At 34.6% G+C, this 576,716-nt stretch overlaps 1 protein-coding gene across 1 annotated transcript; it reads right to left on the minus strand.

The window, feature by feature from the left end:
• Window positions 1-67,661: 67,661 nt before the first annotated feature.
• Window positions 67,662-440,626, minus strand: LOC145679835 (short neuropeptide F-like). Its single transcript, XM_081750354.1, has 4 exons — window positions 440,503-440,626; window positions 256,716-256,826; window positions 78,261-78,400; window positions 67,662-68,300 (listed from the first exon to the last, which is right to left on the minus strand). Exons 2-4 carry the CDS (start codon window positions 256,816-256,818, stop codon window positions 68,256-68,258), a joined length of 288 nt encoding a protein of 95 aa, XP_081606480.1. The 5' UTR covers window positions 256,819-256,826; window positions 440,503-440,626; the 3' UTR covers window positions 67,662-68,255.
• Window positions 440,627-576,716: the final 136,090 nt, after the last annotated feature.

The raw sequence follows: 576,716 nt of genomic DNA on the forward strand, positions 1-576,716 counted from the left end.
CTATTATCTTATGCTGAACAAAAGTAAAAGAAACCGGAGATGTAAAGACATGCCATGGTGTCATGAGTTTAAGGCATACATTTAAATGTATAACTGTGTTTAGATGTATTAAAATATTAAAAAAAAGAACTTAATTTCGTAAGTATGAGATGCGCACGTAAAAAAAATGAAATCTAACTTTTACGTCCCACGGTTATGCCGATTATCCTAAAGGAGACGGTGATGATGAGAGATGAGTGAAATGGTGGAATGAACAAAGTGGGAGGAAACGGGAGAACCCCGAGAGAACCCACAAGCACGGTGTTTGTCCACCACAAAGTCCACATGGCGAGAGCTGGAATTCAACGAGAGACCCCAAGCACCGGAGGTGAACGCTTTACCACTGAACATAATTACGCTACATATAAAATTAAATTCGCTGACTTCCAAAAGTTAGCAAAACATGCTGCACAAAATTTATGGGATAAAATGAAAGAAGAAATAGATTGAACAGACAACAAAGACAGAACTAAAATATAGTGAAATTGGAAAAACTCATTAATATTCGAGGATAATAAAGAGAAAAATTCTGAAGGAAACATTCAGAACTGAACCATGCTCTCTACATGTTTATATTAGATGTGTTGTGTGGTGGCGGCAGATACAGACACAAAGATCAGGGGAAACAAGGAAAAATTAACTCAAAAGGAAAAATAAACCATATATTAAGGAACCATGTCAGAAAAGATTCCCTCGCTTTCAGCGAGAGGCTGAGAAAAGATTAAAAAAAAATCTATGAAGTGAAATGAAGAAAAGGCAGTGTGTCAACTCATGATCCGCTACTATAAAAAAAATTCCGAGAAGCCTTAAGCCAATATGATTACTCATAATGCACAAAGAATAGGGGATTTTTTTTAATATATAAGAGGAAGGAGTGCAGAATGTGGAAATACAAGGTTGATTTAGTTATATTGAGCCGAAGACAATGTGCATCTGTACCACGCATGTGCAACCCATCGCCGTGAGATTGCCACAAGGCCAGCAACAGTATCTCTTATTAGTCACACAGTAGAGCAGTATAGTTGAGTGTAGTCGGATGCTGCCGAAATTGAACAGATTCTGGGAGGGGTTCATTATCATTATGATTCTTTCCAACGCTAAGTGTGTGGCCTTGCGCATCGTAGAAACATGTACAATGCGTAGTTTTTGTGTCGTTCGTGCCACTGCGAATTATATTACACGGAAATATGCGTCACTTTGTCTTTCAACATGTATTGCGCAGTTATTATTGCGAGCACAACCAAGTGTCACAAGTAGTGTTTCACTCCTTGTCCGCTACCTGTTACTCGCCATTACAAATATCATGCTCTGCGATATCACGGAGAAACTTTGATGCGCGATATTACTTTGCTGCGCAATTTCACCCACTTTCCTCTACTATGTAAGTTATGTTAGTTCATTCTGATATTTCTTAAAATTTGAATTGCTTTGTATAGAAATTTATTATAATACTAATGTATTGATGTAGAAGTTCAAACACTAAATTAAACTGTGTGATTTGTAATAACTAATCAACCTTACAATCGCAGTATTCCGTCACGTTCACACATTACAGACAAGAGAAGTAAATATTGATTCTCGTAAAGGAGCACGTCAGGACCGTGTGGCCTAATCGATAAGGCGTCGGACTTCGGATCCGAAAATTGCAGGTTCGAGTCCTATCACGGTCGCAGTTACCATTTTAATTACTTTTTCCAGTAGTTTTTATTAAAACATTGAATTCAATTGATTTGATTTAAATGCATTTTAGTTTTTACCCCCAAGTCTTGGGCTCAGTCATTAAGAATACCTAAATATTTCGCCTAGACGTTTATGCAACCTGTAAATGTTTTGCATGTTTGCATAACATTTAGGAGTTATTGTGACAAACATGTGGAAATGTTTTGACATGAAGCATAGAAAATTTCAATGTAAAGTTTATATGAGATAGGAGCTACTAATTAAATTGAAACACTATTAAATACTCTGGTTTTATTCGAGGCAAGTTCCCTCACTGGTGATCGAATTAGGGATAACGCTGATAGAAAGTATTAATGTTAGCTCCGTCAGAAAATAAAAACTTACAGTTTTCAAATTAAAATTGTGACTAGACAGATTATTTCGAAAATTATATTATTTCCGAATTGAACTATAACTCAAAGTGTTTTGCTTACTACAAATAACATGAAAGATACTGATCCTACTCTGAAAATTACATTTTTCGAATTATTTTCCCCATGATCAACACATTCCTCCTTGTCGTCGAACGTACGCGATTTTCCTAAAGATAAAAAAAAAACATTGTTTATTAGATAAAGAAATATTGTTATTAGATATTCTTTACGGCGCAAGCTTGTTTCCCGAAAGTTCCTAACCGACAACAGGAATGAATTGCGGCTCAGAACACTGTGATTCCGATGAATGTTCAAATACTGACTAAGAATAACTAACTTATTGATTTTCTGGTAACTAACTGCTTTCCTTCGATTCTCTACTGGACAGTTGAAAATCAAGCTACTATCAGTCACAATGATGTCGTCTGGAAGCTTCATGTGCGGAAGTTGGTAACCTTATAGGGAAAGATGCATACTTGCAACATACGACGGTTTTACACAAAATACCCCTGGCCTTTAGGACCATTTACAACATCATATTTCAATACAGACTATTTTTTTAAGTTAAGAAGCAATATATAAAAGGTGTTAATAAACTAGAAAAATTGGAATAGATGGTACTCAGATCAATATAAGATAATGAAAAATGAAATCTTTGAGTTTAACGTCCCACGGTTATGCCGGTTAGGCTAAAGGAGACGGTGATGATGAGTAATGAATGAAATGGTGGAATAAATAATGTGGGAGGAAACGGGAGAACCCCGAGAAAACCCACGCACACGGTGTTTGTCCACCACAAAGTTCACTTGGCGGGGGCTGGGACCGAACCCGGGACCCCAAGCACCAGAGGTGAACGCTCTACCACTGAGCCACCGCGGCCCCCAGATCAACATAAGAAAAGTAGTTCATATGAGCATATAAGAAAAGTGTCTACTTATAATTTTGAAGCTAAGACAGTCTGAAAGTGTGAACAAATACATTGTAACACGCGCTCTTTTGAACATAAGGAACTATCCGTGTGTGTGTGTAGGGGGTTCTCGGTGTTCTCCCGTTTCATCCCACTTTCTTTATTACACAATTTTATCAATTCTCATTATTATCCACTCTTTTAGTCTACATGCCAGAACTGTGGGACGTAACACTGAAATATTTCAGAAGAACCGTGAGCTGGTAGTCCACAACAGTTTCGACTTCTTGTTGACACATTCCGCATTCACTGTTGCCAAGGCCGACTTTTTGCCTACTTTGAAATCATCATTAAGAGTGAGCATACTTGGAAATTCCTTATGTGTTGTGAGGAATTTCTTGTAGCTCATTTTACATTGCTGAATCATGTATTTTTGGATGGTACATAATATTTGACTTCACTTGCACTAGGCAGACCTGTAACTCACAGTTCCTCCTGTTAGAAATAATGCGTGTTGTAATGTACGCATTTTTTCATTCTTTTGGACGGCCATCTCCAAATCTATGATCTTTTCTCCACATATTCATATGAACTGTTTTATTTCTGATTTTGATGTGTGGAATTTATCACTCTCAGTGTTTCGATCTAGTTCATTGACATACTGTATCAAGAAGTTAACAGTTATATTATATGTCAGTAAATTTTCCCTTCTTTACCTGACTACTCATTTTACTCTTTGCTTTCCCGGAAGTTGACAGGAAAACGAACACAGAAATATCGAGGACACTTAAAAGCACTCATTCTCTGAATAACATTTAAACTCACAATGGTAAAGCTAAAGGGGCAAGGAGGACATCTGTCTTCGGGCACAGCATCTAGAGACCCCAAACTAACGTTACATAATTACGAATGAATTTCAGAATAAAATGCTTTTCCTTTTTCAAATGCACTTTCTAACGTATCTACAGTTACATTTATTTATGTTCTATTGTAAGTCTTCTTCTCTGCTATTTTCTCTGAGTTTTCACTCAAATCCCTATAAAATTGGACGTCATTGTTTCTTATATATTTTTATAATGTCTGTAACTCTTTTTCAAAATTTCATTTCTATTGTTTGGTAATAGTAAGGCTACCAATAAACCCATAAATGAAACAAACTTTTATTTAATACTCGTAGTAACCAGCATTTAGCATCTAAGTTAGAGAAAATACTTGTGTATGACATTCATACAGCAAAATAATATGAAATAATGTTTAATTCAACTTCTGATGCTGTTCACCAAGAAAAATGTTGGTGATGATTAAATATGTTGATATAACCTTTCAGAAAAAAAAAACTGTAGTTGCAAAGGGGAATTATTAAAGTTATAAAAAGATGCGGCAAGTATTGAAGACTAATATTGAAACAACTGGAGATGGATAAATTACCTTTCGAAGACGGTTGATCACACTCTTACAACAAAGCATTTGTAATGTCTGGCTAGAAATCAGGAGTGCAACTAGACTTGCTGCGCTTAAGTTACCACACACTCAATTTAGTGGAGGTTCATGCTGTTAGTCATGAACTAGCAGGTATATTTCTCAGTATGCAACCTATGTTTATTTTTCGCGGTCAGCTCTTTGATGGAATAAAATGATAACTGCTCTTGGTGTATCAGTGAGGTCAGAGTGAGAAACTCGGTGGACTACCAAAGTAGAGACTGTGAAACCAATAAACGATCACTTGATAGAACTATTAGAAAATATTGCAGTTGATCAGGATGAAAATTCAGATCAGGAAGTCATGCAATTAGGTTGTCACATCAGCTTTTCATAAATGTTTAGTTTTTTTTTCGGTTTTCTGCAGTATTGTACCTGCCAAGATTGTCCAGGTTCACAAGAGTCTTTAGGACAACGCTATGACTTCTACAATGCTGCTCAAAATATTCCGCTTTTGCAAAGGTATCTCCTAGAAAACAGTTATGCATATGCAATAATTCTGTTCATTGCAGACGAAAAGTATGAAGGACAAAATACACACAGAAATGGGTGGCATAATTATCAGCTAGAAGAAATTGGACTTCTTTTCAGATATAAAGAAACTGGCGTGCACAATAATGAAAATCATTTGAAACAGAGAAAACCTTTGATGTTATGATACAGACTTGGATATCTTGGAGATCTTCGGTGATATGATGGACTGCTTAATGTCACTCAAGACAATGGTTGACGTTAAGCTTTCTACACTAAAGGACATACTTCGCCTTACTGTGCAGTATGGGGATGATATATTTCCATACCTGTGAATCGGTTTTCAGATCTTACTGACTGTTGCAACATCCACTGACAATTGTGAAAGAGCTCTGAATAAGTTAAAATTTATTCTGTTCTATCTGAAATTATCCGTGAGACAGGAAAGATTGTCAGCCTTGGTTTTGCTGAGTAGGTTACTGCAAGATTAACTTTTGAGAAACTAACCGATAAAATTACATCAACAAAGGCAAAGATAATTTATCTTTAAATTTATGTAATTATATCAAGTATTATATCAAACTATTTATTTCTATGCTAACGTTTTCTAGTTATTAGTAGTCTAGTTTATGCTAACATTTTCTAGTAGTTTCTAGTCTCGTTTATGCTAAAGTTTTCTAGTGCAAAGTAATGTTTTAAGTTACACTTGACTAATATTTTAGAAAAATAATTTTGCATTATTGTTTACGAGGGTCATTTCAGAAGTCTTGCACAACAGAGCATACGGGACCGTCCGTTTGAGTAGTGAGATCAAGTTCAATTTTATGTTAGTTGTGAGTTACAGTTTGGACTTGACGGGTTCTCGTGGCTGTGTTGTGAGAAATTCAGTGTTAAAATGGAAGGTGAATTTGTCTCAGGTCGGATTACACATAATGACCAGCGTTCCTAATATCAAAATCGAAACTCTACGTGGAAATAATCCAGCTGAAATTTATAACGCTTTGCAAGATATTTGTGGAAATAGTGTAGTTGATCATAACACTGTATCCGGTGCTCCGCTCGTATCGGTGAAGGTCGTGTAAGCACTGTGGACAACCCAAGAAGTGGAAGACTCAATTACAACTGGCTACACCTTTGAGATTATTGTGAATGACATTTTGAGGGAGGATCGACGAAAAAAGATGTGAAAAAATTGCGTATGAGGCCAGAATGTCTGTCACTTCAGTTTACAGAATTATTACTGAAAAGTTAAAGATGAGGAAAATCGCTGCCAGATGGGTTCCGTATGGGAAACACCGCATACTGTCCTGCAAGGCAAGGAAATACTCGACAAGTATGGATGAGAAAGACTTCCCCACCCACCACAAAGTCCTGATTTGAGCTCACCAGACTTTGATTTGTTTCCCAAATTGAAGGAAGTACTCCGTGGAAAACGTTTTGTTACAATTGACGAAGCTTTCCGTGAGGTGACCCAAGTGATCATACAGTTCAACAATGAAGGTGCCCTATCGGCAATACAGAATATAGCAAAACGTTGGGAAACTGTCATGAGCAAGAATGGAGACTATATTGAAGGCCTGTCAACGTATTTTGTACAATAAATCATTTAGTTCCATAATATCTTTCAGTGTGCTGAACTTTTGAGATGACCCTAGTATATGCATTTTCTTTCTTAATTTTGTCCTTCTCTGTTATTTAATTATATCTCCGAAGTACCATGCTGCATTTTAGTTTTTTTTCATACTCTTCAAATTCCAAAACTACAACAAGAAATGTGGGTTTTGATGCTCTAACAGTCAAAAATTTTCCGCGAATACATGGAGTCCCTTATGGCTGACACCCTGTCACAAAGGAGGCAGGAGGGGCGTGAAATCTGATAGTGCCCCCAGAGCGGAAAACCCTAGCTGCGCCTCTGAGGATTGCGCCTCTGAGGATTGCGCCTCGTAATCGGCAACTGAATGTCCCAAACCACACTATTATTAAGAAGCATGTTTTACCAATACTCATTTACATTTACCCTGTTTGTCCTCCCGTTCAACCCCCTCCCAAAAAATGTGTGTGCTTCTGATCGAGAGAGAGCCTCAAGAGCTATTGTATGGATCACCAATCAATTTTGACCAGGATATAAAGAATCAAAAGATATGAATCAAGTTCTTTATGGAGTTGATATTTTAACCAACAGTGGTAGAAAGCAGCCATTTAGTTTTAAAGTTGATCATTATAGATTACAAACAGCAATAGATAGCGAGTAACGGTTTCTTGCAGCCGATTAAGCGACCCACGATAGATTTAATTTCCACCCGTCACTCTCTACTAAAACTAAATGAGATAGAAATCCATTTCGACTTCTGTTTCCAATATTGATCTACGTAGAGCGGAAAAATAAGAGATAATGAGAAGAGGCTTATGGATTGATTTAGCGTTAAAGAGTAGGGAGGCACTATCTTCTCTCTTAACCCTCTATTCAGACCGGAAATAAAAGAAATCAACCATTTAAGGTTTAAACGTCGATCGCAATATAGTAAAAATGGTCATAGATAACAAGAAACGATTTCCTGCAATCAATGAAATATTCCAAATATTTTCCATCTGAACTCATAATCTCCATAACTGAAAGTATTAGAAATCTACTACCCCTTCTGGTTTCAATATTAATTAAGAAAACATCACGCAATACGAACCAAACTACGTCACGTGGTGTACACATGACACTCATTTTTAACTAAACTATTTAATGTGTTTCAGTTTCGTGTTTGTGTTTTCTTTGTTTAACACTTACCGGTAGATTTATTTATTTATTTATTTTACCTTAATCAATTCGACGTGCCCTATGCTGGATTTGAAATAATGATAAAATTAATAATTTCAATCCAGAAAAGACACATTTCTCACTAGGATCTGTGATAGAATTCTCATGTCTGATGGAGAATCACACCTTTACGCAAACAGTGATATGAGAAAAACACTCATTACGTGTCATTTATAGAAGCACTTACTTTAATTTCAACAGATATCTCAAAAGAAGGTACATTTATCTTTATATCTGTTGTTGCAAAAGACATGCTCATGAGTGAAGTTTCTTGAAGGGCCTATCCATCTGTCCAGGGTTATCATTAACAATATTCATCCGTCACCACTTCCCGACGTGTTGCTCTGAAATTTAGCCTTTCCTATACAGATTTACAATCTGCCTATCAATCTTAACAGGTGTAATGTTTTTGGTCCACAGGAACCGCACCACTGGCCTCACTTCTATTCTTGATCAATTTGGCAGACGAGTCATCATTTTTAATGTCGGCATATATTATGAGAATCCGAATCTTAAAACATGCACCAAGACAGATATATTATTAATCTACGAAAACGTTTTATACTTTTAAACATTTTCTTTGATCATCCATCGTAAATTGTGTTAGCTATAAATTTAATTGTAATTTTAAGACTTTAGCCATTTTAACTATGTTCTATTAGAAATTTAGATACTTTCTGACGACTGCTGTTGAAAAAAAAACCGTTACAGACTTCAGTGTGAAAGTGTTGATGTTTGGGTTTGTGGTAGTGATGTGGTTTTGTGTTCAATTATTATATATACCATTAAGATGTTCTTTAAAAAATCTGGACATATGTAAATGGTAAATGTCGTTTAAGAAATGTATTGTTGTAACTTTAAAAAATAACCAAAGACCGTTTAAATTTTAGAAAATAAATAAATATATCATTTTAACAATGTAAACATAAATGTTTCTATGCGGAAGCATCTTTTTTGTTTATATTTCGGTTTTTAAAATTAAAACCATTTTAAACAGTGAATATGGGAAGACAGAATGACCTATCAATAACACCAACAAATATCACAATATGGCCATGAAAGCAAGGCACATGATGGCGACGTCAAAAACCAAGAACGCTTGACTAAAAAGCTCACATCACATAACGATTCTTCTGAAATTGAACCAGAGGATGGGACTGTGAGGGGCACGCCATTTGTGGAAATCTGATGGAAATAGAGAAAGGGTTGGAGACATCACTTACTACTCTTTCTGAAGAATGGCCAGTTCAGGGTCTTCAGGAGATCCAGAGAGAATTAGCGAGAGTTGGGTACACCAATGCCTTCTCTCTTGATCCAGCAATCTCCTTAGCGTTTTCAGGACATACAAAATTAATTTGCGACAGTTTGACAGAATACTTCCTTCTCTCTTGATTCAGCAACACTTCAGCGCCTTCAGTAGATGCACAAGGAATTAGCGATAATTGGGAACACGCCTTCTTACTTTATTGATCTAATGCCCACTTCAGAGCCTCCAGCCGATCAGGAAGGAATTTAAAATGTTATATCTTCCTGTTCAAAGGAACATATCCAAAGAGTATCACATCTTGAGATACACTCTATCCTGGTGACAAATAAATTATACTTTCTGAAGAAATCGAGAACTGATATATTTCGAGCACTAATGTTTGAAATATTACGCAAATATGGGAAAATATATTCTAATATATTGTTGTTAAGACCATCCTTTACGGTTGTAATAGCAAAGATGAATCTGCTTCTACCGTCAAATATTGTTCTTTAGCAGTTCTTCAACCAATTGAAACACTAAAGAAGATCTCATTTCGTTGAATTTTAAGACCTGTCTGTTTCTACTATGAAAGGACGATGCCAATCACAGATAGGAGTCTGTCATTTCTTCTTAATCATGTTTTAGTTGATTTCCATTTCCATACTAATTCAGTTTCAGATGTGTTTCAGAAAGCCAAAGCATTAGATCAAATTATAAGTATAGTCGATCTTGAAGTAGTTTTAAACTCCTTCCAACTACCTATATTGAATGGATAAACTGCTTAGTTTACAAGTGCTGCGACATCAACAACGACTCATTGGTGTCATATGAAAGGTTTACAGTATTTTTGCTAATTATGAAAAAAGCTTTAACACACCCATATCATGGTTATTCTTTTACATTGTCGTTGTGAAGAAACCACTTCTCAGCTTCTATTTCCAACAATGACACATGTTACAAAGTTGGTAGAAAACGGTTAGAACTGTTATCTGAAAGGCGCCACAGTAAGAGGAGAACTGAAACTCCAGGTCTTGTATGCATATTTCACATTGCAGGCTGAGATGTTAAAAGAATCTGAGATGAAAAAAGCAAGCCACTAACTGTCAATTAACTTCTCAAGCTATTCTCTTTGTAATAGGTCAGCATCGATGATAAATATGCGGATAAATACGGAAACCGATACCGACATTCGGACTTTAGGCACTGCAGCTAAAAAACGCACGCCAACTGCCCGCACGATATCTATAGCAACGTATTCTGTCACTGACTTTTGAAGTCCATCTCATCTAACAAAAGAAGATCCGTTAATACTTCTGTTATTCATTCCATGTAATGATAAGGATTCCCCGACAACACAACATTTACGAAGAGTTAAACAACACTGAAGCCTAATTGTGCAGCTGTACTTCAGTTTATTATTCCTGCTGATTCCAATGATATTATAACACTAGATGATGCAATACAGCTGAGGTAGTCATAGTCAATGGTGAGATCCAAAATGCCAAGGAATGAAGGGAAGGGACTGCTTATAGTGATCATTATCATCTCTCCGATACCCTGAACACACTTCAAGAAAACATCATGTAACCTTTCCCCTGAAACTGAACCAGAAGATGCATTTTATGTGGCAGATTATTTATAAAAATCGGAATGAAGTAGCTATAATTGGGGCACCACTGAATCCTCTCTTAACTTAAGGGTCACTTCAGCGCCTTCACCAAATCCAGAAAGAATTTTTAAAATATTGCACAGTTCTGTGGAAGTGAAGATGACGCCAGAGATGTCGTCTAAGCTCCATTCACAATTATTCTAGAATAGAAGGATTTATGACAACTGAAGAAATCAATTATGGAATCTCAACATCAATGTCAGAGTTATCTACTAGATCCAGCACCAACTTAATGAAACACCAAGTGAAGTTAGTTCACTATCATCTAATACATTTTTGTTCACTTTAATTACAGCAGCTAAAATGCTAAACTGATCGTCTAATTCTATAACAAGACACGGTTCTTTAGCATTTGTCTTTAGTAAACAACCAAAGAAAGTCTTATTTCGTTCAGTTTCTTTAACCTGACATGAGAAGATTTGTAAAATAACGAGAGAAGATGCATAAAATAACGTTTTGATTTATGCAGTCTTTAGGATAAACCATCTTCTTTGAAAAGAATAGGGACTTGAAGACGATGTCAACTGCAAGCAGAAATTTGTCATCTCTTCACAATCGTACCTCTTCGACTCATACTTCCACACTAGTTCATCTGCTAATGTTATGTATCGAAAAGCCATAGTATTAAGCTAAATTTTAACTGCAACCAATCTTAAAATAAACTTCATGAAGATAGAGCTACTAGTATTGAATTGGTGAACTACCTACTTTGCAAATACTTCAACATCAACAACGAAATGAATTGTGCTCTTTTGTTAGTTGTAAGGAAAGTTTTGAAGCATAACGTGTTACTCTTTCGCACTGTCATTGTCCTTGGACAATTATTCTACGATACGATTCTCAACATTCTCCAGTCGATCTTTTTCTTGTGCAGAAACAGCTCTCAGTGTGCATCTCCAAGGAAAATAGTAAGAGATTATGCCTGGAAGACATCAGGACAAGAGAAGAACTAAAATTCCAATCCTTGGTGAAGAACACCTCACACTCGAGGTGTTGCAAAAAACCATGAAGACAAAAGCAAGTCATCAACTTACAGTTTCTTCCTGCAGTCAATGATGGTTACTTAAGAATCTGTAACAAAAAAGTATTCTCGTAATTTCGACATTTAGATGCAAGACACCGCAACTGCATTTCACATAGCTGTATGATAAATATAGTAATGTATCCTGACATTGATATTAACTCCATCTTGTCTGAGAAACGATCTATTTATTTTCTGTTATTCATCCCAAGTAACGATATGGAGGCTACAACATCGCATTTAAGAATTGACCAAATTACACAATAATTGAAGCCTATTTGTTAAATATTTAGCTGATACTTATGGCGTCACAACACTAACACAGTACAGCTGAGGAATACATAGTCGAGTGAAATACAAGAATCTCATGGAATAAAGAAAATAGCCCTGTTATCGTTTTCTTTTTTCCAACCCCTGAAAAGGAACAAAGAGTAAGATGCTATTTTGGTAAGCGTAATGGCTTCTCCGGAAAATTAAGCAAAGAGCTCCTAGCACCTGATGAAGTTAAAGAACAATTAATGTCTGAATTGAAAGCATGTGTTTTTCGCGTAGTAGGTAGTCAGTTGCCTCCTTCCCGACCTACAAATTATACAATTAAAGGACTAAGAGAAAATGAGATTTTTCATAGGATTCTGGGTGTATTTGTTTTAGAAAAAGAAGAAAGAAATTATAACCAAAGAAGTTGAATTTGAAAATTGTGTTCTGATACTCGGGAAGGAAGTTTGACTCAAAGATGTCTACAAGGTGAAACCATTAAATTTGGCCATTCGATGGTGTTATTAGTCTCTTATATGTTCTCCCCTCAACTTATGCTTGGTTCCGAAATTGGCTTAGGATTCATGGGGACAACATATGTAAAATTTTCATTGCTGCTTATGAATTAAATTTGCACATAATCATCAAGTTAATTACGTTACCATGTAAATAATGTAAAAATGTAAAGAATGTATATAATGTAAATAATATAAAATGTATGAAATGTAAATAATGCAAACATGTATGGAATGTAAATAATGTATCATATATAATGTAAATAATGTACATAATTTTTATAATATATACAAGATACATACAGTAATTACAAAAATGTTAAATTTAGTTAATGATGTGTCATATTGTGTATATATATAAATAAATATTGTACACTTCGCATCAGGAAAATTGCGACAGCTAACACCGTGCAGATAGGCCACCCAATATATATCTTATTATCCCATAATCGAGTCAGGTAAATAGACTCTCTCTCTCTCTTTCTCTCTGTCTTCCTTTCGTCTCCCATACTAAAATCAGCAAACAACATGAGAGCAATTCTAATTTCAAAATATACATGTATTACTATCGATAAAACGAAAGAATAAAAGGGAGACGAAACAAGATTCATAAGTTGATGTAGAGAGAAACTTAAACATACACAATGAAAAATTGAAACCATGATGTCTGTTAGACAGAGGTTCATAAGTGAGACTGAGAGTGAAAAGATGAGAGAAGAAAGGGAAAGGATCGATCTTACGTATACAAAAAGTCGACAGCAACACTACACATGTTATTGTCGAATAAGCTTTATGGAGCGTTACATAAAATATTTACTTACGTCTTGGTGCCATTTTGTTCAGTTTGCATTAGTAGTTTGGAATGGAAAGTAGGACCTTTGCTGGTTTTATTAGAATGTATTTCGGATCAGTACGTCCAATGAAAATTAAATAATTGTCAACCTAACCACGCGGAAACTAAGCATGTGTGTTAAACTTTTGACATTATCCTAGATGTCGCGCGGAGATCTATAGATCCTGGAAATAGAGTATTTAATTTGACCACCAAGTTTGCTATTTATTTTGAAAGTAACTTAATGAATTTTTCAAGCACCGTCTATATATTTGAATAACTTTGAAAATATATAACAAAAACGGAAGTTAGTTCTATATTACTGTTGGATTTCTGGAAACCCGGAATTTTATAATGTTACATTTTTTCCTTACTACGTTTAAATTCCATATTTTTATCTGTTCTCCCGTTTCTTCTCCTCTTTCCTTTTCTCTCTCTGTCTCTCTTCTGAACCTCTGTTTAACAGATATCCATTGGCTTCAATTTTTCATTGTATATATGTTTAAGGTTTTTCCTACACCAACTTGTGAATCTTGTTTCTTCTCGGTTTTATGCTTTCAATTTATCGATACTAATACTTGTATATTTTGAAATTAGAATTGTTGGTGATTTTAGTGTGGGAGAGAGAAAAGTAGGAGAGAGAGTGGTTTATTTACCCGACATGATCATCGGAGAAGAAGATGTATATAGGTGGTGTACTTGCATGGCGTTAGCTGTCGCAATTTTTTTCATACGGAGTGTACAAAGGTGGAAAAAGAGATTTTAAAGATCTAAAAATATGACAGAGGTAAAAGGTGACACGAATCCGACTAACACTTTCAAAGTTGAATATTGCACAGACGCTATAGCTTAGAGTGTGTTGTGACTGGGGATGGAATGGAGAGCTTTCAATTTCATAGGAACACCGCAACAGTTACAGTGGACCTTCAGCGTAAAGTCAAGTAAGAATAAAATGTCTGAACAATCTCTGCACTTCGTTTCGTAATAAGTACGATCATAGAAAACACACTGTTCAACGCTCCAGCGGTGTCGATGCTAACTGTTATGGTATTCCTATAAAATTGCATCCTATTATCTTCCAATCTCCCACCCGTAACCCACTTCAAACCATCGCGCCTGCACAATATTCAAATTTGAAATGTGTCAGCCGGCTCCGCGCCACTCTCACAGTACAGTTAAGGTGTGGTGTACGAACTGAGGAAACACGATGATCTGTGCTCCCTATGTCCCACTGCGACTAACCATATAACGTGGAATTCTTTCCTCTTTCAGCCCCCCCTCAAATCAATAAAAGTTATTACGCCTGCGAAATATTCAAATTTGAAATGTGTGAGTCGGCTCGGCGCCACACCGTATAAATAAAAACATCCAGTGATTTTAATCAATTAATTGACAGTTTTGAGTGTTTAAAACATATTCATAGAAGGAAGAAAGAATTTAACTTACAAGCTTGCAGTTCTTTCATATTCAAACAAAATGGCAATGTGAATTATCTAGAGTGTAAATGTATTTTCCCCGGGGTATTCAGTGTTTTACTATTGCATATAACGGTAGTATAAGCATAGTGTCCGAATAAAATAGTCAGTGTCGGTAATGACTTAGCATGTGCTGGGAGTGACATTTATATACAACAAACACGTGAAAAGAAAAAAGTCTAGAAATTCTAAGCATTCACAGGAGGAGGACCAAAAACTCGTTTCGGTTGGTCCCCTTCAGAACGCCTAAGATGTATGCAACCAAATTCACTGCTCAGTTAATTGGGTTGCGTACGATCAAAGGCGTTCAATCCGATTCAAGTAAGTTTGTGCTGGACAACATCGTGTCCGTGGCTTTCTCTGGGTACTTCCGTTTCCTCCATGTTCATTTAACCTACTTTTCCATCATTATTCATTTGTGTTAACTCTTTTAAATTTTAACACATATTTTTAGGCGATATTGTAACGTCTTCATTGTTTGATTAAAAGCACTAATAAAGCTTTTTACTTCGTTTTTTTTCAAGCCTGGAAGCATTGTAGAACACGTTACGTATGGTTTCACACTTTTTTGCGTGAAGACGTAGGGGATGATGACGTCATAACTTATAAAATATTTTTGTTATGCCTATTTTTATTAATTTTTGGTGCGATTACTTTTACACCTAGAAGATTGAACTTCTGCACTCACATTTAGTGGACCCTTAGTATTTTTCAGATCTCTGCATTAACACAGGTTTTCAAGAGGTGAAAAAAAGGGAAAAGGATATCTTTTTTTTAAACAGAAAACCTTTTCCCGCGATTTTCCCATCTCAGATACAAGGCGGAGACATGTGAATAGTACCTTTTGAAAGGCTGTTCTATTCTGAAGAGAATGAGGTACAAACCATAATAGTAGGATAAACAGGGATGATGTAGCTGCTTGACTGAAAGTCTATAATTTACCTAAAAGGACAAAATTTAAAAGGGTAATCATTTATCATCCATAGCTTAAAGGACATAATCGTGAGTCGTTTCATTTCATTTCATTTTATGAACAATGGTCATTTTATGGTTCAAAATCTTCAGCTCTCAAATCGTTGAGAAAAGAACCCACGTTTATATGAACCTTTTTGTTTAGAATAACCCACACTACCATTTCGTAATCTATTGTCCTTTCTCCCTGAAACGCTTTGCATAACGTAAGCAAACAATTAAAAATAACTGAAATTTTACATCTATCAGGCGGGTACCCCCAAGTTTAAGGAACTCGAAGAACAACCTACAATGGATGGAACACCTCGTTATTCAGTTGATCATATACTTGATATCCTTGATAAATTAAAAAGTCAACAGGCACATTTACTACATCTAAGAATAAGCAAATCTAAATTAAATGCATATACAATTGAAAAGCGAGAAGAGTAAGCGAAGGATATGAGAGGAGAATAGTAGAATCCTCTGGTGTTAAGAATAAAAATAAAAGGAAAACGATGGCGAATAATCAAAGCAAAACATAAATATCAATTTAAAAGACGATGAAGAAACCTACTTAGGAGATGAACAAAGAAAATATTTGGAGGAAGATCTTACTCTGATGTATGAATCAACCCTCGAATTTCTGGATGTAACATTCAAAAAGAGTAAAGCTAACTCTTCCATTGCAAAAGTCACAAAAAGATCTAGTAGAATGTTAGGGTGGGTGGTTTTGCTACTTTTTTTTCGGAACGAAACGTAATATCTGGCAAAAGTGGTCCACCCATATGGACATTACAGGTATAGTTTTTTTTTTTTCAATTCGGATAATATCTTCTGTGAGAACTATTATCTCAACATTTCAAAATTGCTCTAAAAATTACGAAGGTGGGCTGATAAGTTCTCGGCCCGACCCAGAAGGACTTGAGCTTCAGCCATGAAAGTATGAGGGTATTCAACATAGTCCCCTCGAAGGTCAACACACTTGGCACTTCGATGCTGCAACTTCTCCTCTTCATCACTGGGAAATTTCTGTCCTTTCAGTGCTATTTTGAGTTTTGAAAACAGATAATAATCAGAAGGGGCAAGATCTGGCGAGTAAGGTGGGAGGTCAATGCACTGAAACCCTGGGTCCCACAGAAAACCCATTGTTCTGCCAGCCTTGTGGATAGTAGCATTGTCCTGCAAGAACAAGACACCTCGTGTCAACTTTCCCCAGCGCTTTTCTTTAATAGCGTCCTTTACCTTAGCCAGCAACTGCAGTAATACTCTGCAGTTATGGTTTTGCTCCTTTGGAAAGTAGTCTGGAAGAAAAACCATCGTCCTTATCCCAGAATATTGAGGCAAGCACCTTCCCTGCGGACTTTTGTGCTTTGAATTTTTTGCGCCTTGGAGATCCTGAGTGGCGCCACTCGCATGACTGCTGTTTGGTTTCCAGATCAAAGTAATGCAACCACGTTTCATCCTGGGTAACAAACCGATTCAAAAAATCGTCCTTGGAGTTCGCAAAATGCCGTGAAATCACCTGCGATGATCTCATATGCTCGCGTTTCTGATCCGCGTTCAAACATTTCGGAATCCATTTCGCAGAAAGTTTGCGCATGTCCAACTGATCATGGATTATTGACCCAACACGTTATTTGGATATGTGCACTTTGTCAGCTATGTCCTGAAGCGAAATCCGTCTGTTGCTCAAAATCAGGTCATGAATCTGGTCCACTTTCTCCGGCGTTGACACTGACACTAGCCTGCCACACCTGTCACTATCTTCTGTTGAAAATTCACCACGCTTGAAGTTCGTTCACCATTTCTTCACAGTGGAGTATGAAGGGCACTGTCCATCCAATGTGTCTAGCATGCAACCATGGATTTCCTTGGGGGACTTCTGTTGCAGGAAGAAGAACTTCATTACACCTTGGAACTCCTCTTTGGTGAATTTTACATCTGGCTCCGCCATTGTTCAATCAATTAACTGTAAAATAAAAACCGTTCATGGTAGAATCGTGAAATTTGGTACTTAAACATATAAAGAATCAACATTTCACATGACATCAATTACATTAGGATAGTACATTCAGAAGGGGGGTCGGGCCGAGAACTTATCAGCCGACCCTCATACAAACAAATACCAAAATTGTTCATTATTTTTCGTTATGTTAAAGTAAACATATTTTTGTCAGATGCTATGAAAACTGACATTCAAGTCTCAAAATGCCAGTTATAGTCTATGCCTGCGGTGGGATAGAGGTGCCTCCACTGGGGCCGGAAAAGAGGACATATTCAGTACAATTAAGCGTTTCTACAGCTATTTTCCTCCTTGCCTTTTCCTTCGACTGGTGTTCATAGCGGTTCGACTGGTGGTTCACAGAAAACACTGTATTTCTTTTTAAAAAAATGTCAATATGATTTATTATATCACAAAAACGACTTATAACTCTAACATTTATTGTAAATACTATAAAAAAAAGTTCTTTCAAAAATACTTAAAACAGAAACAAGAAAAAAGTAAAAAAAAATGACATTTGAGTTCTTGTTACAGTGGACTGCATCGCTTTGTGAATTGGTCGCATCAGATCAGTTCATTTGGCAGTAACAAAACAAATGATGAAAAGGGCTGAACGTTCGTGTAAAAGGCATAGTCATGAGAGTTTCCTTTCTCAATCATCTGTTTCAACTGACAGCGAAAACTTCAGTGACAATGAAGCAGACCTTGAAGACAAAGCAAAGGATAGCTCTTCTGAGGAAGAGACCAAACCCAAAGACAGACATCTAAAACGAAGCAAGATTTAACTGAAACTGTTATGATTACTCAGAGAAACAACATAAGCGAGAGGTATGCGGCACATATAACATCAATTGCGCTTCAGGCAGCTTTAAAGGCTGGAATTATAATTTCTCAACAATCTAGTGACATAACATCTGCTTTAATTGTGGATAGGAGCAAAATAAGTTGCTTGGAATTTAAAAGAAAGTTCTAGAAATGATGATCCCATTAAAAGCCTATAATATGGTGGTCGAAGAGATGACACTAAAACACACATGCATATTTAGAGAAGAGCACTTATCGCTTGTGGCAGAACCTAACTCTCAATACGTTGGTCACATGATACCATCCTCTGGCTCTGCACATGACGGGACCACGGTTATTTTCGAGTACATTATGAACCAACTCAAAGGTGGCTTTGATGAAGTTGAAGTTCTTGGGTGTGATGGAACAAACACTAACACTGGTTGGAAGGAATGTATTCTTAAAAAATTAGAGGAACTAACAGGAAAACCTATGCGATGGGTTATTTGTCTCTTGCATTTTAATGAACTACCATTCCGAGCTCTCTTCAAGCATATTTATGGCACTTATTTAAGCTCCTATTCTTATACAGGTCCCATAGGTTCAAAACTATATGACACTGAAAAGCTTCCAGTAGTGCCATTCAAAAAAATAAAATGTAACTTACCTCACCATGGTCGAGAAAAGCTCAGAAAACTCAGTAAAGACCTGAGATACTTGCTCCAGATATCTGAAGCCATTGACTCCGAAGCAGGCCCGGAAGAGCTTGCTTCTATAATCCCTAGCAAACTAAACAAAGGTCGCTGGTTGACTACTGTAAACAGAATTTGAAGATTATATATTGCAACAAAAGACTAACCAAGAAATTAATAGAAATTGTGACATTCATAATTACAGTCTATGTGGTTATGTAATACTGTGTCAAAACACAACTTTCCATTGCTGATGGTCCTCGTCACGTCTTTGAGACCATTCATAGATCTAGATCCCAAGGGATTACTACGCTGTAATCCGTTCATCCATTCAGACGAATGCATTCTTCGCACTCCCAGAGAATGCTCTTCTCGTCATGATGACTGATGGTCGACTTATTGTCCAACAAGATGCATTACATAAAATTCTTAGTGCTCGAGAACACGAAGCAGGGAATCTTCACAACTTCATTAGATATAACATCATTCCCAGACTGAATTTTGTGGCGAAAGGTTACACTGAAACGATCTTTTGGGAAAGCACTGAGGTTTCAGTAACTGTACCAACAGTAGTAAGGAAGGTATCAAACAAACAGCTCATGGGAAAACTTTCACTTCTTGACAACACTGTGCAGAATGGTCCTCCACCGTCTATCTGTGCCATACGGTGGAAGTAGAACGGATATTAAAATTAGTCACTCAAATAGCCTCCCGAATATGTGACAGTGATGCTAGAAACCAGATGAGGAGGTCAGCTTTACTTTCTAAGCAAGCTGTATCTAAATTTCAATCGAAGTCCCAATTTATGACAATTTTTCCTGACAGTGAATCGGATCGAATTAGTTCATGCGGCCTTACATATAGTTGGTTGGTTAGGTAAGGTTGAAGGAAGAGTCTTAGGTACATGGTGAGGCGAGCGAGGACCTGCTTAACCGCTTAACTGTACTGAATTTTCCCCTTTTCTGACCCCAGAGGAGGCACCCCTATCCCCCAAGGGCATATAACTGACATTTTTATACTTGAATGTCAGTTTTCATAGCAAATGACGTGTATTTGTTTACTTGTACTGTTTACTTTACTTTATGTTTACTTTACTTTATGTTTACTTTAACATAACTACAATTAATGAACAACTTTGGTATTTTTTTTTTGTAATTTTTAGTTAAATTTTGAAATTTTGAGACAATAGTTCTCACTGAAGATATTATCCAATTTAAAAAAAAACCTATACCTGTAATATCCATGTTGGTTGGCCACTTTTACCAGGTATTACATTTCGTTCCCAGAAAAAAGTGGTAAAACGCTGCACCCTAGTAAAATGTCTCATCCAGTAATCGAAAACTGGAGTTATTACTGGTATGTTAAATCTGATTTATATCATTAAGTTTCTCTTAAACTTCTAGCCCTTTTTCATATATTACATAATCCCCTTCTCGTATGAACATTTTGAGGGAGACTCAAAATGACGGACAGTAAGATGGTGACCGATCCACTGACACGACCATAAAGGTTCCCTCGGCCAAACATGTTCCTACAATTACCAGTTCTGGTTATCTAAACTCATTTTCATTTTATAAGGAGTGGTAAGAGACTTTTGACTCACCCTGTATTATCTGTATTTGTTATAATAAAATAAGTATATGATACAAATTATCACATACATTATTTTTAAATATTTGTTCCGAAAGAAGATAGTTAACTTATGATCGAGTATTACCCCTAAATCATAGGTTTCTGTCATCCTTTCCAAAGCATTACAATCCACCTTATACTAAGCAGAGGAAATCTACATTTTTTTCTTATTAAACAGGTGCCGTAAGGATTGTCTAATATTCCTGTACTTGCACTGAAATGTTTGTGCATGTTAAATGTATCAAGATTAACAGCTAAGTTTACAAAAGATTGAGCCGTACGATTTGAATCTATCAATGCAATCCGAAATAATATTTCTGCAAAGTTTCAGCACATATTAACATTTCTACTTATGTTCTGGCTTCATGTAGTCGTGGTATGAATGAAGCAATAGAGGTAATGGCTTACCATTGTATCCTGAAGACACCGCCCTCTTCCTGCCCGCCCTCTTTTCCCCCCTGTCCATCAAATATTAAAAAATGAATATCACACATCTCATAGTTTTAAATGAAAAGTATAAATCCCAAATTTTGCCTGTAACACTAAGGGATTCAAGAATTATGAAATTTTATTATAGTAATTCCAATCCACGTCCCTTTTTCTTCCTATCTTTTTTCTTTATTTATTTCTAGATCAAATGTAAAATAAAAGAATCACGTATCTAATTATTTATATAGGAGCTGCATGTCTCTGAAATTAAAAATAAATCGATCTTGGAGATCTTACTATAATTATTTTAATCGCCGCTTCTTTTTCCTTACGTATAGTTTCTAGCTTAATCGATTTGTAATGGACGTTGATCAGTTACTTAGTTACTCAGGATTTCCTTTATATATACAGGGTGTTTCAAAACAACACGAGGAGGTGATTCTTGACACCAAGAAAGGGCAAAAAGTATAGAATAACCTGGGTGCACAAATGCTTCCTTTCGGCATAGACTGCCGAAAATATGAAAAAAATGAATTTTAAAAGTCAACAGCTCCAAAACTATGGGACGTACCGTAGTAGGTTCAAGACTTCACTTAGGAACTTACATGTGCCCTATACAAAAATCTAATTTTCAGAATCCTAATGTACTCACGAAACAATTTTCATATAGTTAGTTTGGATAGGGCATATAATTTTAAGTACTCACCAGTTACCTCTATAAAAACTGTTGTTGAAGTACCGTTGGAAATATCTTTAAGCTTCCAGTTAATTTCAGAGAAAACACAAAAATAATTATTTAAATAGCATATCAATGAACTAACGTCAGAATTTCTCAATAGCAATGACGTACTCATAGGTTCCTTCATGCAGGTGTTTGTATACTATATTGCTATCATAAATGTTTATTTTTATATAATATCTTGTTCGAGAAAAATGTTAAAAATATGAACCTCCCAGCTTAACAGTCTTTACTAAGATGATAGTAAATCGTTCTCTTTATTTTTATCTAAATTGTTTATTTCCTTTTCACTTTTACATTGAAAACTGGATTTCGTTCACATGCAAAAAGCTTGTACATATTTTCGTATGATTTTCAAGTTGAGAAAATGGCAGGAATTCTTCGTTTTCTGAGAATTGTATTTTGAAAAGAAAAAAAAAAAGGTTCCGTCCTTTTTCTGATTTTTAATTTAATATTTCCTCCTTTGTTTTGTTTGTAATAGGAATGCAGAGAATTCATTTCGTTCTCAGATTCAAAAGTACGAATAGTTCCGTAATGGTGATGGTTTTGAAACAAAAGGTGTTCATGGAATGTTTTGTGAGACTGTAATCAACAAAGAATTGTCAACTATTGAATACTTTCTCGGAATCACTGAATGAGACAAGTAAACTACAAGGCTTATACGAGGACATTCCAAAAATCCTCTTTTACTTCTTTAATTTTTTTCTTTTATTAAATTTATTTATAGGTGAGAATTTAGAGACTACTTTTCTTGGGAGGAAAGCACAAAGTAATAGTGATTCAAACTGTAGCCAAGTAAACAACGAACTGAACAATAACTTCCTTTACAGGAAATATATTTTAAGAAACTTAGGAAGAATTGCACAAAACGTAGGCATGCATGCTGGTTTTGCCTTCCATCATCTTTTTCATTTATAATATGTTATTTGATCTATTTACCAAAGCAATATCTCCACTAAGGTCCAAATTTAGAATTACTGAAGGAGAAACAGTATGATAATCAAATTTTGTTGACTCCTTCCTGCTGGTCCAATGGCTAGCGTATCCACCTTTGGTGCATGATGTATGGATTCTACTCCCAGTGTGAAGTATTCAACGTATTACGGTTGTTTAGACCTCATTTTGAACTCCAGTTACAAGTCTCATATAACCTAGGTGCTTTAAAGAGGTACTAAATTTCAAGAAAAATAACAAAAATTTATCGTTGAACATGGGGACGCGATAGTCCAGTAGTAAAGGGCTCACAACCTGTGCATGGGGTCCTTTGTTCGATCTCAGCTTGCGCCAAGTGAGCTTTGTAGTGAACAAACACAGTGTGCGTGGGTTTCCTAGGGTTTCTCCCGTTTCGTCCCACTTTTTCATTCCACCATTTTGTTCATTTCCCATCATCACCGTCTCCTTTAGCCTAGCCTGCATAATCGTGTGACGTAAAACTTAAAAAATTAATTTCTCATCGTTGAACATAATTATGCGTTACATATTATATAGTATCTAAAAAACAATATTAAAAAATATACAGAAATAATCTTTGAGATATTAAACTTTATTGTGCCCTTTTTACAGCTCTAAATTTTATACATTGCGCAGTTTTCCAATATTATGTGGATGGTGTCATAAAGTGTCTGTTCTGTAGAACGCTTCCCTCCTATATTTTGGGTTTTGTATCCATTTGACTGAATACAAAAGTGAGGATTGAGTAGTAAAGGAAAATTGAAACTAAATGGAGTGAATGACAAAAAAAGAAAAGAAAAAAGAAAAAGAAACGAAAAGAAAAGAAAAGTAAAGAAATTGGTAATGGCGCAAATGAAAAACCCTATGAAAAAGCAGGAAGCTGATAAAAATCGCAATTTGGAACTGAACTCAGAGACAGAATATGAAGTGTGTTCAAAACAGAATGTACTTTATTTATAGCGGACCAACAGGTGCAGATAGCTTGCTTCTTCTACCGTGCGCACCTAACAGCATATCTTGATAGTAGGGTAGGCCCGACAAACTAATAATACAAATAGCATTTAATGTATCATAAAATGTTTAAAATTACAGTCAAAATTTTACTTTTCCTCAAAGAAAACAAAAAAAGAAAAAGAAACTACCAAATCTATTTAAGAGAAATTTCTTAGCTGTATTTCTAACACTGTTTAGAGTTGAATTTATCTGCATATAGGTCTATACATAGTATTTTTTTGTTCTTGTTGTTTAATTTAACAAGAAAGAATGAATATATCAGTAGACGGAAAGTAATCTTCTATTATTATTATTATTATTATTATTATTATTATTATTATTATTATTATTATTATTATTATTATTATTATTATTCAACAAATATTTACATGAGGAAAACATGCAATATGTATTAATGGAATATTCCCGTTTAGCTCCCCTACAAATATTTTGAAGTGCAGTTCATACTTTCTTCTGACTGGGTTTTTCAGGGGGAATGAGGACATTTCGTTCTTACTTGCTGTTTTCATTTTCTGCATATTTGAATATGGAGGGAGAGAAAAAGAAAGTACATTCTTACAATTAGCTGTCAAATTTTTTGGATAGACGTTTGCTACTTGCATCTCTCACTTTAAAGCAAGTAATAACGCATTTAATTAATGCATCACGTGATAATGACTTCACTACAAATGTTAATGATAAGAAAGAACTTCATTTGAATCAAAATTATATTCTATGGATTGACATAAGGGAGTGGAAGTACTCGCCGAAATTTTATCGCAACTTTTTATTATTTTATATCCTATATATTACAAAATTTTCACATTTCCAGGAATAAACTTAGCAAAGCCCCGACTGAAACAAGAGAAGCCCCGAAACAAAATCGTAAATATCCCACTGATTTTATGAAATGGAAAACAACTAAAATAACACACAAATATAATTATTTTATCCTTACGGTAGCGTTTGGTAAATTTATACATATGTTTAATGTATTATACAAGGTATTATGGACTAGGCCCCATGTAAGAAAAAAAAAGTTCCTGAGAGTGTATATCTAAATTAAACAAGTTATCACTAATAGAAATACAGTACACAGAAAACAGTAGGCCCGACTTGCTACTCTTTGTTAAGGAAATGATTTTATAACATACTAGCATTGAAAGATGTCTTCAACGCTAAAACTAAACTCCCAGAGGCGAGCCTTCGTACCTTCCCAACAATGCGTGCAATTCCCAGCGTTAATAGCTTCGCTTCGTGAGCAGCAAAGCCCGTAAACCTGTCTAGTGAGCTGGTGAGGCTCAGACGGAATGGACTGCGAGTGTTTCCAATCTACTATTTTGTTACGAAAATAACAACGAAATGTTGTCTTTATTTTACAAGAAACCAAAGACAAAGAAAATATACTGTAGAAAACAGGGTAGGCCCGGCCTCAGTGCCTCATAGTACGCTTCGCTACTGCTTCTTTATACTTTTTGAATGGGTCAATCCATCTGACGTGATCCAGATAAAATAAGTTGGTTGCTCGACCATTTTTGAAAATGATGAAACTTAGGCAGTTGTTTGCTCCATGTTTTAAGACTTTAAAACTGTGTTTACATGTTTATCTGAAGCGGTTTGCCAGTGGCGGCTATGTTTGTTTTGTAGCGCGCACCTACTTTCACGATTGTAAGGGTTAACAAAAACTTCATTATGTAAATAGTACTTGGTCTAGAAGGATAAAACAAAAATCATTTGATTGGTAATGGATCGAAGTAAAAACTAGGCCTATAGGTGTGTACCCATATTTCTCCTTTCTATGAGAAATTTACAAGTAAAAGTAAACATCAATATTGGTGCAATTTCACATTTTGTAATGTTTTGTAAGTATGAAGGAGCGGTATACACAGTTTGATTTAGTTTGTGACATGAAGAGATAGGTCAGTAGTTTTACCAGAAAAAAAAATATTGATTGTAATATACTCACCCTTATGTTTTTATGATTGTGTTAAAATCTCGGCTTTGTCGAAAAACCCGAATTTTGCGTTCAAATAACTCTGATGGGACTAGTGATAAAAATCTCAAGTTAGCACAGGATGTGGTGCTGTTGTATATGTTTGTGGCAAATATAAGACATTCTTGTGTATTTTAATACTACAAAAGTTATAGTCTCTCAAAAATGAAATATTTCCGTTGCAGTGATATCGTTTTGGCATACCGAAGAAGAGCTATGTAGGGATTTATTTGTCTTCAGAGCACGTTGATATGCTGTATACTTGCCCTGTATGTTGTGTATTGTTTCAATATTGGAACAATAATTATGCTTTTGTGTATTTTCCTTTTCTGAGTACATAAATATACGGAGATTAAATAATACTAATTACCACTGTTTCATTCAGAAACAATGTTCGGGGGGGGAGTACATTTAGTATTCTGGGAGGGCACTGATACTATTCTATTTATTATTATATTGCGGACGTATTAATTTGGTCTGCTCCGGGAAGGGCAGTGCCCTCCAAAAACAGGTCTAAAAAAATACTGCTAATAACCTATTACTATTTGAGAGAGAGTAGGGTCTACCTTACCCAAAGCTTTTAGCACAACTGAGATTGCAATAAAAAGAAAATATTTTTGAAAAAAAAAAGACACGTATTATTGTTGTAAAAACAAAACAACTGCGTGTTAGCAAGATATCCATTCCATTATGTTTGATTCTAACAAAGTAATCTGATACAAGTGATAGAGTATGTAACACAGAATGGTCGTCGTAGTCTGTTGACTCTGAAGTAACGTAACATCTTACAGTGCCTTGTGAGATAGGAACATATTTGTGGTACCTTATAGTACCTACAAATCTAGTACAGCGGTCAAATGTTTTTATAGAGTTTCGGAGATCTAGTTACTTCATCTGATTTTACTAGAAAATATTTTATTTTTTGTAACTTTTCATTACAAAAAGAGAACATGTCATCTACGTTGAGTATCTGATTATTTATTTCATTTCCAAACTTGCTATTGCGACTTCTCGTTTTGTAGTTCCACTCACACCATCACACATGTTTCTCCCATAGGATGATCCAAAAAAGTACCACTCAGCGTCAAGATCGAAGTCGTGTTTGTTACAGCATAGATTAGCAAAGTTGTTTTTGTTTTTATATTGACTTGAAGCTCCATCAGTAAAATAAATGAGTTTTTCAATGTTCGGATGTACTTCTTTAATATGCGCTGTGAAAATTTTAGAAGCAATAGTGATCACTTAAAACGCAAACAGTCTTGTGCTCCAATTTATTATTTTTCTTAAAATAGACCATGAAAGGGTGAACTGTGGCTTGGATATTGATCCAGTGAAATCTCTTATCTCACTCTGAACTATGAATGAATAATTTTCTGCAAAATCTGCTACTAAACATTCTTCTGCAGTAAGTTCTGCTTTTTTCTTCTTGCGAAACTGAGCTTGGGACTTTGACACAAGATTATGCGGTTTCAGGTTTTCCAGTTTCTTCGCTGACGATTAAAAAAAAAACTCTACTTTGCTCTTGGGAACTGTGTTCATCTCTGCCCTATCAGCTGTTATCCGCTTTATGTAGTCACTCATATAAGTAATGGAATTATAACAGTCAGAGGTCCAGGTACTTATATGGGTAACTGCACATTATTGCATCGGGTAACTCATCAGTTTCGTTGTAAATATTAAACACGTCCAACAATGGTTGTTTACCTGCACGTGCTTATTACCTGTTTACACAGTGCCTACAACATAAAGATTCAGATTTTAAAAATATAGATTCATATGCCACTATTAAAACCTTCATAAATTTCTGCCATTTGCTACATAAGTGAATAGATAACTCACTACTATCAGACTAATCGGTTACATACAACATAGCTAGAGTGTGGATGTTGCATCAACACTTGCGGCTATAAACGCCCCTAAGTCTGTCATAACGTAGTCTAGAAGTGAAAATGTTCAAGTATAATTTATTGTAACTGTACTTTGATACTTGTAAAGCTATCAACGTGCTCTGAAGATAAGTAAACCCCTACATAGCACTTCTTTAGTGCGGCAAAACGGTAGCCCTTCAACGGAGTCTATTTCATTTTTGAGAGGCTATAACTTTTGTAGCAGTAAAATACACAAGAATGGCTTTTATTTACCATAAACATATACAACAGCACTACGTCCTGTGCTAATTTGAGATTTTTATCACTAGCTCCATCAGTTATTTGAACCCAAAATTCGTGTTTTTCGACAAAACCGGAATTTTAACACAATCATAAAAATACAAGAGTAAGTATATCACAATCAATCAATATATATATATATATATATATATATATATATATATATATATATATATATATATATATATATATATATATATATATATATTTCGGTAAAAGTACTGACCTATCTCTTCATACCTCAAACTAATTGAAACTGTGTATACCGCTCCTTTCTACTTACAAAATATTACAAAATGTAAAATTGCACCGATATTGATGTTTACTTTTACTTGTAAATTTCTCATAGAAAGGAGAAATATGAGTACATGCCTATAGGCCTAGTTTTTACTTCGATCCATTACCAATCAAATGATTTTTGTTTTATAATTCTAGACCAATTACTGTTTTCTCAATGAAGTTTTTGTTAACCCTTACAATCGTGAAAGTAGGCGCGCGCCACGAAACAAACATAGCCGCCACTGGCAAACCATTTCAGGTAAACATATTTTAAACATAGTTTTAAAGTCTTAAAATATGAAGCAAACAATTGCGTAAGTTTCATAATTATCAAAATGGTTGAGCAACCACTCCTGGATCACTTCAAATTGTTTGACCCGAATGTGAAAATAAATTGTAGATGTGCAGTAAACAATTATTAAACAGCAATGAAGTTTTATTACCGCTAAATAACTATTTGAGAATTGGCAAATAGCAACTCTCATCCATTTTGTAAATTTCATTACGTTCACTAGAGTGTGGAAACATTGTAGTTCAGAGAAGTGTTTATAAGGTTTTTTTTTTTGAAAAGGTGAGGGCAGTGACTCCGATTTTGAGTTCGAAACCGAAGAATGCCAGACAAATTTATTATATATTATTGCTACTATTAATAATATTATACTTGTATAACGAATGTATGATAATTTTTTGTAATGTACCATAATCTTAAAGACGAAAATCGATAATTTTGTTCTCTAATGTTGATAGCTCTGGTTCCGATCTATGCGTTAGTTGTCGAACAATTACCGATTCAGAGACGTCTAACATAAGCTGTTCTTCGGGTTAATGGAAAAGCAACAAGAAAGGAGTTCGAGAAAGAGCACGTCTGTAAGAAGTTTTTGCGTGAAAATGAGGAAAACTTTTAGGGAAACATTCTAAATCCTTAAGCAAGCCTACAAGGATAATTGCAGGAAGTAAACGCATTAAGGATGACAGAAGTTTCGTTGCCGAAGATCAAACGACTGGATAACCTTCCACGTTAATACACGGCTAATATGGTGAGATCGAGAGCGCTGAAATTCGTGAAAATCGTTGAGGTTGAACTGTCCATGAGGTTGCTGAAGACGTTCGCTTGAAGATAGAATCTTGTCATCAAATCCTGATGGAAAAATTTGCAAGTTATCTAAAAAAAATCACACGTTCATAGTACTCTACACATCCTATTTCCTGCACTTGGCCCCAACACAGATTTTTCTATTTCCCAAACTTGAAACTACTTTGAATGGATCTCATTTGCAGTCCATAGAGAATATTTAGCAAATTGTGACAAGAGTTCTGCAAACCATCGAAAAGTAATTTACAGGAGGAGTAAACGATAGCAACGATGTATTAACAGTAGACAGAAGTATTTTAAGAGAAGTAGTAATTAAAAGTTTGAATAATAAGCTATAAAGCAAGAACAGAAAGCGTTCGGTCTTCTTAAAACAACGTCGTATTTATACATACATATCCAATATTTACTTCTCATTAAAGCTTTTAGTCTATGCCTTTACTGAAACTTCATGTTCTTAGTTGGAAAATCAGTGCTTGAAATGAACGAGGATATGTTCCTTTTATTTTCTGTTCTTAATTTTATAAAAATCAATATCAAAAGGACAACATTCATATAGCATGCTCTCAGTTGAACCTATATAAATTTCATCAAACTTGGCGTAGCTAAGAGGCAGATCTTGATCTGCTTAATATATATATGAAATATTTTTCTGTGCAGACCTATGGTTCCCAAGCTATAAGCTATAAAGTTACGGTGTGAACTTTAGTAAAATTCTCATTTAAAAAAAATGAAATAAAACTAATTGCTACTTGGAACGAAAGCACCTGGACCAAACCTCTTAGTTTGAACCATAAGAAATTAAATCGTAAAATGGTTGATTATTTATATTATAAATACAATACAAAGTGTATTTCCGACAAAGAATTTCTAAAAATCAATGAATGTAGAGTTTTTTTCCGCAATAAAGAAACTTAGTACACAACAAAAACTGATTGATATTAATACAATTAAATTTTAACATAGGCTATATACGTAGCATGGTTACCAGTTCAACATTTTATTTCAACATCGAAAGTCTTGTGTTGTGGTCAACAGAGTCTCGATGGACTGTTTTACACAGAGCCGTGTTAAGATAAGATAAGATAAGATAAGAGTTATAACTTATAAGATAAGAGTTATAACTTACGAATGTGAAAATTACACCAAAGTAGTTTTAAAGAGCTGCATGGATGAACAAAGAAACGTGAAAATAGCAACAGCGCCAACATATTAGTACAAAGTTCTGCTACCTATTTTCGATATTTTTTTTACACTTGTTCTTAATGTATTACAACCCATAAAGATTTAAAAATGACATTAAGCCAGAAACATTTGGCTCTTCGTTTCATTACTTTCCTGTCATTTTCCGATGCTCTTCTTTCTTTAAGGATGCGTAGTTGCCGAAACACAACATTGAAGCCCACAATGTTTCTTTTAGTCGCCAACTATATTTTGTTCCTCGTAACCGCTTATAAATAACTATGCCACATCTCTCATGATAATCATTTCCATTTAATAAAAGTTAATAATGGTTTTATAAACGTAGTTGTTTGGCAAATGTAGGAGAACGAAATCAATTATGTGTTAGCAAAAACACTTCGTAATACAATTCACCCCTGCAGCTTGCCCCGATGCTTTAGTGACTTGCCCGTTTACGTTCGGTGCACCTATCATCGTGCATTCGATTCCCGGTATAAAAACAAAAAAATAATTTGTCAATCATTCACTGTCATTAATCATGCGTTTTTTTTAGCCTGAAGGGAGCATAATTATGGGGCGTTAAAATAAAAATGATTTCATTTAAAATTCATGATGACAGGTAGTTTATACAACCATTATCATTTTAACAATATATTACAAAATGCGATGAAGTGAAAATAGCACCAAGCGTGTGTCAAACTTTAACACAAGTTGGGTAACACGGATTTATTGTGCTGAGTTATTATATTCATTTCTTTACTGTGAAGTCAATAATCAATAATCTTTCTCTTTCTCTCTCTCTCTCTCTCTCTCTATACATACATACATACATACATACATATATATAAAGCTTTGCAAAAGCAATAGTTTAGTCGATTTTCTAAAGGTTGAATGAAAAGGATTCACCAGGTATAACATTTGCCAAGTAGGGAAGAAAACAGAAGTCAGGAGGAGGGAAGAACATTTTTTTCCTGCGGTCCTCTTTAAAATGCTTTCCTCCGTTCTATGCATCAGTATTGTGAATTGTAAAGAATATTTCACATCTAACTTTGAAGGGTTTCAGTGTGATTGGTTATTTTTTTGGGTTATTTTGCTAGGTTTGGTGCACCCCCACAGAGAATCCTGGATCCAGCCCATATATATATATATATATATACATATATATATATATATATATATATATATATATATATATATATATATATAATTTCATCAAACATGAAGTATTCCATTGACTTTCAACATTGAAACTACTACATAATTCTTTAAAAATAAGGAGAAATCTTAAATCGAAAATAGGATTAAAGATATTATCCTTCCACCTATAAAAGTAGAATCAAAGATAAATGAACTACCTCTCAGTTGGTCACGATTTTATCCGTGAAACAAAATGAACAATTCAAGTTAGTAACAAGAACAAGTGAAATCAATAAGAACTCCCTCAATGTTCTTCTCGTCAAAGCATAGATGAATGCAAACGTAAACAAAACGTAAATCGGAGTCAAAGCGATAGCAAAGTCAGAACTCACAGATCCTAAAAGAAGAAAAGCGTCACAAAGTTTAACGATGAACACTGAATATTATCAATGACAACTGGAACTTCTCTTTCCGGAAGGACGTCACGACGCATGTCACGCATTTTGTTGTTCCACGAAATTTTATACAATGCACATCAAAAATTGAAAATAAATGTGGCTTATCTTTAGTTTAAAATTCATCAGTAACCAGTTTTCGCAATCTAAGAAACCTTACTATTATTGTTGTAGTTTTTTTCAAGTATGTGACGACATCGAAAATAAGGAATTACGTATCTCCAAATTGGAATTACATATCTCCAAATTGGAATATCTCCAAATTGGAGATACAGTATAAATATTCAGAATTTGAATACAGAGACTAGCTTTGTCTCTAGTGTATAAGCAAAATCTTATATAAGCTGCTAATTTAAACACAACTATCAGTTTAAAAATACTTTCATGCACTAACCAAGAGTTAAAATCGGATATGATAATTCATTGATTATTTTATTTCTAGGTAAGAAAGTTACATCGTTGCATTAACAGTTTGTGAGAAACGACTAACTTATCCACGAATATTCAGAAGTTGCAAAAACCGTTTACAACATTACGTCATGTTATCTCGTATGTTGGATTAGGCAAAGAAAAAAAATTAAAAAAAGATAACGCATATAAGAACTGAAAACTGAAAACATGTTGTAACACTTGTTTCTAGATATGAAAAGAAATCAAGTGAAGAACTTCACATCTCGACAAGGCGAATATGTCCTAATACTGTTGGATAAACACGAATTAGCCTTGAAAAAAGCAGATGTCGTACTAAATACTGTAAAAGAAGCTGTATTTTGGATATTTCAAAATGTGTTGGGGCGAACAGTTTAGTTCTATGTATAACATATTATATATGGGGACCAAATATTGATGGCAATATATCTTTAAAAATCTGTTCTAATAGACCACGTTTCTTTATCGGCCTTTCAAGCCACATTTTAAAGCAAAGGTGGGTTTGAGCTGAAACAGCTCATTTATTTTACATAATGTTTGGCTACAAACTACATGAAACTTCATCCGAATACTATTTTCTCTTAAATCAAAATTTTGGTCCTTGTACTTAAGGGTAGGGTAAGATAGGGAAGAGTAGAGAAGATTAGGATGGCGTACGGTAATGTAAAGTAGTGTAGGTTAAGTTACGTTACGTTACCCTAATATTTAGCCTCATTTTCAAATATAGAATAGCGTGGAATAGGTTAGTTTACAATATTTCACCTTACATTCAATGCTCTACCAGGGTAGAGGAGGTAAGGGCAGTTGGTAAGACTGCAGTTGTACTTAGCACAATTGCACAATTAAGAGCAGTATTTTCATAGGCCTAATTGAACGCTGACTTGTAGACCTAGTGTTATTGTCATGGCAGATTGGGTATAGATATAATATAAAAATTAGGCTTACACTTGGTTTTTCGCACAGTGCTCTTAACAAATATTTTTAAAACGGAGTCAACTACTTTTTTCGAGAAGTTTGATATTGAGTCAGGGCAAATAGAATTTTACTTAGAAAGGTTTGAACATATTTGTAAGGCTATAAAAGTTGAAGGTGAATAACTTGACTTGGTCTAAGTTTCTAGATACCAAGAAATTAGAATATTTGAAGAAGTTAATGTTAAGTCACTATGGGATCAAAACAAACCATTTCTGAATCGTAACATTTCATATGATAAAGCAAACTGAATCTCAAACGATATTCCAGTTCGATCTTACTTTGGAGGAACAAGCAGCAGTATCCGATTTCTAAAAAGTACCTGGATAGTCCTTGTTGTGACCATTTGGTCGTCGCTACATCAATGAAACTTTTAGACTATAATTATTGGCTTGAAGCAAATTAATTTTCAAGAGGTAATTAACATTACACTGCCAGGAAAAAAAATAATACAATCAATTGTCGATGTTTCGTACCAAACAAATCAAAAGGATGGAGTATTAGTACAATTAAATCCAAACATCATCGTAAGTCGCCATATGAGAGAATCAAAAAAAAAAAAAAAAAAAAAAAAACAATGGCACCAACCAAATCATTTTAACTTTCGTGCAGCTGTAAAGCGAGAAAACCGAAGAAAAATAAATATTGGTACAAGCGTTATGGCAACAAACAATCAACTTGTGGGTAGCTTGTTAAAGATGTTTCGGCCTGAATCGCTTTTCCAGCAAATCCGGAACGCATGGAATTTATGAAAACACAGATATGTCTAATTCGATAAACACGGAGTCGATCAAGAATTCAGGGCCTGAAGTTACGGCTATGTCTGGAAATATGGTTACTTATGAATAAGTAAAAGTTGTGGCAACAAATATACAATGAAGAATTGAGATATGATCTTGAAGCTTTGCTGGCGTCTACAATTAATCCAATGTTCTCGGAATTGCAGCCAGAGTGAGCTTTCGTTACCATACAGCGGCAACATCTTCAGAGCTATGTGTTGGAGTGTGCTGATCGTACAATTTATATTGTAGTCTTTAGGAATTGCTGTGTTTCTATTGGTTGTTTTTGTTGGACAATGGCGTGCTCTGATTTTGCTGGTTGAAACTGCTCTCTGATTGGCTGATGGTTCTTTTCGTACTGAGAAGCTGGATCCAGATGTCAGGTAGATGATAACCTTCGTCTGTGTTGATGGATGGCTTGTATGTACGGATGAATAGAGATTCATGTATTTTCCTGTCCCAGAACTGTTTGCTTTTCTTTAGTACTTCAATTTGGTCCCACATGGCCGTATGATTGTATTGTAAACAGTGTTCGGCTATTGCAGATTAAAGTACTAAAGAAAAGCAAACAGTTCCGGGATAGGAAAATACATGAATCTCTATTCATCCGTACATACAAACCATCCATCAACACACAAAGGTTATCATCTACCTGACATCTGGATCCAGCTTCTCAGTACGAAAAGAACCATCAGCCAATCAGAGAGCAGTTTCAACCAGCAAAATCAGAGCACGCCATTGGTCAACAAAAACAACCAATAGAAACACAGCAATTCCTAAAGACTACAATATAAATTGTATGACCAGCACACTCCAACACATAGCTCTCAAGATGTTGCCGCTATATGGTAACGAAAGCTCAGCACAGCAACACTCACTCTGGCAGCAATCCCGAGAACATTGGATTAAAAATTGAGATGTAAGATTCTATTGAATGAAAGATACAATTGATAATGTTGGAAGACCAGGAGAATAAAAAATCATACGATATAAAGATGGTTACAAAAGAATAGTAGAATCGTCGTCAGAAGAGCAAAAAGAAATAAAATTTAAAACAAAATAAGAAGAAATAGAAAAAAAAGCTAATTGGCAAAGAAAGAAAGTTTGGTGAGAGGAAGAGGCAAGATTCTGCGTGTGGGCTGAGTTTAGAGGTGAAGTCACAACTACTTCTAAAGTTACCTAGAAATACTACGAAAATGGTGGAGGACCAAACAAATTCATTTGTTAACACGCATGGGTAATTATGAAATGAGTAATTTAAGAACATGGCAAATTGATTTACAAGTTGGAATTGAAGGGATTTAGAGAGAAGAATGCGGAAGTTAGGAAACAAACGTCACTTTCAGGAAACAAAAAGCAAACCTGTAAATAAACCAGGTAGGGTATTGTGGTGAAAATTCGGCAAAAAATTCGGGCCAAGTGGTTTTTATTATACTCTGTGATATGTTATGTTGGATACTGTTTAACGCTAGGTACGGTTTATAAATGAAATTTTAGTGTGTCGAAGAAAACACTTACGTTCGATTATTAAGTATCGTATTGGGAACCGGTGCATAAGTTCTAGTGAAATGTTTATTTTGAATACAGCTGGTAAGATTGCAGTTGAACTATAACCGCACAATGAAGAGCAGTAGACCATATTACCATAGACCTATTTGAACGCTAAGTTGTACAGTTAGTGTTATTGAAACGACAAGTTTGGTGTAGGTACAATATAACAATTAGGGCGGGCATTTCTTCTCATAATTTTATGAGATATTACATATCTTACCTAGAGAACAAAAGCAAATTTATAAAAGATCCTACACGCTAAAAAATCATTAATTCAACACAATGGCTCTGTGTTAGCCGAGTAAGCTTGGCACTTACTTGATGCGGTACTATATAAACTCCGTAGGAGTTTAGAGTAAATTATTAAACAACAAATTTTAATCAATCAAAACAATTATTTTATTCGATTTAGGGCGTGTTTTAATATTTACACTATTACGGGCGAAAATTCAAAAAGAATTTCTGTTATTGGACATGCGCAAATTGTAATATAACGTACGGTCACAGCACTAAAATTTCTCTTCCCAATTTCTTAAACTAAATCATGTTATGCTGCTGTCATTACTGATACATTTATTAGTGATTTATAAACAAAATTATAAGATGCTTTCGGAAAACTTCGTCTGAAGAAAACTCATTCCTAAAAATAAACTACTTCTTGTGAATTTTTTCATGAAAAATGACTTATGCCATATTAATTAATGAAATATTAGTTGATGAGATATAAGCATAATTACAAGTGTCGTACTTGAAAAATCTATCTATTATATAAAAGAGAACGCACAAATCCTTTGTTAGCTCATCACGCTAATACGGCTGAACCAATTTCTTTCATTTTTGGGGGGTTATTAGGATTTGGACCCTAGATGGTTTTTATCATATCACTTTAATTTTTAATTACCAGTGTCTTGAGATAATTGACCATTCAAGTGTCCATAACGTACAAATCCTTTGTTAGTTCATCATAGGTATAAAAATAAACGTATTTATATGCAACCCGCATGACCGTGTCACTCGGCGGGTTAACATAAATGACAGGCGCTATAATGTTAACATTTACTGCAATTTGAAAGCGAAAAAGTAAAAATTATCTAAGTAACAAAGTTTATTGCGTTCCGGGGTGACCGCAGCGAAGCGGGGTGAACGCTGCTAGTATTTAATAATAATAATAATAATAATAATAATAATAATAATAATAATAATAATAATAATAATAATAATTATTATTATTATTATTATTATTATTATTATTATAATAAAATACTCTCCCTCAAGAATAAACTACTCATAGGGATATTTTCATGAGAAATAGTTTACGCAACAATATAGTCATTACTGAAATAAATATGTATGACCAAATTCACCTGAGTTGTTTTTGAAAAAAAGTGTTTCAAAAGTAACTCAAGCTCAAGAGTAAACTACCCCTTATGGACCGTTCCGGACCAATGAGTTACACCATGTTGTTAAATTATTATTGAAACATTTATTTATGGGATATGAACAAAATCGCCTTTGTCGTTTTTGAAAAAACATCCATAATAAAATCACCCCCACCCAAGAATAAACTACCTTTTGTGAATCTTTCAGAACAAGTAAGTTTTGCCAAGTTGTCAGGTTAAGAATGAAACTTATCCAAGAAATATGAACAAAATTGCCTATTGTTTTTGAGATAGTCATTCAAATAGTCATACAAGAAACTCGATGAGGAAGCTTCATCAATGTTTAATAAGTCGTTAAAATATGCATCTAAGAGGTCATAAAGACGAGTTTTAAATTAGACTTCTATTTTCTTCTTTCTCAATTTTTTATTTTCTGTTGTTTTAATTTTAATTTGGTTCAGCATCATTCGTGCAGACGTCATTTGCAGCCATGCAGAAAATTTCTATTCAAGTGCGTCAGTTGCGACTTTTAATGTTAACTGTAAAAAAATATCTAGGATAGATACGCCATTTGCAATCACGTGGAACTATTAGGTACAATTCGATTCCATTTACTTTTAACTTTGAAGAAGCAGTAACCTTACCATTTGCCGTGGAGAAATGTCACAAAATTTCATTTCCCCATTCAATGACCAATCCTGACATTCGACAAATCTTGAGAGATGAGTACACAAAAATGACACGTCTCGCCACTGACCTTCATTCAAAAGAGAATTGGTTGACTATTATATCTATCTATCCTATTTCTATAATTACTCTTTATGAGTAATGTTCGAAATGAAGCTTTTGAAAAGAAGTAGGCTTTTGTTTAGAACACTCCAATTTAACGAATAATAGAATATACTGTCAATGAAAGGTGTTATCAAAAGTTCTTTTAAAATGAATATAGAGCAAGTGTCGTACTATAATTGTTTTCCTGAACTTGTTAAGTGATTAGCGTTGAAATCTCTCTGTCACTTACTGTATTGTTAACTCCATAATTTGGTCTTCGTCTAACAGTTATCTCACAGTCCTTTTATATACCAGATTTTAGATTAGTTTGAGAACTTCTATTGTTAGGTTTATAATTAAACGACTTCATAGCTATCGTTAAAAGTAGGAACAAGTAAATAAAAAAAGTTGTTGATGAAAATTTCTCTTACCATGTTACGTACGAGAGGCAATTGTTTTAGTTATTTGGCATTTAGCACCACTTTTTAGCATTGCATTTCAATGAGACATGGATTTGCAGTTTAATGCAAGATTTGAACAGTGGCAACACAAGGGGACAAAACGGGCGGGAGCCCATTGGTATCGTCCGTCTCCCGGCTGCCCCCAGACAAGTTATATAGTGGTTCAGGTCAAGTAATATACATTTATTATTTTCGGTATACCAGTATATATATATATATATATATATATATATATATATATATATATATATATATATATATATATATATATATATATATATATATATATATATAAAGCTGCTCCCATATGACTGGGCTTCTCACCTTCCCTCTCAAGAAATTAAAACTGGCGTTGTCACTGGATCTGAACATATCCACCAAACATACACAGAAAAAAAGAGATGCACAGCATATGAAAATTAATGTAGTTACTTCTTCGGAAGAAACAAAAAAGATACTTTTTATTTGTAGACCTACATTTGTAGGTGGACGCTACGGTTCAATATTTATCCGCCTTTCCTTTTTTAAACTTCAAGAAAATCAAAATGTACTCAAAATTAACACTAGTTCAATACATCCATTTTTATCACATTATCACGAATCAAAAGTCGAATTAACTCTGAAAGTTATCGATTAAAGCTAAATAATGCGAGGCCTCAAGGCAAAAACGAGGTAAGTAATTTTTTTTTTTAATTTTAACAAGATTACAACTGTGGCGGATCTAGAAGGTAAAAATTGGAGGCAATCAGAACCCAAATTTTGATACGTATATTATGAGTTTTCTATAAAGTTTCAAAAATATATAAATAACACCTTAAATTATTTTTGTCACTAAAATAACTGGGGGTCTAGGCCCCCGCCCCCGGCCTAGATCCACCAGTGGACTACAGCTTCAACTAGATAAACGATTGCATGATTATTTACAGGTATCACTTTCCTTTTCTTAAATTTTCATAGATATTACTTCTTCTTCTTCTTCTTCTTCTTCTTATTATTATTATTATTATTATTATTATTATTATTATTATTACTGAAGAAAGTAACTACATTCTCAGATTAATAAGGTACTTGCGACAAATAAGGGCCACCTAAGAAAAATTGCTTCATTACGTAAATACTTGTAACGTAATAGATATAAATTGATATGCATTTTATTTGTCAATGTTTTATCTATCTTATGGTATATTTACTTTAACTTAAACTTACAGAATGAAAAAAGTATTGAAAGAAAAACATACAAAATGACATTATTACCCGCACAGTAGGTAAATAACGCCCACTATTTGAAAAGTAAAATTTTACGACCTGGGAGACCACTGGAACACCTACTATTTTTACTGCACTTTAAATACTAATATTTAAAGGACATTTAGTAACAATATGGATATGAAATAATAAGAATATAGGTAATCTTCCATGGGTTAAGCAGTCGTTAGTTAAGTCGTGGCAACTAACTGAATTTTAAAGAATAAGCTTGCACATATAATAAACAAGTCACCATTGAAAACGGATTTCACACTGACTTTCAACAATGTTTACACTTGATAACACTTGTAGCAAATGAATTCCTCATCATCGGTGTCGACCAAGACAATGCATTCATCATATACCCATACACCGCACCACTTACAGCCTTGCACGCCACCGAACCATTCTTTGGAGCAAAATGAACGATACCACGATACCTCGAACAATCAGAACAGCACGAAAATATGCTTAGAATATACACAAAAACAGTGGTGTGAGCCATTCGCATGCATTATAATTAGAGATTTACATTATGAAAGACGCCAATGTAGAACTCGAACTTGCGAGCCCCCATAGTCAACAAATAGGCCCGAACAGGATAGACCGCCCTACTACAAAGGCTGGCATTGGCCAAGAAAGAATAACAAACTAACACGCTTTCAAGTTGCCAGTTTTAAGTATTTAACAACGTATACATGTTTTGTAGGGTAATGAGGGGCATTAAATTTTTTGTGGGCTTTATTTATCGACCATGTACTCGTCATTTTATAAACCATTATTTACAAACATGTTTCGAACTAAACCGAAGTATCTCCTATCCCAAATACTAAACACTATGGTCATCACAAATATACAAGATATTTCGTGTTAGCTTTATTCTACACACAAAAGATCTTGCCGTCGTAAATTATATCAATACAAGGAAACTGACTTCTCTATGATTCAATACTGCCAGCGTTCCGTCTAACCAGAGACAGAAAGACGTGCTCTCGCAAGCTGGTATTGTGTGATTAATAGCTTCTTGCGACATTGCCAGATTTCTCCTACAGTGCTACTAGCAGGAAATTTTGCACTGGGTCTTATTTCCATCCGGGCCTTATTTGCAACAAGTACCTTATATGGCATTGCTTCCTCAAAATCTACAAACTGATCTCAACACTTTATTCTTTTCCTGGATTTTCCCCGAATCTCTTGAAATGAATAGGAATAATGCTACTTAATTTAACTGAGCGCATGGCATTACGTTTCATCTGAGGCTTGTGAACAAACACCATTTCTGCTGAAGAGGAACCATTATTAATAAATTCAAGGCCTTTGTACCTTTGCATGAACTGTTAAGTAATTACAATTGAGTCACGAAATCAGAAGAAATAATGATACGCTGTTTGTCTGTTGTCGAAATAAACTTGCAGGGTTAAGTTTTTTCTATTGATGGCCTCAGCGATGTTGTTTTCACTTGCCATCTTCAGACAATTTTCAAAGGACATGACATCAGCTGAGTGGCTGATGGGTCGTTAAAGGAAGAGGATACAAATAACCTATGAAACGCATTGAATTCAGTGACGTTAATTCATATATTTAGCCAAGTGATTCTCAACTTCTCTTCGCTTTGCACGTCCCATATGGGGTGGCAACTGCGTACTTTGACTTGCTTGTATGCTTTCTTATGCAAGACAGAAAACAATTAAATGAACTTCAAATATTCGATTGTGTTTCAAAGACTGGGAGCAAATATGTAATGATTGAGTGTGACAGTTTAATAACTAAGTGAAATCTTGAACATCCCACGATTATGCCCTGTAATGGAAGATTTGGAAGGAAACGGGAGAACGAGGAAGGTCATGTATTGTCAGTGCGGTCAGGCACACAAAGAACAATACAACCACCCTATTAATAGAAATTTCACTTGAACATGCATCGAACATAACACAAAAGAGTCAGCAGCGACTGTCCCCAGAGACTAAACACAATCTCGGTTATCTCCATAGTAGATACATCAAATACTGGCCATAGAAGATACATCCAAGAGGACTACCACACAACTTAAAACCTATCTAAACATTAATACTGCAGCAGATGGTATGATTCATACATGCACATCGTTACCAAAAGAACTCAAGTAAGAAACCGGGACAAAGTCAAGCAGAAGGAACAGTCAAAAATCCAAGGGAGATGAGGATTCGAATCAGGAAGGCCCATTTGCATGCTTAAAAAGTAACAGGCGACTCTCCCTCTTACGGTTAACATACATTACAGTGACTTTACATACTTGTGTAAACTCACGTAGTTAGTTTATGCCGTAATGCAGCCCATACATTGTTTGTGAATTTACGACTGCAAGCCAAAGATACCAATCATCTTCCTGTCGTTTTTGGTTTAGTATGAACTGATCGAAAGCCATGCTTTTAACTGCATGTTTTATAAACGTTGTTTTGTTTAAAAAAATAATAAAAAGATACAAAAGAAAATTTGGACAAGGAGATGTATATTGCTTTTCATGTTCCTTTTTGGGTTTACCACAACCCTGTTTCTGTGCAGGATAAGAATTCTAGTCATCTCTTGATAATGAAACTGAACTAAAATCTCTTCGCATATATTAGACACTTGATATAATCGGATCATGTTCTTAAAATTTATGGGTCAAACTGTATTTGTTCCCTAGGAATTTGACAGGTACTTTATATGTATATAATAATCATAATATGTATATGTATTATAATAATCATTATAATTTTTCCTTTGAAATGTAAATAAAATATAATTTTAAGTTCCTTTGGTTCTATCTCAGTGTTATTGGTTCTATTCATTTATTCATTGAAGCACTGCTGTAGAGATGAGACTTCTGTGATCCAAACCACTACTTATTGTGTTATCCAAGAGAAAAACTGACCAGAATATTGGATTCATAATCACATACAAGGAAAGAAAATGCATTAGCAATGTGGCCATGAATGAACACAGAACTGCCTTACCGTACCATATGATATATGTTTTCCTCCAAAATAATAACGTATATCATATACAAACTGTCTATTTTGATTTGCCGATGACGTAAAATTAATGTTGTCCAGAAAACAAGACGAGACAAGAAATAAGGTTTTCTAGTCTCGTCTCGTAAATTTTATAAGGTTTCATCTCGTCTAGATTCTCTAAGGTTTCTTTCTCATCTTGATTCCCGAGAAGCTTTACTTGTCTCGTCTTGATTTGTAAATATATGCACTTATCTTTTGGAAGTAATCTTGGTAGAGGTTTGCAATTAGTGAAAGCAAATTCAAATGCTATATTAAACTACTTAATATTTGAAAAATCAGCATAGTTACAAAAACGAAATAGATGTCCCCTAGGTTCCTTAATGCTTTAGTTGAAACTAACATAGAAGTTATTGACAGAATAAAACTATTAGTAAGAAATTTTAAAAGAGAAAATTTTTCGGTGTATACAGGTATATGTAATTCAATCATACTGAGTAAGCATCTTATCTGTTACATATATAAACAAAATAACCAAAATAATAAAGGGTCATATAAAAAGTCTCCGAGGTTTTGGTACATTTTTGAATAAAAAAATCTTCTTTGAAAATCAATTTTAATTAAGTACATATTAACCATTATTAGCTATGACCTTTTGCCAATTTTCTGGTAGCTTCATAATTCCATCGGTGTAGAATTTCTGTAGTTTATCGTCGAAAAACATTGCGAAGTGATTTTCCGCGGTGCTTCGGTCGGCCAATTTTTTTACCATCAAGAGAGTTTTGCAGAGACCGAAACAAGTTGTAGTCAGACGGTCCAAGTTTCGGGGTATACGGTGGATGCATCAAAACTTCCCAACTAAGTTCCGTCAATTTGGTCCGAGTCATCAAAGATTATCCGAGAATTGACCAACTGAAAGGGTGTTGTGTTCCATCATGACAATGCCCGGCCACACAAATCTTTGATTTATCAGACCTTCTTTATGACAAGGCAATTAAGATTAACAAGTAAAGGTCACGTTTGAGTGAATCGAATTGCTGCCCGAGACATGTGTGATAGAGTAGTACTAAGTGTGCTCAACATATCAGGGAAGCTTTAGGTGCTAAGCTCAAAGGGTTTAAGGGATACAGCCACTAGAAGATAAAATGAGGTACACGTTATAGTTGTAATATATAGTCCAAAACATAAGGGAGAAGTGTCATACCTATTATTTCCTCTAAACTACACTGGTGTCCAAAAAGATAGCATAATCCTAGTCCACAGCCAAAAAGATAGCAGAATCCTATTCCACATGGACCAAACATACCTGACTGATCCTAAGCAACCAAAACGTGGACACCTGCGTGAAAAAAGTGTGCAAGGGAAGAAGAAAACACGCAACACACAGTCCCAACACCCTTATTTGACAAAACTCACCATAGTTGAAAATGACCCAATGTGTGTGGCGAGAAAACAAATGAGTTTGTGGTGGATCAAGAGCATTAGTAAGGTGTGTGGTCACCCTGTGCTGCTACAGAGCCTGCACAACGTCGTTCCATGCTTCAGATCACTTCGTTGAAGAGGTCTATCGGATCCTTGGTCATTCTGCCCGAGGGGCAGTACACAGGTCCGGAATCGTTCGTAGTGGGGGCTGTCGGGCTGCAATCCAACTTCCCAATGCATCCCAGACATATTACATTGGATTCATGTCTGGGACCGTGCAGGCTACGGCATGCGTCGAATATCTTTCTCCTCCAAGTAATCATCAACCACACCTGCCCGATGGCAACGTGCGTTGTCGTCCATGAATATGAATGATGGTCCAACTGTACCCCGAAACAGTCTCACATACGATTCCAGCACCTCATCACGGCACCTCTGGCCAGTCAAAGTCTCGCCCTGAAAGACGTGTAGGTCAGTACGGCCATTCAGCATGATGCCCGCCCAAACCATCACTCCCCTACCACCAAATTGGTCCCTTTCAATGATGTTCTGCTGGTTGTAGCGCGTCCTCTGTTCTCTCCACATCAGTATCCGTCGAGAATCTGACTGCAAGCTGAATCGCGACTCATCCGGGAACAGAACATGACCCAATTGTTCCATGGTCCAGTGCCAATGTTCTTGGCTAAAACTCAAGCGGGCTCTGCGCTGCACACGAGAAAGAGGGACACACACGACGGGGCGTCTTGCGTAAAGACCAACCTCATGTAGTCACCGGTATATCGTTTGTCTTGAAACACGTGCTCCTGTAGCAGCTGCAAGTTCTGATAACAGTTGCTGTGCTGACAGCGACCGATTCCGACGTGCTCTTACCAACAGATACCGGTCCTGTCGATAGGACGACCCGGAATTGGTGCGCTTGCGATGTTGCCGGTGATTTGAAACCTGTGCCACAGCCGTGAGATCACACTTTGTGGTACATTCAGTCAGCCATCCGATTATCCTGCCCCGCAAGACAGGGTCTAATGTGGGTCCTCGTGACATGTTGAAGCCTTCACGATGCACTAACACTATTGCCAACACGTCTGCTTTGCACACGACTCAGCAATCGACTGTGGTGTGGTGTGCTTTTATCAGCTCTTCTTCGGGTATTTCTATCCCCTCCCTCCAGCAGTCCTTGTATGACCTTCAGTACGCTTTCTTCTGTGTGGCAAGGTCAGTTCTGATCGCACTGTTCTATGACGGCTGTATGCAGCTGTTCCCATTATGTGTACCCACGTTTTCCCATTTTTCGTAGTTATGGTATCTTTTTGGACACCAGTGTAGTTTATGTTCGTGTTTCCAGCATATTTAAGTGATGAAAGACAAGAGAAAGTTGTTTGTTTTATAAATCCGAAGTTTTTGTTTGCTATTGAATAGAAAAGTCACCAATACTACAATCAATATGCAGTTTAGAAAATAGTACATGCCTCGCACAAATACTCAGCTCATAGTGAGTACACCTGACAAACGCAACCAAGTCGCACTTGAAACATTTGTCGTTCACAATTCCGTCAAAGCAGTAATCGTAAGTAACGAATCAACTTTCAGGCCCCTCATTCAAGTATCCAGCCTTATATAAAGCGAATCGAACTATGTTGAGAAAACGAAGAGTTTGAACTGGTAAACTTTGTAAGACAGAAGTAATATGAACCTGTCACAATGCTAAATATTCACGTCACTTCCTGCTATTGCTGTATCAGTGGTGAAGCGAACAAAGGCTTTGTATGGACGGAAGAAGGAAACATTCAGACGCTGAATCATGCCATTACATCCATCAGGTATGGGCCGTTTGATCAATGCAAAGCCTTCTGGCACACACTGTGACGAAAGACTATCGTCTTTGTTTGCAGACTATGAATCAACAGGAGGATTTTCTTCCTATCACCTGGAATGCTTTCCCTCATGACGTTTGCATAGAAAGTCTTAAGATTCTGCTTTTTCATGTTCACTGTTTTACCAGCAATTGAGATTAAGATTATATTAGCCGAATCGGCTGGTTTTACTGCAGGAACCTACCATTTGGTTCAACCACCGGAACATACATGGGACGCAGAATTTCTCCGTCCATGGACACAACCGGCATTATCATATATGGATGAGATGTTGCACTCAAACATCCCACTGTTGTTCTGATCTTCACTAATCCTTTCTCGTTCAACATCCGGTACGAATGCAATTAATTCTCGAAGTGACTTTGATCCGCATTGAAGACATCGGCAGCTAGAATGTCATCAGTGATCATAAGATCACGTAAGGATAAATATAACATGTATTTCCATGTGACATTCTAGTGGCTGTATCTCCTAAATCTTTGTGCTTTGCACCTAAAACTTCCCTGATATATTGACTGCACTTAGTACTACTCATTAGATATGTCTCTGGCAGCAACTTGATTCATCCAAACGTGACCTTTACTTGTAAGTGAAGACAAAATACTGATTTTTTGAGAGCTTCTTCGTGGCTAAGCGGTTAGCGTACGCACTTTTGGTGTGGAAGGACCGGGTTCGATTGGCAGCGGCTCATGTGGTTCAGATTCCACATTAATCAGTAGGTCCACGTCTCATATAGCCTCGCTGCTGAACGGGACATTAAACTGAAAGTCAACTGATTTTTTGGTTCTGTTCAGCTACACATTTTTTCAAATTTTGCTAATGTCTGCATCGAATACAATTTTGCAAGGATACTTAAAATAACAACCGCATCTTGTCAAGGAAAACAGCTGAATTGACACTGGTTTATGACACTTACTCTTATGAACTCAGTTTCTTTCAGTTTTACCAATGAGACACCGAGATGGTAACTTACTCAAGGTTAAGATTTTTATTTTTTATATGCTTTAACTTGCCTAATGGAAATTTATCTATAACAGCGGCGTCCTTTAAGGGAGAAATTCCCTTTCCTTAGCTTGAGGGCTTTATATTTTCTTAATCAATAGTATAGAAATATTCTAATGAAAAACTTGAAACTATTATAACCATTTAATTAAATTCAAACGTCTAAGAAGGAAACAATAAACACAAGATTTGTTGGAGAAGAGTAAATGAACTTGGAATTTAATAAGATGTTTGATGTTAGAGGCAAGGATATCATTCTGTGTCGTGTTTTCAAATAATAGGTACTTTTATGCGAGTATTGTGCTCGCAAGCAACTTCATTTACATTTAAAACGGGGTAACGTATTTATTAGTTATTCCAATTTTCCCCAATTTAATTTAAACTTACTAAACAACATTCCTTTGTTTGTTTTCACTAGGTAAACTAGTAAAAAATAGTGTCATTTTATATCAGTATCTATAATTTATACCAAGCTTAAAACATTACAAATGTAATTAAGTCATCTTGAAAAATTAAAATTGTGAAGTTAATATGTAACTTCTTCAAGAAAAAACTGAAGATCCGTTAACTTGGGGTTCTTCAAAAACCCGATCCCAACAGAACTTATACTAAAATATTGTGGAATTTTGTGCACCACATCTCGAGTTTTATGCACCTTAAAAACAGAAAAACTTTTCTAATTTAAATTTTTAACTGTATGCCATCCAACCACAGTTCACCCAACCACAAAATAAGAAAAATAGGAAGGATAGTCTCTAAGGCGTTTTTATAGAATTTTATGCATCACCCGCAAGTTTTATTCACATTAGATGACAGAGATATAACCTCTTAAAAATAGTACGTATGCCAGACACTGGAGTTCGCATATCACCGTTAACGGAAACAGTTACAATTGTTAGCATTTATTTTGTGCAATTATGTGTACTGCCACTAGCGTTTTGTGTACCTCAGATAACAGAGATACATAACCACCTGAAAATAGTGCGTATATCAACTCCCCAAATGCGTACAATATCGTCCAAGGCAATAGTACTTCAGTCAAAAGTACGTCAGTCAATAGTACTTATTCTATACAGTTTTGAGCACCATTTATTGAGTTTTGTGCACCTGAGATAACGGAAATATAATTCCTTGAAAATAGTGCGTATGGCAATTACAAAAGTTCGTACAACACTAACCAAGGCAATTGTTATGTCAAATATTAGTATACATTTTATACAGTTTTATATTCCATCTGCAGAGTTTTGTTCAGCTCAGATGACAAAGATATAGCTACTTGAAAATAGTGCGTATGCCAATTGACCAAGTTCGTAAAGTTTCAACCAAAGCAATTGTTCTGTCAAATATTAGTACTCGTTTTGTACAGTTTTATGCACCATTTCCGAAGTTTTGTGCAATTCAGGTAACGGAGATGAAGCCACTTGAAAATAGTGAGTATGCCAAACACTAGGTTTGGCATAACACCATTTACTACAAAAGTTACACCAATCGTTAGCATTCATTTTTTGCTTTTTGCTCACCCTCCCGAGTTTTGTGCACCTCCAGGGCTGGATTAATCCATCTGGAGGCCCGAAAGTAGAAAAAAAATGTGATCTCTGCCACACCTGTATCCACGGGAGGGCACGGAGGCCGCCCCCTAAATTTTTACTGACCCCCTAAAATTTTCACGGTGAGCTTGCAAATGAACTATGATATGGTTGAATCGATCCCCGCTAATTTCTACTGGGCCCCTTACATTTTTGGGCTGGCTATGGGCCGGGTTCCTGATGACTTCGCCTGATATATTTCTGAGAATACAGTAGGAAAGTTAAGAGAATATGTTTCATATTTTTGGTCATATTTTCTTTTACGATGATGATTATATCTTTAAGGTATTTTAGATAGCCAATTGACATTTTGATCAGAGTGGTGGCTCCTGTCCACCTGGAAGGCCCGGGGCTACAGCCGCCCTAAGTCCTCCCCTTAATCCGGCTCTGTGCACCTCAGATAACATATATTGTCCCCTGACAATAGTGTGTATGTCAGACACTGGAGTTTGCATAACAAAGTTTACAGCAATAGTTACATCAATTATAGTTACATCAATAGTTAGTTCAATTTTGTGCACCACTTTCCGAGCTTGTTCACCTTAAATAATCGAGATAAAACCATTTGAAAATAGTTCATATCTCAATCCTCTTAATGCATACAACGCTGAACAAGGAAATTGTTATGTCACGTATTAGTATGATTTTGTGGAATTTTGTGCACTGGAGATAAAAACCCTTGAAAATAGTGCGTATACCAATCGCCCGAGTGTGCGTATAAAGCCAACCAAGGCCATTTTTACAATATTAAGTAAACTGTGATTAATAAAGCTTCAAATCCTTATTTTAGAGTCACGCATTAGAAAGAAATGAAATGAAATCTTTGAGTTTTACGACCCACGATTATGCCGGTTAGGCTAAAGGAGACGGTGATTATGAGAAATGAATGAAATGGTGGAATGAAGAAAGTGGGAGAACCCCGAGAAAACCCACGGACACGGGGTTTGTCCACCACAAAGTTCACTTGGCGGGGACTGGGATCAAACCCGGGACCCCAAGCACCAAAGGTGAACGCTCTACCACTGAGCCACCGTGGCCCCACGCATTAGAAAGGAACAACAATAATGACAATTTTTTCTTGCAAGTTTAAAGTCAAAGATAAATAAAAACTGAACAAATGCCTACGATCACATTCTCATTTTTAAGTGGACAATAATAATAATAATAATAATAATAATAATAATAATAATAATAATAATAAATGTTTGAAATATGTTTATCGGAAATAAACAGAACTATAGCCACTAGCGCTCCAAAGGAAAAAAGAAATGAAAATTGGTATTCACAAGCACAGGGCACATGCAAATAGAATATAACATGCAACAGTACAAAATACAACCGATCGTACGAAACATAGATGAAACAAATATAACATTAGTTAGGAAAGAGGGGATAAAAAAGATGCAGTATCTGTTACAACCAACAAATAATAAAAATAACAATAAAAATTAAGAGAATAAAGAACGTGCATATAGAATAAATACGTCATACACAATACAAAAATATATCTCATTATTTACAATGTAGTTGAAACAGTTTACAAACTATTAAAAAGAGAGAGAGTAAAATCAGTTTTATAAAAGACAAATATATAGTTTCTGTTATAGATTGAAAATATTTTTTTCCATCCTAAACATATCAAATCAAATACATTCATTAACAACACAGAAACTAAAAAAATCCTTGAAGAAAGGGAAAAGATGAAAGGAAAAAAAAAGAGAAAGGAAGGTTAAAATTCAAAACTTACGTTCCTTACAAATATGAAAATTGGAAATACACTAAATTAAATAACTGACATTGAAGGTTCTGTAATAATTTAATAAGTTTTGAACGAACTTTAACAAATTTAGTTTGGAAAATATCTGTAACAACATTAGAATAAAATTTATTTGCAGTGTCAATGATTTTGTAAATATATTTTAGACTAGAAGCTTTTCAGACAAAAGGAACAAAATTTCAAGGACTATAAGCAATTTATTTGGAAACAAAACCATCAATAAAGAAATCTCCATGAAGAATATTATGAAAAAAATTAAGATAAAAAATAATATGTCTCCCATCAGCTAAAGGCAACAGATACAGTTCTTTGGATATACTAGACAAACTTATTTCTTTGAAAATCTTTGAACTTCCATCGGAACCAGGAAAGGAATTATTCTGATTAGATTCAATAGTATTTACAAAATATCTGGCTTCATTGTTCCAAAATCACCGTACCATATTCGAAATGAGAACGCATATTACACATTTAGAGAATTTTGTAATAATTATTAATACTTGAAAAATTACGGCCAAACTATTTTAAAATTGCTAATTTTTTTTCTGGTCTTAGATGTGGTTACCTGTAAATATTTTTTCAAATAACAATTTGTTATCTAATATTATTCCAAGATCTTCAACGTAAGTTACAAATTTAATTCCCTGATTACCTATTATATATTTATAAGAAAAAAGACCAGTTTTCTAAAAAAAAAAAAAATGAGTTTTGGCAATATTCAAAGTTAAAAAAATTATTCTATGACCATTTAGCTAATATATCAATGTTTTCTTGCAGCATTACTTGATCTTTAACAGTATTAATTTCATTAAAGATTTTAATGTCATCAGCATACATCAAATATTTACTGGTTAACTTATAAGGTAAATGATTTATATAAAGTTAAAATAGGAAGGGACCCTGGGGTACTCCAGATGTTATGTTATAAATAGAAGAAGTTTATCCATTATACCTAACTCTAAATTTCTTGTTACTTAAATATGAATTTAGCCATTTTATTATATGATTTGACAATTTGTACTTGCACAGCTTACTTATTAATAAATAATAAGGTAATTTATCAAATGCTTTCGCAATATCAAAGTATTTAACATTAGTCTGACCACCAGATCGAATAACAGAAAATATGCCTTGCATGAAACTTGGCAAGTTTGTAATAACTGATTTACCATTTATAAATCCATATTGATTACAGCCCATCTTCGACTGATCACAGATAATTCTATACAAGTAGTTGTACATAATTTAAAAAAAAACTTTAGGAATAACTTTCATTATAGAAATATAGGCCTATATTTCTATAGAGGCCTATAGAAATCGTATCAAAAAACCATTTAGAGATTCTAACACATATTGGATTATTATTATTATTATTATTATTATTATTATTATTTGGATACAATGCTACCTTACCGTACTAGTTTTATTTTCATTAAAAGCAATAGCTACTAAAGTCTATAAAATTTAGAGAGGAAACCACAAACCCAAATAAGTTTAAAAGAAAAGATATTTAACTAAAATGAGCTTAAAAATTAAATAACAATTAAATAATAAATCGGGAACAATATACTCGTACTAAGACTAGAGAAAAATGTATGTACGAAACGAGTAATTATTCCATAAAATATATTCAAAAAATTATGCAATAATAGCTTCCTTAAAACGTTTGAAGTAATAAGTAAAGACATGAGCATTATACACATTCTGCGTAATTGTAGACGCACTGTTTTCAGTGCTATATCTCTCTTAAGACAAAATGTACTGAGGACTGGTTTAACTATCATTGTGTTTGTGCTCCGTGTTCCACGTCCTTGACTAATTAGTATACACATTATTTTAAGTTCGCTATATCCATCGTTTGCTATATCAATTCGTGATTTGCCATAGCCAAAGAAGCATTCAACAAGAAAAGATACTCTTAACTAGCAGCCTTAATATTGGACTAAGGATGAAATTGGACAAGAGCTATATACGGAGCATTGGAATTTAAGATTCAGAGACTTGGATATTACGGAAGTCGGACATTACGGACATTACGGAGAAGATATATTTAGAAAGCTTCGAGTGGTGTTGGAGGAAGTTGAAGAAAGTAAAATGGACAGAAACAGTAACAAACGAAGACGTTTTAAAACGAATAGGAGAGAAGAGGACGCTTCTAGCCACCATCCTTCGTAAAAAGGCCAATTGCATTGGACACATCTTGCGAAGAAATTGTCTTCTCCATACTGTCATAGAAGGAAAGATGGAAGGAAAGCGAGGAGTAGAGAGAAGAAGAACACAACTGATCGCTGACTTGAAAATTAGAAATAATAATAATAATAATAATAATAATAATAATAATAATAATAATAATAATAATAATAATAATAATAATAATATCCATCTTAAAAGAGGACTACGAAACTCCTAAATTGCTGCGCATTCCTCGAGTTTGAGATTGAGATTGGTATTTGTTTTTCTGACTTTCGCTTGTACGAACTCAAGCCTGACATACAACTGAAACATTTTAATTAATATATATATATATATAGTTTCTCAAGGTGCACAAAATTCGAGAGGTGGTGCAAAAATAGGTTTTTGATAAACTCCAAGTTAACCAGTGTTGCCATAATGTTGACACAGAAAGTCGCTAAACGAGAGGTGAAATGACTCCAATTTTGGGTGAAAAGTCGCTAAAGAAAGTTATTCGTGTAGTCCGTTGTCTATAAGCATTGTTTTAAAGTTGTTGATGTAAAATAAACAATATGTTCTACTCACATCTTTATCAACAGGGCGCAACCAATCCTTGAATTCAGGGATCATTTCACATTGTTTCGAGTACTTTGGTTCATATTTTGGAGTCATAATAGTTTCTAAATAATTAACACTACAGTATCTACGTTATGCATTTTTTAAAAGAAAAGTCCAGAATAATTAAAAGATCCCAAAGGACAAGTATAACAAACAACCACTTCGCTTTTATTCATGCATCTATAGCTAATCTCGTTGCTTTCGGTAATGCTGTATTACTTGTGTCTCTCAACGAAAGCTCTGCGAACTGAAAGGACATCAAGTTTGTAATTGTTCTCCGTTAGAGGGCAAGGATAACAGATAACAATGCAGGATTGTAGGAGAATGGTACTCTGTATTCCCAAACTCTCCATTACTTGCGCTGAGTAAAACAAACAAAAAGAAAGAAAATAACATAAAAACTGTTTTGAACTAATAATGCTTCTCTACAAATGAACAGGTTGTTTGCAGCAAAAAGTCGCTAAATTTGTAAGTAAGTAGCTAAATCGTCATTTAAAAATCACCCAAAAAGTCGCCAATCGGAAATATTATTTTTTGTCGCTATCGTTTAGGTCGAATCCTCCAGATTTTAGCGACTTTCCCCCCAAATTGAAAACACTGAAGTTAACGGACCTAAAAACTGCGTCATGACTCTGGCAACAATGAACATTATGGATATTGTTCTCATTTGTTGCCAAACTGTTAGATGAACGTCGGAGCTTCCTAAACTTGGATTGGATTTTAAAAAAAAACTATTCTCTAACTAAGATTTTACAAAAATGAAGAGGATTCAGAATAACATCAGGACATTTCTAGCGAATCAAGAAGTCAGATAATATTGCAGGAATCTATGAAATCACAATCATCTACTTCTGCAGCAGGTCGGAGCACACTCAAATGTTATTCCTCTTGTTTTCTTAATCATTGCTCTATTTACACGTATAATGGACATTCTTAATTTTTACCCTCATTATAAGAAGAGAAAGGACTGCGGTTGCTCAGCCGTAGAGCGTTCACTCTACTGCGTGGGATTCCTGGTTCGATCTGAGCTCGCGCTAAGTGGGTTTTGTGGTAGGCAAATGCCGTGTGCGAGATTGTTCTGGGTTTTTCTACTTCCTTCCACTTCCTTTATTCCCCTACATCATAATCATGAGACGTGAAACTGAAAGGTTTCGAGCAATGATGACACTAGAGGGGGAACAAGGGGGATAGGCGTCCCCGGTGACATCATCTGCCCAACCAAATATTTTAATGTGGATATAGTAGTATAAAACTATTACTTTCAATCTGCCTCTCAAAAATCTCTTACCTTCCACTGCCCCTCCCCCCCAAAAAATTGAACCTAGCGTCGTCACTGGTTTCAATAAAAAAAAGCTCATATAATGAATACATATGATTTTTTATGAGTCACGGATGAAACGGGATCGTAATATTGAGATGTACTGCTAATATACTAAATAAAGGATCGAATCCAATTCAATTGAATCTGGTGATCAACGTTAAACCTTAAAACAATTGATTTCTACTACTTAAGGTTGACACAAACCCTAATCTTTGGACGCTGACACAATTGAAAAAAAAAAAAAAAGGATATCTATTACCTTTCTGATTTATGGAAATCAGTATTGAAACCGCAAGTACTAGCAAATTTCAACCACTTCTGCCTTTGGTTGAGTATTCCGGGTGCTGATAGTATCTTCCCTTGGTACGCTGAATTGATTGCACACACACACAAAAAAAGATTGTCGTCATCTATTACCGTTTTTTCTATGGAGATCAACGTCGAAACCCGAAATTGTTGATTTCCACCACTTCCGGTTTTAATAGAAAGTTAAGAAAGGATAGAACCTATTCTTGAGCCGCTTAATCGAATACAAAAAAAAAAAAAAAAGTTTCTCGATGTTTCTTACTGTTTTCACTCTGGTACCTATCAATAGACAGACAGACAGTCGTATAGACATAGCCGTAGTATAAGACTTTCGACTCTTCTGTATAGCATCGTTGTGAAGTCTGAAAAATCAAATAATTTAGCTCGTACTCAATGCTAAAACGTCTTCAAGCAGTCGTCGGAGCTAAAAGATGTCAGGCAAAGTACTGATAGATTCTTTTGTTTTCATTTCGAAGCAATTGTACGTTCATTTTTCATTGTGTCCAAATACTTTTGTTGTTGTGCTGTCAACAGTTGTTATTTTTCGTTTGATATTAAAGTAAATAAATTTTCACATTTGTTAATATGTATACATGTAAATAAAAGACCGTATTTACCCCTTGTTTCCAACATATAATTCAATTTGTTAATCTTTTTTATGTACGCTGCAAAGTAGCGGCTCTTTTGTTTTTGTGTGAGATGCCCAAATACTTTTTTTTTTTTTTTTTTTAATCCACAGTAGCTGTTTTGTATCGACATATTTACTGTGGAATCTGATTTCTTGTCGAAAAGTCTCTTGCGAATTCTGATTAGTATGTGATTAAAATTCTAATTTGTTTTCTGGGGATTAGAAACTAATAATGTTTAGAATGAGCATATAAGTAACTGTTTTGTAAACAAAATCAGGCAAGGTCGTATATTGTCCAGAAAACTCCTTAAACTAGATTGGAATGATGTTTCCTGGTAAAACTTCCAGCAAACGTCAGAAAGACAATTGAATACCTGAATAAAATAACATTACAAGTCCGTCGCAGTAGTTTTTTTTTTTTTTTTTTTTTTTAACAATAACAGTTTAATATTGTATGTAATGTTTGCGTTCAGATGTTTTTTGTGATTTGTCTCATTAAGTGTGTTTCTTGTTGTCCTCCATAAAGCTCCAACTTTGTGATGCAAGTACCGTATATCCGTGTGGAATATATACTTATATATATTTGAAATCTTTTTAGGTTGTTAAGTACCGTTACATACTCAAAAACTGTAAATTGTTACATTTAAGTACAGTAGAGCGTCGATTGTCCGAAGTAATTGGGGGACATGGGTGTTCGGAAAACTGGTTTGTTCGGATAATCAAACTGTACATGTTTATTTGCCAAAAGAAGTACTGTACAGTAAGTTTATTCATAAAAAGAAGTGTGCTGATTGTTGAAACACAGCGACTGGCGGCTTGACCGGTCAGCAGCGCCTTATGAAGGCCCCATTAGAAGCAATGTTCCACCAGCGGTGGCTCAGTGCGGCGACTACTGTGGGACAGTGACGACGCCAGAGGGGGGGGCAAGGGGGGCGAGCGCCCCCCTAGTAGCTACTTCTGCCCCCCTGACTGCCACCTAGACTGCCCCCCCAGACTCTTACAATCTTTAAACATTCTACATGTAGTATTTTATATCAGTATCATAACCAATTTCATTGTCAAATTGTAGTCTAATCTCCATGCATTTACTATGTGGCAGATAAGTCCTCAAGCTTTCTTCTTTGAGCGTCTGGATATGCACGCATATTTCTATTTTCTAATTTAGCGCCTTTTGAGGTAGATTTTAGTTATATTTATTTCTTATGATTTTTAATTATTGTGCCTAGCGAACAATACTAGATTTGGTCGATTTGTTTTCTTCTCATTGGATCAACTTCGATTGGAAACAAAAGAAAGGTAAAACCAGTTACGTAACTTGTTTGTATTTATCCAGGTTTTAAGTTTTCAGTTTCATATTTTGTTTTATTTAAAGGTTCTATACTTCTTTTTTCTGAAACATTATTCTCGGCTTTCAATATTCAGGAGGTTACTTTGCAACTACCAGTGCTTAATTTTTTGAAGGGGATAAAAAGAGTTGTGTTTTCTCTTCCTGCAAGTGATAATAAATTTATGGAATTAAATTGATTCCCAATAAAACGTATTGTCAGAGTGCTGATCTTTAGTTAGTAATTGGCTTATACTATTAGTAGTGCTCCCTAACGTATTTTGTTTCAAAATACTGACGTGACGTCTATCATATTGACTAGGAACTGCTGAAAAATTCGTAGCCCAACCCAGAAGGAATGCACGTGGAATGGTGAAGTTTTACTTCTTCTACACTACCCCGAGAGTCAATATACTACCTTGTACAGTGCACCAGTTTTTTCAGAAAAGAAAAAATCTGAAGATTTCCTCGCACCACTGTTCGTAGCACTACCCCTGTCAGATCGAAAATGGTGTTCTTTCAAATGTTATTAAATTTGGGAAATAAGTACACGTAATAGTTAGATGGAGCTAAATCTGCGGAATAAGAATGATGATCTAGACATTGAAATCCTAGATTATGCAATGTCAGTTGTGTTCGCAGGGGCTTTATGGACAGGTGTATTCTCCTGAAGGAACAGAATTCCTTTCTTTTCATTTTCCGCGGCGTTGAACTTCGAATTTTTCTTTCAGTTTTGTAAGTAATGTAGAGATTCTGGATTAAATATCTAACCGTAGCGGAGATAGTCTATGAATACGACTCCATACTTATCCCAGAAGAATGTTGCAAACAGTTTCTCAACCTACTTTTGTGTCTTGAACTTCTTCGGGCGAGGGAGAAATGAGTGCTACTACTCCATTGACTGTTGTTTCGTTTCAGGATCATGGTAGTAGAAACATATTTCGTCCATGGTTACTATTCGTGAGCGAAATTGATCAGCATTACGGTCAAATTGGAAGATACTTCTCTTAATGCCATCACTCTTTTATTCTCCTGACAGATTTTTTGGGAACTCATTATGCCGAGAACTTGCGCATACCCAAGCCATTCTGAATTATGCTATCGACGCGTTCCAAAGAAATGCCCACAATCTCTGACACAAGTTTTGCTGAGAAGGTAAAAACTGAGAAAGCGGGGTGCAGCCAGACCTCAGACTATAATAAGTATATCGTGAGTTTACTATACACTTTAAAAACTATATAAATAATAGCTTAAGTTATCTTTGTCAGTCAAAAACTGGGGTGGCCTAGACCCTCCGGCCCCGGGCTATATCCATCACTGGCTGAAATGCTGCAATTTTCAAGAATAATGTCACAAATTGCATCCATGATTTCGGGAAGAGTCATTGCTTTTAATCATCCTGGATGTAAAGCATAATTGTTGAGAAATCACCATGTTTATACTAAGCCACTTACTTCTTCACCACTGCATATAACGGAGGAGAGTCCCGTGGTGTTTCACAGATTTCCTAATTAATTTACTTCGGTGACTTTCCTTGTGGAACAAAAATGTTATAACAGTTAGGATCTGGATGTTCGTGAAATTCGCTGTTTGGGCACACATAATCACTTCAGAGGCCCAAGAAACAACAAGAATTTCATTAATAATATGAGAATTTGTATTTGTATATACGGAGATATGTTTTTCTAAACTACGGTTTCATTTTTCTACCTAGTATCTACACTCCTTCTGGATTGGACCACGACATTTTCAGCAGCTCCTCCTAAATTCTCTTTCTTTCTCTCTCTCTCTCTCTCTTATATATATATATATATATATATATATATATATATATATATATATATATATATATAAAGAGAAAGAGAGAGAGAGAGAGAAAGAGATACGTAGCATTGTAGTACTAGACGCTTGTGTTACTTGTTGCATACGCGAAAGTAATTCAATTTATGTTTAGGCTTCAAAAGTTTCATTGAAAATTGTTTCATGTGCAGAGGTTACTTATTTGTTAGTTACAAATTTTACTTGAAATAAGTTTAATTTATAATCATACAGGTTTAATATGAAAACAGCAACGAAATACACAATGTAATGTAAAATAAGTCAAACGTAATAAATATGTCATTTTTGGTATGGCAAATAGCCGCCCCCCTCAAAATGTATCTGCCCCTCCTTTGCAGCCCTAAGAACTTAAAGCTGGCGTCGTCACTGCTGTGGGAAACTTGGTTTGGGAGTGAGGGGGGTGATGGACGGTAGGGTGGGAGGGTAACAGGTGCGAGCGAGTACACAGTTCGGTTAAGCTGTCGTTCGGTTGACCGACGTTCGGATAATCGACGCTCTACTGTATACTAATGAAAAAACAAGAAACTCAATTTATATCAGAGAGACTATCCCCGAAAGAAAATCCTGAAATGAAACCTCCATATGTGCTGTATTATTGTTGCTGTTGTTATTTGCGTATTGTCGTCGTTTTACCTATTTTTCTGGTTGTTGTGATTATGTATAATAATGTACCGAAATCAAACAGGTGAAAAAGGTATTGACGCACCGACTTCAAAGGCGGTCAGAAGAGCCCAATAATGTTATTAAATTTCTGTCTGGCAAATAAACTTTAGTTTCGCCTTGTTTGCGACTGGGGTCGAATAAAGCATTATAGTCAAATAAATTTTTTCCTCGGTCATTAAAGTTTTCCATTGCATCAATGTGATTCGCTTGAATGCAAAAATGTCCTAAATCCCTCAACTGATTTGAATAACATCAAAAGTCTGTTGACTTGGGATGTTATTCTATTCAGTTGAAATTATTTTGTATTAAAAATAAGATTTTGAATTGAATTTAGGCTGTAATATTGTGCAAGCGAATAGTCCTTGAAACAGTCGACGAATAAAGAGCACAAAGAGCAAAATGGTGGATTTGGCATGTTTTTCAATTCAGACGTCAACTATTCTTTTCAGGAAACGTATTCTTTTCTAAGGACAAAGTATCAACAGAGGAAAAGGGCCGTGGAAGGAGCAAAAGACCACCTGCTTCTTGAAAATCATCTGAGCTGCTTTTACATACGTTATACACCGTGAAAGTTAAACAGGCTAACTTTTTCTGCCTTTAAAGAAAGTTACGGATAGGCAAGGGCGCCCATGTTGTGGTTTCCAAGCGGGGCAAGTATAAGCGACGTTTCAAAAATAGTTTCATATTTTGCTGTAACTAATGTAAAAATTCTATTGGATTTTCGATATTCTGAAGTATAATTTCCTCTAGGGGGGCAAGCGCCGCACTTTGCCCCTCCTGATGAGCGTCCTTGCGGATAGGCCCTATTCGTCACGAAGAATCTCGTTCCCTACCAGCTGCTAACAAGACTAACATAAAAATTATGATTATGCATGTAAAATCATAGTGGTGTATGGATGACTTAATAAAACACTTCCCCAGCAGAAACACTAACAGATTTTACAAATTAACAGATTTACGTTAGATAGTTACAGATTTTTATCAGGAGTTTGCCCACTTCTTCCAGTGTGATTTTTCTCAAGCAAATTATTGAGTATGCAAGATGGTCGAAAGCCACAAAGCGGGATAAACTTCTCGCATGTTTCTATTTTCTTGTTTATTTTTCTTTCCTTCTGTTTACATTGCCACAGACACGTGGTAAATGTGGCCGCAGGAAGAGAAATCGCGACATACACTCACTGATAAGCGCTTTAGTTTAGTTATTGCATAAGAGGACCACGTAGATATTATTGCTGCATCACTTCTCTAGCGCAAACTTTTCCGAGTATCCATGTTTACTTTTACGTTTCTGTTTCATATTTTTGCATTGTTTTACCAGGCTACCAACCACTATTACCTAACGTGTCATAATATAATCTTATTCGAGTTTATCTATCATTTATCCAAGACAGTTATTTCATAAATTCCGTTCCTTCATGTATCATAACAGCTGTCACTTTCAGTTCATAATCACCAGCTGTTACAAATTATTATAAATTTTAAGATATCTAGAGTAATTACTTTATATTACATATTGACTTATATATTACTCTTTGTCACACCATCGTTATGCAGAATGGATACAAAGTCTACATTCAAATAAGGAAACTAATTTATTCACAGAATGCTTTACCTTAATATCTTTACGTCTTTGAGAATTACCATTCTCATCACGTTTCTTCAAACGTGGCTAATGTTTCATTAAATTCTCTTTAATATGTGAGGTCCCAAAAGAGCCGTTGTAGTAGGTTTCCTTTTCGTGAATTTATCCTGATCTCAGGGTTTCAAAACACACCTTATCTTTCCACGTATAGCTTACCTTTCTTTATATACACCTTACTTTTCCCATATACCTTAGCTTCCCTACGCATCTTCGCTTTCCATATAAACTTAACTTTCTCAGTCACTTTGGTTTTTCGGATTTACTTCGATTCTTCCTATGTACTGTAATTTTCCCATTCATCCTAGCTTTTCCCATACATCTTACCCTTCTTCATACACCGTACCTTTCTAGTCAACCTAGATTTCTGAAACACTTTCCCTACACACCTTGGCTTTCCCCATATAGATTACCTTTTCTCACAATCTTAGTTTGTAAAAATCACTTTTATTTTTCTATACATCTTAGCCTTCTTCACACACTTTAGCTTTCTCATATGTCAGAGACCACGTGGCTGAGATCAGGTATCCATTTTGTAGCTCATTCAGTTCCTTTCCTTAATCTTCCTTCTAGAAAACGTGTCATTCAGCCAGTTGTGTACGATAACGAAGTGCAGTGACAATGCCAGCCTGATTAGGTATGAATACTAGAAATTGTTGAACCGAACTTTGGGGTGGAAGACACCTTAAAATATATTGATTTTGCTATTCTTCTAATTTGGATATTCTCTTAAGATGACCTTAAATGATAAATATACCACGGCATATGGGTAAAATCAGAACAAGTTAGGAACTAGATTCAAAATTTTATCTTTCCTATTTTCTTTATGAATGAACTTTCAGTTTTTACAGCGAGATATGTTAACTTCATTTCTTAGTTTATTTTCTCTTTTCTTGGCAATCTGTATAAAACATAGGTTACATTCTCTCCGTATTCTTTTCCATCTTCTTTTTGGTTTATTACATTCTATTTCTTTGCATGATGAGTAATCTGAGCTAAATTTTGACAATAAAGCTGAACTAATATCTGTACTCATATGTTGGTCACTTGATGTTTCAAAAAGTTATGGGTCAATGTGTGTTTGTTTCCTAATAATTGTCAAGAGGGTAGAGACCTTCAGGGGCCGAATTTTTCGGCCCGAGCCCAATCCAGCCCGAGTGTACCTAGGCCCGGCCCAGCCCGGGCCCGAAAAGTTTTGGAGATTTTCGGCCCGAGCCCGGCCCGGCCCAATAAGTTTTTTGTTAATTCTTGGCCCAAGCCCGGCCCGGTCTCGATAAATTTTAAAAGTTTCATTTTGTAACATCTTTTACGGGCACTTTTTCAACGTTTGCCTTTATTCTAATTATCGTTTAACGAAAGTCAATAATTATTAAAGAATTGCAATTAATCGGCCCCAGCCCGGCCCGACCTGAAGAGAAATCAGTGTAGGCCGGCCCAAGTCCGGCCCGGCCCAAAGAAATAACAGAGTCGGCCCGTGGGCCGGGCCGGGCTTCGGGCCTCGGGCCTAGCCCGGCCCGTGCAGGTCTCTACAAGAGGGTATTTGATAAACATTTCATCAGAAACTATATAATTAAAGCGAGCCTAACGAAACTTCTACGATTCAACTTGAAGAGTTCCATGACACTCTTGTGAAATTTACCCGATTTGAATGAAGCATGGTATATGACTTTCTTCAACTTACAGAGATGATTCTATTGCTTGAGGTTGTAATTCATCAACAATAATAGGTTAAACTGTAGTAAAAATCCACCTCCTGTTGAAAGTATTGAAGATGGTACACACAAGGGAATTTTCCAATATAACCGCGTAAAAATAATATAAAACATACTGTGCAGCTTTTTTATGCCACTCTGATCATCCCAGAGAACAGGGGTAAAGAATGAAAAGGAGAATATATTGCTTCAACTAAAACAAAATCGACTCACAATTTTTGTTATGGGAGATGGAAGAAGTTCACTTTTCATTATTTCTCATGCAGACCTATATCTTGGTTCGGATTTGGAATAATTCAACGGTCAAAGAAATTTCTAAAAATAATTAACCCTTTCGGTCCTGATTTTCTGTTTATTCATTGATTTATATTTTTATTTTGCACTATTATGCTTTTAGACTTAACAAATTAAATGAATTGCAATTTTGTTTGCAAGTGTTATATTTACATAATTTATGAGAATACACATTTTTAAAGATCTGTACAATATAGCTATATTTCATTTTTGTCAAGAAGCTATACGCAGTACTTATAGGCGCTATTGCGATGAACAAAGCTCAGCCACGAAAGTGTTTGTTTTTAGCAAATATATATATATATATATATATATATATATATATATATATATATATATATATATATATATATATATATATATATATATATATATAGGGTGTTTCAAAACAACACCTACAACGTTTGGAAGGTGATTCCTCACACCAAGGTAAGACGAAAAGTATAGACCAACCTGGGTGCACAAATGCTTCCTTTCGGAGTTATAGGCTGCCCAAAATATGAAAAAGTGAACTTTAAAGGTCCATAGTTTCAATACTATGGGACCTATCATAGTCGGGTCAAGACTTCACTTAGTAACTAATATGTACACTTATCCAAAAATATATGTTTCAGAATTCTAAGGTACTCACGAAACAATTGTTAAAGAGGGAGTTTGGCTACGGGCATATAATTTGAAGTATTTTCCAACTACCCCTACAAAATTGTTGCGGTAGTACCATAGGATTCTGAAACTTCCATATTTGGATAGAGCACATAGTAGTTCTTAAGTACATTCTTGACTCGACTACAGTAGGTTCCGTAGTTATTAAGCTATGAACCTTTAAAGTTAATTTTTTCATGTTTTCGGCTGCATGTAACTTCGAAAGGAAGCATTTGTACACCCAGATTGGTCTATACTTTTTGTCTTATCTTGTGTTAGGAATCACCTTCCCAATGTTGTCAGTATTGTTTTGAAACACCTTATACATAAATATATATATATATATATATATATATATATATATATATATATATATATATATATGTACACCAGGGAGGACCCTTGTTGGTCAAAAAGTTTGGATCACTTTCATTCTGATTTTTCAAGTCCTGGCTCATTGACGAATGATTTGATCCTGTGTCAGCAGGCGAGCAACAAACTTAGCGGCAACATGTCTCATTTGCAAAACTTTACACTGGCACGAGCTCCAATTCACTCCTGCCGGTTTTGAAATATCATCGATCATGAAAAGACGATCCTCGCTGATTTTGGGGCAGATTTGTTCGATGTTTTCGTCGTTTCGAAATGATGAAGTGCACCCAGAACGAGCATGATCTTCAACACTCACCTCACCACACTTAAAGCGCCCAAACCACTCAAAAAATTGCGTGCGGTTCATAGTATCCTTCTTGAAAGCCTGTTGAAGCATTTGGTAAGTTCTTGTTTCCGATTTTCCAAGTAGGAAGCAAACACACTCCTTGTTCCTTTGAATCTGCCATAACGATTTCGCAGGCGGCAAACGAGAACAGTTGAGAAAAACAATAATACGATCAAACCTTAACCTCCTACGAAGACACCCCTTGGCCAACTGATCTGGGAAAGTCTACCACCTAGCAGGAGAACTCCCTACTACGCCTAGGAACGGCAGCGCTCTTTCAATCTGGTTTCTTTTGCCTCCTCAATATATATACAGGGTAATTCAAAATAAGTATTACAAGAAAAATCTCGCAAACTATACATCAAATATGAAAAGTGTTAAGAGTCAATGTACAATACAGAGGGGCCTAAAAATGACTTGAACACGAGATTTCTCTCCCTCCATTTTTGGGGTAGGGGGTGTACGTGAAATTTTCAAATGAGAACATAGGTCGAGTGATACCTCGTTCGAAAGAGGTTGGAAAATTGAACAATTTTTGCAGAAAACAATTTTTGATATGGGGCACCGTTTTCAAGATGGTTTGCAAAAATGGTCCTATATCAGATAAAATTTCCAGTACTTATAAATTAGAAACGGTTGAGTAGAAGACGGTGAAACAAAGAATGAAAAAGGAAAAAGCCATAGGAAACGTGGAATGGTATTGTTGCGGTGTTACCAGGGTCCCCATCATGGGGTCCCGGGACCAACTTGAAAATTTTAAACGGGAATATAGGTCGAGTGATACCTTGTTTGATAGATCGTGGAAAGCCAAACAGCTTAGTTTAAAATTTGTTTTGATTTTGGTCAAGCATGTTTCAAAATAGCCGCCGAAAGTGATTCCACATTCAGATACAAAGCGCAGTGTTCAAATTGAGTGTTACACGCCAATATTTTGTCAAACGAGAACAGTTGAGAAAAACAATAATACGATAAAACCTTAACCTTCTACGAAGACACCCCTTGGCCAACTGATCTGGGAAAGTCTACCACCTAGCAGGAGAACTCCCTACTACGCCTAGGAACGGCAGCGCTCTCTTAATCTGGTTTCTTTTGCCCCCTCAATATATATACAGGGTAATTCAAAATAAGTATTACAGCCAATATCTCGCGAACTATACATCAAATATGAAAAGTGTTAAGAGTCAATGTACAATACAGACGGCCTAAAATATGGGTTAGACACGAGGTTCCCCGCCCCCATCTTGGAGGGAGGGGTGTATGTGGAATTTCCAAATGGCAATATAGGGTGAGTGATACCTTCTTTGATAGATCGTGAAATACCAAACAACTTAGTACAAAATTAGGACCTCGTGTTTGACCCATTTTTTAGACCCCTCTGTATGTATATATAGTATATATATTTGCTAAAAATTAACACTCTACGTGGCTGAGCTTCGTCTATCCCGATTGCGCCTAAAAGTACTGCGTGTAGCTTCTTAACAAAACTGAAAGCACTAAAGAAATAGCCGAAAATGATTTAGACCTTAATACTTATAAACTTCTATCTTTTTGTTGGTAATCCCTGTAATTAATCTATTTTTGTCAATACCAAGGTCATTTGAAAGTTTAAGATAGTTTTCTTTTTGTTTCTAAACTAGATTATCATTGTTGGTTCATCGGTTGATTTGAGGAAGGTTATGTTGATATATATACTTATGGTATTTTCATTAAGATAATTTTCTGTCTGTCGAGTATTTAGTTATTTGAGCTTCTTATTTCATGAAAATTACCGGTTTCCACAGTCTGAATTCAATATTTTAATCTCTATTTTTAATAATATTAAATGTGCATTTATTTATATGTTTGATATACATTTTTCTATATACAGTTATATTCAAGAGACATATCATCTATCTTTCATTAAAAAGTCGTAGTTTCATAATTCTTTGTAGTGCAATGCACTTTGTCTTAAAGATCTCAGAAACTTAAAAATAGTTTATTTCTGTTGACGGATAGAAGCAAAGAGCTTTTTAAAAGAAAATCGTGGTCAGTTTTTTGTACAGTATTCTACATCGTTGGTTCTCGACATTTTTTTGGATCACGGTATAGTCTTCTTTATTGAGTATATCTGCGGGTCACGAATGTCGTATTGGCAACATTACGTCAGATTAACATTACTTACTACACTACAATTGATACTGGTTGTCCTTTCTGACAACTCGCTGCGCACAAGTGGTGCTCAACTCTGTGTTGCCAGTTTTGTGTTCGGTATTGAAACACGAAATTATTCCCTGCAAGCAAATCTTATTTTATAAAATTAAATGACACAAAAGAGAACTAAAAGGCATGCTTTCAATAACCAGCAGGTCCACTACTGAAGTTGACATTCGACTAAAACATGTGTATTTGTTTCTATTCAAATTGGCAACGTGCGGAAAGGGTGAAATGTTTACCATTGCAGAGCGAGATAAATGAGCCACTATAATTGGCTGAACTTGCCGTTGCCATAGAAACAGGTCTTCTTGCGTGATTGTTACGACCACGTGCAGGAAGGAAAAAACAAAGGAAAGCAACTGTCAGAAAGGACAAGTTGTGTCAAATGAAGTGATATGTTCATTGTTGAACAGTTCTGGAAAATAAATATTTTTAAGTCTTTGGAATACTTTGTTTGGTTCCTTTTCTCATGCTTATATTGAATTATATTAAGAAATAAAACACAGTTCTGACCAGAGCAGAATGAAATATATTAAAAACTATACTTACAATGTGTCTGATGAAGAGGACGTTAGGTCCTTGAAACTGTAACACATTGTAAGTATAGTTTTTAATATATTTCATTCTGCTCTGGTCAGAACTGTGTTTTATTTGTTACTCTACTTATCCAGAGCCATGGAGTTTGTTCATTATGAATTATATTATTTTTATTTATTTTCTACCTTCATTGTCACATCGTTTCGAAAGGTACGTGACATACACAGATAATCTCGCGGCACACTGGTTAAAAATTATTGTTGTACATAATATGTTGTTGCAAGTAAATATTCAGATAAGAAATGAAAAAAACGAAGTTAATAGTAGATTTAAGTAAGGCAATTAACATTGTGATCTTTTTGCGAGATTGTCTAGCATTTCATATGATTGAAAGGAGAAAAGAAAAAACAAAATGTAATGGCTACAACACACTCTTTATTACTTTCTCAAATAGAAACACAATTACATAAAATAATATCTTTGTTAATTTCATTGTTTGTATTTGGAGGGAAACATGGGATTGTATACAATTGGTAAGACGTATAGAGAAAAAACATTTCAAATTTGTTAATGAATACTTACATGATATACCTCACAATATTACTAGATGAGCAATGATAACTTAAATATTAGAGATATATGAAGTAATTTTGAGAATATTTTTGTTCACTTCAGGAATTAATAATGAAAATTTTGAGTTGTTATCATGGTTTGAACAAATAAAAATGGAAGCTCGTATACAATTGTAAAGATCAGTTATTACAATACATCAAAGAACTAATATTCAACGTAAATAATGTAGTTTTGAATATTAAAAAAAATTACCAATACAAATTATAATGAAATAAGACTTATAAATACTATTATTAAAATTAATGTATTAAGAAAGCAAAAAGGCAAATAATCTTCAGTTGTTTTTCAATCTGCAGATATGTACTTTTCTATCAAATTGTGTGAGATTTGTTTTGAATATGAATCTAAATTTTTAACCAGATAGGAGCATGCAACGAATGTGATGAAAACAAAGTTTTGTTTCGAAAAAAAAAAACAGTTTAGAAGATTTAGAAGATTAGTTGCCCATTGTGCTGGCAGATGGAAGGAAAAGATTTGTCTTTTTTTGTTAATTTACAACCACTCATTTAATTGTCCGCTGCCTCCGCTGCATGTTCGGAGAACTGATTGCCCTGCAAAGAAATAGAAAATTAAAAATAAAATGTTGGTTCTAACATTAATGTTTACAACGGCAGTAAAATCAGAAAACGGGACAGCAATTAACGAAGTTAAAAGTTTTTTAATACACGGTTAAACACTATTTACTGTATATTATGTGCATTCAGGAACGGCCTTAAATGGTGCAGTGCCCGTCCAACAGGAATCAATATTAGAGCCCCACATTCAATGCTAATTTGCTGGTATATATACGTAAGTGGAAATGTCATATTATGACTAAGTACTTTACAAGGGTAATGTTGTAGTTATAGACGGATTATTTTCGGAATAGTTATGACTTTTGGTGCGAAGCTAGTCAAAGAGCCGGAAAATGGAAGGGAAAATTCTGTCACATGATGAGTTGCGCACAATGAAAGCGCTGTGGTCAGTATAAAATGTCCATGTAAGTTAATAGATCAAACACTTGTAAGCTACATTTTATTTTTGTCCTAAAATTGCATACATTCTGGCCTACAAGTATAGGTATATTATTTTCAGAACAGCTGTGAGCATTCTGAACGTATGCACGTGAACCTCTGAATCCAATCGCACAGCATGATGTTTCTACAATAGCGCGAAAACAAGTGCCTAACAGCTTACGTTTCCTACTCGGATCAGCAGTGTTGCAAGTTCATCAAGAAATTAGCAAATGCTACCAAGCTGTCAGGAAATAGCATGCATAACGAAATCAGACTAAATAAATGGCCAAAGAAACTTACCAAAAAGGAAAAAAAGGCTCATTTCGAAACAACAGTATTCTTTCGATTTCTACATACCCCCGCTTACGTAGATCCAACTTCGCTCTTCTCAGACACATACTGATCACAGCGCTTTCACTGTGCTCAACTCATCATGTGACAGAGTTTGCCCTCCCATTTTCCCGCTCTCTGACTAGTTTCGCGCCAAAAGTTATAGCTGTTCCGAAAATAATCTGTCTATAACTACAGTATTTGAATATTACCCTTGAAAAGTACATAGTCACAATATCACAATTCCACTTTTTAGTGACTGTGACATTATTTATAGAAAAAAACTATTTTGGAAAAAGAATGAAAATTTTAGTACATTGTTGGGAACAAAATATATTTTTTTAAATTTCTAAAATCAGTTAGCATTCATAAACTATAAGTGAATAATTATTACTAATTTTTATTAAACTTATTTGTGATGATTTTTTACTATGCAAAGTTGTTTTAGAACTTTTGTCTAAGATCAAATTCTTATTAATTTTAGATTCAGTGAACAAAATTTTCTAATTGTTCAAACGCTCTGCTGAATTGACGATTTTAACCGAGTTCTGATAAGTTTCAAATTAGAAATCTTCTTTGTGTAGAAGCTGTAGTCACTGGGATTGTCAAGGGAAGCGTATATTGCAATGCATTTTTGTGTATATTTGATACCCATGAGTGGACTACACTCTAGTGCGGGGCTCGATTCGAAGCAATCGGCACAGTCGACTTAATTCCGGCGTTGTGTGCATTCTTCTGCATCTTTTTGCTTGGAAAATATTTTTCTATCTATCTATATAAAGAACATTATTCTGTGTAGTCGTCACTAAAGGTATTTACCCCCACATGTTTTTTGTACTTCCAACTTCATAACAAATTGATTCAGTGAGTACAATTTTATTTGATGCAGAAACCTTCTAAATTTTTTTTGTTACTGGTCGAATCGAATTGACTCATTCATTTGAAAGTTAATAACGGTGCTGACGACCGTATTATGATAAAAAAAAGAAAGAAAACTATCTCAAGAGTTAATTACAGGTTAGCGGTGTTGAGTAGTAACTAACTCTATGATCTATGGAACCCGGAGGTTCAATGACTTCTATAATTAACAGACTGGATCCAGTTTCTACTTTGTATTCCTATTTCTGCTAGATTCATCTTAATATCGTTCTCCCATCTGCGCCTAGGTCTTCCTAATGGCCGTTTTCCTTTTGGACTTCCAGTTAAAACTTTGAAAGCCTTTTTACTTTCTTTCATATGACCTGCCAACCTAAGCCTCCTAGACTTAGTGACCCTAACAATGTCTGGTAAACCGTATAAGTTATGCTGTTCTGACGCCATTCTTATTTTTTCCTATTGATTTATATCTGATTTTTAAAAAAAATATTATCTGTGAAATGAAATTGTAGCTTAATAATGTTATTCCCTCTTCAAATCTAGTTAAATATCGCTTGCTGGTTTCAAAATCAATTGTATATATATATATATATATATATATATATATATATATATATATATATAATATTGTCTAAATTAAAATTGATTATTGAATATTAAAATTATTTAAAGAAAAGAAAACAAATTTTAATGTCTACCGCATGAGAGACATTTAAATAGCTTTGAAGAAGTCGGAAAAAATCAAAAAGACAAGTATTATTTTTCCCAAATAAACAAATGGGCTACATAAATAAAGTTATTGAAGATATTCACTGTTAGCGAATGAACTACGAGTAGTTAACTGTTGTCTGTATCCTACTTATAAACCATCTACACCTGTCATCTGCATTTATAATAGCAGAACATAAGTAATGGTAATTCCTGACAGTTAACAGCCAAAACATATACCTACCCTGTCACTATCTGCACTGTTGCCTGCTTAGTCCTAAGAGATACAATGCCAACGTCCAGGCATCGAGGCGTCCAATTTGCATATTTAAAACTATTGTGACTATTTAATTGCAACTTATACCTACATTATTGCAATTTAGTTATTTTAAAATAGGGTTAGATTACTTGTAACGTACAGCAGACTATAACTTGTCTTAACAATGTTCATTTTGCTTTGTTCCAAGAGAGTAGAATTAAATTTCATAGTTGAGGAAGGAAACATCGAAGAGTAAATTAGTAAATAGTTTGTACAGAATCGTTAACCAACTTATTTTAATACTCTTTACTAAGGTAAACTGAGTATTTGATGTTTATGAAGTTACGCAAAGCAACACAGGAAGATAAAATAAGTTCACATGTTGATTATTATAAAGAATACAATTAAAAATCGTAAATAAAGATGCTGTAGCGTTGTTTTTACTTAAAATAAACTGTTCTTTGTAATGTGTTATTCTTATTATTCTGCATTATGTTTAAATCATTATCGTGTTATTTATTTTCATGCATTATTCTACGTACTTAGGAGAACAGGTGCTTCCACAATATCCATGAACATTCGCCCTTGGACAAACACATAAGAATTTCATACTAATACTTCTTTTCTTTTTTTTTAAAAAAAAAAACACGATTGCAATTATTGTTTAGACTACATGTATTTAACATACTGATTAAATTTTAAAATGGAAATAGCAATAATATATAAATGAAGAATATCTATGACAGTTTATAATTTCACATTTACATAGTACACTATTGTTTGGACCTCCTTCCTTCCACAGAATCTAAAGAGCACTTATTGCTGTTATTGAACATTATCTACTTCTTTCTTAACCTTTTCGCTTCTAGTGGTTCACACATATCCCATAAAAGTACATCTTTGTAACCTAGGGCTGGTGCGCATGCTTTCTCCGTTTGTGGGCCTTGAGTTCAATGCGCTTGTCTAAGAAAGAAACCCGAGTATTGCTTCAGGAAGTGCAGGAAGTTCAAGAACTACATAAATGCCTTGCCGCCGCATTAGACAACATTACCAGCATTAAAGGGCGTTCAAAATGGGCTGCATCGTAGGGTTCTACGAGGCCGGCTGGACGTTTTTTCTGACTACCAGAGATGTGGGGCACTCTAATGTCATTATCACTCGATGTTGGGACTTGTGCATACATGAAGGTCCCAGTGCATGACATAAATGTTCCGCTAGACCACGACAGACCACAGAATGGGAGAATATCGCATTGTGCGTGAAGTACTATGTATCCCTGTGACATCTGCGCTTGGGATCCGAACACAAGAAGTGAAATCTCTACTACGTCATGTATCATCAAGTACCGTGTCTTGAAGACTGGCATCAGCTGGATTACGGGTGCACTATCCATTGCATAGGTTGTTGTTAACACGAATATATAAACGACAGCGTGTGGAGTGGTGTCGCACTCGGGAACCATAGAAGTATGATGAATGAAAATGGATCGTGTTAAATTATGAAGTCTCAATTCTGCATGACTATGACTATCATTTGCGTGTGTGGCTAGGCAAAGGGGAGAAGTGACATCCAGCCAATGCTGTGTAACGACACAACGGCGTTACTCCTAGGATCATGGTCTGGTGAGCCATCGCGTATGACCATCGAACACTTCTCGTAGTAATTCGCGGATCTTGACGGCACAGAGATACATGGGTGAGATTGTGCGTTCGCATGTGTTGCCCACTACGACAGCACGCTGGAACAATCTTTCAACAAGACAAAGCTCGGCCACATACGACATCTGTGTCTATAGACTGTCTACATCATGTTAAGATTGTTCCTTGGCCAGCAAGATCACACACAGTTTTCTTGTGATGCAAACATATTTCTTCGGTATTTACTGTAAAGTGTTTTAATGTTTGTTAGGTGTCGGTCTCATCTCTCTGAGGCTACTCGGACAAAATTTAGTCCCCGTATAAGCGCCCAACTTTATCATTACCAAGCGTATCATGAAGAGTCTCTGAATACGAGCCTACTCTGTATAAAACTTTCACACTTACGAAAAGCACAACAACAGTATATAACTGAGTAGATCGAAAAGATTGATGCTACTAAAGCTTATTATCGTAGATAAAATGTGCACTTCAAACAATGGCGGATCTGCCTGGGACATTCAAGGCCGCCAGTTTTTTGAGTGGCAAAAATAATTGAAGCTATTATTTATATATACTTTTGAAAGTTTATAGTAAGCGTTACATTTCATTGCTTATTTATTGGAAAACTTTTGAAACATTAGATATAGTTTCAGTTGCAGTTTTTGTTATGCAATGTGTAAAACAATACTTAAGGTCCACAATGTCAACGTCCAAATTATCCATAATATCCATCGGGAGAGAGTTACGTTGGAAACTTTTGCAGGACCTATGAAAAAATGTCAACTTATATATACCTATCATAGTTCTGGGTTTTGGCTACCCTTCCCCCAGTTTTTACCTTTTAGATCCACCAATGACTTCACAGTAAAAACAAAGAAAAGCTATTTAAAAATACACAAACGTAAGTAGGTGAGTGAGTGTATACTGGAGGACGCTTTCATAGTTTAACGGCATGCTGAATAACGTCATATTTGATCATAGTGGAAAGTTTCTTCTATTTTGAGAAGGTATTAAATGTCACATCTATATACTGTTTTCATGTTCGGAACACCCACGAATTTTAATTATGCTTTATAAATTGTATAGTTATTAGTCATTTCTGAAAAATTTGTTTGTATCAAATTAGACGATAACTTTATCTTTAGAAATTGTGTTTGTTTATATTAAGACACTAAGAAGACAAAAGGAAACTTTAAGAAATCATTTTGCCTTTGTTAAGAAAGTTTCTTATAATAATTGTACCTTGCATTATCATTATTTTTAGACGAAGTCAAAACAATAATTAGCTTCCGTTGATGGATTCTAATTGGGCAAAATAAAAATATTTTCCAATATGGATTTGATTCCGTGAAGTTATTGTTCAATATATTTCGTTTGACGTCTTTTTAGTAATTGCGTATTCGAAAGAAAAAAAAATAGTCAAAAGAATTAAATCCGCATTTAATTGAGAAACAGAGCTTTATAATATATATTTTTTCAAGGTTGCGCATATTTCTTATGTTAAAAGAAAAGAAGATGTACAGGTAAACAGTTGTAATTGGATATTGTTAGTAAAACAATGAAACCTAACTTCTCAGAAATGACAATGTTCCATGTAATGTTTACACTCATAATAATAAATACGCCTACAATTTTTCAAAAGCTAATGTTTCTGGACTTGTTAAAATGTTGAATATTTGTTGAAATTTCAGACAAACTCTTCTATACTCGTAATTCCAGAACTTGTCGCAGGTAAAGGTAAGCTGCCAACAAGGCAGAAAGCACTGTTGCCACACTTGGTACAATTGTACCAAATTCAGCCCTTTTTGTCATTCATCGGCCCGTTGGTACCACGCTGGCATTTTCAGCCCCTTTTGTGGAAAAGTTGGTACAATTCTATCCAATTCAGCACCATTTATTAATAATGTGTTGTGATATCTTTTAGGGAAGGTTCTAGGACCCTCGACCGGTTTTACAATTTTTACGAATGTCAGTTTACTTACCTTATATTATTGTTACAGTTTATTATCCTCCGTCGGTCGTGAAATAAGCGAGAATAAGGTGCAATAATTTATATTTTTATATTTTATTATAACGTACTGTTTACACACAAGCACGGAGATGACTGATTTGTTCCTCGTCGTGTACATATTTTGTCATATATAGCCATAATACCGTTTTGGTTTATTGCTCACTTTGAAATAGAAGCGCGTTTGGTTTCCTTACAATATATACCGAAGATGGTAACTTTTTTATTTAATTTTGCGGCCTTTGTTATACTTCCTGCGTGCGAGAAAAGTTTCACCTATTTCCATGGTTGTTCAGAGTCCTCCTATTTGGATGTTTTAAAATGAGCACTTTCTTGATTTGGACTCTTGGAAGAAGGGGTGTGTTCTTGAAGTTTACCTCTTTTAGTTTCGTGTTATAGAGCCATGTATTACACTGGTATAAAATAATGAATTCAACCCCTTTTGTTTCAATTTGGTACTATTTTTCAGCCCACTCCAGAGCTAGGACTGTGGCAACACTGGCAGAAAGTATAAGATTTCATTTCTGCTATAAGAAGGTAGAGATATGAACTGGAATATTGTATGCAACTTTCAAGGTTAGCGTTTATATTACAAACTGTGCGTGCATCACTATTAAGGGAATGTGTGCCATTCTTAGGACCGTAGTCTCTGTTAGGAGAAGGGGACAATATGGCTCAGTGGTAGAGCTCTTACCTTTGGTTCGTGTGGTCCCTGGCTAGATACCCTGCCAAGTAAGTTTGTGGTCGACTACATCGCGTCCGTGAGTTTCCTCGGGGTAATCTCGTGTTTCCCCACTTTCTCTTTCCACCAATTCTTCCATTGTCATTAACTTGTGAGGGGCACAGTGGCACAGTGGTAGAGCGCTTAGCTCTTTGCGTGGGGACTGGTTCTATCCCCGGCCAAGTAGCTGGTAGTGAGTAACATTGTGTCCTTGGGTTTCCTCGGCGTATTCCCGTTTCCTTCCACTTTCTCATTCCACTAATTATTTCATCGCCATGTACTTGTGGGGCACGATAGCTGAGTAGTAAAACGCTTTTCTCTTTTACGTGGGCCCCTGGTTCGATCCCCGGCCACGTACATTTCTGGTGGACAACAACGTGTGCGTAGGTTTCATCAGGATACTCTCATTTTCTTCCACTTTCTCATTCCACCATTCCCTACATCATCATTCACTTGCCTTAATCATCGTCTCCTCTACCCTAAAGGGCATAATCGTGTAATATTAAACAGAAAAGTTTCATTCTCATCTCTTTTTTTTCATTAGGAGAAGACAACAATAAGAGATACAACCTACTACTTAGCAATGATTTCTAATTTTACTTACACAGTACATAAATAAATACTCTGTCCTAGAAGAATAAAATTCTTCAGTTATTATTGACGTCAAACGACATACTTTTAGGCTCATAAAAATTCGGTTTTCATGATTTTTCTCGAAAATCATGAACGAGACGTTACCTTCAAACATGTCATCCATCAATTGATATTTGTTTTATCTTTGCACAATATTATACTTTACACAAGAATTATAGTTTTAGAATCAGACAATTTCGGGTTATATCTCATTTTAAGCTATTCTTGGATTGAATAAATAAAAAGAAAAGTCCAAGCTGCCCAAGGTACTATGCAATTTTACTTTAAATGTCCCATTGCCATTAGCTAAAAACTCTTCTTTGAAATTAAACATCATTTGACTGAACATCATGTATAATCGGAATTGGTGTATACCAAACACCTCAGATCAGGCGTATAGAACCTTCAGCCTTAAAGCTGCATGCAGTTTTCATAGCCATAAAATGTGACCTTTCGGGTTTCTTGTAAAAAAGAAAAGTGATAAATTATATAAGGATAGTTCTGATAAAGAAATGAACGATGTATTTTCTTACTGATCTCTTTGGTATGTTGTACAGTTATACGTCCTCTTTTAAATTATCAACGTAACTACAATAACAAACAAGAATTAGATTTGTTCAAACACTACAATGCCATACACTGATGATAATTTTATATACGTATATTTCTTGAGAAATGGCAGTTGTTAACGTGGCTTTTAAAAGAAAAACGGTTCCCCATCCCTCGCTTAGAAGAATGTCATTAAATCCAAGAAACACTGATAATCATATCCTGGAAGTAGACCTGCTTAGAGAAATCTTTTAGAAGTGAGGAGACGCACCTGCTGAGTGCTAAAGCGCTTATCTCTAATGCGGCGGGTCCCTAGTTCGACTCTAGGCCGTGAGAGTTTGTGCTGGACATTATCATCCTAATCGTGGACTTTCTCAGGGTTTTTCCATTCTTTTTATAACTACTAATATTGCCCACGAGCCGAAACTGAAAATAAGATCTCCTCGTCTTGTAAATATTTAGAACTCTCGTCTCGTCTCAAAAATTATTTCTCGGCTCGTCCTGATTTTCAGGTTGCTTTACTTGTCTCGTCTTAAACTTTTTCTCGTCTAGTTGCGTAAATTTATGCCCTGGTTTTGCCTTTATTTCATCTATGATTTATTATTGAAATATATTTCCTAATGATTTACATATCTTTAAACGCTGGAAATTGCTATTGATTATGTTTTTTTTTACAATTTCTTTATCAGTTTATACTATGAACTATGTAACACTAAAACAAGTGTCTCACACCTAATGCTTCTTCTTACCCACTCTCCCTCTCTTTGTGTATATATATATATATATATATATATATATATATCTTTGTCTGTGCGCGCGCATATGTGGATTACTGAGAATGCGAGTAGGAAATTGTGACGTGACAGAGCATCAAATTGGAAATGATTATTTTACACATTCAGTTTTTTCTTAGATGCAATTTGGTTTCCAAAGCTCCCATTTCTTCATTATACTCTACTATTCTTCAGTAATCATAACTCTTAGGCCTTTTCTCTCCTAGATAGTCCTTATTTCTTCTACAACATGCAGAACATGCACGTATTATATATCAAACCAGAATGATCCTCCTCCATAATATCAAGACAAAGAAATCGAATGGCTTTAATTTCGAAATGTTCATTCACCTTCATTTAGTGAAAGTATGGAGCTTGAAATTGTATATACATTAAATTGTCCTGATTTTCTTGTTGAGCTTAACGTTTCATGATTATGCCTTGATGCTAAGGGAGACAGTGACAATGCATTGGATGATAACGGCGAAATGATGAAGGTAGAAGGAAACGGGAAAACCTAGAGAAAACCTACATACACAGTGTTTACTCCTCACAAAAACCCACTTTTTACGCGGGTTGGGATTAAACTAGGAACCCCAAACATCAAAGGTGAGCACTTTATTACAACCACCAGTTTCTTCTAAATAAAAAATATGATACTTTAAGATGCAATAAACATTTCAAAATACATTTGTAAAATAATATATCAGCTTCGGTTGTGGTTGAAAATAGAGTAGTATGGTCATTAATTCCTCATCTACTCACAGAATCCCCTGGTCGTTATGTGGTATCGGTGCGAGAGATCCATATTCAATTCCTGGTGGAGCTCATGTGGTTAGGGTCCCATTTTAAGACGTAGATCTGTTTCATATAGTCGTGTTGCTGAAAGGAACGCTAAAGAAATCATATCTAACCAATCATTTACTTACATGCTTTCTTGGAGTTGTTTGACTAAAACTTACTCATTCAATGTGTTACCCATTTCGCATAAAAATTATCGCGAGAGGAGACTGTTTTCTCACCTGCATCATTGGGTCCGCTCGCCTTCCGAATCGTAGACGGTAGGAGGGAGACCTGTTGGAGGATTTCCTGACGACCTCATGACCCAGCCTGTCTTCCAGAGCTTCCTTCTGCAGCAGCAATTCATACAGATCTCTTACATCTGAAACAACAATAAAATTACTGCATAAATCACTTGTTTATAAACAGTGTATAATTAGAAAGTTCATTGAAATATTGAGTTTATTAAGAATGATTAAGTCGGAATCCTACATAATATGACTCGCTAGTACATGAGCAAAAATGTTATCCTGCGCTTTTTCGTATCGCTACTCTGGCAAGAAATGTTTCCTAATTCCAAAATAGTGTTTTTGTTTCATGTTGGTATCTGACGGACATTGTTAGGATCATAAAGTCTATCCGCCTTATGCAGAGTCGTTTCGAAGAATGATTAGCGTTATACTAAACTACTGACTACTGCAGAAGACTTATGTTAGTTGAACTCTTTAGTATGGCACTAATCGCACCTCAAAACGACTCTGCATAAGGCCCTATGAGTCCCTAATAGGAAGATCATATAGAAACAATTATAATGGAAGAAAGTAGGAACGCTTTGAGTTTTAACCGGAAATTCAATCGGAAAATGACCATTAGGAAGTCCTAGACATAGATGGGAGGACAATATTAAGATGGATCTTGCAGGAATAGGAATACAAAGCACAAACTGGATTCAGTTGGATAAGGATAGAAGGCAGTGGAGAGATTTTGTAACTCCGGCATTTCATTGGACTTCCTGGTTTCATAGTCCATAGAGTAGTTAGTTGGTACTTGAACATTGTACATACATATGACGGTTCATACTGTTTTCTAATAATGTATTTCTCGAATGACAAAACGAAACTTAAAATACAATACATTTTGAGGTAGGTATTTTTCGAATACTAAATTACAGCATGCATGTTGTAAAGCAACTCTTAAAAGAATATTGCTCCAACTGAGAGAATTCTTTTTCATGCTCTTCTAATTAATCCTAATTAATTTTTCACTCAATCGTATACGACAGAGATACGAATACAGAATCTACAAGAACAGTTAGAAACGCTCATGTTTTTCAGTGCGACTTGAATTTTTGATGAATAGCATCTCATAATTCGAAGCTCGAGACCTGTTTTAACGGAGGAAATTACATCGAAAATTTTAATATTTTTCTTTAAAGTGGCCCCAACCAAATTTCTCCACGCGTTTTTACTATATGAATGTTAAACACTTTTCTACTTAATCCAATACAACAGGGACACGATAATAAAACTTCTTCCAGGCTTTATAGTTAGCTTACATGGCTTCGGCGTAGCAGACTCAAGTGCAATTCTTGGTGGGGTCTCATTAAAATCTAGTCCACGTCTAATATAGCCTCAGTGCTGAACGGGACTCTAAACTCCAATTCAACTAACCTACCAACGAACACACAAATTTCGAAAATAGTTAAAAATATGCCCATGCTCTTCAGAGAGACCCGAGGTATCGCATCACACGATCGTCAGCCTAACGCCTCAAACCGCTCAACTCCGCAGGTACTAGCTGACCACTGGCTCACTTGATTAAGTCGAGTACTAGTAAACGGAACTTATATTAGCTTTTTGCTATCTACGGATCAAGGCTCCTGCAATATGCTTTCTGTTAGACATACTTTTATTCACCTTTATCAGTGATTCCATATATGTACTCTAATAACTTGACGTAGTGCTATTTAACAATATAAAAACTTCATACCAACTTGACTCTAATAACTTGACAATGCTGCATAGCTTACGACATTGGTGCTAACTTCTGAATAGTCTGTATAGTTTGAACAATGATATTAAAACTTCCTATAGAGTTTTTGGGGACATTTAAAGATATATATTTGAATTTATGAGAAGAACCTGAGACGAATATTCGGACCCAAGAGGAACGGGAATGGGGAATGGCGGAAACTTCATAACGAGGAACTACATAATTTATATGGTTTACCCAACATTGTTAGGGTCGTCAAGTCTAGGAGGCTTAGGTGGGCGGGTCATGTAGCTAGAATGGAAGAAAGTAGAAACGCTTTCAAAGTCTTGACTGGAAGACCAATCGGAAAACGACCATTAGGAAGACCTAGACGCAGATGGGAGGACAATATTAAGATGGATCTCGCAGAGATTGGAATACAAAGTAGAAACTGGATGCAGTTAGCTAATGATAGAAGTCAGTGGAGAGCTTTTGTGAACGCGGCATTGAACCTCCGGGTTCCATAGGCCATAGAGTTAGTTAGTTAGTTAGTTATTTGAATTTATGATTATATTTCACCATTGTCTGGATTCACATTCCGCAACTTTTTCTTGCCATATAGCTTTATTTTTTTCTTTCCGTTAGTACCCACAACTTTGGAAAATGTTATATCTTCAGAGGGGTTATGTACAGGCAAATCTGAACTCAAATTTCTCAAAGCTATTTTACATTTCGGAAAAATACGTTGTGAGTTGATAATTTACAGAAATAATTAAGACATATTTTCAACAATTCGTGCCCCATGTATTGTAATTATAAAGATTGCTAAGCGAAATTTAGCGCTAAGGATATGTTTCCCCCCTTTGTTCTAGGTTACCCAAGGAAAATAAAACTATATGCAAGGTACAATAGAGGAGCCTACATGATACTGTAAACATACTCCGATGACACGTTGTAATCGAATGCCATTTATTTCAAAGCTCTTCAGATTCACTAAGTTCTATTTTTGAGTGGCTAGTGAAGTCATTTTCAACTGGATGGTCTGTGACGTCACAGTTTGCTACTCGCCTTCTCAATGAGAGGGAAAGGAACTGGCAGGTAACCTAATGTTAATAAAACACGGTGGTGACACACAGCAAACAACAACAGCACAAGCGTTTGATGGTTTCGCAGGGACATTACTCCTGGATCATGACTGCGTGTACATTGCCAACACTTACTCTACGCCATATGAAGCTTCTGAGCTGGCATTCCGTTTTAAAATTCTACTGTGAGCTACAAAACATAAAACTGCCATTTTTAAAAAAATCTTACATTTGTTTATTGCCTATACACTTACATTTCTGGTAAATATGGAATGAAACTATCCAAGTTAGGAAATGTCTAATGTACACGAAAAACATACGTGTACAACCCCACGCGTGTACAATCAACTGTGAGATGAGGCTGACAGTGGTAGTTACGCGGGACAAACAAGCAGTTGTTGTCGTCAGCGCCCCCTGCCGTTAGTGTCAGCTCAGTGGGGGAATCAAGGTTAGCCAACGCGATCTACCGAAAATTTCCCCGCGAGCTACTACTAGCTCGCGAACGACGGTTTGGCGATCACCCCTCTACGCCATCTCCTCCTTTCATCCTTATGGATTCAGATTGTAGAACAACCCTCGTACGGCATACATCGACCAGTTGAGGATGACTGGGCTAGTAAAACGTTAAATAATAAAACAATACAGGTTCGTTTGACGTCATAGAAAGTAAGCCTTTTACATACATTTATGTTTTATGTGGTATGTATGTTTGTGCGTCTTTCCTTCCGAGAAGTTCTAATTCGAAGCAAGTCTGCAAGGACAGAAGGTAACTTCCGTAGAAGTAAGACACAAACTATGTGCGAGAAGTGTTGCTAATCGTCGAATATTATTTATTAGAATAGACAGAGATCCTTTTATAATGTCATTCCATGTATTTTTTTGCGTAAGGCCATAATATCGAAATATCTCTTAAATGACAGAATATTGTATATCTTCACAATTGAAAATCATGCTACATTATAGCTTTCTATCCGAACGAAAAGTTACTGTTCGTTTGACACAAATTTCTGTACACGTGGCTTCATAAGCCAGTCCATAAACTCTACGTTGCATAAATGTAAGCGTTATAAATAATACAACGTGGTATACGACGCATTTGTAAACTCATAATTCGTATAATCCGGAATTTGCTTACGAATAACTATGCTGAATATTTAAATTTGCATAATCACACTAAAGCTTAAAAAGGGCGATGGAAATGTTTTATTCATGTGTATCGGTGGGTGAACATTTGATGTTTTAGTACATGAATTTCGTTTTTTCTTTTTGTTTTTGAGCTAAAGAGAAACAGCTGATATAGTGAAAATACATATGTTTCGTATTCGCATACATTCATTATAGACACGTCCAAACCGTGTATCTTTAGAATTAAGTAGAGGTTTAGCTACTTTCTCACATTCAATACTGTTCTCAATTTTAAAGTTCATAAAAATGAGACTCTGATGAGCTTAGGTTCTGTATTCTACGTCCTTGTGGAAATTCGAGGTTAGAAATGACATAGCTCCAAACTACAATCGGTACTGTAATCTAATGCGGTTGGCATGTATGCGGACCATCGTGTAAGATCAATATGTGAATTTACTTTTCGAATATGTGAATTCAGTTTTACATTTAAAATTTGACTTTAATTTATTACTAATTTAATGTTATTCCAATTATATTCATTGCAATTTATCGTTCATGGCAGGCTGCTTATCGCAAATTGAGGAGAAATTTATATGCAGCACAATTCCTTGATACTTCAGAAGGTTAAGTCCCGTATATGTGTTCAATTTTCAGGTCCCACCTATGTGTTCAATTTCCATCGCTACCATAAGTGTGTGGTGTATGCATCATGGTTCCCATAAAGAACAAATTCTAGATAATGCACATCGTGGCACTTTTCCACCCTAATTTTTGTGTGTCGAAAATACGCAAAGAATACAGGTAGAAGAAAGTCATTTGCGTTGGTCTGTATTTTGGCAAAAGTCGTTTAACCCATAACTGCCCGAATTAATTTATTCCTGATTTTATAATATTTTCAGTTACGTTTGTTCCATATGATCGTAGTAAATGTGAAAATAACGAAATTTTTGTTGTTATTGTTGTAATGTGTTCACTGTGAGCCGTGTCACAAAATTCCACACACAAAATCTCCCAGGCATAAAAGGTTATCCCTATTTGCGTGTCCATATATGGACAGCTTGGGAAGTTATGGGTTAAGAATGAATTCTGAAAAATATAGAGAAAAGTTAGTGATTTCCATGGAATGGGGTAAGTGTACAGCAAAAACGACTTAGTTAAGTCTGAATGTTCATTAATGTTATATTAGGCTATTTTATTAGGGGTCAAGAACTACCATGAATTCGGACTGGCACCAGCGAGCGTTCTGAAATCTAAAGCATGTTTTTGTATGTGAGTCGTCTAGTCCCAAAACGGCTCCTGTCCATTTACAGAAAATACCAGAAAACCTAGAAAAAATGTAGAATCGATGCGTTTTGTAAAACTGGAAATATTTGAGGATGTTCAAGTTTTTCACATGAACACACTGAAGTATTCCCAGTTCTACAAAACATACAGATCCGACATTTCTTTAAAGTTTTCTGAGATATTCTGTAAATGAACAAGAGCCATTTTGAAACTTTGCAACTTATATATAGTTTTGTTTCTTTTAAAACATTCCTTCTTAGTCGTCAAATGATTAACATTCCTGTTCGTATGTGCGTAGTTCCGGGATCGATCACAGGTGGTAGTGCCTCCCTGCAGTACAAACTTGAGGTCAAACCTTTAAGTAATAAATCTCGTCTAATGAAGCATCAGTGGTGAAAAGGGATATAAAGTCAATCGATCAATCAAATATTTTCTATTCTCGTTTCCTTCCGAGCAAAGGAAGTCACTTCTTCATTAGAAAGCAAAGTCTCTTTATTACCTATTCATTAAAAGAAAGGTTTATAGAAAGAGGATCAGAAAAGAAAGAAAAATGCTTCAGTATTTTTCTTAGTTGCTAAGAAAACAGACTTTTTTTAAAAAAAAGAAAAAAACAGTGTATTATATGCCTCCACGTGACTACTAGTGGTACAGAACTTAAAGGGTTTAGCAAAAATAGAACAAGGAAAATATTATTTGCTTTCTCTAGCTACAAGGTAAAAAACTGGGAAAGAATAGTCTTCAGGAACTAAATTCGTAATCAAAAGTTTTTGAAGTACCGTAAATTTCATAACCTGGAAGGCAGAACAGTTTTTTTTTTATGCTCTTCTCGTCAATTCTGCGTTGCCTTTCGATAAGGAAAGCAATACAGCATCGTAGACTAAAGCCCGCGAAAACACCTCGTTTATCCCTCTTTATCTTAATTTACTTCTAGTGCAAAAGCAGATGGACCTTTGTGATATACTGTCTCAGAAACTCCGACTAACCAATTGTTGATATCAGAGATGACTATTTTTTCTTACCTTCTAATTCTGATCTAACCCTTGCCCTCCGGTGCCGTCAACCACCACCATAGCAGCACAGTCAGTAGGGCCAACGTTGGGAAAAGATATATATATATATATATATATATATATATATATTAGGTTGGAAAAACTGCAAATGACAGTGTGGAATCAAAACCTTTGGATAAACGTTGGTAAATAGTCGGTTGGTCAACTTACGCTTGCCGACAATTAGCTGACGTAAATTCAATTAAGTATACTGCTAGGCAGGTACGTAGCCAGAATTTCGCAATAAGGGGGATCCGTGATGAAATACTGTGGTTATCACACCAGAGGCACGATCTTCTAAACTGTTTTAATGGCAACATGCATTCGTTCGTTTGACCAGAATTTCGTAATGGGGAGTTGGGCGTGACATGAAATACTGTTGTTACACAATACGGGATCGATCAATCTAAACTATTTTACTGACAACATACCCATATTGGTCTTTTAGGACAATAAAATGAGGATATGTTAGTAAATATTTTAATAAAAAAACTCTGAAGAAATCTTGAGTAAAAGAATATAAAAGAGTACTGAAAAAGATATAGGCTTCCAAGGTCATTCAAACTCGGTTCTACTTGTCTTTTTTCTTCTTTTTCTTATCTTCGTTTAGTGCCATCAAGGGTAGCAACAAGATCTCTTTTGGGAGTAAAAACATCCTGTAAAATGGATTAGTGTTGCCGCGAAATTCAAAATGGCTCATATTATTAGCGATTCTGAGCATTTCTTAAGTTGGAGAGTCTATCTTATCGAACCTGTTTATCGATCGTCACTTGTAGTCCATAGGATTAGCATGGAGATAGATGAAATTCGGAATGCTTCGTTACAATAATATCATTTTCAACTTGACCCCACCCCCACCCCCCGGTTTCCTCCACACAAAGCTCCTCAAAAGAAAGAGTAACCTAACACTTGCTGTAGCTTTATATTTTTGAAGCTGATTAATTGTTTTCTTGTTTCCTTTTGTTTCATCCCTCCTCAATATTTTTCATTTCTGGATCCGAAGGGTGGTCCGGACCCCCCTGCACCCACCCCTTGGCTACGTGCCTGTGCTAGGTCAACTCTACTGCAATCTGATCTCTTTCCTATACCTTCAGTTTTGCAGTGGCCCTCGTTCTTCACTCGCCCTCCCTCTTCAACTCTCAGCTGGTTCTTATTTTCTCTTCATCTTCACAATCCAACTTCAAGCTGACTCTCACCTTCCACTTATTCTCACCGTCCAACTTAACAGTGACGATTTTGCTATTCCTTTACTCACAATTGGGAGTTGATCCTAAGTAAATTCAGCACCTATGGTCTACATGTTTTGTATAGGGACGTAAGAAGGGAAAGGAAAGGAAAATTTCTTTCATCTCCTTTCGGATCCATAGTTAGGTTCATAGATTTTAATTATTTAAATATTCCAAAAGATGCTATTTATCAGCGGCGTAGCATACGGGAACGCCGGCGTGCCCGTCACCCCTGTTAATAAGAAAACTATGTATTTCATTATATATATAAATTGTTTATTTGTAATTATCACAATTATTTGCACTGTAGTCTTCTGGATGTGATCTCTCGCCTTGCTTTCACAAGCGGAACCTACTCATGCGCGTCACTCAGATCCGCATTTTCTGTATTTCCTCTTGCCATATGCCATGTTCCTTGGGCTCACAGGCCTATTACAAACATTGGGGTTTTCATCTGCTTTCTGTCGAATGCGCATGTCCAACTTCTTGTTTTCTTATTCCTCCTCATCCCTTGCAACCCTACATTTGTTTTAGATAATACTAGCAGCGTTCACCCCGCTTCGCTGCGGTCACCCCGGAACGCAATAAACTTTGTTACTTAGATAATTTTTACTTTTTCGCTTTCAAGTGATATGATAAAAACCATAGAAGATTGCAGTAAATGTTAACATTATATCGCCTGTCATTTATGTTAACCCGCCCCGCTTCGCTGCGGTCACCCCGTAACGCAATAAACTTTGTTACTTAGATAATTTTTACTTTTTCGCTTTCAAGTGATATGATAAAAACCATAGTAGATTGCACTAATGTTAACATTATATCGCCTGTCATTTATGTTAACCCGCCGAGTGACACGGTCATGCGGGTTGCATATAAATACGTTTATTTTTACCTATGATGAACTAACAAAGGATTTGTACGTTATGGACACTTGAATGGTCAATTATCTCAAGACACTGGTAATTAAAAATTAAAGTGATATGATAAAAACCATCTAGGGTCCAAATCCTAATAACCCCCCAAAAATGAAAGAAATTGGTTCAGCCGTATTAGCGTGATGAGGGAACAAAGGATTTGTACGTTCTCTTTTATATATATAGATAAGCTAGCGTATTCGCAAGTATTACCAGTTCTATCTATTTTGAACTAAGCTATAATTTCTGTACAGAACGTACGAGCGCTAACATCAAGGAAATAGAACAAAACAGAAATTGTTAATTCAACGCTTTTTTGAAACATGCCGCTTATGTAAATGATAGGATAAAAATAATTAGTCTATACTTTAATCGCAATTAAATACATCATAATTGTAAGCGTAAATAAAGGCAAACTATTAATCTTCATTATAAATACATAGTATTTCCCACTGGCGTAGCTAGAAACTCTTTGAAGGGGCTCACACACACAAGTATAAATATAAAGCATTCTATAGAATCACGGTCACCGATCTGGTAGGCTAAGAGAGGCTCTCGCAAAAATTGCTTGTCCACTTCAGTATCTGGATATTTGACAACGAAGTAGACACACAGAAACAGGCCCCCAGAGTTGTTTTAAGTGCTTTCTATTTGCATCTTCAAATGACATACTCAAGCCCATATTCACGAACGGGTGTCTGAGATCCGGACTCAAGATGACACATTTCTAGGGGCGAAATTTTTTTTATTATTTTTTTTTAAAAGAACGAGATTGAAGTAAGGTATGCGGAGAAAGAAGCTACCCACGAGAGAGAAATAAAGGGAACTGAACTGAAAACAATGTTCATACAACAACAGGGGTCCGAGTTCTCTCGTCACAACGCTAGTGGCACAAGAAGGTGAAGAGATAATTGCTTATTGGCTTCTAACGTTGGTTCTGTATGCCCCTCCTGACCAGAAATTAGTGGGGCTCTTTCCCCCCAAACCAATTATTATGAGTAGTTATTGATACAAAGAGATCTAGATTGTGACGATTTGGCCCCGTAACACATTTAGGCCCCGCTCTTAAGCTTCAGTTATTGGTTGCACATTTGAACATCTGAACATCTGAATATATTTTATATTCAATATCATAGCCAGAGAAACAACCGGGGAGGAGGAAAAATATCTGAAAAACAACAATCCTTATTAGAAGAACCAGAAAATGATTAAAAATCAAATTTTATTAAGTGTTAAGAGTTCTGGAATTTATAACCTTATATTTCTCATCGGAATAGCTATGTATTGCTGGTTGCAGTAGTATTGTATCGCACAAGTGGCTAACTTTGGCATCCCCATTTCGGAATACCACGCTACGCTACTGCTATTTATTAACTTTCTAACAGAACTAATACAGTCTGTGATTGGTAAATAGATAATATTCAGCTCCTTTCTTAGCCGATAAAAAATATGTATTTATTAGAACAAAATGTAACTAATTAGAAGAAAAAGGTCTAACAAGGGACATCACCCAATTGTCCGGCTCCGATTTCAATGAAATTTTTCTAGCATATATGTTTTATTTGTGATGACAGAAATTTTTGCCATGGTGCGTTTTCTATTTTTTATAATTTTTAAGAGTTGTGATGTGGTAATTAGAGATTACTGCAGAAGTCCCTTATTAACCTTTGTAAACGGAGCGTTAATGAAAGAACAACCATGTAGATACATATAAGGCCTAGGAGGAAGTTGTACGGTAGGTATGACCTTGACGGCAGCCATCTTGAAATCCGCCATTTTGAATTAAGGTCAAGTTTTTTTTAAATGGGAATAGGATAATATGATAGATAATTTCGGGCTAGAATTTAATCAGAAAGACAATGGTGAAGCTAGTTTTGAGACACACTCATTTGGGAAAAAGTTACAGGCATTTAATTGTTCACTTACTACGTTGAGGAAGTCCCTTACCTCCGCTTCTAACCCGCGTATTAATGAAAATAAGTGGAGAAAAGCTTCGGTAATACATATTATGCCTAGAAGAAAGTGATACGGTAAGGATATCCTTGTCGGCAGCCATCTTGAAATCCGCCATTTTGAATTAAAGTGAAGTTTGAAAAATGAAAACCATAGCATATGACATCTCATTTTAATAGCAAATTTTCCCAAAAAGCCAGTGGTATGCTTATTTTTGTTTTTTAATTAACCAGTGTGAATTTAGGACTGCCTCTAATGAGCATCAAACGTCGATTATTCGATCTTTGAAAGTGGCAACACTCCTACATTTCACCGCATGTTTTAAGATTCCAACTGGCACTCTGCAATTGTTGCCATGGCTCATGTTTTCTAAATTTATTACATTTTTTAAGAGTTGCGATTTGTCAGTTCGTGAATAGTGTTGAGATAAGCATCCAGCAATCTTTCTGAATTTTGAAGACTTGCAATGTAATTATTTATTTTAAACGAGAATACATGAAGAACCTATGGATCTATTTGACGTAAAGGAATACAAATAAAATTTTAACAAATTGGTGTTATACGAACACAAAATTATCAGGAAATCTAGCCTACATGTAGCGCAAGCGACAAACAATAAAATATTTTTAAGAAATACAACATTAAAGAAACAGCAGTAATGCTAGAAAATATCATAGAGGCATTATATGACTGTTCCCACAACATTGTTTGTACCATGAACATAATATTAAAACAGGTAACTTGTTTATAAAGAGGTGTAACTTAATTGAGTGCCCGATCAATACTGATTATAAATTTTACAATCATGAATCATCGAGAACAATCGCTAGAAAACGAATTACTTTTTGTTTGACTAGCTAAAAAATTGCCATAAAAAATAAATAAATAAATGTACAATAAAGAAATAAATATAAAACAAAACAAAAGACCCTTGATTTACACAAAATCAAATTTCGTTTTCCTTTTTGAAGTGAATTTTCATTTGATTTTTCGTCTCATCTACTACACAAGCTACGTCTTCGGTATTACCTAAATGCAAAGTTGGAGTTGTTTCGTTGTGCGATGATTCATGTCAGTAATCGAGTTTTTGAACGGCAGGTATAGGAAATAATTAATTACATGGCAAGTCTTCAAAATTCAGAAAGATTGCTGGATGCTTATCCCAACACTATTCATGAACTGACAAATCTCAACTCTTAAAAAAAATGTAATAAATTTAGAAAACATGAGTCATGGCAACAACTGCAAAGTGCCAGTTGGAATCTTAAAACATGCTGTGAAAATTAGGAGTGTTGCCAATTTGAAAGATCGAATAATCGACGTTTGATGCTCTTTAGAAGCAGTACTAAAGTCATACTGGTTAATTATAAAACAAAAATAAGCATACCACTGGCTTTTTGGGAAAATTTGCTATTAAAATGAGGTGTTATATGCTATGGTTTTCATTTTTCAAACTTAACTTTAATTCAAAATGGCGGATTTCAAGATGGCTGCCGACAAGGATATCCTTACCGTATCACTTTCTTCTAGGCATAATATGTATTACCGAAGCTTTTCTCTACTTATTATCATTAATACGCGGGTTAGAAGCGGAGGTAAGGGACTTCCGCAACGTAATAAGTGAACAATTAAATGCCTGTAACTTTTTCCCAAATGAGTGTGTCTCAAAACTAGCTTCACCATTGTCTTTCTGATTAAATTCTAGCTCGAAATTATGTATCATATTATCCTATTCCCATTTAAAAAAACTTGACCTTAATTCAAAATGGCGGATTTCAAGATGGTTGCCGTCAAGGTCATACCTACCGTACAACTTCCCCCTAGGCCTTATATGTATCTACATGGTTGTTCTTTCATTAACGCTCCGTTTACAAAGGTTAATAAGGGACTTCTGCAGTAATCTCTAATAACCACATCATAACTCTTAAAAATTGTAAAAAATAGAAAACATGCACCATGGCAAAAATTTCTGTCATCGCAAATAATACATATATGTCCTCTATCAGCTAGAAAAAATTTCATTGAAATCGGAGCCGGACAATTGGGTGATGTCCCTTGTAAGCTTTGATAAAATCTGAGATAGTTATTAATTACCTCAGATTTGATCCAAATTTCCACAATTTTCCCTATAACACTATTCTCTGTGATCAACAAGTTGCTCACGGAAATAGAATATCGACACAGGCACATTTTCCTGCTTTTGTAACCTTCCATAACATAATCTACTAAGCGGTGAACATTTGAATAAGGATAAACAGACATTTATCTTCATTACAAATAAAGAAGAACAAGGAAAACAATCCTCTTTGCCCTCAAGCGTGGACACCTAACGAGAATATTGCAGTTTCTTTATAAATATTTCCAATATGTTGAGTATATATTTTTAAAAAAAAGTTCAATCAATGCAATCAAAGAAGAAACAACACATAAAAGAATTTTAGAAATGTCAATATTTGAGCTATTTTTTCAAATGTGTTTGATTTTCTCGGATATTTTCTTCTATAAACAATCACGTAATATTTACAAATGTTTAATGCACACGTTTGAGCTTTGTTGATTTCTAAGTAATGTACGTATATCTACTTGGAAATTGAACACTAAATTAATATTGCATTTGAATTAACTGAAAAACGAGTTTAGCAAATAACATGATCTTCTTATAAATACATTGTGTAATCCGCCGTACATCATAAAAATTGAACCATTTAAAGACTAAAAATATCACTGAGATTTGTTTCAAGTGCTGACATTTGTATTTCTACTGTAATTCACAATTATCATCTTCATTCAAAGAAAAGCACCTTTCTCAACATTACGATGTTTTATTCATGTTAAAATCAAAGGAAGGTAAGTTGGCTTAGTGCTAGAACTTTTACCTATGGTGTGTGGGGTCTCTAGTTCGATCCACGGACAAATAGGTTTTTCGTGAACACCATCGTCTCTGCGAGTTTTCTCGGTTTCCAGTTTCCTCCCACATCCTCATTCCACCGCTTCTTTCATCATAATTGACTTGCTTTTATCATCCGTCTCCCTTAGCCTATAGAGATCCCCTTCGTGGCTAAGCGATTAGCGTACGCGTCCTTGGCGTGGGAGACCCTAGTTCGATTACCGGCGGAAGCTCATATGGTTCGAATTCCACGTTAAATAAATAGGTCCCGTCTCATATATCTTCGCTGCTGAAAGGGACGTTAACCTCAAAATCAATCAAACCTTAGCCTAAAGAGCATAATCGTGGGACGTTAAACTCAAAGATTTTAATTCATTTTTCATACTAAAATCATAAAAGTAAATGAAACAGTAGAAAAGGGTATTATAAAACACCCTTTTCATTATTATTGTTCAATTTTTGCAAACTTTTTCGTCTTGCTAATTAAATTTTCATGCAACGTGAGCTCCTAGCCTACTACAAAATCCAGTCCTGAGATTACAAAATAATGTGATGGATGGTGGAGTGATAAAGTGGGAAAAAGGAGTGAAGAGTTACCAGAATTTTCAGAGGGGGAAAACAAAGATTTTATAATTTTAGATGGTAGAGGCAGAATTTACATACTGTATATTATATATGATAGACAGAATTTACATGCGGTAAAATAAACATATGCAGTATATTGGTTTACATAGTAACGTGGAACAATTTTTGTTAGGAACTATGCTAGTAAAACAAAAGGTATATTACATTTGCCAGTAGAAGCTCCAGTGGTTCAGGTCCCATGTTATGGTGTAGGTTTTCGTCTTATATATTTTCTCTCTCACACACGGGAAGGTCCCACAAGTTGTCGCTAAAATCTGATTGCCACATAGCACATCGATAGACGATCATGAGAAATGAAAACGATCAAAATTTAAGGTGCTATGGACCAGAAGGATAGAAGCTACTGGACATCCACATTTGAATATCCATAAAATTATATCTCCTATGACACGTGAGTTGGTTACCAAAACTTTATCGTAATGATAGTAATAATAATACAGTTCTTTAATTCTTATACCATTCGAGATACAAGAATACCACGAGACGAAGAAGAGGTGGTACTGACGAAGAAATTCAAGTACTTGGAATCAATACTGCAGGAAAATGCAGAAACAGAAGAAGGAATAAAGAGCAGAATTAGCAGCGGTAGGACAAAATGGAGAGAAGTGGAAGGGGTATTCTGTGACCGAAGGTTGCCAATGCGCTTGAAAGAAAAAAATACACTTTGCAAGACAGTAGTGAGACCTGCCTTATTATACAGAGCGGATTGTTAGTGACTGTGTGAAGCAGTAGCGGATCCACCGGGGGGGGGGGGGAGGACGATCGGGGCAATCGCTTTCCCCCAGAAGAGGAAACTTGTTTATTTTATATATAAATAAAACCCATCCTAGAGTTTGGAGCTCTTAAAAGTAGCTCTAAGTAGCAGTATTACAACCCACTGCCCCCCAAAAGTCCGTTCTGGATCCGCTCCTGGTATGGAGTGACGCGGAAGCACAAAATTAAGAATGAAGTGATTCGAAGAACTGTAAAGATGAGACTACTAATAAAAATATTGCAAGAAAGAAGCCTGAGATGGCTTGGGAATGTAAGAAGACAACCTTTGGAATACGTAACTCACCCAGTGAGTTCTATAGAACTAAATGGGAAACGACCACGAAGCTAGGCAAAGAATAAGTTGGGAGATTATGTTAAAAAATGATATGGAGAAGTATGGTGTCACAGAGGATATGACATAAGATAGAAACAGGTGGACGACACTAACCCGACATAATTAGGGGGAAAGGCTTAGAGGAAGTTCATGGTCCACTCTCTACAACTAGATTTCGCTGCATTTTATTACAACGGTTCCTAGAACGATTTTAAAGGAGTTTGGTTTACCGAAAACTCCTATATAAAGTATATTTACTCTATCTGCAGCCTTGAAATAAAATATCTGAAAAACCACTGATGAATCATCGTCAAATTTGGCCAGATTGTAGACGGTTAAAAGTTATTACACGAATTCTTTGATGCAGATAATTTATCCATCCAAAGTGGTAGAAATCAACAAGTTCCGGTTTTAACGTATATCACTATAGAGTAGAAAAAGTAATAGATAACGAGAAGTGGTTTCTGCATTCGATTAAGCACCCAGCACTACACTATAACTTCCAGTTTTAATATTGATCAGTTTTAATGTTGAGTTAGAAGTTGTTTGTTTGGAATCGATATACTGTTCTAAGAATAGGTACCATCTTTTTAAATTAAATCATCTATTCAAACCGGAAATGGTAGGAATCAATCATTTGCAGTTTAAACGCTGATCACTATAGAGTAAAAATTGTAATAGTGAGAAGAGGTTTTCTGCAATTGCTTACGCGTCTCAAGAATACATATCATCTTCTTCCTGAGCTCTCTCCTAAAACTGTAAGTAGTAGAAATCCCACGCTATTTTTAAATCTTAAATATAATAAAAATAGGTTGTCATGACAACACAAAAGGTTTCGAGTGAGAAATTCAGGGTGAGGGAAAATGCATTACTGGAGTCGAAAGTACAAATTTAAATTGCACGTTTAGAGGAGTCGTGAGGTAACGTGCAATTTAAATTTGTACTTCCGACTCCAGTAATCTCTCAATACATTTTGTGTGTGTGTGGGGGGGGGAGGGGGAGTGACGGCCAGGGAGAAATGCGAAGAATTGTTTTCAACCAGACAGCGACAAGAGAATTTCCAATGCCGAGTCTTTAAAAAAAATATCAAACTTCAATTTTCATGTTGTATGCACTATGAGAAGCCAAACTCTTTCACGTGATGTACACTGATAATGAAATAAACAAAATTCTAAAATATGAAATATAGTAAGTTCATAAACAAGTTGTTTGGAATCAGTATTTCTTCGTGAGCAAAATAGTAGAAATAGAGTAAACTATAAGCGCCCAGCCCCAAAATCAGATGTTTTACTCCTCGAACAGCAGCGTACACTTGTCTATTGAATAACACGTAAAGTGTGTATAACATCTATACACAAAGCCCCCAGTAATAGACTAAATGCGCATAAAATATACACACATGGTGCTTAAATATTAATAGTATCCAACAAGGAACAAACGGATACACGCATTCCAACGGATAACGTCAAGAGTTGTACACCTATTCACTTAGTCTATAATTTTTGAGAAGATATCTTACCGATCTCCATTGTTTTCTTTTAATTTAAAATTCGAAAATCTTAAAGTGAAACTTGATATTCTAAGCGGATGATAGGTAAATCTTCTACCTTGTAAAACTTTTTGAAGAATAAAAAGAAAATATGGAAACATACACAATGTGGGTAGATAGTGAATTCCTGATGAGTTTAAAATGTCACGCATAACATTGTAAATAGTACAGAAAAAAGGAAGGATTAAAAATATGAAGGTAATAGACTCTAACTAACCTTCTTTTCTTCTCATATTTATTATTCTATACTCTTGGTCTTTATAGGTATATTGCATGCAGACTTCTTGAGGGAAGGTTAAACTGTTTAGTTTTAACGGTAATTCTAAACATCGACTTGATTTAAAAGCAAAGTGAGTTCGCCTCTGTGTAACTACGGTATCCTTCCAAAGTATACGGTTTCAATACTAAAACCAGAAGTAGTAGACATTTAGGCACAACGGGAATATCCAATGTACCTATTCTTCGCAAAAAGGGATATTACGGTTCCAGGAAGTTTTATTAGAAAATACAAAGGACACTAGGGAAGTTTTCCAATATGACCTTATTTCTCCCAGTTTTTCAAAGTACTTTGCACCACACATTATACATTTTACCATTCTTCGAAACCAGTCGTCGAAGAAACTCTGCCATCTTTCGGCAAAGATCTGAGCACACTCATAGTCCCAAACACTTAGTAGGCGTTATCGCTTGTAAAACGCCTTCCTTTCAGTTGGTCTTTACATGAAGGAACAGTGCGAAGTCACAGGGAGCGAGACCTGGACTGTACGGAGGGTGCTCTAACAGTTTTAGTCCAGTGCTGGAAAATACTCTGAGCAAACTTTTGAACGGTGCGGAGGAGCGTTAGCGTGGTGAAGAAACCATGTGTCCATCCTTGATTTTGAGCGCAACTGTTTGAGAGCTGTAAGAACTTTAGGCAGACATTTCTCGATATATCACTTCTCTGTGACTGCCTTCTGTGTTTCTAAGACAACTCGCTCGACAACTCCTCCCACACTAAAAGATACCGCCTCCATTGTCTTCTTCACTGGTGTGGACTTTCAAACAGCCACGGGGGTCTTCTCATCTTCGAACACCCCACCCTTTTTTTGAGCCTTGGTCGGGACGTCATACTAATAGAGCCAATTTTCATCACCTGTCACAATACTGTTTACAGAGGAAGATTCTAATTTTTAATTTTTTTCAACATTTCACGATACCATCAAACACGGTGTGCCATTCGTTTGTCGGTCAAGTCATGTGGTACCAAAAGGATACAAAGGTTTCTAACTCGAAGGTGATCAAGGAGAATAGCACGAACTGTTGGTGCATTAATGCCCAAGCATACCTCTATTTGATGGTATGTAACCTGTCTATCTGTCTTAAGTATTTTCCTTACTGCAGCAATGTTTTGTTCAGTTACAGATGAAGATGGCCGACCTGACTTTGGAGCGTCCTCAAAGATGAAATTTCCTTTTTGAAACTCTCGGTACTACTTAAATATCGTTGTACGATGAAGACAATCCTCTCCAAGCACATGAGTCATTTCCTCTAAACACTAATGAACACTTAGACTAGCGCAAAATAGCCCGGTATTCAGTTTTTGAGCACGGGAACATCGTCACCTCTTTTCACTAACCCAGCTGAAAACCAACTGACACTGAGGCAATGACTAGACCTTCTACAGTGCAGATTTGGACATGTCTAAACACGCCTGTGACGATCCGTTCTGTTCTATTGCAAAACTTTCCTGTATGTTTCCTACACTTAATGTTCTTTAAGGGCTCCTTTATTTCCATGTACATTTCAGTGTTCCTCAAATTAAATTAGCAATCATGAACCACCAGTATTTTACGACAATGATATCTATCAGGATACACAGATATCTACAGTATATTTGGAGACAGCAGTGCCTCAGTGATAGAGCGTTCACTGGTGCATAGGGTCCATGGTTCGATCTCAACTCGCGCCAAGTTAGTTTTGTGGTAGACAAATATCGTGTGTGTGGGTTTTCTCGAGGTTTTCCAGTTGCCTACGACTTTCTTCATTCCACCATTTCACTTTTTTTCATCATCACCGTCTCCTTTAGCCTAGCTGGCATTGAGTGGTTAATCTACCGACCTCTTCCGGTTGCCTAAACAACAATTATTAAAGATGTTGTATATAAAAACTCAGTTTGATTCCGTGGGATTCATGAGCTATAATACGGTCTTATACAATCAAGGGTAAAACATATTTTCCAATGGTTGAAGTAAAATCAAAATTTATTTAGTAATTTTCGATATTACCTCGTACAAACATACAAAGACATGAACTTTACAATTTTTGACACATATGTGAGATATAATAGCTACAAAAATTGAAGCTAATCGTGAATTTAATGCCCGAATAAGCAAAAAGTTAAGGGAAAAAGCAAAAAGTTAAGGGAAAAAGCAAAAAGTTAATTAAAAGTATGTCTTTTATTTAGAGTTAATGAGAGATCGTCAAGTCTAGGAGGCTTAGGTGGGCAGGTCATGTAGCTAGAATGGAAGAAAGTAGAAACGCTTTCAGTCTTGACTGGAAGACCAATCGGAAAACGACTATTAGGAAGACCTAGGCGCAGATGTGAGGACAATATTAAGATGGATCTCGCAGAGATTGGAATACAAAGTAGAAACTGGATCCAATTGACTAAGGATAGAAATCAGTGGAGAGCTTATGTGAACGCGGCATTGAACCTCCAGGTTCCATGGGCCATAGAGTTAGTTAGTGAGTTAGTTACTGAGAGAAAATTTGTGAAAACATAAGGATGCTAATATACTATTTCGTATGAAGTATTTTTTTTTAAAACGGAAATTGTAACTGGTGTATGTTGGACTAGTTAAGAGAAGCCATAACTTGAGAGCCTGTTTTCAGTACGTCATGGCTTGAAAGGTTCATCCAGTATCACAGGATAATAGATTAAACTACATTATTAATCGCCTAATCAAATTGAGTCAATTTCAATTTTAGTTGGTATATCTATAGTCTATTTCTAGATAGAAATTCTATGAACACTGTAGTGGATAAAATAGAATATCAATTAGTAGCTATTTTACTGTAAAATTGTGCATTATTTCGTGACTCAGGCCCATTTTTCACAATAACATTCAATTTAAAATTGTATTTGTTAAACTATGAAGAAATTCTAGTAGAACCACCCGTTCTACTTATACCAAATAATAATTTGTGTGTAAAAATCACTTGTCCATTTGCGACATTTTAATTTCGGAAGTCATTTGCGACTTTTTAATTATGACTTAATGTCTCTTTCCAGCATCATTTTATATGAGAGTGACTTAAAACGCAGTACAAAACAGTACACGGGCTTTAATTCGAGCTAAGCACCTCTCCCACTGAAATCTGTAACAAAGACGGTAATTATAATGGGAAGAAAATAAATATTTGAATCGCTTTGTGTTAAAAGGGCGTATGTACAATAAACAAAATTTTCGGGAAATGACAAAAATAAACTGTTTTCTCACGAGTCGGTTTGGTTGATGAAAAAAGAAAAGTATGTGTAAATATACATGGTTACTGATTGTTTATTAGATATATAAGATACAATTGTGAATTGTTGTTTAATCCACAAAATACATTAAACATTGAAAACATACGTCCTTTTAACAGAAAACATGCTGACATAAAATGTGAAACCAGGGTTTTTCTGAAATATAGCTAAAATTTTAGACACTGTTACGTTTGTAGTATATCGATGATAAAAGACAGCGATGCTAATTATAGTAGTTGGTAATAATAATAATAATAATTTGAAAGCTAACAGTCTGTCTTCCAAAAATTACTTTTAAAAAATATTTAATGTCTGTTAGGATAAGGTTCTGAATTAATACTTTTCGTCATTACCTCACTCTAACTTGTAAAGTACTTTGATTTCTATGTTTACCGATATCAGGAAATGCTGAGGTTAATGCTGGAATATACTTTGACCAACTACATCTAAATAATAATCCTGCAAACCTAATATTGTGCCAGTATAAATGTGAAATTTTCCCATGGTAACTGTGGCGACAAAGCAGAGACTGATCTTCAGCTGGTATGACGCCAAAGCAGGCAATTATAAATTTAACAGGGTTTTAATTTTGTTGTGGGACGAGACATAATTGAGAATGCAAGAAAGTAGCATTGCATAACGAAATGTTATTTTAATGGTAGGATTTCTATTTTAGAGGCAATCGAGTTTTCCTTAAGTTTTATTCCCCAAATTTCTGAGCGTGTGTCCAGATTCCAGTACAACTGATAGACCGACCACGTTAATATATTATAATAATATAATTATTACACTCAGTACTATGCTTTTCAAAATAACGCAGTACTAGTACAAACCAGCAGAATACGTTATTTTAAGAAGAATAAATAATACAGTATTCTGGAGTTGCCAACACTATAACATAATGTATTTTTTATGAGTCACACTCCTTAATGTCACTGATTGGACGGCAGAATGGAATAATTGAGCGATATAATTTTTTGTGTTCATCCGGTACTTGATCCATGCATTTTTCCGTTCGTGCATCTCGTTCATGATTTCATTCATCTTTAAAGGGACAGCTCCTGTTCCGTTCAGTTTAGTTTTAGAAAGTAACACAGTTTTCGTAGTGTTGAATGACATGATGAAATTGTATTTCATTAGTCCATTAACACTTGGAAAACTTGTTCATACTCATGGATTGTTCGCAGAATAGATAAAGTGGTGAAGACTAATGATCCCAAAGGTTATTTTATTTTATCTTTCCTCTGTTTATTCCTCGTTTCCAGAGAAAAGTGGAACTCCACTTTCTTTTAACACAAATCATTGCATCTAACATTAAAATACTCAGTTTTTTAAAAAGTGAAAATCGTAAAAAATGTTATATACACACTTTTAACAGAAATCGATTCATTTCTTCATTCATTTAGAAAAAAACTATGATTTTGCTATTTCAAAATACTTAAAAAGAAAGAAATGAAATATTCTATTGGTTAAGAAAACTTTGCATAATGGTTTTGTTACGAATCAGATTATAATAATTGGGTATTTAGAGTTTAGCGTCTCTTTCAGCAGCGAGTCTACATGAGACGTGAGCTCAGAACTCAACGTGGCATCCAAAACAGATGAGCTACTACCGAGAATTGAACCTGATCTCCCGCGCTCGAGAGGGTAATAATGGAACAGTAAATATGTAATAACAGCTATGACAATTTACATTTACAATTCGTATAATATTGTTTCTCAAATCGACATTGAAAGGAAGAAGTCGTCAAAAAGTTATTTAGAGAAATATTCTCAATCTCCTGGTTGTGTTAGGAACACGCAATGAAAAACAAGAAAAAGTTTACCTACTCCGAGGTTTTACACATGAAGACATGATTAACAAACTATTCACCCAAACCGCTTACCTATTTCTTACGTACTCTAAAATTTGCTTTTGAATTTGTGTAAAGTTTACGGCAAGAAATTGGAAGTTACATTTTTTGCATGGTATAAACGTATTTTTTTTTCATAAATCACATTTTCTTTTACGTCAGAATAACAGAAGTAAAACAAGTCGACATTTGTGAAATGAAGATGGTTGTAATGACCTTTAATAATAATAATAATAATAATAATAATAATAATAATAATAATAATAATAATAATAATAATAATAATAATAGATTGTAATAACAGTTACCTAAACAATAAAATTTGATCATGAAAATTCATTAACTACACTAATGCTTGTCTTTTCATATGGTCCTAAGTATCTCGTATGTTCTTAGGTGAAAGTTTTTAACTATTAATAGCAACAATTTTAGTTCGTATGAAGTACTGATGAACATAGTGAATAGTTAGTGTATTGGATATCTTCCTAGGAGGCCCGGGTTCTAATTGTAAAGGAATGGTTCCCAATTGTAAAATAGTTTTTGGATGATCCAAAAACAGATTTAGATACGTGGATCCAAAGATGTAACACATTCCAAAATTGTAGATCCCAATGATCATAAATAATGAAGTTATTCATAATACAGATAGAGAATAGTGAACCCACGATTGGTAAAATTTTAAGATAAATTCAAATAACTTCAAGTTTAGTTTTGAAAACTATAAGAAATTTTAGTAGCATTACACATACCATTGAGGCTATCGAAAATACATTATCATCAATGGTGCTTCAATGACACTACGTCATGTTATTGAGTATATAAAATGAATGCATAATGGTGAATAAAAAATATATGTCTAATACATAACAATCACAAACTTTAAGAGTTATTCACGGGAATTTATTCCTACAGTTTTAGTGCGTAGGTTGCAATATACAAAAGAAAAAAGAATGGTTTCTGATAAAAGTTATTCTAAAGAAAGCTATACTAATTTAAAGTTCAAAAATATGTACATTGACTCAATAATCTTATCAGAATATAACAATTTCAATAATTTCGTAAACAATATTCCGAGCAGAAAATTTTCTAAACAAATACGACACGTTTCTCATATCAAAACATTTCAAGCATTCAAGGTTCCAACACTGTAATACTTACAGCATTGAGGATAACGCTTTTTAATAGCCTCTAAGGTATGGATAATGTCACTAATTTTTTTTATAGATTGTTAAAATTCATTTAAAGTTATTTGAATTTATCTCAAAATCTTACCATTGTGTGGGTTCACTACTTTTAAATTTTTATTGTGCCATATAATATTAGAATACTGTTATGCCTTTGGAGGGGATCTATAAATATGTTTCAGATCATCCAAAACTAATTTTACAATTGGTAAGCAAAATATTCTTCTGTGGAGAAAGAAATAGATGTTAGAATGACTGATAATTGGAATAGGTCAATGAATGAGAATAAAGCCTTACAAAGTTATTATCTTCAATACTTCCAGATTATTTCAACCATTTTATGACTCATGTATGGTCAGTATATTTTCTTTGTTCTCAGAGGCAGTATATAGTAAAATAATACATTATACACATGTCATTATGTCATTGGTATATAGTGAGTATTGGATAACACAATCCAAAAATAGATTCCTATTAAAATGAGGAAATATTTCGTGCATCATTTTCGCAGTAAAAGCCTGTTTCAGTGCTACCCAGGCCTACTTTGCTTGTCAACCAGGCAGTCTTCGGTTGCTAGAATTGTTACGTGCAAATTGGGTTGCATCTGTCCAGGTGTTTGACACAAGCAAGGATAGATACTAACGGAATTGTCACATTTAAGTATCCATATACATATGCAGGTGAGTGTCTTACTTATAATCCAGAAATTGAGTGAGTTCTTATATTTATTCATACTTTATACAGGGAATAGACAGCCAGAAGATATCGTAGTAAAATAATGGTGGTCTATGATTGATAATAACATTAAAATGATATACGAAATTGAAGGAGGTCTGAAACTAACTTCAAGTGTCGGAAAAAGAATTACCAAAGAAATTCCCTTTAAATCTAAATATCCCCTTTTTCTTGCGAAAATAGGCAGAACGGGAATTCCCGTTGTGCCTAATACCTCAGATCAAAAATGCGTTACAATGTAATAAAACGGCTCATTAGACAGAATGTAAAGAAACTTTTTGAAACGCTGAATCCACTACAGAAGAACTATTAATTTCTCTTCCATTTTTATTCCTAATACCTGTAGACTGACGTGTGGAGGACATAGCAGTTCTCATGACCTTTCCAAGCAAACCAACATTACAAAAAGTTAATATTTCAGTAAATAATTCTTTTCTTTCTTCAAATTATTTCAGTATAATGTCCAATTTTAGTATATCCTCATATTGTATTAAATTTCACAAGCTTCTAATCATATTAACGTCCTAATGTCCTGTTTAATATTTTTTGTGAAAACATTTATCTCCATTGACAGAAATCCATTAAAAAGCTTTTAATGGATTTTTCACCCAAAAGCGTTGATATTTGCAACTTAATATGTATGCATATGTCACCTCAAATATGATATAATTATGTTTGTTTTACACGGAAGCAACTGTATCTTACAAATTAGATTTTATCGAATTAATTAATCATAAAATTAAACTTAGCATTATTTTTAAATCGACAAAGAGTGCAGTTTAAATATTTTCGTTTCACGTTACGTGTCCATTATGTGGAAAGTAAACATTACATAAACACAAAATTATCTTCATATCGCTGACATTGTTTATAGATGTCCAAATCGATTTTTTGTCTCTATCTGACATGCAGAAACATACATCGAAGTGAATGACCCCCAAAAGACTGCTTGGGAAATAATAAGTTCATTTGCATACAAATTTAATTTGTTATAGAATACTTTTTCACGTCCAGGAAAAAAAAAAAAGAAAGTGACGAAGCTATTTCTGACAATGGCCATTAACTTCCAACAATTACACAATTATTCCTAACAATGGTACACGTATTTCTAACAGTGACGCAAATATTACTAAGAATGACACATGTATTTATAATAGTGACACATATATTTCTAACAGTGGCACTATTACTTCTACTGTGTGTTTCAGATGTAAAGCATCACGGGCAATAGCCAATGGTGTGCGATATTCCGCGCGGTGTTGCCGGATCATGGAATCCCCTTTCCCTTCTCGCTCTTCCTCCAGTTGAGATTATGACACATACATTGGCAACATTATTCGCAATGTAAATATACTATTCCAGCAAACTCAAGAATTTTGACTGTGCATCCTAGAAGTATATATAGCAATTAAATTACTTACCTATTAACTTTTCCAGTGGATATGCTAAACACTCGTCTTCAACACTACTTTCACTATCGTCTATGTCAGTTAATATTTCGTCATTGTCTGAATCTGAGTCTTGTAAATTTATTATCATGGGCTAAAAAATGTAAACATAAAAAATAATCTTCGAGCCTGATTTCGTAGCACAAAGAAAGCTCCGCACTTGTACTCGGTTTGTTTAAAGACATTGTCAACTATAATTTTGGAGAAGAAACGAACTACCACGAAAGAAAGTAACCCAGACACTGATGAATTCTGTTTATGCTAGAAGAGAAGTTACGTTCCAACACAACTAGCACCTTTGTTTCCTTCTCAGTTTTCATAACAAATAACATTCTTGGGCTTGGTCTAGGTCACACAAAACAATCCGTCTGATTCCTAAGCAAGTCCATATGATCGAGTTTGTTTTGGGTTACGATAATTTACGACATCATTCAGACGCCTGGTGCTTTTGAATCCCTGCTGGAGGAGGAAAGAGGGAATAAGTGGTTGCATATATGTAAGGTAGTGAAACCTGAAAGAAAAAAAAACATCCTGCGTTTTTTCTTACGAATAAGGAAGAGTTTATCCCGAAGTAAATTTAAAAACAATATTACGAACTTCCCATACTTTGTTCTTACGATGTTAGGCATATTATATATATATAAATGAATCAGATTCCAAAGGCGTGTAACCACGGGGAAAAGGGGGCCCTGTCTTTCCAAACTATTTCCAACTCCAAAATGAGGTTCGTGGTATGTGTTTAATAAACTTATTTAATAGTTAATGCAAATGAGGGACGTTTATAATAAAATATGAAAATTTAAAAAAAATCAAACATAATCAATACGGTTTCTGTACCTAATTAAAACAACTAAAATTAACCATATGCTTTATATTCTCATTTCCCTAACTGGAAGCACACCGTATGAACTCTATTAGATTATTGCATAATAATATCTGAGTTGATATTTTTTCGAGTTTTTTTTTCCTTTACTATTTTAACCCATATAAATACAAAGTCAGACAAACCGACTGCTAAACAGCATTTGTTTTCTTATGAATAGCTTCTTGATTCATCTACAATCCGGTTTTCAACTCAGTACTGTCAAGATCCGTCTTTTGATAAGGTAACATCGTGAAAATATAACATGTGTATAGTATGTATGGTGAGTTAAAATGCTTTCATATTCCGAAAGAGATCATTTGTTCTCTTTTAAATGTGTGAAAAGCTTTCCTCTCCCTGAAAGTAATGTTCCCCTAGAACAACCTGCTGGTTACACCCATGATTATTCTGTAATAAAAGTTGAGTTCTATTTCCAAATTGAAGAAAACTCTACTGGAAATTAGACGCGGGACTCATCGCTCGTTTTACTAATTGTTTTATATGGAAACCTTTAAAAGCGTGTATCATAACAACCAGTTGACATTAAAAGATGTAGTTTTCACTTATGTGTTCGTAATTCTTTTCTCTACTTCGTAAAGTGAGCAGTTGATGTGCTAATACAATATTTCTAATAAGTGCCTATGCTATTGTCAAGATTCGCAGTAGCGTGAGAAGTCAGCGTGCAGGACTGCTTGTCGCGAATTGTCAACACCGCTCAAAGCCAATTGGACGCCGCGTGAAGCCAACTCAAGGCCATGCTGCTTATCATTTAAAAACTGCAATAATAGTTGCGCAAATGTTCGTAACAACGACATTGGTATTTCTAATAGTTACACACATATTTGTAACGACACACGTATTTATAACAGTGACGCACATATTCCTAACAATGGCACACGTACTTCTAACAGTGACACATATATTTCTAACAATGACAGGCGTACTTCTAACAGTGATGCACATATTCTTAACAATGGCACACGTACTTCTAACAGCGATGCACATATTCTTAACAATTTCACACATAGACCTGACAGTGACGCATATATTTCTAACAATGGCACTCATACTCCTAATAGTGACACTTATATTCCTAACAAGGACACTCCTACTTTCAACAGTGACACACATATTCGTAACAAAGGCACACGTACTTCTCACAGTGACGTACATATTCCTAACAATGTCATACATACTGGTAAGAGTGACGCTCATATTCTTTAACAATTGGACACATACTCAAACAGTAATTTATATATTCCTAACATACATACTACTAAGAGTGACACATATATTCCTAACAATGGCACAAATATTTCTAACGGTGACGCACATATTTCTAACTATGACACACATATTTATAACAGTGATGCACATACTATTTGTAGCAAGATATGCATTATAATATATGAATAAGGAAGAGTGTGTCAAAAGATTTACTTTTGCAAAGGATTGAAATAGTTCTCTTCCGTATCGTATGTGTGTCCAGAACATCCGTTTATTTAACAGACCGCTGTGTATATTGATAGAGAGATCCATCAACTGGAAATAATGACAGCATGCCGCCTGGTGATAAGTATCATCTCAGTCTATTGCTAAGCAAACGAAGCGACTAACACGCGCTAGTTACTTTCATAAAGCAATTGCATGTAGAATCTTTTTTGTGCGTTCGAATACAGAAAATCTGTATCAGTAACTGGGTGATAGCGTTTATTTCAAACACGAGATAAAAATAGGTTCAAAGTTGAAAAGAACAAACGTCACAGATACAAACTCCCACGTGTAGTGTTGTAGTGTATGAGAAACATACAATATTATACATGATTCTGAATCTTTTACTTGAAAACAGAAAGAGAAAGGAATACGTTGAATATAGATATGTAAGGTAATATACAGAATTCAATATAACCGTACAATATTATAAAGCAACTAGAGAATCCAGGATATTGAATTGAAACTATCGCTGGTCAATATTAGCGAACGGAGATATTAAAGATACCTTTTTTCTCTCTCTCTTTAGACAGATTTTTTTCTTTTAGATGTAATATACAGTAAAAGTAACGTCCCAAAGACACGCTCAGTACTACAAGGAAACGTGTTTACACTTCCTTTTCCATTGGGTAACAGATAATGTTTGATATACTGTTCTGCACATACGATCCTCCTTTATAGATAACAAAAATACTATGTTTCTTTATAGATAAAAATACTATGATATTTTCATAGTTTATGTTGCAATATCTCTAGGCTACACACCATTTTTATAGATCTATTCACTGATGTATAGTCAGAAATATTTATTGAGAAGTCGATGATTTTTATTTTAACGGACACAAAAAGTCAATGACGTACGCAAGGGGAGTTCCCTAGATTACAATCCTTCCCTTTTGAAAAAGATATTATGTATAAAAAAAAACATTAATCATTTTAAGATAGGTATAGAAAAATCTTGAAATTTTACGTATTTGAGAACTTGAATCCCTTTGATCAAATTCTGCGTGAACTTCTGCAGAAAGTTTTCTAGCTAATGGTTTCAGGGTACTACGGAATTTTGTCATTTTTTGCAATATCTCTTTCCATATTGATGGAAAAAAATTCTAAATAAATAAATAAAATGCAATATATATTCAAATACAAAATCTACAACTAATTTTATATCTACTATTCACTATATGTTTGGATTTTAATTACTATAAAGATATTTCGTGATATTATTTTTGTAATATTTCTCTCAGAGAATCCAAGATGGACCTGAATGTATAAATATTGTAACAACCTCAATATGAATAAAATTAAAATTATTAATTAAAGTTTACAAATTTATGATACTCTCGATGCCTAATTAAACGCCTAATCGATCAAATTCGTGATAAGATAATAAACTATCCGAATGATTATCAATTTGTAAAACTCCTGAAGCAAAATTAAATTCATGATAATCATGCCACTTTTATTAGCAAAGGAAGTTAGATGCTAGTAAAACTCCTAACGCAAAGCAACGAAGGGCCGATGCCTATTATCTGGTTGCAGTTAAGGAATATGTGGTCAATACACAGCGAATCATAGCATTATTGTTTGTTTTTAACCACTTACCACTACTTAAGTAAAGAAAGATCAAAATAAAGCAATAATATATCCAAATCAGGCACGCACTCGGAAATATTTATTGGAAGGTGTCCCAAATTCCTTTTTTGTTGTTGTTGGGGAGAGTCCAATACTACTCCGTCCGTACAAAACACTACGTCCATGTGATATTGAACCAGTGTTCTTCTGCACCCGAAATGATGATAAGTAATTGTGAAAGCACTGGCATTTATATTATAACAGAAATTGATCAAGTAGACTCAGGTGATATTGTTCATGTTTCAAAATAAATATTTCATTATTAACCTGACAATATGGCATAACTCATTTGTCATGAAAAATTCAAAATGGTAGTTTATTTTGGGGAATGAACTTTTCTCAATTTCTTTCCCCCAAAAAGACTCAGGAGATTTTGTTTATATTTCATAAATAAATATTTCATTAATAAGCTTACAATATTAGCCTAGTCATTTTTTATGAACAGTTCCACAAGATATGGTTTACAGTTGGAGTGAGTTTTATTTCTGGATGATTTTCTCTAAAACGACTCAAGCATTATATATATATATATATATATATATATATATATATATATATATATATATATATATATATATATATATATATATATATATACAGGGGAGGATTAAGGATATGATCAAGGGAGGGGTTAAACCATATTTTGCCGTTTTTTCCAGTGTAAAGTAGGATTGAAGCCCATTTTATCCAGTGTATATCTGAGCGTCAAGGGGGAGCTACGGCCCCTATAGCCCCCTTGGATCCGCCACTGTATATATATATATTCATTAATATTCCTATCATGTTGCACAACTACTTGTCACAGAAGTATGCACAAGCATAGTGTATTTTATTTATTTATTTGCTTTGTTACAATTTCCTTAAATGTAACTCACGCTACTTTTTCTGATATTTCATAAACGAATATTTCATTCATAATCATAATATATCTTATATATGATAGTAATTTCTCATTGAAAAGTTCACAAACAATACTTTACTTTTTATATTGAGTTTCTTGTTCGAACGAAGTTTTCCGAAAATGTAATTTTGTTGTTATTTCATAAATACATGCATGTTTCAATAGTAACTGCAGCATAACAGGAGCTAATTTAAGAAATTGGAGATAAGAAGTTTAGTGCGATGGTCCGTATTTTTTATTAAATTATAATTTATATCTGTAATGTTTCATTATCTATTACCTTTCACTTAAACATACCATGTTGTTGGGTCGTATATTACTATCATTTTCATAATTTTAATTCTATAGATGACTCTATATTAGAGTCACATTAAAATATTTTCTGATATTTTTATATGTAAATTTGTGAATAAAGTTGTCCTAGTTCAATATTGTTATGGAGACAAATCCTACAAACCAAACAAATATACACAGTGAACTTTGATATGCATCTTCGTCTGCGTTATTAAGCTCAGATGGCATTGAAGTTCAAACAGTTGTTTGTAGTCCGAAACAAATAAAACAAAATTCATTTTCTTAAAAACCCGCCCGGACTATTTTTAAGCACCGAAATAGAGGATATTGTCGTATAAAAGAGAGAGCGTCTGGTAACCCTACGCAGACGACAGCAATGCACTAGAGCAGCGTGACCTTGACTCACACACTTCCTTGTTGCCGAGTTTATCAGCCCATAATGAACATACGAGAAGTGATCGGAAAATAAGGTTACAAAGCCTGCAAACCAAAACAGCCAACATATGGTACATATATTGGGTTATGTTTGACATAGTTTTCACTTGTCGCATCGTGGGATGAGTTTGAAAATTCCCTCCTAGTAAAAATCCCGTCCTTGCGTGTTCAATCACGTTCTCACGAAGTGATTCACATTCTCGTCTGAAACGAAGCGAGGCCTCCTAGGTGCTACTTCAAGTGCGGGAACAGGTGAAAGTCGCTTGAAACGGGGTCCGGGCTGTAGGGACGGTGGTCGATGATGTCCCACTTGTGTTTAAATCTGTTGATGCTGTGCTGGGTCGGCCACTGCGCTTTTTATCGGTGACGTTTTCTCTACCAGCCGCAAACTTTCGACAACATTCTGCGACATGGTGACGAGACATTACAGTCTCTCCGTAAATCTCTACAAGCTGCCGGTGAATTTCAGCCGCGGTTATGTTTTGCCCAAAAAAATCGAATAACTGAGCAGACTTCCTCGCGACAGCAGTTTTTCAAACGAGCTGCCATTTGTGTTTACATACAACTATTGTGCTGCCAAAATGTCTTGAGCCGTGGCAAAAATGCGAACTAAAGCTCACAGCCTCACACACCCACGCGTTGAGCCAATAATGATTCAGCTGTTGGTAAGCGAGAGAAAGCGAGTGGAATTCTTTCAGCCGATAGCAGTGCTTGCTACGGAAGACTAGGGATCAAGTCAATGTGGCATGTCTTTAGCACCGTAAGTGGCGGACGGCTCAAACTGTGCACAGTTGCCAACTCTATGCATTAAAATACCGCACACTCATCATTCCTCTATAACGCACGAAATTCCAGAAATATCGGCTTTGTAACCTTACTTTCTGGTCCTCCCTCGTGTATAACAACTAATATCAAACGAATTTCTTTTTTCCTTTCAAACACAGTATTTCCCGTAATAATCATCTTCAATAAAATTCCATGCATTTTTGGAGCGAACTTTTCCCGGAAGAATCTCTATACTGTATTTACTTGTAGCTACTATCAACTTCTTATTTCGTGAAAGGCAGACAATGAAAGTAAAAATCTTGACGCAATGGCAAATAACCTAGGAGAAAGGTGATGCTTAGCAACCGCCAAATATTTCCCTTGAGGCAAGCAACAATCACTTGGTAATATTTTCGTTCGCACAGTATGAAAGCGAAAAAAAAAAAAAAAAAAAGGAATCGAGAATCGATTGTCACTTGTCTTGAAGGGAGAACTCTCGTTACGGTGAGGCTGTCAACTTGTCACTGGAACTCTCCAGATGGTCATTACAGAAAAAAAGAAAAAAAGTTATTCACTGCATTTTACGAGTCTCTTGAAAGTACTTTTCACACCACCAACAATGTGTAAAATGACACCATTAAATATACAAATTCTATAGCTGAAATATGGCGCATACATTTATATAGTAATGTTTTGAAGGTGTTCTTTTAACATGTTAATGTACTTGAAGAAAACAATAATTATGCTCTACAGCTATCGTCAAGCCTTGTTTTTATTCTTGTTCAATGCATGTATACGGTACCTGTTTCGATCCATGGCGGGCACGGTGGCTAAGTGGGAAAGCGCTTACCACTGGTGCATGATGTCTCTGGTTCGATCCCGACCAAGTAATTTTGTGGTAGACAACATCGTATCCGTGGGTTTTCTCGGCGTACTCCCGTGTCCTCCCACATTCTCATTCAATCAATTCTTTTATTATCATTCACTTGCCTTAATCATTGTCTCCCTTGGCTTAAAAGGACGCTAAATTAAATATTTCATGTTTACGTGTTTCGATTCCCGATGGAAAGTCGATTTTTTGGTATTAGGTCAAGATGATTAGAAACTACTTAAATCAAGGAGTAGCTCATTCTAGATTAAAAATAATGACTTTGTGTCCAACATTATAATTTAACTTCACCAAGTTAATTATGTGCCGTCATCTATTACGCCAGAGATTTTCAGCTACTAAAATCTCAGGGCCTTATGCAGAGTCGTTTTGACGTATGATTAACGTCATACGAAACGCCTGACTACTGCAGGAAATATATGTTAGTCAAACTCTTTAACATAGCACTAATCACGCGTCAGAACTACTCTACATAGACCCTTCAATGTTTAAAAATTAATCGCAAAAGAACAAAATATATGCATCGAAACATGACGCAAAAAATAACGTTACCAAATAAAGTTTTTATGATCTATACATCAGAAAAAAAAATGGGACATTTTTGCCATCTCAACTGAATTACAAGCAGATAAATCAATAATATGCTGTACGAAAGATTGCCCACGAAAAACAATTTTGATCATGAGATATGAGACGGAAAACAGAGCTCTTCCAATAGAAACAGATACACTTCCCGATCCGAGACAGAGCTCTTCCAGTAGTAACAGGTACACTTACCGAGCTGAAACAGAGCTCTTCCAATACACTTTAGAAACAGCTCTTCTAATAGAAACAGATATACTTTCCGAGCCGAGACAGAGTTCTTCCCACAGAAACAGATACACTTTCAGAGCAAATACAGATCTCTTCCAATAGAAATAGAGTTCTTCCAACAGAAACAGATACACTTTCCGAGCAAATACAGATCTCTTCCAATAGAAATAGAGCTCTTCCAGTAGAAACAGATACACTTTCCGAGCAAATACAGATCCCTTCCAATGGAAATAGAGCTCTTCCAGTAGAAACAGATGAACTTTCTGAGCTTGAGACATCACTTTCACGGTACATTATAGAAAAGAGACACCCTCAACATTATCTCGTAGGCAATCATAACTACAGGATGGATTCTCGTGGGCAATCTTAACTACAGAGTGGATTACAATAAAGTTTATCATTATATACATTAATAACTCTCTAGAGAAAACACGTACACTAACGATATATGACTCATTGAATCGAGCAACTCAAAAGTTTTCTTTTGCTTATGGCAATACATACGTAACATCCAGCGGCGCAAATCTGTCTTCAACATTGGGGGGGACGGGACGGGTAAGATCGTTCCCATATATTTTTTTAACGCGATGCTCAAAACAATTATGAAGTTGAAAATCAAGGTTGGGGAAGATCAGGGGAGCAGAGTTGTCTTCAGCATTGGGAGGCGGGCAGATTTGAGGCTTATTCTGGAGGGACATGAATTTCATCTCACTTTCCTTTGTGGCAATCGGAGACAAATCATTACATTTCTCCCCAAAAAACGCATTTCAAATCAGATTATTAAGGGGGACAGTCCCCCAGTTTCAAGATTGGAGGGGACATGTTCCCCTCATCTCCCCGAGATTTGCGCCAGTGTTGCTAAGATGGAAGTATTTATGGATGTACACGATTTAGGTGCATGTAAGAGTGAGATAAATACATGCTACAGCTAAACTTCCAAATTGTGGGTTTAGACCATTAGCCAATTTAGGAAATCCGTCTACTGAAACATATGACGAGGCGATGACCACATGCCGATACGCTTTCGCAGAATTATTTCTAAAGGTCACCACGTCGTTGGGAAGAAGGACCGCCATCCAGATGGTGGTACACCTTTCTAGAACCTCCATTGCGGCTGAAAAGTAATTTTATTATTACAACAGGTCGGCAGAAAGGTGGGCCGCTAAGTATATGGTGGCATGTAGTAATGTGGCCCCTATATGGTGGTTCAGAGGGTGGTACCATTATAACTTTGACCAGCAACTCGACGGCGGGCGTCGCTACTGGGTCCATTATAACAGTTAGGAGCCGGATGCTGAGACGACAACTAATTCCTTAAGGGGAAAGCTCCCGACTTCAATATTGGTTTCTAGATAGTACTAATTGTAAGAAATAGCGGGAAACTTTTTCATATGCATCAGGCTTTCATTTCTGATGCAACCATAACTTCTAAATCTACTTCTTAAGGTTTCAGCATTGAATTCAAATAGTTTAGAGATTTACCATAAGTAAACAACGTGAAACGAAAATCATTTGAATACCACTGAAAATCATTTTGTATTATTTAAAATTGTTATACAGCAATAACCTTTATTTAAATTGAAAATTTGTGTTAGAAAATTTTCATGTCTCGAAATTTTAAAGTTTTTTTTTTTTTTTTTTTAAGAAAAGGGATTTATAAATTAACAATGACAAATTTTAAAAACACCAACAATCAAATTGTTGCTAAGAGTTAAGTTTTTCTTATTCGTGTGGTAAAACTCAGTGCGTGTATTCAGGTAGGTAAATATTTTTTTCCAATTTCTCCACTGTTTTCTATTTCCCCACATTTTTTTTCTAGTGGCGTTGAGGTTAAAAACGTTACTAGGAATGAAGGAACAGCATATATACAAGAACTAGCATGAATGTTAGTTAAATCAATATGCTAGTTTGTAACTTGGCTGTTAAGATTACTTAGGGGCAACGGAGGAAAGGGGAACAGCGCCCTGGAATAAATCCCTCTATGAAAAGGAAGCCTCAACGGTTGTTTACCTTAATGGTATCTTCCTCAGGTTCCTTTCCCCTTTGTAATTTGCAGGCCATGGGCGCTGAGGGCCTATATACGATTAATTGGCATCTTCTGAGGCCCGGCAAATTCCCGAAAGATGCCTGGATGTTTATTTAAATGTAACAGTTATCTTCATATTTCTCAAACATTAGTATTTTGAAACATGTAGATACTATTTAAGACCACTGAATGATTTACTACTACTACTACTACTACAACTTATTATTATTATTATTATTATTATTATTATTATTATTATTATTATTATTATTATTATTATTATTATTATTATTATTATTATTATTATTATTATTAATTATATTTAAAAAATCCAAAGTTGGAGCAAAACAGCTATTTTTTAAAGCAATTTATTTTTTCAACATCTTCTGTTCTTCATAGATTCATGCAATCCATAAGGTACTCTGAGAAGGAGTTCTGTTTTGTTTGAAACTTTGTTTCCTTTTGTCACAGCCAACAGCGCAAATTTGTCTTCAACATTTGGGGGGGGGGGACGACTGAGATCGTTCCCATAATTTTTTTTAAAAGCGATGTTCGAAATATTTATGAAGTTGAAAAACAATGCTGTAGAGGATCATGGGAGCAGAGTTGTCTTCCACATTGGAAGGCTGGCAGATTTGAGGCTTATTCTTGGCGGGACATGAATTTCATCTCATTTTCCTTTCTGACAATCGGACACAAGTCATCACATTTCTCTCCACATATTTCAAGTCGGATTATTTGGGGGGACAGCCCCCCAGTTCCAAGATTGGAGGGGACATGCCCTTCTCATCCCTCCAGGATTTGCGCCAGTGATAACGTCACACAAGACGACGACCCCGTTCTTTGTTGAGCCAGTGTGTTTTCATTGTGAACGAGTAGACAAAAACTAAATCACCCATAATAGAACAGAGAAAGTTTAGACAATATTTTAACTACAGAGTGTTTCCTTGGGTCCACGAAGAATTGTAAGAACACTTGAAAACATCGAACAAGAACGCTTCCCGCAGGATGGGAGTGTATTTAGACACACGAGGTGTCCATTTTGAGCATGCTTTTCGTAATTACATACACACATCAAAAGAAAACCAAGGAATTAGGAATTAGATTTGTCGGCTGTCGACATCTAAGGATTTTTAGTCCGTCACTTATATGAGGGATGACGTCCTTCAGCGAGCACACTATCCAATGAAAGGGAAGGAAAGAAGCGGCCTGAGATCAATATGTTACGTACCATCCCGACATTTGCCTGGTGGAAATGAGGAAAACCCAGGAAAAATCTCACTTAAGATGGCTAGCCTGAAAAAACTGTTACACTTTTTTCGACCGAGTGTCCCCACCGGGAATCGAAGCCGGGACCGCTCGCACCGAAGGCGATAAAAGAAAAAGAAAGATAAGAAAAATAAAACATTTAAAAAGAAAATTGAGTTGCTGAATTCAATGAGTCATATATCGTTATTGTACGTATTTCATGTTTGAAATTATTAACGTTTACAATGGTAAACATTGTGGTCCACGCTCACTCTGGAGAGTGCTAAAGTAAAGAGGACTCAGTTCAAGGAAGCACTTCCTTGATATTAAAATTATGCATTAATTCGAAGAATCAGTACATCACTTCCCAGGATACAAAGTATATTAGATAAATTTATGTATTTACAGAATATCATCGTGCAATATATTATGAATTTGAAAATGAAGTCTTCGAGTTTTACGTCCCACGTTTATGTCGGCTAGGCTAAAGGAGACGGTGATGATTAGAAATGAATGGAATGCTGAAATGAAGAAAGTGGGAGGAAACGGGAGAAACCCACGCTGACGGTTTCACCACAAAGTTCTCTTGGCGCAAACTAGAATTGAATCTTAGACTCCATACCACTGAGCCACTCCGACCTTGTATTAATGTAATTCTTCTAACTGTCTTTAAGAAAAGTAGCTTTAATAATGAACTGCACTTCCTTGTGGAAAACCAAAATTTTGCAGTAAACTGTAATTCTGTGATGAGACGAATTAGGAATATGGCGATACTTCTTGTCTAATGTAAACATCTATTAATTTGTTTGGCCCTACGTCAACGGAGTCACCACCCTCGCGCGTAACGGCTTGGGAAACCTAATCAGAAGGTCTTCAGATTCAAATTTTGATGAAACACATAATATGAGGTTATTGGACGTTAGAATATATGGAGGATACATATTCATAAAATATTCTTATATTCTAATTCAAATTTCAGATATATATACTTTAAATCCAAGACAAGCATAAAACAAATAAAATGCGATACATAGGCTTATGGAACTGTTATGGTTCATTGTAAAATACTTTACATTAAATGATAACAGAATCCCATATACTTCAATGTTTCCATGACTTTTTGATATATACACATTCCAGCTCATCCATAATGTTTATTATTATTATTATTATTATTATTATTATTATTATTATTATTATTATTATTATTATTATTATTTGTAAAACTAATATTCTTTTCCGCCATATTATAAATAATATTTCTCTTTTCGTCTTAAATATTCATCATCATAATTATTCATTGTATTATTTATATTATTACTTATATTCATATAAACCTTTTATTCATTATGTATTACATTTTTCGTTTATATTTATTACACTTTGTACCTCTTTTCGGCTTGTGTATAGCCCGCTCCCCCCAGTTCTTTGTCACCGGAACTGGAAGAGTCACTACTACTACTACTACTACTAATACTAATACTAGTACTACTACTACTATTACTACTATACTACTACTGCTACTACTACTACTACTACTGCTACTACTACTGTACTTATATCGAGAACAGAACCCAACCAACCCCTGCGGGGCTTCTAACCCGTTCCTACTACTACTACTATTGCTACTAACTACCACTACTACTACTACTATTGCTACTAACTACCACTACTACTACTACTACTACTACTACTTATACTACTACTACTAAGAGCTTCCTTACCACAATATTTACATCTTAAATCTTTATAACATGCGATTCCGATTCATTATGAACTAGTATGAATCGTTAGAATCACTATGATTCGTTAAAAATCACTGGGGGGAGCGGGCTATACCCAATCCCTCTTTTCTTATGAATAGCATAATAAACAACTTTTAGGCGGATTAATATATTCCATTAAAATTAATAGTAATAACAACTTCTGGATTAAAACACGTATATCAGCTTGATTTTATTTTTAGGTTGTAAATCATCTATTATCATACAGGAGACATTGTAAGCATTAAGTTGATATGAGTATTTAGTGTAAAATTTGCAGTAATAATATCCAAATAATGAAACTTAAATACATGAAATTCAGAAATTTATTTAATTTTGCATAATTTTGAAGTCAATCAATCCATTTATTGGCAGTGGCAGCACATTTATAGAGAAAAGGGAGAGGGAAGTCTCTCCCGACCTAAATGTGAAATTAATACTGCATTTTAATTATCCACTTCATCACAAATAATATTTCGTTATTTCGAGCTTACCTTCTAATTAACTTTCCTTTTTTTGAATGCTATTCCAATAAATTCTTCAATTTATATAACTCTTCAAACAAATTTTCAAATCTATTATCCTTACATCAGTGACAAACTTTTATTAATATATCTTGTTGATCTAAAATTTATAAAATATAATATTTAGATTGGAATATACGTGTATAAAGAACAAATAGCGAACGTTATAGAAGTTAGACCAAATATAACAATAATAAATAAGCTTTGCACATTTCCAACATTATATTTGTATTTTAGTGGTTCGGATTCTATATTTTACTATAGGTTTTCGTCACATGTAGCCTCGGTGCTAAAAAGAACAATAGACTTTAACAAAGAAACAAACATACATATTGAAAAGGTAACTTAAAATTCAAATATAATTTTGATAACATAAGCCTCGCAACAGCATCCTCAAACCTTCGCCGAGATTACAGACAAAAGATCTCCTCCAGTTCCTTACCAGAGGGTAGCGTTCCCAAAACTGATGCAAGTTCCCTCTTTGTACTGCCATGCTGATGCGTTGCAGTAGAAAAGAGGTTGCTCTAGCATCTCCTGACGATAAAGAAATGCGGTGACCAACTTCTTTTATAAAGTTAAGGCCTTCGGGACCCCATGAACCACCCGATTCAATAGCTATAGCGACAAAATTATATTTGTCGAGTAAATTGCTATACTTCCTGCGTTTTTCTGTTTCTCGGCGAGCAGCCACGTTGCCAGCTTGTGCTGAGGAAGAATGTAAATTTGAAGGTGCGAAGGTGTCGGAACAAGTAAAATCCCATAGAAGTGCTTTTCCTTTCTTCCACGGTATTAGGGTCATACCATCTGGCCTCTTGCCGTCTGCACGACTGCATCCCAACGGTTCACATATAGAAGGAACGCCTGCTGAAATTAGTGCCCTCATGATAATGTCGTTGACGCTGGAGTGGCGTGAATATCTGCCCGCACTATTGGCACAGGAGAGTCCATGAAGGCCCTTCTTGTCTACGACACTTCTACAGGCAGGACATCTGTGTTGCTCGCAAACATCTGCTCCCAAACGCAGTGCACTAGCAATTCGAAAACTGTCATTGGGAAGATGTAATCCTAAAGAAGGTGACGGGATAGCATGAAGCCAAGCGCCTGCTTCTGGAGATGATGTAGCTAGAAGTCTGGCCTTATCTTCTGGGTTATCGGATGACTGAAGTAGAGCTGAAAAGTGATGACTTATAAGAGGATCGTCCCAAGAGGATTGTAGTCCTCTCTTATCAAGGTCAGGTGGATCTGATCCCACTATAGATGACCACTTAGCAATGCTATCGTTGACATCCGAATCCGATACTAGGCTAAGATCTTGTTGGAGAATGGTCTCAATTAATGACTTAGCGCCATAGAATGAAGACAGGAAGGATGAAATAGCCAGATCCATGGCGCGACGAATGCCGAGACCTCCGTGGTTAACAGGAAGGGACGCCTGCAACCAAGAGTTTTTGTTGAGTGAACAATTCAGGATAGATTCTAGACCGGTTTTCAAGGTGTTGTCATAGCATTCCAGTAGATCAGCATCCCGCCAAGAAGGAGCACAGCGAAAAAGATCTTGTTGATCTTGTTGTTTATTATTTTCGATTAGAAAACATTTTTTAAGAATTGTATCTTCTGGTACCGACCGATGTCCACATTGCCACATACAAAATTTAGTATTTCTGCAATGCGGCGCTTATGTACTGTACAATAGCGGGGCATTACAATTAAAAAAGAAAAACAGCGGAAATGTAGACGACAGTTTGCTCGCCTAAGGGCCAATCCTACCATCTTCTTATATCTGTCTGATATAAATATCCTCCTGACATTTTTCCGATAAGTGTTCTACAATGTCCTGATAACAATCAGGTGGCTGACAAACCCTATCAGCTGGTTGGTACTTTGACAGGAAGTTCAATTGCCTGTTAACAGCTATCAGCTACTTGTTAGTTGTCGTGTAGTGAATCATGGACGAAATCTAAGAATTGTTGATGGTATCCGAGGACAATGAGGAGATTGTTCAATATATAGCGAGGCCTAGAAGACCATTTTAACTCGAATATATGCCAATTTATAACAATAAGTAGTACCCGTTGGCTACAAGTGCCCGCACATAAGCGCCATGTAATTTGTGTAGTTAGAAGATGAAGAAATATATTCTATATAAAATATAGAGTTTAATTATTGAAATTGAATGATATATAAAAACATATCTAAATTATTAATCTAATTTACATATTTTTAGAGGTGGAATATCAAATAAATGAATTAATTAAAACCTCAGATTATGTTATTACGTGTAATATTATAAAATGTAGTTTATTACGTAAGTTTGTGTTTGCCTTTACGATAGTGTACCCCTAGACAATAACGTGCATGACAAAAAATACCGGTACTCATTTCTGTTTCCCATGTTTTCAATAGGATAATTTAAACAAGCATACTGAAAACGCACTTGACGTTTCAATTGTTTTCAGTATGAGCAACAGAAAACCAACCAATCAAATGGTCCGTTAAAACCTTGCTTCGGGTTAACTATCTGACAGAGTATATATCAGGCACAGTATATTGTAGAACGAACCACGGGTTAAAGTAACCGACAACTTCCTGATATCTAATTCTGACTGATAGTAATCAGAAAGAATACCAGCATATTGTAGGACTGGCCCTAAAGTAGATATATCATATGATTCACCCTCTCCCTGAGCATAAAATCTCTGACATTTTATAAAAATACTGAGGTTTTTCTATTCACTTGAGCTGAATAGTAACTTATATATTTTCCTTGTTTACCTGGATTCAAGAGTAAAATATACCGGTAAATATATACGGTATTAGAAGATTTATTTCAAACATTTTTCTCTGTTAATCAAGAACAGAATAGACTATATACGTAATGCAAGAAACTATTTGAGGCCAGACAAAAATATATAAGTAAACATACATTATCAAAACTGTATTAGTTAATTTATCTACAAAGAAAGCATTGAAACTCCGCGTAACAAAAGTATCTATTTCAGCGGAAATGAAAGAAACAAATTGCAGAAATGTCCAACAACAGATGAAGTTGAGGGAGAAGGTTGAGAAATGTACATTTACGCTACTCTCTGACATTAATTCTACGGTGGCATTACAAACCGGACATACGGAAAATAAGAGCATACAATACATTTGTTTTGTCTTTCAGACGAAGTCCAGCAGAGAAAGTGAAGTGGAAGTTTATTGTTGAAATAAAACAGGAAAAGTGACACATACTATAAATATTTTGGTTCTTGCGCTTCGCTTACATATGCGTGTTATTTCACTTCTGCATGGACAAAATCTATTTGAATTGTAAGGATTTGAATAGTGTTCTCGTTAAAGTAAATTGTTCGAGAAGTAAGAACACAGGATTAAATTGAGATAAACGGAATTTATTTGAGAAAGAGAAGTAACAGAAAATCTATGTGTACAATTCAAATTGATGTGACTTGAAACATAAACTGCTCACTGAAATCACTTGAATGTATATTGATCACTCCCGCAGTGCTATTTACTCGTAAACAATTCAATTTATTCCTGTACCTAGTGCAAAAGAGCAAAATTCTGTATGCAGTGTCTTTTTCATTTTCTGTAAACTAGTATCTACTTCTGTTGTTCTAGAAATTCTCACATCTTACTAGTGTTTTAACAAGGGAAGTGTGGAGAATTGTTGGTCTTAATTCGGAGAATCGTCTGCTCTACGCCGCGCTGAGGATGATGTGCATGTTTTGCTACTAACCGCAGCAAACCATTCTTACTACATTTATCTCTTTTAAAACGAAATTTTCGCCTACGAAAGTCTCACACCTGCAACTCTTAAGGATGCTTTTAGACAATAAGAAAGATGAAGAGAAGCTACGCACTTATATGTCTTTTTTAATTTTAATTTAATTTGTTTCTGAATTACGTGCATAGAAATGTCTTAAAATTGCTAATAGCTTGCAGACATATTCTTGAAAGTAAAAGTTTTTGGATTAAGTATAGCCCGCTCCCCCCAGTGATTGTAAACGAATCACAGTGATTCTACCGATTCATATTAGTTCATAATGAATCGGAATCGCATGTTATAAAGATTTAAGATGTAAATCTTGTGGTAAGGAAGCTTTAGTATAAGTATTGGTAGTAGCGGTAGTAGTAGTAGAAGTAGTAGTAATAGTAGCGGTGGTAGTAGTAGTAGCAGCAGCAGCAGTGGTTTGTAGTAGTAATAGTAGTAGTAGTATGAACGGGTTAGAAGCCCCGCAGGGGTTGGCTGGGTTCTGTTCCTGATATAACTAGTAGTAGTAGTACCAGTAGTAGTAGTAGTAGCGGTAGTAGTAGTAGCGGTAGTAGTAGTAGTAGTAGTAGTAGTAGTAGTAGTAGCAGCAGCACTAGTAGTAACTCTTCCAGTTCCAGTGACAAAGAACTGGGGGGAGCGGGCTATAGACAAGCCAAGTTTTTCCTTGCACTTTACTTAAGAATATTTAATGCTGGAGTAACAAACTGAAAGAAAATAGTTTAGCAAGATTTATTTTTAAAAAAATGAAGTGAAATCTGTCAGTTTAACGTCCCATGTTTATACCCTTTAGACTAATGGAGATGGATGACTAAGGTAAATGAATGATGATGGAAACATTAGTGGAATAAGAATGTGGGAGGAAACGGAAGTATCCTGAGGAAACCCATGAGCACGATGTTGTCCATCACAGACTTACTTGACGAGGGATTGAACCAAGGATTCCATGTGGCAGAGGTACACTATGCCATCGTGACCACTGATTTATTTGAAGAATTTATTAAGTGTGTTGAAGTATAACCGTCTTTAAACATTTAGATACAGCACAAAGTTGCAAAAGTGATCATCTCTAAAATATTATTTTCCAGAAGAGTCTAACTTTTACTTAGAGATCTAACCAGACTGGATACCCAGAGGTGTAAATAACGTCTGTTTATTGAAGTTAAAACATCTTATAACAAAACAATGGATAGCACTCATGGAAAATGATACAGGATTTCTTTAAAGATTTGTTCATTCTTGAATTACTTTTTTTTGAGTTGTCTTACAGTCTACTTAGGATTTGAAGTTTATTATTTTTGTCTTAATTCGGGGTAAATATATTGTAATTTTTTTGTTTTGTAATTAGTTGCTTATGACATGCATACTACGTAATTTATTTTCATCTCCGAACTGATGAGAAAGCTTGGTTCATGCCCATAGATGAAAATAGACCAGCCAGAAATAGGTTGATGTAAAATAGGATTTAAAATAGTATAGTCGTTAACGCTGGACGTCTTTGGTGCTAGCTGTCCTGGGTTGGGATCCCGGTGGGGTCACTGGGTCAAAAAAGTGTAAAAGTTTTTTTCAGGCTAGCCATCCTCAGTGAAGTTTTCCTGTGTTTTCCTAATTCTAGCCAGACAAATGTCGTGATTGTACCTAACATATAGGCCCCAGGCTGCTTCGTTTCCTTTTCCGGATAATGTGATCGCCAAGGGATGTCATCCCCCCTATGTAACGGGTTAACATGGTCATAGATTCCGAAAACAAAGAAATCTAATTTCTAAATCCTAAATGATAAAATAGATTTATTTTATTCTGTGTAAGAGCATTATTTTAAAATCAGGTTGTGAAAAAGAGTAGGCTACAGGAAACGGATGGTTAATGAAAAAATTACTGTAATAAGAACGTAAGGGAAAAGAAGATAACTCCCAGGAAACATACGAACAAAGTATCATTCAATAGAAACTCACATAGTCAGGGGTTGAGCCAGGAAGTACTCAGACTAGAATGAACGCTCTACCATTGAGCCACAATGACCCATTCCGCTGCAAAATACTAATGTTTGTGTTCTTAGGAAAATTAAATAACGCATAAAATAAAAACTGGTTTTTATAGTTTGGAATACTATTGTTATTAAATAATAATAATAATAATAATAATAATAATAATAATAATAATAATAATAATAATAATAATAATAATAATAATAATAATAATAATAATAATAATAATGTAATCTTAGATATTGTTCTGCTAATGGCATATAGCGATGTTCATCTTCTAGGCTTTTTATTCTTGCACGAAAGATGCAGAAGTTGTTATACTGGGAAACCAAATAAACCTCTTTATTTTGATACAGAAGAGAAAATGCCTGACTCTGATATAAATTTTCACATTGGATTCGAAAATATAACTTAGCTTTTTTATATTACCCACAGTTTCTTTTTGTGACATCCGAAAAAAAAACTAAATAGATGCTTTGCAAAAAAAAAAAAAAAAAACATAAACAAGAACTTTAGGTGTCATCAAAAATGGATTAAAAGATTGCAATTTTGGCCAAGAATTTTATGAATGATCCAAAAATGCATCGAAAGATTGCGATCTTGGCCAGTAATTAGTTTTTGAATCGGGGGCCACAAAATTTTTGAACGAACCCTAAATTGGTATTTTCTACGGAATAAGCACATCATACAGAGTTAAGTGATAGTTTGTGTTTGGCTATACTGTATGTAGTTATCCAGATATAAGGCGTACAAGAAATTTTTTGATTGAAATATATTTTATCTTTTGATTTAAAAAAAAACTATTAAACTTTACCTACGTATCTTGAAGAACAGTTGAAGTAGCCTTAATACTTCTGTTATGTATTCTATATGAACTTATTATGGAAAACTCTCACAAAAGAAAATTTTTAACTTCCAGTGCTCTTGCTATTTCCACAATATGCGAAGTGTGATCAGAAAGTACAGTGAATGCAGTTGGACAGCACCACCTATCGATGTTTTACACATTTCAACAACCCGGTAGCCTGAATCTTTGGGGCAGTCAGTGTTGAGTTTGAACAAGTTGTGACATGTCAGTTGGGTTCCAGAGGCAAAACAGTGAGGACATGTGAGAAGTGTACATTGTGCATCATGGGTTTCGAACAAACGGGGCGCGGTGGCTCAGTGGCAGAGCGTTCACCTTCGGTGCTTGGGGTTCCTGGTTCGATCCCAGCTCGCGCCGTGTGGACTTTGTGGTGGACAAACACCGTGATCGTAGGTTTTCTCGGGGTTCTCCCGTTTCCTCCCACTTTCTTTATTCCACCATTTCATTCGTTTCTCATAATCACCGACTCCTTGAGCTTAACCGCCATAAGCGTGGGACTTAAAACTTACAGATTTAATTTCATTTCAACAACCTGTCAACAACACGTTTTATGTTGAGTTGCAACAAAAAGTGCCAGAGAAGCTAACAGAATACTAAAATCATTGTATGGCGATGAAACGGTGACATTGAAGACTGTTTATAAGTGATATGACCGATTCCAAAACAGCAATGAACCGGTTGAAGACGAATAATGATCGGAACGTCCTTCGACTTCAAAAACAAATGAAAACGTGTAAAACGTGGAACAAATGATTCATTCAAACAGATTAATGACTATTCGAGAGCTTTCCGAAGAACTAAATATCTCGTACGGGTCCGTGCAAAGCTTTCTATCGCTGATTTGTAAATGAGAAGAGTGAGTGCGAAATTCATTTCCCGGCTTTTAACTGACAACAGAATTTTTGGCCGAAAAGAATATTCTTGTTCTGTACACATACGCCATGCTCTCCTCATACAGCACCATCCAACTTCTGACTTTACCCAAAAATCAAAATCGTGCTAAAACAAAGATGTTTTGACCATTGTCGACATTGAAAGGGTGACTATAGAAAATAATGGAGAAATAAGACTTCTAGAAGTGCTTCCAATAGTAAAGCCAACATTGAAATAAGTGTACCGCGAGACAAGGAAAGTACTTTAAAGAGATTAATTCATATCTGATATAAGCTTATTACTTTGATCGTAATAAAATGATTCACCTTACTTTTAAATAAGACCTCGTACACACAGAATGTACACGGAAATATCTTTACTTCCTGCTCAAGAAATATCTGAAGTTTAATTTCAAATGCTATTATTCCTTTCAAGAGCTTAATATTATTTTCTTCCACTTCCACGAAAGACGTACTCTCATTTCTATAAAACGATGAGACTGAAAACTGTGTAACATTGATACAAAGTAGAATATATATATATATATATATATATATATATATATATATATATATATATATATACAGTGTAACTGTTATTTGTTGTCTTTTTGACAATTGATGGGTCTAAAGAAGAAAGGTGATTAACGAACGTGAGGCAGCTTCTGAATCTTGAAGAGGAAAACGATCTTACTTTTGAAGGTATTACATCAACCTGTGAACCTCTTCTGTTACCTCAGAATGACTTAAACAACTCTGCTCGGAGACTGAAATTGATATAAAAATTGACAGATATTTACTTGCTACTAGCTCTAAAGACTTAATTCTGTTTCCGTATAAACACTTAAAAGTGTGTTTCCTTTGTAAGGACCACGAAGAGTTTCAAGAATTCTATTCCAAAGGAGATTATTTAGTATAACACAGAGTTGGACCTCGATTACTCGAATTTCTTGATATCTCGAATTTTACAATTCCTTTGAACTCTCCATAACATTCAATACTAACATATACTCTAAGTCGAATATTTAAGAATTACAACCACGATAAGTCGAATTTTAAGGGTTTCATAATCATATTTTTAAAACTTGTTAACTCAAACTTTCGTATCTGTGAACCTCTACGAGTTGAAGTTTACCTCTATAAGTCGATTTTTTTTATGTAACCTCAATAGCTCGAAACTATAGCTCTATGCTTTTTACGTAATTGTATTACTAGTCATCTTATTTAATTTAAGGAACTTTCATAACTTCGAGTTATAAAGATGAATGAATAAAACTTCGAGTTACAGAGGTTATATAGCAAGGGCGTCATTTCAGACTTCGCTTGAGGGGAACAAGAGCACCACCGGCATAAGACTTTCACGTTTTGTACTAGTATATTAGTAGAAATCGATTAAAGTATATGCATTCCTCAAACTCTTTGGGGGAACAATTGCCCCTTCCTACCCCCCTAAATGACGTCCTTCTTATATAGTAACTTTTCATGAGGAACTCGGAACTTCGGCATCTTGAATTTCTGTGGTGGCCACTTTGGTAACTCGAAAATTGATTACTCGAAAAAGTCGATATATCGAATTTTTATCTATTCCCTTTAGCTTTCGAGTTATCGATATCCCGCTGTTGTAATATTTTTGGTGTAATGTGTGCTATCATTCATCAACATGAAACTATAAAATTAATGAACTCCTGAAAAGACAGTAGAGAGGATCACGCGAAATTATGTATGGGATATGAATATAAGCCGTTAACTGTTAAAATGTTAACGGATTTATTCCATTAACGATCTCTGTCGAAATAATCTCTCTAACTTCCTATTGCAAGAACATAGTATAAAACTTCGCTTACATCTATGGGATATGGAATATACAAGAGTCACCACAAAAGTCATGGCAAATGTTTTTCTTTCTTTTTTTTTAATGGAAACGAAGCAATGAATTCTGAAACATGCATATATCAATCAGAAAACTAGCACAAGAAAATTTGTACAACGAATTCTTCGTTTCATCAGTATTTTAACTCGAATTACAACATTACAAATCATTACAAGTACAATGAAAATTGTGCGTAAAGCTCATAAACACAGCTTTTCAACAAGCTTGTGTAAGTATGTATCTTTAATTCAACACTTTCCGGACGACAAACGGCCTAAGTCTGTCATGGAGCTAATGTCAATCCTTTCTTTTCAGTTTTACGTCCCATGATTATGATGTGTAGCATAAAAGTGATTATGAGAACAAATGAATCGGTGGAATGAAGAAAGTGTAAGAAAAAGGGAAACGTTTTGAGAAAACCTCAAGCACACGACATTCGTCCAGCACAAATGCCACTTGGCGCAAGCGTGGATTGAACTAGGGATCCTAACGAACCAGAGGTGAAAGCATTAGTACTGAGCCAAGGAACTAATATCCAGTAAGACGATGACGTGTAGCTCACCCTTGGTTTACATTTTTATTGTGAATGAATTACGGGCTACATTCACAGTGTATCCCCCTGTGCATATTTATTGGCACCATTTTGTTCAAATTTGAGCCGCTAGATGGCACGAATACATTCTTTTGTTACAGGAGAAGTTCAGTTGAACCAACGATGTTATAAATAGAGGATCTGTCCATATGTATTTTCATCTTATTAAACCGATGAAGCCAAAAAACAACCAAGCATCGGCACGTCTGATTGGCTACTCTCGTTTCTGCCATCGTCTGATTGGCTACTTTCGTTTCCGCCTTGATTGTTGGCTCAAAACATTCAAATCGTATTGGGTGGAGTGGGCAGAGTAGGGGTGGCGAAACTGTGACGTATGGCTTCAAGATTTTGTTGTAAGGGCAGATCCTCTATTTTATAAGATCCTTGAGTTGAACACGTGAGGTACTCATGTTTATGCTGTTCAGAACAGTGTTACCAACTGTAGAGACATGGCGCTAAACGTAGGGTCAGTAAGACACTTTCTGAGCGTAGGAACGGACTTCCTAAATTTCTACGAAAAGTAAGGATTTTATTTTAAAACTTTCCACTGATTATAACATAATGCATTACTCCATCCTGACAAATTATAATTGTACCTGAGAAACTAACCCTAGATTCTAATTTCCAAAAAGAAGGAAGAATAATGCTACTACATTTGAGTTGAATGTAATGAATTTCCTCTAAGTTGAGTGAGTTTGAGTTCTTAAACAAAGAGACAAAATAGAGCCAGATCTTCTTAATTGACTTCTAATTATAAATTCTTGTCTGAAGGAGGAAGAAAGAGTCTGTAGAAATTTTCACATATCGGTTCAGCATACATTTCTCCACAACCAAAGGGGTGCCGGTGGCTCAGTGGTAGAGCGCTTACCTCTGGTGCGTGAGGTCCCTGATTCGATTCCCGGTCAAGTAAGTTTGTGATGGACAACATCGAGCTCGTGGGATTTTCTCGGGTTGTTATTCCCGTTTCCTCCCACTTTATCACGGCACCAATTTGTCCATCATCGTTTACTTGCCTTAATCATCGTCTCCGTTAGTCTAAAGGGCATAATAGTGGGAAGTTAAAGATTTTCTCCACAAACAAATTATGGACGTTCCCTTGTTTTCCCAGAGATTCGAACCGAGTGTATTGAACAAGACCTCTATGTGAAATACAAGCTTCCCTTATAATTTCAGAAAACCATAATGGACAGGCAGCATCCTCGTGCATAAAGGATTTTTGGTGGGTAAATGCACATACTACATAAGTTTTAAATTATCATTGCAGCTTTTGAAAATTCAAGATTGCTAATAAAATCCCTAATGACCAAAACATTATATATATATTGAGATTATATATCTGTGTTACAGTTACGCCTACGTAACATAGCCTTCCTCAGACACATTATATATGTAACATAGACACACAGACACACACATCTATCTATCTATCTATCTATCTATCTATCTATCTATCTATCTATAGCTGCTCGAGGTCTATTTCGGTCCCAATAATAGATATTGCTTTTCTTTTCAGATATTCGACATTTAGCTGTAATTTTGAGTCTATCATAAGATTCTACTTATGATTAAAAGTAAAAATTAATAAAACAATATAATACTTTTCATATACGCTCTTTGTTAAAACATTTTGCTTCATGAAATATTTACAAAGTTTACGTATTTTCTGTAAAATGGCTCTTATTTCAAAGGGAGTGAGATTTGATTCCACCATTTTACATTAAAATAGTCATAAAAAGGTTTATCTACTATATTATCGATTCACAAATAAAGAATTTTGCGTTTTTTGAACAATAAAGTCTCTTTGAATCAGTAAAACCCACCAAAGCTTCTTTCTGTGAAGTCAAAAAATCGAAGAACAAAAAAAGTTTTTGTTTTGGGTCAATTCCGGTTCAGAATAATAATATATTGCAAGATGTATTATCATAGAGAATTTCGTTAATTTATTATTTAAAAATGTTATATCTATACCATATCTATCGTTTTGGAAGGTTTATTACGGTCCTCATTTCCAGATAATTTTCGAAAAATATTTAATAATTGATAGGTTTTTGATCGAATTTAAGTAAAATTTTATCAATTTACGCTAACCGTTCATAGAAATGTTATTACAAAGTAACATAGTAAATAAACGAAAAATAAAGAATTAATACGCAATTATTTTTTTTTTGGTCATGAGGTCTAGTGTGAACTTTTTCTAGTTATTTCATAGTATTACAACTCATTAAATTTCATACTTAAGAACTTAACCAAAGCAAATCGTACCACTACCATATGAAGGTTGTCTCCGCTTAAACATTTCTTAAATATTGTAGTTGGAACATTGAAGTTTGTCATGGCTACCAACATTATGGATAACATTTTGACATAAAGAGACAATAGACAAACCACACGCTTCTTGTTGTAATCTTTTCGTCGGATGAGCAGAGGAGAGGGGAGGCCGTACGGAGAAGAGGGCGAGTATTAGTTTCTTTACGAACTGGCCAAACTGCCGCGTACCATTCATATCTCGGTTGAATGGTTGATTGACAGTTCAATACACAATGACAGAGAAAGTGGTTTAGTGCTGTGATGATGTGCGTGTATTAGTAAACAAAAGAACTGAGACTAGAGTTTAAAACATCACCTCGTGGGCGGTACAACGAGGAGTTAACCTTATAAACATATATTTTCTGCTACATTCTTTTTGTCGTAACTTCCTTAGTACCCAACCGAATTTCTTCAAATTTTCACCAAAGAAAGCTTACACTTTTTTCTTTTTATTTGTTAGTACAAGTAAAGTCAGGAACAGACATTAACATTATTTTTTAACCGAAAATATAATTTCACGTTTGGCACTTCGAGCAATTAAAATAAAAAAGAAAGGTAGAAAGAAATCTCTCGGGGAAAGTGTATCTGGTAAGAATTTTAGGAGTCGTTACAGCAGTTAGGTCTATATTAGCGTTTGTATATCCATGACACTCAAATTATATAAATATATTAAGCAAAATCCTTTTAAGATATTTAATAATCTCGTGAAAATCATATTGCTGTTATACCTACAGAGCAATCGTTTCCTACTTGTCTATATACAATAGGAACAAGCTTTTACGATCAGAGCCAGGAGAGAGAGAATGAGAGCAAGTTTTTTTTAAAAAAAGTGAAATGAAATCTTTCAGTTTAATGTCCCACGATTATACCCTTTAGGCTAAGGTAGACAATGACTAAGGCAAGTGAATGATGATTTAATGAGATGAGATTTCGAAGGAAACGGGGGTATCCCGAGAAAACCCACAGACATGATGTTCATCAAAATCTTACTTGGCCGGGGATCGAACCAAGGGCCCCTCGCACCATAAGGAAGCGCTCTATTACTGGGCCACCATGTCCCCCTTAGAATAGGTTGAGAAGAGAAACGGAGGGAATGATGTGAATGAAATTGAGTAGAAAAAAAGCTGGCAGTATTCGATTAATCACCAATACACGAACAGTGCATCTGCAAAACTATCGACTTCGTCTTGTTTGACTGTATTTTATCAACAGTATGTTTGCTGCTTTCTTGCTTTCTACGTGTGATTTGCTGGGAACACGAGCAACAAACTGTGACGTCGCAGAGCATCCAGTTGAAAGTGATTGCTATAGAAGGATAAATTCTATCACAATCCGAAACTGTCTGTATGAAAAATTCTTAATTTATATTTGCATTGACACGAAATGCTCCACTCGGGACCATAGGCGTCAATACGTGGATGTTCCAGGACTCAGCGCCCATTTAAGATTCTTAATGGGTACTTAGCACAAATTGGATTTCTGCGTTGAAATTAATATCGAATGTTTTTTTTTATTCCAATAAAATAATTAGGTAATATAAAATGAGCTTCAGCAGTGAGTATAATTCATCTAATTACACGTTACAATTTTAAAAGTTAAGACAATGACCAATGCTGCTTACACATTTAATATGGGAAAATAAAATTTTAATGTTCAGTCCAAATTCAATAAAAAAAAAAAAATAGGCAATGGTGGTATGAAAAAAAAATTGACGACTTTGCAGTTTGAAACTAATTTCACAGTTCATTTGATTTCAGAGGCCAGTGTCCCTCCGTTGATAGTCTTTCATGCATCTCAAAGGGGAACCTTAGATTGATAACCACTTATCTATTGAATCTGTTGAAAAAATTAAAATGAAAAACGTTGTAACTTTTCTTCAAAAACCGCAGATGAGCACCCACTGAAAACAATATTGAGCGAGTTTCGTTTCATAATGCGAAAGTACGGTAGACTTCCAAACTCTAGGAATTCAGTACTCAAACTTGAAGTAGTACATCTCTAACTACCGGTCCTAATAGATTAATTAATACGAACACAGATAGAATATATTCCTTGGACACTGAATCCATATCAAAAAGTCATTACTCGTTGTGCTTGGGGAATAGTTGAAACTGGAAATCGTTAATTTGAACCACTTTCGGATTGAGCAGCCGGTTATTGGAGAAGATAGAACATACTCTTAGGGAGCTGAATCTGTTGCAGAACTTTGCATCTAGATATATATCTCTTATCGTTTTTCCTCTACGGAAATCAGTATTGGAACGGGAAGTAGTAGTAAATTCCGGCTTTGGTAGAGTGTTGTGGGCTATGAAGATATGTTCTCTTGACGCCCTGAATCGTTTGTAGAAAACAGTTTGCCGCTACATAATCCTAGTACCATTTTTATTCTATGGCGATCAATGTTGAAACTAGAAGTGGTTAATTTGAATCACTTCCGGTTTGAATACATGGTTAATGATGGAGATAGGACCTATTCTTGGGATGATGAATCAATTGCAACAAAGAGCATCTTCATATCTCTTACAGTTTTTGTCCTATGAAAATCTGTACTCAAACCAGAAATAATAGTAAATTTGAACCACTTCCGGTTTTGGTAGTGTTGCGGGTTGCGAATATATGCTTTAGTGAGACACTGAATCTATTGCAGAGCACCATATACCGTTATCTATTACCACTTTTGTTGTATGACTAAATTTTAAAACCGGAAATGATGATTTGAACCACTTCCGATTTGAGTAGAGTTTTAATGAAGAAGGTGAGACCTATCCTTTGTACAATAAATCGATTCAGAAAACCGCATCTCGATATCTTCTAACATTTTTTTCTCTATGGAAATCAGTATTGAAATCGAAGCAATAGTAACTTGGAACAACTTCTGGTTTGGGATAGTTATTGTATGTTGCCCGTTTTCGTTCTAAATAATCGTTGAAACATGGAATGATTAATTTGAACCAGTTCAATAGATAGTTAATGGAGGAGATAGTAGCTATTCTTGAGACACTGATTCGATTTCGACAAAGCGCAGCTCGATATCTCTTACTGTTCTTGACCTGATTCCTGTTGACAGACGGTCAGACGGAGAAAGTCGTTCTATAAGTCTTCCGACACTTACGTTTAGCATAGTTTGGAAGTATAATAAAAATCGACGCTTATACTCAAGAAACAAATGTGATGACGAAAATCTTCATGTTAAATAAAAAAGTGTCAGTATCTCGAAATGTGTGGAAATGGATTTTGAAATTACATAGTAGAAACACTTTTAACTTCCGAGGTTGGATTAAAGTTTAGCGTCTCATTTTAGCAACAAACGTGGATCCATAGCTTATTGTGGTATCCATACCACATGAGCTCTCACCATAAATCGAACCAGGACGTTCCGTGCCAAAAGCGTGTACGCTACCCATATGGCTAAAAAGGAAGAGCTCATGTGGAAGTAGTGTATTATTATTATTATTATTATTATTATTATTATTATTATTATTATTATTATTATTATTATTATTATTATTATTATTACCAGAATGTTATATTTGAACTAGAAAAAGTATAGAACGATATAGAGATTAACATTTGAGCCTTCTACATTTTTTTTTATCCTAGATCAATCCAGGCGTGGCTGTTGCTACATTGTACTGACCACGAGAAGCGATTTGGGATAGTCTTGAGTCGAAGTGGTGTCCTTAAAATGTTTTTCGTCTCGAAAAATATACCTTTGTCTATTGGAAGACCTTTTTCTCGCCTTATATGTCATCAAGAACATCGTGTATCTCTCGTCTCATGGACAACACTACTCCTATATGTTAAATGATTGTGCAACCACTTATTTTTAACCATAAACATGCTTTTAACGTGTTTGTGTAAATGATAAATATATGCTTTCGAGCGCAAATTTGTTTCAAATATTAATATAAATAAAACTGAACAAGAAAGTACAGTTTACGTTTTTGGAAGATGAGTGCAGCAATTGTATGCTGTAATATTGAGTATACGGCAGAGAGTTTCAATTTCTTAACATGAATAAGCCCATTTATTTTTGTGGCTCTTCTACCTTCTCCCATTGTTTTCAAGTTGTTGGAGTCCACTTCACAATCCCAAGCAGTATACTTCCATAATACTGTAGTTACAAACAGTGAGGCGCATGCTTGCTCTTTATTTACATATTTCTATTTTTTCTAGGGGGAAGGGGTCAGTAAAACAAAGAAGTTTGAGGGTATTAGTTACTTGTCTAAATACAAAAAAGGATATTGTATACTTCTAGACCTACATTACAATACATATCTGGGAAATGAGCCGTGGGACAGGTGTAACAACGAGGGGCGTGGTGCACTCGCTCTTAACCCCTTTGGTATTGTTAATGCTTACGAATATATCCATTTAAAAGTGTTTGACTCAAATATTTTTATCTCCGGCGAGTGACGGAAGAGTGAGAAGAAAGGGGAGAGTTACAAGCTGACAGAAACGTTTTACAAAAATACACAAGTATGAGCATGATGGTGGTGTATACAATAGTATTCGAGTTTTTTGCACGAGGACAAGGAGGATGCTGTTTAATATATGCGGAATTTGTTTCAATCGATACCATAAATTTATATCTTATTTCATTACTAGTATGCCAAGAGATTGTTCGACTGGTTTCCAGTCCTTAAATACGATGAAGCACACGTAACAATACATTTTATGCCTTGCAGTATATGATATATCTCATTCAACTTGTGTATAATAAGGTCGAAGTAAAGCTTTTGTTTAGAAGCAACTTATGTTGAACAGTAATTCTTCAATATAATGCGTTCAGTGCACGAGGAAATCAAGTCTATTTCTAGTCATTTTGGACATATTTCGTATATGAGATATCTACTTGAAGCTCCTTTCAGAGCTTAAAGGAATCTTTTCCAAATGTTATATATAGCTATAATAATAATAATAATAATAATAATAATAATAATAATAATAATAATAATAATAATAATAATAATAATAATAATAATAATAATAATAATAATATTGACTTTTCCATGTACTTACATATAGGGCTGTAGGCGGTACACGCTATACACTTTCTGTTTAATCTTAGTCGTTAAAATATACCTTCTGCATCAAGGCGTATATAGCAGAACTTTTGTTTAGTTTAAACTTATTTATTTATTTACTCATTTAATTGAGTTGATTCCAATAAAAATGTCTCTTCACCTTCTTTTCTATCCTATTCTTAGTTGCTGTTGAAATATACGGATCAGGCAAGAATATCAGCACGAAATCTTCGCTTAACTTTGATATTCATATTTCCACTCTACAATTTCCTTAATTCTTTTTAGCACATTCGATTTTCTCTGTAAGATAAGTCTACCATGTGTTCAAAGCGCGAAATCGTTTCATGTTTCTGAAACTTAAATTTACCAACTGTATGATAGGAAATAAAGAAAGCATGTCAATTATTGGCAATTTAATTCAACATGAAACTTCAGTCACAATAACAAGACTTAAAATACAGTAGGCTGGACGCACCGGTATGTCGTTCAAGCAAATTAGTGTCTTGTCGGATCTTCGGCCCTATGCAACACCTATCTCTTAGAAACATCTGGACGCTTCTTTAGTTTATTATTATTATTATTATTATTATTATTATTATTATTATTATTATTATTATTATTATTATTATTATTATTATTATTATTATTATATGTTTATATTTCAAACCGTTATTAATTTTCGACATTTACTCAGAAAACATACCGCTTAATCTACTGGGAAGAGCTTGTTTACACTTTTCATTCAACTCTGAGTAGGTTGGTTCATTTGCAGTTTAGCGTCCCGTCCAGCACCGAGGATATGTGGGACGTGGATATACAACGTGGGATCCCAAAAGGGTGTCTTCAACTTCCTATCTCCGACCGACTGTCTTATCAGTCCTTTCTTCGATCGAATTTCTTTACACTCAAATGGCACATCAACATAACTTATCTCTCTTTTCAAACCTGCCAGCTCGAAGTACAATTTCCAACCGAACAGAATATACTATGAAAAATTTACATGCCTCACTCTTTAACACTACACTCTTTAACAACGAAAGAAACATACAAACACATAGGATGTTAGTTCATTTTGCATCCCATATTGGGTTATTAGTATACAACTTCGACGTTTTTGGGAATTTTAGCTTAGTACTGAACTTTTAACAAAAGAAAAAAAGCAATATTTGGTTTGGTGGTACATTTTAAAAGGAAAATACTATTTTAAAGGTAAAACCACATACTTTGAATGTCACTGCAAAACTGAATAGTAAGTTGGGAAGATAAATATGCACATAAGTGTTGTTCGAAATTCATATGCAGTTATTTTTAAAAAAAAGCTAAAAAATATGTAAACATGTTGAAAATTCGTTGCAGTAACTTCATAATCACCACCTTAAAGTCAATCAAGAATAAGGGATTGAATTAATCCCCCTTCCGTTAGGGTCTATTGTTTAGAAAGAACTCCCGAGAAAGCTTCCGTAAATAATATTTGATTTTTACACAATACAGTATTTATGTACTTATTTTTTGATTGATCTCTAAATCAGTGAAAAGGAGATGAACTTATCGGTGTCTTCTTGTTATGCCTAAATCCTGTTCTGCCTATAACCCTCCAGCACTTTGTAAGGCATTTTTGATCTAATCTTTAGGTATAACAGGAGTTCCTGTTCTGCCTAACTAACGCAATAAGGGATATTTAGGTTTACGGGAAATTTAATACTAATTATTTTCCCTACAATTCCAGTTGCTTTCAGGACCTATTGATTTTCTTATATCATTTCAGCTTCTCTGAAAGTAAATTAGCAATCATAGGCTACCATTATTTTACTACGAATATATCTACGTGATATCTTTTGTCCGCTAGGAGATCTTATCCTTCTGGTTGCGAGGATCGAAATATGTTACATCGAAACGCCCTACACTGAAACAGCCGTGTCCCACTCCATATTATTGAGTATGATTGACATGATTACGTGATGGATGACATACTTTCTTCAGAGTCTATTCCAGTATTAGAAATCTATTCAATGTTTATCTTGATAATCAGCCTTAGTGTATGGTTGAGTGTGATTTGCGCCCATGAAAAAAAAATGTTCAAGGGCTTCAGATGCGGCTATTGATAGTTGCGTCCAAAAGTTCTTTAGATAGACACGTTATTTGCGGCCGTGTGGAACTGTTAGGCTCGATTCGATTCCATTCGATTAATCCTGAATTACACAAGTTGAATGTACTTTATTGTAATAAGGATGGTATTTTTGTGGAAGATTATTTTTCAAGGAGTATTAAAATATCGAACTTGAAGAAATGCGTTTGTTTCGAAGAAAACCACTCGCTAAACTATTAGTTGTAACATTAGCTTCCAAGTAAAAGCAATCCTAAGGAGTCGTACACTATGATGCAATACTTATAATGGACTATACATATTTCCCTTACGTTACTAACACCAAGGACAGTAAATTATGTTTGAAATTCAGAGTAAATGGTGTACATGTCATAGTGCAAAGCCATTAGAGTTCTACGTAATTTATAGATCAGTTCTAATATAAAATGTGGAGGAATATCTGGCCTATTACATGCAAGAATTCGTTGACATTCAGTTTACTCGCCGGAGTAGCTCTAAACAGCAACAAATACTTGTTTCTGATTGGCCGAAACTAGATATCAACTCATCCTTGAAAGTAATTGGCCAATCATTTTTCCATATTGAAACCTAAATTGTTTATTTCAAATAAGAGGCATTGTAGGCCTTAGTTTCAGTTGTACTAGCTGCCAAACGCTACAAAAATTGAATTATTTATATTATATGATTTAATCGGAGCTATTTTATAAATAATAGGCCATTACTTTTTAAATGGCTTTCCATAATAAAGTACATGCAAATTTAGTTGCATAGCAAATAGAATTTGCCTTTTTGTTGATAGTCATATATAAGAAAAAGGTTTGTTATGCTATAGTTTTCTACTTAATGGTCATAAAATGAATAAAATGAGAGACATAAGCCATGAGAAAAATCTTACTGAATATGAGTTGGTATACGACAATATAGTAGAATTTGAAATAAAGCAAAGTCTAGATTTATTATCTTACACTCATAGCACACTATAGGTACTGCACCATACTATACGACTCATTAAGATTGTTTTTACTGCAAAATTTATGTTCAATAAACAGTATTGAGGGTGTTCTTCCACGGGAGGCTTATGTTAAAGATAGAGCTTATGGGAAGTAAAGTTTCTGAACATGACTCCATGACTTGTTTTTTTGTAATGAATTACAGTATGTATATTCCCATTTCAGAAAATTTAATTTAAATTGTTCTGGAATGGCATTTGAAACTCCTTTAGGAGATCGAGCTGAATGTTAACTAGTTTACCATAATTGACCTAAAATTAGTATGGGTTCTTTCCGATCTTATTTCTCCTTAAAAAGAAAAGGTATTTGTTAATTTATATTTCTCTTGACTACTTCTAAATATTGACATAAAGAAGCAACTTACTTAGTGCAGGCTGAATTCTACATAAATTAGTTTTTAAAAATAAGTAAATTAAAATTTATAACAATATTATAAAAGACAACTAAGTGACTTCAGATCTATGCACACAGATCCTCCAAACCAGAGATACATATCTACAAGAGGGTTATGACGCAGTTGAGTCAGAAATGAAGTGAAATCTTTCTGTTTAACGTAACACAATTATGTCCTTTAGGCTAAGGGAGACTACGATTAAGGCAAGCGAATGACGATGAAAGAACTGGTAGAATGAAATTGTGGAAGGAAACGGGAGTACCTGCAGAAATACTACGGACACGATATTGTCCCCAGTGAATCTCGCTCACGAGAGGTAAGCGTTCTACCACTGAGCCACCGTGCCCCCCCCCCCTGTGAGTCATTGGAATTTTATGCTAGAGGGAGGAGGAGAAAAATCATTGATAAAAACTTTAAAAAAACAATATTAACCAACTTCATCAAAACACTAAAAAGAGATAATAATAATAATAATAATAATAATAATAATAATAATAATAATAATAATAATAATAATAATAATAATAATAATAATAATAAAGCACTTAACAGCAGAAAACAGTTATTTATCTTTATGTATTAAAAAATTAAGTCTGTGCTGTCCCCCAAAAAAAGTAATACCTAATGAAAAATTTCCTATAATATAAATGCAAGAAGGATTAGAAAAAGAGATTAAACAAAGAAGACAAAAAGAAAAGAGAAACTTACGAAAGAAATTTTCAAGGAAAAAAGAAAACTCTCACATATATTAATTCATTACATCAACTACTTCTGAGCTGGTTAGACCGAAAATACTATATCTAAGGAAAAATGCCCCTGTTACATAAATTATTCATAGTAGCTTGTTTCGGTCCGAAATCGGACTTCGAACTGACACGTTTGAGAAGAGAGAGAGTTATCTTGAAGTGCCATCTGAAGTTCGAAAATTCGGTTGGTACTTACACTAATTTTCGGAAAGCATAAGTTCGCACCGGGAATCGAAACTGGGTCTCCTATGCCAAACTCGCATACTCAACTCTCAAAAGTGACCTATTGTTGTGGTAGGTATTCTTTGGATACAATATAATAAACTATGGTTTCCTTTTAATTTCCTTTAATTTTCTTTACCAGCAGCACAGAGTAGCCATCGTATTAAGGTATAACTGTTGGAATTAATATGCATATACTCGTCCCGGTTTCAGATTAAAAAGGCAGAAGTAGAATAAAAATAGAAGACTGTCCCGACAAAATCGGGACATTTGGTAGCCCTGAGGTTGGATTCTAGTATAAACTGCGTTATGTCAACGTCTTATGTGGCTCCAGTAGCGAAAACAGACGTTAGACCTGAGTATTGAAAAGTTCGGCAACTATGAGCAATCTCAAACCAAGAGATGCGACCGTATTATCAACCGGGCAGTAGGATTAACCAAGGATTATATCACATTACAAGTGCAAAACTCTAACGAAGTAAGCGAAAGATTATCTATTATTATTATTATTATTATTATTATTATTATTATTATTATTATTATTATTATTATTATTATTATTATTATTATTCACTTATAATCAGTTTGTGAACTGACGGAGGGATCTTAGGGACTTACCCCTTCACAAAAAATTTCATCCCCCTGGAGAACTAAATTTTAATCCTTGACAGGAATAACCTCTCCCTTTTCTAGATTTTTCTTGAATGATCATAAATATAGACACAGGGAACAACTTTTATTTTGTCTAGCCAAACTGAAAAAAAAAAAAACACTTTTATTTTAGCAGTTTGTGAAACATGTCACTTCTCAACATTCTTGTAATCATTAGAATCATGCATTTTTGTTTCTTGAAATATTTATCTCCTTATGAAGAAAATGCATTATTTTTACCATGAGCAAGCTAGAATGCCTCGAAGAAGGTGGAAAGAAAAAAAATAAATTGGAATATTTAAGTTTTACGTCCAACGATTATGATGAGTAACGAATGAAATGGTGGAATACCACAAAACTCACTTGACGCTAGCTGGAATCGAACCAAGGACCGCTTGCACCACAGGTGAACGCTCTATCACTGAGCCACCACATTCAGCAATTGTTTAAATATGAAAAATAATAATAATAATATGTAGACCCTATAGCTATTGTTTGTGTGTGTGATGGCTAGGTTTCCTTTCTGGAGAGAATTATTACCTCATACACTGCTTATAATGGCTGACAACATGAAAATAAATTATCAAAAAAGGAAAAATGTTTAAATTAAGGAATGTAGGAAACGTTCTTACAGTCAACTATAAGAAAAGATTCGTAATTTTTAACCATAATAGACTTACGGATAATTAAAAAGGAATAGTAACATTCGCAACGAAGTGGCTTATATAATGTCCTCTAGCCAAGTGGTTAGCGTGCGTGCGCATGGTTCTGGATTCGATTCTTGATTATATCCTCAGATTGTTCAACCCTAGCATCGTGAAACAATTGAATATGTCTATACAGGGTGTTTCAAAACAACACTAACAACGTTTGGGAGATGATTTCTGACCCCAAGATAAGCCAAAAAATAGACCAACCTGGGTGCACAAATGCTTCCTTTCGGAGTTATAGGCAGTCGAAAACATGAAAAATTGAACTTTAAAGGTTCAAAGCTCCAATACTATGGGACCTACCGTAGTCTAGTAAAGACTTCACTTAGGAACTAATATGTACCCTATCCAAATATCCATACTTCAGAATCCTGCGGAAGTTCCGCAACAAGTTTTATAGATGTAGTTGGTGAGTACTTCAACTCATACGCCCGTAACCAAACTCCCTCTGCAAAAATTGCTACGTGAGTACCTATGATTCTGAAACACGTATTTTTGGTTAGTGTACATATTAGTTCCTAAGTGAAGTCTGGACCCGACTACGGTAGGTCAAATAGTTTTGGAGCTATGAACCTTTAAAGTTCAATTTTTCATGTTTTCGGCAGCTTATAACTCCGACAAGAAGCATTTGTGCACCCAGTTTTGTCTATACTTTATGTCTTATCTTGGTGTCAGGAGTCATCTCTGGGGATGCGCACGAGACGAGTCGAGACAGAAATTTCCTGACAAAATTCGAGTCGAGACACAGCTCTTCCAATAGAGAAGAATACGTTTTTCGAGTCGAGACACTACTTTTACAGCACATTCTCGAGACGAGACATCCTCAAATCTTGTCTCGTGCGCATCCCTAGTCATCTCCCAAACGTTGTTGGTGTTGTTTTGAAACACCTTGTATATTGCTTCCACATATCTATGCCAATATGGATGTATATTTCATTTTCAACTCTTCATTGCTTTAGTAAATCATAGGTCGCGAAATTTCAATGCTTTAATTGCTCCAATATTGTCATTCAAAACTACATTATTATTCACATTTCATTTTTGTTCAATTTTTCTTGTTTTACTTATTATTTACAGTCTTTCTTCAGAACCTGTTGCGTATACTAAAAATATTAATTGGGTGTATAGCAGAATACCTGCACAACGAAGCCTTAGGTACTGATTAACAGCATACGTGGTATCGCTTTTCTTAATCTAACCCTTTGGCTACGTGCTTATTCCCTCTTTGTGATTTTTTTTTTTTAAGAAGATTGTCGTCCTGGCATTCGCCCGAAAAGAAAAGGTTTTTCTCATTGATACAAAATCAACTATGAGTGAATGAAAATAGATATACTATCTAGCATGACATATCAGTCATTACTACACTACTGTTCCATATATAATGTACTGTAAATACAAGTCCCTAGTTAGGCACTCCACAATTGTTTCAATAAAGAAGGATGAACAATAATATACAAAAATATCAATTTTACCTCCTCGCTTGCCTAGTGGTTATCGCACTCGACTTTGATGAGCTTGGTTGTGGGTTCGATTTCCTGTGCCTGAACGTTGAAAGCATTACGGTGATTTGAATTTGACGGTGGAGCCACATTAAACTTTAGGTTCACATCATACGGTATCTGCACTGAAGAGGGACGCTTCTTTTTTCAATACTAAACTAAACTTTCTCTTAGTCTTTACTAAGACTTTAGGCAGTAAAGTTGCGCTCTCATTTCGTAACCTGGCAGAAGATAGTTTCATTTCATCCCCTGAATCTGTTTGAACACCTAGAGTATTTCATGCATTATCTTACCACTATCCGTCGCAGGATATTAAATTCATTTTTAACCATGGTCACGCGTCACTGAGCACGTATTTATAATTAAATTGTAAATAGTTTTCTGTGGCTATATTTGATTTACTGTGGGCTTATAAGTCTATATGCATTGTGTTGTGTGCTTATCACGATACGCTTTGATAAGTATTTTTTTTTTTAAAAAAAAAAGAAAATTGATTTATACTATGTGCATAAATGATTCATATAAATCTACATCTATGAATTACCAGCTAATAGAAGGATGCAATTTACAATTAAATAATTTAGGCGATAGCTATTGGGACTGAATTCTAGGTTTCTACCTCGATGGTAATTCGTAACAGAGACTACAACAAACTTTTGAACATTGCAACAAACCCAATTATTTAAATAAAAATAGGCTTTATCGTATAAAAATAAATAAATACGTATATACTTCTCCACACTATATGTTATACACTTAATATTAAACTAAATTAAAATGCAATGTTATTCTATATCCTTTGCTTCTTTTTTGTCATTTTCATATAATAATTGACACTTCATCTTTGAAAGAAAGAAAAAAAACTTTATACTATTTTATTATGTGAATAAAGATAGAGTTTAACTCAAAATATTGCTAGAAGCTAGATGAAAATGTAAAGCTGAGTTAATTAATTCAGATTTAATATCCCCCTTAATTCTGAAGATGTATGCAACACGAAAGCATAACTTAATAGGATGCTAGCTATATATTATGTGTTTCGGATGAGAATGGAGTTAAGAAGAATCACTATCTTTTTCTTTTTAGTTTAACGTACCACGTTTATGCGCCGAAGGCAAAGGAGACGGTGATCATAAAATCAATAATGATGGAAGTAGGAGGAAACAGGATACCTCGAGAAAACCCACTCGCATGGTATTTGTTCACTACAAGGCCCACTTGGCTGAGTTTGAGCTCGGATCAAAGCAGAGATCGCTCTACCAGTGAACCACCAGGGTCCTGAAAACCATTTCTGTTGGGGATTTACCTGAGTATAAGAAGAACCATAGTCTGATCACATTCTCATATATGAGCTCCCTCGTGGCTACATGGTAATTTAACGCAATGAAAAATTCCCCATGCATTTCTTATGGGAGTTTCGTAATTTATAATTGGCTATATCTACATTAATAGTGAAGCACTAACGAACTATTAGTATTTTTTTTTCTGGAAGTACTAACGATGAGCTAACGAATGGCACTAATCTTTTCGTTAGTGCTCAAAGTGGGGGTCAAGTTCACGCTAGGCCCAAAGGGTTTTTTACTTGTAGTTCGTACACTAATGAAGCACTAACGTTAGTGTTGGTGCACTAAGAAGCACTAGCGATGCATTCACGATTGCACTAATAGAAATCATTTGTGCTTTTGAATTTGGCGGTAATTTGACGGAGTGAAAAATTCCCCATGCATTTCTTATGGAAGTTTCATTACTTACAATTAGCTATATCTACTCTAATAGTGAAGCACTAACGAAACTATTAGTATTTTCTAGAAGCACTAACGATACACTAACGAACGACACTATTTCTTTTCTTATTGCTTGAAGTGGGAGAGGCAGCGTGTACCATTGTTTTGGCTCTAGAGCCTACACTAATGAAGCACTAACGTCAGAGGTTAGTGCACTAGGAAGCACTAACGATGCACTAATGAATGGCACTAGGTATTTCGTTAGTGCTTGAAGTGGGGGGCATCGTGAACTTGGCCTCCCAAAAGTTTTTACTTATAGCTCCTAGACTAATGAAGCACTAACGTTAGGGATTGGTGCACTAAGAAGCACTAACGATGCACTAACGATTGTCATTAATTTTATCGTTAGTGCGTCAAGTGTGGAGGGGAGGCAAGTTCACGCACCTAAATAACACACTAATTAGAATTTAATTGTGGTTAACTAAGAAGAAATCTTGTCTTCTGTGATAACTCATAAGATTCATATTTCACGTCAATATGTAGAACTCCGTATTATATAGTTTCCTACGGGATGTTAGGCTAGACCCTGGATGCAACTTCCCATTGCATAACGATTGATAGCAAGATGGATACCAAAAGTTTATATTATAGCGCTGTGTTGTGTAAATACTGTTTTAATCTGAATAATTGAATTTGACAATTGTGATTTTACACAATCTGAAAAATGGAAACTATGAGAAAACCGTTTGTTAGATTTCTCTGATAAATTTATTTCTCCTTTCGTACGTTTATTGAGCATAGTGTTCAACAGTCTTGCAAATACAGATGGTGATCAGAAAAATGGAAACACCTGTAGTTGGCAACACGTCAGATGTATGGGTTGGCAGTGGTGTCGTGGCGCCCGCAGCGCCGGACCGCTGGTGGTGGTGTGTTAGGTCGGTCTCCATACTACGTCAGGCGCAGTGGAACAGCAGTGTTCAGTGGCTGCAGCAGACGGAGGTGTAAAATGGGAGACCTCACAGATTTTCAAAGAGGGCAAGTTGTTGATGCGCGGTTATGTGGAGTGAGTGTGACGGCAGTGGCTACTGTGTTAGGTGTGTCGCGTGGGACAGTGTCGAAGGTGATGACGGCCTACACAACACACAGGAAAACCACATCGAGGAAGCGGAACAGTGGGCGAAAGAAAATTATGAGTGACAGGTCACGCCGGGTATTAAAGCGCATTGTCACGCAGAACCGTCGTGCCACTGCGGAGCAAGTGACGGAGGAACTCAATCAGCACCTCCCCCACCCTGTTTCGACAATCACAGTCCGCCGCGAATTACATGACATGAACTTACGGGATAATGTTGCACGGGCCAAACCGCTCATCAGGGACCATAACGCTTTCGCACGCCGCAAATGGTGCCACGACCACGCAACTTGGACAGTTGAGGACTGGAAACGTGTGATATGGTCGGATGAGTCATCCTCACTCTATTCCCAACCACGGGCCGTGTTTATGTGTGGATTACGCCCAAAGAAGCTTATGATCTGCAGTGTCTCCGCCCAACTGTGAAACATGGCGGCGGCTTGGTGATGCTGTGGGCCGCCATATCATGGTTTTCATTGGGTCCTATGGTCACACTTAGCGGACGAATCACTGCCAACGGTTATGTCGCAATTTTAGGAGACCACTTGCAACCTATGATCCGGATGTTGTTCCCGGACAATGACGCTATCTTCCAGGATGATAATGCACCCATTCACACAGCTGGCGTTGTAGTAGCGTGGTTTGAGGAACATCAGGATGAAGTTCAACACCTCCCCTGGCCCACCCAATCCCCAGATCTCAACATAATTGAACATCTGTGGTCCGTCTTGGAAACACGACTCCGGCGACGATTTCCACCTCCATCCTCTCTCACAGAACTGGCCGATGCCCTGCACGAGGAATGGTGTAAAATTCGATTTGCTACCATTCACGACCTCTATGCCTCCATTCCACGTCGCATCAAGGCTGTTCTGAAGGCGAAAGGTGGCCCGACACCGTATTAATCTGGTAAGTTGCAATTTCGTTCAGGTGTTTCCATTTTTCTGATCACCATCTGTATGTGTATAATTCTGAAGTTTCGGATGGGGATTCGGATGCACTGGCTCCCGTTTTTAGTGCTCGCCTCTGTTACGGAAGCACAAAATAGTGTCTTTCTTCAAAATTTTAAAATATTAATACCCCCTTTTTTTTTAAAAAAAAAAAAGTTTCCAAAGGTAAAGTATCAATCGAAAAATCTAATGGAACTGGGCAAAATAGTATGTCTAAAGTAAAAAGCTCATACTTAGTTTTTTTTTTTTTTGTAAAAGAAACTTCGTAAACTTAAAAATTGATATAGGAGAAACATGATACTTATTGAGATGAATGTGATACGGAAATATACATTTATTAAACTCTTCATAACGACCTTAGCAAGATGGCAGTATATAGTATGATTAATGAGATTTATATCCCAAAATTATTATTAACATGAACTTTAACATATATTTCTTTGTAATATTGTGTATTTCATATAAAATATATGAATCAATAGACTATATCGACCTAAATAAAATCACATGTCAATGATAAGTTCTCATTCGTAGTTTTCAAGGTAAACGAAAAGAGGATATACGACTCTAGAAATTGTGTCGTTTATTTCCAATAACAACTGATTTTTATTTTCTGACAGAAATTGTTATTGAATTACTTATTACATGAGTAGTAAAATGAACTCTTAACCCCTTCAGTGCGTAATTAGCTACTATAACTTGTCATTGTCGTATTTATGGTTATCATAATAATAATAATAATAATAATAATAATAATAATAATAATATGGTTAGGTTACACAAAATTTGGGAATGCCTCAACAGATCAAGCCCAATTTTTCTGTCTGGTCTCTTGGGGTTCCTAGGTGAGCGCAAACTCGCTAAATATTGTCGGGAATAACATTACTCATACTGTGTCCAAGTATATTCGCCATGCACAATACAAAATAGCCAAAGCAAAATGAAAGCATAATACGCCATCCGCACAGCAGGTGCGTTTTGAAAACACGAGTTAACTCGCCACCCACACTGAAGGGGTTAATTAAGAAATTATAGATCTATTTATTAATGTTTGTCTTTTACAAACAGTAACACAGACACTCCTTTACGCATATATTACTTGCAACTCAACCTTACAATTCAACTGTGTCACATGTTCTTATTTTTTTATTATAATTGTTCATTCTTCAGTATCCAGTTCCTGACAAGAATATTGTCTTTCCATAGTTTCTGATATTCTTCCGCGTTTGTTGATTTAAACCAATCTGAGCCAATGGCAGCCATTTTTTAAATTTATTTCTGAGAAGGCCAAAGAACTGTCTTCTAATGCCAACAGATAGCTGAATAACATCCTCAGTCAATAGGCGCGGTTGATCCGAGTTTGATTCCTGATGGTAATTCATGTAGTTCGGATCTCACGTTAAGCGGTAGGTCCACGTCTCATATAGCCTTGCTGCTGAAAGGGTAGCTTAACTCAAATGAAATCAATAATTTACAAGGTTGTTCGAATAATCAGTATATTGAAAAGATTTGCTACCCAAATAGGGGCATTCGCAGCGAGTGGTTCCTGGAGTTCTGATTCCTCCGAAATCCCCACTTTTCGAAAATTTAGTCTAAATTTAGGAGTGACTTGATAACTTTTAATGTAATTTATAGTCATATTGAATTTGGACCCTTTCTGAAATAAGTTTATGCGTACATCCCTGTATTCAATGGTTTAAAATAAGTTCCCATTTATTTACTATATATAAAATTATAATATTCAAATATGTACTGTGCATTTCGTAATCCTACATGTTACTACAAACTGTGTATATATAACTGTGGATTTGGAAACCCTAGAAAGCGTACTGTAAAGATAATTTCGGGATTTAGTAGACCATGATCAAGCGTAACCACTTTACGATGAATCATACAGTAAATATGTTAAACGTAAGGTAGGAGATGCAACGATTAGAAGTCGAAATTTGACGGGAAACGAAATGTAAAGATTCATTGTAAATGAGTTTGAAGACGACACTGATATTACATTCGGTTGGAAATCATACAGCTGATATATAATTCGTTCAAAATTGATGATCGTGCTAAAAATCCAGATGTCTAGCAATCCTATAAAGAAGGGGATACACGTTTGTAAGCTAATTTTCAATTTTCTTCGACGTTAATTCTCTGTCATTATCAACATAAAGTAGAAATTGCTTATACGCAATAAATGAAAAGTCTATGTCCACTTGCGCCACACATACGTAGAACTCTCTCTCTCTCTCTCTCTCTTGTATCTCTGAATTATCTCGTAAGACAGGTAACTAAGGAGATATGATCATCATAAGTTTTATTTGGAGATCTATCTCTTATTTAATTTCTTTAGAAGACTGTTTACTTTGTAACGATGCTACATACAAAGGGAGATTTTTCTTTTAAGAAAGAAAATAGAAACTATAGAAGAGTATTTCTCGAGTTAAATAAAAAGCAATTAATCTAGCATTTCATACATATGAAGCTTGAAACAAACTGCATAAGTTCTAACTATTTTCACAGCTACCTACACCAAAATAAAATTTTAAAAAAGAACTTAATTTAGTCTCACGTAATATGTAGTCTTAATTCTCTGATTGAAAAGGATCTATCAGTCACTGAAAACTGAATATGTAGAACTTGCCTATAAGTTCTTCTATAAATAAAGCCATTTACTAATGAAAGCATATTTTGAAGCCACTTTTATAATATGCATGTAATCTATATTGAAGTTTACGTCAATACAACACTTACTTACTTGATCCATAGCAAATAATAATAATAATAATAAAAACATTTGCTACTAATAATAGAATTGCGTCTTAAATTTTTTACAATCCGAATCCATGGAAAACTTTTTTATTTAATGTTTAGTGTAAGATATTTTGCAGATTGCATAAGTATTAAAATAAAATTATATTGTATTTTCAAATACTAAGTAAACAGTATTTCGGAAATCCATAATTCTACGAGGTCACTTCAATTATGACGCTCTTGCTCCTAATTTTATTTATTTATTTCGTATGAGGCTCTTGAACCTCTTAACCCATTTTTCTTCGTTTACTCAAAGGCAAGTTTTCACCAGATTTAATGAAAAACGATAGGACTATTTTCTAGATCAAATTTAAAAGGTAACGCCAATTAATAATTGCTTGCTTTAGAGTATAGTACTGGGGATCCCAAGCTACGTATGTATCACATCTTTCTCCGAGTAATCGTGTTTAAAAAAAAAAGAAAAGAAAATAACTTCTTATATATGGTAAACTCCATTATGTAAAATTTGAATATTTCTTACATTTTTAGGAATACTTGAAAAGACTCCATGTGAGAATCGAACTGCATTTATCACGGATATATCTAACCAACTTTTTTCTTTTTTCTTTTTTTTTTTTAGTATTATCCAGTTCTGTGTTATTTGTTCCTTTCTTATAATTTTATATTTATAGAAATCAGAAACCAGTAGTATTTTCTTTTTAAAATGAACCATTAAATCAAATACGTCATTTGTTTTCCTTTGCATACGTCTGCGTCGCATGGAGAAAGTAAGATGCGAAGGGCGACACTGTATTCCACATAACGGAATTTTCTCACATACAGTTATTAAAAATTGTACTATCTTTCACATTCAATATCTTACCTTGCAGGCCTGTGTATAGTACATAAAAACAAGTAGCACTGTCACGTGTACACAACGTGAAGGAATTTGCATTTTATAGCGTGATTTTTTCAATTAATATTGAAACTCGAAGTGGTAGTAGATATGTACCACTTTCGGCTGAAACAGAGAAATTAAGAGTGGAAATGAAATATATTATTAGGACGCTTAATTAAGGAAACTACTGGGAACTGCTTCTCGCCCTCTTTTACGTTTTTACTCCATAGCGATCAGCGTTAAAACCGGACGTGGTTGACTTCTGCCACTTCTTGTTAGAAAAGAGGGTTAAGACAGAAAACAGTACCTATTCTTAGAACACTAAATCTATTTCAGAAACCACTTCTCGCTATATCTTATCCGTTGCTCAATGTTTATCAATATTGAAACGGACATTGTCATATATGTATTTATATCACTTTTGGTTTTAGTAGAGACTTAAGGAGGGAGATAAAATGCATTCTTGAGACACTTTATCGGTTGCAGGGAACTGTTTCTAGCCATCTATTCCCTTTTTTAGCCCTATAGTGATCAATGTTAAAATCGAAACTGACTAATCTCTATCATTTTCGGTTTAACCATCACCTCAACGAACTTGATTGCTAATTTTCGAACCTCTACATCCCGACCAAAGTTCCTGGTGATCCATCAAGTAGCAAATGAGTTTTTATTTTTTATTCTTATTTTTATTCATTCTTTTCGTCTTCCGTACGGATGAACGCACAAACGAACAGGGTATACGTATGAAGGAATGTTGGAAAACCAAATTTCTTAATAGAACAGTCTGTTCTAATTTTATAGACTCTTTTCATTAGAAAATATTGTGTTCACCAACTGCTCGGTAGTATGTATTCAACTTTGGATAATTCATTTGTTTCTTTTCTTGTTTTGTCTTCATTTGAATGAGAATACAGCCTATTAAAAAATAACATAGAGTATCTACGATATTGGAAAGTAAATACTATGAAGAACGTCTTTACTGAAGAGACAGTGTAACCGTCTCCAAAAGTTGAAGGGAAAATAAATGAAGAATCATCCAAAAAGTAGTTTTCATATGACGATTCATCAATTACGCAGAAGCAACAATGAAAAATAATAAATGTATGCGCTTTAAATAACATGGTAACTGGCGAGTAGATGTATAATACTAATATCTGTATAATTATAATATCTAGCATTCTCAATCTCAATATTGCAAAAGAAAGCCATAATAGCTATGTACTAAGGAAATAAAGGGTTAGTTTGTGGAATCAAATATACTGCTATTTGAGTTGAGTTGAGTTGACTTTGAGTTAAACGTTCCTTTCAGCAGCGAAGCTATATGAGACGGGACCTACTGATTAACGTGGAATCCGAACCACATGGGCTACTGCAGGGAATCGAACTCGGGTCTTCCACGCCAAGGGCGCGTACGCTAACCGCTTAACCACGAAGGAGCTCTACTGCTGTTTGAGTCACTAATAATAATTCATTCTTGTATGTAGGGCCGCGGTGGCTCAGTGAAAGAGCGTTCACCTCTGGTGCTTGGGATCCTGGGTTCGATCCCAGCCCCCGCCAAGTAGAATTTGTGGTGGACAAACACCGTGTGCGTGGGTTTCCTCGGGGTTGTCCCGTTTCCTCCCACTTTCTTCATTCCACCATTTCATTCATTACTCATTATCACCGTCTCCTTTAGCCTAACCGGCATAACCGTGGGACGTAAAACTCAAAGATTTCATTTCATTCTTGTATGTATGTGCACAATGTACATAGACGTAATATACGTAGTAATTTATATCTAATAAATAGTAAAGATCTCCATAATTATAATACGAGAAAAAAGAAACTGAAATAAACAATCTTACTCCACTCACTAACATAAATTAAAAACAAGTTTTAATTAACATAAATTAAGAGCAAGAAGTATACCCTCGGCGTTGATGAGTAAGTGATAATCTTTTCAGAGACAAACTCTAAGATGCGAGGGCACCATGATCATTTTTGATGTACATGAAGGTTTGCAGATGTTAGGCTTTACATTTGTCGCATTGCGGCCGCAGTGGCTTATTGGTAGAGCGCTCACCTTTGGTGCTTCTAGTCCGTGGTTTGATCCTAGCTCTTCCAAGTGGGCTTTGTGGTATACAGACACCTCATGCGTGGTTCTTTAGGGTTTTCGTGTTTTTATTCACTTTTGTCATTCTATTATTTATTTATTTATTTATACATATTCCCCACATCACCGGTATCTAACGCCTTAAACCGATCACATGTGGGGATAACGTCCCTCGGCGAGCACATTATCCGAAGAAATAAGGAAGGTAGGAAGGAAGCGGCCTGGGACTCGGAAGTTAGGTACTATCCCGGTTTGATGTGAATGAGGAAATACTTCACTCAGGACTCATCTGAAAAAGCTCTTACACATTTTCGATCGAGTGCACCCGCAAGGCATCGAACTCGGGACCTCTGGCGACAAAGCTGAGAGCATTAGCAACTACGCTACGCGGGACAACTCCACCATTATTATCTATCTCATCATCACCGTCTCCCTTAGATTTGGTGCATAAAATTGTGACATTGAAAAAGAAAAATTGTATCCACATTTGCTCTAAAAACTTTATATCTTCTAATGAGGAAAATATATTCTAAAATTTGCTAACAACAGTATATTAATACGCTAGAGTAATTTCTATTTTCCATAAAACATTGAAAAGTCAGGAACAAAATGTCTATCCCGCTTTTGCTATATTCGCTCCTACTTACATTAGGTAAATAAATTGAAGCCTGCATTTGGGTTTTTGGGTAGAATTTTCACGAAAGGCGAAATGTAGAATCTTAATAACTGTTGATAATCAACCTCACTGTTAACAATTTGTACATTAATAGTAATAATATATGATAGATTCAGAAAAAATCTTATTTGTTATTATTTCGCTATATTTATCGGAATAGTTTATTTCATAAAATAACAATAGTAATAAACTTCAGTTAACATTTCTGCGATCATCTCTAAAAAAAAATCGGACGATAATATTAATTATATTGGGATAGATATAAATTGTTTAGGTGAGTTTCGTTTCCCCCTTTCCTGACCTTGTTAGAAAAATATTGTCTACAAAAAAATTAAATTTAATTGCAAATCATCATTAACGCAGAATATCATTTGACAAATTCACAAGTTGAAAAAAAAAAAAGAAAGAAAATAAATCCACGAAATGAAGAAAGAATCGAAGTCTTCCTTCCAGATAAAAAGTAGAGGCACAAAAAGAGGTACCGCTGATGAGTAAAGCTCTGAAAACTATTAGAATTGGATGCGTGTAAACGGGTACACGTATTTCATCAGAAGCAACCTATCGGTCATAAGAAAATCGATGGTCTTGTAGGTACCGCCAAAGTGCATCATAAGCTCAAACCTAAGAAGGAGGAGGAGAGAACGCGGTAGCTCAGTGGTAAAATGCTCACATCTGGTCCGAGAGGCCCTTCGATCCCAAATCGTATGAATTTCTGGTGGGCAACATCGTTTTCCCATAGCTTTCCCCGTTTCCTTCCAGCTTTCATAAAAATTCACTTTCAAATTATCGAATTTTAAACTGGAAATTTCATTTTATTCTATTTTTAAATATCTGTATTGTATCTATCTGTATAAAATTGATTGCTTTTAAAGTGTTGATTATTTTTATTACTATTGTGTACATAAAAATCTGAAAACTATGTAAAGCTAAACAAATTGAATTAGTGTAGAGACTGTAATTTTTGTAGTTACAGTACACTTATGTAAAATTAAGCCCAACTTACTTATTAGTGAGAAGCTAAAATAGAATAATTATAATTAAGTTGAAGGGTAAGGGGAAAAAACAAGGAATGTCCATGTATGTGCTTTTTCGGGTGCTTTGCCCTATCTAATGGTGACTCTTGGTTCTATTTGACTGTATATGCCATGCATGCGTAGATGTAGAAATGTCCATATAAAATGGGCAAAAGATTTAACTAACCCTATTCTTTTTACGCGGTTTGCAATATTAAAACGCCGTTTTCTCGAAAATGCAGTTTTGTGACATTCCTTCTTTTTCCCCCCTTACCCTTCATTGTAATATTTTGTTGCCATGTTGAACCTGTATCCGCAAGATCTAGGATTCAAAACGCTTATAGCAGGGTAACCTGTCTCTCTGTTAGGCCCATCATGCACCCCTGAATTCTCGCGTCATACTACAAGAAAGAAAAAAAACAACTAGCAATGACTTTCAATACCGATGAGATAGGAGGGAAACGAAGAGAATTTAGGGCTGTATCAAGAACCTAAGTGGGTGGTGAACGTATCTACTCCAAATTATATTGAATACTGTAATAAGTCTCACGAGTACATGTTCTACAAGCAAGAAAATATTACATCTCCTCTTCTTTCTAGGTAAGGCATAGATTGAAATATTTGAAGGGTCAGGGGGAAGAACGCTTTCAGTCCATTTAATGAAATTTTTCAGGAGAGGAAAAAAAGCAAGTTATTCATTAAATAACCATTGTAATTACATTATTAGAAAAATAGTTGTAAGTTTATATCAAGGTAAATATTGTATGTATATATGTAAAGAAAAACTTATTTTTACAGCAAATTAGAAAATTGGTGTTGGAGATATCGATTTTTTTTGGACTGAAAGCGTTCTTCCCCCTGGCCCTTCATTTGACTTTTGTTTAATTTATGCATTTTTTAAATGTAAATTTCATCTATTCGTTTTTCTCAATCATCTATGTTTCAGTACTACCTCCTAACCTTTCATTGCGTCTAATCAAATTTCGACTGCTTATCGGTATTCAGCCTCCGGATTCCATAAACAATAGAGTTAGTTTTTTTTTTTTTTTTTTTTTTTATCGTTGCGTCTCGTACCCTACGCACAATATATAGATGATTCATTTTGAAGTGGTTAAGCTTGCTCATGCTCCAGTGACTACAGAATTTCTCATCATAGTACCCTTTCTTAGAGTTGCCAATTATTCAAATTAACACAATCATATTTTTAAAAAAAATACTTCGTAATAACATGTAAGTTTACGAAATGTATAGTGGTGCATATTTGAATATTATAATTTTATACATAGTAAATAAAGGTAAATCTAGGTTATTGAGTAATAAATCTTTAAAGATATGTTGAATATGCCTAACTTATTTACATAGTCTTATAAACTGTTGAAACCAAACTTCCGAAAACAAAGTGCTCCTACATGGTAACGTCTTTTCGGCTTTATTAAGAAAGTCACATAAGGATCCTTTTTCTTCCTGTTACTGTGTTTCTATAAAAATAAGAACCAACTAGAAAATAAGCCCTGGCATAACTTGTCAGATTGCTAGTAATATATGCCCTTCTCCAAGAATACGGCACACAACAACGATAATATCGGTGGAAGCGCCGATAATGTCGGCGGTGAAATCGACTTCAATGTACTCAAATCGTAGGGTGCACACGCCACCGACATTATCGACCGATCCTCTAACACGTAGATGCTGTCGGCCAAGCCCCCGATTTTGTCGGGGGCAATGTTTTCTTATGATTGGATGCACATGCGGCCGATAATGTCGACCGGCCAGTGGGTTAGATGAAGAGAGTGAGTGACAAGGCGCTGTGTATTCTTGTTTCGTTCTTATCTTTGGAATTTTGTTGTTTCCATTTTTTTCTATTACAATTGTATAATAATATTATTATTATCTTGTCCTATAAACAACTTCGGAACAGCTTTTTATATTTTACAGTCTCTATTTTGGAGTAGCTAATTCCTTTTATTAAATAAGTATAAAATGTGGGAAGTCTGAAGAGTACTGGTTTCCCTCTAAATAGCTATTACCAAATAGAATATAGGAAATTTAGATAACCAATTTCTTGATTATTTTCCACTCTTTTTTTCTCTCTCTCTTTCTCTCTCTCACACACACTCTTTGATGGTATATTTTTAAATCTATTAATGCATTTAAATTTTAATACATTTTGGAAATTAATTTAAGCGTAATTTTCAAAGTTTGATACACTGTGAACCAGGCACGTAGCCAAGGGGGTTCCGAAGGGTCCGAACCCCCCCTTCGAGACCGGAAATGAAAAAAAAATAAGGAAGGATGAAACAAAATGAAATGAGAAAAAGAAGGATCAGCGTTAAAAAAAACTACAGGAAGCTTTTGGTTACTCTTTCTTATTAGGAGATTTGTATTACTTGCAATACTTGGTGGCGAGGTAAGCGAGATATCCTGGAAGAGTCAGGGAATTTGAAATTTCAAGAAAAGTTACGGAATTCTCAGATTCTGCTACTAGTCAGGGAGATTTTAAGCTTCCAAAAGCATAGTGCCGTTGTGTAACAGTGTGGCCATTTTTTTATCATAATTTTTCGTCATCGCATCCTTGCAGTATCAAACATGTTATTTCAAGAACAATTTTCTACTGCTCCTTTAATAACCTGTCATTTGGAACCAAGAGTAGTTGACGGAATAATACAAACAAAAAATTATGTGGAAAGAAATCTCTGTTAGAATTTAATTCAACAGAGAAAGGAATGCAGATATTGTAAAATAGTTTATAAGACATTGTTGAGTATGTACTTTTTATAATAGTTGAGGTCATAATGAAAGGAAAATTGTTATATTTGAATAAACAGAGGAAGGACGTATATATTGTAAAATCTTTTTCAATACGTTTTTTATTATTATTTTACTCGAGATTTCTTCATAGTTTGTTATTAAAATACTTACCAACATATCATCATTTTATTGTCCTAACAAACCAATACATGTTGATAATAAAGTAGTTTAGATTGATCGATCTCCTGGGCCTTCAGAATTTCATATCCTCCCCTCCCCTGTTACGAAATCCTGGCTAAAAGAACCAATATATGTTCCAGAAAATAGTTTAGAATGATCAAGCCCCCGGTGTGATGACCACTGTATTTCATGTCGCGGACCAGGCCCGTATCCACGGGGGGCTAGGGGGGCCGGGCCCCCCTAAACTTTGGCTGGCCCCAATAAAAGTTTCACGGTAGGCCTGCAAATGAACTATAATATAGTGATGAAGTATAATATGATTGGGTCGGGCCCCCCCTAACTTCGACCGGGCCACCCCTAAATTTTTGGACTGGCTATGGGCCTGTCGTGGACGCCCCCCTCCCTCTTCACGAAATCCTGGCTACGTGCCTGTGTGAACATAAGCATATGGAAAAAAATCCTGATTATTATTACTTCCTTTTATTTTCATCAGAATTGTGTGCAAGATCACTTTTCCCGGTCCCACTCAATAAGCAATGATTGAATAGAATATTATTATTATTTTGTCAAAATAGGATTATTATTATTTTGTAACGAAACCAGCACAATCAAACACTCTTTGCAAAGCTTCAAGGACAAGTGACTCATTTGGCATTTTCTTGATTGCGATCTCAACAACAGGGATGTGACTTCATGCCTCACTTGTTGCAAATGTTTTTTCTCACTCCCAAAACTATCCCAAATTCCCCATTTTTAAAAAGAATTTGTGGAAGGGCAATTGAAAACAAAGATCAAAACTATGTATCCACTTCTCTTTGTACCGGGATCAACTCCCTCATAGAGTTCTGCAATTTAGCTACAGTGACTGGTAGAGATGGCAAGAATTTTTCCATTCCATATTTTAACCCACATTGAACTTGTGTAATGTAGACCTTGCATATGGGATAAGATAACAGACTCTTTCAAGGACAGAATTGGAAAACAAAAACCATGACGAGAAGTTTATGCAAGCCTTGCCCAGGATTTTGAGTTCATGGACAAAAAGAAACGAGGAACGACAGGTATGTATGCAACAGCGCAAATCTGTCTTCAACATTGGGGAGGGGGACGGGTAAGATCAGTCGAGAAACAATGCTGTGGAGGATCAGGGGAGCAGAGTTGTCTTCAACATTGGGAGGCGGGCACTTTCGAGGCTTATTCTGAGTGGACATTAATTTCATCTCACTTTCCTTTCTGGCGACCGGACACAAATAATCAAATTTCTCCCCCAAAAAACACATTTCAAATCGGATTATGGGGGGAAACCTCCCCAGTTCCAAGATTGGAGGGGACACGTTTCCTTCATCCCCCCGGGATTTGCGCCAGTGTATGTATGGAGCAATGTAAAACAAAATCACTAATTCGAATCTTATAATTTAATCTACTATGACATTAGTGTTAATTGCATGGAAAACAAAATAATATACATACATACAATATGTAACAGTGTTTCAACAAAAATTAAAAACTAATATAGTTTGCAATGTACCGCAGCATCAATTCTCATCGAAACAAAAATAGTATGTTTACGACTTATATTTAAAACGGCACTGTTAAATCTAAACATGTTTAGGCATAGGCCTATTTTTCTAAGTTTTGTACCGTTCTCCACACCTCTTCAAAACAGTTTTTGTAATCCTTGTTTTAAAAAATAATTTTCCCGATTATTATTACTTTTATTTGTTTTCATATATGGAGAAGATTTATAGAAACAGTGCAGAATATATTGTGTGTGTCGCTTACTTCACTCATCACCGGCAACGATATTATCGGGGATTCCACCGATATTTTCGGCGACGTGTGCAAAGTACGCCGACACCGATACCGATATTATCGGGGCTTCCTCCTATTTTGTCGGTATCGTGTGCAAACACGCTAAGCCATACTCTGGCCCAGTAGTTGCAGACCTCAAAATGGTTGATTTACTCATAATACATGTAGAAAGATGCTATATTTATATTTGTATAAATAGATAAAAAACCGAATTTATCTTTTGGATATATAAAAGCCTCGATATTTGTATAAATAGATAAAAACCGGAATGCGTCCTTTGGTTACCTAAAAATAGGTTCGATCTTATTTTAGAGGAAACGCGATACTGCTATTATCGATTTGGTTTGATTTGATTTGTGTTTAGCGTCTCTTTCAGTATCGAGGCTACATAAAACGTGAACTTATTGTGGGATCCAAACCACATGAACTTCCACCGGGGATCAAAAAGAACGAAATCTTTGAGTTTTACGTCCCACGGTTATGCCGGTTAGGCAAAAGGGGACGGTGATTGTGAGAAATGAATGAAATGGTGGAATGAAGAAAGTGGGAGGAAACGGGAGAACCCCGAGAAAAACCATGCACACGGTGTTTGTCCACCACAAAGTTCACTTAGCGGGAGCAGAATTTGAACCCGTGACCCCATGCACCAGAGGTGAACGCTCTACCACTGAGCCATCGCAGCCCCCCACCGGAGATCGAACTCGAATCTCCCACGCCTATTGATTGATTGGAGATGCCATTAATTTATTTTCTCTGTTTGGGAGACAACTGTTTCGTCTTGTCTGGAATTTAAAAGATGCACATCCTTGATTCAGATTGGCTAAAATCAACACATTAGAAAGAATATCAGAAACTAGTATCCCAGTATCGTTTTCGGGAACTGGATTATAATCTAAAGAATGAGCAAGTATTATAGAAAATAAAAGCATATGGCACACGGTAGTTGAATTGTAAGGTTAAGTTATAAGTAGTAATCCTATGTGTGTAAAGGAGCGTGTGTGTCACTTCGAAAAGGACAAAGATCTACAATTTGCTAGTTAACAGTGCATTAAACTACTCATACATTACGTAAGCCAATAACTATCTCTTTCAGTAAAATTAAACACTGTCTGTTATTATTGGTTAAAGAACCGCATAGTTTTCATTCCTACAAAAGCATTTTTCTCGATTTTTTCGATATTACGCATAAGAATTTACCTTCAAATATGTGGTTTTGTTCAGCTCAATGCATTATATTGATTCATACATATAACTAGTTAGGTATATGTCATTTTTGTACAATGGTATACTAAAACATACTTTTAAATATTAATAATCATTTTGGTATATATTTTGGAAAGAGAGAAAGAGAGAGAGAGTAGAAGGGGGTATTGGGCGAAAAACTTTTTAAAAATTTATATAAATATTTTGCATTTCAGTATATTTCTATGGAATTTAATAACACACAAATTTTGGGTAGGTAGATGTTGATTAGAAAAAAAAAAAAGCTTAGGTGAATTTTGAGAGGGTGTAATAGTGACAAAAAACCAAAACCTGATTTGATTGAGAAATGACGTATTTGAAACCCAGTTTCAGGTGTGTATGTGTTTTGGTTTGAGTTACAATAAATTGCTCATCTATTAATGTTTTGAGCCAGAATTTTTCGTGCTGCTGAAAAACATCATAAGGATGGTGCCGTGAAGAGCAGCAATCTTGAATCCACACTGTGAGGCAGTTAAAATTTTGTTAAAATTTGTTCCTTCCAAATACCTCCACGGGGTAATTGGGCGCATGGTGCGGGGGTAAATGGGTGGAATGCCATAAGTGAACATTTTTTTTTTTTGCTTAGAATTCATTTAAATGCTGTGCTATCATTGTCTTTTATGGTGTACACTTTTGTGTCATAGTGCATTGTGTTTATTTGTTTATTAAGCTATTTTGTTCAACTTAAGTCCTCAGTGGCCGTTGCGTATGCCAATAGTGTTGATGCTGTAAATAGGATCTGTTTATTTATCCAGAGTTCCAACACTTGTTCTATTGCAATAGTTTATAGTTATATAGTGTTAATCTTATCACCTTCTCCTATATTTGTTTGAATATCAGGGCCTGATCTCTTGGCTTTATATATATATATATATATATATATATATATATATATATATATATATATATATATATATATATATATATATATATATATATTACATTTTCGGCTATTCGTATGTGATACACTTTGGATTAAATTCACAGGACAATCTGCTATGCTATAAACAATAACTGGAAGGCTTGAAAAGGCATTCAAATATCATTGAGATTTAGAAATAAGTTACTTCTTATTTTGCGTAAACAAAGGTGTATTTTTTTCTAAGCCACATAAAACTATTAGTTTTTAAGTGGAATACAATTTATTTACACCAAAGAAAAGCTTTAGTTTTCTTTATTTACACCCAATCACTCCCATGGTATATATTTAGTGCTTACGGACCACCGTACTGAACTTTTTCGCTCTGATTTCTTAAACAAAAATATATTATACTACAGGTATTATTGAAACGTTTGTGAAATATACATTTCTTTCTTTCCTTTTCTTTCTTTCTTTTTTTTATCAAAACTTTGTTCGAAGAAAACAGACTGAAAACAGACTACCGTATGTAGACTTTGTAATTACAAATGATTAGCAATAGTAGAGTTATTTATGGAATTTGTTAATGTAATGTCAGTAAAATCGCATGTGTCATATTTGACGATATAGTAAATATTAACAATAAATAGAAACCATGTTAAACATTTTCCTAACGAATGATAAGTACAACATTGTAGAGTTATAAATGACATATAAACAAAATCTTAGTCGTTTTACGATCACCATACTTTCTTTTCTCCTATCGACACTTGTAAGTAAAAATGGAGAAAAATCGAAGAAAAGGATAAGATCGCTCTCATATAGTTATGCGATAGTAAACTGTCTGCATCCAGTTAGGTACAGGAGGGCAACAAAATCCATGAATAATCAGTATCAAAGACGTAGGCAGAGAGTTGGTTTGGCCCAAATCCACTCCCATTTAGTACAGTGATACTGAAATAGATTCTGCTTTCATGTAGTGTGTTTCATTTGTGACTCTTTTATTTAGAATTGTTAAGACTCTTTTATGCAGATAATTTGTCATGAGAAACAAGTTCTACATGAGATGTTTAAAGAAAAACTTACTTCTCATAAGCTATATTTTAAACCCTACATAAGATTTCAGTGTTATATATAACAGTCTTAATTTTTTAAAACAATGTTTCGTTACAATAGCCATCAAAATTTACCATCTGCAGATACGAGTAGATACCACTTAAAAAGAAGGTGGATGTTTATTTTTCTTTAAATTAATATTATTATTTAGATCTAGTTTAACCTCATTGTTAGTGAATTAAGAGGTGGCGAACTGTGATCTAGAAAGACACATATAATGGCGCCTGGGAACCGATGCACTGTCGCTCCTCATCCAGTTGAATGTGAGCCATGTAGCTAGTCATAATCTTTCATGGCTGTAGCGTCAGGAAGATTAATTTATTATTTACCAAAGTTCATCAGTATTTCAATACTGTGTAACTACAGAAAACTGGAAACAATTTAACTTCTTTCTTATCTGTCTCACCTGAAGTTCGCCTCACCTCTATATGATGAAATACAATACTAAAATTCGTGTCACAAAAGCCCATGAAGCACTCTGGATGACCATATGTCCCACATTTCAACCAATAACGTCACATAATGTTTGTTGTATGTGTACATGTACGTCTGTGTATGTGTAAGCGTTTTTTTTCGTTACGCAATAATTAGTACTTTCTTTCGTGTAGTATATTTATGGCTATGCCACTGATCAGTGTTGTACTAATTATTGAATTTAGGAAATTCATAATTGTTATGAGTTGACGTTGTTTAGATTTTTTTCTTCAGATCAATATTATTAAATACGGTAGTATAAGTAATTCACTCATAAACACAAAGGAATACTTATAGGTAGAAACAAAATTTGGACAGGTGACTCCGCCACGAAAACAAATCATAAGAAGGCATTTTTAAAATTATGTATATAAGGGGTTCAAATCTTTTTCAAAGAATGAAGTATCTGACATTAGGAAAACAAAACCTGGCATTTGAGCTCTCCATTAAAATTAACTGAAGTTGAATTTCCGTGCTTTCAGAAAATTCCGCTCTGAAATAGCGAAAGTAGGGTAAATTCTATCTTACGAACTTCGACTCTTTATTGTGAAACTGCTAAATGTGAGATAGAGGAGAGGGATTCGATATTTAAAAATAGGAGAATACATGTTTTGAGTGTTCAGGTTACATTGGGGAAAGGGAATAATTTCTATAATATTCAAATTTCAAATGTTTTACTAATAAAACTTTATGTGAGTATTTGTTAAAGTTAGAGGTAAGAAGTCTGGTACATAAGCTTTTAATTGAAATTAATCAAAAACGTATTTCAGCCTTTCCAAAACTTCGGCAGTTTCTATAAGTGGGGCAGTGTCTATAACATTCAAATTTCCACTTTTATGTTCGTTTAAACCTTATTCTTCCCATGTGAAGAATGGGCACTTCTATTTGTTCTATTATAAGCATTCATTTGCTTTAATAAACATGTTGAAGTAAAGACCTAACAGTCGAACTTCATTTGGGGAACAGGAAGTAATGTGGGAAGTCGAGCCCCAATTTGTCTCCGTAGGTGTATCCCTGCCCTCAACTAAAGGTTTATGGGTAACCGAAAAATGTCAAATTTTAAGTCTGGTTCGTAAATAGATGTAGATAAATACCCACATGAGGTCTAGACGGGACGTTATAGGCCCGCTTAGACCTCTTTTCCAAGGCATTCAAATACCATAAGGTCTATAGGTGACTGGAGGTATTTTTTTACATTTATTTTTTTTAAATAGCATAATTGGACTCAGCATCATGAAATTAAAAAAAAATGAAATGAAATCTTTGAGTTTTACGTCCCACGGTTATGCCGGTTAGGCTAAAGGAGACGGTGATGATGAGTAATGAATTAAATGGTGGAATGAAGAAAGTGGGAGGAAACGGGAGAACCCCGAGAAAACCAACGCACACGGGGTTAGTCCACCACAAAGTTCACTGGGATCGAATCCGGGACCCCAAGCACCAGAGGTGAACGCTCTACCACTGAGCCACCGCGGCCCCCATCATGAAATTAGTTTAAAAAAAAACATAATTAGAAAGTTTTCCAAACCTGGGTATTTTACACTATTGACATGATCGTTATTTCTTTAATGCCCACTTTCTGGGGTGAACCATATTTGTCAATTTTTAATTGAACGCTTTCGGTCCACATGATAAATGGATTGTTTTCCTACGTGTTTGAGAATGTACCTGCAGATATTACATTACCCTACTCGTAATACCAAGAGTTCTACATATTTTTTGACTTCCTGGACCTGAAAGCGTTAGTTTGATACCAGATTGCGCAATTACGTATATGGTTACAGTATATGTACGTAAACTTCCTTAAAAAACTAACGTTTATTTACACTTTTCTTTTCACTATCTTGTATTGCTTATAATTACTCGCATAACATCAGGAGGTAAAAGTTTCTCTCTCGCTTCATGTACACACACACACACACACACACACACACATATATATATATATATATATATATATATATATATATATATATATATATATATATATATATGGGGAAAAAGTTCATATGGATCTATTGCGAAAAGTGCATTGTTTTAGATCTAGGGCTGTCCAAAATCTGGAAAAGCTAAATTCCAACAGGCCCTATTTCGAATTCCAAAAACTGTGGATAGTGATCCTTATCAGCGTATAGGAAGTCACGCACACAGAATTCAAAAATACATATTACATCAATTTTCAATGGGTTTGCAGGGTACTCTGTACAGGGTATAATTCTTAAATATGTTCTCAATAGAGTTTTCAGATATACTCTGATTTCAAGGAGGGTACAAAGTAGGCAGGAGATAAGCCTTGACAAGAATCGACATCCAGTACTTCGAAGGGAAGTCAAAAGTGTTAGGAACCGACAGCTCCATGTTTTTTAGTGTTCGTAATAACGTGCAATGCGGTGCATTTCGTCACGGTATATTTCACGTTTTCTTCACTTATAAATATGAAAGAAAACATCACAGCATGCTTTTTCTCGAGTACGAGAGTCCGTGTTGTTGACGATTCTTAACACTTCCGTATCGCGCCAAAGGATTTCGTGTTCACTGCTGTAAAGGCTGATGATTTGCCTACTTTGGACCAATCATAAATCAGATCATATTTGGTTGATATCATGTCTGGGAATTTCATCCTTTAGAGAATACTCTACACACCCATTGAACATTAATGAATTATGCATTTTGGATTGCGTATGCATGACTTCCTTTATGCTGATGAAGACCACCACTCCACGATTTCTCGAATTCGAAATAGGGCCTCTTCAAATTTGGCTTTTTCGCTTTTTGGACAGCTCTATCTCTGAAACTATGCGCTTTTCCCAGAGGTCCATAGGAACTTTTTGTCTTTTATTTTTTTTTTTATCTGAGGAATCACCTCTTACAGTTTGTCGGTGTAGTTCATTAATACCCTGTATTCACATTGGGTGGTCCTTACTTTTTAACTTCCGAGGTTCTTTGGATCTCACCTCCTAAAATGGTTTCATATTATGTTATACCAAAGTAACCCATGAGGAAAATAAGCTCAATTGAATAATATTAAATGGTGCCCAAAATGACCGCAAGTTTTCAATGATTTACAATATACAATGCGAGGCAAAAATACCTTGTAAGTTTCTAACGGTTAGAAGAAGTGATATCATATCTTGAATAAGGATAATTAAGGTAGAATCGCATTTATTACTGTATAGCACCATGATGGTTGCCATCTCGAAGTCCTCCATCTTAGGTTCAAGTGCAAAATTTTTAATTGAAAAGTGCCATATGATATGTTTTGGGGTGCGTTTAACCAGAAGACACTCTGATGTTATTTCCTTCTTATCTATAAACATTTAATACGTATTACTTTCATAATATGTGGTTGTTAACTTACATTAGTCTTTCCAAATTTATAAGGTAGGCTACTTTTGCCTCATATTGTGTGTTGTTAATACATTCGAAACTTGAGGTCGGTTTTAGAACCATTTAATATTATTTAACTGAACTAATTTTTCTCATAAGTTGTTTTGGTCTGATATGGAACCATCCGCGGTGAGATTTAAAAAAAAAGAAAAAAAACAGAAGTCGAAAAATAAAGAGTACCCTAATACTTACAACCAGGGTGCGAATTACTGGAGAACGAGAGAGATATTCACCCTCAATCCCATTTGAATGATCTCCAAAGAAACTAACTGAAACATCCCTTGAGGGAATATTTGCTTTCTTCCCGCCTCAAACCGTGTTTAGTGGTTTCAAGTTCGAAAATATTCCACTGGATTTGTTTTTTTTGTTTTTTTTTCATATAATTTTAATCTGATAGTTGTATTTCAGAACGGAATATGTAAACTTTTGACTTCTAATTTTAACTCAAAACTAACTACAATTTATTATATTTTCTATTTTTTTTTAATCGTTGCCCACTTGAAGTATTGTATAGTCCCTATAGTTGTCACTTGTAACTGTGTTCTTAAATCCCTCAGTTTGTCATCCTAAGTGAATTTGTATGACGATGTTATATTAACTCTTTTAACGAAGTCGTTGATGGATTGGCAGATGTCTGACATTGTACATATCTTGTTAGACACATTCAATACTTTACTCGAACGTTCGGAAAGATTACTTGTAGGTATCTCACAAAATACGTCGTTAATTTAGTTGTTGTCAAAATTATTAATTTAAAAGTTTTATTTCCACGACTGTTACCACAGTGGGAGAGGTTAAGAAAACGATGTATCCTTTTGAATTATTGCATCTTTAGAAGTATGTGTCATGTTGATCGTTATTTTACTTACCCGCAATGTCGACAAACGAATTCAAGCATTGTATATAACCACGAACGAGCTCCCTTGTGGTATATAGTTAGCATACGAGTCTTTGCGACGGAAAAGCCCCGGCGGGAGCTCTTGAGGTTCAGAGTCTACGTTGAACGGTAGATCTCCGTCTTAAACAGGATCGCTGTTGAATAGGGTGCTCAACTTCAATCGCTGAGCAAAAGTAGTGATGTTTCCTAAGTATAATTATGATATACGTCTTAAATGCCGCAGGATCTTTGAAGTTCTTTTCCTTCTTTCTGGCTTGAACGTCCCAGACGAGTCTAAAGGAGACAGTGGTGACTTTGGTCGAGTCTAAAGGGCCTTGTCACTGACTTTGGTTGAATATACAAAATTTTAGGTTTGTGCTGAAACACTCAATTATGTATGTGTTAACACCTTTTAACTTGTATCTTCATGCAACTAGGGTTACTCACGAGACGGGACGATACAGAGTATTCGTGACGTGATACGAGACGAGACAGCACTCCTCCAAATGGAAATATTACATTTTCCGAAACAAGACATCCTTTCCACAACACCTTCTAGAGACGAGACAGCTTTAACTCTTATCATGCAGTCAACTCTAAAATAAAAACAAGTTACAGGGAAGGGTAAAAGGAAGATACATTATTTTTTTTTAAAAAGAGACAAATGCACGACTGTACAAGAATAGATAATATATTCTCCAAGTGTTGATTTCATCTGTCTTTTTCTACATTTCATTTTGTTCTTGAAGCCTATGCTACATGAAAATACAAAAAAGTTTTTGCAGTTTGTATTAAATGTGTTTCTGACTTGTAACTTTTTTCTAACATCGATGTTTTGGAAGAACTGGATCGAATGCTGGTTTCAACCAATAATTGAAACGTTTATTTTGTTTACTTCGTAGAAAATGAAGTCGATGGAAAATTACGAATTGCCGTATCGTTTCATTAATGCGTTAAAACTATTAAATGAGGGGAATTCATGTTCAAAGTACAGTATCGTACGATATTATATCAAACATGTTTTATTTCTTAAAGCCGCTTTGGAAAATACTACGTTCAATCATATATTCTTTTTAATGGATATAAAGATCATAATGTAGTATAGAGCAATTTGATATCTGACATTGTTCCGGAGATGTGATAAACAATGGAGATAAGCTTGCAAAAATGCTAAAAATTATGTAATTCCGAAAATTTTCTGTAGTTCCTTTTCATCAATTCGTGTTAATAATAATAATAATAATAATAATAATAATAATAATAATAATAATAATAATAATAATAATAATAATAATAATAATCATAATAATCATAATAATAATAATAATAATAATAATAATAATAATAATAATAGTCGAAGCCTTATAGCCAAGTACACTTTATCACTAAGATTGTTATGATGTAATTGCTTATAATATAAGAGCTTCAATAGCTACAACATAAACTGTTAACAAAATTGCCTGGACATGGATCCGAATAGCTTGGTCTTAAGTTTAAAATAAGAAACTGTGGTAAATAAACGTTATCGATGACGCCAGATAAATTGAAATTTTTTTTAAATAACATAAAGATCATACCAAAGTAAAAAAATTATCTAAAATTGAAATAGTTAGAAACTATAAAAATCTTTAAAAACTGTGAGTTTTTAAGCTCGTGTACTAATCTGGCGACCATCATCTTCTTCCTCAATTTGTTATAAATACAATTTTCAAAAACAATCGATATAATGTCATGGAAGCAAAGGAAACCAACAGTGTTTTAAAAGGTTCCAACAGATATTTCATTTTATGCACTACAACAATCTTTAACGTTTTTTCATATGTAAGTACGGATTGATTTATCAAATTGTTGTAAATGGCATTATAATCTTTGTGTCTATTAAAAACTATTATGCGGTTTGTTGTTATAGTTAGTACCTTTTTCAAAATAAAGAATTTGATGTATCATTGTTTCCATTTCTTCGAAATAAGTCGTATTGTCATCGTAGTATTCGACACTAAGGTACTTCCAATATGCATTTTTCCTTGCAATTCACTTGCCATATTATTGTAGTAGAGACCTTTGAAATTTGAATGTTTTTGATACTGCAACGCCTTCGGTTTACATCATTAAACAATAAAGGCAGTAAGTTTTCGTTTAACATGCAAATTTGAAATATAGAAAAACATTGCTTAGTGTTATTTGAAAAATCTTGTTATTGGGATGGCAAAACTGTTAATTTTGTTGCACTAAATAATACATCAAAAAATATCTCCCTGTTAATATTTCCATGGTACGAAATTTCAGCGATTTTTGTTTGTTTAAAATGCAAAATAATTTAATATGTTGCATTTTACACAATATCTTTATTTTGATTCTTGAAGTTGTTTTAAAGTATGTTGGCAGGCCTGAAGTCACATTTAGACCTCAAAGGACCTACTTAGACCTCGCGAGGACCGGGTTAGACCTCACGAGGGCCGAAATAGACCAGTGAAGTTCGGCATAGACCTCATAGGTATTTGAGTGCTTGGAAAAACCGGTCTTAGCAGGACTTTTTTGGCATGAATAAACCTCATGCATCTATTTATCTATCTATCTATCTATCTATCTATCTATCTATCTATCTATCTATCTATCTATCTATCTATCTATCTATCTATCTATCTATCTATCTCTCTATCTATCTATCTATCTATCTATCTATCTATCTATATATATATATATATATATATATATATATAGTGGCGGATCCAGGATATGATCAAGGAAGGGGCTAAACCATATTTTGCCATTTTATCCAGTGTAAACTTGAGCGTCAAGGGGGGGTATAGCCCCTTAGTCCCCCTTGGATCCGCCCTTGTACATATATATATATATATACACGTTTATGTAACTAAGTTGGGTATAATGACATTTGTAATACGTAATTATATATATATTCAATACGAACATTTAAGGCAAAACTTCATGTAGGGACTTCTCGGTAGAAAGTAGGAACATTTTAACTTAGTTCTAGGAACTTATCTAAATATTATTGGCAGCACTGGTTGAGAATGGAATCGAACAATGTAGATGCTGATCAGATTTTGGAACTTCTTCACTGCAATTCCAGTACTGACAATTTTCCAATAAAGTGAAAGATATAGGATTTCATTTTTAAATATTTCTGTATGATTTATTGTAAATATCTATACAGTAAGTTCTAATACAATATCACGTTTTCTCACGCCCCCAATAAGCATTAATGATAAAGAATTCCAATGTTAGTACGTTGTAAATAAAACAAATTATATATATCTTTTGAAAGAGCAAGCGTTGTAGTTTTTAAAAGTTTCTTTAAAATCAAATTTAAAATGAACAAAAACAAATGAATTTCTTTAAAAAAAACACGAAAAATCATCCATCTGCTGTGAGAAAAATTACATTTTAAGTTCCGTCAGCAAGGAGTTAAGTGAGATTTGGACTACATGAGTTTCCGTATGGAATCAAACCTGCGTTTCTCCTACTACACACAAGTACACATAATCATTTAACCTCAATTGGGTTCTATTGCTTTTGAAGATAAAATATATGTAATAAATATAATTTTCCTCCTGCTTGTTTCTCTGCAATAAAACATTAGTAACAAAAGATCAGATAAAATTTCACTCTTACTTCAGCTCAGAATGTGAACGTAAACTGACATTTTAATATTCTCATTAATTTTTTTAAAAAAACTACAGTACTGACATTTACTTCCATCTTGTGTTTATAATATTTATTGTTTATTTTAGTTTGATAAATAGCATATTATTGTATGTTTAGAGTATGCACTGTCAGAATATATAGATTGGATGCTTACTGACAGGTATATCATGAAACTCCGAAGGCATATTTACTCACTCGCTATTTGTTTTGAGCATTTTTTTATCAGTAAAAAGGCATTTACTGTTGAGTTTAGAAGGCAAGCAAGCGTAGGCAAATAATTCGCCGCTAGTAATAGTCGAGTGGTATCGGACGTTCGGATTCGTATCATAAATGTGCAATCAATTGTGAATTCAAGTCCTATTGAAGAATGTGGACATTTTTAACTGTCCCGAAGTTTCGTGTACCTATCGCGTTGGATTCAGAAGAATATTGAAAGATTCATTAGAAGACCATGGGAACAAGATTTCTGATTGAGGATGATTTTTTTTTAAATTGGGTAGAATTCTTGCTTCATAATTGGGAGGTCCTGGGTTCGAATACCATAGCCAGCCATCCTGACTGAGTTTCTTTGTAGGATTTTTCCCTCTAAAATTATATCGTCAAATAAAGGTCCTAGCCGATTTCTTTTAATATATTTTTCAATTGCAATTATTATTATTGCTAATTTTTAAATCTTACGTAAACGTAGACAATCCGTTTTGTATAAAGAATATAAAACCAAAAGTTTTCGCGTAAATTCTAGAGTCCCTCAGGGGTCTAATTTTGAGCCTTTTTAAAAAAAAATTATTAATGATTTGCCCTGATATATTCAAAAATGTTATAACATACTCTTTGCAGATGATTTGAAAATATTCGTAGATGTGAAAGGTATAGATGACTGTCTACTCTTGCAACAAGATGTGACTAATATACTCAAATGGTGTACTTCAATAGACTTACAGTAAATATTAATGAGTGTAAAACCATGACATACAGTAGACGTTAGAAAACGTGACTTTACTTACACGATCAATGGAATAAGTTTAGAAAAAATAGATGCAATTAAAGATTTAGGTGTGATATTTGACAAAAAAAAATCTTTTCGCATCATGTGGCAAATATTACTAAGGATGCATAGGGTATATAGAAATCTTGGGTTTCTTATCAGAACAACCAAAGAATTTACAAATGTTAACTCTGAAAACGCTTTACGTTTCTTACGTAAGATCCAAACTTGAATATGCCTCATTATTTGGAACCTTCCGTGAAAATACGTAGTCAAAAAATTGAGCAAACACAAAACAAATTCACACGTTTTCTCACATACAAAAGGACATGATTTTATTCAAATTTTGAACCATATGATAATTTACTTGGAAATTTTACACTTCAGACACTTGAACAAAGAGGACGTTGAACGACCTCATTTTCTTACACATACTTTTGCACACAGACATAATTGCAAAGATAATGATCTAGGTTCCAACCCTCAAAACACGCAAGGGAAATAGTGGCCTGTTGTACTGGAGGAAGTCACGTACAAATGCACTGCATATGTCACCTACATGGCGAAATTGTGCTGCGATAAAATCTGCGGATTTCTGAGATAAAATCAGTAAGGATGTGGATATATTTAATAATTCTGAAAAGTTTTTCAAAAGAGCAATACTGCGTAATTTGTAAAAAAAAAAAAAAAAAAAAAAAAAATCAAGAAAACTGTATTAATTCAAGTCTTAGTGTCATTGTAATTTAAGATTATGCATTATATGTAGACACTGTAATTGGGCAATAATGCCTGTTGTGTCAATAAATAAATACATTATTATTATTATTAACTTCGTGTTAAATTGACATTGGCACGTATCTTGAAATATTCTGATGTTATAATTGAATTAAGCTTGTTAAGAATGAAATTAGAGGACGCATTTTCCTTTCTTAGTTCTAAGAAAATATTGTATGCTTACAACAAATGCGCTGAGAACATGACCATAGTCTTAAGTCGAAAATCACGACAAATTTCCATGTCCAATGCAAAAACTTAATTAACTGGGAAGCGTGTGTTTGCTGGTTTGGAAATTCAATATGACCATTACCTAAGCCCGTCCGTTTGACGTCCTTTGGAGGTAATTCGACAACTGGGTGTTTGTTTTGTGGATATCAAACAAACCATCCGTATCTCTGCGACTGTCTCACATGATTCTCAAAGCACCATCATCTCCTTCCTGGCAGAGGGAGAAGACCTAGTTAAACAGAAAGTTCTGTTTCCTCAAAACGTCTTTAAGGCAGGCTTCGCTTCCTGTCAACTCATCAATGAGATCAGAAATCTACTATATATGGATCCATCTACTTAATGCATACTTAATACTTTTTCAACTTTAATTACGATACAGATAAATTACACGTATATACACCTAAGTAAATATCTACTCTCTGATTACGTGATATACTTTTTTGGCTTAAGTTTCATGAACTGTCTAAAGTTATATTGATATAGAGAAATGCATCATGTATTTATTACGCAAATGTCTGTTTAAAATTCTTTTTTCTGTTTACTTTAACGATCCAAGATTATGCTCCGAGGGTGAGGAAGAAGGTGATAATGACAATAAAGAAAATGATGGAGAAAAAGAGAGTAAACCGGAGGATCTCTAGAAAGTCTAGATTGGACAGAGAAGCAACATAAATTTATTTAACTGTATCTAACGGTATTTCTCCTTAGATCGTCAAATTTTAGAATTTACAAAAGGTATTATGTTGTTTACTTTGTTTAGCTTCATCTTTGTGACATATGTCACTAACAATATGCCCACTCTTCGCACGGGAATAAAAAAAAATGGATGGATGAAAAATATGAGCGGTTCGGGGGAACACAATAATATGTCAAAATTTCCAATTTTCGAGTAAACTGAGGAAGAAGGTTCAACATTCCCACGCAATTCAATGCAATGACTTATAGATGCAAACCCGTTCCACCTCTTAACACAGTTTCTCCGAAAATGACTCATACCTTTATGTTCACCCGAGATGTTTATATTTGAAAGAATATACAACGTGTAACTGCTTTCAAACAACTGTGACTGCAAGTTTAATTTCGCTGAAACTAGGTTCACAAGTGCTAAATTGTTCCAATTAGTTTCCATTACGTCTAGATCGAGTCAAGTCGTTTTCTTATATCCGAGAATAATAGATTCACTTAAATCCATAGAACTCGTTAGGCTACTACAAAGAAAACCGTAGAATTTACGAATGAGGTATTAGAAGTACCTCAAACATCTGGACTCACACGTTCAACTGTTAATGGAAATACATAGGTTTGGAGTCAAACCCAGTATTAATCCCGACTCCACTTTAAGAGTAGGTTTCGGTCTTTATAGCTCTGGTAAGCTGTAAGGCAAAAACTCATAATCCCGAACTTGATCTTCATTGCCACACTTCTAGTTTTTGTGTCAATATATTTTTCCCAATATTGATTTCTGAGATACCTATGTAAATAGTTCCTACAGAATATCTTTTTTTTATGAACCTACTAGGTAGTTTATCAATTTTTTTGGTCAATCAGGTTATCACCAGAAGATGCATCGTCGTACCCAATATACTGTATTATTTTGTTTGTAACTCTAAAACTTAATTCATTTTTTAGTTTTCTTGATGTAGAAAGGAAGTACAGTAGACTGCCGTGTATCCGCTTTGCGACTATCCGGCCTAGTTTTCATTTATGGCAATAAAATGAGGAATGCAAAGCATTGCATTGGCAACATTGCCAAGGCAGTGGAAGTGAACGTCTGCTACGATCCTCCTACGTGTCGTGTGCAAAATACAAGTTGTGACAGGAAAAGAACAGCATTATGCTCCTTGTTCATTGTTTCGTCAGTGTATAACGGACCTCAATACAATACGCTTGCCGCTGTTGCTGATTATAACTACAATACGTACAGTACTGTATTCATAAATTGTTCTTGGAGTATGCTTAATGTTTATAAAGAAATGAGTTCATAGAACTCCGGCATTTTGTTATTCCGCCGCATTAGGCCGGATACTCGTCTGCTGTAATCCTCTATATAACCCCCAAAAAATAAAAAAAGAAAGAAAGAAGAAAAAGAAAAAATTGATCAATGGGAAAGTACTTTCACTGACCACTGAGCAAAATGTACTTTCATCTTCTTGTGACACAGAATCTGTCAATAAATTTTTATTAAAAAGTAGAGAATTCTTGTAAATAAATCATAATGAAAGTTTAAAAAAATATCAGGTGACATATTATTAGTCTTTTTTTAAAAAAATCTTTACTTTACGCCACTGACGATGCTAGTACTTAACTGTGCTATATTACATTTGGTATTAATGTTTAGTCATGGTAGCTTTTATTTTACTTTCTCCCTAGATTGATGTTTATCAGAAAACAAATATGTATATAACCTGTTTGAAATTCGTGTTATGATGTGTTTATTAGGCTATCGTCAAAGCTCGGATGATTAACCGTTATTCCTGGCAGCAGGGATTGATGTGTTAAAGGGTTCAACCGTTAGCAAACACAGCTCATAAACATGCTCACATACACTCATGTTAGACAAGTACCACCTGAACAACAAAATTCCAAGTCATTAATTACTAAGTTTACCCTTTAAATATAGGAAGCACTGGTTATTTCTTTTGAAGCACATATATACACACATACACACACACACACACACACACACACACACACATATATATATATATATATATATATATATATATATATATAAAGCCGAATAATAGTGAAAACAATGTATTGTGAGATTTTTTGAAAGAATGTGATGTATAAATATTGACCAAGTTTAATTAGAACCCATTGTGTTTGAAATTAATGTCTTTCATGTTCTAACCATAATGGACGCTGTAACTTTTCGCTCTTGTTTTATGATTATGTACCACAAACATCTTTGGTTACTCTTATAACAAAATAGGTTTAAGCAAAGGATTATTACTTATTAAAATATTATTACAGATTGTATACTGTAACTGACGTACCAGAGGTTTATTCTTATGACTAGTGAATGTAAAATGAAGTTTTATATTTTAAAAAGTGAGTTTTGTTATCTTTAGGATTTCTGTGATTTGAGATAAGAATTAAATTTCAAAGAATTAAAAGAAAAATAAAATATGATTCTTACGTAAATATTAATGGAAATGTACACATATAACTGAAAATACCAAAGCGATTTTTTTAAAACAATTTTATACAAATATAAGTAAAAGTGAATGTGATTATGTTTGGTGACCAAGTTCTTGAACTGTAAACTTATAACTGAAACAAATAAAGCGAGTTTTTTTCTATACAAATAAAAGTGAATGTAATCATGTTTGGTGACCAACTCCTTGGAACTGTGGAATTATAACTGAAACCAGCAAAGCAACAAGTTTTTATTTATACAAATAGAAATGAATCAAACCATTTCAAGTTTGAAGTCCTACTGCTTGAAACTGTAGACTTATAACTGAAACCAGCAAAGCAAGTTTCTGGTATTTATACAAATAAAAATGAAAATCATGTTTGATGACCAACTTCTTGGAACTGTAGATTTATAACTGAATCGATAAATTTTCTGTGAAGTAACCACTTTCAGGTTATTCGCATTTTTGACGAGCGATAATGTCAGAATCTTAAGAGTATACAGAGTATACACAGTTTCGAAAAATCACGGGCACCAGATTGGCATGGCACTTGGAAAATACAAGCGTTCTTTGAAGTTACTATTCCTAAGTTTTATTTGCCAATAGTTTTAATTCTTATGTTTTTGGATGGATTAAAAACAAATTATAATTTTCCAATTTATCTTGAGCCTCAAATATCTTAATTACGTTGAATAACGAGTATAGCCTACTATGTCGCTTTACTCTACAGTATGTGTGTCTCTGTTCTTGCTTTAGATTTAGCAAAATTTTCTTTATTCCAGATTAACCATGAAAAGTGGGTTATCAAATACTCGATCACAGAATTGAAGCAATCTGGATCGACGAATTGTTTTAGAATGCTGGTGGGAATAACAAGGACTTGTGTTCAAGTATTGAATAAGAATCGTGTAAAGCTTGAAATGAAATATCAGACCCGGATAACGTTTCTGTTTTTAACAGTATTTTTTTCTGACAGTAACTAGAACTTGAAGTCAAAAAAAATGAAATGAAATCTTTAAGTTTTACGTCCCACGCTTATGCCAGCTCGGCTAAAGAAGACCTAATGATGAGAGATGAATGAAATGATGGAATGAAAAAGTGGGAGAAAACGGGAGAACCCTGAGATAACCCATGCACACGATATTTGTTCACCACAAAGGTCACTCGGCGCGAGCTGGTATCGAACCAAGCACCCCCTGCACCAAAGGTGAGCGGGCTACCCCTTTATTTTTTTAAAAAATTCCTGACTTATTTTTCTATTCCACTATTTTCCAGCACTATTTGACTCAACAGGGACACGAACACAGAAACATCGAGGACAGTTAAAATTCCACCCTTGCTACTACAGAAGGACGCGAATCCCCCAATGGGCTTCACTTTACGATCATCAGCCTAACGCCTCAAACCGCTCAACTACACACCCATCGACTATCACTGAGCCACCTCAGTCCCAACTTAAGCCAAGTATGTATTAAAAAAGATTTGTAATATTGATCCTCAAAGATTTTTTAAAAAATTCTTTTTTCTAGGAAAAAATGCCAATACGTGCATGAACTGTCATTTAAACTACAATTATGATAGACAGCTTGACCTATCTTGGCATGTAGAGGAGGGTGACAGACACAATCCCATTAAATACCCATACATTTCGAAAAAATGAGCCACCAAATTTATAGAGAGCGATTAAGATAAAAACAAAAAGAATTCACTGGCAACGAATTAGCCTTACTTGATCATCTTCCTGCTACATGCTTAATGGAGAAAAATTGTAATGTACAATAATAGTAAGTAAGTAATGTATAGCGTGTGTGCTTAAACAGAACATGATTGAGAAAAATCACACAAACCTGCATATTTGTTAAAATATTGAGAATGGGTTAGGTTAAGGACAGGAGCGGAGTTTGGAGGTGGCAAATGGGGCAACCGCCCCAGGCCCGTGCTTAGGGGAGGCGCGTCCTGAGCATGTTTTGCCCAAGAAATAGATACAAAAGCACTTTTATATCTAATCGAACTTGGCGATTTTTACCAATACTCTGGTCCCGCGGGGTCTTTATTGATACTAGACCCCGCGCACATCTAACGCCGCCTCTGGTTAAGGAGAATGCGCAGGCGAGACAATCGCTAGTAAATTGCAGATTTGCTTCACATGTACCTAGGTATTTTTTATGATGTGGTAGTATTAATAATAATGTAGTAAAATTAAAGATATTGATTTCATGAACTTGGCTAAATTTGAATTTTTAATCAAAGGTTAATACAGGTTTTTATTATTATTATGATTTATTTAATGTTAAAAAGACTATGTTACACATCTCTAACAAACTTCCACTAATTATACTCTGCGAATAATAAAACGAATGTGATAAAAATTATTTATATTTCATTCGGACAAAATTTCAACATACATCACTTAGTATTGGCTGATTGAATATATTGGGTTCGTTAAAGAGCAGGATGCTTCTAAATTCTTCATTCGAATTTCAAAGTGTTATAGCTCGAAACCAGCTCGTCGTATTTAAATGAAATGCCTATACTGCTTAAAAGAGGGAATGTTCAAGCAAGTTTCGTTTGGTTAGTGGTAGGTGTCACTACTGTGATGAACACTAGTGACACCTTCTGCCAATTACCAGTCAACTTCCATCAATGTTCAAACTTTGGGAAGAGTTCAGCTATGAAATACTGCGTATCTTGAGGCCAGAGGAGGTCTCATTGAACATTTGTGGACTGAAGACTTAATGTAAGTACAATTTGTTTGTATTTTGTAACCAATTTGTGCTGTTTATTAAAGCCAATACATTACTTAGAAATCAGATGATATCTGTGTGATTGCATGAACGTAATATGTGCATGAACTTGTTCTGAAGACATTTAATTCAAATTTTGATTAGCTGTTTATAAGTTATAAAACTTTTAATCGTGTTAAAACTTTAGAGATACCCTGTACATTGGCAATATTCGGAAAACATACTTTCATCTGTTGATATTGGATTAGCTCTATTTTCAATGAAAATTAGAGGGGTGATTTACCGAACAACTGCAATGTAAAACAGAAATAACCAAATAAACAAGTTACTTTTGGCAAGATACAAGTATTCATACAGGATGCCACAGAAGATACTATCCAACGAACTATTATATGGGTCACGTAAATGTTGTCGGTTACATCATTTACTCAAGACAGCCAGAATCTACACAACACCATCTCGTCAAACACCAAGATAATACTTTGATAAAAGATATACATGATGATGTCCACCACCAAACGGAACTTCAAGTTGATATTTGACCACTGGTAGGAAAATGCGTTAGAAGAAGACTTTATTACTAACACAAGGCTTTTAAAAGTATACAGATAGCGTCTTCTTTTTTGAAACCGTGGACGTGAAACATCGTTCCTGGGTACTTTGCCCAAAATGTTTCATGTAGAATTTTTGAGATTTAGGTTGATTGAAAAAATCCAGGGAAAATGACGTATATTTATTATTTGTTGAATTGCTCCTCTCCTGCAGAAAAAAAAAAGTTGCTCCTGATTAGCATACTTAGATTTTTTTCCTATCTTTTTATTGAAAAATTCGAATATGTCCATTTTACCGATTCTAGGGCAAGTTTGAGTGCTTCTTGCCCTGAGTTTGAGTGTTGAAGTTGCCGTATATTCATGGAGACCAGTTGGTTAGTTGGATCGGAGTTTATTGTCTCTTTCAGCTCATTATACATGGACCTACAGATTAACCTAAATCCGAACCACATGAGCTCCTATTGAGAATGGAATTCGGGTCTCTAGAGCCAAATGGGCGTACGCTAACCAAGCCACAAGGAGCTCTCACGGAGAATGCTATCAACTCTTCAATCTTATTTATTTTGGAAAAAATCCTTGTGTTAGTATGTCTTAGCGAAATATGTTCTTTCAGCTTATTAAAATCGAATGAAGACATCTTTCTTGATGAACGTGAGAATGATCAGATAGATGTTGAATATTTTGGACGTAGCTTTGGATATTTCCTGTTTAACTAAAATGTAAATTCCAGGGTCTAAGTGAACTCTAGGGTTACATCATTCTCCGGGAATACATATGAAGTTTTCGATCAAAAACCAAGGAAAGGAATCTAATTAGAAGATTAAAAAAAAACTAGTTATACCTAGTTGGTAGAGAGAGGAGCCTTTGATTTAAGCAATCAGGAAACTGAAGAACCATACGAATCTTCCATTGCAAAACTAGTTCTCTACAACACATCTCTGCCCGAAAAAGAACGCTATCTACTTAGGTGTTCAACTCAACAGCAGAGGCAACTTATACAGCCACATACTGCAACTGAAGAAGAAGACACTGCGTCTAATTATCATCCGCAAATGAATAGATTAGAACCTACATGATGTAAAATCAAGAATAGACAAGACAGTGATCAGATCAAATTTCACATACGGCGCTTCATTCTTCATAGCAGAGGACATGGACTTCCTAGAGAAAACAGAACGACTCTGACTACGCCTCATCAACATAAGAAAAATAGAAGCAAAGGACGAGAAATACAAAAAGAACAAGCTGACCTCACTAAGCAAACGCATTACCAATATCACAAGAAATTCGCCAACAAGTTAATAAACACACTCTTTTATGAAGAACATTACAACATAGAAAATAAACAAGCACCAAATATAGGTATTATTTAAAGTCTGACTACCCTAAACACAATTTTTTAAAAACACAAACACAAAAGTTTTTTTTTTTAGTAAGTGAAATGCAAGATTTGCAACAAAATAGGTACCTCATGGACACGGACACCAAAAGCAAATCAAAGAAGCAATACAGATAAATCTCAAGGCCAAATCTTCCTACTCCCTAGTGCCACTCATGACGATCCTTAACAATTACAACAACACACTGGACAAAGTAGCCTTTAGGCTAGGTGTTCCACTGACTTGAGTAGATCTTATTTAATTTAGTTCAACGAGAGTGTTAAACAGTTTATAGCACCGAGCAAGTATGTCATCTCATCCACGGAGAAGGGGAGAGGGAGGCACCGGGTCCAGACCTTCTCCAAAACTTCATAATTCAACATAAATTTGTACACTTTCTCAATAAAACTATACTGGTTTAACAGAAAAATGACTAATGTAGCATAAAAATTTAATCTTACAATTCTTTCTCTTATAAAAACAATCTAGTTCTATCGTTTAAAAATATAAGTAGAAGTATTTTACAATTACTTTTGGTCTTTTCGGGCTCAAAATAATACCCGTTCATTACTACATAGACGTAATGGCTTGTAGTATTGGATCTTCCTCAAAGCATGGACCCCCCCCCCAACAAAAAAGTCTGAGTACGCATCTCCTACTGTCTTCTTGCTAGTGTACGAAGAAAAAGTTTGATGAAGGTATATGCATCTTCAATATCAATTTCAACTTAAAAACTGACATAATTTCTGTACAGCATTAATTTTTGAGATTATAGAAAATATTTGACTTTCTCTATTTTCTCGAGAAGTACGCGTGAGGATTTAAAGTCACGGATATCATTTAGGTTAGGTCCATGAGATCTGTTAATTGGTATATGTCTCATCTTTTAACAGCTTATCCCGTTATGCTAATAACATTTCTTTTTTCATCATCTTTCTTTTTCGGAAGACAGAAATTACTAATTTGGTATTTACAGTAAAGAAAATATTCTACAATAAATGCAGATAACTTGAAGAGAACATTACATGTTACCTCGCAACGCATGTTGAACTAATTTTGTGTACTCTCGTGGAAATGATCACAGTGCATAGAGAAAATATAACTGACAGGTAGTGGTATTACGACCGACGGAGCATTTGGTAGAAAGCATACTCTAGAAAATTGAGAACCTCTTCACCAGGAACAAAGAATATGAAGGAGAAGAGGAACGAGGCTTCTTTTACAACAACGATATAAAAAAAGAAATATATAAAGAGCCATTTCGTTGCTGGAATGAGCGGTGTAGACTTTGCTCTTGAGGTTCGAGATCTTCAGATGTTTCTTAGCAACACATACAGGAAAGCATTTCTCGCCTAGAGATAGGCATAGTTCTTTGACCTGTTTTTAGTGGGAGGAATAATACATGGGTAGTTTTCATCCGTTTGTAAAGTAATTAACGACTAAAATCTTTGTTCGGGGTTCGTGGGTTCTGAGGAGAGTACTTAGTGCAAGAAAAGACACATATGGATGAATGGAGGAAGCTACACATAGCTGTAAGTCACTGCATATCACATAGCTATAAAGTGACATCTTCACTCGTCCTGAGCTGGGTAGGCGCTCCCCTTTAAACCGGCCGTATATTGACCAAAGGACAGGCAGCCGACCTTAGGATTAGAGCTGTGAGCAATGAAACAAAGCCTCGCACCGTACATTTACTCGAGCACGTGGTACAGAATAACAAAGGCCTCTCGAACGTTGAGACTGACAAGGCAGGGTACCAGGTATAACACAATATTATGATAAGAGTGCACAGATATAGAGGACATTGAAAAAGAAGCGACAAGCATTTTTATATGCCCAACTAGCGCATTCAAAGGGTCAAATAGGGACATAAACATGGGGTCAAAATGAGATTATACGGAATATAGCGAGAACGAGAAGAGATATCGGTAAAGGTTAAGTGTACGAGATACTACTCATAGTCGACGCAAGGCAATGAGTTAGAAAGCAGAACATCCGGAAATGGACCAATCACGGGTACAACGTTGTCACAATGTGGGACGGAAATGAGCGAAGAGGGTGAGAAGGAGAAGGAAGATAAAAGAAACTAAAACGGAAAGCACGTGTTTTTGCTGTTGGTGCATACGTCGCTCGTATGCGAAAGAGATGTAGATTCATCTCAATGTACGAAGATGGGAGATCACGCAGGAAGGATGCAAACGCCGTTTGCGTAGACAGCCAGCAAGATAGTACTGTGCAGAAAGCTAAATATACTGTATGAAGAAGTCTTGATAAACCAAACTCCTTAAAAACAGAGGAAAATTCCCTGCAATTTCTTCTGTGCACATACATTTTTTCTCGAGCCTCACCACAGCAGATATATCCAACTCTCAAGCGGTGTTAGCTGAAGACGTTTCAGTTGGCCATAGTCTTCCAAACACAATATTTCATATCAATCACTAACAGAAGTCAACATTTTCTTTTTTCCATCTGGAATAATTCTCCAATACAATATATTATTTTGAATCAATGCAATAGATGTTTGAACTTACTCAATATGAGAAAATTGCTCATTCGTATGTCTTAAGTTCACAGTTTGAAATCCCTTTTAACAATTTTAAACTAACATACACCTACATGCGAAGGACTGAGCACATTTATATGCAATTCAGATGTTTCCTAAATAATATTACAGCTATTAATGGGATTTAATGGATTTTAATTCCATAAAATTAACTTATTGTTTTTAATAGCAACTAGATTGGCTGAAGATAACATGCACTTGACAACTTTTCTCCCTGTGCCATTAAACGTTTGTATTTCTTAGGTCATAAATTTAGCAAGGCAGTCTATCCCCAATATTCCTTAACGCTCCCATAAAAAAAACACTAACGTAACTCCCAAAATCAGTAAAAGGTGACGGCCGCTCACCTTTCCGAACAGAGCATGAAGGCCTTAATGTATGTAAAGGTTATGAAATCTCAGCTTTATTTACAGTAGTCATAAGAATTCATGCCTAAAGAATGTTTTCATCTTGCTTGCCCGAGAGTTTTTACGGCGCATTTACTTTGAAACCGATGTTAAGTTTTAGGTCTATGTCTCATATAGACCTTGTTTAATAGCAACATCTATTTATAATTACTACTTTAATTTGAGAAGTTCTTTCTTTATTGAAGGTGCAATAAATACACAAATAAATAAAGTTCTAAGGGTTTGTGCGAATGAAATGTATGTTCCAGCTGGTGGGAGATTCATATGAAGAATACAACACTGGAATCGACTAGGGTCACGCGTCTAACGCAGCAAAGTCTGTATATGTCGCCCGAATAGTCAAAAAACATGCGATTGTTGAATAGGGTTGTAGTATGAAAGTGCAAAATGCGAATGATTTTTCTTTACGAACCGAAATTACGACATTAAGCACAGCAACCCGCAGAAATAACAATAGTGCATTTGGTGCAGAAAGGGTCGAATGAAAGTACCATTGATTTGCCATTAATTTGTTAAAGTTCGCTTGTGACACAGCATCACAAGATGAAACCCGTGGACACCGATAACTACCATGGCCGATGAGTTTCTCGCGAACACTATCGGAGCGGATTCAAGCAAAATTAATCGTGTTATTGCAGACAAGTTAGATATACACCATATCACTGTCGTTCGGCGACTCTATGTAGTCATTAAGGTGAACAAATTATAGTTATATGTGCTACATGAGATGACATCGGCTAACACAAATCGCCGTCTGGTTGTGTTCTCTGAGTGTAAGAAATAGCAGAAATCATTTGTGTATCAGATTGTCATTTCAAATGCAAGGTTGTACCGTGATCAATGTCCAGGATGGTTCCCTTAACCACCTCTCCACCCACAGAAACTGCTGTTGCTGATATGACGGTTTACGGATAGGGTGATCCATTATATTTTCTCAAGTGCGATGAAATCACCAATGCAGAACGTTACAGTGTTCAATTCCATGAAATGCGTCACAAACTTGTTCGGAAGCATCTACATACAATATTGTCAACAGACATGTTCTCATATTGCAAGACAACGATGGCTTACACGTTGCGTTGCAGGCTCTCCATGAGTTGCATATGAAATACTTTCTCATCCATAGTATTCCCCTGATATCTCTTCCACTGGCTACTACCTTCTCCGGATCTCAATCACTTCTTAAAAGGGTACATGAGATACACAATTTAGCATCATGCGTGAGTCAAACTCTTAGTATGACACCAAAAACAACTCTGCACAGAACTCATAAAGTTTGGTGTCTACACGTTTCATTTAAAACTATTAAATACCCGTATCATGAAGTTCGGTATGTATATTTTTTATTAGAAACAATTAAATACCCGTATTATGAAGTTTGGTATTTATACTTTTCATTTAAAACAACTAAATACCGGTATCATAAAGTTTGATATCTATACTTGCCATTTAAAACTATTAAATACCCATATCATGAAGTTTGATACCTATACGTTTCATTTAAAACAATTAAATACACATTTAAGCTTTTTATGCTTAACTAAGAATGGAAGAAAAAGGATTCGGTGTTCTTCACAAGGATGTGATAGATGTCTATGTAAGGCGTTCAAATTTCGTGGAAGATTGACTTCAGACGAATTCAATGTGAAATACGCAGGAGGGACGCAAAATATTGCCCGCAGAAACATGCGGGGGCGTTTGCTAGTTACTAATAAAAACAGGGAGATATGTAGGGCTTATATTCGATTTCTACATATATACATGTATACATAGAATAAATCAATGAACGTTTGAAACTGATTATACGCCAGTGAATGAAAGGAATACTGATGCATCAGATCCAATGTTTAATATTATCCAAATCATTAAGTCTTGAAACTGAATGTCTTCTTTTGTATTTGTAAAAGAAAGCATAAAAAAACATCTGAAACAAACTGCTTGGAAAATTTGTTTTGACATGCCAAATAAATCCATTTGTATTTTGTTTGGTTTATCTTTTTTTCCTCTCTTTTCATCCATATTGTTATTTACGAAAGTTGTTCTAAATTCTGGAATGTAACAATAATAAACAAAGCATGAAAATGAACAATGAAACATGTTTCACTTAAAATGGCATTGAAAGAACTTAGGTTTTATGTCAGCTCTAGAACACGATAAAATTACGATTCATTTAATATCTTTATTATTTTGTTTATTTACTTAAATTCGTATTTGAATTGCATAAACAATGCTTTTCAGTTTGTTTTCATGTACAGAATGTAGGACCAGACAACGAAACAAAAGTAAATTAGTGTGGCATGTTCTTAAGAGAATATTCTTAATTTATACTAATATATATCATTGTTTATATTATTTATTAAACATTTATAGTATTCTATGTATGCTTGTGGTATTTCGGAAAAGAGGAACAAGTTCAAAATCTCAATTATCATTGTCAGACACAAACGTTTAAAGATTTTCGAGAACTCATTTTGTTAGTAGCTAGCTTGTGCTGGCGCATACTAACTAACAACAATCAATCGTGAATACTTTTGAAAGTCTTGATCTGAAAATTAAGTGTTTGAAATTGTTCCTCTTTTCCCGAAAACTCATCGCACAGGGAGAAATGTTTACGTTAAGTGTTTTAGCTCCTTGTTTTACTTACGATACACATGAGGAATCAATTTATGAATTTGGACAAACGTCATCGGCAGTGTCACTATTCATTTCATAAGTTGCATAATATCGATCGTTTAGTATTATGTGTATTGTTAACTTTCCCACCCCAGCTCATTCGAAAGAGCCTGAATTTGCACTTATGGGAGCCAAAAATGTTACTTATAATCCCCAAAACAATATGGATTGGACAATAATATCGTCGTTTGCGAATATCTTTATCTCATTCCCTCACTCTTTCTCCTCCCCTTACTGAAAATGAACTGAAACCTCAATGAGGACAAGATCCACTCATTTCCCAAAACTAATCAAAATTGGTGCAGTTGTCTAGAAGGAGTTAGTCGTCAAATATATATATATTTACCTGTCAGATCCCTTACACTTTATCCCTTTGCTGAAAATATGCTAAAATGATAAATCAGGATAAAGTAGAGTCATGTACCAAAAGTAATCAAAATCGGCGCAGCTAGGAGGAGTTTGTAACCAAACATCATTACTTAATTTTATATACATAGAAGATGCTGTACTTGATCCTTAAAACGGGTATTTTCAAAGATGCTAGAATGCATGTGCTTATTGTAAATGAATAACTTACATTATAGATCCTACGTCTATTCTGAATGTTAATGGATCTACTTATTTGCTCAGAAAAGCAGTTACTGGTCTGCTTCTAGGCTGAGCAGGAGCTGAGAGAAATCGGGATGTACCCAAGGTGTTTAAATCTGTACTTAGTGAACGGAGATTTTTGAATCCAGCAGCAATTGGAATCGATTCCTATTTAGGCTACCTGCATGAATAATTTACACTACAACTTCCATGAAGGGTAGTTTGAGAGTTGATTTTATCCATGATTCTTCGGCCTTGAGTGCAAGGTGTTTCGGTAAACTGAGTCAGGAGAGAACTTATTATGAAGAACGTGCTAGAGGGTATGGTGGGAAGAAAGAGAAGGATGAGGCAAAGAATACAATTATCGAAATAGAAAAATCAGACGTGATTACGAAGAAGTTAGCTGAAAACCGTGTCATGGAAGCTTCTCAGTTGCGGAAAGTCACTTGCCAATAATGGCAGAATACCAATGATAATAGTTATTATTCTGTTTTTATCTAAAACTTGTATTCTGTATGTTTGAGCCGTTCATTGTCCAGAAGGCAATCCACCAACCCCCTTCCCTTCCCAACGATCTTGTGGATCTGCTAGTGGGTAAATTATAGAATCAGAAATCAGTGTAATCATCATAAACAAAAAATGTAATATATATATATGCATTGTTTGTAGATTTCAATTACTGCTATATGGAAAAGAACATACTGTTTACTCAAAAGGAGATAACTCAAGATTTACTCAAGATAACTTCCATTGATACTAGTTTGTGTATAACTTCATTACTTACTCATACTAGTTCAAAAATAATCACACTACAACTCAAAACGCAGATGAGAGAAATAACCAAACTAACGGACTGATTCTTTTAACGGACTGATGCATGCTTTCTCTATGTTTATTTATCTATTTAAAATGACCTTTGAGCTTATCACACGTGAATCTCCTAATTAAAACTTACATCCAAATTGGAAAATAACGTTGTTCCTACAATCAACTGGATAAGGTAATTTATATTTAAAAAAAACGGTAAAAAGAAGAAAATGTTTCGGAAGGGAACATCGAAAGGTCAAACATGGAAATCTGAGAGTTGTCTGGTTATCCACTGAAGAGTAATTAAAATGATATCCTTTCAAGTCACGTTCGCTCGCCAGATTAATTGGCACCATTCAACAAGTGAGTAGCAGCGTTTTTTTTATTCATGCAGTTGAAACAATGTTGTAGATTCAACTTTTCTACATCATTGCCATAGAGATTTTTTTTTTTAAAAAAAGTTGAACTCTGTCATGCTTCATGGAAGATACAACGAGCAAAGTGTGAAAGACTTCGAAAGAAGCAGATTGAATAGTCCTCAATAGTGTTTTATTTCCATATTTCATAAATTTAGAATGAATGTTATTAAAAATATTATTAGTAATATGATGAAATAGACTGTTTCTATAATAATGAAATAACGATAAGACGAAAGAACTCCTTAACATAATCACTTCATCTAGTGTTAGACCTACAGTGAGATTGAATGTGGTATCAACACTTTGAACATATGTTTCAAAGATGAGATCGTTATTATTGAAATACAGCAATTCATTCTACCTAAAGTCATCGAGGTAATTACTGACAATAAATTACATACAGAGCTATATTGTAAAAGTCAACTAGACTAAAATTGTATTAAGTATTTAGAGTTGTAAGAATAGCAAAAAATGTATTGGAAGTTTTTCTTGGAGACTACTGTACTTTCTCAAGCATTCAACAGTTAAAAATGCACAAGCGTGGTTGTATCATACAGGTTTAGTCGATCAGGTACACACTTTTTTGTAGAATGCTTACGCATAATTCGATCTGACGGAAATATCATCAATCGATCCGTATCGTATTTCGTAGTTAATTCCTTCCATTAAGCAGTCTTTTTGGATCGATGTCCGTGATATTTACTTAAATTTAGGACAGAGTCAATCAGGGTCTTACAATCTTTACCATTAAATCTATCAATTGTCATTGTAAAACACGATAAACCAATGATTTGTGCTTCACTTACAGTGGGAAAAAGACATAAGATTCCTACAGTGCCAATGATCACCAGACCATAGGCCCTCTATTCAACATAAGGGAAAAACAGCTGTAAGTACAATATTTATGTATCAGTGTTTTGTCCAAACAAGTCACAGGGCTTGTTCGCTGTTGATGGACCTAACCCAGATACCATTTGACTTCTAACTAGAAAAGCACTCAATCCATCCAGGTATACTGGGAAAAATCCGTTCAGGTACATTGAGATACCACGGAATTCTTATATTTACTACAGAAATCAGTACGGAGCATACGTTATCCATATGCTGCATACGCACTGCCCTTAGATATTACATCATGCCGTTGCAGGATATATATGACATCTAATAGTCTTTCGTGTATTACATACGTATATGTACACGTCAACTATATGTTGCATATATCTATCTGTATGTGAGATCCTGTTCACTTATATACAGTTCTTTCGTTTGTACGGAAAGTACATTTATTTGAAACACTTATACGGAACGTACGTATAAAATATACTTTTTCAGTTATACGTTTGTTGTACATTAAGTCCAAAAACTACAGAATTTACGTATGTAACCTGTGTTTTTACGTACGCCACACACGTTTTTCTTCTCAGTATAGTCATTTTTCTCAGCCATATTTTTTTCGTTATATCTAAAATCTATTCATTTGTCTTTTCATTTTTTCTTTTATCTTTACCATTTCACTTACTTATTAATTAACAAACCTTAAGCTCTCTGGCAATCCACTGGGATATGCTTGGTGTGCCAGTTTGCCTATAACCAGAGTTTTAGAACATGTCACATTACAATATTGTTAATTATAATGTAAGTTTTAACAAACTATGATAACACTAACCTATGTAGCATTCGGTTTTAAAAAGCTCAAAATTTGTATTGGTATCCATCAATCCAATGTTTTTTTTTAAAATTTGGTTTACAGAACGTTTAAAGATATAAGTATTGCTCAAAGATGGTACGACGTTCACTCTATCTTTCTACTATATTTTTAATGGAATTTCAAGATTCCGAACAGTTCCAGATATATGTGTTGAAGCCTCACCTAATAACAACTTGAATCAATAATCGCAAGATAATCGTGACATTTGTTAAATTATTTTGTTTTTGTTTCATTGAAAAGTTATCTCGTAAAATTCATCCAGTAAGTAAACTGTTTCAATAATGAATAATAAAGAAAACCATTGTTTCAGTGAACCTTTCACTATTGGCTAGCGCGAGCGACTTTAGTCCATGTAGTCTTGTGTTTGATTTGAAACGATAAGGCATTCAACTCATTACGGTATTTACGATTCCACCTTTAAAAATAATGTAAGTCCAAGTCTCATATATAACCTCGGTACTGAAATGGAATGCTTGACTTGAACAATGAAACTTGTATTTGTGTGTGGGGTAGATAGACAATGTTGATTCTACTTATTCATCTTTGAATAAAATTTTAGCATCCAACTCTTGTATTAGGTTGTATCATAGTGGTATCCAATTCTTTGTCTGAGCGACAATATTACTTTGTTTCTGGTACGTATTATAGGACTAGTGGCGTCAAAGCAAGGGGAAAATGTCACAGTCTGCGGTCTATTTAGTGAAGGAAACTGTCCTTTCTCACTTCTTATCTATAGCAGAAAATTAAATATATGGTAAAAGAAATAAAATATACATTAAGAGGTTTGTAAGGTAGAAGAGGTTTATAAGGTAGAAGAAACATGTTGATTTTTCTTGATGGTATCACTCCTTTACACTTACTTTAATACTATGATTTGTAGTGGCAGTATGTTACATGTGTCGGTAATTCCATGGCCATCGTTGCGATTCAGAAAATATTATTATGTGACTGTCAGTGCTAACCAATGTCAGTTGGAAGAATGAACGATTTATCTATCAGAGGATACAGTGGCACAGTGGTAGAGGACTTACCTCTGGTGCATGCAGTCTTTGGTTCAATCCCCGGCCAAGTAAGTTTGTGGTGGACAACATCGTGTACGTGGGCATTTTCGAGGTACTGTTTCCTCCCATATTATCATTCCACCAGTTCTCCCATTATCATTCATATGTTTTTTATCCTCCGTGTCTCCTTTAGCCTAAAGGGCATATACGTGGGGCGTTGAACTGAAGTATTTCATTTAATATATTTAGGGTGTTTTTGAAGCTTTGAAAGACATATACATATTTAAAGCACAATAGATGATTTTTCTGCTATTAAAATACGTAATTGTGATGGGAAGAAACATGAAGTAGACTCGTTTCATTATCGTGTCAAGTGTTGCTGAATACCACGAGTCACACAACGAAAACCTTGTTGATATTTCATTACTATTGTTAGAGAACGTCTCACAAAGCTAAAAACGCAACATCGCAACCAGCGTATACAAGCCTTTATCTGTGTGATCGTCTTACTTCGTCCCTGGTACCGTTATAGGACATCACCGGCTCCAAATTGGAGTTACATGAAAGTGACAGGTTGGCATTGCTCATTAACTAATTGGGGGGAAATGTCCCTTCTTTCCTTTTATGTGTAACACAAAATTAAGCACCGGACGTATAGAAAGTCCGGAGACAAAGAACAACTTGTTATGAATCAAGATACGAATAAATGGAAAATTGGAGATTTATTGTATATACTCGAAGATGGTTTGCAATCAACGCGTAAAAGGGCTGAAGTTTCCCAATCGCCCCAACCATTTTGGCTCCTCAATAATAAGGCATCCTATGTTAAAACAAAAGCCAGCGATACTAGTTCAGCAAACTGTTCTAAAAGAACGTGAGAACACAGAAAAATGCTACAAGGAACGTAGGTCTCCACACTGTTATGTGATGGAACACCTCGTAACCGTTTCCCAATGAATATTATATTGTTGGTATGGTGAGAAGGCAAGGGAACATTGCAAAGGCAAGGGAACGGCTCCTGAAATAGCGACGTTGCATTTTCATTTATCATAGGATAATTTATCAGAGTGAAGCCCAAACGGCTGGTGCGGCGAAAAAAATCCATTATTTTAGATTGCAAATCACCTAATTCCAACAACTATCTTCTCTTTCCATTCTATCGTGTAACCTTGTACTTTTAACACTCCATGTATTTAAGTTAGATATGAAATAACTTACATGCATTAGTAACAGTAATGTAACTAAGAGGGCAAACGGGGTTTATGTCCTGGGCGCCGAATTGGGGATGGCACAAAACTGGGCAAATATTTAGCTTCATTATAAGGCAAAGAAAGGAGGTTTAGCAAACTAAAGATATAAAAAAAAATACCTCAGAAACTTAACAGGACAACAACGACTCACCAACTTTAGGATTATATCCATAGAACATAAGTTAGACTCATAGCTATATTTTGAGGACGTTGTAAAAACCTTTTCAGCCGAAAGAGCCCGGAAAGTTAAATTTTAGTTCTAGCTTTTTGTGTTTTCCTTTAACTTACATCGATTTAAGAGATTTGTAAAATGTCCGAGTGTAATACTCAAGACAACAGCTTGACTGTTTGTCATAATTAAATATTCTATTCTAAAGCAACAGACTTTTGATTCATTCTACACTTATGCACATCCCGATATAATTCCAAAAACATTGTGATTTGCAGTTATTATGATAAGACTATAAGGAATATGTCAAACATGCTACTATCAGATTATTTGACAATCAAATACTAATTAGTTTGGTGTTTTATCTTGTACTAAAAATTAAATTATGTCATGCAATTTTGGCAAAGCTTTACCACTTGAAGAAAGAATAGAATAGGAGAATTACTGTGTAGTCGGGGAGAGTTTTGGTTTGGTTGGTCAAGGGGGGCGCTAAGGCGATTTCTTACTCCGGGCAACAACTAAACTAGTTACATCGCTGATTAGTAACAACAGATTTTTCGGAAAGAATTAAACACACCTACCTAGAACGGTGTAATCTAAGAGACTTGTTACTTTGTAGACCTGAATTCGCAAAAATAACAGCTACTTTTCAGCACACTTTAAGTAGACCTATTATTTTCTTTACAAAGGAACACTTCGCACAAATATGTGAAAGAAGATCTAATCATTGTTGTTTTCGTCATGTTTTATTATTTTATAACTCTTTTCTTTTGGTTACATAACTTCCGGATAACCCTCGTATTTGTAATGAAAAGTTTCGCATCTTCTCGATGACTAATGGCGGGATGAATTAACATTTCCAGTAAAGGAACTATAAATCAAAGAGGGTATCCAGAACATGCAAGAATCTCAGAGACTGATGCTGCTAATGAGGCAATGTGGCAATGTGAATGGTTTACGATAATAAAGCAACTACGTTTTCGGAGGGAAGCGGCAACGTTTCTTTTTAAAAATGCCTTTCCTCTAAGGATATATAATTCTTGTTAATAAATCACCGATTCTCTCCGAGAATTAAAATACTAGCTTCTTTTACTGGGATGGGCTATTTTTGTCTCCTCTTGTGACGTAGGAGAAAGTCTTGAACACAATTTTGTATTATTAAAGTTTTAGTACAAAAAGAGTAAGAAATCGGAACCTGTGCATGACGAATTATACGGAACAATATGGGTTTCCAACTTATTAAGAATTATGTATCTTATATCAAATTTCTACTATTATCATCTTTGTTAAAAATAAGATTAGATTAGTATTTTTTATAATGCTTTTGAATATATTTCATCAAAGTGAAATGAACATGAAATTTGGAACTTGGAATGTAAGAAGTCTTTACAAACAGGCAAGTTAATTTCCATAACGAGTGAGTTAGAAAAGTATAAGATGGAGCTAGTAGGAGATCAGGCAGTTAGTGGGGAAAAAAGGGAGCAATAACGTCCTGAAATTTTGCGTTCTTTTATCGGAAGGAAATAAAAATCACCAACAGGCACAATCAAATATTAGAAACAGGGTTTCTCGCTCACAAATAGAAAATGTCAGCAATCAAACGAGTTGAATTTGTTAATTAATATAAATTTTCTTTTATTACTTTTAAGGGTCGATCGTATGGTATTATTGTTTTAAATGTACATGCTCCAGCAAAATATAAACACGATCTAAAAGACAGATTTTACAAAGAAGTAGAATGGGCAGTTGACCAACTCCCGCGATTCTATACAGAAATCATATTAGCGAATTTCAATGCAAAGAGAGAACAAGAGGATATTTTCAAACCAATTATAGAGAATGAAAGTCTGCGTATCGAAAGTAATAACAACGGTGTTAGACTTGTGAACTATGCAACATCTAAAAACGCTATCATGAAGAGTACAATATTCCCACATCGCCGCGCACATAAATATACCTGGACCCCAGTAGATGAAAAAACTCATAATCAAATTTATCATGTTTTAATAGATAGAAGAATACAGTTTAGCATTATTTATGTTCAGTCGTTGAGAGGACCTGACTGTGACGCTGATCACTACGTGATAGCAGCGATAATGAGAGAGATTATCGCTGAATAAAAGAAATAAAAGAAATATTCGACATCTGTAAACGAAGAGGTTTAATTTACATGTAAAGAAATTAGAGGAAAACCAGTTTACGAGAAAATACCAGATTGAAGTGTCGAATAGATTCTCAGTTTTAGAAGGTTTGGAGTGCATTAGTACTGACAATTTCTGGATTCAAATTAGGGATCTCATTAAAATTTGCGCAAAACAAAAATTGGGGCACTCGGAATACATGTGAACAAACTATGGTTAGATCAAGAATGCACTAACCCAGCAGAGAAGAGAAAACAGGCGAAACTATATTGACTACAAATATGAACTATGTAACTACAAAAAATTTCGTTGACAATAGGCGAGAAACTTCCAAAACTTTTAAAAAGAAACGTGATTTTTAAAAGCTAAAATTAATGAACTTGGTGATAATAGTACAACCATGAGTATTCGGAACATGTAAAAGGTCATTAACAAATTTAACAAAGGCTATTAATCTCGTCCGATGTCTTAACATTAAAGAAAGATAATTTTACTGATACAGATAGCATCTTTGAATAGATGGAAAGATTTCTTTGACGACATATTAACACGCAGTCATAAACTAATGTTTCTGGAGAAAGTGAAATACATATAGCAGAACAGTATATTTCAGAGCCTGACTGAACAGAAGCACTGTAGAAATCGCTAAAAGGAAATTAAGGAAACAAAAATCTTCGGCTTTAGATGAAATCCTGGCTGAGTTGATTTTATCTGGATGGGGAAAAGTTTGGAACAAGATACACATACCCATTATCCTTATCTGGAACAAGGAGGAATTACTACAATAATGGAAAGAATCAATCATTGTTCCAACTCAGAAAAAAGCTGCAAAACTGATTGTAACAATTATCGAGGCATTTTCCTTCTATCAACTGGAGTGGCGGAAACTTCATAACGAGGAACTGCATAATTTATACTCTTTACCAAACGTTGTTAGGATCCTCAAGTAGAGAAGGCTCACATGAGCAGGTTATGTAGCCAGAATGGAAAAGAGTAGGAACGCTTTTAAAGTTTTAACTTGAAATCCAATCGGAAAAAAACAATAATCAAGAAGACCTAGGCGCAGATGGGAATACAATTTTAACATGGAAGTCGCAGAAATTGGAATACAAAGTAGAAGCTGGATCGAGTTGGGCGAGGACAGAAGTCAATGGAGAGCTTTGGTAAACGTAATATTGAACCGAGTTTCATAGGTCATAGAGTTAGATAGTAAGATTTTTAATACATAAAACGTAACTTTGTAATCATCTTGATATAGAAAACATACTTAATTTTAATTCGTATGAAGCCTGGTTCCGTTCTTATATTTTTAAATAAGCGAAAAGGTTGTAAATGATTAATTATAATTCAATTTTTCTGTTCCTTTTGAGAAATAACGTTGAATTACTCTTTATATCCTTGCTTTTATTAGAATGTTACTTTATCGTTCTATGTGCTGTGATGCTTTTTGTTTTTGAGACTAATATTCCCTTTCGGATAGTAATTATTACTTCATTTCAGAGAAAGGGGCACAGTTTACAGTATTGTGGCTGTAAATTTTCTAAGTCCCCTTATTCGTCCCACATTCGCATTCCACGGATCCTTATATAATAATTCATTTTCATTCCCTCTTTTTTTATCTAAAAGGTCATAACCGGATTTTATTTCATTTCTTTTCATTTAATTTTAGAGAAACACCAAATTTACTCAAAATATTACGATGCTTAATCAAAGATTTTGTGTACAGAGCATAAATAGAGCATGATTTTCCAAAATTGGCACCACTAGAATCGCATATAACATTCTGTGTTGTACCAAGTTAACTAGCAAATTTAGCAATATCTTGAAGAATTGTTCTGTGAAATTCAGAGGAAAAAAAGAACAAGGGAACACAGATCTCGTATAGCGATCAGCGATATTACTAACATTAGTCTAAAACGTAATAAGAATATATATATATATATATATATATATATCTTGTATTCTTTCCCAACAATTAAATCAGAAACAGTTATGGATATTGCATTAAAATTGCTCGGGCTCAGGTAGAATTGTAAATAGAGAAAACGTTTTCTAAGAAAAGCATGCTTTTTAAAAAGATAACATAAGTCTCCGTTTTATTTCTAAAATACGTTTTTCAGCCAAATATGAAGTAATGTTTACAAAAATAAGCAGAAAAAATTAAATATTCCAGTTTAACGTCCAACGATTAGACCCTATAGGTTGAGGGAGACAATGAAATGATTAAGGCAACTGAATAATAATGGAATAATTGATGGAATGAAAAAGTGGGGAAAATGGGGGTACTCCGAGAAAACGCATGGATAGGAAGTTATCTACTACAAACTTACTTGGCTGGAGATTGTATCTGGGACCCGACGCACCAGAGGTAAGAGCTGAGATACAGTGCCCCCAATAAGCAGAAAAATCAAGTCATGCTTTGAGCGTATTGAGGTTAGTTTCTACCGTAGAGTTACAAAATAAACAGCAATAAAAGTTGAAATTAAGTCACCAATATACTTTTTGTAACCAATTTAACAAACAAGTTGCAGTGTAACGTGTACAATAAGTGAGGAAGTTTGTTTTGTGTGACCTGATTATTTTCTTAATTACTATTGAAACCGGAAGTAGTAGTAGATTTCTAACACTTCCGGTTTTAGTAGAAAGATTGGACTCAAGATAAAATACATTATCGGGATGCTTAACTGATTGCAGCAAACATCTTCTTGCTATCGATTACCGTTTTCACTCTGTAATCAACATTAAAACCGGAAGTGGTTGATTTCTGTCACTTCTAATTTGAATAGAGAGTTAAGATAGATGCTAGTACCTATTCTTCGAAACACTAAATCGATTCCGAGAAAAACACTTGTCACTATCTCTTACTGTTTTTGCTCTCTACGTAACTGTATTGAAAGTGGAAGTTGTAGTGCATTTGTCACTTCTGGTTTCAGAAGAGAGCTACGAAAGAAGAAGGAATATATTCTTGGGACGCTTAATCGATTGTACGAAACCTCTTGCCAGTAGCTATGATTTTTGCTCTGTAATGACCAATGTAAAAAGCGGAAATAGTTAATTTCTAGTACTTCCGGTTTGATATCACCTCCGAACTCGATTTCTAGCTTTTAACCCTCTTCATCCTGCCTAAATTGAATTTTTTTGTCTTCTGGACGGATGGAAATTCTTTCTTTTGTCTCAGTCTGAAACTACAATGTATAATGATAGCTTGAGAGGGCTGTTGCAGTAAATCTGCATTACACCGTTAGAGAATTGACCAAGTATGTAATATAAAGTACTGTAAATGTTATAGTTATGACACAGGTTTTTCTACTTGTCCAAACAACCTTCAAGCACTGTTTAGATTAGGCGTTAATCTGAAAAGAAGCAGTGGAGTTATTATGCACTTAAAGATGAAAATGAAATGAAATCTTTAAATTTTACGTTCCATGGTTATGCCAGCTAGGCTCAAGGAGATGGTAATGATGAGAAATAAATGAAATGGTGAATTGAAGAAATACGTGATTAAAATGAAATGAATGTTTTATTGAAATAAAAACTTCACTGATTTTTTTAAATTTTTTTAAAAAACAGCAGGCTCATATCCGTCGCTGGAGTTTGGCACTGCACTGGCTCGAGCTCACTTCTCTCGTTTAGGTTCGCGCTCACTCGGACTCAGGATCGCGCCCACTTTTCTTATTGAGACTCTCGCTGGCACATGCTTCGGATTACTGCTATCAGTGGAGTTCGCGCTTATTCAGACTCGGACATGGACGTACGTGTATCTTGTCAGGGCTTGAACTCATTTTACTTTTACATGAAGGCAAACGTGACTCTGTGTAGAAAGCTCACCTCTGGTGCGAAGTGTCCTAGTTCAATTCCGAGACATGTTATCTTGTGATGATAACATTGTGTTAGTCGGCTTTCTTTTCGTTGTCATCTTTCCTCCCATACTGTCATCCTGCAAATTGTTCCATACTCATCTATTTGCATTTATCAATCACGTAACCTTCAATCTAGGATACATAATCGTAAGTTAACTAATGATGTCATTTTCTGCATTTCATTTCACAATAAAGAATAGCTTCTGACGTATTAATCTACTTATCCCACCATTTCCGGTCTTAAATACTTGCAAAAATGTAACTTTCGCGGTTTAACAAAAATCATGTGTTTCATGCCAACTTTTCAGCAGTTTAGTAATTTTTTTTTATCTCATGTCAACTTTAAACCATTACGATAAACGAGAGAATTAACTTTCCGTTAAATTTTTAGAAGTAGATTTTTTAAAAGAAGAAACAGGCCAAGTTAATGAGACAAGGACGCGTAACTGCATGAAAACAATATGCCTATCTTCTCCCCAAACAACCAAGTTATTTGGAACCATAAATACAATGCCCTACCCAGAGAAGTGTAAAGCTGATACATTTGTTGAATTCTGAACTCCATATCATTCCCTTTCTCACAACCTTGGATAGATACTTGATCAGAAATTGCACAGATTGATTTATATCGGGAGTGAAAAAATTACGTGATAACCATATTTTCTTTTGTTGTTTGCAAAGGTCTATTTAATAGCATGACAGCTGTTTCTATGGAGGCAAAAGCATTGAAATAACTGTGAACGACAAGAACAACTTATTCATATATCGTGTGTGACATCCGAATTCAGATTTGAGATTGAACCCTGTTTTCGTCGATCAATCCGTTAACAGCAAAGTTGCAAATGCTATGACACATAAGTCTCATTCATGCAATGCTATGATACAGAAGTTATTGTTTGTTTTTAGTGATACAGGAACCTTGTACTGTATCACGATTGAAATACATCGTAACATTCGGTCACTGACTGATTGATTTGATTTTAGTTTTCCTTTAAGCATGGAGGCTACATGAGACGAGGACCTACAATTTAACATGGGATCCGAACCACATGACCTTCTGCAGGGAATCGAACCTGGGTCTCCCACGCCAAAGGCGCACACACTAGCCGCTTAGCCATAAGGGAGCTTATTCATTCGCTGAAAGATAATTTTTTACTGGAGGTTTGGCAAGTGTACGCCTTGCTCTCACTAGTTCACAACAAACGTAAATTCGCTTGCATTGTACCATAGAAATGAATAAATACATACCCTTGCACAGTGGAACTTTTTCAATGGCTTATTTTATTTAATGCCAATTTCAGAACTTGTCTTCGTGGTAAACACATGAACATAGTTTTATATTATATACTCTCATTTTCTAAACAAATGTTTCTGGAATTCGTTTAAAGTTACACATTTTTAAATGTGAAAAATGTCCTTAGGTTTAAAGAACTAAATATTACTATGCTTCATAACATTCATAAAATTGCGAGTTTTTTTATTTTACAACTATTTCTGAATTTCTACAACTCAGTTCGTCTCCACTTATCTTCAAGAGCTGAAGAACTATATATCACATATGTAGTATTTGTGGAAGAAACCCTTGTGGCAATTTCAGTTCTTGAGGATGAAAGAAAGCTGCAACACGCAAGATCAAGGTCCTTCCTGTGTAAACAGCGATATATATTTATATGCTTGGCAAGTTCTTCTCCTCGGAGATTCAGAGATTTTTTTTTCGTCGGTGGCAGCCAAAGACAGGTGAGTGCCTCTGAGGGAGTATTGACTTTCTCTCTCTCTCTCTCTTTCTCTTCCTCTCTGAAATTTTCCAATCCTTTCCACCAGAAGAAATTTCGCGGAAACTAACACTTGTAGAGCTTGCAGTTCGTTAGAAACAAAATTTGCTTTCCAGAAGGTTTTATTCTTTTAGGAGGAGACTGACACCGCTACGTGAAATAAGGCGAGGAAGGAAGAAATTAGGAACGTCTTTTCTGAAACTATATAATTTAACCAAACAATAGGGCTTCCTAAATATTATTTAAGACTTTTATGACCACATTTGAGAGTATATTAGTTATACTCGGAATGGAGCATTTGTTCCTAAGTTGGTCGTCCGCCTAGTTTTCGAGAAAAAAGTGTAATAACAGCTACGAATATTTCAAAATTATCAATTTTTAGTACCTCTTCAAAACGGTATAATAGAGTAGGGTAGGATAGAGTAGAGTAAGTTAGGGTTAAGTAGGGTGGGGCAGGGTCTTGTTAGCTTAGGGTTAGCGAAGTTTGGACCCATTTTGTTTAAATTAATAGATTGTAATTTCTCGTTTCTACGTAAGAATGCCAACTGGGGCGTCTCTGTACGAATGCAGTAATGTTCAAAACACAAACATAACTTCCGCTCTCCTTACTTACTATCAAGCACACAAATGAGTAATTTATCCGTTTCTTTCTGGTAAATTTTTAAAATTTTGCTAGAAACGGACGAGCAACTTTGGAATTTTGGAACCCACTAATTATACAAGGTAGCCCAAAAGTAGGTATACATCCTTGCATTGATCAAGTATAACATTCTAGCTTTTAGGTATATTTGCTTCGTCTGTTCCAAGCTATAGATATAAGTAAAAAGACATTAACAACAAATAATAAAGAAACTAAGTCCACCTAATGGATAACAATAATAATGTTACGATACGATACGTCGGAGGTCCCTGGTTCGATTCCAACGACAAACTTTTGGATTCACGTCATCTACTTCGCTGAATTATTTTTATTTTTTTTTCTTTCCTCAAAAAGTTCAATTATGTAGTCTCAAGCTTCCTAGAAGCATATTTGTATACCTTTGTGTTTTATTAAAAAATAAGTGCAATAGCAGATTCCTTTAACCTCATATAAAGTCACTACCCTTGTTTGTTTTCCTACTTTTATGCAACTTATCAACTTTCTACTTGTATCTGGCTACATTTCCATTTCTTGGCAGTGTCACTAGTCTGCGTTTGAGGACATTGCTCACATTCAACTTATTTGTAAATATTTCGAGCGCCCAGTTAGCTTTTCTCTAGCTAACTCATTCAATTGCCTCAACTAAAAGTTATTGTCTGGTAACTACGTCAACAATTATTAAATGTGTATTTTATATTTTCTACTTTTCGCTAAAGTTTAGCTTTACACTTAAAATTCCTCAAAAAATACAATTCAGGATCAGAAAGTAAAGTCCCCAGCGTGTAAGGTCTTCGACTCTCAAACGTTTTGACACATGTGACATCACAAACACAGTGTTAAAAAAAGGTAAGTTATAAAGTGACCATATTTAGTATTAAAGAAATCAGGAAGTGTGGTTTGAGGCCTAAGTCCGGAAAACAAAACTGGATGGTAAGTGTTTCTCAAAACACTTCGTTTAGAGTTGGAAAAACAGCAACGAGCCAGCGAGAGAGGGAGGAGAAGAATGGAGTTACTAACTTTAAAAAAGGTACTATTTATTTCGTCAAAACAATAAGTAACTACGCCAAACTAATTACTCTTATACTTAATTGTCCTTACCCTATCTGCTGCACTTTTAAAAACAAATTTAAATATAAATTATAATTTCTAAATACCATAAGCTACATTTCCCACATGCTTTAGTTGTAAAATTATCTTTCAAATGAAATTTATTTTTATATTCCAGCGCTAGTTGCTGGTGGTAAAAAAAATACCCCAAAATCTAGTCATCTATCAGTCTCATAATGACCAAAGCAATAAATAATATCAAGCTAAACATAACTACTATTTAGTCATGTTTCATGGTGGAGATGCTTTATTTATTATTTAAAATGTAATGGTCTGATCACTACGGTACTGTATATCTACTTTTGGGCCAACCTGTATAAAAGATCCGGGTCTCGCATTAAACTTTCTCATTCCCATTTCTTGAACTAAATCATGTTTGCTGTAGTTATTATTAAAACGTTTATTCATGAAATATGAACAAAATTATGATAAGATATTTCTGAAGAACTTCGTCCGAAGAAAATTGTAACACATCTTTTTGTGTGTGAAAACATACCTATCTGGTGGTATTATGTGTATTTCGTTAGGATCTGATGGTTACCTAATAAAGCTAGATTATGAAACACCACGAATACTGGGTGAATTATGGCAAAGTGCTTATAGACAACAATACGTAGTTTAGTGTGATCATGGTTGCATAACAGCACAGGGGTTGTACTGCAAGGTTTTGAAATGCTTTCATAACTGTTAATTTGTAACATTTTAAACAAGTAGGTTACGTGTGTGAAGCTGTATAAGAGTTTTTAAGGAAGTTTTATAATTATTCCATAATAGATCGCAATTTTTGGAACGTGATAATTTCATATTCAAGTATTTATTTATGTTTAGGATCAAAATCTTAAAATTAACTACTTCTTTGTCGTATTGTAATATATTTGATTTCAGAGGAATAGCGATTTTTGTCTTTTGTTACATTGAATTAATGTAAGTCGCCTTTCCCTCTTTCGGAACAGACAGTGAGGACGCATAGACTATGTATGGAGGTAAATGTTTAGTTCCTTGATTTCGGCACTCATCGAGATGATGTAGAAGTGATCCCAAGGTTTCGCCAGATGTTGATTTTAAAGAGGCTGTTTAAATCTCAAAGCCTCATTAAAACGAAGTTAAATAAAAAGAATCCCGTCCGTACCGAGGATCGAGTCCGTGCCCCCCCTCCCCCCAGTTAAGACAATAAAAACAACTTCCACCTGTAATCAATCATATGGGTTTTCATGATTTGAAGATTTAGTTTCACAACTGTTATAATAACAGGAAATTTTGGACAATTGATTTCATTCCAAACATTTGTCTATATGTATTTCAATGAATGATACATTATCAATTTGAAATGATTTGTGTTACATGGAAAGGGACGAGCTATTATTTACTAATTTGTACACTCCATGTGGATAAATTTTATTAGTGGTATGAACAGAAAATGTGGCTGTTAAAGGAATTAAGCCTTCGCTATTGTAAGACAAGTCCACAGTTAAGAATTTTTTATTTTAGCCTTATAGCAGGCCAACATGATATCATTACCAGACTGAAAAAGCAAGCAAACAAGAAAGATTATAGGGCAAAACGGAAAAATGTCAGACATTACCGTCAGTGTTCATGGTAGTCTTACAAGCAGAGAAACGAGATGACAAACGGAAAATGTGAGCTAAAAATATATATATGCATGAATTAAAATTAATATATTTAATACTATTTATTTCTTCCCTTCATTTAATTCAGATAAAACAACTGGAAATGGTGAAATTGCCTCAGTAATTAGACGTCAAATCATTCGCTCAATAAAACCAGAGTCTGTGATATCGTTTTATAATTCTGCTGCCTTGAAGGCTAAATAGTGTGGTGAGTGACGAGCTATATTTTAAGGATAGGTCTTTCATGATTCGGATTCAAGCCCTGGTAGTTAGGAGCCTAGGTCCAACTTTCTATAACCAGACGCTGAAAATAACGCAAAATACGAAAGTTTAAACTCATTCTTTTGGTGGTTTTCTTTACTCATTTCCATAATAATCATTTATCTTTATAGTTATACATTGTAAATTATGAATATGGATAACCTTTCTTTTTGTACCAAGCATAATACACCTATGTGTTGTTCTAAGCTACTTTAGTTTTCCTCTCATTAAAAGAATAGTATTAATAAAATGTGTTACTGACTTGTACTTTGTGCTACTTATAACTTCATAGCGTTTCCCAAACTCTCCGACCGTATACATCAGTAAATTTAAGAACTATTTTTGGAAGGATTCCGACACTTTCCTAAAAATCTTTCATAATATTTGAAAGAAACAAAAATTAACATGATCATTATATCACTCTTGAAGCGATTGGTAGAGGGGCACGGTGGCTCAGTGTAGAGAACTTACTTCTGCTGCGTGTGGTCCCTGGTTCGATTCCCGTCCACGAGGACAACATCGTGTCCGTGAGTTTTCTCGGCGTACTCCCGTTTCTTTCACGTTCTCATTCCACCAATTTTTCCATCATCTCACTCGCTTGCCTTAATCATCGTTTTCCTTAGCCTAATGGGCTTAATCATGGAAGGTAAAACTGTAAGATTTCATTTCATTTTCAGTTTGAAGAGACTGATGACGGGGTCTCAGCTTCTATTTCCATCGTAAAGCTAGAAATTTAAACTATTACGGGGTTCGGATTCTATCGTAAACTGTAGGTCTATGTCACATATAGCCTTGGTGCCTGAAAGGAACGTTAAACTTCAAACAACTCTTAAAGTGACATAGAAGAACTAAGAAATCTCAGTGTGAATGGTTGATACGAGAATTGGACCGAGAATCTATCATAAGTAAATGCAGTTAAAACAAGCAAAAATTAATCTACAGTTTTCATAAAATCCCTTTAATACGCGTTGGTTACGTTTCAAAATTCTGTACAATTTCATTGTTTAGTACTTCCGTAAGCAGGGGTAAAAGTGAGGGGGAACACGGGAGGACCTCGTCCCCTGCCTCTCTAGATTAATTTTAACCCCTGTCTGTAAGTAAATGCTAGAATGGCTATAACTGTCTAAAATATATAAAAATTAGTAGTTGGTACGTTATGAGCCTTATATCGTAGCAGTCTTTCTGAAGTTTCGCGGATCGCAGTGAAACGCAAAATATGCAACGAGGAATAAAACTACTATGTCGATTATCGCAAAACAATATGCAAATTTTCCGTTGCTTTGATGCAAACTATTACGGAAAGAGGCCCTATAAGAGCTTAATGTTAAATTAGACGAAGTTTTTATGCAACTGACAAAAAGAATTAATGGTCTGGAAAATTAAAACAACCAACAACAGCAAGAAGAAAAAAATTAACTTAAAAAGAACACAAGCGCGTGGAATCCACGCCAATTTGTTGCGTAGAGAATCGTATTTATGTAGTGATACGAATCTATGTGAAGGGAGTATCTGCTGAAGATACGACCTTGAATGTCCTTTCCTATCATGAAAGATTAATGGCTGATTTACAGAACTAATAGTGCTTTCTGGTTTAATGTAAGTTCAAAATAGACACTCTATGACTTGAATGAACATTCTCTTTGTCGATATACTTTTTATATAGAAAAAAAGGGACAACTGAATGTATAACTAAAAGCAAATGGTCAGACATCTTGCCTAATGGAGAAGGAAAAGAAGCGAATCTCTACAAATGGACGCTTTGACTGACCTACATTTGTTTTAAAAAGAAGAATGGACATGAGAGATGCCTGGATTACAGTTAAACTTGATTGGTAAATACACGATTGGAACAATTGAACTTAACGCTGGAAAATAATGCTGTCGTGTCTTATTGCAACTTTCCTATCGCATCTTTTGTTTTTCATTCGTCCAGTGTGACTACCGTTGAATGGCAATGTGATACCATTCTTTTTGGCTATTTATTTGCATTTTCCCCACAAAGAATGCAAACGCACACCATATAAATATAAAGATTAGCAGAAGTGGAAAAATTCGCAATTTTATTGACTTGAATAATTATATAAATTATTACTGTATACCGATTTATTTCTTCTGGAAATATGTTACTCGATTTTAAAAGCTCAAATTTGCAGTGACACTTCGTGTGTACACTTCACTTAGGAAATCAAAAAGTAAACGATGGTGTTAAAAACAACCCAATTTTACCACAGGCCAGTGCTCTCAGCATGACTACTACTTGGCTATTTCTATAGCAGAGGCTCGATGTTGCTGTCAACATTGACCTGGTATGACTGATTTGGCACAGACAGTTTTCAGCGCTCTGAAATAATACCGCGCTGATATTACAGAAGTAGGTGATTGAACTAAGGGACGCAGAAATAGGAACAGTTACACAGTGATATTTCATGTGCTAAGAATAGTGATTTGGCAAACATATCCCAGCAAACCCTAGAATCGTGTGTATTAAATAGGTACACCAATATTTGTTCATGGACTGTATTATTTTAAACACAAAGTTCGATGCACAATTTACTTATTTATTCTATTGAAAACACACAACTAAATACATAAATTATTTAATATACGCAGCTACACACTAGTTCGTTATGCAGTCACACGCCACGTTTACACTTATAAAAATTATCAATCATCCAGTGTTGCCAGATACAAAACAAAAGAATAATAAAGTCCGGCCGGATAATACTGTAACTTTAAGTGTACACATAACCTTCCAAGAATATCACAAATATATAGTAACTAGCATTAAGAATTTGTCTTATGAGCAAAGATTTACGCAGTATATTTGGCATTTATACCAAGTAACGAAGAACAACAGCTTTGTGAGCATATCAAATTTTGGACAACGTTTACATTAGTAGAATTGCTGCTTTCTGGTGTTTCTATGTTCACTATGTTTCACTTCATTACCGATTATATTTTGTTTCTCGTTAACAATTATAAATAATTTATACCATACTTTATTTTTCTCATGACATTCATATTCGTTGAAATACGAACCCCCATACGAAAGAAAATGCTTCTGTAAAGATAATTGGCAAACTGCATATAAAATAACACCAACGACATGTTACCAAAATTACTCCTCATCATGTCAGGTGGTTGGTTCAACGACTACCGTAATACACTATTTGGATACACTTAAAAGTTGGAATAGCTGGATGTGATATTCTCTTATTGCAAACAAAACAGATGTTTAGTATTGATCGGACTGTGGAGTTCGCAGTGACAGTAAGCAAAGTTGATTTCATACAGCTAAAAAAACGAACATATAAGTCAGAAGTATCGTAGTAAACGTAGCGAAAGGACTACTTGGACATCCATTTTTTTTAACTTCACAAGTTTTTTGATTCCGTCGGAAAAATGTTTTTCGGTTGCACCCGTAACCAATTTTGAACCACACCAATGACTAGATGATGATTGACGGTCACATTTCTTAACTTCTGGTAAAGATGAGTGTTTCCAAACCATGCTCGCAGCCTCACTTTCCGGTTCGTGATGATGTATCCAAGTTTCATCTACATTGCTGTAGATGCTGTAAAATGTACCAACGATTTGCTGTAAAAAAAATCTATCTCCCTCGGAACGATAACGTTCAAATGTGTACGAGAAATGTCCAACCTTTGTGCCTTATGCTGCGCTAACTGCTTGGACACCCACATTTTAACTGCGTGGAATATGTACTTACATGTATGTAAGTATCCCCCGTAATTGGAGCAAATAAACTAAAGACAGAGTTTCCTGCAGCAAAAAAATACAGATTTGTTTATTTGAGTTGTAATTAATGTGCACCATGGGAGTGAATGTACAAAGTGAGGTTTATAACAACCGCATTACACTCGAAACGTAAATTACTGGAGCATTACACCAGAAGTAGAAAATCAGAACTGATACAGACGTAGAAATAAATATATGTATATGGAGACAGAACAGAAACACATGTCTCACATGATTACTGGGGTACGAAGTCTTTGTCCATTGCACTGTCATCACTACTGTAATAGTCCCTGTTCTGTCGCAGCTAGGGCAAACGCAATATGGATCTATACTGCTGCCACCATTACAAGAATCGCAAATTAGCAACAGCACAGACTGTTACTCACCTAATCTAGTCACTCGTGACCCTGCAATCCCTCCAGTTTATACACCAAATACATATTTATACTGCCTTTGGCATTTCTAGTTTTACGAACTGGTCTTGACACTGCTGCAGTTGGGTGTCACTAGGACGAGCAGTTGTCTGAATATGGTTAGTGAAACCACATTAACTTGTGGATACAATATTGCACAGTCGTTTAGTCGCTGGTGAAAAATCATATGCCGCGCACATGTAGCTCTTGATTACGGTACCAGTACCATTTTTACACTTTACCCTCAAGTTGATGCAGTTGAAGTGGCACCAAGTTTATGTCAATGTTTAACACATCTAGGATGACACAGACCCATTGTGTTGAACTAATACACCCTTTTTTGACTGTGTATAGACCACAATTAATCAGTTTTAGGTAGAAGGCACAAACAAAAGAAATTCCATAAAACAAAGTATGATTTGAAGAGTCACGATATGACCGGGTAATTGAAGTTTAGATCAACTCCTTGTATACAAGCTTGTAATTATCTTCTTACTTAAAAAAACGGAAGTTTAGCTTCCATTAACAAACAATGTCAAAAGCAGTAATTTGTTAAAAACTTGGAGAATAAATATATCTCATTCTGTGTGGAATATATTTCATTTTCAGAGAGACTGCAAACGTTGAAACAAACATATCCAAAACTTAAATTCAATATTAACTCTTTTAAACTAAAGTTTCAGTTGAAGAGAATCTAACGTTAATGAACGAAATAACACACATGAAAGATATGAAAGATAAAAGTTGTTTAGTCTCAATGTTTAATGTGAGTTATTTATCTAAATCTTTTTTATGTTAGTCAAAACGTAAAAGCACATATATTTTATCTTGAAAATTACACATTTTTTAAAAACATAACTGTATTTGCTCTTCATAACTAATTTGCATACGCTTTCTTCGTTACGCTGAACAAAACAAACAATTACTCGTTACTTGAAAATCTCGCATTATTTAATGAAGATGCGTCTACTTTAGGTGACAGAATAATTTACGTGCAGAGTGGGAAAAATATTATATTACATTATTTAGACAAAAGATGGAAGTGGTGGAAGCAAAAAAAAAAAAAAATTAGTTTCATTATACATTTGAAAGTACGATAGATCTTCAAACCATAAAGTTTGAAGAGAGGAATAAAAATTCCTGTTTCAGTGGAGAAAGAAGGGCGCAATTGAAACCTTTTCTCGGGACGCTGATTGCACATCAAAAGAACATTTGTCGCTATCTCTAACTGTTAACTGGAAGATGTATTTGCTGTGGTTTCAATAAAGAAAGAACAATTCTTTTTTGTCAATGGAGAATAATGGCGAAGGCAAAACGTATCCTTGGAAGCTGATTCCACTTCAAAACTTTCTAACTCTAATCAGGTTCGCACTTAAAAATTTATGTTGGGAGAAGTACACAGTTTGGGACTACATCTATTACTACAAGACACTACATCTATATAGTATACTCGTACAGTAGAACCAGTGTTATTCAACGTTCTAAAAGCCCACAATGACGCTTTGCAATTGCAGGAAGATACAAATGAGTGTTATAAGTGGAGCATCCTAAATAAACTACACTCTACTGCGAAGAAGTGCTTATACATTGTTCAACGTAAGCTCTAAACTCCGATAAACAAAATATTTGTATCCTTCCGCTTGTCACAAATACGATTGGCTAGTGATGTATCACTCCCACTCCTCACGGGGAGGAGCAAATTATACATTTGCTTTTTGACAATACTGTCTCGTGTTGTCCAGATACTTACAGCAGCAGCAGAAAAGAAAGAAAAGAAACTCGAAAGATTAAAAAAAAAGTATTTGAATTTCGCTCGTAAACAATTGTTGCTTAGTGAGTAAAGGTTTGCCTTGTTGGTGTTTCACCACAACACTCGCGGAACCGGGATTCATGCCAGCCATCTTTCAGACTTTAAAAGCAGAACACGCCTTCACAGTTGAATTGGCGCCATAATTACTGCGTATGCTTAGTGTTTATTTGTATTGTTTCATTAACCACACTCGATTGCAGCATTATTAGATAATCCGTATTATATTTTTGTCATTTATAATAATACAGCAGTTATATACGAAGCTTCATAAGTAGGGTACATATGTATGTTTTGCCCCACTTCCCCCTTCCACCCCCTAACTACCAAAAAAAAATTTATGAAGCCACCCCTGACTATTGTACTTTAACACAGAGGGATACCCCAAAGTGAGATTGAATATGCTTCTATGACATTTAAAATCATAAAAACTTACATCTAAAAACATAACTAAATCACATCTAAAATTACACTAAACTACACTACTTATAATTACACTTTTACTATATCCCATAATGACCCCAAGCTAATGTATTTATACCATCTCGCATAATATATCTTTTATCATCTGATGAATCTAATGCTAGTTTATGAACGGTTATGCTATATATATCGTGCTTATAACTTCTAATGAGGTTTATGTCTTTATACGTTTTAACATTTTTAAATAAGCTTTCTTTATAATCATCAAACTGCAACTCCTTGGCAACTACGCATTTAGTTACTCCTTTAGCTTTTTTCTCTTCTTTATTTTCTACTCTATAAGCATACATCTTTGATCTCAATCCAATAAACTCTGTCATTATCTTAGCTTTATTCTCATCTTTCATCTTACCTATTACTTTTTTGTTTATTAGTGGTAGCCCATATATATTATTTTCCTTGTATTCACTCGTATCAAACTGGTCAACTATTTCTACTATATCTTTGTAAAAGTCTTCAGTCTCAATCTCATATATAAAGCTATCAGTATCCATATAACATAAATCTATATTGTTTCCATATTTCGGCTTCATAGTGTTATAATGAAAATCATACATTAATAGTTTTGATAGTTCTAATACACTCATACCAACATATATTGGTTTATTAAATGTCAATCGCTCTTTTTTCATATGTATAGCACATAGATTCTCTGTAAATATTGTTCTGTAATCAAAATTAGGTTTTGCAATTAATTTTTCTACTCTTTCAGGATCACATTCTAATTGTATGGGCTGCCTCTTTCTAATATTTTCCATTGTTTTTCCAAATACCGAGTTATTCATGAGCTTATAAAAATCTTCTTCAAACTTGTTTTTAGCTTGCGTTCTCATATTTGTATTTATCAATGTATTTCTTTAACCAGTCTGATTGTTTGAATTCTAATATTCTATGCACTTTCTTTAATCTCATTCCAAGTGACATATATAGTTTTAAGTTTCTATAGTGAATTACATATCTTTCCTTATTGTAAAGTGTTGTTAATAATTTCGATTGTTTTGAGCCGGGTGGACACATGTTCTCTGGAGCTAATGGTAAATCAGAATGCTTGTTATGTAAATGCTTTGGATATTCTAAATCTACTTCTAATATGTAGCCAGTTTCTGAATCATCTGGAATGTTCATTATATCTATGCAAGGTTTAACCCACTTAAAGCCTTTATAGGGCATGTATTGACTCATTGCCCATCCATATAAATTGTTTGCGTCTAAATATGCTAGGTATGTTGAACACTCATCTTTATTATAATCTTGCATATATTTGTTGTTAGCTTTTACATATCTTTTACTGCATTGTGAGATTCCTCCTCGTATACTCTTTTCTAACATTAGTATTTTATCATAATCAGTCAACATTTCTAAGTTAATTTTAGTCATCTTTAACATTGCATCCCACGATAGACCTGGTGCTGTATAATACCAAGCAGGATCTAATCCATATGCCTTTAAACACACATCTCTAAAGTTTTCAAATATATCTGTTAATTGAAGGACATCTGTTTTGTTATAATGTTCAGTTAAGTCCTCCAATAACTCTAGATTGAATTCTTTACAAACTCGTACATGAAGCTTATGACGTTCAGGACTCATTTTTTCTCCTGTTAATCTGTTTGTAAATTTGTCTGGAGATAATGGAACAGGTTCTTTCAATTTTTCAAATGAATCAACATAATCAAATGGATAATCACCTTTAGTATTAACTAGATCAAGTTTATCAATCGGGAAAAACTTTAATGTTTCTCGAAATTGTTCTGGCTTTAAATTCTTTGTTAACTCTGCTAAACTCTTTGACATAAATCTAAATGAATCAACAAATCTTAAATTTATTCCATCTTTCTTTGGTCCTGCTTTTACATATTTTTCATATGTTATGTACCTTTCTTCATTGTTTGCAATCAGTTTAATTTTCTGCGTATCATAAGCTAACTCCTTAATAAACAAATGCTTATCATAGCCAGTTAAATTGTGAAGAAATACAGGAACAAAGTTGGGATTTTTATAGTTTAAATTGCAATAACTGTGAGCTGCACCTCTAAACTTTCCAGTTAAATGATCATGATCTCTTACTTTTGCTTTATTTTTATTTATCTTATACGAACACTTTTTTAGGTCATGCTTCCATTCTTTTATTTTTTCACTCATATCATCTCTATCCTTATAGAACTGTATTTTCCCCTTTAATATATTTATTTTTTTCTCAACAGCTGGTGGTAGGTCATTCAAGTTTTTTCTCACATATATGACAAGTATCTGAACTGTTATAAGCTTTTATTTCCTCCTCACTAAGCGGAGTCATATCAACTACCCTGTTATATATTTCCATAATTTCTATTGCTTCTTTTTGTAACATTTTAATAAATACTTTCGCAGCATCTGGACCTATATAACTAACAGGGGCTTTGTAGTCTCCATTTGAATACTTGACATAGTAACAAAAACTCATTGGTTTATGCTTTTGATATTTTACTGTTTTACTACAATTATGCTCTATTTTTAACTTACATAAGATACATTCAAAGTCAGCTATTGTCGTAAATGGAACTCTCAAAGATCGATTATAGTTTTGAAATTCTATTTGATTGTCGTATGGTTTTGGAAGTCCTATTCTGACAGCTTCATGCTCTTTACAATCTAATTCATGTTTTTGCAGCTGCTTCTCATTTCTAAAGTGTCTTGTTAAACATCTATCACAAAAGTATAACTTCTCAGTATGTTTTGTCACTTGACTTCTTATTAATCGTGATAGGTCTTTTATCCAACAAAAATGACTGTTTTTTTCATCTTTTACATATAATAAATTGATATGAGTTTCCTGCTTATTTTTTGTGATTTGAAGTGGATATACATTATAGTTCTTGTCATAGCTGTAAACATTCATGGAGATATTACTTCTTTTTTCAAACAACTATATATTTTAACTGTACAGGAAACTCAATACCATCACAATATTTATTTTGTAATTCATTAACAAGTTGTTTATAATGAGAGGGTCTTTGAGGATTTTTTGAAACGGTTCTATCAATAGGTTTTAAATAACTTGCAATAGAATATAAGAAACATTTATTATCTTTATTTTGAATATTCATTACTGCTTTCTTATCTTTAATCTGCTTTGGAAGTTCAATATAGGAAGAAGCTCTTAATGGTACATACTTATTTAATCTGATTTCTAGGTGTTTAATTTGATGTAACGTCCATCCTGATCCTCGGCCTTGAAATTCTTCCATTTCTCTACGAAGTTTTTGTTTGGCATAAGATATATATTCACTTAAGTCAGTTGATTCTAATATTCTCTCGTTTGATGTTTTGAAATTGCGTTCTTGTATTTCTTTATCTTTTATATAATCACAAATGAGAACAAGGTTTACTTTAACTGGATGAAATTTTAATTCCTCTTTGATTTTGTTAATAGCAACTCTTCCACTTGTATCTAAAAATTTTATTGGGTCTTTATATCCTCCTGTGTTTTCAACTTTAACGGTTTGTAAGCGCTTCTTGAATGCTGTTTCTTCTAATTCTACTTTTATAGGTATACGTGCTGGTTTCGGTTCTTCAATTACTTCTTGTTTAAAGGGGAATATATCTCTAATCTGCCTTCTGCTTTGTTCATCATCATATTGTTTAAGAAGGTTTATTAGTTCTGCTTTTCTTAATCGGGAATATTTTTTGATTCCCTTTTCTTTACATTGTTGCCTTAACTCTACTACAGTAAGTATATAATTACTCATCTTATTTATTATATATAAAATCCTACTACTCAATTTTTATCTTCTCCGGATTATTTCTGTTCATTTTTGTACTATTTTTAGTTCCATATATCCTAATACAACGCTTAACATTGTACACTCCTGCCATTGTCTACATATTACGTGTTGTATTAGAACACGACTTTGATGAGAATACCCCATCAAAGTCACATATACACATATTAAAATTAAATCATTTTTGTAAACTTACTCATCATCATCATCATAATCATCACTACCATATTTATATTCATCATCACTACTCAAATCAGATGTTTTTTGCTGCATTATTAATAATTCTTTTTCCTTTAACAGTATTTGCTTCTCTACTAGTGTTGCTAAGAGTTTAAGATCATGATGATTTAGTTTAAGTCTATCATGTAATAAATCAAATTCTTTCTCCATATTTGTTATATAGAAAACCAACAAAAATGAAATAAATTTAAAATCTAAGAATAAAAAAGAAACATGACTAGTGCTAAGAAAATATTATCTTACAAACCTGTATTTGATTGTGTATGTAAATATTTAGATATTGGTGGTTATAATGATGAAGACAAAATAAATTTTAGCATCTCCATAGGTATGTTAGATCATTTGTTCAAGAAAGCCACTAAAGAAAACAACTCATTTCTTACACAAAACATTCTCTATGCAAATGTTATGAATTTGTCTGATGAGATATTAGATTCACTGACTAATGAACAATGGTTATCTATAGGTTATGATGATTATGAGGGGGAATATAACTATGATCACATTACAGAAGACTTCATACGTAAATATCTGCAGAAAGTTAATTTGAACGAAATATGTTTATGGAAAAAGTTATCGGAAGAGTTTATAAGAGAATTAGCTGATAAAGTTGATTGGGAGATTATTTCAGGAAGCCAAGACTTATCAGAAGACTTTATAAGAGAATTTGCAGATAGAGTTGATTGGAAGGAAGTATCGTATAACCAAAAGCTATCTGAAGAATTTATTAATGAGTTTATAGATAAAGTTGATTTTGATGCTATATCTTATGGAAGCAAACTCTCTGAAGCCTTTATACGAGAACATGCAGATAAAGTTTCTTGGTGGCGCTTATCTGGAACTCAACAATTATCAGAAAACCTTATAAGAGATTACGCTGACAAAGTAGATTGGGAAATAATTTCATTGTTTCAAGATTTAACAGAAGGATTTATTGCAGAGTTCAAAGACAGAGTTCATTGGCATAACATTTCAATTTTTCAACACCTCTCTGTAGAGTTTATATATTTATTTAGACATTACGTAGATTGGAGAGTTATAATAAGAAAATATCATAATAATCCTGATTTAGGTGGTATATTGAATTTAGCATTCGATGTTACAACAGATGGTTTGTTTAATGTTTAACTAATTACCTTTTATGACTATTATATCATAAAAGTCGTAACCTTAATTATTAGATATTAATCTTAATTATCTTTTATGATTATTATATCATAAAAGTTTTAACTTTAATTATTTAATATTAACCTTAATTATCAGATAATAACCTATCATATAAACAATCAATTTCTTTAATCAATTCTTCTTCTGATAGTGGCGTCCAAAACTCATTACCTTTACCTTTACGAATATCTAGTTCTTGCTGCATTAGATTGAATAGCTTAATACTGTTAGGATCTCTAAACTTTTCATATATTATTACATGATTCGGATATTTTTCTTCTGCTTCATTAAGAGGTTTATATAGGCTTCTCTTCTGACAACGAATAGCATAATAAGGGAGAGGATCATTAGGTTTGTTCTTCTTATATATGATTAGACAATTATCTTTTGAATTATCGTTTGTATATGGTGCTGCGATTTCTTTTAAGCCCTCGTTTTGAATCTTTAATCTCTCCATTGTTTGTTCTATTTCTTCTACTTTTCTTTGCAACTCTTCTTGGTCTTCTTGAATTTGTTTAAAATTAGAAACGAAATAGTCTTCGATAATATCATAGCATTTGTCATAGAAGTCTTGTGATATCCATAAAGCAATAGCGAGAAATATCTTTTTATACATATATGTTCCTGATATTAGATTATTTATTTCGTTACCAGCTAGTTTTACTGTGTAAGATGAGTTTTTGAAGTGGCCGGAATCCTGGGAACTTCGAATTTTGTTGTAGTAATCTAATAACTTTTTTGATAGTTTATTTTCTAACCAGTGATCAAACCTTTTTCCACCATCTTGACACAGTTTAGTAGCGTTGAAATATCCTGTACTCTTATCTATAATCAACTTGAAGTCACCATACAGACCATACCAATAGTTGTCCTTGATCTGTTCATAGCAAATGTCATTAAGACTAAGTGAACTATCCATAGTACTCATATTTATTATATAGAAAATCTTTATTTTTAACTTCATTTTCGTTATGTTCCTGTTAACTTTATATTTGTCTCTCTTTCTCCACACGTAGAGCAATTCCCCATTTTTTAATAATTTCCACAGCCGGTTTATCGACCCTGGAAATATATGTTATGAGGCATCGTTTTGCTACCTCCTTATCTCATTTAAACTATCCTTTTATGGAATAATAACCATAAAAGACAAACATTTATATTTACACTACAACATTACTCTTATCTATCCAACTATTATGTGAATCATCAAAACCTAACCATTTAACATATACTTTATCACCTTTCTTTCTTAACACCTTTTCTACCGAGTATTCATCTTTATGTTTCGTCTTTAATAGTTCTGGTTCGTAAAATCTACCTTGTACATCTTCTTCTTCTAAATCTTTAATTCTATATGTAGGTGGATTAGATGGAATAACTTCACTAATAACAAATACTTCTGTTGACCAATTAGGTGTATATCCTTTCTCAAATAACCCTTTCGATTTACTTATACGAACATGATCACCCAATTTGTATTTGGGTTTAACACGCCTATATTCTTTTTTATACACTTTTTCCAATATTGTTCGCTCATTCTTCTTATTAACTTCTATAGGTTTTAAACCAATTGTTCTATGTACTCTATTATTATACTCACTAACCAATGTTGGTAATATTTCTATCCATTTATAATTTCCTTGTGTTGTGAACTTCTTCCACATGTTCTGTTTAAGTGTTCGATTAAATCTCTCAACAACAGAAGCTTTTTTACAACTATATGTTGAGTAATGATTGATATTGTTTTTTCCCATCAAATCTTCAAATTCTTTATTGTAAAACTCTTTCCCTTGATCTGTTTGTAAATTATTAGGTTTTCTTACTTTTAACACTGATTCAAATGCTTCTGTAACATTCTTACCACTCTTATCTTTAACAGGAACAGTAAACGCATATTTTGAAAACACATCTATAATCGTTAGCAGATACTTATAACCTTTATTTAATTTAGAAACACCTTTTAATACTCCACTATCCATTTCAACAAGATCAGCTTGCCAAAGATCATCGATACCTTTTATAACTACACTTAATCTGTCAAAGTTTTTTCTAGATGGTTTGTGAATTTCTTCTATAATGTCTTCTCTAACACCTTTACCTTCTTCTAGTTAATCGGGCTTTTTAACGAATTGAGTTTTAGTAACACCACATACAGAACAAATACCTTTCTTTAGATATCTTCCATTCTTCGTTTGTTCTATTCTAATGGTATCTTTCTCCGTATCTGTCAATTTCTTACACTTAACACAATACATCATCATTATTTATTGTATAGAAAATCAACGAAAAAAAATAAAATCTATCATTACCTAAAAATTATACTTCTTTAGGAAAGTTCTCTTTCTATGTACATTACAACAAACAATAATTGCCCTTCCTCCATAGCTGAATTTTTATTTGGTTTAATTGTAATTATATCGTTCTTGTTAAAGTTAAAAGGTAAAGTTTCAATCAAAGTATCACCCAAATATATCTCTAGAAAGTATTTATCCAAACTTAAATCCATGTGCATTATTTTCCCATTATAGAGAAATTTGTAACCATTAGAGAGATTAAATATTCTAAAGATTGTCTCCTTAACGTTTTTAGCTCTTAATCGATATAGTAGAGGTACAGTTTCTTTCTGCATAACCAATTTAGTAGTATCCATCCTAACCTTTTGAAGATCTTCTTTCTTTATGTATGTGTCTTGTAACGTTTCTAATGCATTTTCAAATCGTTTTCTATCGTTCTCTAATTGGGTTTCTATTGATCTAAGTTGACTTACGCTAACAACATCATTTAAATTCTCCAACAATTTTAATTTTTCTTCACTAATATCAACATTATCTTTTCTATCTTTAACATTACCAAATATATCCATACTCATTTATTATACAGAAAATGTCCATCCTAATTTTTCAAAACATTTCTTTAACATCTCTATTTGTTTAGATGAATGTTTAAAATCAATATCAACATGAACATCGTGCTTTTTCAACAGATGGTACAATACACATTTTAAGTTAATAAACAATACTCTTTTCGGATACTGTTCTTTAAAGGTTTTGTATAAGTTTTCGAAGTCGTTTATAAGTTTTTCTTCCATATGTTGTAAGTTTAATGGTTTTTGATCGGTAAGGTGATAGTGTATTAAATAAACATCATCATAATATTTTGTATATTTGTTTTTCTTTAATACTTCTAGAACATCTTTTGTTGATATTAAATGTTTTGATATATCTCTAAATTCATCATTTAACACCTTGAACACCTCTTCAGGATTAATTCTATACTGTAAAGCTTGTAAACGAGATAACTGTAACTTAAATCTTTTTATAGTATCATACCATGGTTTTCTTACGCAAGCTCTCATTCCTTCACAAGTACTGTAAACAAAACCATTCATTACAGAACAATTATCACAAATATATGTACTCCTACTTTTTGTTAATGACTTACTACCACAATTACTGCATTTTAATGGTCTAGAACTATAATTTTTCAACAACTCCTTTAAGGTAATTATTGGATATCTTTACCAACTCTTCTTCCGTGTACAAAAATTTAGGTATTAACATTTTCCATAACTGAACAACTGTATATGCGTTGTTTTTATCTTTTAAGTCTATCTTACTAATATCCCGAAAATACCAATTAAAATTAAATCTAACTAGTGCATCTAGTTCATCCTCATGCTTCTCAAAATAATCTAAAAATCTATTGTGTATAGCTTCCATATTTATCTTAAAACAAAACTTTTATGAATATAAGCCATAAAAGTACTTAAACTTAATAATATTTAATCATTTTTAATCATATACATAACATCACTAAAAGAATACCCTTGATTTAGAAGATTTAAAACCTTAACACAGAGATGACCACATATAACTGAACTAAAGTCTTGTATTCGTTCGTCATTGTAAAATAAGTTTTCGGTACCAAGATATTTTACTAGTTGTTTAGGAGGAACACCGCCATAAGAATCGAACACGTACTTTATGTTGTTATCTTTCCAATAGCATATCCAATGAGTACCAATGTTTTCTGATTTATCAAAGTTAACTACACCACATTCATTTATATAGGGTTTTTGTGGAAGTTCATCACTCATAAATACGCCTCTAAATTGTTTTATCTTTAATTCTTTAACCAACCTCTCTATATCGAAGTTGGTCAATGGTTTTAGTTTTTTGACTTCCTTGGTTTACCTGCTCCCTGCTTTTCTCCCATAGCCATATTGTGTCTTTTTTGTTCTTCAAGTTCTTGTTTATTCTTCTTAGCATCCAGTACAGTTTTAGTAATCGCTGCTGCACCACCTGCTAATGAGCCAACTGCTCCTAAAGCTGCTAAAATGGCTGGAATTGTAAAGATAAAACCACCCATATGCTCTTTCTTAATCTTTTTCATTTGTGCAGTAGTTAAAGTTAAATCCATTCCTTTACCTTCTTTAATTTTCTTAGATTTATCACTAAGTTGTTTCTTTGTTAATACATGATCAATATTTAAATCCTTTAGTTCGTTATAAGGAACACTAAACATACAACCTTTAATAGAACACATCTTCCTATTTATTTAAGAGAAAATCTTAGTTTGTAAAAATACAGTTTTTGTTGCTCCACCAAAATCAATTAAGGAATCATTCTCATCTTTTATCCTTACCTCAAAATTGTCAACCTTGTCTTTGGATATAGGGAAAAATAATGGATAAGTAGGCTCGTAAATAATACTATGTTTGAACTCAGCATGTTTTGAATGATGCTAAAATTCCTGTTTCCCTATGTGTATATTCTGTATCTTTAACAAACATGCCATCTGCTATATTACAGTGAACATTTATAGTATCAAACGGATGAAACTTTGGCAACTTACTTCCAATATGTGTTTTGTTCTTTTCTAAAACTTCAAAAACATTAAACCCGAGGACAGTACCTATACTCCCAATTGTAACATCATTACTATCAGTTTCAATTTTAACTCTATTTCTTAAATGATCTTCTGATAATGTTATGTTGATGGATTGAGATTTTAAATATTCATTAAGACTGTTTAAGCTGTATTGCCCTTCTGGTATAAAAACTTGTCTATCACCATATGAGAAACTGTTTTTTTCTGTTGTTATGTTTGGAGTTAGATATGTACTGTAAAACCCAACTAGTCCTATACTTAAATAGTTGCTACTGTTGTCTAATTCGTAATGGAGTTTCTTCTTTAAAACAGAAGTATCACTCGTTAACTTAAATACCTTAGCCATTTATTATATAATAAATGAATGAGTTTGATTTACCTAGAGATATTCCAAGAGAGAAAGTAATCAAGTTAATAGAAGATGTCATTCAAAAGTTATAATACAGTTTAAAGAAGAAAAAGAGAAAACTACGAATTGTTAAATATGCATACTACACTTTGATCACGTTATCAGTCATACTTTCTGCAACAACTGGATTTATTAATATTTTTATACCTGTAACAATTTACTCAATATTAACAACGTCTCTTGCAACTGGAAGTGCTATAATAACAGGTTTGTCTTCTAAGTTAAACATAAGCAAAAGAAAAGACGAATATAAAACCATTGTCACTTGTATTAACTCATTTAAAGAACAGTTAGAGATGATAATAACATTAAATGGTGAAATGGATAACGAATATATAAAAGATACGTTGCTTAAGATCAGAGAACAACTTAAAGATATAAGATCATAAAAAAGTCGATTTTCTCTATAATAAATGAGTAAGAAAACTATTAATTGGGATGTAAAAGAGATGATAAAAGAAACAACAGTTAAGAAAAGAAATGGAGAGCTTATACCTGATGATATTCGTTGTCTTATCGTAGGTTCATCGGGGTGTGGTAAGACGTTTTTGTTATTTAATTTTTTTATTACAGCCAGGTTGGTTAAACAATAATTACTTCTATATATATTCTAAAAGCATGAATCAGCCAAAGTATGAGCAGTTAAAAGATCGATTTGAAAAGGCAGAACTAAAGTTTAAGAAACAAATAGCAACGTTCTTAAGCGGTAATGATTCTATTGTACCTATTGATGAATGTGAAAAATACTCTGTAGTAGTGTTTGACGATTACATTTTGGAAAATCAAGATACTGTTAGAAATTACTTTACAAGAGGTAGGCATAGACATTTAGACTGTTTCTATCTTGCACAAACATATTCAAAAGTACCTAAACAGCTTATAAGAGATAACGTTAACTTCCTATGCATATTCAGACAAGATGATACTAATCTTAAACATGTGTATAATGAGTTTGTTGGAGGAGATATGTCTTATGATAAATTTAAAGAGATATGTTCAAAATGTTGGCAAGATGATTATGGTTTTATAGTAATTGACTAGCCTTTGGCCAGCTGGGGGCTTCGCCCCCAGGCCCCCGTATTTGCTCGGCCTACGGCCTCGCATGTCATATGTTCGTGCATTTATTCTTAATGTTTCCTTAAATCGACCCAACATCCCCAGATCTCATATTTATCATCCTTTGCTCCTTAATACTCTGCTTAATAACTCAGTTTATTTTTTATAGCAACCTTTGTTTTGTCAACCACAATTTATCGACTTATTATATAATGAATGATGATGTTGGATTCTCATTTTCAGATGTTTTTTTTTTCTTATTTATAATTTTCAAAAAAGAAGTCTGGGATTTTTGTTCGACCATAACTCTTGCATATTTGTAAGACAAAGGTCGATTCTTTCTCTTGTAACTTTGTAGTATTTCCACACCACCCCTGTAGTATCCTGCTACACGCATACTCCTTTGAATGAAAGCTTTTGCTTCGTCATGTCTTTCGTATACTAAAAAAAGTCGAACGTAAGTGGTATTTGTGTCTGGGAAGGTTCGTATCATAGTGCGAAAATGGAGTTCAATATGATTTGTATTTGGACAGGCACCAAGCATTCTCCATAAAGAAGTTTAAAGGGATTTCTTTTTGCGTAGACTCTTATGTTACTATCAAGTATAAGTGAAAAGGGATTTTTGCAGCAGACATGTAGTTGTTCCCTGGGTATAGTTGTTATTTCTTTATTACATTTTTACGGGTACACTGGAAGTGTTGAAATTAAAAAAAAAAAAAGCATCATATCCTAAGCATTATGCATTGCAACACCACATCGTTGTATATTGGGGTTGTATATGTCTCAGACGTTTGTTTTATGGCCAAATAATTGAAAAGGAACGATATGTAATCTGTTTGCTTATTACATACTGAATACAAGAAGAAAGAATACACTTATCATACATGAATTAGAAACTTCAAACGGAAGTAGGCTCAAATCTTGCAAACGGTCCGAGATATTGAAAAAATAATCGAAAAAATCTCCCTTTTATAGTATCATTTGCCAATTTTTATCACGGCGTCTATAACTTTTGTCTGTAATGAACATGTACACATGTTTCCAGGAATATCAAGGAGATTCATGCTCATATGCGAATGATGCGCTGTGTAGAGAGCGCAGGTTCTTGTCCTCGGAACGATTACAATTATCGGAGGTACTGATTTGATATGTAGTGCACAACTGTTTAAAACAAATAACATTAAATAAAATTAAACAATTAACAGCAACCGCTATAATGATAACTTAAGGTAACAATAACCGTGCATTTTAACAAGAGATCAACAAGAATACAACATATAAAGCAACTGTAACAAACACGTTCCGTAATACCCGTTTCAAAAATCCCCTAAAAACTTAAAATATTCACTTTTGGCAATTTTCCTTTGACATGCCAAATTTAATCATTGTATTCCTAAAGAAATTGCCCATTAATTTTGAGATATAAAAGTAGTTCCTATAAATATACCCCACCAAAGTTGGAATTTTTTATTTCTGTTAATTTATGAAGGTAAGCAAGAAAGTTATGTCGCTTTTGTGGAGGTCTGTGTTCAATTGGACCTCCCACCGTGAGTTGAATGCGAATGAGGATAAGACGAAGGTCAGCTGTTGTTCTGCGTATGTGCAGCATACTACCTGGTTATGTTAGTTCAGTTACATTGTGAACTTGCGTAAGAACGAGTGAATGAGACCTCCACAGAGCGCCATAAGGGCGTGTATGCAATACGAGTTCAAAGTGGGGGCAAAGGCAGCTGCAGCGGAGCGGAATTCTACCGACTTTCTATTTTTTTCCTATCTCAACTATCTGAAAGATAAGATTTTATATCCCAAGAAAACGCCCATTTAAATAGCATAGGAATTTCTTCATCCCCTTTCGACCACTGAAAAATTAAAAATATTCACTTTTGGCAATTTTTTCACGGTTAATTCTCAAAGGCTACAATCATGCCAAATTTCATCATTCTAATCATACCGGAAGTGCCTAAACACTTTAGGGTGTAGAAGACGTCCCACATAAATAACATGCGAAAGATTTTTTCAGTTCTCCATAAAACCAATCTACGGTTGAAAATTTTCATTTCTGATGATTCACTTAGGTAAAACTAACGAAAACGTACAAGCATACCGAATTTCAAGCTTTTATTCCAATTCAAAGTAACTAAAACATGAGATTATACGTCAAAATAAGGTCCATTTAAATAACATGGGGAAATTCTTCATTCCCTCTTTAGAACCCTTAAATATTAAAAATATTCACTTCTGGCATTTTTCTGTGGGTATGTCCCGAAAAGCCACAATCATGTCAAATTTAATCATTTTAGCCCTACAGGAAGTGCTCAATAATTTGGGGCTGTAAAAGATGTCCCATGGAAATAACATGGAAAGATTTTTCAGTTCCCTATAAAACCACTCTAAATTTGGAATTTTTTTACTTTTGGCAATTTTTCTGTCGGTTAGTCCTGGAAGGCTACAATCATGCCAAATTTCATCATTCTAATCTTGCCGGAAGTGCCTAAACATTTTGGGGTATAGAAGACGTCCCATATAAATAACATTGGAAAGATTTGTCAGTTTCCCATAAAACCAATCAACGGTTGCAAATTTTCATTTCTGATGATTCACTTAGGTAAAGCTAACGAAACGAACAAGCATACCGAATTTCAAGATTTATTCAATTCTAAGTATCTATAGTATGAGATTAAAGGTCTAGAAAAAGGCTCATTTAAATAACATGGGGAAATTTTTCATCCCCACTTTAGACCCCCTAAAAATTAAAAATATTCACTTTTGGCAATTTTCCTGTGGGTTTGTCCCGAAAAGCTGCAATCATATCAAATTTAATCATTTTAGCCCTACATGAAGTGCTCAATAATTTGAGGGTGTAAAAGATGTCCCATATAAATAACATGGGAAAGATTTTTCAGTTCACTATAAAAACCACTCTAAATTTGGATTTTTTTACTTTTGGCAATTTTTCTGTCGGTTAGTCCTTGAAGGCTACAATCATACCAAATTTCATCATTCTAATCTTGCCAGAAGTGCCTAAACATTTTGGGGTATAGAAGACGTCCCATATAAATAACATTGGAAAGATTTTTCAGTTCCCCATAAAACCACTTTACGGTTAGAAATTTTCATTTCTGATGATTCACTTAGGTAAAGCTAACGAAAACGTACAAGCATACCGAATTTGAAGTTTCTATTCCAATTCTAAGTACCTAAAACATGAGATTATAGGTCCAGAAAAAGTCTCGTTTAAATAACATATGGAAATTCTTCATCCCCTCTTTAGAACCCCTAAAAATTAAAAATATTCACTTTTGTCAATTTTCCTGTGGGTTTGTCCCGAAAAGCTATAATCATGTCAAATTTAATCATTGTAGCCCTGCAGGAAGTTCTCAATAATTTGAGGGTGTAAAAGGTGTCCCATATAAATAACATGGGAAAGATTTTTCAGTTCCCTATAAAACCACTCTAATGTTGGAATTTTTTACTTTTGGCAATTTTTCTGTCGGTTAGTCCTAGAAGGCTACAATCATGCCAAATTTCATCATTCTAATATTGCCGGAAGTGCCTAAACATTTTGGGATATAGAAGACGTCCCATATAAATAACATTGGAAAGATTTTTCAGTTCCCCATAAAACCAATCTACGGTTAAAAATTTTCATTTCTGATGATTCACTTAGGTAAAGCTAACGAAAACGTACAAGCATACCGAATTTGAAGTTTCTATTCCAATTCTAAGTACCTAAAACATGAGATTATAAGTCCAGAAAAAGTCTCATTTAAATAACATGGGGAAATTCTTCATCCCCTCTTTAGACCCCCTAAAAATTAAAAATATTCACTTTTGGCAATTTTCCTGTGGGTTTGTCTCGAAAAGCTATAATCATGTCAAATTTAATCATTGTAGCCCTGCAGGAAGTTCTCAATAATTTGAGGGTGTAAAAGGTGTCCCATATAAATAACATGGGAAAGATTTTTCAGTTCCCTATAAAACCACTCTAATGTTGGAATTTTTTACTTTTGGCAATTTTTCTATCGGTTAGTCCTAGAAGGCTACAATCATGCCAAATTTCATCATTCTAATATTGCCGGAAGTGCCTAAACATTTTGGGATATAGAAGACGTCCCATATAAATAACATTGGGAAGATTTTTCAGTTCCCCATAAAACCACTTTACGGTTAAAAATTTTCATTTCTGATGATTCACTTAGGTAAAGCTAACGAAAACGTACAAGCATACCGAATTTGAAGTTTCTATTCCAATTCTAAGTACCTAAAACATGAGATTATAAGTCCAGAAAAAGTCTCATTTAAATAACATGGGGAAATTCTTCATCCCCTCTTTAGACCCCCTAAAAATTAAAAATATTCACTTTTGGCAATTTTCCTGTGGGTTTGTCTCGAAAAGCTATAATCATGTCAAATTTAATCATTGTAGCCCTGCAGGAAGTTCTCAATAATTTGAGGGTGTAAAAGGTGTCCCATATAAATAACATGGGAAAGATTTTTCAGTTCCCTATAAAACCACTCTAATGTTGGAATTTTTTACTTTTGGCAATTTTTCTGTCGGTTAGTCCTAGAAGGCTACAATCATGCCAAATTTCATCATTCTAATATTGCCGGAAGTGCCTAAACATTTTGGGATATAGAAGACGTCCCATATAAATAACATTGGAAAGATTTTTCAGTTCCCCATAAAACCAATCTACGGTTAAAAATTTTCATTTCTGATGATTCACTTAGGTAAAGCTAACGAAAACGTACAAGCATACCGAATTTGAAGTTTCTATTCCAATTCTAAGTACCTAAAACATGAGATTATAAGTCCAGAAAAAGTCTCATTTAAATAACATGGGGAAATTCTTCATCCCCTCTTTAGACCCCCTAAAAATTAAAAATATTCACTTTTGGCAATTTTCCTGTGGGTTTGTCCCGAAAAGCTATAATCATGTCAAATTTAATCATTGTAGCCCTGCAGGAAGTTCTCAATAATTTGAGGGTGTAAAAGGTGTCCCATATAAATAACATGGGAAAGATTTTTCAGTTCCCTATAAAACCACTCTAATGTTGGAATTTTTTACTTTTGGCAATTTTTCTGTCGGTTAGTCCTAGAAGGCTACAATCATGCCAAATTTCATCATTCTAATATTGCCGGAAGTGCCTAAACATTTTGGGATATAGAAGACGTCCCATATAAATAACATTGGGAAGATTTTTCAGTTCCCCATAAAACCACTTTACGGTTAAAAATTTTCATTTCTGATGATTCACTTAGGTAAAGCTAACGAAAACGTACAAGCATACCGAATTTGAAGTTTCTATTCCAATTCTAAGTACCTAAAACATGAGATTATAAGTCCAGAAAAAGTCTCATTTAAATAACATGGGGAAATTCTTCATCCCCTCTTTAGACCCCCTAAAAATTAAAAATATTCACTTTTGGCAATTTTCCTGTGGGTTTGTCTCGAAAAGCTATAATCATGTCAAATTTAATCATTGTAGCCCTGCAGGAAGTTCTCAATAATTTGAGGGTGTAAAAGGTGTCCCATATAAATAACATGGGAAAGATTTTTCAGTTCCCTATAAAACCACTCTAAGGTCGGAATTTTTTACTTGTACTGATTTACTTAGGCAGTGCTTACGAAAATGTGTAAGCATACCGAATTTCAAGTTTCTATTCCAATTCTAAGTACCTAAAACATGAGATTATAACTCCAAAAAAAGGTCCATTTAAATAACATAGGGAAATTTTTCATCCCCTCTTTAGACCACCTAAAAATTAAAAATATTAACTTTTGACAATTTTCCTGTGGGTTAGTTCCGGAAAGCTACAATCATGCCAAATTTAGTCATTGTAGCCTTACAGGTAGTGCTCAATAATTTATGTCAGCTCATGTAGTTTTATATATAGTTAGGATATGACAAGGAAGGTAAACAATGGTAAGTATAGGAACAAGATAAAACACTTCTTAAACGTTTGATGTTTATTGACGTTTATTTATGTTCTTTGATGTTTATTAACGTTTATTTATGTTCTTTGACGTTTATTGACGTTTGTTCGTTTTCTATATAATAAATGGATGAGAAAGATATTAATAAGAATATCAAGTTAAAGGAGTTCTTGATAAAGGGCTTCAAATCTTGGAAGAAAGAAAGAGCAGGTATATATGATAAATTTAAAACACAAGAGCAACCTGTAATTGATGCTATTCAAAACTTGGGAAGTGAGATCAAAGAAGTAGCAGAACAAAATAAAAATCTAATAACTGAACTTGTTCAAGTTGTACATAAGACGGCTTCAATAGATCCTAGTCTACTAGAAACACCTAAAAAGATAATTTATGATAGTTCCCCAAGTAGTAGTGATACTCCTATAACGGGAGAAATAAAACAAATGAGAAAACAAATTAAAGACAAAGTGGAAGGAGTAGAACCTTTAACAACAGCACAATCATTTGGTAAGATTGCAACGAAATATTATAGTAAAAGAAATGATAGTGTATTTGGAATAAGAACTGTAGAAGAAGATGGAAAAATAATAAATAAGATAGGAAATTCTGAAGTTAAAGTGAATGGTGATGATTTGATAATTAATGGTAAAACTTATAAACAGAACAGAAGGTATATGGGAATTGTTAACGACGAATACTAATAAAACCGTTGAAGATTATGATGATGATGATTTTGAACAGTACAAGGAAATAATAATAGAATCAGATGCTGCCTTCCAAAAATATAATCGAGATAAAAAAAGTAGCATCTAATAGAGGTTCTAAGTACATTAATATTATCAAGCCTATTTGGGATAATTATATTAAACCATCTTTACCTCCAACTCCTAAAAGGACTGGTGAAGGAATTAAACAATATACAGAGATACCTAAAGAATATATATGGATGGATGATGTGAGAAAGTTAATTGATCGGTTAATAGTTATAGATGGAGAAGAAAAGGCTGGTAATAATAACTTTTATAATGAGAAAGTAGGTATAGTGAGTATGATTAATAATAAGCTTTCACAATTTATTCCTAATGATCCAAAAGGTATAGGTTATTTGATTAAGATCTTAAATACATTACCACCACGATTCTGGAATGATGAGAAGCTTGGGAAAGGATTAGTAAATGATTTGATTAATAAACTCCCATTTGAATTACATATTCCAGGTTTTAGATTTTGCGGGAATGGGACTAAGCTTCAAGAAAGGTTAGAGAGAGGTGATCAAGGCATTAACCCATTAGATGAGGCTTGTAAAGAACACGATATATACTACAGAGACAATAAAGATACAGAGTCGAGACATATTGCAGATAAGGAACTAGAAACTAAAGCATGGAAAAGAGCATTTAGTAGTGATGCGTCAATTGGTGAACGATTAGCTGCTTTTGGGGTTGGTACTGCTATGAATGCTAAGGTTAAGTTAGGATGGGGATTATAAGTTTTTAATTGTTATTATGTATGATTCTTTTATGGGTATGTCCCATAAAAGCGTTGTTTCAAGATTTTCTTTATAATAAATGGATAGTGTTGAGAGTTATGAGTTACAAAGCTTTAAAGCTAACACAAGAACATTTAATAATTTGAATGAAGCTAACAAAGATATTGAGTTTGATTTCGATGTGGGTGATGGCTTTATACATCCACACAAAGCAGATTGTCATATGACTTTTGAAGTTGTTGGTGCATCAGTTGGAGGAACATTTGGTGCAAATGATACTATAAAACTTGTAGATAACTTCTTACTATTCTTCTTTTCTCAAATTGAGGTTAGAAAGCATGGAGTTGTTATAGATAAGATTGAGCTACCTGGAATAACATCTACAGCGTTCGGAACATTAAAGATTTCCAAACCAGAAGTTGAATATCTAAAACAAGCAGGATTTGAAACAGATGATAAACTTGGTCTAAGAAAGGACTTTAGTGTTTTATATCCATTAAGATTAATTCCTGGCTTTTTAAGTGATTATAAAGAGGTTATGTGGAAAGGTGGATTGAGAATAACATTTACAAAAGCTAACAACAATAACGATGTCTTGTATAAATGGACTGGATCAGGAGCAAGTGCAGCAGCTCCTCATGATGAAAAAATAACAATAAAAAGTATGGAGATAAGAATGCCTATTGTTGAATACGAATCTAATTATGAAAACAAGTTAAAGTTGAATATTCTTAAAGAACCTAAAATCATGTTTTCATTCCATACATATCAATGTGTTCAAAAGACTGTTGTAGGTTCTTTCTTGGAGTTTGATGTTACTACTCAATTTAATTCTAGACAATTCGATATGCCTGATTTCGTAGTTGTAATGTTCCAAACTGATAGAAGTGACAAACAAACAGCAGATGCAAGTAAGTTTGATCATTGTAAGGTAAAGAATATCTATCTTAAGAATGGAAGGAATGAGGTATTTCCAAAAGAATCAAGAAACTTAGATATTGCTAACAGGGATTATTTTAAGATGTACGAAGATTATACTGCATTTAAGAGAATAACATGTGGCAATATCGAAATGTACTATGATCCTAAAGAGTTTATAGATAACAGACCAATGTATGTGATTAATTGTAGTAAGAGGAAGAATGTATCGGTAAATGAGAGAACAAACATAAAGATTGTAGTAGACTTTGCAGAAGCTGTGGCTGCTAATACTATATGTTATGCGATTTTAATTGGACAAAAGAACTTTACATATGACCCTAAGAATGAGAAAGTAGTAGAAGAGTTTTAGATAGTTAAATGTATGTTTGTATTAAAGTTTTTCCATAAACAAAATTGATAAAAAATGATTAAATATTTTTTGGTGAAGATAAAAATTGAAGTGTGTTCATTGATTTTCTATATAATAAATACGATGTCAAGTCATATTGAGCTTTTAAATAAACTTGGAAGTCTTGAACAAAAACAAGTTATTGGATTAAGAGAATTAGAATTAAATACAGAATATAAGATTGTGAAAATGGAAAAGATTAAAACTAAGTTTGGGAAGAGCATTTTAGCTGAGTGTGAGGAGTTTAAGGTATTTCTTCCACCTAGATTTACAAAACACTTAACAGATAAAATGATTGACGAGATCGTTAAAGATGGAATAAAAATCAAATACACTGGTTTAAAAGATAATTACCCAACTGTTGAGTTCTCTATGTAAATTTTATGTAAATTTTCTGTATGTAAATGAGGATTGGTTTTATGAATTTCTCATAAAACGAGCATTTTCCTTATAATAAATAAACTATGGCTAATTATTTGAATAAAAAAAATGATGTTAAAGCATTGAGATTCCTTCGCATAGATGAGTTAGTAAAAGGTAAAAGCGTACGAGATAACATTATGGAAATTGATTCAAACACAGCGTTATGGTCAAAGAGTTTTAGTACATTTAGATGAGAAATATAAGACGTTATTACCACAAAGATATAATGATGAAACTGAGCAAGTATTGAAAGATTTGAAAAAGTATAAGCTGTTTGTTAAGTATGAGGGTTTGAAAGATTTAGATAATGGTTATAAAATACATCAGTTTTACTTTAGAAATGTATCCAAAAAATAAAACTTGTAATTTTAAGTGTATGTGTTTTTATGATTTCATTATCAATATCCGAACTTGTAATTTTAAGTGTTTTTATAGTATCAGACTATAAAAAACTAAAACCTTTGGATATATAGAACATAATGACATTTGAATTTTAAAGATACATATATAAATAAGGGATTTATTTGAATTTTTTGTAATTATATCCTTAGAGTTGTGCAATTTATAAGACATTCAATAGATAGGAAATTTATTTGTCGTTTGAATTTTGAAAATCGGTTAATAAACAACGGAGATATAACAAATTCGGAATATTATCCTTAGAGGTATGCAACCCACAATACATTCAAAAATTTCAATTGGTTTCTCTATCGATTACCGTTTGAATTTTGAAAATCGGTTAATATTTGACGATGTTATAGTCAATTCAAAATTTCGGGAATTTTTTACGGGTTTATTTTTGAGTTTTCGGGAAAACGTTATTCTTTAAAAAAGTCTTAGAATCTTATTTGACCTATGATAGTATTTTTATTTTTTCGATTTGTTGAATTTTTGTAGAGATATTGAAAAACGGAAACATATCCTTTGGGTTATGTAACCATTTATGCATTTTAAAAAATTGGTTATGTTATTAGTATTCATTTACCGTTTGAATTTTTGAAATCGGTTAATTAGGGACCGAGGTATTAAATAATAACGTTATTTGGGGGTATGACTATCAGTGTTGCCAACTCATTTTTAACAATTATCATATTTATTAGTAATGGGGTGAATTCATCCCTATATGTTTTAAAGCGATATCTTGAAAAATTAAAATCCTGGAATGTTCCGAAAAAATATATGGACTTGGAGACACTGATTCTAAAAAGAGACCTAGTGAGAACAGCATGTACAATTTGAGAATTGAGAATTTCTTTCTTTTATTTGAGGAAATCATGTTGAGCTATATGTAAGTCATTCTCTCTCTTTCTTGCTGGAGGTGGAAGGATATAATGACGTGTATCAACGAACATCATAGTTATTACGTAGTCCCATGCAGTGGGATTATGTCATAGTTATTGCGTAGTCCCATCTCGCGGGATTACGTCATAACAGCGCCATCTGGTGTCTACTGGCTGTGTGGGATGGTAGTATGCATGCATGCTCCAGGCAATTTTTATATATGTCGCTGAGCAGGTTGTGTGTTAGTATGTAATTGAATTGCTGTTCGTGTTGTGGTGTTCCAATGTTAGTACTGGAATCGTTCAAAATGAATCAGTGACAGATCATCTGTTCCGTAGTTGTATGTATTCCTTCTTATTGAGTTTTTAAAGCTAATTATTAACGGATTTTCATGATTCAAGTGTCAAATGAAAGCTTATAAACTGGAGATTAAGATGCAATAAATATATTTTGTGTAGGATTCCATTGTAAGTTTTTAGGTGTAAGTTTTTATGATTTTAAATGTCATAAAAGCATATGCAATCTCACTTTAACATTGTAGTTATGGGCTCTTATGTGCTATTCAACTAATGTTAGAACAAAAAAATCAAAGAAATTGCTTAGTAATTACGTTAGTCATCTAGTGGTGATTTATAGTTAGTGATATGATAGCCCTTTTCTTTAAATTCTGGCAACCTTTTTTGTATCCAATCATGAAGTTTTATATGGGATATGGAACAAAAGTTCTCATTATAATATGCAGGAATTCCACATACAACACACTTATTATTAATATTTCCTTCATTAGTTAAGTCATAACAAGATGTAGTTTCGCTCCTTCTAGAAAAATGTGGCGGGAAACCAATACGTATTATATCTTTAAATAAAATAACTTGTGGTGCTGGTAATGTAATACCTACGTGGTTATATGTTGGATCTACAAACTTACATTCTGATAATGTAGCAGGTCTTAGAATCATAAATGGTGTATCTGCATCCTTAAAGAATTAATACATTATTTTTATAAAGTCATGCTCTAACATTTTATTATGTATTTCAACCACTAGTTCTTTTGATGAGAGGGAATAATCTAGCAGCGGTCCAGAATATTTTAAACCCTGTTCAGCTTCTTTATTGAGATTCTCTGCTCTATAACATCTTCTACAATTATCAGACCTCTTGTTTCCATTTCTAGCGAACTCTTGGAATTGTTTTAATTCTCCACAAATTACACACTTTTTCATGATTTATTAAATATAAAATATCCAAAATAGTTAGATCATTTTTGTTTGGTTTTAAATGTCATAAAAGCATATTCAATCTCACTTTGGGGTATCCCTCTGTGTTAAAGTACAATAGTCAGGGGTGGCTTCATAAATTTTTTTTTGGTAGTTAGGGGGTGGAAGGGGGAAGTGGGGCAAAACATACATATGTACCCTACTTTCATAGTAAAAGTAATAATGCAATCACATGAACTATTTTGCGGAGGAGTACAAGCGTCGGTAGGACAACAGCAAATCAGCGAGATTTAGTTTCACGTGGCTTTGTTTAAAGCAGTTTAGAGCTTACGCCGAATAATGTATTGTTTTAATTTTTTCTAGTATACATAATCCACTTCGTTTTGAGTATACGCTGAACAAACAAGCTATTCAAAGAGTTAAAGAAGTAAATGATCTGGGAATAAGGTTAGACAATATATTGTGTTTTAATACACACATTTTTAAAAATAATTAATGATGGATACAAATCACTGGAATTTTTAATCAGAGGTATGAATGAATTTACAAAAATGCAAGCACTAAAGATTTTATTTAATAGTCTCATTCGTAGTAAATTGGAATCTGCATTTATAATTTGGACACTTTTTTTATAATTCTATCAATAGGAAAATTGAAAGAATACAAAAGAAATTTTGGAAAAGTGAAATGAAATCTTTAAGTTTAACGTCCCACTGTTATGCCGGTTAGGTTAAAGGAGACGGTGATAATGAGAAATGAGTGAAATGGTGGAATGAAGAAAGTGGGAGGAACGGGAGAACCCCGAGAAGACCCACGATCACGGTGTTTGTCCACCACAAAGTCCACACTGTGCGAGCTGGGATCGAACCCGGGACCCCAAGCACCGGAGGTGAACGCTCAAAATAAATTTTGGGGGATACTTATACTATAAAACATATAAAAGATCATCATACAAAGAAAATGTATCGTATTCAACGTTGCTAAAAAATGTTAAAGTCTGTAAATGGAATAATCGATAATCAAGACTTCCCTAAATTGTTGTATTTTAATATCAATAATAAATTTCTACGAATGAGACCTCCATTTTGCTGTAAAAAATCACATTCAGAAGCTCATTCAGATTCTCCTGTAATTAGATTATTTAAAAGTGTAATACAAATTAAACATAACTTTCTTACAAGGCTGTCTGTATTCTTTATTATAAATTAACGAGAAATGTTACAGTTTCGGAAGTATATCACTTCCTTCTTCAGACTACTATTCCAACTGAAATCATAGATAACATAACATAATTTGTTATCTCTACCAATCAAGAATCATTTCTTTTTTCAATTTTTCATTAAAATTCAAAATCTATGCCCATAATACCTTTCTCGTTAATTTATAATAAAGAATTAGACAGCCTTGTAAGAAAGTTATGTTTAATTTGTGTTTAAGATGGACACAAGGCCTTTTTATAAAAAAAAAGTGTAATAATGTTATAAAAATGAATACAGATGTAGATTTTGCAATGCCCTTTCTCATGTATATGAACACAGTAAAGAAAACTATCAAATCTGGTCGAGTTAAGTGAAACAAATAGAATATTGACTCTGTGATCCTTGAATAGATAATAATATTCTTTTATAAAGAAATGTCCTAGTGGAGAATTTCTGGTTGTTCCAAGGGAAATAAAAAAAATATGATAATTATTTTGTATTTAGGTTTTAAATTTGTATGAATTTTTGCGTTCACTGTTCCAGACTCGCCAACTAGTTATTATGATTTCATTTAGTTTTAGTATAGCTTAACACTTCTCTGTTCTTCTTAGAAATACTCTATGCATATGTATGTGTATTTGTATTGGTATATATATATATATTACTTTTACTGTTTTGGATTATGAAATTCCATGTTAATGAAGATAACTTGACAAGAAAGTATGTAATTCTGTTTTTCTTTTTCTCTTACTGTAACTTTTATTTACTTCTTTGTTTGGATCTATGTATTTTGTTCTATTTATGACATTTTTATACTTTACTATTTGTAAGCCAATTTTAATTGGAGCTTATACCCTGTAATAAGTGCAAAATAAATATAAATAAAATCCATAAGTACTACTTTTTAAGTAATTCTTAAGTTCTGTCATCTATAAAGGATTATGGCTAATAAATAACCAGATATTTTTAGGAAAATTATTAGTAAAATCATGTGTTATTGATGAAACTAAATTGGCGAATAAAAGATTTCCTCTCAATCTCTAACCCTGCACTTAAAATGTAATATTATCGTTGTTACAGACTCCGCCATTCATTAACATCTTCCTCTAATACACGCATCTTTTCCAGCAGTGATTACGTTTGTTTACTATCCTGAGATCCATTCGTTCTCATCAGTATCTTGAGCAACTTCTAGGCTAAATATAAAGCTATTTGTCTTATTAGCATCATCCACGTGTTATTTTGGATATTGCGCCTCACCACATTATTCATGCTCATTGCTATACTCGAAAATATAATTAGTGCTATGACACTTTTATGTTTTGATCATTAATATCGGTTTTCATATTTGCTGTATGATTATGTTTCTACTTTTTTTTTCTATTGTTTACAACCTCATAAAAAGTAAAGGATTAATAATAGTTAAGTCTCAATTTATGAAATGGTTTAAGTACATATACATGTCAACTATGTGTTACGATCAGGGCCCGCATCTTGTTGACCTAAAATGTTCTAGAAAGTTACCTATAAAATGACACTAAAATTCCTGTAAAATGACCCTAAAATTCACAAAAATTGACCTTAAAACTTGGGTTTTTTTAAACGTTTATTTCGTTAAACACTGACATTTTTTTAAAATATGCATTGTATTTTAATTAACGTTTCTCACTCATATTCAAAAAGTTTTGTTTCAGTTAGTTGCAGTCCATTGATCAGTGCATTGTACGGCATTGTACGCACTGAAAGCGTCAATTCCGAGTTGAAACTAGGAAGCACTCTTAGACAATATAAGTTCGCAACTTTAGACTGCACGAGAATAATAGATAAAAACCCTGTTTAAAATCTTTGTACGCCTTCTTATCCATTTTTAGTTATTCACGTGATCACATCCTTTGTGGTCAACAACCCAAAAGTATCTGTTGGGCCACCTACCAACCTCCACCTTTCGTCAACCAACTACAGCTTAGTTTTCATAAGCTTGTTAAGAATGCAATTTTTCCACCCCAATAGTGAGGAAGAATGAAGAGAGATTATTTAACTTCGCCTTTTTCACATCCGTAAACAGTGTTCATTTTATGATTTCCTTATGTAGAAGAAAAAGAAAAAAGATCATAGGTGACCTAAAAGTTACCTTAAAATATTAAAAAATGACCTGAAAATTCAAAACGACAAAAAGTGACCAAAAGTTGACCCTTAAAAATGTATTTTTAGAACCTAGAGTTGATGGATAACGTTTTTATTTGAACTTGCCTTGTCCTATGCGTAACAGAAAAAAGTTGACTTGTCAACAAGATCCGGGCCCTGGTTATGATTATTAATTATATATGTTATATGTATATATACTTCTAATGAAATTTTAGAAAGCACTCAGCGCAACCACCATAACCTTTTCTTAAGCATCAGTCAAAAGTCGTTCTTAATAGAGAACGTTACCCTCCTAAAAGTGGCTATGCCTTCTGGCTTGAAAAGTTAGAAAAATGTAGACTTAAATTCCTTGGCTGGGACTTCCTTGGCTTTCCCAGCGAGACATCTTGCAATATCTTCAAACCATTTTACACTATTATTCCGATTAGCTTTTTTCTTCCGCTTATTCTTCTAATGAACTTTCACCTCATAGCTCACCTATATACGCTGCTGTGTAGACCTATTTTACTAAAAGGGTTTCATTCACATTCATCATTGTCCATAGCATCCCATAAAGAGAAAAATGACCAACATTCTTCTCTCTAACACTTCTATGATTTTTCTGTGAAATTCATCTCACCATTACTCTCTTAAAACAAATGATACTTCTGTTTTCCTTACTTCCCATAGACCCTTACCCACCTTCATTATCCGTCCTTTCGCAATACTACCACTCTGAGCTCTGACAGTAGGCGTAATCAGAGTTGCCAACCTCATAAAACAAAATTATCAATTTTTTGTCTTTAAAATTATCATATATTATCAGCACTACTCTGAATGACAACAATATTACCACTTTGTCGTAAACGGAATTGAATTTAAAGAACGAAAGCAGAGTTGCCATTTGCCAATTCTCAAAGCGTTATTGATTTATTTTAGCGGGAATGACTGTTAAAAAACTTGAATGTGTGTTTTTTAATAATTATTTAATGCACATCTACAATTTATTTGCACATTCAAAACTGCAAAAAAGTGTTCTATAATTATCGTATATTCACCTATTATCACAAGGGCATTGTCGTATATAGCATCAAGGTTTAAAGTAACGCATATCACTATAAATTATCATATGGTTGGCAAGTCTGGGCGTAATTCTCTCAAGAGGCTAGTCTTCCGCTAACAAAGAGGGAAAAAAAATAGATTTACAACATAGCTGTATCTGGTTCGCACACGATTTTGAGATGGCTGTGACTTTATTGCTAATCAATGTTCTCAGCAAATAAAAGATGTGGCTGACCACATACAAATTATGCAGTTATCAATATTAATACTTTAACGGTTTGCATTCACAACGACAGTTGGTTTGTCATAAACAACACACATCATTTATCTAGACCCTAAAGAACAGTGTAGCGTTGTTTCCTGTCACTTTCTTCATTCTTTTAGTTCTTTAACACAGTCTACACACAGTCTAAAATACTGTACGGTGTTATTTTCACAGTCTACAATACTGTGCTCTGTGAAACCGGTAATTCTGAGTCTGTATGAACCGCAACACAGGATTCTTGGCATTGAAATAAAACATGAAAATGAAATCTTTGAGTTTACCGTCTCCCGATTATGCCCTTTAAGCGAACGGAAACGATGATAAATGCAAGTGAAAGGTGATGGAAGAATTGGTGGAATGAGAAAATGGGAGGAAAGGGAGTACCCCTAGAAAATCCCAGGCACAATGTCGCCCACCACAAACTTACTTGGCCGGGAATCGAACCAAGGACGTGACGCAACAGAGGAAAGCACTCTTCCACTGATCCACCATGCTCCCTCGTTGAAATAAGATGTAAAATGGTAGTCATAATGGGACGACGGGCTTGTGTTAAAGTTGAGTTATAGTAGCATAATCATATTTATCGTGTTTTGCTGATTAAGAGTCTAATTTAGATGGCGTCTCTCCTTGGACCCAAATAATATCTGTCTATTTTTGAAATTAAACAAATTTTGGCACTGAAGGCGACAATGCTAACATAATAAGAATGCAATTACTTAAAAAAAAGAAGTATGCATACTTTTTGACGTAAGCAAATACTGCTTATTAATTATTAATCATTATAGCTTAGTTCTTGTGCACGTGGTATCCCTAGTCCTAATTTTAAATATATATATATATATATATTCTCTTTAGCTAGTTAATTTCCTGATTTTTTAAAAATATTTCTAAATAGTATGGAAAAGAAACTCTCCCTAAAACTTTATGGGGAAAATGGTAATTTGGTAGCAGCATTGCCTTCAGCGTCTTGCAGGCGTCCATAGAAAATATATAGCTTTCCTAGAAACACAATTGTCAGACTTTTTCCCAGTAAAAATAATAAGTTACAAGTGTTAGTATTTTTAAATTATAATAAAATAGGCAGTTGAATTACAAATCACAAGCGCTAAAAAGTAGACAATAATAATAATAAAGTTTATTAAAGAAGAAAATAATTTACTACTATTATCTATACAAATGTTTGGAATCGTGTTAAGCTGAACAAGTTAATACCTAATATAAAATTATTTTGATAGTAATTTTATGAGGTATTAATATGTTTGACTTGACAAGGCTTCAAAAAATTATACATAATAATAATAATAATAATAAATTGTTTTCTAGTTTTAAGCGCTTTATTATTTTTGTTGTTAGCTTTTTAGCGATTTTTTTTGCTTTTAAACGTAGTTTTGAAGTTTGTTCATGTTTTTTTTTTCTAAAGAAAAGCTTTTATTTTTTGCTTTTTAGTGCGTTTTGGTAGTCAGTTACTTTTCTTCTAATTTTTTTCGTTACGTCAGTAGTTTAGTTAGATACTTAAACAAATTTAGTATAGAAAGGGCTTCCTTACGAAACATGCATGAAGAAATGCGTAATAATAAATAATAAAATTATTGACGTTTATTGAAATTAAATATTTTAAGTTTTACGTCCCACGGTTATACCGGTTAGGCTAAAGGAGACGGTGATGATGAGAAATGAATGAAATGGTGGAATGAATAAAGTGGGAGGAAACGGGAGAATCCCGAGAAAGTCCACACAAACGGTGTTTCTCCATCACAAAGCTCACTTGGCGTGGCCTGGGATCGAACCAAGAATCTCATGCATCAGAGGTGAAGGCTCTACTACTGAGCCATTGCGGCCCCTCGGTGTTTTCTTTTATTACATGTAAAACCTTTCTTGGGAATGGATCATAACACCGTATCAATATATCACGTATCATACTGAACACCGTATCAATATATCACGTAGTCTAAATAGTGGCTAGTCTTTTGCGTCCGAGATAACGTTAGAGTCTCAAATAGCAGAGTATATGAGTCCAGCATAACGTCATTTAACAGGTAACAGCTGAAGCTACTAGATATGCAAAATGTATTGGAACTCATAATCAGACTAATGTATTTATTGTACCGTGAAGATGAGCGAACTTACCGCAAAACTGTGCTACATTTCACGATTTTAATCCGATAAAGGCGCAAATGGTGCGTAGGTCCGTGAATAATCTTGTACTGTTTATAGGCAAAATATATCAAAAGCAACAACCATGTCAGTTTCGTTATGGAGAATTCCATGTCTAAGATGCTTATTACAGTGGGGGGTCAATCACAGAAAAAGTTGATGATACACTGGCACAAGTTGAGCAATATCGACATGTAAACAGTCATGACGTCACCAGTGACGTAAATATCAATCCCAACCAATTTAAAACCATTTATAAGAAAGCTTGCTAAAAAAAAAGAAAAGAAAAGAAAAAAAGAAAAGAAAAAAGTTTTGAACCTGAACCTAATGCTTATATGCAACTTATCTTACTTTGTTGAATTTCTGGTTGCAGTATAGTTTGGGATAAGTTTTTCTCTGGCTTTCCAGGAATTATTTCATTCAAAAAAACTAGTTAATTAATTATTTTTTCTAAATATTTTATACGTATAAACCTTCCTTGAGAATAGCTTATTCGACCAATGAGAACCGCATCGAAGTATGATCAAAAATTCTTGATATATTCCGAACATCGCTGCAAACATACATACATACGTACATACTTACTCGTGAAAGTCCTTTTTTGTGTCAGTTAAAACATAATATTTTCTGACTTCAACAAGAGCAGTATAAAGCAGAAAATAATAAATGTGCTACAAGGTCAGTGCCAAGTCAACAAATTAATGCTTAATATAAAATCAGTTTTGATGGTAATTTTATATGGCATTAATTTATTTGACTTGGCACTGACTTCAATTTTTTTTGTAGACATTATAAATGAATTATTTTCTGATTTTTGTCGCTCATTATTTTTTATTTCTAGTGCTTTTATTAATTCCTGTTTTGGCACATTTGTTGAAGTTGGATAAAATTGCTTTTTAGTAAAAGTTTTATCTTTCTCTTATTAGCAATACGTGATCATCGTGATATTATCATTCATCAATACTTTTCGTTAAATCTCTTCTATCCTTCTTTTACCTTCTACCTAATCTAATCGCTATTTTTATCAATGTGAATTGGTTGAGTTTCATTTATGTATTAAAGCATAACGTTTTATTATAACAGTTGCATGTGAGTTGTCAGTTCTCATACCCATTTACCTACCCTTGTTTGAAATTTATGATAATTTGTTGATGAGTTATAGACCAACATCTGAGCTAATAGAACTGACGACCCGCATCGGCACAGTAGGGTTCTTCCACATACGTTTTTCTATAATCACTTATTCTCACTGGCTACTTTAGTCTAAAGGACAGAAGCATGGGCCGTAAAACTCAATAATAATAATAATAATAATAATAATAATAATAATAATAATAATAATAATAATAATAATAATAATAATAATAATAATAATAATAATAATAAGTAATAATTAGAGTAACAAAATTCCTAGTAAATGAAATGAAATGAAACGTCCAACGTTATGTCATTTAGGTCAAAAGAGACAAATGTTGAAAGTGAATCATTATAGGAAAATTTTTAGGAATAAGACTCTGGAAGAAAACTCAAGAACTCCGAGGAAATCTACAAACATGATGTTGTCTACCACAAACTTATATAACTTGGGATTGAACCAGGTATCCCTACCATTTGAGGTGAAAACTCTACCATTGATCCATCAAGCCCTCCCCCACAAAGACTTAATAATTTGCCTTTTCTAGCTTTAGAGTAGAACGTCTTGATAAAAAAAATGTTACCTGTTTATGAAGACCAATATGTTCATTTTACTTTAGAGCTACACACTTAGGGAGTTGCGAAATGAAAGAGAGAGCAGAAGCACGTGGAGACTGAGGATACGGGGAAAGATGAGATGAAAGGGGAAGAAACATAACTTAATCTGAACTTCCATAAATGCGCTTTATTAAGTAATAACGCTGGCAGTTTATGGCAATAATAAAAGTAGCAAATGGATTCGATACATGAAAACGCAGTCTTTAGTTATTGCTATGTAAAGCCACGCTGCACAGACACTGATGTTAGAAGACTTTAGGTTTAGTACATGGATTAAGTACGAAATAGAGAGGGAAGCTACTCTTTTAGCTTCTAAACCACATTCAAGCGTTCGTTGTACTTTTTTTTTTAAATTCTTCAAATACAAACTCCTTATTTCAGTTAAGAAAATGTTCGAGTATATATGATTCTCAACTTTGGTTTCATTCAATTTTCATAACATCCGCTCTGGTTGATACTCTATTCTTAAGAAGAAAGTATCCTTTTCACAGGTGTTTTAGTGGCTTAAAGTAGCTGGATTGGAAACTTATATAGGCGTTTAGTTGCTAAGATTACAACATTTATACATACTTTCTTCAATGCTTTATGAAGAGAAGATATAAAGGTGAACTATATGATCAAGTACCTAGTTATAAAGAAGCTTATCGAAAATGCTTTAGGTGTTATAAATTCATAAGAAGGCAGGTCTCTGTAATTGACAATAAACACAGTATTATAGATAATTTTCATTAAGATTAGTGAAAAATGACATCTTTATAAAGAAAATAAAGCTAACTCTTATAAGTTCTCACAATTATTCCTTTTATCTAAGTCAGTGATGGCCAAATTTCCGTTGACAGGATCTTGAAATTTGAACTATTACGGTGTTTCCGGTTCCATCTGGACAATGAAATAAAATCCCTATTTTTTCGCCACACCATTATGCCCATTAGGCCGAATTGAATGATAATGAAACAAAATATTGGAACAAGAATGTGGGAGGAACGGTAGAATCCCGAGAAAACCCACGGAAACGATACTCTCTGCCACACAATCACATGAGCTGGGATCGAAGCAGGGACGTTTAGCCTTAGATGAGAGTTACTACTGACAAGTAAACCTTACGTTTGGGTGAATCGAGTTGCTGACTGAGACACATATGAAAAAGTAGTACTAAATGTGGTCAGTATTTCAGTGAAGTTTTAGGTGCGAAGCTCCAGAGGTTTAGGAGATACAGCTATCAGAACATCACATGGAAGTACAGAATAGTCTTCATACAGTTGGAGGTAAAAGCTCTGTAAGACCTCTTGTAACGACAAAAGATGAATAACAAATATATGGGTACATATTAGGACTAGGGGAAGTCATATAGTAAGAGTATACCTGACGGCGGCCATCTTGAAATCCGCCATTTTGAATTAAGGTTAAGTTTTTAAAATAGGAATAGGGTCATGTGATACATGATTTAAGGCGCAAATTTAATCAGAAGAACAATGGTGACGTTAATTTTGATTTACGCGCAATTGGTAAAAAGTTACAGGGAAATTAAATATTGTTGCAGCATATGTATTAGTCCTTTACCCCACCTTGTAAATTTTGTGTTAATGATAATAATTAAATAAAAAGCAGATGGATAAATATTAGGTCTATGGTAAGAGTTGCCTTGATAACGGCCATGTTCAAATCCGCCATTTTGAATCAGACAAAAGTTTTAAACAAAACGCATAACAGTGACACCTTATTAATAGCAAATTTTACCATAAATCCAATGGTATAACCATTTTTGCTTTTTCATTAACCAGCACTTGTTATCGCATAAACAAGTTGCTAATTTAAGGAAAAATGACCAAAGTGGAATTGAGTCATAATTGAACTTGGGTCTTTCTTCCAGAAAAGTCCTCAATTAGTACAAACAACATGTGGTTCAGAAAAGAGTGCGTGACTTGCACAAATGCTCTGCTCACAGTGAGCACACCTGACAAAGGCAATCGAGTTACACTTGGCACATTTGTCGTTAACAATTCCGTCAAAGCAGTAGTCGTAAGGAGCGATCCATTTAATTTTGTGCTGGTTAATAATAAAGCAAAAATGGTTATACCGTTGGATTTATGGTAAAATTTGCTATTAATAAGGTGTCACTGTTATGCGTTTTGTTTAAAACTTTTGTCTGATTCAAAATGGCGGATATGAACATGGCCGCCATCAAGACAACTCTTACCATAGACCTAATATTTATCCATCTGCTTTTTATTTAATTATTATCATTAACACAAAATTTACAAGGTGGGGTAAAGGACTAATACATATGCTGCAACAATATTTAATTTCCCTGTAACTTTTTACCAATTGCGCGTAAATCAAAATTAACGTCACCATTGTTCTTCTGATTAAATTTGCGCCTTAAATCATGTATCACATGACCCTATTCCTATTTTAGAAACTTAACCTTAATTTAAAATGGCGGATTTCAAGATGGCCGCCGTCAGGTATACTCTTACTATATGACTTCCCCCTAGTCCTAATATGTACCCATATATTTGTTATTCATCTTTTGTCGTTACAAGAGGTCTTACAGAGCTTTTACCTCCAACTGTATGAAGACTATTCTGTACTTCCATGTGATGTTCTGGTAGCTGTATCTCCTAAACCCCTGAAGCTTCGCACCTAAAACTTCACTGAAATACTGACCACATTTAGTACTACTTTTTCATATGTGTCTCAGTCAGCAACTCGATTCACCCAAACGTAAGGTTTACTTGTGAACTAGCATGTCCCTCTACGTTTCATAATAGCCTTGGTGCTGAAAAGAATAATAAACTCGAACCAACCACAAAGCAAACGATATGCTAATGGCAACCCGTGAGCCAGATTGTGACCGCGAGTAAAAGTTAAAAATTGTATTATTTTTCTTTCTAACGCTTGCAAACAATTTTGACAAATCTCATCGTTCCTATTGGAAGCAATGCCTGTTTCTCTATTGCACATTAAACACTTATTTTATTGCGTAATAATAATAATAATAATAATAATAATAATAATAATAATAATAATAATAATAATAATAATAATAATAATAATAATAATACGTTCTTAACTTGTCATCGCTATTTGTTTAACTCCCGACGTAAGCACACCCGCAATGTGTTTATGCTGTACTTGGTTGTAAGATTTAGTTAGGGACAGGCTCGGCTTGTTTTGACTCGCCTTGTATGTAATACATTATTTTTCGGTAACCACTAACCGGATCTGAGCCAAATTTGACGGGCAAATACCTCATTCTCTAGTAAATAAAAATTGCTATTATTGTAGCCAAACTCAGACAAGTAGGTGGCTCTGCTCGGCTTGTATTGAATGTAATACTCTATTTCTCGTAAGTGCCTTTGGATCAGTAAGAACTACGATGTTAAGCAAACTCAAAGAAACAGCAGTTCTCAATCTATGGTATACGCACGTGGTATTGTAATGATGTTGTTGGATAGTTGAGGATTACATGAAATATAATAATGACGAAGAAGACAGCTTAATATTTATTTACATTGTCAGTATTTCATGATTTATCATTTGACACTCTTCGGAGAGTTAATTGCAATAAAATAAAACTTATGGTATTTTAAAAGTTCTATTTACTGAATTACAAACATCTTGGTGAAAATTATGTGAAATATGTAAGGATAATAACACTTAGATGCAATTCGCCACGATTGAAGAGAAATAAATCCAATGAATAATTATATGGGACTAAGTGGCTCACTTGCTCCTGATTACTTGCATAAATTACTGTTGTTTTCACTTATAATTAGTGGCGTTAAATACTGTTTTTATAATCCTACATCTTTTGACCTTTCAGAAACTCTGCTCATGATAGGCCCAGTCATATACGGCACATAAAAAATAAATCGAATTTTATGTAAATACATTTCTTCCGGCATTCTTGAATACGCTAAACGACAATGTTAAGCTTAAATGTTAAAGCCACTCTTCCTTGTTTTATTTTCGTTCCTCGCATGTCTAGAGGAAAATCGTGAGATGTTTTTGATGGTTATGTTAATGTCTGTGGCAGGCCTCCACTTAGACAGAAGAATCTTTGCTCGTTAGTACTAAAAAGAACAGGAATAAAGCCTCTACGAATAAAAAAACTGTAGCCAATTTATTGTGAAGGAAAGTTCCTCCTTTCAAACAGTTGTATTGTTCTTGCGATATGGCAGCATCGTAACTTTGGTATCACCGCCCGGGGGACCACCTGTGGCATGCAAAATGATTCTCTCTGTCTGCGCGGAAGCGCAGTGGATGCTTTCATGTGTAGGAGGTAATATCATTTTACTTGTTAGAACACGAAAAATCCAAAGTCTTTACTTTCATTCACTCATTCGTTCATTCAAAGTAGATGATTAATAATCTTCATGGATGACATGCGAATACATAATTCCAGGAAAGAACTTTCTAATGATTATGAAAAGTTCAAGGAGACAAAAATATTGCCTTCAACCTGACATTTCTATTCTGTTTATTAAATTGAATTTTCATTTCAAGATATTTTTGTCTCTTATTGAAATCCTATAGAGTGCTGTTGTCTGGTAATTAGTGAAAGTAAGAGGAAATAAATTAGTTTTCTTTGTTTAATCGTACTTGTTCTGACATAAAGAAGATAAAAACATAATAAAGATACATTATTAAAAACTAACTCTATGACCCATGGAACCCAGAGGTTTAATGCCGCGTTCACAAAAGCTCTCCATTGACTTCTATTCTTAGCTAATTGGATACAGTTTCTATTTTGTATTCCTATTTCTGGAGGTCTATCTTAATATTGTTCTTCCATTGCGCCTAGGTTTTCGGAATGGCTGCATTCCGATTGGACTTCCAGTTAAAACTTTGAAAGCGTTTCTACATTTTGGCTATATGACCTGCTCATCTGAGGGTATGTTACGATCGTATTTTCCACGAATCGTAACATTCCATTCATTAATTGTTATTAAATGTATGTATTGTTGTTAATCTTTGCTTGTTTACTTTTAAACATTATTCGTTTAAATACGGAATTTATGTACAAGGGTACATGTTTACAATATGTTCGTTTTGTGTAGGCTTATATTGCCATCTCGATTGTGAATAGTAGTGCGAAATAAAAATTCATTTTTAATAAGCAAATATTGTGACATAAACACCAGTAATTATTAACAACATTAAAGTTTAGGAGGAATATAGCCTTTTCTTTTGTATAAAAACCGAAGTAGAACAATATAGAATTTTGTATAATATGATGACAATTAAATGTGACGGATGTAAACAAACATTACGTATTAGGCCTAAATCCGATATGTTTAATATGTAAAAATTTAGTCATGCACGGCAGTAAAGCAGCAAGTCTAAGAAATAACAGGCATAATAAATTTATATTGCATTTTAGATGAATTACGAGAGTAAATTGAATCAGTTTTGTAGTATTTTGCAACTTACCCTTTGGTTTATCGTACATAACTTCAACGAAAACAAGTCATGTTTATAATCAGATAACAGGATGGACTACGTGAGTGGAAAGAATAAATAATTTGACAAAATGAGAATCGTGTAATTAGAAATAATATAGAGAGGGTAGTTTTCTTTTTATTAGAAAAGAATTTAAGTATTAAAATTAATGGGATTAATGTACTCCAAAATTTGTTTATAGATGTAAACATTAGTCTGCTCCCGAGAGGGCACGATGATTTACGGCCGATTACGATGTAAAGATTTGAAGAAGCTAGGATCCTGCAATTAAGTGTCAGCAAAATTAATTAAAATTTGTAGCAGAAGAAGCTACAATAGAACTATAAAGTGATAAAAAGTAGTTGCAGAAAATATATACTGCATTTTAGGAGTACATAGTAAGGTGAACACAGGTAATGAGATTGACATTCCAAATAAGTTATTATCTAAATTCGAACATAAAAAAGGAGACATTATAATAAATCCTGCTTCATCTGGTCGATTATTATTCCCCAATGAACTTAATTAGATGTTCTCTTTAATAAGTGACTGTCAGTATATCCGTTCTGGTTACGTTGGAGTTATAATGCATTATTATGAGTAATTAATTTGTCTTCGTCCTGTCACACAAACACAGACAAACTATGAGGGGGGCGTGTCCTAACTTGTTTTGCTTCAAATGTTGGATCCATCTTTATTATCGAAATTCATAGTTAACCAGACGTGGAATATGACTTCTTTTGGATTATGTAAATATTTGAGTTAAAATGAACTATTTATCCACTCTATTTCGATATGAATTAGCTACTGAAGACGGATAGCGTTTAAGCAATTAATAAAAACACTCTTAGGCAGTTGTGATTAGCTGGAAGCTAATAATCATAACGCAATCAGTTAAATGAATACGGGAATAAACAAATGAGAATATCTCATTTGCTACCCTGTACTCAATCTGGATGATGCCTATGCTTTGGTCCTTAAATATATGCATAGTTAATTTCCCTATTGTTATCAACACTAACGAATATATCAATTATAGGATTAAGTTAGTTAGATTAGGGTAGGTAACGTTAGATTAGGTTAAGTATTATTATGTTGTTATTGGTCTGTACTATGCTGAATTTTGTGGCTGAGTTCAATATTATAATTATTGAAGAAACTTGCATAAGGAAATGAACTATGTAGTATTGATAATAGTGAGATGTAATCCTCATTAAGAAGGGAATATGATTAACCCCGTCGTCAGATAAATATATGTACCTGGAAATATGACTAGGTCATTGTATAATCCGTAAAAGAATAACAATAATGTTGAATTTACGTTTCAACCCTGTCACTAGGAACTTTGTTAATAATGCCATTACGCACATAGAACACATGTTGTAAAAAAAACTTCTTATAAGGGACCAAGCATAGATTATAATTCATATGCTAGGAATTCAAAGAACATCCAGAGTAAGTAGGGTAGTTACGTATTCTCTATTAATTGTCAACAAATTAATAAGGAGATTAACAAGAGGATAATAAAACAATATTAGCTCTATTGTACATAATTTAAATGTCATGAACTACTTCGTTATAAATATATTGCCAGTTAATTTACAATGATTTGCCATATGTATACAGGACATCAAATAAATAATGAATCTCAATTGTCATGTTATATGTTATCCCAGTTTCAATAATTGTGAATTCAATAGTTCAGTTAACTTCAATAAAAATAATTTTCCCAAAATCAATTTAATTTGTTTATATCATATTCTCTATAATCTTAGAGTCATCATTGGAAGTGTCACTGCTGCATGTTCCTGGATAATCTAGAATGATACCGTTGCGCTAAGGATATTTTTTTGTCAATACATATACTGCTAACATATATACTGCTCTTTATTCAGTATCTAACATATTTTTTTTATCTTTTAATAATCGATAATGTTTTTTCTAACCCAGTGACGAAATTTAGAAATGTACGAGATGCATACATACAATTATTTATTAAGTAATGTTACAGGTAGATTTGACACCCTAACAATGTTTGGTAAACGGTATAAATTATGTAGTTCCTCGTTATGAAATTTCTGCCATTTGCCATTCTCGTTCCTCTTAAATCCAAATATTCGTCTCAGGATGTTGCTCTCAAATACTTTCAGTCTGCGTGTTTCGCTCAGAGTAAGTAAGCATGTTTCGAAACCGTACAGAACAACAGGCATGATACATTATTAGATAGAATAAAATGAATTAGAAATTAAAATTCAGACAGTACTAAATAAATCAATGTTAGTAAACCAAATCTATGAGTTTGTAAACTACGATAGGTGCAAATGAATAAACCAAGAAGAGAGTGACTTTTCCCATAAAACAATTCTTGAAGAAACTTCTCTGAACTTGTATAAATGTATATAAAGACAGTACAATGATAATCATGAGTGATTAGCAGGTTGACTGCTATGAGCATCATATGTGGTTTTTACCTTATTTCTCTGTGGGGTCATGAGCACGATATATGATGCTAATGTTTGATATCATAAATTACTAAACTACCCAAGTTCTTGAGCATCATATACCGTGCTCGGCTTACTGTGAGATCATGAGCATCACATATGATGCTCGGCTTCCATTGGTACATTTTCGGGAGAAACAAAATATCGTGACAAAAATGTGATATAACTATTCATAATCGAGCCAAAGGTCAGAAGAAATTTATGGTCTCCTGGGACCAGTACAGGTAGATTTGACACCCTAACAATGTTTGGTAAACGGTATAAATTATGTAGTTCCTCGTTATGAAATTTCTGCCATTTGCCATTCTCGTTCCTCTTAAATCCAAATATTCGTCTCAGGATGTTGCTCTCAAATACTTTCAGTCTGCGTGTTTCGCTCAGAGTAAGTAAGCATGTTTCGAAACCGTACAGAACAACAGGCATGATACATTATTAGATAGAATAAAATGAATTAGAAATTAAAATTCAGACAGTACTAAATAAATCAATGTTAGTAAACCAAATCTATGAGTTTGTAAACTACGATAGGTGCAAATGAATAAACCAAGAAGAGAGTGACTTTTCCCATAAAACAATTCTTGAAGAAACTTCTCTGAACTTGTATAAATGTATATAAAGACAGTACAATGATAATCATGAGTGATTAGCAGGTTGACTGCTATGAGCATCATATGTGGTTTTTACCTTATTTCTCTGTGGGGTCATGAGCACGATATATGATGCTAATGTTTGATATCATAAATTACTAAACTACCCAAGTTCTTGAGCATCATATACCGTGCTCGGCTTACTGTGAGATCATGAGCATCACATATGATGCTCGGCTTCCATTGGTACATTTTCGGGAGAAACAAAATATCGTGACAAAAATGTGATATAACTATTCATAATCGAGCCAAAGGTCAGAAGAAATTTATGGTCTCCTGGGACCAGTACCCTCAAATCACCTTGGCAAGAGGATTTAGAGGAAGGAGAAGCTAATAGCAATTTTAAAATATTGCTTTTCGTTCCATTTCATTTCTTTGTTCATATAAGGAAGGTTAACCTGTAATAGGTAAAAGGAAAGTGCGTTCGTGAATATGAAATATGGTGAATGATTTTCTTTAATTTTGTGTTTGGTGAAGAGGTACCCATATGACACAGTCCATTTTCTTTTTAGCTTTGGCCTGACTTATCCGTTGTTCTAACCTGTGTTATTAAGCGGCCTAATTCAGGCTTATACTCAGAATAATACATTTACTTTCCAGTTAATTTGCTTCATGTACGTATATCACATTTACTGTTGTTCTTCAATTTTATATTACCATTCAATCTTACTATTAGCCAATATAACGCTTCAGTCAAAAATCCACGTGGATGGACTGAATGTGTTTCCACACTATTTATTGTCTACAATGTCTGAATGTCAAGAGTATAAGAAACGAATATAAAACAATAAAATGGTGATCAAATAACCCTTTACTGACTATTGAACTATTAAATAGACCAAATAACCCTTTTGTACTACTAAAACGATGTCTAGAAATCGCCCTCATTACCTATGAAAATCTTACAAGGAGGTAGAAATTGCGATCTTGGTCAATTGTGCATAATACTGGTGATCTGAAAGAACACAACCAGTAATGGTAACAAGGCTTCTCATTGGGAAAGTACATTAAAATCGCGCGGATATAAACCGAACAACCTTCTGTACCGATATGTTATAACCAACGCGACTGGCAATTCTGCGGAATGATTACCCGCTTCTCGCACTTCCACTATACATCCACGCTTGAAGACTGAATACGTGTAATAGGAATTCTCTGGCGTTGCAGATACATGATGCGATCTACTCACAACAAGTGAGAAAACCTAACTTCTCTCCGTCGTGTTGTTCAGTGACCTTTAAATTACTAGCAGCATGTCATGTACAAACGCTATGATTAACCTTTGCAGTGTGCCAGTAAACTTCACTCTTTTGAATCAGACCATGTATACGGGATGTATCTCTAATAAGTTCCTAGCAGTATATATAGTTTCTAGCAGTAGACAGTAGACTATAGACTCTCCGGCCTTATGAACGGGCTGGCAGGCCGGCCGGATAGACCAGAGTTTTGTAATTACTCACTTCTTGCCCCAAACATGTCATTAAAAGCACTCTTAAAAAAACACATTCTTATTAATATTTTCTGCTCTTTTAATATAGACCAGGACCATATAAATGTTTGGTATATACTGTACCGTAAGTTTTAAAAAAATATTATAGAAAAATATGTCCAAAAACGAAAAATACACATTTTAAGATAAGTTCTATAATGTCTACATTAATTGTAGGACAGATAAAATTATGTGTATTGTATATACATACTATTTTAAATAAAACATTAACGTCAAACATAGACTTAATTTATAAAAGAAAAAATTAAACTCTTTTACCATTCATTGAATGATGATTACATAAATGTGCAAATATAGCTCTCCATTCACTCATTTAAAACGTACAATCAGAGCTCCTTCTGGCTAGAAGGTTAGCGTACACGCCTTTGGCATGAGAGAGCCGGTTCGATTCCCGGCGGGAGCTGATTTGGTTCGGATTCCACGTTAATCAGTAGGTCCCATCCCATATAGTTTCGCTCCTGAAAGGGACTTTAAACTCACCATCAAGTCAACTCAAAACGTACAATCTAATTTTTGAAAACGTTCCTTGGTACATGAGTGCTTTCCCTTGGAAAAGTCGCGTTTTTATGAAGGTGTCACAAATGAAGTAGATCGTTAAAAAATATTCTTCATTTTATAACGGATTTTTTCCCCACTATCCCGGATAATCGCAAGCCGGTTTCACGATAGTGTGCAGTATATATTATTTCAATTTTCGGCCATATCCATTTCATACCTAAATCCTCTCCTTGTCACTGCCTGGACGTTCCTATCTCATTTAAGCTAATACTGACATCGCTATCAAGATCATAATCTGTAAAGTTAGACGTGAATTTCACAGAGTTCCTGAATTGAGTGTTGCAAGCAAAATGAACAACACAGAGTTATCGACATGTTCGAATAAAATTTGGGAGTTACATTCATGGGTGAACTTGAATTGAGTCTCTGTTACAGTAAATAAGGAAATAAAATTCTAGACGGTATTAGAGGGAGTTAAAATTGATATTTTAAAAAGATACAATCTGTTATGCAGATTTGTTTAAAAAGTTTGCTTTTAAATCTAAGACAAATTGATTAAGATCTCAATACCTGGAAGAAACTTATAGCTTCCAGCTTGTAGAAATTACAATATAGTATAGAAAGTTCCTTAATAGATAGTTATTTTATGAACGTAATATTTCATAACAATAACATTTCTTTTTAGGAATTCATAATTCTCATTCATGGTTCTTGTTAAAGGCGAAGAATTATTCAGCCAATATTCAGCCATATTGAAATAATAAATCAATTGTAATGTATGTGTTTCTATTATCTTTTCAACAAGTAACTTCTTCAAGATCTACATATATTATTTTTGTCGAAAACATTTCACTTATCATCAAGCACTTTGAAATTAAGTATTGAAATACAGAAATTGAACTGTGTAATTATTTAATGGGTTATAATAAAAATGGTCGTGGGACATATACTCTTTTTTTGAATCCATAAATTGTGAAAGTTGACTAAACTATTTCGATAAAAAGTTAAATTTCTTATCTCTTTAGCATGTGTCCATTACGGAAAGAGAAATTAGATTACAGGAAAATTGAGTATAACTAGTAAACACTGTAAGTTAAGTAATATTGCATGGAAGAGTACTAAAACTCTTTTGACAAATTATAAGGAATTTACACGGAACTGAACACGAGAGCAAAAATGCAGTACTGAATTCAACTCATATACCAATTGTTAACACTTGCTGAGGTACAACTTGAGATAAGTATTAAATGATTCAGGAATATGTAACTTCTTAATCTTTAGACAGCAGTATTTATTTCTTATCTTCGTCACTATTTGACTTAACATTATGAAGTGTTCTGTAGCTTCAGCTTTACTACTTTTAATTAACTATCAATATTTGATTAGTAGATCTAACAATAACCTTGGTATCGATAAATAATTCATTAATAATAATAAATGCAAAGCACTGGTTTGAGTTTAAATCAGTGTAGGAGTTACACTGAACGTGCACTTGCAACTAGATAAAATCCGAATCCTTTGAACCCACACTGCAGATGGAAACAAGGATCACACATGCACACTTATTACACCCTCGCATAGTTACCTTGAAAGTATCTACTTCGATCTTTTAATAATAGCAAGTTAAATCTATAGCACATAATGATTGTATATTTCAGCTTTGTCTACGTAGAATTTAATTACTGTTTAAATAAACTGTTCTATCTTATAACCAATATTTTTCTCAAATAATTCCGCGAAACGATACAGGTGCTCAATTGCGTAAAAATGAGCAATAAGTTGAATCTAATCATTTCTTTACAAGTTATTAATCTCTTTTTGCTTTTCGCTTTCGATTACCAATTTCCAAGGTACAAATTAAATTAATTAACGTTTAAACAGAAGAAAATATCTTAAGAAAACATTTTCCTTGGAAGCACAAGAATTAGAGAGAAAAGTAAAAGAGATTGAATCTTGGTAACTCAGATACTGCTAAACGTTCTAAAATAAAATAGAACGGTTTTCGCTGAAGTCATGATGGTACATGCATTTCCTTTAATACAAATCTGATAATTCGTTTACACTCCAGCTCTCAAAGCTAAAGATCCGTTTTAAGACTTTCCAAGATACGAGGGAATAATCACACTTCTGAAAAAAAAAAATCGTCTTCTGGCTAAAATTCAATTTCATAAGATTAAACTCGTTCATAATAATTAACGCTGTGTAGGTTAAAAATTTCGAAGTTATTACCTGATGAAATGCACTGAGAAAAGGAAAATCTTGTTACAGTTTCCGCTGTTTTGTGTTCTTATTAATAAAAAAAACATGACAAGTTAATTATCTCTGGATTTAAATAGAATATACAATATTTTGTATATCTTTTTGTAAAGATATGCATGCATGAGCATTTGGAAGTAAACACTGTAAAATGTACCTCAATCGAAATTTGTTTGAAATATGCAGATGATTTGGATTCTGATCTGTATATGTAAATGTTATATATGAGGATTCTCGATTAACAGGGTTAAAATGATGCGAGTAGTTGCTTAAATAAAGAAGAAATAAGCATGTGACATTCAACAAGAGTCCGAAAGGATTTTGTTTTTGTATATCTGACATTTTCAGTGTTAAGCAAATAGTACTATAAGCAGGTGAAAAAGTGGATCTGAAAAGGTAGGGGGACGCATGACGTCACTCCGTCCCCCGTGCCTATCTTTGCCCATTATAATTTTTCATTGAGTGAGCGGACACCACATATATTTTCTGGAAGTGGGAGATGTCGTGCCCCCGCGTTTCCCTTGGCTATAAGCAAATCATATATAAAGAATAGACCAGAAGAGAAATATCCGTTAAGACACGTTTTGTGGAAAATGGTTTACCAAAGGAAATTTATCAAAAGTTACTTTAGAATGGTACACTCAATATATAAATACAAAATAACATTGACTTGTATTTTCTCGCTCTGATAAACTCTAGTTTACCTTCTGGCTAGTTCATTGAATATGGTTACCTTAGTTTGCCACAAGTACGCCCTACAGTTTACGATTTATCCTCGTTTTAAAATCCAGCGCCGCAATTTTAAATATGTCTAGCTAGGAAAGAAAGTCATTGCGGACCTGTTTTCATTGATCACTAGGTTAAGGGATCTCATGCACGATAGGTAAGGGCTCTACCCCTGAGCAACTGTGGCCCCAAGAGTGTTTCCAAGATACTGGATAGAAGCCTCCACACCTTCATTTATATCAGTTTCGTCTTCTTTTCAGGAAAAGACCAAAACTGGGAGTACGCATATCTTTACTGCATAAAGAGCGTTATACACCCTTTTTCCATTCTTTTACAACGCTTGCATTGCTTTTTGAGTCGAGCTCCTTCGTGGCTAAGCGGTTAGCGTACGCGCCTTTGGCGTGGGAGACCCGGGTTCGATTCCCGGCGGGAGCTCATGTGGTTCGGATTCCACGTTAATCAGTAGGTCCACGTCTCATATAGCCTCGCTGCTGAACGGGACGTTAAACTCAAAATCAACTCAACTCAGCTTTTTGAGTCTTAAGGGTAAGTTACATGTGGTCCAGCGTAGTCCTGAAGTTATAGCCTTTTCTTCGCATATCGATTCTTTTAGGCAAATTCACATAAATTTAGCATAATTTTCTGTGTTTTGATATGTACCACGAATCCAATATTTCAACACAATTCAAGGACGGTATCTGGGATAAAGTTACTAATAGAATTGAACTGTGCTGGGAGAAAAGAATGGTTACAGATTAGTGACGAGTTGAATAGATATAATTAAGGGAACAGATTAAAGAGCTATATTACTATTGAACAATTAGTTGTTGATTTAATTGAACTAAAATTGTTGCTGTTAGGATGAAAAGCAATAAATAGTTGGTTGATCAGAAATGTTTCATACGTAAGGGTAATGTATATACTGGTTAAGATGAGAAGAAGTTAAAAAAGACGCTGTGGTTAAATCTTGGGGTAGAATGAGCAGTTGTATAATGTATATGTCTTCGTTTATTTGTATATGATTTTAACTTTTAAAATACAAGAAATATATTGTGACAAGAATATGTAATGTTTTATGTATATTATATTTTGATTCTACATTATGTTTTAGATAAATATACATTGTTAATTAAGTAGTGCTTGTTATGCCTAACACATCATAAATGGAGCAAGTCTTCATTGGCAAAGTTCAATTCTTGATTACCTAACAGTTGCATTGAAAAATATTGTACTAATGATATTTTAAGATATTGAGGTGGTTGAATAATTTTATACAGGAAATTAAGAATGGAATAATACTTATATTGGAAGTTGTTATGAAGCGTTGTTTATTATTAGTAGCGTATTTTAAAAAGGTGATATTTAGGATTCATTTTTTTAGTGCATGACATTCTAAACATTTCTTACAGTGATATTTTGATTGGAATCAGAAAGGATCCAGGATATGTTACAAATATCTATTATATAATACATATGTATATTTTAATAGGGCATACTACGTTTGGGCTCTCTGAAGAAAAACAGTCTATAATCAGCGATATATTCTTATCTACCATTGCCATACATATTTAATAATCACTATTATGTTGCATTTACAATTAAACAACTATGGGTTGAGTGAATCGTGACACCATGTATACAAAAATATTTGTCCTCAAATACAAGTTAAAATGTAACATTAGCTGTCTACTCAAGAACTTCTGAGGGATAGTCCTCTACATTAATTAGTATGTTTACATACTAGATATATTGTGAATTTTGAAGACAATTTTCCTGTTTCAAAACTGTAAAGTTTTAAATATTTCAAATAGTTTGATAGACTATATATTAAATAATTCCTTTGTTCTACGAAATTTTGATTACGTCTTAACATTTGTTGGTAAAGCATACGCACGTATAATAATACTACAAGAACAGTTCGACAAAAATATTGTACGTCCTGACGTTGGTTGTACTATTTACAGTACATTAAGATTGGTTGAATAGGAATTCAGCGCCCCTTTCAGCATTGAGGCTATATGAAACATGGACATACAGTTCAATGTGAAATCCGATCTGTCGTAATGCGTTCAAACTTCAACAGTCCTCAAAGGGAAATCGAACCCGGAAACGTGTGTACCAAGAGAACGTGCTAGCCACTACACCAGCAAGGGGCTCTTAAAGCGAAATATCTTATTGTGTAATAACATTTCGAAAACTTATATCAGTATAACAATAACAAAATCAAAACATTTTGAATTCTACATTATGGAAATAATAACAGTAAATTAAAAAAATAAATATAATAGAATATGCCGGAAACTAAGCTGGTATTTTCTAAAATACTAATTTTTCCTCTTCCTTTATTTGGAAAAAGAAAATGAAGATTTAAATACTGGTTATTGTGATATCGTTGCATTCAGTAACAAAATTAGTTTATCGATTTCTCTTTTCTGTATTTCCTTAACGTCTTGAAGAATAAGGATGCGAGACAAAAGGAAAAATAATACAAAAGAAGAATAAATCTTTATACTTTTGATCCTTCGTAATTGTGTAGAAACTGGAGACTTAAGGAAGTTAAATCATGTTTTTTTTTTTTAAGTGAAAAGAAATAAAGAAATCTTTATCCCATTTTCATATTTCAAGTTCTTCGTCGAGTGAAAACAAGGTCGTTGTTCATTCTTCTTATAAATAATATTAGTTGACAAACAAATACAAAAATAAACATCATGAGAAAAAAAGGAAGTTACTTACTTTCATAATCGCTAAAGGATGGAGCTGCTGTGCTGATCTCGGCCACGACTATGAGAATGCAGAGGGCGATTGTGCAGCATTTTGTTACGTTCAAGCCTTTCATGGTGGATTCTAGAATTATAGAAAAAAACAAAAAACAAAATCAACAACAATTTCCTTATATTCATTCATTTATTCATTCATTGTGAAAAACACAAAATTATTTTAAAATCTTTTCTGATGTACATCAAGCATTTAGTTGTTGTTGATGAGGATTTGAAGTTTAAAATCCCTTTCAGCAGCGAGACGTAGACCTGTAGCATAATATCGGATTCCAACCACAACCGGGAATCTAATCCGGGACTCCATATAGGCACAATGATATTCATTGTGAATCTAGATATATGTGTATATAGCTATATAGAGTTTACAAACAATTCTTCCATATTGTATGCAATGTCTAAACTTACCTTCTAGAACAAGAGGCTGAAGTTTACACCTTAAGATTATAATTTTTATGGTGTTCGGTTTCTTATTAAGTTTACGTGTGTATTAGATACCACATTAAGCTGTTTGAGCCTATTTATCATATAATGTTGATGTGGAAAAGAAGCGTTAAATTTCTATGAAAGAAACAAAACGAACAAGGATACTGTTTTAATATATTTGGTTAATAATATTGACATACCGTACTTATTTGGTTCTACGAAAATTTATTCCCAACAGAGGGAACATTGGGGTTTCTGTTTGATTCTAGATCATATTAGTTTGTGATCAACAACATCTTGGCAATTGCTTTTCTTTAGGTTCTCTTGCTTCTTCCAATGTTCTCAATTCACCAATTATTTCATAATCATTAACTCACTAACCATCTATCTTAATCTAAAAAACATAAGCGTGGGAGATAGAATGAAGTCATTCACCTTAACGTCCTACGATGATGCCCTTTGGCAAAGGAGACGGATGATTAAGGCAAGTGAATGACGATGGAAGAATTAGTTGAATGAGATTATGGTAAGAAATGGGAGATGGCACACCCGAAGAAACCCACGGACACAATATTGTGAACCACCATGAACGTGAGACGTTAGATATTTAGTAAAATCATTTCATTTCATTTTTAAATACTCCCTAACATTCTATTACATCTACTTCTTTGCACTAGATAGGTCCTGCAGTAAGTTAATGTCGTTCTTCCCCATTTTCGGGTTTTGGGTGAAATCAATTACACTGTTCAACACTGAATTTCTTTCCTGTAAACTAATAGGTGATTCTTAAAGATTTTTTTCTGCTGAATCTGAAAATAATATCCATTTTTGCGTATCAGGTCTCAGTTACTGGAAAAATGGGGAAATGTAGTTAAAATTTTCTATTTTGTGGAACTATTTCGGGGAAATATATATTTTAAAAACTTTATTATAATAATGTTTTATATGTATATATTTCAGACACTATACATTATTCATACATCTTGATGTATAAAATGCAAGCCTTTATTAATATAAAACGCATGACTACCCCTTCTCACACACAAAAGGTAAAGAAATTTGGCGGAAAAAGTGGAAAATTGGACGTCGGAAAGAAATTTCCCCACATAGACCTGGCAACACCGGATGACGGTGAAACAACTGACTATCAATATTTACTTTTTGCTTGTTGGTGTGGTGAGCTTTATTTCCTCTTGAATGCTATAGCAGACAAAGAACATTGAAAGGTGTGTTTTTGTGACCCGTAACGGGTAGATGTTTCATTGTAAAGTAGTTAACATTTGGAAACGTTTGGTATTGTGAAATTAAGTGTTACAATTTTGAAAATGCCTAGGAAATGTAAGAATCATCGTGACAATTTCTGTTATGTGTGTGGGCGAATAACTCCAAAACAGAAACTCACCAAGATAACGCCTATTGTTAAGAAAGCATACGAACTGTATTTCTCATCAAAGGTCGACGTAGGGAAGCCCTGGGCACCGAAATTTTGTTGTAAATCCTGTGCTGTGAATCTAAGGGGGTGGTTACGTGGTTCTCATAAGTGTATGCCATTTGCTACACCAATGTTATGGTTTGAATCACATGATCACTTACATGACTGTTACTTTTGTCTTTCAAATGTAAAGGGAATAACGTCCAAAGGTAAAAAGTCGGTTCAATACCCAAATCTACAATCAGCTAGAAGACCCATCCCACATGGCGAAGGTTTTCCTGTGCCTGTGCCGCCAGCAGTATGGACAGTAGACAGTAGTGATGATGAGAATGAATGTTGTGTGAGTAGTGAGAATGAAGATCCTACATACAGTGAACGTGTCACAGAACCACATTTGATAACTCAAGAGGAACTGAACGACCTTGTTAGAGACTTGAACTTACCCAAACAAAAAGCTGAGCTTCTAGCTTCAAGACTGCAAGGTTGGAACCTTCTTCAAAAAGGAACCAAAGTTACATTCTACCGTGAAAGACAACATGACTTTCTTAAATTTTACAGCAGTAGTGATGACTGCATATATTGTACTGACGTTGTAGGACTGATGCAGGCATTACAAATACCGTATAAAATTGATGAGTGGCGGTTATTCTTGGACTCGTCGAAAGCAAGCATGAAGTGTGTTCTCCTCCACAACGGTAATACTTACCCTTCGATTCCAATTGGATATTCCGTAAACCTGAAGGAAACTTACCAAAATTTGAAACTCCTTTTGCAAAAAGTGAGGTATGATGAGCATAAGTGGAACATATGTGGGGACCTGAAGGTGATTGGTTTGGTGTTAGGGTTACAGTTAGGCTACACAAAGTACTGCTGTTTTCTTTGTGAGTGGGACAGTAGAGCCAGGGAAATGCACTACATACAACGAGAATGGCCTACCCGTGCATCCCTCACTCCTGGAGTTAAGAATGTGAAAGAGAAACCTCTTGTAGACCCCAAGAAGATTTTTTTGCCTCCCCTCCACATTAAATTAGGGCTTATGAAGGTATTTGTTAAAGGGTTGGAAAAGGAAGGACAAGGATTTAAGTATATTCAGACAAAGTTCCCAAACATCTCAGATGCTAAACTAAAAGAAGGTGTGTTCATTGGTCCCCAGATACGCCAATTGATGAAAGATGACGTATTCGATGGAAAACTAACTGAAGTGGAGAGGAAAACCTGGAATTCTCTTAAGAGTGTTTCAGAAAACTTTTTAGGAAACAACAAAAGTGCGAACTATGCGCAACTAGTTGAGGAGTTGTTGTCAAACTTACACACTATGGGGTGCAATATGTCGCTGAAAGTGCATTTTCTACATAGTCACCTGTCTTTCTTTCCCGAAAACCTAGGAGATGTGTCTGATGAGCATGGTGAGAGGTTTCATCAATCAATTCAGATCCTGGAGCAGCGATACAAAGGGAAATCTGGTGTTTCAATGCTCGCAGACTACTGCTGGACATTGGCCCGTGATACTGTCCCCACATCACACAAGAGGAAATCTTCGTAGGTATTTCGTTTCTTACGATGTCTCAATCTATCTCTACGTTTTAATCAAAAGATGACTTTTGTTTGGGTGGCAATGTATAAAGGCATTTCAAATCCAAATGTGGAATTTTAGTGTTTTTTAAACTTTATTTTAGTTTATTGTTAATGAAAAACTCCATGAAATACTAATGTATAAGCATTCTTTTATCTTTGTGATATCCAGATATGCCATGCTTACATTTTTTTTAAAAAATGGTTTCTATTGTACATAAAAGTAATAATATTATTAAAATGCATAAATTCACCAAATATAGAGTTTGATTCTAACTTTCATTTAAACATTTCTCAAAAGGTAGACCTGATACAGCATATCTGACTTCAGATTCGTGATCAGCAGGTCAGAAACCATAAAGAACACCTACTTTCGTTTTGGAAAGAAAAAAAAAGTTAAAATTTGTAGAACAGTGTTATTTGTAACTTCTAACGATTAAACTAACGTTATTTGAAGGATGAAAATTTCCTTGGTGTATAGACAACCCACTTAACACTGTTGTAAATGGTGTTGCATAGCATCAAGGTTTTTTTCTCAGGAATTTACTAGCTAAAATACGCTACGTTCGATTATGTTTGGTATTCACCAAGTATTCGAGTTTGTTTCTTGTAATAGTATAAAAACACTCCAAAGTTATAACACATAAAAGCGCAAATACATATTGATATATCGGATTCCCTAGAAATAATACGAAAGATACAGTATTTATGAGATATGCAGAAAGAGGGACGGGGACCTATACATCAAATAGGCACAAAGAGTATTGTTCAGCAGGAAAGTTGTGTCTCACAGTAGAAAAATAAATTTTTCGATAAACGAGGTCCCGTATATACACTATGTGATTAAAGTATCTGGACATCCACTTGAAATTTCTGTTAAAGTTTGTTCATGGACACATCTTATGTAGATGCACCTAATATAAGATTGACTCAACCTTCACCTTTATGACATCCTGTGCTCTTGCAGACAAACGAATTTCTGATCATGTGGCTAAAGATTTCGTGGGAGATGGTAGCTCATTCTTCGCGGAGATCTGCAATAAGGGCAAGTATCGATGTGAGTCCTTGTTATCCAACGCGAAGTTTGAGATACAAACGATCCTATGAATGTGTTCAGTCGGATTGAAATAAGTACTTTGAACATTCCAGTCAATTACCATTGTGAAATACTATACTATTACGAACTGTAAAATATGAACGATTGTTCTGCCATGTTCATACATAAAATATTCATCCCCGACAGAATATTTTTATGATCCTCTGCTGTGACATTACCATATAGAGCAGTAAGATACTCAAGCACTCTCAAAGACCACTTTAAAGCCTACCTCTAAATTCCACTGATGGCACTACAACAGGCCGGTAGACATTACCTGGCATTTTTCAAGCTCTCACTTTCCCATCCGAACATAACAAGATACATCGGATTCATCATTTAGAACAACTTACTTCCATTGTTTCGTGGTTTAATGGAGTTGCTTCATAGCACCTGAGACGGGTGTAGTGTATGGCTTATAGTCAGCTGATCGGCGATTGAAACCAAATTTTGCACCTTACCCCGAGAAGCCATGGTGCTAGGATTAAGATTCTGATATACTGTGGAATTCCGAGGTGATTGTAGCGATGAACGTTTGCCCTTTTCTCACAATGCTCTCTGGTCTTTGAAGACCAGAATGTGAGGTTGCCTTTGTAGCTTTTGGGTTATGGACATCCAATTTCATTTTTGCTTTATTATGACATCAAAAACAGTTGACTTGGTATGTAGGAGGACTGAAATTCTTTACATCTATTTGTTATTCCTGTAGCATTCAATCACCTGATTTTCTTGGAAGCTAATGAGCTCCTCACAGTGGTGCATCCTACTGTCATACGTTGCCTCGTTACGACTACAGACGCCATCATTGTGTTTACAAACTTGACAAACACTCTTCGTGGGCTGAGTCCGTATAAATATAACTCTTCGTAGAGATGGCAATGTTCGTACTTCAGAAATACATTTTAGTTTTATTCAATTATAAGAATGAAGTAAATTCTCAAATTGTAAGAAATATTACAATTTGAGATAACAGCAGATTCATATGTTTTAAGACCCTCTATATCCTGAAATTATAGTTTTTTATATGTTCATTTATCAGCCATTCTATGGAGATTGTATATATTGTATACATAAAAGAAAATATTGTTTAAAAAATATGAACCAAATTTTAAAGTTTTCAGACGACCTTTTTCTTATTTCCTGCAATCATCGAAACAAGTTTATCTTTATTATGAATGACTTTTTTTTAAAAAATGCCATATTTTCAAAGAAGAGAACACTAAATAATTTTATTCGTATTCCATAAATAATTTTATTATTGAGAGCAATGTATCACCAGTTGACGTAACAGCCCAGTTTGTCCCAGTTGGCTCCAGCACCAAGTAAGACCAGTCTAGTGGCGAGCACATGGTCACCCTGTCCCTAACAGGTGCATCAGAGGCTTTCTAGAACCAGTGACCGTCACGTCTTGTTTCCTCGTTACTCCTCTGTTTATCTCACGACGCTGGAGACGCCGAGAATTGGGAAGCACCGGCAGGGAATCGAACTCGGGACTACACGGATATGAATCCAACTCTCTAGCCACTAGACTAAGGTGTGCCCCATTGATGAACACGTATAATTTGTTTAAAGCTGAAGTAAAATAAATGAACAGTATAAGATAAATCAGTTATATAAATGTTATTTCTTGATTTTGAAGCAGTCATGTAATGCATTTAGCTTGAAGACAGTATTCGTTTTAGTAACATTTCTAAGAAATCTTAAACTTGTGTCGTGTGTTTGAGCAAGAAAATGTATAGGTTGTACTTCTATTTTCCTTAAGGTAGAGCTGACCATCTCTGAAAGGAAATGTGTCTTCAAAACTTCCACGAGTTTCTAAAAGTCTTCTTCGCCGTGTTTTCCGTTCTAGGAAGAGTTACAAAATTGGTTTTCATAAAATGGGAAGAAAGAGTTACTTGAGCGCCAAAGAAAACACATTTCATACGTGTTGTCGTCAAGAAAATAATCTCTTGTTCTTTTCGTATAGAAACAACTAAAAGTTTGTCCATTGATATTAGTTTTCTTGTCTTTTAATAAGAGTTTCCATTGCTCTCGCTAAATGTATCACATCAAGTTTCTTATGCCTTATGAGCAACTTTTATCTGGTTCCAGAACTTTATCTGAAGTTAAAAGCATAAGTGTCCGAGGTTTTGTACATGATAACACCGGAAAGATGTTGTCATAGTTTAACAATACGACTCTAGACAAAGCAATGCCATTCTTTCCCATTTTCGGGTTGTGAGTGGAATCAATTATTTTGTAACTTCTAATGACTAACGTTATTTGAATGATGGAAATGTTCTTGGTCTACAGGCAACCCACTTAACAGTAGTATCAAAAGTGTTGCATAGCACCAAGGTGATCAAGTTTTTCGGGGATTTACTATTTGAAATACGCCGTATTCGATTAGGTTGTCTAAATTCTATATATTTTGACGAAGTATCCACATTTGTTAGTTATATAATCATATCAAAACACGTCAAAGGTATAGAACTTACAGGTGCTGAAACGTATCACAATATTGAATTCACTAGAAATAATACGTAAGTTGAAACATTTTAAAATCAATAACGACTCTCTCTCATCTACACAGCTCGTCTAGCGTTAAATTTGCAGTACTAGGCTCCTCTGATTGGATGATTTATTTCTTTTCGAAAATTGTTGTTTGAGTAATTTTGTAAAATATATCAATAACGAAACAAACAGTTTAATATACTCCAGAAAAACATAGTATGTACCTTATCTTTGCCGGCATTAGATACATTTCATGTTTAATAAGGTAGAAGCTTTTAGATAAATTTATTTACTCCTTTCACAGATGATATCGCTTATAACAACCAAGCTTGAGGAAATAAAAATGCGTCATTAAAAGAGATGGTTTGATACATTACACATTCAAATGACATAAAACCACTTCACCTCTCATATGCTTTTGAGAGAGCAATTTATCTACTCGCAAAAGAGCAATCATTGCTTGCATATTGAAGAATATTCGCATTATATCCGCGGAATTATGTATTTGTGAACCAACGGCTGCGATTATTGGAATTACGCGTTGGTAGTTGGAACATCAAAGAATCAAAGATTGGAGGCTAGTTTGCATTCAAAAGTAACCTAATTCTAAAGTTGCTTTTGTTCACTCATGATGTGATAGCAAATTAAAATGAATAAAAGCATTTTTTCATTAATTCGCTTCGTTCGTTGAAGCAAAGCGTTTTCTTTTTATATTTTTTAAAGGAAAACCAGCAATAATTTATTGTACAAACATTATAATGTTTCCATATATCTCAGTTAAAGTTTGTTTGCATAATTTTATTAATCTGCTTGCCTACTGTTCACATATTTGAATAAAAGGACAAAATTCGATTTTAAGTACATTGTTGAAATACATAAGTTAATCAAAAGTTTGCAAAATTTATCAACTGTAAATGTGTCGCGTCAGTACGAACTTTTAATAGCAACTCAAAATTGGGTTATGTAAGATTGCCATTATTTATAATGAAAAATGTAGAAAAGTTTTGCATCTAACTATCTCAATCATTGTTCTATGTATTTTATTTTCAGTTTTACAATCCAACGTTCCACTGTTATGCCATTGAGGCTAAGACGAAAATGGTTAATGGAAGTGGGTGGTAATGGAATGAAGATGGATCAACAGAAGGACCGTCAAAAACAATACAAGATGTTTCTCCACTATATAGCAGACATGAGACGACCTTGTAGAGAATAAAGGATCTTGCGCATAAAAGACAAGTATTCTACAGTTAGTCCAATACGTATGTAATATCATATGCTAATAGACAAACAAGGAATCGTACTCGTAAACATACAGAAAGCAGGATTTTGTTCTTAAAATTAATGTGTCAGAGATGTTTCACCAGACGCAAAATAAACAAAAGTATCGAAACAAGCAAGTAAAATTGGCAGGAAATATGAAACCAAAGCATGCTGGAACAATACAGTACATACAAGGTAAACATAACAGGCTTCATGAGTATTTTGTGAACCATCTTGAAAAGGAACATATTTAATTTGAGTTAACAATCTTAAATTAGTACTGAAAGATTAAATCCATTTTGTGCTAGCACGTGCTTTCAAGAAGACACATTCTCTCTCTCTCTCTCTCTGTGTGTGTGTGTGTGTGTGACTGTGTCTCTCTCTCTCTCTCTATTTATTTATTTATTTATAATGAAACTATGAAAAAGTTTGTTTTTTCATAATGACAAACGTAACTTTCAGTACATGATATTTTTGTCACAAGAATGGTGCAATCACATGTTTACAAAATGTTATGTTTGATTTTTAATATGAACCTGATGTCCCTGGGAAGATCGGAGGTCATTCGATCGGTTGTATGTTCAAAATCAATATCTTTACAGCATAAACTAAATTGATTGTAATTTTGTTATCAATAACGATAAAGGAAAAATAGTTTTAGTACTCTTTACAAGAGATATTAAAAAGTAATGACATACTCTATGGTTTCTACTTTAAGATTTTGACCCAATATGACAGCTTTCAATTTGGTCACTGAGGTTCTTATGTGTCTCCGCTTACATATCACACGCACAGGCCTCGGTTTGGTACTTTCTACACCATTCCGATTTATTAGTATATCGTTACGACTGGACTAACCTTTATATTTTCAGAAGAAATGAAATGAAATGAAATATTTCAGTTTAACTCCCCACGTTTATGTTCTTTAGGCAAAGGGAGACTGATAATTATGGCAAGTGAATGATGATGGAAGTATGGTGGACTGGGAATGTGAGAAAAAACGAGAATACCCGAGAGAACCTGCGAATACGATGTTGTCCATCACAAATTTACTTGGCTGGAGATCGAAACAGAGACCCCAAGCACCACAGGTAAGCGCTCCATCACTGAGTCACCGTGCCCCCCCCCCCGAGGAAAAGAAAATAAAGAAGTATAAAGAAGCATAAGTTTCTAATACGAACCGAAAATTTACGTATTCAAGAGATTCAAGTAACGTTTATCTAAAAACAATTATTAAGAGAACCAAACGAGGTATAACTTAATTTTTCAGCCTGGTTTGAAAAATAATTTTTAAATGGAAAATGTTAAAGGAAAACTGAAGGGAAAAAGAGAAATTTTTCAGCGTTTCTAAAACGACTTTCAAGTGCAAAAATTAAAGGGAAAATTTAATTTCACAGTCAAGTTTCTAAAATAACTTTCAAAGGCAGAAATTGAAGAAAAACTGAAGATTACAAATGTAGCTTTTCATCTTGGTTTCTTAAAATACATTGAAGTGCAAAATTTGGGGACAAACATTAATTTTTCAGTATGCTTTTTCTAAAAGAACTTCCACATGATGCAAAAATTGAAGGGAAAGTAAAGGTTGAAAACGTATAATTTTCAACTTGGTTTCTTAAAATACTTTCGAGTGCAAAAATCGAAAGGAAAATATAATTTTTCAACGTTGTTCCTAAAATAACTTTCCCATACAAAACTAGGAGGGAATACTGAAGGTATGGAAATTGGATTTTCACCTTGGTTTCTAAAATAATTTTCTAATGTAAAACTTGAAAGGAAAGTAAAAGACAAATGTAATTTTTCAATATGATTTCTAAAACAAGTTTCAAATGCAAATATTTAACAACATATTCATAGCCCTTGTACACTTATATTTGGAACCATCTGGAACTTTATTTGGAACTTTAGAGCTTCCTCGTGGCTCTAAGCGGTTAGCGTACGCGCCTTTCGTATGGGAGACCCGGATTCGATCTCCGGCGGGAGCTTATGTGGTTCAGACTTCACATCAAACTGTAGATCCACGTCACAGCCTCGCTCCTGAACGGGAAGGTAAACTGAAAATCAAATCAAATCAAATCAAATTTACTTGGAACTTTATTCGTTATTATTATTATTATTATTATTATTATTATTATTATTATTATTATTATTATTATTATTATTATTATATAACTATTAATGATTCAAATTACTCCTAGGTACAGTAAATGTAGACCATTGTAGTTTTCATGTTTCTTATCAATGTAGCTATCTTTTGGTAAATCTGAATTGTATCTCACAAGGCAAAAGAAAGTTCTTAGTGCAATTTGCAACAACTGACGTTACATTTTTTAAAAAAATGTTTCCACTTGAAAAGAAGAATCCTTAGGTCATGTCCATTACTACCTTCTCCGGTACATAAAAATAAAAGACGATTATATATATATCTTCATTGCGTGTAAAATATGACACAAACATTATCAGCAGTTACACTAGGGAAGCAAATTCCACATAATGTCTTCCAAAATAAGTTCCTTTACATAAAAAATCTTTGTTGTATTTGTCTATGACAATCCATTTATAGTTCTTACTCTCAAGGTCTCGAGATAAAGATTATATACTATACAATATAATTGTATGGAACTTAAATTGAAAGAATTCTTATTTAAGAAATAAATGTTTTGAAATGATTATATCCTAAATATTAAGCATGACAATTTTACTGACAAAAAAGAAAGTTATTTATAAAAATTGAGTAATATTCTTGAAATATCTTTGTTAGCAGAAACTTAATGGGAGCTTTCCTATGCTTGAAAGTAGAGGAAGCTATGCCTCTTTTGAGATGATAACATAACGCTAAGACGCCGTAGCGATGGATTCATCTGGAGATCTTTTATCAGCCAGCGTCCCCTGGGGCCTCTAGTCTTTCAGCATCGAAGTATAAGAAACGATGAAGCAAGAGCTGCCTATTAGAGTCGCTTCGAGTGAAGAAGGGAACAACTTATACAGAGATCAATATGACAAGATGGATCAAAAGATAATGGGCAGAAAGCCACAAAATATCAATGGTTAAAAAATAAAAATCAACTTCTCAGTAAAACTGCATTATTTATTAACAAGTTGCAATGTATAGCTGAATCCAAAACTGGAATTTGTTTGTAATTGTATTTATCACATTACTAGATTATTTAACTTTCTTATATATTTATTTTAATTCCACCCTTTTAAATCATCTAAAATTTTTAGTCCATCAATGATTTCTCGCAAAAACGAAGCTACTGTAACGTATTTCTTTTAAATTTATTGTTGTTGGTATTAAAGTTTAGCGACTCCTTCAGCTTCAAGTCTATAATAGAAGACGTGAACTTACAGTTTAATTTGAAGTCCAAACCACTACACTACGTTCAATGCTCTATCAACGGAAATCGAACTCGGAAATATGTGATCCAAAAATGGGTGCATTAGCAAGTAGACCACCGTAAAGGGTTCTTCTTTTAACTTGGTTTTGTATTTATCTTACAATGTTACCGGGATGTTTGTTGTTTAGAGCTGAGCATCCATTTTCTACATCAGTTCTGTACAAAAAATACGATACACATGTATACACATGGATCTAACCAGAGTTACACGCATTTTCTAAAAGGTGGGAACGCAATCATTAAGATATTGAAGGAATTCTTATGCACATGGTGTCTTCATTAGATTTGAAAATGTTATAGCTTTAATACGGCTAATCGTATCTGAATAAAGGTCTATAGTTGAAAAGAGGGAGTATCCAAATTGATATACTTATCATCCGATTTGAAGGTATTGCATTGGCTTAAAAAGATAACAAATTTGTTACAAAATGCTAGATAATTGTACTGTAGTTACAACCATATTTACAGTTCATAAGTGTTTTATGTGGGCTTTTCTGACGTAAGTAAAGTTTCATTGTTTTTTATAATAATATTAGTACAGTATTGATTTAAAATCTACCTTAGTAAAGGAATTTTTCCCTCGTTCTACCCCAAATGATAAGCACGGTTTACAACACTCCATCGTTCCTTCTGGAACAAATGCTTTGTCCATAAACAATATTGAGAATTTCTTAATTTAATCTAAAACAAATAAATGGGAACACATATTTCTTCATACATCCACCTATTTACTGAGAAAAGTTAGTTGGGGGAAGATATCATACACGGAATAAATCAAGTCAATTGAAATCTTCCCACGCCTTGCATTCCACGTCTATCGTCATAGAATTAATTGCCTTATTATTAATTATGTCTTACGCTCGTTCAAATTCCTCGGTTCACTCTTACACACTAGTGACACCTACAAACCAAGCAAAACTATAACACTCTCTCTTTCTAACTCTAGGCGTTTCATTTAAATACGACAAAGTTTCAAGTTTTCAAGTTTTAATACTGTAATTGTATGAAGGCTTCAGATACCATGTTATTTGAGACTAGTGTTGCTCACGAAGTGAGGCTACATAAGAAATAAGATTTATTCGTCTCGCCTTGTCAATATTTGTAGAAGTCTTATCTCGTCTCGATTCTTCTTTTTTTTATCTCCTTAAGTCTTGACTCTCTTGGAAACTTTTTCTGGAGTCGTCTTGAGATTTTTATCGCCTCGGTTTGTAAATTTATGTATACACCATTTTATAAGCTGATATTTTTCTTTATTTCATCTAGAAATTATGAGAATCCTTCCACGTCACGAGACGTATACTTAAGATCTGATATAACAACATTTAAACCACTTTGTGTAATGACTTTCGTATCTCTAATAATTGATAAATGTTCTTAATTGTGTTCGTACTATATCAATTTATAGTTTTTACTATGAGTCATGTAACACTAGAATATTGATTGAGATCTAAGATTTGGGGGAATTTGTATTGGCTTCGAGAGTCATGAAATTTCTCGTCTCGTCTCGATTCTTGTTTCGAAAAGAGACGAGAATTGTCTTGTCTCTTGTTCAACACTATTTGGGACAGAAAGAGGCAGACCAAATTAGCTAGGTCATGTTAAACTGTATGTAACATGTCAGGAAATCTTAGGTTATATAGAGGAACTGAAAGATCAGTTTTGTACCGTAAAGAATAATGTAGTTTGCTTATTGTTCCTGATGGTTGAGAGAGTTCTTCAACAAAAAACATCCGATCATGTTTTTAGTAAAGCCCATGATCCATGGACTAGGCTTGAATTCATTTCTAATTACACTTTTTAGGCTAATTTGACAGTGCTGGATCCAATATATGGGGTCCCGAGAAAAATGACCTCAACGTTGGGCTCTACATGTTATGTTAATAATAAATCGGCCCGCGCTTGGATAAATTTCTAATTACACTTTTTGTACTAATTTTTAGAATATTTAAACAAATTGAACTATTTTAAAATGCATCCATCCTTGGAGTCACTACAAAAATGGTCTCAAAGTTGGAGTCGCTTAAGCCAATTGTGAATGTGTCCATGTGTCCATTATGATACGTTTGTAATAACATTTATTATACTAATTTGAAGGTGTTAAATTTAATGGAACTATTTTTTAAAGTCATTTCTCCATGGGGTGGCCCGAAAAATGACTTCAAAGTTGAGATACACAACTGTGCTTTATTAATCATAAAGAAGTATTTCATTCATTATGTTGCACTACAAATCATATACACAATTAATATACATATTGCATTATTACTGAATCATATACAGGCACATTTTCTTAAATATGTTTTTAAAAATAGTATAAAAAGTGCAATTAGCAAGGTATAATTTAAAAGGTGCAATTAAAAAGTAAAATTTCCGGTTGCATTGGACTTTTGGAGAGATGGCTGAAATTCAGCTCAAACGTAGATGAGACTATTTGTTTGTATATCCAATAGCAAATTGTCCTAAAATGGATGGAACATAGTTGGAAAGCCCGAAATAGTACATTAATATCAATGGGAAATCAATGAAAAACAAATAATTCCTCCACTTATCTCTAAAACCAAAAGAGGGAGATGGGTGAAAATAAACTTTAATATAGAACAGACCATGTAGATTCTACATTCAAAAAAGAAACTGTCCTAAAATGAAAAAAATGTCGTAAAAATTACGAAACATGAACATTGAAGTCAATAGAAAATCAATGAAAAACTGAAGTCGTCCACTCATCTCAAAACTTGTAATAAGAGGATGGTTAATTGACTGCTTATTGCAAAGATATAATGAAGAGCTTAAAAACGATGTATAGCACATAAGGAAAATATGGATAGAACATTGTCAAAAGTCAAGTTGTTTGAGTAAAATCAATAATAATGATAAAGTACATGCACGTTCTTCGAATTACCCAGGGCGCCCCACGCGGAGATTACATGTTTGATATATCTCACATCTGGATTTGGAATATCCAAACTCGATTTAGGAAGTAATTTGACTTTTGACCTGATCATGTGACACATTCTGGGCCTTATGACAAACCAGATAGATCCTTTAATTAAAGGTGAGGATTTTTTACTAGTCATGATCGCATATTCTTCGATCTGCTGAAAATGAAAGAAAAATAGAAAAAAATAAAAGGAATATTTAATTTAGTGCCATCTCACGGATATGCTCTTGAGGCTAAAAAAGACGGACAATGTTTCATAAAAAACATGAAAATGTATGAAACAATCGATAGAATGAGAATGTGGGAAATAAGAGAAGGGAGAACCTTAGGAGAACCTATGGACGCAATATTGTCTACCACAAACCCACATAGCGCTCGTAGCTCTGAGATAAGGAGTCTATCTAACATGAAATATTTATATACAGGGTGCGGCAGCGTTCATAGTAGGATATTAAAAACACACCATCAGTCAGTAACTGTAATTTATTTATTACCTCTTATGTCAATTAATAGTTAAAGGCATGCCATTTACTAATGTGTAAGTCATTGTCCATTGCGTGGATTACTTTTTGAATATGACTCCTGTCAAATAATGCCCCTCTGCACAACACATTTATCTAGGCGGCGTTGGAAGCTTTCCATAACTCGGCGTAACGTATTCCCTGGGACATTGCCGACGGCAATTCTGATGCGATACTTCAACTCAGGAATGGTGGCACAACGTGTTCGGAACATTTCTTGCTTCAGGTAGCCCTAAAGGAAAAAGTCTGCACATGAAAGATCAGGTGAGAGAGCCGGCCAGGAAATGTCACCAAAATGGGAAATTGCTCTACCTGGACATGTCTGTCGCAAGAAATCCATGCAAATTCTGGCTGTATGTGAGGTCGCTCCGTCTTGTTGAAACCATAATTGTTCCACATCCACATCGACCATACCTAATTGGGGAAGAACGAAGTCTTGCAGCATCTTTAGGTAGCGTTCACTAGTGGCAGTTACAGCCACACCGCTGTCATCCTCAAAGAAGTAAGGGCCAATAATCCCAAAGGAAGCAACTCCACACCACACTGTGACACGAGAACTGTGCAAGGGCTTGATGTGCAGTTCATGAGGGTTTACATCACTCCAATAACGCATATTCTGTTTATTCACTGAACCACATAACTCGAAATGACCTTCATCAGACATCAGGATGGTGTGCAACATTTGTGGATTTTGGCGAAGGAAATCACGCATGGCTAAACCCAATTTCCTGAACAATCTGCAGCATATATGGGTGAAAATGGAGATCTTCGTGCAATATTCTCCTCAATGAGCGATCGGACATATGCACAGATTGCGAATGACGACGTGTAGATCTTTTTGGACTATGCAATATTGCAGCACGAACATTTTCTACGGCTTCTGGTGTCCGCACAGTTCTTTCACTTCTTCCCGTTTTCCCATTACTGTTGTTCGAAATGCACGTACGCACCTCACAATGGTCCGTCCATCTGAAACTTTCCCATGACGTCCCAAGTTGAAATATTGCCAAAATAGACGCTGGGTAGCAATAACAGAGTCGTTATTCTTGAAATAATTTTCAACAGCAAAGGCGCGATGCTGTGCACTCCACCGCTCCATATCACTGTCACATTTGAAATGACAGCTCATTAGTACATGAATGCGACACGAGCTGGAGCGCATTCATGCAGTACGTCATTGTACTACGCAACTCAAATTACGCTATGAACACTGCCTGCCCCTGTATATTCTTTCCTGAAATTATGCGTTTGAGTGTAACTGTTATTATAATAGTAAAAAAATCGAATATTAACACTAGAGTATTCCCACAATTATGAACGTAGAGCATATCTTTTATTTCTACATTTTTTTAAAAAAAATCTAATAATATATGAACTTTATAAAATTTTAAAGTTGGGAATATCTATGCATAGTTTCTACACGGATTTGGTACCTTTGGTTCCAGGTTCGATTACTGAAAGAGCACAAAATATTTGTAATTGAGGGACTATAATCAGGAAATAAGCCAATTATTTGAATTAAGCTGGCTCAATTAAACATGTTTTTTGTCCAGCACAATAAAAAATAAAAATGTTTATAGTTTAGTTTTCTTTTTGTTTTATGATGATTTTCTGACTTCTACCCCATAGGTGAAATATATTTAAGGGTGACAAAGCGATTTCGTTTATAAAAAAGAAAATAAACTGGAGTAATAACACTGGAGAATAAATGAGTTTACAAACTGATTACTTTTGAAGTGGTTCATGGAGGTGTTAGTGAGTAAACTTGGTTTCATTTGAATATATTTCAGCACTTCAGCAGAGATCAAACGACATAACATGATACATTTATCTATTTAGTTATCTTCCAGACACAGTCTTGAAGGCGAATTTATACTTGAATGATTGACAATGGTAAATAATAGTTACAATAATGAAAAACGAAGTCAGACGGGACACACACACACACACACACACACACACACACATATATATATATATATATATATATATATATATATATATATATATATATATATATATATATATATATATATATATATATAAAATATACTATCTGTACATTCTCCTAGTGATATCTGGAGAAAGCTGTGTAGAAACCTCATGTAAAGAAAGACAATTAACTTGGGCCTATATTTAAAGATTTTATCCTGGTATTCACGAATATGGGAGGAAGGAAAACTTTTAGATGTTAATGATTAACATGTAATTACATGCAAGATCATAGCCTATGCAGTAGGTACACATAGGCAGAATCTATGGAAGGCAGAACTTCTAGGGAGCAAATGGCCACCGAAGTTACAAGAAGTGCTTCACTCACCGATTAACTTACGGAAACCTATTGTTAAGAGCTTCCACTGTTTCTCGTCCAGAAATCCATTACTAGAAAGCCTTAGCAGAAAATTGATCTTTTAAGACCTTGAGGGAAACTTGAAACAAGACTTTCGCTTCCAAAGCTCAATTGTGATGGCATCATAGGAGGCCATTACAATGAATCTTACGTGGTAAGATAATCTGTGTGCTTTTCATAATAAGAAAGTAATGTGTAGAGAAACGTAAACTAGTGTTAAATTTTCCTGAAGAGAAACGCTTTTCGTAAAATTTTTATTACAAATCATTGTGTGGAGTTATAAAGAAATAGTAAGATTTTTAATCTAATTACAATATTTCAAGAGTATATAAAATGCGGGACAAAAATAAACATCCAAAAACGCCATTAAAACTAATGATTAAGCTCCTTCGTGGCTAAGCGGTTAGCGTACGCGCCTTTGGCGTGGGAGACCCGGGTTCAATTCCCGGCGGGAGCTCTTGTGGTTAGGATTCCACGTTAATAAGTAGGTCCACGTCTCATATAGCCTCGCTGCTGAACGGGACGTTAAACTCAAAATCAACTCAACTCAAAACTAATGATGATTTTGGTAGTTCATTTTTATCCCGCACTTTACGTTATTGTTAGAAGTGTGTCACTGTTACATATATATTTCTCACTGTTAGAAGAAATGAAAGAGCAATATAAACAATCTGCTACTAGTACATATTTTAATATACTATAAGTAAATAAATAATCTATTTTGATAATATCAACTGCATCAGATTGGAAACGACATAAAAATTCGTCTCTCTCGATTTTGTCGAAAAGTTGAGAATTGATCCTCAACCATGATTCAATCTGTTGATTGATCTAATGTCTCATCTTTGGACAATATTAGAGTTAATGGGGCACGAAGGCTTAGTGGTAGACAGCTTACCTGTGGAGCATAGGGTTCCTAGTTCGAACTCTGACCAAGTAAGCTTATGATGGGTAACATTGGGTTTTTCTCGAGGTATTTCCGTTTCTTCCCACATTCTCCCGTGTCCTTGTTTCCTCCCAATTCTTTTAGCATCATTTAATTGTCTTAATCATATGTCTTCCTGGGTCTTAAGGGCAAAATAATCAGACGTTAAACTGAAAGATTTCATTTTAATATTAAATAAATTTAAAGATTAAGAGCTAATCATATTTTTGATCTATATTTCATTATCCAAGGTGTGTGTACTATCGTCTTGCTCAGAGCTGGATTTAGACTTGGTGGGCCCCTAAGCTATTGAATGTAATGAGGCCCTTTATATGTCCAGATGAACATAGGCGTAATATATACAGAAATGAATAAACTAGTGATATTTTAAAAATTATTCTAGCAGAAGGGGACCCAATACTTACATCATAGGACTTACACAACACGAAGCACTGTTGCTATATAGGTTTTATCTTACAGTATTTACTGTTTCTCTTATATTTTCTAAATGTAAATCCAGTTTCTTGCTTTATTTTGGGAGCCCCCAAGAGAGTAGGGCCCTAAAGGTGCTCTTCAGGATAAGTTTCACTTTGATAGAGGGCGTGGCTATCGTACAACATCAATTTTCAGGTTTACAGAAGTTATTTTTCTAGTTTCTCCAAAACTAAGCATGAGAATTTGTACACACGCATATCATTTTCTACAGCTCAATTAGATGTGCATGTTTTTCATGAAACATTTTTCTTTAGTTCAATGTTAATAATATTGAAGAATTTACACACAATTCTGAGGAGCAGTGACGTATTTACGATTTTGTTTCGGGAGGGGCTTTGCTAACTTTCGGGGGGGCTTTGCCTGAAAATGTGAAAATTCTGCAAGATATTTCATATACTTTACTATAGTAAGTAAGATTTCGGGGGGGGGGGCTTAAGCCCGGAAGCCCCCCCTAAATACGCCACTGCTGAAGAGGAACGCTTTTACCACGGCTTTTAATGTACAGTTGTAGCAAGAGCGATGCTATTATCTACATTTTTTAACTTTCTTTCTTTTCCTTGGCTGCTTTGACACACACAAATGACCAGGCACGCAACACTCGGAACTAGTATCAGTCAAACTCTATCATAAGATTCAGATATCTGTTCCAACGTAGAGAACTGTCTCTTTGGAAAAATTGATGTGTCGCCAAAATTGACTGGGGATAGCACTAAATTCCTACAAAGCTCTTCAGTATGAAGTATGGTCTTCGAGCACATTCTTTCTCTTCCCAAAATATTTGTTCCTGATACTTTCATGCTAAGGACTTCAGTTTTTTTTTCCTGTATCCCTTTGAGAATAATTTTAGATAGCAATGGTAGAGTTCTCGATCACTATCTCGCTTACAATACAGCATATTTTCTAGAAGAAAAAAAGGAAAATATGGGAACTCTCACGAATAGAATCTTCTTATATATTAATCTGAATGTTTCTATATTTGTTTGTACGTTTGTCTGCGAGACAAGCCCAAAACGCTGCAACGTTTCAAATGAAATTTGAAACGTATTTTGTAGCTGTAACGAACTATAGTTGAAACCTAACCTAAGTTAGATGAAGCATTAGGCGAACATTAAGAAAAAATCAATGTTTCTAAATTACGCCTAATGGGGATTCCAAATTATCTAAAACACTTACAGAATATGCAACAGTAGTTATTAGTGATATTTGTAAATTTCACCGATGTGTACCTTTGACTATCAAGTTATCGATATCATTCTGTCTTTAAAGCTTCTCGTAAACGAAATGAAATATATCGATTTAACGTCCCACGATTATGCTCTTTTAAGCTAAGGGAGATGGATGATTAAGGCAAGTAAATGATGATAGAAGAAACAGTGGAATGAGAACGTCGGAGGAAAGTAGAATATCTCGAGAAAACCCACGGACACTATAAAAAATGTTTTCACAGTAGTGAAACCACCATCAATGGTGTAATTCTTTAACCCGTTCTATGTTCATAACTTCCGTTCAAATAACCGACAAACTACAATTTAATTTTTTATTGCAATTTTCATTCATGACTATGAAAATGGGCGATCAGTGGGCAAAATATTCAAATCTATTTTGGTTATTTTAGACATATTCCGTATTTAAGATCTCTATTCGAGTCTCCTTTAAAGCTCCTTTTTGGCTAAGCGGTTAGCGTATGGGCCTTTGGCGTTGGAGACCCGAGTTCGATTCCCGGCGGGAGCTCATGTGGTACGGATTTCACGTTAATCATTAAGTACTGTCTTATATAGTCACGCTGCTGAATGGGATGTTAAACTCAAAATCAATTCAGTTCAATTCGAGTCTCCTTGCAGAGCTTACAAAATTTATGTCCAGACATTGTAAATAGTTCTTAAAATGTTTTAAAAAAATAGTGATCACCTTTCCATGTATTTAAACGGAGCGTAATAACGTTGTCTCTTTTTCTCACAACGGTAATTGAACTTGAATCCGTTGTACTCTGAACGTTCTATTAGTACTGCTCTGCACTATTCTTCATAAATTGTTCCATGTGCAAATTTGAGTATGACCAATCGGTGATATGAACATGTTTGATAAGTACGTCCTGCTTTAAGCTTACCAAAAGATGGCAATCCTATTACAAACTACGTTTCATATATATTTAAAAATCATTGATTTAAATTAGAATATTAAGATGTTGTCAAGGAATCCTTGGCACTACATATAGCTATATAATAACTTTCGTTGGGAAATTAGTTGACTTACAGATTTAAATATTTTAAAATTGAAGTCCTAGTTACTCATTTCTTATAATTTCATTTCTGGAATCCCTAGTCCTAATTCCCCAACTATCCTTTTACATCAGAATTTCCAGATACTCATATAACAAGTTTAACCACAAAGGGAAAGTAGACAACCACCCTACACCTGCTCTATTATTTTACTAGTGCTCTAGCCTAGCTAGGTTTAATAATTGAGCTTGAACTTGCCTTTGGGTAGAACGATCACTGAACATAAAGATACAACCTTAGGCAAGAAGGATAAAGAAGTCCGAAAATGTTCTACAATATGCCACTATTAATTAGTTGAAACTCTGGAGGGGCTCGCTGCACTGTTCCTAGATATGTGAAAATTAATTCTTAATGAGGAAATAGAAAACACTTGTTTACAATGTAAACAATATACAATAATCATAAATATATTAAAAGTTTAATAAAACATTTTTTAACCAATGAGTATTATTACATTTAATATCCCCTAGAACAATCTCTCTAACTTTGCAAGCGTTTTAAAGATGTTTCTATAAGCTTGGTTCTTTAATATCTCTATAAGCACTCTAAAAATGTTTTGTGTAATAGGTTTACGAAATTGTGTATTATGATTACAGTGGGGATGGAAATAAGGTCAGGTATTAGCTAATTCAATCAAACTTCAACATTTGGCTTTTAAGTAGGGGTACAATCTATTTTTAAAAAGGATTTTAAGAAATGCGCCAAATATATGAAACGTTGGGAGCTACTGCTTTAAATATTAATGACATACATTTCAATAGTTAGTAATGAAAAATTGCTTACGCTATTAGTTTTTTTATTAATATTAAATTCTCTGCTTTTACAAAACAAATTATTGTTTTTACCATCAGATTTAAACTAATACAAATATTGTTGGACATCCTAGAGATTAACGTTTTTGATTTAAAAAAGTAAGCTGTCTTGGAAACATTAGATATTAAATAAATCAGTGAATTAGAAGCCTTATGCCAAACCATTTAAAACTTAATTAGAATAACATTATTTAGTAATGCCTATCAGTCTAAACACACTTGTTCCCACTTTTGTACTTTTCATTTTCTTAAAACAGTTTCTGTATTTACAGTATCTATAGGTGAAGGTTGATAATATCGTCGTATAAGTAATTTTACCTAGGTATATTAACATCTACCTCAAAATAACCGCGCGTGGAGTTGGAAGGTTAACGAGTCTCTACGTTCACTGCCTACATTAGCTTCTAAATACTGCCGGAGAGGGCATGCTACATTTCACATGGGAAGTCACTTTTTAGCTCCACACTATGGTTTGGTTTGGTTTGGTTTTAGTTTGATACAATAAATTTGTTGGTTTATCCTAACTATGTAGTGGGGAAAACTATCATTCATAAGCATAACTACACAGAAGCGAAACCCGTGGGATTGGGTCTATCCTCAAACAAAATCTCTTCTCTCCAAAAGACATATCTCACGTAAAACGACCCAGAAAAACGTAAAACTTACGAGGAAAATTAAAATGATTTCAACGTACACTGTACGGCGGACCGAAGTCTTGGGCGGATCAACTAGTTTTGATAAACACCTTCCATATCGATTCCTTTTAGTAGTTGAGCTCCTCCGTGGCTAAGTGGTTAGCGTCCGGCGGGAGCTCATGTGTTTCGGATTCCACGTTACTCAGTAGGTCTACGTCTCATATAGCCTCGCTGCTGAACGAGACGTAAAACTCAAACAATCCTTTTAGTAGTTTATTGGCATTTATTTAAGATTAAGCAAAATATTCATAAGACCTTTTATATCACCATTCTCTATATATGTGATTTATTTTTGTTACTATAATCTGTTATTAAAATACTATTTTTCTGTAATTTTTATTTTTAGACTATTTCATTTAAAACTATTAAATAAACATTTAAACAAGGTAGAAAACAAACAGCATTAAAACTCTAACACCGTGGGTCAATTCATACCTTTCATAAACGTTATAAACACACTATTAGCTTGTTATTGCTGTAATGATTAATGCCAGTTGTCTAATTGTGTTTATTGATGTTATCTGCTTAACTAAACACCCACAAGATTGATAAATGCAGCCTTCTATTACGGTAAACTAATACATCTACTACTAATTGTAGTTGCCTATCTCAAATTATCTCAAACAACCAATTATCGTCTAACTCTCCAGATTAATATAATTACTGAGTTATGGACGTATAATTCTCAACTAGATGCAATCATTCATATTTTAAGATTCCGCATAGTAGATGAGAATGATTTTCGATTATACACTCTGTAAAGAAAAAATAGCGACACCTCAATTTTCACAGTAACTTACACAGAAAACCATGATTGCGGCCCACTAGAAAAGAAATAAAAGGAAAGAAAGAGTAGGAGATCTCTTTTGCATTATTTGTAACACTTGTGGTGTGCACAATAACGCTTGTGAATTGTTTATGTATCAGTAATATTCCCACTAGATGGTACTGAGAGCGCGCCGCAAGTTACTGTATTGAGAATTGTGTATTGCAGTTGTGATGTGTAGGCCGATTTAAACATCCTTTCGTGACTTCTATATTTTCTAATTATTTGGACAGTGTCAATTGACAGTTTTGTTGTTTCGCATTGTTGTTTTTGTGTGGTATTATTGCTGTATGTAGACTGTAAACAAGTAAAATGGGTAAAAAATGTGACTTATCTCCACGTAAACAAGGCATAATTCTTGCTTTACACAGTGAAGGTAAATCCCTTAGGGAGATCGGTGGAATACTCAAAATCCACCACTCAACAGCAGGAAGAGTAATTCACAAGCAAAAGGAACATAACAAGTCTTCACTTCGCCAACACTGTGGTAGAAAAAAGAAAACATCACCCAAAGCAGATCGCAAAATAAAATCAACAGCACTGCAGAATCGAGGAATAAGTTCCCTCCAACTCGCTTCTGTAATTCAACAAGACATTGGAATTGCAGTTAGTCATACAACTGTGTTGTCTCGACTGCGCGAAGAAGGTATTACCAAGAAAAAACCGCGTAAGAAGCCAAGGCTGACAAAAGCACACAGGAAAGCGAGACGTGAGTTTGTGAACCGATATGAAAGTTGGACTGAAGAGGACTGGAAGCACGTAGTTTTCTCCGATGAAAAGAAATTTAAAATAGTGGGAAACGATGCTGGTGTGAAGTTGTGGATTCGAAAAGGTGAGGAACTTGAAAAGGATTGTGTTTCAGAGACGCAAAAATTCAGTCACGGAGTCATGGTATGGGCTTGCTTTACCGCTAAGGGCGTCGGAAGGATGGAAATATGTGAAGGTTCAGTTAATGCACGAAAATATCTCCAAATTCTGGAGCGTAAAGTTCTCACAACAGCTAGAGACTACTTTTCAGGCGAAAATATGGACTACTTCGTTTTCCAGGACGATAATGCTTCGTGTCATCGAGCAAAAATCGTTAATACGTGGTTCAAAGATATGAATATTCCAAGACTCTGGTGGCCTCCAAACTCGCCTGACATGAATCCAATTGAAAACTTGTGGGCCATTATGAGCAGAAGATTGAATAACAAGACGTTCTCGAATAGGAGGGAACTCATAGAACAGATAATCCAGGTGTGGTTCCATGAAATCGACGTTGCACTCTGCCATAGACTTGTTACCAGCATGCCTCGGCGATTGGCTGCACTGAAGAAAGCCTATGGAGGTCACACAAAATACTAGTTTACCGTGTTGTACCACTTTATGTTCAGACATAATTTTTTTATCCTTGAGACATTCAATTTTTTTTGTTTTGTATTGTTCTTGTTGTATTTTTAACTTTGTGTATTACTTGCTCCACAATGTCTAAAACAGACATAACTACTAATATATACATATAAATTCTTTATAGTTATTTTAATAAGCTGAAACTATGACATATGTATTGAGGATGGACAGTTCATTACAAATATCTAATGTAAATTTATCAGAAATTAATTTAGAAAATAGTTTTGATGAATGAATCTTGTGAAAACCATATCCGAGCAAGTGTCGCTATTTTTTCTTTACAAAGTGTATGTATATATATTTTACCCATATAGGAAATTATTTTGATTAATTGGGAAGAAATATCATTATGCAAAGAACTAATATGTATACGGAACATACAGTACACCACAAACACGAATCATATGACATGATATAAATGGATACTTTGAAGTTAGTATACATTAAATGAGTAATTGGTATCATGAATGAAGAGTTGGAAATTAGACAGTGGAAGTTTGAATCGCAGTCAGAGTTAAGATAATGTGACACTTATAGTGTTACTTTAGTTACATCTCCATAGAAATTGAAAATATTTGATTCCGCAGGAAGCATTCATCTTATACATGTGGGTAAAAAGTGAGTAACAAGAGAGTTTTGATTTTCACGTTGTGAAACTGTGATAGGTTTCCAAACTATGAGAATCAAATATGAAAGCCAGAAGTGGTAGAAGTATCACTTTCGGTAATATTAAAATTAGAAACAATGTGTAACCAAGGCGATATCATGATATACCAGGTATATTATAACAACAACTTTGTTTATTCTAGAAATAACATCAAGTAGATTTGACACCTTTTCTATCAATGTTAACCGTAGTTGTCCATCAGACGTACCGAGATATATGGATTCTTCTAGAGCAAATAATAGTTTTTTTTTTTTTTTTGACAATTCTACACAAGCTCAATCCAATGTCCACACATATATTTCATCTATTATGAGATAACTTAATAATTATCTAATACCCTTTACTTTATAATAGTTTCATTTCATTCCCTTCCTTTGCTCATTTCTTATTATTTTGATTGATTATGTAAGAGCATTCTTTGTTACGTAATGTATTTTGTCTTTACGGTCATTTCAGAACCTGATGTTACGACCAATGTTTGACTATTTCCTAATATTTATGGTTCTATTTATATTGAAATGAATAAATTATTTCATTCCGTGTGATATTGGTTGTAAATCATTGATGTATCGTTTGTCAACTACCTAACTCTTATTTCTATATTAAATCATTCCACGAAAACTTTAACTCGGTAACTCTTAAAACAAAATGTAGGTCATGCTGTATGAAATTTTATGACGACATATTTTACCTTATGTTAAAGAAAGAAAGAAAGAAAGAGAGAGAGAGAGAGAGAGAGAGAGAGAAAATTGATAATCAAATAAAAAATAAAAATGGAGGAAATAATGCAAATAACGAAATATTTTTATCACATAAAATTGGTGTGTACATAGGCAATTATATTGTGTATGAATGAAATTTTTGTATTTTCACATGGTGTCTTTGGGGGTTAATAATTAAAATAAAAATACGTATGAATTATATCTAGTCTTTTAATATTGAATATGTATTTACGCGAGATGGAATAATCTTAACCACTGTGAATTGTCGTATAGATTGAATTAATATGTTAGACTGTAGTCTAGAATTGTTTATAGAAATAATATTTCAATTATCCTAAATATATTTTCTATAATTCCCATTCACTTAAAAGACATAGATACAACAATAAACTAATCAATTAATTTCTATTTTGGCAGTAAATGTTGAATAATTTATACAGATATAAGAAAACAAATGTAAAATTTGTAAAAATCTTTATTCAAAAAATTGAATAAAAATTATCAATTTAGAAAGCTCTATTATCATTTCTAGAATATATTTCTTGTATAGTGTATGTTTATATGTAGGCTACATGTGATAAACTTGTAACAGAGAAGAAATCAATTAAAATGCGGTTCGAAAATAATTTACAGCTTCCGTTATAATTGTACGAACTCTATATAACGAATTGCGAAATACTTTTTATAAAATTTGTTTACCTTATAAACAATACAATCATGGGGAAAATTTTGTGCTAGTAGTTACTTACATTGAACATAATTTAACCGCTTTACATTCTATACTCTTCTCTAGTTAATGATGTTCCGCAACAATGCTTAGTTTTGCTTGCTGGTGATTAGTCAGAGTTTAGTTTCCCTTACGCTCTCGCATCTAGAATCGAATCCGGGACTACGTACACCTAAGGTGAACGTGCTAGCCATTTGCCCACCGATGAAGGCCACCGAGAATTGAACGCAGTTCCTCGTGCCACTAGACTAGCAGTAAGGTTGATTATGTTGATCTTAAGTAGAGAACATGTACTACTTTCAAAACCGTAATTCCCAAAATATCAACAGGAAAAGCAAATATCAAGTGTTCATGAATTTTCGTTTCACTGAATATAATTTCTCTACAAAGAAAGAGGATAGTGTTGCGCTTCTATGAATATATTTGTTCTAAGGTAACTTTGAAAAAACAAGTTTAAAATATCCCATAGTAAAATATATAACGTTTAGTGCTATTTTCAACTTTAAATTTAAAATATGTATAAAGATGAATTTCAGTGATCTGAATAAATGTTCTGAATTGCAAGAGCTGAAGAACAGTGATTAATGTTTCCTGAAAGAATTACTTTTTTTTCGAATCCAAATATTGAAATAGTAATGATGAGAACTCTGTTTCTATTCAAATGTATATACACCGGGTATGTTGTGCTGTATTAATATTCAAATCGAATTTTCAATACAGTAACCATAATATTTTCATATATATATTACTTGTTACCAAATAATACAATTGCCACTAGTTTTCCACTGATGACAAGATGGCGGGTATAAACATATAGCGATTATATGATATACACAACATTTATATATTTAAAATGTTTATTTACTATTTATACTAACAATTCTAATGAAATATTCTATTGAAGATAGATGTAATAATATCAGTTATTTCATCAACTGATATTATAACTAAAATTAACTTAAAACTCAGAATCGAATAACAACTTGTATGTAATCAATCATCCAGCTTTTTAGCTTTACATGCTATGAAAAAACAAACTCCTGTATGTGCATTGAAATTGCCTTATTCAATTTGACGAAAATCTCTTTTCAAACTTATCTGTGAAGAAGCAGCTGCTGTATTGAACGTTTGTGATTGAATACTGATAAAAACATGGCGTATCTAACTCTTTTGCAAGCGTCATCAAAATGCCAAAATAGAAACAAATGAATAGGCCTATATGTGAGTGATATGATGTTATGAATAAGAAGAGGAAAACAGTTTTCCGTGTTCTTTATTATTGTTGGCATGCTACATATGGTATCTCAATAAAGTATCGACGAATCCAGAATGTTTAGAATACATCCTAGAAATTATTTTGTACAGGAAATTAATTAATGTAATAAATTCGGGCAATCAAGATAAATAGATAATGTGGTTTGCGAAATCTACCATTTGGGCATTTTACTATCAATAGCAGATTGCATGTCGCTAACTGTGTACTATGGCGTATAAACACACAATAATTAACCTTATTTGCAACATTTTCTTTTTTTATACATGCCATAACTTGTGTAATATTCCTTATAATAAATCTTGTTAAACAGTACTCTAATCAATCATTTATTTGTTTGTTTCTAAAATATATTATAGTTATACTTCTCCACTTTTTATATTATCCTCCTTACTTTCTCTTCACATTATTGAGTGCTATATGTCTGCATTTTGAAACCTTCTAGTTTTGTTAATTGTTCCTTTTGTGAGTTCCATAGTTTTCCTTAGCATGAAACACTTGATGGCCTCTTTTACTGAACTCTTTGTCTAGAGAACAACAATACTTTTTTTTGGTTAAATATTCAGAATATTGTGCCATTAAAATCTTTGATTTTACTACTTGTTCACAATGGAGTACCTCGTATGTGATCTTGTCTTGAGGGAAGGTAGTGTGGTTGGAGAAGCGTTCGTTCAGTGCGTATTATTCTTGCATGATGCCTTTTACACTCGCGCACTGAACAGAATTAAAGTCTACCTGTAATTCGGAGCACACCTCATGCTTTACAATCTCACTACAGCATGAAGATGGAAAGCAAAAATGATCAATCAATTTTATACATAGAGTTCTGTTATGACCAAAAATTCAGTTTCCGGTGGGAGGTATGGAATTTATTCTCAATAAGAGCCTGTGTATTTAAGATCTACCTCAATTTTTCGATAGAATTATGTCTCATACATCTTACCAAATGAAGGAAACATTTCTTCTTCAAAGCTTTACTCAAAGGATGTTCTTGATTTAAGCCATATTATTCTAACACAAGTTAAGACATCTCTTTCTCTTTCGAGTTAAGATACGAATTAAAATATTTGAGTTTTCATTCATGTTGAGCACAAGTCCAAGTCACATCTACTCTGAATTGCTTAAAATAGATTTTGTAAAATAGATTTTGCTCAAAATAGATTTGCTTAAAATAAACGTCTACTCTAACAGCAAAATATGTTATGCTTACTTACAATACAAACGTTTAAAATTTAAAATAAAACAATAAATAATTTCATTGCATTGAAATATTAAAATCTACAAAATGTCTATCTTGCTGAACTGATCAGGTTCATTTCGTAAGGAGAAGACAAATTAGAACGAATAAAGTTAATGCAAAATTTCATTTAACCGATTTTAACAAAATCACTAAAAAGTGGTTGGTAATAAAAGCTAAAAAGCATAAAACAATAATAATACACACTTAAAAGCAGAAATAATGAATATTATCTATAAAAAAATTAAATCTGTGCTAAGCTAAAGAAGTTAATGCCTAATATAAAATTAGTTCGGATGATGATTTTGTTTGGCATTAATTTGTTAGGTTTGATCTAAACTGCAAATTTTTTATATATAATTTTCTGATTTTCAGAGTCTTTATTATTTTCTACGATTTAGCGCTTTTGTTGAAATATGTTAATATTGTTTTTGAAAAGTTTTCATTTTCTATTTTTAATATGTTTTTGAAGTCGGTTATTTTTCGTTTAAGTTTGTTTATTTTTCTACTTTTTCGATACCCTAGTAATTTGGTTAGATATATAATCTATATATATAAGACACTAACTTCCTAAAAAAATGAGTAACATAGACCGCTGTATATTAATCGGTCTACAAGTTAATGAATTATACGTGAACATACACACGGTATTAACACTATTAGCTGTTGAATACTTTCATGGTTTAAATAAAATGACAGTTTTCAGATTCTGATAAAATTTATATGGAGCTTGCTACGAAGTGTACTCTTTGAAACTGCAAATGAATAGTAAAAATTGGTGTATATATTTTGAAAATATGTGCACACAATGAAATCAGTTAATTATAACATTAACACTGTCAGCTGTTTAAGAGCTTCATAATCTACTTGAAGATAATTGTTAGCTCCTCATAAAATTTATACAAAACCATAGAGAAAGCAGACTCTTTCAAACAAAAGATAAATTAATACAATTGGTCTATCTTTGAGGAACGTCATTCTATCTCTGAATTGGTCTATCTTTGACGTGATCATACACACAATTATGGTATGAATACATTTAGTCATGAGGAGTTTCACGGTCTAGTCCCGAAGACTATTAGTGAACCCATATGAAATTTATATGGAACTACCAGAAATAAATACTTTTATACACAAAAAGGAACAATCAAAATCGATATACCTGTGCCAAAGTTATGAGTGAGCATACGCATGTTAAAATCGGTTAATTATAGTTTTACACTACACTAGGATGTTTCATGGCCTATCACCAAACGCTATCATTACATCCTGATGAAATATATGAGAGAGTACCGAGGAAGTATTCTCTATCAACCGAAACACAAATTTTCAAAATCTGTTCATCTATGTCGAAGATATGTATGAACATTATACAATACATAAACAGGTCGAATTGAGAACCTCATCCATTTTTTTGAAATTGGGTAGAACCAGAGACAAAAATAGCAACATTGATTGCGTTGCTCTGTGTCGGAGAAATTCTTATATCTCAGAGAATAAAGGAGGTAAGAAATAAAAATGAAATAAAATCTTTAATTAATGTCTCACGGTTATGCCCTTAAAGCGCTATAAATGCCAGTTTGGGCATGCTGTTAGTTTAACGTGATATTAAAAGCTCATTATTCACATACTTTCTATCATTTTTATAGTTCTATCACATCAATGTGGTTGAAGTAGGAAATATGTAGGTAGCGTTTCTACCTTTGTTTCCCTCGAATTTTATAGACATGGACAGTGATTAATTGGTAAAAATATACACGTGAACTCTTCTTACGAATTTAGCAGTTTCATACAGTCTCGTACTGGATTTCAACATTATCTGAGAAACATAGGCGTAAATTGCACCCCCGCAACCTCCACGGCTTGGGGGACGCAGATTTCCAGGGGCGCATAATTAAGGGTTGCGGGGGGGATGCTGAAGCTTCAAGTTACGCTACTGCTGACAAATATTCTTCGGAAGTACGTTTCAGTCCAACTAAACTACCGGCTATGAATATACTTATTCCGCGTATGCTGTTACATGAAGTTTATCTTTAGCTTCTAAAATATATTACTAGCTTAAATTTTAGTGTAATCATAATTTGCGAATGGTAATTTTGTTCTATAAAATCTAACAATTACATTTTCAGAATTTATTTTTAACACTATTAAGCTTATTGCTAATACATTTCTGTTGTTGCACATAACTCACGTAACTCATCAAACAAATTGGGGGAGCCAGAAAACCTATCGCATTCATCATTTCTTTCTTGTCGAATGACCGATTTTTTTATTTTTGATTTTTCGTCCATGTTTTTTTCTTTAGAATACGGTAATTAATAATTATATAACTAATAGTTATATAGTATATATAATTATACAGTAACTAATAGTTATAATGGAAACCAAAAAGTAGAAAGTACTGTTAGTTCTACATTAAAATCGAAAGTTTGAATAGACCAAAAATTTTCGAGTACAAGAGAGACATTGAATAAACGTTTTTATAAAGTTTTTCCTAGGCTTTGCATTTCTAAGATTGATAGCTACAGGCATACGGTGTGTGTAAGTGTAAATGTTTATTGTGCAAATGTAATCAACCACCTGGAGAGAATTCAGTGTACTGGTAAAGTGTACTAGTAACTGAAGAAAATGGTTATTTTAAAAATGTATTTGAGAAAAACTGTATTGTCCTCGAAAAAAGAAAATAGCATATCTAATATATAAATTACCTATTTGTTTTTTCCGGATGACTATACATTATATACTAATAAGTAGTAGTTTGTATCTATATTCATCCGTTATTTTTCTTTGAGTTTTGTTAAAGAAATATCGAAAAGATAGTTTCAAAATAAATGAGTTATTTGAGTTGGCATTTAGTGTCTTGCGTAGGAGTGAGGCTACATAAGACGTGAAGCTAACGTGGGACCTGAACCAGACGAGCTTTCGCCACGAGTCGAACCTGGTACTCTCTCTATATATACAGTAGAATTAATGTACTAATCAAGGGTTACTGAGTAATATATAAACTGATTATCAAGAGCTTTATCCTGTGAGTATATGTTGTAAAGTTAGGTAGTTTATCTTCCGAACATTACATGTGTTACTTAAAAATTGGACGTGTAATATTGTATGATATATATAATCCGAAAATTTTTTCACAAGGTTTAAATCTACTTAATCTAAACATGTTTTGTTCCCTTGCAGCTTCATTTTCTTTCTCTTACTGTCATAATTGCGGCTTTCTGCTCTACTATCGGTTCGCAAGACCTAGAAACTTCGAGGTTTAATTTGGCCTCAGTTGTTGTTGCTAAAACTTCCAATACGACAAGAAAGCACGACGCTAGCTTAGAGCAAGAAATTTCAGAGCTAAGCAAGAGGTTAAAACAATTCTGGAGAGAATATAAGATACTTCAAGACATTTAAACAATAAAAAAATCTTGAAGATCGAGGTTTCAATTCTCATATTAAGATGGTTGGAATACCATAATTAATTACTCAGCAGAAGAATCTCTGCAAAGACACTGAAACCCTATTTCTGACAGCGTTGCTCCTAGAAATGCCAGCTTTACCTTCATGTTTTCTTTCCTTGGCGCTTGCCACAGCCGTCATAGAACTTTTTGATACCCTCGGGAACTTAAACATCATAATATAGTTTTGTTATATCTTGTTCTCGGTCTCAAACTGAAATGACTCTTTCTACAGCATGATTTTGTGAGTTATTGAGATAATAATCAACACTAGTATAAGAGACTACCGTTAATTACCCACTTCGTGAGGTTAAAATAACAAAAAATAGTAATATGTTTTGTTAGTCAGTTACTTTCTAATAATACTGAAGCGCTCTCTGATATCGGTCATTTTCGATAATTTTTATATATCTACCGCACTGCCTTAAGTTGTGGAACTGAATTTGGAATTTTATGGCATCGGAAGTGTCACTGTTCATCATTGACCCCAAAAATTATGGATTCGACACCAATATCGGTCATTTTCGATAATTTTAAATATCTTTCCCCTCCCCTCCCCTAAGTTTTACCAACAAAGTGAAATGATAAAAAAAACATCCCAGGCCCGAATCTATCTATGTTGAAAATTTGATCGAGATCGCTCTGGTGGTTCAAGAGTTCTTAAGTCACAAACATAGGCACTTACATTTTGATATAGATAAATAAATAGGTAAACTACAAATCAAAAACATGCATTGTTTTGGCGTATATAATTCTACAAATTCTCCGCACAGAAGTTACTAGGGCTATTTTTAAACCTCCATTTCGGCATTTGAGGAGAATCACGTGAGAAGAAAGGGGGATAAAACAAAGCTGTTCATTAGACCTAGCCCATTCCTACACCACAAGACAGAGTCTGGCATTCAATCGTTGTGAAGTAGCGAGCGTGAAAATAGACCACGTGCAATCGACACGCCTGTCAAAGGTAGACTACGTGATGTAATTCAATGTCTGTAAGTGGCTGTTGATTTCCCTGAAATTCTAACATAAGATCAGACAGTTTAGAAACCATAATCTAATCTTTAATGAATCACATGATTCACGCGTTTGTCAAGGTCGTTTACAACCACAGATTTCTACCCTTTGTTACGCTCGTACTGTACATCGTTTCTTTAAACTCTAATGCAGCACTTGTGTTCACAGAAATCACTTGTGCAGTTCTGACGGTAATCCTTACTCACTTGCGGCTGTATTTTGCCCTTCTGCCTGGAGAAATCAAATTACATCAGTTCATACCTGGCGGGTGCTTTGATTCCTTGATAAGTTTTCCACGCTCGTTACTCCACAACGATTGAGTGACAGAGTTTCTCTATTGGTGTGGAGGATAAGCGACGTTCAGTGACTAGTTTTGTCTTATTCGTATTTCATCGTGTTACGTGGTTCACCTCCGGTGACTTGACGGAAATTTAAAAAAAAAAAAAAAAAAAAACGCCTTCGTATTATTGTACACAACTTGATCTTAAGCACTGCTCTGATGTTAACTTATTCAATTACTGGGTTGGGGCGCGGTGGTTCATTGGTAGAGCGTTCAACTCCGGTGCTTGCGCTCCCTGGTTCGATCCGAGCTCGCGCCGTGTGGACTTTGTGGTGGACAAACACCGTGCTCATGGGTTTTTTCGGGGTTCTCCCGTTTCCTCTCACTTTCTTCATTCCATCATTTCATTCATTTATCATCATTACCGTCTCCTTTAGCCTAACCGGCATATCCGTGGGACGTAAAACTGAAAGATTTCATTTCAATTCAATTAGTGCGACGTTGTCAAGTCTGCGACATAGAAGTCCAATTCGGCCAACACTCTTTTTGTTCCTTGTGAGGCGAGAACTTTCTTATCATGTCGTAATATTCGCAATCTTCTCACATGAGATTTGGCAACATCGCATTGTCAGCTCATTAATTCACGCCGAAAGTCAATCCATTTACTGTGAAATATAGACTAACTCCAAATATTGTTCGATTCATTCTATTTGTCCTATTCACTCTATTTACACTATTTAGACTTTATTACGTGGTAAAATAGTTTAAAGTTACTACATACTAAAAGATATTTCCTGATAGTTTTTAACACTTGTAACATTAAGTTATTTTAGTATGGTGTTACTTTCAAACTTATTCGTGGCATCAACTTTGATTTACTTTCAAACTAACACATTTGAACACCATTCTTTTCACTATGAACACTTGGAAGCAGCAATGATAGAACCGTAGGGGAGGTTTATGAGTAACTGTAACGCAGGCGAAAATCTCGATCATCCCACAGAACTATTAAAGAAGCATTATCAACCAAATAAATCTCTAAATCAGTTTACGCGCTTAACTACAGATCTCACTTGTAGAAACAGTGAGTTGCGAGTTGACTGTACTTTACAGTTTGATTAAATGTAAGTAATATGGATAAGTTTGTAGTTAAAATATAATGATATAATATTCAAAAATAACATCATTTAGCAAATTTGACAAGTGTGGTCAAGTGTCAGCTTCACATTTAGTTTATAATTAAATAGCAATGAATTATGTACATTCTATTTTGTTTATTTGTATATCATAAAAATGTTCTTTCAGAGTCTGTAGTCATTCCAGTTTCTTGGGATTTGAGCTGGTGAATGAGTGTGACTACCATCCTCTTCTATTTCAATTTAAAAATATGTTTCATGATAAACTTGTTAAAAGTTCTCCCAGTTTTAGACTCTATTATTCGTAAGTATAGGAAGTTTTAAGATGTTTTTGTGTCTTTTCCATCCCAAAATACATTCAACAACACAGAAATAAGTTTCATTTTTGTACTTATCCTACAACCACATCTGAATTCAATATTGAATCTCCGTTGTTTGAAAGTCAATTGTTACCGCTTTCTCTTTTCTTATTTACAATTCTCTATCTACAATTCGAATAGACTACGAAGTAAAGGAAACGAGAATATATGAACGACTCGGGTGAAGACAATGCTAAGTAACATTTTTCAGCTTTCGAGTAAACTGGAATAGAAAGTTTAACATTTCTATATAATGTAATCCTGCCAGCTGCTGGTACATTTCCGAAAATAAACTACCTATATACTGTTCTGTGGTCCGATCCCAACCCATTCCATCTAATGGCTCAATTTTATCGGAAGTGGAACTTATCATTGTCTTTCCTCTAGTCTCTCATATATCCCACATAATTTTCTCGTAGATGTTTGTAATTCAGAAAGTAAGACTTTTGATGTAACTAACGTTTCAAAAACATGTTTCTGTCTATATAGTCTAATCACAGCTGTGTGATAGTTTTTATATGATTTTGGTACATTGTTATAATTTTATTTTTGAATATTAACGATCAAATATTAATACAACTTTTTTGCATAATTCAAATGTATGATATTAAAAGTTTGTTTTAATTACCCTCATTAACATTATTATTACTTTTCTTTATTTATTTTTTGTAATAGAATATTTCAAATTTTACTTATTTTCAAAACGTCTTTATTCAAGGTGCTATTCCTAAATTTCATATATATCGTTTCTCTCAATGCAAAGAAGCGAAGCAAGTTTCAACTCGCCTCGCTTATCGGCGTGGCCGTATCGCCTTCACTTGTTTGTTGATGTGAGCAGTATTCGGCTGTCTAGAATGGAACATTTTCAGGCAATGATCCTTTACGATTTCAAAAGTGGTTTGAACGAGACACAAAGCCTTGACCGTTTGCAGGGGGCATTTGGGGACCTTGCTCCTTTCCGTGCCACAATTTTTCGGTGGTTTGGTGAATTCAGAAGAGGACGGGCATCGCTTAAAGATGAAGAGAGAGCTGGACGTTCGGCAACAGCTGTGTCAGATGAAAACATTGCCGCTGTGGAACAAATGATTCGAGAAAAGTCTCGAACAACTTTCAAGGACATTGAATCTACAGTGAACATTGGATCGCCAGCAGTAACAAAAGTTCTTCATGATCGTCTTCGGCTCAGGAAGGTTTCATCTCGTTGGGTGCCTCACACTTTGACTGAACAGCAGAAGCGCATGCATATGGAATGGTGTGAAGAAATGCTTGCAAGATTTGATGGAGGCAATTCTCGACGCGTCTCTGACATTGTTACTGGTGATGAGACTTGGATCTATCAATTTGACCCTGAAAATAAACGCCATTCTACAATTTGGATCTTTTCAGACGAAAGTCCACCTACGAAAATGAAGCAACCGCGAAGTGTGGGGAAGAAGATGGTCGCAACTTTCTTCTCCAAATCTGGCCATGTTGCAACTGTTCCACTTGAAGAACAAAAGACTTTACTGCTCAGTGGTACACCACTGTTTGCCTAACAAAAGTGTTCTAGAAGCTTCGGAAACGGCGTCCAAGAACTGGATTGCGTGGGATCATGACAACGCGTCCGCACACACGGCCAACATCACAATTCAGTTTTTAGAATTTACGGAGGTCAAACTTATGACTCATCCGCCGTATAACCCTGACCTGGCCCCGTGTGATTTTTTTCTGTTCCCCAGGATCAAAGATCGCATGCGTGGGAAGAGATTTTGCAGCCCTGAAGAAGCTGTAGTGGCTTACGAGAATGAACTTTCAACACTTGAAGAAAAAGGTTGGCAACACTGCTTCCAAAAGTGGTTTTCGAGGATGCAAAAGTGTGTACAGTGTAATGGTGAACACTTTGAGAAAATGTAAGTGTTAAGTTGATTTTAAGCATGTAAGTTATTTCACATCTCAAAACTTTCGTAGTGACCCTCCTTGTGTCTTCCTCTATCTAGTCTTGTGAGTTCCTTTTGGCCAATCTATGTTAGACTACAATCACATGGGACTGCATACAAGTGGTGAGGGTGGGGGTACAGTTGAAAGAAAAAAGCTGTTCTTATTTTACTATAAACAGTCGGTCCACGTCTCTCTTAGCCACCATCATATGACGTTAAACTCAAACAAACCAAAAGACTCTGATGATAAAGGAAGTCAGGTATCTTCGAAACATTAATTACGATAAAATATAAAATACGCATTAAATACCAAGTCTTGTTTATTGGGTAAAAAACGAGAATTGGGTATGCATATCTCCGCGCCGTTTTGTGATTGATCACGTAGTTCACTCTTACAGGGGCGGATCCAGGACCGACTTCTGGGGGGCGCGGTGGGTTGTCATACTGCTGCTTTTAAGGGCTCCAAACTTTGGGATGCATTTTATTTATATATATAAAATAAGAAATTTTCCTCTTCTGGGTCGGGGGGACGATTGCCCCGATCGCCCCCCCTGGATCCGCCCCTGCACTCTTACGGAATGCACCCAGTGTAGTAATGCAAAACTTGCTTGCTTCTATTAAATTAGAAATACAAAACAATAAAATAAGAAAGATTGGGTAATTTTCAACAAACTTAGAAAGTTTGTTATTGAATTCTCTATGTCTGTGTATATGTTTGTGTGTGTGTGTCTGTTATTTGCCAATTTTTGAATTTTGAGCCCTCTATTCGATACAGCATCAAAAACTATCTGACAGAAGTGATTAAATTTTTAGCGTCACTCTTACCGTTCCCGAGATATTAGCCAAAAAACTTCCGATTTCAGAAGATTTAAGGAGCCATATCTCGGGAACCGAAAGTCATAGAGAGATTGTAGGCTACTTGCGTTGATCAATACCTAAGATAATGGTGAATATTTTGGTACCAAATAGTAACTGGTGGCCACTGGTTAGATCTGCATTTTCGGTATATGTATTGGTGATAAAAAGTGCCAGCTCAATATAACTAATTCAATAGATCTCCTAATACGCAGGTTCCAAATATATACTGTAAATGCATTATTTATTGAATTTAATCAAATAAATTTAATATACAATTTCATATAAATTTCGAAAAAAAATTCTTTATGAATCCGCTCTGGCAATGCTCTTCGAGCATTCTTACCTGATTTGATTTGAAAATGAAATTTCCTCTCAGCACCTAGACTAAATCACACTATATCACTCAACATGAACCCTGGTGTTGCTTGAGATGAGGTGGATGTTTCCTCATGAATATTTTATTAACGTGGGATCCAAACCACATTGATGGCGCGAATGCTAAACAAATAGCCACGAGCGAGATTTATGAACGTAAGTCATCATTTGCACTGGTAAATTATTAAATATCGAATTGACAACGTATGGTTGAACAATTAAACAAAATGAATAAGAAAAGAGTTTAATTAATTATATTCTAAATTAAACTGCCTCTTTCCTGTGACGATGTCATAATTAGGTGGAGAAGTAGTGGTTGGATTCCTGCTGTCGACCATCCTGACTGGAGTTTTCCAGGGTTTCCCCCAGTCCTACCAGACAAATGCAGGGATGATACGTACTAAACAGGCCCTGGCCAATACCTTTCCAAATACTTTCCACTGTTCCTGTTGTTGTTAGATTTATCCAGTATAAAATGGCCTCTGAGCTGTATCGAGTGATTGTTAAATAAATAAATAATTTGAAGCTCTACCACGACTTTTTTCTGAACCTATGAGTCAACATTAATAGTGGAAAAGGAAAGTCAATCAGGTTTAACGATGCTCTTAATTTTTCGGCTTTACTCAGTTACGGGACAAAGATAGCTGTGGGTTTATCCATAATATCAATGATTCTTAATTTTTTGAAGCCTAGCGCCCGCTTGAGTGAATGCGATTGTCTGAAAATCCCTCGTCACCTTAACCAAATGTACATACGCACAACGCCAAACGTAAGACTTGGACAAGAAGTCTAAGAACCACAAACGTCTTCAATTCTTGAAATCGTCTTAAAAAATATTGTACAAAGTAAGTCAGTAAGAAAATGCTATAATTTTCCATTTCTTTTCAGGTTGGTTCTACAGCATTGGGTGCTCACCATTCACTAAGTGTCACCGTTAGCTTCGCTTCTGGTAGGTTGCTGGGTTATCACATCAGTCTGCTTTGCGTTGCTGAGGAGTAAAGATGACCATTTCACTCTCTGTGTTCACCAAAGAAGAATAGTGTTATGTCGTTTTTTAGTGTGTGTGGGCTAACGATGACCCCGGAGCGGAAATTCATAGAAGACTTTCAGCATAAAACGGGAACAATGTGTTTCCAAAGCGAAGTGCCACCAGTGTTGAATAGTTCAAAAGTGCTCTAACGAGCGTGAAGAATGAGGAAAGAGCGGGTCGTCCAACTACAACAACAACTGGTGACAGTCCATGCCTTGATTTTGAATAATAGACGAGTGACTGTTGATGAAGTGGAAACTTATAGGTAGATTTGTCATGGCATTAGTCATTACATGACATACATAACAAGCTCAACTTTCTCTTTTGAGGTGGGTTTCGAAAAACTAATTGAAGAGAACAAGCGACAGTGTGAGAATCTGTCAGCACCTACTAGACCGTTATTCTAACGAATGGTGAAGCGTTTCTCAGGCGAATCATCAATGGAGATGAAACGTGGATTCATCACTTTGAACCAGAGGGCAAACGCCAGAGCATGGAATGGAAGTACCCAGGATCTCCCATCGAGAAAAAAATCCAGAGTCAACCTTCTGCAGGGAAGTGATGTTTGCGGTGTTTTGGGACTCAGAAGGGCAAATCCTGGAACGCTACCTTAAAAAGTGGTCAACAATAAACAGTAAAAGGTACAGTGTAAGCAAGTTGGTAAGCAAGTTGAAGTCTGCAATTCATAATAATCGCAGGAGTTGATTGTCGGAAGGAATTCTTCTCTTGCATGACAATGTGCGTCCACATACCGCCACCTACACTGCTCAAACTCTTCAGACGCTGCGTTTCGAGGTGTTGGAGCATCCTGTGATCTCGCTGCGTCGAATTACCATCTGTTTGGTCACTTGAAGATGTTCTCAGAGGCTGTCAATTCAGTTCCGATCAACATGTAACGGAAGTGATGCGTTCATAGCTTGCTGCGCAACCAAAAAACCTTTTTGCAGAGAGTATTGGAAAGCTTGTTCAAGGGTGGAATACGTGCATTGAAAAGTAGGGTAAAAATGTTGAAAAATGATATGAATAAAAACATTGTACTTTTGTGGTAATAAATAATAAAAATTGATTGCAGATACTTATTGACTTACTCTAGTATACTAACTAGAAAGAGAGAAAGTGAAAGGAAATTTTATTTTTTAGCCATCTTTCTCCTTACATTTCTTTACATCCCTTCCATCAAACACCCCTAAATAGTCTATCGTCCCCCAATCTCCAATTTTTTCAAAAAGTATCCTGGGGTGCTAACACCCTCAGTGAGAACACTCTATATTATAACCACTGCCCTATATTATAACACCTTTGGATCAGTTAGAACTTCTTTTATATATTTACAGTGGCGTATTTAGGGGGTGGCAATCGGGCTCAAGTCCCCAGAAATAAATTTATATGCAAAACTTCATTAAAATTTGTCGGCACCCAAAAGGAAAAAATATAAGTGCTTATTAACTTGTTGTGAATAGCCCCCCGAAACAAAATCCTAAATACGCCACTGTATATTTATAACAATAATGTATTTTTCCATTGTACAATGAACTACATTTTTCTTAACTCACATGATACAGCTGTAGTATGCCTCAACAGTGAATGACAACTTTCCCCACTTTCCAAATACATGTGATTTTGTTTACATTAATTAGTTTTAGCACGGACTAATTAATTTAAATGTCATGAAGATTTTGTGTAAATATTTATGAAGAGTATTGAACGTCTAACAATAGAACTTATCACGTAGATTTCACACAATCAATTAAACAATGTTCGAGTTCAAGGGAAACTAAAAGCAGATGCATACTTGAGTGCACTGGAAGAACAACTCACTAATTGCTCGGAAAAATAGTGGAAAGGGGCTTACGTAATAAAATCTATTCACGAAGAATAATACTTTGTTTCGAAGAGGAAAAAAAGAGCAGTCAAATACGCGTACAAATATACAACTACGTAATTCTTTAAAACGTCTACTTGGAGAAGAATAGTTTAGCGAAAAAAGTTTTTTAAACAAAGTTATTATATGCTATTCAAAGCTGATTTAATGCATGGATTCAACAGAAAAATCTAAATATTATTTTTCTACCCTCTTAATGAAGAACAATATTGTGAAGACACTTTAGCCATTAGAAATTTAAAGAAAAAACTTTATTGTCTAAGTTTCTTGACTTGTAAGGGTTTAAGCTTTAATTTCACGGATAATTTCTATCCAATTGTTAGTTTATTTTCACTGGTTCCAAATGAAGAACAAGCTATTCTTTTCAACGATATGAACACTATTATAACGCTGTAGTGCCATGTCGTGGAGGCGGGACCAGCGGGGCGACGGGCCACGGGCGCCGAAGTAAAGTGGGCGCAAAATTCTGGAGGAAAAAAGAAAAGAAAAGTAAGGAAAGAAAAATGATAGAGGAAAAATGTTACTCATGTTATGGAAAATGCATGTGCACATATTTAAAATGGAAGGAAAAAGTAATGAAAAGTGCTCAAAATCTAGGAAAAGTAGGGTTTATTTTTGAAAATTTTCTTGTTCTCCGCGGCTGGGCTATCGACCTCACTCATATATACGGGGGCGCCGTTGTATACTCTTGGCCCAGGCGGTGATTATCCACTGCACGGCACTGTATAACACATTTTTCTAGTGTTAATAAATTTATCTCGCAGTGATTTAGCTATATCTATATTTATATCTATCTATCTCTATCTATTTATATTTATATCTATTTATCTATATCTCACCATCTACACCGTATAATGTGCAAGGCTCAGGAACCAATTTCTAACTACAGACTAAGTAAAATATTTTCAGAAACCACTGCATATTGTTTATTCGAATAATTTTAGTGCCATTTTTCTAATATTTCGTTTAGAACAATTAATCGTTTATCGTATAATTACTCGGAAAAAAACTTTCATTTTTCTGTCAATTATTATAATAACTGTTCGTTATTCAATTAATTATTGGAGGGAGTTCTTGTCATTCAGTGCAATATTTCGAATGCCGTTCTACTAATTTCTTGCTCAATTATTAGTGGTTTTATTATTTTTTTCATTTGTATAAATAAATTGTTTGGGCAGTAGTTGTGAGAATATTTTAAGGACTTGGATTATAACAAAATCACAATTTTCTTAACACTAATATTTACATATTAACTTGTCTTACTTGCAGTCAAATACACTGAAACATAATATTAAAGTACTGAATTTTACAAATACTTTTTAAGAAATACAACTGAAAAGAACTGCAAGTTATAATAGTATAGTCAAATGTTTGAGGGACAGACATAATTACAAGTTTTTGCTTCCGTTGTGGTTTAGTCACTTTGCCAAGAAGAAGAAATGCGTGATCCTGAAATCTTTTATGGAGATAAGATATCCTTTCGTAAGAAATTTTCCCAAACCAAACCCTATTATCATTAGGTCTATCTCAAAATTTAGACAGTATTAAGGAAAATTTATCGCGAATAAGGAATTCTGTAGTGACAAGTAAATCAGAATTCAATATAATATTAGTTACTATGCTTCTTTGAAGTTTAACCTCTTTTCAACAAACATGAGACATTCGTCTTCAGATTGATATCGAATCCACATGTTCTTCACTCTGGATGAATATGATATCCTTCATAAGTTATCTTACAAGCGACGTACAGAACAAGGCAGGATCAGAGCCGACTCAAACTTCGCCCACAGGACACATAATAGGAAAAAAAGAAAAAATGCCAAATTGGAGCTGCCCCATCCAGAAACACCAGAGACATGCTTCGCAACATAACGCATCAGGCGACAATATGATATAAGGTAAACGTCGTAAGATACCCATTTATGTCGAAAACGGAAAGGATGGGCAGCACTAAGATGATATCAAGATATCTGATATGTTATAGCACTGACTTGGCGGTCATTTTGAAAAAAGCGTAAGGTATTGAAATGAGAAGCGGGGTGTGTGATATATCAATGTAAGGTAAAATGCAAAAGAAAAAAACAATAATGTAACCGCGAAAAACATATGTGTAATGTGTGGACGGGACGAAGTGTGAAAGACTCGGGCAAAACAAACGTGTGTTCAAAGAACAGAATAATAGGACAAGACCCCCGACAATTGTACGCGACAAGTAACTGCAACTGTGCCTGTGCATGGAAGTGCATCCGCTTTGACAGATTATGCCTTTCGAGAAAATTGGGATTCCGTTTGGGGCAGTGAAAACTACAATTGCAACCTGCGATACGAACGCTCGTTTGGAGACTACATAAACTACAAAGGACTATCTCTTATGGAACAACAATTCGGCAGCTCACTCCGGAGTGTAGGAGATATTATCTTGGATCGGTGATCAAACACACGACCTACCTGGGATTGAAGCCCATTCCTGGACAACCTTTTGTACGTTTCTTGTTCAATTTTCTTGCTGTTTCGTGTAAACAAAGGACATTTCGGCCCACCTTTGTTTAAACAACACTATCTGAAACAAAGTGTGTACGGATGAGAAAGCCCAGATGTTTCTTTTTCTTTGCGTGGTTTGCTACACTGTTTCGCGACGGTCCCAAACAGCCACAATATCATGAAAAGGCAGCGTCCCGCATTCACTCGATGAATTCCATGGGTTGTTGCAGTCTCCCACTAGAAGGTTAGTTTACCACACAATGAAATGACTCGAATTGTGTCTACTGGTTTCACTGGCACATGTGGAACGAAGTGATTGTGACAGCAGAGGCCGGCAAGTGAGAAGTGATAGCGTGTTTGTGGCATACGCAAGCAAAAACGCGCATTTTCTGTGTAGTGAATGTGTCCGCAGTATCATTCATCTACAAACACCAATGTAGAGTTGCAATGTCAAACCCTCTTAATGCGGTGTTACTAATGCAAAGTGTACTTCCAAAACAAGTGTACATCCAATCGACAGAACAGGCAGTGCCCGAACGACAAGCAACTGAACACGTGCTGGAAATTTTGAGAAACCACGATATAACAAAAGCGAATGTTGCGGATGAGATTTTCGAAACCAGTAGTCACAATTCCAGTCGTTTCATTGTGTGGTAAACTAGTCTTCTAGTTTGAGACTGCAACAACTCATGAAACTCATCGAGTCAATGCAGAACGCTGTTTTTCCCTGATATTGTGACTGTTTGGAACCGTCGCAAAACAGTGTAGCAAATCGCGCAAAGGAAAAGAAGCATTCGTAAAGAAATGTAAGCTAGAAACTTGGCTAGGCTTTCTCATCCGTACACACTTTGTTTCAGATTGTGTTGTTTAAACAAAGGTGGGTCGAAATGTCCCTTGTTCACACGAAACAGGAAGAAAATTGAACAAGAAACGTACAAAACGTTGTCCAGGAGTGGGCTTCAATCCCAGGTAGGTTGTGTTTTTGATCACCAATCCAAGATAATATCTCCTACACTCAGGAGTGAGCTGCCGAATTGCTGTTCCATAAGAGATAGTCCTTTGTAGTTTATGTAGTCTCCAAACGAACGCTCGTATCGCGGGTTGCAACTGTTGTTTCCACTGTCCCGAACGGAATCCCAATATTCTCGAAAAACATAATCTGTCAAGGCGGATGCACTTCCATGCACAGATACTGTTGCAGTTACTTCTCGCGTACCATTGTCGTGGGGTCCTGCCCTATTATTCTGTCCTTCGAATACACGTTTGTTTTGCCCGAGCCTTCCACACTTCGTCCCGTCCACACATTACCATATGTTTTTCGCTGTTACATCATTGGTGTTTCTTTTGCATTTTACCTTACATTGATATATCACACATAACGCTTCTCGTTTCAATACCTTACGCGGTTTTCAAAATGGCCGCCAAGTCAGTGTTATAGCATATCAAATATCTTGATATCCTGGTGCTGCCCATCCTTTCCGTTTTCGACATAAATGGGTATCTTACGACGTTCATCTTATACCATATTGTCACTTGGTGCGTTATGTTGCGTAGCATGTCTCTGGTGTTTCTCGTTGGGGGCATCTCCAACTTCGCATTTTTTTCTTTTTGTCTATTATGTGTCTTCTGGGCGAAGTTTTAGTCGGATCTGATCCTGCCTTGTTCTGTACGTCGCTTGTTAGTGACTTGTGATGTGTACGTGTCTTTGGTGTAGAAGTCGCAGCTTTGATTGCGAATGAGAGAGCATCAAATGTCGCTTTAAACTGGTGATCTTGACCTACCTAACTGCAGACACAGGACGTGAATACAAATCAACTGGGATGTAGGGTCCATTAAGGCTACAATTCTTTCAAAATATTCATACATCAGTGTCAAATAATGCTTTTAGACGTTGATACAATGAATTTTATTAAACTTGATTTATTTTATAATACATTATTTAAACATCAAGCTAGTACTAAAAGATTTTGAAGTAGGGATCCTGAAACATATTTTAGTCTATTTTCCCCTACCTTTCAGCTCTTCTCATGGAATCAAGTAGATGGGCGGCAACAACCATTTACCCATCGTTCTCGGTAGACGAAAACTATTTAAGTAACACAAATTTAACACAATACAACGAAAGTGAACAAATGATGACGAAGCTTCGGATGTTCAGGAAGTCAAAAGCGACAGACGCGGTCTTGTCAGGGAATAGAAAACAGAAAGACTATGAAAATTTTATCAGCTCGCATTCAGTAAGAACTTCCGACAAAAAAGAGATTTTTTTTATTATTACGGTATGAATAGTACCTTATTCCGTACTGGTTTGCTTTAACGCAAAATTTTAATTTTGATTTGCGGTAATCGGTATAGCAATTATAATTGTTTGTACTCTTTGCGTTGCGATAAGCAAGTTTGGCAAGGATCGATACTGAATGAAGCCGCAAGTGATTCATAATTTTTAAATAATTATTTTCATCTAAAAAATACCTATTTCTCTAAGACCATATAATAACACAATTGATTATGCGCTGCAGCACTACTGTTTCGTGTTAGTACCCTGATGTGTGTCATTGTGTGTAAAGTGGTTAATTTTGTGTGTATAATTTGGGCAATTTATACTTAAATATTGGTCTATAACCGTTTTTACTTGTTTCTTTGAAGTAGAAATACAATGTAGTTTGTCAGTTTTGTGTGATAGCATGTATATAGGTGTTTAGTGAGGTGATATAGTATGTACATCTACTACAGGATTATCGTGAAACTTAGTGGACTATGTCATTGAGAATGAGACACATTTCATCAATCTCATAATAGAGGAAAAAGTTAGAACAAAGAATAGGTATAAGAGGCCCACTTCATTTCTCTCGCTTCTAGAAAAAGATGAAAAGCAAGAAAGACATTTCCAGTTTAAGTGGTAGTTTACAAGGGTATGGTTAGCTGGAAGCGCACAGAAATGGGTATTAACTTCAATTCACTTTACACTCATATATACGTACAACAAACAATTGAAAGGTTTCATGCGGCTGACAGTGATTGCAAGGGAACTGGGCCCCTCCTAGCCATCCCCTAGTTACGGGTCTAATTTCAGCCTATCCACTTCAAAACTTCACGCACGCTATGTTACTGCAAATTAAATTAATCAGCCGAGAAAAATAACCACTTCGTAAGGACAAGACTCTTTCAGTATCATGTTAAACGAAGTGGTGGTGATCCTGTGTGCTGATTGGTGACATAGCGATCGGTGTTATTGTATACATGTGTACGGAAAAATGTAAGGTAAGATGTGTAAAAATATGCACCTATTGACTACTGATTAAATATACACTTTCGGATTTTGTATGCGTTGCCATCTTTACGCTGATAAGAACCACTGTCCACAATTTCTGTAATTCGAAATAGGGCCTATTGAAATTTAGGTTTTTCGCGATTTTGGACAGTCTTAGCTCTGAAACTACGCACTTTTCGCCATAGGTCCATATGAAGTTTTTCTCTTGTTTTGGTGTGAGGAATCACCTCTTACAGTTTGTCGGTATAGTTCGTTAACACCCTGTATAATTTAGTATAAATACATTCAGTGAGCGGCCCACTCACAGATGGGGTCATGTGGTTCCCTAATCCCCCAAAATCATTGTAACTCTTTTTAACACCGTTTTATACTCACTGGGTCCACCCGGTCCGGATCCCGTCTAATATTAGTAATTCAATTCACATTTGAACACTTTCTTTATATAATATACTTCAGCAAAGAAATGATTATTGTTGCCTATAGATTTGATCTTACACTACATTTCTACTCTTCGAATAAAATACAATTTCTTTCTATAATTACTTGCTGAGAATATAAGTAGAAGTACTTGAAAATTACTTATCGCTTTTAAGAGTGTAGATTAACCAGTTCAATACTACGTAGACGTAGTGTGTTGTACTATTGGACCCCCTCCAACAACGATTTCTGTGTGCGCGCCTTCACTTAGTTTCTATATATAAAATTTATTTTCCTTAAGAAATATATTTTCTTGATATTTCTACTTAAAATATGAAAGTAATTATATTTCCAGAAAGGTCGCATGAGTAGCTCAATCTTCTCTCTCTTTATGACGTCTACATTTGTTAGCCAGAAGGTAGGCATAAACACATACAAGAAATGCCGTGAAACGACTCCTTTAAACTATAATTTGATGATATATATAGTAATGCATGGATACAATACATTTAGACAATGAATCAAATGCAGTTGTCTAAACCAATTGTTTTTGAAACATTTTCTTGAACATATCCTTCCAATTTCTTGCACTGTTCGAATGCAGCTGCTTAAGATATTCTCCCCCCTCTCTTTCTTTGTCTCTCTTGAGTGTTCCGTTGAGAACATATTTCTCGAAGACAAATTCCAACTCCTCCAGTGAACCGTGAAAAGATTGACACTCACGTGCTTGAAGGTGGTGAGTGTGCATGTGTATTACGTGTATGAAACGTTGGTAGACTCCCTGAGCGGAGGATAATTCAATTTTCTTCCGAGGAATCGACGCGTGAAAATCGATACCTCAAACGAACTATTAACTATTTACAGATGACGGTAAACAACCCTTTCATAGGTATAGGCTATAGAGAGAAAAAAAACATCGGTTTTTTGATCTGGAAAGAGCCACTCTCAGTAATCATTCAGTGTTTTTAATCCGTTGCTATGAAACCACAAAGCTTTCTAATTCTTACATCATCGTTGTGTTAAACAGTCATTGTACGATATATTACGTGATTAAAATACGCTAAATAAATAAAAAAAAAAAAAGTTTCTTCATAGCTGTTGATTGTGCGATTTAATGTGCAATATGTAGAATGATCTCTATTAAAATTATTATATATACACAAAGTATCTTAGTAAACTAATGAATTATTCTTAACAAATCATTTATCTGCCATAAAAAACTATTTAAATTAGTACTTAAACTAATTTGTTTTATTTTATTGAAATAATATTTTTTTCTCATGTAACATTGGATATCGAAAAATAATCACTATAAACAGATACGAGCATAAGGCAATAACTTCCTTCTTTGACGGCCATTAATTTATTAGGGTGCACGGCGGCTCAGAGGTTCAGCGGGTCACCTCTGGTGTATGGGATTCCGGTTTGGATTCTAGGTCATGTAAGTTTACGGTGAGCAGCATTGTGTTTGTGGGTTTTCTCGGAATTCTTCCCTTTCCTATGTCATTAACATTCTAACTCTTTCCTAGTAATTTATTTTCATAAGTCACCTGTCTTCTTTAGATTAAAGGACAAGAGCAACGGTCCTATGTTTTTAAACCGGAGATAGTTAAAAACTAGGATTTCCGGACACTACACTGATCGCAAAATTAATAAAACATAAGTACATATTGAAAACCAGTTTTCTGATATATATTCATACCTCTAGAGTATATGTGGAACATAGTCCTGTTTTGTAACTGGAGGTGATAATTATTATCAATCAGCACTTCTGTTTTCAATTGATCTCCATATAGTAAAAAAAAAAAAAGGATAAGGGGAAAGTGAGTAATGGCTTTTTGATATCGATTCAGCGTCCTGGAAATATGATATATCTTTGATCTTATTCTTTTATTGTTAACAAATGCCATAGATGTACTATTTTAAGTTAAACATTGAATTCACATAGATTGGAAGTGTACCAAAGTTTCACACTGTTAAACGAAACTCACTTGTTTTCATTTAATACACGGCATTGCACTCTCAGCAATATTTGATTTGCGAATGCTGGCAGGGAAACCGGGCGCGTTAGACGACATAATATAGAAGATTGCAGTGTGAATTGCATTCTTTAGTATAATCAAACCCAAATTTATGAACAAGGAGTGAAAACTTATCATTTATGTAAGATAAGAATGGCATGAAAATAATCCTTGCATGAATTAGATTACCTAATTTAACTCCGAGACTGTTTACTTATGTGTTATATTACGTTTTTTATTCTATACATGCAAAGTAGTTTGACAACAGGCAAGAATAATTCAGGAAAAAGTGCTGGTAATTCTCCATCTAAACTATCTTCGGATTGACTAAATATAAAGAAGCAAGGATGTAAACAGGTAAGATAGAGGTACGGGCCACAGCACTAAACTTTCTCGTTCCTGTTTTATTAAATTATGTTATGCTGCAGTTTTCACTGATTTACCCTAATAATAAAGGGAAAACGTCTCAGTCTGAGGGTCAGGCTATTCCTGTTACTAAGCTATGAAGCTAATACATATTACTAAATGCGGTAACTCTAATAGATGTCACTATCTACGTTATTGCTTGCTTACTCAATGATTTAAGGGCCACGGTGGCTCAGTGGTAGAGCGTTCACACCTAGTGCTTGGGGTCACGGGTTCTATCTCAGCCCCCGCCAAGTAAACTTTGTGGTGGACAAACACCGTGTGCGTGGGTTTCCTCGAGGTTCTCCTATTTCTTCCCACTTTCTTCATTATACCATTTTCATTCATTACTCATCATCACCGTCTCCTTTAGCCTAACCAGCATAACCGTGGGAACGTACAACTCAAAGATTTCATTTTCAATGATTTAAATTAACACAATATTATTTACATATAACGAATTTCTTGAGTAATTGAATAAAAATGGTACGAAATCTAAGATGGTTGATGGGAAACTTAAAAAAAAAAAAATGTTAAATATAGAATTCAGAGACTTTGATTACGCACGATTTTAACTTATAGTGTACAGCGACGAACAACTACTACTTTATTAACGAAATATGAACAAAATCGCCTGTCATTTTTGAAACACCTTTCAAAAGAAACAAGAATAAGGGTAAAATATCCATGTGGATTTTTTAAAAAAGAAAAATTCACTTTTGATATTTTGTAGGATTGTCCAAGTTCAAGTCTGTTCTTGACAGTTTGGTACCTGAAGTTTCGAAATGACATCTTTCAGGTTTACGTACCAAGGATATGCCGGCTAGGGTAAAGGAGACGGTGGTGATGAGAAATGAATGCAATGGTGTAATGAATAAAGTGGGAGGAAACGGGAGAACTCCGAGAAAACGAACGCACACGGTGTTTGTCTACCACAAACTTCACTTGGCGCCAGCTGGGATCACAAGAGGGACCCCACGCATCAGAGGCCAACACAATATCACTGAGCCACCTCGTCCCCACCCGAAAGTTGCGAGTCTGAGGTCTTTCCTTCCATGCGTGGTATGGGTTGACTTGTGCATGCCAGTGAATCTCTACTTTAGGGTTGTAAATGAAACAATGTTTATTTATGAAATATAAACAAAATTGGCTGGCTTTACTTACGTTAGATAAAATTGTCCGAGAAGCACTGATCACGAAGAGTAAACAAACCATTTTCAGAATTTTCCTGAGAAAAATATTTTAAACCATATAACGGATTGTTAATGAAATATTGATGTATGGAATATATAAAAATGTTTTTAAAAGTTTTCAAGTAATTCATTTTTCATTTATTCCAATGAAGACCTTTATTAGTCTTCCAAACTATGCTAACTTATTACTGTCAGGAATCTTTTAGAACGGGTATGCTCATCCTTTCACCTGTTTGTCGACAGATAGCAGTGCAAAGGCGCTAAGAGATATGGAGAATCGATTCAATGTTCCAGGAATATATTCCATTTTCTCTGTTAGCCTTCTATTCTAACCAGAAAAATTGAAATGAAGTAAAATTACATCTATAAGTTATCACACCAACTTCATTAACCCTCTATAGAAGACAGAAATTGTAGTAATCAACCATTTCTGGTTTTAATGTTGATAGCTATAGAACAGAAACGATAATAGATAGCAATAAGAGGTTTTAATAGACTGAAGAAAAGAAGTCATCTTGATCCACATTACTTCACTAAAATAGAAATAGATAACATTTACTAGTACTTCCAGTTTTAATGTTGATTGCCATACAACAGAAACGATAGTAGATAACGAGAGGTGGTTGTTTGGGATCAATTCAACGTGTAAAGAAGTGATACTGTAACATCCAAGGATCTTATAAAACAGAGGATCTGCCCTTACTACAAAATCTTGAAGCCATACGTCACAGTTTCTCCACCCCTACTCTGCCCACCCCGCCCAATAGGATCGCAATGTTTTGAGCCAACAATCATGGCGGAAACGAAAGTAGCCAATCAGACGATGGCGAAAATGAGACTTGCCAATCAGACGTGCCTATGCTCTGTTGTTTTTTGGCTTTATCGGTTTAATAGGATGAAGATACATATAGGAAGTTCCTCTATTTATAACGTCCTTGGTAACATCTGCACTTCTATTACTCTACTAAATCCGGAAATAAAAGATTTGTTAGTGCTTCTGGTTTCAACGATAATCGCCGTAAAACAAAAACAGTACCGGTGATAGATAGCAACAAGTAGTTTTTTTGGAACCAATTCAGCGTGCATCTCCTCTACTAATACCCTATTCAAACCGAAAATGGTAGAAATAAAAAACTGCTCGTTTTATGTTCGCCATACAATAAATCAGTACTACATAGCAATAATTAGTTTATTGGAATCAATCCAATAAATAACTGTAAGACAAAGCAATGAAGTGTTTTTTTTGTTTTTTTTTTTTTATCTGTATATGGATTCAAAAGTGGATTAACATGATTTTATATCTCTGTCTCTCCGTTATAGATCCAGAGATCTGTTTCAATATTAAACTCGCATATTTTGAATGTCAGCATTAATTTCACAACTGTGAAACGAAAGCCACTTGTTTTGGGGAGAGGACTCTTCCTGGAGGATCTTACAAAAACCTTAAATTTAAAGTTTAGTTGGAGACTACTGAATGGTTTTAGGAAACGTTAAAGGAAAATGAAATGACATGAAATCTTTAAGTTTTACGTCTGACTGTTACGCCGGTTAGGTTAAAAGGGACGGTGATGATGAGAAATGAATGAAATGGTGCAAAAGAGGAAGTGGGAGGAAATGGAAGAACCCCCAGAAAACCCACGCACACGGTGTTTGTCCATCACAAAGCTCATTTGGCGCGAGCTGGATCAAAAACAAGGACCCCTGCATGAAATGTGAACGGTTTATCACTGAACCACCTCGGCCTCAAGGAACTTTACAGGAGTGCACATACAAGTATATCAGGACGTAAGAACAGACGGACATACACATGTTCAAAAATCATTTTTTCGGCATGTATGAGTATGAACAGTGTAAATATGTTGAAAAATCGAATTCATTATTATTATTATTAGCATGCTTTGTTTCCTGTCGTATCTAGAAAGTTTTATAAAAATGGTGTTTCCTCTTTCATATGAAAATCTATGACTAACAACACGTAATTTTTAGAAGATACTATTACTTAAATAGAGTTCATTAATTTTTCTAAGTTCCTTTTCAAAGCTGAGGTAATAAAAAGCTTTCTTTTCTTTCTAAATTTAAGATAGGATAAGCATTAAAATAATAAAAAAGGAAATATTATAATAAATTGAAATTAATATACTGTTCTGATACCATATTTTATGTTTCGTGATATTCAATTTGAAATATCAATATCAATAACGTACGCAATATATATTTTCTACGAATTTCGTATTGTTCATGTTCGTCGAAAATGTAGCTGTTGAATTTATCTGCCGCGCGCGACACAAATACAGTAGATCTACACAATTAAATCTGTGTGCTCCGTGGGAACGGTCATCTATCACTTCGATACACGTGTCTATTGTAACATTTGATTACGTATTGTTCTCTTATTGGCCAGGTTGATTTAGCTACTACTGTGTAGTCGCCCTTACAGAATGATCTCTTGAATTGTGAGTCTTGTTAGTAGTGTTTGATCAACTATTAATGGAATTAGAATTTTTGTTTATTGTTTTTTTTTTATTTACAAAGAAAGCATCTCTGAATTTCAATTCTTTATTAACAAATATCAAAATATTCATTCCAGGTATGTTGAGACTGTCGTCATAGAATATAGTTATTACGCTTCGTCACACTTTTATGAGATAAATATATAACTAAAATTTCGCAGCTACATAATGAAACTAGAATAAAGTAATCGTTTTTATTGTCAGTGTTTGAAATGAAATCATAATCTTTTATTTACCGTCCCACACAGAGCCATCATAATGCATAAACCACTTGCCCGAGGGTTTACGAGCAGAATTCTATGTCACGCGTAATATTTAGCCGTAGGGACTCAATTATAGCATATAGGTTAGCCCAGAGGCTCATAATGCTGCTAAGATGACTGGTCCCATAGTTATACCCTTAGCTGCTGTCTCTAACTGGCAAATGTATGAGGGTGGACTAATATTAGCCACGAGAACAGACGTGACGAAATATAAAGTTACCTCGTTTCGTCTTATGAATTTTGTAGGTCTCGTTTCGAAAATTTTCTCATACGTTTTGTAAATACAAAATTATGACTTGATTTTTTTTTGTAATTTCCTTTACGAAGTTATCATAATCCTTTCGCGTCGCGAGAGATACACGAAAGGTGTTTTATAAAAAAAAACATTTAAATCACACTTATTATTGAAGTATATTATATAATGACATGTGTATCTTTCAATGTTGATAAGTTCTCTTCATTGTGTTCCTACAATCACTAAATCAGTTTATAATGTTTAACTATGAATCATGTAACATTACACCTGTTTGAGATTTACGATTTGACTGAACTAATATTATCATAATACTCGTGAAATTTCTCGCCTCGAAAACGCGATAAGAAATGTGTTGTTTCTCGTCTCATCGCAAAAATGAAAACATATTGCTCGCCTGTTTATCGAGATGAGAGAGGAAAAATTTCTTCTGCCGGATGCAACAATACGTTGGACACATTTTTGTCCGAAGAAGCAACGCTGAGAAATAAGAAGGACCAAAGGAAGGAAAGGGAACGTTAGAGAAGTGTATGAGTAACCAAGGATCCACACTGACTCCGCCGTTCACGTTCCCAGTTACCTGTGAGAGGTAGTTTACTTGATATTCTTATGTTTCTTATGTCTTTTTCGTAACGCACTAAAATCAACTATACAATCCACTTGTTTTTTGAAGACTATCATCACCATTACCATCCTTGCTTTTATTTTCGGCTCACATTTCAAACTTGATTAACAAAGTCCCTATCAACTTAAAACTAATCACCTATTTTCTCTTTGTCTTTTACAATTTGTACATTTGACACAGTTTCCTTTGGTCCAATAACCACTGCTTTCGTTCCTGTAACATAAATTTCATTCCGTTTTCTTTATAATTTTCCCTCAAACTTTCTTATCATCGGTGAAATCCGCTTCAATTCCTTTACCGCCCATCGAAATAGTATTTTCCTATTATGTTGTTTATCTAAAATCGCATTTTTAATTTTTTAAATATTAAAAACTTTTTTACATGTATGCATGTGAATCCGAACTTTTTCTTAAACATGTACTCAGGCAAAAAAAAATAAAGAAATAAAATTATTTCTGACAAGAGTGAATGGAAAATTTAAGGACATGAACAATGTACAAAACAACATTAACGTAGTCAAGTTCTTGGATTTCGTCAAGGTGAAAGTGATATTTGTAAAAAAAAAACAGGATCATATAAATAGTTGAAAAAATTACATAAAATTCATTCTCTGAAGCTTCAACTCCAATGTACTCATACATGGAAGCTTCTCTCAACGAACAGCATTTTCACAGGACAATAATATTCTGAGACTTGAGAGGACTAAACAGATATTTGCAATGTAAGTTATACCTTTGCTTTATTGATTTGTCTTTTTTGAGAAATGTATCTTAATTTGTGGTCTCCTGAGGCTTACCTTATAGTATTTCATTTATAGAAGTCCATTTTGTATTAATATTGCTTTTAAAATTTGAAATGATTGTTCCAATTATGCAGAGTAATTAGAAAAGTGCATTTTTTGCATTCCTCTGTTTTATTAATTTCATTTTGTGTATTTTTCTGTTTTTGCTTTCTACATAATGAAACATAAGTCTGCAATTTGTTTTAATATCATTTTTCTGTAATGAATAATGATCAATAAAGTTTTATTCCTTTTATACATCTGTTTAAAATATAAGTCTCTTCAAGACTTAATATAAAGAAATAAATACTACCACTACTGCTACTGAAAGATATGCTTTCACTTTCAAAATCACTCTATTACTATTAATACTATTAAAACCTCCTATTGGCTCTCTCTTTATAAAAGCATATCACACTATGTAGATACTTTGTCACCACTTCCTCTAAATATATATTGAATAATGTTGTTAAGGACAACACTCGTATGTAACTCCGCTTTTGTTTGTCATTTCTTCTCCTATTTTAAATCTTACAGATTGGTTTATATATAAGTTTCTTATTAGTTTTTGATTGTTCTACACTAACCTGTTTGTTCTTAGTATGCTCCCCACGATATCCCAGTACACTCTGTAAAAAAGAGCTCAGTGGATCACTGATAATCGTGAGGCAAAACCCATTGAGGGTTCGAGTCCCTCTGGAAAGCATGAACGCTTTCAATCGTCCTTATTGTGTCTGTAATCAGGTCCCTGTCGAGTCTAGTAATCGTAAACGAGTAAAATTAAAACTAAATTCAGTTTTTTTTTTTAATAAGCGGTACAACTCTAATCTCTGGCGTGAAGGGTTCCAGATTCATTCTTAGACCATGTACATTTGTAGTGAGCAATCTGATTGGCTTTCTTAAAACTGTTCCGTTTCATTCCATATTCAGATTCCAATAATTATTTTATGATAATTTACTTCTCTTAATCACCCTTTTCCTTTAGCCTGAAGGATATAACTATCGGAAGTTAAGCTAAAGATTTCATTTCTCTATCATAAACAATTTCAAAATGACAACATTTATACTGCCTTTCCTCCCCTCAACATCTTTCAAATTTAATCAAATTTTATTTACATTTTCCATATCCTTAGGACTCTCAGACCCAACTTCGTAATGATCTGCGTTTTTGTTGCGTGTTCACTAAACATGGATAGGTTTCTATTAATTTAATTATGGGTTTTGATTATTTTCAACATAAGTATATACAACTAATTTTGATATATCATAAAAAATGGAATTTAAATATGTATATATGCTCCCTACTGCGTGTTAAACCTGCAGCTACACTTCCTATCTGTAAATCATTTGCAAAGCAGGTTTAATGAAGAAGCTCTTTATCTTGTAAGGATATCTTGTATTATTGTTCAGGTAAATCTGTACAATTAATATCCATGTCGTAATGTACTCTATTCACTCGAAGTCAATGTACATAAGTACAGTGGGATCTTTGGAAAGCAAGAAGTTTTTATCACTTGAAATATGACTATCATATGACGTTCTATTTTGTCAGGTAGGTTTTGTGTATTGTGTTCCAGACAGTGAAACGGATGCTCCGTATTATCATATAGGATGAAGCTTAATTACAGACTATTGTTTCTAATCAATGGATAATAAACGCGAAGCCTAACCACCAAGAAATATCTGAACCAAAACCCATCTAATCTCATTAAGCAATGACACAATGCCGGTTGGTGGTTGTGGTTCAAATACCAATGATTACAAGCATCCAAAGTTATATCCTCAAGGTCGTGTTAATTCACTAAACAATTTGATTTCTTGATCAGAATATAAATGATTCAGAGGTTTTGGGTTCTTGATGAGGTTTGACTCCAAATATCAAACGTAGATATTTCAATAAATTGCAGAACTTCGAAACTCGAGTTCATGTAATAGACAACAATGGTTCATAGAAAGAAAGAATCAATACTAGAAACAATATAGCTCGAATACATTTTGTAGTATATACAGATAGTGACAAAAGTGAACTATTGTTCATGTGAAGCCATACTGATGCACGACAAGTCTCCCAGAGATCACATGAGTACAAGACACAGAATCTCATGTTTTTAATACTAATTTTAAGAGAATAAGATTGCGACATGCATATTGACGTGATCTTTATGAATCAAATATTATTGTTTCTCTTTGGAAGCAGCAAAGATAGCCAAGTTATCACGTTATTTAACACAAGCTCTACACTAAAAATATAGAATTACATGCGAAGTACAGAGCGTAATAGCATATTAAAGCATTTCGTCCGTTTCTTCTTTTATTCATATCAATATATAGTGAGAATCCTGCAACACCGACGGAATAATGGATAATGACAATAAGTGAATTGCGCGTACTTGTTTATTGTCAGCATTGTGTTTTGCAGATAAAGTAATCTGGGAGTTGGTGTAAAATGACGCAGGTTTTCAGTTAGAATTGTACTTACGTGTGGAATGCGTTAGATCAATTTATTTTTACAATGTTAAATATTAACATAATGAAAATATGTAATTATAAATAATTACTTAATACTGTATTTCAACATCAAATTATATAATTAAGTTACCTGCGGGAAAACTTCCAGAAGTTACGTATTAGAACAAAGATAATTATATAATAATTAACCTATTGTATATACAATAATTACTTATGCACAATTAATATAGAACGTTACTTTTAAGAATTAATAATATTAATTCTTAAAGCGATGAGCATTCATTAACGTTTAAAGAGACTGAAGTCGTTACACAATATACTCTAATAATGAATATAGTTTAAATGTTGTTACAATATATCACACTCTTTGTTGACCCCTCGTGACACGGAAGGATTTTGCTAACTTATAGATGAAATTAAGAAAAAATCAACGCATAAATTGTGTACATTAACCTACAAAACAAGACGAGATAAATCTAGACAAGGCGGGAAAAGCTTTCCGAGAATAGAGACGAAACAAGGAAGAATTCTTTGATAATCTAGACAAAACGAGATTTGTACAAAATTTACAAGACAAGGCAAGAAAACCTACATTCAAACACGTATTACGTTGTGATAAACACATCCCACTGAAATCGCCTGGCTATTTGCATTATCCTTAAAGTTTCTTCTTCGATTAGGATTAAGTATTAGATTTCCAGACTTTCGGCATCTATGGGCATGTTATCCCCTCATGTATGAGAGATAACGTACCTCGGCGGCCATCGAAGAAAAGGAAGGAATAAATGTTGGGGGAGGAAAACGGGACCTGTATGTTAGGTCCTATCCTAACATTTGCCTGGTGCAAATGAGGAAAATCAAGTAAAACTCACTCAGGTTCGTTAGCACGAAAAACCTTTTACAGTAATTCGACCAGGTGTCCCCACCGGGAATAGAGGCCATGACTGCTTGCACCAAAGAAGAGAGTGTTAAAGTTTCTGCATGGAGTTTGAACGTCCAGGAATAGGTATGGAACATGTGAAACATGTCCATAGAACGTTCCGTAGACAAGCTGTGTTATGTGACCAGAGGTTCTAATTGACAGGTGAAGTGATAGTGTTTATTGAAGAAATAATTAATCAATTCTTGCATATACAATATCCTCAATTCTCATGTTCAACCTCTCACTCTAGTTTCTTAAATTGGAATCTCACATATTTTTTAATGAAGGAAAGAAAACTCGCCACTCTACCCATGTTCTACTGGCTTGATGGCCTCACCTAACTCTGTCGAAGATAAGTGGGATAGAACATACTGTATCTGTGCTCAGAACACTTCAAAGCAACGAACACAGGCTCCCCCTTGCAGAGATCAATTGATTCTTCATCAATATAAAGGTAAGAAGCCACATACCTTACACATAATTTATTCATTTATTTGTACATATTTCTGGGCATTACCGGAATCTATAGCCTTAAGCCCGTCATGTATGAGGGACGACGTTCCTCGGCGACTATTATCCGGGGAAGTGCGAAGGGAATGAAGGAAACGGCTTGGGACTTTTAAGTTTGGTATCATGTCGGCATTTACCTGATGTGAATTAAGAAAATCTAGGAAAAATCTTACTTAGGATGGCTGGTCTGAAAAAGCCTACACTTTTCCCCTCACACAGAGTGCATAACATTTAGTTAGATAAAGTCCGTATTGTTGAGGCCAAACTGGAATAAGTTTTAATATCTCCCACTAATCCAAGTAATAAAATTTATCTATAGTTTAACCATAGATATGATATTCACGTAGATGATGTTTCACCAAAAGTAAGTTTTACGATAAACAAAATATGCACTGTACGACTCTGAAGCTCACGTTTCTCTCCTTAAAAGCTTTACATGAAAACACACATACGTAAATGCAACACATGAAAAAAATCTTATCTATAATTATTGTAAAGAACAATTCCGTCCTCTTTATTACCCACTAGGAAAAGGATAGTCTTTGGAAGTAAATCTTAGAAAAGTTCAGTTTGAAAAGATTTTTCTCTTCGGTTGCTAATAATACAAGAATCTTTTAATTAACATTTTAATTAGTTAGCTCTGGCTTCTCATTTTCACCGCAACGTTGTCATAAACACATAAGTTTTAATCAGACAAGGGTGAATATTTCAGTTTCTAAAATGAAGAAAAGATAGGATGTAAAAGTCTGTGCGATTGCCTTTCATAATGTAAAGCAATTCACAACTAGATGCATAGTAAAAGACTTAGATTCCTTGAAAGAATAATAACCCAGTATGTTTAATGAACCGAATACAAGATTTCTATAAACTCTTTTCGCTGTATTTGTTATTTACATAATGCGCGGAACAAGACAAATTCAAAGTAATGGGTAGTTAGTTACGAAACAATCTTGGATTCACTGATTTTTAACAAATCGAATAGAAAATAAGCTAATACCCTAGTATTGATATACAGATTTGGGTGTACAGGGTGTTAATGAACTATATCCACAAAATTTAGGAGGTGATTGCACACATCAAAACAAGAAAGTTAATGTGGGCATGTGGGGGAAAGTGTATAGTTTCTGAGTTAGAACCGTTCAAAATCGTGAAAAATACATTACAATGTACGTTATTTTCAACACAAGAGACAGTGAAGCTGACGGACTCTAGAACTCCCGACTTTCCGCTCACGCATTTGATGGTCATTGCTGTCAAGACTTCCTTTTTGCCTATGTTTATTCCATCTATAAGTCCAGTATACAGATTGCTTCAAAACCACGCCGACAACGCTTGGGAAGTGATTCCTGACACCAAGATAAGACGAAAAGTATAGACCAACCTGGCTGCACAAATGCTTCTTTTCGGAATTAAAGGCTGCCGAAAACATGAAAAAATGAACTTTAAAGGTCCATAAGTCCCAAGCTATGGGACCTGCCGTAGTCGGGTCAAGACTTCACTTAGGAACTAGCATGTGCTCTATTCAAAAATACATGTTTCAGAATTCTGCGGTACTCACACAATATTTTTTATAGAGGGAGTTGGCTAAGGGCATAAAATTTAAAGTACTCACCAACTACCTATGTAAAAAACTGTTGCAAAAGTACCACAGGATTCTGAAAAATGGATATTTGAAAAGGGCACATACTAGTTCTTAAGTGAAGTCATAAGGGAGGGAAGTGTACTTGATTTAACCGAATAGGGTAGGTCCCATAGTATTGGAGCTATGGACCTTTAAAGTTCATTTTTTCATGTTTTCGGCAGCCTATAACTCCGAAAGGAAGCATTTGTGAACCCAGGTTGGTCTATACTTTTCGTTTTATCTTGGTGTTAGGAACTATCTTCCAAACGTTGTCGATGTTGTTTTGAAACACACTGTATTTGGGGATTCTGTTTGTAGCATGTCTGAGACTTATGCCCTGTGGGAAATTGCTTGCGGACCCATTGCATACTGCTGAAATGTTCATTTTTGGATAGAGTATGTGACTTCTTTTCACGGTATTCTGTGCTCGAATAAGACATGTGACAATTTATTTTTTTCACGCTTTTGTACAGCCCTAAATCTGAAATTATGCATTTTCCTCATAGGTCCATATTAACTATTACTATTATTATTATTTTGATATGAGGAGTCTTACAGTTCATCGGTATAGTTTATTAAAAGCCTAATCACAATAATGAAAACACCCCCGTGCTGCAACACATAAACTTTGTGAGCCAGTGTTTCTTAGTGATGGTAGGTAGGTAGCACGTCAGGCGATGTAATATACTAGACTAAATGTTAGTGCTGAAAAACGGAAGATCTCTCTGGTTTTCAGACTGCAAATTGTTGAAGAGATGTCAGTTAGAGCAAGTATCTTCAAGATTACCTGTGTACTATATCTATGAATAGCAACAGTATCCTAAGTGATGGTGGCGTATTGAATCTTGGCAACACATCACCAAGGAAGTATACTTAATTTGACTTAATTTTTAGTTCATCGTGACGTTCAGCAGCGAGGCTATGTGAGACGTTGTCCTACAGCATGACGTGGGATCCGGACCACATGAGCTGCCGCCGGGAATCGAACCCGGATCCTCCACGCCAGAGACGCATACGCTAACCAATTAGCCACGAGGGAGCTCATCATGGAAGTAGAGTAGTGGACGGAAACCGAAGTTGGGTAAAAGAGATCGATGAGAATGGAAAAGGATTGTGACAAAGAGTAATATATCTAGTGCTCCACAACTGTTTGCACAACTCAACCAGCTTCTGGAACGACCTGTTTTCTATAACACCAATCCGACGACAAAATACTGGAACACCCTATGAAATGTACATTATAATGATAGTTACAACATTACTTTATGTATTTTAAATATCATAATTACTTGTAAATAATAGCTACACTCCCAAATGTGGGTAATAGACATTAGATTATTCCTATTAGTTGAATATCGATTACTATAAAAATGAGTTTTTTTAATATCGCACAATGATTTTAACATACTTTCTGGAGGAATACATTTGCAGTTCCGAACATTTTGATGGGGGAAAGAGAGCCCCTGCTGGTTTAATGCCTAGCACGTGTATCTTTGGTACACGGAATTTCTGGTTCGATTTCCGGTAGGAAGATTTGTGTCTAAGGCAAGTATCCCCACCAAGCATCGAAAGTAGGACAACTCAAATGTCTATCTGGACGTATACTTAAATTTGTTCCACGAATGCGAAGGATTCTCAGTGCTAATGCTAGTATTTCCACTAGTATGGAAAATGATATGAAAGACATAATCATGAAAAAATGACTTGAATCAGAATTGTTAAATCGTAAGACTCGAACCCAAACGTAGGAGTCCACGGAATAATAATACCTTAAGCATTGGTAGTAAATGAAACATGTTTTGGACATCACACTAAACCATATAAATGTTCATTTGTTATCGAAAGTACAAAAAATAGATAATGTACTTTGTGTATCATGCGTTTCAGCCGTGTATATTTTATTAGTTCAACTTGATCTGCCAATTTGTAAAAGATAAACTTTCCCTACGGACCATCGTTGTCCACTATTACACATGAATATGCAAACTTCAATTACCGATTAGGTCATTACCATTTGACAAATTCTACAGGATCACTAAACCGCTTTACTTCCTAACTTTTCTATTATTAGCCCAAGATCAATCAATATAGATTTTTTGTAAAGCAAACGTACAGTCGTGTTTCTTTTTTTTTTTTTTTAAATTAAAACATGTATTCAACCTATAGATAAAGTTGTGATACATAATAGGGATGAAAATTCCAATCTTCTTTCTTTCGTATTAACCTTTAATAAGTTTACAAACATTAAATACGAACTGTACAATTACTAAAATACAATTATCATATTTGAGTGATTACTGAGAAAACGTCATCTTGGTAGGTGATTGGCTAAGGGACGTGCTTTCTGTGTGCGTGGTCCAGGGTTCGTATATATTTAAGATACAACTCGGGGTAGTGATAAGGAGTACATAGTAAAAATGACTGTGTTAATTCAATACAATGACTCTGTACAGTATTGCGTTAAATTTTGAAACATGCGTGGTGCTGCTCCATTGGAGTAAAATGTTAACATAGCAGTCGTCAAATCAACTGTGTGATATAATGAGGAGTCATTGCAGTAACATATCACTATTGTTGTTTTATATAAGTAGCCAAGAGCTACTTTAACAAAAAAATCTTTCGTATTCACAGGACATGATTCTTATGAGAAATAATAAAATATGGCGAAAAAAATATTTGTATGTAGTTACGTGGAACGAAATATAGTGAATAGGAAAACAAAACATTGCAGCACTTCTACGCATGTACACTCATGCCCAAAATGATTGTCGCATATCTATAACTGTCTTCTTGTAAGAATATAATTTGATAATGATTTTGCAGTTCACTTTTAATACTGATACTATGTGTATAATCGGAAAATGTATATTTGTGGTAAGTTTCATAGCTAAAGAATTATAAATACGAAAATTAGAATGAGTAAAACAAAATGTTGCTAATTGGACAAGAAAGTTTTATTTTCGTTTTATTGTTCTTATTTACTGTTCTTTTGCTATGAAATTTGTCACATACATGTCTTTGCCGATTGTACACGTACTAACATTGTAAGAAATACCGGGCGAATTCAATATTAAATTATATTCCTACAACAACATATTTATAAGCATGCGACAATAATTTTGGACATGAGTGTACATGTCAAAAAATTCGTATGTTAACAAAATTATTTTCGTGAAAGATTACAGGAAGTAAAATACGTTCTTCATTACTAGGTATAAATTTCAGGTACACTGTGTAAAGCTCTACTCATAACAAAAGTAAACACTAGAAATAATACAAATTCTTAATAGTTATTTATCAACCATTGTAATTGAAAATGTACGCTTAAAGTTGCAGCGTCGGTGTATCTATCTGATACATAGGATTTTTAACTAGCTGTGATCCGGTTGCTAAATCATTGTTCTTAGCAAATGTAAGGTATCACTAAACACTGAAGAATAATACAGTTATTAATATTACCATCTCAATACCTTGTATTACCATGCAAGCTGAGGTATTACTAACAACACATGGTGTGTGTGTATAGAAAAATCATAGTGGCGCTGTTCCTATTTCCGCGTTCAACCACCCAGTTCTGTAACATAGCCACACTGTTATTTTCACACAGCTCAACACCGTTCGTGTGGCAAATCAGGACACTAAACCTGTGTTAACCTCAACAATGTCTCTGTGTCAAATCACAATATTAAGCCTGTGTTAAACCGCAACGCTACACCTTTCATGTTGAAACAACACGCTAAAGTTGTATCCATGCTGGGACTAGTGGCCTATGTTACAATGAGTTGTTATAACACTATCTTTTGTTGTTGTTGTTGTTGTTGTTGTTGTTGTGTAGTGGTAGTTAAACAGTAACTCCTGACTCGTATAGATTCCGTGCTGAAAGGGGGCATTAAAACCAAACCAATCAATCACTGTTTATGGCAATTAAACTATTCACAAAATTTTTAGCTGCTGACATACTTGTGAAAATTGGTTTCCTTATATATATATTTTTTTTAAAAAGTTAAGTGTTTCAATATTTTAGGGTTTGTTTTGGAGCACTAATACATAAGAAAGGCTTCAAAGAGAAGAAAATATCCTAAAGGTTAGTGGTTTGATGATGGTGTGGTTTGGTATAGTATCTATATACAGGGTGTTTCAAAACAACATCGACAACGTTTGGGAGGTGATTCGTGGTACCAAGATAACACAAAAAGTATAGACCAACCTGGGTGCACAAATGCTTCCTTTCGGAGTTATAAGCTGCTGAAAACATGAAAAATTGAACTTTTAAGGTTCATAGCTCCAAAACTATGGGACCTACCGTAGTCGGGTCAAGACTTCACTTAGGAACTAATATGTGCATTATCCAAAAATACATGTTCTAGAGGGAGTTTGGCTACGGGCGTATAACTTAAAGTACTCACAAACTACCTCTATAAAAATTGTTGCGGAAGTACCGTAGGATTCTGAAGCATGGATATTTGGATAGGGCAGGTATGAGTTGTTAAGTCAAGTCTTGACCCGACTATGGTAGGTCCCATAGTTTTGGAACTATCGACCTTTAAAGTTCATTTCTTCATGTTTTCTTCAGCCTATGACTCCGAAAATAAGCATTTGTGCACCCAGGTTGGTCTATACTTTTTTTGTCTTATCTTGGTGTCAGGAATCACCTCCCAAACGTTGTCGTTGTTGTTTTGAAGCACCCTGTATATTTATCTCGATCTATCTATCTATCATATGGACAAAGTTTGTTAAGAAAATTTCATTTAATCAATTTTCGTTTGACCAAGTTCCGTATCAGAAAGTGACAAATGCAATGTTCATATTGCCTTTTTAGTCCATGAAATCTTCGAAATTTATTTTTATTATCTTTTTTCTTATAACGAAGATCAATTTTGATATGTGGTTTGAAGTGAACTGATCGCATAATTGTCTACATTGTAATATCAGAAGTATTTTTTAATGATATGAAGATTTGCGCAAAATATTTGGTATCAACCACACAGGAACAACTACTCGAAGTTATCTCCCAAATTTGTATCGATAACCTACACTCTCAATAACCGTAAAATATTACATTATGTTTTCTTTCTTTCTTTTTCCGCGAAATGCACGTGAAATTTCTTCTTTCACTGTTTTTTCCGTTTCCTTGCTTGAATGAAATTCCCATCACTGTGAAAACTAGAGTGCTTCTAAGTAACTTTATTTTGAACTTTAAACTTGGACAATTGTTCATTACACTGTAATTACTGACTGGTTACAACTTGCGGTACTTTGAATGTTGAATAGTTACAGCAAGGTAATGTATGTGGGATACAAGGATTAAATTCTACACGAAAAACAAAATATACAAAGGTAATATATATATATATATATATATATATATATATATAAATTCATATATGTTATTAAGCTGAACAACATGATGTGGGCGAATGTAAACCATCATGCGTAGTTTTCGAAAATAACACGAAATAGTATCGTGCTAAAGAGTATGTCATTCGTTGCCAATAATCATTGGTAGCTTTGATTGCACTTGAAAAAGTTATTTATTTATTTATGAACTGTGTATGTAAAGAATGCAGTTATCTTCTCCTAAGAGTGAGACACAAACTCCTATTAGTGATGTGCATACTACTGTTTCACTACTTGAAAATATTTTCTGTTTCTTAATACTATAAGTTTACATTGAATTAATTCATGAATCTTTTACAGTTGAATAATTTAGAATTTGAAATACGAACCACCTATAAAGTGGTTCACTATATCTCCGTGCATAATGAACTTCTTGTTAATATCTTTCACAAAACTGGTAGAAATAAAAGGTATAATTTACAATTTGAAGGATGAGTTGGTTGGCACTAAGCTAATTTGACTACTGCTTCAAACTTCTTAGACTTTGAAGAAACTCGAGACAGTTAAGTCGTTTACGAAGTCTGATCAAGTATGCCCTTTGTTTATTTGTTTTGTTCGGTTTATATATTTTCCAGTTTTGGCTTTCACCTGTATGATTTCCTGTTTTAGATGTGAACTCTCGTATGTTCAATTTTTGCGATTTTAAGTGCTTGGCATAAACCTGATGAGTAAGCAACAACCCACGTTCTAGCAAACCCTCGTGTGTCACAAGACATCGATTACTGAGAAACAATCGATTGCAGCGTTTGCCTACATGTCGATTGTTGGCAATTTCCTGATAACTTGTATGACAGTGAGTTCAATGTATTATATCCACATGTGCCGTGGTGAGAGTAGCCGTATCAGATTGTTTTTAAAGGATAAAACACCTTTAAGAAAGGTCTGAAATGATAATATTGTGAATAGAAATAGTGACGCTTTTTCGTCTCCTGAAAAACTAACAAATTGGACATACGAGGTATCGCATTTTCAACAACGATATTATATTGTTTTGTTGTTTTCACTTTCGCTTCCTGTTTTAACTTCCTTAAAAGGGAACTTGCTTATTTTTCTACAATAATCTAAAAATTTTGGTACATTACACTATTTGTAAGAGACGATAGACACTATATTAAGAAAAAGCAGTGTATAAGAGATTTTGGTTAAACACAAAATATAACAACAAACAACATATACAATGTTTGTAGCTCTTCAATCACTTAGGAGTAAAAGTTGAGAATACTTCGGAGATAATTCGTAATGCCATTGACTTGTTCACGTCATAAAAGTAGAGAGTAATACAGAAGTCTGTGCAGCGATGCAGAAGCCACATATTTCTCATTGTTCTTAGAAACGCCTCTTTTACCGACATGTTCACCTTTCCTCTACTGTTGCCACGACAGTTATTCGAGTTTTTAAAACTCACGAGAAGACAATTTAAACATCATAGGCAAAACTTCTTCTGTATTGTTCTATCTTTTTCACTAAAGTTTACAAGGTAACCTTGGATGACACATTGATTTGTCCTCTTTCATACAACGTTACTATTCGATGGTCACTTTCTAATGTTGTCAACGCCAGTTAAAGCATTCTGTCAATTGCAAAGGGATAAGAGCTACAAAGACAGTTCCCTTTCGTTAGTAGACATTCTGATCAAACCATGCAGACAACAGAGAACGAAAGACAAATTCTTTGGTTCGCTAAAGATCCACATTCTAACTTTCTAAATTGTCTCTAAATACTTCCTTTGTGGTATACTGTTGTGTTTCTTTGATATATTCAGATGGCATTTTCTGTCACGTCTGTCGAAGCAACGATTTGTGTGCCGGACTATAGTAGGCAGTAAGGTACATCCCAGAGTTTTTTCCTTGTTTTACTAATGGAAGTTAATTGTACATTCTATTAACTACTCTCTTAAAAAATAAAATAAAATAAAATAAAAAGGATTTTTAACCTATTTAAATACAAACTACACAAATGCAACAAAAAAGGATTCGTCTGTAGTAGTTTACTGTAGAGCCTTCACCATAGGCATGACGGGTCCCTGGTTCGATCCCTGCCTGCACTAAGTATGCTTGTGGTGGACAAAATACGTGTGCGCCAATTTTCTATGGATTTTCCCGCTTCCTATAATTTTCTTCATTCCTCCATTATCATCTATCTTATTACCACAATCCTGCTCAAATGTTAAACTTACAGGTAATTCTTCACATAATGTATATACCGAAGTAGACCAATGATTGAAGTCTTCACTGCTTGAAGTAGGAAGTCAATACCTACTGATTGATTGATTGATTGATTTGGGTAGAATGTCCTTTTCTGTCACTAAGGCTATATGACATATTTTTAAGTTTACCAACTTTCCTGTATTATTTTTAAGTTTTCTCCTATTTCGCTAGTTGACTTAATTCGAAAACACATATCTTCCATATTTGAAAGAAAAACAGCAAAATATTATTTAAAATCTATAATCAATGAATCAGTAATATATAACTAGTAAAAAGTACTTGATCACTTTGTAGATACAAGTTTAGCATATCGCACGGCAGCAATGTGGATAGTGTGCAAAGACACAAAACCAAAACATGGGCAAAATGTAAATAAATATCGCTTGAAATAGTCTCTGTACTTGCAATTACTTCAGAGGTGGTTTGTGTAATAAAATGTTTTAAATCTAAGCATTCTTTGATTCGTTCATGATAGCATAACATTCTTACAAAATTTCCCTGTAATTTTTACAGAGAAAAAGTTGGCTAGCTAAACCAGACATAGTTTAGTATTGTATCACAATCACTTATATTCCTACCTAATAGGATCTCCTGTACTCAAGTACAAATATACTACATTTTAACCGCAGAGGATCTCAAATCCTTAAGTAAATTGGTATTTCTATGTAGACACTGTCCTCTTTAACCTCGTCTAATATAGTACTGATTTCTCTAACATTAAATAGTACATATCTGTAACTTCAGAATTAGTGCTCTTAGTTTCGATAGTGTATACTTAGGTCGAAACCACATTTGGAGTAAAACGCCTAATATAAAAACCCAAAGGGCAATAGCAGGCACCGTTCTTAATGTGAAATCACTTCTTCTCTTATTTGAGTAATGTCTGCTCCTTCACGCCTGTCTAGACTGGCGTCTTATTTTTTTCTTTCTTTTTTCGTCATGAGACTGCTTCAGGATACTTTATATATGAAGCATAAGCACACATTAGCTGTTACAGATCTTCAATATTTAAACCTGAAATTGAGAGATGAAAGTCAATGATTCTAAAACATGTGCACAAACTAAGTTTCTGCATATTTCGTTTAGAAGTTAACTTTTAGAACTGAATTTTTGGTTTATTCTATGTACATAGTAAAACCTCTTCCTCTTTCATTCTAACCGATTTAGTCATTCCATCATTCAATATCATTTCTTCTAATCTTATATTGCTGTCATGAAGTGTCTTGTCAACAGCAAGTAACCAACCTATCAAACATTTCTATATTGTTCTTGATGTATAAAAATGTCTGTCTAATATTTAACAATTGTAACTTAGAACATTTTGTAGTTAGTTGATACGGTGTTTGAGGCAATTTATATCAAAACTGACACATTTCTGTGATGTTAGTCAAGTTACCGTACCATCACGTGTAACAAAAAGCGCTTATCGGTTAAATACAACGTCAACCAATGTGATAAGTGGAGTAGATCTATGCTTCGCTAAGGGAACAACCATCTGGTTCTCAATACCTCAATATATTTCACCGACTTCTCAGTTTTGTACATTAAGTCTATCATCCTTTTTTCAGCACCAAGGTTGTATCACCGTGATGCGTTCAAATTTTAGTGTACCTCCAGTGGGACTCAAACTTGCCACCACTTGCTCCAGAGGCGTGCACTCTGCCCGTAGGATAACGAGGAATGCTACCAACTCTTCAATTTAAACTTTAGAAAGAAGTTAGGTTTGATGTTCAGTGGACATCATCGCCAAGGCAGAGAACAATCTCACTCTATCCAACTTTTGGAAAGTTTTTAAAGAAGACACACAAACGGCAATTAACTCATAATTTGATCTTGTTGAAAAATATCTCCTAGTTACTAATCTTCCAATCAGGGGAAAGAAACACCTGCAATATATTTAGGTACACATTTGCAGTGATGGTATTTTTAGTAAAGAAAATTGTCTGCATTAAATTAAAGTCATTAGACAGTAACTTCTTTCATTCACCACATGCTTTCAGTGATGACGATGGTACCCAATATGAAGAAACTTGAAACCTTGATAAGTTGTTTTTTAAATGATATAATTCCATTGTCACTATGTCTTGAATTATGGCCGTTTGTTATTGGTTTAATCTTAGCAGACCCATCATTTTAAGGCATTCGGAATGCTACTTGAAATAAAAGGTAATGAATTAAGAGAGAGGCGATATTCTGACTACGAGCCCATCTAGTTAGTCACAGTACTTCATTTTCTTACACGCCAGGTGACTTGGTTTTGTCATTTTATTGCAGTTTCTACATGCATTCTCGTCAAATTAATCGACTTGTGAATTCTTTGTAAGAACTAACTACAGCAAAAGTAAGAATGAACCACAAATGCCAATATTGATCTAGAGTCCTAAACAGGTATACCTGTTTATGGATGAGCTACAATATATATTTTGAATATATTAACCAATTTATAAGAGTATATGCTTAGTAAAACGTTTCCTTTCAAAATAACTTATGATTATGTTAAGGTGTTCGATTGTATTTATGGCTAAAAATGAGTTTGGTTTCGTTCAAACAAAAATTAACTTGATTGAATATTGTTAACCAATATGTGATCAAGCATTCGTTTATTTGTTCAAGTTAACGCTCGTAGTTATGTGAGAAATATTACCTAAGTTTAATGTGTGCTTGAAACTACATGAGCTTCCACCAAGAGTCAAACTCGCATCTCCTGCGCTAAAGAAGAGAATGCTAACAATTTATTAATTCAATCAATATTTAATCAAGAGTTGGATGGAATAAACGAACACTTTGTAGTTTGTAGTCGTAACATTGTTTCTGTTGGAAGTTGTCATAGATTTTACTAAAATGTGCTAAAGAAGAACAGTAGACTGTTAATCTGTTGGTTATACTCTGTGGTTTCTAGAGATATATTCAAGTGAAGGTTTAGATATACAGTTATGCTTGGACTTACTATTATTTGAATGTTATTATTTATATAATTTATAACTCTGTTGATCGATTGTAAATGTATGTGTATGGAGGATAAGGGCATATGACAATGGTAAACTGATTATAATTGTAAAGAGGCATTTACAAGTTAATAAATTGTAATCGAAATTCTTTGATGTTTACTTTGGTTACATATCGTCGTTTGAGATGTGAGACCTCGTATGCCCAATTTGTTAGTTTTTCAGAAGAAAAAAGTCAATATAGCAATTCATAATATTCATATTTCGGGCCTTTTGAAAGGTGCTTTATTCTTTAAGAACGTCGAACAGCTGCTTTCATCACAGCATATGTGTTTATAATACATTGAATTCACTGGCATACGAGGTATCACCTGAAGTTATCAACAATCGACATGCAAGCAAACACTATAATCGATTGTTTCTCAGCAATCGATTTCCTTTGGGTTTGCTAGAACTTGGGTTATAATTTTCTCATCAGGTTTATGCCAAAAGCTGAAAATCACAAAAATTGGACATACAAGGTATCACATTTTAAATCTGCATGATATGTAGTTTTACGTGCACAGTTATACATAATTTAACAAATAAAGAGATAAATATATATTGGAGAACGTACGGCTGCAAGGATAAATGGAACTACGTTTATACATATATATATACTTTTATTAAATAACTACGTTTCACATGTATGACAAATATGCCTCGTCATCTTGTTATTCAAGCATGATAAAACTTTTCGATGTATATGAATAACATATTTACTTAAGTTATTATTCATACCTTAAGTAAATATTTTAATTTCCATGATCTTAAGTCTCTAAATATGTGAGTTTTTTAAAAAAATCCTTCGTTCGCAATACAACAGTTTCTAGATTTCCTTACTTAAACAAAATCTTTAAAAGTCTATTGGTAACTAGCAGAAGGCTCCCCATTTTGAGCACGGAGAGAATACGATTTGACGAATACTACCCTCTTTGTTTTGGCTGTTCGTGGTAAACTTCGTTCATTATCTGCAAACTTCTGCAGAGCCGAGCGATTGAAGGTAGCAGAAAGGAGCGACCTCAACTCAACTTCCACCGCTTACTTTTCTTTTTACGTCAAATATCCAGAAATACTTTAACATATGTTTAATTACTTTAAATGAGATGTCCAAATGCCAAATTTCATGTTTCTTACCTAAAGAAATTTCGCTGTATAGATATCTTATAATAATGGAAACCCTCTTTTACTCTTCTTTTCCGCCGAATTTCCAAAAACCCTTCCTTGCTCCTACCTTAACCGTTCAAATTTGAAGTTTCTAACTTAAATAGTTTGGCCTGAACGTTGGTCAGCCAAAATTTCTTTTATATAAAGATATTTCTTCTTTGTAGAGATTGAGATTAGCCCTACAGAAAAAAAATCCCAAAGCAAAACAAAACAAAACAAAGCAAAACCCAAAATTATTTACGTTAATTACAGTTATATTTAGCAAACAATTTTATTGCTTGAGGACGTGCTTAATATTAGTCTATTTATGAAATATTCAATTGGAATCTGAGGAATTTCTGTCTTCAAAGGCAGCTAATATCTTCTTTTCATTCAAAAACAGACAATGCAACAGGAAATCTAATATATTCGATACGCTCTGAATTCAGCATTGCATTGAGACATGTTTGATGAATAAGCACATTCCAACTCACATTGAAATAAGAGAAGAACAAGAATTCCACAGAAAATAAAAAGTGTGCTTTTGTGTTAGTACATGTTGTCTGTAGCATAAGTCTTTCCCATCAATAGTCACCCTATACTAAGAAAAAATCTTTTCATAATGCTTATTGTTGCTTAATTTACAAACATGAATTTATAAGGTTAACTGTTACTCCGTAAAGAAGTGTTAAAAAACATTTGAAATCAATTATATTAATATTTTAAGTATATTCTAGACAAAGGTACCGGTAACAAAATCAAAGAACATTGAAACCAATTATACTACTTCGAAGTGACGTATTTAATAGAATTACATCAAATTAGTTCTTAATTGAACAATTCGAACATAACATGTAATCAAACTAAGTCTAAAATAAAATGAAATCTTTCAGTTTTACGTCCTATGCCGGCTAGACTAAAGGAGACAGTGATGATGAGAAATGAATGGAATGGTGGAATGAATAAGGTGGGAGGAAACAGGAGAACCCCGTGAAAACCACCACACACGGTGTTTGTCCACCACAAAATCCACTTGGCGCGAGCTGGAATCAAGCATAGACCCATGCACCACAGAACTATTATCGTTTACCGAAAAAAAAACGTTATCAAAAATTGAGACATTTAGTAATGAAATATCTCATTGATCTAAACAAGATGATATAGATTAATATCAATTCTCATGTGTAATTTTCGAATAACCGAGAGAAACAATTTTTTAGCCTTCCAAACTATGCTATGCATATGTGTCGGAAGCCTTATAGAACGGCTTTGTCCGAACGTCTGACAGGTATCAGACTAAAAAAGGGTAAAAGGTATCTACATGTGTTTTTTTCCAATCGATTCAGTTTCCCAAAGATAGGTTCGATCTCCTCCGTTAACTCTCTACTCAAACCGAAGTTGGTTCAAGATAGTCATTCCCGGTTTCAACATTTATAGCCATAAAATGAAAACGGTAACAAACAGGTAGCTTTTTTGCAAACGACTCAACGTCTGAAAGTAAAGCATTATGACTATTCTGAACATTTGCCAAAATTGGAAGTAGTTCAAATTCGCTACTACTTCTGGTTTCAATATTAATTTTCATAGAGCAAACACGATAAGAGATATCGAGATGCATTTTTTTCAATTGATTCAGCGTCCCGTTTCAACATGTATCGCCAGAGAACAAAATGTAACATAAGCGACAAAAGGTTATTTGCAAACGATCCAAGGTGTTAAGAGAACATTCTACCACAACTTATAATACTCTACCGAAACAGGACGTTGTTATGATTTACTACAACTTGTGGTTTCTATACTGATTTCCGTATAACACGAACGGTAAGAAATATCGAGATGCGGTATTTTGCAAACGATTCGATTTCCCAAGAGTATATGTAAAAATATATATTGTTAAGTATCAGGTTGTATTCATTTTTATTTGTCATCTCTTAATGGTAAGGTTTATACTATTTCTATTTTTTTTCTGTTTTTAATATGATCAACGATTATGTTTTCTCAGACTTGAGAAAAATGTGGCGCTATACTAAACCACATGTTGATTCCCCTAATTCCTTATAAATAATGTAATTTCTTACTTTTTATACCAAGTAGAGATAGAAAAAAAAACTCTTGTTTCACCTATACCTGCTTTTCATCATACCACAAATTTGCAAGCTTCTCTGAAAGCAAAATTGATTCGTTATTTTCCTATGATAACTGACAAGTTGAATTCATTTGTGTGTGCTAAATGTTGTCGAATATTTTCGTTAATGTTTTTGGAACAAACTATAACCAAACAATTCAAAATTTTACGACATTTTGACGTCTTGAACACCGTAGTTCCCGGTGTACTAAATATAACCCTGACCTCTTTAAGTAATGTCTTTATGTAACGTCTTTATATAAGGTCGCTCTTTGGAGGTTTAATTTCAGCTTTACGTTTCCGCTTAACGAAAAGTAAAGCTATATTATTTACAATCTCATGGAACTATGATATTTGTGGATTTTACTAATTACAGGAACTGTTACATAGAGTTTCCACTGATAGAAGAAGGCATAAAAATATATTAACTGAACTTGCTAGGTTGGTGCAAAATGAAATGTCTGCTTTAACGGTATGTTGGGAAAGTGACATCAGCAACATAACATAATGATAGACGAAGGTCCCGCATGTAATGTCTCAAACTATGTTCACATCCAGTAAATAGACTAAAGTAGCTAGGATGGTCAGGAAGTAGTGGATTGTTGAACAAAATCACAATTTGTATGAAAATAGTATGAAAATAGCACAAGGAACAAACAATTACAAGTAATGTTTCTTTACGAATTTAAACTGGAAAAATCTACACAGCAAGCCTCAAAATAGGGCTTATTGCCAGTGTGTTTTAAATGCAAATGAATACATCATTCGCTGTTGATTTGTCGAATTTCATTCCAGTCAAGTGAGCCTCTTGGGGCACCGACCAATGTCATGTTTGGATGAGCTAATCAGTAATACCGCGGAGGTAGATCCTCGGAAGTGTTCGTGCTATTGCAGACGAGTTAGGTATACACCATACTATTGTGTCGTTCGGCGACTAAGTGCAATCGGTAAGGTGAACAAGTTTTACTTATGTGTGCCACATGAGTCTACATCGCCCAACACAAATCGCCGTCTGGAGGTGTAAAATTTGTTGAGTGTCAAGAGTAACCAACCGTCAATGTTTTTGCATCACATTATCACTTCAAATGCAAACTGAATATGCTATGACAATTCTGAATGGTTAGAACACAAGCTGAATCATATACAGTGCACAAGAAGATTTCCTAATCCACCTCTCCAACTGCAGAAGATATTGTTGCTGGTATAGTGGTGTAAGGTGAGAATGATCCATTATGTTTTCCTTACACAAGGTGCAGGCACCAATGCAGATCATTACAGTGATGAACTCCATGAAATGCACCGCAAATTTATCTGTAAATATCCATCAATGATCAACAGACATATTATCCTTGTATAGTACGACAACGTTCGCCTACACGTAACGCAAACGACGTAGATGGAGGCTCTCCATTGAAGTGCAGTATGAAACCCTTCCACGCTCACCATATTCCGCCGATATCTCTCACACGCACTACGCTTCTTTTGTCATCTCGATCATTTCTTGGAACGGAAAGCTTTCCTTAATGATTGGACAGTCCAACGCCCGATTGAGAATTTCTTCGTACAGCAGACTCCAGACTTCTTTCGCCACCGAGTACAATCATAGGCTAAGTGATAGCAGTTATGTATGGTTGAAGACGGTGGCTATTGTGATTAACTAAACACTGTAGCTTTTTTTAATGTTATTTTTGGAGGCATTTGGTAATAATACACCTGGGGAGATATTTCGTTCGCACAAACCTAATTCTAACCTCCACTTACTAATATTAGAGTTGAGCTTTCCTTACTATTCTAAAGCCCTATTTATTTCCTGAAGTTAAAATCCAATAATATACGAGTATATTTACTTCCTATAAAAATATATTAAAAGAGCGGTTTTATCTAACAAGAATAGTTCAATGGATTACCCGAAACATCCATAGCCTAAATTTGTTCCAACGTAAATGGCATACATATACACTCTCACATCAGAAAAAGAAACAGTTCGTATGTATCTGTGTTCGGAAGTACATAGTTTTGTTGTTATAGAATGTCAAAAACGTGAAAAAGTGAACTTTAAAGGTCCTTAGTGCCACTATTATAGGACCGATCGTTGTCAGGGTAAGACGTCACGGGGGGAACTCAGGAACTAATATGTGAACTATCCATATATTCATCTTTCAGAACCTCTGGTACTCGCATAATCATTTTTAGAGAGGATATTTGGGAGTACTTGTTCACTCTCCACCTACCTCTCTAAAAATTGATGTACAAGTACTGGAGCATTCTTAAACATGAATATTTGGATAGTTCACACACCAGTTCTTGAGTGATGTGTTGACCCGGTTACGATAGGTCCGATGGTAGTGGAGCTATGAACTTTTAAAGTTCACTTGTTCCACGTTTCCGGAATCCTATAACTCCGAAACTATGCACTATTGAGCACAGGTTCATATGAACATTTTTCTTTATTTTGATATGAGGAATATGTTCCCAAAATACTATGACGCATTTTTGTCACACCCTGTATATAGGGTCCCGGGATGGAGTCAGAAAATATAAAAGAGAAATGAAAACTATAACTAAATATCCCTTCGTAATTGAATACATAATCCACATACATTCTGTGCACGTTCGATTCTCGGTGTTGGTTCTTGCCTAATAGAAATCACGATAGTGGTTCGAATTAAACTGAGGTCCTGTATCAAATAGCCTCAGTGATGAAAAAGGACTCTGTTCCACCAATCAATTAACAAGAGTATAATCGTGGACATAAGTACTTTAGAATTCTTGTCTATGAACAAAGAATAAAATAAACTAATTGGGTAAAGACTATACGCGCTCTTCTTCCTCGAATAATCATATAACATTAATCCAGTTCGATTCCCGGTGGGAGCTCATGTGGTTCGGATTCCACGTTAATCAGTAGGTCCACGTCTCATATAGCCTCGCTGCTGAAAGGGACGCTAAATTAAAATCAACTCAACTCAACATTAATCCAGCACTCACGTATAAAAATGACGCAAATCTTTGATCAGCAAGAAAATCAGGCACAGCCCAAGATAAAACGCATTTACATTGAATGAATTTTAGATCATGTTATAATAAATATGTTTTCGTCTTCGTGAATCAATAGAATTTCAGTAATAAAAAAAAGCTATATTATGAGCAGAGGCGTATTTCCGATTTTGTTTCGAGGGGGCTTTGCTAACTTTATTCCTGGAAATGTGAAAATTCTGTAAAATAGTTCATTTACTTTAAAATAGTAAATATAATTTCGGGGTGGCCTGGCGTAGCGTAATCGCTAAAGCTCTCACCTTCGATGTGAGTGGTCAAAGGTTTGATTCCCGGTGGAGGCAACTAGGCCGAAAAAGTGTGAAACGCCTTTTCAGGCTAGCCACCTTGAATTAGGTTTTCCTGCGGTTTCCTCATTCACACCAGGCAAATGCCAGGGTGGTACCTAACTTATAGGTCACAGGCCGCTTCCTTTCGTGCTTCTCTTTCCGCAGATAGTGTGCTCGCCGACGGACGTCATCCTTCAAACGTGACAGGCTAAATGCCCATCGATGCCGAAAGCCCAGAAATCTAATACCTAATCCTAAAATTTCCGGGGGAAGTTAGCTTAAGCGCGGAAGCCCCCTTGAATACACCACTGATTATGAGCTAATTAAAACTTAACATTTGATTCATTAACGATATACTTCACTTTGATGAATAATTGGCCAGGAAAGAATCTCTCGCTCTCTCTCTTTATATATATATATATATATATATATATATATATATATATATATATATATATATATATATATATATATATATATATATATATATATATATATATATATATATATATATATATATATATATATATATATATATATATATATAGAGAGAGAGAGAGAGAGAGAGAGAGAGAATAGGTTAAAATTAAACAGAGAAAGAGAAGCAGGAAAAGTAAATAGCACGGTCAAATGACATCTGTTGGTGGTATCTGTGAAGTTAGTCTGTTTTGGGATCTAAAGCAAGGAAGAGGGAAGGGGGAACGGGGCAAGATCTCATTTCTCAGTTGATTATTCCTGACGTGAGTAGCTCTGGCTATCTACTTCACACTGGGCTGATCATGATGCTGGAGGATGGTTCTGGAGTGGACAGGATAAACCTCTTCCGGATTCCCATTGGGAAAGATAGATAGATAGATGGACACGCGGAAAGGCTCTCATTTTCGGTGGTGCATGCGGTAGCAAAGGAGGGATAAGAGAGTACCATAATCCACCTTATTTCTTAGATGACACACTCACAAATATATAGGAACACATATCCCTCAATCCCATTTTTTCTTCCTTTTCTTTTCAGAATGTTTAGAGAGAATTGGCAGGCTGCTCATGTCTTCGCTGGTCAGCAGATAGGAAGTAATATACAGACCTTGACTTTCTACTACTTCTTTATTTTATATATATTTTTTTATTTTACGAGTGCCAAGGTTCAATGTGTTAACTGGGCATCCTCTTTAATGGCATTTCCTTACATCTCCACTTATATGATATTTTCTTTATTAAATTATCAAAATAATAATAATAATAATAATTTGTATTACAATGCTTTCCAGTGTTTAACAAAAAGAATGTCTGAAAATGAGATTTTTTAGTTTAACGTTCCACGTATAAGCACTGAGGCTAAGGGAGACGGAGATGATGATAATGAATGAAAATGAAATGAAATCTTCAGTCTAACGTCCCAATTATACCCTTTAGGCTAAGAAAGACAATGATTAAAGCAAGTGAATAATTCCAGTGACATATTGATTTGAATAAAACCAATAAACCGCAACAAAATATACGGAGGTGAAATATACTGTATCATATGTATAATATGAAGCACACTATCTGAAAACTTATTGTATAAGTACATCAATTCACACATTTTCAATGGATGTAAGAATATTAATGAACTATGCGTGTGTATGAAATTGTTTGAGTACGCTACTTCTGACTTTTATGCCAATTTTCGAATCTCAGTAGCCAAAATATATTCTATATATATGATATTTTCAGTACTTTTAGTTTATTGACTAGAAATAATATTTATCACATTGACAACAGTTATGGTAAAGTAAATAGATACATGGAACTTGAAAATAAAAATTGTTAAGTAAACTGAAAGATATCCGCTTGGATTTTCTCCCCTCATCCAACAAGAGCCACGGAAATTTCTCACGAGAATCATTGCGTTCCTCGTGTATTATTCCCTTAACAAACATAATAATCGTTATCTTTCACGTTCACGTCTGAAAGGACGGCCCTGAAGGGAATTTTTGTGCAAATTAGCAAAATGATCTTTCATTAAACAGTAATGTTTTTTTAAAAAAAAAAAGAAAAGAAAAGAGAGAGAGAAAAGTATTCAGCACGAACAAAAATTACAATCCTTCATTTCATTTCACTCATTTACTTTATACTATATATGGCAGACAAGTACAAAGCTTAATTAAACCAAACTGGCATCGTATAATGTTTGGAATTACTTTTCTTCTATCTCTGTGGGTTTTACTTTACAGTGATATTAAGCACACTTATTACCGTTAGTATTCCTCTTGAACATTAAAAATGAAGCTTGTTTTTCTTATCTCTAAATATTTGAAAGATGATATTTTGGAACTAACTACCAAAGTTCGGAAGTGCATGAAACGTGTTGGAAGTTTTGACGAAATGATGTGCAATAGAATCACATAGACATTGAGAGAAGTATTAACACAGAATGGTACAGGAACGAAATGATTTGTTTTAAAAAAAACTGTAGCACTCTATAGCGGAGAAAACATATGATGTTTCCAAAGTGAAGTCTACCATTGGTAATGAAAATACAGCTTCCAATTCCAATTGACATCATTACGGAAATAGACAATTAAAATTACATTTTGTACCATATATCTTATGTCCGATCATCATAGGTATTCTGCTCTTCTTGACAGGTCACTTACCACACTTGAGAAGCTTCCATGCAACACGGTCTTCCACTAACTTCTTCGTCTTCACGTATGATATTTCTGTTTTTATATCGTCCATTAATTGTAGCCTCCTTCGACCTCTCCCTCTCTTTCCTTCCAACAAACCCTCTAGCCCGTCCCTTATGATACAATTTCTTCTCAGGCAATGTCCCAACCAGTTTCTATTTCTCATCTCAATCATATCTAAATCTGTTCTTTCCTTCCCCACCATTTCTAACACCCTCTCATTCGTTTTCCGCTCACCCAACTAATTCTTTCCATTCTTCTTCACACCCACATTTCGAAGGTTCCAGTCGTTTTTCATAACTTTTACGTAATGTCCATGTTTCCGCCCATATAGTACAACACTCCACACGAAGTATTTTATAAGTCTTTTTCTCAACTCTTTATTCAAGGTCCCATAAAACTTACTTTTCTTTCTCCTAAAGGCTTTTTTTCTCATTCCTATCCTTGATTTTATTCCACGTTCGTACTTCATGTCATTACTAAGAATCCTATCAACATATCGAAAACTACTCACTTGTTCTATTTTCTCCCCTCCCACGTTTATATTTGTTTGTTTGCAAAAAAATGTCTAAGTTCAAATCGCCAATTTGATGGTCCATAATGCACAGGAACCCAAGGGCTTGGCAAGAAAATATTTCAGATCTTCCAGGTAAATGAAGGTCTACATCCATGCCAAGTTTCGTCCATACAAGGTGAGTTCTGTAATCGCGTACTATACATTTTGTCTTTGTTGTTGACTTTCTTTCAGCAAGGGTAAACCCAAAAACTTTTATGAAAACTGATAAAACGTAAGATTTAATAAAACACCCTTTTAAAGAAGTCACCTTGAGCGGAAATGAATGAATACTTCACCAATCACAATGTACACTCATTTCCAAAATGATTGTCACATATCTACAACTGTCTTCTTGTAAGAATATAATATCTTGTACTTTTAATACTGATACTAGGTGTATAATCGGGAAATATATATATATATATATATATATATATATATATATATATATATATATATATATATATATATATATATATATATATATATATATATATATATATATATATTTGTGGTAAAATTCATAGAAAAAGGATTATAAATATTAATATTAGAATGAGTAAAACAAAATTTTGCTAAATGGACAAGAAAGTTTTATTTTCGTTTTATTGTTCTTATTTGCTGCTCTTTTGACATGAAACTTGCCACATGCATGTTTGTACTGATTATACACATATTAACATTGTGAGAAATTACAAACTAACCGGGTGAATTCGTAATCAAATTATATTCCTACAACAACATATTTATAGATATGCGACAATAATTTTATACATGAATGTACATATATTCCTACAGTGTCAGTACTATGCAAACGTCGCTTCAGCTGACTGTTGTCTTTTTTCCGAGCCTATACATTTTTGAAGTGGCACAGTTAATCTCGACAAATGAGGTAACGACATGCTATGTAGAGCGCTCTATAAAAGAGGTCAGAAAAATCACATTGTTGTGGGATCATTACACTAAATTCTTGTTTGTTTTCGAATCAACTTCTTGAGCTTCCACTTGACTAAATGGCTAATTTACACGCCTACGTACAACAGTATGAATCGATACAATCATGGACAAAAATAATTTTTCGGTCTATATTTTAGAAACTAAAATTCATGAGAAAATTCAGTAATACGTAAGAAGTTAATAGTTTAATAAATGAAATCATAAATCATTGTTTGGCTATCTGGAATTAACACGAAGTTAATTTCATAATTACCAGTTTCGCTATTCTAATTTACTGGCCTTCGTTTTCAAGGTTATTGCAATTTGTGACGAGGTACCGAAAACCCACAGTGAGAAGCTACGATGAAATACAAGTTTCTCGACTTTGCATATGTAGGAAATTCATCCCGGCAAGTACCTATTGGAAACCTATCTTGGTTTAAGTCTGAACTTCAAAAGCGGGATATTATCATCAATTACTTGGTTAGAGATGTGTGGGTTATCTCAAAGGGATTGTTTTACCGCAGAAAGCACAAATTTAAGAGTGTTTTCAATGTTATCAAAAGTCCTACATCTCCACCAAGCGATGTAAATATTGCTTATTCAGTCATGGGAATGATATTTGCCCGGCTGCAAATAAAATGTGTTTTAGATGCAATACACAAGGACTTTTGCATATGTCTGTCCGTTTCTTGGCAAGGAACAGATCCTTGTAAACAAACCAACTTCTGCATGTAAAAATGTACAGCACAGGCAAAATCAGCAGAAGGTTTCACCAACAACATCCGAGAAGCAACCTTGTCTAATGTCCAAAAATTATGAGAAAGAGCCACAAATAACGCAAGTGGCCATCAACTCCAGTTTAGCCACAGCCAGCAAACAATTAACAGAAAGATCCACAAAAAGGAATTATGCTATCTAGAATATTGAATCTAGAGTAGTTGTTCTGGTTCATGAGCTTTTACCACAGGATACCCACAATGAGTCAGTGATATTCAAGGGGAAGAAGAAAGATGTCCGAGTGAAGAAAGGCTCCGAAACACAGTTTGAAGAAGAAATATCGAGATGAAAATTTCCACTTCTTCTGGGGAAGTTTGATTTTTCTACTTATACGTATTAACATAATGGCGTTACGGAATCCGCAGAATTGTGATACAGACTACTCTCTGTATTGGATTTTACTGTTGAGTGAAATAATTATTTTAGTCTTAAAATATGTAGGAAATTTTTGTCTAGTTTGGAAGAGGTTATGTAAATTCATAAAATTTAAAATGAAAAAAGGAAGGGGAAATGTTGTTAGGTGAATTGAGTTCACTTAAATAGTCGCAGTGGTTGATTATCTGATAATGATCTATTGAGTAGTGCCATTAATGGGATAATGAGAAGAAAAGAAAAGTTATTAGTTTACTGTTGTGATACTGTAACAATTAATATGTTGTGTAACGTTTATGCAAGAAGTTACAGCTATTAATATAAGGGATTCCGATGAAGGGAATAGAAGTTAAAAGTTGCGTAATGTAATGATGTGGATATGGTTGTACGCATGGTTGTAATACGTAAGAAGTTAATAGTTCAAATAAATCGCTATTCTAATTTACTGGCCTTCGTTTTCAAGGCTATTACACAAAGGATATCAGTTAACTTACACATTGTAAATATTAGACGTTTAGGAAACAATTTACTAAGGTTTCATTGTCAGAATCCGTCCATGTTGAAATAGGATTTGAAAAACATTTTCCTATAGTCCGCGCGTCACCAAGTGCGCGCGCTAAGCATTTTTGGGCGATGGTGTTTATTCACTTTGAAACAAAGAGACTACTTATCTATAACGTGTAAGCAAGTTATCCTCGAGTTTGAGGAAAGATGTGTTTTGTGTTGTTTGTTTCTGTTCATTGTGTAGTGTGATGGGTAAACCAAATTTGAATATGACTCTCCGAGAACTTTAGGATGCAATTAAAGGAAAGAAGAGAAAAAGTCGTGTGTAACGTGAAGAACGTGGTGAACAATATGTAAGGACATATTCCGATTCATTACAGATAGCCTTAGTTAAATATCTTTATTTACTGAGAATGTTTTTTCTTCCAAACTATTAGGTTTAGAGCAAGTGTCACAGCACCCAATACGTGTTTATTCGTAAATGTAGACTAGTTATAGAAAGATATGAACTTACCAATTACGAATATTCTGTTCACTTCGTTATTTGAAGAGGCATACATATCCATCAGAAGAACTTCAGAAATATATTGATAAAACTAAGAAATCGAAAATTAAAACTCTTAGGGAGGACGTTAAGTGCAGCTGAACTTCCTTATATAACAAAGTTGAATTTGAGTACTGCAGGTCACAAAGATCCAGGAAACTTGTTAAGAAGTGACGACAATGATACTTGCTGAAGTTAAGAACATTCACGATGCATAGTTACAGAAAAGAAAGAAAGCCAACAAGCTATAAAAAACAAGAATCTTTATCAATTACTTTGTCTGCAAGTTCAAAGAAAGATTAGTAGACATGTGCGTCCGCAGGGGAGGGCAAGGAAGGGCATTTCCTTCCTCTGAGGTTTGGAATCTAACTGTGATTTTTGATATGTCTGACAAACAATATCTGTGAATGAAGAACGGTATTAATATATTAGTCGAGATAGCTGTCTTGGACAAATTAAGGACATTTTAAATCCACCAAAATTAGTTAATCGACTTCTTTGCGTTTCGTATACAAACTTGCACATAGGATGTGTCAACCGGCAGTAGCTAAGATTGTTTTCTTTAAGCTTTGTTTCATTTATTGTCATTGTACGAACATATAAAATATCTGGATTTTAATGTTGAGTTTGTCTTGTTATGTTCTAAAGCTATGGAAGAGTATACAAAGATATTTAAGATGCAGACATTCTCAAATCAATGTGTTTGCATTCTTATCTGATTATGTAAAATATATTTCCTTCCTGCTTTCCTGACTTTACCTTTCTTTAGAGACCACGCACGTTCATCTAATAATCACCTGTAATATCCCATACAATACACTATTAGCAGAGCTCAAACTAATATTATTTAGATTAATACTTTGTTTGCAGTAAAGATTACAGGAATGGTTGGGGTTTAGTTCCGAACAAAACATCCACTAAATATAACCCTTGCAAATAAGAGACTACTGTGAAACATGACACAAACTTTTGCCCTCCCCTGAAAAATTTTCTTCGGGCGTCAATGTTAGTAGGTTTTCATGCTGATTAGATAACTTTCAATCAAACATCAATTATGACCTATGTCCAAGCAAGTTTTAAAGCAAAAGAAAGCAAAAGAATGAATCTATCAAAAACGAGTATGTCAGTAACAATGAATGTGCAATGAGTATGCATGATATACATATCAGAATCTTATTGGAATCAACTTGACCAATAGGAACGAGTGACCAATAGCAACGATACTTTTATATTACAAACACGGTATTGGCGGTAGTTATAGTAATTCCAAATATAAACAAATACGGCTCAAAGTGGTAGTAATGGCGAAAATGTATTTACAACATTCATTTGCTATTGGATAATAATGAAAAGGGAGACCACATGTATAAGAATGAACACCAAGCATCAAGCCGCATTTGTAGGTCTTTTTGTTTCTAGTGGATGCATGAAAGTATTTACCCAAGTAGAAAGAGAATAAGTAAAATAAGATAAGAAATAACAATGTGACTAAAATATTCCTTGATATTGTCAGTAGTTGGTATCAAAATATTACATGCCATAACTAAATATTATATGCCGGCGAAATGATGGAAAGAAAGAAGAAATCTATTCAAGATACTTTTAAGAGTAGAATGAGGCTTAAGTGAATGTGCCTAAGACTGGTAATTGCAATACAAATGAAGACAATACTGCTCAAAAATTCTTCGAGAAATCTGGATTAGGTTTAAAATTGAAAGAAATAGATCAAGGGCTAATCTCTTCTTTAGGAAACAATATTGACAGTTGAACAAAATGAATATAACAACATTCCAAATCTACTGGAATATGTCAAATTATATCTTCGTATATGTAACCAAGTTCTTATCGACAAGGCGATAGTTATCGAAGCAGTCATTTTACAAATTGGAGAGATTTTCAAAGAACATATTGGGTCTAGAACAAAATGATGTTAGAAAATATGTAGAAGGTTAAGCTCAAAGAAATTGATGAAGAGATCAGTTTCAACCTTTTCCATATGTTAATATTAATTTTTGACAAACTAACATTAGGCTTAGGTGAATTTTCAATTAAAAATAAATAAATAAATAAATAAATAAATAAACAGTCTTTGGAAGTAATTGGTATTCTGTGCAAATCTAAAGAAGCGAAGGAGAAATGACTATGACAACTCTGTAAAGTCTGCTTACGAAGACGAGTTAGACCGGAGCCCTAGAAACTTTAAACTTATTCCGCCTTATGCAGAGTCGTTTTGACGAATGATTAGCATCATCCTAAAGGCCTGATTACTCCAGGAAACATATGTTAGTCGATCTCTTTAGTATGGCACTAATCACCCGTCAAAACGACTCTGCATAAGGCCCATTGTGACTAGTTACTTAATTAGTTTAGCAAATTACAAGTTATTATTTTATATATCATGCTGTGCGAGATATCTATACTTAATTGTGTCAAAAACTCTTTTGTCCAGTTTTTCTAGCTATACAGACCACTGTACAGAAAACTCCAGTTTGATTACACATGGTTCGATCCACTGTAGGTCCACGTCTTTTATAACTTCGGTGCTCAAATAGACTCTCAATTTCAACTAAACAACCAATTTACACAAAGGACAGTTAAAAATAGAAATGCTCTTCGGTGAGATTCGAGTCCACAATGGGTTTCGTTTTACTGTCATCAACAGAACATCTAAGAGGATCAACTATACCACGTTGGCAAACACTGAACAATCATTCCACGATCATCCGGTTGACAGGTAGACAACGTGCCGACTGAGAGAGTTACTTGTAAAAATTCTCATTTACCTTTAAAACATGCTAGAAAAATAGATTTATAATTAAAAATGAAGTAAAAGTATAATTAATATTTCATTAATGATTCAATAATCATTATTAAAAATTGTTTTTGTCATACAATATATCAATGAAACTTCCTTGTGTTACTAAACATATAACTAAAATTAAAATAATTAGTAACTTATGATTTTGCATTTCATAAAAAAATCAGAAAAAAAGCTGTTAACATTAATTAATCATGTAAGCTGGAGTATTAAGAACTCTGTTTTCGTTTGCTATAACGTAATTAGTTCTGCTAATATCAGATGTAATAGTGTTTACAAAATTAATTAATACAACATGAGGTCTACATAAGAGTAAACATAACAAAAATCACATTTTGATTTCATAAGCGTAATTATTCTAAAGTATTTTAATATTTTAAAGAATTGAAATTTCACTTTCTTTTTTAATTTTGTGGAAGGATAATTTACGAATTAAAAAAAAATAGAACTCTTATGGAAATTTGAAATCTATCTGCACTTCTCAAACGAAATTTCGTTATGTTATAAGGCAGTAGTTTCTAATACTATTCTAGTTTTATAGAGCTTATTTGCTAATATGCTCCAAGCTGAAAACATCAGAGACAAACAGTGATATTAAATTACTTTTAAATTTAATATCACATCGTTTTGCTTATTAGTACCTTTTCCTTCGGCAGCTAATGACGTAACACGTCGTCATAAACTTTATTTTTTTTAAATGTTATTACATTGTGAAAAGGTTAAAACATATATTTGTATGAGAGTAGAAAGGTCTAACTCTGTATTACGAAGTTTGATTTTTTTCCCTGAGGTGTAATGAACAGAATGTCATACCGTTAGGTGACTGTGTTTAGATGGTATTATTAGTACTAATATCACCATCTTCTCAGAGTTTTACGTGGGAAGCTTTTGGCAGAACTCCTTTTCATGCAAAAGTCTATCGCATAATTACAGATATAACATAAGATCATAACAGATATAAAAGACCCTATGGTACGTAGTTCTACAGTACATACGAGTATTCGCATTCTGTTTACTTGCTTTTTACGTTTTATAATATAAATAGAAATACTTGAATTGCAGCCAAGTATAACACAAGAATATGAATGGAGAAGGACGGGTATTCTACTAACTTGTACTGTCAACAAATATTGTAGAGAATTAATCCGAGAAGCCTAACATGAAATTGACACATGGTACACTCATGTTCAAAATTATTCTCGCATGTCTATAAACATGTTGTAGGAGTATAAGTTGATAACGAATTCTCCCGGATTGTTTTTATAATGTTAGTATGTGTACAATCGGCAAAGACATGAATGTGGCAAATTTCATGTCAAAAGAGCAGTTAATAAAAACAATAAAACGAAAATAAAACTTTCTTGTCAATTTAGCAACATTTTGTTTTACTCATTCTAATTTTCGTATTTATAATTCTTTTCCTATGAAATTTACCACAAATATACATTTCCCGATTATACAGATAGTATCATTATTAAAAGTACCCTGCAAAATCATTATCAAGACAGTTATAGATATGAGACAATCATTTTGGACATGAGTGTACATATCCAAAATACTTATGTGATGCTTAAAATTAGTTGGGAAGCCTATACAAAAAGGAAAAAGACCTTTGAATAGGAAAAGAAAGATCTGGAAATAGAATGAACTTCGGAATTTAGAAGAGTTTTAGGAAACCTTGAACAAATTTTGTCAATTTATAGAAAACTCGAGGTGGTAGAAAATAAATATCTTACTTAATCCTGTCACTACAACAAATCCAACAAATATAAACAAAATAATATTTATGAGTTAGTGATACTACTACTAGCAGTTACAGTTAGTACGGTGATACTACTACTATTACTACTAATACAACCTATTAATTAATGATAATGCAGTCAATAATAATCACTCTTCAATTATTCTGATGAAGAAAAGAATAATCACTAATACCTAAATTTTGAAAATTTATTTACGAGAAGTGTTCGGAATATTATCCATTCACCTCGTGTACAACGCTAGAGGCTTAAGTAGCCACCATTTATGGTCAACCAGTTTAAGTTCTTTGTCTACTTATTGTGTGCGGCATATTTGTTGCGCTATTAGTGCATTTCTTGTTTCAATGAGTGTTCGAAATGTGATAACACAGCTATTTGTTAATTGATAATACAGCTGTTTGTTAAGTAAAACCTGTGATTCGATTTTTAAACTCAAGTATATGGGCAACCATGTGATACTTTCCGCCAAACCAAAAGAGTGTTTTTTCGCGTCAATCCAATCTTTATGTTCCTGAGAGGACAACAACTTCTTTAACAGCTTCATCTGGAAATTTTTAATTATCCAACTTACGACTCAGCTTTGGTTTCTTCTGATTTTCGCCTCTTTTTTTTTTTTTTTTCAAAATTGAAAACTTTTATTGGTAAATTTTCACAAAGATAAAGATATGAAAGAATATGTCAGTGGAGAAATACGGTGCAGAAGTACAAAAATTCGTTACACGATATGGCAGTTTTTGAATTTACTTGGTGACTATATAGAAAAGTGGTGTGAAGTGTAGTGTTGTAAAATAAAATAAAAAAGTATTATTTTGCAAATGTCTTCCATGGTACTTTTAAGGAATGTGATTTACCAATCAGAACTCATTTATATTTTAAGGATCCCCATATCACAACAAAAGTACATGTATAACGACACGTGTCATTATGTACAAAAGCAGACGATACAGTAAATTGGAAGACACGAAGGAAATCGAAAGGAGACGGACCACACGAAAGGATCCGAAGGAGAACGAGCCACCCGAGGAGGACAAATAAAAGAGAAACCACGGAGGAACCGGCATCAGTTTGACCGCTGATCGACTAACCATTACTTGCTCCGAGGACGCACTGAATTAGGGGTACACCTTTCCTAAGCCCTATGACACACAGGACTAGGGATCCTAACTACAACAAAAAAATCTCGAGACTGCTGTGAGCTGAGGGTGGTTTTCCACAAATCTCACCTATAAACCTTGCAAGTGTTCTGAATGCTGCCATGAGCTGAAGGGACACCCTGTAAAAACACCAATCTCCTTCATCTGGTCAATTAGAAGAAATAAACACTATTAATTGCTCTTTGTGAAATAAAGACATTTTATTTAGAAATTTTATAATAAAATTGATGAAGCGAAAAAGACACGCCCGGACCGTTATTTGACTCTATCTATAAGAACATTTCAATATAGTTATCCTGTCTGTTTATATATTCGTCCATCCGCGAGACAAAAGGTCTCAAGAACTACTTGATGCATCACCATCAATATAGGCTATGATGTAGAGAGTCAACTGTTAGGAACTGAGTACGTTCATGGAGTTGATCTATCCAGGTGATTTGAAGATATATCCATAGAATTTATTATAAATGTATGTAATGTATTTCCATAGCAGTTATTATAAAAGAATTTCCTACTTTAGTATGTAACCCAGTGTTTTAAAGTTCAGATTGGTTGTATACCATGTAATTCAATATTCTAACTAAACACCTTCTCGTGGTGTATATGTAGTACTAACTAACTAAGTAACTCTATGGCCTATGGAACCCGGATGTTCAATGCCACATTCACGAAAGCTCTTCATTGACTTCTGTCCTTAGCCAACTGGATCCAGTTTATATTCTGTAGTCCTATTTCTGCTAGATTCATCTTAATATTATCCTTCTACCTGCGCCTGGGGTCTTCCTCCGATTGGAGTGCTGTTAAAAACTCGAAAGCGTTCCTACATTCTTTAATTCTGGCTACATGGCCTGCCCACCTAAGCCTCCTAGACTTTATGACCCAGACAATGTTTGGAAAACGATATAAATTATGTAGTTATGAAGTTTTCGCTATTCCCCATTCCGTTCCTCTTGGGTCCGAATATTCGTCTCAGGATCTTGTTCTCAAATATTTTCAGTCTACATTCTTCTCTCTGAGCAAGCGACTATGTCTCGCAATCATATAGGACAATAGACATCTGGTACTATTACTTCTTTAACTTTAAAACGGATACTATTTTTTGGGCAGTCCTTGTAATAACCACAAATATTTGTACTTCAATTGATTAACTATTGAATAAAAACAAAACTGTATTGATACTTGTAATTTGCACTTCTCAAAAGAATTTTAACATTTTTTGTTGTTTTTTTCTATTCTGGTTCAACTTTTTATTGAACTTTTTTTGTAGTAAAACATGCTTCTGATATTGTTTTTTAAATGATAATACGTACCTTTCCCTCTTGTTTATTGTTTCTTTATCTAGTTGTGTAACCTTATCCTTCCAAAACATAAGTTTACACTTATGAGGGCATATTTCTAGAACTTTAAGGAATCTTATTGAAGATAATGAAACAAAAATCACTGAATTGAAATTCAAATTAAAAAAAACTGTTAATATTAAGATTTTACTCTTTATGCTGGAAGCTTAAAACTATTCGAGTTATAGAAGAGAAAATACTGAAAATTCGAGTTACAGACGTTTAGCTCATGAAAATGAAATAGTATTTAGAAAGTAGTATAATAATACTATTCTTGATAATTGGATTGAGTTCGCACGGCTCAGATCAGTTGATGAGCTTTTATTCTTGTGACAATGACTCTTGTATATTATAAAGCAATCAGATGCTTTGAAGCTGAACAAATATATACTGTATATTGCTTCAGCTTCAAAGCATCTGATTGCTTTATAATATACATGAGTTATTGTCACAAGAATAAAAGTTTATCAACTGATCTGATCCGTGCGAATTCAATCCAATTATCAAGAATAGTATTATTATAAAACTGCAAAAACAGTCCGAAATAAACTATGATCATAGATAAATCGCAATTCGCTATATATTTTTTCTCACATTTATCTTATATAGGAATTGCAATCTGCGATTTGATACTGCTTTAAAAACACTAATATGAATAACGATTCGCCTGCAACACAATTTATATATATATATATATATATATATATATATATATATATATATATATATATATATATATATATATATATATATCAAATGTCTCTTTGAATCCATGACAGTCATAGGCTTCGAACGAGAAGTAAGCAATTCAAGGTAGCCTTTGGGGGACATTCATGTAATCAGAGATAGCATCATAACATGAGATGTGTTCAAAGAACCTTTGATCAACCGTGTGTAATTTAAAAAGGTAGTTCCATAGACCTCCAGGCAGGTAGTCGATGGCTGCTCTCTGAAAGGTGAATTGACAGCTATCGAATGCCAATTTGAAGGCAATGAATTTCGAGATATCCTCTTGTCAGCTTTTCAGCTAACATCCTAAGAAAATCCAAACGGGATAAACATTTCCTTGGAGGAAATAATAAATATGATGCTATGAAGTCGAAAACATTGTAGGTACTGGTGCATGTCATCTCAAAATACATGTATTGTTCTTGTCCGAAACACTATTTTGAATATGGCTTGAATCTAATAGAAGAAGTCGTATGGAAACACATTTTTATTTCCTTTCTAATACAGGCAGTTTAATGCATTATAGATTTTACATAGAGGAGACTATTTTCAGAAAACAAGAATTAATTTAATATGTATTTAATGTAAACTAAATGTTGCGTATTTTGTATGTATCTATACGGTGTCGTAAATATGATAGACAGTAATATCACATGTTATAAGTAGGATGAACGCTGACTTAAGCACATCCATTACAGCTGCGAACTTAGTATTTTGTCCGTGCATCCATCCGTTCGGAATAGAAAAATTCCTGTCCATGTGTCTGTCCGGAATAAAAAATATATCATGAACTAGTTGATAGATCACGACCAGTTTTGCCAAGATACAAAGGGTCAAAAGTTGACTCTAACTCGTTGATAGAAGGGAATACGAATATAGAAAAGACGTTATTTAATACTTCAAAGATCTTCATGAAATTAGTGTTCTTATCAGACGGCATCCTACCATCTTCCAATTCCCTACCAGTAAGTCACTACAAGCCTTTACACCTGCGCAATATTTAACTTTCAAATGTCTTAGTCCACTCCGCGCTACCCGATATATACAGTAACATGATCATTCTGATAAGTGAAAATGTAGAAACTATTTTCCACGTATAAATATTAATCCCAGTGGCATATTTAGGATTTTGTTTTAGGGGGGGGTATTCAGAACATGTGAATAAGCACTTATATTTTTCCTTTTGAGTGCCGACAAATTTTAATGAAGTTGTGCATATGACAAATTGATTTCGGTGGGATTTAGCTTGAAACACATCCCCTAAATACGCCACTGATTAAATCGATTGTATTTCTGAATCACATGTTGACTGTATTTTAAATTTCTTTGCAATTAACAATTTCTATCATGAAGAAAGGGAATAAATCAACTCTACATGGTTACTTTGTAAAATGATCATCCTTACATTCCTGTACGAAGGAAGGAGAATATTTAGCTAATGTGTTTCTCAGCTAGTGTTGAATTCATAGTTGTCTCTCAGGGGAAACTATTTCGCGCGTTTGAAAACAAACTATTTCGTAATCTAAGTTGTAGAAACATTTCAACATATAAGCACTATATAACCTTCTCTTTTTCCCGGTAGAAGAGAAATGCATAAATTTTCCGTAGATGGATTTAAAACCTGCTTTTCCCTAATATATGCCAGAACTTAGCACTATGTATTAACAGCAATAAACATCATACTTCTCAATTAGAATATACCTTTGTTCCCGACCTCTAACCATAAACTAAGCTCACTGGTACTGTAGTGTACGTAAAAGATGGCAGACTACCAGGTAGAGTTCAACTAGGTGATCAAAGCAAATAGATGAAATACATGTAATGGTAGCTTTGTTTGTTTGTTTGTTTACGGAGAATAATTGCAGCTAATGAAGACGTTGGATACACAACATATGTTGATCATAATACGTGGAACAAACTCGTAGACATCTGTAAGATGGTCTATCTTTTAAAATATTAATCACAACGTTTTTTTAGCCGTATCTCCTATTGTACACCAAGTGAAAATTAATGTGTTTGATCTATTTTCTTGTTATGAACAAGATTTCTAGCAGGATTTTCAAAGTGCGGAAATTGGGAGCTGAATGACCTCTGGGTGTTTCTCATGAACGTGCTAAAAAGTGAAATTTGCCATAGCATTGCCAGGAATCAATTTTCATATTATTATTATTATTATTATTATTATTATTATTATTATTATTATTATTATTATTATTATTATTATTATTATTATTATTATTATTATTATTATTATTACTACTACTACTACTACTAATAATAATAATAATAATAATAATAATAATAATAATAATAATAGCTTTGATAATAAATGTTGTGTCAGATTAGTTTTGTTGATTTTGATTGGTTTCTCTACAAAATATTGAAAGACTGTCTACACCTACATGAACATTTATCTTACAATTCTAATTCAGTTCATGTTTTTGTTGCAAATTTGAATCATTTTTATTCTTACAATAAATTAGTGCATTCGGCATTACAAATGGACATTAATACACTCGTTCTTTGAGTATAAACATAATGTTAATACATATGTAACATCTTACTGCATTGTTAGGATCATCAAATCTCGGACGCTCAGGTGGGCACGTCATGTAGCCAGAATGAAAGACTAGAAACGCTTTCAAAGTCTTAACTGGAAGTCTAATCGAAAAACCACCATTAGGAAAACCTAGACGCAGATGGTAAGGCAATATTAAGATGGATCTCTCAAAAAATAGAAATACAAAGTAGAAACTGGATCCAGATGGCTGAGGATATAAGTCAATGAAGAGCTTTTGTGAACGTGGCATTGAACCTTCGGGTTCCATAGGTCATAGAATTACTCAGTTATTTCTTATATATGATTGATATGCTTATGTGCTAGTACCGAGAATCGAACCCACACTGAATGTTAGTGAATTAGACAATAAACTATTCTCCTTTTAAATTGTATGTGTTGTGAAAGACGATCATCTATTAACACTAGTAATTCCTTCGCTTGGATAGTTCTTTCTCTGTGAGATAACGCAATGAACTAAAAGAGGACAATGTTCTCCACATATCATGGTCTGATCATAACGATGTAATATGACAAAGAAATGGAATTTCATCTCGTAAATCCCGCTTCACAAAATGGGCTTTCTGTTATAGAGAAAAAGAAAATTAACACGTCATTTAGAAAAAAAGAAAGAAAGAAGAAAAATTTGCTGTCTAGATGACTTTGAAAAATACTTTTAAGTGCATAATCCAGACTGGAAAGAAAAAATGCAAATGATGAGTAAGAAATATGAGATACGGAGTACGAAAGAGGAGGGATAAAGAGAAAACAGGAGACGAAAAAGAACGAAACAGCGAGGAAGAAAATTACGAGTATAACATGAGAGCAAAAGCCCTAATAAGCATTTTTTTCTTTTTTTTATGTACATTTCCCTGAGTTTACATTTTTATGCATTCCAAATTAGACTTACAGGTATTCATAGCGTACTAACTACGTTCAACTTCTATCTCATAACGTGGTAAAGTTTTTTCTTTGGTTTCTTTTTAGCCTATAACTATTGTAATAATTTTGTGCACTATCGTAGCTATAATTATAACTATTATTATCGTTGTTGTTCCATTGCTGGATAGAGATATATAACTCTTTACCAGAACCATTCCTAGTTTGATCTCAGATTAAGTGACATTGAGGTGGACAACATTGTAACCGTGGTTTCAATTGGGTTCTGCCGTTTCCTTCCACCATCTCATTCCACCATTTTCCCCATGATCATTGGCTTTCATTAATCATTCACATTCTTCAGTCTACAGGCCATAAACTTAGACGTAAATTAGAAATTTCATTTTATTTCAGTTTCCTTATCATAACCATCTACCGTAGGTAATTCTTTTCCACTTTGATCTGAATTAACTCTTGATTTTGTCACTTCATATCGTACAAAAACGTTTTATAGGTCTCTTTAAGTCTCTTGATATTTGTTCAAGAATTCCTCTTTCCAACAACCATCGTTTCTTTTCACAACATGTTATGAGAACCACGCAATTGAATTCTTCTTTGTGTGAATTCTCGTAGAGCCTAAATATGAAATTGTGCATTATCTCTTCCTAGTCTAGATTATTTTCTTGGTTGAGTAAGGTTTAACTTTTTTCTTTTAATTGGTACATGAGTGCTGTCAAAAAATCTTTATAATATTGCATGGAGGATCGAGCAACATCATAGCACTTCCATTCTCAATTATTCTTTGTCAAGTGCTCTGATTGACTACCATACTCAATCATAGCACTTAGTATAAATTTGCGCTGGGATCGTTCCTTCATCATGAGTTTTTCTTGTTTTAATGTAACATCATCCTCTAGTGTCTTCCTAAGACTCATGCTCCTTATACCATATCCAATCTCTTATTACAGCACGGGTAGTGAAAATGAAATGAAATCTCTAAGTTTTACGTCCCACGTTTATGCCGGCTAGGCTAAAGGAGATGGTGAAGATGAGAAATGAATGAAATGATGGAATGAAGAAAGTGGGACGAAATGGGAGAACCCCGAGAAAATCCACGCACACGGTGTTTGTCCACCATAACGCTCACATGGCGTGGGCTGGAATCGAACCAAGGTTCCCATGTACTAGAGGTGAACACTCTACAACTGACCCACCGCGGCCTCAGCACAGAGTGTATCTATTTCTTCGTCATCACTTTCTCTGACTTCTAATTCACCATTTAAATATAACTTGCTGCAGAAGTCTTGAATATCGCATTTGTAGACAGACTGACAACCTCAGACAGGACAAAATTCTAATCATAATAAACATTAGTTCGCACTGGGCAAATAATCCTTAAACGACTACTCCAATAAAATGCAACAATGTAAATGTAAAAGTTAAAAAAATAAATAAATAAAAGGTAACCCCACCACATTAAATGGTTTATCCTTTTCCATGCCCTTAAATGAATCGTGACATGACACACTGAATGTATAACTGAAATATCATTTATGAAACACGAACAAAATTATAATAGATGTTTTAGGTAAACAGCCATATCCAACACTTGTCTACCCCTTGTGAATATTTTCATAAGAAATCACTTACGTGGTATTGTAGGGCTGTTAATGAATATTTATTTATGAATATATATATATATATATATATATATATATATATATATATATATATGACAATTTAACAGATTTTCAGAAAATGGTGCTAAGAGAACTCAACCACGAGAGTAAACTATTCTCCTACTACTACCCTTCTGGATCTGTTTAAGAATAAATATTTTACATCATATTTTTTCTTTTCTATATACTTTTATTTTCACATTTATATTGTCAATATAAATAGCATCAATACAAAATATCAATATCAATATTGAAATATTTTTTTTACGGTACATAAATTATTTTATTCTCAGCCAGCAAAGATAAAATATCTTACATCATATTGTAGAGTTGTTAATGAATTATTGCTTTATAAAATTTAAACGATATAGTCTAAAACTTTTCTGAGACAATCGTAAAGAACACATCTCGACGAGTACACTTTCTTTCTGAACTTTTCCCAGAGAAATAATTATTATACATTATAGAGTTGTAGGTATAACATGTTCTTTAAATGGACTACAAATAAACTCGTTATAGACGTTTCAGAGAAAACTCTATTTTTTTATTTTTTTTTACACACACCCTGAAAGTTAATTCGAATGTGTTGAACTGCATGATCTCTAGGCATACGCACATACATCCAAGCGTATAGACAGACAGATACATACCAAACACACACTTTGAGGCATGTGGGAACCATGAAACTGTAAATCCATTGAAATTTTGATTTATTATATTTTTTCCTCAATTACCATTATTTCTTCTTTCCTATCGTTATTCAAAGATAGAAAATGATGAATATGTATTTACCGTAATGTGATTAGATGGTTTTTACACTTAATAAAACTTTAATTCAGTACATGAAAACTAATAGTACAACACGGTAAATGAACTTGCTTAAAAATATCGTGATGTTTGAATGTATCTTGTTTTAACTATTAATACTTTTACAACATTCAAAATGTTGGATAGAAAACACTCCCTGCAGTTACTGCTATAAGTTACTATCCAACATTAACTTAATTGATGCCGTGTGAAAAAAAGTAATAAAATAGATATCTGTATTCTTCAGAGGGTGTTAATACGATTGGAATAAAGATCTAGTGGAAGCTCAGTGGAAGAGCGCTCATCTTTGGTGAGTAGTGTTCCTGGTTCAATTCCCGCTCACGCCAAGTGGGCTTTGTTATCGACAAGCATTATGTATGTGAGTTTTCTCGGGTATCTCAAGTATCCTCGCAGTTTCTTCATTCTACTATTTCGTACACTATTATCATCACTCTTCCTTAGGAGGTCTAATCACTGTGAAATTAAAATATCGCTAATTTTACAATAATTATGTGATATCTTCAAATAGATAAAAAAAATAATCAAAATATGGAACAAAAGCGCGCTAGATAATATTATTTTGAATTAGGTATCGTTATACGAGTCACCTAGTAGCGTTCCGGTTGCAGCCATTTATAAACGGGAAATTAAATGCCAATTTCCTAAATGGCTGGAAATTGAAAGCATCTAAGTGAGTCGTGATAACGGTATTTCATGTAAAATAATATTGTCTAGCGAGCTCTTGTTCCACTTTTCATTTTTTCTCTATTTGAAGACATTACATAATTACTGTAAAATTAGCGGTATTTTAATTTCGCCGTGATAGGGCCTCTTAAGCTCGGCCCACAATCTCCTTTCGTTAAACTAAAAAAAACAAAACAAAGATGAAACATGAGGTTACTGGAAGCTATCCTTTCCTTTTCTCCCCTATGGTCACAGTGTTGATGAAAAATTAAATATATTCTTTGAGTTAATAATTCAGTGTTTCATGCGGTGGGATAAAGAGGGATGATCATGAGTCCAAATGAAGAATAATGACGAACAAATCGCTGGAACGAAGCAGCAGAAACAAAGTCAAAAGGATTTCCGCCGACACATTATAGCAGGTGCCTTGCTCCCTTAACGTTTAAAGACTTATCAAAATGTTTTTAATGAGTTTTCATCTATCTTTATTAATAACACCTCAACGCCCTAGATATATTACAGTATAGTTTGTTTTCGCCGTACGGGATGAACACCTCCCACCAGAATCTCCGTAACCGAAACAGGAGATTTTGAGCGAAGATTTCTTTCCTCTTAAAAATCCTCTCGTTCAACGCATCTGCTACCAGTTCTTTGAGCGTGGTTACTTGGAGATGATAAGCTTCCATCTGCAAATGGCATTTCGAAAGAAAAGAAAGAAAAAAGAACCACCTGTTACGGATAGAACACTACACACACGGCAGCAACATCAGCAAATTTCATAATGCAGTTTTCTTTCTTTTTTTTTTCTTTTTTTTTTTTAGACGGAATTGAATTGGATGCATACAAAGAAGATAATCGCTACAGGTATTATTATATTATGGCTCAATTCGTTGAAACTTTTAGCTGCTACGATAGATAAAACTCTTATGGGAACAACTTAGCTTTTGTATTTCTAATGAGCACATCGACCGACAATTGTCGTATGTGCGTTAGAGAAAGTAAGATACATTTAGAAATCACTTCTTTATCTATAAGTATCATTCAGTCGAATATTATTAACCATTACGAAAATTATTCAATTTTAATTATAAGAACAATTGCATTCACTTTGGTTACAATATATTCCCACACAACGAACAAGATGGTTGGTTCCCTGAGGCTTTTAAAATTTATCAAGAATCAATTCACCAATACAAATATATTTTGTTTCATTTTAATATTTGGGTTTTCACCTTGTAGTTTACCTCTAAATCATACCACAAAGTACGAAGATCACGTTGTATTAGACAAGCGCAATTTTGCTCAATTAAGAACAAATAAAGGTTTCTAAAGCGAAGTAAAAGGAATATTATCTACAGTATAGGACTGTTTTTCAATTGCAAATCAACACAACTACGTATTGGTTAGTTAGTTCGATAAATAACCGGCTCGGAGGAAATAATGGTAAGTGCCATCTTCTGGCTTTCAAGTAAACTGGAAAGTGAAGTTCAATATTTTCGTGCAGTGCAATTCGGATAATAAACTACCTACATACTGTTCTGTGGTCGGATCCCAATCCATTCCTGGGGGTACGGTGGCTCAGTGGTGCCCTCTCCGCTGGTCTAGTGGCAGGTACGTGCGCCGTTTGTGTACGGGGTTCCGGGTTCGATTCTCGGTGCGAGGGTCTAGAATTTTAACTATCTGGTATGTGTTCATGTCCCTGTCGTTATCGGCTAGTGGAAAACCGAGTTGAGTAGCATTGATTTTGAGTTTAACGTCCCTTTCAGCAGCGAGGCTATATGAGACGTGGGCCTACTGATTAACGTGGAATCCGAGCCACATGAGCTCCCGCTGGGAATCGAATCCTGATCTCCCACGCCATATTGGGAAAACGAGTAAAATATAGTAAAAGCATTGTGATAAGTTACTGACAAATGTTCAGTAAATCAGTTAACTTTTTTACAAAAAGTGGTAGAGCTCACACCTCTGGCGCATAACTTTGTAACGCACTAAACTGTCCAAAACTCCTTCTAATTACAGCATTCAATCTTACTTTTAATTCGTCATAAACTAAGTCATGTGTAACGCAGATATTTCGATGCATGTATTCTTACTCGAAATAGTTCATAACTCGAAGTATAAGTTAATATCATTTATAAAACTTAGACACTAAAACTAGGGACAACAACAACATAAGAATTACGTAATAATACGATTCATTCTGACATTACAGAAGTATTACGTATAAGCATGCGCTACAATGGACTTCCTGGCAACGCTAGTTCAGCTGTATATGTCTGTTTTTTAGTTTTGAATGTGATTCACTCCTTGTTTTACGAGTGAGGGTTCAGCGGATGATAAAAAAAACAAACATAGTAATGAAAGGCACTTGTGCTAAATGTATTAATTGGTTACTGAGAAAATTATAAGAAAGAAGAAAAGTCATTGTTTCACAAAGTTTTCACAGTTTCCAGCTGCTTGTTCTCTAGATGGTGCAGGCTTGAAACAGAAACATAAATTAGTATTTGAGCACTGGTCCACAAATCTCGCAGCAGCCGGCTCTGGACAAAGATCTCAACATAGTTCTGAGGTTCCACGTTTATGTTCTACAAGGAACATGAAAGAGTCTGAAACATTAGTTACCGGCTTATAGCTCTTTTAGAGAGGCTAACTACCAGGGCTCTGGAAGCATAATGGAAAGAAATGGTGACTAATAGTGTCAGTAAGTTGGAAGAATATAGAGGGATAAAACTCAGCAATCTTTGAAAACATGTTTAGATTCTAACATCTAGTAAAACTGTGAAGCGTAGCTCAAGCTTTGCCAACTTTAGTCCTGGAAATGTAAAAATTCTCCAAGATGTTTCATTTACTTTAATATAGTAAATAACATTTCGGGGGGGCTTAAGACCGGAAGCCCCCCCCTTAAATATGCCTCTGGTTACGACAGTCGTTGTGTAACAAATGTTCTTGACGCTTCGTGTCTACATCTGTTGACAGTTTGCGAATTACAAAGGAGTTGAGGCGGAAATCCCTTACTGGATGTTGCTATAACCAAAGGAGATTTTCACCCCATTCCCCTTGTACTTCGCACACTGTCTACGTCTGTAGACACGAAGCAGCGTCAAGATCATTTTTTACACAACGACTGCGATAACAATAATATTTACGGAATAGATTAAATTTTGTTCCTACCATAGTTAACATGGAACATTGAAAGGTTTTGGGTTTTACAAGTGATTTGAAAATTTCTATTGTTTTATTCATTATAAACATATAATGAATTAATATTTTACTTATAGTTACAAATGACTACTTTATTGGTTGAAGCAAAAGAAGATGTATGACTCGAACAGGAATCGAACCCGGAAACCTTTACTCAGGAGTCAAAGATTTTACTCACTTTGCCACGCCGACATTTGGTAAATGTGTGCGTCATAGAATATATGCAGGGAGTAGAAAACTCTAAGACGGTTTTTCTCCGTTATTTTTGGCCGTTGCGCTGTCCCAGTTTGCAATATTAATTCTTTAAATGTGCACTACCAACTCGCAAAAAATGGTCCCGAAGTTCACTTACCAAAGTCTGCCTTCTCCTTCTTAGTTCAACCAACGACTCCATTTCCTTATGAAACTGGGCACACACTAAACAAATATGCCCCAACTAAGAACCCATCAGAGACCATACGCACCAAAAGACATGCTCTACTTTTCGGATATGTGACCACTGAAGTTTCTAAATAATTTTCAGTTAGTAAATAAATAAAACAAAAGTTTATTTAAAACAAAAAAAACCTGCTATAAATTTTAAAGAAGTGAAATAAATTATAAAGTGAAAATTATTTGACTTGGACACCTTCGGTGATATTTTCCTATTATACTTTCGAAACATTTTCAACAATATTGGGGAACAATGGAAAGAAACTTTGTGTAGCATCTGTAGGAAAAGTTTTGTTATGAAATTCCAACTGCACTGGTGGTAGCTAGGAGCGAGTTTCCACGAAATATTATAGCTTCTCACTCCTGTCTTTTCTTTTTTCATTTCTCAGTAGTATTGACTGAAAAATTCCACGACCCAATAATTCTTTTTTCCTTTGTCATCTTCTCTTTCATAGTGTTTGAGTTGTGTCGTTGCAAACGTTTTTTTTTTTTTTTTGCACGCAGAGACAAAAGATTTGGTAAATCAGTACAAATCCATTGTGATACATTACACGAGAATAGCCCACAAGTATCAAGCTAAATCATCTTTGACTAAGAACTATGAAGACATCTAATTTAAATTCTCTGGAAACAGGTACAATAATTCCGTAAGTCTCTCGTTCGATTTCAGCCACGTGAATTTGTGATTATACAATGTTGTGTCCGTGGATTTTCTCAGGGTTCTCCCGTCTCCTTCTACGTTCTCATCCCACCACTTAGATTATAATTATTAATTATCCGTCTTCTTTAGTCTGAAGGGTGTAATCATTGGGTACGTGAAAGAACTAGAAATTTCATTTCAATTCTTCAATGATTGTTTAAACACATTTTGGACAAAATACATCCCTATTATATTTACTATTTCAATTCTGAATACAAAATTGTAAGATGCAATGACGTACACAGAATTTAATCAAGAGAAGTTCAAATTCCCAATCCCACAGCGTTTCAGGATTTTTGTATGCATATCTTAATGTAATAATATATGTTTATTTTCGTCCCCCTTTCGTACACCATTGGTTTTGTCTGATTCTAAAGGAAAACTGTCAAATTCGATTCTTGTCTATCAAAAGTTTTTCATCAAATATGTAAACTCTTTATTTTCAATGAGCTTTAGAAGTTCATTACTGAATTCTCTATGCTTGTGTGTGTGTGTGTGTGCGTGTATGTGTCTGTAATTTGCGAATTTTTCAATTTTGAGCCCTCTATTCGATAGAACATCAAAAACTATCGAAAAAAGTGATGGAATTTTTCGCATCACTCTTACCGTTCCTGAGATATTGGCCCAAAAAAGTGTCGATTTTGGGAAATTTAAAAAGCCATATCTCGGGAACCGTAAGTAGTAGAAAGATGATCCTTGTATTGATCAATACCTAAGAGAATAGTGAACATTTTGGTACCAAATAATAACCAGTGAACACTGGTTGTATCCACATTTCCAGTGTGTATATATATACGGTGATAAAAAGTGACTCTTCAATATAGCTCATTCAGTAGATCTTCTAATACGTAGGGTCATATGTAAGTGTACAATTGGTAAGACATCTACTTACAAGCCTGATGATTCTGGTTCAATTTCTAGAGGAAGAATCGGGATTTATTATCCTTGTTCAACTTTCGTTCAAATGTGGTTCAGGGATTCGTACACTCTGTCAAATGAATTTGTGGGAAGAACTGGTGTTTGAAACGGCAGAAGTGAGATATGAAAGTCAGGAAGGTTGTGTTGAGCCTTACCTTCTTACAGCCCTGTCCAGAAAGAGGGCATATCCTTCGCTTGTACCTTATTTTTGCTATATCAGCTTTCAAAAGGGTGACTTTTTGTCGTACAAAAAACGCACTTTTAATGTATGAATTTGTATGTAAGAATACATTGTGATTAACCTTGACCCGTTATTGGTATCAAATTCTGTTTCTAAAACAAAAACATCTTAGTCTGTGAATAACGCTAATATGCAAACTTCAGAACATTTAAAAAGGTATGACTAGCATAAATATTTAGACGAAAGTATTTAGAAATTCTCATTCCTTATTATAATCGCAAACCGCCTCACTGTGGGTCACGAAAATGTCTGATAGTTCATAGTCTAGCTAATAGTTGTCGCTTGCGTACACTGTCTTTTACCTTATGTTAAGAGATGTCGTTAGCGTACAGATAATTTGCAGATGAGCCGAAGGCTTGAATGGAATAATTAGTATTACTAAATCGTAGATATCATATTTAAGACATTTGTCGTATTGCGTGTATTGAGAGGTGGTTTTATATCATGGTAACATGATAGTACATGATACTTTTTTTTAAATGCAGATTTTGGTTAGCTTCGTCAGATTGTGTTAAATGAACGTTGTTGTCTCTGACAGATTTTTTTTGTCTGTTTGTAGTTCGACACTGGTTGTCTTGAGATTCATCTTAGAAACATTGCATCAGAAGTTTTATGCTTTACATGAATATATGCATTTTCCACTTCTCCAAGCTCAACTTATCTTCATTTTTTATGACTTATCAGAATTCAACTATATGTAGATTTCGTAATTGTTCTTTATTATGTGGTTATGTCTAACCGTCCCAACAAAATTCATTGAGACACAGAAACTTCCCGCAATTTGTGGATTTGTATTTAACGTTCTCATTCTAAATCTAAAACATATAATTGCCAAGAAATCGATAGCTATCGTCATAAAAATAGATATGACGCAATTGAGAATGTTATATTGCAATAATAATGTTACTTCGGGCACGGTAGTAACTAATCACGACTTACTTGATATGGCACTGATCTGCTGTGAATCGAAATAAGTTCGTTTGTTTCATATGCATTCAAAATCCCGAAGAAAATGTGTGCTCTCATAGAAAATCTTAGGACAAAATATGCCTTTTATGTATTATATAATTGTGGTGAAAAAGTATCTCATATTATTCAAACCGAAACTGTTCCCGTATTTTTTTTTTTTTTAATCTACGAATCCTAGTTATGTCTCATCAGCTCAGATGATTAAGAGTATTTAGCTGCTATCTGTATACATTACAAGCATTGTACCTGGCGAAACACATGTTTGTTGTAAAACGGTCATCTTAAAATGTGTCAAAGTACCATTTTCTGACAAAACCTGTTGGTCGCTGGTTAACGGGAGAGGTGGTTCTAATATGATATGATATATTTTCTAATATGATATATTTTATGTAAATTCATATCGATCATAATAAAGGTGGTATTCTTAAAGGGATGATCGTTCATACGGCTTTACTGTATGCATGCCATTAATATACTAAATTTATAAAGAAAAATAACTACCTTCAAATTCATTATCTTGTAAATAAGTAAGTGTATTGTAAGAACAAGGCAATATGGCAAACAACAACTTTATTTGAAACTTGCAACGAATAATAATAATGAACTGTAGGGTTTCCATTTACAAAACGCTTTGTATACTCACAATTTCTTCTTAATTTAGTGTTCAGTATTCATGTTACGTTTCATTGTGATGGGCTTGTAGAAAGAAACAAAGAAAATTAATAATGATCCAAGAGTAAACAAGAACAAAAGAAGACAATGCAGTACAAAACAAATTATTCTGTATACTTTATGAATGTTAATTTTTTATTGTCTTACCCTTACTATCTGCTTTGTTTTTCTTTTGGCTTTCATTTCATCTTCTACATAATTATTATTACTTTTGCGCTCACGTGTAGCTGTATTGTATGTCTATCCCTTTAGTTCACATAAATCCTTATTTCGTTTAAAGGAACGACAGAATGTTCAATGTTGATTCAGCAAGGCAATTGACAAGTTACTTGAATTAAGGGTTATAAACTTTGGCTTAATTAGCCAGAATGAACGACTATGATAGTTGACCGTCTGGTTGTATTATAAAGTCCTCGAATGGTAGGCCGATAGCGCATGAATTGCAGCTCGAATTCCACAGGTTGGAATGAGGAAATCTGTTAGTCCGGCGTTGCCATGTCTACAGATCTAGAGATTTATCAAAGTAATACGGAAAGTAAGAATTTTTAATATGATCTATAGATTTTATTGTATTATTTTCAAGAGTTTTATATTACTGTGTATAACAAACAGTAATATGAACTTAAATTTTTGTGTTGAAAAATTAGCAAAATGCTTAAGTAAGAACAAAAATTCTACAAATATTCCTAGAGATACTCTAATAAAAATACTAATTTTCCAGATATTGCAGGGTTGATCTATATATATATATATATATATATATATATATTGGTTTTACGATCTGGAAATGCTGTCTCAGTCGCAACCTTGGAGACAAATAAATCCTTGGCCGAGAATGCCTTTCTTTTTATGAAAATTATACATGCATAAGCCAAGGGTTCGTTCTCCTCCCAAATTGGCGGTCTCCACCAACTATTGGGCTTGCTTGTGGTACCTCAGCCGTAATCCGAGGCAAGTACAGCTGAGATTGTCGCACCCATGCTTCAAGTTTCCCCAAAGTGGTTTGGACTCTACCGGAGTAATCAAACCATGGGATTCAGCATTCTATACCAAAAGGAGAATATGAGCTTGCCAAAAACTAAGGTGCCGACACTGCTGATACCGACAGACTTCCGTCACTAGGATAGTTCGCCCCACCAGTAAATACAACTAGGATAGGCTTTGATCTGCTGCTACTCTTCGTCAGAGAGATTCTGACTATTACATCGGTAATTTTGAACAAGCACATTACTGTCAGTCCTTAAAGTCACGGTAAGAAGCCAGTCTATTATGTAGAGTGCAAGCCTACTACACCATGGTAACATAGATACTACAATGCACTATAAACTATTTCTTTAAAACTCTTATCTCAAAGTCATAGACATCGTCATTAGACACTATTTGCATCTCTTCAAGTTGCAAGTGTACTGTTCAAACGTTGACGTAAAATCTGTGTTGTTGCCACGGTGTTCACTACACTGAAGTCTAATATATTTCTATGGAGGGATAATAAGTATTTGTTACCAGTGAAACTAGTAGGATTACTGAAAATTTTGTGTAGTAATTTAAACTGGCTGCAAAAGAAGAATATATCGCTGACTCAAATCACGATATTTTAGTTAAATATAGTGCAGATTTGTGAATAGCGTGTGCAGTATTGGCTCATTTGGTTTAGGGTTCGATTTCCAAAGGGAGAGCATTGAACACATTATGATACTTTAGATTCCATCTTAAATTGCAGGTATGTCTCATATTAAGGGTTAGAAAGCTTCAACAATCAACAATACTAAAATAAAATTTAGACTTCTTTACTAGGTCGTAATATTAATCAGACATTGTTTTCACTTTTTACTGCGCAAACAATGTATTTCCAGTTAAATCACAGTATCTTCACATGCCTAAACGAGTCAATCTGGTCATAATGCGGTCGGCCATTACCTCCACCTCTCTTTGTGGGCATATCTGATAGTAACAGTAAACCAGCGAATATATCTGTAGTCTGATCTGTAGTATGTAGCAGAATGTAGCTGGTGTTATTTAAACCTAATAGAATCTAATATTAAAGGAACTCTTTATCACTGACATTACTGATAAGACGGTCATTGCAACTTTTAAAGGACTATGGACGACCAGAAAGTCCACATTAGATTATGCAATGAGTGGTCAGTTCATCGGCTTCCGATGCCATTATTTCTGGATTAAAAAGTTCCTACCTCTTTATTAAAGTAGTTGTGCAATCGACTAGCGATGCAGGATCAACCCCAAATATATTGTGATCCACAAAAGATGAAGCCCGAGACCACTCTTAGCAGAGTCAATTCGCTAATCATTTACATATAGGGAACAGGCAGAAACGAACATTTGATCATTTACATAAAACCATATTAAAAAGATACGCTACACACTTCTTAAAATTAAACAGTTTTTAAGTACAAAAAAAAAAAAAAAAACATTTTCAGTACACTGCAAGAACTAATAATTATTTTCATAATGTTTTACAAAGTTATATGGAGTTGTTTTTTCGTTCATTCTAAATTATATAGTGTCCTATAAGATTTTTTTAAAAAAATCAATTACATTTATATTTAACTATAATTCACTGTTATTTATATTTTAAATCAATCCACAATCACATTACATACATGTAATGAAATTTCAATGTATATTGTACATTTAATAATTACAAACAGGTAAAAAGATGTTGTTACCTGTTTTTGACTACAACATGTTGAAAGTTGGTTTTGTACATTTCATAAAAAGCATATCATTAATTGAAGTAGCATTTATAGCAATTATAGCAGGACATGAATGTAAGAATCGAAAATAAGCTTTTATTTTGTTTGCTTTCCTGGTATAGTATAAAGTTAATTTGAGCATGCAATTAGCAAATTATGAATTCATTATACTGGATTAGTTTCTGAAGTTCGGTCTCCATGGAACTCGGAAAACTGATTAATTGTTAAAATGTCAAAGTACTACTTTTGTGGGAAATGTTATCTATAAACACAATATAAATCATAGGGTTTATAAAATCGGAAAATTGAATTTTGTTCTAGAATCAAGTTTTCTCTAAACCAGCCAGAGAATTCTTCAAGCAGATTTCGTTTGAAGTAAACCAAAGATGTGCTTTATAAGTAGCCTATATGAAATGCAGTCGTGCGTCCATTAGCTTGAATTTTGAGAACAATCCATCATCTTCGTTATTGGAAGGATCCCTTACAGTAAACTGAGAAACTACCATGCTTCTGAAATATTGCAGAAAATACGTATAAGTTCTTTTATATGGATAAGAGGAAAATCAGGTGTTTTCCTGAATTCCTTTATCATGCATTACTGGAAATTAAATCCTTATACTGTTACATTCCTTCAATGTAACCGGCTTCGCAGGGATTGCCATATGGAATGGATGATTGCTTATCTTGTGTTGTAGTGCTTCCCGTTGAGTGAATTCCCTTTTCTGGCGAAGAGGTGGTCACGAAGTTCCTGGAAACATTGTTCTGCACTGCGGTCATGTGCCAGTTTACCCTTGATCCACGCACGCTGTTAGTCTTTCCAAAATATATTGTTATGGTGTGTTCCACTTTTCTCTTCTACTTTATGGCCCTGCCACGTTTGACTGAACAACAGACAGATGTTACCACTCACTACACTTCACTTTCCCACATTCCCTTATCAACTACGAAGCTCTTGTGCTGAGATACACCCTTCTGACGTAAGAACAGTGGTCTTACTGCTTTTTATCCTCTCTCTCTCTCTCTCTCTCTTTCTCTCTCTCTCTCTCTCTCTCTCTCTCTCTCTCTCTCTCTCTCTATATATATATATATATATATATATATATATATATATATATATATATATATATATATATATATATATATATATATATACAGACTAGGGACTTGTATCCTCGAAAATATGTTCCAAGTTCTCCCAGGAAAACCTAATAATACGAAAATATGGACATATCTATAACCACTTATAAAATTGTATGACGTCAGTTTCTTCTGCACTTAACTTGTATGGCCTACCAATGTAATTAATAAAATTAAACAGGATATTACTTTCATTGCCAACATTATATATAGTTATAATAATGTGCCGTTGTCAGCAGAAGTAGGTGACTCTCTCTGCTTTAAAATTGTAAAATTATGTGTTTTCAAGGAAATTGTATATGTTTTCACTATGGAAGTTTCTGCTTGTAATCTAATTACTATAAAACCATAGTTCGTACGTTATTAGCCTCAAAATGAAACAAACTTCTGAAATACACTATATGCATACCTCAAAATTAAGAAAAAATAATAATTGGTAATTTTACCGACAAGTCTTCATGTATTTTCGACACTCTCTACGGAGCCCAGAGTGCTGTACCTCAAAAAGTTTAGAAAAGTTATCACAAAAATAACACATGTCATAGGTTATACATGTTTTAAATTCAATGAAATACGGTAGTATATATTTTCGAACTATCTATCTATCTTTATATAATTTGACCAGACGAAAATGACACTGCGGTTACATTTAAAGAACATTTCAATGTGGAACATGTGAAATACAGTTAATGTATAACATAAGACCTAAAGATAACTGCCATCGATGTTACTACACTGATTTCAGGGCGTAGGAAAGGAGTAGATGAGTTCAGTGTAGAAACTCCTGATTTTCTGATGGATTCGTTGTTTTACGGTATTTTGTACTTCCTTGTCACAGGTGAACTATTAATCTTTCAATAACTAGTTTAAGGAACTGGAGATATGAGAGTCATAATGGGAGAAATTGAGAATAGAAGATGTTTGGGAACTTCCCATCGAAATGGTTTCAGTTCTTGATGCTTTCGCGTTTCGCCTCATAACGCTGACACCAACGGAATATTGTAGTGCAACGTACGATACATCGCTCACTGTATACCTCCTATATACTACGTTAAATTTCTGAAGCGAGTAGATGAGTTTAGTGTAGAAACTCCTGATTTTCTGATGGATTCGTTGTTTTACGGTATTTTGTACTTCCTTGTCACAGGTGAACTATTAATCTTTCAATAACTAGTTTAAGGAACTGGAGATATGAGAGTCATAATGGGAGAAATTGAGAATAGAAGATGTTTGGGAACTTCCCATCGAAATGGTTTCAGTTCTTGATGCTTTCGCGTTTCGCCTCATACCGCTGACACCAACGGAATATTGTAGTGCAACGTACGATACACCGCTCAGTGTATACCTCCTATATACTACGTTAAATTTCTGAAGCATGCACACTTTCTGCACGAAGGAATTGGATAATAGTACGTTGAGTTGATCTGGAGGAATCCATTATGCCCCCGACCTCGCTAAACAACTTTCAGTAACTGTGGAAGCAGCAGGTGATGCTGTTCACTACAAGAGCAAACTGAAATTACATCGCGCCATCTATCGGCAAAAATATTTCTGCAATGCGATTAGATGCAACGCAGCTACATACAGGCAGCGTCTGTATATAAAATGTTGATTTGAAATAAAAAAGAATCACTTAGGAAACTTTTGATCGTACCCTAATTATCTTGGGTTTAAAATCGTAAGTCGCTCTCATTACGATAATGCAATTTTCTAGTGATAACATATACACGTGTAGATTCATACACTTGGCAAGGATGTTCCAGAATATTTTTCGAAAAATTGCTTTCCCTTACATTTGGGCACCCCAATCTGGATCTTCCCTCCAAAAGACACCTGACATGTATCACGGATTGCCGGGAAATTTTTTTGGATTGAGCTTCGTGTATTTGAACACATTTTGTAGCAACTTGGAGGAAAGAAATTTACTGTCCATCTTCAACCACTGCCACGACGCTACTGAGAGCACTAGGGAAGTTTCCAACTGAGTTTGCTGCTGCTCGTCTGTCAGCTTATAAGGGACAAGAAATACAGTATGTGTGCAGTGTGCAAATACAGTATATAAAGGAGGTTTTGGTATAGCAATCCCCTTAAAAATTAATATCAAAATCTGAGCTATGCAATTGATCACAATTTAATAGGCAGACGACGTGGAAAAAGCATCAAATTTCATATACTGTCGGGTATCTCACAGTCTAATTTAGTTTTATTTATATATTCAAAAGTACATAGCAACATTGCTGCTACATTATTATGCAGCACTAACAAGGAAACCGATTCAAATGTGACACGAAATTTCGGACGAGTTTATGCGCAAACGAAGTGCTTTTGTATACAATTAAACCCATTAGAGGGAAAAACCATCGATCTCAATCGTTCCGGAGATGTAGAAGAAAAAGAGGAAGTCTGGTGCTCCGGTATTTTGCGAATTTTTGAATATGTAGAGATAGTACAAGTAAAAGAGATTTTTAAAAACTAACAATTCCTTCATCCACGAAACTGTAGTAATACGTTCTGTACTCGCCTTAGACAAGAGGGTTACAAAACCGAAGAGTCCTTAAAAATTCTACGAGAATAATGTTTGAAGGGGGACGTCGAAAATACTGGAGTTTCATTGTTGCCAGAAATAGTTGTGTAAGATATCTATATATATTTTTCTTGGTACGTTGAATCGAATAGAAGTATAATCAGTCAAATAGGATGAAAAATGTAAAAAATGGTGCTCGTCCGAACTTTCCAAACGTTTATAATTTCTACAATTATTAACCGATCGGAGCTGTATGTGATATATAGTATATAAGGCGTATATGCTTTAGTTTCTTAAGTGGAAAATACTATTTTTTGTTTATTGATTCATATTTTACGTTTCAATATATGTTACATACCTACACACTGTCGTACTTACGTTTTGGTTTATGTTTCATATTATTTGTTTTTCTATAGCGCTTTTGCACAGAATATGACCTTGTATTTTTTTTTCATATAATAACGTCTCTGTTCCTTTGGCAATATAATTGAAACAATTTCATATTACCTTTTCTCATTTTCTACGAAGTAAAGACATATTAGCAAGTAATATCATACAATTTTGAAAATCTTTGAATTTTACGTCCCACGGTTATGCTGGTTAGGCTAAAGGAGACGGTGATGATGAGTAATGAATGAAATGGTGGAATAATGAAAGTGGAAGGAAACGGGAGAACCCCGAGAAAACCCACGCACACGGTGTTTATCCACCACAAAGTTCACTTGGCGGGGGCTGGGATCGAACCCGGGAACCCAAGCACCAGAGGTGAACGCTCTACCACTGAGCCACCGCAGCCCCTCATACAATTTTGATCTTCGTCTCAAATGCGTTTGTTATTCCTCATAGCCCCTTCTTTCTCCGGCCCCGGGTAAAAGCTACATCACTCACCTCAATATTCAACACAAATTCTATTTGCTCTGGTGCATCTTTCTTAACGTTTCAATGCAATTTTAAAACATATTCACTCGCAACATAGCCGAAAATCTACAAAATATCAGAGCACCAGATTTCTTAGTACCTCTCTATGTCTCCGGAACGATTGAGATCCAGTGTTTTTCCCTCTAATAGATTTAATTGTACACAAAAACACTTCGTTTGCGCATAAACTCGTCCACAATTTCGTGTCACACTTGAATCGGTTTTCTTGTAAGAGAAGGGTATACTTTTTCAGGGATCTAGTTCCCTGATAATGTACAAATGTTTATGCAAGATTTTTGTGGATATTTGTTTTTAAGTTTCCCCTCTACACATGGGGCGTTCTGAGAACAACTGAACCAAATCACATTACCAAAGCCGTTAAGAAAAGATACAACGTTTATACGGAACGTTTCATTCAAAGGAAAAGTTTAAGAGTTATTTACAATATCTGTACGTACTTTTAAGCTCTAAAGGAGTTTCAGATAGAAATGCTAAAGATGAGAAATATAACCAAAATGACAAGAAGTAGAATCCATTTTCTTGTGCACTGAACTCCCAATATTGCAGCTATCTCTCATAGAGAATTGTGTATATGCAATCATGCATATCAAAGGCGATTTTTCGAGTAATTTCTGTCTCTGATGTACAGTTATGTGAACGTTTGCTACTAGTAATGTATTATATGTCTACGAAATATGCGATTTCCAATGGGTATAAAGCACTGAAATTCAGTTAGCTCAAAGACATTTAACTCCAATAGCATGCTCTAGCCTACACGTTAAGTTTTAGGAGAAAGCGTATGTATTTGTAGAATATATTGCTTGTTAAATATAGTTTCTCAATTTGTATTTGTCATTTGGACATTTGCTGTATGTTTTGTCCTGGTATGCAATTCTATTTTATGTACTTTTTCGGTGCTGTTGCCTTTATTCTGGATGTAATATATCATTGGGAATTTGTAGCTACGTCAATCTCCGTAGGAACATGTCAATAAAACATAAGAGTGAAAGTGGCTTTGCCATGACAGTATGTCGATGGAAAGGTTTAGGTTAGCAGCGCATGAAGATGGAGAAGAGTGGTTGTATGTTAGATTTTTCTCGTTACCCATACACGTAGAATTGTTTGTACACACGTTAGCTTTAGATGCTTGAAATATAGAGAGTATTTAATAGTACAGATGATAGAACATGAAATAAATTAATTCTGAAGTTTCACTTGTTTTAAATAAAATGAAATCTTAACGTTAACATACTGCGAGCTTGAGAAGACCAATAAATTACTTTTAATGAAAGAAACAATGGAAAGCCCTAAAAAGTTCCAGTAAATGCTGTTGTATGACCTAAGATTGAACCAGGAAACCTGTGAATCAGAAGTGAGAATTCTACTATTGATTAAACATACCTCTCTCATCAACTCTTACAGTACATTTAAATTTTTCAAAATGTATTTATAACTGACTGGTAATACACTCAAAATTTAAGTAATAAGGTATCTTACGGTATGTTATTATCAAGTATAGCTCGAATATACGAGGACAAGTGTCAAAACTTATCTGAACTTTTGTCATAACTCATTCTGTGAAACGGTCACTTCCTCAAATGAAACGGACATATCGTTTATACAACCGGCTACTTCACCGGACAGTCGCTCCATCAAGAGTTACATCTTCATGCGATCGTGGAAAGAAAGGGTCACTGTGTCAAACGGTCATTTAATCAAAACACTGTTTGATAGAATGACTATTTCTTTTGATGACATAACTATTGGAGAAAAATTACTGTTTGACGAAGTGATCTTTTCTAATAATCTTCCGTTTTTTTTATAACGTCGAATTTGTTTCAACCGTCTCATCTTAATGATGAAATTAATTCTTTATCTGTCTCAAACTGTCAGATCGTCAAAAGAAACAGTGGCTTGTTCTTATGTTATAACTTCAAAGGAAACGGACACATCCTCAAAAGAATTGACCATTTCTTCAAAGTGTAACCTCATCGAAAGTGACATACTCAAACTATCAGTTTCTCAAACCGTTACATCGTGAAAAAAAAAAGTTGTAATTCTGTTCACACAATCACTTTCTCAAATCACTTATTGACAGAGTGACCTCTTCTTACGATAATGTGACTCTTTAAGAAGGTGATCATTTGATAGCTTTAGCTTTATTATAATGGTGAAATTGATCCCTATAAATGACAAAATCATCCGTATTACTTCAACAAACAGGCGAAGACTAACGGTTGTCCTTTAACAGTTCTGTTTATACCGTCAAGCGCCTTCTAATGCTTGAACCGTGGAATATAGAATAGACCAACTTATTTTGTGGCAACATGGAGAGGATGAGGAAGAAAACTTTGCTGCTGCATCCATGTAATTTTGTCGTCTTACTTGACACAATCGATTTTCTTACGCTATTGCTGGAGATGAGATCTTTCTTTACACTTCGTTTCTCAACATTTCCACCCCAGCAATACGTATATATTATAAGGGCTGATGGCTGCCTGCCTTTTATGGTAGGAAAAAAGATAGATAAGAGAAACCACTAAACGACAGCCATTTTCCATAACACTAAAAGTATATTAAAAACAAAAAGAAACTTCAGGTATAATGTTGTTTGTATTTCTAATTCATTGGTTTGGAAAAAGAAGACACATTTCTTTCTTTTTTCTCTCTCTCTTTTATTTAATATTGGCTGTCAGTTACACAATTCCAGCAAAATTTTCTTATTCAATTAGAAACAGCCAAGACGAATCTTATGCCTGTTTCAGACTCTCGAAAGGAGCGTTGGATACAACAGAAATGCTAACTCTTGAAATAACACAAATAACACTGGTCAACAGTGAAAATGCTTCGGAGATAAAGGTAACCAATTCTTACTAATTTTAGGGTGCTGATAACGAATATGAAATTAGTTTTTGAAGATTGGTTCGGGTTTTAAAGAAATACGTTGATGTACGTGGCATTAGGAGCTGTCTGTTTATTTCAATAAACTTCCGTCCTTTGACGATTAACCTTATTGCTGTCCTGCTCGCTCGACTTCTTCTCTGACAAAGAAACATAAACCACATCACGGTTTAGTTTGTATTGCAGAATTTGCCAGAGAAAACGTGTTGTGTAAGGTTCTTTTCTAGTTACAATTTGCCATCCCGGATGCGAAAATGTGTTAACAGTGGGAACATTTTTATGCTAATTGCCAATTAAAAGAAATTTCACACATATCACAAAGATAGCCTTAACATTTGTAGTTTGGCTGTGAAGTGGGAGATATGGACAAGAAGTAGGCGCCATATATTTGTTGTAATACTTGTTCTAAAAACTTGCGGGACCGGCTATATGGAAAAAATTATGCATGCCGTTTGTAGTTCCAATGATATGAAGAGAGCCGCCAGATCATACTTCAAACTGTTATTTTTGCATTGTTCCTCCAATTAAAGGTCAATCCAAATAGAAAAGTGGACTATTATTTATCCCAATATCTCTTCTGCTATTCGTCCTGTGCCACATTCTGAAGAACTGAAGGTTCCACAACTTCAATATCTTACTCCACTATTTCATCCGACGAAAAGCAAGAGATGGACAATATTTACCTAGGTATATCAAATCCTGTTGCAGATTCCTCGTTATCCACCGATCCTGACTTCACAACCAACATATCACTATCTATTCGCCATATGATCATTCTACATGAATTAAATAACCTTATAAGGGATCTGGGGTTGTCAGAAAGTAGCACAGAACTGCTGGCAGCCAGACTCAAGCAGTGGAGTGATCTTTCTGGAGATGTTAAAGTATCCGTGTATCGGACATGTCAGAAGCCCCTGGAAGTATATTTTTCAATGGAAAGTGACGTAGTGTGTTGTAAAAATGTAACTGATCTTATGAGTATCTTAACATGGAACATAATCTCGAATGGCGGTTGTTCATAGACACATCAAAACTAAGTCTAAAACTGTGTTAGTGAACAATGGAAATGTGTTGCCATCAATCCCAATCGGTTATGCAGTCCAATGGAAGAAGACATGCGCTAACATGGAAAAACTGCTTAAAGCCATAAATTATAATGAATATAATTGGAATATTTGTGGCGAATTAACAGTTCTAGCCATGCAACTCTTTTACACAAAATATTGCTGTTTTAAGGTTTTCCACTATGCAAAAAAAAAAAAAAAAAAAAAAAAAAAGAAAAAAAACCTAGCCACATCATAAATCTTTGGGACCAGGAGAAAAGAACATTCAACATGTTTCTTTGATACATTCCAGCAGAGTTTTACTTTCTCCTTTACATATTAAATTGGGTTTAATCAAGAACTTCGTTAAAAGTATGAACATGTGATGCCTTTAAATATATTCTACCTAAAATCACTGAAACTAAAATGAAGGAATATTTATTGGTCCTCAAATTCGACAACTCCTCAAAGATCCTGAATTTGATGCAGTGTTAGAAGATATCGGGACGATTGCATGATAAATTGTATTTCAGAAACATGGTGACGAGTATTTTGGGAAACGAGCGGGCCTAGAGCTATAAGGAATTGGTAGAGCACCTAATGTCTTCTTATCAAGCAATGCGGTGTAATATGTCACTAAAAACCGACATGTTGCACTTCCACATACATCTCTTCCCAGAAAACTGTGGAGCAGTCAGCGATGAACATGGGGAATATTTCCATCAAGGTATACCTACAATGGGGAAACAAGATCAGGGCCACTGGAGCAAGTCTATGTTTGCTAATTATTGTTGAACAATCGGTAGAGATGTTCCAAAACCGCATTACAAGCGACAGACAAAGAGGCGTCGTTTGTAATATCCATGTAAGTTATGTTTTATCACTTCCATTCTATATAGTTTTAATTTCTTACCAACCCTTTTACATTCTTTGGGGGAAACGCTGTGCCCCGCACACATATAACTAATCATCATACTAGAACCTATATGCTTGCTTCAAATGATCTTTTGTCTCATTTCAAGAGGGTCTAATGTTATAACAAAATAATTTTTTGCTCTTTACATACGAATGTCACTGTATTTTTATTTTGTATCTTCTTTTCCCTGTGTGAAATTCGGTATTGTCAAGTAGGGCTCAGAAATATTTTCCCCTCATAACTCCCGTAGATATTACAATGAAGGCACACCCATTATGTTTACACCTCAGTGGTTTCCAAGGTATGTTATATTTGGGTACCTGTAGCCGGGGCTGCACCAGGGGGTGCTACAGTTGAAAAAGGGCAGAAAATTCCCAATATTACCTCAAATGTCCCTTTTCTTTTACATCATGTGTACATGCGCATTGTACCACTTGCAAGCCCGGTTTATTCTGAAGCGAATGACATATGAACCACGATACTCGGGTGAACAATACTGAAGCAGTAGCTATTTAAGTGAAAATGAACACAGAAAATGCAAGAATCTGAGAGTGTTAACACTACATAACACATATTTCCGTCGATTGCACTTAAACTCGAACCAATTCACCATTTTTATTATCATTTTCGTATTCAGCATCCTCATTAGCATAAGAAAATGCACTTTTTATTTCCGAAGCATGAAGAAAGTTAAAATTTGTTGTCCAGTGTAACAGTACTTTGCTGAAACAAAGGTTATTTTTTTTTACAATCTCTGAAAAGTGATTTAAAATAATGATACCTAAATAAGTTCACTTATTAATAATTCATCTTAAATCATATTTTATCCCTTCGTCTCTCCTTACTTTCAAATCCTTTTATTTAAAGAAATAACAGAAAGACAATAATTAATGTAGTTTGTCATTTTGACTGATAATTTTTCCATTGGTGGAAGAACGCATTCTTCACTGGTTTAATTTAATAGATCTTCACAACCAGTAGTAGTGAGCCACTCTTAAGGGAACGTGTGTGTTACCTTCAGAAGACAAACCGTATTACACACAAAATCTGCTACTGAATTTTGTACATTTTTATATATAGGTATACAGTACATGATAAATAAGTATTTTTTTCCAGCAGAGCAAAAGCTATAGTAATGAATCGTATAGTCTACTTCATAACGCCATATATATATATATATATATATATATATATATATATATATATATATATATATATATATATATATATATATATATATATATATATATCGATTTGCTCAAAAATTAATGCATGATAATTTGCTGTCAAGAATCTAACTTTGTTTAGTTTGATGTGATTTACGATAGGTACACGTCTTACCTTCGACAATGTATAATGTTAATTTTGGGCTATCTTTCTTAACAACGCTGTGTACAGCCGTTATTCTACTGTCATAACAAATACCTTGATCAGAGTATAGTTTCGTGTCCGTTTCGTTGTAATACATGAAGCGGTTATCGTAAGTATGTATTAAATGTTTCGGGTTTCCATAAAAAATGATTTTCGTCGACTTTTTTCGAAAACTATGCATAAGTATTTTGCATATCATTTTATTTTTACATTGATGAGGTCTATCAATTAGTATATGCCTCATCTTTGGACATTTATTTTCAGTTAAATATTAATAATATTGTAGATTTAGAGGTATACACTGCATCTACAACATAGCTAATCAACCGTTTCATTATCTATGTTATATGCCTCAACATTAACAGTTAATAAAGGCTTACATTTCATGTATCTTTATTATCAGTACACACTACATTTACAATTTAGCAAATCAACCGTTACATTAGATATGTTTTATGCCTTAAATGAACGGTTGATAACAGGTTTATTTTCCGTGTATGTTTATTATCAGTTCATTGCTTTTACAGCATAAATAATCAACCGTTTCATTAGCTATGTTTTATGCCTCATATTAACAATTAATAAAGGTTTATATTTCATGTATCTTTATCATCAAATAGCAGGTTTATATTAGATGTATCTTTATTATCAGTATGCATTGCATTTACAACATAGCTAATCAACCATTTCATTACATATGTTTTATGTCTTACATTAATAGCAAGTTTATATTATATGTATCTTTATTATCAGTACACACTACATTTACAACATAGCTAATCAACGGTTTTATTAGATTTGTTTTATGCCTTACAGTAACGGTTAATAATGGGTTAAAATTCTATGTATCTTTATTATCAGCATACGCTGCATTTACAATAAAGCTAATCAACCATTTCATTAATTATGTTTAATGTCTCTCTTGAGGAATTAGTAGCAGGTTTATATTCCATTTATCTTTATTATCAGTACACACTGCAATTACAACATAGCTAAAGAACCGATTCATTAGCTAGGTTTTATGCCTACACACACACTGAGAAAAATCCGTTCTCCGGTCAGCGATGTATTGTACAAATATACGGATTCCTCTTACTTACTACAGAAATCAGTACGGAGCATACGTTATCCGTACGCTACGTAGGAACTACCGTTAAGTGTTACATCATGCCGTTGCAGAATGTCTGATATCTAACAGTCTTCCTTATATCACATACATATACGTAGGTTACCTTCGTCAGTTATATGTTATGCACGTCCATTTGTATGTGAGATCCTGACTACCTATATTGTTTCATACGGAAAGTACGTGCAGATGAAACACTTATACAGAAAGTATTATAAAACATGCGTTTTCAGTTATACGTTAGCTGTACTTAAGTCCAAAAACTACAGGATTTACAAATGTAAAATACAATTATTTTTCTCAGTGCATTAACGGTTAATAACAGATTTATAATCCATTTATCTTACTATCAACACACATTGCAATTACAATATAGCTAATCAACCGTCTCATTAGCTATGTTTTATGTTTCACATTAACAGTTAATAACAGGTTTGTTCCATGTACTTTTGTTGTAAACAAGAATTATATATATGAAAATTTGGTAAATTCAAACCTTAACTTCATGGTAGTCTGAAACTCACGAACCAAAGGTCTACACACCATAGTATTCATATTCGCACTAAACTGGTCAAGTTTTATCACACTGTCCAGTATGGTCAAAAGGTTTCTTCGGTAGGGTATGATTACTGTTCTTTTCTTTCTTTAGAAAAATTAAATGAAGAACAAAAAGATGAGGAAAGAGAAAATTGGTTGTTTATTAAAATGGATAAACCTGTTACCATGTTAATTCCGGGATATTAAATAGGTGTAAATTAAAGTTAGTAGAAATTAAATAGGTATAATTATTTGGCGTTTATAATAATTTCTTACAAGGAAAATAATTGCGATGCATTTTATTAATTGAAGAAGCTGATGTAATTTAATTTACCCCTGGAACTGATAGTATAATAGCTGCATTCGTAACATTTAGTGAAATTCATAGTTTAAAGAAATAGTGATTAGGACAGTGGACTCCACTCAGCAGGGTGCGAAAACACAACAGTCGAAAGGGGGATAGGGAAATACAAAAATATGAAGTAAGCTCTTCACACTGGAATGTTTCGACATCGATATTTGACATATTTGAAAATCTATAATTAACAAACTATGTAAGATTAGAGATATCGTTAACTACTAGTTCACCCATTAGTTACACCTACATGTGAAATATATGTTAATTGCAAACTTCTGTCAATAGTATAATTTTATTCACCCCATGTTAATTTTTCCAAAAAAATATTAAGTGGGGGGAATTCCCCCTCACTTCCACCAAGATTTCATACCTGCCACTAAGGATGCCACTGACAGTTAATGTTTAATTTAAAACTTGATAAATATTATCAAGAAATCTTTCTGAAATTTCAAATAATCCATTAAATTAAGCGACAAGAGGACGACATTCATTTTGAACTTCCATTTCTCTTATATATCTTCTACAAACTTGCCCAGAAGAGTTGTAAATTTTTCTCTCATTCTCACTTGCTGTATTTTCTTCTTTAATACCTAGGCTAGTTTGGCCACCCATACGCTCATATAAATCAACAATACATTATCTCCATCTTCTTGACACTTGACACTCACTAACTAGTTTATGTTTCTTATTTTCTGCCATCGCAGTGCTTCACGGTTTCCTCTAAGTGCGCCATCACTTATTTGTATATTTTAAAATATTTCCAAACTAAGCCTCTAAAATAATTCCTAAGCCCGTTGTGGCTATGTAGTTATCATACGCGCCTTCGGGGCGGGACACATGGATTCGATTTCCAGTGGGAGTTCACGTGGTTCGAGTCCCACGTTAAGTAATAGGTCCAAGTCTCATATAGCCTCGCTGATCAAAAGAATAAAATATTCCAGCTCAACTCAACTGAATTTTCTAGTTTTCCATATTTTTCTGACATTTTCTTTTGTAAACTGTTTTCCTTGCTCCGCCTGTTTTCCTCTTTAATTCTTTCTTTAACTTCTTAATTTTTTATCTAACAATCTAAATCTAATAATTAATAATGATTAATAATGACTGATTATTGATAATTAATTATTAATAATCTAATAATCTCTATTTAAAATTAAGATTAGATATATTCAATGAAGGATTATGTATTTCTACAATCGGAAAATCTACTTGTGTGTATTTGATTTCATTTACCGCAATCGAGATATTACATTTCAAGGATAAATTTACAGTTCTCACGATAATGACTGTTTAGTTGTATTTTCTTGTCGTTGAATAAATATCACCGGGATCGATTGCAATTGTCCAGTGATCGGCAGAAACTCCAGGAAGCTGATGTCAAACAGCAGTGAACTCAAACCACAGAGCCACCTGGTGGGGATGAAGCTAATTGAAACAACTTATTAACTGTCAGGAAGCTTATGTTATGGTTAGTGGTTAGTACTCGCAACGAAAGGTACTTGTATTCATTTCAGCTACATAAACACATAAGATAATCCATTTATTTGTGGCAAGAGAGATTATATAAGCACATGAATAGATCGTAATATTAGCCTATTAATTAGAAATATTTATAGATTAACTGATCATTTTCTGTATAATTATTCTTTATTTTTAGATTTGGCATGTTAATAAGAGAACTAAAAGCAAATCCATATAAGCACAAATCATCTCGTAATGATGGAAGGAATCTGTACTGGCAAAATAGAAACAGCGTCATATTTAATATGAAATTTCACGTCGTGTTATTAGTTTTGTTTGTTTCATAGGCTTGGAGTTCACTCTCAGCAACAAGGCGGTATAAGATGTGAACCTACCCTTTAACATGAAATCTATGCTATCTATATTTTCATTGAAAATCGAATCCGAGTCTAGCTTATCAAATACTAACCACTTACCCACAACGGAGTTCTGGCTTGTAAATGAGAAATATTTAACCTCTACGGTCCTTGGACCTCGTTCGCGCACTCGGCAAAATAGTGACCTGATTTTATAGATTATTGGATCGAAAATTGTTATTGAAAAATATGCTATAACCTTCTATATATGTTACAGGTTATTCTACTTGCAGTGTGAAGTTATTGATCAGTATTATTGTTGCATAACAGAGATTAAGTAATGTGGCCAAGTGAGTTCAATTTTGAGCACGAGTTGGTGAGTCAGCCGTAAGTAAAAACTGCGATCAGCGACCCTGTATGACTCATTGCGATTCATCATCCACTGTGATAATGTTAGTTACTGAAACAAGCAACTCTCTTTAGTTAAAAATAAATTTGGTTTGTTATCTAATATGAGTGTATAGTTTAAAAAGAAATTGTTGCTTTGTGGAGAGAGAAAAAAGTAAAAATTGGACCTTCTTGCACTTAAGCAGTGCACTGCTTTAATTAGCAATGAGTTATCTTTGTAATATGAAACAATGGATCCATATAGGTAATATTCTCCCCATATATTCAACATGGAACAGTGTTCGTATTTGGAGAGAAATTTCCCTAGTCTATGGAAATTTCGAAGGTAACTTAGGAAAAAGTGAAAAAGATTAAGGATTTAGGATTTAGATTTCTGGGCTTTCAGCATCTAAGACCATTTAGCACTTCACGTTTTGAGGGATGACGTTCCTCGGCGAGCACACAATCCAGGGAAAGGGAAGGAGGGAAACGGCCTGGGACCTATAAGTTAGGTACCACCCCGGCATTTGCCTGGTGTGAATGAGGAAACCCAGAAAAACCTCATTCAGAGTGGCTGGCCTGGAAAAGCGTGTTCCACTTTTTCGACCGAGTGACCCAACGGGAATCGAACCCAAGACCGCTCGCACAGGAGAGAGCGTTACCGACTACGCTACGCGGGGCCACTATAAGTGGAAAAGAGAATTTTTCTATAAAACGTGAAATTCCAGGAAAATTCTCATGCTGACTAATTGACAAATATAAATCTTAAAATTTTCTTTGTTCTTCAGAAATAAATTAATACAATAGTAATAGTTTGAGGGTTCAAAGTATCATAATTTGAACACGATGTTGTCTGGGTGTATTTATGTGTATTTTTTGTATAAAACAGTGAAAGAAAAAGTAAAAAACAAGACGCGAAAAGCAAGTGCACAAAACAAATTAATGTGGTTGGCATTTCCTTTAATACAGCTTAATTAATCTTGTTACATAAGTTCTGTCATAGGAATCGGACATTCACAAACTAGGGAATATTTGATAAGAAAAGGAAATTTTTGAGTCAGTTGAGGGAAATTTTCTTAAGGAAACCTATGAATACTGACAGGGAGGCTCGTCTTTTCATGATTAAACGCATTAATAAATATTTTTCTACAGAGCTTTTTCCTCTCCAATAATTAGTACCAGATTTAAGATTGCCAAATGGTTCTGACTCCAATACACTTTCCAAAACCACGAACGTGATTAAAAAGTGTTTCTTTTCTTCCATGAATTACATATTTTATACATATATATTTGCCAGTTGGTAAATAATTTAAATATTTCAACGATGATATTTTCTTCTCGATAATGTGCGAGGTGCGTTGCTTTAATTAAGCACTATTAACACATTAGTAAGCAAAAACAAAATGATTGGACACTACATAGCATATGATTACATTGACTACTTTGTGGCGCTTTCTACAGAGAGATCTGTTATATGTGTTTCTTTGATTTAAGTTAATACTGTTTTAAGTTAATATAATTTTGGATTTAAGTTATTAGCTTATACATATTGAAATATAGGTTTAAGTGACTATAAATATGCGAGCTTCAGGAAAGTGAATAATATCACTACTTGGATCTCTCTCGGGTGTCAAATTATTGTACAAGGAACTTCAACAAAGTTTGTTCTTCTTTGTTATTTCTAGTGATATCTTAGAATTATTATCAGATAGGCCTGACAAGTCTGCCTCGCGAACGGGATGCTGGAATCAGTGAAACAAGATGGCGGCGCTCTTGCAGGTTTGCACCAACGTGGAGCAGCGGAGTATCCCACTCACACATTTTGTTGGACATCAATACGTCATGAACGATATAGCGGTCTGACCCGACACTAATGTTCATCTTTGTTGCAATATCACTCATTGTAATACGCCTGTTTTCCCGTACCAACTCATCAACTTCCGCAACATTGTTCTCCGTGACTGCAGAGACAGGGGATCCTTGTCGTAGCGAATCTTCAACACTTGTTACACCCCATTTGAATTTACCTACCCACTCGTACATTTGTGTTCCAGTCAAACAACTTTCACTGCATCGCACCTGTCATCCAACGGTGTATTTTGATTGATTTGAACCCTTCAGGTAACAGAAATCTAATGATACTCCGCTGCTCCATGTTGGTGCAAACCTGCAAGGGTGCCGCTATCTTGTTTCAATGATTTCTAGCATCCTGTTCGCGAGGCAAACATGCTAGGCCTATCTGATAATAGTTCTAGGACACCATCGAAAAAATAACTAACATGCAAGAAGCACAAACTTCGTTGAAGTTTTGTACCTTTTATACAACTTTTCCGTTTATTTATTAAATGGATCTTGTACATTAAGAAAGTGATCCTGTTAACTACGTAATAATAATAATAAGAAGAAGAAGAATAATAAGAATAAGAATAAGAATAAGAATAAGAATAAGAATAAGAATAAGAATAAGAATAAGAATAAGAATAAGAATAAGAATAAGAATAAGAATGTCATTAATAATAATAATATCTACAGGTACATCTCAAGCTTTCCGGGCTCAAATCCCCTGGTCGACTATTCTGTCGGTGGATTGTTCTGATATTTTCCCCCAACTATTCTACACGAATGCCGAAAGCATCCTTACCAATATTCTCGAAAACATCCTTACAAATATTTTTTTCCTCTTATTTGTTCCTGTTCCAGTCTAAAATGGCCATCCGGCTATTTACTACCCAATTCTTTACCATGTACGTGTAACTTTATTATTAAACACAATACGTTAAGACGTGTTCGTCAGTAAATCGATCTATGCTTGCCTGAACTTTACCTAACGAACTTCGTTACGTTCCTGGATCTGTTGTATGATTAACGTCATCTCATTAGATTTTCAATAACACGTATTTTTGTTCTGTACTAATGAACATATGTGTAGGGTCAAGGATGCATGTAAAGACAAGTACACATATAAAAAAAATAATAGGACATATAACAACGTGTGCATATGTTACGTAATTGAATGTGTGATATATGATACTCCATATCAGAGATATCTAATGAATGGTAATTGGTAGTTACAGCTATCACCAGACCGCTTAGCCATTAAATGTAATCAGAAACCTTAAGTGATTAGTTGATATTTTAACAAACATTCTCCGAACAGAGACATATCACCCCCAACAGAAAACGAATTCATTGATTTCTGTATTTCTGATCCTTTTTTTTATTATTAAATGAAATCCATACTGTATTTTACGTTATATGATTTTTTTTATACAATTGTATTAACATGTCTAATAACCGCAATGATGACAAGAACTAACAAACAAACCGTGCAACAAATGGAATAAACAATCTGTATTATGAAGACAGAGTGCGAGTTACGGTATATACAAATTGGTTTTAAGTATATCTCCCAGAAGAGAAAATTTAAATTCAAGCTACCAAACTTAACTCTGTAAACGATCTGTGATACATGTTTTCAAGCATTATCTCATAAATAATATTGTATTCAAGGTATGTGTTTAATAAAACTGTTCTATTTTGTTTCTCGAATTAACAAGTACTCTTAGGCGGACGGATTTAAATATGAGAGCTTTCTGGATCCCTGCTTCGAATTTCGATGAGAGCTCTCAAATATCTCGAATATCTCGAATATAAACCCTTGTAATGATTTGGATTCCACTTGCAACAGTAATCCCCGTCTTATATAACGTCGGTGCGAGAAAGAAACGTGGAAATCTAGCCAATTAAAATAGACTAAATTTGATCCTACCATCCATATGTATATTGGTATTTAATTGTATCAGCCTTATGTTTATAATACATTGGTAACTTATTTGATAACCCTTCATAGGCTAATGGCTAAGATATGGATCGGAATTGCTTTCTCACGAGCTTTCGCGTTGAGAATCGCCTGACACAAGGAGATACGTTGTTGCCATTATTATTCAAGTTTGTTCTGGAGTACTATAAGGAAAATCAAAGACGGCAACCAGGGTCTAAAGCTGAATGGTATTCACAAAGTTATGGCGTATGCTGATGACTTTAATCTATATGGGATAATGGGAGAACCATAGGAAAAAATGCTTAGGTATTATTAAACGCTTGCATGGGTTTAGAAGTAAATCCAGAGAAAAAAAAAAATGAAAAGGTTCGCCTTGATCATAATACTGAAAATTATGGACGTTAAAATATCAAATAATTCTTTCCTCAAAGTGGTACTTTTCAAATATCTAGAATTAATATTAACAACCCAAAACCATATCCACGAAGAAATTGTAAGTCAATTCAAAGTCATTTGTCATCACGAATTCTGCCATGGAATTTGAAGCTTAAAATATTAAAAACGACAATCATGCATGTTGTCTGTATGGTATCAAAACATGGTTGCTTACTCTGAGGGAAGAACATAGACTGAAACTATTTGAGAATAAAATCGCTACGTGAGTATTTGAACCCAAGGAATGGGGAATGGCGGAAACTTCATTACAAGGAACTGCATAATTTATACCGTTTACCAGAGATTGTCAGGGTCATCAAATCTAGGAGGTTCAGATTTGCAGGTCATGTAGCCAGAATGAAAGAAAGTAGGAACTTTTTCAAAGTTTTAACCAGAAATCTAATCGGAAAATGACCATTTGGAAGACGTAGGTGCGGATGGGAGGATAAGAATAGAAAGAATAGAAAGTAGAAATAAGAATAGAACGTAGAAACTAGATCAAGTTGGCTAAGGACAAAAGTCAATAGAAAGCTTTTGTGAACGCGGCATTGAACCTCCGGGTTCCAAAGGCCACGGAGTTAGTTATTTTATGATATATCTATATATATTTTGACTTACTGATGTTTCATTCATAAAGGTTACGTTTTTAATTGAGTTGAGAAATATTTGGGAAAGTAGCTAATTATATTATTCACACTTTACTAGTTTACTGTTTGTCATAGTAGACCTAACTTAGTGGTGCTAGGACAGACATTAGGATATCTGTAAAATTCAGGTAAATTTTTAAGACTGAAAATAAAATACAATCCCTCAAAGATAGTGATAAAAGTCGTAGGCTTAATTATTTATGACAAATCATTCAATACTCTCGTAAATAGAAGCTGACATTTTCTGTGTTGACAGCACTTGCTATGCGATAGTTGATTATGCTCATTTCTTTTCATGTGAGTAAAGGTTGGAAACAATAGCTCTCGCGGAGAATTGACAAGAACTTATCTACGTGAATACTAGCAAGTTCGCAGTTGGTTTAATTTGAGGTTTTCAATATTTTAGAATGTCTGTGTCATCAAACCCACTCATACAAAACCTCTAGTTGCATAAAACTCCCTTTCTACAACAATCCTAAAGAATTGAAACTATCATAAGATAATGATTGAAATTATTATTTCACGTTACATATCGTTAATGACACATATCAATAATCGATTACAACTATTTCACATAATTACTATAGTATAGCTAAATTTAAACAACAAAATAATTGTCATTTGTAAATAATTAAATTTTGTATTTTGTAAATTTACGTAAATATTTTAAGCCTGACAAATAAGAAACCATCAACTGTTTGAGTTAAGTAGATAAGTCAGAGTTCTTCCCAAAATATAAGTTATATTGTTAAAAACTGCACAAAACTTATTTTATTCCATAAAACAAACACGTAAATTCCCAAGGAAAGAAATATGAAAAGGGATACAAAATGTATACTAATATAAATGAACAGAACACAGTTGTTGAACCGAAATCGGAAATTCCGGCGTACAAATTTGGTTCCTGACCCAACTCGACCACCCGTATTACTTGGACGCTTGTCTACTGGCCCACCAAATTTAGTTGAGATTCAGGCAGTACTTACAGAGAAATAAAGTACCAGATACAAGGGGAGATTAGCCATCCCCATCTCTGTCACTGGTCAAGCTCAGCCACCAAATTTCATTATCTATATTAATTAGATGATGGGCTACTTGCTCACCCATTTACTTTAGATCCGGCCAATATTTACCGAGAAATGAAGTACAACATACCTACACACACACACAAACACACACACACACACACACACACACACACATACACACACACACACAGCACACATATATATATACACAAAGGCTTGATATTAGTACACTGAGAAAAATCTGTTATCCGTTATGCGGTATATTGTACAAATATATGAAATCCTTATGTTTACTACGGAAATCTGTACGGAGCATACGTTATCCATACGCTGCATACGCACTGCACTTTTCCCTCTTAGATGTTGCATCATGCCGCTACAGGATGTCTGACATCTAACAGTTTTCCGTTTATTACATACCTATACATATGTTACATACGTCAGCTGTATGTTATATACGTTCATCTGTATGTGAGATCTTGACTGCCTGTATATAGTTCTTTGTTTCATACAGAAAATATTATAAAACAAACGTTTTCAGTTAAACGTTTGCTACAGGATGTTACGTACAGTCGTGCGTTAAGTCCAAAAACTACAGGATTTACGCATGTAACCTAAGTTTTTACATACGCCACACATTTTTTCTCTACATATATGTATACAGTAACACTAGCCTTTACAAAATTTAACCTTCAAAGTCTACTTCAACTGACAAAAATCGTATAATAGAATAAATGTCATTTCATATTACTTTTGCAAATCGTTTTAAATTTCGTATCTTCTATCTAAAACACAACAATTATCCTCATTATGTTAAAAACAGTAAGTAACATTAAAAGTTCTTTAACATTCAATTATTTACTTTACATTCTCTTCGTAATATAATGTTTCTATCTCACATAATTAATTGGTCTAAGATTTTAAGCAAATCATAAAACAACACCTGAAGGTTGGGTTCTCGGTAGACGCTCTAGTATTTAGTAATCTTGAAAAATAACATAGACGTCTTAAAAAGTCTGTATTGTTCTTGGTTTGAGTTAGAATAATACGAATAAAAGACAGATCATTCCAATGTTGCATATATGTACTGTGTATTAGAGTGGGCCGATGATTCTTCTTTCAACTCGTTTTTCCACTAGCTCTCAAAACAGGAGAAGCCAACGTATCGACCGCGAACTACTATTCGAGCAGCAAACTGAGACAGGTAGCCCGAGGATTACTGCTCGAACTGCAAACTGAGACAGGTTCCCGCGGAGGTTCTTTGATTTTGAGTGGATTTTGAGTTTAATGTCCCGTTCAGCAGCACGGCTATATAAGACGTGGACCTACTGATTAACGTGGAATCCGAACCCGGATCTCCCACGCCAAAGGCGCGTACGCTAACTGCTTAGCCACGAAGGAGCTCGCGCGGAGGTTCTTGTCCTACTGTCTTCATTGTATTGGTCACTACTTTTGCTTTGTGGATCCGTTTAGTAAGCTACTAAGCGGGTAAGTAGACCGTCAATGATTTCTTAAATGAAAAGTAGACCTCAATCCAAAAAATGTTGGCCACTTCTGTCTTAAAAGATGATTGCTGATTTCTTAATCATGACAAATAAAGATCATTTAAAAACAAACAAATCTTTAATTTTCCGCCCTTCTTTGAAATATTTACAGAAACTAGTAAATTGCCAACAGATTTTAGGTAAAATATCTGTTCATTCTTACTTTAGGTGATTTGTGTATATACAGATCATATTTAATAAAGACTGCAATGTATTTTGTCGCCTTTCTTACTGAGTAAAATTTCAATAATATCAGACATGGATAAATTCTGAAGTTGTTTTATTGAACAAGATCATCGTTTAGCCATTGTTACTGAGCTCTAGTTCGTTTAATTACCATTTCTTTTCAACACTGAAGCTATTGAACATACAACTATAGATTAGTATCACATTCATCAGTATCATATGAAACCAATATTTTCAATTAATTGGAGAAACTGTTACGCAGTTATTACTTTAAATTAAACCTTCCTTTTTTCAGTGATTTGTATTTCTAGTTCAAGTTATTTAAGGTAGAAAAACTAATATGAAACAGTTAAAAATATTCAATGTTTTCATTACCTTACTTATTTTTCATGCATTTGGTAAGTAGGGAGAGGGAATGGCTGGAAGTTGGATTTTTGTATGAACAATACCAAGTGTAACATTTACGCTACTGCTGACATATCTATTGGATTATATATATATATATATATATATATATATATATGAGACGAGACTTAATTTATTCAAACTAGATTTATACCAAAGGAACGGCCACTTCCTCTAATTCAACTGTGATACATTTCAACTTTCTACTAATTAGAGATTGAGTTATTCTACTAATTAGTGATTTTTTCTCGCAAACCACGAGTTGCGAAAATTTGCATGAGTACTTATTTTGACAGTCTGAATACAACCCAAGAAAAAAGTAAACCTTTTTTGCACTCCAATTAGAACGTTCGCTCATAAGCCAACTATGAGTGTATCTCATTAATCCTCATGATACTTTAATTTGATCTAATTAATAATCTTAAAAATACAAATTATCTAAAAATATAATGAAGTATAACTTTATTTCACATTTGACGTTTTATTTGTTCTTATTTCGTTTATTTGTTTACACGTGTTCGTTCATTTATTTAGTTTAATCATCATCTCCTTCCTGAAGATTTTGTATTTTATTTGGATATATTCGTTCTGTGTCGTTTATATTAACTCAGGTAGATCGTTCTTGGGTATACGTTAAATCGAAGAGCTCGTATTGCAGCTTTGTCAAGAGTGTATCTCTTTTCTGGTCGGATATTGGATAATGTTTGATAAGAAATGTTATCTCTTTAAAAGGAAGTAGGAAACAAGCGGACGCTTTTAGCCAGCATGCTTCGTAGCCAAACCGATTGGATTGAATACATCTTGCGAAGAAATTGTCTTCTTCATACCACCAAAAAAGGAATAGATGGAAGGAAAGGGAGGAGTATGAGAAATCAGAACACAACTGATCGATGATTTGAAAAATAGAAGAAAATATTGGGACTTATAAGAGGAAGCTGAAGATCAAAAAAGTGGAAAAAACATTTTCAAGTCCGAATCTAAAATAGCAGGCATAAAACCTAATTAAAATATGAGAAATGATATTAATAAATACAATGAATATAGTATGTACTAATTAATGATACTATTCTTTAGGAAGAGATAATAAAAAATAATATACTTCTGAACAAATTCCTGTTATCGTTTGCTTAAGTATATTTTATGCATTGACATAATTAAATACTGAAATAGTTTTGAGACATTTTTGTTTCTTCTTATTAAAGTACTAATATATAATTGCTTCGTAAAACAATTTAGTTTCTACGCTTGACAAAAATTCCCCGATCCTGATTCAATTTAATTCCATTCAGAAATCAATAGTGTAGAAAGTACACATCTTAGTTTTCCTGCTGCACTGACCATTTCCACGTAATTCGTGTTCGCAGTTCACATTCCTTTCTTTGTCCACTTTGCAGTTATTTTCAGAGGTAGTGAAGCCGGCTGCAATCAAAGAATTGGAATCGCTGGAATTGTCGCAGGGAGAAAAGAATTTGCTGCGGTCTATTTCTTTCGCCCGGCACAGTAAAAGATACTGTCTACAATATATCTACGAAGAACGATCAAATTACAGAAAACACGACTCGTTGCCGGTCGTCTAAGTTTTCGTCAATGCGCAAAATGTAATTTACATTCTAATATCTCCTCTAATCTAATCGTATCATCTTCTTTTCATTTTATTTAGTTAAATTCGTTCATCATTTGCAAAGAGACAAGACAGCGGTCAATCCAAGAAATTTATTTCAATTTTCAGATTAAATGAGATCCTTTTGTGGTTGGTTTCTTTCTGACGACAATACAGGTTAATTTTTTTTCTTAGCGAAAGAAAAAGAAGGGAATATTTTTATTATTCTCTTTCTTGGTACCGGAAATATAAATTTATGGAAGAAGTATTTGAATGGTATATTTGAATCTCCCCCTTTTTTATTTTTAGATATATTTAAAAATTTATTTTAAACACTTCAAGAGTTCCATCACTTTTTCGTTTGATGAATACAAATTGGAAAGTTAAAATATTACAGAACTTGTAGCTTCCTCCGAAAATTGTTATAGCAAATGTTTTAAATATGGCCCTGGTATTACAGAAACTTGATGGACCTTTTATTAATAACTTCATATTACGATTGATTGACTTACGAGAAACGCTGCTCTCTGAAAGGAAGACGACCTATTCCGAAGGTTTTTAAAAATTAAAAAATAAACAAACAATCAATCACTAACATTTCAGTCCTCGTTAGAGTCTTAGGTCTTATTTGTTTCCTTTCTGGGTGCTTTGGAAGAAAAAAAAAGTTCTGTTTCGTCTATGTATTATTTGAAGTAAAGGAGTCAGAATAGGGTTTCAAGTGGTATTTCTGATTTGGGTAATTTCATTTAAAAACCTGTAAAACATTACTAATCTACTTCTGCATTCTACTTCCGAGTATCACACTACACCGCTGACGGGTGGTGTGGTTGTCGTACAACATATTTTTTTAGGATCACAAAAGAAAATCATTGTCCATGATTTTCTTCAAAAGTAGGCTTGAAAATTTAAACTCATATCATTGGTTCATGTCAATTAAATATATCGATTGACATGCATTTTTCATTAGATGCTTATATTGGAGAACTAATTTGAAAGCAATTGGCTGACGAACAGGATATTATATTAGCGCATTGTAAAATTTCTCAATAGAAGAGCGAGGAATTACTAGAAAGTGTAAGGTTCAAGAAATCATTTCAGAAAATGCAAAATAACATACAATTTTTAAAGCCTCCTTCTTCAGCGCCGTGACTATAAAAGAAGTGGAGCTAAGATGATATCCAATCATTGCAATACTCTTCTGCCTAGAATTAAAGCCGACACCATGTGCACCGCACACCAGCGGCGAAGGCTATTAAGGTTGGTATAAAGGAACAACTTTTGCCAATAGATGTCATTACAGTCTTCGTCTCTCTCTCATGTATTTTTTACCTTTCATGATAATACATGATTTCCCTTACAAATTTCAACCTATAGACTTCATTTTTTTTTAGAGAAGGAACTACATAACATATTGAAGGCAAGAATCCGTGTCAATTTTTTATTTAGAAATTTTTTCATTGTTGAAATGCTTCATTGTTGAGATGGATATCCAAATCTTTAACAATGGAACTGTTTCAATGAAAAAATTTTAAATGAAAAATCAGCACGGATTGTTCCCTTCGATGGGTTATGAAGTTCCTTCTATAAAAATTTGAAGTCTCCAGACTGAAGTTTGCAAGAGAAATTGTAAATTTTCGTAAAAGGTAAAAAATACATCAGAGAGATACGAAGACCGCAGTGACATCTATCGGCAAAACTTGTCCCTTTACACCAACCTTAAGACACAAACATCAACAGCGAAGTCGATGGTCATGCAGATACACAAATCAAAATTGAAAGAAGTCTTTGAGTTTAACGTCCCAGGATTATGCCTTTTAGGCTAAGGAAGATTAAGGCAAGTAAAAAATCATGGGAGAATCGGTGGAATGAAAATGTGAATGAAAACGGGAGTACCAAGAGAAAAGCTATGGACTCGATGTCCACCACAAACTTACTTGGCAGGAGATCGAACCAAGAACCTCACACACCTGAAGTAAGCGCTCTACCACTGAGCCACTGTGCCCCAGATACAGAAATGAAACATAGAATAGACTTTCCGTAAATTGGTCACCCAATAAGGTGCAATGATGAGGCAGAAACATACGAAGCTACTATGCTGGTACTCGCACAGTATTATAATTTCTTGTCCAGATTCTATTAAAGAATGTCGATGAAATTACATGTACACAATAACAATATAGTCACATGTAGTATCATACAAAATAGCGATAATTAATACTTACCATGCAACGATGTAGTTTGAGTGAACGTATTGAATGTTTATTGTATCATCTTAAATAAAAATATTTAACTGTGCGTAATTTCGAACATACAAGATTAGTCAAAGTGTGAAGTTTTTGACGTATGAAAATGTTACACCCTTTGCACGATTTGAGATTTATACATATTGTACAAATGCATACGAGGTGGTATCAAAAAGTTTCGATTCTAGTTCTGTAACACGCCAACAGATGACAGCGCAAGGCTACATGCACAGGTACGGGGAGCATTGACCTTCATATGTCAGTGAACCAAGAGAGGTGTCAGAATAGCACCAGCTGCAAAGTTCCTGATATACACAGAACGATATCTCTTGGCACACTGAGTTAGAAAGGTTGGTGCTCTGTGTGCCTGTGCGTGCAGCCTTGCGCTGCTCTCTTTTTGGCGTGTTACAGAATTAATCTCGAAACTTTTTAAGATCACCTCGTACTAGGAATGTTTTGAGAAAACTGAGTCATTGTTTCCCAAATATTTCGTCTCTGTGCTTTGTCTAATTGGTTTTCACCAGTAATCAGCAAAAATCATTTGTAACGAGGCTCAGAAACTTTATAATATAGTACGGAAGAATTGTCTGAGATAAAGTATTTTTCATATTTTGGGAAAAATCTCTAAGTATATGATCTTTAGAAAATTAACTTACGTTCACTTACATTTATTTACATTTGCATTAACTTATATTTATTTGCAGTAAATGCTACTTACTTTTAGGTTGCATAATACCAGACAATTGAAAAGAAAACTTATACACAAAAATGTTACCTTCCCTGCTCTTCTGACTATTTCCCTCCGAAAATTTTCAACTTTATTTTCACAACATTGGCTCATAATTGTCACTTAAACAGACGCGTAAATATAGTATGTCAGTTGATAGTAAATGAGTAAATATACGGCTTCTAAAGCCAGAAAAACTTTTGTTTTGTTGTTTTATACCAATAAATTTTTGCCTGTCACTAGTTGAAGGATTCAGGGTTCCCCAGAGACAAACTTTGTGAAGTGTGAACCCACGTTACGATTTGAAGAAAGAAAGACAGAGAAAAAAACTAACTAACACCGCTTGCTACCACAGTTGGACACCTCAGACCTCATCGTTAACACACATCACAGCATTTCGCACAGCAACTTGAACTTTATGTGGTTCATGCATGTTACTCCCACATGTAATGAAATCAAGCATGTATGTAGAGCGAATTTGAATTTCCGGTTGTCAGCATTGAATATTTTTTATTGTACACATATGTCGTGTTTTCTCTTAAAGATTTAGTTACATTGGTAAGCAAAAAAGTAGCGAAGCTTAATGTTTGCACATAATGAATTCAGTTTATTGATCTTTAATCTGAATATCCTTCATCCTAGCCATGGAACTGCATTGCCTTCATTATAAATATGACTTGTAATATTTATAAAAACACTTTTAATAAATACAGTACAACCCCTGAAATCCGAACTAATTGGGGCTGATGCCTGTTCGGATTTCGGGGTGTTCGGATTACCGGGAAATAATATTACGTACTTATTTCGTCACTGAATTGGCGGTAAAACAACGACTGAGATTAGACAGGGTGGCCCAGTGGTCGAAAGGGCAATGACCTTGACTGGCGGGTATACACTCATGTCCAAAATGATTGTCGCATATCTATAACTGTTTTCTTGTAAGAATATAATTAGATAATGATTTTGAATAAGCATTAAGTCTAAAAATGTTAAAACCTTTAAAAAACTAATTGTGTGTGATTAAATCTATTTTCTTTTATTTGCAGCTGTAGTTATTTTTTTCTCCTGAGAACGTGTTCGGATTTGCCGGGTTTTCGGATTTCCGGGGTTCGGATTTGAGGGTTTGTACTGTAATTGTGTTACGGTTTCGAAACATTCATCAGATAATATCTCTGATGAACACATTGATACATTGCCATAAATGTAATACAATTATTTGTTAAAAGTGTTTTAATTTGGTCAGATATTATTTTTAACCCCTTGCGTACAAATGACATCCTTGCGGTTGTCATGAAAATGTATCCCTTACTAAAGGTCCTATTAATCCTGGAGATGATGAATTTTTTTAGTGAATGAAAAGAAGACTTAGTTCTACTATTTCTCCTTAGGTGAGAGCACTTTACTTACAGAAAAAGAATAAGTTTCGTCTCAGTAGATGGCAGGCCTAAGGGAGCATTCAATTACAACACACATGTGTTTGTTTTCACGATAAACAATTAGCAACTTCGAAATCTATTTCGAGACCAGAAAAGAAAAACCTTTGTCCTTGGTCTCCGGTCAGTGTTGCTAACCTGAAGCAGCATAAAATCCCTTCAGAACATCAGAATGTCCCCTTTTCAGTCCAAATGTTCCACAATACAATGAATTGTTGCCATCTATAAAGTGAGTGCTCTCCTGAAGCGCGTACAATAACTATGCCCTATATAATGGTCTAGACAATCTTTTGAAACCCATATTACAGCACGCAAATAGGAAAATGACACCCGGAATGCAAGGGATTAATTAATGAAACTTAATATTTGGAATATTGAATTGGCTTGTTCGTTTGTTGAAGTTTAGCATCGAGGCTATATGAGACGTAGACCTAAAGTTTAAGGTGGTATGCGAGCCACCGTAATGAGTTCAAATTGTAATGATCTCCCACTGAGGAATCGAACCCAAGACTATGAAAACGAAAGGTGCACAACGCTAGTTACAAGGACTAGCGGGAATGAATAGGTGTTGAATTGTATATACATACATTTAATCAAAGAGTCTTTACCCATTGCCAATTCTCTGAATGGTAGAAGGAAAGTTTATTAGTTAAAATAAGGTAACCGATCAGTCACATGAAATCTTGTTAGGTTTAGCTAATCATACATGAATTCCGAAAAAGCGAGTGACATCAACATGAAATAACGTGTAAAACACTGGTCAAACTATAATTTTTAACGACGTTCAGTTACAAACAATTGCAGCTGTTCAATACTAGGTAACCTTGAACTGTCTCTATTGACATCCAAACGTTCCTTCAGCCGTTGCTGAATCCTAAAATTACATGTATCAATTTGGAACGTGAGTATAAACTATACCAACTTTCTCTTGAAGTTTTTAATCATACGCTTTTGTCTTAACTCTCCCCTACATGCAGAAGTCATAATGTGTTAGATGGGGAGATCTAATGAGCCAAGAACTAAGTTCTTACGATCAATCTATCACTTGCCGAATTGTTGGTCCAGATAATTTCACACTTGAAGAGCTAAGAGTGATATTGTCTCGTCTTGCTGAAAGTGTGCAGCATTATGTATGCTCCTTGTTTCAATCTGGAATTACATATGTTCGCTGTATTTAGAATGACGCATTATCCTATGACAGTGCTCCAAGAAGAATAAACCTGTTTAATGTTTCATGAGGAAGCTGTCCCGTTGAAGTATTTCAAACTATGCTGAGCTTTCTTACTGTGAAGTTTTTGAAGCTCTCTGCACAATGCAACATACGGTTTAAATTCAGTGTATCTTCTCGTAAACCATCATCTCGCCATCTCCTATTCAACGACTGTTTTGTGAGATGCTGACATCAAAATAAGTTATCACATCCGTTTAAGAAGTTATTTAATGTTTCTGAGACTCTGTTTGAAACCCATGATAGTTTTAAAACTGGTAGGTTTTAATAGATATCCGTATTAATATTTGAAAAGTCTCCTTACATTGCCCAAAGGCGTTCAACAACGTCGGCTCTGTATAAGTCCTCAAACTGTGCCCTCTTAACTGCATTATTTGGCCTTGTGTTAACAAGTTTGCTGGGACCTCTTCGACAACCAAAACAGTCAGAGGTGACTGCAATACTAATACAGGATACAAAATCAGATATAAAACATAATGTCCATTTATGTAACACAAGAAGATTGCTGAAAATGTTATTTTATAATTTAGTAAAGTCAAACTACGGTGTTGTAGTATTTATTTAGGGCAAGTCACTTTGTATACATAGATTAATATGGGGCTCCTATGTTTATGAGACGCTCATGCAAGTATTCATCGAACCGATGCGTTAAGACGGCCCTGACCTATCAACGATTTAACCATCTTTGGCTAAGATATGTGTACACCATGGGGGCTCTTCATAGAATATAAGCTGTTTGCTACTTACATACCTTTTCATTGTGCTCTTGTACTTCAGAATTCGCATGAGCAAATCCTATCAAGCAATGAATTCGTACGTACGTATTTTTCGATTGGCTCCCTGAAGTTAACTTCTATACCCAAATGCTATCCATTGGCGGCATTGAAAATCGTTTTCATGTGGCCTTGAAAACATGTAGTGGATTTTCATTGCAACAGCTTTCTTGGTGGCTGTAGGGCAGTTGCAGTGACTTATGAAATGACCCTCGTATGTTTAATGCAAAAATATATTATTCTTGGCTCAAACTGTAAACTAGATATCTGGCATATCTGTACGAACAGTATATCGTGTCAGTCATCGAGAGTATGATGACTTGATTCAAATCATCACTCCCTGCTTTGAAACTTTCATTGTGTTCTATTTGACTGTCGATAATAATGTCTTGTTTCTAAAAACGATAATTCTTTCATTCATTTTATTTGGTACAGAAACGTACAACGCTGTTTCATTAGATTTCCAAATGAAATTATAGTTCAGACAAGAGATGCAACTTCCCTGATTTTACAAAATAAGGCGGAATTAAAGCGAGGAGAGCGTTGTTGAATGTGTTTGTATAGGAAATTAAAATATGACCTATCGTTGCTTGTTCTCTACGCTTCTATTGAGCAACATTACTTATGTATTCAATTTACGAATAATCTGAATACAGGATCTGAATTAGAAATTAATTAATGACAAATGCATTTCGCATATTCATTTGATAAGTTTGGTTAAAGTAAAGGTCCATAAAGGAGAAATACTTCTAATTAAGCTTTTTTTGAGCTCTCTACATGAACAGTGGTAAGATGTAACTATTCAGTTTTCTTTTTTGTGTGTGTGCGTTTGGTCATATAATTTTGGAATGCTGAGAAATTGTTCCCGCATGAAAGCTCTGCTGGTCTTTGCCGAAATTCGTTACAGTAGAATCCGATATTCGTTACAGTAGAATCATGGGAGTTCTGTTAAAATATTAAACTACCAAACACTCCCACGATGTAACTGCGGGCAATATGGTACGTTCTTCCTCCTACATTTTTCATATAGAATTCGTCTGCATTCGAGGCCTCACACAAAATTTGAACTTCTTGCATGAGATCTTAGTGAACGACTCCCATTCTTTTTTCTTCCCTTCTACGTGAAACATCAGTTAACGCTGGATTCTATTTAATTACTTTAAATCAGAAGTCCAAATACCAAATTTCATGTCTCTAACCTAAAGGAACTCCGAAATATGGATATGGATATGTTATAATAATTGCTACCCTCACTTTCCTCTTTTCCACGTCGAATTTCCAAAAAAACTTACTTTAGTGACATCTTACGTTACAAATCCTATGTGCTTTCCAAACTTCAAGTTTCTAGCTTAAGCAGTTTGGCCTAACCACTGATCAGTCAGTCAGTCAGGAATTCCATTACATATTGAGATTTCTGTATCATTATAATGTAATTAAGTTGAGCGTAAGTACAGCTTTTAATTGATCGCTTCTCTTCGTTGACTACTTGTGGAAATTGACTCAATGAACTCTCCCTGACAGCAGTTAGCTAAGGATAGAAGTCAGTGGAGAGCTTTTGTGAACGCGGCATTGAACCTCCGGATTCCATAAGCCATAGAGTTAGTTAGTTAGTTTAAAGTTTTGTTGTTCTGCCGTTTGGGAAATTGTCGATGGATTACTGCATCTCAGATGGGAGAGTATGTAACAACAATTCATTATCCAAAATGTTAAGGATCAATATATTCTACATATAAAACTCTTTCAAGATTTTTTTTTTTTTTTTTTACTTTGGGCAAACATTTTTGAAAGTTTTGTACTTCTTTTGCTAATGTGATTAAGCTTTCAGGGGAAACAACCACATATTCTGTGAAGTTAAAATATTCGATATTTAAAATCGGAGATTCAACTTCGCTCTACAGAGTATACTTGACTTTGTTATGTGTGGCATGTAACACATTGAAACCACATAAAATACAGTCTGTACGTTCTTCTCTCATCAACGCCCGTATAAAAAGGCAAACTTGAATGCAGTGATCATTACTTTGCTTGAATATCATAGAGATCATTTGCTGGGTTTCTGCGGTCATCTTAACCAACACTAGTATAAGAATTCTATTTCAAATCAAGAAGAACTTTGAAATAACTACCATAGTCTTTAAGACTCAATACCTTCACCACTAGGTTGTTAGTAGTATGGGACCAAAACTGTTTTGGGATCTTGTCTCGGAATTTAAATAAAGGTGCTTCAGGAAAAAATCGAAATATTTGTTGAAATATCTGTTCTGTTCATAAAACGAAAATCCATAATCTGGTGCGTATCCAGAAGAGAACTGAAGTACATTTTAACTTGAGCGTATGTAAACATTGATAGCCAAAGATTGTTAGAAAAGATATTGAATATCTGTAAAATGCTAACTCTACAGAGCCATCTTACAGCAGTTGTGTTACTAAATCATTTAATCCTTTCCTCTGTATTTTCGCCTACACTTCGCCTACCCTTCAAGGAACTGTAAGGCAATTGGGAAAGTTTGTAAACTAGAGAAAGGCATACAACTGGAGCTAGAGGTAGAAAAGCAAGAGGCTATAGTTTTCCTGGATATGAGAATAAGGAGGAAACAAGGAGTGATATACACAGAATGGTATCAAAAAAGTTGCGCGTCGGGAAACTATTGCCACGCCAGAAGTGATGTAGATTACTCGACCAAGAGGAATTTCATCCTTAACATGGAGAATAGAATTAAGCAAATAACCAGTGAAAGAGACAAGGCGGAACAGACTATACAGTCATTCCATAAGCAGCTCGAGAATAATGGATACGATAGAAAGAGGCTAAAATACAGAAGGAGATGGGAGAAGAAAAACGAAGAAAAAGAAGAAAGAAGCCGAGAAGGAGAGCAAAGTGAAGAAGGAATAGAAGAAAGAAGAAAAATGTGGTGGGGGATAGAAAGTTTGGGAGAAGAAACAGAAATCATTAAAAGAATGCTTAAGAAGATGGGGGGCATCTCAACTTACAGAAAAGGGAGCAAGAGGCTTCTGGAAGTAATAAGGGAAAAAAGAAGGAAGAAGACAGAAGAAGAACAAGGGGTAATGATGGAGAAAAAAGGAGTTATTTATAAAATTCAGTGCGGCGAGTGTGATATGTGTTATATTGGGGAAACTGGAAAGAGACTAAGAGAGCGTATAAGACAACATAAGGATGACGTTAGGCTAGAAAGGAACAAAAATGCGGTCTACAAACACGTAAGGGACACGGGACATTCAGTTAATTGGGATGAAGTAAAAATTCTAAGCGAGGAAGAAAGAAGCATAGTTAGGAAATGGAAGGAGGCGCGGTTTATAGAAATGGAGGGTAATAAAGCTATGAACTGGAACTCAGGACTGATCATCGACCAACAGTGGAATAGGTTGTTAAAAAAGCTTAAAGTATAAGATTCTGAATACACATATCTATTATGGTTGTTGTATATATATTGATTGTCTCACACGTGTTTATGTACTTATTAGTCCATATTAGTTATCTCTATATACGTGTGTGTGTATATGTATATATGGAATGGTATATTTATATATAGATATATAGTTGGTTGTATAGTGTATGTGTATATACTGTATGTGTGTGTCGTCTTTTTAAGCGTATGCGTAATTGTGTGTTTATCTGTTTATTTATGTGTATATTTTTTATTTATTTATTTATATACCTTTATATAATTATTTAGTTATTTATGTCAATTATTTGTTAGTTTAGATTACTTGTGCTAAGATCGTCCTTTCTATGTGTGTGTAATTTACAAAAGATAGGAAGCCTCCGTATAGAGCAATACAAATTAGAATACTTGAAGGGGATTGGCTGCTGCCAGGAGCCAATCAGAAGCAAGATGTCTCAGCTCTTGTGTGTATATAAGACTGCACGTTTCTCATGTATCTCATAGTGTCTGATGAAGCCAAAATGTTAGTTGGGGAAACTGTAACACGCATGTAGTTTTTTATGTGAATATATTGTTTTGCTCAGCAAATAGTTTGTTTGTGTTTCAATAGCGGTTTTCTTCCGGAATCAGAGTCGATTTTCTCAGAAAAACAATTTCAGTTCCAAAGATGGAACCGATCGGTACAGAATCCGAAAGTATTTTTATTAGGTTCTGCATCCGGAACAGTTTCTGTCGGGACAGTCCTTCCGGTTCCGAACTGAAACAAATAGAACCTGCTTACGCTTATCGGTTCCATTACCGTACTAACTTTCAGAACCGACATTGTCATTCAATATTATCATAGTATTTGCAAATACTCAGCAATACAGAGCAATCTGGAAGAGCAAGCATATTTAGCCCTACAAATGAAAGAGAGAAAACAAAGTCGTTACCCAGGTACACTTACTCAAGAAGTAATGTACCGCACTGTGTAGATGATTTCCTTATATCCCACAGAACCACACTTAAAAAGAATGAAATGACATCTTTCAGTTTAATGTCTCATGATTATTCCTTTAAGCTAATGGAGACGGATGATTAAGGTAAGTGATGATGGAACAATTAGTGGAGAAGAATATGGGAAGAAACGGGAGTACCCCGAGAAAATGTACGGACACGATGTTGTCTACCACAAACTTATTTGACCAGGGATGGAACCAGGGACCGCACGCACAAAAGATGAGCGCTCTACCACTGAGCCACCGTGCCCCCAAGTAGAGAGAACTACGTCAGCTTTCCAGTTCTACCCTATTAATACTTTGTCAGTCTACTTCTAGAACCAATTACACTAGTCAACAAGGTTTTTGCCACATGAAAGAAGAATGCTGATCTTTAAGGAACTTTGACCGCTGAATTCGAATCTGCAATCCGTTTTTCTCTATCATGCACAGTTTTCCCGCGACAGAGGGATTTTCGGGAAATTTCCCCCCAAAATTTCCCTTTTTCTTCATTTTTGTACCTCTAGCTCGGGTACCCTTAGGCATATAAACATACAAATTATATTCTAGGTTAGCTTGATTTATACTTAGTAAACCCTGTAAGTTTCATCTGAGTCGCATTATTCTTTATTGAGAAATAAATATATTTCTATAAATATATGTTATGTGAACTGACCATTTTACCATATACAATAGGTGCAGAAAAATCACATGTAACTTCCACGGGAATTATAATATAAGCAAGGTTTATACATCATTGAATTTGTAATGAAACATACTTTACAATGATGTATACACCATGTCCGCCATTTTTATAAGAGGGAAATTCTAGAGGGATTTTTCGGGAAATTCCCTTAAAAAAGTAGATTTTTTGTCTCATGTCACTGTTCATATAGTGATACAGAAGCGGGAATTGCGTCAGAATATAGATTTATATCAATTCAATAAATCAATAGCTCACTAGTAAACAAGGTTTTTGCCACATGAAAGAAAACATCTGATGCTAAAGGAACTTTGGTCGCTGAATTCGAAAGTACAATCCGTTTTTCTCCATCACCCACAGTTTTTTGCGTGACAAGGGGAGGGGGCTGAGAAATTCCCTCAAAATATACCCTTTTTCCAAATTTTCGTACCACTGGCCCTTGACATATAAATATGTGTATGCCCTCCGTGTTCGCGGCATACACATGGATCTGTTATTTGGATTCTGGAAATAATGCAAGAATTAAGACTTTTCTTGTATATATTAAATTATATAGGCCTAATATGACTGAGACTGTATCTCTTTCTTCTTCCAATTTCCATCAACACTTAGAAAGTGAAAGTAAGTTTTTTTCCAATATTCTTACTTTGCTTAAATAAGGAATGCTATTCATTCAAGTAATACCACTTTAAATGGTTGTGATTAAGAGTAAGTAATCAATCATAATGGAAGTGGCATCATAAATGTTTTATTACTCTTGAAAATTTCTCAAAAAGCGTTTTAAATTGGAGTTCATTACTAGCTATTTAAACTTTCTGCTGATATATTTCTTCCAGTTGTAGATTATTACAACAGGAATTCTTTTGTCTCTTCCTTCAGCTGGGAAGTGTTATTAGCTTTTGTGTAAGTCAACGGTTGAATGCGGCATTCGACATGAAACGAAACAATGGAGACTGAAAACTGTCTTTTCTGCGTTGCTGCTTTCGTTTAGACACAATTGTTCTCTCATTCATTCTCGCCTTTTTATTCACTGCATCCTTCACAGAAGGGGAAGATAAAAGAGAAAATTAAAAATAAAAATTAAAAAACGAGAGAGAAGTTGTGTGAAGTAAAATTTTACAGTGCAAATGGTGTCTTATTCAAAGTTTCTAACGCTTGACTTTCTCAAATTATTATTATTATTATTTTCATAAATCAGATCTACTTTTCAAAATTGACTGAAAATTTCTGAAGTTTTCACATGCCCAATGATGTATCTCTAAATATATTAGTTGTCTTATCTCACAATGTTCAGCTGCTGTATCTCTGTTTTAGCTGCTGTATCTCTTTGTTTCAGCTGCTGTATCTCAAAATGCATGCTTTGTTTGGGGATATGGGTATTTTCTCAAATATAAACTTATTTTTGTTTTCAAAATGTAGGGCTAAGATTCTTCAGGCCCGCTTATAATTAAAAAATAAATTTTTGAACAAATGGTAGAAGCAGCATATCCTTTTCAATCCTTTTTTCGTAAGGTAGATTTATTGCTCCTAGTTTTTAGTTTAGTATTTTATTTTTATTGTACAGATACATAGTGCATCACGTCAGTAACATAACCACGACACTTTGGCAATATAACGTTCAATTATTGATTGTTTCTCAGTTCATAAGATTGAATGCTCAAGCATAATGCGTTATTTATCAGAATGGAAGAAGGTATTACTGGAGGTTCATTACATATTAGTCTTCGCAAAAGTTATCTGGAAAGATACTTCTAACAAGTCACTAGTTTTAAAGGGCCGTTAGTTCGGTAGTTTCGTGAATTTTCTATAGTGATCTTATAGAAAGTACCTGTGTCGACACAACAAGTGGACTGGGATCTATAAATTTGAGAGTAATTTAGAAAGTCTTCTGAAATTTTTGGAAAGAGGTCTCCTTTCTAAATGTGGGCGCCCGTATTAGGGTCACAGCTTCAAGTAAGTGCATGAAGAGTATCTAAAAAAATACAACACAACCTAATCCGTATTTTTGCCTAGATTCACTAAAATACGATAAGTGGGTCAAAAGATTTTTAAAATTTCGAAAATGAGGGTTCGACCTCCCAAATGATTTCCTGGTTCCCCAAATAGGGTTTGCTTGTTATGGGTGTATTTAATTTGCTTTTAGTATGTAAGAAACTTGCCTTCCCTGAAGAAATAATTCCCCCTCCTTAGAACAACTTGCTAGCTACACTGCTGATTAACTACTTATTGTAACACACCACTTGAATTTGTGATTTAATTGAGAAAATAAAGAGATTAGAGTCAAAATGAGGAACAGAATAGAACTCCCACTTACTCTACATTCAACGTGCAGTTTTCTGCATTCTGCAGTTTGTTTTCTGTTTTCTGCATTCTGCTTTTCTGTATGTGATAGCTTTGGCCACAGGTCACATAGGACTAATCCAAGATACGTAGAATGTAGATTGCAACCGGCTAGCTATTTTTTATTTCAGCTACTGTAATAGTTAAATTTAAAGAACAACAGAGTCAAAATTGTAACACAGTTATTAGAAACTGTACGTCAAGAGTCAATCAGAGTCGCTGAAGCTAGAATTAGAAAAAGCGTGCAACACTGAAATGTAATTTGTGGCAATACATTATTTCTATCCTATTGTTTGCATCTCTTCCTCTAGCAGCATCAACGAAATTGAAATAACCGTTTCGAAATACACATACGCCTACGGAAACATTTCTTTCTCTTGATTTGAAAGACCCCCAAATGTTGTATATATATAAGGTACATCTCTGGCTGTTTTCTCAACTTGACATTCTTTTTTTTCTCTACAAGGGAGCTAATTAAATTAGATACCACTATGTAATATCATGAAAGCTCCAGTAGCGTGGTTGATAGGGCGTCTACCCAATCGAACGACCAGAGTTCCATTCCGGTGGGGGTTGTAATTTATTCTCGTTATACCTTCATCCACAATGAGGATCATGATCTCAACTAACCTTTGTTAATTGGACATGTCGAGCAATGTGGGAATAAAGGTTGCTGAAGCATGGTCCTGTCCACGTGTCAAGATCTCGACAGTTAACCATAACCTCTATATCATTGATTCTTAAAGTGTAGTCCGCGAACCCCTAAGTATACTTGAGCGTATAGTTGTTAGTCAAACTAAGTTTCATTTAACTTCATTATGAAAAGTAAGTGTATGTTAATTATGCTTGCAATATAATTATTATAACTTTTAATTATTATTAATGAAGCTTTTTTTTTACAATGTTTCTAATGTGAGCACTAAACTTGTGCTCACATTATTGTATCAAAAGTATACATGAAACTATTTCCTTACTTTCTATTAAAGTAATAGTTAGAAGCCCAGGAAAATGCACATCATAGCAAAAAAGAGATCCTCGAAATCAAGTAGTTAAAGACCGCTGCTCTACATAATATAATGAGTTAGAAATGTCAGAGTAGAACTATATCATGTGGCATTGCCACTAATCTTGAAACAGATTAGAGTTAGGTTCTAAGGACGAAAGAATAGACGCACCAGAATGGATTTTGTGATAAACTCTTTTACAGTATAGTTATGTACTTGATACTGTTTAAAAAAGTATCATGAAACACGCGATTCAAATGCCTCACGCTCTCTTCCAAAAGAGAGATAGACCTCGGTGAATTATCACTAAATACAACGCTTGTTTTAGAATGTTTTGGGGGAAAGAATGGTTAATTTTTGAAAGATGTGTGAAAAGACAAAATCGACAAAGATGTGTGAACAGGCCTATTTGCAAGTTTGTCGAACCAAGTTGGAAACAAATCATTACACTGAATTAGACTAGTTCTGGCTAGGAATTGCTTACTCGGAGAAAGTCAGTAATTTAACTTAGTATCATTGTGGTTTTCTTCTTGAATTTGTAACATTGTACACAGAGAAAAGTCCGTTCTCCGAACAGTAGTATATTGTACAAATATACGGTATCCTCTTGCTTACTATAGAAATCAGTACGAAGCATACGTTATTCGTATGCTACATAGGCACTGCCCTTAGATGTTACATCATGCCGTTGCAGGATGTCTGACATCTAACAGTTTTCCGTATATCACATGCATATACTTATGTTACCTTCGTCAGGTATATGTTACCTTCGTCAGGATTTGTATGTGAGATCCTGACCGGCTACATTGTTTCATACTGAAAGTACGTATAGATGGAACAGTTATACAGAAAGTATTATAAAACATACGTTTTCAGTTATACGTCTGTTGTACGTTAAGTTCAAAAACTACAGGAATTACGCATGCAACCTATCTTTTTAAGTACGCCACCTACATTTTTTTCTCAGTGTAGCTGTTCAAAATAGGGTTCTATTCATAGAGACTGATGAATGTAAACAAATTGCACTGGAAAGCAGTCCATAGGAAGAATCACTCCCTGAGAAATCCTTGCTGGTGACTAATGAATTCCTGTGGTCCATAAAAGGCCCGAAATTGTGGTTTTCTGGATACGAGAGTGGGATTGCTTCCTTCTGCGTATGTATTACCGTTGCAAATCCGCAAAGTAAACAGAGCAGAAGCCTTCGTCTAAGCCATCTTCTTAAAGGAGCAGTTCGACTTAGAAATGCATTTTTTTACAATTTATTTCCATTTGTAGAGTTGAAAATTCTAAAAGGAATGGTGTTTGTTTCATCGCGATGCGTTCAGTCGTTAGCGAGTAACAGAGGAAGAAAGATTTTGTGATGACGTCATAGGTGGGCAAGAAGCGAGAGCAGGCTTACATACTACACAACGCAGTGCCAAGCATTTCGTTTGTGAGAGGTGCGGTGGCACGTTCTAAGTGCGGTTTCCTTTTCCATAACTGATTGCAAAGACTTACAAATATCATCTGCATGTAGAAAATGATATCTGATGGTGGGCTGTACAAACGTTTTTATAATATTATATAATGTATCCTATAAAGCATGAATTCAGCGTTAAAATAAGAAAAAGAAACCAATATGTAAATAGATGGTGGACGAGATAGCTGCAACACCTAAGTACCTTTTCTTTAATCATTCTTCCGATTCCCAAACATAAGTATGTTTATTTTCACGTTTTGTTTCAATTTTTAACGCTGGCCCTATAATTCTGTGCTTCAAGGTATGTACAGGAGCGAAACATATGAAGCAAAAATGAAATAACATCTGTAAAGTTTGGCAGAATACGGAAAACACTTCACCGGTGAAATTTGTTTTATTCGCATAGCTGTCCGCAAAACAACTCTCATCACCCGTTTCATCATCATTGTCACATGATACAGAGAAATTAAACGATGAATCAATGTCTTGAGGAACAGTCATCGTCACTGATTCCTTCTACAAGCCAGTATATTTCACTCCTTAATTCACATTGTATAGCTTATTTCTAAAGCAGTATCTTCAGAATCATGAGTGACATCGTCTCTATTACCCTCTAATGCCTCGTCTTGACTACAACCGTCAATTGCGTCTTGTACGATATTTGTATGTTGGTAACTGGACATAGATCGGTGCTTGTTCAATGGCTCGGATTTTAAACCTTTCAATAATATACTTGGAACAGCATTCTTTCTCAGTTTGCATGTAAATAATTCTCCTGGCATTAGCCAGAAGTGGATCTAGACGGTAAAAACTCAGGGGGGGGGGGGAAGTCGGAACCCAGACTATGATATGTATATAGTTTTACTAAAAGCTTTCAAAAATATCTAAATAATAGCTTAAATCAATTTTGTCACTCAAAAACTGGGGTAACTTTTCTTTCAGTAAACTTGACTTTTCGAAGGCAGGCTCTTCAAGGTGTTTGGAACACAAGTGATTTTATTTGGTACATTGTTTTCCCATTGATTTTTGTGAGACATAATTTATATCGATCTGGTGACTTCTCACGACTTAGAAACGTAAGAAAAGATACTTTACGTCCTCAGCTTTAATTGCACAAGAATTACAACCGGAAACACAGCAGGTGTTAGGCATTTCATGCGCTGTACTAAAACGTGTTTTCTACTTCACACTACTGTTCCTTTCAGAAAAAAATCCGGGGGGGAGGGGACACTTAGTATTCGGAGAGGCACATTATTTTTACACAGTACTATTATATTTATTATATTATAGACGTATTATTTTGGTCTCCACTGGGGGAATCTCTCAGAGCTCCGGGAGACAGTGCCATCCTAAAAACATGTTTGGAAGAAACATTGTTTCGCACAACAAACGTAATTACTGCTCTCTCTCTACTCTTTTTTATACTAATGCTATAGGAAAAAGAACTAACAAAAACGTCCCTCAAGAATTCAACACAGAGCAAGACTGCTAACAAATCCAAAACACAATCTATTAAATCCAATACACTATTAAAGGTTTATCAGCTCCGTACAAGGGAGTGGTTGCTGACTTACATTGAGTTTCTCGCGTATCCCACCCGTGACGTCACCATTTACGATTCATCAAAAGCAAATGTCTGTAGAAGCTGAACGAGACGGCCTATCAAGATATTAAAAAATACGGGTCTCTTATTTTTGTTACTCTTTCTATTGCACCAAACTTCTTTTTAACTCGAACAGCTTCTTTAAGAATTAACTAACTCTATGGCCTATGAAACATGGAGGTCCAATACCGTATTCTGAAAAGATCTCCATTGAGTTCTATACTTAGCCAACTGGATACAGTTCCTACTTTGTATTCCTATTTCTGCGAGATCCATCTTAATATTGTCCTCCCATCTGCGCCTAAGTCTTTCTAATGGTCTTCCAGTTAAGACTTTGAAAGCGTTTCTACTTTCTTCCATTCTGACTACATGACCTGCCCACCTGAGCCTTCTAGATTTGATGACCTTAGCAACGCTTGGTAAGCGGTATAAATTGTGCAATTCCTCGTTATGAAGTTCCCACTATTCCCCATTCCCATCCCTCTTGGGTCCTAATATTCGTCTCATTACCTTGTTCTTAATTACTTTCAGTCTACTTTCTTCCCTCAGAATAAACGATCATATTTCGCAACCGTACAGGACAACAGGCAAGATTATCGTTTTATAGGTTTTAAGCTTCAAATTACAAAAGGTAAGAAAAATTGTTGTAGTAAAATTAACGCTAAAACTAATTTCGCATTTCGACGAATGCGGAGATACTCTTATTCGAAGTATCTTCAGCAGAGAAAGAACTACTACTGTTTTTATCTTTGCATTTCTATTAAGCCTTCATATTTGCTACGTTACTACTGTCTCACATCCTTGAACGAATCTTTCAATTATCGCTTACGCCAATGAGATGCTGGTAGAAGCGTCACTTCACATTGATTTCAAGTAAACAATAGTAAGCATTTCATCGAAACGTAAGTTAATAAGAATGAGCGCGCAAGAGAGATTTCACGTAAACCATGTGTTACTTTTAGTTTATTTTAAGGTAACAATAAAAATAGATATCAAAATTCTTAACATTTGCTCTTCTATTCTTTATTTTCGTAAAGTTTTTTTTTAAATCATAAAGTATTTCCTGATTTAGTTTTCTGAAATCTTCGCCCATTTTTTAAAAATGGAAGTCAGCTGTTCTTTTGAAAAGCGAAAAATCCTAGACAAATTCTAGTTGTAAATTTACAAACGTTGTACACTAACGCTGATAATGAAAATTGACCAAGGAACGGGATGAAAGAAGAACATGCGCCATTATCTTTTTTCTTTCCTTTGTATATTACAACACAAATCGAGTACCATTAGTGAGAACTTTTCTGCAAATGTTTTCCAGGAGGAAAATGTTTCGAACACGTGAAGAAAATACAAGGTGTATCAAAACTCCGGGGCCATAGGACTCGCGTTCGAATCCTACATTAAGCTGTAGGTCTACGTCCCATATAGCCTCGCTGCTGAAGGGGTCACTAAAACTCCAAAATCACTTCATATCTAATGTGTATAGATAGACAAGAATGACTTGATTGCTGGACCAGTTATAACTACAATTAAATATATCATCATGAATCCTCACAATTTCATCACAAACTCATGACCATTGCTGTTGAGCTATACAGAAATCTTCCGAAGAGAACAATCTTCAGACGAAAACAAAGAACTGCAAAATATGTCCATTGTGCATATACAGCAGGAACTATTTATCAGATTTTCTCACAAAATAAGAAAAGACAGGAACTTTTGTCATCTTCTTAATGTACTGTACAGTGAAAACACTACAACTGACTCACTCGATCGGATCAAACTTTAGGTGTTAGTTAATTAAAGCTATGAGTTATGAATTCCATGATGTCTTGCAAGCCTTATCAAGATTATATCTGGTTATTACGAACGCAAAACAAATAAGTGAATCTATATGCTTCGAAAGTAAATTGGAGAAACTTGAATTCATTTTTCTTGTTGGATTGAAAACCAAAAGTCTTTGAAAACTTATGAACTAAATGAGGCATCTGTAATGCTTAAAAATACAGTTCATCAACTATTAGAATTTGTAAGTCATTTTGAGGAACCAATCTCTTCACCCACTTCCCTTGCTTTAAAAAATGTGGTATTCATCCAGCGTCTCAAAATTGAAGAGTACGATGTGTGAAAACTTATTCTGATGAATTATGCGATAAAGGATCCTTTGAAGATCCATAGACAGATATGCAACAATTTAACTTCAACAATGGTCGTAATATTGCTGTAAGTCAATTATAAGACAGATTGCAAGGATGAAGAACATTGTTCAAGGTAATAGTTTCTCTAAATTATGTATCCCTATAAAAGCTGATCTATCAGGTGAAATTTTAGAACAATACTGTTTTGGAGATATGTTTAAGTCAGAAATTGCCACGTCAGTTTCAATAAATGATATTTATTTAAGCTTCTACTTGTTGCAAATTCACAATAGAATCAAGTGTTTCTGATTTGAAAATAGAGTTTAATTATTTTACCGGTAATTGACTCTTCTAGTTACGATATCTCCTTACGAAAGATCATTTCCTAAACTAAAACATTTGTATAAAGCTCTGTTAGAGATCGAAGATCAAGCTCTAATGATAATATTATTTAAGGGAAAAGCAGGTGTGTGCCTTCTTGTACTCTTATGTACATTAGTTAATGTATACTAATAGTATTAGTAAACAAACTTTGTCTTGTTTAGTAGGAAATTGAATGACAAACCGGTAATTGACTCTTCTAGTTACGATATCTCCTTACGAAAGATCATTTCCTAAACTAAAACATTTGTATAAAGCTCTGTTAGAGAATGGAATGCGGAAGAGCACGAAACGTTATTATCAGTGAAGTTATCCTTTCGATCTCGGAAAGTATCATGTGATATATTGTTTTACTAAATTTCAATGTATAGTTTGTACACAAACAAACCCTCTTTTCCTTCGAAGATCAAGCTCTAATGATAATATTATTTAAGGGAAAAGCAGGTGTGTGCCTTCTTGTACTCTTATGTACATTAGTTAATGTACACTAATAGTATTAGTAAACAAACTTTGTCTTGTTTAGTAGGAAATTGAATGACAAACTTTGGAACATAATGGAAGTGTCAGGACTGGGAATGAAGCTTAACCGAAAGTGACTTATGACACCTACTAGGGTCAACGTCCATAGCAAATACATTGCATGTTCACAGTATAACTATAGTCTTCCAATGATATGTTAACCAATCACCCTGCACACATATTGTTAGTAAATTCCCGCTGTGACATCAACTTCTACCCTAACAAGAACAGACGTTTTGTTAATGAATGAGCAGACACGCGTCTCTCCCATCAGCTGTTACCAATTAGATACGCTGTAGTAAAACCAAATTCTTTCATCTAAAACGTACAAAATTGACCCTCAGTGTTGTGTATGTTTACCAAGAAAATAACAATAAGAGGAGAATATCATATCTCTTTCGACTTTACTTCTTTTTCTTTCTATTTTTCCTTTCTCTTCTTTTTGTAATCTTAGTAAGCAAATTAACATTGGGGTTGAAACATGTATCGTTATAAATAGATGTGAGACGGAACAAGGAACAAAGATATGGCTCAAACATCAACATGGGAAGAAACTAAAGATTTTCCTAATATTTACTCTAAAGAAAGGCTGTTTTCACACTGGAAACATCCTAATCGTAACTATATATAAAACTATATGAATTCACTGACATAAAATAATGGATACCTCCGGTTGACATGGAAAGTTGAAATTTGGCATGATTTTAGCTTTCGGGACTAACTCACAGGAAAATTGCCGAAAGTGAATATTTTCAATTTTTTTAAAGGTTCTAAAGGGAGGATGAAGAAATTCTCCATGTTACTTAATTCGCCTTTTTTTTCTTTTTGACATATAGTCTCATTTTTAGGTACATGAAATTGGAATAAATACTTGAAATTCGATATGGTTGTACGTTTACTGTAGTATTATTTAACAAAATCATGAAAAATAAAATAAACCCAACTTTAGAGTGGTTTCATGGGGAACTAAAAAATCTTCCCCATGTTATTTATAAGGGACATCTTTTACACCCCAAAATTATTGGGCACTTCCTGTAGGGCTACAATGATTAAATTTAGCACAATTGTAGCTTTTCGGGACTAACATACAGGAAAATTACCAAAGCTCAATATTTTTAGTTTTTGCATAGTGATAAAGGGGAAATGAGAAATCTTTATATTATTTAAAGGGTGTTTTCTTGGGATACAAAATTTTATCTTTTAGGTAGTTGAAATAGGAAAATGCTGGGGCTAGGGGTAAAACCCCAAGCTGGTAAAATTGGGGGAATTTTGAGAGGAAAAGCACGAAATCCGCTGTTGATGAAAGGGTTGATACATAAGAGATGCGAGGCCGTAGGCTGAGCAAATGTGGGGTCTGGAGGCTTGGCTGTCAGCTAGCCAAAGGCTAGTTTTCAATAACATTACAATGAAAAACCATTGATATTAATCCATGATTTATTCGTTATTCTAATATAATCATTATTATTTTAAGAGAGAATTTTTAAAACTATTGTGGAAAACAATGAATAATTAATAAAGTTTCTTTGTATTATGAAATGTTATGTTCCCCACTGTTTAATAAGAGAAAAGATAGGTTTCAAATAAATTATGATGTCGTGAGCTAGATAACGAAACGACCAATGATAGTTCACTTGTTTACTCGCTAGTAATTTGTACCGACTAGAAAATTATAGAGAAATTTTTTAGTGGTAGTGGATTATTATGTCCTACATACTTCTTCCGATATTTTTCGTATTTAAAATCCTTATTTCTTTTGTTAACCAGTAAAAAACACTTTTCTATATTATCTTCCACCCCTAAGATTTATCTGGAACTTCTAAATTCCGTACAATATCACAGAGTACGAAATCTGAAGAACCGATGTAAATTTGAGAAGTGTGTAGTTTGAGAATCGATTGCATTGCCGTAGCGCTGTGACGATGGTCAAGTTATGATTACGCCATACAGTTGTCACTAACATTTCAAGTCTTGGCAGAAAGCTTGTGTAAACCACCTAATAAGATCCTTGTATTAACCCTACAAGGACCAGGAGGCCTGTAAAATGTCCGCGCTTTTAAATTCCGGTTTTTCAGCTTGGCAGCAAAGTAAAGATGGTCTATGGCTTCTAGTCGATCAGGGGTCAGAAAATTCCGTGAAGCTATGCATGTTACTGTCTTTCAGAATTGAGGGAAAATTAATTTCCCTGCAAGCACAGATACAAGGGACGTAAGGATATAGGTTCATTTCTTTTGGATTTCGTCTCTGGAAGGCAGTCTAGATTTTTATGGCCATAAGTTGTACTATCATAAATTATATTCCACGAGAAATAGAAGCTAGGACAACATGGGTGAAAAGCACAGTCCTATAGGGAGCTACAAGGGAGTATGATATGCCTACTTCTAGTATAGTAGCTAAGGCGCGTGCTTACAATACACAGGGTCCGGGTTCGATTCATGGCATACTCTTGAAATCTGAAATCATTATGACCGTTTGGATTCCGCCTTGAATTGTAGGTTCACGTCTCATATGGTATCGGTCTAGAAGAGGACATTAAGCTTTAACTAACCGAAAGAACGAAAAACAATAATTTAAGGAATGATCCAAAAAATGGATCAAAAGATTGCGATCTTGGCGAATAATTAGTTTTTAGATCAGGGACCACAAAATTTTCGAACGGTCCCTAAATTGAGTTTTTTTTTTTTCGGAATAATCACATGATACTGGGTTAACTGATAGTTTGAGTTTGGCTACCCTACATGTAAGTGTACAGATATAAGGCCTACAAGATAATTTTTGACTGAAATATATTGGCTTTTTTGATCCAATATAAATAGGAATACAGTGTGTTATAGAGAAAAAGTTTAGTTCAGTAAATTTCTATATACGGTATTACATATTTATTTTTTTTTCACTTGCCGCACAGATTCTTATTCTCTTCTGTACCTTCTCAAAAATAACAGATTCGTAAAATTTGCTATTTTGAGAAAAGGTAAAAGGAACTATATTGTATTTTAAGTGCATAAGAGAAAATAATAATATATAATCACATCACTAAAATTTCTACATTATTTAGAGATATTTCTCGTATTACTTAAATGGCATTGCATGATTTATGTGCCATAGATAATTCGGGTTTAGGAATACGATTTCAAATTTATGTAAACTATTTCGGGTTTAGGAAAACTAAAGTTACATCGAAAACCATTTAACTGAGGCGAAGAGCTCTCGAAGACGCGGTTGACCAACCAAACTTGTCTGAAAGTTCAAACTTTTTTTTTTTTTTTTTTTTGTTTCATATAAGTGAGCCAATCCCGTCGGAATCCTATTTGTGCTAAAAAAAAATAGTCTTGTTAGTTCTTGAAACAAGAAAATTACTATGAAGTTGCTTACCGACTAGCCTAGGGTTTACCATGGTTATTATTCTATTAAGCCTGAGAATAAAATGTAACAATTTTTCTACGAACAGTTTATTAAAACAATTGTAGAAACTAATAAACCACGTATAAGATTGTCTGGACTGCAAATAATATGGAAACTTCTTAAAAACACTAAAAAACCAAAACGTCCAAAAGTAATAAACAAGATTCAAAGTTATTTTAGTCTAATTGACCATTGGGCGAACTAAGAAAACTATTGGAATTGGTTCACAGTTTAGCGTCTCTGTCAGCAGCGAGGCGATATAAAACGTGGACCTACAACTAACGTGGGATCCGAATGACATGAGCTTCCACCGGGAATCGAAGCCGGCCAAAGACATGAATGCTAGCTAACCGCTTAGCTACAAGGGAACTCTAAGAAAAATACACTAAAAACGTATATGGCTACGTAAAAACGTAGGCTACATGCGTAAATCCAATAGTTTTTTATTTGGATTTAAGAGTCTTCACCCCAGCGAAATTAAAATACCGCTAATTTTACAGTAATTATGTGATATCTTCAAATAGATAAAAGATACTCGAAATGTGGAACAAGAGCGCCGTAGACAATATTATTTTACATGAGAAACCGTTATCACGACTCACTTATCTGCTTTCGATTTCGAGCCATTTTAAAAATCGGCATTTATTTTCGCGTTTCTAAACAGCTGAAAACGGAAAGCCACTAGGTGACTTGTGATAACGGTCCCTCACGCAAAATAATGTTGTCTAGGGCGCTCTTGTTTCATATTTCAATTATCTTCTATCTATTTGAAGATATCACATAATTACTGTAAAATTAGCGGTATTTTAATTTCGCCGGGATGAAGACTCGTAACATCCTTCAGCAAACGCATAACTAAAAACGCATGTTTTATACGTACTTCTCATACAAGTGTTCCGAATAAACGATCTTTTGTACGAAAGAAAGAACTGTACGTAGGCGGCCAGAATATCACATACAGATAGATGGAAGTAAATAACATATAGCTGACGAATATAACGTACGTATACGTGTGTAATGTACGGAAGACTGTTAGACGTCAAACATCCTGCAGCGACATGATGTAATATCTAAGCGGGAGAAGGGCTGTCCATAAGTAGCATAAGGATAACGTATGCTCCGTACAGATTTCTTTAGTAAACTTATGGACTCCGTATATTTGTACAATATACCGCTGTCCGAATACTAGATTTTTTCTCAGTGGAATACAACTTGATTTATACATAATATAATATGTAAAATAGCACCAGTTCTTTGTTGCCAACTATATGCAATATTTCTTATTCACAAAATAACTTTTGGCACATTTGCCATTCATTATCCAACGGTCACAAGTAGTATGTGCGTCACCGTTAGGAGAAGATAGAAAATAATCTTCTAGTTACCAGTGAACAAATAATTTCTACCAGCAAAATAAATATCAATTTATTATTGGCAACGCACGACATACATTTTCAGAGCCACAAAGCTTAATTTATTCGATTTTTCTAGAAAACTATGCACGAGAATATACGCTCAAGTACGTTATCGTTTTTAGCTTTATATAGTCTATCAACTGATATATGTCTTACGTCTGGACAATTTTTTAAACAGAAATCAAATTTTAAGAGTTAATCCTATTTTTGGGAATACATTTCATTAACCATACTACGCACAGTTATCTTTGCAAGTATCATAATGAAAGGCTTAACCCTTTTACGATTTATGGTAACTTCTGTCGCTCAACGTCTTTGACCGGCTCATCTAGGTTCTATGATAGGTATTTAAGCCGGGTTTTTTTATTAGTCACCAAAGAAGACTGGATGGTCAACCTGGCGGGGCGGAGGCTCATGACTTTTTTCCAAAGGCAAATTTCAAAAGTTTTTCACGTCTTTAATTTTCAAGATATCAGATTCAAACTTTGTATACGGATTGTGTTCACTTTTGGGTATTTATCAATTTTTTTGAGATCCCTACATGAACCCCGGGCTGGGCCTAAGGAACTCAAGTGTACCAACGGGATGCTTTTTCAGAAAAAAATTCGGTTTTTCCCGTTTTTTCCGGTTTAGGTGTATGATACGGACATATGAGTGGTACCGTTGGAAATGGCTCATTATACTGAAGAAAATGGCATTTGAATCATGACTCTAGGTCAAATAGTAATGACGCAATAAATTTTCATATATATATATCCTAAATTCAGATTTTTAACATTTTTTCGCCCCTTGTTTTCAGGATACAAGATTGAAATTTTGCACACATATTATGTATATAGCAACGTATTACATTAAAAGATTCAGATCCCTACGTAAACCCAGGCCCTAACGAGAAGGGCGCAAAAATTTCGAATTTTTTAAAAATATCTCCCGGTTTTTGTCGCTTTTCCCGTTTCTAGTGTACAATACGGACAAACAAGTGGTACCGCTGGAGAGCATGCTCTATCCTGAAAAAGAACAGGTATGAACCATGATCCTACGATCAATAGTAAGGAAGCAGTAACTGTTTGACTGAAAGTCTAAAACTTACCTCAAAAAGTGGAAATCCTAAAAAGGTTAGTGATGGTGTATTTCAGTACCGTACTACGTACTCTCATCTTTGCTAGTTCAGTATCACTTTTACGTCAAAAAGTGGCATGGTTCTCATACAGCTTCAAGTTTTAAGTTTACAAATTAATTTTCCCCCCTCGAATTTCTCGAAAATTGCTCATGAGCTTCTATAATCACGCAAATAATTTTGTTCGCTTTAATGAGGCCTATTAGTTGATGTATATCTACAATTAAAGGGTATGGGAGAATACCAGGCGCGCACCGAGAAATTTTTGTTGGGCGAGTCCATGCTCTTCGGGGGGACGAATAATATTACAATCCACTACGTCTATGAGGTATTGAACAGGTATTATTCTGCACCCGAAAAGACGATAAGTAATCGTAAAATACTTCCGTGTATATTTTCAGGAACAATTGATAGAACATTATCTATTTTATTATAGAAAGTGCACAGATGAAATGTAAGATCAAATGTTCATGCTACATCTTTCATTTCACTGTTGAACAAGTATAGTTTGATTGAAAAAGTGTTCAAATGTATGTTTAGTTACGAAGTATATTTTTGGAGGGCGGGTCTGGATCCGGCGGACCCGACCGTAGGTGCAGCTCTGGAAAATACAATGGTAACCAAAATAGATTTCATTGTTCCCATATATCCTTCAATTATTTTCCATTAAACGCCAATAATAAGAAGAAATTATCATCTTCAATATCCAACCAGCCAAAGTCGAATGCAAGCCTTTTCAACTCCCAATATTGAACATTTATTAAACCTCATTATCTTTATAACCTATCGTTAATGACAGGTGTTTCACCACATAAGGAGTTCGTCTAATGCACAAGATTCCTCTGTCAACATTGTTTTGAGATAAGAATACTTAGTTTTTAATCCCAGTAGCATTCTTTGTCTTTTCATCGTCCTCGTTTCCCCACATATGTTCCAGTCGTAATGGACAAACTACGAACCGCGAGGCAGGAGCGACCTCTTCAAAGGTTCTGTCTGGCTCTTGACATGATTTCTAACTTGAAGAATGAAAATAAATAATTCAAAATTATTTGTTTCTTCTTTCATCTCTCTTATGGGGGCATGGTGACTGTGTGGTAGAGCACGTGGTATCCCTAGTTTGATCCCCGTACAAGTAAGTTTGTGGTAGACAACATCGTGTACTGGATTTTCTCGGGGTACTTCCGTTTCCTCCCACATTTTATTCCACGAATTCGTCCATCATCATTCACTTGCCTTAATCATCCGTCTCCCTTAGCCTAAAAGGTATAAACGTGGTACGTTAAACTGAAAAATTTCACTTAATTTTTATTTTCATTTTCCTCTTTCTTACGTTTAGCTTCATAACCCAAGACTAATTTATTTACTTATTCGCAATATTAGAACGTTATGTTAACATTTGAGAGTTAGGCACTGTTGTTGGGTTTAATAAATTACAAGTATATTGGCCCGCCTAAAATGCCTTTTTTCTTTCGCTCCCTTCAAAAAAAAAAAATACGCATCACTGTTCTGTCAATCAGAAAAGAATTTTTGTTTTTCGTGGAATAATGTCCTAATCAGTTCCATTTTCTCTTTGGAATTCTGTATATAATCTTCCTTTTCTTTACTTGGTCGAATATTTCCTCGTTACTTTTAAACTATAGAATCACATTTCACGTATGTATATATGACAAGAGAAATTCATATTATAATGACAAAACCGTAATTCTATTTAATGAAGGATAATGACCGTAAAAGACGGAAGAAATATATATATTTTTTAAAAAAGGTCTTTTATAAGTCATTTTGAAAGTTGGTGATAATGTGTATATATACACGTCAATTCCTTACATGTCCTATGTCTATGTGTTAGTGCGTATAGTGGCGCTTGTGGTGCCATTCTGGTTGAAAATACGATTATTTTGTTTGTTTTTTGTATTAAACAAATCCTCTTTTGATGTTTAATTAAGTGTTAATTTCTTTCATGGTTCAACTCAAACGCCCTTCCAGTGGATAATTCCACATACGCTAAACTGTCTGCAGGGTATCTCGTATAATATGGTGTAATAACAAAGAAAGCACGTGTGACATATCACGGTCTTCAGTGTCAAAAGCGCAGAGTTATGTGTAGTAGCATGCGTGACAATAACGAATTTTTATTACTTTACGCCTTCGAAGCTAACATATTTATGTACCAAGCGTAGTACTTTTTGTTTCTACTATGGTTGCGTAGGGTGCTCAGTTACGAAATGATCTTTTCTAGTAGGTCACCATGGTGATTTTAAGTAGGTTTTTGGATAGATGCAGTGCTCTTGTTCTTCTGTTCCTCTCACTGCATTACTTTAATCAATTTCGTTCTGTTCGAGATGATTGTGGAGTGTAAGGTCAAAGTAAATAACGTGAGACAGTTATGTTTCGCTAGTTTTGGTGAAGGAGTGGGCATTACAACTACCTCACCTCAAAATTTCTTCATGCATTTGAACATCTGAGGAAACTGATATGTTTGTTGTAAAATCTAGAATCTTGAAGTCTCAGGGAAATAATAACCATTGCAACAACTGCTCTGCGTTTTCACATGGAGAAGAGGATTTAAACAGACATGGCAGGCCCGTATTTACATATTGTGAGCCCCGTGTTCTAACTAATTTGCCACCCCCCCCCCCCGCACAAAATTTTCTGCCCCCTCCGAAAACGACGAATATTAGAATTGATTCATAGTTTTTGTGGTCGATGAGATGAATAGTGACAATTTTAATCCAAACTTCAACAACTAGTAACAATTTTAATTAAACTTCAAAGTCATACTCCACTCTCCAGGGAATGGTGAGATTTTAAAACTAATGGAAAACGACAGATATTAGTGTTGAATTCCTAGTTTTCGAGATGGCTGAGTTTGACGACATCAGTTTTCATGATATTCAAATTCATCCTCATTGCTTGGAGGCGAGGGGGAAAGGATTACTTTTTAAAAATAATTAGATAAGCTATAATAGTTAATTGGTAACTACTGTAATTAGAGCGAATTAAACACATGAACATATTTTCTCGCGGGACTCTGTGGGTTGCTAGTTTTAAATATTACTTTCTTGTGAATTTAAAAAAAAAAATCCAAAATTTTGCCTCCCCCTAAATTCTGCCATCCTGTGCTCAACCACAGAATAACACTTACCTAAATACAAGCCTGAAACATGGTGAAATGTTTGAGAAAATGTGTTAGTTGAGAATGGTGGAGCATGTGGACAATACTTTGAATTAATTTAATATGCCCTACTAAATACATTTTACCTACTTATTTATTATTATGTTCATTTCTACATTTTCGGCCTTCGTTTGGTTCTACTCACAGCAATTATTATTATTATTATTATTATTATTATTATTATTATTATTATTATTATTATTATTATTATTATTATTATTATTATTATTATTATTATTATATACTAAGATAAGTTGAATATTAAAGAAAGTAGTGAGGTAGTGTTGCATGATAAACATGGGATCAATTCAAAGTTGTTGAAATTATAATAGATTTCAATGTTAAAGGTTCTGGAGGTGTGGATTGTATACCGATTCTTACAATTAAAGGTGTCTGAATTAATTGCTCCAACTTTGACATCTGGGGTTTAACCAGAGTTTAGCTTCTCATATTTCCGTATTCGAGTGTATGGAAAGTGGTAGTTGCAATCCCAATTCCTAAAACTGGTGGAAAGTCTTTAACAGATTATAGTCTTTCCATCAGTTTTATTAACTGGGATTGGGATAACAGATTATAGACCAATTTCTTGACTTGATTTTATGCCCTAAGATTTTTGACCAACTTATTTTTTTTTTAAATACTTACACAATTCTGTTCATCACCGCATTGTCTCCGAACGATACGGCTTTATAAAGAATAAATCAACTAGATTGAATTTAAATAGATTTCTTATTTTTGTCACTCCTGGGGTTTATAATAAAGTTTAAGTGGATACTGTCTACTTTGATTTCGCTAAGTCTTTTGATAATACTTGTTAACACGTTCTTCTCAAAACTCTTTGTCTTTTTGATATTTCTGACTCTTTAGCACTTTAGTTTGCTTCTTATCTGTTTGATAACAAATTTGTGGTTCGTGTATGAGTTCGTGTATCTGTTGTTGTGAATTTATGATCCAATTTACATAGCCCCGATGTTAACGGTATTAAGTAACCACCTGCACCTTTGTTTCTTTTTAGCCCATTGATTTACTTGTGGAATCATTTTTCTGTCTTTCTTTGAAATGATTTGGAATTTTAATGATGTGACTTTATTGATTTCTTCTTTAAGTCTAGTTAATTATTCTTTCGCATTTTAAATGACAATTTGCATTATATTATAACTAGATAAATTTAATATTATTTAATTAAACTATTATATATATATATATATATATATATATATATATATATATATATATATATATATATATATATATATATATGTGTGTGTGTTATTGTGTGTGTGTGTGTGTGTGTGTCCGTATGCTGTTCCTTTATTTCCATATAGATTGTATATAGTAATCCCACTCCTCATGATTTTGGTGTTTCTTTCCCTTCTAGTAATTTGTTAAAACATCGTATGATTGAATTGTTATGTGTGGAGTGTTTTAGAACTCTGTGAGCGTGGGATCTATAGACCATCTTATTGTTTCACATTGCACTAATCGCCTTCGTTAATTCTTTGTCTGTCATGTCTATGTCTAAAATGTCGCCTTTTAATAGTAGAGCTTGGCTCGAATATTCTATTTTACACTCATCTTGGGCTCCTAGGAGTGTAATAAAATGCTCCTAATACACCTGTACTGTTATCGCTTGCGTGTGTCTGTGTCTGTCTCCATGCCACAATTGCTCTACAGGAAGACTTGAATCTCAACAGTAAGAAATGTGACAGTATTACTATTACTTTGAAATAATCTCGTGTTCCCTCCACATACCATGTCAATGATTCCCCTATCACACATTCTGCTAGTCATAATGATCTTGGTGTCATCTTTGATTCAAAACGCACATCCTCTGATCACATCTATTCAATACTTAAGAATTCAATTCGCATGTTGGGACATCTTTATCGATTCACTGAACTACGCACTGTTTCGTCATTAGCAACTTTTTATAAAATTTTAATAGCGCCCAAGATCGAATACTGCTCTCCCATATGGGTCGTGGCATCACTTACACATTTCTCCAGAATAGAATCAAGTCTGGAGAAATGTGTAGGTGATGCCACGACCCATATGGGAGAGCAGTATTCGATCTTGGGCGCTATTAAAATTTTATAAAAAGTTGCTAATGACGAAACAGTGCGTAGTTCAGTGAATCGATAAAGATGTCCCAACATGCGAATTGAATTCTTAAGTATTGAATAGATGTGATCAGAGGATGTGCGTTTTGAATCAAAGATGACACCAAGATCATTATGACTAGCAGAATGTGTGATAGGGGAATCATTGACATGGTATGTGGAGGGGTCTTCCTGTAGAACAATTTCTTTATCACTATAGTCCGTTTCCGTGTTTCTGCACTTCGAATATTATCTAAGAAGGAACTCTTGCGACATCTGAATATTCAAACTCCGGAAGTACGTAGAATTATCTCTGACCTGAAATATCTTCATAAAATAGTGAATGGAGACTTAAGATCGGAAATATTACTTTAGCAACTATTCTTACGTGTTCCTTCCCGCATCACCCGAAATATCCACTTATTCCATCTTGCCCGTCCTAGGTTGGCAATTATACAGAGGTCTTTTTTTTTTTTTTTTTTTTTTTTTTTTTTTTTTTTTTTTTTTTACAGAATACCAAACTGTTATAATCAAGTTACAACTGATGTGGGCATTTTTTCGAGCTACCTAGTGTTTGATAGAGCAATTAACGAGTTTTGACGGATTAATATTACTTTTACACTCTTTTTTGACACTGTCCTATGTTGTTATTACTGTTGTCTTGTTTTTTCTTTCTTTTGTTAACTTTTCTCTGTGTAAAATGGCAAAGTTATGCTGTATCTGGGAATTTGTTCAATAAATAAAAAAATATATGGGGCAAAATTTAATTTTAACGAAATGAAAAACATTTCAAAAGATAACAAAAAGAAATCAGAGTGGAAGACGTGGGTTCAATTCCCAGTTGGAGCTCATGTAGTTCATTTTTCTTCTTAAACTGCAGGAATAAATCAATCAAAATCAAACCATTAAATATCCAATTGAAAATGAAATGAAATATTGCAGTTTTATGTCCCACGCTTATGCCATCTATGCTAAAGGAAATGGTGATGATCAGAAATGAATGCAATGATGGAGTTAGTAAAGTGGAAGGAAACGAGAGAACCCTGAGAAAACCACTCACATGGTGTTTGTCCACCATAAAGTACGCTTGGCGCAAGCCGGGATTGAACTAGGGATCCCAAACACTAGAGGTGAACGCTCTACTCTTGAGCTAGCGTGGCCCCAAAATATCAGAGAAAACAGAAAAATAATTATCCAATTATCCAATTATCCAATGGATTTTTCCATACAAAACTGGACTGTACGAAAACAAAGATGGTGTGGGTGTTCCATAGCGTTAATCTTTTCATAATGTTTTTTCTTTCATATTAAAATCCTAAAGAATAATAACTTTTCCAACCCTTAAAGTGTTAAATAACCTATAAAGATACTATAGAAACACAATTAGTTTTGATGGTTAAATAATAACGAAGGAACCTGAAGCTTGTGAATGACATGACTTCGCCATTTCAAGTTTTGCCGCAGTTCGTTAAACACAAACAGAACGCTCAACAGTAGTGAACATTCAACTTTTTGTTTTGTACATTCAAAATAGGGTTGAGAAGCTGAAGAAATCCATCAAGGAAGTGCTTACAGTGCATTATTTTTTTTATTACCTTGTTCTCTTCTCAGTTTATTTCATCTTAATTACATATCTTCAAGACTGTTTTAGAAGTTCACGAATTTCTCTACTTCAAATTCTAGTCAGCCATGACGCATTTAATTATGGCAGTAGACGCGAAAGAAGTGGAAACTACATTGTCAGAGAATTTCTTCAGCTAAGAACATTAGATAAGCTAAAAGTTATAGTCGTAGAAACACTTCGGCTTTAGCACTTTGTAATAATTGAAGTTATTACAGTTAATTATTGAAGTGACGCATTGAACGAGAGAAAGGGCCAAGCCGTAAGTTGATTTAGCATTTTTTATACGGTTTAGTTCATTAATCTTACAACTACCGATCTAATTTCTTACGTGTAGTGGTTAATTGTGATGAGGACTTAAGAAATGAAACACTTCACTTGGTTCCTGTTATTATTATTCGGAGGAGTTCTTAGAATTCTCGAATGTGCATTGATTACATCTTTTCCTCAAGCGTTAACTTGCAATTTGTTCTTAAATGCTTTTCAACATAGTGAAAAAGTTATGATAATTGATGTGTGTAAGCGAAATACTAAAAGTACATTTGCAACTATAAGCATATATTTGATAGAATGAAGCGTCTTCTGCCATTTTATTTACAAGGTTTGCTATATCTCTCTGTTCGAGATACCTTTCATAATATTTATATTAATGCTATTAAAATTTTCGAATGATTATTCGGATAAATTTATGCTTCTATTCAAATATTTGAATGTAGGCTACAAAAATTCGTTGCGAAGGATTTTTGTCAAAGGCCTTCTGTATATTTAAAAAGCAATTATATATTTTACACGTTTTCTTGCCAGAGCTTTGTCTACTACCGTTCTAATAATGAAATGGTTATCCACCGTACTGTAACCTTTCCTGAGACCCGCTTGAGCTGCTGAGAGCTTCTTATTCTCTTCGGCCTCTTGTCTAATTGTTTCTACCAATATTTTAGTGAAAAGTTTCCTAAGTACTGGTAATAATGTAATGTATATAGTATTCCCACTCCTCGTGATTTTGGTGCTTCTTTAACTTCTAGTAATTTGTTAAAACATCGTATGATTGGGTTGTTATGTGTGGAGTGTTTTAGAACTCTGTGAGCGTGAGATCTATAGACCGTCTTATTGTTTTACATTGCACTAATCGCCTTCGTTAATTCTTTCTCTGTCATGTCTGTGTCTAAAATGTCGCCTTTTAATAGTAGAACTTGGCTCAGATGTTCTATTTTACACTCATCTTGGGCTCCTAGGAGTGTAGTACAATGTTCCTCCTACACCTGTACTGTTACCACTTGCATATGCGTTGCCCAGTTTCCCACATTGTGGATCATTTTCCACGCTTGCCGATGATCATTATTTTTTTTATATGAACATATTAATTTTGCCAGCGCAATGTGTGTGTCTCTTTCCGATTGCAACTAATTGTTTGTATCTTTTCTTTTATGAAATACTCTTCTAATGACATCTCATTTCGTTGCCACCTAAATTCTTTTAAGGCAGTTGTCGTGGCGTCCCGCTACTCAAAACATCCTTCACCGTGTCGAATCTGCTTTCTCTATTGCTTAGTATTCGAAGAAGCGTAATTTATTTCCTTTCCCACCATGAAATACATTATATTTAATATTTTGTTCGTAACTTCAGTGTCACCTTATCCAGAGATATGTATGTGTTAGGGGCAGAATCGGGACAGAATCTGTTTTAAATTAATACACATGCCGTTGATATATATAAAAAAAGAAGAAAGCTTGACTTGTTAGAAGTTTCTGAATTATGATTTGTGATACGTAATCGGATCATGGAATGAGATTTATGTTAACGATGTAACCTGTAATAATGATTAATTGTTAAATATATACTTAAAATTGAAACGTTACCTTTTAAATGATATTTAGGCTATGAATTTTTAGCATTGCTGAAGTATAACAGTATGCTCCCACTCTATAGAAATCCGAGATCATATCTGCTAAGTTTTGAATGAATTTTTGTTGTTCTCTCAGTATTCCAGGTATATCTTGTTAATTTTGTCTTACTTGTGGAGTTCGCGTATCTAGGGCAGTTTTTCCCTTTAGTGCCATGGTAACTTCAGCTTCGATTTCTATGATTAGTGACTGATTGTTGGAATCTATGAGATCATCAAGTTTGAAATGCAAGATACTATCAAAGCATTCTGGGGAACATAAGCAGTAGTCTGTAGTACTGCATCCCTGTTGACTAATGTAGTGTATTTCCCATCTTTTACATATATATCCTCACAAATAAACATTGGAAGAGGTAAAATCTAGTGACTCTGGAGCCACTTAAGATGAACAAGATTATGTTGCCCACTTCTTCCAATCCATTGGCCTGGAATTGTGTAATTCAGATACTGCCGTGCCGTGCCTCGGGAAGTGACGTAGAGTGCTATCTTGCATTGAGATAAAATTATGCCGATCTTGTGGAATTTGTGGAAAGAATCCTTCTTGGAGCATGTCCAGATATGTATTCCAGTTACAGTTCCCTTCGAAAAAAAAGAATCAAAAATTTTGTTGATGGAAATGGCGCAAAACGCATTCAGCTTTTTGTATATAACTGTAACTGTAACTTATACGGATTCAGATGGAAACGTGTTTAAAGCATACGCAATATATTGTTTGCGAAATTACAACCATCACAGATGGTTGTAGATTTTCGAAAGCAATTCCGATAGCTCTACATTTTCGTCCTACGTGCAAGGACGACCAGTGCATTTGCAACCGTCTTCTACGAATTTCTTGTACCGATTGTAAACCTGTTTGTGACGAGGCGGCTCTTTGTTGAACTTACGACGAAATACATGTTGAGCTACACACTCTTTGCATGTTGCAGGACACAAAACGACCTCTTAGGGTGCAGCGTTGCCAACAACCTCTGAAGAAAATAGGTTACATGGCCTTCGAAAATAAGCTCTTTTACGCAAAAAATGGCTAGATTTTGAACTGCTAACCTATAACACACATTGTAGGTTTTGAACCCCTTTTTTGTGTGTAGGACTATAAGTGAGTTATAGTAAAATTTGAAATGTTGAATTATATTCACTGAAGACTAACAAGCCACATACCTAACTTTAAATTACAATAAAATACATCAACAACTCATGTGCAAGTCAACAGCCATATTACAAGTATCAGTTGAATTGAAGTAAGTCATCATCGATGACATTGCAGTTAGCCGAGGCGCTGGAACTGATGCACCATCGTTGGATTCTGGTTTGGTTGTGTTTGTGTCGACTGCCATTGTCCCAATTTTCAGTTGTACTTCTTTCGGCAGGTCAAAGTCCTCATAAACACTTCTTATTTCTCCGTGCACCCACATAAAACACCATGATTGCATTGAGAGTTTTCAAGCTAATTAGATATCCTATATGTATCCTTTAATAAATAAAAACAATTTCTGTGGCTTGAAGAACTGAACACCACTGAATTTATATTAGAAAACTTTCATTCTTGCAATGAAATGCCCAAATTAAAATAATTAAATAGTAGCAAACGGGAGCGAAATTAAAATTCTTTCTGAGATAATAATATTGTCAAGTAGTTGTAAGTCTCTGGGCGGGGAGAGAGGAGAAGAATGAAAAGCAAGTGTTCGTTATATAATAAAACAGCCTCTGTGTAGAGAAATCAATCAATACGATAATATATATTAACAAATAGGCTCAGTTTTAAAAATTACACTTTATTTTCAAAGAAAAAAGTATTTTTAACATTAATTTAACGCCTAATAAACAAGGCCAAAATGAAAAAAGAGTTTCATAAAATAAGCTATATTTAAGGCTATAGGTATTTCGGAAATTTGTATGGCTAAGTGCTTATCCAAATATGGTAGATTTAGCCAAAAATAGGCCAAATTGGCATCACTGTTGGGGTGACGCTACTTTCTGGTAAACAAACCACAACGCCGCTGCATGCATTGAATGGAACTAATAGGTGGAGGCGGGTTCATACTTTGAATTTTCCTCTATCTAGTGATGTATCCTATGTGTCTCTATCTATTGTCGTTCATTAGAAATAAATATTTTAAATCTGCTCCTTGCGTTTTGTTCGCTTTGTTTTCGGTATTTTAACAATGCACGCTTTTGGAAAATTCGAACTTTTTACGTGTGCCTTTGAACTTTGAATTGAAAGATGTATATATATACGTACATATCAGATGATGACATACTTAATCCAATATCTTACATTGCTTTCTTGAAATCCTGAAAGAAATGTGTCTGTACGTCTAATCTACTACATCGTTCGTAAAATTTATTTGATTTTAAACTAAAGTTGGTATGTACGTTCTCTTCTCCTTAAAAAATAAGTATATTATTTAGAGTTAAAACCTATCAAGAATGAGAAGGCTAAAAGGGCAAATCAACCTCTTGCTGCAAGTTTGAAGACATACTTAATGTGAAATAAAATTTTCAACGAACTTAAAAAGTTCGTTACAGAATTCTCTGTCTGTGTGTCTGTCTGTCTGTTATTTGCGATTTTTTTTTTCAATTTTGAACCCTGCATTCGATAGAGCATCAAAAACTATCTAAGAAAGTGATGGAATTTTTCGCGTCACTCTTACCGTTCACGAGATATTAGCCAAAAAAAAATGGCCGATTTCCAGAGATTTAGAGAGCCATATCTCGGGAACTGTAAGTCATAGGGAGACGATATTTTGCGAATTTTTGCGAGAAACAGAACAAGGTGAGGATTAAAATATTTACTTTTACATGTAACAACAATCACAGTTATCCTCCCGCTCCACCTCTCCATTCTTTTTAAGTTCTTTCTGGCAATGCTCTTGGAGCATTCTCAACAAGTTTCGTTTTATATTTACATTATACCTTTAGGCTAAACGAGACGGATGGTTAATGACAGCGAATGATTTTGAATGAATTGATGGATTCAGGATGTGGATAACAAAATACAAGGAAATAATATTCACCAAGTCAGTACCTTTTAAAATACAACGAATCTTTGCCAACACTTATTAAGATGGATATAAACCTATTTACACACATAGTAAAATTATATTAAGACATCAAAAGACGCAATTTTATAAATTTAGATTATATGTGTCATATTTTCGGTTTATAAAAGAACAGGAAATATACTTTAGAAGGTCAATTTCTAACCATATTTAGTACGAGAAAATTGCATGTGTTACGCGTTCTACAGTTGAAAGAGTACTGATATTAAATATCTATGTACAGTATTTTTAAAATAAAGTTATATTCAATAGGTGAATAATGGGACAAACGAGTATAGAGAAATGTTTTATATTTTGTTATAAGGCATGATTGAAATGTTTTGTATCTGCCTATTTACATGTATGATGACTATGTTTTCAACAGTGAATTATAAACGTATCGCTGAAATGGTATGCCTATATTATGTTTGAATAGTGGTTACTAAATGCACGACTGAATATATACATGCTTTTCAGATTTCTTTTTCATTTTAATATCAGCAATATTGAACAGGAAATCAAGCTAAATGTTAGAAATAAATATTTGGTTCTATCTATATAAATGTTCAATTAAACTTCTGTTATCAGGTTTGTGTAGAATCTGAAGTCATCTTTTTTAATGGAAAGTGTGTTTTTCTCTTTTCACTACATTTGTGACACAAAAAACTTTAAAATTTTAAAGCTGCAGAAACCAAAGCTTCTCATTGCATCCGACTCTGTATGAAGCGTAACTCTGTATTAAGTATCAAATAAAAGAGTAAGTCTTAATATTGCATAAACTAAAAACTATAAATTCCAAATTTCTAAGAAGAGAATGCGCCAGTGAAAGTTACTTAAAGAATAATGTAATTTGTTTCTAGAAGAAACAAAAAGGTGTCAATCAAAGAGACATTTTTTTCTTTTTGGATCAAAAGATTCAATATATTTCAATCAAAAGTTTTATTGTACACCTTTATCTGAAGAACTACATAAAGTGTAGCCAAACCAAAACTATCACTTAACTCAGTATGATGTGCTTATTCCGTAAAAAATACAAACACTCAATTTCGAGACCGTTCAAATATTTTGTGGCCTCCGATAATAATAATAAAAAAAAAACAATTATTGACAAGACCACAATCTTTTGATGCATTTTTGGATCACTTCTAAAATTCTTTTCAAGTAGTAAATACGTTTTTTTAATAATATTCATATAAATGAGTAAAAATCAGATTGCTACTTTTGGGATGAAAATTAATAATTAGTTAGTTGATCAAAAATGTTTTATAAATAATGGTCATGTCATGTCCGTGCTGGTTAAGATTAGAAGATGACATAATAATTTATGTCCGTTCGTTTCTTTGCATAACTAACTACTAACTAAACTAACTCTATGGCCTATGGAACCCGGAGGTTCAGTGCCGCGTTCACAAAAGCTCTCCACTGACTTCTATCCTTAGCTAATTGCATCCAGTTTCTACTTTGTATTCCTATCTCTGCGAGATCCATCTTAATATTGTCCTCCCATCTGCGCCTAGGTCTTCCTAATGGTCGTTTTCCTATGGGTCTACCAGTCAAGACTTTGAAAGCGTTTCTACCTTCTTCCATTCTAGCTACATGACCTGCCCACCTAAGCCTCCTAGACTTGACGACCCTAACAATGTTGGGTAAACCGTATAAACTATGTAGTTCCTCGTTATGAAGCTTCCGCCATTCCCCATTCTCGTTCCTCTTGGGTCCGAATATTCTTCTCAGGATCCTGTTCTCAAATACTTTCAGTCTATGTTCTTCCCTCAGAGTAAGCGACCATGTTTCACAACCATACACAACAACAGCCATGATTATCATTTTATATATTTTAAGCTTCAAATTCCTCGACAGAATTCGCGACGACAAGAGATTTTGAACCGAATAGTAACACGAATTCCCTGCTTTTAGTCGACATTTAATTTCTTCGTGAATATGATTTTCGTCTGTTAATATTGATCCTAAATATTTGAAAGTATCCACTTTATCAAAAGCATTATTTGCGTTTCTTTGCATACACTTGTTAATAGTTTTTATTTGGTAAAGTACACGATTATTTCCCCAGGATATTCCCCTGAACATTTTCCTCCCAGGATAAACGACAGAATCATCTGCATACCCACTCCACATTGAACTATTCTCATATATATATATATATATTAATTGAAGTAATATTATCATTGCTTTTCTTTACAAGATACGAATGTAAAAAAACAGGTTTGAATGACAACATGGACAATTCTAAAGAGCTGTTTTAATTTAATTGTCATTTACAATCTTCCAACTTGTCATTTGCACCATATATCTTCTTTATAATATTGTCACAGAAATCTACTTTTTGTTCTTAGTTAACATGTTATATTTATGTATGTTGTCAAGAATTTCTTTGATGTTTTAGTAGTAACTCGTTCGTCTTCGTGGTCTATTTTACGTACATAATCGATCATCTTTTGCTTTCTATATGTGCTTCAGTTGTTTGGTAATTATAATAATGTTAAGTCTTGTTCAAAAAAAATCTTGGCTACTTACTTTACTTTAAGAGGCGGAATTTCGGTAACCGTATACACGAAATTCTATAGAATAAGAGACAAATTCTGACAACTTTTTATTGATTACATATTTGCAACTTTTAATGATCCAAGTTTCACTTGAGACCTAATTCTTAATTGGAACACTTGTGTTACTTTAATGAACAACTTTCACTTTTGGGAACCTTTACCTTTTAGTTGGCTATTTGCTATGTTTTCTTTCTTCTCTGTTTTATCCAATATCTTTCTCCCTATGTCATGCATATTTTGTTCACTATTCCAGCTGATAAGTTCCTCACTTTCTTCTATTTTTATCCATTTCGCTTTTTTCTTTCCACATTTTTATAATATTTCCTCTCTCTCTTTCCAGCCCCTCTATACCTTCCCAGTCTATTTTATGTTCTGTCTCCTTCACATATTTATATATTGCGTTACTATCTCTCTTCAATCTAACGTCGCCCCTGTGTTTTCAACCCTTTTTTCCTCTTTCTTGTTTCTCCTATAACACTCATTTCACATTGTTTGTATTTAATTCTATATAATAGCTCCATCAGTTAGTTGAATCTCTGTTTCCTTTATTTTCTTCCTTTCCAATACATCTAACTCACTTCTGCTCTCCTCCGTACGTTCTTACTCCTTCTTATTTAATAAGTACTTCAGGACACCGTTTTTCTCCTATACTGTCTATTGCAAACCATGTTTTCTCTTCTTCTTCCTCCTTCTTCTTTCTTCTTTATTGCTGTATATACATATAAGCTGTAGTCTTAGAAATTGTATTTCAGAATGTGTCTGATGAAGTCAAATATACTTTACTAAAATTGTATTGGTGTTATTTATTAGATAATATGTGCTTTGGTCAGAATTTATCTTCTATTGTATACAAGTAAGAATGAGTGTTATTCAGACGAAATTCAACCCTTTATCTGTAAATAAAGATCTCAATCAGACAAGGGAAATCTACTTTTGTTTGATTTAGTTCCAACTGTAGATGATAAGAGAGAGTTTCTTTTTTCATGTAGGTGGTTGGCCAAGTTTTTTTGAACAAGACTGTACCTAGGCAGTCTTCAACCAAATAATGTTCATGCGTAATAAATATTTTTTCCCCCTTCGGTATATCAAATTTTCTAAGTTCTTCTCCATACCCCTTTTTGAAATCATCTTATTGCTTTCCATCGTTTTATTCAAAGTCTATGTATGATTCTGCCCCGTAGAGCATTATACTCCCAAAAAAAAACAAAAAAAAACGTATGTATGGAGTAGGCGAATCACTTGATGCAGGCTATAAATACAACACACTATCCTTGAGACAAAACGCGCATCATACAAAGGCTTTTATACACATATAACACAAAATTGTCAAAATCAACGTCTCGACCGCGTAGTTAATGGGCTGAACGAAAAAAAAAGACATTTAGTATATTTTGTTACAAATTCTTCATTCGTTTAATATTCTGAGATTATAACAGAAATCTCACGATACCCAAGTTAGAAAAGCTCCATTTTAAATGGTATATTTTTTAAAAAAATAATAAAGACTGTGTTCTTTCAAAGATTTTAATTACCAGATAGGCGCGCAATTATATTTGATAAATATGATCTTCAATATTCAAAACGTGATAAATAAGTTTTCCCAAGCTTATTTCAATTTTGTAGTTTCTTTACTATGATTATGCCTTTAAGCTCCGATCAAGGATATAACTTGAAACTACACACAGTGAAAGGAACATGCTAGCCATTTGACTGTTGCAAGATCTCTTTCGTAAAGATATATATATATATATATATATATATATATATATTAAGAATATTCGTTACTGCACTATTTGATTTTGCAGTCGAAATATTATGAGAGATTGTACGGAAACAAATGTGAATAGAATGCTAAAACAATTGAACATCTATCTATTGTCAAATTCTTTGATTATATTTATATATGTTTGTTTATTTAGTGGAGCTTAGTGCAAATTTTCAGTACCGCTGTTATGTGAGATGTGGATTTACAATTTACTGTGGAATCTGAACCACCATAATCCACCATAATGTATTCAATGCTCTTCTACAGGAAATCTAACCTGAGAACCTGTACACTTAAAGCACCCATACTCAGTCCCGTATCCAGGGGGGTCTAGGGGGCTTCCCCCTAAATTTTTACTGCCCCTAAAATGTTTACGGTAGGTTTGTAAATGAACAATAATATAATTGGATCGACCCCCTTAACTTCTACTTGCCCCCCCGTACATTTTTGGGCTGACTACCAATCTGCCTACACTACCCACTAGACCAGGGGTAGTGGGTTTGGTTATATTTAGGAAAGGTCTTAAAATTGTTAGCTAATAAACCTCGAGTAGAATAAATAGTATTTATTATTAGTGAAGTCATGGAATGCAAACCTGGAATAAAAGCAAGGATAGGAATAGCGAAAGAAGAACTTAGGAGGTAGAAGATAAGTATTATTTGTGTATCTGTGAAGAAAGAATTACGGAAAAGGTTTGCCAAATGTTTCATGGAAAGTATTATACCCTGGAAAGGAGAAACATTAACGCTACACAAAACTGACTTAAGAAGAATTGACGTTTTAAGGTGTGGATGTGGAAAAGAATGAGTAAAGCTTACTGAACCGGGTGAAGAAACAGCAAAGATTGATACAATTTGCATTTACGTTCTTTGCAACGGGACATGATAAGACCTACAGTTTAAATTGAAATCAGAATTACCGTGCGATTACCTTCCAACGGAAATTTACTTCTAGACCTCATGCTTCAAAGGCATGCGCTCTAGCTACTGGATCATTAACCCTACAGTGCATGAATTTTTGATTTTTTTTCTTTTTGTATTACCATTTATTGTTTACGCGCTACCAAAATTCAAGTACATGAGATCTAATGGGAAAAGTTACAATTAGAACCGCAGAAAAGCATCGTAAATGCATGATATAGCCGTTTGTAGTTGTACTATTACGGCTGTAGCAAGATGTATAAAAAGCAGCCAAATGCCAAAAGCATGCACTGGAGGGTTAAGGAGTGCTAAATCAACAAGATGTCAGCCTTTTTTTTATTTATTTGATTTTTAGCATCCTTTTCAGCTGCGAGACTATATGAGACGTGGACCTACAGCTTAATGTGGGATCCGAACCACATGAGCGTCTGTAGGAAACTGAACTCGGGTCTCTCACGCCAAAGACGCGTACGCTAACCACTTAGGTAGGAGGGAGCTCAACAAGATGTTAGGAATACTACAAAAGAATAGTATTATAATAGGTGTAAAAAAAGAAGAAGGTAAAGAAGAGAGACTTTTAAGACATTGTCTGAGAAGAAAATGTATCTTGAGAAACGTAATAAAAAGAAGGAAAAGTAGGGAAGAGAGAATAAGTGACGAAATGTATATTAAAACTGAAAATTGCTATTTCAAGACGAAGTTAGCGCTATATATAAGTGCGAGTAGACAGCAGGAAAGATTTAATAAATATGGAACAATCTTTAAAAAATCTAATTGAACGCTCATAAAGAAAAGATAATATATTTCATTTACAGATTAAATATAAAACATGCTTTCTTGTAGCAGATTTCCAGTGCAAATCATTAAAAATATTTGGAAAAATTTCTTTTGCTCCTTTAGAAACAATACAGTGGCCAAGATATAGTTTCGCATTGCCTCACATCTATGGAAAAGAACCAGGATTTGAGCGCACCAAAGTGCAGCCGAGTTTGTTGTCTGTTTGAAGAGGACACAAGGTCCTCGTTTTCCGACCTTCATTGGTTTCGTTTATGTCTCTAGTCAATAAAGGCATATTCATAGAACGACCAAGACGTGAAAGGTTATGGGCCAAAAAATCAAGAAAGATGAGAGAAGAACCAGAACCAATTCCTATCCTCCCAAAATTAGGAATTCTTAATTTTCTGGATGAAAACACAATGAGAATTTTTCTTTCCTAAAGACATTATATTAATTGGGAATGTGTGATTGGTTACTATAACAAGAATAAACGTAACGTTTTTTTTTTCTTTTTTAAGGGAAGATTTTTAAGAAGGCAAATGTCAGAATCTTAATCTAACATTTGCCAATTATAAACTAAGTTTAGCATGGAAGAAAAATTGGCAACATAGTCTAGATTCTTGTCACCCCATTTGCTTTATTTTTTCCTTTCTTTCTCCCTCCCTCTCTCTCTCTCTCTCTGGGTCCAAACTCCCAGTTTGTCCGCGAGGGGAAAGGATAGAGGCGTAGCGGAAGATCTCAAACTTGTACGACGTCTGAAAGTATGTATTTTCTTGGAGAAGAAAGAAATGAAATTTTTAATTTCATGTTCCACGATTATGGCCTTCATGCTAAACAAAACAAAAAAAAAAAAGAAAGAAAGAAAAAGAAAGAAAAAGAAAGAAAGAAAGAAAGAAAAGAAATAGAAAGTTGCAACAATAACGTTTATGTATATTTAGTTATAGGGCAATAAGGACCAATGTCCGGTACCTTATGATAACAAATCTTGTGGCCAGACTTGTTTAAACTTGTTTTATTTATGCTGTTAAAGATATAATAGGTGAGGAAGCCATAAGTGATTGAAGTGTATTTTTAATTTCTGTGAAATGAATAATAAGTATTACGGAAACACGAAGTTTACAACTAACAAAATAATAATAATAATAATAATAATAATAATAATAATAATAATAATAATAATAATAATAATAATAATAATAATAATAATAATAATAATAATAATTTACTGAAATAAGTATCGTGATAAGTTTTGGTGATTATTAAAGTAATTTTAATCGAACTGGGACCACAATATTTAATTAATTATACATGTGAGTTACAAAGTGAGTGAATGAGAATGTGGATTGATACTGAAAATCTCGAGAAAACTCACAGACACGTTTTTATCCACTACAAACTGTTATTACCTCGAACCGAACTAGAGCACTAGAAGTAAAGGCTCTTTCACTTTCTTCTTAACTGTTCAACAGATCACAGCTCTATTTCCTCATCTCGACTTCGTCTCTTGTATCTGATTCAACAACAACCTAAACATATACGAAGAGTATTCAATTGTCCCTCATACAAAAGCAGTTGAACAATAATATTATGCTTGTAATATCCTAAAGTTTTAGAAGTACACATATGTGCGCTAAAATACAGGGCAATGTCTTTAATGCAGGTTTGTGTTCTCTGTGTTTTGCTGGTAACAAATTTTTGAATTGTGAAAACAGAGAAAGTTCCCTCGTGCCTAAACGACTAGCATACGCGCATTTGGCGTGGGAAACTCGGGTTCGAATTGTGGCTAGAGCTCGTGTGGTTCGTATTTCATTTTAAGCTGTAGGTCCACGTTTCATATAGCCTTGTTGCTGAAAGGGATGCTATACTGAAAATCAATGAATTAATGTGAAAACGGAGAAAACTGAAGCGCTTCCGGATTACTACTTACATATCAAAGGTTTAACACTGATCGATATGCAGGCTCATAAGGTTGTCTAGTGAGTAATAGCACCCCCTCCTAGAAAGTGATTTTAAAAAAACTGGTCAAGTGAATTCCGTTGTGGCAGGCAAAGTTGTGAACATGCTGGCCAGCCAACAATAGTGTGTACGCACGAAAACATTAACGTTGTTTTCGCCGTAGGTACACTCATGTCCAAAATTATTCTCACATGTCTATAAATATGTTGTTGTGGGAATATAATTTGATAACAAATTCGCCCGGTTTTTCTTATAATGTTATTATGTGTATAAGCGGCAAAGACATGTATGTGGAAAATTTCATATCAAAAGAGCAGTAAATTAGAACAATTAAACGAAAATAAAACTTTCTTGTCCATTTAGCAACATTTTGTTTTTCTCATTCTAATTTTCGTATTTATAATTCTTTTCCTATGAAATTTACCACAAAGATACATTTTCCAATTATACACATAGTATCGGTATTAAAAGTACCCTGCAAAATCATTATCATTTTATTTTCTTACAAGAAGACAGTTATAGATATGCAACAATCATTTTGGACGTGAGTGTACATCATTCCTCATATGTGATGGCCATAGATGCCGAAAACCCAGAAATCTAATTTCTAATCCTAAACCTAACTTCCAATTTTAAGAATATGTTTCAGCGTAACTGTCATTTAAAAAATCATTGAATTTGGTGTGCGCTTTCTTGGAATTATTCATATTGTTTGTGACAAAATCAGTCAAGGTTGGAGGTGAGTACTTCCAATTAAAAAAAAAAAAAAAAAAAAAAAACTAAGAACGAATCGCATGTTTCAACCATACACTGTAATACACAGATTGTATGTAATCATGTTAGCACAATAACCTTCTTGAATCAAATTGATCGAAGTAAACTAATGGTAGCGTACTAAAGTGATCTCATACTTGATTCATGCACTGACTATTCTTCGCTAGTACAATGAAATGAAAAAAAAAATGTATATTAAAGCAGTATTAGCAACAGCATGTCGAAATGGCAGGTAAATTTCAATTGTTTCCCAAAATGTCTTCATTTTGGAATTCGCGGCATTTAGTGTCTATTTAATTCAATTCTTTATCGCAGTGCTCCTTCGTCGAACAGTGACTAGTGCGTGTACTTTCTATGCGCGGAGCCCTGAATTCGATCCCCGGTGGGGATGATTACCTGGCACATAATCCCTAATAATGGTTCGAATAACACTTTAAATTGTCCATATCTCCTTGTTGCTGAAAAGGGGAGTTACTCTACGATCAAATCTTAATCAATTCTTAATCGATACTTAAGAAGAATATTTATATTTAAAGGGTTTCACTTACACAGCTGGCGTTCAAATTCGACATTGGAAACTGGAATCGGGTACTTCCCACGGATTTTTGGTCAGCTTGCAATCTTTGCACTGATATTCTGATTTCATTTTCTAACTCTTCCGTCTTAAAAGTGATTCAATACGAGTGAGACTGAATCCAGGAGATTGGATTTCATAGTAGGTTATGTGGACTAAGGCATAATATAAAGAAAATTGTTCGTAAAAAGTTAGAAGTAATTCAGAAAGAATAAAATTTTCCCGTTTACCACAAAATTCAAAATGATTTAATGTTCAGCGTGTTATACTGTGTCATGCAATTACGTACGATCTTTCGTGTCGAAGACGAACTCAGAACCTATCGTCCTCTATTCTACAAATTAAATTAATAAATTCCATTATTAACTATAATTCTAACAATTTTACTGCCTTATTTGCAGCCTCAAAAGTTATTTTAATGATTATACTACAATCTTAAATTTCGTACCAACTAATTTTTCAACATACGAAGTTACTGAACATTTTCTTTTACAAAGTTATTCAACTTTTTTCCTTTCTTTCAATGTCTATAATCTCATTTTACGCTTACTTATGCGTCTGTAAAGCGTTTCCAATAAGTATAAAAAGTGGTTAGATATATAATTTTCCTTTTGATATATTGCTGTACTTCACCATTGTCTTGAGTGGTAAGATTCCTGCATATGTCATGTCTCCTTCATCCTAGAGGGCTCCTTCGTGGCTAAGCGGTTAGTGTACGCGCCTCTGGCGTGCGAGACCTGGGTTCGATCCCTGGCAGGAGCTCATGCAGTTCTGATTCCACGTTAATCAGTAGGTTCCGTCTCATATAGCCTCGCTGCTGAAAGGGACGTTAAAATCAATTCAACCCAATTCCGTCATCCTAGCTGCAGCCTTGATACTACATTGATTATTTGTTGATTAAGGTTTACATTCTATTATAATATTCTGTAGTATAATGAAGAGTGAGACTATAGTCGAAAATCGAACATTGGCCTATGCATATTAAAAGCAAACACATTATCACAAGGTTACTGTTAAAGCACATTTCAGTTGCATTTTGTAATAATGAAATATTCTCGAATTTGAAGTCCCACATTTCTTTTTTTGTTTTAAAAAAGAAGCCACCCGGAGTTGCGAAATCTAGTATTGGGTAAATCTATATTTTTCGGTTAAAAATTAATGAAACAATTCGGCAGATTAACTTGTAAATATTTTTTTCAAGTACAACCAAGTTCAAAAAACAATCCCAAAGTAATTGTCGTTGCGAAACAACATATGAGTACAATTTACAGAAGTTCAATATATTAAGAGGTTAATATATAAAATACGAAGCGCGCTAAGCAGCGATATTTATCGTGACGAACGTTCAATTTAAACAAAAGCTTTCCGATATGTTAATGAAGTTTCTTGATAATAATATAGGAATACAATAGAACATTTTGTTGGTTCAAAATGTTTCATATTTAAGCGTATGAAATCTTCACTTTCTATGGCCCGAAAGTAGGAGGAAAAAAGAAGTAATCTTGAGCGCAACTTCAAGTGCGTACGGAAAACGGGACAAAAAACAGATAAACAATAAAACAATAACATTATAAACGTAAAACTTCCAAATAAAACACATTTCTAAAATACTAAAAGAGAGATATCAATTAAATTAAGTAATAAAATGCAAAATCAAGCAATTAAATGTAGTCGCAAAAGTAATATTGTTAAACATTACTTACCTTGCGCTTGTTGTAGCCTGGAGCAACCGTCAGTTAAAAGTTTTCGACTTCTGCCGCCAGGTGGAGGGTTGTCGGGATTGGTGTGTGAGTTCCCAGCATCTTATATACCTTATCATTGCTACGAGAACAAGCGTTTGGTGGCTGTGCGCATGCACGCGATCTTCGGTTAGTTCGCGCAACTCTTCGCACCTGTTTTACCCCCTACGCATCTTGATTTTCATCTGACAAGTTTAGCACATGACGCAACAATTCGTTCCTGTGCTTCCTCTCTCTACTTCTTCTTTTTTTTTACTCTCTCCTGATAAGTTTTTGTTAAAATCAAGGCTCAAATAACATCTCGCCTACATAGTACCACGTCCATTTTTATATACATACTTGTTGCATTTTACATTGACCTTTGAATTGTTATTGAGATTGCTAATACGTAACTAAATTTGATATTAGGAACTTTGAAAAGACATGCATTGTATGCAAACACTGCAAGTACTTTTGAAAAATCTTTTCACTTGAAATTAGAACTTTTAGAAACTGAAGGACAATCAGGAACATGGCAATAAGAAAAGCATAAAAAGAAAAAGTACAGATATTGACAGTCACCATCATCGTCACAGGTATTCCTCCATTATTGGCAGGTCACTTACCGCAACTGAGAACTTTCATGCTCCACGGACTACAATTAACCTCTTCGTCTTCAAGGAAGATTTTTTCTGTTTTGATATCGTTCATCAATTATAGTCTCCTTCGTCACTTCCCTCTCTTTCCTGCCGCCATACCCTCTAGCACGTCCCTCATCATACAGTTCCTTCTTAGTCAATGTCCAATTTGAAATCCAATTTGAAATGAGCTTTTAAGGAGAAATTTGATTTTTGTCCAATCGCCACAAAGGAACGTGAGATGAAATTGTTGTCCCCCGGAAAAAGCCTCAAATCTTCCGCCTCCCAACGTTGAAGACAAATATTTTGGACATCGCAAAAAAAAAGAAAAAAAGAAAAGAAAAAAGAAAAGAAAAAAAGAAAGAAAGAAAAAGAAAAGAAACTATGGGAACGGTCTTACCCGTCCTCCCCAATATTGAAGACAAATTTGCGCCGGTGTTTGTATTGAAACGTAAACTGTACGCCTTCTATAACTGGAGTTATGTAGTCGACTGAGAGAATAATTAAGTAACTAATTAAAGAAATAAATAAATCAGTCCATTACTGCCTACAGAGAAAACAACGTCTGGTTGAAAAAGAAATGCAAGGTAGCATTGACTCTGATTACCTCTTATGACAAGCATGTTTGAAAAATATGTGCGGTCAATTAATTAATCTGTTTGGTTGCATATGAAACAAATATCACTCACGTCAATAAAAATAACAGAAGAACTTGGTAAGCGATTAGATCCTGTAGGCTAGAGAACGTATATTTTTCTTACATTTAAAAATCGGGTCCACTTTTAGACCTACCTTACATAACAGACAAACAGGAGAACCGGTCTCTGTAGTTTCTAGACATCTCAGAACCGGTTCTGGTCTTTTCTTCATATTCCGGGACCGGTTCCACAAGCACTTCGTAATAAACCAAATAGGTTCTTGAACCAGTTCCTGAATCATGGTCAAAACGCAGAAACGGTTTTGAGAGCGGTTCTCAAATATAGGAAATATGTTGAACCGGTTTTGGGAGTGGTTCTTAAAGTTCGGAAACCAACAGAACCTGTTCTGGGAGCGGTTCTTAAAGTTCAGATAAAAAATTGAACAGGTTCTGGGAGCAGTTTTTAAAGTTAACAAACGAATAGAATCTATGCTGAGAGCGATTCTTAAATTCAACAAAACAATGAAAACCGGTTTTGGAACCGGTCCTAACTTTATCATGGGTTCTCGGTTCCCGAACTGGTTCAGAACCGGTTCAGGAACAAACAGAGCTTTTCTTTTTCCATCCGTGGTTATAGTGGTTTAGATTCCTCCTTAAATTGTAAGTCCCATACAGCTCCGTGCTTCTTTTAAACTGCAAATGGACGCTAAACGTCGATAAACTACAAGAACAATACTTCGTGAACTGGGTTCGTTCCTGGTCATAAGTCAGTTAGGGTAAGTTTCAAAGATTTGAACGATTTTTTTATAGTTCGTAAGAGGTCATAAATAAAGTCATATCGTTTCAAATTTTTGGAAGTTCCTCCCTGAAATGGAAGGGATGAGCTTTAACTACAATTACATCTTTTTTTTTCTGAAATGTTCAACATAAAGCCACAATACTTGTTATATAATATATAATAAACCTATTATTCACTTGATTAAATTCAATACATAAATTCCAAAAGAAGTGGCACTGTGGAAGTGTTAAAAAAAATGTCAACATTAACACAGAGACATTCACTGGTTTATCTATTACAATTTTTATTTTCTTGAAATACTCTTTCAATCGTAGAGGCAATTTTTTTCCCTATAATATACTGTCTTTATGTTTGCCACTGATATTGAACTTAATTTAATTTCAGAGACTAGAAGATGTTTGTAATATTTGTTATACGCTAATCCTATTTTGTAACTATTTTTCCGATATCCTTAACAGAGCGGTTTTAAAAATAGGGTATAAATACATTATGATTCGTTACGCTTTTAATTGGATTGATTCTGTTCTGCAGCGTTATTCTCTCGCCTCCTTTTAATTCTTGATAAAAAAAAAAAAAAAATGACGTACCTAACATTCTATGCGTGAATATGGTATTTCAAGTTCAAATTATGTATCTGTAGCTATTCTTAGCAATATTTCATAGGTAGAAAAATATTTTAATAATTTATTTGTCTCTTTGTTTAACAAAGAAATTTCCCCCCAGGAATTTATTTCCAGAGGAGTCCAAAGCTTTCGGGTGATCCAAAATCAATGTATATTTATTAAAAAAGTCCTGACTAACTGACTGGTTGCTCAACACTCAGGACAAACCGCTTAAGCTAGAAACTTGACATTTGGACAGATCATTTGTGACGTAAGATCCCATTAAGAAAGGAATTTTGGAAATTCGACTCGGAAGAGGAGGGAAGGGGTTCGAAATTATTATCTGAAAATATCTATATCTCGGAATCTCTAAATGCTAAATGCATGAAATTCTCATTTAAAATAATTAGACACGAGTTTCACCGTTTTTAAGTATTTGTCCTCTAAGGGAAGATAAAAAGAGAGAAGAGAAAAGGATGGAGTTTGGAGTTACAATTGTTATAATTGCATGACCATATCTCGAAATCTGCCAAGGTTAGAAATATGAAATTTGGTATTTGGATTTTATATTTAAAATAACTAGAGACGTCTTTTAGTGCTTTTGATATTCCCCCTAGACGGGAAGAAAAACAGGGGTAGAGATATGTTAGGGATATAAGCAGGTTCGGCTTTAGGATTTAAATTTTGGGTAGGCCCGCTCCGTCGCTTATGAATACCCATACACATTTGATTAATTAATGAAGTTGGAAATTACTTTTACAGTAGTGGTTGATGCTATTTGTTAAATAATTATCTACCATTAATATAAATAGTGGAAAACATATGTATTATTTATTGTCTTTTAGCGTTTATATATATATTTCAAAATTTTTAGGTAGGCAAATGCGTGCCTGGCCTGCCCGCTAAAGCCGCCACTGGATATGAGAAGTATTATATTTGTGCCTTTAATATACCAGTAAGGAAGGGTTTTTAAACATTCAATGGGGGAAGAATGGATTTAGGGGTAACTATTATATATTAAAATGTCCATATCTCCGAATTTCTAAAGAGGAGAAACATGAAACTTGGTATATGGATTTCCCATTTAACCCTCTAGAGATGTGTGTGGCATATAAGCACACAAACTATTGCTCGGTTGATGATGGATGTGGTATATAAACAACATCGGGAAAAAGAGGATAAGTTTGGTTTATACATTCAGCATCAGTTTAATTTGTGAAATAAATCACGCAATATCCAATCTTTAGCTTTTATGTTTTTTTAGAGAGTCCGTTTATTTGTTTTCAAAATGTTGAAATAGACAAGTGTTTAACAGTTGTTTGTTATTTATCTCACAAGGCAGGGTATCTCAGTGTAACACGCCGATTCTCATGAGATTGCACAGACATAGAGCATATCGGAAAAGAACCGACACGTATTTTTTATATCGGCCAACAAACTCATTAAAAGGGTCAAATAGGGGCATACAAATGGGGTCAAAATGAGATTATGTGGAATATAGCGAAAACGAGGAAAGGGTGGTAAGGAGCAGGAAGAAAGAAGAAACGAAAACAGAAAATATGTGTTTTTGTTTTAGGTGTATACGTTTCCTTTATGCAAAAGAGACGCAGATTCATGTCAATGCACGAAGATGGGAGAACACGCAGGAAGGATGCAAATACCGTTTGTATAGACAGCCAGCGAGACAATATTGCGCAGCGGGTTACATATATCATGAAATGGGAACAACGATGAGATGAATGTTCGAAATGAAAATGTGTGTAGGCAGTAGTAACACAAAAACATAAATGTTACTATTACTGTTATGTTGAACGCGTATTGATATAATGTTGACACTTATGCGTGGTACTGATATTACTATTGCTGTTTACCTTACGTATGTGGACCAGCTGCTATTACATTCTACTATGCTATGATTTTTTGTTCCAATTACGCGATATATGCAACCCACTGCACAGTATTATGTCACTGGCTGCCTACACGAAATGCGTTTGCTAGAGATGCAAGGGCTCGGAAAAAACCGGCTTTTTTGAAAAAAAACTTGGTTTTTTTCTCCTTCGCTTTTTTGCTTGGGAAATTTTGGGCTTTTTTGAAAATTTTGCTTTAAACTAATAAAGCAGACCGTGTTTCGCTTCTATACAACAAAAAACTCATTTAATTAATGGTTGATGCAGATAATAATATGAAACCTCGAAAATAAACCATGAATTTCAAAAAGATTTTTTAAAATTCTTAACATTTTTATTATGAATTCCAAAGGATTAACCAATACATGTAATAATATTTTAACCTCTTATATACAATAAGTACTTTTAAAAAATGATACACAAATAACTAGCAAAATTGTATGTAGTATTTTTACTTCAAAATATCGCACACCCTCGTTTTGAAGCAAAATGAAGAAAAACATGAGAGAAATCTGCACATCAAGAGCTTCGTTTCGGGTGGTTCTGTACATTCTTGAAATTTTTCAATTAAGTTTTAACTTTCATATACATTGTATGAATATTTCGAACAAATTTTTCACTGATTGATCACATACGTAATAATCTGTTACCACCTATCAGGTGCTTCGGATCTGCAAAATCGGTAAAGCTCCAAATTCTGTAATGCATTGACTGTTCTTTAAGCTTGTTCAGAAACGGAAAAGTATCGAATTTTCTGTTCGTGGATAATATACGTAATAGACGGTTCATCTGAGCGTATGGTTTCCTAGGCTGTAGAATATATAACCACCATCACGGTTTACCCAGTCCTGAAGGTTTCTGAATTTTTAACAAGAAAATTCAACATATCGTTACGAAACTTTTTTTTACAAAAAAAAAAAAAAAAAATAGAAAATTTATGCAATACATTTAAAAAGAGTGGAAGAATCAATCACTGTTCCAATTCAAAGAAAGACGACAAAATTGCTTGTAATAATTATCGAGGCATTTCTCTTAACATTCTATTAATAAGATCGACCCCATATGCAGATGAAATTATTGGAGATTATCAGTGTGGATTTAGTCGAAATCGACCAGATATTTACCATTCGACAAATACTCGAAACGAAATGGGAATATATTATCCAGTACATCAACTGTTTATTGATTTTAGAAAGGCTTACAAACGGTTATGAGGGAAACATTGTACAACATTCTTACAGAATTTGGAATACCAAAAAAGCTAGATTTATTAAGGGTTTAAATAAATCCCAGAGTAAAGTCCGAGTAGAGCTTCCACGTCGAGATTGGCCTGAAACAAGGATATGCGTTATCGCCGTTATTATTCATCTTTGTTCCGGAGTATGCTATAAGAAAAATCAAAGATAGGAACCAGGGCCTAGAGTTGAATGGTATTCACCAGGTTATGGTGTATGCTGATGATGTAAATCTAATAGAACAATCGAAAGAAATGCAGAGGCCTTATTAAACGCTTGCTGGGACATGAGTAAATGCAGAGAAATCTAAATACAAGGAAGTTCACAAGGATCGTAATACGGCAAATTATGAATGCGTTAGAATATCAATTAATACTTTCGACACAGTGGATACTTACAAATATCTTGGATCAGTATTACCAGACCAAAATCATACCCACAAAGCAATTAAATGTCGACTAAAATCAGGAAATTGTTATTAATCAGTTCAAAATATTCTGTCGTCGCGAATTGTCAAAGAATTTAAAGCTTAAAATACATAAAATGATAATCATGCCTGTTGTGCTTTATGGTCCCTTCCGCTAAGGGAAGAACGCAGACTGAAATTATTTGAGAATAAAATTCTGAGACGAATATTTGGACCCAAGAAGAACGGAAATGGGGAATGGTGGATACTTCATAAGGAGGAACTACATAATTTATACGGTTTACCAAACATCGAGAGCCATCAAGTCTAGGAGGCTCACGTGGGCAGGTCATGTAGCCAGAAAATAGGAATGCTTTCAAAGTTTTAACTGTAAATCCAATCGGGAAACGTCCATTAGGAAAATTTAGGCACAGATGGGAGGACAATATTAAGATGGATTTAGCAGAAATAGGAATACAGAGTAGAAACTGGATTGAATTGGGTAAGGACAGAAGTCAATGGAGAGCTTTTGTGGCCATAGAGAAAGAGAGAAAGAGAGAGAATACATTTAAGTTAAGCACAACTGCACAACAAACATGAGTGAGTGGTTAGCTTTCGCGCTTCTTTCGGGAAGTCCGGGATTCAACCTCGCATTCGATCATTTTGACAAAAGTTTTTCTTAATTCCATCTGTGAATGTAGTGATAGTGCGTGTACTGTCAGTCCTGGCCGACTTCCTTTTTAATCATTTTTAAATCTTTGTTATTACTAATTACCAGTAGTGATGGATTTGCGAAGAGGGTTAGGGTGGGGATGTCTTTCGAATTGAAGCCTCTACCCCGAAATTACGGAATTTCTAAAACAAACTAAATATTAGTTTTGCCTTTACTGATAAACTTCAAGCTGTCCTCAAATAAAAAATTAGGAATTTTTAGAAAAACTATAATTAAAAAGAAAAGCCCCTCCCAAAATACTTTTCTAAATCCGCCTCTGATTATCAGTATAAAATGGTCTTCAAGGTTGTATCTGGAAGATTATAGCTGAATATACAAACGATACGAAATATTTGTTATGCCTGTACTCATAAACTTAAGCTCCTCTTAAATAAAAGTTAGGAATTTTTAGAAAAACCAAACATTATTCAGAAAGACCCCTCCCACATATTTTTCTAAATCCGATACTGATTATTTCTATCAAATGGTATTCAAGATTGTGTCTGGAAGATTATTGTTAAATCATTGCACAGCTACAGTATAACGGAAATGTGGAAGTACGCTCTGACAGATATATTCAAAAACATACGCTCTGATGGATATATTGAAAAACATACGTTTAATTATGTGCTAGAAGCTAGAGTACTAAGCTCTAAGAAGTGAAACACGGACGACTAAAAAGAAATGATCTATAGAAGAAAAAATGTAGATAATTCAGAAGTTAAAATAAAGTTAAATAGCTTCTAAAATTGCCCTCAAATACTACGTACTTTATGTTTACTTTAATTCATAAACCATGTGCTCCATCCATCATGATGGTGAATTCCAGAGCGAAATATGGCATTCAGGTCATGGAATCTTATTTAACTTTAGAGTATACTATGAGAAAGCTATTTAAACAGAAAAATGATGAAAATGAAAAAAGCCAAAATTTCCAAAGTTCTCGTTTTTTCCCCAAAAAAGCCGGCTTTTTATGTGCAAAAAACCATCGATTCAAAAAAGCCGGCTTTTTTTGCATCTCTAGCATTTGCATCCTTCCTGCATCTTTGTGCACTGAGATGAATCCGCGTCTCTTTCGCATAGGGTAACATATGTTAACCAAACCAAAAACATATATTTTCTGTTTTCGTTTATTCTTTCTTCCTGCTCTTTATAACACTTTTCGCCCATTTCCGTAACACATTTTGACAATGTTGTACGCCTGATTGGCCCATTTCCGGATGCTCTGTTTTCTTCGCATGGGTGTGTTCTACTTCATTGCCTTGCGTCGACTAGTATTTCGTACATTTAACCTTTTCCGGTATATCTTCTCGTTTTCGCTGTATTCCACATAATCTCATTTTGACCCCATTTTTATTTCTCTATTTTGACCCTTTTAATGCTCTTGTTGGCCGATATAAAGAAAACGTGTTGCTTCTTTTTCGATATAGGGAAACAAAAAGGGCGGGAAAAAGGAAGATTGTGTTTACAGTTGTTATAATGGAATGATCAATGATATCTGGAAATCCTTTACGCTTCTAGTCACGAATTTTGGTATTTATAATAATTAAAGACGTGTTTCAGCATTTTTTAATTTACACAACAATGGGGGAAACCCGAGAAGAAACAAGGGAAGGAGTTCTCTTAGGATTAGAGACGTGGAATTTGGTATTTAGGCTTTTCATGTAAAATAATAAAAGACGTCTTCCAGCGTTTTTTGATATTTTCCTATAAGGAAAGAAAACGAAGAGAGGGAAAATAGTTGGGTTACAATAAATGTTGTAATAATTCACCATTTCTCAAAATCCTTTAACATTAAAGATATGTTAAAGATATGAGAAATTGCGACGCCATAGGCCGACTAAATATGGAGGTCTGAGGACAAAGTCTTCAGTTAACCAAAGGCTATTATGAGGATAAATTACAAGAGTGGGTCATAAGTCTTGCAATATTCTGGTACTTAACATACTTGAATTTATTACAGTACAATGAATGCAGGTTAACTCGTCAGTTCTTGTAGCTCAAATAAACGAAAGTAAAATTAAGGTGAAGAGGATTTAAAACTGAGAAGCCATTCCAGGATTTTCTAAATGAAGGGTTGGTTTACAATAGAACATTTTAGTACTGGGAACTGATTGTGATGCAAAAAGATGAAAAGAGGTCGAAGAGCAAAGGATGAATTTAGGATTCGTTAAAGATCTCTACAGTACTTGCCTAGTGCTTTCGACAATTCTCCAAAGATGTCTCTCTTCAAATGTTGTTTCTTCCTTTGGGTACATGATGTCTCGGCATTAGGCGGCCTGACGGCTTCTAAAGAAGGACGGCACGAATGCACCATAAATCGACTCAATTCGCGGCAATGAAAAATTGTATGGATGCTCTTTTGACAATCATGTCAATCTTCTCATTAATACAAGAAGGCATGAATACAGGTATTACCTTTAATGAACTTAGGTAACGTACGGATTCTAAGAGCAAGAATTGAGGTTCGTATGTCTTGCATCCTCGTCGTAGATTAACTCGTCCAATATTCCACTCTCGTGTCCTCTCCTCTTTCAGTTTTGTTCGTAGATCTCGGTCGTTGAAATGCCAATTCAATGAAATCGTCATATAGCTGATGAAATGCAGCGTGTGTAGATTGACGTCAAATAAGGTGATTGTTGGAATGTGCACAAAGGAACAATCTACAAGTTTATTGACTAAGGAATACATAAAACGAAACGAGTCAAGACAAAATAGAAATTCTTTTATGTCTGAATATGGAACTGAACTGTTAGTCGCATTGAAACGAAATATAAATTAAAATATAACTTTAACATTAATCTGATAATGACACTTCACTGTCCATGATTTCAAATAAATAATGTTTGTTATTTTGGTAGAATCTCAGTCTAATATGTTATGTCCAAAATGTATTGTTATTATTATTATTATTATTATTATTATTATTATTATTATTATTATTATTATTATTAGTAGTAGTAGTAGTAGTAGTAGTAGTAGTAGTAGTAGTAGTATTATATGTAGTAGTAGTAGTAGTAGTAGTAGTAGTAAGAAACATACTAGGGCATCGCTTAGGCGCGCTCCGGCTCCACTCCATTCCTGCTAATCAGCGTATTCTTGAACGTTTAATACTATTGGTGTATCTTATTCTCAACAGTGTAACTTAAATTTTTCTTTAGAAGTAAAGCGATGGAAGGGCGTAGCTAATTAAGGAACATTTTTTCTAGCCAAAAGTACAACGTGGTCAATCTTTAATACTTTCTTCAGAAACTCTAAGGTCAAACCTTTCTCGCTACAAATTTTGCAATACTGTGTAGAAAATGAAATGAGTAGTAACGTATAACGTTATACGAACAACTTTAAATCATTGTCCTGTAAAATTTAAAACATGCATATATGTCTTACGTGCCTTTACCGACGATATCTGGCCATCTACAGTCGTTTAAGAGAGTGGGTTGCTTTCTGTTGCGACTACTATGAAGATAAAACATATGCACCATAGTGTGAAAGTGAGCAAACATGTCTTTTAATCCGATTCCGCGAGTCCTCATACCTCGTGTGTACTTCACGAATCTTTACCATAAAAGCCATTTTCCTTCTATCTTATACGTATATTTTAATTTTGTTACATTATCCCAAATAAATTCACCTTAACTTTTTCAATTTACCATTGGTGACACACCAGCTCAATGATAGAGCATCCATCGCTGGTATGAAAGGTCTCTGGTTCGATTTCAGGTTATATGATTATAGTATTTCGGGTAATTCTTTCCTAATATTTCATTTTGTTAATCATTTGCTTCCTTTTTCCTACAGGAAGTTAGGACTTAAAAATGAAATATTTCATTTCACTTTGCCCTATATTACTTGTATTTTGTTCCAATTTTTGACCTTGCTAATACTCTGTTAATACCCAACTTTCGCCTTCACAAGGTCCGATAGGCAGTTATTTTTCATGAATCTTTTACTTTTAATTGTTAGATTCAGTACCAGTGATAAGAATACAAAGTGAGGAATAATAACTAATCAAATCAAAACAATCAACTTTCAAATTTTAATAGTTATATGAAAATATCTATGTCTCATATGATAAAAAGCACTGATATTTCTACTTTTCCCTTTAACGACTCATTGAATTATTAGTAATCAAATCAAAACTTTTTGTACTATGTGTTATAGATTTAATTTTCGGTCTATGCAAATAAGAAGGAATATATTTAGTAAGATCTTAAGAATTCGGAGTTTGAGGCATTTAATTTTCTTGATAGTTAACTAGTTGACGATACTGATTTCTTAAATAAAGAAAGCTAATTTTTACCAAAACATCAAGTATTCCCGTACTTAAATTGAGGATAATCTATCCAATGTTGTTATATCGAAATTATGAAAGATTTTTTAAGTGATCTATTCAGACCAGAAAGTGAATTTGTTTCATTTTAAAAAAATACACAAGGTATTTCAAAACAACTTCACCTACGTTTGGGAAGTGATTCCTGACATCAAGGTAAGGCAAAAAGTATAGACCAACCTGGGTGTAAAAATATTTCTCTTCGGCGCTATGGCTAGCAGAAAATTTGTCGAAAAAATGCAAAAACAGTGAAATAGAAATGTACTCTCGTTCTGTGCTGTTCTTATAATACAGCTAAAACGGAAAAGCCACATGCACAGCAAACGTACATCATACCAATACCAGGTCAATGTTTTCTGACTTCTCACTGATTTCTGACTTTCTGTTTCGGACTTCTCACTAACTTCTGACTTTCTGTTTTCTGACTTTTGTGACTTCTCACCACGCATATTGTTCCTATATTAATTGCAGTTTTATAGTTTGTTCCATAATTAAAGTTTTGAGTCTTAGTAATGCCTCTGTGTCTGAATTCTATATTCTTTGATCCAGTTATTGACACCAACAGTAAAAATTGCTAATTTAAAATAAAAGCTCGTTCTGAATAAATTCAAATGAATACAATATTGAAAGATCATTGCTCATTAAACAACCTAAATTTGGTTTTAGTCAGTAGAGACAAATTTATCAAGTTTAAGAGCAGAACAGGAGCCAACCGGAAATACTCAGAGAGACTCTGGAGAGAATACCCAGAGAACATTCTGACCACCAGCTACTTTTTGAACGAAATCGTTTGCTTCACATAAAAAGTCAGGTACAACAGAACTGTATACCAGACGGTGACAGAGATGTCATTCGACCACTGAGTGTTATGCTTATAAGTAGGATGGGAAAGGCATACAATATATTAGAGTTTGATAGAAGCCAGATTATCATGGCCGCAGAGATGGGAACGAGCATCTCGTAAACAGCATGACTTGTTGAATATTCATGAACTGCTGTGGTTAATGTCTTCCAAAGGTTGGAAAAGGACGCTAAAACCAGCACGAAGCCACAAGAAATGAGACAGCCATACCTTGTTAAAGATGTGGGAGGTCGAAGAACGTCGAAGTTGATACAAGAGGATAGGGTGCAAACTGTGGAACAATTAACAGAAAACGTTAATAGTGGACAAAGCACGAATGTGTAAGCACTGTTAGATATATTCACCGTACACTGTTAGATATGGCCTCCACAGCTGACATCTCATACTTGTACCAATGTTAACCACACGGCATCGTCGGTTACTAATGGAATGATTACATACTCATCATCATTGAACTGGCGCAGCATTACAGTCCCATAAATCATTATACTACCATCATCATATCCATGTCTGGATCATAATTCGTCCTCTTGGAGGGAAACAGCTGCTCGATTTGCGTGCATGGTATGACGATGACACGCCAGTTGTTGCTCTGTTATGGTTTGGGCTACATTCCATTGGTATTCGTGAGCCCCGTAGTGCGTGTTAAGGGCAGATATGGTCATCCTCCCTCATTTTACCCTCATGAGGGCAGCCTTCCTCACTCTCATCTCACCTTCATTTTAGTAGTTGAGGGTGAGGGCGTTGGATTACAAATTTAGTATGTAGATATCATTTAAAGTCCAATCCAAGCTAATGTTGGAAGCTACGTAGGCAGTCGAAAAATTTTGCCAATTTCTATCAATATATAGAAAGACTAAGACATAAGAACAACAGATACAAACAATAGATGGCAGCACGTAAGAACAACATATGGTAAAACAGTTACTTATGTAACAGTTGTCAAACTATTCAAAGACTTACAAAACTATTTTCGTGACAGATTATAGATAACATAATACGCTATTCGTTATTTAAAGCTTTGTTTATAGAAAATAATAAAATCTAATGTAAATTCTCATGCCAGTTACTATTTATTTCAGATATGCTCGGAAGGCTATGTCATTGGTGTTAAATTAACACCCAAGTAACACGCTAAAGTGGTAGTCATTTTGTGTTATTTTAACCCTTTTTTTTTTTTTTTTTTTTTTTTGCTACGTAGAGTTCTTGCCTTTTCTACTGAAGATCGGATTCGTTTATCTGGGCAACTCTGGGCAACTCTGTGCAACATTGCTTTAGTACTGGAAAGAAACTTGAAATTCATATGCAAATATTTACATTCATTTCAATCAGTTTATCTAAAGGCTATTTCGGAAATGTAAATTGGAAATGTTATCTATGGAAACTTCTGTCTATGATTTTTTTAGAAAGACCTGAAAATAATTTAAAAATCTTTTTTATCCAGTATAATCTAGAAGAATTCGGAGAAATGTCTAATCTGCAAAATCCCCTTTCTGGAAATATCTTCGTCTATCTAGATACACTCTTGAACAAAAATGGGTCCCTAATGAGTTCTGCTTAACAATTTAAGTTTCATTCCCAATTTCTTCCACACAATAGAAAGAAAAGTTGGATTTTGTATTTACCCTAATATATAATGATAGTTAAAAAATATTGATTTAACAAATCACCTGACAATGTGAAAGAGTGTTTTAACACAATATATTTCAGTAATAAAAGATAGAAGTTTATCCTTCATGTAAGAGGAAAACTGATAGTCAATCACATCTTCCAGGTACTGCGAACAACCTATACTTCATGAAACAATACTTTCCGTTTTTCAACAATTGGGGAAGCATAAAATATGATTCCAATTTCTTTACCAAAGAAGAAAAATATAATAGATAAAATTATTTTAACAATGGGAATTAGAGTGGATGAATTTGAAAAACTTAATAACAATGAAAATAGGAAAAGCTGTACAGATTAATGGTGAAAGTACGTTATTAAGTGATATCAGTCATGAAAAGATTAGACAGGAACCGGATAATACTCCACTTCGTAGAACAATAAAAGCATGCAGAGTGTGTATTTTGTTGTCAATCAGGTCGATGGTACACATAAATATATATCTTGTTGCTTGTACGGCCAAAGGAAGCAAGATTTTTAAAAAAATAGAGAGAAAAATTGGTTATTTCTTCCTCCACCGTTGGTTTCCATAGTAGCAGGGAAGTCCATCGTGACAAGCAATCATTTGATGGTGTAAATGAACAGCGTGATGCTGCAAATAATGTATTCAATTTTCTAAACATACATACACTTATACAACTCTTTCTCTTTTACTCTATACTCTTTTGGCGTAGTCAAAATGAAAATTCATTCTGGCAAATTCATTTATGCAAACATAAACAAAGTAATGTATAAAATAATAATGGTAATGAATTGCCCCCAAGTGTACAGTGATTTGGGATATTTTCTTAGTATATACGAAGTTCGCCGTATTTTAATACTAATATAACTTTGAACTTTTTTTGTTTGAATCAAATTACCTAGACAATGATTTTGCTCGCCGTGTGTAATAGTAGTTTCATGTTACAAAAGCTATTAATAGCACTTTCGCCTTTCATGCGGGAGGCCCTAAGTTTGTTTCTCGATTGAAGTTTATGTGGTTCGGATCCCACTCTAAACTGTAGAACAACGTTTGCTATAACCTTGATAGTGAAACAAAAGGATTAAATTCTAAGGAATTGTTAATGAAAAATGTTTTTGAACTTAAGGGAAACTTGTAAACATATTGTATAAATCCAGAATTTAGGACGAAACATCCGGTTGTGGATAGCTTATTACGCAAAAGCAGCTTTCTCTACAATAGCAGTGATCTGTGGTATAATAGTTGACCAGTGTTTGCGGTGGGTTTGTATCACTACTCCATTCCATTCTTGGCATGTAATTAATTTTTAAAAGTTCAATCCTTGAGGGGAAATAGATGAAATTTCCCACTATTATTATATAGTAGTTGTTCCCTCCAAACCTTTGGCTTGTAAAATACAACTACCACAAATATTGTGGCTCATAAATAATAGTTAAACAAAAATTATGGCTGAATTCTAAATACGGTTACAGTATTTGCCATAATAGTAAACAACAAAGAATGAACATGCTCAGCACCATCACTATGCATTATTAAATAATTGAATTAAAACGATACAGTTTAAGTTTTAATGAAACTACACACTTGCCACTAAGCACTCCTCCAAAGTGAAGTCACTAGTATCTGCCATGGGGAGTCACGTTGCAGTTACTTGGAAATTCAAGTGAGGAGCACTGTTATCGTATCAAAGATCAGCATGGAAGGTTCAAATCTTAAATATGTTAACATCTTACATGTTTAGCACATTTATTTCGGGTGTAAACTGACTTCCTGACCACCCTGTACTGTTGTAATAAATCTAATGTTCGGACTTACAACTTTAGGAAATCCAATTTTTAAATTCTTTATAGGGAATTATTAACCCCAAATTAAATAACCATGACACCAGGATGTCAATGCTGCATTTGAGAAGTTTTACGAATTACTTTACAAAGCACTAGATTAATGTGTACCTACAAATAAGTGTACTTTCAACAGATACCCGTATTGATTCATTAAAAGCATAACTGAATCATACCACTTTAACAAATTTAAGCAAAAGATTAGTAACTACAATTACCATTATATCTAAACTAATTTTAAAAATGTATATTTTAAGCTTATCGTGACTTCGTGTCTCAAGCTGAATGTAACAATAAGTAACTCTAGTAATTTTTGGTAATTCCTAAAAAATAAAGTCGACATTTCAATTCTCACTTTATAAAGCATAATGGCAAGGAAATATTTACTAATAAAGAAGTAGCTGATTTATTTGCTTCACACTTTCAGTCTATCTACAAAGAAATCCTGGCAACGTATGAAACTGATGAAACTACAAAATCTAAGTGCAATTCACGTGACTGATTTATTTCTTAGTGTAATGCTAGGGAATGTTGATAAAGCCATAAAGAAGCTGAAACGGAAACGTTCTCTGGACCAGATCTTAATCCACCTTATGTTGTAAAGGGCTCCGAGGAGATATTAAAAACTTCTATCCATATAATAACAAATTTGTCAGTTAAAAGTTCTACTTTCTGACTAGATGTTAGGAGACTATTGTTTATCCTATTACGATTTCCGGCTCCAAATGTGAGATTAACAAATACTGACCCATTTCCATTCTTCCCTCCTTTCCCAAAGTGTGTGAAAATATCTTATTTTATAGCATTATGATTTACGCTCGTCCTGCAATCACGTCATATCAACACGGCTTTTTAACGCAAAGATCAATAATTTCAAATGTGACATTAATTACAGCCTGTCTATTTGTTCTACAATTGTTGATAGGAGAGGACAAATAGATACATACGATACATTGATATCTGCAGTAAAAGCATTTGATACTGTCGATCATGACATATTACTACACATTCTTAGTTTTTTTTTTTTTAATTTCCCAAAATCTACTCTAAAAATTTAAGCTTCTGAATCTGTTCATTATCGTGAGTGTATTCATGAGTTGAAAGTATTCGATCTGAAACATCTTAAGGATCAACTTTAGGACAGTTACTTCTTGAACTCTTTATTAATGACGTAACCTATTCTGTGGAAACATGCAAACAATTATTATTTGCCGGCTATCTTAAAATATATGCAGATATTAAATCGATTACTAACTGAAAGAAATCCCAAGTTGATTTGGTAAAGGTATTTAACTGGTATATCGAAAATAATCTAAATATAAGAATCAGAAAATTCAAAACTACAGAAAACTGTATTTCCTTCACGCGTAGTAGAAATAGATTACATTACTGCTATTCGTTGAATAGCACTCCATTAATTAAAGAAGAGATGATTAAAGATCTTGCTGTTACATTCGATAGTCATTTGACATTTACAATTCACGTATCTTATATAGTAAATGAAGCTTTTAAAAACCTTGGTTGGATTATAAAAGCAGGTAAGAATTTCAGAAAAATTGAATCTCAAAGTAATTGGCTTTGAGTACACCAAGGTTGAAACTAGACCACTTGCTTTCATTATCCATCATCCTTAGTCAAAAGGGCATAATCGTAGGACATTAGACTGAAAAATTTAATTTCATTTCGAAACTGGAGTATGATTCTCAAATGTGGAATCCAGAATACAAAAAGTACATTTACAAAATTGAAAACATAAATCGAAACGTTTAAGATTTCTCACTTTCGATCATACTCAGAATTATCCTAAATGTGATCCAAATTTTCAAACAAGTCCTAATTTTAATTTACCATCTTTCGAAAGGAAAATATTTATTCATGATCTTGTGTTTTAACATAAAATACTTAACAATAGCATTCATTGGATTGACTTAGTACTTAATATCAATATTAGCGCAACTAATCCAAATACATTAGATCAAAGTAACGAATGAGTTCATTTGCAGTAAACCAAAAAGAAACATCTTAAAATAAACATCTTGGTTAAACATCTTTCATATAAACTATGAAAAGTGGTCTTTTTGCCGACAAATTTCCGCAACTAGACCACTTGCAGATTACTATATATATATATATATATATATATATATATATATATATATATATATATATATATATATATATATATATATATATATATATATATACAGGGTTTGTCCGGAAAGTAATAGGACTGAGTCGATTTAAAAAAATTATTGAGCCAATCGTTACAATTCTTTAAAAACTTTCAAAATAGGCTCCTTCTGCGTCGATGCAGCGCTGCCAGCGCGATTTCCAAGCATTGAAGGCGTCACGGAAGTCATTCTCCGGAATAGCCTTGAGAGCCGCGGTGCAAGCTGCTTGGATCCCCTCTGTCGTCTCAAAATGCTTGCCTTTCATCGGGCGTTTCAGGCGAGGAAACAAAAAGAAGTCGGTGGGGCCACATCTGAGCTGTAGGGCGGCTGCGGAAGCGTTGGGATGCCGTCCTTGGTCAGGTAGCTGTTCACAAGAAAGGCGGTGTGAGCCGGGGCTTTGTCGTGGTGCAGCTTCCAGTCGGCTCCGATGTCTGGTCGGACCCGATTGACCCTTCGTTTGAGTCTCTTGAGCACTTCCACGTAAAACTTGGCGTTGACGGTTTGTTCAGGAGGAACAAATTCATGGTGGACGATGCCTTTGATGTCAAAAAAGACAATGAGCATCGTTTTCACTTTGGATTTGCTCATTCTTCCCTTTTTTGGGCGAGGAGACGCCGGCGTGTGCCACTCGGAAGATTGCCTCTTTGTCTCGGGATCATACTCAAAGATCCATGATTCGTCACCTGTGATTACGTTATTCAAAAATTGGGGGTCACTTTCACACATGTTCAAATTTTCTTGGCACAATTCCACTCGCCGCAATTTCTGATCGTCAGTGAGCACTTTTGGGGTAATCTTCGAGCACACCTTGCGCATGTTCAAATGCTCCGTCACAATTTCATGAACCACAGTTTTTGGTAAATTTAACATCTGGGCAATTAAACGAATACTTCGTCGACGGTCTGAGTTCAAAACTTCGCGCACACGAGTCACATTGTCGGTGTTTGTCGAAGTCGAAGGTCTTCCAGCACAGTCTTCATCGGCGACCTCTTCCCGGCCCTCCGAAAAGGCCTTGTGCCACCGAAACACACCACTTCTTGCTAAAGCATCATCTGGATAAGCCTGCTTGATCATATCAAACGTCTCTGTCGCAGATTTACCGAGTTTAACACATAATTTAATCGCGTACCTCTGCTCTAACGAACGCTGCATTTTCGGCTTGCACCACTCTCACAGAAAAAGTCTGTCCTGACTCTCCGTGTGCTCGGATACAACTGACCAGCAGATCGTTCGTACAGTCATGGCGGAATAAAATCAGTCCTATTACTTCCCGGACAATCCCTGTATATATATATATATATATATATATATATATATATATATATATATATATATATATATATATATATATATATAGTGGAACACCTCAACTTGGACATGTTTCTTCGGAACCAGAAAAATTTCTATTGATTCCTGTGTATTAGAGACCCCTATAACCTAGACACCCCTCTATCTTGCATCTTGGACACACACATTTGAAACTAAGTTAGACACCAAAAAAAATACACCACACAGGTAAAGGAGATGGAGTGAACTCGAGAATAGATCGTGGGTGAGGGAGAACACATGACCTACTTTCATGAGAAAACAATAAAATTTCGAGAACAGATGGAGGGTGACAGATAGAGTGGCCAGTAATACATTTCTTATTCTGTACAAATTAAACATTACAGTTTTGTTTGTGGTATGGTGTGGAGTCATAAGATGCTTGAAGTTGTAAAAATGAGTAAGCGGAAGTTGAACCAATTGACATTAGAAGAAAAGAAAAAAGGTAATCGATTCCTTGAACAACGGTGACGGTTTCAAATCGACAATATTGAACATTAATAGAAATGAAGAGGTTATTGTAAAATCATTGGGAACAAAATTGTAGCGCTCGAAGGAAATGGACATATCGCACGAAACACTACACGAAGAAGTGAATGTTATGGTGATCACTTTTTTTCGTCCTTGCCGGAAAAAATATCTCTGCAAGTGGAACATCTTAGTGAATTACTAAACATAAGATATGTACGTACATTATAAATTGCATTGTGGCCTGAATTGTATTGTACAGTTCAATTCAAGATGCGTTTTTACATAAAGATACTATAAAGGTATTCAACAATACCAACATGATGTGTAAGTACTGTTCTGCTTACAATATAGCGTATTGATGCATGCAATAGTGTAGGATGCTTTACTACGTAACATGGCCGTGATACAAACCTCTGCCCCTTTATCTTGGACACCCCCCCTTAATTGGACAGTTTTCGAAGGAACCCCAGGTGTCCAACTTAGAGGGGTTTCACTGTATATATATGATGTTAATGAGCTAGACCGACAAACTGAAGCAGGCGATTCCTCACATCAAAATAAGGTAGAAAGTTCATCTGGACCCGTTGTCAAAAGTGCATAGTTTCAGAGCTAGGACTGTCCAAAACCATGGGAAAATGAACTTCGGAAGGCGAATATCTCCAAAACTATTAGCTATTGAGCTGAGGTGGCGTGTTATTGTCTTAGACTTGTAATCTGCTCTATCCAAAAATGCATGATTCTGGATCGTTCAGTGGCGGCGCAAAGGAGTCCCGCACAGGAAGTGGGGGAACCGGATATTCCGATAGAACTGATGGGTCCGGTTCATGACAGAACAACGTAAATAATGGTACATTGGAATAATGTGGTACACTGCAACTCGTTTTCGCAAGAAGACAAATGTTGCAAACTCAAGATAATAATAATAATAATAATAATAATAATAATAATAATAATAATAATAATAATAATAATAATAATAATAATAATAATAATAATAATAATAATAATAATAATAATAATAATAGAAAGCCAACTTTAAGGGCGCCGATTTCTCTGTAAGTTTGAGAGGGCATTCATAAAAAATACATACAACAATACATGTAACAATAAAAATACATATGAAAATACATATTCATAAAAACACATGGGGCCACACGAGCTTGGGGTGACGGACCTTCCATGATCGGCGCCCTTGACGACAGTCGTTGTGTAATAAATGTTCTTGATTCTTCGTGTCTACATCTGTTGATAGTATGTGATTTACAAAGGAGGTGACGGGGGAAAGCCCCTTTGCTAATACTGGATGTTGCTATAACCAAAGCAGATTTCCCCCTCATTGCCCTTGTAATTCTCACACTGTCAACAGATGTAGACACGAAGCTTCAAGAACATATTTTACACAACGACTGCAGTAACAATAGCATTTACGGAAGAGACTAAATTTTTTCCAAGTTAACATGGAACATCAAAAGAATTTACAAGTGATTGAAAATTTCTATTGTTTTATTCATTATAAACATATGGTGAATTAATATTTTACTTATAGTTATAAATGACTACTTTATTGGTTGAAGAAAAAAAGAACAGAAAAAGTTTGACTCGAACGTGAATCGAACCCGGGACCTTTTTCACTTGAGTCGCTGATTCTTCTCATTTCGCCACGCCGTCACTTGATAAGTTTGCGAGTGGTACGATATATGCGTCGAGTAGAAAATTTTAAGACGGTTTTTCACCGTCATTTTTGCCCATTGCGCTCTCCCAGTTTGTAATAACTCTTTTAATGTGCACTACCACCTCGCAAAAAAATTGCCCCGAAGTTCGCTTTCCAAAGTGTGCCTTCTCTTTGTTAGTATTGCGGGGGGCTCTGGTGGTGCTATTCTATTTATTATTATATTATAAATGTATTATTTTGGTCTTTTCCGGGGAGCACTCTGAGAGCACCGGGGGGCTGTGCTCCCCCCAAAAACATGACTGGAAGAAACATGCTTGGCGCAAATGAAAAGCTTCCATGCTCCACGGTCTTCCGCTAACCTCTTCGTCTTCACATACAACTTTTCTGCTTTAATATCGTCCATTAGTTGAAATCTCCTTTGTTCCATACTTCTCTTTCCTTCCACCATTCCCTCCAGCACGTCCCTCATGATATGGTTTCTTCTTAGCCAATGTCCCAATCAATTACTCTTCCTTATCCTAATAATATCTAAAATTATTCTTTTCGGTCCCACCACTTTTAAGATCCTCTCATTCGTTTCCCGTTCCGACAAAATATGGAACTCCAAAATTCCACAGATAGGAGCAAATACTTAATACTTTTCCATATCAGAAGTGATGATTTACTGCTATTAGGGATTAAAAGACAGGATACTATCATGAAGATATGAGCGGTGATGTCTTCAAAAAATTGTTTGAAACGATAATCTCGAAATTACATTCTGGAAGCACTATAATAATAGATTACGTACTATATCATAGCGTGAAACTTCAAAGATGTCCAACTAAATCCTGGCGAAAGCAAGATATTACATCCAGGTTGAAAAAGAACATCATGAAATTTAACGCAAACAACGTTAAGACTTACTTACTCGAAGCAGCTGGATGTTCTCATAATAATATTAAAAAATAAATGTTATAAATGACCTTGGTGAAAAGACAGTCATATTGTATGTAGTTCACTTGCCCCCATATCATTATCATCTAAAACCTATTAATCGTATATGAAGTTAGATAAAAAGTTTCGTAACCAGGCATAAAGAGAGAAAATAAATCATGCTCTTATGGAAAATCTCTCGTTGAGTCTATCTACTCTGTTTCAGATTACTCTAGACGGCTGGATAAAATGTATTCAGTGCGTAATTAAAGAAGAAGAGAAAATGTGGGGCTTGGATGAACAAGTGCACTCCATAGTGAAGCGTTTCGTCATCAATACAAATGAATGCTCCGCTCGTTTAGAAGGAATTAAATATCTGCTAGACGAAAAAGACTATTAGATTTATAAGAACGTTGTATATAGCTTAATTTTTGACGCTCAATAATTGACGCTTAATTTTTAATATTATATGTAAAATAGTCTACAATGCAATTTACTATTTTCTAAAAGCTACATACACATAATTCAACCTTAGTTTTTAAATGTCAATTCATAGTGAAGTTGTTCACGTGTATCTACGCAGTGGCGGATCCAGGGAGAGGCGATCGATGCGATCGCCCTCCCTCAGAAGAGGAAACTTTCTTATTTTATATATATAAATAAAAACCATCCCAGAGTTCTAAGCTCTTAGAAGTAGCTCTAAGTCGGTCCTGAATCCGCCCCTTTATCTGCGTGCATGATTCTGGGTTCTACCTTGCTGGTAGGGATGGGCACGAGCGAAATCGAGCTAGTTTTCTTTGAAACACGACTCGAACCGAAACAGGCATCTTTTAGCTAGACTCGAGAACTCGACTCGAAAAATTTCCTCCAACTCGACTCAAATTCTAGTTCAGTTTCGAGTCGAATCGAGCAAAATCAAGCAAAATCCTGTCTGGAGTTTCAAGTACTCTCTTCAAGTATCCTACATAGACAATGATTAGGAAACATGCTAACCTGGCAACAGTGAATCTAGTCGTGAGTGGTGTTTGGTTATAGTTCGTGCTTCACATCGCAGGAGTAGAATTCACTGAATATCGTGTGCATACGGCACTATTGCGAAGAAATTGGCAACAATTGCACAGAGGCAAGTGTCCCAAAACGTGATTTCTAGAAACTCGACTTCAGAAATTAAATATTTGGCAACGAAGGAAAGTTGCTAAACATTCGCGGAAGGAGCAGCAGACAATAGATGGATAGTCACACGCACCACTAGAGTAAATGAATGTTGCGTGCCATCTATTGAGTAGAATCAGAAATATTTCAAACCAATGTGTGTGCGGGGCAGACGGACACGCAATTAGCGGGGCAAACGGACAGTGACCTAAATGGTTAGTATGAAGCAGAAAAAACAGTATTTCTGTGTATGTATATTTCTTATTAGTACTACCATTTTTTTTTCCAAAGATGATACGTTATCGATCTCACACAACTGACAGATGCAAATAGTAAAATGAGTCCATAGCCGCTGCTGTTAGAGCCGTACGTAAAGACAAGATGGCTCTGTCAACTGCAGCGACAACTTACAGTGTCCTCGTAATACACTACGACGACGCGTTACGTCATCGCACATAATGCGAAAGTTTGGAAATCATACAACATTTTCAGCACAGCACAAATGAATTGGAAAAGCACCAACTTGCCTTGGACGAAATGGGATTTAGGTTAACTACAGGAATTACGAAAGTTGGCGTACAACTTTGCTGTTGAGAACAAATAAAAACTCATATTCAATAATGATGCAAAAATGACTGGTAAAGATTAGGAGCATGGTTTCGTACAACGCCACAAAACACTTCGTGCGCTTTTAGCGCAATCATTGTCCTATGCTACAGCTAGAAATTTAACTCGTGGAAATGATATGTCGAGGGAGGAGACTGGGTAATGTGTACAGTTTTTTTTTTCTGGTTCCACGTAAAATGCGATGCAAATGGTCGTGATGCATACTTTGTACGCATTCATTGTAACAGTTTTAGTGGTTTATAAACTGTAACTGTCCGTTTGCCCCACCCCATGGGGCATATGGACATCTTGCACCCTTGTATACTAATTGTTCAATTTATCCTTGACTAATTGACAAACTGATTTCTTTGTTATACCTTTACTTTGCAGAAAGTTTTCTGGTTTGTAAGAAAAATCTTGAGTTCACTTCGGCCATTCGTATTCATACAAGCAACAGAAAACTGGTTAGCATGTCCGTTTGCCCCGTCTTTACCATATCAACGATACTACCTAGATGCTAGTACTGCTACTACTAACTATTATTATTATTATTATTATTATTATTATTATTATTATTATTATTATTATTATTATTATTATTATTATTATTATTATTATTATTATTATTATTATTATAAGGACACTATGTATAAACATGAAAGATATGTGGTTTGTATCTGAATACTAAAAACTAGTTGATTACGGACCTTGGTAGTTGTGAAGCTTAAGAAGCAAGGACATCGTTCACGAGGTTCTGGGTTTGAATTCCGGAGGAGCAAGTATTCGAGCTCTCACCAAAAATTGTTGAAAGTTATAGGGCAGCGGCCAAACATGTTCAAAACTGCTTAGCCTAGATTTAGGGTTGTCAATGGCTCGAGCAGCTCAGCTCACAGCTCATTCACAGTAGGTATGGACCGAGAAGTGAGCCGAGCCAACAGCTCATCCCAACCGAGCCATTTCGAGTCGATTGCTCATATCAATCGAGCCGGCTTCAGCCAGTGGCTCACCTGAGTGGAACCGAACCGAGTTGGTGGCTCATCCTAACCGAGCCGGCTAGGGCTATTCACTTAGTTGAACCGATGTGAGCCGGTTGACCACTATCCGGATTGGGCTTTTCCTTGGGCTAAAAAAAGATAGATCATGCAGGTCTCAGCCTTGATGGTAAAAATTATAATATATTTACATTTGTGTTCATAAATTTGAGATTGTCCAGACGAGACGAAATGCTAGCAATATTCCCTCTCGTGAGAAACACAAAGTATTCCATATTACTATTTACATTTCTCAAGAATTTCTCTTTCCATTCTAATCAGGCCATGGATTCGAAACGAGGAACGAGCGAGCCATTTATGAAACTCGACCTCAAAAACAGTGACTTGGCTCGGAACTCGACTCGAGAAAATTACCTTTGACTCGACTCGTACATATCCCTACTTGCTTGCGACACTTGATAGATACAAGCCAGAGGATTGATTGAGATCGCATTTTAACCAGTACGCTCCATCGCATATACAATAGTCACAATGCAGAAAATAAACGTTAAACTATAACCAATCAAACAAATCACTTTGCCTGAGAGGCTTTTTCGTGGGCCCGAGCCGCTCTGCCTGAACTACATTCAGCTTGGTAACGAACATGTGGTCAGTATGTTGCGTCGTTCTATCTCTAACAAGCGTACCAGAAGCTTTCTAGAGCTAGTTGCCGTCATGTCTTTTATTCCATGTGACTCCCTACTTTGCCTCATGATGCTCGGTGGATGCCGAAAATTGGGAAGTATTGACCAGGAATCGATCCCAGGACCATGCGGAAGCCAGTCTATTGATGTAACCACTAGACTAAGATGTTGCCCAATCAATGAACTACTAATAAATAACAATCGATAATAAAATTGTGGGATGCGATCCTTAATAATAATATTAATAAACGAATTATTATTATTATTATTATTATTATTATTATTATTATTATTATTATTATTATTATTATTATTATTATTATTATTATTATTATTATTATATGGATTAATATTAGTTCGATTGAATCCAAAATCTGTAATTTTAAGAATGACCAATTCTTTTATCAGTACAGAAGCATACATTTTAAAGTTTGACAAATATTATTTGTAGTACTTTCGTCGAGCGGAAGGATATGAACACTGTTGTGTATCGAAGTTCACAGGTAACGCAGAACACATTTCAGAGAATCCTAAAATTAAAATTTGGTGAAGATTCGTTGAACGATATGATTTCCAACGTATATATGTAATTTTCTTTTACGTCTCAATAATTATGTAAAATAGAGTCTGCAAACTGATAAAGGTTTGAAATAATTGTTAATCTACTGCTTGAGTTTCGTAACATACATTACTTTACAAACGTTTCATGTAAAAGTAACGAATTAAAGTAGTAATTATGGATGTAATACACTTGCTAGGGGTATACTACTTTAAAATATCTTGAAATTTAACTAATATACCTGGGTGTCTTGATACAATTTTAAAAATTACAAAATAATATCTCTCATCTTTTCTTCTTCGTAGGTTCCGGAGCCAACAGTGAAACCTCAGCATGAACTTTAACATTTCGAGACAGTTTCTTCGTTGAGGAAGGTCTAATTGATCTGTTTCTGAGTTGAAGAAGGAAATGATGAGTAACTAAACTATTGATTCTCTCTTCATATTGTAAAGATAAATATACCAACACCGCAAGCTACATGTTCTCATTACAAGCATGTGCTTTGACATACATAGAATAGCAGACGATGGAAGGAGACTACATATCCAGAAAAAAAACGAAGAGGATTCAGAACATTACGAAGGCAGCTGACTGCCGCTTCATGAGACCTTCCTCTAAGAACATGATTATAAAAGAAGACGATGAGACGAGTTCAAAACTGATCGCTCACCTACCAACACCTCCTCCGAGGCCGCCTTGGGCAACGGAAATTGCTTCTGATACCAAGTAATGGGACTGTCCCGTCAGAAGCCGATGTGAGCTAGGACAATTACCCTGTTCCGAGGCCATGTTGTGAGCCGAGAAACATAAAACTTATTGTACAATGAAAACATTTAAGAGATAAAACTTTATTGTTCCATGCTGTTCTTCTTGTGTAACCTCCATTGTATGCATATACACAGCACGTTATGAGGCGAAATGGAAGCAGTGTCTAAAACACAGCGGATTACTCCAAACCTACCGATACGACAATGCTGCCACCTAGTGAGACTATACATGAAACACAACTCTTTCAACTATCAAACGTGCCGACAACAAAGGAAACTGCGGTACAATAATCTGTCTCAGTCTTTGTTGATCAGCCCTCGTACAAGAACTTTGTAAAAAAAAAATAATACAATTCTTTTTTAATAAAAAGTGAAGGGCTGAAACTCCATCTACATTATTTGAAGATTCGACCAAACAGAACATTGCAATATAGTCCTTAGTATCTGAACTACCCTTACTTGAAAGGTCTTTAACTAGCTAACAGTTGTTATGGGACAGTTAAGTAAGCTGTCGAGTAGGCAAATGGTTATCGAATCGATTTTCTACCAAATCAGGTTCGAAGGTTTTCATTCCTCAATCAGTTTTTAACATCCCTCAATTTCAATTTCAATTCATACTCAGTGTTGTGCAAGATCTCTTCCTGTGGGGAAGGAAATACCTAGGTAGAAGGTCGAATGATTTGGAATTGGAGTAGGTTCAAGACTGGAAACGAAAATTAACAAAATTATTTCCTTCAGTTCTTCCACATTTGATATTTTTATTTAATATCGATCATTTTCTAACTCATGTATAACATATGTGCAAAAGATACACTATTTACTTAAATGAATTATAGAGTTGTAAATTTGAAAGTTAAAGCGCAGTTGTTCACCACATACAGAATAATTAACGTCTCAATGAATAATGTGTACTTTATGATTAGAGCGCATTAATTTGAGTGGAATTATATTTTCTGTTTCCTATCACAAGTTAGTTGGCAGTCAAAAGCGACGGATATTCTAGGTGTCTTTTTTCGACACGAAAGAGTTGTTAGGAAGATGATCATGACTTGAGTGGAGTAATTTCATATCGCGACAAATATTTGAGTTTTTAATTAAAATGTAGTGAAATAGAGTTAAAAAGTAATAGTAAATGGTTGGAAATCAAGTTTATCTGTAAATGTATTGCAAAAGAATAACTTAAATATAAAACTATAAAAAAGGAAAGACATAAAAGTCCTCATATTCAACTAATATGTACATTCTGCGTATTACTTCGTGCAACCGGTTACGATTATTTCGAGGAACAGGGCATTCAGAAAAACTCTACGAATATTTTGCATTATTTATATTTTGTAAGCAATGATGCATGTGATGATAATCTATTTGCAATATATTGGAATTAGATAAAATCCATCTTTTAATATCTGCATTCACAAAGTGCTGCAATTGTTCCCACCACGATGAGAGCGTAGATTTGCTTGAAATCGACTGCGCCATTGTTGAAACCCAAAGTTAAGTACACACAAAATATATACACTTAAATTCTTCCTTGAACCTTTATTCTTTACCTGTACCTTTCAGTACACTGTATTCTATACCATATTTATCCACAACTATTTCAATCCTTTTGTATTTCTTCAAACCATATCTTAAATTAATATCTTCATAACCTAAATCTTCATAATCTCATTTTACTCTATCTTGTTTATCTTCGCATGCTATAAACTACTCTCTCAAATAAACATATCAGTATGTGCCTCATTTACAAGCACTTTGTGCCTTGTTCAAATATCTAACACTCACAAGTAACATTTCTAGAATGTAATTTTTGACATGTGTATCGAGTCTTGACTACACATTATTAACGACGTGTTATGACACTTAAACACCCTTCTTCAGTGACACGAAACACTAAGTGTTTGGAGGACATACATTTGACCCAAATATTCAAAGCCTTGCATTTCCAACCTCTGGTAATATGGTATTTTGAATAAGAAAAGTCACACCGAGAATCAATCAAGTGAATATTCAAGCTCGAAGGATGGAAATCATTAGGCGTCTATTAAAGGTCTGAAGCGATACCTTAAAGTTTTGTATCTGTTTCTGAGTCCATTTGGGTCGCTGGGTCATTTCGGATCACCGAGTACGGCTGGGTCATTTGATAGACAGGGTCTGAGAAGCAATACCCAGACCATGATGACTCAGACAAGAATCGTGATCCGTGACTCATGTCATCACTGTTGATGGCAATCAAATCTAAAAATTATCATAATTAAAAATTAATGCATTAAACATTACTAATTGGCGAATATTATGTTATTTATCAACTGATGAATATCAGTTACTTACTAACTAAAGAAATTCATTTACCGTTTCATGACCATTTTTTTTAAAATTTATTTACTCATAAATATGATCTTCCTTTCTTACGAGTATTATTTTAGGAATACCATTTACTTATTTACTAAATCAAGAACGTTATTGAAAGCAGCGCAGGCTCACACGTGGTAGTAGTAGAGCACTCACATCTAGTTCGCGATTCCCTGGTTTGATTCCAGCTCGCGCCAAATTGACTTTATGGTGAACAAATACCGTGTGCATGGATCTCCTGGGATTTTCCTTTTCTTCTTAGTTTCTTCATTCCACCATTTCTTTCATTATCACTACAGTCTCCCTTAGCCTCGATGTATAATGTTATTAATTATTTACTTATTAATATTATTTACTTATTTACAACCAATAAATATAATTTGCTTATATAGAACTATGGAATATTGCTTGGTTAGTTGCTAACTCGGGAAAACTTATTTATTTATTAACTGAGGTCTGGCATTTAGTTATGTAGTAACTCGCAATTCTAAATGCAAGTATGAAGCCACTATACAATAAAAAATGGACGATGAAATATAATATGGTGTTCTAATAAAGAGTCAGTCTGAGCCTATGTATAAGTACTCATAAGAATGTTCTATCCCTTCAGTTTCCTGGTAGTATTTTGGGAGACAGTGGCAATGCTTGAGTGAGTATAGTTAACAAAGGAATACCAGCACAAGGGTATATAACCTATTGATTGTATAACAAGTAAGCTAACGCTCACCTACATATTCAAATTCGTTTACCATTTCCATGAGCGTTATATATATATATATATATATATATATATATATATATATATATATATATATATATATATATATATATATATATATAATTGCGCAACTCTGTTAAAAGTTAAGCATTATCAGGTGCTAAACTACAGTGGTAACTTTTTCATTTATTCAATGAACTGAAAGGTAAATGCGGTTAGCGGAAATCTCATTTCATGGAAGCCTGCTTCCCGTTCAGCTCGAAGGGTGTTGACAACGATTCTCAGTGATTTTATTTTAATCAATAGCACTCAACAACCGGGGAAAGAACTTTCACCTTAAAATTTTCATCACATGCCACCAAAACTCTGACGCAACAGGGAAACAGAAATTATAAACCCTTTTGGCAAAAGAGCTGGAAGCTATTTTAAGTTTTTAGATAAATTTTCTCGTCTGAAATTGCAACCGAAACAAACATTCTGAAACTACTACTACTCTCCTTCTCCTCAGATTCTAAAAACACAATTTGCATTCTAAACATGTCCTTCCTTTCCCCTTTCCTCTCTCCTTTTCCGTGCGTTCCTGTTTGGTTTCGCTGCCTTATATCTCACTTTCAGAAAGCATTCTCGGTTGCTTATGAAGAGAAGGTGTCTCCTCAACTGCCAGAAACTCGGAGAGAGAGAAAGGAGAGAAATGTGATATCCACTCATTGTCTCATACACTCACAAAGAAAGACTTGAACGAAGAGAGATTCTCGTAGTGGGTGTTGACAAGTGTAATACAAAAATTCAGTGTCGCGCTCTTTCTTCTCTCCTTACATCACAGTTCTCTTGCTCAACATATAAAATAAATATATCTAGCCGCACTTAATTATATGAAGAGCTAGAAACATAATCTCAAATTGTGCTTATCATTGATGGCAATACACCATTAATGGAGCGGGGACATTTTTAAGTGACAAGCGCAAAGTCTGTCGATATATTCAAGTTATTGTTATAAAGCACCGTTCCTCAAACTGCAGTTCGTAGACAACAGATGATCCTTAAATAATGCTCTTGTGGTTCTCTTAGATTGGACATTACTTCCAATAAAAGATAGAAAATTTAAAAAAAAAATAAATACCATACTCTAATTGATATACTCAAAAACAATAAGAAAGTTGTGTTACTTCCATTCCGTTACATGTAACTTTCCACCCAAGCCATGATGCAAATTACGTCACTAATAGATTACACAATTTAATAAGATGGTTATTATACAAATTCTAATATGTCATATAGATACTATTATAAAATATTTTTGAAATCTTTCAACGATTAAAAATAAATTAATATGTATTATACAAAATTAAGGGACTTCCAGTGAATACTATTTTAGAAATATAATATACTAATATATGCTCAAATAAATTTAAAAAAGTATTTGCTTTAAAAGAAAACAACAGGAGCATGATAAGTAGGGTATTGGGACAAACAAAAGTAGTTTTCGCTTGAAAAAAGTTTGAGAAATTGGCGTTGGCTACAGAGACATATTCAAAACAAAAGTAGCTAAAAGAAATCTTTTCTAACCGACTTACAAATATAGTTTACGGTTCAATCTTTAAGTGTGTATGTATGTATGTATAATATAATGTAAAGATGTACGCGGTTATCTCGAGAACTATCTCGAGTAGGGTTCTGAAACATGGATATTTGGATAGGGCACATACTAGTTCCTAAGTGAAGTATTGACCCGATTATGGTAGGATCAATAGTATTGGAGCTATGAACCTTTAAAATTAATTTTTTTTTTCATGTTTTCTGTAGCCTATAACGCCAAAAGGAAGCATTTGTGCACCCAGGTTGGTCCATACTTTTCGTCTTATCTTGGTGTCAGGAATCACCTCCCAAACGTTGTCGGTGTTGTTTTGAAATACCCTGTATATACCGGGTGGAAAATTTATCTTGATCATCTGTCTAAACTGAGAAATCAAAACAAGGAGAAAAGCGAAACTTTGCATGAAGCAACTGTAAGGAGGTGGACATCGTTTTACGTATTAAACAACACCAACAAATAAACAGTGGTGTTGCCATCTCAATATAAAGTTATATTTTTTTCAAATGGTACTACATCAGACTATAACATATTTCAAATCAGCATGTCAAATAAAAGCATAAAATACCACTTTTATTATTCAGTGTTGCAAACTAAGGATGTTATAGTATCACAAACATCCTAAGTTTAAAATCCTCTATCACATATACTCCACAACAGAGATTTACTGAATAATGCACATCAAAAGTACCTTAGCGTTGGATACCATGCCTATGGTATGACTTGTTTCAGATGAATAGGAACGAAGTTACCAGCGCTTGAAAATTTGAATATGTAATATGTAATAATATGACGTAGTGCCATTTGAAAAATTTAACTTTATATTGGGATGGCAACACCACTGTTTACTGGGTGGTGTTGCTCAATACGTAAAACGATGTCCCCCCTTCCCGTTGCTTCGTGCAAAGTTTCGCTTTTCTTCCTCTTTCGGTTTCTCTGTTATCACAGATGATCAATTGTCCACACTATATATATATCCTGGACTTTCAAATAGTTCCTGGCACGCCTAGTGAAAAACGCGTATAGTAAAATATCGGCAACCAAATAACCAAGAAAGTAAAGTGGGTTGTATATGTCCAAGGGGTTAAAATATATCAAAGGAAAAGTTGTTTTCCATTATTGAAACGAGCGAAGCTTTCAGCATTCAACACGACTAGCATTTGTGAGTCTGTCCATCTGCCCAGAATATTTCATTTTTGATTGTCTTGCTCTAGAATGGCTTGACGCATTTAGAACCTAGTAAATAAATAATAGTTGGAAATATGGTTTATCTTAGTAAATAAAGCACAATTTATGTTTCTGCGTTAGTAACTACCGTAAGTAAATAGTATTCCTGAGTTATATGTAAATTAATAACATTTCTTGGTTCTGAATACGTAAATAATATCACTTTTAAAGCTTAATGTCGCACGTTATGCATAGAGGATAAGGGAGACAGTGGTGATGATATTGAATGAAATGGTGGAATGAAGGAAATCGGGAAAAAAAAGGGAAAACAGAGAAAACCCAGGCAAGTCTATTTTGCTACAGCTGTAGTCGAACCAGGTACACTACACATCTGATGTGGGCACTCTATTTCTGACATGTGTGATCCACTGACCACCAATAATATTCTTATTTATTAAATAAGTAAGTGGTATTACCGAAGTAATAAGTAAGTACGTAGATCATATTTCTGAGTTAGTAATTTGTTTTAAAAATTGATATTATGAGTTAGTAAATTTAATTCTTTAGTTAGTAAGTAACTGATATTCATCAGCTAGTAAGTATGTCAGCAATATCCATGATTTAGTTATATTTAACACATTAATTTTTGGTTGTGATATTCCTAGGCTTCATGACAAGTGTGGTCAACAGTGATGGCACTCTCCACGGATCACGACTTTTATCTGGGACATCAAGGACTTGGATCTCGCTTCTCAGATCCTATCTTTCCAGTGACCCAGTATCTAAGGCGTCACTTCAGATTTCTATAGAGTATTAATGATCCCCACTAATTGAACTCGGATATTCGCTTGACTGATCCTCGGTGTGACGTTTCTTAATCAAATTATCATATTATCAGGGGCTGGAAATACAAGGCTATGGATATACGAGTAGATTGAGAGTTAGAGAATGGAAAGCCAAAATGAGTGAGTAATAACTTGTGTCCCCGAAATACTTACTCGTGCACTTATTGTTTCATGTTACTAAAGAGGAATGTTTAACTGTCGTAAGACGTCACCAATAATATGTGTTCACCACGCGATAGAAATACCAAGTTACATTCCAAGTCGATAGACACTCGATAGACATACCAAGTCAGATCAGACACTCCTTCCAGAATATTAATAACGCTTTATATTCGTAATTCTTTTGCACTACATTTGCAGACCAACCTGATTTGAACCTTTTACTGTCATTTTTAGCCTAATTCCACCATATTCTAGTTAAAAACACAAATGTTTGTCACGATAAGAAATTAAAACATTCAAATTATGGCCATTGTTTAACAACTCTCTCGTGCAAATGAATACAGGTAGCATGTTCGTCGATATTGCCTGCTGTCTAACTTGGGCTAACAAAAAGAAAATATAGTTCTTTCAAATTAATGCGCTTTCATCATAAATTGCACATAACTCATTGAGACGTTTATTATTCAATCTCTGGTAAAATTACTATACTTTAAATTTTATATTCACAACTCTATAATTCATTTAATTAAATAATACGTGTTATGCACGCATATGGTAGATGAAGGAGTTGTTTAGCTTCTGAAAATTTGATGAGTCATTGGAACGAGATTAAATCAAAAGTACAGAGAGGAAACAAGACGAACGAACACTCGTATTTGAAACACATGTTCTTCTTAATCAGTGCTAATATTTGTTATTCCCGTACAATGCTCTACTATTAAAATACGTCTTTGAGTAGATGCTCCACTTCAAATCACAGAAGAAAAATAAATAGTGATATGAAATAGTGAGCATCATAATCTCTTGTAATTTTCCAATGAAATTTTATGCTTATTCGTTTTCAGTCACTGAAAAGTAATGCATACTACACATCCTACACAAAAAGATTTACCATAACATTATTTGGTTTCAGCGGTTTCTCTTATATTCTATACAACGAATATTGATATTACGTAGAACGTCCCTATATTGAATTTTGACGTTCCTTCATAAAAGAATACATACAGATTTTCACATCTGTAATTCCAACGTACATATACTTTGATATAACTTGTAGTTTTCTTTCAGTGCAACGCTTTGACACACGCAGATGCACATAAGAGAAATAGATAATTACCGATTGATGATGAGAAAGATCAATCGAGAGATGAGAAAGAGAGAGAACAGTGTTTGTTAGAATACATTAGCCTTTACATACTCTCCCTGTACATGATGACGTTTCGTATCATCAATGTCACGAGTCGGACGAATCAGCGGGTCTGGTAAGCCACAGGTCTGACTGGTTACGGATCTTCGAATCAAGAGTCGCGTACTTAGTGACCCGTTTCATCACTAGTGCTCCAATTCGGCGTGTTCAGAAATGAGTTTGGAATGGTTCTTTATTACACTCGTTATCAAAATATACAGAAAGATAAACACGAGATATCCATTAGCATTATGCAGGCAAACAATTATTTCGCTTTCCATTACTAAGATAAGACTTTAATAAGGCGCATCTATATTATAATCTTTTAATTTTATAAAGAAGCAATTCTGCATTATAATATTGAATTGCCTATAGTAATATTTTGAGTCAGCACAATCATCAATAAAATGATATAAGAGGGCCGTCCAGAAAGTAAAAAAGATTGCACATCAGGAATGGCGCCGACCCCTCATCACTGTGATCACATGCACGGCAGTCATCTCCTTCTTTCACCTCAGTGTGAGCCGAGTCTCAATGCTGTGCGGTCACGCTACTTGTTTTTGCAGATATTCAAAATGGCAGCACCAATCGAAAATCCACCAAATGTGAAGCACAGAATGTCATTCATTTCCTGAACGCGCAAAAAGTCAAGTCTATTGAAATTTATAGGCAAATAAAGAATGTTTATTGTGATAGTGCAATGACCGAGTGAGCAGGGAGAAAATGGTGCATTATATTTAATCAAAAAAGGACCAGTGTGCATGATGAAGATCGGAGTGCCAGGCTACCACTTGCTACGGAAGAACTGAAGGAAAAGGTCGCAGAAAATATTCAGGAAAACCGATTCCCGACACTTAGGGAAGTTTTGGATGGAAAACAGTTCGTAAACGATGAGTAACTCAAGCAAGCAGTGACAGTCTGGTTCAAATCGTTTGGCGATAGATGAGTATAACTTCAGAACTGAAACACTGGTCCCAAATTATAACAAAACGCTTGACAACTATGACGATTACATAGAAAAGTAGAGTAAGTTACTGTGGCTTGGTAAACAAAGTTTTGTGCTGATATCTTTTGTTTTTATTTAACCATGCCAAGACGTTCTTTACTTTCTGGACGACCTTCGTATCTTATATAAAGACAACCTTGATCTGGTACCTGATATTGAGAATCAATAGTCGTGGTAGTATCTTGTTGATTATGTTCGAGACCTGGCTTCAGCTGTATCTAGATTTTCTGGCTTACACTTAAATCCATGGGTGTCAACAAATTAGAGAGATACAAGCCCAGGCAGCTCATGATATCTCGAATGGTAATTTGGTTCATTCAAGTTTTATTCCGAAAGCAAGGTCTGGAGCGGTGTCCTAGGTTTTATATGGAAGCTAAATGTTTTGTTGACATAGTCGGCCCACCAGATTCTTTGTATTTTCTGGTTATTGGTGTTGGCACCAGGTGCTGAGGTTGGATAACTTTAGTCAACAGAAAATGAGTGAATGAATGAATGATAATGGTTCAACGGATACGTCAGCAGCGAGACTATTTCCCCCCTTTACAATAAGGCCAATGACCAAAACATACTTTACATTAAATAATAATACTGTAATTAAAAGTCTTTTAAAATGTATTTCAAGTCAAAATACACAATTGAAACGTTACAACACAATACACACACACAAATCACACAAATTAAAACAGTGGTAGTAAAAAAGCATAAAAAATTAAAATATAAAATACATAACAAGAAAAATAATTCACAAATAACACTATTAATAGCATGTAACACAAAGAATACACTATTAGATTATCTATTCCAATTTTCCGAATATAACTGAGAATAGTATCACTAAAGACTACATTATCCCCAAAACCTGACTAAGATTTCCAGGGATTCCTAGAGTTGGGAGATCTGATATACTGTTAATTCTACAAGGATACTCAATACTCAGTAGGACGATATAGTATTTACAATACACACGATTAACGCCATACATTGAACAAGAATTTGTTAGCTTATAGTGTCCGATACGCAATTAAGTTAGATCACTTTCACACGGCTAAATGTTGTTAGGACTCGAATATATAAGTGTAAATTTGAATAGTTCTGCTTATTCAATTCTATGGATAAAAATTACCAAACTATTGGTGTTGAGATGCGGTCACCACGTGGTCAGTTATTAGCAAAATTCATCTTTCTTGAGCCTTTGCTACAACATATGGTTATATATTTGAGTACAATAGTTTATTTTCTTGCATAATACATGGGCACATTGATTCTCAGTTCTCAAAAGTTGGGAGGATTTTGTTAGCCCACGTTTAAATTTAGAAATTATCAAAAATAAAACTTAATAAATCTTCTCTAGGATTTGAATATGTTATATAATTCTGTAAATTTGGTTTATTTGTTTTGTATTCTTCTCTGATTGAAAATGACAATACTATACTATTAGGTAACAATATATTGTAAGATCATTGGTAGAAAGTTATCTTTGCTGAAATCTGATAGGTTGATCGTACCTTTAACTCCATAGTTTTTGCTTGAAATCTGGCAAGAAATTATTGTAGACAACTTCTCATTTTGAATCTTAGACTTATAATTACGACTCATAACGTAAGGTCATTGGTGTAAAAGTCTGGGACTTGGAGCCTGATTGGTGATTAGTAAAACTGAATGATATGCAACAATAACATTTTCACCTTTGAACTTGAGTTGCAACTTATAGTTTAAAGATATTGGTGAAAGTTATTCTTGATATAATTTGATTGGATAATCACTTTCAAATCTTTATTTAAATTCTTTCAATACTTATTGAAAAGTTTTATTAGAATTGTAGGTTTGAATTGTTTTTCGATTACTGTTTGATATTTTAAATTGTAGTTTGAAAATTATTGAACCCTAGTGTTGTAGTAGTCTATCGTTATTAGTGTAAAATTATTCTTAGTGCAATCTGATACCACTTATCACGTTTAATTGTTTTTCTAATATTTTTCAAAAGTTTTAAAAATGTATAAATTTTTAATAAACAATTGTGGAAAATTCTTCTTTGAGATTTTTTGGATTTGAGTATCATAGTTATGATCCATAATTTAAGGTCGTAAGTGGAAAGTTATATTTGATGCAATCTGATCGGCTTATCATTTTGAAATCTTTGTTTATTATTTTTATAAATGTTTTAAAATTTTTGCTTAAAACCTTTTTCGCCACTGTCAAGATTTTAGTTTCAAAATTTCTAGCCTTGAAATTCTAGCTACGGCTCATAGTAAAAGGTTGTAGGTGGAAATATTTAGAACTTGGAACTTGATATGTATTATTAATACCAATTGATATTAACAATAACAATTTTACACTACAAGATTTAATCACAAAACAGTCTGTGATAAGTAGGAAACTATATTTGGTGCAATCTGATTGGCTGGGCACTGTGAAATTTTATGTTTAAATTTTTCAAATTTTCAAGTATTTTGAGTATTTTTGTTTAAAAGTTTTGAATCACCATTTTAAAGTTTTATTTTTAAAATTTGTTGAAGCTTAGAATTGTAGTCATGACTCATAGTCTAAAGGCCTTTTAGACAAAAATAGTATTTGAAATATGATAAATAACACTAGCCTGCGATGGTTCTGTTTTTCAACATTAGATGATGGATTCCTATGTATGTTGGTGCGCTTAATCCAAAAATGACTTTAGTTTATTTCTATCACGTCAGAATTGTTTGCAAATGGCAATGTACCAAATATTGTATATGTCGAAAAAATCACAAATATGCGACCTAATGACATAATCGGTTTGTCATGTAAAACACGTGGAATTGTGGAAGAAAAGAACGAAAATAATATATAATATAATAGAAAAGAAATACTCACGAGTTTAGTCATTGTGTCTATGTCTCTTTAGATCAATCATACTGTTTTTCGGCTTTTTGGGTGTGTTCTTTCCTGGGTTCATCTCAGTGCAACATCCAGTAATAGTCCGTCATCATTTTAGTATTCCATCATCTTTGGAAACGCTTTTCCATTTTATGGATGTCCTGATGGAATCTCTCACGCATCTCTCCACTAACAGCACCCAGATTCTCCGGGAAGAGCTCGAAATGGCAATATAGGTAATGAATTCTCAAACTAATAGAACAACGTATTTTTTTTTACTTCTACAGCATAGTATCAACGATAGACTTGAAATTCGGATTCCTCTTGTTGCCCAGAAACTTATTACGTCTTTAAAGGCGACCCAGGCTTCTTTTTCAGCAGTCTCCATATGTTGCTCAAAATGTCTATCTTGGCAGAGTTATGTAATATCCGTATAGACCCGTAAATACATCCTCTTTTAGTTTTGCGGTTGATAAGGCTGGAAATTTGGTAGACATGTACTGGAAACATGTATCATCCTTTGGCAAGGCTTTCACATATTGCTTCATCAAGCCTAATTTTATACTTAGAGGTGACAGGGGAACTTTCGTCGCCTCGATTAGAAGCATTTTGAGTACATTTTTTACTCCAGGCTATAATTACGCTCGTTATGGCTAATCTTCCCGCTTCCAATGATTTTTCCTGTCTCTGCTATCCAATTTATACAAAAAACACGGAAACTTTGTGTACCCGACTTTTGATCACGGAGGATACGCACGAAGGTTGCACCAGCAATAACAGTTGCAGTGTACACTTCGTTTAACGACACAAGTGCTGCTATCTGCCGGTTTATGTTGACAACGAATCGTTTTCTTTATAAACAAGCAGGTGGTAAAATTTACTATGTCCTGACATCTGTTCGTACGTGTCATATTTGTGATGGTTTTAGACATATAGCACATTTTGACACATTGCGATTTGCAAACAATTCTGACGTGATGGGATCAAACTGAGGTCGTTTTTGGATTAAGCGCACCAAGTTACATAAGAATCCTTCATCCAATGCTTAAAAACGTGACACTACCGAAATAATGCAGGCCTGTGTAATTATTAAAACATTTTGATATGTAAACATTTTGTAATTATACATTTTGATATGTATAATTAGGTACCTCAAACTTTGGTCATAACTCATATTCTAGGTTCATAAGAGGGGAAAGGTATCCTTAAAGCACTTCGATTGACTGAACATTCTCAAAAGTTGCTTGATAAACCATTTTTCAAGTTAAAAGTTTTATACTCATTAAAACGTATTGAATTTTTCTTGAAATAATTTATTAAAATTAAAAATTTTGTACACTCATTTAAAACTTTTTGAAAGAAGTTAATGATGATTTTCAAATTTTAATTTACGTTTTTGGAGTCCTCGTACGAGGGAGGTTCAATAATTATTGTCCCCGGCATATTTAAAATACTTGTGCTGGGATGGATTATGGGGATATTGTAGCCTAATGTCTTAGATGCCTATATGCTAAATCTCAGAACCATAGCTGCTATATTAATATTCTCTTTTGTCGTTTCAGGTATGAGAGGTGGCACCTAGCTTGAAAAATGGGGAAAATCGAACAACGAGCTGTCATCAAGTACCTCCAGAAAAAGGGGTTAAGCTCAAAGGAGATTCATGAGAACATGGTCAGTATATTGGGTGATGGGGCTCCTTCCTACCAGGTAGTAAAGAACTGGTGCCGCGACTTCCTTTGATGCAGGGAAAGCTGTCAACAGGCCCCTGGTGCTGGTCCTCCAACAACAGCATGCACCTCAGAAAACATTGATGCTGTGCATGATACAATTATAGCAGACAGACGAATCACGGTGCAACAGTTAAAAGTCATCATGCACATGTCTGTAGGCTCAGTGGAAACCATTGTGCATGAACACTTGGAATTCAGAAAGGTGTCAGCGCGATGGGTACCCAAAATGTTATCTCGTGAAAATCAGAAAGACAGGGTTCGATGTTCAAGGAATGGTCTGGAGGTTATGGGGCAGACCTGAAACAGTTCTGTGATAGATTTATGACAGTGGATCCACCACTATGATCCCGAGTCTAAATGACAGAGCATGGAGTGGCGGCACAGCAGATCGCCTCCCCCACGCAAGTTCAAGGTGAAAGCATCAGCACGCAAGGTTATGACCACAATTTTTTGGGATGCGAAGGGTGTGCTCCTTTTTGACTACCTGGAGGTTGGACACACTATCACGGGGACCTATTATGCAGCCCTAATTCCTAAGTTAAGCGAAGCAATCAAGGAAAAACGGCGCGGGATGTTGCAGCGACCAGTGCTGTTCCACCAAGATAATGATCCGGCCCAAAAAAGCCATCTTACTGATGCCGCAATCCATGCTGCTGGTTTTGATGTGTTGGAACATCCTCCCTAGTCACCCGACCTCGCCCCTGGTGACTTTCATTTGTTCCCAAAGTTGAAGAAGCACCTCAAGCGGAAGAAGTTTCATTCAAATGCAGCTGCTATTGAAGCTGTGGAGGAATGGTTCACGGCTCAGCCAGAGACTTTCTTTGAGCTGACATAGTGGCATTACAGCATAGCTGGAAGAAGTGCATTATTATGAAAGGAGACTTTTTGGAACATAATACTGCTTATAGGTCAGGTACAATAATTATTGATCCACTCTCGTAATCGTTTGTTTAAATTTTTTTGAGCACTCGTTTTAAATTTTTTCCCAATATTTTTGTTTAAAATTTTGCATTTTTCAATTGCTATTTGAAAACATAATTCTTTATACCAGGTTGGCAACACTGACAACCCAATAACCTCAAATGTTGATTAGTTTCATTCTCAATTTTTTGCACAGGCATAATTGTTCAATTTGATTGTATTATTCCTGTAATATTTAACATTTTCATTCCCCTTCCCAAAGTGAGTCAAAGGAGGGACTAGTCATTTGAACACCCTGTATCTCAGAAACGAAGTGGCATTAGACCCATGTTTATAGAAATATTTTTACTTATTTGAATGTCCGCAATCACCTTCTCACTTTTGGACATGCATTTACTTTACAGCAGGATGAAATTATAGTAAATCCCAAGTTATTTATATTTAATGAGTAAATTGAGTTGATTGTCACTTGTCATGACATTTTTGAGTTTTACGTCCCACCGTTACACCGGTTAGGCTAAAGGAGACGGTGATGATGAGAGATGACTGAAATGGTGGAATGAAGAAAGTGGGAGGAAACGGGAGAACCCCGAGAAAACCCACGCACACGGTGTTTGTCCACCACAAAGTTCACTTGGCGGGAGCAGGGTTTGAACCCGAGACCCCTAGCACCAGAGGTGAACGCTCTACCACTGAGCCACCGCGGCTCTACCACTTGTTGAATCATTAGTATTTATGATTGTTTTTACACTTTTGCTGCAAATCATTGTTGTATTGATTGTTTTTCCACTAATAATGATTTAATGTCACTGTTGATCGTAAAAGAAAAAACAATGAATAACTAAATAATCGTAAACGAGTCGAAAATCAATCATACATCCAAGACACTCCCGCTCACACAGTCGTCATCTTGCACTTCCCATATCTGTTTCTGCAGCAATAATCAAACAGTGTGTTTCACTTATTTTTTACGATTGTATAATTTTCTTTCTTTTATTAGTTCCTTTATCAATTTTAGAGGTCGAACTTATGTCATGAATGTTGAATCTTGTCGCCTACATCCTCAGTTTATTGAATGTTGGATTTTACGTTTCCTCCCTGTCTCTCTTTCTTCTTTTTATAATGATCCGATGAGTTCTTCTTGGTGATTCTTCTTTACCATTGCTTTTATATTATTTTGGTAATTTGTAATACATGCTATTATTTTATGCTGTTTCTCTTTATTTTTTTCGCCGGATAATTGAACATGTTTCAATTGAATTTTAATATATATATATATATATATATATATATATATATATATATATATATATATATATATATATATATATATATATATATATATATATATATATATATACTACTTTTTGTGGCCACACATATGTTTTGCCTCTAGGAAGCGAAACGGAAATATTTTTACATTGTTTGTGAAAGTTCGATTTTCATTAGAGAAAAACATGTGAACAAAATAATAATGTGTTGTTTTTTTTATTAATAATACATCGTTAATTGAAATGCATCAAATTATGCTTTGTTGCTCCTGTGTTGCTGATGAATACTATTTCTATAATTAAAGTGATTCATTAAGTTGATTAATGATTAACACGTTTTACTAATTTCTTACTTTTATCCGGATTAGCTGTGTAGATAGAGAGGAAATGAGTTCCATTTGACATAATGAAAATATGGCAGACTTTCAAACTGCAGTGGCTCAACACTGAAGTTGGAAATGATACATTAGTTTTACTACTGTTGTTAATAGAATTGTAGGGATAGAGATGAAATTTGTGTTTGGGACGCTGAATCTGCACGGAAACATTTTTCACTATATGGCACATTCACCGCACAAGGGAATCAAATCCAATTACTAAGGTTACAAGAAAGAGATACCTAAGCTCTGCAAGGAGTTTCAGATAGAGATCTTAATGGTTAAGTATATTCAAAATGACCAAAAGTAGGCTTGATTTCCTTCTGCACTGAACGCGCAATATCTCTTGCAATTTTGTCCCAGATTGGATCAATACTAACAATGATTTTGTTTTCATTAAAGGGATGAGGGCATGAATGAGAAATATTCATGAAACTGTGATTCAAATTTTAAAAATATCTCGCAATATTTTACCGTTTTTACTCTGATATCTGTAGAGAGCCAGACAGAGTTACTCTATGAAACTTCATATGTTTATACATAACCCATATTGTACATAGAAGGGATTTCAGTTCTAGAAGTTATCAAAATAAGCATGGAATGACCCATTTTCCAGTGGGCAACTTGTGAACATAAAAGTCCGCTGAAGTCACGGGAACGGGATTTCTGTAGTAGAACATTTCAGAACTCTTTGTAGTATAATTACAAGATGACTTTAGGACATCCAAGTTCTGTTCCGTGAAAGTCATATTATATTGAAATACATTCTTTCAATTGCTAGCCCTTAGGCTAGCCACCTTTGAAAGAGTCACGTCATCTTTAAGGGAAGTGAAGTAATAAGAAGAAGGGTTTGGAAGTTGTCAGTGGTCTAAGTTCTTTATTTATTACTTAGTCATTGAAGGAAGTTGTCTTAAGGAACTTTGTGTCCCTTAACATTAGATGTGGTAAATGAATTGCAACAAAAATTTCGCATATCTTTCCATTAACTTTACAGTTTCTACTTCATAAAGAATATTTTGCGACAATATGGGACATGTGGAAAAAAGGATGTCTCGTTGTAATGGTGTCCTTAAGGTTGCTATTGTAACATACCATCCTTCTGGATCTGAGAAGAAGAAGAATGGATGGTTACAAGAAGGAAAATTGTATATAGAGCGTTATATTTTCTATTTAAACTAATATTGTGAATAATTTTCAGTGTTTAAAACAATTATATTCTCTTTGAAAAAATCTTTTTTTAGAAAAAGAAGAGAAAGAAAAAAGTATTTAAAAAAGTTGAAGGGAATTATGTAAGGAGGAATTGACTTTGAGAAGCTAGGCTATGACAACTAGAGAGAAAAAAGGTGTTTGCGCGTGTTTTTACGAGTGGGCGTGGCTTGTCTCCCCGATTCTACCTGGCTCGGTGACTCAAGGACCAGTTATCTAGTTCCTTGAGTGAATCCAGAGAGGATGGAGTTGTTTGTGGTTACGTGTTCTCGATTTGCTTGTGTGTTAAGTAGGACATGTTCTTGAGTGCGTATACGTGGGCAAATCTAAGTTCCGTGCCGGAAAAGCCTTTACTGCTATATATTCTTTGTGAGTTAAGTGAAGTAAAGTATCACGGTTTGTGGAACAAGTTTCCAGTTTTTCTGGAAGAAATTGGCAAAGAAATAGGCTTTTTTGTGCTTGTGAAAGTTACAGAGTCAGAGAGGGAAAGAGTGTATGCAAAGTGAACCCTCATTTTGCTCTATCAATTGTATTCAGAGAGTGAATGTGCATTTTGTGCCTGTTTCATTACTCCTTAATCTTCAAAAAAAGAAATTTATTAAGGAGAGAGAAATTTTGTAGTGTAGGGCAATTCTTTATATAGTCTGAAGTGATTGCTAGTTAAGAACTTTTTTCTTCTGGCAATCCTAAAGATTTGTCCTGAGGAGAATCTCTGTAAATACGTGATTAGATGTTTGAACTTGTCAGAACTTCGTAAGTTTAATAGTATAATTTCTGGCACAGAGCAAAGAATTGCGTACGTGGCTAGTCAACCGTTAGTCAAAGAGGCCAAATACCCAACGAGAGGAAAGAAGCTAGTAGGTAAACCATTTGAGTATTACTGAAACTGGGTGAGTTGCTACTCGTATTTTTACCTATAGTAATTGTGTTCGTTAAAAGTGTGGATAGTGAGGTTGTCTGTATGTTGTCTCCAATGGGATTAAACTCGCGGGCCTTTGCTTTCCAACAGTAGTTAAAATCCTCCCAGAAATTGTGGCGATTATTCTTTCTACTTTGACCGCGATAGTTGAAATAAGATTTGAACCACCTGCAGATCCAAGATTCATTTAATTTAAGTATTTTTCTTTTTCAGCTGTTTAGCTATATGGTCAAAAGGAGAGCGTGATGCGATATATTTTCTCGAAATATATATATATATATATATATATATACATATTTTTTCTTGAAAGTTGTCATAAGCCTTGAAAGTAAAGATTTTGATTCAGAATTAAATTTGACTGCTATTATTTGAATGAGTTAACAATTTAAGAACTAGAAGTATTGTCAGAATTATATTTAGAAATATTTTTCATTTTTGAAAGAATTTACCTATGAGTAGTTGATGTTCGTAAAAGTGGACAGGAGTTTTGTAACTGTTAAAGTCAATTTTTGGCGAGAAAAATAATTATTGACTGTAGATTCTATTTGAATTACTATTGCTTTTGAGTTGAAGGAAGATTTGAATCTGCTAATAAAGTTAAAATTGAAATTTTTGAGATTTAATCAAATTTGCCGAGAAATTAATAATTATTAGGATAGTTGTATATTGCACGTTTCATCCGAGTGTATATGCGCTATTCAAACGATTTAGTGTATATACACCACCTTCCATTGGCAATAAAGTTGTTATCTTTAAAATTGAAACACTGTTGTACATGTTTATTTTGTTTATGTTTGAAGTGTTTCCCTTTCTGAAAACAGAAATATTGGATCTGCAATTTCAGCTAATACGTGCTAAGTTGATTACGCGATACTGCTCAACTCCTCTCTCCCAAGCCCTCTTTGCCAGGCTTTGCTGTCTGAGACCATATTGACAGTTTGTTTAGTTTTTTTTTTTTTTTTTTTTTATAAACTCTCAATGTGGATTCGATTAGGCGAAGCTAGGTGGAAGGGGGCGTTACACTATCTATCACGAATTACATGAGATAACCTGAATTTGAAGAACATTTTCAGGGTCTAGAATTACACCTAAGAGGACCACATTATATGGTAAAACGGTATATTATCCAAAACGTTTATAAACTGTACTATAGAATTTCTTATGACACTCGTCAGTTTTCATTCAAGATGTGTACCTACGACTAGAGATATCGATATGTTTCTATCGTAAAAACATATCTTGTTGAAAGCAATGAAATTACCGCCAATGACGTTTTTCTTAGGCAGTTTCAATCCTTCATAATTTCTTTTCATCTAACCCCCAACAAGTAGAGGCTGTGAGTTTTCTGTTATTTTTAGTTTAAATTTTCAAATTAAAGTTCGTGTATTTTTAGTTTAAATTTGCATCCGTTGTATATACACTATATTTATTTTTCATTTTTTGTGATAAATTGCTCCATGTACAAATTTGGGTCCGATAAACCGCGACCTGCAAATGTTGGATAATATGTCCCGCTCTGGGACTACCAAAATATAGCAACTGTAAGTGAGTTGTGAGGTAGCAGTGTAGCCTAAAATAAATAACAAATAAATTAAACGAGTATCAAATGAGAGATGTGGGTGCGGTAAATCTTGATTTTACATACAAACTAAATGAAATTCAAGGTTTAGCTTATGGGTATACTCAATATCCAAAATGTGACATATCTGATAAATGCAAGTGAATAATATTGGAAAAATTGGATAGAATATAAGGGGTAACAGAAAAACCTTGAAGATACATATTTTTCCACGTGGCCTAGATTCAAACCTCAAACTACTCACAAAAAGATAAGCATTTAACAAATGAGTTGTACGATCCCTTAATCTAACAATTTTTTGCTCTGTATTTACGTATTAATATGCATTAATAAAATAAAATCATATCCTCTAAATACCAAATTACATTCCTAAGTAATCGAAGTACATTGCAGCTTTTACCATGTTATTAAAGAGTTGAGGAAACTACAAAAAATCACACGTGTTTTAAATTACATTATTGTTAATTAATATAAAGAAATATGTATGAATAAAACTCATGTATGAAGCATGTCTAATATAGGAAACTTTCATATGAAAAACTGTTCCCATGTAGTATCCTTCTTTCAACATTAAAAACACCAGATTGAGTTAAAATATTAATTAATTAATTTTTCGTAAACTTTAAACTGTTATTTTAATCTTTAAAAGAGTTCTATACGATTGCAAGAAAGAAATCTATTCATGGATGTAAAAATAAATAACAATGTTAAAACAAAATTCTCCAGAGATATAGTTAATACTAGTTTTCTTTATTACACTACATAATAAACCAAACACATTTTCTTTTACCCCATACTATTATATATATATATATATATATATATATATATATATATATATATATATATATATATATATATATATATATATATATATATATATATATATATATACTTCAAACTTAGTTATTAAATAATGTATTACATGCACATTTATTTTTTGTTGAAACTGAAGAAGAAATGTTACGCAAATGTTCAGATAATAAGCCTATCAGAACTGGGCAGCCTGCGGATTATTATTGTTTCTGCGCAATCCAGACGTCTCGGCTTCGAATCCAGAAGCTGACCACCCTGAATGAAGATATTTTCTCCTGATCCACTAGTGAATTTCGGCATGGTACGAACACTTATACAGTAGAAAATACAGGACTTACTTCCACTTTTATTCCGAGTATTTAGTTGTTCGTATTGTTGTCTATTCGTATTTATTCTATTGCAAAACGTCCTCGCAGATTATATATAAAAGTTTGATAAATAAATAAATTCGTACTCTTATATATCTTCTTTTTCTAAGCCTTTTTTAGTCAGCGGGAGTCGGCTTTTTGGATCGCTGTCCTCCACCTGTTTTTATTTTGTATCATATCCGCTGTTACACCACACTATATCTTCACTTCTTCTGTGGCCAGTCGCGGACTCATTTTCCATTCAGTTCTATTGCAATCGCTCGGTGAGCTAATTATTCCAAACTTATTCCTTCTTACATGTCCAAACCATCTACGTTTACATTTTTGCAATTTTTCTACTACTGGTCTCAACATTATTGTTCCCTAAAACACTTTATTCTTAATGCTTCCCTTTAACAACACTCCACATATCCGCTGCAGCATTTTCATCTCCAGAAGTGTAACTTCTGTTCCTCTCTCTTCTTCGTCGTCCAACATTCTGCTCCATATAATATTAGAGGTCTCATTACTGTTTTGTAAACCTTGCCTTTAAGGAGTATTGGTACCCTACAATATTCCTGCCGTTTCTCTCCATTTTATCAAACCGCTTCTAGTTCTTCTGTTTATATCTTCTTCTATTGTTGCATTTTCCTACAGTATTGATCTCAAGTACTTGAATTTTCTCGTCGTTAGCACCTCCAATTAGTCCAGTCGTGTTCTCAATTACATATTCCGTGAAAGAACAATGTAAATATTCTGTCTTGGTTTTACTAACACTAAGTCTTTTTCTTTCCAATGCTGCTTTCCAGGCATCCAATTTCTCTTGCAGTCATCCTGGTCTCTCTTATCAGGACGATGGAATTCGCAAATAGCATACTCCAAATGCTAACTCTTGGATATCTTTTGTAAGTTCGTCCGTCACAACTTCAAAAATGAATGGCTAATACTAGATCCCTGATGAAGCTTCACTTTAACTGTAAATTCTTCCGTTATTCACAAGCGTTCTTCACACCTGCCCTACATCCATTATATATTGAATTATACATATGCATGTGTTCGGAACCCAATTCTTCAGTGCTCACCAAACGGTGACACTCCATCATGTGCTTTCTCTAGGTCCACAAAAACCGTACGATGGTCCTTCTAGTATGCTCTGCATATTCCCATTAGAGTCCTAAGTGCAAATTTTGCATTTGCCGTCGATCGTCCTGGAACGAAACCAAATTGGTTCTCTGTTATTTCAGTATCCTTCCTCAGTCTTGCTACTTATAGGTTATGTTTTTGAGGTTTTCTTTTAGCTTATGAAAGTTATGTATGCTTAGTTTATTAATAGCACCGCAAATTATACAGAAGCATTAACATGTGTATCTTTCTAACTTTTCAAGTAACAATTAACCCATTTTAATGATTCTCATTTATGTTTGGAAGAGTATGCTTTCACGCTAGTCTCGAGTATATTTAATTAAGATCTGATGTAGTCTTCTGAGTAAGACCCTGAAACTTCTTAACGGGTGACAGTATTAACACCGTAATTGAGTGTAACTATCTTTAACCATAATTCCGTGGCACATAGTAGAGTAATTTGAAGAAAATATATTTATTCATTTATGTTTCCTACAAAATATAAAATGGACAGAGAGCCTAACAAACGAAGATGTTTCAAAACGGATAGGAGACAAGAGGACGTTTTTTCACCAGCATTCATCGTAGGGAGACCAATTGGATTGGATACATCTTGTGAAGAAATTTTATTCTTTCTACGTACATAGAAGGAAAGATGGAATGAAAGCAAGGATAAGGAAGAAGAAGAACACAACTGATCGAAGAAAAATAAAAGAAAATATTGGAAATTAAAAGGGAAAGCTGAAAAACCGAGAAAATTGGAAGGAATATTTCCAGATCAAAACTTAAAGCAAAACTTCATTAGTTCCAAGACCTTCCAAAAGACAGAATACTTAATAACAATAAAGTTTCTTTGGCCAACCTATTTTATAGAAAGTTAGTGTCCAACCATTGGTTTAAATCAATGTAGTATCTAAACTATTAGGGTAAGGAAAAGAGAAAAAATAAAACAAACTTAAAGAAACAGAATTGACAGACTTTAAGAAAGCGCTAAAATGTAGAAAATAATAACTTTTAATTAAATAACATTAATTGATTTCAAAAAGTGCTGAAAAGCATAAATTAATTTAAAAAGTCCTAAAAGCAGAACCAAAAAACGTGATAAAAAGCAGAAAACGATTTGAAAAGTGCTATAAAGCAGAAAATAATTTTAAAAGTGCTAAAAAGGAGAAAATAAAAACTGCTATAAACATAAAATAATTTGAAAAGTGCTAAAAAGCAGCAAATAAAAAGTACCGGAAACAAAATAATTTGAAAAGTGCTAAAAAGAAGAATATAATTTTAAAAAGAACTAAAAGTCAGAAAATAATTGTAAAAGTTCTATAAGGCATAAAGTAATTTTAAAAGAAGTAGAATGCAGAAAGTAATTTAAAAGCTAGAAAGGAGAAAATAATTTTAAAAAGCATTAAAATGTTATTATCATCAACCTTTTTAATCCTTTCTCGCGTGGATTAAGTTTTGGTCATTCCAGTCCAATGCTGGGTTCCGCTCATCATGCTTTATATAACAGCATGGTAAGAATGTGGCATTTGGAATCTAGGGTCTTTTCAGCACATGTAAGACACTGAACACCTAGTAATATAAACTTGGAAGAACAAAAAGGAATCGCAAAGGGTTAATAAAAATTAAGTTTGTACATAGTCAAACGAATAAATTTCAAACAAAATAATCATTGAAATTATATTTTCTGTATGAACAAAAACACCAGAGGTGCAAAAAGTGCAGCCAAGTTCGTCAGCCTCAAAAAGCGTTGAGATGAGGATGGATGAGCCAAGTTCCTTGGCCAATGCATCTGAAATGAACACTGGAACTTGGCACGAGGTGACTAGCATATTCGAATACATTAAGATGTATGTTCCTAGTTTCATGGCCGGGACATTTCAGCCCTAAGGCTAGTGGAACCCCCAAATTCACCACGCTCTCAATCACCATCCCTAAGGCTCGTTAACATCATTTACCTTGACACTTCGTGGAGTAATATAAGTTTTCCTTGTCTGGGTTTCGAACCACCAATCTTACTGCAGTACACTGTATATGTGCCTTAGCACCTTAGCGAAGTTGATATTCCTAAGGTTAGTGGTGGTCTCAAACCCACCATGCCCACCACTACTATCTCTAAGGTTCCTTAACATCATTTTCCTTGACACCTCGCGCCAAGTTCCAGTGCTCGTTTCAGATGCAGTGGCCAAGGAACTTGGCTCATCCATTCTCATCTCAACACTTTTTGAGGCTGACGAACTTGGCTGCACTTTTTGCACCTCTGGTGTTTTTGTTCATATTTCACTTCTTTTTGTAGTTCACATGTCAATATCGTATATTGGGATTCTCAATTGTGGCATATTGTTGGATTTAAATTTAGAATTGTACATTTTTAAAGAAGTCATAATGTGTCACATGCAACATTAGTTCCCAAGGGCTCCCCCACCAGGAATCGAACCCAGGACCCTGTACAAGAAATCCGCACATGCTAGCCACTTGAACAGCGGGGAGGATTTATTCTATAAAATATATGTCAGAGAGTTATGTCCAAACGAGATTCTAATTCATTTACCCGAGCTACAAAATTATCATCGCTAACATCTCATTTTTCATTACCTAAATACGAAAAGTATCAACAGGGCCCAGAACCCTTGATACTGAATACTCGCTGCTACATCACTAGACATAGCTGGTGTTTGAATATACTTAGTTGTTCTCTACCTTTCCACATTGCGAAATTACGGAGTTCGTTACATGACGCGCATATTGCGCAGTTTCACACTGCGTCGGGTTTTCTTTCCAATAATACACACCTTTCAAATAGCTTGTAATCTTAATTATATTTGCCACCAACATATCCTAACTGTATATAAAACTACATAACTGACATAAATTGGCTTCGGGTTGAGGTGGAAAGTTGAAATGATGAAGGGGATGAAGAATTTCCCCATGTTATTTAAATGGGTCTTTTTTTTTTTACCTATAATCTCATGTTTTAGTAATTTGGAATTGGAATAAAAAATGAAATTTGGTATGCTTTTACGTTTTCGTTAGTATTACCTAAGGAAATCAGTAAAAATAAACAATTCTAACTTTAGAGTGGTTTTACGGAGAACTGAAAAATCTTTCCCATGGTAATTATATGGGATACCTTTCACACCCCAAAATTATAGACGCTTCCTGTAGGGCTACAATGATTAAATTTGACATGATTGTAGCTTTTCGGAACTAACCGACAGAAAAAATGCCAAAAGTGAATATTTTTAATTTTTAGGGAGTCTAAAGGGGAGATGAAGAAATTCTCCATGCTATTTAAATGAGCTTTTTTGACTTATAATCTCATATTTTAGGTACTTGAAATTGGAATATAAACGTGAAGTTCGGTATGCTTTAACGTTTTCTTTAGTGTTACCCAAGTAAGTCAGTAAAAATAAAAATTTCCAACTGTAGAGTGGTTTAATGGGGAACAGAAAAACCTTTTCCATGTTATTTATATTGGATGTCTTCTACACCCCAAAATGTTTAGGCACTTCTGGCAGGATTAGAATGATGAAATTTGGCACGATTGTAGCCCCCCGGAACTAATCTACAGGAAAATTGCTAAAAGTGAATATTTTTAATTTTTAAGGAGTCTAAAGGGAGATGAAGAAATCCCCATGTTATTTAAATAGGCGAACAGTTTTACATAACGACTGTGGTAACCATAATATAACTCGTGGTACCAACATATTTACGAAATTGGTCACATTTTGTTGCTAGTCTCACATAAATTCGAACAATTGGATTTCTCATTTCTTCGAAAACTTCATTAATTTTAAATATTCTCACCTCTACATTATCTTACTTATCAAATTAATTTCAATATCTACTTAATACCAATGACTGCAATAAAGCAAAAATTATCACCGAAAAAAGGAAAAAAATATTGGCTTTCCTAATCTGTGTTTCCAACCACGAAATTTACGGCAGTATGTATATGTCTTAGACCACGGTTTTAAAAGTTAACTGATTCACAGAACGTGCCTCATTAACTCAGTGATGCCAACCTGTGGGAAAAAACCCATATCGTGGGAGTTTTTGACCTTATTTTCTCGAAAAGGGATAATAAGCAACATATATGGTATTTTTCGAGAAGTTCGAAATTTGCAGCTTATTCATTTAGATATTGTAAAAAGTAACTAACACAAAGAAATTTAATTTTTAATATTACAGCATGCTTTTAATTAGTATAACGTGGGATATTCACACGTAAAATGGGATTTTTTGGGTCTCGACATGGGATTTCATACTGTTTCAGGTTGGCATCACTGCATTAACTTGCTTAACCACTTATTACTAGCTTTCACTTATTTTACTCGCACACTGAGAAAAAATATATGTGGCGTACGTAAAAACGTACGTTACATGTGTAAATTCTGTAGTTTTTGGACTTAACGTACACTAAACATATAACTGGATAAGTATATTTTAAACATACTTTCCTTATAAGTGTTCCGAATAGAGATGCAAAAAAGCCGGCTTTTTTGAATCGATGGTTTTTTCACATAAAAAGCCGGCTTTTTTGGGAAAAAACGAGAATTTTGGAAATTTTGGCTTATTTTCATTTTCATGATTTTTCTATCTAAATAGCTTTCTTATAGTATATTCTATAGTTAGATAAGAATTCCATGACCTAAATGCCATATTTCGCTCTAAAATTCACCGTCAAGATGGATGGGGCACATGTTTTCGAATTAAAGCTAACATGAAGAATGTAGTATTTGAGGGCAATTTTAGAGGCTATTTAACTTTATTTTAACTTTTGACTTATCGACATTTTTTTCTTCTCGGGATCATTTCAGTTTGTCATCTGTGTTTCATTTCTAAGAGCTTAGTACTCTAGCTTCTAGCGCAAAAGTTAAACTTACGTTTTTCTATATATCCGTCAAAGCGTACGTTTTTCAATATATCCGTCTAACCGTACTTCCACATTTCTGTTATACTGTAGCTGTGCAACGATTTAGCAATAATTTTCCGGATACAACCTTGAATACTAATTTATACAAATAATCAGTAGCGGATTTAGAAACGTACTTTGGGACGGGTTTCTCTGATTGTTTCGTTTTCTAAAATGTCCTAATTTTATTTGGGAGGAGCTTGAAGTTTATGCGTACAGGCATAACTAATGCTGTATTTCGTTTCGTTTATATATTTAGAGATAATCTTCCGGATACAACCTTGAAGATCATTTTATACTGAAAATCAGTGGCAGATTTAGAAAAGTATTTTGGGAGGGTTTTTTCTTACTAATGTTTATTTTTTTCTAAATATTCGTAATTTTTGTTTGACGGAGCTTAAAGTTTATGAGTAAAAGCATAACTAATAGATATTTCCTTTGTTTTAGACATTCCGTAATTTTGGGGAACAGGCTTCAGTCCGAAAGACCGTCCCCCTAACCTTCGCAAAACCGTCACTGCTGATAATTAGTAATAATAACGATTTAAAAACAATAAGAAATGAAGTCCGCCAACTCACAGTACACGCACTATTTCTACTTCATAGATGGAATGAAGAAAAGTTTTGTCAGAATGATCGAATGCTGAGTTGAGTCCCGGACTTCCCGATAGAAGCGCAAAAGCTCCACTCAGTCATGTTTGTTGTGCAGTTGTATTTATCTTAACTTAAATATATTCCGTAGTCCTTTTTTTGTGTGTGTGTTGGTGGGGTGGGGAGAGTTCCATAATGATATGAAGGGTGTGAGCCAAGAACATGGTAACTAACAAATTTTCAATTGCTGAGTTATGCAGCACCAGATAGACAGCAACGCATACCGCTTCGTTTAATCCTTCATGTATAGTCTTAAATGTATAGTCTTCATGTATAGTCTGTGAAAATTCATTTTTCCGACTTTCAAAATGGATTGTGCAGCAGAAAATTTCTAATTTCTTAAAATAGTAAAATTGTGGGTTACCATATTCTTACCTCACACCCTTCATATGTTGAATCCCTTTTGTTAAAAATACAGAAAACTTGAGGACTGAGTAAACCGTGATGATGCTTATATAAAACTGTAGAATTTCAAGAATATACAAAACCAAAAGCTCTAGATGTGCAGCCTTTAAGTGTATCATATAAATCTAATTATTTTTCTTATGTTTTATTTTAATTTTATTTTGTTCCAAAAAGAGGGTATGGGATATTTTGAAGTAAAAATACTACATAGAATTTTGCTACTTATTTGAGTATTTTTTTAAAAGAAGTATTTACTTTTAGGGTTGGCTGGTTTACACCAGCTGTTTTTTTTAAATAAACAACTGGTTTAAACCAAAAAATAAAAAAAAATAAAAAGAACGAAAAATGCGAATCTTGTGAACTTCATGGTGACGTTTCCACACATCAAACCATCTGCATTCGTTTTATTTCCTTTTCACCTTTTAATCAAGGTGTCCCATGTTCAATTCTCGGTCGAACCACAACCCTTTTTTCATGCGTAAACAAAGTAGCGGTTCGGATGTAACTTTAAGCGAAAGTCTTCTTCTTGATAACCTCGGTATTACGTTAAGGATGTTAAGCCTGAACATACGAAACAAAACTAAATTGTATATTTCTGCATGCCTGAATGCCTTTTGTTTTATAAAGAAGCCAAGGTTGCTTCAATATATTGATATAAATTGACAAAATTTATCGATTGCCTACGTAGCTTCCAACATTAGTTTGGATTGTACTTTCAATGATATGTACGTACTAAATTTGGAATTTAATACCTCATTTTTAGCGTACTGATTATGATACGTTGACCTTTAAATTTTACATGCAAAGCAATAGCAGGATTTTTCCGTTATTGTTTTACATTTAGAGTAATGACGTGATTTTCCCGATGGCTATGGCGGGAGTTTCTCAATTTAAGAAATTTACTGACCTGACTTCTTTAAGCTTATGTGACCTCTTCCAGCATAACCCCGCTGTTGCATAATAACACCAAGGCGAAACAGACTTATTTCTGTCAATATGTAATATAAACACATACAGCAAAATATCTAAACCCAAAAAAACCGGGTTTAAACAAAAAAACTAGTTTAAACTCCCCCCAAAAAACGGGTTTTTGGCATTTTCAAAAACAACCATGGTTCTTGCCAACTCTGCTTACTTTTGTATGTAGGAGGTTAAAAAAAATCTTATTATATACATTGGTTAATCCTTTGGAATTCATAATGTAAATATGTTGAGAAGTAAAACTGTTTGAAATATCTTTTCGAAATTCATGGTTTATTTTCGAGGTTTTATATTATTATCGGCATCAACCACTAATTAAATGACTTTCTGTGTGATAGAGAAGCGAAACAAAATCTGGTATATCAATTTAAAGCAGAATTTTCAAAAAAGCCCAAAATTTCCCAAGCAAAAAAAGCGAAGCAGAAAAAACCGAGTTTTTTTTTCAAAAAAGCCGTTTTTTCCGAGCCCTTGCATCTCTAGTTCCGAATAAACGTACTTTCTGCATGTAGACGGTATGTAGGCGGTCAAGATCTTACATACAGATGGACGTATGTAAATTATAGCTGACGTAGTAATGTACGGAAGACTGTTAGATGTCAGATATCTTGCAATAACATTGTGTAACATCTAAGCGGGAAAGAGGGCAGTACGTATGTAGCATATGCATAACGTATGTTAAGTATTGACTTCTGTAGTAAACATAAGGATTCCGTATATTTGTACACTATACCGCTGTCCGATAGCGGATTTTTCTCAGTGACCTTAGCTCTTTTTTCTACTAACTTAGAACGACAGGGACATGAACTCAGAAACATTGAGGAGAGTCAAGATTCCAAAGGCTCTTCCACCGGGAATCGAACCCAGGACCCCATACACCAAAGACGCACGTGGTAGCCAATAGACCAGCGAGGAGGGCACCACTGGACCACTCGGACGATTGACAATATTATCGCTATGCACATGATGTGTTCAATAACGGAATCGTTCCCGATTTCTGATTGTAGAACAGTTTTTTGCCAATGAAAAATTTTCCATAGCAAATTCCTCAAATTTCATTGTCAGGCCTATTTCATTGTTATAGGGTACCTTCATGGAGAGTTTCGCATCTTTATCTCATTAAGAAGTGCCTAATGGCTATGGACAGTTTTTCGCCCATAAAAATTCCCATAGTACATTCCTTAAATTTGGAACCTTTTACTTACACAAGTCATTACGTAAGGTAGGTACCATTTTGCAGAGTTTAAATTCTCTATCTCATTTGGAAGCACCTAATCAATGATGAGTGAGTAAATGAACCGATCTCTGTTTGAGTAAGGACAGTTTCTCGCCCATAGAAAATTCCATAGCACATTCGTTAAATTTCGGATATTTTTCATATTCAAGCCATTATAAGCTACCTTCGTGTAGACATTCACATCTTCATCTCATTGGGAAGTACCTAATGGCTATGGACAATTTTTCGCATATAAAAAATTTCCCATAGCACATTCGTCACATTTCGGACTTATTCCATACTCAGGTCATTATAAGATACCTTTATGCAGAGATTCACGTCTTATCTCATTGGGAGGTACGTAATCAATGTGATGAGTGAGTGAGTGAACCGATTTCTGCTTGACTAAGGACTGTTATCACCCACAAAATTTTTCCATAGCACTTCCTTAAATTTCGGACACTTTCCATATTCAAATTATTATAAGGTACCTTTATGCAGAGATTCATCCCTCTATCTCATTGGGGACTCATCAATGCTATGAGTGAGTCAGTCAGTGAATGAACCGGTTTCTGCTTGGCTAACGATAGTTTTTTGCTTATAAAAACTTTCCCATAGGACATTCCTCAAATTTCGGACTTTTCCCATACCCACATCATTATAAGGTACCTTTGTGCCGAGTTTCACGTCTCTGTCTCATTGGGAAGTACCTATTAAATTTGATGAGTGAGTGAGTGAAACTATTTTTTTCCTGGCTAAGGACAGTTTTTTGCCCATAAAAAATTTCGCATAGCACATTCCTGAGATTTCGTACCTTTTCCATACTCAAGTCATTATAGGGTACCTTTATGCAGAGTTTCACATCTCTATCTCATTGGAAACTTGCAAATCAATGTGATGGGTGAATGAATGAACCGATGTCTACTTTGCTAAGGACAGTTTTTCGCCCATGAAAACTTTCCCATAGCACATTCCTCACATTTCGGAAATTGTTCACACTTAAGCCATTGTAAGGTAAATTTATGAAGAGTTTCACGTTTCTATCTCGTTGTGAAGCACGTAATCAATTCGATGTGTGAGAAGTCGAATCTATTTATGTTTGCCTAAGGAGAGTTTCTCGCCCATAAAAAACTCCCATAGCACATTCCTCAAATTTCGGACTTTTTCCAACTCAAGTCATTATGTACCTTTATGCAAAGTTTTACATTTTTATCTCATTGGGAAGTACCTAATCAATTTCATGAGTGAGTGAGTGGATCGATTTCCTGCTTGGCTAAGGACAATTTTTTACTTATAAAAACTTTCCCCATAGAACAGTGTTTCTCAAAGTGTGGGTAGCGACCCATTGGTGGATCGCGAACACTTTTCTAGTGGGTCACGAGAAGTTTTTTTCATTTTAATTGTGAAAATTTTATTTTGATGCAGAATCATATATTGTGAAGTACTATTCAGAAAACAAAAATTGGAAGCGTTTGTCAATGAGGTGAAAACTAAGAGGTTTGCTCAGAGCTCTACCCTATTATAAAGTCAGTAGAGAGGACGGAAAGAGAGTGGGTGAGTCAAAATATTTCACGGGGTAGGACATTGGTCGGGAGTGGTGTTATCTCTGTGTGACCTTTCTATGGAAACACTTTAACCCTTTTTGCACATGTGTACAATTTCATATGATACTGAGAAAGAAATTTACATTACACTTGCTCGATCGTCACCGACTGATATTCTCGTACCGACAGGACCACTATATTCATAAAATTACATTACAATTTAGTTTGAAAGTGAGGTATTTACGACAGACTTAAAATAAACCAACTAAATTTTGATTTATTAAAATTTAAGCATCGAGCTCTACTTTGTAACCTTTGTCACTTGGGATGTTCACATCATCTCCAAGAAATTCCATGTTAATCACTCGTACAAACTGTTATTGAACGAACTGAAATTAGAGATTTCGTTTCCAAAATTTAATTGCTTTGAAACAAATCACCATTACGTAGAATGTCAATGTGCATTTGAATAAAAGTAAGTGGGCCACAAAATACTTTTTATTATTTAATTTGAGTCGCGATAACAACAAGTTTGGGAACCACTGCCATAGAACATTCCTCAAATTTCGGACTTTTTCCATACTCAAGTCAATATAAAGTAAATTTGTGCAGAGTTTCACGTCTCTGTCTCATTGGGAAATACCTAATCAATTTGATGAGTGAGTGAGTGAATCGATTTCCAGAGTTTCACATCTCTGTCTCATTGGGAAGTACCTAACCAATTTGATGAGTGAGTGAGTGAAATGATTTTTTTCCTGCCTAAGGACAGTTTTTTGCCCATAAAAAAGTTTCCGTAGCACATTCCTCAGATTTCGAACTTTTCCATACTCAAGTCGTTATAGGGTATCTTTATGCAAAGTTTCAAGTTTCTATCTTATTGGGAAGTACCTAATCAATTTGATGGGTGAGTCAGTGAGTCACTGAGCCTGAAAACTGCATATTTTAGGGGTCCAGTACTCAAATATGGTTGAAGTTAGGAATGTGAGATTTGACATATGAGTACATCTCTCGGATATCTCCTTAAATTCTAAATTTCATGTTTCTACCCTTAAAAGAATCGTTTTTACAAAGCCTCGAAATCGGCGATTTTACCCAAAACACTTGTTCGTGTATAATATGCTTACGGCAGTGCAGGCTGTGACCGTCTGCCCGGCCACAAAACTATGTTTTGGACGACCAGTGTATTTCTTTTTAACTTTTATTCATGCAACGAAATTATTATTTTACTCAACTAAAAGCTATTTCTCTTTTGGTGAGAATTTCAACTCGTTCTGTGTATGCAGGTGTTCTTCAGTCGTTCTTATCGCTTCTCACGATAGAACAAAGAAGTTGTTGTTTTCCAATGCAACGCTCATCGTCTCAACAGAGTATTTCGTCGTAGCAAACTTATTTTTTTCTTTCTGTAAAATAGTTTCCAACTTATAGTCTTTGTCACCATGACTGTTTTGCATATACGTTTTTCTTAATTACATTTATTAACATTGGGAATATTTTTGGATACGAAGTTGATATTGTGTGTGAATGATATTGTATTTATCGTGTTCTCATGCTTTCGCATTACGTCATCCGTCCTGCCGTGAGAACAAACGTTCCTATCTTGCAGGAGTCGTAGGTGGGATGACTCATACACACCGTTACCATTGTTCGCTTCTTTCCACTGAACAATTTTACCTATAACAGCAGTGCATAAAGATCTATAACCATGGGAAGAATTTATTAGTTAAGACTGCTACACTTTTTCAACTATTATTTCAAAGCTTCTTTCCCACGGGATCAAATTAAATGTTGCCAGTATTCTTTATTATAAATCGACACATTGGCAATGTCTATGAATGCGGCAAACATTAACATTCCCTTTATTATTTTACATAGTGCATTGTCAACCCTGAGTACCGAGACGGGTTATTCCCAAGTGCGAGCAGAAGCGAGAAGTTAGCAAGGAGAATCCGTTGTAGCAAGAGTGTGGAAAAGTTTGCTGGAGAAAAAGGTAGTGCAAGACATCGTATAGAAGGATAGTATGAAGAATTTTCAGTGCTACATTAATATACATATAGGATGTGAAACAAGATAAATACCTTCTGGAGATGTAACGTCTTTTAGGAATCAAGATACCTCAATCAGCAGTATTCCCCCCTTTTTCCCTCGTCATTATCACATAGTGAAAATCTTAGCATAATACGAAGAGTGAATATATAGTGCTAGTGATATTCAAACAAGGGCTATGTTTCTAGTGTTCATATAGAGTGTGTGCATATTTACATTTACCATGCAGTGTTAAAAGTTTATTCTTCATTTTGCTTATTTGATTGCCGTAGAGCAATTTCTTCTGTTCGAGCATATAGCTCTGCCAAGTGAGAATTTTGTGTGTTGTTAATATATATATATTTTTTGTTCCGTACCCACATATATTTATACTCAATAAATAGGAATTTACATAAGTAAATATCACCGTCTTCATTCATGTGTGTGTGAATTTCTGCGAGCAGACGGCTTGCCAGTTACGTGTACGTATGCGTGTGCATACGCAAAAGTAAGTATAACACAACCTGAGTCTCAAAAGCATCAACGTGGCTCATGTCAAATCACTGTTCACATTTCAACATTATCAATTTGCGCCCAACAGAATATGAACCTGGACCAGGATTGTTATCAGCTGTTTTCTTAGGGAGTTCTTCGTGAGCCAGCACCCAAGGGAAACGGTAGGTAGCAAGGCCAATTTTCATTTTCTTCGCGGAACTTGGCTGCCACGCACTGCCGTGCATGTTGATTAGTCAATAATTTGTTCCGCTTGGCACAACATTCTTTATTGACAATAACGTTTTGGCGTTTCTTTAAATGTTTGTCTTTCTAGTCCTTTTAAAATTCATTTCTCAATTTTGGCGCCTTTTTGAATTGATTAATATTTTTCATAAAAAAAGTTTTTATTTATAGTTAAGTTTGATCGCATATAAAGAGAAACATATAGAAATAATGTTATTATATTGCAAAAACATTAAGATTAAAACATCGGGAAGAACTTTTATAATAGTTAGATGTTTATACCAGAAGTGCAGGAAGTTAGATGGGAAGCAAATGGAACTGTGAATTCCGAAAATTTTGCGCTCGTTTACAGAGTCATCGTCATCATAGGTATTCTGGCCTTACTGACAAGTGACTTGCAGCAGCTGAGAAGCTTCCATGTTCCATGGTCCTCCGCTAACCTCTTCGTCTTCACGTATGATCTTTCTGTTTTTGTATCATTTATTAATTGTAGTCTCCTTAGCCCTCTGCCTCTCATTCCCGCCACCATACCCTCTATGACGTCCCTCATGATACAATTTCTTCTTAGGCAATGTCCCAACCAGTTTCTCTTCCTCTTCCTATAATATCTATAAGTGTTCTTTTCTCACCCACCATTTCTAACACCCACTCATTCGTTTTCCGCTCTACCCAACTAATTCTTTCCATTCTTTTCCACACCCACATTTCGAAGGCTTCCGTTCGATTTTCGTCACCTTTACGTAATGTCCACGTTTCCGCCCCATACAGTACAACACTCCACACGAAGCATTTTATGAGTCTTTTTCTCAACTCTTTATTGAAGGTCCCACAAAACAGACTTTTCTTCCTCCTAAAGGCTTCTTTCGCCATTCCTATCCTTGCTTTCATTTCAAGTTCTCACTTCATGTCATTACTAAGAATACTACCCATGTATCGAAAACTATTCACTTGTTCTATTTGCTCCCCTCCCACTTTTATATTTGACACAGACCTCTTCATTCCAATCACCATTGGCTAAGCGGTTAGCGTACGCGCCTTTGGCGCGGGAGACCTGGGTTCGATTCCCGGAGGGAGCTCATGTGGTTCGGATTCCACTTTAATCAGTAGGTCCACGTCTCATATAGCCTCGCTGCTGTAAAGGGACGTTAAACTCAAACTCAACTCAACTCCAATCACCATGGTTTTTGTCTTTCTAATATTTATTTTCATCTCATATTCTTCAAAGCCCACCCTCAGGTTTTCTAACATTTTATTGATTTCATTTTCAGATTCAGCAACAAGCGCCATATCGTCTACAAATCTTATGCATCTAATTATTCTACCTCCTACCGAAATGCCGTCATCATCATGTAAACTATTTTTTACTATCTCTTCTAGATAGACATTAAATGGTGCTGGCGAGAGGCAGCATCCTTGTCGAACTCCCCTTCCAATTGCATTCTATCCGTCAGTTCTTCTCCTATCCTTACACTTACCTGTTGGTTTATGTGTAAATTTCTTATGAGTCTTCGATCTTTCCATTCCAACCCTATATTCTTTAGAATTCCCAACAACAATTCCCTATTCACGCGGTCAAAAGCCTTTTCTAGATCGATAAATACAACATACAACTCTTTCCCTTTTTCTATAAATCTTTCACCGATTGTCCTTAATAATCCAATAGCATCTCTTGTAGTCTTACCTCTTCTCAACCCGAACTGCTCCTCCTCAACTTCTTCGTTTGTTCTTCCATATAACCTTCTGTTCAGTATTCGGAGCAAAATTTTAGCTGCATGAGATATGAGACTAATAGTTCTATAATCCTCACATCCCTTTGGGTTCGATTTCTTAGCCATTGGTATCATGATCGTTTTCAGAAAGTCTTTTGGCCATTCTCCTGTCTCATGTATTTCATTGCATAGTCGGAACATTTCTTTCTTTCCCTTGTCTCCTATATTTTTAATGAATTCAATTGATATATTATCTGTCCCGGTTGCCTTTCCATTCCTAATCTCGAATATAGCCTTTTCAAATTCATCCCGAAGAATACTAAATCCTTTATCGCTTATTCTCGCCTACTTCGTTTTCTACTTCAACATTTAGGCTACGCAGTCTCTCCCTACTCTCATATAAGTCTTCCATGTTTTCTTATCATCTTTCTATGGCCTCATTTCTGTCGCTGACTACCTTCTTCTTTTTATTTTCTATTGCCATCTATTCCATTCTTCCATTCTTCTTTTTATTTTCTAATACACCCTTGATTCCTCCGAAATTCCACAGATTTCACCTACTTATACATTTTCTCATATTTCCCAACCCTTTCTAATTCTTCTATGTCCTCGCATTTTCTTTTGTAAAACTCTTCCCTCTCTCGGTCTGTTTCTCTCCGTAACTCATTATTCAACTCTGTACATTTTTGTGCCCTCTTCTGTATTAACCTGTTTCCACGTCTTCATTTCCCTCAATTTCTGCAACACCTGCTCTGTAACCCATGGTTTCTTAGCCGTTTTGTGTTCGCGGTAACCTGCTGCTTCTTTTGCAGCCTCCTGTAAACAAAGTTTAATGTATTCCCACTGTGCGTTACTTTCTGCGCCTATTCTTTTCTGGTTTGAATATTTTTCTTCGAATTTTTCAACGAAAAGTTTTCTTATTTTCTCGTTTTTCAACTTTTCAGTATTCAACACTTTGTTACCTACTTTTCTTCTGTCTACATTTTTCAGTTGAATATCTACTTCGGCCAGCACAAGATAATGATCAGAGAAAATATCAGCCCCGGGAAGGGTCTTCCCGTTCTTTAAGCTATTCCGTTACCTGTCCTGAATCATAACTTAGTCTGTTTGATATATTCCACCGTCTATTGGTGATTTCCATGTATATCTTTTCTTGTGCTGATTGAACCAAGTGTTCCCAATTACTAGTGAATTCTTTCTACATAAATTCACTAGTCCCTCTCCCCTTTCATTTCTTTCGCCTAAACCGTATTTGCGCACGATACTACCTTCCTGTTTTTCTTCCACAACTGCATTGAAATCTCCCATTACAATTACACATGCACCCCTCTTCTCCCTATCTATAATTTCATATATTTTCTCATAATTTTCGTCTACTTCTTCAGTTGCATGCGAAGTCGTCGGTGCATATGTCTGTATCACCACTAGAGCCTTCGTTTTCCCTTTAAGTCTTAACATCATAACTCTATCATCAATAAATTGTACTTCCACTACCTTCTCCTTTAAACGCTTTTCAAGAATTATTCGTACGTCATTATGACCGCCCTTTTCATTACCTGACTAAAACATGCTATACCCTTTGCTGTTCAACATCCCGTTACCTTCCCATCTAACTTCAGAAACTCCTACCAAATCTAGGTTATTTTGCTTCATTTCTTGTTTAAGATTTTCTAATTTTTCTCCCTGTAAGATAGTACGTACATTCCATATCCCTATCCTAAACCTTTTGCTCTTCCCTGTCTTTCTTTCTCTGTCTCTCTTCCCCCATTATTACTTTTTCGTCCAATGGTCCTTCCCAAGCTATCCCCCTCCCGGAGATCCGAATGGAGGAATATTTTACCTCCGGAACTATATTTTGACTTGCGAAAGACACTTGTACATATATTCTCTTTTTCTACCAGCAAACTAGGGGAAATAGAGTGGTGGTTCCCCGTTACCTTCCACCCCGCAGTATTCCAGCCGCTATCACTCTGACCACGCCTGGGACTAAATGTCCAAGTTGCCGTACCAATCACTATGTTTTCCGCCAACTTGGCTACTGGAGAACTGCTGCCTTCTCCCAGAACACTCTTCGTCTAGCTACTCCATTTAGACCAATTCGGTAGGGTGGCCCTTCTGCTAGTGAACTACCACCGACATAGCTCTGAATTTCACTGTAGCAAGCAAATGTTTGAAAACGGAGAGACTTAATTTAAAGAAATTAGAAGAGAGCCAGGTAAGAGAGGAACACCAAATTGAAGTTTCGAATATATTCTCGGTTTTAGAAGATTCGGAGTGCACTAGTGTTGAAGATACTTTAATTGAAATTAGAGATAGCATTAAAATTTCAGCAAAAGAAAAATTTGAACACGCGGAAATACGTAAGAACAAATCATGGTTCGACCAGGAATGCATTCAACTAGCGGAGAAGAGAAACCAGGCAAAATTACGCTGGCTACAAGCTCCGAGTGAAATAACTACACAAAATTTCGTAGACATCAGGCGGGAAACTTCCAAAACTTTTAGAATAAAGAAACGCGATTTTTTGAAAGCTAAAATTAAGGAACTTGAAGATAATAGTAAAAATAAAAACATTCGGGACATGTATAAGGGGATCAGCGAATTTTCGAAAGGTTATCAACCTCGTGCCTATATATTAAAGGAAGCTGACGGAACGGTTCTCACTGACACAGATAGCATCTTAAATAGATAGAAAGATTTCTTTGACGAATTGCTTAACACGCAGCCAACAACTAATGTGCCTGAAGAAAGAGAAATACACACCGCAGAACCATATATCCCAGAACTTAACCGAATAGAAGTAGAAATCGCTATAAAGAAATTTAAAAAACTCACACACAAATCTCCGGGTGTAGACAAGATTCCGGGCTGAGTTAATTTTAGCCGCAGGCGAAAAAAATATGGAACAAGATACACAAACTCATTCCCCTTATCTGGAACAAGGAGGAATTACCACACAAGTGGAAAGAATCAATCATTGTTCCAATTTACAAGAAAGGCGACATAACATCCTGTAATAATTATCGAGGCATTTGTCTCCTTTTAATGTCTTATAAAATCCTCTCAAACATTCTATCAACAAGATTGACCCCATTCGCAGATGAAATTATTGGAGATTATCAGTGCGGATTTAAACGAAATCGATCAACTATCGACCAAATGTTTACCATTCGACAAATACTCGAAAAGAAGTGGGTATACAATACACCGGTACATCAACTATTTATTGATTTTAGAAAAGCTTACGACTCGGTTAGGAGAAAAGCCTTGTATAACATTCTTACAGAATGTGGAATACCAAAAAAGCTATTTAGATTAATTTAGATATGTTTAAATGAATCCCAAAGTAAAGTCCGGGTAGGAAACCTTATGTCCACGAGCTTTCACGTCGAGAATGGTCTGAAACAAAGAGATGCATTGTCGTCATTATTATTCAACTTTGTTCTGGAATACGCTATAAGGGAAATCAAAGATAGCAACCAGAGCCTAGAATTGAATGGTGTTCACCAGGTTATGAAATATGCTGATGATGTAAATTTAATAGGGAATGACATGGGTTTGGAAGTAAATGCAGAGAAAACTAAATACATGGAAATTCATCGGGATCGTAATACGGCAAATCATGGAAGCGTTAAAATATTGAATAATACTTTTGATAAAGTGGATACTTTCAAATATCTAGGATCAATATTAACAGATAATAACCATATTCACGAAGAAATTAAATGTCGACTAAAAGCAAGGATTTCGTGTTATTATTCAGTTCAAAATCTCTTGTCGTCCCGAATTCTGTCAAGGAATTTGAAACTTAAAATATATAAAGCTATAACCATGCCTGTTGTTCTGTACGGTTGCGAAATATGGTCGCTTACTCGGAAGGAACAACATAGATTTAAAGTATTGGAGAACAAGATCCTGAGACGAATATTGAGACCGAAGAGAAACGGGAATGGGAAATGGCGGAAACTTCATAACGAAGAACTACATAATTTATACGGTTCACCAAACATTGTTAGGGTCATCAAGTCTAGGAGGCTCAGGTGGGCAGGCCATGTAGCCAGGATGGAAGAAGAACGCTTTCAAAGTCTTAACTGGAAAACCAACCGGAAAACGACCATTAGGAAGACCAAGGCGCAGATGGGAGAACAATATTAAGATGGATTTCGTAGAAATAGGAATACAAAATAGAAACTGAATTCAATTGGCTAAGGAGAGCTTTTCTGAACGCGGCATTGAACCTTCGGGTTTCATAGGCCATAGAGTTAGTTGGAAGTTTGTACAGTGTATAAGAAGAATACGACGCTATTACTGAAAGAATTTTACATTATGTTCTGCCTATATTGAAAGAAAAAGTTACAGCAGATTTCAAAAACTTGATTTGTTAAGAGAATCTATTTTTAAGATACTGAGTTCATATTCTTTAATTCTTTTCCACTATTTTTTCTGTTTCACATGTTTTGCGATTAAAATTAAAACCGAAAATAATATACTTCTATCACTTCCGGCTAAAAAAAACTAAGAGGGACGCTACCTCAAGATAAGAAAACCGTTTCTCATTAGCTTTTACCGTTTTTGGTTGACTTCGGCGGCAAATTGACGTACAGTACGTAGCCATTCTGCAAGGCAGGCATATAGTATAAACGTCTAAAAGAAAGTTGAAAACAGGTACACTGAGTTTCTCACTCAATTGTGGTTAGTTTATTGGATTCTGCAGTAGCACAATTTATTCATAACCATACAGAGAAAAAAATGTAGGTGGCGTACTTTCAAAGGTAGGTTACATGCGTAATTCCGGTAGTTTTTGGGCTTAACGAACAGCAGATGTATAATTGAAAACGCATGTTTTATAATACTTTCAGTATAAGTGTTCCATCTATAAGTACTTTCCGTATGAAACAATATAGGCGGTCAGGATCTCATATACAAATGTACGTATATAACAAATAACTGAGGAATGTAACATAAGTATATGCATGTGATATACGAAAAACTATTAGATGTCAGACATCCTGCAAAGGCATGAAGTAACTTCTAAGGGCAGTGCGTAGGTAGCATGTGGATAACGTATGCTTCATACCGATTTCTGTAGTAAGCAAGAGGATTCCGTATATTTGTACAATATACCTCTGTCCAGAGAACGGATTTTTCTCAGTGCAAATAAAATATATTTTCTGGATATTTTACAGATAAATTAAGTACGCATATCGTATTGTAATTATAGAAATATTTATTTATAACATATGAACGAAATCGATAGAATTGTTTTTGGGAAAATTTTCCGAACAAACCTCACTTCCACTTTTAAACTAGTACTCCTATATACAACTATATAGACTATAGTTAAACATTGAACAGTGTAATATTGCAAGATTTATTAATGGAGCAATAATTTGTTAAGTGTGGACTAATTGCTTAAAGCAGGTTTCAAGAAAATAATAATGCTCAATTTTGATCACATTAAGGTTATGGGAAAAATGCAAAAAGAAATCTCGAAAATTTGATTAAAAAACTATAAGTTTAAGATTTATCTTCTCTCTAAAACGACACTAGACCTCAAAAACTACTTTCAACATAAGGATGGATGAATAGAACTTAATATACAAAAATGACTTTTTCGACAATTAGGTGTGAAGAAGATAAAATTGTTGATCTTCAATTCCTTTGATTTCCAGTGGTCTTCAGTCCAATCGGTGCTCGAAACTAAAAATATTTTTTGTGTGTTAAATTTTACTCACAATAACAGCCTCTTTTTCTAAGTTGATGCCTATTATTATTATTATTATTATTATTATTATTATTATTATTATTATTATTATTATTATTAATAATAATAATAATAATAATAATAATAATAATAATACATTTTCATCTAAAATAAGTGTATATAAAGTAATATGGGTGAATGTTTATTATGTTAGGGATACGGAGCATACAATGTAAGTTATTGCTGTTGTAGTTAATACCAGTTATAAATCTCTCTTTTTCTTAAATTTAATATTCCATTTTTATGGCCTGTGGCTAAAAGGGACAGATCATTGGGTATAAGAAAAGTAAATAATTATAGAAGATTCGGTAGAGTGGGAATGTGGGAGAAAACTAAGATTGCCAACTTTTTTTTTCCTTAAATGTCGGAGATATGTTTTTACGATCTTTCGGAAATTATAAATGAATAAAATTTCTTACAATCAAATATATTATTACACAAACAGGCTATAAAATGATTTAAGAATATTCTGAGATTGCAGAAAATCTCAAGATATTTTGATGTTTCTGAATGAAAATTGTCAATGTATGAAAGAACAAAGTAAGCTTCAAGAATATGGTTGGTTAGAGTTCAGCTTCCCTTTCCACGCTGAACTTACACTAGACGTAAATCTGAAGTTCTAAGGTGATATCTGAAACAAACTGGCTCCCGCCGGGCATTGAACTATGGCCTTCCGGTAAATATGCATGCAGTAAAATTATTGTCACAAGCAAACTTGCTTCAAGAATTAGGATATTATTTCCAGTCATCAGTCATTTTACTGTCCATTATTTTAATACAAGGAAAATGAGATCCCGGATTAAATTGGGAAACATTAGAAAGTTTAAAAAGTATACCAAATACGGGCACATCCGTATAATAAGGAGGTTTTCAACACTAGATAAAAAGAAAGAACTCCAAGAAAATTCACAAACTAACACACCTGAACCGAATCAGAGACCCCTCGCATCAGGGATGAGAATTCTACCACTGACAGTGAGCCGTTGTCTCCCACTACAGACCAATTATTAAAATAAAAGTTTGAATAATTAAAAATCACATACTAATTGTGTTAAATTCTTGACGTGCTCTCCCATAGTTGTTGTTTTTTCTTTATCCAGTTAAGGTCAGATGCAAATTTAGAGATGTGTCATTGAATTCTGAGTGAATTTCCACACCTGTGCTTCTCTGCAACTAATAATTAGATTATGAAGGACTGCTTTTGCGGACATTTTGTTGTTAACTATTACTTTCAGGAGCCTTTGTGAAGTTACAATTGTTTGTGTTTATCTCGGAATTCTCTCTCTACGTGAAACTTTACATAAATTTGTTTCCAGTTTAGTTCAAGATGGTTTTTCAGTTTGTTTGACTTCACAACAAGTGGCATTTCGTGTTAGCTATTTACATAACTCCTCAGTAATGAACAGTTACATATTTGTTACATTACACAGTATGACTGGACCTTCTCCCTGTAGAACACAGAATATCTAATATTTCAATTTAATAGATTGCAAATCCAGAAGCTAATGAAAAATGAAAAAATCACAACAGCATTCAGGCGTGAATAGTCGAGAGAGGAAATATAAGGGTCTGATTAGATAGAAAACTATAGTAATTTTTATAATGGAGTACATGGGAAACCGTCATTTAGTGCCTTTGGTCTTTTAATCCTCTAGGTACACTCATGTCTAAAATTATTGTCGCGTGTCCATAAATATGTTGTTGTAGGAATATAATTTGATAACGAATTCGAACAGTATTTTTTATAATGTTAGTATGTGTATAATCGGCAAGAACATGTATGTGGCAAATTTCATGTTAAAAGAGCAGTAAATAAGAACAATAAAACGAAAATAAAACTTTCTTGTCCATTTAGCAAAATTTTGTTTTACTCACTCTAATTTTCGTATTTATAATTCTTTTGCTATGAAATTTACCACAAATATACATTTCCTGATTATACACATTGTATCAGTATTAAAAGTACCCTGCAAAATCATTAGCAAATTATATTCTTACAAGAAGACAGTTATAGATATGAGACAATCATTTTGGACATGAGTGTACCTTATATTCATGCCAGGGGCTGATTTCAACGTATGATGTACATTAATATACTATGCTAATAATAGTTGCAAATTAAAAAGGCGACTTTTCTCGTTTGTGCAAAAATGACATTGCAAAAACTGAACATTGCGAAAATTTCTAGTTAATAACCCTCATTGTCGATTTTTATGGGTACCATATGTTCATGCCCGGGAGATAATTTCTACATATGACGCACTCTAATGTCCTCTTCAAGTAATAGTTGCAAACCAGAAAGGCGACTTTCCTCTTTTACGTACAAATAACATTGCAAAAAATTACAACAGTCGCTACTTTCTGTTAAACAAACCTAATTATTATTATCGAAATATTTAGGTACCCTATCTATAGTGATTTCAACGTACGTATGATATACATTAATATTTCCTGCTAATTAGAATGGTGACCGTTCTCGATTGCTGTTATGCGACTTTCGGAATACCAATAATAAAAATAACGAACTTTATGCATGTATGAGATTAGTCAGTGAGGACTTTTCCTAGCAATTTCCCATCCATGCAGTAATCTGTCTACTACGTATGGTGTATAATAATGTTAACTGGAAATATCTGCTACTAGTTTTGAAAGCAACAAAATGTGGTCGGAACTCAGTATTGGGAGCTATTTCAGCTGTACGGTTTAATTGATGAAGCCTCACTCCAGAATTAGGTGTAAGTTGATGTAATGAAAATGCAAACCTAAATGTTCTTATGAAATGAGCAAACTGAAATGGTAAAGTAGCAAATACTAACGTTGTCATTTCACAGCAGAAAATAATTATTTCCTTTTTTCCGTGCCTCAGACCTTTTATTAAACAAGAGATCTGCATTCATTATCTGTGAGTTCACTAGACAAGAACATGAATGAAAGCCAAATAAAAATTATGGTAGTAAAAAGAAAACTCTTCTGTGACTACACTGAGTCAAAATAGTGTATACCGTTCATAGTAATTGGGAATGTATAACAGAACAAAAGTAAATATTGCATTTCTGATTTCCAAAATGAAATCCAGTGATTAGATGCTGCTTCAGCACCCTCACAAAATTCATGTTTGGCTGAAATTGAATTATGTGATTAATATCAAGTTACAATTGACTAAAAATGCTAAACTGACGAGATTATAATTTACCAGTACATATCAGATTTGGTCCTAATATCCTGATTAAGAACATATTCATTACCAGTGTTTCCGGGGTCCACACTTAGTATTCAGAGGGGCACATATTATTTTCACAAGGATATTATTCTATTTATTATTATATTATCGACGTATTTTTTTCGTCTTCTCCAGGAACACTCTCAAAGCTAACGGGGGGAGGGCAGTGCCCCCATATCTGGAAGAAACACTGTTACCTTAACTGATTTCGTTGATGTCAATATAAAGATGGTTTGACTTAGCGGTAGGAAAAGGAAAAGACGTGTAACTATTAGTTGCCTAATACCGAAGTACTGAAGCAACATAGGAACAGCACCCAAGAACACTTTTTCTCAATGCTATTTGTGTACAAACAATAACGGCCACCATTCTGGTTTCCCACTATTATTTGCAGAGGGCATTAGTGTACATAATATGATGGAATCAACACCCTGGCATGAATATAAAACACCTAAAAATTTCGACAATGAGGGTTAGTTTAATAGAAAGTGGTGCGCTATGTATCTTAATGCAATGTCATTCGTGCGCGAACGAGAACGATTTGCAATTATTATTGGCAGAGTGCATTACAGTACGTCATACGTAGGAATTATTATCCTGCCATGAGCATAAGATGTCCGCAAAAATCGATAACGAGGATTAGTCACTTAGAAACTTTAGCAATGTGCAGTTTTTGGAATGTCATTCGTGCTCAAACGAGATAGGTCAACATTTTGGCTTACAACTGTTATTTGCAGAAAACATTAATATCGTCATATATACCTAAAAAATAGGAAATGGATAAGTTTTCCCATATATTCCATTACAAAATTTGCAATGTTTCTGCACTCTTCACCGTGGTACGTTTTGTAACCCGGAAATTTTGTAATTTTTCCCTAAAGGTTTTTGTATACAAACCTAAATGATTGCACCCAATTTTATGATCAACGCCGCAGGTTTTTTGACACAAATATTCAAGATGATTAACAATTTGGTTGCAACTGTCACACCTCATATTTTTTTAAATGGCCTTCAAGAGGAAAATGATTGCAAGACTGTCCCGACAAAATCGGGATAAGTGACAATCCTTTCAGGCACGTAACCATAAATGAAAAAAATTAAGGAACGATGAAAGAAAAAGAAACGAGAAAAAGAAGAATCAGCGTTAAAAATATAAAACTGCAGCAAACGTTTGGTTACTCTTTTTTATGAGGAGCTTTGTGTGGAGGAAACGTAAGAGGTTCAAGTTTAAAATGGGCATTATTGTAACGGAGCATTCCGAATTCCATCTAGCTCCATGATAATCTTATGGACTACAAATGACGATCAATAAACTGGTTCGATCAGACAAAACTCTCAGGTAGAACTTATGAAATGCCCACAATCACCAATAATATGAGCCTGGCAACATAGATTCCAGTTACACTTGTTAACGAAATTTTCAATTTCGCAGAAACACTAATCCATTTTATAAGATGCCAGTTTATACTGCCAAAGAGATCTCATTGTTATCCTTGACGGCATTAAACGAAGATAAGAGAAAGAAGAAAGAAGACAAGAAGAACCGATTTCGAATGACTTCGGAAGACTATATCTTTTTTCAATACTTTTTTAAATATTCTTTTACTGGAGATTTCTTTATAGTTTGTTATTAAAATACTTACTAACATATCCTCATTTTATTGTCCTAATAAATCAATATGAGTATATGGCCAGTAAAATAGTTTCGATTGATCGAGCCCCTGATGCGTAACCACAATATTTCATGCCACGATCCCCTTCCCTCCATTACGAAATCCTGGCTAAACGAACTAATATATGTTGCCAGTAAAATAGTTTAGAACGATCCTGCCCCTGGTGTGATAACCACAGTTTCGTCACTCCCCACCCCCTATTACGAAATCCTGGCTACGTCCTTATCCTATTTTAAGTATCCTTCCTGTCGGAGGTTCTTTGACTAATAGGATACTTTTCCCCTTAAATTAAGGTATGGAAATATGTATTTCTTTTAAATTTTTCTATCTTCTGCTTTCTTCTTTACTTTTAAATTTCTCACCAAAATTCAAAATATTACTGTAGAAAGTAGTGATGTTTCTTAATGTCGTAACACACTACATTAGGATTGTCAACTCTGAAAAGTCTGCACCAGCTGATAATCTTCAAAAGAGATTTAGGATAGGCCTAACTATATATTAAACCTTGAATAGTTAAGCCTAACTATAATACCGCACAACTGGTAAAAATATCGATCAGTTGGTTACCTTGCACTACGTAAGAAGGCGAGGTAATGACTAAGTGTTTGAAAAATATTGTACAAAATCGTATACCTACTTCATTCTGAAACATACTCAAGCAACGAAGTGGAATGTTTTGAAACGGATCAATGTGAGTTTTAAATTACAATCTCTAGAAATTTAGCTTTCGTGGTTTAACAATAAACTCCAACACTTTATAGCAAACACTAGTAATATAAAAAGTAAAAAGTAAAGAAACCGTTTTGCCATTTTCTTTCATATTATTCTTAGCTTAGTAGAAGCTGTTTCTGAGATTATATTTTTTTATTCCTTCACTCCTAAAACGTAGGCATATCTTCAACTACAGAACCATAGTAGGTAGGAATAGGATATTCTTTTCTGAATTTCTAACCTCTCTCATTACAATAATGGCTGTTTTTGTTATTGAAACAAATGAAGACACCACTTCAGTTTTTTCTTTTGTTTTGTTTTTTTTGTTTTCGAGCAAAAGAGGTCTTCCAGAGATTTGGCAACTTGCCATTCGTGATGAACGTTGGGCGATATCAGAAATGAAGAAACAAAAGCGTATCGTATCTCGAAAACTAAAAAGCGAAATATAATGTGACAATCTTTGCTTGAAAACAAAGACAATAGAAGGAAACATTAACCACCGCTTTAGATTATCATATGCAAAATTCCTCTAGCTATATATTTGGTGGATAATTTTGAGAGGAAAAGCCACAAAGCGTAGTGCGTTTTTAGATAGCTGGAAAATATAAATCGTGGGCAAAAATGCTTTTTAAAACTTTCAGCATTATAGTTAAATTTGAACAAGTTATAGCATACATTGTTCAGCGTAAGCTCTAAACTCCGATAAACAAAATATTTGTATCCTTCCGCTTGTCACAAATACGATTGGCTAGTGATGTATCACTCCCACTCCCCACGGGGAGGAGCAAATTATACACTTGGATTTTGACAATACTGTCTCGTGTTGTCCAGATACTTACAGCAGCAGCAGAAAAGAAAGAAAAGAAACTCGAAAGATTAGAAAAAAAGTATTTGAATTTCGATCGTAAACAATTGTTGCTTAGTGAGTAAAGGTTTGCCTTGTTGGTGTTTCATCACAACACTCGCGGAACCGGAATTCATGCCAGTCATCTTTCAGACTTTAAAAGCAGAACACCCGTCCACAGTTGAGTTGGCGCCATAATTACTGCGCATACTTAGTGTTTATTTCTATTGTTTCGTTGACCACACTCGATTGCAGTATTATTAGATAATCCGTATTATATTTTTGTCATTTATAATAAAATAGCAGTTTTGTATGAAGCTTCATAGTAAAAGTAATAATGCAATCACATGAACTATTTTGCGGAGGAATACAAGCGTCCGTAGGACAACAGCAAATCAGCAAGATTTAGTTTCACGTGGCTTTGTTTATCGCAGTTTAGAGCTTACGCCGAATAATGTTTTTTTTTATATAGTTATTATGATATATAGGTAGTTTGGTTTCCGATTATTTCTTATATGTTTATTTATTAACTTAAGCCTAATTGATGTCTTACGTTGGGACATGGTAACTACTATATCGCTAGAGACAGCAGACCCAACACTGGGAAACAAGAAGCTACGTCTGCAGAATATAGTGTGACTGAATTAATTGTAGGACAAGGAGCAAAATTTTAGGTCAGAATTTAGTAATCAGATCAGAGAGTTTAGTCACATTTTTTCCTCCCGATTCTAAAATAAACAATGTAAAGACCAAGAACCATATTCAAAGAGAATTCGTTAATCAGATGTTTGTCACGCGATTAGTTAGTATCGTATTAGCTCTTTACTAAGGAGGGTGTACTCTTTGGTATTCAGAGTCTGCTTGGAGTTCAGCTAATAAATTGATTTGAATATGATTAACTAATATAACCTCAATACCTCGGATGAGAAAAATGTAGCAACTACGGAAATTTAGACGTACGCATGTCTACTTTGTAAAAATGAAAATATATGAAATATGAAATTCGAAATGTTTTCTTTGTGGTTTGACGTCACAGCAGCTCGTATGAATGATTACGAAATCTAATTATAGTTAACGTATTCGTTTCTGACAGATATATCAGAAAACTGGAAAATTTCTATTCATGTTTCACTGTTCACTTTAAGAAACAGTTCTATTATAAACGACTCGGCTTAATAGCTGCTTTGTAGTTAATTCACCGGAGGAGATGAAAGGGAAGACTGGTAAGGTAATTAATTACCTTTGTATTCTCATAGTGTAGTTTTATTGTGCTAAACCCTAGCTAAACCAAGGTGCTTTCTGTTCTAAATTAGATAGTTAGTCCTAGCGATTAACTTAGTCAAGTACTATGTGCTAATCAGAGACTCTGAATACACCTCTGATAACCATGCGGTAGTTAAATCCTTAGTATTGCGTTAATCGTAGTTCAAAACTACTCTGCATAAGGTCGAAATGTCTATCGCTAAACTGATATATTTCGTCGCTAATGGAGAGTTGGGGATAGAAAGTTTAGGACCTTGTCGTAGGAGGCTAGTGTCTAAGGCTGCACAAGAGACGAGAAGAAAACAAATTTTCGGGAAGAGACAAAGACTTCTTCTAATACTGTAGAAACTGATACACTTTCCGATTAAGGACATCACTTTCACTATACATTTCCGACACGAGAAAGCCTCAACTCTTGTATTGTAGGAAACCTTACTAGTGGGAAATAGGATCAGAATATAACATTTAGGATCTGAAGATTTAGTACATTGTAGTGACGATTCTTGAGGGACGTCGCATCATTAAAAATTTAAATTTTATTGCTACAAACTAAGGGAAGAATGCCTCATACAGTTTCGGAAAGGTGAATACGACATTTACTACATTAGATAAGCCGCCACTGTTACACAACCTAAACGAAAGTACTATCATGTAGTGCTATGAACATAGGCTATGCACATCCTAATAAAATCGTTTGATTTTTTCTTCTTCAATTGACATTCATTCTCTACAATTTTTAAATTCATGAAAATAATATTCTACCTGAATTTTAATACTAAAAATTCAATAATGTACAGGGTGAGATTGAAAAGTACCGGAACGTTTTTTAGAACAACAGGTTTATTGAACTTTTTTACAAAAACTGTTAAAATTCTTCAAAATACATTCCTTTTGCGTCAATACAACGCCGGTAGCGGTCTCTCTAGTGTTCAAAACAATTTTTGTAGTCGTTTTCCGGAATGGCTGTAAGCTCCGTGGTTACACTCTTTTGTATCGCATCAATCGACGCGAAACGCTTTCCCTTCATCTTTCCTTTGATGCGAAGGAACAAAAAAAGTCTGGGGGAGACAAGTCTGAACTATAGGGGGGTGGGGAAGCACTGGGATGCCATGCTTAGCCAGGTAGGACGTGCAGATGAAAGTGGTGTGTGCCGGCGCGTTGTCATGGTGCAGAGTCCATTTGGCAACAAGGAGGGGCCGGCACCGAGCAACGCGTTTTCGGAGCCGATCGAGGACTTCTTTGTAGAAGGCCGCGTTGACAGTTGTCCCGGGTGGCACAAATTCCTTATGAACGATCCCTCTGGAGTCAAAGAAGGCGATCAGCATTGTCTTGACCTTGGATTTTGACATTCGGGCTTTCTTGGGGCGAGGCGACTCTGCCACTCTGCACTTTGAGCTTTTGTTTCGGCGTCGTACTCGTAGCACCATGTTTCATCACCACTGATCATACTGTCTAAGAACTCTTCGTCGGCTTCCACACAATCCAACACTTCACGACTCATTTTCACTCGCAGTTCTTTTTGCTCCTCGGTCAACAGCTTGGGGACCAGTTTGGCGCACACCTTCCGCATGTTCAATTCTTCATTCACAATTTTTTGCACTGCATAGTATGTCAAATTAAGTTCTTCGCTGATCTCCCGGAGGGTTGTCCGACGGTCCAAGTTCAGGTATTCGCGAACTCGGTCGACGTTTTCATCGGTTTTCGACGTCGACGGCCTCCCAGAGCGTGGTTCGTCATCGGCGTCCTCCCGGCCTTCCCTGAAGGCCTTGTGCCACTCAAAGATCCGAGTACGGGACATCACATCTTCCCCAAAGGCTTCCTTGAGCAGGTCCTGGGTCTCAGTGAACTCCTTTTTAGTTTGACACAAAACTTGATGGCGTAGCGTTGGTCAATCTTTGACTTCATTTTTGGCGCTCAAAAAACGTGACCGAAGACCAAAACGACGTTCGCGCGGACAGCGATGCTGTCTCAACCGCTGCTCGCAGCGCACTGGGCCAAGTTCCACTTGAAAGAGGAAGGTCCCGCGCACATTTTCCTCCACCCCTCACATTTTTCGAACGCCAGGGAGCCGCGCGGCGGGAAAAGTTCCGGTACTTTTCAATCACACCCAGTACGAATGTTATCGCGATAGTATAGGTGTACATTAATAACCTTTTTGGGTACTCTTAGAAAAAGTTCTGTTTAAATTACCTTTGTGCACACTTATATGAGAAGTTCTTCCTTAATTACTTTTGTACGCACTCATATGAAAAATTATGTTTAAATTACCTCTGTGGACATCCATATGGAAAGTTTTTCTATATCAACTTTTGTGGGCTCTCATATGAACTTTTTTCTTTAATTACAGGTGCTTTTGTGCATACTCACATGAAAAGTTCTGTTACATTACCTCTATGCACAGTCATATAAAAAAAGTTCATTTCTAATTACCTTCGTGCCCGTTCATATAAAATTTCTGTTTAAATTACCTTTGTGCTCATTCATATGTAAAGTCTTTTTTAATTACCTTTGTCCGCACTCATACAAAAAGTTCTGTTTTAATTACCTTTCTTTACAGTGACATGAAAGTTCTTTAATTACTTTTGTGCGCATTATAAGAAAAGTGCTATTTAAATTATCTTTCCACACATCTACAGGGTGTCCCAAAATTAATGGTAAAAAATGAAACCACAGATTCATATCACCAAACAAGCAAAAAAGTTTATATGACATATGATCCGGAAATGGATAGGGGCGGAGGTATACCGTTCCGAAAGTGGGGAAAAGGAATTTCATACCTGCCTACCGGAATAATGATAGGAGCTAGGAAATGGGTTCAGAAATACATAAAAATCGTATCGGCTTGACCTGTTAATCCCATGTTACATAACCGTGCTAGAGATTCTTCATACGTCATGTAGAAATCCACAGAATGTATATATTGTCAGCAACTACAGCCACTCCCATTATCTCTGTGAGTATATCACATTCTGTTGACCCTGAGCAGTGAAAGAATTGTCAGGGAGATGAGAGGTAATCCCTTTCCGTAAAACTGGATATTTTCCATAAGTTTTGAATTTCCGCATGTTAATTTTCCCCGATGTACACTTCATCCCCCCCCCTGTAAAAAAATATCTTTAATTTCCCTACTGTCCCTGCGGTCAATACAACCATGCTAGGCACGTTTTGATTTGACCGCCATTTTGTTTCGTCTATGTATCACAACTTCGTACAATATTTATGTACCTTCATTGCACTGTTGTATTACCCATGCCGGAAAAATCATTCCGTTAATCCCCAGACGATGTATGGGGAATCCCTTGCACACTTATGCCAAATATTTGGACATGCTTTTAATACGACAAGCCGATGTGATATTTATGTATTTCTGACCTGCTTTCCTAGCTCCGATCATTATCCTGGTACTCATTTTTGAAGTTCCTTTCCTTCACATTGCAAGCTGTCTAGCTCCGCTCCTATTAATTTCCGGACTATATGTTATGTAAACTTTTTTACTTGTTTTGGTGAAAGAAACCGGTGGTTTCATTTCTGACCATTATTTTTGGGACACTGTCTATATGAAAATTCCTTTCTAATTGCATCTGTGCGCATTCATATGAGAAGTTCTGTTTAAATTATCTTTGTGCTCACCCATATGAAAATTCTCTTTGTACGCGATCATATTAAAAGTTCTATTTACATAGCTTAGTGCATACCGATACTAGTATAAAATTTTCTGGCTACGCCTATGGTTATGAATTGGTGATAATAATGTTGATTAAACATTTTATACTGTATAGTTATCTATACTATACTATAATTATTCAATTTTAGTAAAATTGTTTTCTTCATTTTGGTATAATCCTACTTTTTAGTAACCGACGTTGCCTCGGGCACATGCATTTCGATCTTTCGAGATTCTACTGTAGATTGATTTTTAATATCGATTTTACGTCATAGAAACGCTTTCGTCATCCTTAAATTTCTCGAATGTTCAAGAAAGACGGAACATCTGAATAGCGTAATATAGTATATGATTGATATTTAGTAACTCGGAAAATTTTCCAATCTTTCGTCATATTTCCAGGTTGTTTACGAGATCAAGAGCAACAAGTTTGATTGGCCGTATCCAAGGAATCAGATAGTCACGTCTTCTTCTGGTGTTACAACACAGAAATTAAGTCTGGGTAATTTATTGTACCATCAGTAGATGACGGAAAACCCTTTCTCTTTATATGAAAGCCGGCGCCTATCTTTTTCCCCTTTTTAAGAGCAAAACATAAAACTGCATTAGCCCACTTTGCTACAGGGAACGGCGAAATGATGTTATTCTCTCATTCTGAGCTATTAGTCAGCCACTGACAGTCGCGGGAAATGGATTAAGAGCACTCTTGCTCAACAGGTGTCGCCACCGTCAATAAACGTTGTTACTCGTTTGCTTCTTAAGGCTCTATAACGCACGAAAATACATTGAATAGGAAGTACAAATGAAATTATATTGTTATTATTTGCTTTGAGTATGGTTGCTCAGTACTAGTATCTTCCAAGCAAAGTAGGTTATTATTGATCCTAGTCCGGCATAACAGTGATCCTCATGTTCTTTCAAATGTTAATTCCTTTCTCTTTTCTTTGTATCGTCTTCAGTCGGTTCACCACCATTGGTCAGTAGACTCTGTAATATAAGTCCAATAAACACCAGACATTTTGTGTTTTGTTCTATTTGGCAATAATAATCAGTAATAATAAAGTGAAAACTGACAGGTAATATGTCATAATATCGTTATTGTATTACATTGGGATATACGGTAAAATGAAGAATATAGTAATTAAAATAATAATAATAATAATAATAATTATTATTATTATTATTATTATTATTATTATTATTATTATTATTATTATTATTATTGATTAATTTTAAAGTCATTTTTAGTTTAGACATTATTTAAGATTATTATATGCCAACCAATATTATACATAAGGTCTTATTGATTGCTTTGTCTGTATGTCCGTAAGCGTTTCTATCAACGAATATTAGAGCAAGAACATGCTAAAGCGTTAAGATCTCTTATGAGCAGTTTTGTCCGTGCAATACGGCCCCGTATGTCCATGTAATATAACTCACGACTGATTCCGATTGTAGGCACAGGCTGTAGGTACAACTGCTTGAATTCCTCCGTCGGTTGCATTGTAGTTAGAAATACACTTCTGTGACAGGAATCCTGTTTAACGCTCGGAGGAACTTGTTACCACGGAATGTACTTGAACCTGAACCCACAAAGTGGGGGTGATGTATATATTTACGGAAAGCTTGCGTCAAGGTAAGATCAAAACCGGTTACCAAAATTGGGGAGGTCTCAAGCATTCCGCTTGAGGGCAACAAGTTACTCATTTTAATTAACACCTTTTAAGCATGTCTTAAAATCCGTTGCAACCCCGAAAAATCTGAAACGATGAGACAGATATGAAAAGAGAAAAAGATGTCTTTCATCATTTCAAAAGTATAAAGTACCAAAGTAAAAATAAATTGTCCCAGGGTCCCCCGCAGGGTTCCAGATGGGGTCCAACTCAAAATGTTGAAATAGAAAGTGATTCAGGTTGAGTATCTTATGAAAGCTTATGTTAAGTGAAAGAAGAGAAAACAAGTCTCGACTCTTGATGAAAAAGCCTATTGCCACTCCTCTGAAGCGATGAGACAGGTGCAAAAACAAAACAAAACAAAAACTAGAATGTATCAAACGAAATGACTTGTGCCATTTTGCAATGCTTATCAACAGTCGAGACATGTCCAATATCCAATTCTGTATCATTTATCACAACCTTTCACATGATGTGCTTATTGACCACCCTTGGCACTTGGAACTTTTGAGTTGGACTCCGCCTCGGATCCTGCAGTTGAAACTGGGATATTTATTTTTTTTCCTTTGATACATTCTAGTTTCTGTTTTGTTTTGTTTTGCTTTTACACCTGTCTCACCGTTTCAGGTTAACAGGAGTGGCAATAGACTTTTTCATCAAGAGTCGAGACTTGTTTCCTCTTCTTTCACTTAACATAAGCTTTCATACGATACTCAATTTGCACCCCTTCCTATTTCAACATTTTGAGTTTGACCCCGTCTAGGACCCTGGAATATGTTTTTTACTTTAAATCATTATACGTTTGAAATAATGACATATCCGTGTTTTTGTTTCTACACCTATTCCACCGTTTCAGATACATACAAGTGGGCATAGACTTTGTAATGAAGATTGTGTTGATATTTTGACCCACCGCTAATTTGTACAGGCTTATCGAGAGATTCGCGACTTGATTTATCTTCTTTTATTTAACACCAACTTTTATACGATGTGCAAGTTGATCCCCATTTCCATTTAAAAAGTTTGAGTTAGATCCCGTCTGGGACCCTGCGGGTGACCATGGGACAATTTATTTTACTTTGGTACGTTATACTTTTGAAATGATGAAAGACATGTTTTTCTGTTTTCATATCTGTCTCACCGTTTCAGATTTTTAGAGGTTGCAACGGACTTTAAGACACGTTTAAAGGTGTTAATACAATGAGTAAAGTGCTACCATCAAGCGAAATGCTTGAACCTCTCCAAGTTTGGTAACCGGTTTTGATCTTATCTTGACAGAAGCTTTCAGGAAATTTATACATCACCCGCACTTTGTGGATTCAGGTTCAACTATATCCCGTGTGAGTTTTTTTCCAGCCACTGTTCCTCTTCGCAGATATGATTTATCCGTGAGGTTTGTCGGCCATCATCACTTTAGACGCTGTCACTCATGATGCAATCAACATACTTGTCAGTTTCGTTAGGCTCGCAACACATAACAGGGCGCCAACAATTGGACGTCTTTGGAAGTCAGAGAGATCGTCAATTTTCACACCATCACCTCTGCTCACTTTACTGCACTTTGCTGTTCAAGTGCTCCTCACGTAGTACGGAGTTTACCCCAACACATCACTGCTATTAGCCCAGCGTTGTTGTTGCTGCCTGACCGTTGCAAACCCAGACACCTAAAGTTTTTCCAACTCTAGTTACTTCGATTAAACTAACAGATATTTTCATAATCCACTGAGAAAGAACATGTCTTTATAGGAATTATGAGCTTATCGAGTTAAGTGTTGAAAAGAGAAAAAAATATCATTTCAAAAACATTGACTAATTTGCTAAAATAGTACGTATTTGAATCTTACTAGGAAATTAAACATAGAAATTATTATGTTGCTCTTTTATTTTGTGAAAATCTTCAATAAAGTAAATAAAAGAAAAACAAAGCTGATGAGCTGATAAACTGTATTAAATTCTATATATTCCAAAATATTATTGGCGAGGAACGGGTAAACGTACAAGGATACACATACCGATCGACAGATCTCAGTGACCTGAAAAAAGGATTCGGGTGAGAATTAATGCTTCCGTACAGTTCTTGATATATATATATATATCAGGCACGTAGCTAGGATTTCGTGAGGGGGGCTTCGTGACATGAAATACTCTGGTCATCACACCAAGGAATCGATCATTCTAAACAATTTTACTGGAACATATATTGGTTCGTTTAGCCAGGATTTCGTAGCGGGGGGGGGGTAACATGAAATTCTGAAGGCCCAGGAGTTCGATCAATCTAAACTACTTTACTATCAACATATATTGGTTTGTGAGGATATGTTGGTAAATATTTTGATAAACTATGAAGAAATCTCGAGTAAAATAATGTAAAAACGTATTGAAAAAGATTATACAATATTTACATCCTTCATCTGTTTATTCAAATATAACAATATTCCTTTCATTATGATATCAACTATTATAAAAAGTACATATTCACTGTTATAAAAAGTACATACTCAATAATGTCTTGTAAAATATTCTGCAATATCTGCGTTCCTTTTTCTGTTGAATCAAATGTTAATAGAACTTTCTTTCCACATATATTTTTGTTTTTCTTATTCCGCCAACTATTGTCTGTTTCAAATGACAGGTTAAAGGAGCAGCAGAAAATTGTTTTTGAAATAACATGTTTGATATTGCAAGGATGCGATGACAAAAAATTATGATAAAATATGTCCACGCTGTTACACAACGGCACTATGCTTTCGGAAGCTTGAAATCTCCCTGACTAGTAGTAGAAATTCTGAGAATTCCGCAACTTTTCTAAAAATTTCAAATTCCCTGACTCTTCCAGGATATATCGCTCACCTCGCAACCATGTATTGCAAGTAATACCAATTTCCTCATAAGAAAGTGTAAGCAAAAGCTTCATGTAGTTTATTTTTAATGCTGATCCTTCTTTTTCTCATTTCATTTTGTTTCATCCTTCCCTATTGTTTTTCATTTCTGGTCTCGAAGGGGGGATAATTCGTGCGTATAACTCAATTGAATGCGATGTTGCTTGAGAGCAACACTGCCCAATATAGGGCTAAAAGCGTATATGGTAAGGTATGACAATTACGTGACCAATAAACATCAAGTTAGTACTAGAGTATGCCTGCATCAAATATTTCATTATGATGCTACGAAGATGGCAGTTCACAAACTGGGTAAATGGGATATAGACAATAATTAGCATTAACTTTTATGCTTAAATTACTGTTTAATTTAATTTAATTTAACTTTAATATAATTAACTTAATTTAACTTTAATATCCGAGCAAAGCTGAGATTAATACCAATAAATAGCTGACGAAGTTGAATAAAATGACGTGATTGAGCAGGGACATCCGCAGAATATTTCCCAAGGGGGAAGGGGTAAAACACCGATTCCAGGATCAGAAAGGCAAACACACAAACGCAGTCGGGAACACACGCACTTCGATAATATATACAATGTACATAACACATACATCATATCAAACGACAATTAATTACGGATGTATCCTTCTTAACTAGAGTAAATAAACTATAATTCTGTAAGAACTGAAATGAAATCTTTCAGTTTAACGTCCCACGATTATGCTCTTTAGGCTAAGAGAAACGATAATTAAAGCAAGTGAATGATGGTGGAAGAATTGGTGGAATGAGAAAGTGGGAGGAAATAGGAGTATACCGAGAAAATCCATGGACACCATGTTGTCCACAAGAAACTAGCTTGGCAGGGGGTCAAACCAGGGACCCCACGCACCAGAAGTGAACGTCTACCACTGAGCCGCCGTGCTTCCTATAATACTGCACTATGTAATATAAGAGCATTAAGTGCTATGGTATGTGAGTAAGCTTGACATGTTCTTCTATAAAAACTGAAAACCCTTCCCAAATCCAGTTACTTTGTACGGGACAACTACTTTCTTGGTCCTCACTGCGTGCGGCCACTTTCATGCATGCGTAGGCTATGTTTCGAGAAATTAAAAAGAGAGACGATCCATTATGGGCCAAGAAAGTGTCGTCAATAATTACCAATAACATCCAATAGTTCTTACCCTGTTGAAATACGAGGATAAGTCAACTGAAAACCATAAAAGTAGCTATAAAAATCCGCATATGGCGCCAGTGAGCTGTAAGTTGGCATGCCTGTTTACGATAGTATGCCGGATGTCTCCTAGGTGGCAGCAGCCGGCAGATGCACAAACACCGGCGCAACATCAGTTCCAAAATGGCAGCCCCACTAGCCACATGCACCAGCGAGGAGCAGCGTTCTGTGATTCGGTTTTTGCGAAGTGAAGGTGTGAAACCGATTGACATTTTTAGGCGAATGAAGGTTCAGTATGGAGATGCGTGTTTGTCACAGCCACAAATCTATGAATGGTGCCGGAAACTTGCAAATGGTGTTACGTCTGTGGCCGATGCTCCACGCCCCGGCCAGGCTCGGCGCGTAGTGACTCCAGAGACCATTGCAGCCGTTGATTTCCGAGCGATTTCCATCTGTTTGGTCCGCTCAAAGAAGCAATGGGCGGCAGGAAGTTCCACTCCGATGAAGAGGTACGCAACGCGGTGCACGAGTGGTTGCGCCGTCGCCCAAAAGACTTTTTTTCTGCAGGTATTCAGGCTCTTCCGAAGCGCTGGCGGACTTGCATTGAACGAGGAGGGGACTATGTTGAAAAGTGATTTACTTCTGTACCCTGTGTGACCAATAAATAATATTTAAAAAAAAATATTATGGTTTTCATTTGACTCCCCCTCGTATATTGTTAATTATTTAGTCACTATACGTAAAAAATTGCGCTGTTAAGTAGCAGATCGTGTTTATTGTTTTTCCTGTCTTCTAACCACGACATACGTAATTCTAACAAGGACCGTGGTGGATCAGTAGCACAGCGCTCTCCTCTGCTTAGTGGGGTCCGTGGTCTGATTTTCACTTCCACCAAGTGTGCTTTTTAGTGGACTAACACCGTGTTCTTGAGTTTCTTCGGAGCTGTCCCGTTTCATACCACTCTTGGTACCCTTCCATTATCATATATTTCATTACCACAGTTCCCCTTAGAATCGGTGCATAATCATGGGACGATAAACTAATAATAACGTAATTGTAAGAGCAATGTTGGTATTACTTATAAGCGAATGGTTAACTGATAATTTTTCTAGGCGAGGATGATTTTTTTTTCTTGTTCTGTTTTGGTCTTTACTTCTGACTTGTTTCATGTGGAATTATACAATACAAATAATCTATATAATCCTTTGATTGGTAACATTTTCCTTTCCAAACTAAAAAGATTCGAATGCTCAATGAATTGTAATCCTTTACAATGTGACTAGTGAACCTTGCTACTCAAAAATATTTCAGAAATTGAATGTAAGGTATAACCTACTAACACATATTATGTTTAGCTCTCGCCTTCCATCAATGCTCCTCCGAGTGGTATGGAATTACAATGATACAATCTACTTAAACAAGTCTGTATTTTTCGTCCAGAAAATTGGTCAGCGGAATAATTCATAGGATTGTGTAATATTGTTCTGAGTTAAACTTGGAATAGCAAGTTTATAGCAATCTTCCGAAGGCTTCTAAAAACTTAATTTATAAGGTTCTCATTTCGATTAAGTTGTTACCTATGGATAGAACAAATATGAAAGACGAAGTAAATCTTCCAATTTTTAAGTTCCTCGGATATGCCCTTTATGTTAAAGGAGACAGATGAATATTGAAAATGAAGGTAATGTAATACACCGTGTTTCAAAAATAATGACCTGATTTTGAACCGTAATATTTACGGAACATGGGATGGCACGGAAATGAGTGTTGTTTGAACTGGCGTGGCCTAGAGTTTCAGAACATGGTCATTAGATACCAGTCAATGCATCTTCTCAGTTTGCAGTCAGTCAGAAGAAAGATAGCGTCCACTCAACAGAAGGCGTTTTGTGTGCTGCAGTTTGCAACAGACTGAGTCAATGCTTTCGGTCCAGCGTGCTTTTCGTCGGCGTTTTGGTATTGATTCGCCTGCACCCAAAAACATTCATCGTTGGTTTCTCCAAGTTGAAGAGACAGAATGCTTTGCAAAAGTAAGAGTCCAGGTCGACCTCGCTGACCTAAGTTTATGACGAATTTAAGTATCGTCTAGATGTTGTCCGTAGTGCTGCTGGTGGATACATAGAGCATTTGTAATACTATAGCTAAAACTTGAAGATTTTGTATTTTTCAATTTATCCCATTTTTGTAATATGTTTTATCAACACATATGAACTTTTAAAATCAGGCCATTCTTTTTTAAACATCCTGTAATTGGAGGAATCAAATGTGGAAAGAAATGAAAGAATCTCAAGAAACTGACGGACACAATGTGGCCCATCACACAGTCGTATGGCCGGGGGATGAACCAGGGTCTTATTGTACTAGAACAGCTAACAAAGATTGCTACCAACAGCAATCAGTAACGTGGACAATTAATAACAATCAGCGTAGAAAAAATAATATTCAATCAAAGATTAGAAATTAAACTGAGTCCTCAGAGTTAAAAATAATATTACTGTTATGTAAAAGATAGATGTTTCTTCTATAACGCGTTGCGCAAAACCTAATTAATGCTCCTGTAAATACCTAGAAACTTAAACATAATCTATATATATAAAAGAGAACGTACAATTTTTTGTCCGCTCATCACGCTAATACGGCTGAACCAATTTCTTTCATTTTTGGGGGGTTATTAGGATTTGGACCCTAGATGGTTTTTATCATATCACTTTAATTTTTAATTACCAGTGTCTTGAGATAATTGACCATTCAGGTGTCCATAACGTACAAATCCTTTGTTATTAGTTCATCATAGGTAAAAATAAACGTATTTATATGCAACCCGCATGACCGTGTCACTCGGCGGGTTAACATAAATGACAGGCGATATACAGCGGAAAATAGCTTGAATCTTCTGTTTAAAATTTTTTAATTGATTTGCTTATTTTTACAGACACTTTTACAATATGCCAGCACCGGGATGACCGCAGCGAAGCGGGGCGGGTTAACATAAATGACAGGCGATATAATGTTAAGATTTACTGCAATCTTCTATGGTTTTTATCATATCACTTGAAAGCGAAAAAGTAAAAATTATCTAAGTAACAAAGTTTATTGCGTTCCGGGGTGACCGCAGCGAAGCGGGGTGAACGCTGCTAGTAAATATATAAATGTTTAACTTTAAAAAAAGAGTCCATTTTAAAGCTGAAGTGTGCAAGAGAAAAAATTATCAATATCGATCTTTTGGCATCCATTGACATGTATAAACAAGCTTTAAAAGAGGAGATATATCGCTGATAATTATTGAAAGTCATTAGCATAGAAATTAAGTTCAAACAAGAAGTTTAAGTGATTATAGGTTTCGTATAAGATCCGTTGAGTTCGAACAATCATTAAAGCTAAACGCTGCTACTTCCGCTTAAGTATTCTTTCTTTTAAAGATTTTAAAAATGAATTTCAAGATTAGTCACGAAGTCTTTTTTCTCAGAAAATGTATTTACAAAATACATTTTCTGTTAGATTATATAAAGCATATTACGTTTAGTGTACCATAATTAACAATATTAAAGAACTAAGTATGTAAATAAAATCCACCACTTCAATTACGTCTCAAAGTACAAGGAAGACATTAAGTAAATAAGAAAGTTCTTAAGGTTTTGAAAAAAAAGACTTCTACCATCCAACCAGCATATGACACATGTAACTTACGAAGAAGAAACTTATTGGAAGTAAAAAACATATGTACTACTCCTGCTTTTTACTTGGGAATTTTTTTGTTAATTTTGACAGTAGTTTTTGCATAAAGGAATATGTTGTTTTTTTAAAGAAAAGACAAACTACATTAAATACAATATGATAGTTAATAGTGTAATTTGCTACATATTTACAGGACAGAATTAAATGAATTTCTTCCAACAAAACTAATAAATGTCCCTATAGCGAAAAAAGTCACTCCACATTGATTTTTAACAAATCTTACTTATAAATACAAAGTACACATTGCATGTACTCTCTCCAAGAGGTTAGTTAACTCCAAGCCTAAAATTAGGTTGCCAAAACCTTGAATACCAAAGTTCCACACTTTACCCAAATTTGAAATGTTGGTAGCCCTTAACATACGTATAAAATATTATACTGTGCAAACCTTTGTTTCTTTTTAATTATTGGATATTTAAATAAGTCCAATTTCACTTCGATAACAATACTTCGAGAACCAAACATCCTCACACCGTAATATTACGAGGTGCATTCAAGTTGCAAAACTCCCTTTTTTCTCTCAGGACTGGAAACAGATAGTAACAAGCTGTTTGATTTAAAATACGTGCGCATTCGTTGTCAATGCGTGACAGAGGTGGTAATACCGTACGGCACACAGAACTCTAGCTGCAGCGGTGAGAGTGATGACTGTTTTTGATACAATACCCTTAAAATGGTGATGTAGAACAGCGTGTAATCATTCGTTTTCTCCATTTGCGAGGTGTAACATCGCTAGCTGAGTGTGACATGTGATGATCGCGTGATGGATATGTCTAATGTGCGTTCGTTGGTGCTACAGTTTAAAGAAGGCAAAACGTCATGTCACAACAAACCAAGACAATCTCGACCTCGCACAAGCCTATCTGACAACAGTATGCACAGATCCCACTGAAATACCAACTTTGGAAGCGATGTGTTCCACACTCATTCGATGATCCTCCAAATCATCTTTATCCACTGGTTCAATCATCGTCAGACCGGCTTGTGCGAGGCCGAAAATTTCTTGGTTTGTTGTCACATGACGTTCTGCCTTCTTTGAAGTATCGCACCCACGAACGCACATTAGACACATCCATGACACCACCATCACATGTCTCACTCAACTGGCGATAAATTTTAAGACATGTCATACAACTCACATGGAGAAAACGACGAGTATCGTAAGCATCAGAAACAGTCATCACCCTCCCAGCTTCCGCTAGTGTTCTATGTGCCACACAGTATTGCCATCTCTGTCACACATTACAACGAGTGCTCGAGTATTTTAAAACAAATGGCATTACTATCTGTTACCAATTCTGGAAACAAAATTGGAGGTGTCATAACTTTAATGCACCTCCCAATATTATAGTGTGTAATAAGAATATTCAGCTTGTAATAACGTTCTGATTACTGATGCTTATCGCTTGGAAACCTTAGTGAAATCACACCAGGATCAGGTTTTACACTAATCTTCATTTTCTATAGTATTATAATACGGAACTTTTGTTGTCTTAGTAATTTTCTTCTATTTAAGAGAGGTAGTCCTTTTACTAATTTTATTTCTCTTTTATTGCAATTGTTTCATAAATGATTCTTTATTTGTTTAATATTCTTTGCTTTATTAAACAATAAGTATGGAAACAAAAAATACGTGTATTAAGATAAAAAATTAAATTGTACAATATCTTACACTTTACATTTTTTCCCGCTATTACATCCTATTTACATTTATCTTCGTGACCTCTATGTATTCCCATCGCGACCTCCTTAGAGATTCCCTGGGAGCCGCGGTGGCTCAGCGGTAGAGCGTTCACCTCTGGTGCTTGGGGTCACGGGTTCTATCCCAGCACCCACCAAGTGAACTTTGTGGTGGACAAACACCATGTGCGTGGTTTTTCGGGGTTCTCCCGTTTCCTCCCACTTTCTTCATTCTACCATTTCATTCATTATTCATCATCACCGTCTCCTTTAGCCTAACCGGCATAATCGTGGGACGTAAAACTCAAAGATTTTTTTTCCTTAGGGATTCCCACCCTCAGATTGAGAAATCCCAAAATGTACTATCCTTGAGATTTACATTTAGAAAAGGGCCTATCTGGTTGCAATGATGTCAACAGAATTTGGGGGAAATCCTGAAATTCAGCTCAAATGTAGACGACATTATGTAGATTCTATATTCCAAAAACCACGTTATCCTAAAATGGATGGAACATAGTCAAAAAGCACGAAACATTAACATCAATATCAATGGAAGAGCAGTGAAAAACAAATAATTCTTCTACTTATCTCAAAAACCAAAAAAGGGAGATGGTTTAAATTCAGCTTTAATACTGAAGAGACTACGTAGATTATATATTCGAAAAGCAAATTCTTCTAAAATGCAGGGAACATAGTTAAAAGCACGAAACATTAACATCAATGTCAATGGGAAATCAATTAAAAACAAATAATTCCTACACTTATATCAAAAACGAAAAAGGGGTGATAGCTGAAAATCAGCTCAAATGTAGATTCTATACTCTAGAAACAAATTGTTCTGAAGTGGATGACACATAGTCAAAAAGCACAAAATATTGAGATTAGTGTCAATGGAAAATCAATGAAAAACAAATAATTCCTCCATTTATCTCAAAACCAATAGATGAAGATGGAAGAAATTCAGCTTTAATATAGAAGAGAGTGTGTAGATTCTATATTCTAAAACAACATTGTTCTAATGCGAATGGAACATAGTCACAAAGCATGAAACATTAACATCAATATCAATGAAAAATCAATGAGAAACAAAGAATTGGGCCACCTATCTAAAAACCAACAAAGGAAGGTGGCTAAAATTCAGCTAAAATATAGATGAAAGTATGTAGATTCTATATTTTAAACGAAAATTGTGCAAAAATTGATGGAACACTTAAAAAATACGAAATATTATCAGAAACGTCAATGGAAAATCAATGAAAAAATGAAATCGTCCACATGACTCAAAAAGTATAATAAGGAGATGGCTAATTGAAAGCTTATCGCAAAGACCATAATAAAAAGCTTAAAAATTATGTATAACACGTAAGGTAAATATGGATAGAACATTATCAAAAATCAAATTGCTTGAGTAAAATCAATAATAATGATAAAGTATATGCATCTCAAAAACTGCGCATCATAATTTAGTCTTCTATCGTCTAATATATGTATGTCTTATTTTTGTATTATATTTTAGTTAAGCAGAAATTAAAATTTAAGAGTTAATTATGATCTTAGACCACCTCATTAATCATACTGTATACTGTGGTGTTGCAAGTGCCAGGCCCGTAGCCACCCACAAAACTGTTGGGAACAATAAATTTAATTAGCCTTTAAAAATTTTAAACCCTCCACATCAATAGTTACTAAGATTTTCTATGCAACCATAATTAAATTACTCTTCATTGAAGCTACCTACTATAATAATAATAATCTCTCTCGCCCAAATGCTTTCTTGTAAATTAATAATATTTGAATAATTCCATACAATAATAATAATAATAATATTAATAATAATAATAATAATAATAATAATAATAATAATAATAATAATAATAATAATAATAATAATAATAATAATAATAAATTCATGTGCGCATGGGATCGGGTACGGCACATGCAACCAAGCACATATAACATCACAGAATTTATCCGGCAACAGGCTAAATCGATCAACTTATTATCTACACATGCAGTCAAAATTCTTTAAATTTAATGTCCCGCGATTATGTCTATTAGGCTAAAGGAGACGATCATTACAGCAAGTGAATGAATGATGCAAGAATTGGTAGAATGAGAAAGTGGGAGGAAAAGGAAATACCCGAGAACACCCACGGACATGGTGTTGTCTACTATAAACCGCAAGCAGCCGAAAGCATATAAATCAACATACAATAAACTTAGAACTGATTATACTGGGAAAAATATGACATATCATAAATAAAAAAAGGGGGGATTACAAGAACCAAAATTCTATACAATTACACAAAACTCATATTGACTATAAAAGAAACCAAGAAAGTTCTGTCGCTTTTGTGGAGATCTGTGTTGAATTCGCCCACACACCAACAGTTGAATGCAAATGGAGATAAGGCGAAGGTGAGTTGTTGGTGTGGGTATATCCAACATACTTAGGGTTGTCATTCGTCCCGAAAAATCCAGAACCGTCACGCAATCGAGATCTGGGTCCAGGCGTCCGGAAAATATTTCACGGTACACTGAAATGTCACGGATTTCAGCGAAGAAGAAGGAAATGGAATATTATTGTTTGCCTTTTCCACAGGATTTGCTATATAACTACTCTCTTCAACTTCTGAGTATGGCAATTCAAAAGTCATATATAAAACATGAATTTAATTAAGTTCACGGTTTAATTAAGTGCACGGTTCACATTGAATCTAGGGACCTGCACGGGCCGGGCTTGGGCGGGCCAACTCTGTTATTTCTTTGGGCCGGGCCGGGCTTGGGCGGGCTGACACTGATTTCTCTTCAGGTCGGGCCGGGATGGGGCCGATTAATTGCAATAATTATTGAATTTCGTTAAACGATAATTAGAATAAAGGCAAACGTTGAAGAAGTGTGGCCGTGAAAAATGTTACAAAATGAAACTTTTAAAATTTATCGGGCCCGGGCCGGGCTTGGTCCAGGATTTTTAAAAAACTTACCGGGCCGGGCCGGGCCGGTCTCGGGCTGAAAATCTTCAAAACTTTTCGGACCCGGGCTGGGCCGGGCCTAGACACATTCGGGCTTGATTGGGCTCGGGCCGAAAAATTCGGCCCGTGCAGGTCTCTAGTTGAATCAAACATTCATTTCATTGGGCCAGGGACAAAAGATTTTACTGCTCAATCTTATTGTTATTTTTATTACTCTGTTTCAATCTGCATCTTGCTTCTGAAATATTTCAATCAATAATCCCTGAACGATATTTTTGGTAATTTTCCACTGGCCATTCAAGAAAACAAAACATATTGTTTTCAGATCCGAGAAATTTAAAAAATCAATTTGACTTACTAGGGGGAGGGGTAAATCATCTGTTTACGTTTGTTTAACTAGGGAGGAAAAGGTCTACTAAAATGACTAAGATTGTGACTACGTAATACTTGAACAACTCTGGAAGAAGGTAAATTAGTACATAACATTTCATTTTAAGCATTTCGTAATTTAGTAGCGTCCTGAATTTTCATTTTTGAAATATGGCAACCCTAAACATACTACCTTGTTGCGGCAGTTCAGTTGTACCGTGAACTTGAATAAGGACAGAGTGAACATGGGATCTCCACAGAGCGATATAAGAACATGTATGCAGTATGAGTTCAAACCGGGGTCAAAAACCTTTGTATCGGGGCGGAAGATATGCCAGGCCTTTGGTGAGGATGTCATGACTACGCGAACAGTGTAGCCGTGGTTTTACAAAGTTTAAGGACGATGACGAAACACTCGAAGACGCAGCACGTGCCGGAAGACCAACACATGTGCAAAATGAAGATCTTCAGGCAGCAATTGAGACGAACAGTGGACAGACATGTGAAGAACTGGGACTACAAATCTCTGTATGAGTGGAGAAACCATTCAGCAGCACCTCCAGCATCTGAAACAACATTATCTTTCGAACGACCAAGTTTCATTCCAGAAGAATCTTGTAGAAGTTTCTCATGTATGAGAAATGGTATCTGGCTTCAGCAGCAACTAAATTATGACCATTGCCAATCCTCATATATTAACTGCTTTGCCTCAGTCATTTCTTCTGTCGGCAGCTTCTATAATATAATTTTTAACTTGAATTGTCTCGACGCGATGTACACGTTCACGCTCAGTCACAAGTTATGTTTTTTGTACCCTGTTTGTTTAAAAATTAATCTCACCTACATCGTCCACAGGCAATGATATTGAATCTTAGTACTTCTGGCCTAAGGATTATCCGCATATGTGATGAAGTACGTAACTATAGCAAAGTTTTGCTACGTCTTGCTGTTGTGGAAGATTTTCTACAATTTTCATAAACTGTAACACCTTCCAGTCTCTTAAGTTTTCATTCCTTTCCATCTTTCATTTTAATACTGTGGCCTACTAATGTTTTCAGTCCCTTTTCTGTTACTATACGCATAACACCTCACTAAGAACATATAAAACATCTTTTAGCTGACGACATCTTGAACATAGATGATCCAATAGACATAATTACTTATCCTTAGACACACCTGAAATGAATGAAAAATACGTATATTAATTTATATTTTATAAAAAAATCACTAAAATAAAATAGTATTAGAAAATTTTCGTTAAGATTCTGCTACAAACCGATGCTAAAAAAATAAATGTGTAATTAGCCACGCCTATAACATCTAAACGGTGCATCCTAGAGAAAAAAAGAAAAGAACATTTTTTATAGAGAATTTAATGTAGATTTTTTTTTTGTAATAGCATGGCTTTCTCTAAAATGGATTCCATGAGAGATATTTACGAAAAACTAATTTTTGGCGCCTTTTTTCCAAGATGGTGGCCATATCCGGGGTGGTAGAGGGGTGCAAAATTAGTATGTTGTTACGGACACTTTTGTAAAGAAAATAATATTTGTTCCAGGTTTCCACCATTTTTTTCCTTATTCGACCGTTCATTGATTGGCCTAAATACTATTTATAAAATATTAAGTTTCATTGTTCCAAATCAAATTTAAACTGAGAACGGACATTACGCATGTAGAAAATGTTGGCAACATTAAGATTTGAAAAATTACTGCAAATTCATTTTAAAGTACCTATCTTTTTCTAGCCTTAGATGTCATTATCTGTAAATATTTTTGAAATAATCACTGGTTCACGAACGTTGACTTTTTATTTTTTACAGAAATGAAGAAGCCGTACTTCATAGATTTCGTTGCGCTGAACAAGATATTACCTTAAATTGTCTCCTAGCTCAGGGTAGCGAGTAATTAAAGTGTTTATGTTTCAGAGCCACTTATCGGACATTATAAGAGCTACATGTAAAGACATGTGTCAACTGTTCCGCTGCCGTAAGGAAGTGACGTGGACGCTTCCAGTACAATTTGATAACATTGCTTTACACCATGACTTAAGTGTGCACCATCCAGTCACGTGAGCATTGTCGAATGTAGAAATCAGATCCAATTTTAATTGTCGTTGGTCACGGCTGCGTGCTCTTGTACTGCGTGCTGTGTACTTTTTATTTGAATGAGTGTCGTGGCGGTTTGAAGTGAATGTATGTGAGGTGAAGAGTTGAAATTGAAGTGTGTTATTGTGCGTTTGTACGCTTTCACAAATGCCCGGCAACTGGAGTAACAAACCTGATAACTTTCGTTACATTTGTGCAGATTTATTTGTGGTTCAATAAGGCGACCATTGACTATACCATTGAGACAAGCATATGGCTTGTATTTCGGGTGTCGAGTTGGAGACCAAGATAAATCATAGGTTCCACACTATGTTGCACTTCGTGTTCGTCTACACCGAATGCTTGGGTGCATGCTAAAAACTTCTCCATGAAGTTGGGTGTGCCTGTTATTTGGTGTGAACCCACAAATCATGCATCGAATTGCTATTTGTGTATGGTACTTCTCTTGAAGAAAGGAGTTATAACAAGAGGAAGAAGAATATTCAATACTCTGCCATTCCAGCTGTCATTTGCCCTGTGTCCCATGGGGAATGATTGTCAGTTAATGTTCCCTCAAATGTATCGTCATCAAGCAGTAATAGCGATGATGCTGAACCGACATGCAATTATCCACTAGTAACACTGACCCTGCATTTACACCATCGTCACCAAGAGAACTACACAGAATCAGACAGTGTGAAGTCAGCAGCCTAATTAGGGATTTAGACCTTCCAAATTGTAGAGCCAGTAGAGCCAAATTATAGACAGTAGCAGTGGAATTTCGCTTACACAGTATGTGTCTGTGTTTCAGAAACGTCAGAAAAACCTTGAGGATCATTTCAGTACTGAAGGCGACATTACATTCTGCAGTGACATTAACGGTTTGCTGGGAGACCTGAACATTACATACAAATCATACTAATGGAGACTCTTTACAGATGGCTCAAAAACAAGCCTGAAAGAAGTACTGTTACATAATAGTAGTGAAAGGTCATCCATCCATGCTGCCTTAGAGAAAGAAATTAATATCGTGTTGAAATCCGTTCTAAACTATGTTAGTTATTGTAATCATGAATGGCTTGTAGTAAAGATTTTAAAGTTATTACTATGTTTTTCGGTTTGCAATGCGGTTTCACTAAGTACTGCTGCTACCTGGGTGAGTGCGACATACGCGGAAGAGAAAAACTACACACTGAGGGAATGACCTTCACGTACAGCTCTGGTATCTGGATCAACAACTATTGACAAGGAATCTCTAGCGAATCTGAACAAAATTGTTCTCCAACCATTGCATATAAATTTGAGGCAGATGACAGCATTTGTTAAGGTTTCACTCATGAATGATGCAGCTTTTCAATATTTCTGAAAGACGTTTCCACGACTCAGCACAAAGAAGATGACAAAGAGGATATTGATTGGTCCATAGATACATCATCTGTTGGGGAAGAACACACTTTTAGTCCACTGTAACCCCTGATCAGCTGCATGCATTTTGCTGTTTTCGTAATGGAAACAGGAGAGTCGAAAATTACAGGGACCTTGTGGACCAATTTATTCATGCATATAAGGTCATGGGCTACAACATGACACTGAAGGTGCACTTCTATACCCACACCGCCATGTGTTCCCAAAGAACTGTGGTGCATTCACTAGGATATTTCTCTCATGTAACAGCAATACGCAGGACAGTGGACTACTGCTATGTTGGCTGATTTCTGCTGATGCTACAGAGAGGTGCTCCAGACATCATCCAAAAGTGGAAGGCAAAGAAGTGACGCGTATCAACTAGGAATGTTCAATATTGATTACGATAGCAATATATGTGAAACGTAAAGTCCCAATTTACTCGTGGCCTTGATAAAAGGAAACGATTTTAAGAGTGATATTCGTGTTTAGCGCGCCGAAATCTATAAGAACCAGCTACTTTTGTTTCTGTAAAAAAAAATTCGCTGTGGATCTGTGTAATTTATCTAATATTATTCCTAGTTCGTCAATGTGAGTTTCAAATTCCACTTCCTTATTATCTGTTATATATTTATAACACAAAAGATCATTTCCTGAAAAAAATATATCTTGAGTTTTGACAATATTCGAGAAAGGGAATTATTCTCTTACCATTTTACTAATATATCAATGTTTTCTTGCAACATAACTTCATCTTTAATGGATTAATTTCATTAACAATTTTATTGACATTAGTATGCATCAAATATTTACAGGTTAACTTACTAGGTAAATCATTTACATAAAGTAAAAACAGCAAGTGTCCTAGGTAAAAACACTGAGATATTCCAGTTGTAAGGTTGTGAATAGAGAAAGGATAGCCATTATACCTAACTCTAAATTTTATGTTATTTAAATATGAATCTAGACATTTTATTATATGATTTGACAATTTGTACAGCTTACTTATTAATAAGTGATGAGACAGTTTATCAAATGCTTTTCAAACTCAAGGTAAATAACATCGGCTTGACCACCAGATCGAGTAACAGAAAGTAGACTTTGCATAAAATTTGCAAGCTTGTAATAAATGATTTACCATTTATAAAAACTTGTTGATTAGTATCCAACTGTTTGTACATTATTTTTTAAAGAGAATTGGAGAAATATTCATTACAGAAATAGAACAATAATCATTGTTATTATTACATTGTTAAATATATTTTTTGGTAAGTTCACAGAAAGTGCAAGATGTTACTTCCTCTACGTACGAAGATAGGAAGGAAAATACGAAAATACATAAATAGGATACGCCGCTTGTATGAAAATAGGCCTGATGAAAAACTTCGGTCACTGACAGCTTGGCTGAAAATTTGCTTAGTGCATTATCACTTAGACTTTTTTTCATAAAGCTTTGATGCTGTGAGGGACGACCGAAGAAAAGTTACATATCGTTGTATTCAGAAAATGGAATAGAAAAATAAAGGTAAATGGGATACTCTGACAATATACGACTACTGTTAGAGGGTGCGGTGGCTCAGTGGTAGAGCGTTCCCCTCCGGTGCTTGGGGCCCCTGGTTCTATTCCAGCTCGCGCCGTGTGGACTTCATGGTGAACAAACACCGTACTCGTGGGTTTTCTCGCGGTTCTCCAGTTTCCTCCCACTTCGTTCATTTCACTCATATCTCATTATCACCATCTCCTTCAGTCTAACCGGCATAAGCATGGGACGTTAAACTTAAAGATTTCATTTCACGACTACTGTTACTCTTTAGTTGGTGAAAGTCTACTACTATATATACTATCATCCTTTGAATTCATTGAGTTCATATAGAATTGCGTTCAACTCAAATGCTTTAACAAACTTCGAACAACTCATATGGATATCTTATCAAAAATCGCCGAAAGACTTCTCTCATAATTTTAAATGAAAAATCTAAATATCAAAATTCATGTCTCTAACTTTAAGGAATTTCGAGATATGGATATCATATTTAACAAACCTACTATTAATAATAATAATTGTAATTTCTCTTTTTTCTCTTTCCACCTCACTTTCTTCCTTTCTACTCGAATATCCAAAACGCTAAAAATACATGTCTTATCATTTTAAGTAAGGTATATGAATACCAAAATATTATGTTTCTAACATTAAAAGATTCCTAAATATAAACGTCTTATTATAAAAATTCTGATTCCCACCATTTGTTTCCACATATCCAAGACTTAATGTCAAAGAAACGTATCTACAACAATTGTCTTTTTTTTTTAGATAAGAACATTTCTGACATATCAGAGGTTGAATGTTTCTTTCTGTGAAATGATTATAAGTCAAACTTTCTTGTAAACATGGTTGATAAAATATAAAACATTTTGGATTATCAAAAACTAAAATCAAATGTGAAAAAAACATTTTTGCAATTCAGAAAAACTAACTTTTTGTATATGCATACGTTCATATGACACTAAGCCGTCAATATTTCATTCCTTTTTAGATAAAATATCAAAATCATTGAAATAAATGTCAATTTAAATGATAAGTTGATATGTCAAATTTCATACCTCTAGCCTTCAGAGATTCAGAATAATGGACATCTTAATATAAAAATTGATACCTCTATTCCCCCTAGTCCTTTTCCCGTCGAATTTACAAAAAAAAAAAAAAAAAAAAAAAACTTTTAGTGACATCTTAAATTTCAAATCTTATGCACTGAATAACTCTGTAGTTCCTAGCTTAACCAGTTTTGTCTTGCATTGTTAGTCATGAATGGTGAGTATATAGCACATTGAAGATTTTGGGGCAAAAACCCGTTAAGTCCAAAAAGTGAAAGTGTTAGGAGATAGCTTCACAAGGGTTTGTCGTGGTATGATTTTCTTCAAACTTAGCACGTATATACAAGACCGAAAATAAACCGACACTTTTTGTTGTTGTTGTTGTTGTTGTTTCTTTCGGAAAATAGGTTAAGGGGGCAAAGGAACTCGTTTCAAAAAAGGGTCCCCTTGACTAAAAGGGCCACATTAAAGAAACCAAACTCTGCCGATGCAAAGATGACTTCAAAGTAGGAAATATGAGTTTTGTTGTTTTTACGAGAAAAGAGTTTTAGGGGGCAATGGCTCCCTTTGAAATGACAAGGAACCCAGCACAATCCTTACGGAAATTAGATTTCGGTGGAATTGCTTGAAATCGTGGTATGTTGTAGATATTGTAAACGTCATAAAAAGTGTAAACTGGCACAACCAAAAATCACTGACCATTTGGCCACTACAGGTACACTTTTTTGAAAGCAGCCGAAGATGGTAATATTCTGGATTTCAATGAAAATGACTGAAACTGTGATATGTTGTAGATATTGTGATCCTGAGAAAAAGTTTCAATAGGCACAACCACCAATCACTAACCGTTTGACCACTACAGGGCCATATTTTTGAAAACAGCAGAAGCGTGTTTCTTCCAGACATGCTTTTGGGGGGGGGGGCACTGTCCCCCCGGACGAGACCAAAATAATACGTCTATAATATAATAATAAATAAAATAGTACCAGAAGTGCCCCTGGAACATTTTTTCCGAAAGAACGACTGTGTAGAAGGTAACGATATTCTGGATTTCGGCAAAAAGGAATGAAACCGAGATATGTTGTAGATAATGTGACCCTGAGAAAAAGTCAATTTGTGCATCCATCTATCACTGACCGTTTGGCCACTTCAGGGCCATTTTTTAAAAAGAGCAGAAGGTTACGGTATTCTGGATTTCGATGGAATTGCTTGGAACTCGATATGTTGTAGATACGAGGGCCACTATTTATATTTTGAGCTCTGGCAATACTAATTGTAGTTATGTGCTATTTTTTGTTTGCATAGAACCGTTTGACATTTTTGCCCACAACGTACTTCAAATGTTTTGTCAATAGCTTTATTTGTGTTGTTAACGTTAACTTGAAGATTGCGTGACAACAGAAAAATTGAAATAACTCGTGATAATTTCCTTATGATGATTTATTACGATTTCCGACGTGGATTATCAAGAGAAGAGTGCATCGATCAACTTACTTCCATATTTGGCGATGCAGCCCCATCCTTTGCCACTGTGAAAAGCTAGTATAATGATTTTACTCGTTGCCGCCATTCCCTTACTGACGAAATTCTCGAAGATCGTCCAAACTCAGTTGCTATTCAAGAAAGCATTGATGCTGTGCAAAACCTAATACTGCAAGATGGTCATGTGACATACTGTGAAATTGAGGCAGCCCTAGGCATTAGTTCCACCAGCATATATAAAATAAGGAGTGCGATTTAAGTTAAGGGAACTTTGAATTTTTGTAATAACTTTTTTATTTCTTGAGAAATCACAACACATTTTAATATAATAAACAAATGATATCTGAAAAAAGAAGTAGTTTACTATTTGATGCTGTAGACACCCTTGCGGCCGATTTCTCGAAGCTTGAACAGGAACTTCTGGAAAAGCGCTTGTCCACTACTTTTTGCCACTTCTTTTGATATTTCCGACCACTTTGTTTTTCATATCTTTCACATCCTTGATGAAAGTAAGCTTTTTAGCCATTTCGTGTTTAACTAGAGCCCAAAAATGCTCAATGTTTCTAGCCTGTGGAAGTTCTGGCGCGTTCTCGTTTTTACCGACAAACCCAATACCAGCATCAGTAAGCGCGTCCCGCACTTTTTTCACATAATGCGAGGATGCCATATCGAGCCAAAACACAATGTCATGTCCGGTGAACTCTTTTTGTATCCACAGAGACAAAATTTTTTCAATGTACTCTCAATACTGGTCACCGTTGATTGTTCCACTTCGAACAAGAACAGATGAAACTTTACCGTTTGCCGCGATCGCTTGCAAGATGAAAAACTTTTTCGTATACCTGTCTTTAGGTTTCACAAACTTGCTAGGATTAACTTGATGTTTACCAATGTACGATACATAGTTGGAAACAGGTGCGAACGCTAAGTTTTGGTAATAGTAGGTTTCATCATCCATGATCCCAATCTTGCTCGCGAACTTCTTGTCGGAGAGTTTGCGGCAGTTGATCTTAGAGCGCTTCTTCTGTTCGTCTGTATAAAGTGGTGCACTTTTACATGTTTTAACCTTGAATCCGTGTTCTTTCTTGATTATCCTTACACTGAATTCAGGAATTTTATACTTTCGTCCTAAAAGACGGTTTGATAAATTAGGGTTCTTCAAGAGTTCTAGTCTAATCGAACTTTTCACTTTTTGTGTATATTTTGAAATTGAGCAACCAGATTTCTTCTTTCGTGATGCTTCACCAATCTCCACATAAGTTTTCAACATTCTATGCACTGTACTATAAGGATATTTACACTTAAAATGGTTTAAAGCAGCCGTAAAATCACATGTCCACTGGTTCTCATAGAATTGGATAAGCCTCTCGCGGAGAGCCTTGCCATGTTCGGCTGTCATTCACTTCCCGTTTATGTTTACGCGCTCACGCTTAGCATACACTCGTGAGATACTATGACAAGCAAAGGGTGAAACTTTCATTGAGATCGAACGAGTGGTTTTCGTTTTATGAATGCTTTTTGCCAGTAACCTTAACTTAAATCGCACTCCTTATTACATGATCATTTAGCTGTGAGAAAAGTTTGTTCAAGTTGGACCCCAAATAATTTGACAAAAACTCAAAAAGAAGCTAGCGTCGTTTGTGAACACAAGTGCTCAATAAATAGAATAGCAGTGCTTCAAAAGATGTATATTGATTGTAACAGGTGACGAATCATGGATATATGCATATGAGCCTGAACGTAAACTATATGGGTGTTTGAAGATGAACCAAATCCAACAAAAGTTGTTCGCGCTCGAAGTACATCGAAACAAATGGTCACTTTTTTTTTTTTTTTTTTTTTGAAAACTGGTCATGAGGCAACTGTGCCTTTAGAGGAACGTAGAACGGTCAACTCTAAATAGTACACAACAATTTTTTGCTGGATGTCTTCGGACAAATACGGAAAACAAACAAGCGCCGTCGTATCATTAAATCAAGACAATGCGAGCTCTCAGACATCTCGTCTAACAACCGACTATTTGAACACTCAAAAAATCTAATTGATGGGTCATCCGACGTACAGTCCTGATTTGGCACCCAATGATTTCTTCTTGTTCCCAAATGTCAAAAATAAATTGCGTGGACAACGATTTTCGTCGACGGAAGAAGCCGTTGATGCGTTGAAACACCATATTATGGACGTATCTCAAGAAGATTGGAAAAAATGCTTTGAGAAATGGTTCGAACGAATGTAAAAGTGTGTTGATCATAAAGGAGAATATTTCGAAAAACAATAAATCCATTTTCAATGACAAATTACTGTTTTTTCATTGTTAGGCCCAAAACATAAATAGTGACCCTCGTATTGTGATCTTGAGAAAACGTTTTAACGGGTAAAACCACCAATCACTGACCATTTGGCCACTACGAGGCCACTTTTTTGAAAGCAGCCGAACCAAAGATAGTGATATGCTGTATTTCGGTGAGAATGACAGAATGCGTGATATGTTGTAGATATTGTCATCCTGAGAAAAAGCCTCAATGGACACAACCACAAGTCACTAATTATTTGGTCACCACAAGGTTACTTTCTTGAAAACAGCCAAGTATTTACGATGTTCTGGATTTCTGTAAGAATGAGTAAATTTGTGATATGTTGAAGATCTTCTTATCGTGAGAGAAAGTCTTAACGGATACAACCATCAATTGTTGACCTATGACCACTACAGGTCCAGATTTTTGAAAACAGCCGGGAATATCGGTATTTTTGATTACGTTTTAAATGAATAAAACTGTGATAGTTGTAGATGTCAAGATCCTGAGAAAAAATGTCTAGGTCTTTCCAGGTCCCTCAAGATGAACATAGGAATGTTGTCTATGCTTAAATGATGGGGTAGGACTTTTCATGGCTTCATACAATTCCACTAAACTTCCAGAATATCCCTACCTTCTGCTGTTTTAAGAAATGTGGTTCCGTAGTTGCCAATTGGTCAGTGATTGGTAGTTGTGTCCATTGAGACTTTTTCTCAGGATCACAATATCTACAAGATATCACAGTTTCAACCAATTCTATCGAAACCCAGAATACCTACCTTCTGCTGTTGTCAGAAAACGTGGTTCTTAAATGGTCAAACGGTCAGTGATGGGTGGTTGTGCCCATTGAGACTTTTTCTCAGGATCCAATATTAACAACATATAATGACTTTAAGCAATTACATCGAAATCCAGAATACCATTACCTTCTCATTTTATCTTTAAAGAACGAATGGCTGAAGTGTTTCCAAATTAACCTAAAGAGATGATTTAGGTGTCTCTCCCTTTAGGAAGAATCCAACTTTCCAACAGTGTGCACTTCATCCACATCAGGATCCAGCAGCGGAAGGATAGGGGAAGAATTTGGATGTGTTAGACCCCCCTCCCCGTCAGCATTTGGGGATAGAGACTCTCCCTCCATAGGAGCTACAAGCATAAAAAGTAGTATCAATAAAGATAAATAAACATCCTAACTAATGATACTCTTTGTATGGACATTCTTTCGCACGACAAATAACAGTGTTGCCAACTTCGAGAAAGTGTATTTTTTATTTCATTTTTTTATTTCTTCCTCTTCTTCTTTTACGGGTTGAGCAGGAGGGGCATGAAAGTTACCTCGTTGGAATCTATGTCCCATAAGCTTTCCAACGAGATATGGCTTGTATCTCTGTAACGATTAGAGACGTCAGGATAGACGAAATCATTTCGAAAAATATATACAGGGCGATTCTTGTAGGACACAGTTTGGAATTATTTTCTCACTTGGTATTGAACTTTCGCCCTTCATTTTCTTACATGAGTGTACCCAATGTCTGGCGTACACGTGACCACATGTTTTCCAGCGTACGACAAATAACAATGTTGCCATAGTCCCACAAGATTCGAAAAATGTGTTTTCCCAATGTTTTTGAATTTCTTCTTCTTCTTCTTTCACGGGTTAGGCACGGAGAGCACAAAAGTAACCTCGCTGAAATCTGTGTCCCATAAGCTTTCCAACCAGGTACAGTTTATAGCTCTATGACGATCAGAGGCGTCAGGGTAGACGAAAATATTTCGAAAAACATATACAGGGTGATTCTCGTAGGAAACAAGTTTGGAATTTTGCCTCACTTGGTGTTGAACTTTCGCCGTTTATTTTTTTACATGATTGTACCCAATACCTTGAAAATAATTTTTTCCAGCGTACGATAAATAATAGTGTTGCCCTAGTCCCACAAACTTCGAAAAAAAGTGTATTTTCCTTTCAATTTTTTTTCGACTTTTCTTCTTTTATGACGGGTTGTTCACGGAGGGAACAAAAGTTATCTCGTTGGAATTCGTGTTCTATAACCTTTACAACGAGGTATAATGCATGTCCCTGTGACAATTAGAAGGGGTAGTAGGGCCACCAAAGTAAATGTCAACGATTTTCTTGAAATCCCTATTGGTCCTGTAAAAAAGTGGCCCTATAGTGGCCCAACGGTCAGTGATGGATGGTTGTCAAAATTGAGACTTTTTCTCAGGATCACAATATCTACAACATATCACGGTTTCATTCATTTTTACCGAAATCCAGAATATCGTTACCTTCTGCTGTTTTCAAAAATGTGACCCTGTAGCGGCCAAACGGTCAGTGATTGGTGGCTGTGTCTATAAAGACTTTTTCTCAGGATCACAATATCTACAATATATCACAGTTTCAGTCATTTTCATCGAAATTCAGAATATCACTATCTTCGGCTGCTTTCAAAAAAGTGTCCCCGTAGCGGCCAAACGATCAGTGATTGGTGGCTGTGCCTGTTGAGACTTTCTAATTTTCGTAAGGATTGTGCTGGGTCCTTTGTAATTTCGAAGGGAGCCACTGCCCCCTGAAACTCTTTTCTCGCAAAAAAGACAAAACCCGTATTTCCTACTTTGAAGACATCTTTGCATCGGCAGAGTTTCGTTTCTTTAGTGTGGCCTATTTAGTCAAGGGGCCCCCTTTTTGAAAAGGGGTCCTTTGCTCTCTTAACCTACTTTCCGAAGAAAACAAAAAATACATATCGATTTATTTTCAGTTGAGTATATATGAGCCAAATTTGAAGAAAATCGGATGACAAGAAACCCTTATGAAGCTGTCTACTTTACACTTTCACTTTTTGGACTTAACGAGGTTTTGCCCCAAAGTCTTCAACTACCACTGACTATTGAATGAATTTTATAGAATTGAAATTCCAGTATACTAATGTAGGTTATTGTATTTTCCTTTTCTTTATTAAACTCTGATACTGTATTGTGTTCTGTGGTCCAGGAAGAAGTATTTCCAAATTATCTACTAGCACCTCCTTTCTGTTTCCCTTTCCTCTCAATTTAATAATTTGCCCTCGAATTGTAGAGAAATTACTTTATTCTCATTTTTCCATCTATGATTTTGTAATGTCCAACTTTGTATTTTGTACTTTCCTTCTAGCTGAGTTTTTTTTTTTTTTTTTTTTTTTAAGTTTAGATATCCATTTCATCCGGCACAATAGTGTGATTATGTTAACGACTACAGAAAGAACCTTCGAACATTTTAAATTATCTACAAACCTATCTTCTATATAATATCTAGGTAGTTGATATCTCTGTTTGGTGAGTGATGACTTGCACATAGATCTTATTTTATGATGATTAATAGGGCAACCCAAAAGCATAAAAAGCATAATAGCAATTTAGACATATGGTTGGTACTTTGTGGTGGACAAACACCGTGTGCGTGGGAGTTTCCGGGGTGGTCCCGCTTCCTCCCACTGTTTTCATTCCCCCCATTCATCCCATCATCATCCATACGCCCTGAGCCGTAGTTACCTAAAGAACGTATGATAGTCAAGTACTTGACCTACTAAGTAGAATTTGGTACGCTACCATTAAACTACGGAGGCCAAAACCGTGAACTGGCGTGCTCATAAGACCAACGCAATTTGTAGTAATGTTCAATTAGCAAGGGAAATCCAAATGGTGTTACATGTTCTTGTATTGTTTATAGTATGATACTACAAATATAATAAAATATAATGATCAAATAAATCACCAAGACGCCAGGGTCGATTAGGTGTTCCTAGAACGGTGACTCGGTGGTAGAGCGTTCACCTCTGGTGCATGGGGTCTCTGGTTCGATCCAAGCCATCGCCAAGTGAACTTTGTGGTGGACAAACACCGTGTGGGAGGGGGTTCTCGGCGTTCTCCCGTTTTCTCCCACTTTATTCATTCACCATTTCTTCTTTAGCCTAGCCGGCATAGCCATCGGACGTAAAACTCAAAGATTTCATTTTCATTGCTTTGTTTTCGTATTAATAGTAATAGCAGTAGTGGTATTCGCTGTCGTATTAGTATAGTAATGAGTAGTAGCAGTAGTGTTAGTAGTAATAGTAGTAGCAGTGGCAGCAATAGTGGAATTAGTACTAGCATTCGTAATCATAATAGTAATAGTAGTATCAGCTGTAGTAGTTGTAGTATTAGTATCACATATGCTGTAGCAGTTTTACATATCTTCTCTGTTACTCGTAATGCACTAATGAGTGTAGTATAAGACTTTTACATCCATGAGCTGTATTATTGTATAATAAACATGGTTGGACAGATCAAACACAGATAACACATAGACAGACAGAATAGGGATATAGAAAACAAACCTTGGGTAACCTTTCACACGATTTTCCCATTCCAGGACAAATAGACATTGCAATATTATGACAAATACATTGCTCATTTTCCATTGTATATTGAAGGATTGACTTGACTTATCAGACTTGGTTGTTCTCAGGCCGGTTACGCACGGTCCGTTTATGCCTGGCCCGTTTCGAGCCCGACTCGTTTGTGCCCGGCCAGTTTAGGGTTCGGCCCGTTTGTGCCGGGCCCGGTTATAGCCCGGCCCGTTCTCCGCCATGCTCGAGATTCGGGCCGAGCCGGGTCGATCCGGGCACAGAATACAGATCCACCCGGGCCGGGCCATTTAGTCTTCGGGCCTGAGTTTGCAGGGCTCTGCTCCAGACTATATTGTTTTTGGTGGCATCTTTTACATATGTGCACCTCTAAGGCGCACGCAACAGATAAATAAACTAATTCGAGTAAAGCATATCTCTTTACAGTGCATTATGCAGAAAGTTCTTTAAATATGAAAGAAATTGCTTCATAAAATATTAATAAATGGATCAATATATTTAGAGTATTTAATGTATAGTAAATATTCTACATTATACATGATTAATGTAAAACAATGATTGGAATTAACGATAAAGCATAATTTCAAAAAAATAAAGCTTAATTGAACTAAAAATAAAGCATAATGTGGGTTGCTCTAATGATTAAACTAACAGTTCCTTATTGTCAAGGAGTTTTGTATCCAAGAATTGATGAAACATCTGCTACCTCATTTCTTTTCCTTAAACCACATTCTCCTAATGTATCACCTTTCTTCCAATCTCCTCCTTCAGCAATAATATCACTCACTACAAATATTCATGCATCCAATTTCTACCTACCTTTGATTTAGACTATTTTCACTTTTTTTAATAGTCCTTTTATCATGCATGAAGTGCTTGCTGCATATGTTTGCCTCAACATCAGATCGTACTTCTTTCCTTTAGGCTTACATTTATTATCTTACCAACTATGTATTCTTCTTTCATTACTTTCTCTTTCAGTCTTTTGTATGATTATTATCACAGCATTCAAACTGCTTTCTTATTTCATGAGTAAGAACATCATATACTCTTCTCTTCGTAAATTCCCATTACCTTTTCACTTATTGCCACTCGTGCCTTTCTCATCCATATGATTTGTTTAATTTCCTTTTTGTAATTTTCTAATTTTCTCCTACATAACATGATGAAAACGTTCTTTTTTCCTATCCTAATTCCTATCCTACTTTCTACATTTCTATTCTCTCTTCCACTTGTACCTAAAAACAACTCCGGTCATTATAAGGGGATATTTTACTACCGGAACTCTATTTTGCCCTGCGATGGATCATTGCACGCATTTCCGTTTCTTTCGTAGAAAAAAGTATGGTAAGTATAGTAGTTTTTCCTATTGATTTCCACACCGTAATAAATGTCAACTTTCTCATTCTGGGAATGTATGGGATTAACGACAAAATTGCCGTAAATTCGCTGTGATATTAGTCAACTTGGTAACGATAAGAACTGCTGTCTTATCCTTCGATGCCCTTTGTATGACCATTCTATTTCAACCAATTAGGTACGAATAATCCTTCTGGTGGTAATCTGTTGTTGACCTAGCTAAAAATTGCACTGTGGCACGCAATCTTTCTCAATTCGTTCGTAGATAAAAGTGTTTTCATGTTACTTTTGAGTTGATTTTTGTTTAGCGTCCCTTTCAGCAGCGAGGCTGTATGAGACGTGGACCTGTCTACAAGAACAGAATAAATTATGATTTTATTACTCACATACCCATTAGAACACATCAACTAATATTCCTCTGAAATAAAGAAATCCTTGCATCTCATAGTACCAAAAGTATCAATTTCCTTTGGCAGAGAATAATATTCAATATACAAGAATGAAAGTGCGTAAAGTAATAATAGAATCTATGCGAATGAAGTTAAACGCCTTGCTCTTTATGCAACCCAAATATTAGCAGTGTATTGTTGGTTGCATACAAAAGCTCAGTTTGACATTTTCAAGTCAAAACTAAAATCTGATATGAGTGTTTTCCACTTCTTAGTCTGTGGATGAATGAAACTGACGGAACGTTTGTTTGTTTGTTTGTTTGTTTTGTAATTAAAGCTCCTTTTCAGAATCGAAGTTATATGTGGCATTTATATATACCGAACCACATTCGTTTCCACAGAGAATCCCACTCCGATTTTCCACGCCGATTTTCCGATAATTTGATATATTTTCTGTCAGAAAAGATTATTTTAACCTCCTCAAGTTCAATATTTCTTTAAAAGCATCTTTCTTGGGTTTTATGAAATATATTGACCTATACACACGAAATTACGTAAAACCATAATAAAATAAAAACAAATCTCCATCTTGCTGTGTATAATTGGATGTAGAGGTTTCTCTGCACTGTGCATTTACAGGAAGAATAGTACATAACACATAGATCGTCTTTAACAGGATATCTAACGTGAACATTTTAATAAAGGAAATTTTGTTTAGCTACCACTATATTTTATGTTAATTTCTGTCGAAAACAACCAAAATACAGAAAGCAATGTATGCAGATGACACAATCCCTTATGCATCATAATTCTTTCCAAATCAGGTCACAAGGTACATACAGAATCACCTAAATGAACTCAAACCCTGATTTAAGAGTTTGGAAATGAAAGTCAATGCTGAAAAGTGCGAAGCCCTATAGTTTACTAAGAAATACAAACGAAAACCAAATGACGAACTAACTCTATTTATATAACACACCAATAGAATGGAAAAATAAAGTTAAATATTTGGGAGTAATACTAGATAAAGGGCTTAACCTTAAATACCACATGAATTCCCAGAGAAATAAGGCTAGTGCTAGACTACAAACCCTAGCCGAACTTTCCCGCTCACCTGACCTCAATACGCAGAGCAAAGTTGTATTATATAAAATGCTAGTTAGACCAATAGTCACATATGCTGCGCCAGCATGGGCTTTCTCCGCACCTTGTTATACACGGGCTTTGCAGAGACTTCAGAATAACGCTGTGCGCATAATAACAAACTCTTCCTGATATTTGCCTGTTCTACGTCTACAGCAGCAGCTAGGATTGACTCTGATTGAAGATCACATGCAGTATTTAGTAAGGAACTTCTATCAGTCTGGGAAAGCAATATACAACGACCTTGTGAACTCTCCGGGTAGCTACACGTTTTCAGGAAGCTACTACGAATACAAACGCCCGCTTTAAAATAGAAATCAATTGAAAACACTTTTGACAATAATTAGGGGGAAAATGTAAATATGTAAATAAAAAGGTATGACGAGGTCTGTTAGGCAGAAAGAAAACTAATACATCTTATTTAAGTTATTTAAAATATCACTACTATTAACAAAATTAGTATTAACAAGTCCAATAGGATACTAATATCAAACAGATCATAGATAGTATAATATACCTAAATACTACATAATCGTATGTGTATATACGATTTTTACCACCCCTTCTTAGCGTGGTTTTGCCATGTTAATACTTGAGCACGTGCATGACCGATAAAGGGGGTTTTCCTGGACTCCATGTGTTTCCGGGTTTTTCCTCCTACTACCCAAGCCAATGGTGAGGCGAAAAATCTTCACGCGCTTTCCTATCTTCTATTTTACCCTTCTTTCTTTCTCTAATACACACTGTCCGGTAAATGTCTTTGGATAAAAACCGCGGCGCGACACAACATTCGACATGCTGCTTTAGATCTCTAACTGCATGTAGGAGATGCACGTAGATATAGGTTGGTGCATCATTCAAGGGGGCGAGCTTTCTTGTTAAGGGGCTCTCTTTATCTCTAATTTATTTCCCGAATAATAATTCATCAAATAATTTCATGTGTGATTTACTTTGTTAATAGTTCAATTTAACGTCTTAATTTATGCAAAGTTTAACATTCAATTGTTTCTTTAAACATTTAGTTTTATTCAATTTATAAAGTTTAGAAAAAAATAGCAAAGATAATTAGAAAAGCTAATTGAATATCTATATACAGTATGTATAAGAAGAAGAAGAAGAAGAAGAAGAAACAAGTGATTGTAAGTACTATGGTTTTCAAATTTTACACAGTTGACACAATTATTAAACGTTTTAAAGAATAAAAAGTTGAATTCCAGGAAGTTGCCTTCATAATTACTATATCTTCAGAAACTATTAAACGATAATTTCTATATTTGAAGTTTTAGGAATCACGTACCAAAACAAGAAGTAAAATAAACATATGTGATACCTTAAATAATATGAACAAGGAAATAATTTTATTTTAGATATTACGATGAAATATTTCTACACTTACATGGCTTACTAAAGGAAGCAATTACATAGGATTACCGCATATTCACATATCTATTATTCCTCAAAAAGTGTTATTTTTACATCTACAAATATCAAAATTCCACTAGATTAAAATATATGTTCCAATTGTGATGAGATCGATAACTGCATGTAGGTCAATGAGGATAAATTGTCCTTGTGGCTATTGTAAGCTTCATCGTTTACTTTCTGCTTAATCATATCTGAAAATAGAAGAAAGATAATATCCGATTAAATTTTGTTCGACATTGTGTAAAATATACTTACTATATGAGTAGACAACGAAAATAGAAATATATAGAATAATAATAGTATCCACCATAGAATAAAAGAAAATAAATATAAATAATGTGTAATAATTATACATTGATATAATAATGATAATAATAATAATGAAATAATTCCATAACATTATAAGAAGACAAGTTACAATATATATATATATATATATATATATATATATATATATATATATATATATATATATATATATAATCAAAATAAAATATGGGAAAATACTTACGGAATGTTTATCGTTACTTTAAGATTTCCTTCTAATATCGTTATGGAATAAAGCTGTCAGGATAATAAAACAATAAGAATGTATATATCTTGCAACCACACTAAGCTACTTAAACTAATCGTATCCTACGTAATACTTACTTCCTACATCCTACTTACCTGCTGAATGGCTATCCAACTTTGACGATCATCGCAAAAAACGTCGAACATATGGACCTGAAGAGAAATGGAACCGAATTAAATTTATCAGAATTCACACATAGTTAAAATGGAAGTTGTGTAATCTTTTTAAACAACATCAATGATATTGAGTTCTTAGTAGTGGAACATCATGTTTAGAATTTATTTTCATGTAATAGATTTTAGTGTATAGTTTTAGTCAAATATATACAAAATAAATATAGTGGTACAATGTTGAAGTCAGTATAATTTATTCTTTTTAAACTTCTTGAAGGCTGCTACGTTTCCAACGGACCTGGAATGCGTTGTCCGTTGTGCATATTGTTTCTGGAGGCGCTTCTCCGATAGCGACCCTAGTCTAATGTCGTTAGGTTCGAGATCCCACTTTGTATAACATTCCAGGACTAAGGACACTGTCAAATTAACATAATAAACAGTTTTGTCTAAATTATGATAATACCAGTCTAGTGCATCGAACGAGTGGCGTAAGGTGTGGTGTTTCAAATGGACATATCGACTACACACGCAGAAGGACGTACATACATTGAATGTGAATGTGTTCCTTACCAGATCAGCCCATTTCGGAATATTGTCACACTAGTTACCGATAATTATGCCGATTGACTTCCCCATTCAAACAGCTTGTTGCTGAGCAGTGTTCCACATATACACGACGGATCCGATTCGTGATGGGAGAGTCCGCGGTGGCTCAGTGGTAGAGCATTTACTTCTGGTCCCTGGGGTCCATCGTCCAATCCTGTTTCCTACATACTCATGGTGTCTTTTTTCGAAATCTTACAAATCAATCAAATGATAAAGTCGGATTGTGATGCTAACTTTACTATAGCAGTAAGAAATTGAAAATGTTAAATTCCTGCTAAATCGTGAACACGCTTGTGAATATTTCTAGTTTGTTTACTTCAAACTGTACTTTCTTTGTGACTTTTGATTGTATATATAATTGAAACAGAATTCCCTTAACGAGTTAAAATCCTATATAGAGAGGATTCTAAATTACCAGAAATTCTAACGTGACATACACGAAACACAACTCGAAAATAAAATAATGACATAAAATTGAAATTAATAAACCATAAAACAACCACAAGAGGAACTTAAATTCAAACGTTTATAAACCCATCAAACAAATCTTCCCTTTTGAGCTTCCTGGAACATTCTCCAGTTTGTTCGGAGACATCTTTCATCACGCACATTACACAGTCATTTGATCACTACAGATGCTACAGATAGTGGCAGAAGTAAAGCGAACTACCCAAAACAACAGAAAAGCAAAATTCGTCTTGACATCCTTGCTAAACAGGGAAAGAAGAAAATATTACATTCATGAATAGAACTCTTTACATAAGACCTCTGACTGATACATAAAGATCATAAACAATCGATTGATTCAAATAATAAAAATTAATACAGTAAATTAAGTCATGTACAAAGAAGTAATTTATAAATTCGTTTAATTTCTTAAAAATGCTACAAGAATGTTGAAGAACCTGACTTTCGTCTTCAGAAGTGTCGATGAATGATGCTCCTTATGTCCTCAACGTGTGCACATTTTGAAAGTTTTCGCCTAGAATAACATAACCAAATATAGGTAAGCATTTTTTGATCATATATTTCAGTCACGTACAATATAAAAGGAACGTTATCCTCAGAGTTTTTTGTCTCCGCCAGAAAAGATAAAAAGGTAAAAAAAAACAAGAAGAGTAAATAAAGAACGTTGCTGAACTTAATACAAGATAAAGTATACTAGAAAATGAAAGCAATCTAATAAATAGAATAGATAAAAGTGATAAGAACAGTAGGTCAGTTTAGTATCACATTTGTGAAAATACGGTAGCCTTCCAAACCATACGAGTTTAATACTAAAGCCATAAGTGGTACATCTTTGAACACAAGTTGTAATATAAGGATCATGTGAGAGAACATGTTCATCTTACGGTGAATCCATATGAAGAGCTGTTTCTGGCTATCTCTTACAATTATTAATACATAGAAGTCAATATTGGAACTGAAAGTTGTACTAGATATTACTTCTGATTTCAGTTGAAGAATGAAATTGAGATGAAACCCTTTTCTTCCGATTCTGAATCCATATAAAAAGACCGCTTGTCCCCTTCTATTACCGTCCTTGCTCTATGGGAATCATTATTAAAACCGGAAGTAATAGTCTATTTGTACCACTTTCGTTTGCTGTAAAGAAGTAAAATCAAAGATGGAACCTCTTGTTGCGAGTTTGAATCCATATCAAAAACCTGCTTCTCGCTGCCAGTTACCATTTCTCACTATGACAATCAGCCTTGAAACCGGAAATTGTGAATTTTCAACATCTTTGGTTTAAATACAGGGATAAAGGTGGAAATTCTTGAGACGCTAAATCATATCAGAAATCCATTACTCGTCTTTTCTGCTCTATGGAAATAATAGTATGAAACTGGAAATAATAGTATGTTTCTATCACTTCCAGCTACAATAGAAGAATAAAGTAGGATATAGAGCCTATGTTTACGGAGTAAATTTATATTAACAAAGATCGAAAGCGCGGTGGCTCAGTGGTAGAGCGTTCACCTCCGGTTTTTGGGGTCCCTGGTTCGATCCCAGCTCGAACTGTATGGACTTTGTGGTGTACAAATACCGTGCTCATGGGTTTTCTCGGGGATATACCGTTTTCTCCCACTTTCTTCATTCCACCATTTCATTCATTTCTCATCATCACCGTCTCCTTTAGCCTAACCGACATAATCGTGGGACGTAAAACTCAAAGATTTTAGTTATTTTTTCCATCTTGAAAAAGCACTTCTCCCTATCTATTGCTATTTTGCACTATTGTGATCAGTATTGAAATCGGTAATCGTACAATTTCACTACTTCTGGTTGAGATACAAGGATAAGGACACAATAAAAGTTGTTCTTGGGATCTCCAATCGATTCCGGAAGAGAAAAGATGCAAGAATGATCCGTAATACAGCGCACATTGAACAATAGATTAGGATCAGGTCTGATCGTTTCCTTCTACGTGTAGGCTACCAACTGAAGTAGTGCGGTCAGTACCTATAGTGAGACGAATATCGAAATGATTAACTGTATAGCCATTTTAGTAGAGAGAAGAGAGCAGGTGAATATACAACATCTAATTTTCAGGGATTCCTGTAAACTTCTATCGAACAACGCGATATAATTGTAAGAGAATAACATAGTCATTACCGTAAGTGTAGTGGGAAAGTACAGGAAGTAAATTTAGAGCTGAAAAACGAAAGTACTTAGCTTCTCAAATATATTTTGCTCATGTTAAATTATTTGGGCCAGAAACAACACTGTATGCACGAAAATGAGACGAGGTCTGAGTCAAGAAGGTCAGTATACTGACTACAAAAGTACGTACTGTGTTTTTTAAGGGAAATCTGTCTACCTCGACTAACAATCAAGATGATACATCGCTATTCCGATTATGGTAAAAAGGTAAAGGGAGCGACATAAAATGATAATTTCCACAGCTTAGAGCGGTTAGAAGATAGGAATCTAAATCTATAACAGAACACTGTTGACATTGTGACACGACGAATACTGCCCTCAGGAATAGCGTGCTCTTGTAGGAACCATTCTGAAACTCAAGAGCATACCTGAATTCTAAAGAAGATATATATAAAGAAGATATATTTCCTTGTTCTAAGATCTGTATACTAACAACAGTAGAAATTTAAGTAGGTATTCTTTTAATATTTGTCAAAGATTTTCAGACTTTTGATTGGGATTTTGGGCTTCAATGATCATATAGATAATAAGAAAAATAATATCAATAATATTTTTGTTGCGTAATTGTTTGGAGCATAATTGAAGCAAAGATAATTTTATGGAGTATTGCAAGATTATACTTCAAATTAAAAAGAAACCGATCAAGTTGGATTTCTGTGGAAACTTTTATTTTGATGTCTTCAGCATGTACTGTAAAGTACCCTTAATTTGAGTCGTGTTTTATTATTATTATTATTATTATTATTATTATTATTATTATTATTATTATTATTATTATTATTATTTTCATGGCGTTCATGAAGAGAATTCTAGTTCTTACAATTATGTTGAAAATTATAATTTTTTAGAGGAAAAATATTGCAAGAAAAATTGTAGTATATAAAAATCTACATGAAAGAGGTCCTTAGACTTTCCTCGTAGCGTCAATCGTTTCAAAGATACAGACTGAATTATACCTCATGTCAATTGCGCACACCACTATGGTCTTATATAAAAATGAATGTTTGTCTGATATACAGATATACAATGATTCTTGACATAGTTCTAACGTAAGTAGCTGTGTCCAAAATACCGAAGTTTGGAAAAGACCATAAGCTATTTAGAATTGTTTGCTACGTACTCTAAAGAAGGAAGGCCTTTCTTCAAAGGGGAGCAGCGGTTTAAGAATTATGCCAGAAAAAGAGTATCCCACGAGCTCCTTGTGGTAGGAAGATGACACTCATTTTGCAAAATCTTTTTTTAAAAACAAGCAAACATGCACATATGAAAAAATACACTGTGTGGGTAAGACACTCCATCTAGCACCGAGGGGACTGGGAAGATAAGACGCAAAAATAATCGAAAGCAAACGATATTAGTGTAGAATCCATAGTTTACTAGGTCACTGAAGTGAGTAGTGACAGTTCCAGTGCCATCTAGGTCCAAGTTTAGTGCCATCAGCATGGGAAATGCGAAGAGGTGAAAATAAAATGTCCAAAATCATCGAGGTTTGTGCCGAATTCACAGTTTTAGGAATCATTATTCTGATTGGTAACAGTCCCGATTAAGTTTAACGCCAAGTTTAGCAAAGACAAAGGATGTTAGATGGTCAAAGAATAGACAGCCACAACGTTTCGTCGTTATTTGTATTACCTAGTTCTTTGTGTTCTGACAGGGGAATCTTTTCGAAATTCTGTCCTTTTTTAATTTTCCATTTATAGGAGGTTCTTAATTGAAGAAGCATTGGTAAAGCTAGATTTCACTTATTACAGCGCCATCAATCACTACCATATATATTCATCCATTAATATCCTACCACTAGAGTTATAGTGCGTAGTAACGGACAGACGTACAAACCGGAAACATAATCTTGTAAATCTTACATTTATATCCTATCACTCGAGTTATAGAGCGGAGTAGCGACAGACGTACAAACGTTATAACACAATCTTGTAAATCTCACTACGTAATCCTAGTAATGTTAAACAGCCTTATGCGTCATTTTGTATGAACATACTACCTCTAAAGAGCACTTTAAAAACAGAAATATGTTTTAATTTTTAAGGTTGTAGTTTGTGAAAGTATTGCGAAACTAAACGAGATACTCAAATCCGCTTGTCTATATTTCATTTTACTACATTTGCCAACATAGTCATTAAAACGTCATAGGTCAGCAAAATTAGTAAAATATTACTCGAAAGAAAAGTTAGAATCATCACGTCAGTGTAAGCTCATAATTCTTTAATCCATTCAACTAGGAATACATCACGTTTAAAAAATGAAAGAGAGAAGTTCAAACCAACTGGGGATTTCAGAGAAAGAAAGAAAATGATTCATATGCTGTAGCAGAGTTCATTGTAACCTTTTTCTCCCATTTTCACTTGTTATGCTACGTATTACTTATTTTCCCTTTGTTATTTTAAAAGAATACAATGACATTTCGAATGATCACATAAACACGAGGAAGGGGAACAGTTACATTCGTGATACTCGAAACAGATAAAATTGTTTCAAAGTACAATACAAAAGTATGAAATATAATAATAATATTTCAGGGAAAATGAGGTTCTTTCAATTTGGTTTCAAGAGATTCCTCTATAATGTTCTTATTTCCTCGCTAGTCTACTGTCCGGCACAAACCTCTTGACGTTTTGCGAAAGACAATGGCGCGTAAGAGCGACGTTCTCGGATTTCATTTCCTTTCGTGTACAAGTATTACGTGAAACGTTTCATTCCTGAGACACAGATAGGTGAACGAAGTAAATGCTTCAAACCGAGAAGGTGAAAGAATAAACACTGGTATAGATTGACCTATGTATGAAGAAACAATCTTATAATAAAATAGTGAATCACTGTACATAGAATCAGGCTTTTCTCCTCTCATTAATTAGAAATAATCTTATTTTTTTCCTTAACGTACACTAATATTCTATTAACAAAGACATTTTTGAGTGCTAACAATATTTCTCTCAAGGATCGAGTATTAGACAACCTCGCGTAACTTTCATTAGGTATTCCTAAAAAGAGGACACGCCTTAAACGTCAAGAGGTTTGAGCCAAACAGTAAGTTCATTTGGCTAACGTGAAAGAATTTAGTGGTATAAATGTTGTCTGAACTCACTACACAATCATCCTTTCTTCTGTTATTAAGATGCTACACTCTCAAGTTATTTTTAGACTTTCTTCAACACGACATTTCTCCATTCCGTATGGCATATGAAGCTTAACAAAGTATTTCAGCTTTCTTTGTTGGATCCTAATACTAATCACACATGTGATCTTCTTTTGTTTTTTCCCTAACAATTGTCTGTTTCCTCCATTCTCAATACATATTTTCCCAGTAATATTTTCCGGTAACTCAATACAATAAACACAGGATATATCAAAAGGTCGCGCATAGCTCTTGGAAGTGTATTCTACTCATAGAAACCAGAACAAATTTCATTCAACAACGTCTCTGCATTGCTTTCTTTCAGACATACATGATGGAAAGAAGCGTTGGAAAACGAACTGTAGAGCTGAATATCTCGTAAATTCTAGCCATAGAGCTGAGGTGGCATGTTATAGTCTTAGTATTAATTTATCCCTATGCGAAAATGCATCATTTAGAATCATTTAATGGCAGTGCAAAAGACTCTCCAAAGAAAGTAATGCATTCGCGGATATTCCGTTAGGAACAGTGAGTCCAATTGACGCTGTATAGAACTATGTCTCAATTCATTGGTAGAACGACAATATATCAAACAGAATCAACATGAGAAGAATGTGTTAGCATGTTATGCGTAATTCCTTAGCTAGAGTAGTGAATGAATAGAAGACAAAATAACATAATCTTATTATGGCCTGTGGTTTAAATTGTTAACTTAGTTAATGAAAAGAATGATTACCTAGGTATAATTATTTTTTAAAAATGGTGGAACTACAATGCGGAAGGACACGAGAATATCTCAAAATCTCATCGACACGATGTTAGCCATCATCAACAAAAAAACCCGGGCCTGGAATCAAATCTGGAACCTCTTTCATCAGGGCTGAGTGCTCTACCTATGCTACTGTGCCTTCTTTTAACGGACACAAATTGTTAACAAGTGGGAGATGGTTACACACGAAAGCAGAAAAATATCAACTATATACCAATAAGCCACATGACAATTCAGAAGATTGATCAACTGGGATGGACAGTACTAATACAACTCCCAAAAATCTCCATACAGTCCCGACCTATGCCATTGGATTTTTATTTGATTGAACGATGGAAGGATCAACAAAGTGGAAAACAGTTCCGAGATAACAATGAGCTCTTTGCTGTATGCAAAAACTATTTAGTTAGAAACTTCAAGTATTCATGTCATGAAAACAAACGATGGCTTCACTGCACTGAAGCGAATGGATCGAATATTGAGTAACATTTTCAAAGCACCAAAGAACTACCTACCTTGAAAATTTCATTTTCCCAGTGGTCAGAATTACCAAACTACAGTAGAATGTGCGTTACTTTTTGACATATCTTTGTCTAATGAATACACTGGCCCGCGGCTAACTACATCAAAATTTCATTAGGGGAAGGAGTGATAGAACTGCGTAGTCGGCTTCAAACCACATGCTCTTCTTCGATGTCATGAACACTTTTCTCGCTAACTAGGTGGTTGAACATTTACTGCTACTTGAAAAGAAATAACCATTACAGCAATCGCCTGTGAACTGTTGTTTCTATCAGTGGGGCTCTTTGTGTTTTCATGCCTTTGAATTTCATGTTTTACACATTAGATCTTCAACGTCTGATGCAGAGAATAAACAGGTAATTAACATTATTCACACATCATTTAATAAGGATTACTTTGGCACTAAGTAATCGTATTCAGTCAGTTGTTAGGTTTAGTTACTTCATTTTTCGTCTAACAGGTACATGTAGAAGGAAACCGAGTACTTAAGGTAAGGTGCGACCTGCTTGTAATGCGCTTGTAATTTCCGGAAGTGAAAATAGTTTGTTTTATTGTTTAAGTAGACTTAGCTATTAGATCTGATATCTCATACAGTTAGAAGTATTTTAATAATTAATATAACAGAATGAATTATTATTTGTGTTGGATTTATAGGTCTGATAATGTACCAGACTAAACCAATTTTAACAAATAATTTGTAAAATACTAATAAAGCTTTAACAATGCATTATTAATCATACAAAAATATTTTCAATAATTAATAGAGTGAGGTTCGATTTAAAAAAAAAAACTTGGTTCGCATACTAATAGATGGTACTAATGTCAGCTGTATATGTAGTCATAAAGTTTCCTTTCTGTGAATAAGTAATACGAGGGAGGACCAGAAACTAAAGCTGCAAGGCTGATATTTCTGAAGTTTCGTCTGTTACAGACGAGCGAAGAGTATGTGGTAATTTTAATACTTGAAGTTGGCAACTGTACAGAGTTGTAACCAACCGCCACCTACTGCGCTAGTCGTATGTAAACACAAATGGCGAATTGTTTGGAAAACTGGCCTCATGAAGAAGTCCGCTTAGTTATTCGATTTCTGTGGGCGAAACATGGAACCGCGGCTGAAGTTCATAGGAGGTGGTAGAAGTTTACGGAGAGACTGTAATGTCTCGTCAGCATGTCGCAGATGGAGTCGAAAGTTTGCGGCTGGTAGAGAAAACGTCACCATAAGACTACCACACTGTCGAAGCAGTTTCGCTGGGACAACATCGAACACCCTTCCTACAGCCTGGACCTCGCTCCAAGCGATTGTCACCTGTCTCCGCATTTGAAGGACCACTTAAGAAGGCCCTTGCTTTGCTTCAAACAAGGAGGTGAAAAACTTCGTGACAACGTGACTGAACACGCAAGAACGGGATTTTTACCAGGAGGGAATCTTCAAACTCATCCCACGATGTAACAAGCGCCTCAACCGATATGGGAACTGTGTCAAAAAATAACCTGATGTGTGTACTATGTGTTGGCTGTGCTGGTTGTATGAAAAATGTTTCACTGAAGGCTTTGTAACCTTACTTTCTGATCATCTTTCATATAATTTCAAGTAAATCTGACAGATTCATTAAACAGAAGTGTATTGAGTAACAATGAAAAATATATTAAATTGGGATTCATGGTACAATACTAAAATGGAAAACCGCGAAAGCTGTTGGACTCTGGATGAATGATTTTAAGTACGGTAGATTGACCGAGCTGCGATTGAAACTGGTTCTATTTGATAGATATAGCTTTTTTAGAACTATCATCTATTCCCGAAAACATTCCAAGCAGGACGAAAATATGTATCAAATGAAAGATCATACAGAAACTATTAATCACAAAGGTTCATTAAATTGCCCCTTGCTCTCCGTTACAAACGAATGATTCAATGACAGCGTTGAATCAATTGAGTATCAATATTACATTTTTTATTTTCTTGCTTGTTCGTATGATGAGCTTTATTCGCTGTTGAAGTAATGTGCTATAGAAGATAAATAACATTGAAAGTTGTGTTCATGCGACATATTATCGTGTGGGTGTATCATTTTAAAGCAGTTAACATTTGCAAACTTTGTTTCGTGTGTGTCGTGTTCGTGTATCATTATTTATAACATTTATCGCTAAACATTCTTATCCTCTTTTGAAAACAGAATTTGCTAATAGCCCTATCTATCTGGTGATTTCCTCAAACCGAATCATCTCATTTCTTCAACTTTGTTACTGCAAACTGTTTCCTTAGCTTTCTCGTGTAATCTCCTGTTTTGGGTTTATAAGCTTTAACCTTTTCACATCTAATATTCTAAACTTGGTTAGAAAAAGCCTTAGTACTATCGTCATCCATTTCTGAAGCTTCACATCCAGCTTTAGCTTTTTCACACTTCCTTGTCATTTTTCTGGGTTCAGTTTTACTTGGTGCCTATGATATCTTTTGAGCAAACCTCCATTATAATTTGGAAAAGAAATCCAAAAAGCTGATAGTGGTCTACATAAATCCTAATCACGGGACGTGAGGTTGTAGACCAAGACTTTTTATTAAAGTTTTGTGGAGCTGTTGGTTACTGATATACAAATTTAGCAACTTCTTACCAACAACTGAATATTATCATACATTTCAGGCCATCGAAATTCATTAGTTTCTAACGGAGGAGTAGTATGAAAATCTAAATGTTTACTGTAAAGTAAATAGCTTGTACCTTATGAGGAAGTATCAATCAGTCTTTCCCAAATGCGCAGACTTGGTCTCTAACTGAAATCTTCTTTTAAAAGAGCACATTATTCCTTTCACTCCAAGATGAAGATAATCTTTTTTAACCATTTAACGTCCGATTCCTAGCCTGTTAAAGTACTGTATCCACCTTAGACTACTCTACAATCTGTTCCTTTGACAAAATCACAGTAGAAATGTCATTGACGTAATTGGAGCGACCAAATCTTCCTCTATAATTGCCCGTGGGAAACAAAAACTGCTTCTTTTACTTCTTTATTATAGGTAATGTTATGACCAAAATTCCATTTAAGTAGTTGGAAATAAGTAATAAGAAATTTGTGAAACTTGCGGACTGCAAACATCAAAATCAAGGTAACTTTCTGAACGTTTGAATATGTAACTTCTTTCCTCACAAGACCAAGTGTCAGAAGCACAAGATAAGGTTCTTAATCGACAATTCCTGACGTTATATAGTACTACATCAACTCTAACTGGATACTCATCTGTCACGACTACTAGTATTTTCTATTCATTTAACGTATGTAGAACTTGAGCTCATCTACACAATAAATTGGTCCGTATGGTACAAATTGTACCATAAGATCCCCAAAGGGTTGTAACATCTCCTTAAATTGTGCTATTAATTTTGCTATGAGATTGCTCGTCTTTACATTACATTCCTCTACATTTTGAATCTGTGCTTTATCACTAAATAGATGTTCTCCAATTAGGTACAATAATACCTAATTATGACATAGTTTTGTTTCTTACAACTATAGTTAGTATCCATTATTGCATTATTGCTCATTTTTAGCGCACTTTCAAAGCAAGTTATTCTGAAATATCAATAAATGAACCAACTGCATTTAATAATTTTCCCTTATATAGTACTGTTTCTCACTTCTGTGCTATGTCTGATTCAAAAACCTACTGCTGAGATTGCTGTTTTTGTAACTTTTAAAAAGAAATGTCCTGTTCTACACAATGTAACTTAATAAATTCTTGTGTGGAGGAACTGATATATCAAATACTTTATAAATGTTTGCGTAAGTTCGTAACTGTATTCTGTGAGAGCTCCTTCGCGGCTAAGCGGTTAGCGTACGCGCCTTTGGCATTGAAGACCGGGTTCCATTCCCGGAGGGAACTCATGTGGTTCGGATTCCACGTGAATGAGTAGGTCCCGTGATCTCCGGCCCGGAGCCGAATGGGTCGAATTTGAAAGTTAATGCGATCAGAGTTTCACCATTGATCTCAGTGATCGCGAAATCTATGAATTCGACACTAATATCGGTCATTTTCTACTACTTTTACATGTCCCGGTAAACGCCCCACCCTGAGACCAGGCTTGGTCCGGGGCCTGGACTTAGGTACCCGTGACCAAAATTTGGCAACTCGATGTCCACTCGTCTGGTCCCCAGGCCGCACACAGACACACACACACAAAGAAACACTTAGTTTTGTTTATATTAGATTACAGGAAAAGTATACTCTTTCAATAACAAAATAATAATAATACGAGAATCTGGGTACCTATGTCGAAGCTGTGCGTGAACATACGCAAACTTATGTAGAAAGGGATTGAATGAAGAACTTCCTCCTTTATTTAGGAGTCAGTAAAAAATGAGATGTTTAATGTCCAAGATGTATAGCGTAGGTGGATGTAGTCATTACTTTAAAGTAAATGTTTTAAGAGAATGTGTTTAAATATCCAAATGTAATAAGTTTCTTCAACTTCTTAAAATTAAAAAAAAAAAAAAAAAAATCCGCAGCCACATGCAGGTAGAATAATTTAACGCATAGTTAATGTATAATTATGTTAAGAATGAATATCCATATAGTTGATGTTGAGTTAGGAGAAAAGCAGGTTTTGTCTCTGTGCTCTTATAATACCAATGATTAATGTTGTCTCTTAATAGAATGGATACATAAATACATGTTAGCGGAGAATTAATGAAAATAACGTCCCAAAACTCTTCGAACAAATCTTAGTAATCTTTTAAAAACTCTTTTATCTTCTAATACTCTTCAGGAAGATGTTTTATATGCCACCTTCTACCTCCTTCCCAGTAAGTAAAAGTTTTTTAATTCTACGAACACACCACACCGTCTTCTAGTCTTCCTACATTTAGTTTACCAAAAAGAAATGAAGGAAAAGTTTGGCTACTTCATGAAATATTGATCAGTGGTGACGAAGGAAAGTATGTATATATATACAATAAAAGGGGCTTGTTTCTGATTTCGGTGAGATCAAATATTATCTTGCCCACATAGTTTACCGTTCTTACCAAAAATGTATAGTTATTTTATTAAATATTTTTCTGGATAGTATTCTGGAGCTAAGTGACACTCTAAATCTAAGTGACACTCGACAAGTTTTCTTTTAATTTTGTTAGTCTGACAACGAAATGTCCACTAAAGTCCTCATTTCCCACCTTGCATTTCAGATCATGTTTTGATTTCAAGGCAAGTTTGTGATAATGCGGGAATATAACTTGAAAAATACAAGTTACAAAATGCAGGTGAAAGAAAATCAATTACGAGAAAATGTTTTACCTAACTTAAATTAAAAATAGAAACAAATGAAGAGCAAATGTTTGTTATTTATAAAGGTTCAACGTCCCTTTTTAGCACCGATGTATGTGATACATAAGCCTACACTTCAAGACGAAATTCGAACTATCATAATACGGTTAGACCTCATCCCGGGATTGAACCCGGAATCCCGTGCTTCAAAGATGCGCGCGCTATCCACTAGACCAGTGAAAAGGGAAAACTGAACAGTTGACTTAAACAGACCTGACATAAGCCAAAAACTCATACTCAGAGATTAGTGTATACTTTATTTGTTTAATGAACTTAATCTATATACAGGGTGGCCCAAACGTATGGAAACAACAAAATAACATTGGAACGGTGTAGAAAGTATTTTGTCTACTAGAAGAGACGAGACGAGAAATAGGATTTCATTGTTTCGCCTCGCAAATTTTTGTCAAATCCTTGTCTTGCCTCGATTTTCGGCAAGCTTCTTTCCTCTCGTTTCGAAAATTTTCTGGTCTCATTTTCTAAATTTATCTACGAAATGTATGCTCATTTTATGTCGTGTCGTGTTTGCCCTCTCCTTCACTTACATCCACAAACTGCTGTAATACTTTTACATGGTTCAAATTTTATTTTGATGTTGGCACACTTTTGGAATCACTGTGCATATTTCAACATGATTTAGATATATTTGGAAACGAGAAGTGTCAGCAATCAACCTATTCCGCTATTAACGTTGATTGCTACAGAGTAGAATCTGTAATAGTTTGCAAAAGGCGAATTTCTGTAATCTATTAAGCGTCTCAAGAATACATTCAATATCCACTATAATCTCTGTACTAAAACAAGGTGTGAAAGGAATCTACTACCACTTAGGGTTTCAATATTAATTGATAACAATCTGCCATAAAATATAAACTCTTTCTGGTAATGTACACGTGTCACTACTACTTGATTTCTTCATAACCTCGGTGTTAGATATGAACTATACAAAACATGCTTTTTTTAAAAAATTACATTTTAATCTAGAGACGGCTTTTGTCAAGTAAAGTGGAAAATTTTAAATTAACTACTAAAGAACGCTGGGTTGGAATGGAAAGATTGAAGAATTTTACAAAGTTATATCTGACTGTGAGTTTCCTCATGACTAAGTGGTTAGCATACTCGCCTTTGCAGTGGAGGACCAGTGTTCGGTTTCCGACAGGAGCTCTTGTGTTCAGATCCCACGTTAAGCTGTAGGCCTATGTCTTATATAGTCTCGCTGCTGAAACGTATCCTAAGAACAAATGAAATAAACAAGATAAACAAAGACGTAAATATATTAATGTACTACTAGAAGTAAAGATAGGGGGAAAAAAGTGAAAATATAAATAGGAAGGGGAGTTCGAAAGAAATGTACCCCGCTCCAACATTAGTAAATAAAGATTTCCAAGAGATGATAAAGAATAACGTGCTTATGAAACACAAGTTCGGTGCGAGGTAGTAGAACCAAGCGTATACGATTTGTAGTTTATACGTTGTAGAGTTTACAATTGCGGACCCTAGGCTGAAACTTAACGTGGCATTGAAAAATCAACTAACCATGTGGTTTCTGAACAAGAAAGTTGCCTACGGTAACACAAAATTTTATCGTATTTTACTCTTTGCATGCAAATCCACTCTGGCTTATTATTTCCTATTTCCCTACGATCCTATATTACACCCTCACCTTCATTTTGGCCTCTGCTAAAAGTCTTTCCCTCAGGCTTCCGATCACCTTTTCACCCACGCTTGTTACTCATGCAAGGGACTATTAAAATTTCGACTTCTTTTTTTTTTTTTTTTTTTTGTACTTACGGTACTCCGTGATCTATAGAAGTTTTTATTATCTAACAAGGTGGCTCAGTGGTAGAGTTCAGTCAAAGTACGTGTGAATCTTTGTTGGATATCATTATATGCATTGGTTTTCGTGGATTTCTCCCGTATTCTCCCAATTCTATTTCCATTATTTTTTCGTAATTACAGGTATTTATTTTCATTAATCATCCGTCTCAATTACCCTATAGGTGATGTCCGTCGAACATAAAATTAATTTTTATTGCTTTTTTATTTTTTATTTATTTATTTATTTGTTGTAATTATTATTGGAGGCTGTGGAAGTTTCTAAGTCCCTTTGTGTGTCTCTCTTCGTGCAAAATATTGTTCTCAAAATATTGTTTTGAAACACCTTCAGTATTGTCAGTTCTTTGGTATTAGCGATCAACTTTCATATCCATTCGAAAATTCATAGATAAGGCATTTCCTGCTTTTCAAACTTATACAAATCTTGAAGGCATCAGAGACTATATAAGACGTGGACCTACAGTTTAAATGGAATTCAAATTTTTGTTACGTGTTCAAGTTTCAAAGTTTTCTCACTGGGTTTAAATAGCATTCCCTTATGAGTACGCAAATGTCAACCTCGTTTCCTCGTAGTGCATCATGGATACTTCATTCATTATAATGCAGGCTAATGAGGCTCTGGCGACTGGTGATACCAAGATAAACATGTTATAATGAGAGAGAGGTGTGGATTATGTTTATTGGGTCCGTTTTCTTTACGGCAGTTCTTCTCTGTGCAATTGTGTTGATCGTGACTGGAACAAATAGTGTCGATGCTGATTTCCCCATTAAAAACTACTACTACTACTACTATTATTATTATTATTATTATTATTATTATTATTATTATTATTATTATTATTATTATTATTATTATTATTATTATTAATAATAATAATAATAATAATAATAATAATAATAATAATAATAATAATAATAATAATCTCTCACCTATTTCAAACCAAAACCTCGTGCACCAAAGGAGAGCATGCTAGTCACTAGATCAGCGAAAAGGGCATACCTTACTTTTTGCTTTGCAAAGACGACCTTTCACCAACCTTACATTTTTTTCGGAATTCCAACTTTATCAAAGCTTTTATATAACTTACCTCTGTAAATCGAATGAAAGCTTATCATAAACAGGCATATCATTTGAAGCAGGTTATGATGAAATCTCCCCTCTCGTTCAAGTTTGGGATACATATTTTTAATCACCAATTTTTTTAATATGCTAATAAAACTTTGAACTCTACGTATATCTTCAGAGAATCTTCAATTTTCAAAAGGAAAATCTGAAATGGCGTTGCTGTTCTTATTATTTATTAATAGTTAGTGAATATTCCCGTAACACTCCTGCTTTTTCTCTAGTGTCCGTCTGGGTGGCACGGTTGCTCAGTGGTAGATTGATTACCTCTGGTGCTAAAGATTCCTGGTTCGACCCCCGGCCAAGTAATTTTGTGGTGGACAATATCGTTTTCTCAGAATATTCCCGAACCTTCCGCATCCGTGAACCTTAGCCTAAAAAGCATAATCGTGGGACGTTAAATTGAAATATTTCTAGTTCTGCTGATGCGAAATATTTAGTCGAGTGATAGCCTGTTTCAAAAGAAATCATAGAGAAGGTTACAGAGCTTCTGACAGGCTTGAATATATAAATGCGTTGTTCGAGATATTAATGGGCCGAGTTCTACAGGCATCTATGTATATACATTACATTAACATTTCGCTATCTATCTCACCTAGGATTAATTTCCGCACTCTCTCTTTTCTGATGTTCTATACGCTCTCATCACCGTAAACACTTATTTTCGATGCAACTAACACGTTGACACTCTTAGATGCATTTACTACAACTACCTACGAAATCATAGTATTTACTCGAAGAGATCTCCCATTTTCCACCAGCAGCGTTTGGTCTATTGTAACGTACAAAAAATAAATCAGTGTTTTGACGTTTCTCAGAAACGATTTCTGCTCATATTTAACATGTCCAAAAATGTTCTAAAGTCTTCTATTAGTGAAGAAAAATGTCTAGAATGCAAGCTAATAGTGATTAAAAGGAACTTGCTAAAGAATATTCAAGATGTACCTAAACTTCTGATACATCCCATGAACATATGAGCAGAAACAACTGGTACATGTGTAAATGGTAATGCGTAGGATTATTAGCACTATTTAAAATGTCGTTTCTGCTCGTATACTCAATGAAAACGTCAGAAGTTCAGGGACATTTTAAACATATTCAATGCCATTCAGGTTAAGCACTTTTAGAATGCATTGTACCGGTAGATTTTTGTTCCCTGACCCACCAGCACTTTAGGACACATTTGGATATATTAGAAATGATTAAAAGTTGCTTCTAAAAATGTCCAGAGCATGTCCAAACACTGATTTATTTTTAGAGATAGATGAGTCAGTACTGCATCACCTCGAGCACTACCCACTGCAATACAATACAATCTCAGTGTGATATACCATAAATTAACCTTATGAATATTAAATTTTATATATATATATATATATATATATATATATATATATATATATATATATATATATATATATATATATATATATATATATATATATATATATATATATATATATATATGTATGTATGAGGAGCTTGTTTTCAAACACCACCTAAGTAACTTTTTTCAATTTTCGGTTTTTGCTCTTTATTTGTGTATTACGAGTAGATACACATGCCTGACTATATAACCTCTCAAAACTCACGCAAGTTGTCTTGAAATTAAATGCAAAAAATCACAATTTTTTCCAAAATGCGCCTAAGTCATAAAAAATATTAATTCCAAACTACACTTAAGTCACGTCGGTATTATTTATCTGCTCTGAAAGTTTGATATTCATTGTTACCATTTATCTGATTGGTGTTTATTTTTAGATTTGGAGCGAAAATTAATCTTTTGTTTAGAATTTGCTTAAAAGCAGTTAGTTATTTTAAGAGTTAACAACCAGTAAGAAGATATTTAAAGAAAGGTATATACCGTGTCTACAAGAGACTACCGGTACTACGTTGTTATTAGGACTGGCTGAAAACAATACGTCTGTACTGCAAAATGCAAACTGGATTACTAGAGCCTGTGAAGGAAGAGAAGGGAAGGAAGCGATCAAGATATTCCGGAAACTGGCAAGGGCGCCGATTTCCCTGTAAATTTAGGGGGGCCCATTCAGATGCAGAATATATATATATATATATATATATATATATATATATATATATATATATATAAGATAGATAGAGAGAGAGAGATTTTAAGACAAATTGCACTCAAATTATGACAAATATTGTATATTCACAAATACAGTAGGGAGCCCACATGAGCTTTGGAGACCCCCCCCTTGTCGTGGACAAACACCGTGCTCATGTGTTTTCTCGGGGTTCTCCCGTTTCCTCCCACTTTCTTCATTCCACCATTTCACTCATCTCTCATCATCACGGTCTCCTTTAGCCTAACCTGCATAACCGAGGGACGTAAAACTTAAAGATTTCATTTCATTTTCATTTTCCCCCCTCGCCCACTCCCGGATCGGCGCCCTTGGAAACTGGGTAAAGAAATAATAAAATATAATCAATATAAAAGTACACTAAAAATGAAAGTTTAAAATATAAATCAGAACTAAAATTTTAAAAAATCATTAAAAACACACAAATCATGTTACTCTTACACGCTAGTATAAATAATCACATAGTATAAAAAATTATTATTATTATTATTATTATTATTAATTTTATATGTTTTATAAGATATAATGATAGTAAAGTGTAATCATTGAGCAGTAGCTGATTTTTTCGTAGAGAAAACATATACTATGATGTAAGTGGTTTTTGGACAGAAATGAAACATTTTCCCGCCATTTAGGCCTAAAACTAAAATCAGACTTTTCTTAAAATTTAGCATGTTGTTATGTACCACTATATAGGAAGGTTACCAAAGAGCACGCACTTAATATTCATTTTCAAATAGCTCCGAAAGTAATGAAGCAAAAATTATATAAATTGTACAAAATTTTAATTGAAGTTTAGGCTACATTGCAAGAAATAGAAAAATTTACTACTAGATGTAGAAATGGAGATATACGTTAAAAAGTTAAAAAAAAAAACTCAAATGCGTACCTTAAGGACCAGTGTCCCAAAGAGTGCGTTTTGCGGTCCCTAAGAGGGCGCACTCAACACCTATCATACTTGAAACCTAAACCCCTTCGTAAGACGAACACTGCTCATGTCACAATCGTTTACAATTAATGCACTGAATCCAGTCTTCGTCAATTGGTTCTTCATTCAATTCGTGACACATTGCGCATGAAGTTTTGGTTGATCTCAGCTGCAGTTTTCTTTGTTGAAGTGGATGATTCATCGGGCTGATCAAAGAGGTTTTCTCTTTGACTTAACGTTTCCTTTGACTCGTTTGCTCTGAAAAAACTTGTGAAATGAAGAAATAGTAAAAATTTCAGATCGACATTTGGTACGTGCAATTTGTCGCAAATTTATTGATTTCGGAAGAGGAATGATGTATTTAGGATGAACAGACGTGCTTGTTGTTGCGGCTTCTGTAGGTGTAAAACGTTTCCTTTCTCTATGGTGTAATGAAATTGTAAGACTGGAGTTTGGAAAAAAAAAATAACATTTTCTGAAAAATATTGTTATCTAACGATGTAAAAATAAAAAGAATTTTAAACTTTAATTTACCCTAAGGTTTGCTTCCAATTGTTTGTATACAGGTGATTCTAAACTATTTTGCTTTTGCTTCCAACAATTGTGGTTTTAAATATTATATTATGAACGTACACGTAATTTAAAACATTAAAGAAAATCTTCGTTTAGTTTCACCCACAAATTATGATTTTTATGAGTAAAATTAATGATGATTTTTTTTAAATTCTTAGTTCGTGGTTTCATTACATTATTCCACCAACTGGAAAAAGTTCCTGAACAACACCTTTAGGTGTTTTTTTTTTATCCTTAGTTCGTGGTTTCATTACAATAGTAATTGAAGCCATATTTCGCTCAGCATCTTCCTCCACAACACTTCCAGAATCTTTATTTTGATCATTTCCTCACTTCTTAGGACGGCATCATCATACCATGAAAGACAATAGCAAACTATCATGGACCAAAGGCTACCTTCGGGCAGAACACCACATCATCATTGTAATTTAAGAAGTTTTGTGAATTTAAAATACTTCTTACAGATGATTTACAGTTGGTGCTTGAATCGAAGACAAACAATTACAAATAATTCTACAACACATTCAAACAACAGATTACACTCCGAGAGTAATTGATGAAAATAACCACAGTCTGTAATATGAATGCCGCTACCCACACACACTATCAAAGAAATTCTTCCAAAGAGTGCATGCGCGTTCTTTGGTAACTCACTAACGCGCACTCTTTAGGAAACAGCAGTCAACTCGAGTAAAATTCATTCATGTGGCTGCACATGCAAGATCTCTGAAACAAAGCCATGGTAAACAATTCTATCTGCATTCATGTTTTCTACCATGCAACAAAAGTACTGTAGTTAGCTGCTATATCAGAATAATTTCTTAACTAAGAGTATTAAAATATTACATCAAGAATTCAAAAAAGTTATTTTTAGCTGTATTTTCTGTTTGCAGCGATCCGTTAACTTCCCTTTTCTTCGTATCAATTCTCACACAAAGACGCATCAAACAGCGTAGCAATAACAATTCTGTGTATTACCACTTCAGCTTAATTGGCACTGCGCACTCTTAGGGCGTGCGTGCTCTGTGGTAACCCTCCTCTACATAAAAGATATCCTTCAAATATTTTTCATTAAATGTAGAACAAAAGCGATACTCGTTTTTCGCTTCACATGTAAAATTACAAAAAGTAACTTAGTTGGAATTTGGAAACGAGTTCCTCACACACACACACATACACACACCACACACACACACACACACACATATATATATATATATATATATATATATATATATATATATATATATATATATATATATATATATATATATATATATATATATATATATATATTGGTATTTGAAAAAAGATCCATGCTCGAAAAAACCAAGAAAACAGAAAGTATAAAGAAAAGTGAAAGTATGAAAATACAAAACAGAAAAACATACAAGTGAAGATTAAAATATAATCGTACATCGTCGCATGAGAACCAGAGGAACGTAACTCCATTTTCGTAGATATACAGGCGAAGGGACAAAAAAAAAATATTTTCTTAGAAAGATGAGTTTTTAATAAAATGATAATTGATCTACAGTACAACAGATGATCGACAAGGAGAACAGATAGCGTTACGTTCCATTTACACCAAATGGGGCCTTCAAAATTATATCCAAACATGAAGAAGACGAAAACCGCATTTTTGGAGTTACGTCCGTCTACTTCTCAAGCGACGATATAAACTGTTGCGGACATGGACAAGGGAACTTCGGTCTTCATTTCGGCCAAACTGGATCAAGATGTAGTGTGGAAAGTGGCCTATTTAACCAGAAAGCCGCCACTCCGTCAGTACCTCCAGTCAGTTTTAGTGCCAGGTGATAGTTTCCAACAATTCCGATACATGTACAGTTTACTACATGAATTCGAACTCGAGCATAATGTTGCGGCAGCATTCCCAAATATTAATCTTCCGAAAGTGGAAGATACAGTGAACTACGGCAGCAATTCGTTGATTCCTGAAATTTCGTGCAGGTTGTAAAAATGTCTAACAGACCAGTGAAGGTCCGGCTATCCCAAGGTGACAGATTCTGAAGTCATGCAACTTCATTGAAGAAAATCTATCCACAAGCGCACAATAATTTTCAAACCAACTTGGCATGTCAAAGACCACTACAGCACGTCACCTTCACGAACTCGGGAAAATTATCAAGAGGTGCTGCACTGTGCTAAGGCCCAGGGGAAAGTAGATGTTTGTCGACAATTGCTGCAAAATCCGTGTGATGTAAGTTTCCTGCAAGACGAAGAGTGGGTGGTTTTCTGAAATCTGAATGTGCAAAAACAGTGGTTGAGCAAAAGTCAACTTTCAGAATCTATCATCAGAAAAATCAGTTTCGAACATAATGATTAATTCGCTTCGAATTAATTCCGAACGATCCTACCATCAATGCCAATTTTTATTCCAATGTATGCAGCATAACGCCTAAACTATCCTGCATTTCGTGAACTGAATGCACACCCTGTGCAACAGGTTTACGCAAAACCACATTCGGCTCGAAAAACACCAAGA

The sequence above is a fragment of the Thermobia domestica genome, chromosome 2, assembly GCF_964235325.1.
Source record: "Thermobia domestica chromosome 2, izTheDome1.hap1.1, whole genome shotgun sequence".
Taxonomy (NCBI): Eukaryota; Metazoa; Arthropoda; class Insecta; order Zygentoma; family Lepismatidae; genus Thermobia; species Thermobia domestica.

Bases quoted from the DNA above. Each gene is read 5' to 3' on its own strand.
- LOC145679835 (XM_081750354.1), bottom strand. From the start codon at position 256,818: ATGAAAGGCTTGAACGTAACAAAATGCTGCACAATCGCCCTCTGCATT. The intron at 78,401-256,715 runs GTAAGTAACTTC...TTGTTGTTTCAG, and splicing joins ATCCTTTAGCGATTATGAAA to ATGTAAGAGATCTGTATGAA. The intron at 68,301-78,260 runs GTGAGAAAACAG...ATTTCTTTGCAG, and splicing joins GAGCGGACCCAATGATGCAG to GGCAATCAGTTCTCCGAACA.